Genomic DNA, 567930 nt, shown 5'->3' with positions numbered 1-567930 from the left:
TCCACCCATTCCCCACCCCCATTCCAACCCCTTCCCCAAAGTCCCCATCCCAACTCTGCCCCCACTCTGCCCCATTGGACCCCTTCCCCAAATTCCCGCCCCAGCCCTGCTTCCTCCCCGTGCTCCCCCCCTCCCCCCTCCCTCCCAGCCATGCGAAACAGCTGTTTCACGGCGCAAGCAGTGGCAGCTCGCGGGGGGAAGCAGGCACTCTCTCAAGTGATCAACATTCACTTTCTTTCTTGAATGATCAACTCTTCTTTGGGGAAAATAATGGCAAATCCTGGACATTTTAAAATATTTAAAAATTCCTCGCAGACGGCGATTTAAGAACCAAAAAGCCAGACATGTCTGGGAAAATACGGATGTATGGTAACCCTAGTTTTGGTTTGTTTTTTTGTTTTTTTTTAGTTGAAGTGGAGCTTTTAGTTGACGTTTACGGGACTGGAATGTCTGCCATGCAATACCAGTATTGCAGTATTCAACTATTGCAGTACCAGTATTTTGGCCAGTATTCAACTATTCAATTGCTTTATAGGTGGTTTTAATAGTAGGACTTATTTATTTTATGTTATTTTATCATCCTGCTATAGCACACTTTTTTGATAATTTATAGCATTTGTTGTTGTTTTTAAAACAAAATAGCTTTTCTAAATGTTTGGGTTTTAAATTAAGCATTGTTTGCAGTTTCAAATGTTGCTTTAGATTTTTGGTTTCTGATGGGATATTTAAGAGGACTTCGGATTTAATACTAAAATTTGGACAGATTTAGATTATTTAGATGGACTTGGAGTAAATCCTGTTTACTATTTTATTTTAATAACAGTTATATTGCTGTAAACCCTGGCCAGGGGGGAGAGGAGATGAGCTGGCCTTAACAAGGAGCAGAGGCCTGGCCACCATGAGGAGTGGAGCCAGGTGATGAAGGGGGCACAGCTCCCCAATTTTTTTTCTCTAGCCCACCTCACCCAGCACCCATCCACCAAACGGCAAGAGGCTAATGCCACACCTGCTGGCCATTCTGCTTTACCCCGACAGGCCACTGGGTGCCACTGCTGCTCCAATGAAAACACCTTTTGTGCATTACCCCAATTGGCCACTAGGTGTCACTGCTCCTCCAAGGGAATCACCTTCTGTGCATCATCCCGACTGGTCACTGGGTGTCACTGCTGGTCCAAGGGAACCACCTTCTGTGCATTACCCTGAGTGACCACAGGATGTCACTGCTGCTCCAAAGAAATGTGATCCGTGCATTACCCTGACTGACCACTGGGTGTCACTGTTGCTGCAACGGAAACACACTCTGTGCATTACCCCAACTGGCCACCTAGTGTCACTGCTACTCCATGGAAAAGACCTCGCTCTGTGCAGTACCTTGACTGGCCGCCGGGTGTCACTGCTCCTCCATGGGAGACACACACTTTTCATTCGCCGAACTGGATAGCGCTCTGGCCACCCAGCTCTGACGACAGTGTCACCACCAGCAGCATCGCGGAAGTCCCCACACAATTGTATGCGCCGCCCAGAGCTGACAGAGGGTTCAGGGTGCCCCACGGCAACCCAAACAGACCCACTCTGCCCCAGGCTCCTGGGCCCTGCCGCCCATGGTTGATGCTCCCCAAGGGCTCTGTGAGAGCCAGGTTACCCTACCAGGGCAGCTCTTGGGGGCTGCAAGCGGTCGAAGGGTGGCAGGAAGCTGAGGTGCAGCCCCAGCCCCAGGGCGAAGAGCAGCAGCAAGAGGAGGAGACAGGGGACCACCCCAATTGCCCATACCATGGCACCAGCCAGCACATCAGTCACCCCCCACTGGCCAGGAGGAGGGAAATGCGGGGGGTGGGGGAGGAGGCAGGGCTGGCACTTAAGAGGAGCAGGGAACAGAGCCATAGAGATGGGTGGGGCCATGTGGCAAGGGGGGGTGCAGCCCCCCCCAATTTTCTGTCTAGCCTACCTCTGCCCCCCACTGCAAAGAGGATGGTGCCACCCATTGAGGGGGGAAATTCGGGTTTGAGGGTTGGGATTACAGAGTCAAGGTCTAGGGGGTGGATTAGGGTGAGGGTAAGGGGGAGTTAGGTTTAGGGTGTGGATTAGGTTTGGAAAGGGTTAGGGGTTGAGAGGGAGAGTTGGATTAGGGGGAGGGGAGGGGTTAGGGTTCTGGGAGGCAAGACTTAGGGCTAGAGGGTTGTGTTTAACATGAGGGTTAGGATTAGCTTTAGGGATTAGGTTGAGTAAGAGTTTGGGTTCAAAGGTGGGTTAGAGTTAAGGGGTTAGGGTTATGGTTAGGGTGGGGATTATGATGTAATGGGGTGATGGTTGGAGATCAGGGTTAGTTGAAGGGTTAGGATGCAGGGGCCAGGGTTGGGTTGCCTAGGGTGAAGGGAGGGGTCAGGGTTTAGGGTTGGGTTGTGGTGTCGGATAGGGATGGGGTCAAAGGTTAGGGGGAAGAGTTGGGTTAGAGTACTGGGGAACAGGAATTAGGGTTTGGGATTAGGGTTAGCAGGTGAGGGCTCAGGGTTTGTCTTTTTTGCTCTTCTAATTGCTTGAATTGACCATTCTGTATCATAATTTCCTGTAAATGTAGTTCAATTCCTTTTATTGACTTTTCAAAAACATTAGTTTCATTATTATTATAACATCACCTATGTTTTTATTGTGACGCAGTAAATTACAGGTTTTAATACTCAAGGTTTTTTTGTTTTTTAATGTCAGGTTATTATTTGTGATCCTATCACTTCAATGCTGCCGGATTTCCTTGGTTGCCTCAGCCCTGGTCCAGAAATAGCAATTTGTGACGGATGGTATCTGCCCTGTCACAGTTTCCTACCCCATGAAATCTCTATATTAAATTTGGACCTCAATAAAACAAATGTTTTCTAACTTAGAAAAATGTATTCAATTAGAAAACTCATTTCATGAGTGTCCCCATTTCAAATAGATATTTCCCAGAAGTAGCACATTGTGAGAAGGCATACCCATCTGTCACAATTCGCTACTCCTAGACCCAGGGCTGGTGAATTGTGGGAGTGGCAAATTGCATCAGGGCAGCAAAAACTTGTTATGTAACCGCAACTGGTAGGAAATTGGGACAGGGAGCAGTTTGTAATAGTATGTCCTGACACTAAAGAGGAGATGCTGGGATGTCTCCCCCCACCAGACATCAGGCTCTCCACATTAGGGACAGTGGCTGCCAGGCCAGCTGGGCCCTGGGCTGGGGCTCCAGCTGGGGGCTGGTCTTGGTCTCTGTGGTGAGCAGGCTACTCTGGGAGCAGGAGAGGGTGAGATCTGGGGCAGGCACTGGAGCAGGTTGTTCAGTAGCCAGGAGCCCACGTGCTTGTCCGTCCCTGAGCAGCTGAGGAGCACAGTGTGCAGCTGGTCCATGCACCTGATGTAGCCACTGCTGTAGTGCTGCTCTGTGGCCAGGCTCTGCTTGGTGGTGGCTGCAAGAGATAGATCAGTGTCAGAAACAGCTCAGCAAATGGGGGGCCAGGAGCTGTTGTGGCAATCAGCCACAAGCCAAACCCACAAACCTGCCAGCCTGCAGCATCACCATCTGTCCTCCATATGCCACACACACCTCTCCATCCCTCCTCTGTATGCCAGAGATGCTCATCTATCCATCTCCATACACATCTCTGTTTCTCTCTGATTTTCCATGCAGTGCTCAACACAATTAGGCCCAGACCTGAGTGAGGCTTTTGGGTGCAGCAGTACTGGAGCTGTAGGGTGACAGTGCATCTCTTGGCATCTCTAGTCTCCACCCCTTTTCTCTTGAGCCCGAAGCCATGACTCTGAGTTCACACCTCTGAGGCCCAGACCCCATAGCCCCGAAGACACCCAACCAGCCACTTTTGCTCTGGGATCCCATTACAGCAACAAGAATCTTCCCAAAGTCCCCATGAAGATCGGGGGGGAGTGACACCTTGAGCCTGGTAGGCAGCATGAACTCTTCTCAGCATGGCATGGACCATCCCTGGGGCAGACAGATCCTATATGACCCATAGGAGACTACGGGGGGCAAGAGAGTGCATCCCACTGAGCCTGACAGGAGGTGTGGACCCTCCGTCTGGGTGGCATTGGGGCAGACAGACCCTCCCCCAAGATGGATCCTCACCAGTCCATGGGAGACTACAGGGAGTCATTACCCAGGATGTTGCTCTGTTGCAGGCTCCCCATGTGCTACACTGTGATCTCCAGCACGTCCGCTTTCTCCGGCTTGGATTGCTGCAAGGAGTGGAGAGAGGCACCATTAACGAGTGATGGCAGGTACAAGGATTTGGGGACTCAAGGTGTTGGGGTGTCACAGGTGGGACAGTGCCATGTGTGTTTCCATCCATTCCCCCCCCCCTGATTTGGGCAGTGACCCCTGGTTGCTATTTCACACTTTAAGAAAAGAGCCAGATGCCACTGTTTGTCACACGGTAATTTTATTTAACATAGAGCATTCTTCATCAGAAATTTACAACCCCCACCTTGCCAAGCACCTGCCCAAGCCGGCACAGTCTCACTGATGACAGCAAACATCCCAGAATAGGGGTGGGCAAACTTTTTGGCCCAAGGGCCACAGCTGGGTGGGGAAATTGTATGCAGGGCCATGAATGTAGGGCTAGGGCAGGGGGTTGGGGTGCAGGAGGGAGTGCAGGGTGTGGGAGGGGGGACAGGAAGGGGCTCAGGGCAAGGGGCTGGGGCAGAGGAGGAGTGCAGGGTGTACAAGGGGGCTCAGGGCAGGGGTGCAGAGTGTGTGAGCGGGTTCAGGGCAGGGGTGCAGGGAGGAGTGCGGGAGGGGTCTGGCAGGGGGTTGGGGTGCAGGAGGGGTGAGGCAAGGGGCTAGGGTGCAGGGTGCAGCTGGGGTGCAGAGTGCAGCAGAGGGTTGGGGTGCAGGAGGGGTGAGGCGGGGGCTCAGGGCAGGAGGGGTTTGGGGGGCAGGGTCAGGCCCAGCGCTGCTTACCTGGAGCGGCTCCGGGGTGGCAGCAGCACACACCGGGGCCAAGGCAGGTTCCCTGCCTGCCTGCCCTGGCCCCGCGCTGCTCCCAGAAGCGGCCAGCACCACGTCCCTGCGGCCCCTGGGGGATGAGGGGGACAGAGAGTTCCTGCGCTGCCCTCGCCTGCAGGCAACTCCCCCAAAGTTCCCATTGGTCGCGGTTCCCCATGGTGGGTGGCGAGGGCAGCAGGTGGAGCCCTCTGTCCCCCTCCTCCCCCATTGGCCGCAGGGACGTAGTGCCGGCCGCTTCTGGGAGTGGCACGTGGCCCACGGTGCTACAGGGGTGGAAATCCCACGGGCCAGATCTGGCCCGCGGGCTGTAGTTTGCCCACCCCTGCTCTATAGAGCACTGAAGTTTCCCCCTAGCCAGGGTATTATCAGTCCCCAAATAGGCCACCCCACTCTGCCACTCCCACGGAGGCTTGTAAGGGAACCTGGGCCAGACTTCTGCACTGGGCTCCAGACCAGGGCCCCTCAACACGGCATCTCAGGTCTTCAATCTCCCAACCCCTAACTGCTCCTTCCCCAGATGGCTTCCTACACCACCCGCTGCCTCCGACCTTCTCCCGATGGCGGCACAGCCTGACCACTTGCGGCCTCGCAAGGGCACCGCCCCGGAAAGGGGAAGTCCCGGCCGGCTGGGCTCTGCAATGACCAATGGGAGCTAGAGGCCAGAGGACACTATGTCTCCCATGGTGCCCTAGGGCCCACCGTGGCTGATGGGAGACATAGGCCGACAGTCATTGATTACGCTGCTTAATTCTCACAGGTCATTCTCACTTCTCTGGGTTTCTGCTGCACGTGTTTATTTAGCAAAACTTGGTCCTAGAGTCCAGTTTATAAATTGTACTTTTCTCTCACTATAAGGAACATGGAATGTTTAAGTTAGCTTTAATTTTAAAATATTTTTAAAAGGGACACTTTTGATTGTGCAATGATAGCTTCAAAAAATATCCTCCAGGTCAGTTCTATTCATATCAGTACATTTCTTTCAAAATCTGAAAAAAGTGTGTTACGTGTTTGTGTTCTATTCAGATCTTAGCCTGAGTGAAATTGAAGCACAGGGTTCAATCCGGATTGATTTAGTAGCAACGATAAAACCATTTTTCACATAATTTGGCTGCTCTCACATGCCTAAGAATGGTATTCTCCAATCTCCCTCCCCTCCTCAGAAAACCAACCCAACCCAACCACACATTCTCTCTCTCACCACATCCCTGTCAGATATCCTAATCAGCTCCCCACTCTGTTAACCTTTCCTGTATGCACCACTAATTACTTTGCATCTTTCCCCTACAACAGGCCCCTGGTGTGTTACTCCAATCACCTTTCCACCTGATTCTCCCTCCAAACCTAAATACATCCCCTTTGTGCGTCCTTTACTATAACCGTGTGCGCATATTCCTTGAAACTACACCTCTGCACATCCAGAGTCTCCCACATGCATTCCCCCCAAAACTACACGCTTGCCTTCTCCCCATCTCTGATTGCATCCCTAACACCAACCAATACATATTCTTGTCCCAGCGGGTTACTGCAAACTCCAAACTTCTACCTGTCTGCTCACCCAAAAGCAAGTCCCTGCTGAGTACTTTTGTAAACTTCTCCCCCTTACAAGTCTCTGTCAGCACCCTATATTCATCCCTGCATGCTCCCCCTAAAAAAAGTCCCCCTTCAAGCCCTCCCTAACCAAGTCTCCCTCATGTACCCCTGCTGAACCTTTTTAAAGTGTCTCCACATACACATCCAAGTGCCCTTTTCCCTTCATCTGCTGTACTAGATAGCTCCCTCCTGCACCACTAATCTTCCTGAGCTCATATCCCAAAATAGGAACTGAGGGATTCCCTTAATCATTTTCCTGTGTGCTACTGTCAACTCATCTTAGCCATCTCCATTTGCAACCTTCTCCACTCTGCCACCGTACCTGCTCTTGCAAATATCTCTAGGTGTGTGTGTCTCCTTAACACTCCCTAAACTATTCTCCTTGTGCTCCCCCCATAGACAGCTCCTTAGATGCTCTAAACAATCCCCCATTCCCTTCAGTTGTTCATGAATGCTCCCACCCCAGACATCCTTCCTCTTTCCTCTCTCCATGTTCCAGGGGATAACAATATTACTTTTTATACAGCACTTTTTTCCTATCTATTCATACATTAAGTAGTCAGTTAAAAGATAATGGGCCACTGGATGAGGCTCAAGAATATGTAGCATTGTTCATAGGTTTTCTAGGACCAATTTGTTGTTGCATGGTGTGCAAGCGGCTTTTGCTATATAGCCATCACGCTATAAGACATTTTTACATAAAGGTCACACAGCTGCTGGTGGCCTGCTCACCCTACAGGAGGCTAGTTTTCTATTTTTTTCACAGCAGTGAAGGGCAGATATGTGGAAAACAATCATACAAAGATTAAGAGTACCATTTATTATGTATAATAACCATAACCATGCTAGAAGTGTAGGATTCTTTACCTTAGTATTAGTGCAGGGGTTCAGGACCCCGCAGAGGGTTCTGAGGTGGTTACATAGGGGGTCACGAACTGTCAACCTCCACCCCAAACCCTGCTTTGTTTCCAGCATTTATAATGGTGTTTAATATATTTTAAAAAGTGTTTTTAATTTATAAGGGGTGGGGGTGTCGCCCTCAAAGGCTCGCTGTGTGAAAGGGGTCACCAGTAAAAAAGTTTGAGAGCCATGGTATTAGTGGAATCAAGGACACAATGTATCGTATATAGACTTGATACAGGATATGGGACACTTGATTAGAAATAAGACATGTCTCAGCATAGGCTACATCCTATATCAAGCAGAATTAAGTTTCCATACAGGGAGGTCTAATCAGTTGCATCACGTAACAGGTTAAAATGTCTACCAAAGCTGTTGCAGAGGCAGGTGGAAAGGAGGAGCCAACAGCACAAGGTATACAGCAGAGAAAGTAAAGAAGGAACAGAGCTAACTATTTCACGGAGGCAACTAATGCTGCTGGAGTGTTACATCACCCACACCACAAACTTGTATGAGTGCATTCCCACCCACCGCTTCCTTCTCTGAAAAGTGGTATATTGCAGAAGAGATGGACTGATAGGACTAGTCTAGTCACACAGCAACTGCTGAAGGCTTCATCTCTCATTTACTATTATTCCAGTACTACAGTATATTGCAAATTCCATAAGCTGTTAAGTGTAACAATTGGGGTTGCTTGTTTTTTGATTTCTGGCTATTCAAACCTTTTCAACAAACTACAAGACATGTGAGGTGAGGACACAAGATACTGTTTATAACTCCCATTTAGTTTAATAAGTTAACAAGTTCAGGCCATTACACAGCAATGGAACTCTTCTTAAACATTTACAAAGGTGCAGAATTTCATTAGTTTAATCTTTAAATAAATCATTGTACTTGACTCTCTTAAATAGCTAAACAGTTCCTATTTTTCTTTGCATTGAAATCTGGGGTTAAAATAATCCACCCACAAAGAAGGCATCAAAGTACAAAAGAGCACAAATGTGGGGCACTAGCTCAGGCTCAGTGTGGGTGTTTGCTCCAGAACCTGTACAAGTGAGCAAAGCAAGCAGATACCTGTGAAAGGAGTCCTGGGTTGAGGGGCACTCATGTAAAGGGAGCTACAATATCACAGGGGCCACACCAGCTTTTTATTTTATTTTTAAATCAGGGTTTTCATTGAATCTCTGCTACCAAGGATAGGACACTTTTACTGTATATTTGTTATGTACAGGAAGGGAAGAAAAAAAAACAGCTGAAAGGAACAAATAAGGTCTAAGTTACAGCTGCTGTCCCATCTAGGATCAGATTGGCTTACTAGTTGCCCACAAGCCCCCAGCTCTATGGATTTGAAATCTAACCCAAAGAAAGATGTTTTCACAGGAAACAAGTCCCTAAGTAATGATTAACTCAGAAGAAATAGAAGAAAACCTCGATATATATACACACACACACACACACACACAAATATGCTGTATATATGTACATGCATATTCTAAGAAGTAATTAACTTAGCTGAATAAAGAGTCAACAATTTGCAGAGGTTTGTATAAAACTTTTCACTATCCACAGCTTCACCACACTTATTTGTCCCATTCTCTGCCTGGATGTAGTCCCCCTTCCATTACCTCTACTCATCTGACTGTGAATTCAACAGATATTTGTAAGAAGCACAGTTGTCTCTCTCTCTCTCTTTTTTAAACATACCACATTACAAGAAATGCCTATGGGAATGGGGAGGATTGCCAGTATGTAACACCACAAATCTGTAAAGGGTAGTAATCAGACCTACTGATTATACCTCTCCTTTTCAATGAGTTCATATCATAGCCCCCTCCGCTACACACACACACACACACAACTTGGTTCCATTAACATGCAGCTTTTTGAAATAGCCTTCGAAAGAGAGATCTCCATAACACTGCCTGTTGTATTTAAGCCTGTATGTGTGTGTCCCTTAACATTTAAAGCTGCACAGCATTCCTTATCTATGCATGCAGTTTCTATTGACATGAGATGGGATTGCCTGTAGACTGAGGACAGAAAATGGACTTTAATTTTTCATCTATAGGCTTAAAAACAGCCCTGCCAGCCGATTAGAAAAGGATATTCAAATTAAAAGCTATTTTTAAAATGTATTTCATTTGCTGTGTGTTATTACCATCACATTAGACACTGACATTCATTTGCATTGTGTATTTTTTTGCACTAGTTTCAGGCTAGACAATAACACTGCAGTTTCATTTTGTTTAGAATCACTTTCACTTTTTGGTTCTCAAATGGCCAGCAGAAAGTTGCACTATATGCACAGCAGATGTGCCAAAAGAGTGCAATTCTTCCAAAAGAAAAAGAAAAAAAGCAAACCCTAAACGTTACATTAAGTTTTCCTCCCACACACATCAAAACACTGATATCTGGTAAAGAACCAGTTTTTATTAAATATAAGTGTTTGACCCCAGTGACCCTTTAAGGAGATGTTCTGCAGCTTTAATCTAAAAAGTGCAAAATAATCTTCATCCTTGTGGATCCTGGTGGTTATACCACAATTACTGTGATAGCACCAGGATGAGCAGTCAAGTGGTTGAGGGAATAAACAATCCATTGAGGGTACTGCAGCCTCTGTGAAAGATAGTTTACACAGCAAACATTCCAAAGCAGTAAGTACAAGTACAGAAGGAAAAAGTTAGATCTTTTAAGACTTAAGGATCAGTTTTGAAAATAAAATCCTGTAGGACGTGCTTCTTAAACACATCAAATTCTAGAAGTGTTTGGATGCTAAAGACGTACATGGCCTCTGTCACCTGTAAGTATGCTAAAAGTAGATCAGTTACTTGACCTAACCCCACCTAATTGTGAGGCTGAAGCGTCACCATTCCTCATATATCAGGTAACCAGAAGTACACAAAAGGCATGGGCAAAAGTCCCACAATCTACGGCTCATGCATGGTAGCAGCTATACATGAAAAATTACTGAGTACAAATGTGAAGATGCAGAAAGGAGCAGAATGTGTCATTTAACCAAGACCATAAAACGGAGCAACCCTGCTCTAAGAATATGATCACCCAATTATCAGATACTTTAAATAAAAGTTCATAAGAAAGTAAAGACGAGACTCCTAGTTTACCCTACTAAGGAGACATCCACCATGCCCTGCAGCCATCTGCAAGGGACTGTCTGGGTGTACTGAAGTGTCTGGATTTTTACATTTGAAGAAGTATATAATGAGCTACACTGGCATTTTCACAGCCAGGTACTCTCCAGCAGAGACAGCCCATTCCATTTGTTGTTTAAGAAGAATTTAAGCTCAAATCAAACTTATGAAACAGTTAAGTTGCAGCTCAGAAGTTGCTTGTTTCGGTTATTCAAAGTCATGTTCAGCTCATAGTTTATGTTCAGTCTAACCTCAAACATGGGTATTTTACTATCTTCAGCCTTCCAGGGAAGCTGCTATAGCATCCCTGGAAGGGTTTCACAGGTAGCTATTGGAGAAATATTGATGTTGTCTGACCTCAGAACATTAACCACTTTTAGTCTCAAACTACCTCCCAAAAGTTGAGAGAAATAAAAACAAAACTAAGAATGAGGCAGGTGGAGGATTTCCAGTCAGGAAAGCCTACAGCTTTGAGACCACAGAGGAAGGTGAGCTGTGACAGAAAAGTGGGTTATACATCTTTCTAGGAGTCCTCCAAAACTGCCAACATGCCCCAGTTGAGATCTTGGCCCAGTCTCCATCAAGGAGCTCATGTTTCAGTGACAGACAGCAGGTGCTGTGGGCCGATAATGTGTGGGAAGGAGTGGCATAAGCATGATGGTTTCTCAGCAAGGAAGGAAAAGGGAGAAAAATAGAAAGGATGTTGAGACTGAACAGACTGTTCAGGACCAAAAGCTGGGGAAAGAGGAGGCTACTGGTCAGCCAACTGGACCAGTTGTTTTATACTGTGCACACCCTAGTCTAGCTGAGGTGAGCGGGACAATGCTAAAGAGCACCTCTAACTTAGGTGCCCCACTCATTAGCTTTCAAATCATAGCTGTGTACTCTGGATCCTACCCAGAACCTAGTGCTGCCCTGAGCCCAGAAACATGAATAGTTCCTGGCCCTAAACTCTTCACAGTTATACACTGCTAACCCCCTTCTAGTCTTTTGATGTGCCCCACGATCACTGTTCAAGGATTTTCCTATAGATGGGACTTCATCTGTAATTTTTACAAAACTTAATAATTGTCCTCCTGCAATCACCCAGGAGTAATTTTTTCCACATACAAGCTGCCCCCCTTTTTTTTAAATGAAAAGTAAATTCTGAAACTTCTAACCCCTGCCACATTCAGGGCAAAGCATCTGCCTGTCTACTTGATTCTCTTCCATGCAATGAAGTTGAAGGCCTCTGCATTTCTTAGCATCATTTCCTCTGCCAATACAAGACAAATTGAGGACATTCATATTACTTGAAAGAAAGATACGTAGTCAGAATCAGATTTGCAGGAGGAGTCGTCGTCAGTGCCATCAGGAGCCACTAGGGAAAGATCCATTTTAACAAGTCAAATCTTTTCTGTGGAGGACTTTACCTTTATTCTTTCGGCTAAAGAATGGGGCATGTGGGCCACTAAAATAAACTTCAAGCTACATAGCAAACACTCCTCCAGCACAAATCTATCCCTCATTTTCCGAGCATCATGTTTGTCTTCAGAGTAGAGCACCCATGGACCACAACAGCTGTGCACAGTGCAAGGACCTTGCCTTCTACAAGACCAAATAACATTTGCTCCTCCAGTGTCCCCAGCCATCTCTGTAGGGAAAGGAGACCATATGTACAAAAACTAGCTGCTGGTCCAGACAGCTAAATGTGGTGGACACCACATTTTGGGGAGCTACATCTATGGATCAGTTCATCTTTCTATAACACACTGGCAATAGAGGAAGCCTCATGTCTGGCTAGCAGCTGCTGCAGTAGTGATAATAAGATGACTTTTGCAAGGACCCAGTTGTCTTGCAGAGTCTCACCTAGTGTTCCCTTCTTCTGGTAAGTCCTTTCACATAAAAGAAAAATCCCCAACATTCTCTACAAAACAGGGGGGCACTGTTCAAATAACTAGTTTATGGAGTTAGTCTTTCCCCTGCAGCGAACAGGTGTTACTCCTCAGTCAGACCATGAACTTTGCACCATGCAGAAGTAGAGTGGAGGAGCCCTGATCTTCCGTAGATTAACCCCTTTTCCCCAAAAAAGGGAATCAAGGGTTTCTTTTGTCACACCGTTAAAGATTTCAGGAACTAAAAAGAGTTAAGTCTTAACCCTGGAGCAGACACCTCGGAGGCCCCGTCCCCTTTCTAAGAGGTCATCTGGAGAAGTCAAAGGTGCAAGGCAATCAGGAGGACATGGAGTCATTCCACCAGTGCCTGGAGCAGTCAGAATGACTGCTTAGCAAGCTATCAGGGCTTCTGCAAGCACAAATGGGTCATGATATCCGGAAGAGGCAGAAACAGGGTGCCTAATCAACCTAAGTTTTGGGTTCATAACTCCCTTACCTCCTCAACCAATATAAAGGACCAGGGGAGGTGAGGTAACCCCCTCAGCTGAAGGAGGAAGGAGTTGGATTGTAGTTCGCAGATACCTGGGGTGGGAAAGACACAGAGACAAAGGGGGCTTCAATGCAATCTTTCATCCCACCCTTAGTTCTCGCCCATTGATGTTGTGCTGCCGTTGGCCTTGGGTTTTGATTTAGACGTAAAGGAGAAGCGCTTGATGAGGCGCCGGGAGAAGCTGCTGGCTTTCTTCCTGGTGGCAGAGCTGGTGCTGGCATTGGACAGGTCATCATGCGACTGGCTCAGGCCTGCTTCCTTCTGCTTGTTCTTCCTCCGGAAGATGAGCTTGGTACCGCTCCGGAGAAAGCTGACTGGAGAAAGACAAAATGAAGAGGAAGACAGACATAATGATGCCCTGTCTCTTTAAGGCACTCACTCACTGGGAAGGCTGGTTCAGACCTCAGACCCAACAGTTCTCTCCTGTTCCGTGCCCTCAGCCAGGCTGCCCCCTCTCCCCTTCTCTGAGGAGATAGGGTACGGGGGTGGGGGGACACCCTGACATCAGCACCGCCCTCACCTCCTGCTCTGCACAGCCAGCAGGAGGGTCCCAAGAGCAGCTGCAGGAGCAATATGGTGAGGGGCACTTGAACACACATCGCCAGATGTGCATGGCTGTGTTAATCAAGTGCATGGCCTCTGAATCACTCCTGGACGGCCACCCAACCGCGCAGCCTAGAGGGAACACAAGTTGTGACCCCTCATGGGGTCATGAGGTTATTCTGTGGGGGTTGCGAGCTGTCAGCCTCCACCTCCAAACCCCACTTTGCTTCCAGCATTTATAATATAGTGTTAAATATATAAATTAAAAACACTTTTTTATATAAGTGGGGGGTCACACCCATAGGCTTGCTGTGTGAAAGGAGTCACCAACATAGGCGCTGGAGCACCCACGGGGAAAAATTGGTGGGTGCTCTGCACCCACCGGCAGCTCCCCACCTGGTCCCAGCTCACCTCTGCCTTCACTCTGCCTCCTCCCCTGAGAGCGCCGCTGGGTCCTGCTTCTCCCCCCTCCCTCCCAGCGCTTGTGCCGCCAAACAGCTGTTTCGCATGGCAAGCCTAGGAGGGAGGGGGGAGGAGGAGGAGGAACGCGGCGCACTTGGGGGAGGAGGTGGCAGGGCCGGGGTGGGGATTTGGGGAGGGATCCAATAGAGGCAGGGAGGGGCGGAGTTGGGGAGGGGCCAGGGCCAGGGCTTGAGCACCCACTGGCGCTGACGAAAGTTGGCGCCTATGGTCACCAATACAAAGGTTTGAGAACCACTGCTCTAGAGGCTGCTGCTCCTTTCTCTGCTGGAGACTGTCTGACTTGGGTATCACTGCATCAGTTACACTCAGTTCACATTTTCAAGTTTTTCTTAACAACCACAAGGGCTAGAAACAGCTTTCCATTGAAAAATGAAATGCATCAAAATCTCATGATAGACCACAGGCCCTCGGTATGTGTCGATTGTGCTTATACCTTAATCCAGTTCCAAGGTTGTTTTCAAACCTGATTTAAAGGGGAATCAGGCCCAAGAGGACCAGCAGAGTACATGTGATTGTACTGTATTTTGACCATCCATACAATAGACTTTGAGCAGCATCTCAAGTGGGTAGAACTTGCCTTGTGTCTGCAGCCTGGGAGAGTACCACCACTTGGTTTCCAGTCTGAGCTCTGGGGATACACTAGCCCAGGGGTTCTCAATTTTTTTCTCTCTGGCCACCTCCCAACATGCTATAAAAACTCCACAGCCCACCTGTGCCACAACAACGATTTTTTTGCATATAAAAGCCAGGGCCAGCATTAGAGGTAGCAAGTAGAGCAGTTGCCCAGGGCCACACACCACAGGGGGCTCCCGCAAAACTAAGTTGCTCAGGCTTCATCTTCAGCCCAAGGTAGCAGGGTTCAGGGCCTCTGGCTTCAGCCCCATGCGGTGGGGCTTTGGCTTTCTGCCCTGGGCTCCAGAAAGTCTAACATAGGTCCTGCTTGGTGGATGCCCTGAAACCTTCTCGCGGCCCTCCAGGGGGCCCCGAACCCCTGGTTGAGAATCTCTGCACTAGCCTACCTCTGAGCAAGGGGGGGAGCAGGCAAGAGATCAGCTCAATGATTTAGCACGCCATTTCTTCCTTATCTTTTTCACCCTTCTGTCTCCATTTCCTTATTGGTGATCACTGAAGCTAGCTCTTTGCTAGTGACCACAATGCAATCCTGCACCTTTATCTCTCATGCTCATCGATATGGGGGCAAGAGTCTCTCCTAATAAAAAAAAAAAAACCAAAAAAAACTTTTCCATGGTTCATATTTTGCTGAATTTCAGCTCATTAGTTTTACATACATGACAATGGGTCTGGGAAAGTTAGGGATGAGTTCAGGACCATTTTCTTATGTTTAAACTGGGGCTCCAGCGCAATTTTCCTGCCTCATTTGCAGACCACCAATCAATATTTAGCCTAGGCAGAAGTGTTTGGTTCTTTTACCTTAACTACAGCAGAACCTCCATCCCATAATTCACACACATACACCTAACACCAGCTCCAACTCTCATCAAAGCTTGAAAAGACACTATAGCAGGGGTGGCCAACCTGAGCCTGAGAAGGAGCCAGAATTTACAAATGTACATTGCCAAAGAGCCACAGTAATGTGTCAGCAGCTTCCCCATCAGCTCCCCCACCCCAGTCCCAGCACCTCCTGCCCACCGGCAGCCCAGCCGATGAGTGCCTCCCCACACCTCCTGATCAGCTGTTTGGTGGCATGCAGGAGGCTTGGAGGAGCAAGGGCACGGCAGGCTCAGGGGAGGGGGCAGGAAGGGGTGGAGCGGGGCAGGGCCTGTGGCAGAACCAGGGGTTGAGCAGTGAGCACCCCCTGGCACACTGGAATGTTGGCGCCTGTAGCTCCAGCCCCAGAGTTGGTGCCTATACAAGGAGCCGCATATTAACTTCTGAAGAGCCGCATGTGGCTCCGGAGCCACAAGTTGGCCACCTCTGCGCTATAGCAAGGTCCCCCATGAGAGAGTCATTGTAACTTATGAGCTATACCTGCAGAATACTTACTAGTGAGTTAGTCTTAAAAATTACACTATACTTTTCTGGTGTTTTGTAATGTATCCTGCTCACTTACTCAGTTGAGTAATTAGCAAGATCTCCTAGCTAGCAGCGTGAATTACAGTACACAGTTCACTTTGATTTGCTCACAAGAAGTGACTGCCTTAAAAAAAACCCCCAAAACCCTTATGGAAGTAGCCACAACTACTCATTCAGAACATTTCCCTCCTGCTCCCCATTACAAAAGCAGTAACACAGAACACGAGTGAAATTGATGTGACCCACACGTCGGACGCTAGAGGAAGGATGTTGCACTGCCAAAGTGTGAGACTATCATGTCATCCCCCAGGCCCTGCTGCGCTGAACATCGCTCACTCAGCCTCACCTTTATGATCCTTTAAGCTCCTGGTCTCGAGGGCTCCTGTGGAGCCAGTTTCAGATTCCACGTCCTCCACCGAAGGTCTCTCAGAGATGTCTGATCGTGTTGTCTCATCCAGCTCCTGACTAGCTCTCTGTCCTGAGAATGATGCTTCCAGCAGCTGAGATGGCTCAGTGGAGCTCTGGGGGTGGTCGCACATGCCTGCCATTATGGAATATCCATGCATGGTGGCTTCCATAGATGCAGCATAACCAAGAGAAAGTGCCATTTCATCTTGGGCAATTGGTACCTGAAGGAGATGCAAAGGTCAAAACAGACAGAAGTTGAGAGTTGAAGTTCACAAATTACCTTCGTCTCCATTGGGCCATCTCCTCCCCTCCTTAAAAATAAAGGGCCCAAGCCATTCTTACTAATTCTCCCATCTAGGAGGAAAATTAGCTTCTCGGGCCGGGATGGAGAGGAGAAGCTACAGAGTTCTATTTCAAAACACTAAACTGCCCCATGAGAGGAACATCAGGTGGGACTCTGAGGCTCAGGACGGATGGGCTTTGCGCGTGTTCTTAAGCACTGTGAAACCCCATGTTCTGATGCTTAAGCCTTCAAGTTCTGTTTCCTCAGAGGAGCCAATGCCCCAGTGTACTGCTAGGAGAGCGTATGTTTGTATAGTTGCCATTATTTGGCGAGAGATATTTGAAGTGTGTGGATCTCATAACACAGCATGGTTCTCCTCCTCCTCCGTCCTCCAGCCAGGGACACCTGATGAAATCCCATTCCCCCTCTCTAAATCCCCCATGAAGATTCAACTGGACACTGCATCATTTTCACTAACTTCCTATCCTACTGCTGTGACCTATTGAACCCCCAAAGACAGGTGCATTTCAGTAACGGCAATGTGCTTTGAGATCCTTTGTGGGGTGATACTATATGACTGGAGGTCATTATTCAGCACAAACAGATTCCTTTGTATAGGAGATCCCCTGCAGGACCAAGCATCATGACACCCATACCCCTATTAAAAACCCTCAGTACACCACTTCAGGGGAGAGGTCCCAGATCACCAGTTACCTTGGAAACTCCTGAGATGATAAGTGTGCTGCGTTTTGTCGGGGTCTTCTTGGCAGATTTGTTATTCGTTTCAGTCAACTGCCTGATTGCTGTCTCGGCCACAGGATCCAAGCCATTGGACATGTGACTGTCCCCTGAACACAAAAGAGGAAACAACCCCTGGACATGATGGCAGCACTCCTGAGCAAAGATAAGTCACCTCCAGACTGAGATGCATTACCAGTGGACCGAGTGAGAGTGAATGTGAGTGAGTGTGTGAAACAGGCCCAAGAAGAGAAGTTACCACAGCCTTTCCTGAATGACCTGCTTGATGCTGGAGAAGGAAGTCTTGGAAGAGTAGACAGCTGAACTAAAAAAAAAACTTAAAAATTCAGAGTTCCAGCCACTCATGGACATCGAAGTTCCCCTAGAACTTTTTGTAAATTAGGAGTTTGGTTGCTTGTGTCCTGGCACAAACTACTGACTCTGGCAATTGCACTTTGCCTCCTTAAATCCACCATGCAGTTTCAAATGGATGTGAGATTCTGCTTCACTTCCTGTCCTAAACTGTCGTGAAGATTTGTTTTATACTATTAAACAGCTGGTGTGTTTTATCTCAGAGATAAGAAGCAATCCATGTGTATACAAACCGTGAAGCACTTTGGGATGAGATGCCTTACAGACATCCAAGATTGATGAGACAGTGTCCGGAAGGAAATTAGGGAGTGTAGTAGAAATAGAGCCTGAGACATGAGGCCTGTATGAGGGGCTTGCTGTAAGGACTAAAGCCTGAACTAAAGTCAGGCCCTGCTGAGATTAAAAAAAAAAAACAAAAACAAAGAACAGTTACCTACCTATCGTAACTTTGGATCTGCAAGATGTGTTGCTCATGTTCATTCCCAGTAGGTGTGTGCACGCCGTGTGCATGGTCATTGGAAGGTTTTTCTCCTAGTGGTGCCCGTCAGGTCAGCTGTGGAGCCCCCTGGAGTGGCACCATTATGGCAGTGAATATAAGTCCCTGATAACCCGCCACCTCTTCAGTTCTTTCTTGCCGACAAAGGGGAGGCAAGTGGATCTTGGAATGGACATGTTCTTAGAGAAAATTCTTAGTAGCCGGCGACTGTCTCGCCGAGCCTTGGCCCTGGGTAAAGGAGGACTGCGGAAGCCTTCTCCTGTTACTCCGACCCCGCCTCCTGTTATAGTCTTTCCTCGGCTGAGACAGAGGCTTGAAATGCTTCCTTTGTGGGGCCGGCCTATGAAACCCCAAGGACTTTAAAGTCCCTCTAGAGCAGGGGTGGGCAAATGGAAACAGGAGTGTGCAAGAGGGTCTTGGTAGTATTGTGGATAGTCTTGATCAATGGCAAGGCCACCCTGGAAGGACCTTCTGGCATCAGAATGTCCACCATAAGGTCCATTTCTTCTGACACCTCCTCTGTTTGCAGGTCAAGATTTTGGGTTACTCTTCTGAGCAGCTCCTGATGGGCTCTATTGGCCAAAGCCGGTAAGGAGGCAGAAGAGCCCGTTACTGCCTTGTCCGGGAAGGAGGATGAAGAAGCCCTCATCGGCATGGGATCCTCCTGACCTTCAACTCTCAGAGGTACTCCTGTGCAGGTATTTAATGCGCAGTGGCAAATGCGATTCCGGACGCAAACTTGGTGCCAAATTTGGTGCTGGGCTGGGCGCTGGTCTCGGAACCCCTTGCAGACTCCCTCACCATGGCGGCAGATGGAGCTCCCTGTCTGTCCGAGGCAACCGAAAGGGTACCTGGAGCTTGGCCCCTGGGCTTGATGATACACCCATGAGGTCCAGGATGGCCACTGAGTGGGTGCCTGCCACTGTGGTGGCCAGGGCATCATCGGAAGTTGCCGCATCTCGTTATGCCTGGAGCGACAAGACCGGTGCCAGCTGCATCTGGAAACATATGACTCCGGCTCAGAGTCTGATCTCAGGCTCCATGGCGGTGCCATGTGGGACAGTGCCAGTGATCGATGCTGAGGCAAGGATGACTGGCTCTGCTGGTGCCGGGGAGTGCTGGGTTGCCACCTCTATGAGGTCCCTGGCGGCCTCAAGTGCCTCAGGAGTGGACGGAATGTCCAACTCCCTGATTTGGCTCTCCCGTCCCAGAGAGTCCAACGGAAACAGACTCCATGGTTCCGCCTGGGTGGCCAGAGTCAATGGTACCGGCTGCCCCTGAGCAGGAGCCGAGTGTCCCAACGTGGGATGCACTCTGCAGGCACCCTCGCACTCCCTTGCTCAGACTGTCGGCAAGGGCCCCCTTTCGGCTCTCCTCTGCTTCTTATGCGGCACTGGCAAGTGAGATCAGTGCTGAGAATTTGCCAAACTTGTCTTCGGTGCCAGAGAGCGTTGGTACCATGGGTATCTGGACCGGTCCTCTTCACAACGAAGCACTGGGCTTGGATCCCAAAGCGGTCTGAGCCAGCTGGGGATGGAGAGCCGACTGCATAAGTAGAAGCTTAAGTCTGAAGTCCCTCTCCTTCTCAGTCCCTGGGGGGAAGCTCCTGAAGATCTTCCACTTGTAAGCCTGGTGGGCTTCCCCCAAGCACTTTAAGAAGGAGTTGTGAAGCTCTCCCCTGGGCATAGGCTTCTGGCAAGACCCGCAGGATCTGAAGCCTCGAGACCGAGGCATACCTCGGTCCCTGGAGGAGAGTAGGAAAATAGGGGGTGGAGGGTAACCTCCAACAGAAACTTATCTATGAACTAATTATATAGGATACAAGAACAACTGTTTGCTAGGAGAACAGCTTGCCCAAGGCAAGAGAACAAAGCAGCTCCAACAACAACACTGGCGGTAAGAAGGAACTTAAGAGGTGGCAGGTCGGCAGGGACCTATATTCACCTCCATAGGAGTGCCGCTCCATGGGGCTCCAGAGTTGTTTTGACAGCTCCCGCTAGGGGAAAAACCTTCAGACTATGTGTGCACGCCATGTGCAAACACTACTTGTAACTGACATGAGCAATCACTTGAAGAAAACCAAGTTTGCAAGAGTCAAGCTATGAGCAGAAGTCAGGCGCTGTTACAAAACATGCCTATTTGCAAGTTCACAGAACCTGGCAGAAATAGGACTGGTATTTCAAAAAACCACAAGCACTTCTTGGCACTAAGTATTCATGTAAACATATTCTAGAAGGTTAGTGCCAGAACACCCTAATACCAAGATATGGTGGAAACACATTCCATGAAGATGGTAACAGGGACACACTGGCCCTCTTAAAGGTAAGGTCAGGATGACAGCAGTGATGGACAGAGATGGTTTGATCTAACCAACATGTACAAAGTAAAGGGTGGTAACTAACCACGTCAGAAGGGTAATAGGTAACTTGTTTGTATCAGTGTATAAAGAGGGGGTCTTTGTCTGGCTGAGGAGAGGGAATGGCAAGTCCCAGTCCTGCCATTCACTGAGCTAGTCCATTGTAACGGGCATACATGCATTAGTGGTCCTGTAGAGTCTTTGGGATACTAGGACTGTGCTTTGACAACAATAAACCTGGCTGAACATCTTTGCTACAGAACAGAGTCTGTGTCTCTTTGGGCAGTTTGATCGAGGTCTGTTGTGTCAGCTATCTGCACAGAGCTGGGACAGTATACACTGAGAGCACGCACACACGCAGCTAACAATTGACAACAAGGAGTAGAGGGTTGGGTTTTTAACTAACCCATTCTTCCCCTTAGAGTGACTCAGGAAATTTGCTTCAATGATCATGAAGAATTCTAGGTTTGGAATGTAGAACCATATGGAACATTCTAATCCAAGAGGCTCCTCCTGCAGTGGGGCCATGAGGATGAGCTGCATTTGGCCACTGCTGATGAGTCTCACCAACTCAATCCCCAGCTCTTCACTGCGAAGGAGGAGAGAGCGCCTTTGCTCCAGATTAAGATCTCAGTTTCCTGTGCACTTACAGCTGTTGCTGGGTGAGGCACTGCTGGGACAGCTGCTCTCTGAAAGCCTTGTCGTCGTCTTCTCTGTCACTTCCACTTTGGATGGGGACCTCGAGGGTGAATCTAGACTCAAAAAGGAAAGAGGCACAAAATTAAGAAGAGCCAGGCCTCAGCTGAGGTCACCTGCCTTTTGAGGAGGATGAAATTAACTCACCATTTCCCCATACAGACACAGGGAGGTGAACTCTTTGGGGGACTCCACTGGACCCCTTACATCCAGAAGGGCTTGTTTACAAAACACACACTGAGAGGAGTGATCTCCATCAGAGATGGGGCAAATGTATTGTGTAGCAGCCCAGACACTAGACCTAGCATACCCAGATAGCTCAGTGGTTTGAGCATTAGCCTCCTAAACCCATAGTTATGAGTTCAATCCTTGAAGGGGCCATTTTGGGATCTGGGGCAAAAATTGGGGATTGGTCCTGCTTTGAGCAGCGGGTTGGACTAGATGACCTCCCGAGGTCCCTTCCAACCCTGATATTCTAGGATTCCCCACCCCATCCCAGGAAAAAAAAAAATATATATATATATATATATATATTAAAACAGTGACACCAGGGGAGCAAACTGCAAATCTCCTCTTCACTCCGTCTGAAAAATGTGCCAAGCAAAGGGATTCTTACAATCCCACAGCAGGGTGGAAGGGGATTTGGGTCTGTCAAATAATATGTAATGCTCTGTGCTGACAAATTAACATCCCAAAACACATGCGTTCAGTACTATCCCCATTTTATTGATAAGGAAATTGAAAGAGAGAGGGGGAAGTGATTTGACCAAAGTCATATCAAAAGCCAAAAACAGTCCAGGGATTAAAACCCACATCTCCAGACCGTCTCTATTAAGTGTGGTTGAAGAAGCTTATCATTTTACATTTATCTCCCCAGGGTTAGCAAAGTGCCAACAGCATCCTCCAAGGGTACAGCAAGATTCCCCAAGCGTCCCTAGCCTCCGTTTGCCAGAAGCTGGGAATAGGCGACTGCGGATGGATCACTTGATGATTACCTGTTCTGTTCATTTCCTGTGGGGCACCTGGCATTGGCTGCTGTCAGAAGACAGGATACTGGGCGAGATGGACCTTTGGTCTGACCCAGTATGGCCGCTCCTACGTTCTTAAGTAGCTCGTAGGAAGTGAAATAGCAGTGCTACCACCTACCACCACCATCTCCACTCGCAGTGCCGACAGTAACCCTTCTTCCCCGCTGCAAAAGGAGCGCATTGAAGGGATTGTTGGATCTGACTGCTACAAAATTTATCTATGTACCACAGATCTAGGCCTGACAAGATAAGAGTTAACTTCATATTGCTAAAGCAGCCACCAGCAAAGTCTTAGACACCTGCCCCTGTATGAAGTCCTAATCAGTCCTTACCCAGCTTACAGTCCACCTTGGGCCTTGACTGGACGGTGGTGACAGTGGTCACAATGGTGCCATCAGGCATGATGGTACGGTCCATCTCGATTTTTTTGGTGGGCGTGATGCTGGTGCGCAGTGATGTGGCATACTGGGGATTCGGGGACAAAGGAGACTCGTGGTAGAGCAGCTTAAAAGAGAACAGGATGCAAATAAGTCACAGAGTCTCTACCTCTGGTGACACCCCAGGCGAGAAAGGCTGTAAAGGCCTGACTTCCACTCAGAGCTCACGTGGTAAGAGGATTAAGCGTGTGAGCTTGCACAGAGCAGCAATCTATGACCCCAGAGCTTTAGGCTGCTCTTGGGTTATTAACTGAGAGGCACAGCCCACTATCCCTTTCCCACCCACACTGCCCTCCAGAAGTGGCATATTTTCCTTCATCCCCAGTTACACAAGCAGCTTCCAGGCCTCGTCTTTTATCTGCTAAGCCTACAGTGTCGAAATCTGAGAGCGTGAGCCTGGATCCCATTGCTGTGCACTGAAGGCCCTAACATACATCACTATCAGTGAAGTGATAGCTGCATAAGCAGTTTCATCAGGCCAGGAAGACATATGCCCCTTGTTATATCACACTGTCCTCGAACCAGGAAGGCCAACCATCCGCCATCCATTACCACTCCTTCAGTCAGCTGTAGGGAAGCTAGAGAGTAAGGGGGAAGACAATACCATTCTTCACTCTAGAAGCTTCGTTTGCTGCCACTGTATCATTCCCAGATCCTGAATTCCAGTTCCCTGTGGAGTGGCCTGTCATCTAGACGACACTTCCCTGGCAGAACACTTCACAGCTCTTCATAGGTCATATGTTTACCTCCAGTGTAAGGGTAGCCGCAGGTGTGAGCAGCTGCCCAGCTCCTGGAGTCAGGGAATAGACCATCCTCCCAGATGGTTGTTTGCTGCAGGAGTCAAGTGAAACAGCAGTATGTCCCAGAAGCACATCTGTGAGAGGAAGAACAAACTCAGCCCAGACACCCCCCAAAAGCCCCTTTTTGCCTTTGGGGACTTAACTCCATGACCCCACGAGGCAGCCTCAGAGTTGCAGTAGCTCCTTAACCACAGGAGGGTTCAGTGGGACTTTATGCTTGTACTTCACCACAAACCAATTGAGAGAGTCTCCTCGTCCTGTGAAAATAAGGTGGAGTTTTGCAAGTTCCTTCAAACTCAGGTCCTGCAACTAGTGCAACTGAACCGAAATCCAACTGCTCTCTGTAATGCTCATCTGGCATCGAGTAGCATACTCCCCTCCTCCTTTCAGCCAGATCATGCAATGGCTTGGTGGTTTCTAGGCATCAGAAGGGCAAAAAGGAAAGCCTCTGGCCCAAAATCTAGGTTTGAAGATGTCAAACCTGAGAACTATAGTGAGTGTTTTTCATTAAATCAGAAGTCCAGTCTGGGTGGGTATGTGAACATTCCCTGGGGAATTTGCAGCCCAAACACTGTGGCTTGCACTGAGACACTCGGTTTTCAATGTGTGGGTCTTGTGAACTGACCAGCCTTTTTCCGAGGAGAAGATTTTCACTTGTAAAGATCTCAGGGGCTGTTGTAACACCAGGAATGACTCTCTTGAATCCTGTGATTTTGAGCCTTACTGGGTACGGTTTATGGCTGATCATACTCACTCTCCCCACCACTGCTCTTCTCCAGTACTCTCAGCTTCAACTCTTTACTTCGTGGCCCCAGCTCCCTGTCAAGACAGAAACAGGAGGATTGGTGCCCGGCACATGTCAAAAGACTTCCACCCAAGAACTCCTTTCCTCTGACTGACCCTATTCCTCACCCACCTCCACCTTTTCACAAGAATTTACCACACCCTTTTTTTGGTGGGTGATGATAAAAGAAGGCTCCTGCTCCAAATGTGAGGTGCACTTGCACAGCTGCAAAGAACATGAGGGGAGGTGGAGCAGCAGTGCTACAAATCAGAAGTGAAATTATTATCTGGATTGGGGTGCACTAGAAAAACTACATGGGTACTCAGGATGGGAACAGCAGGGATATGAACACTAACTTCTGCCAATACAAAGAAATTTACATCTAGGATAGTTGGCATCTGAAATATACCCATCCCTAATGTACCCCAGAGACCTGGCACACTGGCTGCAACCCTCCCTTAGCTGAAAAAGCAAACACCTGCTCCTTACAGCATGAGCTCCTCATTCCACTCCACTGCTCCTGCAGTGCTGGAAATGCTTGCTCTCGCTGGCTTTGTCCACTTCTGCTGCAGAGGACTGTCTAGCTCGGCTACACAGCATAGCTTCCCACCTCCTGGGATAGAGAACACGGCTCAGAGGAAATGGAAATGAGGATGAGAGGATCAGAGTTCTACAGAGTGAATTATTAGGATATTGCTCAGCATGCTGGCATCCCTCTAGCCCATACCCTGAAGACCATCAGAGCAAAGTGTCTTTTCATCCTCTGAAGTCAAACACACTTACACCCCCTCCCCCGAAGGTTGACTGGTTTCTCCTTCTTACCTCCTTCCTCCTCACAGCTCAAGTTGAGCACCTGCATATGCCGGAGAAGCAACTTGGACACTGTCGGGGCCACTATATTAGATGGGGACTCTCGGGACAGTTTTTCACAGGACATCTGAGGAATAAAATAGGAGGTAGACAGATCAACGATGCCTAACTGAAACACCCCCACTAATCCCTTTCTCCAACCAACAGATTGGAGTAAAAGGACCACAGTAGGCCAGACGGGAACATTAAAAGGGAAGACATAGCTCAGTGAGAAGGAGGCTGAATAACCTCAATCAACAAAATGCAGTACTGACTGTTATGATATGCATCCCTGATTGTCCTATGGCAACTCATGGTATCCAGCATGAATACAGCAGAGAAGCCATTCATGAACTTGAGCTGGTCCCAGAGCAGCCCACAGCCTATTAATCTGTGGAGGAGCCTGCGCAGGGAAGTGACTATGAGAGCACCATTGCTTAAGACAACAGAGCAAACAGAGGAACTGACTATAGGGATCAAGTCTGCACTGCCTATGGAGGATAGGTGAAATAAGTCAGACATTCTATTAGCTTGTTAATTACCGTTTCTGGGTGGTCTCCTCTGCACTCACCTGCACATCCAGTCCCCACTCTTCAGCCCAGATTCCATTTCCTCTGTTCCTTTAACACTCTAATACAGGTGTGGGCAAACTTTTTGACCCAAGGGACACATCTGCATATGGAAATCGTATGGCGGGCCATGAATGCTCACAAAATGGGGGTTGGGGTGCGGGAGGGGGTGAGGGCTCTGGCTGGGGGTGCAGGCTTTGGGGTGGGAAGCTCGTAGAAGGAAGGTAATATGGATGGGGGGTGTTCAGCTGTTGTGACTGTACTGGATGTGCTATGTTTGTTTGTCTGTCTTTCTTCCACAGGACAGAAGCAACTTTGTCTGTGCAAAGTGCAGGCTGGTCTCCATATTGGAAGAGAAGGTTCAAGGTCTGGAGCAACAGGTATTAACTCTGTGTTGCATAAGAGAAACTGAAGATTTCCTGGACACACGTCAGGATATGCTTCTACGGGCACAAGGTTCTAAAGATTCAGAGGAGACTGCACATCAGGGACAGGAGGACGGTGAAGAAATTTGGCATCATGTGATCTCCAGAAGAAAAAAGGGGAACGTCCATGTACCAGCAACGCAGATACAGGTAAGTAACCGTTTTCATGTTCTCTCCACAGGTACTAATGCGGAGAGTGGACCAAATGATACGTCTGAGGGAAGGGAGCAGAAGGAGACTCTGCCGATTGGAAGGCATGACATGCAGTGTCCTAGGGTTGTGGGTTCCACAACCACCGCTCCCAAGAGAAGGAGGCGGGTGGTAGTGGTCAGGGACTCTCTCCTCAGGGGGACTGAGTCATCTATCTGCCGCCCCAACCGGGAAAACCGAGAAGTCTGCTGCTTGCCAGGAGCTAAGATTCGCGATGTGACGGAGAGACTGCCGAGACTCATCAAGCCCTTCGATCGCTAGCCCTTCCTGCTTCTCCACGTGGGCACCAATGATACTGCCAAGAATGACCTTGAGCGGATCACTGCAGACTACGTGGCTCTGGGAAGAACGATAAAGGAATTTGAGGCGCAAGTGGTGTTCTCGTCCACCCTCCCCGTGGAAGGAAAAGGCCTGGGTAGAGACCGTCGAATCGTGGAAGTCAATGAATGGCTACGCAGGTGGTGTCGGAGAGAAGGCTTTGGATTCTTTGACCATGGGATGGTGTTCCAAGAAGGAGGAGTGCTAGGCAGAGACGGGCTCCACCTAACGAAGAGAGGGAAGAGCATCTTCGCAAGCAGGCTGGCTAACCTAGTGAGGAGGGCTTTAAACTAGGTTCACCGGGGGAAGGAGACCAAAGCCCTGAGGTAAGTGGGGAAGCGGGATACCGGGAGGAAGCACAAGCAGGAGCGCGTGAGAGGGGAGGGCTCCTGCCTCATACTGAGAAAGAGGGGCGATCAGTGGGTTATCTCAAGTGCCTATACACAAATGCACGAAGCCTGGGAAACAAGTAGGGAGAACTGGAAGTCCTGGCAAAGTCAAGGAATTATGATGTGATTGGAATAACAGAGACTTGGTGGGATAACTCACCTGACTGCAGTACTCTCATGGATGGATTTAAGCTGTTCAGGAAGGACAGAAAAGGTGGGGCAGTTGCATTGTATGTAAGAGAGCAGTATGACTGTTCAGAGCTCAAGTATGAAACTGCAGAAAAACCTGAGAGTTTCTGGATTAAGTTTAGAAGCGTGAGCAACAAGGGTGATGTCGTGGTGGGAGTCTACTACAGACCACCGGACCAGGGGGATGAGGTGGACGAGGCTTTCTTCCGGCAACTCGCAGAAGTTACTAGATCGCACGCTCTGGTTCTCATGGGAGACTTCAATCATCCTGATATCTGCTGGGAGAGCAATACAGCGGTGCACAGACAATCCAGGAAGTTTTTGGAAAACGTAGGGGACAATTTCCTGGTACAAGTGCTGGAGGAACCAACTAGGGGCAGAGCTCTTCTTGACCTGCTGCTCACAAACCGGGAAGAATTAGTAGGGGAAGCAAAAGTGGATGGGAACCTGGGAGGCAGTGACCATGAGATGGTCGAGTTCAGGATCCTGACACAAGGAAGAAAGGAAGGCAGCAGAATATGGACCCTGGACTTCAGAAAAGCAGACTCTGACTCCCTCAGGGAACTGATGGGCAAGATCCCCTGGGAGAATAACATGAGGGGGAAAGGAGTCCAGGAGAGCTGGCTGTATTTTAAAGAATCCTTATCGAGGTTACAGGGACAAACCATCCCGATGTGTAGAAAGAATAGTAAATATGGCAGGCGACCGGCTTAGCTTAACAGTGAAATCCTTGCTGATCTTAAATACAAAAAAGAAGCTTACAGGAAGTGGAAGATTGCACAAATGACCAGGGATGAGTATAAAAATATTGCTCGGATATGCAGGAGTGAAATCAGGAAGGCCAAATCACACCTGAAGGTGCAGCTAGCAAGAGATGTAAAGAGTAACAAGAAGAGTTTCTTCGGATATGTTAGCAACAAGAAGAAAGTCAAGGGAAGTGTGGGCCCCTTACTGAATGAGGGAGGCAACCTAGTGACAGAGGATGTGGAAAAAGCTAATGTACTCAATGCTTTTTTTGCCTCTGTCTTCACGAACAAGGTCAGCTCCCAGACTGCTGCACTGGGCAGCACAGCATGGGGAGGAGGTGACCAGCCCTCTGTGGAGAAAGAAGTGGTTTGGGACTATTTAGAGAAACTGGAAGTGCACAAGTCCATGGGGCCAGATGCGCTGCATCCGAGAGCGCTAAAGGAGTTGGCGCTAAAGGAGTTGGAGCCACTGGCCGTTATCTTTGAAAACTCATGGCGATCAGGGGAAGTCCCGGACGACTGGAAAAAGGCTAATGTAGTGCCCATCATTAAAAAAGGGAAGAAGGAGGATCCTGGGAACTACAGGCCAGTCAGCCTCACCTCAGTCCCTGGAAAAATCATGGAGCAGGTCCTCAAGGAATCAATTCTGAAGCACTTAGAGGAGAGGAAAGTGATCAGGAACAGTCAGCATGGATTCACCAAGGGCAAGTCATGCCTGACTAATCTAATTGCCTTCAATGACGAGATAACTGGTTCTGTGGATGAAGGGAAAGCAGTGGACGTGTTGTTCCTTGACTTTGGCAAAGCTTTTGACACGGTCTCCCACAGTATTCTTGCCAGCAAGTTAAAGTAGTATGGGCTGGATGAATGGACTATAAGGTGGATAGAAAGCTGGCTAGATCGTCGGGCTCAACGGGTAGCCATCAATGGCTCCGTGTCTAGTTGGTAGCCGGTATCAAGTGGAGTGCCCCAAGGGTCGGTCCTGGGGCCGGTTTTGTTCAATATCTTCATAAATGATCTGGAGGATGGTGTGGATTGCACCCTCAGCAAGTTTGCAGAGGACACTAAACTGGGAGGAGAGGTAGATACGCTGGAGGGTAGGGATAGGATACAGAGGGACCTAGACAAATTGGAGGATTGGGCCAAAAGAAATCTGATGAGGTTCAACAAGGACAAGTGCAGAGTCCTGCACTTAGGACGGAAGAATCCAATGCACCGCTACAGACTAGGCAGCAGTTCTTCAGAAAAGGACCTAGGGGTTACAGTGGACGAGAAGCTGGATATGAGTCAACAGTGTGCCCTTGTTGCCAAGAAGACCAATGGCATTTTGGGATGTATAAGTAGGGGCATTGCCAGCAGCAATGGGGTTCCAAAGAGGATGGCTCTAGACTGTTCTCAGTGGTAGCAGATGACAGAACAAGGAGTAATGGTCTCAAGTTGCAGTGGGGGAGACTTAGGTTGGATATTAGGAAAAACTTTTTCACTAGGAGGATGGTGAAACACTGGAATGCGTTACCTAGGGAGGCGGTGGAATCTCCTTCCTTAGAAGTTTTTAAGGTCAGGCTTGACAAAGCCCTGGCTGGGATGATTTAATTGGGGATCGGTCCTGCTTTGAGCAGGGGGTTGGACTAGATGACCTCCTGAGGTCCCTTCCAACCCTGATATTCTACGATTCTATGTGGGGCCAGAAATGAGGAGTTCAGGGTGCAGGAGAGGGCTCCGGGATGTGGTGTGGGGGGTGAGGGTTCTGGCTGCGGATGTGGGTGGGACTGGGAGATGAGGGGTTTGGGGTGTAGGAGGGTACTCCAGGCAGGGACCGAGGGGTTCAGAGGGCAGGAGGGGGATCAGGGCTGGGACAGTGGGTTGGGGCACGGGTGGTGGGCGCGGTGAGGATTCCGGCTGGGAGTGCAGGCTCTGGGGCAAGGCTGGGGATGAGAGGTTGGGGTGTAGGAGGGTGCTCTGGGCTGCGATTGAGGGCTTTGGATGGGGGGCACGGGAGGGTGGCTCAGGGGTGCAGGCTCCGGGCGATGCTTACCTCAAGCGGCTCCCGGAAACAGCGGCATGTCCCCGCTCCGGCTCCTACGCAGATGCGCAGCCAGGCAGCTCTGCTGTGCGCTGCCCCATCCACAGGCACCGCCCCCACAGTTCCCACTGGCCATGGTTCTGGCCAACAGGAGCTGTGTGGGCAGTGCATGGGGAAGAGGCAGCATGTGGAGCGGAGCCCCCTGGCTGCCCCAACACATAGGAGCTGGAGACGGGGACATGCTGCTGCTTCCAGAAGCCATGCGGAGTGGCCCCCGACCCTGCTCCTCAGCTGGAGTGCCAGAGCAGGGCAAGCCCCAGACCCCGTTCCCCAGCAGGAGCTAATGGGCCGGATTAAAATGACTAGCAGGCCGGATGTGGCCCACAGGCCGTAGTTTGCCCACCCCTCCTCTAATAGATATCGGCCAGCCAGCCAGTGATCCTCCCCAATCCCCACTGCTTTCAAGGCATACGGGGAAGGAAAAGACATCAAACCCATGTTCTTATCTAGTCTGGTTTCCCCATCTCAAAGTGGCCAGCACCCACTATTCCAGAAAAAGATAGAAAAAGCCTATAATAGACAGTTATGGATTTAACCCATAGGGGAAGTTTCTTCCTAATTCCTGGCAGTTAATAGCCATTTTATGACCTAAAAAATGAGTTAACAGCCATGTAGTTTTAATCCCAGCAGTATAATGGAGAGTATTAACCTCCCCAAACACATCTAACGCTTTTTGATTCATGCCATGCTCCTAACCTTGGTAATCTTGTTGCAGTGACTTCCACAGGCTGATTAGGCTGAAAATTAGGAGAGCCTTACCACATTAGTACCAGCAGTGCATGCCTTCAGATTCACCATCATGGCAGGCTGGGTGCTGACAACTGAGTCCTCAATCAGGTCCTTTATGGTGGACAGATCCACTTTCACATCATTCTTCTTCCCAGCAAACCAAAATGAAAAAGACCCCCCCCAAAAAACCAAAACAAGCCAAGTTACTGGAACAGTTTCCTCCTTAGAAGATAATTTGCTTTCCTGATTTCTTATCAAAGCCATTAAGACGGCCCCAGTCGACCTCCCACAGGGTCATACTCAGCCCATGCCATTTGTCTATATTGCATTCCCTCTAGGGTTCCTAAAAAGGGGTAAACCAGATGTGTCACTCACAGCTTATGTACATAGTACAGCTTATATATACACGGTGTACATGCACATACATCCATACTCTCACAGTGTTTCAAAGCAAATGGGTTAAGGCCAAGTGCCTGCAATTTCCCCAAGAGCTGCATTCACTCCAAATCATGACAATAGTCATTAGAGCTCCCCAAACTATCACAAGCGTGTGAGACGGATGAGTGACGAACCTGCTGCACTTTGGAGACAGCAGCTGGATTGCTACACTGAGTCAGAAAGAAGAAACCGGGGGAAGCCAGATTCTCAGTACACACATACCACACAATTAAGACTTATGGGATTGGAGGGACTAAACAGGAAATGCTGTAGGGGGCACAAGTGCGCCAGTGTCCACTTCGTTAAGCGGTTAATATTGTGGGTTGTGCCTGCACTAACTTTTTTGAGGAACTCTCCTCCTGTAGCAGCTCCACCACTGGCAGCAATGCTGGGAGAACTTGTGTACACAAGCATCTCTCCCTGCTCAGAGAGCGCAGCGAAAACAGCTGTAGCTGCTAGCACCTTGTCTACACTAGTGCTTCCACTGGTGGTGCTGCACCAACGCTAGTTCAAGAGTGGAAGATCCCACTCCTCGCCCTTTAATCAAACAATCAGAAGATACTAATATAGACAAGGGTATAGAGTCGAAAGGCTGCCAGCTCCTTGCCTTTCCCAAGTTACAGCCCAGTACTGGGTTCAGCCCACCATGCCTGTTCTCAGCCCCAGCCCCACTTCCTTGCTCCTCCAGTTTGCTCACTTCACGAGGCTGAAGTTTCGGAACAACTGAAAGGTTCAAGTCTGGTCGGTCCTTGAATGTCCATGACACCAGCAGGCCCTCATTCTGCATCTCCTCCAAACGGATCTCCACCTGGCTCAGGTCAAAAGAGGACCATTAGGAATCAACTTGTTATTAGATGCCCTGTTCATTGATTTGGGATTAAATCACCAACAGGGCCTCATGTAACCTAGTACGGTGAAAGGGCAAAGAGAACCATCACAAACCAATCTGTGCCAAATAGTTTGTAAACAGAGGGCTTGCTTATGGTATGCCAGCATGATATTCAGAGTCCAGAGAGGTAAGAACCATCCCAGAAAACCTCACTGACCCAAAGAAAGATCAGTAATAGCCATCCTGATTTCTCACCTCTATGTGAAGCACAGAGACTGGTGAGAGGAGAATAAGACTATAATATGTCTCATTATTTCACAGATTGAACAGAAAGCCTGGAAGGTGACACGAAGAACAAATTGGCTATAAATACAGGACCTCCGCTGAGACCAATCAACCAACCATTGCCAGTTCTGAGCACGGACATTTACAGTAATGATAATTTTTGGGGGGAACTGGATTGAGAACCAACTGGGCCACCAAATAGCCTGGAAATGGGCAAATACAACCTGGGCTGGATTTGAATCTGTAACTTCAATGCAGAAGGCTCCACTGCTCCATTCCCCAATCCCACTGAGCAACACAGTCTCAGTGAAAATGCATTTCCAACAATGCTTTCTTCAGAAGGAGCCCAGACCTTGGAGGCTTTCAAGAAGGATCTTACAAACAACTCAGCAGGAAGCTATTGGGAGTTATTTTTCTTTTAAATTAATTTGGGATTAAAAGGGCTGTTCTCTGGGAAAAGTTTGGAGATACCCAATAAATGAAACTGTCAAAAGGGAGAAAACTTCTTATGAGTGAGGTAAGGAACCCTGGATCAACAGAGCTAAACACAGAGTTTCCCAATTATGGATTTCTTTTCCCACAGACAAGAAAAATCCTTTGTTTATAACACAGATGGGTCACAGAGCTCTTTCACATTTTGCAGTAGAGCCTGACTATGTGGACTCCATGCTTCCTGTCCAGCCTGGCAAAAAACAGCATGTTACAAAAACACAAATAGGCCATTACCATGCCTCAGAAATCCAGTCACTGGATTTTGTTATGCCTACATAGACAGGGTCTATAGCAGGGGTGGCCAACTTGTGGCTCCAGAGCCACATGCGGCTCTTCAGAAGTTAATATGCGGCTCCTTATATAGGCACTGACTCCGGGGCTGGAGCTACAAGTGCTAACTTTCCAATGTGCGGGATGGTGCTCACTGCTCAACCCCTGGGTCTGCCACAGGCCCTGCCGCCATTCCACCCCTTCCTGCCCTCTCCCCTGAGGCTGCTACGTATGCCCTTGCTCCTCCCCCTCCGAGCCTCCTACACACCAAAAAACAGCTGATCAGGAGGTGTGGGAAGGGAGGGGGAGGCGCTGATCATCGGGAGGCACTGGGAGGAGCTCATGGGGGCTGCTGACATATTACTGTGGCTCTTTGGCGACGTACATTCGTAAATTCTGGCTCCTTCTCAGGCTCAGGTTGGCCACTCCTGGTCTATAGCAAGTTTTATGTCATGATTCTCAGAAAGCAGCTCCCTGAACACACAGCTCAGGGAAATCCTGCTAACCCCACAGTTTTGACAGGAGGATTGTTATCATGACTCATGCCAGCTCTTCCCTCCTGCAGACTTGAAGAACAGTTAGGGGACAGGGAAAGAGGAAGTCTTTAACCCAGCAATTTAGCATTCATTACCTGGGCTTGCAGCAGAGCTAAGGTGACATGATAGGTATCCACGGAAACAGCAGCTGGAGACTGCTGAGTGACAGAGACTGGGAACTTCACAGCATCAGCTGACAGATGGCAGTGCAACACCTGGACAGAAGAGAGAGGAGAGTCTGCAGCAGCCTCCCTGAGAGAATTGGGTTGAAGGGGAAACAGACAGAAGCCAGGGGAATGCAAATACTCATGACTGGAGAGGACTGTCAAGGGGTGCTCATGGTGTGACCATAGTTACCTCAAGAATTTGCTGCTTAAATCTTTGATGTACTCTTACTGAATCGCCTCTGTTTTACAAGGTCCCCTCTATTTTGAATTGTACGGCTGTGATGTTGAGAGTCCAACAGCACTGATCAGAGCCAAGAATAGTGCAAGATGCAAGCACTGTGTCAATTTCCCCAGCCAGCTCAGTCAACTCCTGACCTGCACCCCCACTACTATCCCAGACTGGAGCTTGCCCCTACAGCTATTCCAATATCGAATGGCCCCCTCCTCATAGCTCTGACATCTCAACCCTGGCCTGCAGCCCCATTCCCGCATCCATTGTCCCAGTCTTAAAGGCCAAGTATATTGTAGAATATACACTAGCACTCAGTGAAAAGATACAGAGCACAGCAAAATGGAGAACGGCAGTGCCTTACCATACTGTGGTCTGCCTGGTCTGTGCAGGTCACGTGACTTATATTCACCGCTGGTGGTTGCTGAGGACTCTCTTCAAATGTGATTTGGACTGAACTCTGGGGTGAGAGAATCTAGTTAGTCCCCAAACAAGGTCAATTTATCTAAAAGCCATTTCAAGGAATGTTAGCAATTCCAACAAGAGGCTTCCAGAAATGTTACATGGCAGTCACGTGAGAACAGTGTGAGCGCAGAGCAGCATCCATACAAGAGGACAAGTGGGTGACAGTGAGAGTAGGCATCATGCTGAGGGGCACAAGTTCACCACTGGAGGCTCAGATAGGAATCACTACCCAGCCGCGCACACAGTATAGGGAGAGGAACTCTTCCTTGCCAACGCTCCATAGCTCAAAGGCTTTGTTTATGAATAGCTCCTTATGCATTTAGCCCTAGGGTGTTACAAAAAGGTATCACTCAGGAGGTATCCATTAAACACAGATCTCAGCAGGGATGGAAATTATAGCAACCCATGATATCTGAACCCAAGCATCCATGGCTGCTGCATCCCCAAAACCAATATTTCAGAATAGAGTCTGGCAACCCAGTCGCAGCTACAAAGTTACCCCACATAGTTCTCCTTGGGGCCAGAGACACTTCAGAATCCCAAAACCCCTCACATGGCAACGTGGCTTTCAAGAAATAGCATCAACAAGAGCATCTACTCAGTTCTTTGCTTGTTACCCATGAACTCACTAAGGGCAGCAGCAAAGATTTTTTAGGGAGAGAGAGGGGAAAGAGAAACAAGAAACAGACAGGAGCTGCAGTCACACTAGGAGGGTTTTGGTGAATACATAAATCACGTGAAAGAACACTGTGTCAAAGGCAGAGGGACTGCAGTGACAGAGATGGCAATTTTCAGAGTAACAGCCGTGTTAGTCTGTATTCGCAAAAAGAAAAGGAGTACTTGTGGCACCTTAGAGACTAACCAATTTATTTGAGCATGAGCTTTCGTGAGCTACAGCTCACTTCATCGGATGCTCACGAAAGCTCATGCTCAAATAAATTGGTTGGTCTCTAAGGTGCCACAAGGACTCCTTTTCTTTTTTAGAGATGGCAATGTCAGATCACATGGGGGGGTTGTGGCTGATGCCAATCTGATTTAACAATTTGTTTTTGGGGCCAAATTATTTCAAGCTGGGTTTGATTCTACCTGCCCCCCGCATCAATTCCAGTTTAGTTGCTTGTCTCCAGATTTGGAAAAGTTTTTTTTTAAAAAAAAAAGGCCCTGATAAAGCTTTAAGCTCATGAACCCAGTTCATTTAATGTAGACGATACTCCAACCACAAGGGAAAACTGTGCGAAATATGGAGTACACAAGTGGTGGTGGGGTCTGCTTCTGAGATAACAAAATGGGCACCACTCCCAGAGCTTTTGCCTCCAGGTGGCAGTAGGCAAGTACCTCCCTCTCCACAGCTGCAATCTGCTTCTGGGAAGCATGCTGTCACATAAGCACAGTGGCTAGACCTGTATTTGCATTTTGCAGTATACCCTCAGGATGTCTGACATCTCACCGCATTGAGTAAATATGGCAGCCACCACCTTCAAGTTCTGCTTCCCTTCTCCCCAGAGAATCAACATCCCACTATTTCAGCGCCTCAAGCTATGGCACCCCCATAGCTGAAGAGAGGACTCCAGACCTTAATTTCTGTCCTCTCAGGAGAAACCTGAGCATCCCTGTCCTTGCATTTGTTTTTGCCACTCAGAAAGATGCCTCACTTTGACTTCCATCCACAGCCAATCTGGGGGTGAGCTGCTCTGTTCTTTTGGAGTGATTCCCCTCTGGGCCTGCAGAGATGACTAGGGTTTAGGAGAGGACAGAGAGAAAGCAAGATGCCTAGAGCTGTGCTTCTATTTCACAGCACAGCAGATAAAACACTGGGTATTACAGTGTCATGGGAGCTCACCTGCTGGGAGGCAGGTTCAGATGCTGCTCCTTATCAGAGGTCAGCATGAGGCTGGACATGTCCCCCCATAAGGGGAATGAAAAACCTGGAGAGAGTACAAGAGCCAAACTGCAGCTTTTCTCGCAGCTTCAGGAAAAAAAAAAAAAAAAAGATTCCAGCTGCAGCTACCTAATGATGATGCAACCTTCACACTCAAAAGAATCTCACTAGTTATAAAGGTACCTGAGCATAAACCAAATGCTCCCTGAGCTCCAATCTGCAGACCGTCTGCTACAACAGTCCTGGGATCTCAGGCAAAAATTCTGCCAATGTTCCTCCATCCTGACCCAGAGTCCCGCTGCTCTTTCAGTCATGGGCTCCTGGCACACTAGTCCGCTGACATCTCTGTCCTAACCTGCAGCTGCCCTACAATTCCAGCTCTGAGTTCATCCAAACAAGAGCCATAGCTGTGATGCAAATGGCTGATCCGAAACATGAACAAGTGTTTAAGACAAGAAGTGAAAAAGTAATTTTCGCTTGAGCCCTAATTTTGAACCGAGGTGTCCTGAGGTGAAAAGCTGGTGCTTTAACCCTTTTGCACCATGGAGGCCTTTTTGTGTCCCCTCTTCCACGCTTTGTCTCTGTTTAGCTAATCCACCCTCCCATCAAAACACCTCTTTGACAGGGTAGTCCATCCCCTTAAAGGTAGTAGGGTCTAGAGGCATCCCACTCCTGTCCCATGGATGTGGCCTCTTTAGATGGGGTACCCAAGCATCTAGGAAAGTCACAAAGGCAAATATGGGGAGAGAGGAAGTGGTCCTGAGAAATAGTCTGTGTTTGGGGAAAACGTGCTACTATTCTTCTAAGGAGCAGGAGTCTTGTAGAGTTAGTCTGGGAACGAGAGCTGTATATATTCTGTCTCTTCCCTCAGGGCAGACACACATTAGCAGGAGAAGGCTGCCTCCCTGCTGACCCCTCAGAGCCGGGGACTAATTGGAGAAGCACGCCTGCTGGAGGAGAAGCTGGCTGAAATCCACAAGAGGAGCCCTGGGCCTCTGCACCAAAGGAGGGAGCAGCTTCACAGACAATCCCCAGCCCAAGAGGAAGGGCTAGAAAGACCCCTAAACCTAAAGGGAGGAGGCCAGGCACTTTTAGTTACATTTCTACAGGTATCTTACAAGATTAAAACCAGCGCTGAAGACATTGAAACGTACAGTTCCCCTGACAGATTATATCTTCTCTCTCACCCTTTGGATATAGCATCATTGCGGGAGGGATAGCTCAGTGGTTTGAGTATTGGCCTGCTAAACCGAGGGTTGTAAGCTCAATCCTTGATGGGGCCATTTAGGGATCTGGGGCAAGAATTGGGGATTAGTCCTGCTTTGAGCAGGGGGTTGGACTAGATGACCTCCTGAGGACCCTTCCAACCCCGATATTCTATGATATGACAGGCCATGCAACCACATCAGGAACCCACAACACAGCAACAGAATGGGTATCCACACCAGGTACTTGCATCCTTTGTGATGCAGAGTCCATATCCACAGTAGGGCACTTAATGGGCTGGAACACACTGCTTTAAGGCTGTTAACCTTTATAAAATGCTTTTTACCATCTCTTCTGGGGCACGGTTGGGTTAAATATATTTTTAACATTACTTAACTAGTAACACTTGAGATTATTAAAACAAAGAATTTTTAGTCATGCTGCTTGTTTAGGTTGTGGGTTTCTTTCAGCTTGGACAAGGCAAGCAGGAGTAGTAGTTGCTAGTGAGTTTTCCTTGCCAGTGGTTGTGCATTACTGCACTAAAAAGTGCAATGTTTAGATTGGAAAAAAAAAAAAAAAAAACCAGAAAATATTTATTCAACACACTTTCAATGGAGTTATTTTTTTTAAATGTTTCTATTCAATTTAGCATTTGTGAAAGTTAGACTTCACGAACCCTGAATTTGGATAGCAACTTTGACAACATCTTGTGGGGTAAAGCTGAGAGAGACTTATGTGGTCTGAACTTTCATCATATTCCTTATTTCATAACATTGCTTTCTTATTTATTCCATTCTGCTTCTTGGCCAGGTTAAAACCTATTTCAGCAACATAAACTGTGGAAGGCAGTCAGTACTGAGTTTGGTAGCCCTATTAGGCTAACTGTTACTGTCTGGACAACAAAGTCATTTTAATCACTTCCTGTAACATTTCCTCCATGAAAAAATATGCCACATTTGTGTAGCCCTCTGATATACTGTGTACATAAGTAATAAGCTAAAACATATACAAAGTCTACAGTCAGCCTCATTATCCTATCAGGAGATTGTCTTTCTGAACACTGAATTTCTGTGTTTCACTTTGTATTTGAAAAATCAATGGTATATTACTGTAATTTTATATGCAAATGAGAGATTACAAGACAAGTGTTTCTTCCTGTGCTGTACAGGATTTGCTACATTCAATGTTACTGACTAACTTGCCTTCCCCCAAGTCTGTTTTGTGTATGTCAGCAAGTTAATCACCGGAGATCTACATTGAAGCAAGTGAATTAACAACAGAATTACAGGGGAAAGTTACTTGGCTTTATGCTGTGGAAGATAATTATGGAAACATGTGAGTTTAGGCCTCAAGGCTCCACTGATCAGGCTATACTTCCAGACAGCTTCGTTATGCACTATCATTTCAAATGCAATCCGCAACAACATGGGGCTTTCCCCTTGGATAAAACATTCCCTGCCTCCCCAAAAATACACACAAATTTTATATCCATTTTCTCCCCTCGTTGAGGCAGCAAAGTCCTGGACGTGACAAAGATAATAAACTTGTCAATCTCCTTCTTTGGTGTGAACATGACTTCGAACTAGCCTTCAGGGACTTTTGTCTCAGACTTTTAGAAGCCTATAGCAACCTCTTAACGCTCTAGAAAAGGCCAGGACATCCACGAACCTTTCCATCACAGCAGGCAACCTCAAATACTGGACCCACTATACCTGTACTCTCTTTGGGTGCAGAATGGAAGTCATCACCTTGCAGGCACTGTGGGATGCTACATTTGTTTCCATGAGGAATCAGTTAGGAATATTCTTTTTTAGGAAATTCAATACTAAAACCTATGATAATGCAATATTAAGGCTTAGAGATTAAAGTGAACGTTGGCCAGGAAATTCAGAAGTTAAGATTACTGTGGAAGCCTTTTAGTGGCAATGTCAGATAGTTTTACGTTACTTAGAGTTGTGCGCTAGAAAATAGTTTTACAAAACTTACTGTTAAACAGAAATCTCGGTATCTTTTAGAACAAAAATAGTTCATATTTAAAGTATTCTTAAAATACTTGCAGTGCTTACAACCACAGCATAGTATTAGGCTAGTGCATGAAAGCCAGAAAATAAAATTATCTAGTCTATTATCATTGTTCCAAATGAGCAAAAGGTAGAACCTAAAAACAGAAATGTTAAGGATAAAAAGTCTCATTTTAAAGTATGCTCAGGTTTAGTAACTATGGGCATTAGTGGGAAAGTAACTATTGTACATTATATTAGTCTGACATATCCCACTACACTTAACAGATTACATATGATAGCACAAAACAAATTCATTTATGCAAGTGATCAGATGTCCCACAAGGAAGAGACTTGGCACAATGTGGGGATTTTCTGAAAGGTCTTTTCCATCTCTAACTTCCATTACCGTGATTGTGAAAAAACTTTACTTTCCATTTCTGGTTTCAGTGCACCTAAATTCTCATTATTAACACTGCATGACTAAGGACAAGCCAAGACCCCAGCTCCCAATGTCCCACTCTACTCGGGCTACAGACAGGTCCCCCCCTTTACCCATTCAATGAGTATTTGGACAGGAGTCAGGGAAATCCACAGCAATTTCTGTTTTCCAGAGCACTTTAAGGTTAATCTGAGGAGGGATGAAAGCCCCTCCCTTTCATGCCACTTGCCACTTTATAGGCAACCCCGATTTTGTTCTTTGGAGGCCAATTTCACACAAGCTGGGGGAGGCAGAGAATGGGGTTAACAGCAGCTATTCAAATGACATTTCTGTGAGGTGTACAAACACCCGACCCCCTAAACGCTGACCCCATAATCCAGTTGGAGTTACTGCCCCATGCCCGGCTCCGGCCCAGCACCTCCTCCCTGCCTCTTACCCCGTGCCTGCAGGCCTGCTCGTTGAGGGCTCGCACCCAAGCTCGCTGCCAGTTCTCCCGGAAGGATCTGAAGGCGAAGAGCGAAGCAAGGAGCCCTCTGGCCCCCGCTACCGCCTCCTCGGGAGCTCCGTCCGGGGCCACCCGCAGTCTCAGTAAGGACTTCCAGATGCCTGCTTCCCTTAGAGCTCCTCCCGAGGTCTCCGGCTTTCCCCGGCCGCTCCACACGCCCCGGGAATACTGCAACAGCCAGGCCGAGACGGTGAGCAGGGAGGCGGCGAAGAGCAGCACCAGAGCCGCCCAGCCCAGCTCCAGCTCCATGGTGCTCTCTGCTCAGCAACTTCGGGGAGGCTAGTAAGGGTTTCACGGGGGTCCGGGGGGCATGATTGGGGGAGGGGAGCCGCCCAGGGCCTCACCCCGATCTCCGGCAGTTGTACGGGAGCATCTCAAGGACCGGGGCCTGCCCAAATCTCAGTCACTACTCCCGGGATAAACACGGATTTCCCGGGAAAAGGGAGGAGGGAAGGACGCTACCGGTCTCCCTTATGATAGGCGAGGGTGGTGGCTCCCGGTCTCTCCCCAGCTCCTCCACTCGCTACATTGTATCTGCTCCGCGTTCCATGCTGGCCGAGCCGCTGATGCGCGGCTCCATATACGCTCCTTAGCTGCACTCTCCCTGGGGCTGGTTCAGGCGGAACCGAGCTTCTACCGGGGAAAAACCAACCGGGGCTGCGTGCGCAGAGCTAATGCTGACAAGGGAGCTAGGGCGCCCCGCCTCCTGCTGGGCGGACTCCTTCAAGGCGCCGCTCCGCCTCCTCCAGAGGAAATGAGAGTGCCTTGGTTTCTGCGCTCTCTCAATGACCCCACAGCGCCACAAGCCACGGAGAGCACGGATCCGGCCTCTGCTGCTGCAATAGCAGCGGGGTTTGTTTTTGTTGTTGCAAAACTGCAAACGCAGCCACTCATTCACCCTGAAGCCAAATGAGAAAGAAGCCTCGTCCCTAGCAGGCTCTTGCAGTCCCTCCAGCACGGGAAAGGCAAAGAAGGGCGGATGGGTGTCACTGTCTCAGCTGATGTGTTCGAATAATCAGGGGTTGGTACATGTAGGAGTAGATAGGCAAGGAGACGGTCCCCTCCCTCTGGGAGGTTCAGATACTGGCGTGTTGGATTGCCGTAGTCATACTTGATTATCCCTGTGTTATACAGGTGGGGAAATTGAAGTGCAGAGATGGGGAACTGCTCAAATTCATACAGGTAGTGGTACTGTGGTAGTGAGAGAAATAAGATTTTATATTTATATAATGGCTTCTATACAACAGCTCTTTAGAGTCTGATTCTCCCAAGCCTTGCATTTTGTATAGTCATTTACTGTGGATGTAAGATGCTATTGCCATGTGAGTGGAGAATTGTGATTGGGAGGCATTTTACACCCAATAGCCATAAGTGCTTTCAGAAGATACCCGAGCGAAGATAAGCAGGACCAATATAAAGACAGCGCTACTGAAGTGCAACCACATTTGTGCTGGGTGTCATTTATCTAACATGCAAGTACAAGGGGAGGGGAAATTCTGGAAAATGGCAAATCCCTGTTCTTAAAAAAGGAGACACAGGCACTGAATGTACAAGTACGTATGTGCTCAGCTTCAAGTATGGTGAGAAGCCTTAATAATTGGGGATTAGTAAATGGGATTGATTACTCATGTAATTTGAATTAAGCACATACATAAGGATGTGCTGGGTCAGGCTCACAGGGATAGTTTCATGGTTAGAACAGAAGGCTGAGAGTTACACCTCTGAGTTCTAATACCAACTCTACCATTGTTCACTGTGTGACCTTGGGCAAATAATTTCACTTCTCTGCACTAAGTTTCTCCATCTGTGAAACAAATTATTCTGACTTCCTTCATGGGGAGAAGAGGTGAAGGGTGAGGCTTGAATGAATTATGTATGTTAAGCCTTTCAGACCCTCAAATAAAAGGAGTTACATAAGTACAAAGTATTATTATGTACAATATCTTCAGTGGTCTTCCAGAACAGACAAATCCTCAGGCCCAGATCCAGGTTTCCTTCTTTTCTTTATGTTTCCCACGTTGGGGGGGATAGTTTGAGGAAGACTCAACCTACAAAGAATGGCTCAGGTGTGGGACTCTCCATCGCATCCTCTGCAGTGATGACTAATGCAAAGATTTCATTGAGCTTCTCCTTAATGGCCTCATCTTCCTTGAGTGCTCCTTTAGTCCATCACTCATCCAAGTAGCCCCAGTGATTGTTTGGCAACGTTCCTGCTTCTGGTGTACTTAAAATATTTTTTGCTGTTAGCTTTTGTGTCTTTTGCTAGTTGTTCTTAATTCTTTTTAGGCCTGCCTCCCTAATTACACTTGACTTGCTAGAGTTTATGCTTTCTATTTTCCTCAATAGGATCTGACTTCCAGTTTTGAAAGGGTATCTTTTTGCCTCTGTTTCTTTTACTCTTATGCTCTAATAAATTTGTTAGTCTCTATGGTGCTACAAGTACTCCTGTTCTTTTATGTAGCCATTGTGGCATTTTGGGACTGCTTACTATTCATTTGAATTTGGGGTATACATTTAGTTTGAGCCTCTATTATCGTGGTTTTTTATTTTTAAAGTTTCCATGCACCTTGCAGGCATCTCACTCTTGTGACTGTTCCTTTTAACTTCTGGTTAACTAGCTTCCTCATTTTTGTATAGTTCCCCTTTCTGAAGTTAAATGCTACTGCAGTGGGCTTCTTTGATATTTCCCCCCTATAATGATGTTAAATTTAATTAGATAATGGTCTAGTCAGCTATATTCGTCTCTTGGTCCAGATCCTGAGCTCCCCCTAGGACTAAATCAATAATTACCTCTCCCCTTGTGGGTGCCAGGACCAGCTGCTCCAAGAATAATGTCTAGAAACTTTATTTCTGAATCCCTTCTAGGGTGACATGAACCCAGTCAATATGGGGATAGTTGAAATCCCCCATTATTATTGAGTTTTCTACTTTTATAGCCTCTCTGATCTCCCTGAGCATTTTACAATGACCATCATCATCATCCTGGTGAGGTGGTCAGTAGTGTATTCCTACTGCTATACTCTTATTATTCAAACATGGAATTTCTATCCAGAGAGATTCTATGGTACGGTTTGATTCATTTAAGATTTTTACTATATTTGATTCTATGATTTCTTTCACATATAGTGCCACTCCCCCACCAGTATGACCTATTCTGTCATTCCCGTGTATTTTGTATCCTGGTGTTAGTGTCTCGTCGATTGTCATTATTCCACCAAGTTTCTGTGATGCATATGATATCAATATCCCCATTTAATACCAGGCACTCAACTTCACCCATTTTAGTATTTAGACTTCTAGCATTTGTATGCAAGCACTTATAAAATCTCTCACTTTTTAGTTGCCTGCCTTCATGTGATAGAATTGTATGAGACTCTTTTTCATTTGACTGTTTCTCTTGAGTTCCTACCAGTACTTTATCAACTTCTATCCTTTCCTCTTCACTAGGATATAGAAAATCCCTGTTAACTTATCCTCCTCTGTGGGATGTCTCTGTCCGAACCGTGTGCCCCTCTACACCTGTCTCCTTTCCCTCAGCCCTTAGTTTAAAAACTCCTCTATGACCTTTTTAATTTTACATGCCAGCAATCCGGTTCTGTTTTGGTTTGGGTGGAGCACATCATTCCTGCATAGGCTCCTCCTTTCCCAAAAGGTTCCCCACTTCCTAATAAACCTAAAACCCTCCTACCTACCCTGTCATCTCATCCATGCATTGAGACCCTGCAGTTCTGCCTGTCTAACTGGCCCTGCATATGGATCTCTCTATCTTTTCCTATGTCACTGGTACCTACATGTACCACGATCACTGGCTCCTCCCCATCATTGTACATAAGTCTATCTAGATGTCTCAAGAGATCCGTTACCTTCGTACTTAGCAGGCAATTCACCATCCTGTTCTCCCTGTCATCACAAATCCAGCTAGCTATATTTCTAATGATCGACTCCCTCCATTACTATTACCTGTTTCTTCCTAATAACTGGGATTCTCTCCCCCATCATCTGGAAGGAGGGTCCCAACTATGGGATTGTTTCCCTCTGCTCCAGTATGATGTTCTCTTTCCCTGAAACTTTCAGCCTCCTCAAAAACACATAGGCTGTCAGACTGGGGTGGTACCACTATACTGTGTCCCGGAAAGTCTCATCTAAGTACCTTTTTCTCTCCCTTAGCTCCTCCAGTTCAGCCAATCAGGTCTCCAGAGATTCAGTAGCCACAAATTCCCACTTAGGAGATGCACCCAAATCATAACTGTCATTCCAGTTCAGATACTGAGAGGTGGAAAGACTGCCTTTCACCCAGCTCATAGTTGGGGTTTTTTTGGGCAGAAAGGGGTACAAATGTCAAATACCCAAACCTAAACCTCTGGATTTGTGCAGTGTGTCAATATCAAATTCAGCCTCTATTACTCTTTACTACACTGAACATTGCCTTGCCCCTGCTGCAGCTGGCTCAGTAATTCTGACAATTGCTAGAATCACAAACAAAGTCATGGAGTGTGGTCACATTGGTTGTTTTATTATTTATCCTAGCACCTAGCAGGCCTAGTCATGAACTGGGACACCACTGTGCTAGGTACTGTACAAATAAAGAAGATGCTATATGCTTTTATACACTGTCCTATAATAGGAGAAAAGGGGTCATTCAGTGACAAGAACAGTAGGTACATTTTAAACCAATGAAGGAAATACTTAATCACAAAGCACATAGTGATCCTGGTCCATTTCCCTGTAATAGGGAGTTTAATGTTACCAGAACAATCCCATGTCCCATTTGCAGGAATTTCTTGGTCCTGAAGTCATTTCTGGGACTTAATGCATGATGCACTGTCAAAGTCTCTTGAAGTTTTAATACAAAGTCATCACACAGTGCTGATGTAATTGTGATGCATCATGGTCTCTTAAGGGAATGGCTTATTCTGGTGGAATGAACTCAAAGGTGGCAACTCCTAGACAGGAGTTGAAAGAATTAGCGGAGAACTGAAAATAAGTACTATATGCAATAATTTTTACTAGGGTTTTCAAAGGAGGAAGCTTTAACTCTTAGTATATTTGAAAATACCATCTTTAGTTGTCAGCATATTTATGGATTTAAAAACTTCATGATAAAAGCATAGTGTAGTTTATATAAAACAGAGAGGAAAAAGGAATATACTAATGGGTCTTAAAGATAATACCCCACAAAAGTTCGTAATCCTAAGTAACTTTACCCATCCAACCCTCATTTGACATATCTCCCCTATCAATCACCATCTCTCTTCTCAGGAAAGGACTAGGAAAACAGACCTATCTTGCAGAGAAACAGGTGGGTCTAAGAAAAGCCCTCCAGTTAGGCAGATAATAGGTAATACTGACTGGCAGCATGACAATAATTAAATACAAATACACTGCTGATCTCTTGCAAAAAAAAAAAGTACCATAATTAAATATTTCTACAGTAGCTATAATAATTACTCTAGTTACCCTCTGCAGCACTACAGGATTACCCTAGCTGTTGCAATAAGAGGAAGCAACTCCTCATAATGCTACAGTACAGCAAAGAGCCACTTCATTGACTCCCACAGAGTGATCATGAAAGTCTCTTAAAAACAAACCACTTTGGAGAAAACTAGGGACGACTCATAAAAATGGGATTGAAGATCAAACCCTGTAATACTGCACCTGGCGGAGCAGAACCCTCCTCTGTATTTCATCAGCACGTCACGGACACTGAATTACCACTGGGGTCGGTGCACCTAGACTGGGTCCAATCAGAAGATGACGCGTAGTTAAAAGCAGGAGCAAGACCAAGCCAGGCACCATATGACACTTGCAGGTAACCATCTTTGATCTGGGTAATGGGCGTCCGGGCAGCCATTAGATTGCAATTAATTCACATTAACCCCCAAATTTGGCACTTACCTCGTGAAGCTGTTCTCACTGTAAACCCCAATCCAGCTGCATCCGGAGAGGCCCTGATGAACTAACTCCCAGAGCCGAGGGGGGACATTTGGATTCACCCCTTGCCCTAGATTAGGCCGAGCCAGTCTCAGCCCCCGAATGTCTACGACGGCTGAGGCAGTTCGGGTGCAGATCCACAGCTGCGCTACTCGGAATCCTAAAGTGGCGTTTAGTCGCCCTTGCCAGTATCAAAGATGGCGGTCAGGTACTCGGCCGGTTCTCTGCGAGAGCGCGTAGTGACAGGGCAGTGGTTGGTGTCATGTTCTATAGAGTCCGACTGGAAACATCTTCAGGGCAGTGAAGATTCTGAGAGGAAAAAGCTTCCGGATTTGTTGTTTTTTTAAAGCCAGCCGGGTAAGGGAAGAAGTTCAGTATTTTAATGTGATTTTATTTTGTGGTTTATTATTTGTATAGAAATAAAAGAACTTGGATTAGCCCAACCTGAAGGAGAAGATCCACCCACGCCCTCCTCTGGGAAGCGCCGCACTCCTGAAGCGGGGGAGGCAATTTTTATTTACATTTTTTTAAAGCTATGAGGATCAGTAGTCAAATTCAGAATCAGACTTGAAAGCAGCTGATCCTGGAGCTGTACACCCACATACAAACAGTGGAACGTGTATCTAGACACACATACTGTAACCAGTATATAAACACATGTACACAGAGTGAGTACATTAACTTTAGCAACTGAGTGACTCTTGTGGTCAGTTTTGCTGCTGTTTCCCCCCCCCCCAAAAAAAAGTCCTCTTGTTCCTCGAAGGTGTTTCTGATATGTGGGGGTTACCAGTGATCCCTTTGCTGATTAACTTTTGTGGTGCTCTCCTGGGGTTCGTGGCTACCCTGACACTGATCCCAGCTTTCAAGGATCATTTCATTGCTGCCAAGCTCTTCGGGATAGACTTGAACAAAACTTCTAAACAGCCCATGTAAGTAACAGCTACTGATTCGTTAAGTTTTATTGGGTGGTAATAATCATGGTAGTTACAAATTACTTGACATTTAAAAATGACAAATGCATAATCTACTGATTAAAGCATGGAAAAGGGACTTGAGTTTGATGTATGATCTTACACACATCTCTGCCTCTGTCTCTCTTTCCATTTAATTAGGATATTTCTGTACCTCATAGTGTTGTTGTGAGACCTAAGTAATTCAGTTTTAAACAATAAATTACCTTGAAATTATTTGCTGGAAGGTGCCAGAGCAATCCAAACTATGCATATTATTTATTAAGTGGTATTTGGGTCCTTCTGTTTTCTAGTAACAACATTCAGACCTGTCAGAAGTAGGTCCTCCTTTGTAAAGGATACCTCTCTCAAATCTAGCAACTGATCTCATACCACTGTGTGAAATCCTCTGCTTTATATTCAGTAGCTGGTGTGATTGTCTTATGTTCCTGTGTTGATTAATCACGTCTATCTTCCCTTTAATTTTTCTGTAAACATAAACCAATCCAGGCACCACACTGGGCTTGTGTACTCATAAACCACTACAGCGTCACACCTGCTGCTGCACGGCTGTAGTGCTTTGGTGAAGACCTACCTATGCCAATGGATTCTCTTGCTCTGGACCTCTGACCTTCCTCATATATTGTGGGAGTTAGGATCTGAAATTCTGGTTCAGCCCAATCTCTGTTTATAATCTTATTTGTTTTACTGTCACTTACAAGCTGCTTGGCTAATCAGCAGCATGGGCACTGGCATTTACCAAGAGAATTTATATTCTAATCAATAGGAGAGATTTAGTAAATGCAGATGTATGCTATCTTGTTGGGTATGGGCTTACCTTCATTCTGGACTACTATATAATGAATTTTAAGAGGCTAAAAATGTGTTGTGAGGTTTAACAGCTTTGTTGCTGTTGGATATCAGGAGTACTGGGCTCAAAACATTGCATTGTTACAGCTGGCTATTCCCTGTGTTACGACATTCCAGTGGAGAAGCAGTAAGAATACAGGACTAGCTGTGAAGTTCTCAATACTTGGGTATAGTGATTGTTGTTTTAAACCTCTTTCTCTTCTCTTTCCCCCCCCCCCCCCATGTGTTTCAGTCCTGAATCCCAAGGTGTGATCAGTGGGGCTGTGTTCTTGATCATCCTTTTCTGCTTTATTCCTGTGCCCTTTCTGAGCTGTTTTGTAGAGGAGCAGTGCAAGGCATTTCCACACCATGAGGTAAGTGTCTCCCTCCATGATGCTCTTTAAAGCCTGTATTGCTCTCCACCAAGAGGTCCTGCAAGTCTCAGTGAGGATAGCTTGTGTGTAGTTAAGACTTGGAGTGAAATACTCATATTTTGTTGGGGGTCTTCAAATGTATCATATTTCAAAGCCAAATGTGATGTCCTGTGGCATATGAAAAGGAGGACTGGTGGCTATGTATCTAATAACCATGATCATGTCCGTCCTCTGTTTTTCAGTTTGTGGAGTTCATTGGCTCCCTTCTTGCCATCTGCTGCATGATCTTTCTGGGCTTTGCGGATGATGTTCTGAATCTGCGCTGGCGACACAAGCTGCTACTTCCTACCATGGCCTCCCTTCCTCTGCTTATGGTTTACTTCACTAACTTTGGGAACACAACTATTGTGGTACCCAAGCCCTTCCGGGTGTTGTTGGGGATGCACTTGGACCTGGGTGAGTGACGGAGCACAAGAAGATCATCAGCTTAACACTAGCCACAAGGATGAAGTGAGCTGTAGCTCACAAAAGCTTATGCTCAAATAAATTTGTTAGTCGCTAAGGTGCCACAAGTACTCCTTTTCTTTTTAAGGGTAAAAAGGCGATCCAAAGCCAAAGTTCCTGAGGGTGGCAGCTGGCAATATGTGCACATTTGTGGGTTTCCTCTCAATGCAGATCATTATTTGGAACATAGATTTTGGTACCAGAGAACAGGGTTGATAGTCTTATCAAGTTATTAGTTCAGCAATTTATCATTTTCTCAGCTTTGCCCAGAGAAGCACTCAACACTTTTACAGGATCAGGCCCTAAATTCATGGAGTGCCAAATGCTGTTGGTGCTTAAATGTGGATGGCAAATTGATCGAAGTGCAGAACTAGGAATCTGAAAGCGTGGATTCTGTTCCCAGTGTTGTCACTGACTTGTTTTTGTGACCTCTGCCCCATCCTCTGTCTTTTTCCATATCTGTGCTTGGTGCGTGCGTGTGTGTGTGTGTGTGTGTGTGTGTGTATGTAATACCAACTTCTTGTGAGCAGGAGATGTTTATTAAACTGTTGTGAAATGTGCTGTGATCATTCATTAAGGCAAAGAGGTACATACTACTAAATTGAATCTAGACCCCCCCCCCTTTAAAACTTGGGTGTGAAGGCCCTTCTCTCTGTCTGATCTGCAGGTATCCTGTACTATGTGTACATGGGCATGCTAGCAGTGTTTTGCACCAATGCCATCAACATTCTTGCTGGAATTAATGGGCTTGAGGCAGGACAGTCTCTGGTGATAGCTGCTTCCATCATCACATTCAATGTTGTTGAATTAAATGGTAAGGAAAATGTATGCGTCTTTTTGGGGCTCTGAATCAGGGAAAAGATCCAAGGGAGCTAGGTGCCTGTACTTGGAAATCTTTGATGTCTAGAAAGATGAGCAGATCTTCAGATGCGGATAATGCTTATGTACCAAGTGGGGCCATGACACCCATTTTGTATCTGGTCCAGTGTATTAGTGTAACCCTCTTGAAGACTCTCGTGAGATACCTTCTTGACAGGCACTGTATACAAATCTAAAATGGACAGATCCACACCCTGACTCCAGGACATACTTCTGGCCCACTGTGGCTGATGCTACATTGTCAGTAATTTTGTTCTCTCTCTCTCTCTCTCTCTCTCTCTCTCTCTTCTGCAGGAGATTATAGAGATGACCACATTTTTTCTCTCTACTTCATGATTCCCTTTTTCTTTACTACTCTGGGGCTGCTTTACCACAACTGGTAAGAGACTACATGGAATAAGGAAATGTTCACAGTATTATAAGGCTCCCTCCCCCTTATACTTAGAGGAGACAAGTAATTTAAACATTCACAAGCTCTCAGAAATAGAACAATGGACTGCTGATCTCTATATTCTGGCTGGAGCACAAAGATTCTGGTGCATTGATCCATTGGAAGCCTTTGACTGCACCAGAGAACTGCACAATAACAGGGGACTTCTGACTCGAGGTTCTGTGGTTTGATCACAAGACTATCTGTCCTCCGATCCCCTACACACTAATAATCTCTCCAACAAATAGCTCAGGCACTAGATTTAAAATCTTGCAGTAAGATTGTGAATGCCAGACTTTCCTACACTTGATCTTTAACACTAATACTATGCCCCATCCCCATTTTTTCTGTCTGTGGGTTGCAGGTATCCATCCAGCGTGTTTGTAGGTGACACCTTTTGCTATTTTGCTGGTATGACGTTTGCTGTGGTGGGGATCCTTGGGCACTTCAGTAAGACAATGCTTCTCTTCTTCATCCCACAAGTGCTCAACTTCCTCTACTCTTTGCCTCAGCTCTTCCACATCATTCCTTGTCCCCGTCATCGGCTGCCCAGGTAAGAAGTGTGTAAGTGACTGTGAGATGCAATGTATTTGGAACAAGGAGATGCCTTTGGCTCTGGATTGTTTTGCGTCTGAAATGGGGGTGGGGATTTCTGCAGATTTCCCTAAAGGATAAAATATATGCCTCATCTGCTGTGGCTGAAGGAGGGAATGAGAAGTGAAATGTAGACCTTATTCATCACCTAGGGACAAGGGCGTTTAACAGGACTGTGTGGGGAATTTCACTTGGCAACAACTACCCTCTTCTTGCCCAAGGATAAGAGAAAACTGTGGACCTAGAAAGATTATGGATGCTATGATTTTATGGTGTCCAGTGTTTTTTCCACAACATTTAAACTTAACAAAAAATTCTAACCTTTCCTATTGCAAACAGCTGGGTGTAAAGAGAGGAGCTGCTGCCCTGTAAATTCAGCCCAGCAGAAAACTGCCTCCTGCCAAACAGCAATAGTAATGTCCTTCCTACTGGTTCCCAGAAGGTAGAAACTGCAGAGTCCTGATGGGGCATTGTAGTACTAGCATGGCTTAATGCAGACCAAGTTTATGTCTGTGATGCAAAATCAACCTTGCTGGAGGATCTAGTTTAAATGCACCAGTCCCTAATAGCTTGGGTAAAGGTTTGTAGACTGAGTTATCACCATGTTAACAAATAATCTTGTTAACCCTGTAAAGACCAGAGCTGTAATGCTGTTCCTTAACAATGTTACAAAATGGTTGTTCCTAACCGCACAGGTCACATTGAAGTGTTTATACCATCCCTGAGGTGCTGTTATCAGAAGATCCTGAGGGTTCGAGGGGGGGGGGGTGGAGAGAGAGAGAGAGAGTGTGTGTGTGTGTGTGTCTACTTTGAGAATGTCGTGGCAATTGAAATACAACCAACTAACCCCCCCTTACCACCACCCCCAAAATTCTCCTGGCCCTGCCTTATTTGAGTGGCTACACACCTGAGACTCCGAACATTACTGGGACTATTACGTGCATAGGATTACTCCAGCTGTTTCCACCATTCACTTTTTAAACAACCCCGTCTCTTTTATAGAGAGATTAAGCTGCCTCTTTGCTGCAATTGGACTAATATTTCAGTGTTCTTTTCAGGCTCAATCCTGGTACAGGGAAGCTGGAGATGAGCTACTCCAAATTCAGAACCAAAAGTCTTTCAGCACTGGGAAAGTATATTCTAAAGGTAACCTGAGAAAGACAAGTAAAATTTGTCTTCCGCTAGCAGCCATACACTTGGGAATTGGTGGCAGTGCAAAACTCCCTCCCCGCCCCATGCCTCTGGGCACCTGGAGTCAAGTCCTGAGTAAAAGGAAACAAGTTCAGTATAGTCTCATCCCAATCTCTGGTGGACACTTGTCCACATTACTAAAACCTTGCAAAACGAAGCATGACTAGCAGTGATTGCCAGGGGCCTGATCTGTCTTTCCATTGATTTCACTGAGTTTTAGATCAGAACCAAGGAGTGGAACAATAGAGGGCATTGTTGGCAAGGTGTTTTGGAAGAAGCTTTCAGTACATCTGCCTGCACCATACTAAGCTCTAAGTAGTAAACAACTAATGCATCTAATTAAATGGTGCTTTACACACTTCTCTTCCCCAGGTATCAGAGACCTTACAAATAGTGGATGTGAGACAGGAATTGGATGAAGATGAAGAATACACAGAGTGCAATAACATGACACTCATTAACTTTGTTATAAAGCTTATTGGACCAGCTCCAGAGCAAACCCTCACTGTCCTGCTGCTGCTTATCCAGGTCAGGCAAACACTCCCTCAGGGAGGAGGACATACTCCGCAGTGGATAGATCCACACTAAAATTCTCAGGCATTGGGAACATTTGATTCCACTCCTGTACTTATCTTTACTACTTCCCTTCTATCACACCAACTAGCTTGCTATTGCCTGGGTTGATCCTCACCTCCCCAGGGAAGCTATGGCTCTGCTATAAAGAACTATACTGCTAGGGAGGTGGTGGAATCTCCATCCTTAGAGGTTTTTAAGGCCCGGCTTGATAAAACTCTGGCTGGGATGATTTAGTTGGGGTTGGTCCTGCTTTGACCGGGGGTTGGATTAGATGACATCCTGAGGTCTCTTCCAACCCTAATCGTCTATGATTCTATCCTCCTCAGAGAGAATAATCTTGCCCAGTCTTCTCATTGCCACCCCACCTTCCTTGTAAGTAAAGACATGGAAATATTTTAAATTAACTTCTGTGTTACTTACGGAGGTTGGTCATATGCAGAAGTACCAGTAAGCTGATACAGGGACCTCGTCTTCATACCACTCGGTAAAGCGTTTAGCACAGCTGGATTCCAATTCTCTTCCTTGTTTTTCCCTCTGTAGGTAGTGGGCAGTACCATTGCATTTTTGATCCGGTACCAGCTAGTACGCTTGTTCTATGATGTTTGACTGAGCTGCCAGGGCTAAGGGAAATGCCAGTACCTCCTGATGATCCACCTTTTACTTTCTGTGGTTCCCCTCCAAATGGCTGCAGTGATCCCGCTTTGTCTCTGTGAATCACAAGACCCCTTTCCAGATGTGAGTAAAGACTCTTACACTGGCCTCTCTGCTGAATTTTTTTTGTCCTGTGCTTTGGTTGCACACAGCGGTAATTTGTCTGATACTGGTGTTAATGTCCCATGAGCATCACGGGCCTGTAGACATATTAGCATTACTGGGAATAACCAGCACAAGGAAGATTTGCAAATATGACTTGAATCTTTTGTCTAGGGAGCTGGGAAAGGGGCTGGGGCAGAAGAGGACCTAGGCACCCCTCCCCCTAATATATTCTTGTTTTCTCATTCAAATGATTTATTATTGAGGTACAGTATGTTTCCCCTAGCATCCTGCTTTACATAATTACTGTCTCTCCATTGCCATCACTTTGCTCGCAGGGCAGGTACGCCAACAGTTCCAGCCAATGACCACTCTGCAGGCTCTGAGGGGAAGGCTGAAAGGGGGAATGAATTTACCAGCTGGCGTTCAAGCCCTGGTCTCACTGTCCCTGCTGCCCAAGCACTGCCTTTAGCTAGGAGCAGTGGCAAGAGCCAGGGGCTGTTCACAGGGCAGACAAAGAGCGTGGGCGTGTCCACCCTGGGGGAAGGCGGAGCAGGGCTCAGCAGAGAAGGGCTAAGGCTGCTACTACCCAGCCTAGGGAGAAGGGGGTGGGGAAGCAACGAGAAAGAGGCTCCTCTGTTCCGTTACTGGGTGCCTTGGCCTCTGTACCACCTTTGAATTTGGCGCCCTGCCTTCTGATTGGCTTATTTTAGCAGCCAATAAACGCGTAAAACTTTGCCGGCTCGTGAGGCTAACCAATCCGGGGGAGACAGTCGTCTGGGCTGCCCACCAATGGCAGAGCGCAGCGTCACTGGGCAGGGGGCTGGGTCTGGCTCTCCGCCGGAGACTATAGCCACATATATCTTTTTGTAATAAAAAGCGAGCGGGTGAAGGGTCGGCTCAAGGCGAGCGCGCTTCACCTCGCCACCAGGCAGCAGTTCCGGCTCTGGCGCTAGAGCCTGGGCGTAGCTCTGCGAGCGGGTCGCTGAGCCGCGTGCTTCGCTCCCACTTTCACGCGCCATGTCCGGCCGCGGTAAGAGCGGCGGCAAGGCCCGGGCTAAGGCTAAATCTCGCTCGTCCCGCGCGGGCCTGCAGTTCCCCGTGGGGCGCGTGCACCGGCTGCTGCGGCGCGGTCACTACGCGGAGCGGGTGGGCGCGGGCGCCCCGGTGTACCTGGCCGCCGTGCTCGAGTACCTGACGGCGGAGATCCTAGAGTTGGCGGGCAACGCGGCGCGGGATAACAAGAAGACGCGCATTATCCCGCGGCACCTGCAGCTCGCGGTGCGCAACGACGAAGAGCTCAACAAGCTGCTGGGCGGTGTCACCATCGCGCAGGGCGGTGTCCTGCCCAACATCCAGGCCGTGCTGCTGCCCAAGAAGGCGGGCGGCGGCGGAGCCGGACCGGCCAAGAGCGGCAAGAAGGGCAGCAGCCAGCAGTCCCAGGAGTACTAGGGCCGGCCACGCGCCGCCGGCGGAGACTCACCCCCCCCCGCCCCCCAAGACCCCTTTCAGGGCCGGCCCCCAGGGCTCAGCCGAAGGAGCTGCGGATCCGTAGGCTGCTCGAGCCATCAGCGGGCTCCTGGGCGGGGAGACCGCGAGCCCCCCCGCGCCTCAAGCGGCGTTGAAGGAGTCAGGCTTTCCCGCCCTCGCACGGCGCCGGGGGGGGGGGGGGGGGAGGAGAATTAGAGGCGTAACAGCCGCGGCGTGGAAGACTCCCTTGGGTGCGAGTGGGGAAGCTGCGTGGGGGGCCTTCCGCCCGGCGGCCGCTTGTACGAATAGCGAGGAGCCCCGGCTTAGGCCCCCTACCGCTGCGCACGTGCCTGGGGCAGCGCATAGCTCCAGCTTTAACAGTAAACTCAGCTGCTACCCCGAACCCTATTGTTTTGCCCCATCGGGTGAAGCTGCTGTGTGCAAAGCCCTAGTGGCAGAGGAAGCTGCCGCGGGGTCTCTTTTGCTCTGCAATGGCATGGTCCACCCCTGATACCCGTTTGACTCCTGCCTACCTGAGATGTTTCAACATTAGCAATGCAAAGACTCGTGCAAGCGGTATCCACGTTTACAGCTTGAAGTGTCGCCCCCTGAGCTTTGCTGCTCCTGGATCCTTTAAGTAACTTCATATGGTACCGACAGAGAACTGAAAAAAAAAACATCAGAATGCAGCTGTAGAACTAACTGCACCACTGAATGAATTGCCTGAAAAGTGTGTGTGTGGTTTTTTGTTTTTTTTTTTGGAGTTCCTTGTTCCTGTTTAATTACCTGTTTTAACTGCTCTCAAAAATTGTATATCTACATATCTTGTTTTTAAGACAGAGGGCATCTTTTGCATCAGGTCATGCACAACAATCCAAAACATTGTAAACTAACAAGCTCTCAGCCTCTTGAATGGAAGAAGGCTTTCACTTATCTCAGCAGTTGTGTAACTTTATTGATGTGCTGTACAATTTTGTCTGCAATGTTACAATTATTTACTAGTTTGATTCTGCAGTGACACTATACTTTGTTTGACCTGTTTCAACAGACAGCATCTGCAAGCAGAAGCTCAGTACAGCCACTGCAGGATCAAACCAGAGAAAATTCTAGGCTTCGTACAAACTTGTAGTTAACAAAACAGCAACCATTTCTCTTTCAGCTGTGTCCTTTCACTGGACGCTGCTAAATCTGTTGTAGTAGCCTTTGTAACTTCCTGTACATCCCAGAAAATGTAGATATTGTCTAATAAAATACGGGGTGACCTGCTATTTCTGTAGCATATTCTATGCACGGGCGGTTCAGTGGTCAGAAATTGTGTTAATAATATGTACATGCCTAAAGAAAAATAAGGCTTTAAATGGGTATGGAAACAATTCCTTTCATAAGTGAAGTACAGTCAATGGATGTTGCATACATATTGAAACAACCTGTTGTTTCATTTACAAAACACCATATTTGCATTTTACAATTTAAAAGGTTTCTAGAAGACACTAGTAGTGGCTTGTAAGATGAAGGAGATGAATCCCTAGTTGAAATGCATATTCTACTAATGTAAAAGGAACGGGCTATTGAGTTTGAAAGGATTAGAGTGTAAGGCAAGGGTGGGTAAACTGCAGGCCTGCCAGCTGTTTTAATTCAGCCCTCCAGCTCTTGCTGGGGAGCAGGGCCTGGGGCAGAGGTGGGCAAACTATGGCCCGCAAACCACATCCAGCCCCTGGGACTGTCCTGCCCAGCCTTTGAGCTCCCCACAGGGGAGGCTAGCCCCCAACCCCTCCCCTGCAGCCTCAGCTTGCTGTGCCACCAGTGCTGTGGGTGACAGGGCTGTGAGCCACTGGCCTGCCCTGGTGCTCTAGATGGTGTGGCTGGCTCTGGCTGGGCAGCGCAGGTGCCAGTCCTGGTGCTCTGAGTGGCATGGTAAGGGGGAGCAGAGGGGTTGGATAAGGGGCAATCAGGAAGCAGAGGGTGATTGGATGGGGCAGAAGTGGGGGGGTCCACAGAACAGAAGGGGGGTTGGATGAGCGTAGGAGTCCTAGGGGGCCTGTCAGGGGGTGGGAGCCAAGCTGTTTGGGGAGGTACAACCTAGCCTACCTGGCCCTCCATACAGTTTCAGAACCCCTGATGTGGCCCTCAGGCCAAAAAGTTTGCCTATGCCTGGTGTGGGTCTTGCCCTGCACTGGTGTTCAAGCAGGGGCAAAGGGGGTTCTGCTGTGCACTGCCCTGTCCACAGGTGCTGCCCCTGCAGCTTCCATTGGCCAGGAACTGTGTCCAATGGGAGCTGCAGGGGCAGTGCCTGTGGACAGGGCAGTGCACAGCAGAACTGCCTGGCCACACTTCAACGTTGGAGCTGGAGTGGGGACATACTACTGCTTCAAGGAGCTGCTTGAGGTAAGTACTGCCTGAAGCCTGCACACCTGAGCCAAGCCCCTGCCCCAACCCTGATCCCCTTCCCACCTTACAAACCCCTCAGTCCCAGCCCAGAGCACCCTACTACACCCAAACTCCCTCATCCCCAACCCAGAGCCCTCCTCCACTCCACCCCCAGCACTCCAGCCCCCTCCCACACCCTGAACTCATTTCTGACCACAACCCTAGGCAGAGCCTTCACACCCCCACCCTAATTTTATGAGCATTCATGGCCTGCCATACAAATTCCATTACCCATATATGGCCCTCGGGCCAAAGTTTGCCCACCCCACTGTAAGGGAACAGGTTTTATTTCAAACCTATTTTAAAAAGTCTAAGTTGATACTAACGAACTTTTCTTACACTATGTTGCACCTGTAGACACCTGTGCTTGGTTATGGTTAATTCAATCTGGCAATGAATACGCTAATGGTTTTTTAAATAAGTTCAATTAGTATTGATTTATATGGCAGTGAATAAACATTTGTCCAAGCATCATCCATAACAGATGCCTTACGAACAGAAACATTGGTGGTTCTGTTTAAATATAAGTACAATGGTGGTCAATCAAGGGTCTTATTTGGCACCTAGTAATCAGTTGCCAGTTATTGAAGGGCTCAGGATTAAGCCCAAAGGAGGTATGTGTAGGACAGACTACACTCCAGGAGGAGATCGATCTAAGTTACACAGCTTCAGCTACATGAATAATGTAGCTGAAGTTGACGTGCTTAGATCTACTTACCACAGGGTCCACACTCTGCTAGGTCTCCTGTTGACTCCCCTTGCACTTCTCATTCAGGTGGGGTACAGGAGTTGAGCAATCTGCAGTTAATTTAGTGGGTCTTCACTAGACCTGCTAAATCGACCACAAATGCACTGATTACCACACACTGATCCCTGGTAAGTATAGGACAATCCCTAAGATAAAGGGCACCCTATGTCCCTTACCATTTTAGCATTATTTCTTGTATTGAATATCAGAGGGTAGCCATGTTAATCTGTAACCACAAAAACAATGAGTCCAGTAGCACCTTAAAGACTAACAGATTTAATAATAAAATAATGCCTGCATCTGTAATTTTCACTCCATGCATCTGCAGAAGTGGGTTTTTTACCCATGAAAGCTTATGCCCAAATAAATCTGTTAGTTTGTAAGGTGCCACCAGACTCCTTGTTGTTTCTTGTATTGAATTATTCTTGTTACTGTATTCAAAATAGCTTGCTTATAGTTTTGGGGTAAACAAGTTGCTGAAACAAACCACCCAAAAAGATAGCTCACGGGAGAAACTGCAAATACGACTGTATCCTCTGAACAGGCATAACTACTCAAAATACAGAGTTTAATATTTTAAGTTTTGTTTTCAGATCCACAAGTAAAGGAAAATGGGATGTAAGTGTAAAATAAGAGACTCCGCCTAAGGAAGGATAACAGTGCAGCAGCCAAGTCCATGTTTTTTTCTGTCAAACTTCTGACCATGCAGGAATCGTGCCAACTGCAAGAGCTGCTGGTGCATGGGAATGATGTGTCTATCGGGCATCATTGAGCTGCCTTGCAACACTGAGGATACGCTTAGCACCCTTGCTCAGCAGTAAGCTGGCTAGTTCGACACCCAGGTTTTCTGCAGCCTCTTGAGCATGACCAGGAATCTTCTTGGCTGTGATGCCAACATACTGTGTATCATCATTGGGTCCTTCTTGATTCTAAAAATAAAAAAAAGATACTGAATGTGAAAGAGCAGGGAAACCTGGGTGTTAAACAGTAGGTTTCCATATACATTTTTGTAAGCCTTATCAGAGAACATTGTAAAGAAGATGTCATAAAAATAAAGGGAAGGCTAACCACCTTCCTGTATACAGTGCTATAAAATCCCTCCTGGCCAGAGGCAAAACCCTTTCACCTGTAAAGGGTTAAGAAGCTACGATAACCTTGCTGCAAAATGACCAATGAGGAGACAAGATACTTTCAAGTCGGGAGTGGGGGAAAACAAACCATCTGTCTGTCTGGGTAATGCTTTTGCCGGTAACAGATCAGGAATGCAGTCTCAGAACTTCTTTTAGTTAGTAAGTAATCTAGCTAGAAATGTGTTAGATTTCCTTTTGTTTAATGGCTGGTAAAATAAGCTGTGCTGGATGGAATGTATATTCCTGTTTGTGTGTCTTTTTGTAACTTAAGGTTTTGCCAAGAGGGATTCTCTATGTTTTGAATCTGATTACCCTGTAAGGTATTTACCATCCTGATTTTACACAGGTGATTCTTTTACCTTTTCTTTAATTAAAATTCTTCTTTTAAGAACCTGATTGATTTTTCATTGTTCTTAAGATCCAAGTATTTGGGTCTGTGTTCACCTGTACAAATTGGTGAGGATTTTTATCAAGCCTTCCGCAGGACAGTGGGTGAAGGGCTTGGGGCGATATTTTGGGGGAAGACGTCTCCCAAGTGGGCTCTTTCCCTGTTCTTTGTTTAAAACACACTTGGTGGTGGCAGCATAGGGTTCAAAGACAAGGCAAAGTTTGTACCTTGGGGAAGTTTTTAACCTAAGCTGGTAAGAATAAGCTTAGGGAATCTTTCATACAGGTCCCCACATCTATACCCTAGAGTTCAGAGTGGGGAAGGAACCTTAACAGAAGACTAAAGATTTTAAGGACTGGATGGAAGGAAATATGGTTAAAAGGCCTGTTTTTGTCTTTTTCATTTGACTTGAAGTTTGAAGGTTAAAACCAACTGAAATTAAGAGGCATTTATTTATTTACCTGCTGTGGGTAGTTAACACCAGTCTGCATAGTGTCCTTCAGGCTATCTGATCCATCCAAGCTGTAAACAGCTCCTGTCAAATACAACTGGGCAAAACACAATAAAGGTACATGGCATCTCTGATGACCAACCCAAGCATCCCCTTTTTAAAAATTAAGATTTCTGGTCTGAGGAGGAAACTAATAAGAATTGGGGAAACCATTCTGCCATTGACTCCCATGTGCCGTTGGACAAATTGCTTCCTTTCTGGCTCAGTATAGGCTTACAGGTGTATTTTGAGGCTTACCAAGATCCTATGATTAAAGGGGCTAGTCATGTCACATTATTGATCATCATGGGAGAGCAATCCGTGTGCTTTAGGAAAGGTACAGGCACAAGCATGGATGTAACCCAGCTGTTACGTTCCTTAATGGGCCGAAAAGGGTTGCTGTTCTGTCATGGGAAGCTTGCAAGCATGTTGCCTCCAAAACCCTCCTTGCCCAAGAGGTAGGAGACAAGTACCTTTTGTTTGAAACCATGGTTTCTTCTTAGAGTGCTTGTTCATATAGATTCCAATCAGGTGTGTGTGCATGCACATGCACAGTAGCTGGAAGATTTTTCCCTAGCAGCAACCGAAGGGTCAGCCTGGGAGACCCCGGCGTCACGCTTTCATGGCGCCCAACATAGAGCCCTGCCGACCCGCCACCCCCTCAGTTCCTTCTTACTGCCAGTCACAGTAACTGTAACTTCCCTTGCTCTTGCTCCGGCAAGTGACCTAGCAGTTCGATTCCTGTTGTACTCACCTTGTTTATTCAGATAGTGTGGTGTAGTTTAGTATAGTTAGTTGTAAGTTTCATTTATGGGGGTTCACCCCCCCCCATTTCCCTCCTTTATTTGTTGCCTCTGGGGCATGCTGCGATCCCCAGGCTTCAAGGACTGCACGAAGTGCATGCCAAAAAGTGACTCCCACACCTCCTGTTTACAGTGTCTGGGCGAGAGTCTCCAAAAAGACCGCTCTAAAATCTGACAGGAATTCTGACCAAAAACCCTGAAAGAAAGAGAGCAGCAGCTTAAAATCCTCCTCATGAAGGCAGCTTTTCGACCGCAGTTGGACACCGGTGCCGGGGATCCCACCACCAGCACATCATCTTCAGCGCAAAGCGCGCCAGCACCCTCTTCAAGAGACCAGGTGCTGAAGAAAGACGCAGCCAAGGACTCTAGGCACCGTCATGGAGCGTCTTGGGAACGCTCCAGCCTTCGGCACTGGTCCCAATCGCCGGTGCAGAAGAAGAGGAGGATCAAAAGGGGCCAATCCCCTTTCCCTAGATCCAGAGACCAGCCATCAGTGGCACCAAATGCAATGAACAGCGGTACTTTGTGCCCTCCGAAGGCTATGAACATCTACACACTCACTCACAACCTGACTCTGGTGGTGGACGCTGCTAACCAGCAAGAGAGGCAGAGTTTCCAGGGCCCTTCCCCCAAGAATAGGGATGCAAAAAACTGACCCATTTAGCCAGAAGATTTACGCCACAGGAGGACTGCAACTCCACATTTCCAGCCAACAGGCCGTTGTCAGCAGGTACGCCTACAATACTTGCTCAATGACAGCTAAGTTTAGAGTTACCTCCCTTGGACTCCTGAGCTGAATTCTCAGCTTTGGTTGAGGAGGGGAGATTGATCTCCAGGGCAGAGTTGGGGCATTCCCCAGATAGACCTATTCTTCATGCAACACAACAGGAAGTGCCAGCAGTTCTGCTCCTTCCAGAACCACAGCCCAGGCTCCAGAGCGGACATGTTCCTCCTCCACTGGGGATGTTGTCTCCTATATGCCTTTCCGCCTATACCACTGGGTCACAAGGTGCTCCTTAAGATCTGTAGGGAACAAGCTCAGGTTATATTGATAGCTCCAGTATGGGACCAACAACACTGATACACATCTCTCCTAGACATGTCCGTGGAAGCTCTGATCACCCTGCCGCTCTTCCCGGACTGTCTGCCACAAGATCACGGCCGTCTTCAACATCCGAGCCTCGACTCGCTTCACCTCACAGCATGGAAGCTCTATGTTTGAACCCAATGGAGCTTTCCTGTTCAGACCAGGTTAGACAGGTCCTCCTTGGCAGTAGAAAACCCTCTACGAGAGCCACCTACCTTGCCAAGTGGAAGAGATTTTCAATCTGATCGGCGCAGCGCCATTCGTCTCCGACGCTGGCCCCAGTGCCGCTTATTCTGGACTGCCTCCTCCATCTGAAGCAGCAGGGGCTTCCGTTGTCATCGATAAGAGTGCACTTAGCCACCATCTCAGCCTTTCACCAGAACAAGGAGGGCCGCTCTGTTTGCTAACCCTAAGGTCAGCCGGTTTTTAAAAGGGCTCAGCAGGCTATACCCTAACATCCGACAGCCTGTCCCTGCCTGGGACCCCAACCTGGTCCTCTCTAGGCTAATGGGGCCGCCCTTTGAGCCCTTGGCAACGTGCTCCCTCCTCTCTCTCTCGCTCTCTCACAAGGTGGCATTCCTGGTGGCTAGGAGGGTGTCTGAACTCAGAGCCCTAACCTCAGAGCTCCCTTATACCGTGTTCTAGAAGGAAAAGGTGTAGCTCAGACCTCATCCTGGTTTCCTCCCGAAGATTGTGTTACAGTTTCACATCAACCAGGACATCTTTCTCCCAGTATTCTACCCTGAGCCACATTCCAGCAGCAGGGAGCAGAGATTACACACTCTGGATGTCCGCAGCATGCTAACCTTTTACATAGAGAGAATGAAAGCATCCAGAAAATCAGTCCAGTTATTTGTGGCAGTGGCGGATAAAATGAAAGGACTGCCTGTATCTTCACAACGCATTTTGTCATGGATAGCGTCCTGTATTCATGAGTGCTACAACCTGAGAGGGGTTCCTGCAGCCCCCAATCAGCGCGCACTCCACCAGGGCATAGGCTTCAATAGCATTCCTGGTGCAGGGCCCCACTCAGGAAATATGCAGAACAGCGACATGGTCCTCTATCTACACTTCCACCACACACTATGTGATTTCTCAGTAGGCCAGAGACAATGCGGTCTTCAGACGAGCAGTGCTCCAATCAGTGGACAACTCCAACCCCGCCTCCTGAACTTGGGCTTGAGAGCCACCTGATTGGAATCAACATGAACAAGCACTCAAAGAAGAAAAAAGAGTTACTCACTTTCTCATAACTGTTGTTCTTCGAGATGTGTTGTTCATGTCCATTCCAATATCCACCCTCCTTCCCTTCTGTCGGAGTAGCTGGCAAGAAGGAACTGAGGGGGTGGCAGGTCGGCAGGGCTCTATATTGGGCACCATGAAGGCACGACTCCAGGGGGTGTCCCTACAATTGCTGCTAGGGGAAAATCTTCCGGCTACCGTGCACGCACACACCTGGTTGGAATGGACATGAACAATACATCTCGAGAAACAACAGTTACGAGAAGGTGAGTAAACTTTTTTCCTGCATGACAGCAACCTGTATTTCAGTCAGGCTTCCTTTCTGCAGGGTAGTGTTTATATTTCATCTTGGGGAAGTTTTATCAATTATCAAAGGAATAGGCTTTCTAGCCCCAGAAAAAGGCTTATCTACAGAATGGATGAGAATCACCACTCATAATTATTGAGGGTAAATTAGACGACTGCTAAGCCCTGTCCACGAAGTTCCATCATGTTTTCCCTGACACAGGGATTTTTTTTTCTTAGCTGTGTTACTGCTACACTTACATAAGAACGGCCATACTGGGTCAGACCAAAGGTCCATCCAGCCCAGTATCCTGTCTGCCGACAGTGGCCAATGCCAGGTGCCCCAGAAGGAGTGAACCTAACAGGTAATGATCAAATGATCTCTCTCTCCTGCCATCCATCTCCACCCTCTGATAAACAGAGGCTAGGGACACCATTCCTTAGCCATCCTGCCTAATAGCCATTAATGGACTTAACCTCCATGAATTTATTTAGTTCTCTTTTAAACCCTGTTATAGCCCTAGCCATCACAACCTCCTCAGGCAAGGAGTTCCACAGGTTGACTGTGCGCTGTGTGAAGAACAACTTGTGTCGGCCTCGGTTATTTGACACCGCCCTACACAATGTTGTTTTGGTGGACTCGGCGTGGAGATGGCAAGGCTGTCCTCAGCTGCCAAGTATGCTTGCTGGAACTATTTTCAGGTGGCAGGGAAAAAGTGCATGTTGGAAAAATGTTCAGTGATGAACTCAAATAAAATACATTAAGTTCTTCTCACCTGGGAGTCTTTCAGCATGGTACTGACTGCTACAGGAACGCTACATCCACCCTCCTGAAACGGAAAGCACAGGTAAAAGTTCATGTCAAGGTTCCTATGTGACCCACCATGTCAGGACCTTTTGAAAAGCCTGTAGAACACAGACTCAACTGTCATTCAGCCATGTTCAGAAGAATAACCAGTGAACAGAAACTTGAATCTAGTCTGTATTTAGCAGTTGTGGTAATGAAAACTAGTAGGTTTCTGATACCATGGTGTTGATTTAACAATACTACGTGAGCATTTACTACTTCTCCTAGGGAGGAATTGGACAGAAAAGTGATGGTACCAAACCTACCAAGTGTCTCATAAAGGCTCTCTCGGCAATGCAGCACAGCACCGTTTCCGCATCATGCAAGGCGGATACCATATCCAATATCTCTTCGTCTCTAGCTCGGACCTCTACTGCTAAGGCACCCTGAAGGAAGAGAGAAACACTGTCCTCAGTCTTCATGCATCTCTAGTCTGCACTCTATTAGTCCCAAACCAATGAACCTGCATGACTTAGAGGCATTTCCACTGTCGTGCTCTACCCCCTACACACACGCAAATCTCATTGCTATAACATATGCATATATACATGGCAACAAGATGAGACCAGAAAGAAAAAGCTGAACATTACTAAACAAGTGAGCTGCAGGATCACAGCTTCAGACTGATTCTTATCAGCTTGTTCTATATAGATGCTGACTCCTAATTGCATTAGTATGCTCTTGAAAGGCCATGTCTCAAGAGTAGAATGATCACTTATAACAGTGATAAGATGCTAGCCTTTAATTAACAACTGCAGTACACTTCCCAGATGTAGCATGCATACAGAACAGCAGCCAGAAAAGGTGCAGAGTTGAAAACACAGTTGAAATGTTTGGTTGTTACATAGCAATCGGCTACTCAGCTGGCTTTTCATAGCATACCTGCCCAACAGCATAAAGGCAATCTTCAGGGTTTAAGATCTGGAGAAAAAGCAAAGATTAGTTAATATGTTGTAATGCTAAACCCAAGATTATGTAAAATTTTTATTTAAAAAGCTCCAAAGAGCAGCAATTTAGGATGAGACTGAAATTATTTTCCATAAAGGAAGTGCAGTACAATGGTTATAGCAAGGAACTGGGAAGTAACAACTCCTGGGTTCTATTCCCAACTCTGTACTACCTAGGGATGGTCATGCCCCAGCCCTGTGCCTCAATTTTCCCATCCATAAAATGGGTATAATGGTACTTATTTCATTGGAGGTTGTAATGTTTTATCAGAATTATCAGATGTTTTTAAAGTGCCTGTTCATGAAGGATTTGGGCACTATAAAGGGCTCTGAAGTTTTCAGATGGACAAATGTTATTGACACGTGGAAAGAAGTTTGCTGAATGTGTCTCTGGAAAGGAAAGGCAGTGAGTGGAACCTTCACTCCAATGCAGCCTAATCTCAAGATAACGCATATATGGATTCAGAGCAGATGTTATGCTCGTCCATGACGGGGCAGCTAAGGTTCCTGAAAGGGAATGGGTTAAGGGTCTGGAAGTGAATGGAATTTCCCACTATGCTTCTCCTCACCTGACCAATACGATTCTCCCAGCCCAATCTCCTCAGTCCAGCAGCAGCCAGAATTATGGCACTGAAGTCATCCTTTTCATCCAGCTTTTTCAAGCGGGTGTTTAAATTTCCTCTCTACATAAAGGGTTAAGTGAGAAGCACAGAAACAACAATCTCCAAATTGAAAAGGAGTATTTGTGGCACCTTAGAGACTAACCAATTTATTTGAGCATAAGCTTTCATGAGCTACAGCTCACTTCATCGGATGCAAGCTCACGGAAGCTTATGCTCAAATAAATTGGTTAGTCTCTAAGGTGCCACAAGTACTCCTTTTCTTTTTGCGAATACAGACTAACACGGCTGCTACTCTGAAATCTCCAAATTGGGACACTTTGCTTGCAGATCTTAACTCAGCCACTGGAGGCTGCTACTGCTGCAATCACCAAGGGCTGTCACTCCTGCAGCTCGTCAGCCTGCTCCCTTCCTCTCTGCTTGGGCCTTTCCTTCCTTATCTCTTGTCCCCGAGCAGCAGCAGCAGTTACTCCCCATAGGGAATGGGGTATGCAGCATCATACACAAGCAGGTCAGGCTTCTGGATCAAACATAGATCAACTACAGAACTTCCTTCTCTGAGGCTGTCTACACTACCGCGGTAAGTCAACCTATGCTATGCAACTCCAGCTATGTGTCTCTTGCATAACTGAGTTGAGGAACTATCCTGGAAAACTTGTTCAGATGGTGGCAACCATTACTGTAAGAAAAGAAAGGAATTTTGCTGAGAGTTGTAAAGTAATCATTTGGACACTGGCTCTTTGGGACTGGGACTGTGGACATGTCTCATGTAGCACTAAACATGTCAGCAGCTGACAAATAATTGTGCCTAATTAAAAAATAAGTTAAAGGGACAGAGACTGGGACAACAGAGCCTTTCACTGCTGGTCTGAATCCCACCCAAGCCATTAGTGACTGAATTGGAATGAGTTGTGTGTCTTATGCCAATTCCTCTTGTGAAGTGTGTCTGCCTCTCAGATGCCAGACTAATATTGGGCCCTTTCTCAGCAGAAAATACAGGGATTGAATGGGCCAGGGAGAGTAAACTCCTCTCTCACAGTAGTTTAGGAAGGCAGCATGAAGTTAGTTTGAGCAGAGGACAGGAAGCCTGGGTTCTAATCATAGCACCAAAGTGCTAGAGAAAAGCCAACTGTTATTTATTGAGATACCACTCCCGCACTCTGCCAGGAAAGGATACAATATCCCTGAATTCCAGCTGAGGGAACCGCCGTTTGAGCTGAGCTGCTCGCCGAAGTGAACTGGTTCCAATCACGCTTCAGAGGAAGCAAAGAAACAACAACAGTGAAACAATTAGATTCATTCACTCACCTTTAGCTGGGGACAGGTTAGGAGCTTCCAGGGAAACACACTCTACCTTTTTAAACTAGTCACAGAGCATTTGGGGATCTATCCATCATTCATAATGGCAGAAGGAAAAACTGAGGTTTAACATGAGGCCTGAATAAATCTAGATGTAACCAGACTACCTGGTCTGCAAAACACAGTCTCTGTGGTAGGTTGTTAGGCCTTTGCAAAGCAGCTATTATGCCTTGTTAAGGATCTCTCAATCCTCAGTGGGCCACCATCTACAGAATGTAGCAATCCCCAAGCCTTATTTTCTCTTCAGATAAATGGAATAAAATGGTTTGGAAAGCAGGGACATCAGTCCTGGATCACAGAACACATGCCTGGGTGTGCAAGGTGAGGTCTGATAAACAAGTCCTGGAGAGTGCAGTGGGAGAGTTCTCTGGACAGCAAGGGGGACTGCCAGTCTGACCAGAGAGAAGACTCTTTTCAAGGGATGTATGCTACTCACTTTTCTTTTTATCCCATAAAAAAAGATGACAAGCCATCTCTACTTTAGCCTGTGAGAAGTGCAAATCTACATCTGTGAAGCAAACAATTTCTTTTGTTTTATTTCTATTTTCTGTGTTTTAATTAAGATTACTGTCATCTGGGTAATTTCAACACAGACATCCCCAAAGAGAAAGGAGAGGGACTGAAAGTAAGTAATTTCTGGAACTTGTCCCCCCATCTCAGGGCTTGTACACACTAGTGCTTGTATTGGTTTAACTTAAGTCACTCAGGGGTGTGAAAAAGCCACCCTACTGAGCGACGTGAGTTACAGCGACCTAAGCGCCAGTGTGGACAGCGCTGTGTCAGTGGGAGACACTCTCCCACCGACATAGCTACTGCCACTTGGGAAAGTGGAGTAATTATGCCGACGGGAGAGCTCTCTCCCGTCGGCATAGATTGTCTGCACTAGCAGCACTACAGCGGCACAGCTACATCGGTAGACCTATGCTGCTGTAGCGATTCTAGAGTAGACTAGTCCTTAGTCTGAGTCACGAAGCGTGGACAGAAAAGTCTGCTCCTGCTGAGTTGTGTTACCATCAGGGTGGATTAGGTGAATGCAACAGGAAAAGCCATAAGACCAAGGAGGAGAGGGAGTTGGCTGTGGTGTGGGTCACAAAAACACTGAGCCAAGTTCATCCCTGCTTTAAGTCCCTTGAACTCGGTGGAGATAGAATAAAGCTGAATGACCGCTGTGTCAGTCAGGAAAGGGAGGAGGATTTTAGTGTGCACGGTGCTTTGAAGATATTTAGCGCTAAGAATTCATTTTGGGGGTTGTGGAGGATTTAGAAAATGTCAGATATCAAAGGATGACTGGAGAGATGAGAGGTCATGTCTCGCTCATTTATTCAACAGCAGTAATTCTTTTCCAGGTCATAGTGATAAGTATGGTTCCTGGGATTCTTATTAAGTTTTTATTCCTTTATTGCTAATTCCTACAAATGGTTCACTTTAACTTAAATGAAAAAAAAAAACACCACCACCACCACACCACACTGAAAACACCTCTTCATCTGTGTAAAGGGCAAGGGACAGATCAGAGTCTGGATGTTAAATGTATTAACACAGGGGGTTCACAAAGAATAATGGAGAGCAGGCGGTTTTGGTGTTGAGAAGTCTAAGCCTATCCCTTTTCACCACTCCATTTGTTCAACAACACCTCTCCCATCCACTCACCTCTTTTCAGGAAGGCTGTTGAGGGTTTTCCCATAGTTCTTGGGATGAAAAACAACAGCATCATGGGGGTTTTCCCTTCTGCAAAGAAATACAGTGTAGACAAGACATTATTCCATAGGATGTGGCTAAATGGAAACAGTTCTGTTCATGGTCCTTAGTGGAGGTGCCTCTAACTTCCTTATCTTTAATCCACTACAAGGAGCACTTTCTTTTCCTTTTCCATTTTTCCTTCTAATTAATCTAGAGCTGGTGAAGGTGCTGGTTTGACAATTCTGGACAGTCGGTTCTCTACTCATCCACAGAGTAGGCACAGCACAGGCAGCGGAAGGGCAAGCTTCCCACAGGCACCACCTTCTGTTGACATGATTAAGTCTGACCTGGAGCCCACCCAAACCCTCTTTAAGGAAGAGAGAGAGGGGTTCAGCCTTCATAGCCCATGGAATTTGGGCTCTCTCTCTCTCTCTTCTGAGGCAGGCAACAAGATGACAAGCACAGTGGCAAATTGTGCAGTACAGTTACCTACACAATGGGAAATAGATTGAGACCGACCAAAATCATCACACAGGATGCCAACAGTAAAAATGGTCCCTCTGGGGATTTTAAAACCCCTCAGGAAGTCAGGCCTCTCAAGGCACTCTTACTTGCAGATGGCCCCAATGGTGAAGCCAGGCGGGAGCGAAGTTGGCAGGTCCTTCAAGGAGTGAACAACCAGGTCAACTCTACAAGTTAGAGGAGAGAAAAGTCAGAGCATGGTGTGAGTGAAGGAGCCCATGGGGCACCTGCAAGATGCCTGCAGATGATCTGAGAAATAAAATTTCCACACTGGGCTTTAGTGTAGAAAGGGGGGCTGGAAGTCAGGAATCTTGGGTTCTATTCCCAGTTCTTCTACTGATTCACTGTGCAACTTTAGACAAGTCACTTCATCTCTCTGTGCCTCAGTTTTTCCATCTGTAACATTATGATATATATCTCCCAGGGCTGCTACATCATAAATATTTGCAAAATGATTTGAAGAGCCTGGTGTGGGTGCTGAAGACCTATACGCACATTGCACAGACACCCATCAACCTTGCAGTACACAGAGCTCAGTGGGATCAGATATCCCAGTCAGATTTAAATAACTATTTTTCAGTAGGCAGCAACCCAGAGCTCAAGCTGCCTGCATCACTTCATACCACTGACATGGCCATCAAAAAAGGGCTTGAATCCTTGTAGCCTGAACTCACTGGGAGTCTTTTTACTGACTTCAGTGAGAGTTAGATCAGGCCCTTAGATGACAAGGACCCAAAGGGGAATCTTTAATTTTAATCCAAATTGAGACAAGTCCCTCGATCCATGTGCATCCCATACCCTAGCTGTAACATGAGGTAAAAAACAGCAATCTCCCTCAGTCACAACTGACATCTGAACCAAGGTTTCCCACAGAAATAAGTTACCCCAAAAGAGCCTTAATCCTAATGCTTCCGGTTCTCCTGCACTGTTGGCAGTGAGTACAATTAACAGGCGGGAGGCTTTGGAGACTGTTTAATGCCCAGCTCTGAATCTGAGGCATCTACTGAAATTTCTGTATTCAAACTGTATGTGACCACTCAGTGATGTGTATGTAACAAATAATACTGTTGCTCTAAAAATACCACAGGTTGCAGGGCATTGGTTCAACCAACTGATTGACGTGACCCATGACTTGTCATGTCATTACTGATTGACATGACACATTTTTCTTTCAGCCATGTAAGCCCAACTAAAACAGTCAGGGAAGGAGACAGACTATGGATAGCACATTTCACAAGCCTATCATTCTCCAAAATGTTCTAAAAGAAGTTTGAATTACAAACAAGCCACTAGGGTGTGAATGTTTGTCTTGATTTCAGATGCAGACAGAATCTGCAGCACTGCCCGGGCCATTCCATGGCCTGCGGTAAGCAAGAGAAAGGATCAGAGCTCTTACTCATTTTTTTCCAGTGCATTTTCCAGCTCCTTGGTAAAGAGGCTCTTCTCTCCAATCTAAATAGGGAGGGAGGAACATGAAGCATATTACCAACATAGTCACATATAGCCTCACTCAATTCAAAGGAGGAAGAGGTCATTTACCTTGGAAAGAGCAGTGTCCAGGATCTTGTCTCCAGTTGTTGACATGGCAACTGTTCAAAGAGAGAGCTTTTTAAGAGCAGCAATACAGAGAGATCAGATAGGCCCAGACTCTGTAAGTCTCTGTGTGGTATGCGGCAAAGGGGTACATGGCTGCTGCATTCTAGTGCAGGTGTGAATGCAGGCTCCATGTAGCAGGAATATTCTAGGAGTACTCTGCACTAAGCAGGAGTAAAGATTAGGTCTTCTGGAAGTGTGCTGCCTTATTCCCAAGAGCACAGAGTAAGAAAAGGGAAGGCCATGAGAGTGTGTATCTAAGGATAGTAGTTTTAAGCAGGATCCTCATCACACTAACAAGACACTTTGCTTTGAGCACCTTCTCTGGCCTCACTCCTGCTACTAGGCAGGTGCTCAGCAGCCGTCCAATCAAAGTAGCATTGGGCTCCTGACTGCTCCCTGTCTGGTTGATATAATTTTTTACTTTGCACTTGAACATGAACATATGGTGCATCTGGCTTGGAGCTAGACTAATACACGGTTACTCTATCGAGTGACAGTATCATAATCTGTATAGAAACTCAGGAACTCAATGCTCAGCGGTACATGGAATCCATCCTCTCCTTGCTCTGCAGACATTAGCATCTCTTGCTCAGTCACGTGAGCCTAACTGGATGGAACTGATCTGGATTCTCCACTTATGCAAACGCCGCAATCTCTCTTCCTTGGGCCAAGGGCTTCTTGCATAACAGATTTAATAATTTTATTAAGATGTTGAAATAAAAAGAAAACAGTATAGAGTTTAAGCATAGAAGTTTCTGGTTATCAGGGAATAAGGTACAGATTATCAAGGGGTGCGAAATTCGGTTAGGTTTGGGTGGCGTAAGGAATACATAATCTGCAATATCCCCGATTGGGGGTAAAAGGTTAACGGGTCAAAGTACAGACATTGAGATACGGGGGTATGTTGTTCATATAATGGCTATGTTCAGGTGTGGAGTATAATGAGTGGATACGATGATGAGGACGGATTTACCCTCATTTGGTGAGATTTAATGTTCAGTGAGTTTATGGTTCTAGTTCATATGGTCCAATGGGAAAAGTCTCTTGGTCCCTTTCTCATAGCTGATACACGATGTCGTTACGCATCAAACCATCCCACTCCAGCTGCTCCTTGCCTCCGAGCAGCATTTGAACACTTACCAATCTCAAAATGAAGGCTGAGGTATCGCTTGCGAAGCATTTCCACTACACTGTCTGTCTGAATCCGGGCCAGCTGCAGTTTAAAAACAGAAGGCAAAGTCCATTGTGAGATGGCATGCGTTCAGTACATCAGCCAAAAGAAGCTTTTCTATTCTTAGACATTGTCAAATGCACCCACCAAAGCCTCCATAACACAAGCATTAATGCAAATAAATAGAAGTCTTAGCATAGTGCTACACAAAAACAAACCCTACCCCTGCATAATGATCACAACACCCAGCTGAAGAAAGTATTACCATCCCTGCTTTACAGATGGAGAAACAGAAACAGAGTTGGAGTGACCTGCCCTCTGGTCAGACAGTGAGTCAGTGGTAGGGTCAGAATTAGAGCACTGTAAAGACATAGCAGACAAAATGTCTTCAGTTAGAAGTAGTGGTTTAAACAGGGGACTGGAAGTTCTATTTTCAGCTCTCCCACTGACTTGCTATGTTCTGTGGCCAGTCATTTCAGCTCTTTGTGCCTCAGTGACATTATCTTTAAAGTGGAGACAGTACTTACCCACCTATCTGTGAAGTGCCATCACTGGGTGAATGGAACTAAAGAAACACAATGATGTGCTTTTGTAATTTTTAAAGTGAGTCAGACTGAGCATTGTGCACAGTGCTAGAGAATAGGTCTTGCAGTAAGGGGCACCCATTGTTATAAGAAAGGCAGACTAAATAGCCTGGTGATTCCCACCTCAGTGAGTGATGAGCTAAAATGCACCATATCTGCTGTGTGCTTTTTATGAATGCTAAACTTTACCATTGCTGTGTGATTCTGCAAGGAGCCAAGATTAAGATTTGTCTGCAGGAATTGTGATCTATATGAGCAGAGGTATGTCAGAAAGTTGTGCAGAAGGAGAACAGACAGAGCAAGCCACAGGGTTTGGAGGCTGCAAAAGGCCCTGGTACCTGTAGATGGGACACATTTAATTTACACTCTGGAAGGGGGAGGATCACATAAAATAGTCCAGTCCACCACCACTATCCTACTCAAGCAGAAGGCAGAGGATCCCTCCATAGATCCTGACCTTGTGAGAGGCAATGTAGTCTAGTAGTCACAGCTGAAGATGAACCAGGAAGCCTAGTTTCTAATCTTTCTCTGCTACTGATGCTCTGAGTGGCCCTGGGCAAGTCATGGGTTTCCACATGTGTAAAATGAGTCCAACAAACTTCCCCTTTGTAACGTGCTTTGAGATTCTGGGTGAAAGGCACAGGTGCTATAAGTGCAAAGTGTTGATAATGATAATTCTTAACAATAGATTAGGAGATCACACACGGTGGAGAAATGCAACGTCCCACCCTTCAATGCCCATCTGTCTCATCTTCTAGCCTCCCGCAAAGTACAGAGCCATGCCTGCACCTAACTTCCAGAGTAGGCAAGATTATCTCAAAACAAAGGCCCAAGACACATTTATCTCTCTTTGCATACTTGCTCTTCCCAGCTGCAGCTAGATAGCAAGAAAGACCCAATGTATTTCCTATATCCTCCCTTCCAGGCCTTTGTGAGCATCAACGCACCCTAAGTTTTGCCTCCATGTAAGATATTTGGTTGTTGGATATAGCAAAATGAAGACACAAAGGGATTCTACGAAAGAGGAGTGCAATCACCTCCCTGTTTCTTGACCTACTCCATGAGCTTGGTGCTGATGGAATGTGCCAACTGACAGCCATTGGGACTAAAGTTCTGTTTATTCAAAATGGATACAGTCCAGGTGGCATCAAGGCAAGCTTGTCCCACATAGCTGTAAAAACCATGCCTCTTCCCCAACAGGGAGGGATCCCCTGTAGGAGAGCTCAGTCTCACGGCCCATTGAATCTCGGGCCTTCCTACGGGGACGGCCAACAAGGAGGCCTATTACAGTACAACTCTGATGACAGAATAGTTATTTCTAATTCATAGAAGTCACTCTTTGGCAAAGATATCGTTACTCCAGTCTAGGGTCTGAGGAGGACTTGGGCTTTTGGTTTGAGAAGATAGCTCATCTGCATAAACAAATATAAGTAAATTTATTTCCATCTAATAATACTTTGTGCTTAATACAAGGATCTTAAGGTGCTTTACTAATATGAATGAATGAAGCCTCACGCCCCAGACCTTCTGTGAAGTATCCACAAATTGTCCCCATTTTACAGATGAGAAAATGGCAGCACAGTTAAATAAAGAGCTAAATTTTCAAGAGAGTGTCCACTATTTTGGGTGCCCAAACTTGAAACATCTGGATCCCAATTTCCATCTGCACCTTCTAGTGACTTGAGGTAAGAAAACTCAGCACCTCTGAAAATCAGGTGCTCGGTACGTAAGACCTGGGCACCCAAAATCTAGAGGCCACTTTTTTGAAGATGTGGCCCTAAGAGACTTGCCATAAATCACACTGTGTCAGTGGTAGAGACGGGAACAGAACAAGGCAATACTGATTCCTAGTATTTCACTCTGACCACTAGACAACACTTCCCTATTGAACAGGAAACCTGATAGATGCTGGACTTCATTTGGGTTTAATCTATAAATAACAGAGATACACACTTATTTCCAGAGGGTAACTGCTGTACATCATATTTTTAAAGTTAAAATCAGCCACCCAGATTTTCTGCTTTTAGGAGATGCAGCTATAGGGTTCTCAAGTCACAACTGTCCCCATTGAACAGAGACTCAGCAATATGGCCATACCAGAACAGAAGCTAATACAATAAGCAAAAACTCACCTGACTCTTCCTGGTGCCCACTCGGATAACTCTGTTTTTCAGGCCATTTTCATCCTATGAACAATGTGTTTCACATATTTTAAAAATTAAAGCAAATCCCCCAAATCCATAATTTTGCAGGTTTTCTTTCCAGTGCTGTCTGCCAACTGAAAGCTCATTCCACCGCAGCTAAATGTGTTCCCCAAGTGGCAACCACATCTTCCTAAACTGAGCAAAATATCAAATATTTAAACTAACACAAGAGACGGTTTGCAAAGAGTATAAACTCCTGTTGGGAAATGTGCAGCACTCCCAGAAGGCACTCACTGTCTTGCAGTATTGGACCCTAGAGCTCAATTCTGTGAACACTAGCAGACATAGCACACACTACTGTGAACAGTCCTATTGACTTTTGTAGTAAGCGTTTGCAGGATTGGAAATCATGTGTGTTGTATTATTAAGTTCATAAATGTTCAGCTATTCACAAAAAGTCATTAAGAAAAACACTTAGTCCTTATATAGAACTTTTCACTTTCAAAATGCTGTGCAAACATTAACTTATATCTGCATATTTATGGAAGTCTTTACAAAATGATCAAACTTTTAACTTAATTAATACCCAGCTCGGACTGATCTATTCAGTAAATGGCAGAATTAGAGGGGTAAGTGGTATAATCCCTTTACTCTCTCACCCTCTCCTTTTGATTTAAGCACTATATTTCAACTAAGACAAACAGTGCAGAGACCACAACCTTAGGAACCTTTTACTTGTAATTGTTTTCTAAAAATGGGAAAGTAATATTGTTTGATTTTTGTTTTCTCCCACCCCCTTAAAACTGTAAAGGGAAGGTGAGTAGATTTTAAGCCTGACCTATTAAATTATCCCGACAGATTTGCAGAGCTGAGATATACACATTATTTTATTACGAGATATACAATTACCATGAACAATCTAAGCCCTGACGAATGCAAAGTCTGTTCCTTTACCTGAGTTCTCCTCAGTGTCTTGTTCTCCATCGCTATGGACTTTTCCAACCCCAATGCCTGTTATGTGAAAGAGAAGAAGACGCTCCTTGAACTGGGAAAGAGGAGAGGAGGGACGTTATTGCCTCGGCTGCCTAGCACAATGTGTGCCAGACCATGTGCTAGAGAGAAGGGCTGTTCCGTTTGTGACCCAGACCCTTCTGGCGTAGCATGGACACACAGATAAGAGGTGACAGGCATGCTACAGTATGTGCTGCACTACGATATTGGGAGGGAAAGGCCTTCAGAAAGCAGGGATGGGTGTGACCAGCACTTAGGAATGGAGGTTACCAGTTCTGCAGAGAACGAAATTCAGCTGCAGGAGCTGCCTCAGCAGAGCTGTCCAGCTTCTGTACGGAAAAAAAAATTGTGCTGAATCACTAGGAAGAAAGGATGGCAGAAGGAAACCATCTCTCCCTCAATGACACCCGCCCAAGCCCTTTGCTACCTGTTATACCCCCAGATCTGTGTATGGCAGCTAATGCATTACCCAACAGAACAGTCAAAAGGTGGCTATTTTCACAGGTGAACAATGATCATTTTCACCAAGATATTCTTTCGTGGGAGAGGGACACAACATGTGGCTTCGTACAAAGCAGAGACTCCAGCTCTATCACCCATCCTCAAGGCAATGGAGCACAATTTCTTTACAACTACCACAAGCTATGTGAATTGACAAAGGGCAGTGAGCCAAGAGATCTAGGTTTTAATCCAGAACTTGGCCCTTGATTTGCCTTGTAACTTTGAACAATAATTTAACTACTCTTCCTCAGTTTCCCTTTCTATAAAATAGCTCCTTGTAAAGTACATTTGATTTTTTTTAATTGGACTGATATTAAATAAGGCCTCATGTACTAATGGGCAGGGTTAAACGCTCATTCTTATCTCTAAGCTCAGAAGCGGTCTCAGCCCAGTGGAAAACCACTTGTGTTGAAATCTTTGACTGACAGCAGGGTTAATAAAAATACTCAACCCTTACACAAAACCGTACCTTCAGAGCATTAACTAATTTGGTTTCAACGTCAATCATTTGAGACCTATTGCTACCTTAATCTAGGATTCTGAAGAGTCATATGTTCACAGATTACAATTATTAAAATATGTACAATCTTTAGTTTTCATAGTTGGCTCGGTCTACTTCCAAGTACCATGAACAGTGTTCATTTTAGCAGGTGTATGGTCAAGTTGCAGTTGGGGAGATTTCGGTTGGATATTAGGAAAAACTTTCTCACTAGGAGGGTGGTGAAACACTGGAATGCGTTACCTAGGGAGGTGGTAGAATCTCCTTCCTTAGAAGTTTTTAAGGTCAGGCTTGACAAAGCCCTGGCTGGGATGATTTAATTGGGGATTGGTCCTGCTTTGAGCAGGGGGTTGGACTAGATGACCTCCTGAGGTCCCTTCCAACCCTGATATTCTATGATTCTATACACCTGAAGAGAAACAGTCAATAGAAAAAGATTCCCATTTGATCACATCACATGAAGACAGACAACTAAATACTGACAAATGTTATAGGTGCTTGCGTACAAATGCAAGAAGCCTAAACGCTAAGATGGGTGAACCTGGTGCCTGTTGTTAAATGAGAATATTGATGTAACAGCCATCACAGAAATCAATGGGACACTAACACCAGGATACAAAATACATGGGAATGACAGAGTAGGTTGTGCTGGTGGGGTAGTGGCACTATATATAAAAGAAAGCACAGAATCAAATATAGTAAAAACCTTAAATGAACCAAACTGTACCACAGAATCTCTATGGATAGAAATGCCATGCTGGAATAAGAGTACAGCAGTAGGAATGTACTACCGACCACCTGACCAGAATGTTGACGACGGTAACTGTGAAATGCTCAGGGAGATTAGAGAGGCTATAAAAATAGAAAACTCAATAATAATGGGGGGTTTCAAATATTCCCATATTGACTGGGTGCATGTCACCCCAGAAGGGATGCAGAAATAAAGTTTCTAAACACCATTAGTGACTGCTTCTTCAGGCAGCTAGTCCTGGCACCTACAAGGTAAAGAGGTAATTCTTGTCTTAGTCCTAAGCGGAGCACAGGATCTGGTTCAAGAGGTGAATATAGCTGAACCACTCAGTAATAGTGACCACAGTGTAAATAAATTTAACATCCTTGTAGGGAGAAAATACAAAAGAAGCCCACCACAGTAGCATTTAACTTCAAAAAGGGGAACTACACAAAAATGAGGAAGCTAGTTAAATGGAAGTTAAAAGGAACAATCACAAGAGTGAAAAGCCTGCGAGTGCACAGAAACTTTTTAAAAACCACCATAATAGACGTTCAAACTAAATGTATATCCCAAAGGAAGAAATAAACCAGTAACAGGAGCAAATAAATGCCACCATGACTGAACAGAATGAAAGAGGCAGTCAGAGACAAAAAGGAATCCTTCAAAAATTGGAAGTCAAATCCTACTGAGGAAAACAGAAAAGAACAAACTCTGGCAAATCCAGTATAAAAGTATAATTTGGCAGGCCTAATTAGCAGCTAGCAAGAGACACAAAACTAACAGTCAATTTTTTTAAAGTACATCAGAAGCAGGAAGCCTGCCAAACCACCAGTGAGGCCCTGAACGAATAAGGTGCTAAAGGAACACTTGAAGAAGACAAAGCCATTGAGGAGAAGATCAGTGAATTCTTCGCATCCCTCTTCACTGCAGAGGGCCCCACATGAGCCATACAAATATGAGGAACTTGCCCAGATTGTGGTGTCAGTGGACAAGGGTTTGGAACAAACTGATAAATTAAACAGTAATAAATTGTCAGGGCCAGATGGTATTCATCCAAGAGTTCTAAAGGAATTCAAATATGAAATTTCAGAACTCCTAAGTGTAGTATGTAATCTATTGCTTAAATCAGCCTCTGTACCAGATGACTGGAAGGTAGCTAATATAATGCAGATTTAAAAAAAAAGGCTCTAGAGGTGATTAGGGATGTAAAAGGTTAAATGGTTAACTGGTAAGCAGCAGCCAGCCCGCAGGAGCCCCAACCAGTCAGCCCCAGAGACCCCAGCTCCTCTCCCTTTCATCCCGATATAATTTTAATACTTTAAAGAGTAAATGTTTTAAACTGTATTTACATCCCTAGAGGTGATCCTGGCAATTACAGGCCGGTAAGCCTAACTTCAATACCAGGTAAATTGGGTGAAACCGTAGTAAACAAAAGGATTATCTGATACGCACATGAACACAATTTGTTGGAAAAGAGTTAACACTGCTTTTGTAAAGAGCAATCACGTTTGGCCAATCTATTAGAATTCTTTGTAGGGGTCGACAAATATGTGGACACGGGTGATTGAGTGGATACAGTGTACTTGGACTTTGAGAAAGCCTTTGACAATGTCCCTCACCAAAGGCTTTTAGCAGTGTAGGCAGTCACGGGATAAGAGGGAAGGTCCTCTTGTGGATCAGTAACTGATGAAAGAACAGAAAACAAAGGTGAGGAATAAATGGTTCATTTTCACAGCAGAAAAAGGTATACGGTGGGTTACATCAAGGATCTGTATTGGAACCTATACTGTTCCACATATTCATAAGGCCATGAACAGTGAGGTGGCAAAGTTTGCTGATGATATAAAGTTACTCAAGACAGTTAAGTCCAGAGCTGACACTGAAGAGTCACAAACGGATCTCTCAAAACTGGGTGACTGGGCAACAAAATGGCAAATGAAATTCAATGCAAATAAATGCAAAATAATGCACACTGGAAAACATCTCTCAACTACATATACAAAATGATGGGTCTAAATTAGCTGTTACCACTCAAGATAGATCTCAGAATCATCATGGAAAGTTTTCTGAAAACATCCATTGCAGCAGTCGTCAAAATGGCTAACGGAATGTAAGGAACCATTTGGAAAGGGATAGATAATAAGAGAAAATATCATGATGACACTATAAATCCATGGTATGCCCACATCTTGAATACTGCATACAGTTCTGGTTGCCACATCTCAAAAAAGATATATTAGAACTCAAAAAAACACAGAGAAGGGCAACAACAATTAGGGGAATGCAACAGCTTTAATATGAGTAGAGATTAAAAAGACTGGGACTGTCATTCAACGTAGAAAGTAAATGACAAAGTGGGGATATGCTGAGGTCTATAAAATCATGAATGGTGTTGAGAGAGTAAATAAGGAAGTTTTATTTACCATTTCACATAACACAAGACCCAGGGGTCACCCGATGAAATTAACAGGCAACAGATTTAAAAGAAAGGTAAATACGTCCTCAAAAACTGCATAGTTTACCTGTGGAACTCGTTGTCAGGGGATGCAGTCAAGGCCAAAACAACAAATGGTTTCTAATAGGAATTAGATAAGTTCATGGAGGATAAGTCCATCAATGGCTATTAGCCAAGATGGTCAGGGATGCAACATTGTATGTCCCTAAACATCTGACTGCAAGAAGCTGGGACTTGATGACAGGGGTTGAATCATTCAGTAACTGCCCTAATCTGTTCATTCCCTCTGAAGCATCTACCACTGGCCACTGTCAGAAGACAGGATAATGCACCTGATGGACCACTGGTCTCACCCAGTATGGTCACTCTTACATTTAACCCCAATAAGCATCTCTGTCCCTGTGCCTCCTTTCCCTATACCACATACGGCCCTCTCCTCAGCCCCGCAAACCGGAAAAGTTAAATCTCTGGAAGGAGATGTCAAATTCATTCTGTGGCAAGCCCCAAATTTAATTTTTAATTACAGTCCACAGGCCGAAGAACGTGTTCAGGACAACACGCTCCCCTCGATGCACAGACCTTTCACTGAGATCAATGGCAGGTTACCACAGAGATCAGTAGTAGAATCTGGCTTTTAATAACAGAACTGTCAGTAATTATTTGTTCAGTCCCTTATTGTCACATTCAGCCTCATGCAACAGGAAAATCTGCTCCCCTTCAGGTACATCGTTATTTCTGCCCTTTGTTTCTCTTCCCGCCTTATCCTCCTTTCTCTGTTTCCATCCCTCAACTCAGTCTTCAGATATTTCCTCCTCTCTTCCCTCTGCATTTCCTTCTTAGCAGCAATTCCCACCTCCTTGGGTTTCATTCTCATCTCCTTCCCCATACCACTCACCAACTGGTCATCAATTACATAATTAATGCTTACATTTCTTGACCTGCTGCTCACAAACAGGGAAGAATTAGTGGGGGAAGCAAAAGTGGACGGGAATCTGGGAGGCAGTGACCATGAGTTGGTTGAGTTCAGGATCCTGACACAGGGAAGAAAGGTAAGCAGCAGGATACGGACCCTGGACTTCAGGAAAGCAGACTTCGACTCCCTCAGGGAACGGATGGGTAGGATCCCCTGGGGGACTAACATGAAGGGGAAAGGAGTCCAGGAGAGCTGGCTGTATTTCAAGGAATCCCTGTTGAGGTTACAGGGACAAACCATCCCGATGAGTCGAAAGAATAGTAAATATGGCAGGCGACCAGCTTGGCTTAACGGTGAAATCCTAGCGGATCTTAAACATAAAAAAGCAGCTTACAAGAAGTGGAAGGTTGGACATATGACCAGGGAAGAGAATAAAAATATTGCTCGGGCATGTAGGAATGAAATCAGGAGGGCCAAATCGCACCTGGAGCTGCAGCTAGCAAGAGATGTCAAGAGTAACAAGAAGGGTTTCTTCAGGTATGTTGGCAACAAGAAGAAAGCCAAGGAAAGTGTGGGCCCCTTACTGAATGAGGGAGGCAACCTAGTGACAGAGGATGTGGAAAAAACTAATGTGCTCAATGCTTTTTTTGCCTCTGTCTTCACTAACAAGGACAGCTCCCAGACTGCTGCACTGGGCAGCACAGCATGGGGAGGAGGTGACCAGCCCTCTGTGAAGAAAGAGGTGGTTAGGGACTATTTAGAAAAGCTGGACGTGCACAAGTCCATGGGGCCGGACGAGTTGCATCCAAGAGTGCTAAAGGAATTGGCGGCTGTGATTGCAGAGCCATTGGCCATTATCTTTGAAAACTCGTGGCGAACGGGGGAAGTCCCGGATGACTGGAAAAAGGCTAATGTACTGCCAATCTTTAAAAAAGGGAAGAAGGAGGATCCTGGGAACTGCAGACCAGTCAGCCTCACCTCAGTCCCCGGAAAAATCATGGAGCAGGTCCTCAAAGAATCAATCCTGAAGCACTTAGAGGAGAGGAAAGTGATCAGGAACAGTCAGCATGGATTCACCAAGGGTAGGTCATGCCTGACTAATCTAATCGCCTTCTATGATGAGATTACTGGTTCTGTGGATGAAGGGAAAGCAGTGGATGTTTTGTTTCTTGACTTTAGCAAAGCTTTTAACATGGTCTCCCACAGTATTCTTGTCAGCAAGTTAAAGAAGTATGGGCTGGATGAATGCACTATAAGGTGGATAGAAAGTTGGCTAGACTGTCGGGCTCAACGGGTAGTGATCAATGGCTCCATGTCTAGTTGGCAGCCGGTGTCAAGTGGAGTGCCCCAGGGGTTGGTCCTGGGGCCGGTTTTGTTCAATAACTTCATAAATGATCTGGAGGACGGTGTGGATTGCACTCTCAGCAAATTTGCGGACGATACTAAACTGGGAGGAGTGGTAGATACGCTGGAGGGCAGGGATAGGATACAGAGGGACCTAGACAAATTGGAGGATTGGGCCAAAAGAAATCTGATGAGGTTCAATAAGGATAAGTGCAGGGTCCTGCACTTAGGACGGAAGAACCCAATGCACAGCTACAGACTAGGGACCGAATGGCTAGGCAGCAGTTCTGCGGAAAAGGACCTAGGGGTGACAGTGGACGAGAAGCTGGATATGAGTCAACAGTGTGCCCTTGTTGCCAAGAAGGCCAATGGCATTTTGGGATGTATAAGGAGGGGCATAGCCAGCAGATCGAGGGACGTGATCGTTCCCCTCTATTCGACATTGGTGAGGCCTCATCTGGAGTAGTGTGTCCAGTTTTGGGCCCCACACTACAAGAAGGATGTGGATAAATTGGAGAGAGTCCAGCGAAGGGCAACAAAAATGATTAGGGGTCTGGAACACATGACTTATGAGGAGAGGCTGAGGGAACTGGGATTGTTTAGTCTGCAGAAGAGAAGAATGAGGGGGGATTTGATAGCTGCTTTCAACTACCTGAGAGGTGGTTCCAGAGAGGATGGTACTAGACTATTCTCAGTGGTAGAAGAGGACAGGACAAGGAGTAATGGTCTCAAGTTGCCGTGGGGGAGGTTTAGGTTGGATATTAGGAAAAACTTTTTCACTAGGAGGGTGGTGAAACACTGGAATGCGTTACCTAGGGAGGTGGTAGAATCTCCTTCCTTAGAAGTTTTTAAGGTCAGGCTTGACAAAGCCCTGGCTGGGATGATTTAATTGGGGATTGGTCCTGCTTTGAGCAGGGGGTTGGACTAGATGACCTCCTGAGGTCCCTTCCAACCCTGATATTCTATGATTCAAGTGTCCATTATAAGGCTTAAAAATGAATACTCCATTGAGATTAATGGGAGAGTTCACACCTCTCAAAGCTATTGTGTCTCAGACTGTCTGCAGATTCAGGAAGATTATGAACTGAGGCATTCTTGTTGATTCACATTTGAAGAAGTTTTCTTTACAGCCACAAGGACTAGGTTTTGTTTTGTTTTGGTTTTTTTTTAAATAAAAATCTTAGATTCTGCCACATCTGAAAATAAATCCATCACAGGGAACAAGGTGTTTGACCCTCTGCTCTAGACAGTGACATATTTCACTTGCTACTCTCCTCATCAGCTAAATGTCGTAAGTGCCCGCAAGGCTAGGTGTTCCTTCCACTCAATGCTGTCGAAAGCCCTATACAGGTTTGCATAAGAGACTAAGTTGTCTACAATGACTTGGCTGTGCAGAGAAGCTGTTAGCTCATCTGATATATAACTCACTTACAGACAAGGTCAGTGAAGTCACATCCGCTACTGGTCCCTCACCCACCTTGTCTCGCCAATATTCTGGGAGCAACAAGGCAACAACGCGACGCTGCCGACATATAACTCGCTTGTCCAAAGTGCTGGCTTCTCAACCTCTCATCTGTGGAGCTTTTACAATTCTGAAGCCATAAAACACAGATTAACAAGGTGGCTTGCCTCAAGTTTGGTCTGAGTATCCCTCTCCTGAAGCGCATGGATCTTCCCATCTCTAGTCAGCACGTAGAGAGACCCCCACTCGGCTAAGACATCCACCACGTCATCGAAGACCGAGCTGTACGCGATGAACTTGTTACACAGGTCGTAGACATTCAAGATTTGCTTGTCGGAGTTCTGCGGGTCGCTCCCAGCAAACTCTGATCTGGATACCAGAAGAAAGAGGAACAGTTTAACACACATGCTCTTGGATTTCTGAGTCACATTCTCAATAGCGTCTCCTTAACACACTTAGAGCCGGGATACAAACCTCTGAACAACCATGTGAGTATGTCGTACGTTGTTAGTCCACATACTAGATGGGAGAAATCATATCTGAGTTATAAAAGGGTGGTGACAGATCCCACTGGCTCTGGAGGGTGGTGCATGCCGCTATCCCAGGAGCAATGACTGGATTCTGTAGATTCAGATCAATCCATAGCAGCTTTTGCCAGAGCTCTAATACTAATCACATGCCACAGTAACGTCAGTCAACACCTGGGATGATTCTCGGGGTGCGCAGGACTGAGAGTCACCTTGCTACCCACTCAGCCTCCAGCTAGAGAGAGACTTGCTGCTGCTTAACTGGGTGTCAGCTCCCTGACACTTCCAGCCTGTTAGCCCCCAAACCATCTCCTCTGGGCTATGTCACCCCTTACTTTGGCTCGCAGATTAACGACAGGTGCACTCCAGTCCCGAAATCCCTTTGAAGCCTTCCCCTGTAGCCTTCAGCTCCTTAATCGCTAACACTCACAGTAATAAGAGGTTTGCTGTCCCTAAGGCAACAGCGTACACATCATCTTGAATGATTCAGCTCAGGAGCAGCATCCCGTACAATACTACGGCACTGAGTTCCACTTAGAGTGAAAACAATCATAAGTTTATCATCAAAGATCAAGATTTATGAGATAGTGAGTAAGGATAATGGAAACAGAAGGGTTACCTATTGAAAAAAATTGTAACACCATTCCTAGAGACTAACCTGAACTGTCTGACCTTCTGTCCAAATAAGATTATCTTACCCAAAGCCTTTTTGCAGTGTTTTCAGCCAAACCTGATTGAGACCCTATTTTCATGAATGTAATCGCACCACCCGATTACCTCCTAGGCAGAGGAATTCAGGATGGTTTCCTTGTCCCCAGATATAGTCTAGTAAATCGCTGAAGTGCATCCCTGGAAAAGGTTCTGAGCCCCTTGCTGTTCTTCTCTTCCTGTTAAATCTCAGGATTCTTCCTCTGCATTTAGCTCAGACTGGGGATGGCGAATGAGACAATACGTGTCAACAGACGGACGGATAGATCTCTTTGTTCTGGCAGGAAATCAGTTCTTCACCGCTGCTGGGGATTAACACCTTGATACAAACTATCAGAACACATTTCCAGTGGATATACACATAACTCCTTACACAGCAGCCGTACCTACATTTACGAGGATAATCATAACCATTTAAAACCCGCAACTGGTACTCTTTCTGAATGAATACTATGAAAGCGGCAGGCCTATTAGGAGTTGCTGTTACAGACCAGCGAGCCCTCTGCCAGCTTAGAGCAATGGGGATCTGTGTCACAATAGCCTTGCACAACAAAGCACCAGGAGAGCTGCAAAGAACAAAAACTGCACAGTGAATACATGTAAAATGGACTCATCTGCTTCCCGGAGTCTTACTTTGGAGAGCTCTTCCGGTCCTTGGAAACGATGACGAGGTATCCCCGATACCAGTGAACGATCAACTTCTGTCCCTCAAAGGCAAAGCAGGGGCCACGCTCATCTGGCTGGTACAGATACACACATTTGTTTCCTGCCACAATGAACTGGAGGTCCTGGGAGGGGTCGCTGAGCGTGGAGCAGCGTAAACCGCAACCATGCGTGTCCAGCTCCAGACGAGAATAATCTTTCACCGACAGCATATAGGACTGTGAAGGAAATATGATTTTTTAGAGATTACATCGAACGGCAGATTGGCGATAAATAACCAGGAGCCGTTACAATCAGTGGGCCAGAGTCTGACCTCCATTACAGCTTTGTCAAGCCAATATCTTACCTGGATGTTCTCCGTGGTGACAACAAAAAGGTGGGTGATTTTCCCAGACTGGCGGAAGGCAAGGCCAGTGACTGGGTAACTGCCTTCATGTAAGATCTGGGTCTTACTGTGTCGGTCTCGTGTGATGTCCCCTTTTGTAAGCACAACGCTTCCATCTGCAAAGCCTGTTGAAGGAAAAGGACTAAACTGTTTATGTCTATGGCACTTTCCAAACATTTACTAGTATTAAGTCCAAGGCGGCTGAGTCAGCTGGATCCTCCTTGTTGTTTCCCAGACAGATACGCGTACCGGGGCGGTCCCACGGTCTTCTCACTTCACGGACACATGTATCAAACTCCCTTCCTGAGTAGGGTCTACCAGGACTTCTTCACGGCCATCACCTGGCCCAGTGCAAAGCTTTCCTGTTTGAGAAAGTTTCATCTCCGTTTCTTACACAGACGCTTTCTTTATGGTTTATTTTCTCCTATTGCTCTTTTTTGTTTTGCTTTGCTACAACAGATGCCTAACTCGCTGGAACCAGTTTTGTGTAACAGTTGTTTTAAATCACACAGTGCGCCACATGTACATAATTAGCACTATAAAACTCAACAGTGTAAAATGGAAGGAAACCAGTTGGTCAAAAGTCACATTTTTAGAACAAGTCTCTGGACAAGTTACTGATCCACGAGAAGACCTTCTCTCTTATCCCATGACTATTTAGTTTGCATAAGATAGTTTGGTGATGGACCTCGTCAAAGGCTTCCTGAAAGTCCTAGTACACTCTAGCCACTGGATCACCTTTGTCCAAGTGCTTGTTGACACCCTCAAAGAATCCAAATAAGTTGGTGAGGCGCGACTTTCCTTTACAAAAAGCCGTGCTGATTCTTCCCCCAACAAATCGTGCTCATCTGCCCCTTGTGGATTCCAGAACTAGCTGCTCCAAGAAGCAGTCACTCATTCCGTCTCAAAATTTTATCTCTGCGTCACGCCACAACGTGACATTCACCCAGTCGTCATAAGGCAAGCTGAAATCACCCATTATAACTGCGCTTTCTGCTTCTGGAGCCTCTCTCCAGCCAACCTTATCATTTCAGAATCGCTGTCACCATCCTTGTCAGGTGGTTGGTAACCTATGCCTACTGCTATACCTTTTTTTAGTCAAGCATGCAACCGGGACCGGATTTCCAATTAGGCACAGTAGGCACGTGCCTAGGGGCACTGGCGTTCTAGGGTCATGTAAAAGTTAAAAGTGGGTTAAAAGTTAAAAAGTTTGTACATATGTGGTTAAAAGTGGTTAGCGTAAGCTTATTTTAAAAATGACAAACAACCCAATTATACAGTAGAACCTCAGCGTTATGGACACCTCGGGAAGGGAGGTTGTCCGTAACGCTGAAACGTCCACAACTCTGAACAAGACCTTACAGACACCGAGTGGGGTTGGGACTGCAGGTAGGGGGGAGTCAGGGCTCTGGGGGTATCAGGGCTTCTGACCCTTGGGAGCATCAGGGCTCAGGACTTTAGATCTCAAGGGAGTGCTGGGGCTTCAGCCCCAAGGCTCCATTCCCGCCTTCTGCCTGGGGGGGCGGGGGCACCAGAGCTCGTACAGCCCCGCTCCCAGTTTCAGCAGGGGAGGGTCACGCCGGGGCTGAAACCAGCGCTCCCCTCGTAGCTAAAGCCCCAAGCCCCAGCACCCTGCCCTCCGGGGCTGAAGCCGGGAAAAGAACTGCAGGGTTTCAGCCCCAGCACTCCCTCCGGGTCTAAAGCCCTTAGCCTGGTGCTCCCGAGGGTCAGAGGCCTGGACCCTTTTAACTACTGAAGGATAACTTTTAAAAAGATATGGACTGTGAGGCTATCACTAGCGCGTTTGCGAAGCAAAAGTCAAGGAAGGAAACATGTGCAGTAAAGTAGCACCTACCTGCTACCTATGTGATTGTTTTAATCACATTTATTCAATACAATAACAAAAAAATACATATTTAAAATTACAAAAAACACAAACATCAGCTGGAGGCGGGGGTGAGGAGAGGGCGGCGGCGCTTAAGATGCTGTGCCTTAGGGCGCGGAAGGTATAAATCCGGCCAAGCATGCAATTTCTATCCGTAGTGAGTATAGACTACAGTTTGGTATAGACTACAGTATAGACTACAGTATAGGTACAGTTTGTTTCATTTCAGATTGGCACCTTATTTGACTACGGTTTCCTTAACATACAATGCAACTCCCCCACCAGTGTTACGTTCTTCATCTTTCCTATATATTTTATAGCCTGGTATTTCCGTATTGCAAAACCCATTCTCCTCCGCCTGAACAAAATCTCAATTTGGGGTCAAAATTACCCAAGTGTCCTTTTTGTTTTTGTTCTTTCTTTTCTTGCGATATAGATAAAGAGTATGTACCTAACTTTTAAACCTCAATAGAACATTAAATCTTGTTTTATGGTAAAAATTATGGTAAAAATCAAGATTTGCCAAACTTTTGCAAGCAATTACTGGCATTCTCAACTAGCGTCAGGTACATTCTCTTTAGGATGAAAAGCATGTGACGTGAAAATGTCAGAACGCTCTACGCCTACGCCTTCTGTAGGACTAATCCATTTTCATTCCATCATATTAACTTCAGAGTTTGTTCGGCACCTTCAGGAGGCGTTTGGCTTTTCACTTACCGATAGCCATGAAGTTAAGAGTCTCATGGACAGTTATGCAGGACACAACTGTAGGTTTGTTACCCGGTATTGCTGGGAAAATCCTTGTGCAAAGAGGATTCCCACCATCTCGTTTCTCTAAGTTCCAGACTTTAACCTGCAAACAACACAGACAGCATGTGAGTAGATATGGTCCTAAGGTTATATTGGGGCCAAAACCTGGTCCCTTTTAAGTCCATAGGGCTAGAATTTAACACACTGTTTTTACACCAAAGACATTCCCAAACTAATCCAAATACATTGTTCTTCCTCAGAAAAGCACACAAGATGGGCTCATGTCCTCTTTGTCATTTGACTTACCAGCGGGTTAATGCCTTCTTCATCTTCACCAACAGAAGCCAAGATGCTGTGCTGCTTCAGCTGGTACAGGTGAGTCACCCTCAGCTTGTAAGCCTGGAAACTGCTAAGCTGAAGGGAGCGTGGCAAGAACCAGATCTGACCTTCCATATGTAGATGATAGTCAAGGTACTCAGAGAAAACAAAATGAAACCACACATATCACAACCAAACCCTTCTTCAGCTACCCTCATTTATTGACAGCTGGCCCAATATACTTATACTAGCTATTGTTCCAGTCACTGAGGTGATCGCAGGGCAACAAAACATTTAGTGAACATTTTAACGTGCAGGTGACCTGGAGTTGGAAGAGGCAGACATTTTCTATATGCCAAAGGGCAACCGAAAAACAAAACAACAGCTCGGCGCACACCTAACAGACATCCTACTTTAGTTTAGGGCCCAATGCTGCGAGGTACTAAACACTTTTGACGACTCCCAATGAGAAGCGCCTCACGGGAGGCTTTCAGAACCTTCCTGTATAGAACCCATAGTGTATTTCAAGATGAGGGTGGTCACCTTGTTTCTAGTACATAGATGAAATAGTTTTGCCTATTGTACTCTTTCTAGTTCTTACCAGCAGTGATTCTCAGCCACGCAGAACACATTCACAAGTGTCTTCACGTGCATCATGCAACAAAGAAAATGGACTACACTTCCTAAAGCCTGAGCGATTCCAAAAACACACATTATGTCAGCAAAACCACTCCTTGTGGTTTCAGTGAGTGCTTACCATACCCCAGTTAACTACCCAAAACTCTCTTTCTATAAAGGAGAAATATTCTGAAGTTTGACTGCATTATACATCACTCACACACTTTCCATTTCATTTCTTCACAAAACAGGTAACGCACAGGTGGTGGGAGAGCAAGTTTCTTCCACTCCACACCATCAGTGTGCCTCAGCCCCACGCAGAAGCCCTCTCCTCTAGGAGTAAGGGGAGTTCAGACTACACAGCTCATCCAGCCCTGGACCCGTGCCCTGAGATTAGTGGGGGACAACTTAGTGACGTGAAGCAGACATGCAAATATTTGAACGTTACACCACCAGCCAGGCACGGGGAGCGACCCTGTCACGAAGCTGCCGACCCTGGATGGCGCGATCTCACTGGCCTTCCCCATCGGGTGGCAGCAGCGGCAGGTGGCACAATCTGTGCATTTCCCTCTGACGCCCAAAGGGGAAAGGCCTTGGCCACTCCTAAATCTCATCCCGCCGCACTGGCGCCCAAGCAGGGGGAAAGGCGCCCAACCTCTCTCCTACCCGCTAGCATTAAAAGGGGGTGGGGGAATCCCGGCTTCGCTCCCCGCGCTAACCTCCAAGGTGGGGGAGGCCGCCAGACGGCGTCCTCCTGAGGGAGCCCCGGGCAAGGATATCCCCAAAAACCAGGCTGCCTCTGCCCGAGTCGCAGACGGTGATGCCCGGCGGAAGGGCGAAGGGCTTCGCTCCGCCGGCTCCGCCCCCGTCGGGCCCAGCCGGCTCCTTCACCGTCTCCCTGTCAAAGAACACGAAGCGGCGCCACTGCAGGTAAGCAGCCATCTCGGCGACCAGAGCGGGACCGGGCAGCGGTCAGGTGACCGGGCGCCGAGGACCGCCTCTCCTTGCGCACGTGACGGACGGCGGCCGGGGACCATGTCACGTGGGACGCCAGGCAGGCGCCGTCCGCCCAGCCGCTGCTGGGAGCTGTAGTTTTCCGGCGTGCGCGGGCGCCCCCTCGCGCCTGCGGCTCTGCAAACTCCCGTGGCCTGGGGCACGACCGTCTGGCCACGCAGCATGTCTGCAGCACGTTTAGAATAACCCCTACCCAGCCTCAGGCGAGGTACTTATCGATAGGCCTTGTGCTCGAGGGACAGCGGAGTGATTGTCAACACTGAAATAATGTAGGAGGAACAGGATTCAATAACGCGAATTAGACGTTCATAGAGGGCCTGGCTTACGGATGGATGCTGCTTCCGTGTAGCAGCATTGCTTTTTTTATGTTATTGTACATACTGCTTCAAACCAATCTCCGGGAAGGGCCCGCCCGAGGACAGCGGGCCAAACGCTAGAGCTAACCATTTTAAATACCTTTAAAATCATAGATCCCTAGGGTAGTTTGATGGATCCTGTTAAGGTTACAATAATGCAGACAAGGTAACAAGTATTTCACACAAAAACTACACAACACTTTTTTGTTTCAACCTAAAACCGCTTAAGTTCTCCCACTCTAGCAGTGAGTTACTTCATGAGACTAGAATACATTATAAAACAATAACGTTTCTGATATTTGTAGTTCTTTCTTGCTTTCTCATTTTGCAAATGTTTGATTTCAAATAGACTGTTTCTTTATTGGAGGTTTACTAAGAAGCAAAAAGCCTCTCTCTTCTACTGCATGGCAGACTCGAGGGCCGGATGACTTCCTGGTTTTTAGATGGGGAAAGAAAGGCTGCTTTTTGTTGTTAGTGTTTTACCAGTGAAACCGAAAAGAAAAGGAGTACTTGTGAAACCAGGAATTACAACACACCTCCCCATGCCTCATTAACACGTAAGAATCTTTGTTCATGTGTTGTGATGCCTGTGTGTGACGGTTACATAGAACCCAGGGCCTCACACTACCAGGCCACGGAGAAGGTATACAGACCTCGTCCCCTGGAGCACGCACATGTACACAAGACTTCATATGAAGCCATAGTGTTTTCACAGAGAGGATGCATAGAGTTTTCTTTGCCTGCTTATGCCTCATTAGCCCCACTGGGCATGCACACAAGGCTCTTTACGGTCTGCGTTGAGATATTAAAGCAGGGAGCGTGCGTGCATACAGGAGTCTTCACATGGTGTATGCATGAAGCTTCCATACATCTCTCCACCTTAGGGGCATACAGTAGCTCCTCACTCACCACCTGCCTCCGGACCTGCGGTGCATTCTTCCAGGGTTGCCTTAGGAGGGGAGGGCCATGCCTGGCCCATGTGCGCCAGTCGAGCTGACGGGTCTCACGTGCCTCATTCTGGCTCTTCAGAACGGGGCCCAAATGGGGCTCGTGGCATCTGTGGCCCGGACTGGCTCCTCCCCTGAGCTTGTGCTGCATCCAGGCCGCAGGCTGTGTAAGATGCTGTGGCTGCTGCTGCTAATGGAACAACTGGTGGCGGACGTTGCACAGCTGGAATCGACTTGGGAGGCAGGAGCCCTCAGAACAGCCCTGCAGCACTAGGTACCCCCAGGGAGTATAGGAAAGCAAAGTCACTAGTAGCTGTATGTAAACATACATAAAACAGCAGCAGGAAATAGTGTTATGTTGCTTGAACAGTGATTTCCACATACAGAGCAAAACAGTAAGCACAGAAGGTCAAAGTCATCCCTGCTGAAGCAGCAGTGGTCTCACTGCAATTACATCAGAGATGAATTTGGGCCAGTATGCTCAGTTGCACAAAAACACGAAAAGCCCATCTGGGCGAGAGGTGCTAGGGGTGAGCTAATAGAGGGGCTGCCGACGGGTGCTCAGCACCCACCATTTTTTCCCCCGTGCGTGCTTGTTAGCCGATGGCCAAGGATGTTTGGTGAGGTGCCAGCTATGCCCGTTTTATACCATCTGTGACTTTAACCGCTAGGACGCACTGTCCCTTCGCAGCAGGCAGCCCGGGCTAGGCTGACGGATGCTCCAAGGTCCTAATCACCCGTGACTTTAACTGCTAGAGCTCAGAGCTCCTTCGCAGCGGGCAGTCAACACTGACTGACAGGTGCCCCAATGGCAGTACTAAGAGCCTCTCCACACCCGTGACTTTAACTGCTAGAGCTCAGAGCTCCTTCGCAGCGGGCAGTCAGGATTGACTGACAGGCGCCCCAAGAATTTGCCCCGTGGAGGCGGCACAACTCAACGCTAGGCTCTTAGTACTCTCACCTAATGGCCAGGCTTTATAGCCAAAACGGCTGAGGTTCTTTAATTGTGTTGGCTGCTTTACAGTAAACCAGAGAAACAAGTCAGGCTTATGCACAAATGGTTACCAAAATTTATTAAACTAGATTCTAATCATGTGGTTACAAAATTGCTAGTGCCTACTTATTTAAATGTAGAGATGTTACACACACAAACAAGTTACAAAACTGAAGCTACAATCCCAAAGAAAGAAAACAAAGTATAGAGCTCTATTTCAAAATATGTGTACACTAAAGATAGGAGATCAGGTGTGGGTGCTTCTTACCCTCCTTGCATCTCTCGATTCCAGCGGTGCCAAGCCAGGATCGGTCACTCAATTCCGCGGAAAGACGAATAAGGGACAAGGCTTAGGGACCCTCTTAGCTGCAGAAGCCTTGGGAGGCTGTCACTTATCTGACCAGCAGATAGATAGTGAAAAGCACTCAAAAATCATGGTGCTGTAGGTCCCCTAATTATACCTCTGTACTCCTTTATTCTCTTTCTCCTTTCTTATGCCAAATTGGGGCTGGTCTGTCTGGGCGACGCCAGCTCTCGCAAGAGTAGTTTACACTTGCAAGGGAGAGAAACAATAAGTTTCGACTACTGGACATTCCTTTTATTAGGGTAAATATTTTCCCACCTAGGATGTTGGTGCGTGTGCATCACGCTATTTAGTAGGGGCTAAGAGCCATGTCTGTCATAGCGCCTCTGCCTGCTGTGAGCCTAATCGTTGTATATGTTCCCAGAGGCACATTGTAGCAGCACACCTGTGCTTTTCACAGCTTCAAAGGCTGTGCTGGAATTTATGTTAAGTGCCCTGTTTTGGCTTCCGTGTGTTCCCAGAAATGCTGGTCTGGGGGGAGGGGGGGGCTGGCTGTCTGGCTACATTCCATCCTCTGATGCACCACACTACATCCCAGATTGCAAGGTGGCGGTGATGCCAGCACCTCTTGCCCTCCTTGGGGAAATCTAGAAATACCCAACAACCAAATTAGAGGATGAGGGTTCGCGGAATTGGTTAGGATCCCTTTTTAGCTCTAAGTATCTGATTTGTGTGGAGGAAAGAGCAGTTTGAATCAAACACTTCATAATACATAAAGTTACACAAAAACAATTACAATAATTAAAATGGTTAAAACAGTATTTACAACCAAATGTAAAAACGGGGAGAGGGAAAATCCCAAGTGTTGAGCTAACCATTGCATCCATGAGGTTTGTCCATTCTCAGCCACTGCATGTAAAATTTTAACTGCACCTTTACTAGCAACCACATCTTGCTCTATTTGCCCTGATTTACATAAACTTCTTTAGATGATCCCGTTACATATTTCACAGGCCGTCCCCAAACAGTGCGATGCCATTGTCCGTCCCACCCCCCCCACCCCCGAGTCAATGCGAGGGTTGTTGGTGTACCATGCTGGTCCCCACTGAAAGAAGTCGCTTTTGTTCCACCAATCATTTAGGCTGAGTGGTACAAATTCAATTCCCAGTCCATTGGTTGAATTTAGCAAGGTGCACATCCAGCAATTTGTAGCACCAGCAGCTGAGGCGATGGTTTGGATTGCTCCCCGAAGAGGATGTTCTGGTATTGCCAAGGTGACTGGAGCCAACAGAAGGATCATGAGGGCTTGCAGGAACATATCTCTGGTGGGTCGTGTTATAGCTAAAAAACTTATTTTAAAACCAAAAGCAAAAATTACACCTGCTATTATAAGTAATGGCAAATATATCAACAGTCCATAGTAGTCTCTAGTGATCAAACAGGTCTGCTGCATGGTCCATTTTGCTGACAGGTTAGCTGGCAGGTTGCTCGGAACCATGGGACCATTCCTGCAATAAATCACATGGTCAGCCGGTCTTGGATGCGATCCAAGCCTCTGTAATGGTTATTAGCCTTTTATCAGCATTTAAGGCACTCCATACACCTTTCTCTTTATAGGCGTGCAAAACGCAGGTAAAGGTTCCCAGGGCTGGGTGTTTAATCACAACAGTGTCTCCGGGAGCATACTCGGAACTGTGCAGTGGTGTTCTGGCAGGGGAGATAGCTTTCCCTGTAGGGAAGAATCCCCTGCTGATTGGACTTCCTGTAGGAGTCTGTCTGTTGTTTAATCTCTGCACCACTTCGTCCAGTCTGTCTCCCCATGTGCCATCAGTAGGCTTCAAGTGATTCTTTAGCAACCCATTCCAGCGCTCGACCATGCCATTAGATTGAGGTCGATATGGAAGGTGGAAGGTCCATTGGACTCCATGGTTAAGGGTCCATTCCCTTACAAGTTTATTCTTAAAATGCGAACCATTATCTGATTGGATTTCTTGAGGCATTGGGACAATTGCTGTTAAGCGGTTTAGTCCCATAACTGTGGACAACCCTGTTGCCAGTCGGGTTGGATATGCAAAACCAATCCCTGAAACAATTTCTACCCCAGTCAAGATGTATTTCCACCTCTGCCTTGTAGTGGGCAGTGGTCCGACATAGTCGACCTGCCAGGTTGCCCATAGTGTTTTTCCATCTCTCAGCCTGGCAAACCTTTGTCCTTCTGCTATATGTTTTCTAGTCTCAGCACAAATAGCGCAGGCTTGCACCAGGTCTCTAGCCTGTCTGTGGGTGATAGGCCACCCCCTGATATGTGCTTGCCGCACTAACTCATCACTTCCTGTGTGTCCCAAATTATCATGTAACCATGAATATAAGCGTTCCCATTCTACTTGTGTGGTAAAGAGCTGGGCAGCTGCATCGGCTAAATTGTTTAACTGTGCAGCTGGGGTATTATTCCTCTGATGAGCTGAGACATGTCCTATAGACAGGGGTTGTTGCAGGGCATGCTGATATAACCACTTCCAGTATTCCAGTCCCCATACTGGTTTACCTCCTATTTCCCAGTGGTTATTTTTCCAGTTAGTGATCCACTGAGTGGCACCTGCCCATACCGCATAGGAGTCCGTATATACTGCGGTGGCTCCTGCTTCACAGGCCAGTTTAATTGCAGCCAATTCTGCAAGTTGTGCTGACCCATCAATTTCAGCAGTTAGGGGTGCTGCAGAGGTGTCCGCAGGCACTGCTGCAGCTTTTCCCTTCCATTTTCCTTTAACCAGCCTGGCACTGCCATCAGTGAACCATACTCCCTCAGGCTTAGAAGGATCAAATGGGGCAGCATCCTTAATGGGAGACTGCTGTGGAGGTAGGCGGTATTCATCAGGCATTCCTACTTTCCATAGGGATTCCTGAATCATAGTGGTTTTTTTTGCAGTGTCTGCACTACCTACCCTGTGGTGTATGTAAAGTGCCCATCTTTGTATAGTCATTTTTTGTGCTACACCAGGTGGTAACTCTTTCCCTTCCAATATAGGTTTAATGATTGGAAGAGGAGTGTGAATTGTGATGTCCTTATCCTGAGTTAATTCCTCAGTTTCTCTCAAGGCTGTGTAAGCTGCCAGAAGCACCTTTTCATAAGGCGTGTAGTTAGCCTGTGACCCTTGCCATGACTTGGAACCAAACTGAATTGGTCATCTGGGAGCAGTGTCACTTTCTTGCCAGAGAGCATAAGACATTCCAGTGGCTCCCACAGTTAGGTACAAATGGAATGGGGCTTCAGGATGTATGGGACCCAGAGCCTGAGAGGTGTGTATCTCCCCTATCAGTTGCCTGAGGGCTTCCTCATGGGCGGGAGCCCATTCCCAGGCAGCACTTTTCTTTAACAAATTGTACAATGGTCTGGCTATAATGGCAAAGCCAGGTACATGTTTTCTCCAAAACCCCAGGGTTCCCAAAATCTGTCTCAATTGATCTTTACTTTCAGGGGAGGGTGCCTGATTTAGCTCTTGCACAGTGTCATTAGGCACAGACCTCCTACCTCCCATCCATACAGTACCTAAGAATTTTATCTCTTGGGAGGGACCTAAGCATTTCTCAGCTGGTAACTCTAAATTAAGGGCTTCTAGTGCTCCTTTGATTTGATTCATAGCCTCCTGTACCTCTTCTGAGGTTTTCCCACCTATTAAGATGTCATCAATGTATTGCACAGTTTGTAGATTGGGTGGCAGTATAAGGTCATCTAGGACCTTTGCCAGTGCCCCATGGCAAATAGTGGGTGAGTGTTTAAACCCTTGTGGCATTCGGGTAAAAGTGTATTGTACACCTCTCCAAGTAAAAACAAATCTTTCCTGGTCAGCTGGTTGCAAAGGGACCTTGAAGAACATGTCCTTTACATCTAATACTGCTAGCCAGGGTTTATCCCAGGTTTGTATGGTGTTTACAATATCTGTTATGCTAGGGACTGCTGCAATTAATGGTCCAGTGTTACTGTTTAGCTTCCTATAGTCTATAGTGAGTCTCCATTTGCCATTTGGTTTCTTGATGGGCCACACAGGAGAATTAAAGCGAGAGTGGGTACGAATTAAAATTCCTCGCTGTTCCAAATCTTTGATCAGGTCAGTAACAGGGCTTATGGCCTCAGCTGGGACATTATACTGCTTTATGTTTGTTACTGTTGAGGGCGGGAAAGCAGGCGCGCTGCTAAGTAAGTTTACAGAATAGTGGGGAGGGCTTTCCTCTTCCAGGTGGGTGGCATGAGGAACAGAACTGACTCCAAAAGCCCATCTTTCCCCATTAATCCTTCCCTTCTTTCCTCTTAAAACGTCCATGCCCAGTATGTTGGCATTGCCCAAAATCACCTCATATTTTCGGGGCTGATGGTGGGGTTGCAATGGGATATCCAGTTTTATCTTAACTAGTGGGTAAGTTATGGTACTGCCATTTACTCCTGTAACAAGTACCTGCTTTCGGCCAGTAGGTGGCGAGCCCTGAAAACTTTCTCGCTTAATCATGGACATTTGAGCCCCTGTGTCCATTAAGAAAGGAATAATGTGTTTGTCATTTAGTTACATGTATCCGGGGGTCTTTTGCTGTTGTTTTCTCCTCTTTGGATTTAAGCTAGTTTATTAGGAGAGGAGATTGACCCCCACAAGCTAGTTTCCCTGCTCTGGTAACTCTTGCAGTTGCTGCAGCAATGGAGTATACCGGGTGTCTGCAGGTGGGGGGGGAGGAGAGAGCTGCAGAGGTGCACCGGGAGTAGCATTAGTTGTCTCCCAGTCAGCTCTTTTAAAGGTGGTTAATAATTTTAGCCGCTCTGTGGGCAGTCCATTTATCACCTCTCTGGGATAACCTAAAGCCAGACATTGTCTCCCCAACTTGGCTCTAAGCTCCTTTTCCTCCTGGGTTGGCTCTCGCTTGTTTTTATGTCCTTTAGATGGTGCCCCCTTGTTTCCCTGAAGGGAACGCATCTTAGCTTTGCCTGTCAGTGCTCTGATGTCTCCGAATTCTCTAAAATATGACACCAGACGGTTTAGCAGTGCCCGAAAGGTTCTGTTATGTGCTGCAGCTTCTGATCTAAGGGACAGTGCCATAGCCCTATGGTTACTAGGAGCTCCCTTAAGCAGGGGTCTGAGATCATCTACATCTGCCTGACCCTCCCATGGACTTTCATAGGCTAACTCTTGAGGGTTTTGGCCAAGCATGCTAATGACAGCCACAGTTAATAGAGCTGTTTTTACCTCATCTATGTTGGTCCAGTGCATTACTGTGGGTTCATCTCGGTCTGCTGGGTAAATTCCTCTTGCCCATCGACAAGCCAGAGACCAAAGTGTTTTAGGGGTGTTCCCCTCTGAATGTTCCAGGAATATTCCTGCACCTAAGTTAAGGCGCTCAGTTTCTTGGGCTGTCAGGCGTATATATCCACCCCCAGTGTCCCAGAAGCAGACCAGCCACTCTATTATACCTTCCTCAGGCTTTTTAGCAAAATCTCCCTGGATTGTTTTTAACTCCATGGGAGTATATTGGCGGGTGGTAATTTTGGTAAAGTGTGTTGGAGCTTTACTCCCTTTTCCCTTTTTACCTCCCTTCTTTGTTTTTGAAGAGGTGGATGGATCATTGTCATCCCCTTCTTCATCCAGCTCTGCCCCACTCAAATTTCCCTCATGTTCTTCTGATTTGTGATGTGTGATAGCTGGTCTTAATTTTTCAGAGGGACCTTCCTCCTCAGAGGAGGGGGACTCATCTGCTGAATCCCAAATGTCTCCATCCCATTCCTCAGGGTCTAGCCAGAGAGCAGTCTCAACTTTAGCCCGGTTGATTCTGCATGTTTTAGTCTCCAGCTTTTCCCTTCGTTCTATCCCTTCTTTCTCAATTAAGGGAAGTAATCTTTTCTGAAGATGTTCCATATCCCTATTCAGTGTTCTTACTCTGGTATCTACATTCTGGCATTCCTTGCGCAGTGTGTCCCTTTCCTGTTGTAGCCTATTAAATTCTATTGCCAGACTATGATAATCCTTACAGGCAGCTTGTCAAATGTTAGTAAGCAGCCATATACAAGCACCTTTTCCTTTCTTCATCTTGCAGGCCGTTCTCCAGTTACAGAAATGCTGCCAGATCTCTGCTGGTTTTCCCCAATATTTCTCCAGCAGTTCTTTGCTCCACAGAGGATTTCCCCATCCCTCTTGGGTCAAACTTTTCTCTAGCTCAGGGAATTCTGTGGTGTTTATCATGACTGGTTTCATTGTGTTACTGTAGTGCAGCCTATAACACAATCCTGTTCGTGACGCCAAATCTGTTAGCCGATGGCCAAGGATGTTTGGTGAGGTGCCAGCTATGCCCGTTTTATACCATCTGTGACTTTAACCACTAGGACGCACTGTCCCTTCGCGGCAGGCAGCCCGGGCTAGGCTGACGGATGCTCCAAGGTCCTAACCACCCGTGACTTTAACTGCTAGAGCTCAGAGCTCCTTCGCAGCGGGCAGTCAACACTGACTGACAGGTGCCCCAATGGCAGTACTAAGAGCCTCTCCACACCCGTGACTTTAACTGCTAGAGCTCAGAGCTCCTTCGCAGCGGGCAGTCAGGATTGACTGACAGGCGCCCCAAGAGTTTGCCCCGTGGAGGCGGCACAACTCAACGCTAGGCTCTTAGTACTCTCACCTAATGGCCAGGCTTTATAGCCAAAACGGCTGAGGTTCTTTAATTGTGTTGGCTGCTTTACAGTAAACCAGAGAAACAAGTCAGGCTTATGCACAAATGGTTACCAAAATTTATTAAACTAGATTCTAATCATGTGGTTACAAAATTGCTAGTGCCTACTTATTTAAATGTAGAGATGTTACACACACAAACAAGTTACAAAACTGAAGCTACAATCCCAAAGAAAGAAAACAAAGTATAGAGCTCTATTTCAAAATATGTGTACACTAAAGATAGGAGATCAGGTGTGGGTGCTTCTTACCCTCCTTGCATCTCTCGATTCCAGCGGTGCCAAGCCAGGATCGGTCACTCAATTCCGCGGAAAGACGAATAAGGGACAAGGCTTAGGGACCCTCTTAGCTGCAGAAGCCTTGGGAGGCTGTCACTTATCTGACCAGCAGATAGATAGTGAAAAGCACTCAAAAATCATGGTGCTGTAGGTCCCCTAATTATACCTCTGTACTCCTTTATTCTCTTTCTCCTTTCTTATGCCAAATTGGGGCTGGTCTGTCTGGGCGACGCCAGCTCTCGCAAGAGTAGTTTACACTTGCAAGGGAGAGAAACAATAAGTTTCGACTACTGGACATTCCTTTTATTAGGGTAAATATTTTCCCACCTAGGATGTTGGTGCATGTGCATCACGCTATTTAGTAGGGGCTAAGAGCCATGTCTGTCACAGCGCCTCTGCCTGCTGTGAGCCTAATCGTTGTATATGTTCCCAGAGGCACATTGTAGCAGCACACCTGTGCTTTTCACAGCTTCAAAGGCTGTGCTGGAATTTATGTTAAGTGCCCTGTTTTGGCTTCCGTGTGTTCCCAGCAATGCTGGTCTGAGGGGGGGTGGCTGGCTGTCTGGCTACAGTGCTCCAGCCCCAGAGCACCCACGGAGTTGGCGCGTATGCTACTAAATATGCATTAGGCGTAGTGTTGTCAGAATAACATATTGTATCCCTGCCTGTGTTCTGGAGGAGAGCTGTAGCCTTGGGAGGTGTCAGATGATGGCCACTGGTGATGAGGAAGATAACTAATACCTTAGCAAAAAGAAAAAAAGAGTACTTGTGGCACCTCAGAGACTAACAAGTTTATTTGGTAAAGTTTTCGGTTATTCTGTAAGGGATGGCGAGTATAGGGCCGTTCAGATGTATGTTCTGTATTATCTCTACCTTGTAGGGTTAGAGCGTATGTGACTTTGCTAAATGTATTAATAAAACTATTACAAATACAGTAAGGTTCCTAAAGTGTGAGTTTTACAACAGCATGCATCGAGGTTCCCAACTCAACAGTAATTTTAATAATACTGGGCCTGATCTTGGGACAAGAACATGTCAAACCTCAGCGTGATAACTGGGAATTCTTAAGTGATCAATATAATCAATACACAATCCATAGCTCAGCAACACAGTACTACAGAAATAGAGGCGATTTTCTGACTATTGCTTATATGCAGCTAGTGGGACCAGGATTTGCTTTTGGGGCAGAGTGAGGGACTGAAAGTTATGTAGATAAGATTAATGTGCAGTGTGTAAAACATTTTTTGCATTTCTATAAGCGAAAACCCTACAATTAACTTGTTATGAAGAAGTGTATTTTCTTCTCTTTTCAGATATATAACTTGTAGCTCCAGGGCAGATTATATCCCTAAATCATCACAGTCAGTTCACATTAAAAAAAAGCCCATGTTCACATTTCTCTGAGCTACAAAACATGCATAAATTCAAAGTACGTAGATAAGAAATTTCTTACAGTAAGCAATTCAAACCTTTAAATGGAAAGACAGTTACAGCACAACTGAATTTGTGTGAGTTCACTTTTAATACAGGTGAAACATGGGTTGAGCAGCTGCCACGAGAAATTCTGAACTCACATTTGAGTTGAATTTCTATCTACATGCCTCTTAGGCCATTCTTCATTACATAAAATAATCTCAGAGCAACCAAATGAAGCAATTACACCCCTAAAAGACCATCTGGCCCCAAACTCTGATTTTCCATCAGTGATAACCAGACTTCATCTCTGGTCTACAAGCAACCAAATTAAAAAACAAACCAACAAAAAACCCAACACAAGCACACCACATAACACTCGATCATTGGGCAAGGAACCCAGTTATTTTCATAGCCTTCAGTTCTGTCAAGCTAGTACAGTGTAATTAGCTGCAACGCTGGCTGACCCAACCTACAGGACAATCAGTTACTGCCCAGTGGAAACCTGCTGCAAAAGGCTTTGTGCTGGGCAAATGTGACACCAGAGATTGCCCTGCAGCGTTGCAGACAGGTTGCTGTGCCCAGGGCTTAAGGCACTGTGAGGCTGTCAGAAGGGTGCTATGCACCCTGACCTGGACTCAAACCCTCCCAGAAAGTACACAGTTCTTTGCATCATACATATTCCAACAACACGAGATTTATAGCCACTTAGCTCACGCCCTCTTTATAGATCCTCTCCAGTCAAGTTCCATCCCAGTTCATTGGAGAGGTTGAAAAATCAAGAAGCAACTAATTTACAGAGTCTTCAAGATAAGTATAGTACAAGATCCACAAGAAAGGTGTCCCAGGGAAGGCATGGCTCTAGGTGCTGCGTTTTGTGTGTATGAGGAGCTCCCTCTGCAGGCCAGCGTCAATAGTTGTGGCTGATTTGCCTGGGGGCAGATCCGTAATGAGAGTGAGCTTGTTGAAAACCCCACGACCAAAGTAATCAGCAACAACAGAGAAGCCATCATTAGAGCACTTGAGCTGTCAAAGACAAAAAGAAGCTTCATTAAGAGAGGGTTGGGTCCTGATCCAAAAGCACTCATGTGCCATCTGCTGCAATCTCAACCATATTTGGTCACTTCATTTTGGAGCATTTGTGTTGCACAAGCAAAGGAGCATTGTCACCCTTGGTGGAAGTTCTTGTACTAACACACACCTCAAGAAAGGTTTTCTGTAGTTAGGATATTCAGCCTTCCTAATTATCCACATGTTCACCCAAATATTCAGTTCATCTCCATTTAAATCATGTGCCGTCAAATCAAGTTGAACCCTAGGCTTTTTAACACCACCAACTTACCATATATTAAAAGTACATACTGCCTTGTCTACATTAGATTTTTCAAATGTGTTTGTTGGAATACATTAGCTACAAATTCTAACATAACACTTTTAAATCCTGCCTTTCAGTGACAGCTGAAGGGAAATTACCTCTAGCTACCTCCATTTGTAAAGCACAAAAGAATCCTTCGGTATGGAAGGCACCTCAGACATAAGTCATTCAGCTATCAATGCTCCACAAATCAGGTTCAAGAAGGACATGTTTGCGAAGTAGTTCATCCTTTCCTGTTCTCAACAAGTCTCTCAAACAGCACAGGAGCCTGAACTCCTGTATATATTAAGGCATACTGTCCACAGCAGCATGGGCAGCAAGTTCTATGGGCCCGTGGTGCCTGGGCACCAGAAATATTCCTGGCCCTGAGCCCGGCTCCAGCAATGTTTGAGGCCAGGTCTCTCCCTCAGCCCTGCCTTCCGCCCCCAGGCGCTCCCACCTGGGCCATTTAAAATGGTCCGGGGCCCTCACCCACCAACGGCAGCACAGCGGAGCTGAGTGGCTTCCTGACTGCTTGCTCCACGTGGCTGCCGGCCCCTCCCTGCAGCCCCATGGCGGGGTGGGTCTGTGTCTGTGTCTACGTGTGCTGCTCCCGTCCCAAGCACCCCTGCAGCCTATAGGAAGCGGCGGGGGCAGTGCCTGGGGGTAGCAGCACGTGAAGGTCCCCCAGCCCTCTCTGCCTAGGAGCCCCAGGTAAGCACTGCACCCTCCCACCTCCTCCCAGAGCCTGCACCCCCACCCCTTTTCCACACCTGCCCCCAAACTCCCTCCCAGAGCCTGCACCCACACCCCCAGCCCAGAGCCTGCACTCAAACTCCAGCCCAGAGGCTGCATCCCCACCCCTTGCCCCAGCCCAGAGCCTACACCCAAACTCTGTTCCAGAGCCTGCACCCTCTCCCATCCCCAAACTCCATCCCATAGCCTGCACCCCAGACCCCCTCCCCCACCCAAACTCCCTCCCAGAGCCCAACCTCTCACCCCTTCTGCACCCAAACTCCCTCCCAGAGCCTCCAGCCTGTACCCTAATCCCCTGCCCCAGCCCAGGGCCTGCACCCCAGACCTCCTTCCCCAACCCAAACTCCGTCCCAGAGCCTTAGGCAGGTGGGGGGCAGAGTGGGCTCTGGGCGTTCTGGGCACCAACAAAATTTCTACAAACCTGTTGCCCCTGCACAGCAGAGGTTTAAACCCAGCAGGTATAAGGGAAAAGGGCAGTGATGGCGATACCCCTACCTGATGCTGAAACTGATCATGCAGATCTCTCTTCTGTTCTTGGGCTCGGATCATATCTGTGACCTTTCGGTTCTCTGGCATGCAGGTGGGACATTCTGAATCGCTCTCTGAGTAGCTCTCAAAGCAGTGCTGGTGAAAGGAATGACCACACAGGAAGTGGACTGAAGGCAGCTCCAGGGCACTTGTACAGATGCTGCACTTTGTCTTCTGGAAGATCTTGGGACTGAGACAATTTGGGTGTGGGGAGGGGGGGAGACAGAAAGAAAATGAAAAAAGAGGACTACGCAACGTAAGACACCCCAGAGTCAGTGCACCTGAGCAGCTGCTGAATACAGGATTTTCCCTCTAGGTCTCCAAAACTATATCAAGCTCACTCAACCACCACCAACAGAACAGGAGGAGATCTTGGGGATGGACACTATAGTATGCTCAAACTAGATTTTTATATAGATAGGGAGAGAGAGAGACAGTGTCTCCTGCACCTGGTTTTGAGCTCTTCAATCTCCTGGCGGATCCTTGTGGTCTCTTCACGATATTTCTGAATCCTCTGCTCATCCTGCTCAATCTGGCGGCTTTGCTTCTGCAGCTTGTTGACAAGATAATCTTTAATCACAGACAGCGTGGCCGTGGAGTTATGAGCCAGAGTCTGCACAACTGAGAATAACCAGCACATTAATACAGAAACAAACCAAGAGCTGGAACAGCTATGCTGGTCTTATCTGGACTGCTCTTTTCTGAAATGCCATCCAAAGGCCTAAAGGGTCAGGGTTTTACTGAATTACAAAACTCTTGAATAAAACTCTAAACTTTAGAAGGTATTAGACAGGGAAACTGGGGTTCTAGCAACCAATGTGCTTAGGGGATTCCAGAAAGAGGACAGGGAGGTGTTTAGGTGGTCAGAGCCGGGCACTGGGAGTCAAGAGAGCTGGATTCTATTCCAGTTTTGTCACCAGTTCACTGTCTGTCTTGGGCAAGACACTTAACCAAAGGGGAAAACCAAGGCACAGAGACTGAATGGGGATACTGCTTAGTCACAGGCAGGTTGTGAGGCTTGATTAGAATTAGTAAGCCCCCCCCCCCCCCCCCCCCCGCTCAATCAGGGATCACTGGTATGTGCCCTCCCTACAGTGCAGACTGCTAGTGGACTAGCTACCTCTCAAGCTGCATTGACTATTGCATTCCTCCAAACTCTCTGTCCAGAGAGAGCTCATTCTAGCCCTATTTCCTTGCTATAGATCTTGTCATTACCGAGCAGTGGAGGCATGAGGTTCTTGTTTTCAATATGCTTCAGTACTGCTGTGATGTATTCCTTGCAGTCCTCTTCTTTCCGGGCAAAATAGCTGAGGGCCTGTTCCCAGAGACAGGTCTCTTGGTCTCCATACAACTCGCACACCTCAATCACCTTCCTGTACTGCTCATTCTGCATGTGATAATGCATGATCTGTTGAAAACTGAAAAAAGGGGACCCCAGGGTGAGAACAGGTCAGTTGGTCAGCCCACCTCTCCCCTACTCACTCCTGCAGGGACCCCAGCCTGTCACCTGGCCACATACTTCCCCAGCACTACTGCAAAGACCCAGGTCAGCCAGGCCCTCCTACATTACATTACACTACCCCTCTGCAAAAACAGCAGCAGAGACACAGGTTAGTTTTTCAGCTTGGCAACTGACCTAGGTCCCTGCATTGAGACCATCAGAGGATCTTCACCCTTCCCTTCCTCTAGTAGTACATAAAGGGTTGTGGTCCAGTGCCTGAACCAATAAGGCTCAGTCCCTGGAAGGGAAGCAGCACTCACAGTTTGCCCTGTTCATAAAGGTAGAGGACACCATCCTTGAAGTTGTGCATCTGACACAGGACCAAAGCCTTATGGAAAACTGTTCTGAACCTTCCACTCTTCAGCAGGGTGATGGCTTCGCTGTGCAGCTTCTCTTTGATCTGCAAAGGAGACAAAACCAAACAGAGCGTTAAGCTCCAGGAGCTTGGCAAATTCCACCCCAAGGACCAGACACCTACACTGCAGCTCTCCTGGGGGCTGGGGTAGAGTTCCCTCTCATCTTCTCCTTTCCCTATTAAAAGAACAGGAGGAATTCTCCTTGGCCTTTATTAGCAAAGAAATACTCAGTGATCAAGAGGATTGCTGGGAGCCAGCTTTCAGAACAGAAAGGGTGCAGGCGAGTGAGACAAGGCACTTTCCCAAAGGGTCATAATTCTCCAGCACCCACAATCAATGAGACCCCTAGGGACAGAGTCCAGCCAAACCTAATCGAAATTTAATAGATGGACTGTGCTGGTTTGTCCATTCGTCTGTCCAGCACAGCATGCTTGGGTCACCCTGTATTAACACCACATATGAGCAGAGCTTAGAGGTTGAAAAATGATGCAAATAGAAATGGTGGGCCCACCAAAGCCCCTTCTCTAGCTACAGGGTGAAAGGAGCTCAAACCTGCAGATCCTGTTCATGTGCCCAGTTCTGGAGTCGAAGTTCCAGCAGTGTGTCATAGACGCCCTGGGGAGAGTCAGACTGCACCTCTGTCATGTGCTCCAGAAAAGCCTTGAGCTCCCGGGAGTTGTTTGCAAAGACTGGAATGAACTCTTCAGAATTAGCCTTTAACACAAGCCAGAAAGAAAGTCAGACACACTGTCCAATACCAAGTGCATGTCTCTCTATGGCACTCAGCATCCCAAAGCACCCCATATTTCCCCATGGTGATGAAATTATTATATGATTTGTACAAACTATGCCTTGTGAGGTATTTTAAAAGTCTTGATCTGCTAAAAATTAATATCTTGTTGGACTGTATGTGCTATCATCATATGTGAAGTTATGAAATCTTGCTATGTGGGAGTTACTAAAGTATGATGTGAGGCTGGAAGCACCCACTGCTAGTCTTTCAGGTACGACAATGAAGAAGCTAGACAGTGCTAATGGCCCATCAACAAGGACAATAGCCATGGAAAAGGCTTGTCCACTCACCTGTGGACGCTTCAGCCAGCCTATGGATAATGGCTGCTATGACTCATCAGGAGAATGCAAGGGATTGTGATCAGATCACATGACACTGAACTCCATTTTGGTACTTTAATTTTTCCACCAATTGGGCTGGGAACTTAGCTTGGAACAAAGGGGTTCCAGCCACACGGAAAAAGCTATACAAGGGGGAAGTGACATCACCACGGGACCTCACTCCCCACACAAGGGAACACCTGAGGAACAAAGACTGAACTGGGGGAAGTGCTGGTCCCAGGCTAACGGGATTTCTAGCCTGTGTATGGAAACTTGGTGAACTGCTTGTACTATCTAACTGGGTGAGACACTGTTTGATTCAAATCCAGCTAGCATATTAGGCTTAGATTGCATTTTTGTTCATTTGCTAAGTAATCTGCCTTGATCTGTTTATCATTTATCACTTAAAATCTTTCTGTAGTTAATAAACTTGTTTTGTTTTATCTTAACCAGTATGTTTTTGAGTGAAGCATTTGGGAAAATCTCAGTTCAGTTAGCAAAAGGCTTGGTGCATATCTTCCCCACATTGAGGGGGAAGCAGACTAATTTAATGAGCTTGCACCGTACAGATCCCTGTGAAGTGCAAGACAGTTTACTTCTGGGTTTATACTCCAGTAGGGGTGCAAGGCTGGGCAATTGGCTAGTGCCTCCATTGTGGGTCCATGAGTGGCTTAGGTAAAGCACTCAGTTGGGTATGTGGCGCCACCTGCTGTGATGTTGGGTGATAACAGGGCTCAGAGGGGGCTGGCTGGGTGTTCTCAGCAAAAGCAGTGTGGGAAGCCAACCCAGCTGAACGGTTTGGGGGCACGGTGGTTCCAACGGCTTCCAGGCGTCACCCTGGGAGTACACTCCCCACCTAGTCTAAGATGAATCTCTCTCAACAACCAGCAGATCCAAACACCGGAAATTCAAACTTCTACCTTCCAGATCCAGGGAAACTTCCTTTCACATGATCTTGGTGGAATTAGAGCAGCTCAGTGCAGAACAATGATTTTTCAGAACTTCCCAGTTGTCTATTGCTATTAAATATTTTATTACAGATATACCCATGGATCCCAATGAGGGTCAGGGCACCATTGTGCACAGCAGTGTACAAATACATAAGATGATGCAGTCTCTGCCCCAAAGACCTTACAACCTAAACAGCCAAGGCAAACAGTGATGGACAGACAAACAAACAGGGCATCAAAATCACAAATCTTAGTTGTAGGTTTTTTTTTTTTTTTTTAAATAAACTTTCTCCCCAACTCAGCCCCTCCCCCACTCCCTACAATACCTTCCCCTATTACTGACCCAATGGGCCCTTCTCCCATCTTTCCTACCACTCAGAAGTGGTTCCCCTTTATTATTAGCCCGTCTGGTTATGTTTAGAGCCACTATTTTTGCTTATTCAGTGCCTGTTGTCTCACTTTCCTTTCCACCCCAATCAGCACCCAACCCCCACACCACTTTCTTGCACTTTCAAAGTTCAGTTCACAATGCTGCTGATGTCAGAGGACATGAAAGGGACCAAGGACTCTGAAGGAGAGTGCTCCCTTGCCCTGCTGCCGACTGTCCCCAATTCTTTCAGAGAAGCAGAGGCCTTGTGAGCCATCTCTAAGGGGGGAAAGTTGGTGGACCCTCCCCAACGTTTCTAGGAAACAGAAGCCACATGGACCCTTGTATCCCATTGTCTAGGATGCACTAGTGGGGAACTAGAGGGTGCTGGTGGGACCTACAGGCCCAAGCAATTCAATTCCCTTGCTCCAAAGCCTCTGCCAACACATCACCAACTCCCCTTAGGGTGGTGATGGGAGGCTGGGCTCTGCTCATATGTTCCAGTGCAGAGGTTTGGGAACAGAGGGGGAGGAACTAGTGAAGAGATTTGCCTAGTGCTTAAAGCAGAGCCTTGGGAGCTACTGCTCCTGTGTTCTAGTCACAGCTCTGCCACTGATTGTGCAGGTCACTTCACCATTGCTGCTGTTTACCCAGAGAGGAGAGGAGAGATCAGTCTGAGATCAGACCCGAGGTCTCCAGCTTCTTGTTCACTCAAGAAACAATTATACAGGTAGAGGTAGTAAAGATGCCACCTCACCCATGGTCCAAAGGTGTCAGTATTTTCCCAATACAATGCATGAGTCCTCAGACCTGCCTAATACCAGAGGGTGCTCACCCTAGACTGTTAAGTCTTCAATAACAATGGAACAAAGCACGAGGTTTCTTACGGCATCCGTGACCCCACGTCTCCACAGGAAACGTCCCTTAACTCCAACACTCTCTCGTTGTATTTTGTCAGCTATGAAATCATCACATTAGCTACATCTCCTCACTCAAGGGCACACTGGTTCAGTTACACAGATCTTACTTTTTTCCCCTCCAGCATCCCAGAGCCTTCACGGTCTCCTGTGGGCCGGTAGTCCGTGCATAGGATCTTCAGCAATTCTGTGGTCTCACTGGGGACATGGTGCATCAGGATTTTGCCATACCGCTTCATGTTACTTTCTGCCTGGTCAAATGGCAGCTTGCCAATGTACTGCAATGCCTCCTGGTAATTCTGCAAGGAAGAGCTGGTGAAAGCTGGCACGTGGTACCACCCTCTGTACTTCAGATACAAAAGCCAAAGCCCTCTCTGCACAGTAGTCAACATGCAGAGAAACAATGCAGTATTTTATTTAAATAAATAAATAAATAAATAAATAAAAGGGTATCCCAAATAATAACTTTGCCCATCACTGAAATGCGGCCATCTGTGGGCTGAAATGGTGGCAGCCAGATGGACAACTGGCACTGATCCAGGACAAAACAGCTATCGCAGTAGCAGCACCTGAAGCAAGAGGACATTTAAGCCCTGTGTAATTACTTATATGCTTCAGAGGCAAGTCTGACTATTGCACAATGCTAGCAGTTGTTTGTACTGCTAGCACAATTGTCCCATGAGCAGCTTAGACTCCCATGCTGCATGGAGGAGCATTCCTAACAAAGAGAGGCTTTCTTACCATATAGGGATCAAACAGAAATGTTTAAAGGTATCTTCTCACCTTGATGTCCTCCAGCTGGATTTTGAGGAACCATTCATGGTGTGCATGCTTCTCTGCCAGGTACACAGCATGGGAAAAGTAACCTGCTTGACGGAGCACCTTGATTGCTGTCTCCACATCAAAGTGGACCTCACTCTCACTGGTCTACAAGGAGGAAATGATGGGGCATTACTGGGAGGAGAGGGAGAGAGATAGGCCTGATATGGATTTGCAGACATCTGGCCTATCAGCAAGAATCCTCTAGGCTGTTGGCAGATACAGACCAGCTTCCATGCATGAGGACCCAAAGAGTGACCATTAAATTACTCTCATGCAAGACAAGCATTGCATGTGCAGATGACCATTGTTCTAGTTAGATTTCTAAGATTGAATCACACTAGGAACACAAACAATCTTCCATGCTCAAAGCTTAAGATGGCAAGTCAAATGAATGCTGCAGTGGTGCTGGAAGCTTAGAGATATGTGCACAAGTGCATGAGGATGCTGAGGACTAATCCAGCAGTCCTTATGTGGGCAAAGCTACTACTGGAATCAGTCAACCATGTTGCTATTACCCTTTTTCTAATCACTGTACTAACCTGATGGTTTTGCATAACTACTTTTACCTTCCCCCATTACCTTGATGAACTCCTCCAGTTTGGAGCTGTCTTTGAGTTTGGTGTAGCAGTTTAGCAGCAGGGTGGTGTGGTCTGCGTTGGCAAGGGACTGCAGGTGGAGTGTCTGCAAGTACGCAGTCAGGTTGTGTATACGCTGAGCATCTAAGAACTTCCGGATCACATAAGATGGCTCTAGCTTCCCAATGGTTCTTGGGAGAAAAGTGACATGAGATTGCTACTTCCAATAAGCCAGAGATAAAGGAATTGACAGCACAGCAATAAAGCTCTGGACACCTACAGGAACCCACCCACTAGAGACCCAGCTATGTTTCAGAAATAATGACTGGTCAGACCAGGATACCATCCATCCTCACATGTAGTGGAGCAAACTTAATACTCTGCCCCAGAGGCTTGGATTAAGGTTGGGGTGAAAACACATGATGACTTAACATCCTATTTTAAGGGGAAGGTGTGGTTTTGACACAAAACTGAGTTAAGACCACCTCAAAAAGGGTTTAAAAACAAGGTTTCCTGAGCCCCACAGTCAGAGCTCTTTTCCCCACTTCAACATCTTAGCCACTATTATCCTGCTATTTCACTGTTGTGATCACAACTCGATAGTAAAATTTATGTCAACACTACATAAACCCCAAGAATCCCAGAGACAGAAATATTGGTTCTAAATAAGACACATAGCTCTAAGCAAGAACTCCTGCCTCTTACCCAAACTCCACTTTATGAAACTATAAAAGGCCACTTGTCAAGTTACTTTAGGCCCAAAAATGCAGGTTTTGTTAAAGTTGTATAAACCCTGGTATAAAAAGAAATGTATAAGATTTTTTTTTAAAAAAATTATTTCCCTGAATGTAGTTTTATTTTTTTTAAAACATTCCCCAGGTGTTACATACGAATTACCACATGGATCAGATCTGTGATTCATCTAGTCCAGTATCCTGCCTATGGAAATGGATAGCACCAAGTACTTCAGAGGAAGGTGCAAGAAACCCACAGTAGGCAGATTTGAAATAATCAGTCCCCCCGTGAAGACCTCATCCCAAAAAATTAGATTGGCTACTTGAAGCAATTTTTGTCTGCATTAACTATTGTATCATTAAGGCCTGGTCTACACTACAAATTTAGGTCGACGTGTTAATCTATTAATGTATGTCTCTACACTACCGAGTCCCTTCCACTGACCTACGTCGCTTGTAAAGTCAACTTCTTTACTCCACCTCCGCGAGAGGCGTAGCACTTGATTCGACATCCACGGGTCAACAGTGGCTAGTGTAGACACTGCGCTGTGTAATTCAAATGAATTGGCCTCCAGGAGGTGTCCCACAGTGCTCTGCTGTGACCGCTCTGGAGAGCGCTTTCAACTCCACTGCGTGGCCATAGACAGGGAGGACAGGAGAGCTTGCAGGGAACAAGAGCGTGCCACACACGATGAGATGCTGCAGATTATGAAGGAGCAATCAGACATGTTGAGGCATCTAGTTGAGCTTCAAGAAAGGCTGCTGGATGCTAGACTCCCTCTGTAGCACTGCCTGCCATCATCGCCTCTGCCCCAAAATGTCCTATGAGGTATGGGGGGGAAGGAGCCTATATCCCTTGCACTCAGCTCCAGGAGAGGATACAAGGAACAGAAGGCGCCCATTCCCAGACCTTTGATTGTTATTGCAGTGCATCTGTAAACAAACTTTCCTTGTTTCTCCTCTCACACTATTATCAGCCCTTTTGCCCAAGGTTATCTTACTTTTCTTTGCTGTCTCTGTGTTTGTGTGCATAATAAAACAAAATGGATTGAGGAAAAAAGGGTCTTTATTCATTCCACACATGGTGGTTGGTGGGGGTGAAGTTTACAGGGGAGAAAATGCAATGGAGGGAATAGTTTGGTAAGGAACAACACAGATAAGCGTCACATTACTCTGGCTCATTGCTGAAACTGGGTTTTAAGGTCTCACGGAGACGCAGAGCCCCTCGATGGGCTCTTATTGCCCTGGTATCTGGCTGCTCAATATTGACTGCTAAGCGATCTGCCTCAACCCCCCACCCCGGCGGAAACTTTTCTCCCTTTATTTCACAGATATTATGGAGCACGCAGCGGGCAGCGATAACAATGGGGATACTGCTTTCACTGAGGTCTAACCTAGTAAGCAAACAGTGCCAGCGACCTTTTAAACATCCAAAGGCACATTCCACCATCATTCTGTACTTGCTCAGCCTATGGTTGAGCCGGCACTTACTGCTGTCCAGGCGGCCGGTATATTGCTTCGTGAGCCAGGGGAGCAAGGCATAGGCTGGGTCTCCCAAGATCATGACTGGCATGTCAACCTCATCAATGGTTATTTTGCAGTCTGGAAAGAAAATCCCTGCTTGCAGCTTTCTGAACAGACCTGTGTTCCTAAATATGTGCGCCATGCACCTTTCTTGACCATCCCATGTTGATGTCAGTGAAACAGCCCATGATCCACCAGTTCTTGCAACACCACTAAAGTATCCCTTTCAGTTTATGTACACTTTGGCAAGGTGGTCTGGTGCCAAGATACGGATGTGTGTGCCATCTATCACCCCACCACAGTTAGGGAACGGCATCCTGGCAAAATCATCCACTATGTCCTGCACGTTGCACAGAGTCACTACCCTTCTTAGCAGAAGTCTGTTAATGGCCCTGCAAACTTGGATCACGGTAGATCTCATGGTAGATTTATCCACTCCAAACTGACATCCCACTAACTGGTTGCAGTCTGGCATTGCAAGCTTCCACAGAGCGATAGCCACTCACTTCTCCATTGTCAGAGCAGCTCTCATGTTAGTATTGCTGCGTTTCAGGGCTGGGGAAATCTCTGCACACAGTTTCTGGAAAGTGGCCTTACGCATTCACACAGCTGAATAACGATCCGGTCCCACCAGTCACTGCTTGTTTCCCAGAACCAGAAACGGGGCTCAATCATGTTCAGCTGATGCATGACTGTCACCAGCAACTGTGAATTGTTTTGTTCTATGGCTTCCAGCAGGGCTGCTTGCGTGACATCCCATTGTTCCATGCAGCAAGTCCTGTGTAAATACTGCAGGATGAGGTGCGAGGTGACTGTAATGCTCACAACAAGAGTGTGCAGCTGAGCGGCGTCCATGCTTATCGTGATATAGTGTCTGTGCAGCTAACCCAGGCTTTCAAAAAAAAAAAAAGGTGTGAAAAAGGCTTGGTTTGTTTGCCGTTGATTTCAGGGAGGGAGGTAAGTGCAGCACAGGAGGCTAACACCATGTTCCCATAACCACCCGTGCCAATATTTTGGTCCCATGAGGCATTGCAAGCCCTACCCAAAATACCGTTTGGCTACAGGCACTGTGATATAGCTACCCACAGCGCAGTGCTCAGTGTGCCGATGCAAGCGCTGCTAGTGAGGACGCACTCCACCGACACAATGAGCGTGATGTGGACACACCAGATCAACTTGCTTAAATCAGAGGCTCGATGTCTACTTAAATAGTTGACAACTTTGTAGTGCAGACATGACCTAAGAGACAAAGTAATAACTTTTATTGGACCAACTTCTGTTGGTGAAAAAGGACAAACTTTCGGGCTACATAGACCTGAAAAAGAGCTCTGTGTAGCTGGAAAGCTTGTCTCTTTTACCAACAGAAGTAGGTCTAATAAAAGATATTACCTCACGAATAATTCATGGAGGATAGGTCCATCAATAGCAATTAGCCAGGATGGGCAGGAATGGCGTCCCTAGCCTCTGTTTGTCAGAAGCTGGGAATGAGCGACAGGGGATGGATCACTTGATGATTGCCTGTTCTGTTCATGCCCTCTGGGGCACCTGGCAGTGGCCACCGTCGGAAGACAGGATACTGGGCTAGATGGACCTTTGGTCTGACCCAGTAGGGACATTCTTATGTTCTCACCCACCTTGTCTCTCTAATATCCTGGGACCAACGTGGCTACCACAACACTGCAAACAACATATTATATCTCTGGATATTCATGTTATCCATAATAAGTGTCCAATCCCTCTTTGAATATTGCTAAATTCTTGACTGCAATGACATTCTGTGACAATACATTCCATAGTCTAAATGTGCACTATCTGAAAAAGTATTTCCTTTTATCAAGTTTTGAACCTGTCACCTTTCAATCTCACCAAACATACTTTTGTTTCGCGTGTTACGAGACAGAGAGAATAGAAGTTCCTGATCTACTTTCTCTGGGGCATTCATTATTTTATATACCTATATGACATCACCTCCTGTTTATCTCCTTTCTAAGGTAACAATCCCAATCTTTTCATTCTTAACAGGACAGGTTCTCCAAACCCAATTATCGTTACTCTTTTATAAAAACTGCTCCTAATTCTGTAATATCCTTTTTGAGATGGGATAACCAGTACTGCCCACAGAATTCAAAATGAAGGCAAGCCACTGTTTATATAATGACACTATAATATTTTTTTGTTTAGTCTCGATCCTGTTCCTTATGTATCCTAACACCTTGTCGCTCAATATATAGCTGTGGTAAAAAAGCAGAGTTCTTCATTGAGCTGTACACAGTGATGCTCAGGTTCCTTTCCCAAGGTGATGCTGTTAATTTAGAACCCTGTAAGGCTGATTGACAGACCCTTTATTACCACTACAACTCATTACATTCGGTTTGACTTGTGTCTTTTACCCAGGGTCTAGCTAAATGCAAGGCCTCAGCAGCCCCGTATACTTTCATTATATTCCCCTGGCTTTTCACGGCCCTTCCTACCGTATATACTGCTGAATGGCTCCATCATGGTTCCCTTTGTTGTATAGATGATCTCCATATTGCCTGAAAATCTCTGATAAGCCATCGCTATCCAAGTGGTGACTCTTGGCCAGGTTAATAGCCATTTCAAACAGATTCTTTCTGAACAGCATCTATGAAATGTGAAGAGAAGAAGATGGCAATATGAGGGCAAGAGCTTCTCTCGCCTTCTTAACGCAGAGGTCAGGCAATTTCCCTGCCTTTAATCCCAAAGGAAACCAAGACACCCCACAAACTTATAATTTCCACCTCAGACCAGAACGACTTGGGCTTCTCACTACCATAGAACAGAGATCAAGGCAGCAGAGGTAGAAGACAGGGGCAGAGCCTTGAAGGTGGGGTGGATGAGGAGAATGAACTCTTTATGGGGAATGAGAGAGAAGAAACTCCAGTGCAGAGATCTGAGAATGTAGGGGACTTAATCAGTAAAATCAGATTATGCGTACTGCAGAGAAGCAACATATTGACTAACATGTATCCACCTCCCAACTCCTGTCCTGACTCCTTGAGGCTCCCACACATCAGGTCACAAGTATGTGCCCTTTAATAGGCAGCAGGTTTAAGACAAACATAAGGAAGTATTTCTTCACACAACACATAGTCAACCTGTGGAACTCATTGCAAGGGGACGTTCTGAGAGCCAAAGCTATCGTTGGGTTCAAACAGGAATTAGATAAATTCATGGAGGATAGGTCCATCAATGGCTATTGGTCAGGGATACCTGCAACCCCATGGTCTGGGTGTCCCTAAACCAGAAGTTGGGAGTGGACAGGGGATGAATCACTCAGTAATTGCCCTATTCTGTCAGTCCTTCTGAAGCATCAACCACCGTCAGAAGACAGGATAATGCACCTGATGGACCACTGGTCTCACCCAGTATGGTCACTCTTACATTTAACCATCTCTGTCCCTGTGCCTCCTTTCCCTATACCACATACGGCCCTCTCCTCAGCCCCGCAAATCGGAAAAGTTAAATCTCTGGAAGGAGATGTCAAATTCATTCTGTGGCAAGCCCCAAATTTAATTTTTAATTAATTACAGTCCACAGGCCAAAGAACGTGTTCAGGACAACACGCTCCCCTCGATGCACAGACCTTCCACTGAGATCAATGGCAGGTTACCACAGAGATCAGTAGTAGAATCTGGCTTTTAATAACAGAACTGTCAGTAATTATTTGTTCAGTCCCTTATTGTCACATTCAGCCTACGCAACAGGAAAATCTGCTCCCCTTCAGGTACACCGTTATTTCTCCCCTTTGTTTCTCTTCCCGCCTTATCCTCCTTTCTCTGTTTCCGTCCCTCAACTCAGTCTTCAGATATTTCCTCCTCTCTTCCCTCTGCATTTCCTTCTTAGCAGCAATTCGCACCTCCTTAGGTTTCATTCTCATCTCCTTCCCCATACCACTCACCAACTGGTCATCAATTACATAATTAATGCTTACATTCAAGTGTCCATTATAAGGCTTAAAAATGAATACTCCATTGAGATTAATGGGAGAGTTCACACCTCTCAAAGCTATTGTGTCTCAGACTGTCTGCAGATTCAGGAAGATTATGAACTGAGGCGTTCTTGTTGATTCACATTTGAAGAAGTTTCCTTCACAGCCACAAGGACTAGGTTTTTTTTTTCTTTTCTTTTTTTTAAATAAAAATCTTAGATTCTGCCACATCTGAAAATAAATCCATCACAGGGAACAAGGTGTTTGACCCTCTGCTCTAGACAGTGACATATTTCACTTGCTACTCTCCTCATCAGCTAAATGTCGTAAGTGCCCGCAAGGCTAGGTGTTCCTTCCACTCAATGCTGTCGAAAGCCCTATACAGGTTTGCATAAGAGACTAAGTTGTCTACAATGACTTGGCTGTGCAGAGAAGCTGTTAGCTCATCTGATATATAACTCACTTACAGACAAGGTCAGTGAAGTCACATCCGCTACTGGTCCCTCACCCACCTTGTCTCGCCAATATTCTGGGAGCAACAAGGCAACAACGCGACGCTGCCGACATATAACTCGCTTGTCCAAAGTGCTGGCTTCTCAACCTCTCATCTGTGGAGCTTTTACAATTCTGAAGCCATAAAACACAGATTAAGAAGGTGGCTTGCCTCAAGTTTGGTCTGAGTATCCCTCTCCTGAAGCGCATGGATCTTCCCATCTCTAGTCAGCACGTAGAGAGACCCCCACTCGGCTAAGACATCCACCACGTCATCGAAGACCGAGCTGTACGCGATGAACTTGTTACACAGGTCGTAGACATTCAAAATTTGCTTGTCGGAGTTCTGCGGGTCGCTCCCAGCAAACTCTGATCTGGATACCAGAAGAAAGAGGAACAGTTTAACACACATGCTCTTGGATTTCTGAGTCACATTCTCAATAGCGTCTCCTTAACACACTTAGAGCCGGGATACAAACCTCTGAACAACCATGTGAGTATGTCGTACGTTGTTAGTCCACATACTAGATGGGAGAAATCATATCTGAGTTATAAAAGGGTGGTGACAGATCCCACTGGCTCTGGAGGGTGGTGCATGCCGCTATCCCAGGAGCAATGACTGGATTCTGTAGATTCAGATCAATCCATAGCAGCTTTTGCCAGAGCTCTAATACTAATCACATGCCACAGTAACGTCAGTCAACACCTGGGATGATTCTCGGGGTGCCCAGGACTGAGAGTCACCTTGCTACCCACTCAGCCTCCAGCTAGAGAGAGACTTGCTGCTGCTTAACTGGGTGTCAGCTCCCTGACACTTCCAGCCTGTTAGCCCCCAAACCATCCCCTCTGGGCTATGTCACCCCTTACTTTGGCTCGCAGGTTAACGACAGGTGCACTCCAGTCCCGAAATCCCTTTGAAGCCTTCCCCTGTAGCGTTCAGCTCCTTAATCACTGAACACTCACAGTAATAAGAGGTTTGCTGTCCCTAAGGCAACAGCGTACACATCATCTTGAATGATTCAGCTCAGGAGCAGCATCCCGTACAATACTACGGCACTGAGTTCCACTTAGAGTGAAAACAATCATAAGTTTATCATCAAAGATCAAGATTTATGAGATAGTGAGTAAGGATAATGGAAACAGAAGGGTTACCTATTGAAAAAAATTGTAACACCATTCCTAGAGACTAACCTGAACTGTCTGACCTTCTGTCCAAATAAGATTATCTTACCCAAAGCCTTTTTGCAGTGTTTTCAGCCAAACCTGATTGAGACCCTATTTTCATGAATGTAATCGCACCACCCGATTACCTCCTAGGCAGAGGAATTCAGGATGGTTTCCTTGTCCCCAGATATAGTCTAGTAAATCGCTGAAGTGCATCCCTGGAAAAGGTTCTGAGCCCCTTGCTGTTCTTCTCTTCCTGTTAAATCTCAGGATTCTTCCTCTGCATTTAGCTCAGACTGGGGATGGCGAATGAGACAATACGTGTCAACAGACGGACGGATAGATCTCTTTGTTCTGGCAGGAAATCAGTTCTTCACCGCTGCTGGGGATTAACACCTTGATACAAACTATCAGAACACATTTCCAGTGGATATACACATAACTCCTTACACAGCAGCCGTACCTACATTTACGAGGATAATCATAACCATTTAAAACCCGCAACTGGTACTCTTTCTGAATGAATACTATGAAAGCGGCAGGCCTATTAGGAGTTGCTGTTACAGACCAGCGAGCCCTCTGCCAGCTTAGAGCAATGGGGATCTGTGTCACAATAGCCTTGCACAACAAAGCGCCAGGAGAGCTGCAAAGAACAAAAACTGCACAGTGAATACATGTAAAATGGACTCATCTGCTTCCCGGAGTCTTACTTTGGAGAGCTCTTCCGGTCCTTGGAAACGATGACGAGGTATCCCCGATACCAGTGAACGATCAACTTCTGTCCCTCAAAGGCAAAGCAGGGGCCACGCTCATCTGGCTGGTACAGATACACACATTTGTTTCCTGCCACAATGAACTGGAGGTCCTGGGAGGGGTCGCTGAGCGTGGAGCAGCGTAAACCGCAACCATGCGTGTCCAGCTCCAGACGAGAATAATCTTTCACCGACAGCATATAGGACTGTGAAGGAAATATGATTTTTTAGAGATTACATCGAACGGCAGATTGGCGATAAATAACCAGGAGCCGTTACAATCAGTGGGCCAGAGTCTGACCTCCATTACAGCTTTGTCAAGCCAATATCTTACCTGGATGTTCTCCGTGGTGACAACAAAAAGGTGGGTGATTTTCCCAGACTGGCGGAAGGCAAGGCCAGTGACTGGGTAACTGCCTTCATGTAAGATCTGGGTCTTACTGTGTCGGTCTCGTGTGATGTCCCCTTTTGTAAGCACAACGCTTCCATCTGCAAAGCCTGTTGAAGGAAAAGGACTAAACTGTTTATGTCTATGGCACTTTCCAAACATTTACTAGTATTAAGTCCAAGGCGGCTGAGTCAGCTGGATCCTCCTTGTTGTTTCCCAGACAGATACGCGTACCGGGGCGGTCCCACGGTCTTCTCACTTCACGGACACATGTATCAAACTCCCTTCCTGAGTAGGGTCTACCAGGACTTCTTCACGGCCATCACCTGGCCCAGTGCAAAGCTTTCCTGTTTGAGAAAGTTTCATCTCCGTTTCTTACACAGACGCTTTCTTTATGGTTTATTTTCTCCTATTGCTCTTTTTTGTTTTGCTTTGCTACAACAGATGCCTAACTCGCTGGAACCAGTTTTGTGTAACAGTTGTTTTAAATCACACAGTGTGCCACATGTACATAATTAGCACTATAAAACTCAACAGTGTAAAATGGAAGGAAACCAGTTGGTCAAAAGTCACATTTTTAGAACAAGTCTCTGGACAAGTTACTGATCCACGAGAAGACCTTCTCTCTTATCCCATGACTATTTAGTTTGCATAAGATAGTTTGGTGATGGACCTCGTCAAAGGCTTCCTGAAAGTCCTAGTACACTCTAGCCACTGGATCACCTTTGTCCAAGTGCTTGTTGACACCCTCAAAGAATCCAAATAAGTTGGTGAGGCGCGACTTTCCTTTACAAAAAGCCGTGCTGATTCTTCCCCCAACAAATCGTGCTCATCTGCCCCTTGTGGATTCCAGAACTAGCTGCTCCAAGAAGCAGTCACTCATTCCGTCTCAAAATTTTATCTCTGCGTCACGCCACAACGTGACATTCACCCAGTCGTCATAAGGCAAGCTGAAATCACCCATTATAACTGCGCTTTCTGCTTCTGGAGCCTCTCTCCAGCCAACCTTATCATTTCAGAATCGCTGTCACCATCCTTGTCAGGTGGTTGGTAACCTATGCCTACTGCTATACCTTTTTTTAGTCAAGCATGCAACCGGGACCGGATTTCCAATTAGGCACAGTAGGCACGTGCCTAGGGGCACTGGCGTTCTAGGGTCATGTAAAAGTTAAAAGTGGGTTAAAAGTTAAAAAGTTTGTACATATGTGGTTAAAAGTGGCTAGCGTAAGCTTATTTTAAAAATGACAAACAACCCAATTATACAGTAGAACCTCAGCGTTATGGACACCTCGGGAAGGGAGGTTGTCCGTAACGCTGAAACGTCCACAACTCTGAACAAGACCTTACAGACACCGAGTGGGGTTGGGACTGCAGGTAGGGGGGAGTCAGGGCTCTGGGGGTATCAGGGCTTCTGACCCTTGGGAGCATCAGGGCTCAGGACTTTAGATCTCAAGGGAGTGCTGGGGCTTCAGCCCCAAGGCTCCATTCCCGCCTTCTGCCTGGGGGGGCGGGGGCACCAGAGCTCGTACAGCCCCGCTCCCAGTTTCAGCAGGGGAGGGTCACGCCGGGGCTGAAACCAGCGCTCCCCTCGTAGCTAAAGCCCCAAGCCCCAGCACCCTGCCCTCCGGGGCTGAAGCCGGGAAAAGAACTGCAGGGTTTCAGCCCCAGCACTCCCTCCGGGTCTAAAGCCCTTAGCCTGGTGCTCCCGAGGGTCAGAGGCCTGGACCCTTTTAACTACTGAAGGATAACTTTTAAAAAGATATGGACTGTGAGGCTATCACTAGCGCGTTTGCGAAGCAAAAGTCAAGGAAGGAAACATGTGCAGTAAAGTAGCACCTACCTGCTACCTATGTGATTGTTTTAATCACATTTATTCAATACAATAACAAAAAAATACATATTTAAAATTACAAAAAACACAAACATCAGCTGGAGGCGGGGGTGAGGAGAGGGCGGCGGCGCTGAAGATGCTGTGCCTTAGGGCACGGAAGGTATAAATCCGGCCAAGCATGCAATTTCTATCCGTAGTGAGTCTATGGTACAGTTTGTTTCATTTCAGATTGGCACCTTATTTGACTACGGTTTCCTTAACATACAATGCAACTCCCCCACCAGTGTTACGTTCTTCATCTTTCCTATATATTTTATAGCCTGGTATTACCGTATTGCAAAACCCATTCTCCTCCGCCTGAACAAAATCTCAATTTGGGGTCAAAATTACCCAAGTGTCCTTTTTGTTTTTGTTCTTTCCTTTCTTGCGATATAGATAAAGAGTATGTACCTAACTTTTAAACCTCAATAGAACATTAAATCTTGTTTTATGGTAAAAATTATGGTAAAAATCAAGATTTGCCAAACTTTTGCAAGCAATTACTGGCATTCTCAACTAGCGTCAGGTTCATTCTCTTTAGGATGAAAAGCATGTGACGTGAAAATGTCAGAACGCTCTACGCCTACGCCTTCTGTAGGACTAATCCATTTTCATTCCATCATATTAACTTCAGAGTTTGTTCGGCACCTTCAGGAGGCGTTTGGCTTTTCACTTACCGATAGCCATGAAGTTAAGAGTCTCATGGACAGTTATGCAGGACACAACTGTAGGTTTGTTACCCGGTATTGCTGGGAAAATCCTTGTGCAAAGAGGATTCCCACCATCTCGTTTCTCTAAGTTCCAGACTTTAACCTGCAAACAACACAGACAGCATGTGAGTAGATATGGTCCTAAGGTTATATTGGGGCCAAAACCTGGTCCCTTTTAAGTCCATAGGGCTAGAATTTAACACACTGTTTTTACACCAAAGACATTCCCAAACTAATCCAAATACATTGTTCTTCCTCAGAAAAGCACACAAGATGGGCTCATGTCCTCTTTGTCATTTGACTTACCAGCGGGTTAATGCCTTCTTCATCTTCACCAACAGAAGCCAAGATGCTGTGCTGCTTCAGCTGGTACAGGTGAGTCACCCTCAGCTTGTAAGCCTGGAAACTGCTAAGCTGAAGGGAGCGTGGCAAGAACCAGATCTGACCTTCCATATGTAGATGATAGTCAAGGTACTCAGAGAAAACAAAATGAAACCACACATATCACAACCAAACCCTTCTTCAGCTACCCTCATTTATTGACAGCTGGCCCAATATACTTATACTAGCTATTGTTCCAGTCACTGAGGTGATCGCAGGGCAACAAAACATTTAGTGAACATTTTAACGTGCAGGTGACCTGGAGTTGGAAGAGGCAGACATTTTCTATATGCCAAAGGGCAACCGAAAAACAAAACAACAGCTCGGCGCACACCTAACAGACATCCTACTTTAGTTTAGGGCCCAATGCTGCGAGGTACTAAACACTTTTGACGACTCCCAATGAGAAGCGCCTCACGGGAGGCTTTCAGAACCTTCCTGTATAGAACCCATAGTGTATTTCAAGATGAGGGTGGTCACCTTGTTTCTAGTACATAGATGAAATAGTTTTGCCTATTGTACTCTTTCTAGTTCTTACCAGCAGTGATTCTCAGCCACGCAGAACACATTCACAAGTGTCTTCACGTGCATCATGCAACAAAGAAAATGGACTACACTTCCTAAAGCCTGAGCGATTCCAAAAACACACATTATGTCAGCAAAACCACTCCTTGTGGTTTCAGTGAGTGCTTACCATACCCCAGTTAACTACCCAAAACTCTCTTTCTATAAAGGAGAAATATTCTGAAGTTTGACTGCATTATACATCACTCACACACTTTCCATTTCATTTCTTCACAAAACAGGTAACGCACAGGTGGTGGGAGAGCAAGTTTCTTCCACTCCACACCATCAGTGTGCCTCAGCCCCACGCAGAAGCCCTCTCCTCTAGGAGTAAGGGGAGATCAGACTACACAGCTCATCCAGCCCTGGACCCGTGCCCTGAGATTAGTGGGGGACAACTTAGTGACGTGAAGCAGACATGCAAATATTTGAACGTTACACCACCAGCCAGGCACGGGGAGCGACCTTGTCACGAAGCTGCCGACCCTGGATGGCGCGATCTCACTGGCCTTCCCCATCGGGTGGCAGCAGCGGCAGGTGGCACAATCTGTGCATTTCCCTCTGACGCCCAAAGGGGAAAGGCCTTGGCCACTCCTAAATCTCATCCCGCCGCACTGGCGCCCAAGCAGGGGGAAAGGCGCCCAACCTCTCTCCTACCCGCTAGCATTAAAAGGGGGTGGGGGAATCCCGGCTTCGCTCCCCGCGCTAACCTCCAAGGTGGGGGAGGCCGCCAGACGGCGTCCTCCTGAGGGAGCCCCGGGCAAGGATATCCCCAAAAACCAGGCTGCCTCTGCCCGAGTCGCAGACGGTGATGCCCGGCGGAAGGGCGAAGGGCTTCGCTCCGCCGGCTCCGCCCCCGTCGGGCCCAGCCGGCTCCTTCACCGTCTCCCTGTCAAAGAACACGAAGCGGCGCCACTGCAGGTAAGCAGCCATCTCGGCGACCAGAGCGGGACCGGGCAGCGGTCAGGTGACCGGGCGCCGAGGACCGCCTCTCCTTGCGCACGTGACGGACGGCGGCCGGGGACCATGTCACGTGGGACGCCAGGCAGGCGCCGTCCGCCCAGCCGCTGCTGGGAGCTGTAGTTTTCCGGCGTGCGCGGGCGCCCCCTCGCGCCTGCGGCTCTGCAAACTCCCGTGGCCTGGGGCACGACCGTCTGGCCACGCAGCATGTCTGCAGCACGTTTAGAATAACCCCTACCCAGCCTCAGGCGAGGTACTTATCGATAGGCCTTGTGCTCGAGGGACAGCGGAGTGATTGTCAACACTGAAATAATGTAGGAGGAACAGGATTCAATAACGCGAATTAGACGTTCATAGAGGGCCTGGCTTACGGATGGATGCTGCTTCCGTGTAGCAGCATTGCTTTTTTTATGTTATTGTACATACTGCTTCAAACCAATCTCCGGGAAGGGCCCGCCCGAGGACAGCGGGCCAAACGCTAGAGCTAACCATTTTAAATACCTTTAAAATCATAGATCCCTAGGGTAGTTTGATGGATCCTGTTAAGGTTACAATAATGTAGACAAGGTAACAAGTATTTCACACAAAAACTACACAACACTTTTTTGTTTCAACCTAAAACCGCTTAAGTTCTCCCACTCTAGCAGTGAGTTACTTCATGAGACTAGAATACATTATAAAACAATAACGTTTCTGATATTTGTAGTTCTTTCTTGCTTTCTCATTTTGCAAATGTTTGATTTCAAATTGACTGTTTCTTTATTGGAGGTTTACTAAGAAGCAAAAAGCCTCTCTCTTCTACTGCATGGCAGACTCGAGGGCCGGATGACTTCCTGGTTTTTAGATGGGGAAAGAAAGGCTGCTTTTTGTTGTTAGTGTTTTACCAGTGAAACCGAAAAGAAAAGGAGTACTTGTGAAACCAGGAATTACAACACACCTCCCCATGCCTCATTAACACGTAAGAATCTTTGTTCATGTGTTGTGATGCCTGTGTGTGACGGTTACATAGAACCCAGGGCCTCACACTACCAGGCCACGGAGAAGGTATACAGACCTCGTCCCCTGGAGCACGCACATGTACACAAGACTTCATATGAAGCCATAGTGTTTTCACAGAGAGGATGCATAGAGTTTTCTTTGCCTGCTTATGCCTCATTAGCCCCACTGGGCATGCACACAAGGCTCTTTACGGTCTGCGTTGAGATATTAAAGCAGGGAGCGTGCGTGCATACAGGAGTCTTCACATGGTGTATGCATGAAGCTTCCATACATCTCTCCACCTTAGGGGCATGCAGTAGCTCCTCACTCACCACCTGCCTCCGGACCTGCGGTGCATTCTTTCAGGGTTGCCTTAGGAGGGGAGGGCCAGGGAGGGCCTGGCCCACGTGCGCCAATAGAGTTGGAGCGTTCCACGTGCCTCCTTCCGGCTCTTCTGAACGTGGCCCAATGGGGTTCGTCGGCTACCCGGATTGGCTCGCTGTGCCGGGCTCTGTTTGTCGCTCCAATGAGCTCGCGCCGCGTCCGGGCCAGAGGTTGCGCGAGACGCCGGGGACGCTACCGCTGATGGAGCAAGTGGTGGAGGCGCTCGCGCAGCGTGTGCGGCTCAGTCGGCGGTGAGTGGGGGGCTGGGAGCGGCTGTCGGCGTATCGCGGGGCTGGGAGCGGAGCCGCCGGTTGTGGGCTCGGGAAGAAAGCTAGCCTGGGGCTCTCTCTGACCCAAGGGTGGGGATGCGGCCTCCCCCCGCAAGCTGCACGAGACATAAAGAGCCCCAGGCTCCGAGGGGGCTTCCGAGCCCTGCTGCAGGCCGTTCTGTCGGGGGGAGCTGCTCGTGTTATGGGGGCGGCGGCTCGATAGTGCGCCCTCCGCCCCGGGAATGCGGGGAGCAGCGTCCTCCCCGTGAGAGACCTACAGAGGTCTGATCCGCGGTGCGAGGGAGGGAGCGGGGCTTTTCCACAGAGCCCATCGCTCCCTCGTTCCCTTACCCCGCTGGGCACCGACTGAATGATTCATCTCTGCCCCCCCACCCCCCTGTCTAAAAGTCTGTGCTGTCGCGTAAAGCCAGTGTGTAAAGGAGAGTGTCAAGGGTTGTTTTTCTGTGTTGCACGGTAATCTGTGCATTCATGTGTGCAGAGCCTAGTGAATTTGTGGTTACCTGAGTTCTTGTTCTGTGGGCCTGGTGTGATTCTGTTGCTAGATGTGTGTGTCTCATCCATCAGCGTGGAAGATGGTGTGTCTACGTAACCAAATTTATTTTCAAATTTCAGGTTGGGTTGGTGGCTGTGTAGTGACTTGAGCATTTGCCTTTACCCAGCCCAGAAGCTACTCTTGAGAAGGCCAGCTTTAATAGAGAGAGGGGGCATTGGCCCCCTGTAATATTTTTGTACTAGTTGCAGGGCTGATGGGTGCAGGAATGCTTCTGTAAGCCACGAACGTGTGATGTCAAGGTTAGTACTGCTTTGCTGAAGCAGTGCTGTGTGTGAAGAAGTGAAGGCAAATAAATAAGTAGATACTGTGTATACTAGTGCTTCAGGGCTGTCTAGAAGAATTGACCTGTCTCTCCTGCCTTCAGGCTGGGATGATAAGTGTTGGGTGTCATTTCTTTAAGGTGGTGGCTGCTTTCTGTGGTGTGACAGGATTCATTGCCACACCTGCCCAGAAAGTCTGCATTGGAGTTACTTGAAAGGCCTGGTGGGGAATATTAGTACATATGTAGGTTCCTTTTGTCAGATGCATGAGCACAAGATATAGTGGAGTGGGATTTTAAAGAGCAGTTGTCGCTACAGTGGATATTTGTTTCCAAGTTAGATGCAGTTCTCTCAACAACATTTCCAAAAATTCCAAAAGGCTGTGATTAACATGGATTTAAGTCCATTGTGATAGTTTCTCATAAAATCTCATGCAATATTTAGATTAACCTTTTTAAAAGCAGTAGGTCCTTTCTACTAAATTGAGGCACTTAAGAAAAGTGCAGTTAAATGTTTCTAATTTAAACATTCCACACAGGTATCTGTGTCAGATGTTTTATATTGCCCTCTTTGAAATTTTTGGCGATGAAATAATTTCACTCATCTTCAGCCAAAGGGCCACTTAATCTGTTACTGAAATGCAAACACTTTCTGACAGTGCCCAAAAACTGCATAGAAGTTTTACAGGAAGTGCAGACTATCATACCAATTTAAACTGCAATTTAAGGAAGGAGATGTTAAGATGGGTTTTGCTAACAAAGTATGTGCATGTTTTGGAGAAACCTACGTGGGCACTATGGTTGGCTACTCTTGCAAGCAAGAAAATTAATATTTTGTTAAACTATTGTAAAACCAAAACTTAATATTCCAGACAGTTTTTTAATTTAACTTTTTTCTAAGAATGAACTATATTTGTAAATTGGAGATAGATATGAAGTATAATCCTGGATCCAAACTCTCTGCATTTGGGTTGTGGGTAAAGCCAGATAAGAACTTTATCTCAGGTTTATCTTTACTGTAAATATTTAATATGTGGTTTTATTTATTAGTTGTTGGCATAAAGGAGAAAAATCCCACCACATGCTGAGAATTTTACTGCCAGATTGGGGAATTAATTTTTGCTGCTTATTTTCAGCAAGATATTAACAGTTTCAATGGCCAGGATGACACAAGTGCCCTTGTGGTCTCTGACCTTCCTCCTGCTGGCCTGTCTTCCATCAGAAACAGGTATGTGCACACTTTTCAGATTTTTACAACCTGATCAGTGTTTGAGGGAAGTTTTAAAAAATCTGCACATTAGGGACTAGCTGGTTCTGGGAACTGCCAGTGGGATATGCCTCCAAGATCGTGACTTGACATCCAGCCTGAAAATTATAACTATCCAGCTGCTGTTTGGGGATTTTTGTGAAATGAGTTGGTAGGTTTCGGTCCTGTTCTCAGCGAACAAATGTGTTACATCGCAAAAAAGCAGTTAGTATGATTGGTCCCTCATTTGCAACTCGGCAGAGAAGCTAAGCATTGACTGGGTCAAGGAGACTGTATCAAGGATCCACTCCCTCCTCACCACTTGAGGAGGTCTCTGCTGGGTTGTGGGGAGGTAGCTGGTGCAGGGGGAGAGCTTGGGGATAGAGGATTTCTGTCTCCAGGGCTCTCATTCTAATAACCTTTCACCAGCATGAAATTCACAATATTGTCTCAGGCTTCTAGTTTAAGAGAAAGAAGCATATAAAAATAAGCAATTGAACTGCAGTTTACTCAGCACTGGGGGGTAAAATTAAATGTCAAACAAAATACAGAGGTGCAAGATCAAGAGATGAAGCTGACAGTCCTTGATGTAATTCTGACATGTTAGTCCTAACATTTACTGAAAATGAACGGCTTAGCACTGATGAAGCCCAGGGAGGCATGGAACTGCCCATACCTCAGAATGTTTGCAGTGTTGTTCTAGCCACGTTGGTCCCAGGATATACGAGAGACAAGGTGGGTGAGGTCATATTTTTTTTTTATTGGACCAACTTCTGAAGAAGAGCTCTATGTAGCTCAAATTGTCTCTTTCTCCAACAGAAGTTGGTCCAATAAACTATATTACCTCACCCCCCTCTTGTCTTTTTCATACCTCAGAATGGTATTTCCTCACCTTCCTATGGATTCAATACTTAAGGATGACCCCACTCTTCTCCCTTTCCCAAGAGTATGCCAAGAGAACTGGCTAACTGAGAGCAGTTTCTCATGGAAAAAGTACAGCTTCTCACATCTATTCCTTTTGCGTTGCAGATGCTCTGGCTGTCATGTCCGTGGACCTGGGCAGTGAGTCAATGAAGATAGCAATCGTAAAACCTGGGGTGCCCATGGAAATCGTTTTAAACAAGTAAACTATAATTCTTCTTCTTGGTCTGCAATGTTCCCATATCAGCAAGCCTCTGAGGAGATACAGGTTATGATGGAAACTCCTATCTCTGCACCTTCTGTAAAGGCCTTCTAGACTCATTTTATTTCAGGGCTTGAAACAGCCTTTCACTACAAGGAAACTTTCCGTAGGGAATGGAGGAGCCTACACTGTCACTATTTGCAGGATATAATCATTGATTTAGAAGAAGTATCTAGCCCTTATGATTAAGAAAACCTTCCAATTGTGACCCACATTCAAAAGATGCAGTGTCATCTTCCTACATCTACAGTGCCTTTACTGCTTCTCAGCTTTGCCAAATGGCCCAAAGTAATGCTAAAACTGGTTGGTTGCACTGTAACTATTCAGAAACCTGTGGGCAGTGGTGAAACAGAAAAGAATCACCTGTTTCTCTCTGCTGTTAGCACTGGAGCTGTTCACTCGCTTAGATGATGGGAAGGGGGGGAAAAAAGCAGAGGCTGGGAGAGGGGTAGAATAGCAGAGAAACCTCCATCTTGTAGCAGTCAGCAGTCTGAAAAAGGAAGATGAGTGGATTCCCTTCCTGCTCCCCAAAGGTCAAGTGTCTGTTGGTGGGAAGAAGGAACTCCTTCACTCCCATAGGCAGAAGGTGAGAGACTTAAGGAGTATCCGGCTTTGGAGAAGGTTCAGAGAAGAGCCAAGAGAATGACCAAAGGATTAGAAAATGTCTCATAGTGATAAACTCAAGGCGCTCAATCTATTTAGCGTAACAAAGAGAAGGTTCAGGGATGATTTCATTACAGTCTAGAAGTACCTACATTAGGAGCAAATATTTGATAATGGAATCTTTAATTTGGTAGAGAAAGGTATAACAAGATCTAATGGCTGGAAGTTGAATCTTGACAAATTCAGATTGAAATAAGGCATATTTTAACAGTGATGGTAATTAACCATTGGAACAATTTACCAAGGGTCATGCTGGATTCTTTGTCACTACCAATTTTTAAATCTAATTGGCTATTTTTTTTAAATAAGATCTGTTCTAGTTCAAACAGGAATTATCTGGGGGACGTTCTATGGCCTGTATTGTACAGGCAGACTAGATGATCACAATAGTCCCTTCTGGCCTTGCAATCCACAACTCTGCTAGCCAAAGGCTGATGGGAAAGATGGCTTCCCCAATGAGGTTGCAGAGAATGCTTGCAAGAGAATTGCCTCTGAACCTCGCTTGTTGGGGTTGAGTTAATTTTTTTTTTGTCTCAGACTAGCATGTGTCAGGTAACTTTTCCAAGTTCTGACATTGCTATTCAATTACAGCCCTTCCTTGTCATGCAGCTGTCTCTTACCATCCTTCTGGAGTTAGGTGTAGAGTGTGGGGGGGAAGCTGGGTATGGTAATAGGTCATGAAGGTATTGAGAAATCAGAAGCACACTGAGGTTATTTTAGAGTGGCCTTCAGCTCTGAGCCATTTGTTAGAAATTCAGGAAAGTGCTGCCTCTGGCATTCTAACGCTTTAGTTACCGTCTTCCAAGCTTCCCAGCAGTATGGAAGCAGGGATAAATCATAGATGTCTTTCAAATAGACAGGTAGAGCTACTGTAGGTGACATTGCACTGAACTGTGCAGCATCTCATTCTTGGAGAATGATCAGTTAGCACAGCAGCCCTGGAAGAAGATGCTGCTATTGAAAAACTTCAGACTAATTAATGATGAGCTATCTCTAGCATGTAGCCTCTGTTCCTGGTGGCATCTGAGTATCCTTCCTGAGTTCCTCTGCATTAAACAGTCTCAGCCTCGTCTGTGGGGGTTGTTTGCAATGAATGTCTACCTGTCATATTTTTAATCCTTTTTTCTTGCTTAGAGAGTCACATAGGAAAACGCCAGTGACTGTAGCTCTGAAAGAAAATGAGCGTCTCTTTGGCGATAGCGCAGTGGGAATGGTAAGACAACAAACCAACTCACGTAAATTCCAGCTGCATGTGTTGTGTATATATACCTGTATACAAAACCCGCATTCCATGTGTATTCTCTACACTAGTCCCTTGGAGATGGATTTCTGAGTGCTCAAGTTAAGAGATTTTACCCCCTCAAGTTGTATTATTTGTCCTATGGGAACCCTAGTTACATGTGGTTTTGTCTCTGCTTTTTACCAGCCTGTCAATCTTGGCTCTCATAGCAAATATTCTTTCCCAAATATACGCACACCGTGCGAGGCTGGTTGGGAGGGGTTAAGTGAAAGTTCCCTGAGAGTCAGGACTGAGTTTTATAATTTCGGATGACTTGCTTTCTTCCTTTCTGCAGTCCATAAAGAACCCGAAGATAGCACTCAGATATTTTCAGGACCTGCTGGGTAAACACATAGATAACCCCCAAGTGACACTGTACCGTTGGCGCTTCCCACAACACGAGCTGGTAAAGGATGAGAGGAGACAGACGGTTATCTTCAAACTGTCCCAGTGAGTGACCGACTCCAATTGCCTTCTGAGACCTTCGCTGCTGTGCTGTTGCTTATGAAACTTGCAGGGAAATGTCTCCTCCAGCATGTCGGCAGCTGACTCTCGCCACTAGAGAGGGGCGAAATGCTGGTTTTAGCTTTCTCTGTAGCATGGCCAAGCAAGGAAAGCTTGTTGTATGTATCATTCTAGGAGAGCTGCTCCAGACAGCTACAGATGGAGGTATAAAATCTCTCTGGGAAGGAGTGGCCATTTTAAAGGCCCAGTTATTGGATTTGGAACCTGTCAGTTCAAATTCTGCCCAGGTCAGTAGTGAAAACAGTGAAGTGAGCTTGGGAGGAGAGAGGTGTCATTACAGTTCCCAGTCAGCAGGGACTGACATCCCAAATACTGCTGCAATTGGCCATTTGCCAGTCTCAGAACAGAGACTGTTAAGATTATGGTCCCTGATGCCCCAAAGGCATCAGTCCAGCTCCAGGTAAAGCACTTCGGTAGAGGATAGCGTGGGGAAAAGAGGGAAGCTTTCCCTGCCACTGCCTCGGCTGTGCTTGTTCTCTGGATAAATAAAGCACTTTGGATTCCAGGACTGTCAGTCCAGGAGGAGGGAGATGGATGGCGGATTCTCTACATCTGAAAGGCCTTTTTCCGGTCCCCTGTCCATTCGTGCATCTCTGCAGAGTTTCTCTGAATGACATCCCCCAATTCTTGGGGCAGGGATGTTGACCAGGGTTCTCTGCACAGTGTCCTGCTTAGATCCCTTGTTTTGACCCTGTGACTTGTAACCCATCCCCGTTTGTTTGTTCCTTCTTTTCTTTTCTTTTCTCTCCACCCCCCATCTCATCTGTGATCTGTTGATTTCTGGGTTTTATGGCACCACCCCACCACCTGAGAGTATGCGCCTCTACTTCCTTTGGTGAGCAGAGCTCACCAATCCCAACGTGTTGAATTATAATCTTCTGGAATAATAATGTTCCCACTTCGTATTTATGGACGCAGGTGGTGTCTGTTTCTCACGTGGTCCCTGCTGGACTTTTCATTGATGGCTTATTTTTACCATTTGGTGTGTTTAAAAGTGGAGCTTTGGGCCACATTGTCCTTGTTGAGGAGCGGGGAATACTCTCCTCTCCAAGAGCCTTGCTGCCAGTTCTATCACCTTTTTTACTCTCTGGGGGGAAAAACTTCTCCATATTTTTTCCCTGGATCCGATAATTCCTCAGGCTTATGTGATTTTTGGGCTGTCATGTTGGTGCTTCATCCCATATTGCCCAGTGTTTCGTGAGAATTGCTAGAGAAGCTTTGGCTTTACAGTCGAATATAACTTTTGGTGCCTGTCTGATGGAGGGTTTTATATTCTTGCCTTGTGTTGCAGTGAAATGCAGTATTCTCCAGAAGAGATACTGGGCATGGTCCTGAACTATTCACGTGGTCTGGCTGAGGAATTTGCAGGTTGGGATGATTGTTGCTTTTTTACAGTATTCATACATTGTTCAGTTTATTTTGTTTAATTTCAGAGGATGTGAAATTTACAGGGAAACTGGAGGGGACTGAGTTTGAAGGTCTCAAATGGGATGTCTTGGGGAATCAGAAACAGGATGTTGAATCATTTAACCTTTGAAGTCATAACTTCAAATCAAGCTTAAGCTGCTAATTATCCACAGTTTCTAGCTGATGGCTGTTTGGTGATGTCTTAGCCCAGTTCCTTGTGGACAAGTACCCATGTGTTTATATATTTAAAAAAAAGTGCAAAAATCTGGTGGTTTTTTTTAACTAGCCCTCATATTGGCACCCTCTAAAGAGAATAAATATAGAGACTGAAGACTTCTTTCATCTCTAGAGCCGGTTAGGACTTGAGGCATGGTGATAGGAATTTGGCAGGAGAGCTGCAAACTTGCCCTGCTGCCATCCACCTTATACCTGCTCTGTTGATAGATGGTTCCTTTCACCAGTGCTAATTTTTTTTTAAACATATGAGTTTACCTTGGGGAATATTAATTAATAAAAGCAACTAAACCATGGACTTCTCACCGCTGTATTGTTAATCAGAAATGCCAGCAGCAATGGAAACTGCAGAAGAATTGGCCGGATCTGTTCTTACTGCTGTATTGCAGGACTGCAGTTAACATACTTACAATTCAGGCAGTTGTACTAAAGGGAGTTCAAACAAGATTTTATCCCAGAGAGAATTCAGTCATCTACAGGCTGGGGTTTTGGGATCCTGGAAGACTAGATTAATTGCTGAAGTCTGAACAGATTGAACATGTTCCTTTCGCAGCAGATACTGGGAGTATGACCATCTCACAAGATGCTGTGAAGCCTGGTGGATTTGAGGTGGAAACGTTGAAACAAATTCAACTCCATTGATGACTTCTTTCAGTTTCACCTGGGCTGAAATGGACCTATAGTCTCTCTCTGCAGCGTTGACTTTGCTGTCACAATCTCCATAGTTACTTGCATGTTGATAGCCGTATTATGGAGGAGTTTTTGCACTTGCCTCTCCCATGGAAAACCTCTTCTCTTCCATGCTTTGCAGAACAACCTGTAAAGGATGCAGTGATCACCGTCCCTGTATACTTCAATCAGGCAGAGAGGAGGGCAGTCCTGCATGCAGCTCAGATGGCAGACCTGAAGGTCCTGCAGCTGATCAATGACAACACTGCTGTGGCTCTGAACTATGGGGTCTTCAGGAGGAAGGACATCAATGCCACAGCACAGGTATATGCAGCTGGTGCTGAGGTGGGGGTGCTACTGAATTCCACTTGAGTGAGTGGGAAACTTAAAAGTGATGAACTGTAAAGATGTGCTCATGCTGGTTGAGTGCTCATCTTGGTTACTTGCTGTTACAGACCTGTCTAAGTATAGACTAAATACAGAGCACGTGTATAAAGCAGCAAGTACATTCCTAACTGTTGCGCTTTCTGATAGATATGAAAAGCAAAGAGGCAGTTTGTAGTGCAGAGAGTGGGGAACTGGGAGTTGGGACTCCTGGGTTCTAGTCAGCTTCACCACACTCTCTTGACCTGTTTTCCCGCCACCTCCCACCCCCTTGTAAAATGGGGCAATGATACTGACCTACCTCACTGGGGACTGGGAGGTTGTTTGTAAAATACTTGGGAGTTCCTCAGATTGAAGGAACTCCTGGTGAGAAAAGCATTCATTCTGTTTTCTACTTTATAAAATAGAAGTATGGGAGAAATAAGGACGCACTCGGTAGGTCCGTTATTACAGGCTTCCAGTCCTCATGGCTATTGCTGCAAGTCTAATGTTGAGTAACTGTGCTTTGCTGTCTCTCAGTGGACTGGAGCAAGTTTACTGAATGATCAGTGCCTGTCCCATTCCAAGCTGTGTGATCTCCAAGATCTTCTCTCCTTCCCATTCAGGGACAAAATACCCTGGAACCTTACTTCGCCTTCTCTGGTTTCTTCTTTACAGAATATCATGTTTTATGACATGGGAGCAGGAAGCACCGTATGTACGATAGTGACTTATCAGACAGTGAAAACCAAGGACTCGGGGACCCAGCCTCAGCTGCAGATTCGGGGGGTCGGGTAAGAATTTCTCTTGGGTCCCATACTTAAAAGAACATATTTACTTTGCTGGCTCTTCTAAACACAGAATGGGCTGCATTTCGGAACTAGTTTCAAACATGAGTGTTCGGACAAAAGCTGGAGTCGGGCAGGGTGCCTTGGGTGGGAGGATTCAGTCAAAAAGTAACTTGGGTGACTTCACTTCGTGCAAAGGATAGTTGGAATATGGACATGTTGCCAAACTTTTCTGTGTAGCTGATGGCGACCCTTGTGTGTATAGAGTACCGAACACTTTCTATTATAAAAGGTTCTTGTGACTTTTTTTGAGAATTGTTTTTGACAGGTCTTTGAAATTTAACATGGACAAAAGCCTGGGGCTAGAGCTGTGCCTCTCCTTTATTCCATGAAATTCTGTTCAGGTTTTAGCTGAGTTAATAATTTAAAAAAATAAATTAATTTCCCTTCTTTTGCTTCTGTTCCTTGGGGCCTACGCTGCTAACAAAGCAGCAGCAGCACCACATGCTGTAATGTAAGAATACCTGGATGCTGCCAGGGCATCTGTAGCTGCGGGGGGAAGTGGGATAGCTGAGCTGAGCTGGGCTTCCCCCGATCCAGAATGTGTCCCATCATTCACTCTGGGAGTACCACGTGGAGCAGGAGAGCCCACTTCCTGGGTTTTTGATTGGGAGGGGATAAAGCTAGATAGGCTCCCTACAGCCACCTACTAGACTCATAGGGTATAAGCATCCCATCCCCCTTCTGGGAAAACAACTTTCTCCTGCTGTCAGATAATGTAGTTAGTACAGTAGCTCAAGTGGCAACAGTCTGTGCTGTAGTGCTGAAGGTTCAAAATTCAAACTCTGCTGAAGGTATATGATTGCTATGGTATGGTGGTCACACTTGTACACAAGTCTCTCTCTCTTTTTTTTTTTAATACCAAAAAAAAAAAACCCCTTACAAATTACATTTTTTTTAAAAAACTACATTAAAATATATTTAGCATTAAAATAAAGCACTCAAAGGTTAGGAAATGCCATATGTATAATTGCCCATGCAATCTTAATTCAGTCTCTTTGTCCAACCCATGTACAGTACCGAATGAGGCAGGGGTTCTAGGGCTGTAGGGATAGACAGTATGTGTAATTAAAGACGGATGTGTGTGCACAAGATTCCATAGGCAACTAAGTCTGGCGTTTGCTGGCTGGATTTACAGTTGTAAACCTAAATAACACTTTTAGCATAGTTTACTTGTATGTGAGATAGTAGAAGTTGGTTCATTGGGCTGAGGAAGTTTGACATCCTTTTGGGGAGGAGATAATACAAGGCTTGGTAGGAGGGGAAGATTGACCATGCTATGGAGGTTGAGGGTGTCTAGCGGCTGAACATAAAAGACCACAGTGTCTTCCCGCCCATAATGTTTAAAGAACTAGTTGTAAGGAAATAACTTCGGGATCTGAGTTAGACAAAGCCTGACTTTTCAGGAGCTCATCACCTCAGGCACTTTTAGTGTGTCTGTTATGAAGCCCCTCTGCTCGAAGGCTATTGGGGTGGTGAATTCATCTCGTTCGAATGGTGCATTTGTTCTGAGCAGACACGATATCCATTCATAGTCACTCCTAGCTGAGTGTGTTGCAGTACTATTGCCTTGTGCTCAGTTTTCCATGGCTGATTGAAACCGGCTGAAAACAAGGTCTTAAATGTGTAGGGTTTAAAACTTATTGGGGGATAGACACCTTTAGAATTCCATGTGGTGATATAAAGAGAAATATCAGGAACAACTAACCTCATGCAGCTGCGAGGGCTCGAGTTTTTTGATCAGTGACATTAAAAGCCAAACTTTTTTGTTTAAAGCCACGTTGTTGTTTATAAAGCAAAGCCATGCACTGGAATTTCGTGTGGAGAGAATTGTGTAGCATTCAGGATTGCATGCAATCCCTCTTTGCAGCATATTGTTCTTGTTATAAATGGTTTGCAGTTGAGAGAATTCTTGCATGCTCTTGTAAGATCCAGGCCAGCTCTGGAACTCTCTTCTGGGTGGGGAAGGTACTTGTAACTCCAGGTTCCATTATTGACTTAATCCATCCAGGCTGAGTGTCTGCTTCTGGTTCCTATTCTCTGCTCAGATTCGACCGCACCCTAGGGGGATTGGAGATGGAGCACCGGCTCCGGGATTACCTGGTGAAACTCTTCAACAAGCAGCACCCTTCAAAAGATGTTCGGCAGAATCTCCGGGCCATGGCCAAGCTGCTAAAGGAGGCCAACCGCCTGAAAACTATCCTGAGTGCTAATGCTGACCATGTGGCCCAGGTATGTCCCTGTGCTGCAGGAAATCCCCCTTCCTCAGGAACCGGGATGACTTGGGTTAAAAGTGAGCCTGGGAGAGCTCTGTCCCTCTGCTTTACGTAATCTTTACACTACAATGTTCTCTCCCTCCACCCTTGCCCAGGAGACTCCAATGCTGATGGCTTTTCTAAACTGATTTCGCTTAACAAGCAGCAAAATCCAAGTTCTCACCAGCTTAAGTCCATCATGTTACTAGTTTGAGAAATGTTTAGACCTTTGCAGGAGATTAGGAGAAGTCTGTCCCTAAATGGCTACCAGGAGCATGAGATTTAGACAGCTGTTACATCCAAGGCACCATGTCTTGTGTCCCTCCAGCACCGGGAGAGGGATGGGGATGTGAAAGGATAGGCTGCATTCCTAAGGTGCAGTGGAGTGTCTGGAACACATAAGCCAACCCAGTAGGAGTCGGAAAAATGTTAGCTCGGAGAATGCTGTGTGATGTGAAGCTGATGGCTTTTTCCTCTCTGACTTCCTGGACAGATTGAGGGACTATTGGATGACGTGGACTTCAAGGCCAAGGTCTCCAGGCAAGAGTTTGAGAACTTGTGCTCCGACTTATTCCAGCGGGTTCCAGGGCCTGTGCTACAGGCACTGAGCAGCGCAGAGATGAACCTGGTAGGTCCAGGGATACTTTGATAAATGTGGGGTCCTCTGATGCTGAGCTGCTGTTGCATCACAACCATTGCTGTTTGAGAGGGGTCTGGTTTGGGAAGGTAACTCACCCTGCTGAGAAGTGCAGGCTTCTGTCTTCCTGAGGGCAGAGGTGGCAGTGCAGAAGTTACCACATTGCCATATGTAATGGGGATTTACCCCCATCACCAGCAAGGCAAGGGAAAAGACCCCCCCCCCCCGTTAGTCATGCTCCGTACTGTGGGGGAGGGGGAGAGAGTTTAACTAATTACCCCCTGGACAGAGGAGGCAGAGCTAAGCTTTATAAGTAGCTTGAAGGAACTCAGTTTGGGGGACATGGAGAGGAGACAGGTCTCTCTGAAGGAGAGGAGTCCTGAGCTAGGGCCTACAAGATTCAAGAAATTGAAGTCAGGTGAATTATATTTTGTTTAAAGCTGAACCCCAGAAGGGGATTGGACTGTTGCATGACATGGACAGAGGGCTGCGTCACAGAAGACTCTCTGAAGGAGTCCAGGGAAGAGACAGGTTGGGCGTGGTCCACAAGGCTGAGAAATTTGAGGGGGTTGAGGGCATGCACTTACACCATGTCAAACAGGTTTCCGTGATTGCCATGTGGACTGGTTGCCTATGAGCTAGGGATTCGGGTCAGGGTTTTACTGACTATTAAAAAGCCCTTAATTTTGAGGACTTCAGAATCTGTCTCCCCCACATCTCTTGGAGGCATCTGAGGTTGGCCTAGCTTTCACCATAGATCAGGAATGTCATCTCTGGATGTCTCTCCAGAGGGCACATGCCTGACTGGTTATGGCCAGATGTGACTATCTTCAGAGAGACATTTCATTTGTTCGATGCTTAGCTTCTAAGGTGGCAGGTGCCTTAGCCTCTTTGCTTCAGCACTTTTCATGGCTGTGGTTTCTATCTCCTCTTCTCTGGACCACTGTTTCAATAACTGGCTCCTCTGGCATGGAGCCTGATCTGGTTTGATTTTTATTAAATAAAGTGTGGCGTCCCAGATGTTGGAGACAGCTGCTCTGTAAATCACTCATGTCTGTTGGGCCTGATCTTGAAGTACTCACTCAGGCACAACTACTTTGGGAATTTACTGAAATAAGGACTTAAGATTTTTGGACCCCAGTCTTGTGTTGGAAAGCAGGGTTGGTAGTGGACTGCTTGCAGAGCACTAAACAGTGGATGGTGGGGGGATATTGAAGTAGTGAACTTGGCTTTTCCAAAAATACATTCTCAAGGCAGAACCTGATTGTCTGTGAACTCCTAGGATGAAATTGACCAGGTGATTCTAGTGGGAGGTGCCACCCGAGTCCCCAAAGTGCAGGAGATTTTGCTGAAAGCCGTGGGCAAGTAAGTAAATGAGGCCTCTCTGCCACGTGCCTTTTCTCAACAACCTTGTGTTTGTACTAATGATAGAGAAGCTTGCATATCCCTCCCCCTTGCTTTGCAGAGATGAACTGGGGAAGAACATCAATGCAGACGAGGCTGCTGCTATGGGTGCAGTCTACCAGGCGGCTGCTCTGAGCAAAGCCTTTAAGGTCAAGCCCTTCATTGTTCGGGATGCAGCTATTTTCCCCATCCAGGTGAGCTTCCCCTGTTGTCTCTTTTCGGGGAGGAGGGTATAGTGTGGGGTGGCATTGGGAGAAGTGATTATAAATAAACAGTGGGACCTTGAGGCACTGGAATGGCATTAGGGAAACCTACAGGTTTTAGTGCTGAAGGGGAAATGGTGCTCAGTCTGGAATCGTATGTGGAGCCACTGGAAGGAATGATGCTAAAGTATTCACCCTGGGTGCATTGGGCAAGTCTCTCACTTCTTCTTTATCTGGTAACATGGGGTAATGCTTACAGTCCCCATAAGGTGGGTAAGGATTGTCTAGCAAGTGCTTTGGAATCCAGTGATCAAAGATGCAATGTAGGTCAAAATGTTCCTGTTAGTGTCTGATTGTCTGCCTTTGCCCACATGATGCAGGTGGAGTTCACCCGCGAAGTTGAGGAGGAGGATAAATCCAAGAGCTTGAAGCACAACAAGCGAATTTTGTTCCAGCGCATGGCACCATATCCACAGCGCAAGGTCATCACCTTCAACCGCTACACAGATGACTTTGAATTCTATGTCAACTACGGAGATTTGGCTTTCCTGAGCCAGGATGACCTGCGGTGAGTGGTGACAGGCATTTGCACAGACTTGCCTCCAGGCTGATAGGTGCTTCGCTGGAGAAGTTTGCATGCAGATGGATGGCCAACGATGCACAATTTCAGAATCTTTGCTGCAATCCTTATATAATTGAGAAAGCCAAGTAGTTATCTAACATCGCAGTAGTGAGAAGTTTCCTCTCCACTTTAACTGGTCCCTAGCTGGCATTTTCACTAGAAGGGCCAAGGGTTAAAGGACCTGTTGCTACTGCGGTAGTACTGTGGAGACTCAACTCCCCTCTCATTCTAGAGCTAGTACTTCCAGGTCAGGCCTATTGGGGGAGGGCTCATGGGGAAAGCTCACACGCCCACTGCCTCAGGGCTGCTTGTTCTGTGGACAGATGATTCTAGTCCCCAAGACAGTTGTTCTGATGCCTTTTGCCAGCACTAACTTCTCTTTTGTATGTGTGCAGACTCCCTCTCTGGCTATCCCAGCTCTGGTTCTTGGGCTCACTTGTTGAGTCTGTGACCATCCCATCAGAAACAACTGATTACCATAGGGCATTGGTGTGAAGAAGTACCCTGCTTTCTGTTGCCTGTTCAGACACTTTGCCAGTGAGTGGCATTGGAACGGTTGCAATATGGCAGATGGGGTGGGAGTCCCAATTTGTGTGTGTAACTGACGCTAAGTGTGTGAACCAATATGAATAACACCAGAAATGGCAGCCTGTTCAGTGTCTGGAATTTGGCTGAAGCTCCAAAGTGGGGCAGAGCTGGGAGTAGAACCCCAGAACACTGGAGTAGACTGGGGACAATGCTGAAGTAAAGTTGGGGAAGAGGGATGGCTGCCCACTTTGCAGCTTAGGCTTCTTTGGTTGGTGTCTATTCATTCTCTCAATCTTGCCTTGGTTCCCCCCAGAGCCTTTGGGTCCTTGAATCTCACCATTGTGAGGCTGAGAGGAGTCGGGGGTAGTTTCAGGAAGCACTCAGATTATGAGTCCAAAGGCATCAAAGCTCACTTCAATATGGATGAGAGTGGAGTGCTTAGCCTTGATCGGGTAAGTGCCAGCCAGCTAGTGCCATCTATGTTCTCCTCCCTTCCTTGTGCAGTCTCCCTACCCTATCTCTATAGGTGCTGCTAAGAGACCTTTTTTTAAATATATTCTCTCATTGTGTTTACTTCCAGGTGGAGTCTGTATTTGAAACTGTAGTGGAGGACAAACCAGAGGAGGAGTCAACATTAACAAGTAAATACACTGTACTGTTCACGTTTTGTATTTAGACCAGCTGTTGCTTTGAAATCATCCTAACTCCGATAGTTAACTGCACCACATTGCTCTGAAAGAGACAGGTCTGGCAGCTGAGGACAAGTGACCAATTAAGTGAAGTACTCTGACGCTCCCCACAGGTACCCAGGGTTGTGAGGCACTTCACAATTACTTGCCTTTAGTGTGAAGCAGTCTTATCTATGCATGTTGTAACTCAGCTTCCTGAAACCAACAGCCTCTGGCAACACAAGCACTATAGGCACCCCCCCCCTCAAGACCTCAGAACATTTCCTGTGGTGCCCAGCCGTTAACCATTGGCAGCAAACCGGATAATTTCTGTGAGCGATCTCTAAGGGAACAAAATAAACACAGCCCGAGTGTTACAACTCGAGATCAGGTGCTTTGTAACATCATAGCACATAGATATATTTATAATGAAAACAATCATAAGTTGTTGAAAGCTGAGATTGAAGAAATAGCAAGAATAATAATGGAAACAGAAATGTTTCCATGTAAAACAAAAAGTATAACACGCTTGGTAGAACCTAAACTTAACTTGACTTAACTTAGTTAAGTTTCTCACCTCTCAACCTCTCTAGCCAACCTGGCTGAGATTCCTCTATCATGAATGCAAAAAGCATTGTTTTTGCTTCCTCGCTGAGGGATAATGGTATCCTTTTCCTTATATCACACCAAAAATCCATTGTTTGTCCCCTGAGTCAGGATTACCCCGGGGCTTACTCCCTGGTGTGCTGACTTCATCTCTCATGTTGATTTCATATGCAAATAGACCTTCTGTTGTGTTGGCTCACAGTGTTTAATGTACATGTGAACTGAGGCAGACAGGTGAATATACTCCTTTTTGTCTGTCAAAAACCTGTCTGTCAAACTTACTTTGATTCAGACTTAAAATGTATATTTTCCAGCCTATATACGCATAACTCCTTACATAGCTACAGTGCATACGTTTTGCAATTTTATATAACTGACCAGTGAGATCCTGGTTTTCATTTAAGATCTTACATGACGTTCTTTCTAGATAAATACTACAAAAGTAGTATGCTAGGTGTGTAGTGAGGTTGACAGGCCTGATGGGATTTGTTAAAGAACAGTAAATTCTTTTGGCACTGAGGAATCTTTAGGGTCGCAAGTACCTGCCTATTATGTTAGCAGATCCAAAATAACTTAATGGCCCTGAGCATGTGCTTCTAGGTGAGGGGGCAAGTCTCCCTGAAAACGTCATGCACGCTCCTAAGGTGCCCATCAGTACAACATCCGGGTATGCACCACATGCATGAGTAATACAAGGGAGCTGCATTTTCACCTTCCTCAGTGAAGGGGTGTATTTAGAAGGAAACAAATCCCTTTACTTTTGTCTTGAGGGCAGCAGTGGAAGTCTTGCACATCTGGTGCTTCGCACTCTCCCTCCTCGTTGGTTGCCACTGACTGGAAGCTTTCCATTGTCCTGCTTTGAGGGCAAGTGCAGAGACTTATAGCTGGTGTGTAGGAAGGAGGGATGAGAGTGCACATGGGTGGAGGTTTCCTAGGGAAGTGAACAGTGAAAAACTCTATCACCGTTTGGAGAGGCAGATTTCAGGTTATGCTTTTGCAGAGATGAGGGCCCAGTACTTTGTATACAGGGGGATGTGCAGGGAGGGAAAGAGCTAGCAATGGTAGTGCAAGAGTTTTTACAGCAAATATTGTCAGGATCCCAGGCTGCCCATGGATTACTGTTGGACCTTGGAGAGGCACTTATACAGAATTCATGATCTTAAAGTCAAGAAAATCTGAGTTACCAAACCCCTGACTGATGCATGTCACTCCCTCCTGCTGTTGCTGTTCTTCCTCCTCCTCTCACGCTGTCCTCCGGACTGCTTCAAAGACTGACATTTTGAGTTATTTTTTTCTCCTGCAGAACTTGGAAACACAATCTCTAGCCTGTTTGGAGGAGGAGGTCCTACACTGGAAACGGGAGAGAACCTGACAGAGACTGTTCAGGTGAGGTGCTGGCTTTGATGGGAAGATGGGACTCTGACTGGATGCAGTCCTGGCTGCAAAATAGAGGAGGCAGTAATTAAACACGAACAAAATCAGGGTGACCAGCAGGACACCAAGATTAAAAACTACACATTGTAGAAGTTTGTACATGTCTCAAAGTTTAACGCTGTGTTAAAAATAAACATACAGCCCTTCTGGTGGCAGTCCCTTGGGCAAATGCTGCCAAGGCTGCTTCCCTGATGAAGCCTCTTTCTCTGTCATTCCAGTCTCCTTTCTGGATCCTCTCTGGGTAGTGCTGTGTAGGCTACACTCTCCTGCATCTCATTGTTATAGGCTCTTGGCAGGTTCTCCTGCTACACAGAACACTTGGGCCTGGCTGCTCCTGTGTTGCCAATAGGAGTCTCTTTTCTTTCCCAGGAATAGAAAAGGGTTGTGGTTCCAAGGTGATATGGTGACTTTCCTAAAGTCATCATTGGCCTGCCCACTCCCTGTCCCTCTCTTGTAGCCTTTGTGCCATGTTGAACGCCAAGCTTCCGGTATAAGCCTGCCCTGTCTGTGTGACACATCTGCATGGGATTTCTATTAAAAAACTGTGGCACTTTCCTCCCTGCTGCCCAGGAGGAAGAGGAGAGCCAGGCAGAAACAGGAAAAGAACAGGGGGAGAAACCAGACCAGAAGGAGGGAGAAGGGACAGTGAGCGAGGAGCAGGGGGAAGAGAAGCAGCAGCCATCTTCAATGCAGGATAAAGCAGAAGCTGTCCCTCCAGAAGCAGAGAGACAGGAGGAAGGAGAAAAAACAGCATCTCAGGTGAGCAGCTGACTCTGCAAAGGGAGACTGCCTAAAATGGTGACATTATGTGCTGTTGTACCTCAGGACTGGGATCTAACTGGAAATAATAGGGGAGGGTGTGAGAGATTCTACCCCATGTGCGCAGGCTGAGCACCACAGCTTTGTTCCTGCTCACTATCTCTGAAAATAAACCCTTAACCGACAAGCCACTGAAATAAATCCTTGCTCCTTAGGGGCAGAAGTGGGGAGTGACCTTCACTCAGGGTCTGAAGCTGAGTGTTGGGAGACCCCTTGCCAAAGTTCACTTGAGTTGTTGGAGTTTTCCCTGCAGAGAACCCTTTCCCTTGACATTTGCCTCATCCTCAGAAGGATGTGTTCAGTATTGCTTCTCGTTGCCCTTCGGATTTATACCAATCCACTCTCTCCTTCCAAGGCCACTTTACGTTTGATCCTTATCTTGCTGTGTTGTACCTACAGTGCCATTCTGAGCTGGTAAGTGCAAAGCTGTTGTGTGCAAAAGTCTATGAGAGGCAGTCATGCACTGTTCTGAATAGAAATATGGCCTGCTGTTTGCAGCTCGGGACTGGGAGCTGAGACTTCTGGGTCTAGTCTGAAATCCCCATGTAACCTTGGGTATTCGGTTCATTTTTGTTCCTTGGCTTCTCTGTCTGGGAAGCACTAAGGCCTTGCCTTAACAGTGAAAAAAGGTATGTTGAGGGTTTTTTTGTTTGTTTGTTTGTTTGTTTTTAATTCCTTAACTACCTTGAAGTAAAATCCTAGAAAAGGTAGGACAGTTTGTAATTCTCACACAAGCAAGCAGGTAGAGATAAAGACAAAGGAGAAGCCTTGTCTCCTCTAGGATTTTAGCACTATTTAACTAACTTGAGTTAAGAACACACCTTTTTCACAGTGGAAACAAGGCCTCTCGGCCTGTGAAGCATTAAGGCACTGCAGATGTGCAAATTTATTTTTATAGATGTAGAACACTAGCCTATTTACTTAACCCTGGGAGCTCAAATCCCCCTTATCGGGTTCTTGTGTGCCGCTCTTCAAAATATTTGTTTCAAGTGAGATGGTACTGCAAATTGGTCTTTTTATTTATCCTGGAGTTCCTTCTCTGACACAGGATCCCAAAGAAAAGGAAGAATCTGGGAAAGAGGAAGAAATGTCCAAAAGTCCTGGTGACAGCACAGCCACCAAAGTGGAAGAGAAAAAACCCAAAGCTCCCAAGAAGCAGAAACTTGTGGACGAGATTAGTGTGGAGTTAGGTGTCAGTGATGTGCTTGACCTGCTGGAGGAGGAGTTGAAGAGCTCAGTGAAGAAGTAAGTTTGAGAAGAGCATGCTGAAGTGAAGGGAGTAGGCTATGGGAGCAGACTGGGCTGAGGCACAGGGACCAGAGTGAGCAACAGATTCTAAGGTGCATGTCTTATTGAGTTCAGGTCATGCTCAGATGACACTACCTTCTCCCACTCCCAGAATGAATCTGACTGTAGTAAACATTGCAAGACTTTGCTCACTCCCACTGCCTCTATTGACCCTTCTCTTGTCACCATCCTTCTTTCAGCAGCCCTTTCAAACAAACTAGGGGTAAATGTCCCAAAAGGTGGCAAGGCCAGAAACTCTGAATGGCAAAGGGAGGAACTGGGATGAATGTGCACAAGAAAAGGGTCAGTTCTGAGACTAGAAAATGACAAGAGCTGGAAGCGGAGGCAGCGCAGGCTCTGTGTGTGTGGACAGGTTAGATCTGCAGTGAGTGGCTGGGAATCCCAGATGGTCTCTCTGTGCCCAGTGAGGTTGGAGGGAAGCTCAGCCTGGCCAGTTAACATCGCTGTAGCCAATAATTTTAATCTTTTCCATCTTCGACTCTGGTCTCGTGAGCTCCCTATGGAGTGGCACCCCAACTGCGTGAGACATTACTTAAAGATCTGTCCCTGTTGCATTTGTAACCATGCTAGTGATGACAGTGTTTACATGGTCCCCTCTCCTCCACAGTATGGACAGGGGTTCTCCCCCCACCCCCTTTGGTGATCATAGTAGCCAAGCCATGCTATCAGTGCCCAGTGAGTCTAACACAGCTCTTGGGTGGGAGGAGAATGAACAGTGTTCGGAGCGGTACTATAACTGTTATCGTCTCTCTTGCCATAGTGCAGATGGACTTTTAGGGGAGGCCTTTGGTTTAAAGGGGGTTAGGGAGAAAGTTTTAGCCAGTCAGTACTCAAGGAGAAACATCCTGAGCACTGTGAATCTGAACGCTGAAACTGGGAGAGATCTCCTGACTTCCCACCTTTTGGATTTGACCCTAAGACATCTAAGTGTATCCTGTAACTGGCATGGCCTGGGTGCTGATGGGTTAGTTAATGGTGTCTGAGTGACAGGTACTGCTGCCTACACAGATCCCAGTCTGCAAAGAGAACATCACCCCCTCTTACAGGTGCTGATGATATTTTTGCTTATTTCTGGCCTCCTTGCACTTTAGACTCCAGGATCTGACAGTCAGAGACTTAGAGAAGCAGGAGAGGGAAAAGTCAGCCAATAACCTGGAGGCATTCATCTTTGAGACCCAGGTAAGAGCGGTGAAAAGGGTTGAAAGCTCCTGAAAAGCAGGAGGGAGATGTTGTATACTGGCAGGGCTGAGCTGGCTGCAGAGGGTTGTATCTGTTTCAAGACGGGGAGCGGTTGCTTTGAGGAGTTCATCTGTTGTCATTTTGAGTGTTCCCTGTCCCACATGGCATTGGGAGGCTTCTTCAAGACAAATGGGACCAGATTAGGGTTTAGGCAGCATACCAAGTCAAATCTCTACCTGCATAAAAGCTTTGTATATGCTATCCCCTCCACTGCATGTCTCAGCATCACCACGCTCTAGCTGGGAAGAAACTCCAATCGGTGAGGGCAGGAGGAAAGCTCTTATTCTACATGTGAGGACTTGTGCAGCTTTCCTGTCCCACTCTCAGCTGATTGAAGGAGCAAGAGGACAAATCTGGGGGTTGAACTTCCACTCAGTAGCATGGAGGAGCCCAGGAGTCGTGCAGTTGGTTGCAGTTGCATTCTGTCGGGGGGGGGGGGGGGAGGAGGAGGGGAATTTGAGACAGATTCCTTTGCTGTTTGTGCCTTCTCATTAGTCAGCAGATAAGCTGAAGTGACCTTTACTCCTCTCAGGACAAGCTTTACCAGGAGGAATATCAGTTTGTCTCAACGGAGGAGCAGAGAGAGGAAATCTCAAAAAAGCTGAGCGAAGCCTCCAACTGGATGGAGGAGGAGGGCTATAGAGCCACGACCAAGGTACTGCTGCGTGGAAGTAGGGTGTCAGTTTGCACTGAATTGCCAGTAGGTGGCAAATTGACCTAGGCTTCCTTGGTTTCTTTGATGTCCCCAAGTCAGGAAAGGCGAGCTGTGATCCACTCTGGCCCTTTTGAATGCTCTGGCACTTGGAAACCCTTTTGTTAAGTTGCCCAGGACTGAATTGCACAAGAACTAGCTCTTCCCATCCCTGTTGCTCAACCTCTTGGAGCACAGAAAGCAGTTAACTTCCCATTCTGTATACACTGTGTCTAGTGCTGCAACTCCTGTTAGCACACAAGATTTGTGCATCTGATGGGGACAGCAGGCAAAACTCTTGCAGCTCAAGCTTCTGGGATTAAAAGTTTGGAGCAGTTTTAGATATCTGATCAGTTCTGTTCCTGTCTGTTTTCTCCCACTTTCAGGAACTGAAAGAGAAGCTCTCGGAGCTGAAAAAACTCTGCAGGAGCCTTTTCTTCCGTGTGGAAGAAAGAAGGAAATGGCCAGACCGCCTGAATGCCCTCGAAAATCTGCTCAATCACTCCAGCATCTTCCTCAAGTAAGAGTGAGACCCTGAAGAGAAGATTTGAAGTTGTGGGCGGTGGAAAAGTGTTGCATGTGTTTGACCCACTAATTAAAATGGAATCTGGTCTGCTAGCCGCTAGCATGTGAAGCTAGTATGTGGCGGCTCCTAGAGCATTTTAGGGAATGTGTTAATAGAAACACTCAAAGTCCATACATTACTCTTCAGAACAAAGAATATGACATCCCATGTATACTGTAAAGCGCACCCATTTCAGGAGGGTCAGGACTGCCCCACCCCACCCCGCCCACACACACACACAACCCTGGGCTTCCTCCTTCCTCACAAACCCACTCGTGGGCCAATCCCATGGTAAATCACTAAATGTGATTGAGGGTTTTGTATTCCATTCCCAGTCACCTGAAATACCTTGGTCTTCTAGTGTTCACTTTCCTTGGACAGAAGTTACATGTATATGTGAAAAGCAGTAAGGTCCAAAAACATGAGTCAGTTTGTGCAATGACTTATAGAAATTTCAAATGCCATTGATGCAGATGTTAACCCTGAAAAACAATTGGAGCAAAAATAAATTTTTTTCTTTCAGGGGAGCACGAATGCTTCCAGAGGCCGATCAGATATTCACAGAGGTGGAACTGAGTACCCTAGAGAAAGCAATCAATGAAACTGTGGTAAGTGAAGGGGCTGCGGAGCCAATTCAGGATGTGGTGTTGGATAATGTGTGATCAATGCCACAGCTAATGCGTTTACTTTCACTTAGGGATAGGGAGCAGAGGATGTACATCCTCTCCACACATTAGGAAAACCTTTCTCTATTTTAATACTCCCTGCTACCAAACTCGATTGCATATTGCTTTGGGAAGACATAGCAACTGGAGGTACAGATGGTTCATGTGCAATATGGGAGGGCTAGTGCCTTCCCAGTAATTAAGATTTGTACGGTTTTAAGAGCAGCCACTAGCACTCTTGTTCTCTGGCCTTGTGGAGCTAAGACTGGAGGATGTGGGGGTGGAAGCCTTGTTGACCACAGGCAATTGGAATGCCCAGGTGCTGTGTCTGGGATTGTGTATTTAAAAACAGTAACTCATGTAACCAGAAAATAGCAGCATATTCATGGGGAGAGATTGACCCTGGGATTTCCTTGCAGACTTGGAAAAATGAGACACTGGCAGAACAGAATAAACTTCCTCCCACTGAGAAGCCCACCCTGCTGTCCAAGGACATAGAGCTGAAGATAGCAGCCCTAGACCGGGAGGTGCAGTATCTACTGAACAAGGCTAAGTTTGCAAAACCCAGACCCAAGAAGGAAAAGAACACCACAAAAACTGATTCAGGCAAGAATGCCACAGCTCCCCCTGACAGCGAGAAGGTTATCCCTCCCAAGGAGGAGAAAGGAGAAGGTAAGGCACACTCAGGACAGGCAGGTGCTCCTATGAGCATCTGATACTATTGAACCACCAGGTGTAATGTTCTCTCAAAGCTGTCTGCACTGAGCAAAAGGAGATTGTAATGACAGAAATTTTTGATAAAAGGAGAAAAGCTGCTGATCCTCCTAATCAGGGAATTATTGGACAAAGCTTGGTGAAATATAGCATGCTCCAAGTGCTACTTCTGTCTTCTTTCATTGACATTTGTTTGAGAAGGTGTCCAGGTTTTCTAAAGTTCATGGGAGGGAAAGCGTCTGCCATTGTGGCTTAAGTAGAGACTGGAGAAGAGACCACCCTCAGCACCAGTTTGGTCTCTGCTACCCACTGTGAGGCACAGCCTTCTAAGAGGTGACACCTTGCTCTGGATACCTGCTGATTGTGTCTGCTTCCTGAGTGGTAGCCAGCTGATTTCAGAGATTTCCTAGGTCACATCATTAGGGACACTAGGATTTACAGCTCTCCTAGCTCTCAAGATAGATGAGTTCTTGAGTGCCCGGTCCCTTTATAAAGATCAAACCACTCTGTCTGTGGACAAAGCTCCCCTATGGTAGCCCTGGTTCCTTTAGCAGGATATCTTAGTCAGGCCCCAGCCCGTGGGATGGCCTTCCTGCACAACTTCCAGGCCTCAGCCTGGGGCTCACCTTCTTCCAGTGGCCGTTGGCAAGCTCAGAACACCAATACCACTCCCATCCCCACACTATTCTGACTGCTCCAGAGTTGCCTCTGGTTGCTCTTGATCCCTGCTGGACTCTTCCCTTATTGCTTGCTGCCTGATGCTTCCTCTGCTTGCTGGGGTACTTATGTTTTCTCAAAGTGCTTCTATTGACTACCCTTATTGACCATCCCATTGGCTTTCCCAGGATCAATGATGAGAAATTAGTAATCTTCTAGTGATGGGCTGCAATTGGTTCACTTACAATCCACATTGGCAAATTTTTTTCCTGTCCAGTGTGTCATCTGTACATTTGATCTTGTATACCAGAGCTAGGGGAGGTGTTGGGCTTGACATACTTGTATGACCACTTGTTGCACATCTCTCCCCTATAATACAGATAAACCTGAAGATGTCAGTCCAGTCAGGGAACCTCCCATAGTCGAGGAAGCAACACTAGGTGATCAGTCTGGACCAGACACAGGTAGGGATTAATTTGTGTAAGAAAATGGAACTCAGTGACTGTGGATGTCTGTAGCCCACTGTTTGCAAATCTCTTTTCATTTCTGTTTCTCTGCAAATGAACCACAGGGTGAGAAGGAGCCTCTGGCTGCTGAGAAGGTGTCAGTGATTCAAACTTTACAACTGAGAGGGCCAGCTACAGAGAAACGTGTGGGATGGAATGTTAGCTGTGGCCCCAATAACACTAATGCCAGAACTGAGGAAGGGGAACTGGTTGTAACCCTGTTCACTTGCAATATAGACCCACCAAAGGGGTCAGTAACTGATTTAAAACCCCAAACTCTCGTCTTAGGGCTATTATGAAGACATGGTTACATCTGCATTTGTACTTTTGGCGTGTTCCAGCCACTCTTGGAAATGAGACATTTGCTTGATTTGATGTCGCAATGATGTTCCTGTGCAGTGAGGCTGAAGGACGCTATTGTACCTAACTAGGGGACTATTATAGCTGTAGTGGGTCCCTGGAAGGATCAAAACCAAACTTCTACAGCCTAACCAATTGAAATGTTCTCTTGACAGCTTTTACATTCTAGTGGAAAGTTATAGGGGACTTTTAAAGCAGTCGTTCCCTGCAGCATTTGGAAGTCGAACACTGCAGTCCTGTGCTAGTGTGCGAGAACCTGCAAGTGACCATAAACAAGGAAACTAATACGTTTCATTATCCAAACTGAATTAAATGTATACTTTAAGCAAATAGTATAGAGAGTAAAAAGTAAATTAAACTCTTAGAAATTGTTCAGCTCGAATAATCAAAGGTTTGTCAGTAACATGGGCAAGAAATGTATTTTCCAAAAGCAACTTTTAACCTGACAGTGTGACTCTAAATAATATCCATGTGGCAAGATATGTGGCCGTGCTGGTTTACCCCCCTCTCCTTAAGAAGGTCTCCTTTTTAACCCCCACAGCATGGGTGAATCTCTACCTCACCTTGGTATGTCTGCAACTGGCTATTTTTGTTCCTGTCGTCACCAGGGCCACCACCTGTCAGATAGAATTTCTGGGCTACTCAAGGGCCTGATTCTGCAAACACTTCCACAACTCTCCAATCCCCTGTTGTCTGAGAAATGTGTTGAAGTATTTGAATATTTGTATTATAGTAGCGTGCAAAAACCACATTGTACAGCATGCCTATCACTTTATAATCGTATTTATAATTTCACTTTATTTTTATTTCTGTTTATTACATAGAACCTGAGAGTGAGAAGCCAGATGCTAGAGAAGAGAGCAGGACGAACGATGAGTTATAACGTCCCTTGAAATTTCTTCTAGCATCACATCTATTTATTTAACAGGTTTTTTTTATAATGGACCCATTTAGTTTCATGTTAAATGGAACATGACAAACAGGCTGACAACAAAATGCAATAGAGATGTACATTTTTTTTTTTTTCCTCCTGGGAGTTTCACTGTTAATTTTAGTGAGTTATTTTTGTCTTTTCATGTGTTTAAAGATGCCATGTGCTCACTGAAGACTCTGAGTTCCAGTACAGTCCAATTGAAGTCACCAGAAGTGGCTTTTTTGTAGATTAAAACAGTACCCCAAAAAAAGCCCATAAGATTTAGGAAATAATTTGGCACGAACACTCTGGAGCCATGCCTCATCTGGTGAGGATGAAGGTGTTACAGTATCCCAGGTGTTACAGTATCCCAGAAACATGTCACGGAGTTGTTTGCGAGAGGTACTGAATTAAGGAAACAGGATGCTGTGGCCAACAGGAAATATATTCTTATTTTGATGCACGGGGAAGTGAAATGGAATTTGGTGGGGAGGGATGCTCCATGCCTTAGGGTGAGGATTTCTGTTCATTTTTCATTAGACTAGTGCTGCTAAAGCCATCTGTTTGCCCTTAGTTCTGTCAGGCAGAATTTAACATCAGGGAATAGGGACCTAAACTTTAGTTCAAAGTTTAAATATAAAATAAAAGGACCATAAATTGGTATTTGGGACACGAAAGAGATGCAAGGAGAGTATTTGATGGCGAATCTCTGACTGCAACCAGAACAGCACATGGGAATAGGTTTTAGATGAGGAGGCACAGAATGATGAAAACTGGAAAATATATTCTTCCCCCAGTGTCCTGTGAAATCAGACTGGCTTTGTTGTGAAACCTCATCCTCAGTGATTGTCTCATATCTTTTTTGAAAACATTCATGCTGCTAAAACACACCAGTGAGATCCTGACCTACTTCATATGCAAACCCTTGTGAATGTGCATCTGACATTGGTTTCCATGGGCCTATTCAACCAAAATAAAAAATACTCTTCCTGACAATCTCTTTAAAATGCTTTTGTCTGTTTTGGAAAGTGGCTTTGGGAATTCCTTAAACTTTCTCTGACTTTTTTACATTACAGTTCAGAGCTCTAGTCCCTCCCAGCAGCTATATGTTTTTGAAGATCACAGTGCTATCAGTGAATCCGTCAGGGCACCTTTCTCAGTAATGCTGCTTTTCCAAGCCCAAACGGAACTTCCATTAACCATGCAGATTTATGGATTCTTAGTGTAGCTTTTCGTCTTTTATGGTGCAATCTCGCACTCAGGAGCAGATAAGCAGAGGAAACACGTTGTCTCAAGGGTTTTGCACCCCACTACTGATGTTGCGAATCAGCTTGAACAGGCTTCCTCCTGAGTCTTGTCTTACGCATCTAGACAGCAGGAAGTACAGATACCTGTACCTTCCAATGCTCCCTGCCCAGGGCCACTCTCAGGCTGAACTCTGTTCTTATAAGTCCTTCTTCTCCCAATCAACCCAGGCTCCTCTCAAAAGCTAGGACCCACTTAACTTTTCTTACAGGGACTGCATCTTTTCCATCCTCCTACCTTAAGCTATGTCATACTTCTCTTCTACCCAGGAGAGGTCTCCCTGCCATCACCAATACCATCTTTTCACAACATCTACACAGCAAGCTACTGTGTGGAAACAAAACTCCTCCAACTTCTTGGTGCACCAGAGAGAGAGCTCAGAAACTTCTCCATAACGGAGATCTGTGGAGTTCAGACACCACTAGGGGACAGCCTTTTAGCATATCCCTTCCATTTCTGATCATGCACTCTCTTGGCTCCCAGTAACGTGCTGCATTCAGTTCCATCTCATAACTTGGCTCCCCAAAAATGTTACTGCATACAGGAGACTGCTGCAGTGGGAAGCTGAAATTAATTATATAAGTTGGTTAATAGCACTTGAATACTTAAGTTTTCCTTTCAAAAAGCAGAAGAGCAATCATGCTGCAGTTGAATAGAAATAAGTGTACCTAGGGTGTGGTTATGGATGTTTGTGGCCCTTCTGTGGTCCTTGCACTGAAGTGAAGACATCAAATCTTCCTTTGGATGGAATCTCATCTCATCAAGCTGCATATATAATGACCTCTGCAGTCTGATCCTTGGTAGCAGGCTTCTAGTCTCATCGTTAATATGGGCCTGCAATGGTGGTGGTAGGGAAGTATTGGGGATACTATTCTGAATTGCTGGAAGTCCATGTGTATTAGCGTTGTCTGCAAATGTCTTTGGACAGTCTTTCACCCTGTGCCTGGAGTCAGCCCTTTATAACAGGGATGAATAAACCAATAACTGCTCTGGGTGCCCATTGCAATGTAATATTATTTTTACCCTTGGTATTGCATTTCCCTGTTATTTCTCAACTGTTTACATTTGTGTGCAGATTGTCAAAAATGTGTCGTTTGTAAAGACAATAGCTGAGCTTTCTGCTTCTGCCATTGAGCTGTATAAGATGACAACAGACCTCCTATTTAATTTTTCAGAACAACTATGGCCCAAGAGTAGGTTAAATTCATCTTTTGGGAGCAGGGAGTGGAGCTGTGGTGGGATTTGCAGCACATTTTACAAGTCGGTTATGATCAGCAGACTTGAGCTGCAGGATTCATAATGCTGCACCTGCAGCAGTGTGTAGTCACTCAGTGATCAGGGATAACAGCAGGATAGTTACAATATAACAGGGCAGAAGAGTAATCTGATGGAAAGGTGCCTTTTGGGTGAACAGATGACTGTATGGGCCACAGAAGGTCATGTTCTTCCCTCAGATACACGTTTGCCTGAGAAGAATGTGACCCTCAGTGGTACAACTTGTTTGCCCATCTTCTAACCCTGACTTTCTAAGAACAGTTAAACAGAAACATCAAGTGAAGTAAAAACTATGATGGATTCACACGCTCAATGCTGCAGTCCTTATGAAGTTAAATCTCCTGTGGAGTGACGCATGTATAGGCTGCAAGACCAGAAATCTTTTTTGGATGGGAGAAAAGACTGTTTAGAAAAATCTCTTTAATTAAAAATGGTTTAATCTCATCACCCTCTTCTTCCTCCGTTTAGAATTGCATACACTGTAGACATGATTAGGGCAGCAATTTTTTGCATGCTTGGTCTTGTCTTTGTTAAATTGTGTGTTGTATTCATTGAAACTTTTTTAGATGTGCAGAATTGAAAAGATTAAACAGAAACAACGAGACATTTAGTTTTGCAAATCTCGGTGTTGACCAGAATGTGCATTCTACTGTGACGCTTGAAAAACCAGCCTGAATCAAATGCAATGTTTTAAGTCTTCAGCAATCCTGGAAACTTTTTTTTTTAAGGTGTTCCCCTCCTCAAATGTGGGTGGGTGACTGGTCTTAGCCCTGATTCCTCTCTTTTTGGGAGTGAAAATTAGGTCTCGTTTTCCACCTTCGCTGTTGTGAACTGCCTAAAACAGAACCAAGCCCAATCCAGGTGATATTCTGGGTTCATATCAAGTACTGATACACCATACCCCCATCTGTTCAAAGATTTTCAGCGCTGTGTATGTGTGGATTTTTTTTTTCCTTTGCCACATTGGTGGACGCTCAGCCATAGTCCTAATTCTTTTCCTTTCCATTAGCATTTCAGGTTCTTCTTTGTACTGAAGTTTTGGTCAGTTTTATTTCCTTTTTTTTTTTTTTTAACATGAGAGGAAAAGGGCAAACTAATTCAGTTGAAATGTACTTGCTCCATTGTTAAGAAATGGTTTCAATAAAAGATTTCCTTTTCTACAATCATCTTTTTACATCTCTTAAGTTGAAAACAGTATGAATTGAGTATATCATTTGAATCCATATTGCCAATTGCTGTCTGTTGGGAATCTCTGAATCTATTCTGTTGCTGGCTGGCACTGTGTTTTATTTGGTACTGAACTTCTGTGCTCCAGCATGGTGTGCCATACTGCCAGAGTTGCAACCTTTTGGCTAAGACATGACTGGGTTCCATCATCTGTGGCTGCCAAAGGTCTGACAACACTTTTTTTTTTGAGTTAGAATTTAATCCTGACCTCAGGTCAAATCCTAGCATGGGTGACTGATCTCCCTATATTCTTTCTGCAATATCAGTTGGATACATTCTGTACGTGGTCCTAATTATATTTGATCAAGTGTAGCTGAAAGTGCTGTTAAGGATGAGTGACTCCTGCCATACAAATCAGAGCATATGAGCTAGGGCTCTTGGATACTGTGATGAGAGGCACACTAGAATTTCATGGGTGCAGTGATAGTCCATTTAAACTATACTGCTTCTGGGATACAGGAGTGTGGTGGCTATCACCATGATAGTGTTAAAGGCTAGGATAGCTGTAACTAATTTAGTTAAGTGCAAAATCCTGTGTGGACACTTAGTTAGAAATCTAATTATTCTTTGAATTAAAATAAAACTGGATAAGAATTAGATTTAAACCTGTGTTCTGTCTGTTTAAGGGTGTTCACATAGGGTTTCACACCAGGTGAAATGAGTTTAAAAATCACATCTTCAGTTTAAACTAGTGCTATTTTGCATATAAACAAAGCTTGATGCGTGCGCACACACACACACACACACCCCCATTACCCAAATCTAATTTGATTCATAGGCTCATAGCCTCTACTAGATTAAAACTGTTCAGAATATGATGCACTGGGGGGTGATGTGACAAGTTAAACAGGTGCTTCACAGAAATAATTTTGTGGTTGATTGATTTCTGCACCAAGTTTTGCTTTTATACTCTTTTGTGGTTAGGGTGTCAAACCGGTGCTTGGTCCTGTTTGTTGTCCAGCTTTGCCATAGAATTCCAGTGTGAGCTTGAGCATGTTATTTACTCTGTGCTTCAGTTTACTATCTGTTAAATGGGGATAATGCTTCCTTACCCCACATGGTATTGAGGATAAATTAATCTGGGTGAAGCACTGGGCTACTCCTGTGATGGGGTCTACATAAATACAGGTGTATACAGGCCTTGGTACAAAGATGAATTCCTGTTGCAGGAGTGTAAAATGTATAGTCAGTGGATACCTATCCCCACTCTGCAAATATTCCACGCTTTCTTTCATCCTATTACTTGCAAATTAGAATCTTTGAGTGTTAGGTTTCAGAGTAACAGCCGTGTTAGTCTGTATTCGTAAAAAGAAAAGGAGTACTTGTGGCACCTTAGAGACTAACCAATTTATTTGAGCATGAGCTTTCGTGAGCTACAGCTCACTTCATCAGATGCATAGCCACGATATGCTATGCATCCGATGAAGTGAGCTGTAGCTCACGAAAGCTCATGCTCAAATAAATTGGTTAGTCTCTAAGGTGCCACAAGTACTTTTTTTTTTTTTTTGAGTGTTACGTTTGTTATTCCTGCAGCAATTTTCTTCCTGAGGTAACCCTGGTGCATGAAGTTTTGCATTTTCACAGAGCTTGCTTTTCTCCTTGAGTAGGAAAATGCACTCTTAAGATTACCAAATACTTGTCTGCGTCAGAAGGGCAGTGACAGAAAGAGCGAGGGATGAGGGTAGAGCCCTACATCTAAGGTGACCAGACAGCCGCACTGAGAAATCGGGACGGGGGTAACAGGCACCTAGCTAAGACAAAGCCCCAACTATTGGGGCTGTTCCTATAAAATCGGGACATCGGGTCACCCTACCTCCATCAATGGTGGAAAGAAGCTGCTTCAAAAGTCAGGTTTGTACATGGTTCTTCGGCCCGCGTGCGCTTCCCCTCCCTGCGCTGGTCGCCGCATGGTCCCTACCTGCGGGAGGACCAGGTCCCTACCTGCGGGAGGACCAGCGCCCTGCCCGGGGCCGAGAGGGGGCGAGGCGCAACGTTCTCAGCAGGACCCCTCGTCCTCCCCCGGCTTCGCCACCCAGGGCGGGGATCAGCCCTTGGCGGCGGCGCGGAACTCCAGGGGCGGGGCGGGTCTTCGCACAGAGCGTGTCCCAGAGCGCGCCCCGACCCGACAAACGGCAGCGGGCGGGCCCGGGCCCGGCTGCCGCGCTGGGGCCTCCCTCTTCCTTCCCCGGCGCGGGGCGGGTCCCTGCGGCTGGGCTCGGCAAAGGCGGCGCGCGCGCTCCGGGTACAGCTGCCCTGTGAGGATCCTGCAGAGGGACGGGCGGGAAGAGGCACCGGCTACGCGCCACGGGCCTGAGGCGGCCCCGAGCGCTGTGCCGCATACCCGCCCCCGGCGGCGATTCGGCGAATGGGGAGGTGCGGGCGTCCCCTGGAGCCCTATTGCCGGTTATGATTGGCAGAACCGGTGACGTACAGGGTTCCTGCCCAATAGACGACACCGGTGTGCGGCTGGCGGGACGAGGCGGGACTTCCGGGCGGAAGCGGCCAAGCGAAGGGTCCAAGAGGTACTGTGTGGGGGTTCAGGCCCCGAGCTCTTCCTCGGCCTTCTCACCCCAGGGGCTCTGCCAGGCAGCCCTTGGCTGTAATGTGTTGACTCCCCCTGCTGGGGTGCTGCGCTCCCGACAACAGACACGTTCTCTGATCGGCCCCCCTGGACCCCCAGTCATGTACCCCCCCCCGACAGGCCCCCAGCCTTGTGGCCTCTCGCAGACATTTACACTGACTGGCCCCCTTCAGGCTCATAACCTCCATGTGCCCCCCAGCCATATAAACACCTGTCCCCCATGGGCCCCCAGCCACATAACCTCACTCCAGACAGACCCCCGTGGACACCACAGCCATGTAATCCCCCTTCCCACAGACACACACCAAGGCCCCCTCCCTTCAGGCACACAGCCCCTCCCTCCCCCCGCCACGTAACCCCTTCCCTCATGGACCTCTCAACCACGTAACCCCTCCACAGGCCCCCGGCCATCATACCCCCCCATGGACCTCCTACCCATGTAACCCACACTACAGACACATACCGACCAACTCCCTCAGACATATAACCCCACACCTATCCACCCCTCAGACATACACAGACTGCCTTCCTGGGGCTGGCATGTAACCCCCCGCCCCCACAAGTCCCCCTCCCCAATTAAAGCCTGTAGCCCTTGGCCCATGTTGCCCTTCTCCTGAGCTCAGCAGGAGTGTTATTGCTTTCTGACATTTTGATTGGTATCCATTTCCTGGGTGAGCTTTCACCTCAAGGATGAGCAGCTGAAGAGACTTCTATATTTAGTTCATACCCCCTTCCAACCCCAGTCCCTTATCTGTATCGGTGCAGCTCCAGTTGCAGCGGTTCAAGCTGCTCTGACCCCGCCATTCATCTACTCCTCCTTTGGGCTCTAAGCTAACTGAGTGCTTCCTCTGAACCTCACACTTTCCATACTCAGGTAGGGAAATGCTCGTGTTACCATCGATAAGAGTAATGTTTCTGTTAGAGTAAATTCCTGGTGTCAGGAACTTGTGTCTTTTTAAAGTGCCTGGTACACTTTCTGATGCTGTATATGTAATGATATCAGACTTGGGCATTATAACATGTTGCATCCCAGTCTTAGTTAAACAGGATGTCTAATGTTTTAAATACTATGGATGGATTGTGAAAAGGATTGGGTGAGTTAATGAACCATTATAGGGATCCCCTTCTTCAAGGAAACATTTGTTCACAAGAGCGGTCTGGCAGGAACCTCGCCCAATCCTCATTCCCATTTGTGTGGCATTGAAGAGGTCATTGGGTGTATTGTCAGGTTGCTCAACTTCTTTGGAAGCATCAGGTTTGGCTGCTGCTGGAGGTGAGATAGTGGAGATGAAAGAGGAAGACTTTTAGACTGTTTCTTTCTGAAGTGCCTAGCATGATGAGGCCCTGGTCATAGTTAGGCCTCTAGGTGCTATTGTAATACAAATAGTAACATGGGCTGATAGCCTTAGCTGTTGATATGATTCATTTTACATTGTATCAGTGTGGTAGCTTTGAGTACTGCTAATTTTTTGTGAATCAAACCATATCACATGCACCATGTAGCCCTACATACTTTTTGCTGATGGCTGTTACATACTTAATAATGCCTAGAAACCACAATGATAGGAAAAATGCGTAGCTAGAGAGAATTGAGTGGCTCTTCTTTTCTGTGTGTGGGCTGATTTTGAAGCAGGCACGGTTGTCAAGCTGTAATTATAGATGTAATGAAATGCAGTTTTAAATGTCTAATTGAAAAACACAGCAAAGCCCATCAAAAGAGCCAGATGTTTGTAAAACTGTCTGAAAATGTGAGGGAGTCTTCCCTTGCTGGGTTCTTACATTTTGAATCAGGTTTCTAGTTTTAGTTTAAAACCAAGTAAACCTTAATGTGAGAAGTGTTTTTAAATACACGCAAAATGTTCCTCATTCCTCATGTTTGAAGAGGGGACTGCTGCTCCTTACAGACTTTCCATGCTCGCTGGGAGCTTATCTGTGGAAGTGCCAGTCTTCAGACAAGACCAACTTTTTAATCTAATTCAAAGGAGAACAATTTTTTAAAAAATGATTAAAAGCCTATGTACGTGCACGTGTGTGTGTATCTATCTTCTGCACTTTCGCCGTATCCCATTAGTTGGGGTCAGTGGCACTTATTCTTTGTCTCCAAGGGTTTCCATCAAGTGCATCTTCCAATCTGACACAGACCTTTGTCACGTCCTCCTTCAGTATCTTGAATCACCTTTTACTGGGTTTTAGCTGTATGCACCTAGAATGTGGTAGCCTTTGCCCATTTTCCGTAGCCATCAAGCAAGGTGGTTGAACGTTGCTGCCGGAGATGCTCTAGCACTGTACTGATGTACTCTTGAAGACAAAGACCCACAGAACATATATAATTGGCACAACTTTTACAAACTGGCTGGCCAGGCCTGACGTTCTTGGTATGAAATCAAACTTTTTCTTTTCCTAGGAGGCCCACCTTTCTCATCTCCACTTGCAGTTAAGAACACTTCTGCCAAGAGATGGTAAGTCGTAGGAGTTCAACAGTCAGAGACAATGCCAACTTTTGAATATAACTCAAAGGAGAACAGTTTTAAAAACCTGATTAAAAGCCGTGTGTGTGTGTGTGTAAAAAAACAAAATACTCATAATTTGCCTAAAAATAAACACTGGAAACCCCATAAATGAATGAATTGTTATTGTTTGTTGTTTTTGTTATTATTTTACTATATGTTTGGTACCGACTTGGTACTCTGTACTGTACAGTACATAAATTGAGATATTGCCCCTTTCAAAGGAATTTATATTCTCAGCACTATGTTTATAAAGTACTTTGAAGATGAGTAACTCCATATGAATGTTAAAAATTATTTTTCATAGTTCATAAGATTTTCTTTCTATGCTGCTGCTCAGGTATTATCCCCACACAGTCAGGGCATCTTTTCTTTTTGGTTTCTTTTGAAGTATTGATTGCTCTCAAAATGCAGAATGAGCTTGAATGCAGTTTCCTTGTTCAAAAAGAGTGCAATTGCTTATGGGCTGAAGACTTGCAGAAGAACTCCATGCTTGACTACTTTTCATTGTTTTGCACATCCCTTTGCTCTCTGATTTTCTGAATTCATTATTTCTCAAGCCTCATTATGTAGTCGCAGGCAATTAGTGACCCAATTATCCTTCTGTCTCTACTAATGAGTCCTTATTCAAAATTTAATCTTAGTGTAATTCTGTTGACTTCAGTGATTTTATATCTGGGATAAATGTTGTCCAGTTCTTTGCTTTTTGTCTTGAACCAAGTCTTCTGTCCTGTTGCATCTGTCTCTCTTTTGCACTCCCTTCCCCAAAGTTTTTTCAGTTTCTTTGCTTTTCCAGATACAAGAATATGTTGCTCAGCTCTAGTTGCAGCACTTTCCTGGAGTCTTCCACAGATCTAGCTCTGTAATATTGAACCAGCTAAAAGAGCAGAGAAGGTCACAGCTGTATAATATCTGTGGAGTCACTGAAAAGGACAGAAACTAAATGCAGACTGCCTGTTGAAGCTGTAGGACTTTAATCCACCCTGTCTTTTCCTTGTAGTGAATCTAGTTTAAGATTGTTTCTGGGAAAGGGATTGATTGTTTTCAGTTTGTCCTGTTTGAGTTCAGAGGTCAGAGGAGAGTTACTGAGCAAGGCTCCTCTAATCTTTCCACTTTGCGTACAGTGCAGCTTATCACAAGCTAACTTTACTTTTTTCTTTTTCTGCAGGTTGATGGTTTTGTCCTATATGACGAGTTCCATAAGTTAATCATTCTCTAGAAAGCAGCTGTAAACAAAACTGAGAAGAAAAGAGAACATCAACAAAGCTGTAGCTCTGCAAAAATATCCCAGGATGTGAATTCTGAGGAGAGTCCAGCTTCCAGTTCAGACACCCTGCTAGTTGCTGGTTTTTCTTTTCCTCATTCAAAACTGCTCTTTTGTTCCAACTTTTTGTTCCAACAGCAATTGCTATTTTTTAAAAATCTTTTATTACAACTATTCACTACAGCTGTGAGCTGAATTTTTTTTGAAGCAGGACAAATCCTCCTATTAACAGGATTTTTCTTTTTTTCTTTCTTGGAGATATTACTTTGATTGTACCATGGTGGATAAGAGTTACAGTTACTACCGAACAGTGATATTCACTGCCATGTTTGTTGGCTACACACTGTACTATTTCAATAGAAAAACATTTTCATTTGTAATGCCCTCAATCATGGAAGAAATAGAATTGGACAAAGATGACTTGGGTAAGAACTTTCTTTGTGATAGAGTTTGTGCATGTTTTCTCTTGGTATATATCTGGTTATGTTGTGTTACCAGAATCTATACATTAAATGTATTTTCTATCCATCTGAAGAAGTGGAGTGAGAAATCACATACTGTAGAATTTTGATTAATTTCTCCCTAAAAACTCCATCTTTAAAATCTAGGGCCAAATCTGTATATCTTTATTCATGCAAATGCCTATAGTGCTACTGACTTCAATAAGACTGTTCAGGTGAGTAAGGCAAGTTGAATTTGGTCTATATGTTGTAGTCAAAAAATTTGAAATGGTAGTACATGCTTTGTGTGCCTGAGTTATGATATCTAAAAAGTACACTGCCTAGTTAAAAATCCATATAATTTTAAAAAGATTTCCTTCCTTGGTTACGCCACTTACATTATTTAAATTAAAGAGAAGTTTTAAAATTAACAGTTGCCATTGGAGCTGTTTCATTTGTTGCATTTTTACTCAGCTTGGTCATTCAAACTAATTAATTTCACTTTGTGTGTAGTTAATTTCCCTTTGTAAATCTGAGGCACTAAAAAAAATGCTACAGTGTTTGTTTAAAAAATGAACACATACAAACCTTGTTTTTGTAGGAATTTTTACAAATCCAAAGGGAGACTTCTGCTGAGTTTGAATTTTTTTTAGTAGGGTGTTTTCTTTTGGTTTGGGTTTTTTTTTTTTTTAAACAGAATCTATATTTTGGCCCTAATTGACATGAAAGTGTCCCCTTTAATTGTTCAGAATGTTCATTTCAAAAAGTCACTTCTTAATCAGCAAGAGTTGCAGAAATAGAAAATGGAAGAGGCCTATGAAGTCATTTTGTCTATTTCTCTGATATTGTAGACTTGATCTCACATGTTGGAAGCTTTTGTTATGTCAAAATAGTCTCAGAACCAAGCAACACCTACAATTCAAAGCAATCTCTCTTTGATTCATTAAGCTGGATGGACTCTTTCAAAAAATGAGTAGTGAAAAAAACACACTAACCCCAGTTACAGCTTAATGAAACAAATGTAGAGCCCTTGTTGAAATATGATCAGGGATGCCATTTGGGTTTGGGGTAAAGAAGACTGTAGCTTGAGAGAGATTTGCTAGGCAAAATGTCTCAAACATGGTCTTGTTTGAAAAATTCAGTTGTTTCCTCTTGTTTTGGTAAACCACTATAAACCTTTAATGCCTAAAAAACCTTAAATCTGTTCAGTTCAATAGTTTGGCACTTTATTGTGTCCTTCATGTGTCAGTGCTGGGCATGGAAACTAAGATTAAGCTGAGGATCTGTTATGCTGATTATCAGAATTTATTGACCTAAGGTGAATATTTGAGACAAAATGTTAGCAGTGCAGGTGGATCTAAATGGGAGTTCAATTAATAAGCACACAGTCATACATGGATTAACCCCTGGTGCGGAATAAAAGTGTCAGAAGGAGAACCAGTGTGGAATAGCTATTCCACACTAGCTGTTCCGGACTTTTTCCCCATGTAGACAGGTCCTTAGTCCTGTAAACTGGCACATTTGCCTAAAAAGATTGGGAAACACTTTCTTTGGAGATGCCTGTTGGTAGCACTAATGCCTCCTCTTTTATATATCCTTCTTTGTGCTCAATGCTTTATTGTTTACAAACAGCATGGGATGGTTGGGTCTTCAGTTTAGTGAAACTATAAACCTACAGTCTCCACAACTATGGTAGAGTTAAAGAAGTCTCAATGTGCTTTGAAGAGAAAAAAAAATATTGCTTTCCATAGTCTTATGTATATCTCAGTTCAGGTACTAATAATATTAAAGTCTGTATCCTGCTTACAGGAATACTTTTCTGGAAACCAACCAAATAGAAAGCTCTTGTCATTCTAATAGCTAGTGGAACTGATTTGTGCCTGAATGACAACTCCTTGAATGTGCTCCAGTAGGAACCTGGCTGAATTAACCATCTTATTACAAAATGTGTTACTAGAGTATGCCTTTGGTTTCTAACTTTATTGCAGGTCTCATCACTAGCAGCCAGTCTGCAGCCTATGCTATCAGTAAATTTATCAGTGGAGTCCTCTCTGATCAAATGAGTGCCCGCTGGCTCTTCTCATCTGGCCTTCTACTGGTGGGCGTAGTCAATGTCGTCTTTTCTTGGAGCTCTACAGTTACAGTCTTTTCAGGGCTGTGGTTCCTGAATGGGCTGGCTCAAGGACTGGGGTGGCCACCGTGTGGGAAGGTACTGCGCAAAGTAAGTATACTTTGAAAAACTTTTTTTTTTTTTTTTGGCAGGGGTGCAGTCCCAGATTTGAACACCAAGAGTAATGCTTAATTAGTGCCAGGGCTAGGCTTGGCAGTTCATATCCCCAGCACTTCTGAGCTTGTTGCGTCAGTTATGAAAGTAAAATATTGCTTGAACCCTGGCATCTCTTTCATTACAAATTTAGCGCTGAGCAGGAGACACTGAATAGAGCATGATACAGGAATGATTGCTTTGTGTGAAGTTCGTAGCAACACTTGTCCTAACTTCTTCCAGAATAGGTACTGTATGGAGAACACTGCAGGGGTCCTTGTGCTGGGCCCATAGGTGAATTCACAGTTGTTCCAACTTCTCCTAGCAGGAAGTGAAGTATCGGTATGGCTCCAGGCGTGCTGTCTGTGGGAGAACACTCCTAGCTGCTCTATCCCCTGCCCTTCTTGGAATAAGAGTCTCATATGACTCCTGCTGCTTAGTTAAGCCAAGAAAACTCAAGTTGGAGAGTTATTTACTCCATTCGTTTGTTTTAAGCACGAAGCTTTGGTTGTTGATTATAGTTTAATTTGTTAAATTTCCCTAGCCGCAGAATTTGTAATCATGAAAAACCCCAGTTGCTGGATTCCAGCCCCTGAGTTGTGAAGACAGAGGCACCATAGCCTCTTTGCTCTAGTAGTTGTCCACTGCAGAGAGAAGGAATGATAAGTAAAGTTTGGTTTGACCTGGCGGTGGGCTCATGAGTTATAAATCACAAGCCAGATCATGTTGCATTTCAGGATATTTTGGGAGAATGATACGTACCCCTTCTGCCCCTAAGAGAAAAAAAATCCAGTCTGCCTATACAGAATATCAAGTGACATACAGAACACTGTGAGCCGGGCCCCAGCTGAATGGTGTGTTTGTTTAGACAGCCACAAAAGGATAATTTAGCAGTGTGACGAAATAAAGCTTGATGTTATGAAGCTAAGGGCTGGTAACTGTGGTTCCCTGTAGAAATGTTCAAATGACTTAGTCTAAGGCAGGGACAAAGAAGGCACTGCCATGGAGAAGGTCACGCTCTTCCTTCCATACTAACATTAGTAGGAACCTCCCTCTAAACCAGTAGTCCTATTTCTGTCTCTGTGCAAGACTAGTCCTGGTAATGGGATATGTAAAAATGAGGAGGACAGGTGCATGTGAGAGATGGAGGACTGAACAACTAATCACCTGGATACGAGGCTTCTCTCTCTCTCTCTCTCTCCATGAAGCTTTCTTGCTTCCTCTGCTCTATACTGTGGGCAATGAATGGAGCTGGGAGGAAAATGCCTTTCACATAGGGCTGTTTATACTCAGAGGGGAAAGATCACTGAAAATGAAGACAAAATACCAAGTAACACTTCCAGAAGATTGTCAACAAAGTATTTGAATTAGATGGGACCTGCTCCTACTCCCTTTGGCATTAATGGAAGTTGTACCATTGACTCCATTAGAAGTAGGACTGAGTCACAGCAATCATTCTGTCAGCAAGGGCCCAATTTGTGCTGAGCTCCCACAACGTCCACTGCAGTAAGGATCAGGGTCCTAAAGTTACAAGCTGAAACACTTTGTTTATCCCCTTACTTGGTACAAAGCAGGCAGACCTTTGATGACAGCATCATAAATCAGTTAGAGAACTTCCTGTACCTCCATTTCCTCCTCTGTAAATGGGAATAATATTGACCTACTTCACAGGGTAGGGGTCTGTGAGGCGTACATCGTTAGTGTTTGCAAAAAGCTCTGAGTTTCTTGGATGGAAGGGGATGGAAGAGTAAAATATTTTTCTATCTAGTTTTATAAACCTCTGTCTGCTAGGATCTGAACTGGCCACCAAGGGACTTAATTACAGGTTTTTGGAGCTGAGTCTAATTCCCACTCCATGGCACTTTGCTCACACTCTCTTTCTTTCCCTGTTGCACAGTGGTTTGAGCCTTCCCAGTTTGGGACGTGGTGGGCAATTCTCTCCACCAGCATGAATCTGGCTGGTGGCTTGGGCCCCATTGTTGCTGCTCTGATGGCTCTGAGCTACGACTGGCGCACAACTCTGTCCGTCTCTGGCTTCATCTGCGTGGTTGCCTCCTTTGTTTGTCTTGTCCTGATTAAAAATGAGCCCTCAGACGTTGGGCTACCAAACATTGGACCAGGAACCATGAAAGGGAAAAAAGGTGAGCATTAGACTCCTCATCTTACAATTAAGGCATGCAGGCAGCAGGAGGAGCAAGAGGAGATGGGACATGTTCTACCAAAATTTGATCGTCTGAGTGTCCCTCCAGTTCCTTGGTGCTGGAACAAGCCCTTCCCATTTCCTGAACTTGGTGCTTATCAGCATTTAACTCCAGATCTGCTTGCAGTCGTATACTGTGAGAACACCTGAGCTATCCTGGTTAAGGAATACGTCATGTGTGTCTCGCAGTGTGAAAGTATTGGTGCCCTCGATTGTGCAAAGGACGGTCATCTAATGGAGTCTCGTAGGGCAGGGAAAGATCCTAACCCACTTTCACATCTACTCCCATCTATGCCACTGACTCTGTGGGACCCTCAACAAGTTGCTTCAGCTCTATGTGCCATCTATAAAATGTCTATGTTAATATTCTTCTATTTCCCTTGGGGTCTTAAATAATTTATGTCGTGATCTGAGATCCTCCATGCCAGAGAGGGGCAAAGTAGAGCCTTGTGCGGGACTATTTTAAATCTTGCTCCCAACCACTCCTGCTATTATGGCAGCAGGTCCTGTGGGATCCGCGGGATCCCAATCCCGCTGCAGGGCTCTACACTAATCCCGCACAGGGCTGTAGTGTAAAGCATTATTATTTGTTTCTTACTGAGCAGCAGAGAGAAGAGCTGCCTTTGGCATGTCTCCAATAAACAATCTGCCTCTTGTTTTGTTGAACCCTAGTTTGAGTGGACTCTGCTCAACATTTGGTGTCCTGAACTAGGACATCTAGTTAATAAATGTTGGGTCATGTCCAATGAATTGAACCTTCTCTTGAGAGCAAAAGGGCTGGAGGGTTGTTGTGACACAGGGACTGTCACTGGATTTAAAAGCGTACAAAAACCATATTTAAAGTACTGACTTCTGTATCACCCTGTAAATCTTTTGCTGCTGGAATTGGCATTTGATAATTGTCATGGGAACATAATTGCTACCACAACGTATTTTTGGGATATGAGTGTTAGCAGACATAACTGTCGGGCTCATGTAAGAACTGAGCAGCTAGCTTAAATGCAATGTCCTTTGTGGGATGTACACAGCTTCTTTCACGGACTAGTGAAGCGGACTAGAAACAACATCTGGAAGAGCAGACAATATGTTCTCCAACATCTTCTGTCGGAAGTGTTCACTGGGAACCATAAGAGAGCAGAGTTATGGGGAGTAAAATGTAGCTTATTGATGTCTGCTTTTTAATTAAGTGGGATAAATACCATGGACAGGTTTCTTTGTACACAGCAAATGGGTGGTAGCAATGGCCGATCATTGCTAGTTCTACATTTAGAAAAGCCTTACTGTTACAAGGCTGCTCCCACTGCACACAGAATCTGCTCACAGATCATCCTACCCCCCAGCCGGGTTGATTGTGTCCTATTGCTGTGTCCAAGCAGTGTAATGGTGTTTCTACTAATTCTCCTTTCAGGCTCATCCAGAGATGACAGCACCCTGGCAGAGCTGCTACTCTCGCCGTACCTGTGGGTACTCTCAACTGGCTACCTGGTTGTCTTCGGAGTGAAGACATGCTGTACAGATTGGGGTCAGCTCTTCCTGATTCAGGAGAGAGGACAGTCTGCTCTTGTGGGTAAGACACAACAGACTCATTTTAAAGCTTAAGGCTGAGATTTTCAAAGGTGCCTTAAGGAGCAAGGTGTCCAGTTCCCATTTTAATGGGATCTGAGTGCCTTTGAAAATACCAGTCCAGATTATTCGGGTTACTGAATGGCACAGGGGAATGATGAAGAAATACATGCACTTCCTCATTAGGTCACAAGTTTAAATTCAGCCCAGGCTTGTAGTAACCAATAGTGCTCATCGGTGGCTATTTGATGGCATATATGAAATGAGTTTGTGTATCTGGCCGGTTCCTAATGACCAGGTGTCCATGGCCAAGAAACCCCCAGCACAAAGGGCACAAATTGGCTCCTTTGTAGAGACTCCAGGGACTGACTAAGTCATGGTGATTGAACAGTCTTCTTACCTCACCCCAACGGGTCCTCATAGATCAATGTTGGGGCACACTGGCAGGGAGACAATGTGTGGGAGAAGTCTGCCATGCTGCTGCCTGGTTTGCACCTGCTCTGTGGACAGAGAATTTCAGTCTCCTGGCCTGTTGGTGTGGCACTACCCACCAGCTCTTAATTCAAACACTATTTAACTAAAAACAACAAACAATATCAGATGCTCTGAGACGAACTGGGGAAACTGAGAGACAACGCAAAGTGTAAGCATTTTAGGGCTAGTTACTCCATTCTCCCTGATACTGCCTTTATACTGAACTGATCCCTGTGCACAAACATAAACCGTTAATAAGAAATTGTTTTGGTGTTTCCTCCCTGGACCTGATTGCCTAACCGCCCCCTTATCCTATGTTCTAGGCAGTTCTTACATGAGTGCCTTAGAAATCGGGGGCCTGGTAGGAAGCATTGCTGCTGGGTACCTTTCTGACAGAGCAGTAGCACGGGTAAGCAGCCTGGAACGTTGTCCACTCCATTATTCTCAGTAGCAAAGCTGGTAGATCTCAGTGCAATAACTGGAATGTCTGGTAACTCTGAACTTGGAAGTACCAGGGGTGAGAGAACTGCAAAGGTGAGAGGTGGTTGTGCTGAGGATGTAAAATGCAACCTTCCTGGGTTGCCAAGGGATGCTGATGCAGATTCACTGACACTTTAAAATTATTTTATTTTTTCTTTCTAAACACTTCAGAAGATACAAAATCTTTTCTTTATAACAGCTGGGATTTTTCAACAGACTGATGGAAGTTAAGTGCCTATCTCATTTAGGCTTCTTTGAAAATCCCGTTTCACATGCTTTGTGCCCAGTGGTGGGGTTGGGGGTAGGGAGTATGGGCCCACCCCATACCAGAGGTGATCATTCTCAAAATTATTTTCTGTTCCCTGCCTCCCCCAAACTTCTGATGTTTCTCTAAAACCGTATCTGATCTGCTGTGGTTTTGCAAAATCCAAACCAGGGTCTGCCCCATACAAAGAGTTGGGGTAGGTGGACGTAGGTCCAGTCCATTAAAATGTTTGATAATTTCCAAATCAACGAGTCAACAAGCATATGGAAACTTGGCCTGATGGGTGTCATCAGAGGCCTAGGACTGCTATGCTGGAGTCCTGTACTAGTGAAGGTAATCTGGGATTTACTGCTGTCAGTAGTGGCACCGTCTAGCATTCACTTGGTGTAGGGGAGGCATAACATATATTGTGTTGTGGCAAAGCTCCTGCTGGGGCCCTCTTCTAGATAATAGAAATAATAAACATTACCTTAAAGCAGAGCAGGACAAAAATGGGTCTAAACTGTGAAAGTCACTAGCTGAGACTTTCCAGTGTCACTTTGGTCTTGTGTGATTAGTGTGTGACACTTCTGCAAAGAGATAAAGCTACTTGTGAGAAATACATTAATTCACATGATAATACAGAGACCAATATACACTAATTTAGAGCTCATTGATTTCATTCACAGAGTTTTGTACAACCCCACTTCCCCAGTTCACTTCTTTTGGGTATGCACCTCTTCACTTTTGCTCTCAGATTCTCATTCAAACAAACCCCAGAACACAAAGTGAAACCTCACCTGAAATTGTTAGAACAAACAAGCAGTTTCCACCCAAAATAGTAGTTCACCTGACTCAAAACTCAGCTAGGGTAGTCAAAGGCTTGCAGGTCTGGATTGAGTTTTTTAATGAAATTGAAAACCAGGTGAATTTTGCCTGGTTTTGTTACAAGTTTATCACAGCCCTATAATTAAATCATGCCTCTGGTGTCCATAAGAGAGAAGCTTTGAGGAGATTTATATAGGTCACTCAAGCCAAATTAGATTATAACATCTTGTAATGTTACCATTTTATTCCTGGGGGAAATCAATTCATCTGTCTCGCATAATTTTTAATTTTCCCGCCTAAAAAACATTTTGCCCAAAGAGGTGCTGCAGTTCCACCTTTTGCCCATCAGAGGCCGCTGTGGCGCCAGAAAAGCCTGCTGCGTTCTAGCGCCACAAAAGCCTCTGATGGGCAAAAGGCAAAACTGCAGCACTTCTGAGGTCAAATGTATTTTACGCAGGAAAATACAAAAGTCTATGCCCAGTGCGGTTGAATTCCCCCAGGAGTACAGTTCATCACAACATGCTGCCCGCGGAGCCAGGTTAGGACAGAGTGGGGCACACAGGGCTGCTGTGGGGTCACAGTCAGTTTCAGAATGGCTAGTGGTGGGGACAGGTGGAGCATGGGCTCAGGAGCTAGTGGGGTGACAGCGTTGAGCCTGGGGATGGGGGAGTGGGGCTGTAGAGACCCTGGGGATGGGGGACAGGGCAGATGTGCCTGACTGAATGGGAGAGGCTTGGGGTCAGCCAGGGTCTGCATGGGGGAGGCTTCCCAACACCCTAACAATCCCATCCCCCCACCCATCCTCAACACCCTCCAGGTTCACTCCCAGGCTCCTTCCCTCTCCCTCAGCTCTTCTGTTACCCCTGACTCCGCCAAGCCTTTGCACTGCTTCTGACAGATGCAGGAAATACAGTTGTGTACTGTAATTTAAAAGAATTACACAAAGTTCTGTACTAATATGCCTAGTAAGGAATCTATTTGTCAAAAAAAATTATCAGAATCTTTTTTTGGTCTGTATTGTTACAGACATACTTGCTGACAGATGTTTTGAAATAAATTCAAAAATAATTGTAACTGGCATGATTATATTGTGTTATTTTGACAAATAAAATATGCAGAATTTTCAAATATTGTGTGCAGAATTTTTAACTTTTTGGTACAGAATTTAAAAAAAAAATTGGTGCAGAATTCCCCCAGGAGAACCATTTGCAGCATTGGACTGCAAAACACAAGGCCGTAAAAGCTTATTAATTATACAGATAGCAAGTATCCACAGGTTGTAAAGCAGTAAAAACGGGGTTATGTGATTCATTGTGTGGATTCAGGGATGGGAGGTAAAATTACAGGTTGTTATAAATCCTGTATATTTACAGCCACATTCCCTGACCTCCACCCATGTACAGAAAAGTCAAGATGAGAGAAATTCACTCCAGTTCTATAACGATGGACACTACCTGTGTCGCCCATCAAGTTTCCAAGGGAGATCTCCAGCTGATGAGATTACAGATGTGGTTGATAGAGTAACTGGGTGGTATAATATACCTAGACTTCTGAAGGCAGTTGACTTTGTGCTTCACAATATTCTGATTTAAAAATAAACTTGGCTACATTAATTTTGGATAGTGCTAATATTAAATGGATTAAAAACTGGTGACCTGATAGACTGTGAAAAGAAATTGTACATGGGGAATCATCATGCAATGAAGTTGCTTCCCGCAGATTCTATTCTTGGCCGAGTTTTATTGAATTTCTATCAAAGATCTGAAAGAATATATAAAATCATTGCTGGGAAAAAATGTGCAGATGACACCAAGAATTGGTGGAGTGGCAAATAATGATAAATACAGGCTAGATTGCTTGATGATGTGGGCTCATTTGAAAAACATGCTAAATGTAGGGTCACATAACAAAGAATGTAGGTTACCCAAGATGGGGGACCATATCCTGGAAAACGGTGATGACATTGAAAAAAAATTTGGGGTCATGGTAGATAACCAACTGAACATGAGCTCCCACCTTACTGCTGTAACTAAGAGGCTAATGTGCAATCCTTGGATGTGTAAGCAGGGAAATCACAAGTAAAAGTTAGGGAGTGGTTACTTTACCTCTGAATGAATGTGGCATTAGTGTGACCATTACTGGATTACTTTGTCCATTTCTGGTGTCCACACTTCAAAAAGGGTGTTGAAAAATTGGAAAGGATTCAGAAAAGTGCTACAAGAATTATTAGAGATCTGGAAAACATGCCTTAGTGAGAAATTTAAGAAGCTCAATCTATTTAGTTTATCCAAAAGAATGTTAAGAGGTGGCTTGATCATGGTCTACAAGTACTGTTACCTAAGTTGGGGAGATTTCTGATAGAAGAAGGCTCTTTAATCTAGCAGAAAAAAGCATAATGAAATAGAGTGGTTGGGAGCTGAAGCTAGACAAATCAACTAAAAGTAAGGTCAGAGAGGATAATTAACCACTGGTACAGCTGACCTTGGGACATGATGGATTCTACATCATTTGGAGTCTTTTGGAAAGACATCAGTCTTGATTTATAGATATACTCTATCTCAAACAGAAGTTATGAGCCTGAAGCAGAAATTACTGGGGGATGTTATGTTATGCAGGTTATCTAGTCCCTTTTGACCCTAACTTCTGTGAATCGGTTGGCATTAGTAACTCACATTTTCTGTGTGCGTTCTCTCTCTCTCTCTCTCTGTTCCAATATGTATTACAGGTGGGTCTGTCAAGTTATGGGAATCCTCGGCATGTGCTCCTGCTTTCCATGATGGCGGGAATGTCTGCTTCGATGTACCTTTTCCGGGTCACAGTCACAAGTGACTCTCCTAAGGTAACCCATGCACAAGGAGTTTGTTCTCATGCAGCATGTGGTGTGACAGAAGCATTGATCAGTTTCATTTAGATGGTGGTGAATGTTCTTGCACTCAGGCACTGACTAGCACAGGTTACAGGACGGGATTCCTGTGTTGTGGCATTGGAAGTTCTGCATAAAAATGGTAGAAGTTTGATGCCATGTTATTTTTTTATTTGAGTACTTACAGTATGCTCAGTGCTGCTCAAATAAAGGAAGAACCAAACCCACCTGAAGGAGTTCTATCTATCAGCAAAGCATGCTTAAACACTAATAATTCCTTCTGGGACTCTGTTGAAACCTGTAGCTCTTCCTCTGACTTCATAATCCTTTTTGTAAATGACTGTACAAAATTCCAGGGCATCCTCTTTGACAGATTTATAAAATGGATTGTAGTATAGCTTTCTGGAGCCCTGTTTCAGAACCACCATGTCTGGTCTGGACGTTATGGGTTTTATCTGCAGCTGAGAAATTTTAAAGCAGCATTGACAGCCTGAAATCTAGTCAGTTTCACTAACTAGACTAAAAATAGCTTCAGGGTCCTAGGCTTGCCCCAGAGTCCTTACCCAATTTGGGCGATTTTATTTTCACAATTAGTTTTTTTCCCTTCTCCCTTCTGCTGTGTGAAACTCCCACAGATGAGGAGAGACTGTTTCCAGTGCAGAGTCAAACTGATTATATATAGTGCTGCTAAATGTCCAAAGTAAACAAACTGAAATAGAGAAAATGTCTCCTCTGCTCTCTTTCAGTTATCTGATGTGTTTTGTGTAATAGTAATAGTGTAACAAGGCGACAGGGATAAGGGCTCTTCTGCTGAGCCACCCTGTTGACAGAAATTAGAATCTTGCAAAAAACTGCTGAGCATGTACTGCTGATTGCTTGTGGTAAGTGCTGCTTGTTAGCTCCAATAGGATATAAGGGAGGTGGAACCAGCTGTCAGGAGAAAGGGAATTGGGGTCTGAGACAGAGCTGTCTCTGCAGGGGAACTATAGGAACAGTCATGACAGGGAGAAAGTTTAGTTTGAGGTTTATGTTACGGTGGTGGTTCAACTTCCAATAAAGTCAAACCCCAACGAGGTGATAAGTTTGAACTCTGACTCTGCAGGGCGGTGTGGGAACTCCATCTGTTTCGGTAGCTAAAGCGTTATCGGGCAGAAGAGTGTTTAAGCTGATGGTATCCCTTTTAATGGTGAGGATTTTGTTAGCAGCAAGTTTGGCAGTTCTCTGCACTAACGCCTGATATTTGTGTGTTCTGTCTCTCTTTCCCTGGTGGTTGCCAAACAAATGGAATTTCACTTCTACCCTTTTTAATGTTTCCTCACTTCTTCCTCAGGAAAACGACTTCCGGATTGTAGCCTTGCATCCTCTCGCTGCCCTCACAGGCTTAACAGAACAGGAGGTTTCTGCCTTGTCTTTCTCTCTCCCCTTCTGCCTGTTTCTACTTTTACTGACTCTTTTCTACTCTGAAAGGTTGGTTAGTTCAACAGGATTTATAACCAGGGCATTATGAAGAGTGCTGTAAGTTTTCTGAAAGAAGCTTCATAATTTCATATTACTAAACTAACAATCTAATAAAACCAGTACTAAAACACTGAGAGGTTCTGGGGATGTTTACTCTTTAGATGAGATAATCAGTCTGGAGAACTATTAATAGAAGTCTTATGGCTAAGGCACAGGACTTGGGATTCCAGACCTGGCTTCTATTCCTGCCTCTGCCATTTACTTCCTGTTTGACTTTAGGCAAGTCACTTCCCGTCCTCCTTTTTGCCTCAGTTTCCCAAACAGTAAGATGGAGATAACACTTTATGCCCAATAGGGATGTTGACGCTTAATTCATTAATAGTTATACAGCATTTTGCAATCCCCAGATGGAAAGTGTTAAGATGGGCAAAGAATTATAAACCCTTTATGGGCCTCAGATTGGTGCCATTGCTCACATACTTTTCAATATCAATTTTTGTTAGCATAAATTCCAACCTTGGAGTCCATGTTCAGGCAGACTACCTTGTAATATAACACTGCAGGATTTTCAGCTGACAAAATAATGGGGATGCCTCAAAACAGGTATAAATGCATTGACCAACATGTGTCTGAAGCTATAATGCCCTTTAACCAAGACTCTTCAGAATGATTTTTTAAAAGATTACTATGCAGTAAACATCTTCTCTGTGTCATTTCACTGTAACCTAAAGCTCATTAAATAGAACTTTAAGAAAACACAGCAACCACGTCCTCCTATTTAGGGAGTTTCATATTGAGACCTGGCTATGTGACAGTTCAGATGGTTATTCAGAACCATAGAGAAAAACAAAGTTCTTGCTTGGAAGCGGATAATGTGCTGGCCAATGCAGTCAGAGATGCATTCGATTATAAACCATCTTAAAAACATGTGGCAGAGCAGACTCTGTTTCACATGGTTAGACTTTATATCCACTGGCCAGGGAAGCAGTGTCAGCCCGAACAACATTTAGTTTGAAATATATTGTAGACAGGGCCTTACATGTTTAGCCAATGTCTAACCAATAGCGGGGGTCAAATTTAGGGATCCCATTTCTGATTACTCTTTGCTTGTGTTGATAGCTGTGGATACTGATTCTAGGAGCCATCTTTGGGTTTTCTTCTTATGGACCAATTGCATTGTTTGGAGTGATAGCAAATGAGAGCGCACCTTCCAACCTGTGTGGCACCTCCCATGCTATTGTTGCACTAATGGCCAATGGTGAGTGATACACCCTCCCCCTCACACAAAAACTCACACAAACTTCAGAACCTTTATTCTGTAGCAGCAAGAAGCCCCAGTTCCTGATGATCTTAGTCTGGCAAGATGAGATTTCAAATTGGTTCTACAAAAAGAAAAGGAGGACTTGTGGCACCTTAGAGACTAACAAATTTATTTATGACTAATTGCTACTTAGTGATATGAAAGGTTGTGTCTCAAGCAGCACAGCTGAGAGAATTGGAAGCGAATGGCTGTGCAACTGAATCTGTTTATTCAACAAATTAAGTGGGTCTCTGAAAACCTAAGACTGTCACTGAGAAACTTCCCTAATCTCATGCTTGATTCTCAAAATGTTTCATTCTGCAGCCCACCATGTAGGGCTCTGTGGGCCACATTGAAGACTGCAGTCTATACAAAACCTTTGGAGAGTTCAGATATCCATATTCTTAATGGTTTGGATTTAGAGATGGATAAGATGGACAAATGTGAAGTGCATCTTTTGTGTTGGGCCTTCTGGGACCCTGGTCCTTATATGTCACCTTTAAAGACTTCTTTTTAAAAGTCCTTGACACTGAAACCTGGGCCTTCACCAGTCCAGTGAAGATTTAAAGATAAAAGTGCAGAGGGTTAACTTATTAGGGAAACAGTCCATGCACATTGATATTCCTTTTAAGATCTTTCTTGTCTTAAAAAAAAACCCCCCAACAAACAAAAAAAAAAAAAACCCGAAGTCAGTAATCCAGGAGTTACCACCAATATTCCGAGATCTGGACCAGGCCTGAGTCCCTATAACATCTGGGTCACAATGAGAGAAGGTCCAGTTGAAGTTTGGATCCAGACTTCCCCAAAACGCAGCAGTGTTTAACTCTGCAGTTTTGGATCAGACGTATTTCTGGTCACAAGTGAAAACGCTGCACTGTTTAGTTGTCTGTCCCTCTTATGAGACTTCATATATGTACAAATTTTGGTAAGTTTTGCCTGAGCAGAAAGTCTGTAGCAGGTAAGGGCTCATGTGTATATCAGCTGCTTGCGCCATGACAAGCTATGACTCGTTCCTTGCTTTCATAATAAACATTTGTAAATAAAGATAATTGCAACCACAAAATTTGTATCTTCTCTGATAGCTGAAGACGAATAATTTGCTCCCCTGAGTTTTCTGGCAGTGCAAATCTCCAGTTTGGAGGAAAGCGTGGCCATAGCCCATTCACTGAGGAATCCTGAAGGAGTGACCCCAAGAAAAGAGTTTGGAGCTACTGAGTGACTAGCTCGGTTTCCCCAGGCAGGGCAGAATTGCTCTCTACTGTATGTCACAGTGCTTTGTCCACTGTTTAAAATATCTCAAGCTATCGGGCCTGAAGCATTTTTATAAATGCAGGGACCAGCACAAAGAACAGTGTCAGCAGGAGAAACTGTAAAGTTCTGCTGCTATTAGGGACTCTAACTCTGTTCTCTTCTCCCCATTATCCTTGCAGTTGGTGGTTTCCTGGCTGGATTGCCTTTCAGTACTATAGCCAAGCACTACAGTTGGGCCACAGCCTTCTGGGTAGCTGAAATAACATGTGTCATCAGCACCATAGCCTTTTTCTTATTACGGAACATCCGCACCAAGATGGGTCCGGTACCCAAGAAGATTGACTAAAGATGAGCAGCAAAGGTACTAAGGATGCTCCAGATGCTATCTAAGGATGGCAAGTGACTACTCGCTGGCCTGGTACTGAGTTTCCTATCAATGCAGCCTAGATCAGAATATTTATCAAAACTTCATTTTATTTTAATCATATTCCTGTTTAGAAAGGCACAAGATCTTCAGTGGCTGTTACGTTTTAATGCCTACAGAATTTTTGGTCACTGTTATAGTTTACATCTCATGTCCTCACTTTACCTCTTACTTAAAGTACTGTTAGTGAACTGAGCAGAGACTTCGCAGTCTTGCTTGCTAAACTAGAAGTACTGCAGAAGACCCATACCTGGTACCTGCCTAGCCTTCTTGCTGCTGGCCTCAGATGTAGTGTTGCTCTCAATTCACCCTCATTGCTTACAGAAATATTAGAGTTAGCCAGCACTGAGCCTACTTTCATTTACCTCCCTTGCTGTTGTCGGTGCAGCTGTGACCCAGCTTACTCTGTCATGAGCTACCTTCTGTGTCTCCCTCCCCAGAAGCAGCGACCACTAGCTTATTACTAAAGAAAAACGCTGGTCACCCAGCTATTGTCAGAGACTGAACAGTTACTGGTCCACATATTACTACAGATCCCTGCCATTGCAGCAAAACAGCTCCCTATTCAGTAACGGCAAATGAGTAAAGTTCTTGGAACTCCATTCAAGAGATGGAAGCACTGTACAACAGTTATTTTGCTGTTAAATTAGTCACCATGGCTAACTTCAGAGTATTAGTGAACTGCAAAACAGATGGTTAACACTGAATAGAATAGTACTTCCTGGAGTACCAAGGAAACTGGTTCAAGAGTGTAATCAGTAACAGCATTAGACACATACACACCTTGTATAGCTCCTCTCTTTCTGCATTAACTAGAAAAGTCTTTAAGAGATTTTTATCATTAGGTTGTAATGATTATTTCTGTAAGTAACATAATCAAGGATATTGTCAGGTGAAAGCATAAATTTCTAATGGCTCCAGTTCCAGTGAACTGAACCAGCTACAGCATTTTTAGGTTAAACTACAACATAGGGTCTGCTTACTATTACGAATGCTTGTTAGCAGGAGCATTGCCCCTTGGTAGTATGTTAGTATGTCATATGTTAACAGACTTTTCTTATCAGGATTCTTATTGGTGTTCTCTGCAGGGTTTTAGTTATTTAGAATGCCTGTAGGTAAGCAAGAAGCTCCGTGGCCACCACTGTAAAGCTACCTTGACATAACAGATTGCTCTGCCAGTCCTAACAAAATGGCTAACTATCGTACAAAAGTAAACTACCTTTAATACTTAAGCATGAGTATTAAGAAATACTGTTTACCAACTGTGAAATAAAAATGTAGCACTGCACTGGCAGCATGAGACTTCTTGTGCAAAGGAACCAAGAAAAAAGGGGAAGCTCTTGCCCAGAGGCCAGTCCTGGATACAGGACATTCCTCTTTCTACAGTGAGCAGCCTTAGTCAGAAGCAGTCATTTTATGTTGCCCTTCCTGCTGCTATTCCTCAGAACAGCTGTGCAAACACCAAGGAACTTATTTTTTCAGTTTATTCCTTATTCATTTCACCCACCTCCCCTGCTTGAAATCCATTATTCCTGTTTACACCAACGTAAGCTGAAGTGTTGCCTTCCACTGGGGTTCTGGGCACAGTAAAGGGCATCTCAAGCTAGAATGGTTTCAGATGGTAAAAGCCAGAGTGATGATAATCAGGCTGCATTTTTACCCTAGTTCAGACTAGCTCTAGCAGAAGCAAATGTATCTAGTCCAAGAATTAATCTATCCACACTTTAAGGGAATGTTTATTACTTGTACATCCAAAGTAACAGTTTGTCTGAGCCATAAATTAAAGCTGCAGAGAAAAACTAATATATATACACACACACACACACACACGAGTGAAAAAGGGGAGTATAACTGAGGTTTTACCACCATGTTGTGTCTTATCTTCCTCTGTGTTACAGTGACAGCATTAGAGCTGCAATCATAGCTTCAGCCACATATACCCATTCTTAGCTATAATATTCACTGTTAGGCAAAGGTGGATTCCACACCCATGGAATAAAGCAGCATTTCTGGAGATGACAAAAGCAATTTGGGACCTCGTGACCTCCTCTCTCGCTGCTGTAGGCAGAGACAGGATTCTGGAAAAGCTATCTAGTGAGGAGAGGCTCAGTATTGACACTGGAAAAGTCCTATGATCCTGGTCCAAATGGTCCAGCTTTTTCTGCTACCTCCAAAGCAAGTTTCAAGTTCTGATCGAACAGCTCACACCTGAAATATTCACAGAAATACAGGCATGAGGATCAGAAGAGGGTGACAAAAATCTCCACCTACAACCCAAAACATATTGGTGTTTTTAATCGGAGAACTGTTAGCTCCAAGACAGCTCCAGTCCTGCACTAGCTTCTCTTCCATTCCAAACTCTGCTAATGGCGACTTTTTGAATCAAAAGACTGATTAACAAAGCAGCTTGAGTTCAGCTTTCCTATTTGACATGCCAAAACCATTTCAAAAACAAAGCTTAATTGCCGCTTTGACAGGGGTCAAAAGTGCAATAGGGGCCCTGCCAAGAGAGAGCATGTCACGTTGTTCAAATGGAACTCCAGAGGAAGTTTCCTCCAGCCTTTTATAGAGAACAGGATTCAGACTGGTGTCCTTGGAAGACCTCCAAGAACTTGACAGCGCTGAACCTCCTTATGGAATTTAGTTTAATCATGCAAAAAGTTAGATTTTTGATTGTGCCTTAAACAAAACTAGTGTCTGCGTCAAAGTAGTCAGGTGTACTACCAGAGCTCCTGTCAGCAGCCCCGGTCAAAAGAGAACCCAGCAATCTTAGGTTTATTTTTAGTGGATGGACTCTGGGAACGGGCACTAAAAACATGGGGTCTGCTTCCAATTCTGTCACTGACCAAATAACCTCAGACAGTAAAATCACATGTCTGCTTCCTCACTGTAAAATAAGTATGTCTTCTCTTCTTCAAAGGGGGTTGTATTAATGGTTGTACGGTGCTCTCAAAGTGGAGAGCTGAGCAAGTGCTAAGTATCTTGTTGTTCTACACATCATCTGCCTACTCCCTACCTGATTGGCATCTCCAGTGAGTAGAAAGGATTTTTCAGAGCAAAGTCAGAATAAATCTCATAGATCTTGCGCAGAAGGGACTCTATCCCAGCTTGCCGTGGATCAGCGAGCACCACAAATTTGATCCCTGGAGCCATAATGAAAGAAGCATTAGCATTGACTACATGCAAGCTGCAAAGGTAATAATACTATGAAATACATTCCCAAATATAATTGAAAAGGCCTCATTTACAGGAAGGACGGGAGAGCAGCTGACACCATCTGAAGAATATTTAAAACTTGCCTTGTTTTGTTTAAGATATATAGAGAAAGATTAATGATTGAGTAGTGTATTTTAGCAAGCTAACATTCAGGATGTGATTTTACTTTCAGGTGCACAGAGCATATTTTGTAACTTGCTAACGTGCCTATACACTTGAGCACCTCTAGGGGAATCCTACATTTCAAGCACAGGCTGGGTTTTATTTGCAATTCCTCAGCTAGATTCCAGACTTTTAAAGACATGTTGGCCAACTGAGGCAAGACAAGATGAGCTAGTTTCCCTTTCTGTAAAGGGGATAATTCCTGGGTGGTGAGTAAGAAGTTGAGGGTTAATTCATATTTGTGAGGTACTTTGTCAGTTTCTCTGGATAGAGGCCCATCAGCTCTTTGTAAATCCTTTTGTATACTTCTGGTGCTCTCTAACTGGATACTGAAATAATCATCTTTTGCCCTTTTCTAGTGCCTTTCATCTTAAAATGGCAATCTAATTCAGAGAAATACCATATGAATAAAGATCAAGCACAAAAGCAGTACTTTTGCAGCAATATACAAGTCTAATAAATACTCCCGAGGGCATTCTGTGCCAAAAAATTAAAAATTCCGTGCACAATATTTTGAAATTCTGCAAGTTTTATTTGTCAAATAAATGCAGAGGCTCCAGAGTGGCAGTGAGGAGCATCCTGCAGCCTCCCCACCCTGGGGACATGGACTCAGTGGTGAGGCTGCACCCGACCCTAACACAGCACAAAGCCTGGGCCTGCCCCAGAAATACCCTAGAGCCCTGCCCCTCTGTGCCAGGCGCAAACAGCCAGGATCCAAGTGTGGAGGGACTCACTGCAGGGGGATCCAGGTGTGGGACGAGAGGATTCTGTGTGGGTCAATCTGGGTGCAGACAGCCCAGTGGGAGGTCTAGGTGTGGGGGTATCTGGATGCACAGAGGCTCATTGGAGCGGGGGGAGGGATTTCCCAGATGTAGGGGCAATGGGACTCTGCAGGGGCTTCCAGGTGAATATGGTTGGGGCTCAGTGGAGGGGTCTGGGTGCTGGGGGAGTGAGGTTTGGAGGGGGTCTGGGGCAGCTAATTGGGGGTCACTGGCATGGGGGTCTGGATGTGGGGGCTTAGGGTGGTGCAGGGGGGCGGGGCTTGTCAGGGTAGGGGGTCTGAGTTCAGGGAACTCAGTGCGGGGTGGTCTGGGTGCAGGGGGCTCCAGATTCAGGGGTTGATGTTCAATGGGGTGTGGTTTGGATATGGAGGACTAGGGGGGTTCTGGGTGTATGGGGCAAGGCTTGGTGGGGGTGTCTAGTTATGGGAGGTCCAGATGCACGGAGGTTGGTTGGATGGGGGAGCAGCTCCCTGTACAGTGACCCCTCTCCCCTCAGCTGAGGAGTTATGGGGGCAGGAAGCAGGGGAGGATGCTGAGCGTCCTGCAGCTGGGGAAGATTTCTGGGCATGGGTCTGACAGCCCCAGCCACTCCTTGCAGAGGAAGAGGAAGTCCTGTCTTCTCCTGCCTCCAGGCCAGCCAGGACTAGCAGCTGATCCCGGCTCAGGGTAGGAGCCACTGGCTGGGGTGTCCCCAGCCCAGTGGTGATTTCCTCTCCGCTGGCTGTCAGGAAGTCATTTTTCTTCAGGGAAGCAAAGAAATCTGCAGGTGACATTAATTCTGCGCATCCACAGAATCCCCGCAGCAGTAAATAAAGCAGTTTGTACTTGTCTTTTCAGAGTGAGGGAGAAACAGCCCCAAAACTGAACTAACAGGGATAACATGAGCAGTAAGTCTTACCTGTTAGGGTCTGGAAACAGTGTAGTTTAAATGTGTCTGTTTCTAACATCTCAATACCGGAACTCCCCAGCTCAGGAGACAACTGGGACCCAATTGCAAACAACCTTCACAAACAAAGGGAAATTACTTAAGTCTAACACAAAAGATTCCTCTTCAAGTTACTAGAGATATGATAGTGTATATTGGATCCCTTCTCCACCCTCAATTTGTCTTTGTGAAGTGTACTTTCTTCGGGGCAAGGAATGTGTCTTCTCTGGGTTTGGCCAGTGCCTCACAGATGGTGGGCATTACTACACTAATTATCATCATTAGTGCCATGGTAGCCAGGGCACAGAGAGCTAGACTTCCCAGTGCAAACTCACGAGTGGAACATGGAGGCCAGCATGAGCTTCTCATTGGAGGAGAGGCGAGGCCGGCCAAAACGGATGGACACGGGATAGTTGGTAGGGTTGCCAAGGTACTCCAGCACCTCCTTCCCGTCAGCAGTGTATTTCCCATTCACATCAATGCCATTGATGGAAAGCACAGCATGTCCAACTGAAAGAAGCAAAGGGAAGAGTCAGAGCTGAGGCTCATTTGCTTTCAAATGAGTATTGGAACTAGGAACTCCAATAGCTGACCTGACCACTGGCCTCCCTAGACGTGTCTTTAGGAGGAATCACTGTTAGAGTATTTATGGTTCAGCACAGCCACTGCTGAAGTGTAAATGGTGTTACGACACTACTTCCCACCCAGCGAGCACAGCCAATGTGCCCCCAGTATCTCCCAGGAGCACAAGCACTACAACACCTCTCCAAAAGGAGAGCAGGAGGACTTGTGGCACCTTAGAGACTAAGACACTTATTTATTGGAGCATAAAGCTTTCGCGGCCAGTACCAGCGCCCTAGCCCCTAACAAGCATCGTCCTCCCCCTCCAGCACCCCGATCCCGCCAGTGCCCCCATCAGGCGGTACCAGCCCCACAACCACCCCGGTGGGCGCTACTAGCCCCCTAAGGGAACGGCCGCGGCACCCCTCCAGCGGGCGGTACCGGTTCCACAGGCCTCGCTGGATCCCCAGTGTTTCCCAGCCTCCCTGGCGCCTCCAGTCGGACGCCCACCGCGGATGCTGTCCCGCTGCCCGAACGCCACCACCACGCGCTCGTCGTGCAGCTTAAGCACCAGGTCCAACGGGAAGCTGAAAGTTTTCTCAGTCTCGGAGCGCGGCGCGTAGTGATCCAGCTGGTAGATGAGGCCTCCGGCCTTGTTCACAACGTACACGCTGAAGATGGCCATGTCGGCTCCCGTCAGCTCAGGGCACTTTGGGAGATGTAGTTCTACGAGCGGCGATACGTGCCAGCGCAGTGCATTGTGGGAAAGAGAATTGTTTCCGATTTGGAGCGTTGTATTATGGGAATTGTATTTCTTTCTCTTTGACCCAGAAGCGGTGTTGCTACATGCTCCGGAAGTGCAGTGAAAGCACGGGGTTTCCCAGGCTCCCTGAGCAGACTCTTTCCTTTCTCATCCGACATCTTGAAGCAGCAGGAGCAGCCGCCGCCATGGTGAGCCGGCCCCAGCCCCTCGGCTTGGCCTTGGACAGGGTTCTCTGTGAGGCAGCTGGAGCAAGTGGGTGCCGGCTCCCTCGAGGAGGCCTAGCCCTGGACTCTCCCCCCGTTGGGAGGCGCCCGGGTGGGGAAGGCTCATGTTAGGGCCGCGTGGCCCGACCCCACTAGTGCTGCGTGGAAGCTGGGGGGGGGGGCTCCGCCGTGGACGCTTCTTCCCGCGCACTCGACGGGTCTGCGCCTGGCGGTGTCGGGGGGGGGGGCGGATTGTCCCAGGGCTGGCGCCTGCTTTCATTTTTTTCTTCTCTCCCCCCCCCCCCCTTTTCCGGGCTCTTTTTTTTTTCTCCAGCCCCCCAAGGACGATAAGAAGAAGAAAGATGCGGGGAAGTCCGCTAAGAAAGACAAGGACCCAGTGAACAAATCTGGGGGTAAAGCCAAAAAAAAGGTAGGAGTCTGCACTGTGGTGCGTGGGTCCACTGGGCTCAGGTGTGTGTGCTCGGCAGTAGGGTCTGACAGAGCACTTTTGTCACTAATTATTCTCTGCATGCCCTCTGTAAGATGAGTCCGTATCATCTCCTTTGTGGCTCACGAAAGCTTATGCTCAAATAAATTTGTTAGTCTGTAAGGTGCCACAAGTCCTCTTTTTCTTTTTGGGGAGCTAGGGAACAGAGAGCAGTAGCTATGTCATCAGTTTTCCTGTGTAGCTGAGTCCTAAGCTGTACTTAAGGTCACACGGTGAGATATTGTATTGTTCTATAATAATCTCTATTTTCTTTAATCATACTAGTAAATCACATTTAAGAATTATATAGGAGGGTTTCTGCATTTGATTTTTTAACAGTAGTTGTGACTACAGACTAACTCCTTGGTGACTGAGAGTGAGGCTTCCAAACTCTTGTCACTAACTCCCTTGGGCAAGTTATTCTGTTTTAATATTTTATTTGTAAAATGGGATATTTCCCTGTGTCATAGAGCTCTTTAAATGTTTTTTAAGGCTTGAAGTGCTTTCAAATAAAATTATATTAATTGCTAATTGGCAACTGTATGTCTTAGATCCCATGTAGATCATGAAAATAAGCTGATTAAAATGTTAGCAGGTTATTATAAACCCTATGATCCCTTAGAGTTTAACTTGATATAATTATTTAAGAGGGAATGCCATGTGACTATTGAAATTAGGATTATCTCTTCAAACCTTTACTTTTGAGTTGCAAGGGGCAAATTGCAGCCCCTGCCCCACTAGTATAATGGTGATCTAAAAGACTTTTCAACACTGAAGGAAGTTTCACTTCCTTGGTAAGTATAACATCCTAATCTTACTAATTTTGGGATGTCCCATTCTATTACACGGTAGCTAAATCCTGAATTTTAAATGTGAAAATTGAGCTGGTGGGGTGGGAACTTTAGTCCTTTATCGATCACAAAGAAGCAAATGTCAGTTTCAAGTTACACTTTGCCACTTGTGGGGATGATTTACTGGTGCAGCACTGATACCACTGAGCAGACTGTCAAGTGGCTTAACATCCTATGATTAATAGTGGTAAAAATGCCTGGTTGCTGTCTGCGCTGAAATTTTCATTTTGTGGTAGTGTAGAAAAGGCCCCTTGTGCATGTTAGAGCGTGGTGCTAATGGGTCAGTGCTGATAACATAGTGAATAGGTGTCTCTCTATAATTGGTGCTCATCTGAGCACCAAGCTTGCATTAGGTGGTCATGGAGGAAATGCTATGTGACCTGATGATGCAGTTCTTGAAATTACAGCAAAGCTTTCATTGGGGTGTTTGTGTTGCTGCTTTGATGGTGATGTTCCCCTTCTTTTTCTTCTTGTAGAAGTGGTCCAAAGGGAAAGTAAGAGACAAGCTGAACAACCTTGTTTTGTTTGATAAGGCTACTTATGATAAACTGTGCAAAGAAGTGCCCAACTACAAGCTCATCACGCCAGCTGTAGTCTCCGAAAGGTTGAAGATTCGAGGATCTTTAGCAAGGGCTGCCCTCCAAGAACTGCTCAGCAAAGGTAAAAACACACTGAACTGGGGATTGGGAGACCTCAAACCAGATGTATTATTTTATCTCCCTTACTTGTTGGTGATTGATTTTTGATACAAATCTGTTTGCAGATAGCTTGTATACAAAGTTCAATAATGAGCATTTTAAGTTTTTAAATATCTCAAATCACCTTTCTTTTTGTATCAGTCTAATACAATGGAATAGCACATTCGTATTCCCAACAGACTGTGGCAGGCGCCAAGCACCCTGCCGATGAGAAGCGGCAGCGGAAAGAAGCCTTGCTGCTGAGAAACGGCAATGCTTCTCGGCGGCATTTTGGCGGTGTAGTGTCCTGCGGGCGCACACAACTGCCCTGGTGGGTGCCATTGTGCCCGCGGGCACCAAGTTGAGGACCCCTGGTCTAATATTAAAATGCCAAGTAAAATATCTCTCTGTAAGACCACATCAGAATTGATATAATCTGTTCCTACACAAGTTATTTGTGTTCATAATATTTTTAAATATAATGCAAAAAATTGATGCGTGACATCCATAGTGTCTGGTTGTGAACAGTAAAGATCCTACCTAGTGTAGAAAATAGCGTTAGGAGAAAACTATGTAACCAGGTCTGCTGACAACCTAAGTTCCCTCTAAGCTGCACCGGTTGCCCAGCCTGCTATAAAGTGCTATGCATGTCAGGTGCCCCTCTTGCCCTCTACTGTGGAGCTGCTCCCCAGAGCCTCCTGCTTGCTATGCAGAGCTGAGGGGGGAGGGAACACTGATATCAGGGTGTCTGTCCATCCTATCCCTCTGCCCCGTATCCTGTTTCTGCAGAGCAGGGTGGGGGGACGTGACAGGACTCAGGAGTGGGATGGAGGGAGCTTGCTGGTGGCTGCTGCTGTGCTGATCTGCTTAAAGGGGCAACGTGCGTGTCTCACTCTCACCTCCCAACACATACTTGTGTTACTTCCTGCAATGCACATAATTCTCTGATTTTAATTCTTTCAAAGTGCTATTATTTGAATCTTTTGACTGGTCTCTGCATTTCATAATTTTTTTTCTTATTCTTAAATTTAAGTCTTTGAGTAGTGAATTCTAAAATGTCTGACTTGTCCAGGCTTGAAGTAATCATCGCTATGGTACCTTTTAAAAATATACATATATATTATATCTAGGTTTGTGTCTACTGGTGGTGCACATTACCTTAATAATTTGGTGCACATAAAATTAATTTAGCACATGAATGGAAAAAATTAGAGGCAACATTGCTGACAACTGAATGTTTTGCAATGATAACTGTTCCTGGATCATACTGAAGTCCTACTATCCTACAAAACATTTAGTGTTAGGACTACTGTGTTCTAGACAGGACCTTTGACTCTGGTTGCTTTAATAGGAATTCATTTGTTTTCCCACTGTAGAAGGCACAGTGGAACTGTTTTTGATATGCTGTCTTGAAACAACAGGTTATTAGCCCTCTGTCTGAAGCTCTCAATGTAGATGCAGCTGATGAAGTGAGCTGTAGCTCAAATAAATTCGTTAGTCTCTCAGGTGCCACAAGTACTCCTTTTCTTTTGGCGAATACAGACTAACATGGCTGCTACTCTGAAATGTAGAGCTGTTAGCCTTTAGAAGTGTGGGCCTCCCCAGGTTATGTTAACACTGTTTAAAGATTCTGCACATTTTTTTCATAAATGTTTCCTGCTTCCTTTGTAGGTTTGATCAAACTTGTGTCCAAGCACCGAGCCCAAGTGATTTACACCAGAAACACAAAGGGTGGAGATGCACCTGCTGGTGGGGAGGATGCTTAAAAAAGTGAGGTGCTATTTAAATTCTAGAGTTGCTGGTATTCCTTCCCCTCTAATGTACACATGGTTAATAGAACTGCTAGCCAAAATCCTAATGTGAATTCCTCATGGTGGACTTCTCCAGGGCCTTGTGAAATCCCTGATAGGAATTTACTTCTGAACAGAGTAAAAATGAACAGCCATATAGTGCTGGAAGCACTAAAACTGAATTATTGCCTGCCCATGAGTGGAAGAAGGAAATTCTAAGATTAAATAGAGGTTGTGCTATTAAATAGTAATGGATATCTGACAAGATGGGGTAGATCATTTCTGCCAGGCTCACTCCATGCTTGCCTTTTTATTAAGGCTTCTGGAACTTGCTCTGTAGTCAATAGCAACCAACCATCTAAACTCCCTTCATAAAAAGAGTCAGGAGTGGAGGACTTTTCACATTACAAGTGTTGCAGTAGGACAAACTTTATTAGACAACGAGTTCCACACAACTGATTGACTAACTCACATTTTTTGCTTTGCAGGTTTTCCAGTCACCTCTGCAATATTTCTTATGTAAATGTATACAATAAAATTGTTGAATTAACTTTGTGTCTTAAGGGGGTGAGATGGAATAAAAAAAAAAATCTCCTCAAGCATCTTGATGGTATTATGCGATAGCTCTGGCCAAAGATGCCTTGGCCTCCTTTTCATCTACACTGTAGGACAGCACAGTGAAGTCCCACTTAGGAGTAATTTTAATAAAGGTAGATAAACAAAATTAGTTTGAGTTCATGTTTTCTATATAGCTGGATATACAGTAAATATAACAGCATTGACATTACACACTTTGTATATTAAATACTAGGTGGTGTGTGCTTTTTCATTGAACCTCAGATTTTGGTCTTTCGGGTCTTCCTTCCTTTTTCTTTACCTGATTCAGCTTTGAACTGATGTCTTAAAAAAAAAAATAAAGTCAGCTTGGAGAATGCAGCATGCTAGGAAACATACTATAATTAGCAATACAGAACAGCAATACTTATGTGCACTTTCAGGTGGGAGTGTTATCACAGTCTAAATATTTCATAAGGATGTTTCTACTCTTCAGGTAGCTATGGCAAACAGCACCCCCTGTAATTCAGTAGTGTTGTTCACAAATCTAAATCTGTACTTAAAGTGTTGTACTCAGTATTTCTGCAGTAGAGACATGACTGTTTGAAAGGTGGCATGTGAGATATTTCAGCAATAGAATTTGCCAGCTCCCAGGCTTTACACATGGAGCATTAACTTCTCTTACGACTTTCAGCAATACATGTTACTACTTCTGTCAATAATCATTTGAGAAATTCCTTTCCTACAAATTGCCAACATTGTATATGTACAAGGAACCTCACCTCTTGAATTTAATGTCAGCCCATCATACGTATACGCTTACCTAGATTGCCACCTTCTGCCATGATTCCAGACCCGTCCAAAGGAGGGAAGCCAGCTTTCACCTGTCTCAGAGGTGTGATCAAAGTTGGCACCAACACGATCTGCTGGAAGTTTTTTCAGCTTCTGCTTCTCCTCTAAGAATCATTAGTTCAGAGAGAGTGAAGAGGTTCTATCAAACATTTTAGGTAAACTTACAGAAAAAGTGGTTGGGAGACTATTGGTCTCTTTCTGAAGAGGATTTTATTTTTTTTTTTCCCCTCTTTCCCCTTACTAGAGTCTGACTAACTGGAATTCATCTCCAGGATTATCAGAAAATCATCATTACCTAGCCTCCATGCAGAGTTTAATGTACCTCACCTACCCTGCACCACTTAGTCTTATATGCAAGTTTGTCAGACTTCGTAGCAGACCATTCTATGTATAGTGATTTTCTTTTTAAATAAAACTAGACCTCACCTCAATATATTCAAGTAGTAATATCCAAAGCCACTCACGTTCTTTGAGAAATTCCTCATATGAAGGTCCAATCTGGTGTTTACTTCCAAATTCCTCTTCATCCTGCATGAGCCAAGGAGGTTTGGCACCTAGGAGGTAATAGGGAATGTGCTGGGCTACTGAAATAACCCTAAATACAGACCTAAGGGGAGAGGATAGGAAAAAGTACCCCCAAATTTCTGCATACAGAGTTTCCCTAACAAATCAGTGGTGAAATGGCTTTCTCCTGGAAGTACTATACTGTGTGCTTCCTCCTTTGTGGAAAAAATAAAGGACTAAGCATCTCAATTTTGACAGCTAAGAACCATGACAGTTCATACTTTGCAACCATACAGTTACAGTTTCAAAGGAGTTTCCATTACAAGCCTGATTTTGCTCCACCCAATTCTAATACCTAAAGTCAGTTAACAATTCTCAGACTCCTGCCACAATTTTATGTTTTTAAGTTACTTTGCAGTCTTCTGCTGGATTCAGCCCAGAAACGTTTGATAAGGTCGTAAAAGTGAAAAACCCTGGCAACAATTAAACATGTACCTGTGTGAACATTTCCCTTCCCTTCAGATTCCTGTTTTCAAGAAATTAAGAAAATCCCAATTAGAATTGGAGGATTAAAAAAAAGCAACTTTTATTGTAACTTTGTACTACCACAGGAGAGAGACACTAAAAAACTGTAACAATTAATAAACTACTGGATTGCATAGATCTTCAAGTATGGACAAATAGACAAGGGGAACCTGATCATGAAAATAAGCAGTTCATGGGAGTATGAATTCCATTTGAAATTCCCTTCCCTAATGAAACTTTGAAAGAAAGATAAACAAAGAATAAGTGTCTTTTTCTCTATCACCATCTAATAGATAGCCTGTACTAAGGATCTTTCATTTTCAGTGCATTTCTTTTAGGAAACATTCAGTTAGTGAAACAAAAGTCCCATGTTTCAGGGCTGAGAGTTTCACCCACTCAGTTGCTGAAATCCATTGGTTGCTTTCGCAGTAGCTATGCCATTGGGGAAGCCTACAAACCATAATTCTGATTCTTACCAAATGCTAAAAGTATGAATTCCATTGGCTATGATCTGAAATACCAGTACTCATGAAAAAAGGAAAGTGACTCTGTAAGCCCCTCTCCAACCTTACCTGGTGGCCAATAAAAGTCAGAGCATGGTTTTCTTCCATCCAATCTAAATCAGGTGTTATCTGAGTCACACTTGGACCAAGCTGCTCTTCCGTGATGATGGTGAAGTCACTAGAACACAGGAGCCAAAATACCCTGTGAGAGGAGGCATTTGGTATCCAGACAACAGCAAATGTTTTTCAACCTACACCATGAAATTGTTAAATACATTTTCTGGGAAGCAGGTGAGGCATAAATACTTCAGTGTGTTCAAGTTTGGAGATTTTTAATGGGGACGAGGAGAGGAAATTCAGCAGCAAACAATAATTAGCATTTATAAAGCACTCCGACAGTCTAGTTCTTTGCAAAGTTTAGTCCTGAAAACACCGTTTTGGAGGCAGGACATTATTCACCTTTTCAGAAAGGGTAACATTAAATTGTTTTTTCTAGGATACGGAAGGAAAGATTAATTTGCCCACTAGGGGTTTGCAGATGGCTGAAGGTGCCTGCTGCTGCTCTTGAGAACTGTGTTAACTCAGAGAAATGGTACAGTGATAGCAATAGTCATCAATGTCCTAACTATACTGACCAGGGAAACAGTGTTAGTAACTCTAGATAAATGCTACTCAGCATTTCACCAAATTCAAAACTCCTAAGCAGAAGGAACACACATGATGATATAAAAGGCAGATTTCTTACCTTTTATGCCCTCCAGGTGTACTGAAGGCAGAGGATTCATCACAAAATTCTGTCTCGGTTTGAGGCTGAGTTTGATTCAGGAAAAATAAACATTTTTTCTGGTATTCAACAGTAAGGCCCTTCCTGTTTTATGAAACACCTCATATTGCAATCATACATTCAATGTTTGTGATCTGGAGGCAAGGAAAGTGGGAATTTTCAGCGTAGATACTAACGGTTTTTTTTTGTTTGCCCTGGCTCTGCAGTGCTAGCAAGAGAAAACAAATAGAGAGAGGGAGCTCTTTTCAATGGCTTGTGAATCACCAACAGAACTGTAAGCTAGGTTCAAATTGCAGAATATTTATTGCTGAGGAGGATGGAGCCAGACTTACTTGAGGATCCCAGGGTGCTTGCAGCACCTACAGTTATAAAGTGCAATCTTTTTTATCTGTAAACGGAGCAATTTCAACTGGAGTCATTGAGTGAATCTACAACATCACAATGCCCTTTCTATGGAGTCAGACAATTTTTGCCCTTTTTAAGAAGATAAAAGGGCCAATAACTTTACCTATTCTGTTTGAGTATAGTCAAAAGGCCAAACAGATTCCATCCCCTGTAAGTGAAAGGCTGAATTCCCAGCAAGAGGATATATCTGGTTCCAGGTGCTTCTTTAGAGAATGCAATGCATGAAGGTAACATACATACTAGTATCTTATAAACAAGGGTATTTAAGTGTCTCGTTTTCCCCCAGTGCTGGTATAATAGTACATTTTATTCCAGATTCCTTCTCTGTCACCCACATCCAACCCTATCCTAGAAGAACTAGCAAGGATAAGAAGATTTCAGTCACCGCGATCACTCAAACATAAGCACTGCACTATTTGTGAGACGGATAACCACACCTGAATGAAGCCAAAGATTTGCAATCACAGAGCAGCAGTCCTATCAATTGTCACATCAGAATCTCCCGACTGGTCAGTGAGAGAACAAGTTATTAGAAGTAAATTGTATGTACTTTCAACATAAGAATCAATGCAGAAAATAGCCATTTATAAGAACTCAGAGGGCTTGTGGAAACAATCAATCATTTGCTGGATACTGCTCAGGTGCATCCTGGGAAAACAAACCTCTAAGACAGCATGTACCATTTCCTGTCTGCTCTGCTCCACTTCTCGGATATGGGATGCCATCTGGAATCGAACAAAGCAAAAAACAGAATGAGGACAAAAGGCAAAGCAAACAGGTAAGTCAGGCACAGCACACCTAGGGCATCTCTGTTCACCTCTTTAATGACCTCATCCTCTTTTTCTTCAAAAGCATCCAGAGCTTTGACAAGTGATGATTTGAACCTGAAAGAGTATTTGAGAGATCAGTCACTTTTGTGGCCTGAGTTAGTCTGACAGCTGAACTGCTGGGAACACCTGAATTTCTTCCTCAACCTCTGACATTGAATCTCTGTGCCTTAGTTTCCCTATTTGTAAGACAGGGATAAGGTGGCTTACATTTGCAGGGACCCTGCAAGGATTAATTAGTTACTGGTTGTAAAGCCCATGGAAGATAAGCTATGATGAATGATAAAATTTTGCAATGTATATATGACTAGATGAAACACAGGGCTGGATAATATTATGACTCAGCTTTTTTTTTTTTTTAATAATGATGCTAATAGAAGGTGAGCTAATCTTATGCTCAACAAAGTAAGGTGATCACTTGGGGCAAGTCAGAAAATCATCTCTAGCACAATGTAACTAGCCAGGTGCAGGGGATGATGGTATCAGATACTGGTTGCTGCTCAAAGCAGGAGTCTGGGCTATTTATTTATACACCACAAATACACACACTAAAACATCTCTGTTCCAAAGACTTTTGAATCAACAGTTGGATCTAATGTAGCAAATCCTATACCCCTAAGCAAAGAAACAGACAAGGTGCCTACATACCGTTCATAGTCCTCAGGGGAAATCAGAAACTGCTGCTTTAATTTGGCTTCTGCTTTGTTCTCCCACCAGAACTTGTTGGCTTTTTTTTTATGCTCAAGGCTTTAAAAGGAAAAAAGAAAAAAGAATAAAACCAAGTTTGATTAAATCACTTAAAGCCTGAGCTCCCAATCTAAATTAAGTAGAGAGCACATGATTAATAACTGGCATAGATGTCTCCTTAACAGCTTATCTCAAACAGATATATTTATTAACTTACACTGATAGAGCAGCTTTCTGGGTTGCCCATGGTTATGTGACAAAAAATAGAGACGTAAGGATACCAAGAGAAACAGATATTGGAAGCAGGTAAGATATGCTTTAACACTAGAGGTATTGGTTTTCATTGCTCATTAAAGCAACATGAAAAAGCGAAGTATAGAATAAAAATTGTGCATTCAAAGGCGTGTTTGGGTGCCACACACCACCAAAATCTGGTGTTTGGTTCATGCCCTTCTCCGATGTAGAATTTTGGCTGAATCACAGAAGCCTTGAAAGACGCAGAGAGCACATCTGTCTCCCTGGATAGTTGTATCATGGTCATCACTGTAGTTATAGAGTGTTGAGCATTTCTTCTCCCTATATCTCACAAATTAGTCCACACAAAAGCTAATGAAAGTTGTCTCTGAGCAAACACACTTTCATAAGGAAAGATTTATGGAACAGCAAAGTGTTATCTCACCACAGCTATACAAAGCTTGCATCTCATTTCAGTAAGTTTTTTTTTAGAAGTACAATATTATACAGACCTACCATTAAAATATTATTCGTGGATAACAATACTGGAAGTGTTAGGAGTCATTTAAGTTACTAGTTTAAAGTTATGTTGTTAGGGTAACTGGATTTTAAGCAGTGGGTTTTCTTTAAGATCAACACTTCCATATCTGAATTGTCATCATGTGCTCCCCAGGAGACACTTAATATAGATTCTGTATGTAAATAAGTTTCTGCACATTTTAGAAATATAAACTGAAGACCATCTTGGGTGTGTTTTCTTTAGTTATTCACTTCTGGAGTGGACAAATTAAGAAAGCTGCACATGTTAAGCAACTTGCATCAAACACTTTACAATTAGTTCTCACAACCTCCACATAAGATCATGGAGGTAAACAGAAGGGAAGTGACTTGCCCAAAATCACATAGTAAGTCAGTGGCAAGGGAGGAATAAAGACTAAGGGCTGTCAGAAACTTCAGCAGAACCAGAATTATGTTAACTTCTTGTCCTACACAAGCATATCAAATTGGTTACAGCAGGAATCTAGTTACTAACTCCTTGGTTTTAGTCTCAGCTCCGCCACTGATTCACTATATGGTTTGAAGCATGTCACTTCATCTCTGTGCCTCAGAGTTGAGGAGCTGTGCACATACAAAGTATTATTAAACCATGTAACATCCCCCAGGATGCAGACAGGGCTGTGGACACCCTACCTGGCCATGTGCTGCAGAAGTCCCCCATGCAGCACTGTCAGGCTCCCATGGCTCAGGTGCCTTTTCACCTCCTGCTTGCAGCAGAGACACCAGAAGAGTTGTTCATGCTCCCCTGCGTCATACTTCGCAACCACTGCATTTTTAATCATCTTCCGAGCCAACTGCACCTGATTGAAGGAGGGAAGAAAAGCGAATTAGCTGGTGTTTACCAAATTTTTGAAAGCGGAGCCTCTTTACAAAAATTGAACGAATCATGGCCCCTACACTCCCATCGTCTGCTTGAAAAGGGCTATGCGTTTTAATGTATACATCTTTGTCTCATGCTCCTCCACCCAGCTAGTCCTCTGAACTCTCATCTCCCCTTCCCCCATACACTTTAACAAACACCAATGCAGATTTTTGTAATATTAATTGTCCTCTCCTTTCCCACATGCTTTCATGAGTAGTAAAATAGTTAATGTTGATGTTTAGGCTTTGTCTTCACTGCAGAAAAAGATGTTGTTTACATGGCGATAGCTAAGGTCAGATACCTATCTCTATGTAAACAAGTGGTGACAAGGCCCAAGTAGTTTTTACATCAATGTCAACCTTATAACCACCATGTGGGATTTACATCAACTAGCTACATCCAGGTAAAAACTACTGATGACTCTAACAGGCTTTTATATCAACATAGCTATTTCAACATAAAAACACACTTTTTCCCCCCCAATGAAGTCTAAGGCTCTGTCTACACTACACAGCTTTTCACGACCTGGCTGTGTCGCTACAGCCGTGCTGCTAAAAGTCGCACAGTATAGCTGCTGTTTGTCGGTTCTCCTGCCGACAAAGCGCTGTTCATGCTGGCGCTTGTCATCAGCAAAACTTTGTCCTTCGAGAGGGGTGTTTTCTTAACACCTCAAAGACAAAAGTTTTGTGGTTCAACTGCCAGGGGCATAGCCTTAGCCTTCGACTGACATTGGCATAAGTAGCCACTGAAATGAAGAGGGCTGGTCACAGCTCAGAACTAGTGGTTTGGGTGGCCAAACTCTGTTGGACATCTCTGTATCATTTACACTCACTTCACATTTTGGATCTTTTCTTCACAATCAAAAAAGTTAGAAACTTACTTAAAAAAAACCCTCAGAAAGGTGGGCTAAGGGAAAATGGCAGTGTCTGGTTACACCCTTGTGGCGCGTCTCCCACCCCTGGAGGCCCACAGCCTATGCTCTGGGAAATGCTGACTTAGCTGCCACCAAAGAGGAGTTGTGTGAAGCCCAAGCACCTCTATTATTTCGGATTTAGCGTGCCTGACAGATCCGCAAGGTTTGAGCCTCATATTTCCTGACGGGGAAGCTGAGACACAGGGAAAAGACGTGCCGCACCCCAGGTCAAACTGTGAGCTGGGGACAGAACCCAGGCGTCCTAGTTCCCCGCCCCCTCCCGCTCGACGGCGCGGCTCCACACCCCAAGCTCCCTCGTAACCCAGCAGGCAGCCCCCAAGCGCGGGCAGCAGCTCCCTGCCCAGCTACTGGAGAGGCAGCGGGAGTGCGGAGACTCCCGGCTCTCACCTTGGCCTGCAGCCGGCCGAGCGCCTCCCGCAGCCGTCGCTGGTGGCTACCGCTGTAGAGGTGGCGCCGACCCACGAAGGAGGTGAGGTGGCAAAGGGGGCAGTAAAATACCCCCATGGCGGAGCTAGGAGCCCGGCCCGGCGACCGCCGCCATCTTAAGGCGCCTGCCTCGACCGACGACTCTGTGCGTAGCGATCGCAGAGGAGAGAGCAGCGAGCACGCGCGGCCGCCCGCCCCAGCGTCTGTTCCCGCCCAGACTGCGCCACCGGCCGCCAGTCCACACCGACCCCTCACGCAGGCCCACGGCCCGGCCGGGCGTCGATCTTCCCGCCTCAGGAGCTGCGCTGAGGCTTGGCGCTTGAGGCCGGCCTCCGGGCTGGGTGCTAGGATGGGAGCGTGTGAGGGAAATCCCACAGGTTACCACTGATAGAGTCAGGGAGTCCCTGGTCAGTTAATGGAGGCTGAGCTCACATGGAATTTCACCCAGGAATTCCCGCCTCCAGCCTATACAAATTGTGCTTGAACTAGAACATATTTTTAAAGAGACATCAGCCTTGATGTAAAGATTTCCAAGTGAAGTAGAATCCACCACATCTCTTGGTAAGTTGATTCCTGAGATCTTCTCCCTCCTCTGCTTGTGGCCTTGGTCAGATCACTTCTCTCTGCACTGCACTGTAGAATGGATAATGCTGTTCCCCTACCGCTCATGGAGGTTGGGAGGCTTCATTCAGTGATGTGACTAAAGCCTCATCTGCAAACAAAAGTTGGTTGCATAGATTTAAACTGATTTACTCACATCAGTCCAGACCCTGAGGTGGACCCTCCTAACCTCGTATAAGAGTGGCATATTTTGGATTAGTTCAAACCTAGTCTAGTTGACTGAAGCTAACCCGAAATACGCCTGGTAAAATGAATCCACGCAGACTTTTGCAGTAGTTTAACTAAACTGGTCCAAAAATCACACCTTTAGTTAAACCAGTGCCACTTTCTCATGCAGGCATTTTTAAAACTCTTGGACAGAAGGCACTGCAGAGGGGCAAAGCATTATTTTATTTATTCATTTCCACCAAATGTGCTCCCAGCACTTGCACACGCTTTATTAGTTTACTAGAAAACACAAAGAAAAAAATGGCAGGTTTCAGAGTAACAGCCGTGTTAGTCTGTATTCGTAAAAAGACAAAAGAAAAGGTGTACTTGTGGCTGTAGCTCACGAAAGCTCATGCTCAAATAAACTGGTTAGTCTCTAAGGTGCCACAAGTACTCCTTTTTTTTTTTCTTTTTAAAGAAAAAAATATTTTCCATTTTAAAGGACTTTTGCTTCTCTATAGCTTATTTTCCTCAGTGTGGTTTGACTGCGCAGCACTGTTGTATTCATTGCTCTTGTTAGTAGTGTTTTCCTACCCTTTGTAAAGCAAAGTGGTTTATATTTCAGGCCCAGATCCTGGAAGTTATCCTGCATGAAAGGACACTGGTACCCACACAGAGCCCTGTTGAAGTCATTGGGGCTCTGCATGGTGTAACCTGCAGGATCATGGCCTTAGTCAGGAAATCAAAATAAGACAGCACTCCTGAGATCTTAAGTAAAATTTTCAAACATGCATAAGTGACATAGGCACATAGGAGCCTAAGTCCCATTGACCTGAAAGTCAGTTTTAAAAATTGGACATAGGCCGAGTCTACAGCAGAAAAGTTTTGCTGGTATAGCTACACTGGCCAAACCCTCCTAGGGTAGATGCAGGTTATATCACCAGAAAAGTGCTTTTCATGGTATAACTTACATTAATTAGGTGAGCAAATTAAGGCCTTGTCTACACTATAAAAGGATTGCCAGTATAGCTGCATCAGTACAGTTAGTTATACCAGCAAACCCTCCTAGTTTACACACAGCTTATACCAGTTTCCCAATCAATATAAGCTATACCAGGGTTCAAAAACGAACCAGATAAGTTCGGAGGATAGGTCCATCAATGGCTATTAGCCAGGATGGTCAGGGATGCAACCCCATGCTCTGAGTGTCCCTGGCCTCTGAGTGCAAGAAGCTGGGAGTGGATGATGGGGGACGGATTACTTGATGATTGCCTGTTCTGTTCATTCCCTCTGAAGCACCTGGCATTGACAGGATACTGGTCTAAATGGACCATTGGTCTGACCCAGTATAGCTGTTCTGACACTGACAAAAGCATTGTTTTCTGATATAAGTGCATCTTCTCTAGGGTTTATATTGACATAGCTATGTCAGTAAAAAAAAAATCACACCGCTAACTGACATCACTTTGTCAGGAAAAGTTTGTCGTGTAGACCTTACCTAAGCTGTACTGGCAAAAGCACTTTTTTGCTGGTATACCAATGTCTACACAAGGGACAAGTCTATACTACAAACTTTTGCCAACATAGCTGTGTTGGTTAAGGGTGTGATGAGGTGTGGTCTACAGTTGACATAGTTGTGCCAACAAAAGCTGCTAGTGAAGATGCTTTTTCTGGTATAGCTTATTTTGGGATGCGGGGGTGGGACAATGAAGAGGTGGCTGACATGGCTATACCAACAAAAGCACAGTTTTTTCCAGTAAAAACTAGCTGGAATTTTCAATGGATCAAGAAGTTGGGGGAAAAAAATTATTTCAGGTCTAACAATATGTTTAATTTGGGGGTATTTTACCCCCCCCCTTTTTTTTTTTTAAATAAAAGCAAAGGAAATGACATTTGGAACAAAGGGCTAGATTCACAAGCGGACTTCCATTCACAAAACCCCAGAAGAAAAGGTAATGGGGGTGGTGGTGTACTATTTATACCCAATGGGTAAGCTACTCACCTGGATAGGAGAGACCCAAGTTTGATTCTCTGGGCTGAGCAAGGACTTAAACCTAGGTCTTTTCCCATTCCAGGTGAGCATCCTAACCACAAGGTTTTTGAGTATTGGGGAAGGGGGACCTCTAATTTTCTCCTGTTGAAGCTGTTCCACTTTGTATTAAATATTCATTGAGCCAGAGAGAGAAAAGGCAGGAGAATGACTCTAGCCTCCTGGCTAGGGCACTCACGGGGTGTGGTTGAGGGACACTGGTTCCAGTCCCTGTTTCAGTGCATATTTAAGTATTTATACAAGGTGGAATGGGTTCAGTAAGGGAGATTGAGAGAACCTCTGCCCTAGAATAGCTCTTGGGGACTAGGTCACCTCCCTTTCCCTGAGAGGGGGGAGACCTCGGTTCAAGTCTCTGCTCCAGCACACAGATTCAAAGAGAGATATCCTGCATCACTAGTGAATGCCCTGATCACTGGGCTAATGTGTATGGGGGCCACTATAATAGTTTTGTGACTGTCACCTAAATGTTGGAGTTAGGTGTCCAAGTCCCCTTGTGAATCTAGTGTGAAAAACCAATATTTCATCGTGAAAATGTCAAGCTGAACCATTTTGACATGGGGGGATCGGGGGGGAGAGGAAGAATCCTTTTTTTTTTTTTTTTTTTTTTTTTACCAAAACAATTAGCCAAAATCAACACAAATTTGCAAAATGTTTTGATCTTCCTGAATCTGCATTCTTTGATGAAAAAAGTTTTGGCCAAAAGATTTTACCCATGTCTAATCACATCTCTTCACACCCCTGAGCAATGTAGCTATGCTGGCTTAACCTGTCATGTAGAAATGGAGTATGTCCACACTACAGCTGCAACAGCAGCACAGTTATGTGGCTGCAGTTGTGCTGCTAAGGCGTAGGTGCTTTCTACATCGACAGAAGGGATTCTTCTGTCACTGTAGGTAATCCACTTCTCCAAGAGGCAGTAGCTAGCCTCTGTACCAGAAGTTAGGTTGACCTGTGGTTGTCAGGGTGCAAAATTTTTTACAGCCCTGAGCAACATAGCTAACTTGACATAAGTTTTAGGTGTAAATAGGCCCTTGCCTTAGTCATTGAGATCCAGATCCTCTGAGATAGTTAGGCACATAACTCCCATTGAAATTGATGGAAGTTAGGCATCTAAATACCTTTGAGGGTCTGGGCCCAAGGCATTATTGACATTTTTACCTTTATCTTTAACTGTCTTAAAAGGAATTTCTCCATGTTCAGCAGTATTTTGATCAGTGCTGATGTTTAGCTTTTTCTCTCCAAAATACAACACATGGAACAGCCACAATTTTCACATGTGGCTGCAAAGTATATTGTAATATTCTCTATGGGTGCTGCTTTGTATAAAATAATGTTCGTGATTAAAATAATTAATTAAATAAATAAGGTCTTGATCCTGCACACACTGAAGTAGTTGAGTAAATTTACACGTGAGTAGTCCCAGTTAATTTATGGAGAGTGACTACTCATCTGTGTAAAGTTACTCACATACTTAAGTACTTGCAGGCTTGGGACCTAAGGCCTGGTCTACACTAGGAAATTAGGCTGGTATAATAGGTTGCTCAGCGCTGTGAAAAATCCACACACCTGAGCAATGCAGTTATAGCAACCTAGTCCCCCAGTGTAGATAGCACAAAGTTGATGGGAGGAGTTCTCCTGTCAACCAAGCTACCGCTTCTCAGGGAGATGGTTTATCTTCACCAACAGGAGAACCCCTCCTGCCCGCGTAGGTAGCATCTTCACTGAGGCGGTGCAGTTGTAGTGGCTTATATGTAGACAAGTCTCACAACCAGTCTGTGAGGTAGGTAAGTAGTTTCCTGGACCCAGATTCTCAAAGGCCTAATTTCTGGAAATTAGGCACCTAAATACCTTTGAGGATCTGGGCTAGAGAGCTTGTATATTTGCTACATAGTTACTTACACCTGCCAAGTAGAGGTTTACATATATTAATAAATGTGGAGGCTTAATTAATTTGATACTTCTGTAACTCTTTGAAATCTCTGGGTGAGACACTATAGTCAACAATACAATGCTATCTTTCTCTATTAATTCCTTTTACATATCTTTATAATTTCTAGATCAGCAAAAAAAAGGGAATATGTCTAATCTGAGGGGTTCTCAGCCTTGGAAAAAATGGGAATCCCTGCTGTAAGCAGTCATTTTTCAAAGTAACTTTAACAAGCCTGCTAATTGGTATTTAAAGGTGCTAATGAGAGGGGAGTCAATCGCTGCCTTACTAGCTACTTTCCCATATAAAAAGGATCAAAATGATGATGATTGATGGAGAGAATTCAGGATAACAGCTTTCCTTTATCTGTAGTCATGTGCTCTTTATTTTTTAAAAGCTGTTGATTTTATTTGTTCCCTTGATGAAAAATGTATTTAAACTTCAAAAACAAAAAGGCTTGGGGAAACCTTCATTTAAAAAGTGGCCTTGAGAATTGGAATATGGCTCAGGAACTTGAACTGGCTACTACCACTGATCAAGTTGATGAAGGTAGGAAACAAATGCTCAGCATCTCATTTATGTAAATATAGCTTGCATTTTTTTTTATATGATGTTTCTTATACTCAAAGAATAAGATAACTAGCTATTGTTACTTCAGGGACTATTCAAGCCAGTAAATATAGCTGTTACATGAATCAAGAGTAGTTCTGGACTTCCTCATTAGAATGTGTCATATGAGATGCTGGGCATCTGTGAATTATTGGGGATCATGGGTGCGGTTTGTTTTCTTCGCTTTCTTGGAGTAACCTACGAAAGTTTAAAAAAAAAAAAAAGTTGCTAGAAATAAAGTTATTTGAATTAATTTAATGTTAATTGTAATTAAGTTAACTTATTTTAAGGAAGATCATTAAATACTATAGCTTAGTTTTTTCATTAACATTTTGTAAAATCTCTTTTGTTGTCTCATGACTCTCTTCATATTTATATAGAAATAACTATAAACCTTCCTATTGAACTTGTGCAGGAAAATCAATAAGGAGACTGGTTACCCTATCTTTATTATCCCATTTGTACAGAGATATGGGTAACCAAGCAACATCCAGCCTGTAGAGGAAATATATCTTTACATACTTCCAGGTAGCAACAAATTTTATTCCTTGAACTTGGATGAATAAGAAAACAAAACAGTTAGCTAACAGATTTAGAGGATTGTTGTCCTGTTAAGTGAAGTTCCTACAGAGTGAGGAGAAAACCTCAGGACTAAATATTATTACCACAGGAGCCAGGACTTTCCAGTCCTTTCTCAACACTCAGTGATTTGCTGTATCGCCTTGGGCAGATCATTTCAACTGTCATGTGCCTCTGTTTCCCCACTGTGAAGCAGAGATGATATTTAATTTTCACAACCCATATGAAAGACATCTAATGATTGTACAGAATTTTTATGATTAAAATAACATAAGCAGTAAGCTACAAAATCCTTTCTAGAATTAATCTTCTCTGAACAGAAACTCTACTGCAACCTTAACTATGGAGTAGCTCCTGCTCCTCCGTAAAACGGACACCCACAGCTGAAGTCTAGTCTGTTATCTGTCACTGTAACAATGACCTTTAGAACACAGCTTAACTTCACTAGACTTTGGGAATCTCTACCAGTTGCACTGCTATGGATATAGCTCCTTTGGTGGGAGCATTAGCGTAGATATGGCATAAGCAGCTGCTGGCACTTTACCACCATGTATTGTGTAGGCCTCCTTTGCAGCAGGATTAGACAACAAGACACTGGTGTGGGTTTTTGTTGTTTTGGTTTATTTGGGTGGATGTATGGGTGGTTTGTTTTTTGGGTTTTAAACATTTTATTCCAGCATGTGTCTAAACAGGTGTTTCCACCATTGCTCCTAATAGTGGAGCTGTTGCCCAAAAAGTCTGGTGTAAGCATTTTTCATAAACTTCTTTTCCATTTTGCTCACATGCACCCCCTGAAAAAATACCTGCTAATCTGATGGCCTTAATTTTTAATTCTGATGGCCTTTAATTTTAAAATTTAATCTTAATTTGAATTTGTCTTGTGAGGTAAAAGGCTTTTCAGTATCTAAGCTTGGTTAACTCCCTCCTGTCTAACCCAGGAGTGGCCAACTTGTGGCTCCAGAGCCACATGCGGCTCTTCAGAAGTTAATATGTGGCTCCTTGTTTAGGCACCGACCCCTGGGCTGGAGCTACGGGCACCAACTTTTCAATGTGCCGGGGGTGCTCACTGCTCAACCCCTGGCTCTGCCACAGGCCCTTCCCTCCCTCTCCCCCTCCCCTGAGCCTGCAGTACCCACACTCCTGCACCCACCCACCCCCACCCCTCCCCGCATGCCATCGGGAGGGAGGGGGAGGCGCTGATCAGTGGGGCTGCCAGTGGGCTGGAGGTACTGGGAGTGGGGGCGGGGGTGCTGATGAGGGTGCTGCTGACCTATTACTATGGCTCTTTGGCAATGTACATTGTTAAATTCTGGCTCCTTTTCAGGCTCAGGTTGTCCACGCCTGGTCTAACCAGTGGCAACCTAGAATTCTCTGTCATAATTGGTAGGCTGACTCCAGGTGGTGCTTCAGCAGAGCTAGTGAGGCTAAGGCATCAGGCAGGTGCAAGTTTGATTGATAGGTGTGATATGTTCTTGATTTTAAGGGCTTTCTTTGGTTTGTTTTTTAGTCTTTTCCTGTGGACCAGGTACGGAAAAGGATCTCGGTGAATACTTTCTACATGAGCCATACAAGCATCGTTGGAGCAACTCTGTCACAAGAGAAGCAGCCCAGCCCCCTCTAGCCAAGGAGCAAGATGGCAAGTGATGACTATGGGTTGTGTAGAGTAGGAATATTGGCAGGGTTTCCTACACAGCATGGCTCATGTGGTTGGGTTGGCAATGTTAATGAGGGTGGGCAGGATAGAAGGACACTGTGGAGTCATGCACTAGCTAGTGCACTGATGCTCAGACTGAGGCTTGGGAGCTGCAAGTGTCTCTTTAATGTGTCTCTTGGAGCTCTTTGCAGCACGTGATTTTAAAACACTGATTTAATTATTAACCAATCAGGATGCTTTTACTGTTAACCAGTTATAGAATTCTTGGTCATTTCGCTGTGAGAAAATCTACTATAATTAAAAATAGTAAATAAAACAATGAATTCACACTACTGTGGCTCTTTTCGGTTATGCTGGTTGCTAATTTGAGTCCTGAACCACTGAAATCTGAGTATCACAGAGCTAGTGCATATGTACACCATGCTTCCTAGTGCACGGAATGTCAGATTTGATTAAGTGTGTGACAGTTGCCTTCTGGTGGCGACACCCTATTGAGTCAAAGTCCCAGTACTCTAGCTCACAGGGAGTCTCCTCTAGTTCGTGATAGGACTGTAGTTTTGGATTTGGAGATACTGTTGCCTAATGAGCTGTCCAAAGGAGCTAAGCAGCTTACAAAGGGGAGGAGGGGGGAACCCCACACAACTAACTTCAACAAAAGCACAGCTTCGCTGGAGTGATCGGTCATCTTTGTTTCCACAGAATCTGATGTGCAGCCACACTTGTGGATGTGGGTGAACCCCAACCTGGTTTGCCCCATAACAGGATACCCCAATAAGGGAGTCCCAGGAAAACCAGTGCATTCGGTAGCTCCTGCACCCAAGGCGGCTGTTAGAAAACCTACTTCAGTAAAACCAAGGCCCCAAGTAGCTGCTGCCCTACAAACTTCCTCTGGACAATGTGTTTCAGTGTCCCCAGTAACTGCTGCACCCAAGGTCTCCGCTAGAAAATATAGTTCAGAAAAGGCAGTGACCCTCATCACTGCCCTGAAGACTTCTCCTGTTGCCTCTGTTTCCATGCCCCCATTGGCTGCTGCTGGTGCTGTGATCCTGCAGGCTTCCACAGTCAAGAAAGTTCCCAGAAAACTAGTGTTCCCTGTATTATTGGCAACTGTTGCACCCAAGGCTTCTACTCCAGTAAAACCAGTACCTCCAGTAGCTGCTGCACACAAGGCTTCTAATAGAAAACATGCTTCAGTAAAGACAGTGCCCCCAGTAGCTGACACCTTGCAGATTTGCACACACACACCGGAAAAAACCATGTTCCTGGAAGCTGCAGCACTTGAAGACTCCTATCAGAAACCAGTCTTAATTGACTCCAAGCAACTCTGTCCCAAGGAGGAGGTGCTACTGTGCTCCAGCAAAGCAAAGGTATGTTACATGGGCTTCGTGTGCACTGAACTTCCAGAACTGTGTGGCCTACTGTTATTTTGGAGGCTGCTGGCTCCTGATCTTCTCACTAGCAGCAGCATCAGAGGACCTAGTGGTAGTGCAGCTGTGCAATTGAGAGGGAGCAAACAATAGGAGACCAAGCTCCTGCAGTAAGAATCTCCTGCTCTTAAAGGTCAGTCTTATTCCAGTGTTGTCGCAGGCTGTCTTAACTTATTTGTGTCACTGTAGGTGCAGCTGCAGAGAATCACACAGTTATTGAGTGAGGGGGAGATCTCTTCTACTTGTAACTATTTCTGAAACTTGTCAGAGTGCTGAGAGCAGAAGATAGGTGCTCTCTTCTGTGGTGCGGGTGTATCAGTAGATAAAGGTGCAAATGGAACTCAAGCACTAGTCATTGTGATCAAACGCCCAGCCAGCCCTCTACCTGGGAATTGAAGGAGTATGCCAAGAACTGTACAAAGCTCCTAACTCACCCGTCTCCTATCTCATAGACCTAGGACTTGCTATAGTGAACTCATCCTTCAGGTTTAGTTTGAGTCTGACAGCCCCCTGCTTTAACAAAACTAGCTAGCAGTGCAGTACCCTTTTTGGAGGGGAGGAGGTCTAGAGAGGAAATTCCTTCCTGATCCCCATAGCAATCTTATCTCCTGAAACAGGTGTTGGTTACATCTTTCTCATGATATTTGAAAGGCAGTTACTGACCTTATAGGGCCCAGAGTTGGATGGATGTTGAAGTGTGGGCAAGAAATCGGGGAGGGCTCTGCACTTCCTGCAGCTTTCAGAAGGGAGAGGGTAAATGACTGGTAGACTCAGATTCTGATACTTTATCCCAAGCTGGAAAGGTGTGCATGTTTTTGACATCCACCATTTCATTAGTGAGGAATCTCAAGTTTAAATGATCATGTGGAAACTGAGGGAAGGGGAGGGACATGTGAGGAACCTTCTGTTAATAGTTCAAGGGACACAAGCAGCCAATGTCTCTCCCTGTACTGTAGCTGCAGGGTGACATCACTGATCAACTGCAGGTGTCTATGGTTGGTGAGCTCCTGCCAGCCAACAAGCAGTGTCCAGCTGTCAGTCAGAACAAAGCATCAGCAACATACAGTCAGAGTATTTATTTTTATCTTATCCTTCAACTTGCAGCCAGGGTACAGCCATTAGATTCTTGGCCAAAGGGCTGCATTGGAAACTTGCCTTGTCTTCACTGGCCTCTTCTCCTCTTGCGCCCCCACCCCCATATCCCATTAAAACTTTCCATTTGCTAACATAAGTGCAGATGCTAGAGTTGCAGCTCTAGTGTGCCCCACCTTACAGGGAAACTAACCAGCTTGGTGTCTTTATATTCGTGATACTTCCATTCTGGCTATGATGGACAATAAAACCTGATCATCTTGGGTTCAGTCTTCACCACAAAACTACCCACTCTTCCTCTTACTTTTGCAGCACTGAGATTGATATGACCTGTGACTCCCACAACCCCAGTGACCTGGATGACTTGACACCTGTCCTTCATCTCTTCTTTTGGCTAAATGATGCTGACTTCAAAATGACCTTTGCCAGCAAGAGGCTACTGAAGATGGGCTTTGTGTGGAAAGCAACCCAACCTTCTTCTCACTCTCATATGGAGAACAAGTCAAATGCCACTTGAGTGCAGCCATATTATGCCCCCTTTTCCACAGAAATTCCGGGCTCCTGCTGACTTCAATGGGTGTGGGTGGTGCTTGACACCTGTTCCAGACTGTGTTTCAGGGCAGGTCTGAATAGTTTTGGTTTTGTTAAATCTGTGCCAATTTAGTTAAAAGGGTTCAATACCCTATTCATTTTGACTTAGCTTGCAGTAGTAAAACTTCTAAATTGTGCTGCCCACACTAGGGTGTTGAACTGATCTAACCTGTTTCTTTTTTCCCCGCAAGGTGATATAGTTAAATTGGTGCCCAAACTGATGTGGACAAGCCCCGGGTAGTACTTCTACCTGTCCTCTCTTAGGGAGGAAAGCTGCCACTGTGCTGGCTGGCACTACATGTAGGGATCCCCTTGCTAGGGATCAAATAAAGCTACTTTTTTTTTTAAAGTCACTTTAAAATAAAGCTTAAGTCTGTATCAGCTATGAGCTTGCCAGGCATCTATTAAAACTTCAGTTTCCTTTTAATGCTGTATTTCTAATTCTTTAAGCGATCCTTTCTGTAGCCTCTGTTCTTGTATCCCGCTCTGGCTCCTTCCAACCAAACTCAAAGTGCTTTTGTTACAAATGTCAAGTCTTTCACCTCTGGCATAAGAACAGAGTCACCTCTGTGCCTTATCTGTAAGCTGGAGTAAAAGTAACTTGTCGGACATCATGCATGATGTCTGTGGCAGAGCTAGAAATAGAACTCAAGTGTCCAGATATTTAGTCCTGTGCTTAGCCAACAGGTCCTTGCTCTACCTCTTGAAGGGTAGCTGCTTGTGAGGTTGTCAGGCACTAGATCCAGTTTAGGCCTGCAGTGACATGAATAGCTAAACAAATCAAACCTCTAGCATCAGCAAAAATGGTCACTGCCAAGGACATGAAATCCCCACCCCAGGTAAAGCATTGTACAGCTACCAGCTGCATGATCAGAATAGGGGAGTTAGGATATAGGAATAGATGGTATATTGGTTTATTTTATAGTAAAATTCTACGTTTTCCCTAGTGGAAAGAGGATCAACCTCTACCTACTGGCACTCAGAGTAACATTAGCCACTTTCTGCTAAGCAAGCATTTTTGTGGGAGAAGGGTGCTAAAGGAAGGGAAGAGCTTTTCAACAAATCCTCCCCTCTGACTTCTGCTCTTCCTCTTGCATGGATCTTTACTGACTACCCTTAATCAGGAATATGTGCAACAGCTCCCGCTGCATCTGACTGGAGTAGAAACCACCCCTCCTGTAGAGACTGCTTGCTAAGTTTGCCCGCAACTCTTGTGTGGATTTAAGAGGCAAAACATTACTTTTGAATGGGCTTTCAAGGTCCTGCTGTACTAGAGCATTGGTCAAAGCTCATTCTGATGGCTCAGTCAACTGAAAAATCAGCTTGAGTGCTCTCCCTTGTGGTATGGGTGTGATTTGCTCATGTTCCTCTCTCTTTTTGTGAGGTCTGCCTGACTGTTGAAACAGTCACTTGTTTATGTAACATCCAGTTTCAGCTGTACCAGTAAACTTCTTGCTTGCAAGACTCTACAGTAGAGAATAAGAGGGGCCTATCCTAGACTAACAACAGTTCACCTTTGCTGTCATGTGCTCACTGGGGACTGAAAGCATGATCCTCTCTAGGGACTGGCAGTTAAGTGCTCAGTAGACTCCTAAAAGATGAGTGGTGGCAGTGGGAGAACAGAAATCATTGTCAGATTATACAAGAAGAGGATTAAGCCTACCATGGAACTGCTTCTGTTGGAAAGGAATTCATCTGTGGGGCACTAGGAAGTGCAAGTGTCTTAGTTGCATGGGAGGCCTTGCTCCTGATGCCTTAAACCTCTCTAAAAAACAGGCTCTGTGCAGTACCCCTCCCACCAAATTTTTTATATATAGATTAAATCACACTTTAAGGTTCCATTTACAATTCACTGACTCCAAATTTTAGCATGTTACAGATAGCATCTGATGTTAGCCTCACCCTATTAGTAGGTATTACAGGTAAACAACCTAGACACCTGTTAGACTCTGAACAATTTATTAAAATACCTTTATAAATGAAATAGTCAAATAAGTGACCAGTTTTCTCTAGTTTAAGTGGCTGCTGTCTGATTAAAAAATAGTTCTGTGTTACTAACAACTGAGATCAAACTAAGCCAGTCTTGTCATCTTGTTTGGTTTCTGCCTTTCTTGATGCAGGCATTTAGCACCAACTGTTTCTAGGCAGTGCCAGTATGTAGACTGGATATATCGCAGAGGGCTAGGGTTTTATGATCCATGCTGCCTGTGTAAGAGGAAGCAGCAGTTGTGATGTTAAATAAGACAAAAGCTGCTGTATTGACAATGTAAAGAATCAGAGCTGCCAGAGGGGTTTAGTTTAAAAAAACAAAAATGTTTTTACTGCTTTATAATGAAGGCCTGAGTTTTGTGGTTGTGGGTTTTTTTTTTTAAGCTTTAGAAATACCAGGAATAGAATGTCTGGTTCCATTCTGGCTCCCTGATTAAAGTAAAGGTGTGTGGCAGGCAATCTGTGTTAGAGCAATCATCTTGTGGATTGGGGGAGAGACTTTAACAAAGACCTCATTTCTCCCCAGCATTCAGTAGGCTTTAGCATTAAATAGCTAAACAAGTAACAAACTCCCTTCCCCTCAATTGCTACAGCTTTTTTGCTCATGTCACATCATTGGTTCCCTATCTGAGACACGATCTATGTTTAAATAACAGAATTCAGCCTCTATTGTCAAGAGGCAGGAGAACAACAACACAAGTTTTCACCTTATCCCCTCCCACCCCATTTAGGGTCATTTTTGTGTCTCCTAGCACTAGGATTGAAGAGACATTTTGGTGTGGTCTTGTTTTGTGTGCATATTTAAAAAAAAAAACTCTGGGGCTAGTCAGCTGGAACTTCAGCAAAATAAAATGACAATGTCTTTGGGATCTTTAAGTGGCTGCAGTGGAATGTCTGAACTCTGCTCTAGCTCTTACTGTCTGCTTCGTGTTTCATGGTGTTTGGGATTTTTTTAATAGTTCAGCTGCCCTTAGTGCTTTTTACCTTTAGCATACTTTACAGAACATTAAGTGCAGAATGAGAATAAGGAATTTAAAAGATAGACTTTACCCCAGTCTTCTTGTACAGGGGAAAGAACATTTTGCACAGAAGCAGCTGAGAAATTGCTGTTAGAGTAAAGGCCTTGAGATTCCCAAGATTATGCTAAAGCTTCCTGTAATCTTCCCTCAAACATAACCAACTCTGACCAGCGGCAGCGAGTGGATCATGGAAAGGATAGCCACTCAAACTGCTGAAAGGGGGAAACAGAAGTCAAGAGGACCAGATTTTCCTACTACCCCATACTCTCTAGTGAAAATCCTTTAGCTGAGGCTCCCTCTTAAAGCATTTGAGAGACACAGCCTGCCCAGAGCAAGCCGTTGCGGGGGGGGAGGAGGCAGCAGGTCTGACCCAGCTCTCTCTGATTAGAGGTCTGAGTTCCTAGAGTTTCCATTCACATCTAGGGCTCCCTTCTGCAATTGCTTGGAAGCTGACTGTAGTAGCTCAGGAGGAAATAAGCTGCTTGGGAACCACATGGTCCTTATCTCGGGGGCAGCAGGGATCAGAGACTGAACAAAGATTGCATCTGTTCTGCAACGAGAGAGAAAGAAGGTGGTTTGATGGCTGAGCCTGGGCCATGAACCAGGTTCTGGCTCTGCAGCATAAGAGGGTTAAGCAGCATTCCACCACCATTGCTATCTGTGTCCTGATCTCGGGATCACTCAGCCACCAATGAGAGCTTGTCCCAACAATTTAATACTTCCATTCTGATTTTCATTGGCCAAGTGTGTTATTTAGTATCAGGTAGAGGATAGATTTCTTAAGCAGCCAGGAGAATAACCCTGCTCATAGTTGAATTTCTCTCAAGTACTTATCTTTTTTTTTTAATGTGCCTCTAGGCTCCTAAGCTTGTCCCCCCACAGCCATGTGTAGATCTTAGGCATCCACATTAAAATTGGCTGGCCAGAGCTATAAGGATAGCACCACTTAATACCATCTGGGTCTCTTAGTCTAAGGCATGGGAATGGTCCCTGGCACTGTTCTGCAGTGATGCCTTTCACTGGCCTAGGCACCTGCAGTCCTGGTCTCCAAAGTGCAACCCCACTCCATCATCCTCAGCAACCAGTAACACCCTCAGCAGCTTGTGAAGTACCTCATTCAGTGCTGGAAATAACTCAGCTATGAGCTTACTAATCTTTCCATGCACGAAGTTTCAATGGTGGGGAGAGAGAGAGGAATAATTTTCAGAGAGGAGCGACCAGGAGCATTTCTATAATTCAAAAGGGAAAAATCTTCCCCCTCTTCTCCTCTGGCCTAGGTTACAGCTAAATGAGGCACAGAGCCACCCATACTTGTAAGGGCTCCGCCCTAGAAGATCCATCATCTTCAGTCATCCAGTCTAGCCCTCTGTATTTTCTCCTTCCTCTGGTCTGTCCACACATATACTCAGGGGTGAGCTGGAGCCGGTTCACAACGGTTTGCTAGAACCAGTTGTTAAATTTAGAAGCCCTTTTAGAACCGGTTGTTCCATGAGGGACAACCGGTTCTAAAAGGGTGTCTAAATTTAACCGGCCCAAAGTGGCACCTTAGGCACCAACTCCACGGGTGCTCCAGCCCTGGAGCACCCAAGGGGAAAATTTGGTGGGTACAGAGCACCCACCGGCAGCTCCCCGCCCCACTCACCGGCCCCAGCTCACCTCCGTTCCACTGCCTCCCCTGAACGTGCCACCCCACTCTGCTTCTCCGCCCCCCCACCCTGGCTTCCCGTGAATCAGCTGTTTGCACGGGAAGCCGGGGCAGGCTGAGAAGCAAGCGGCAGCTTCCCGCTCAGGCCCAGGGAGGCTGAGGTGAGCTTGGGCCGGGGGGGGGGGGGGAGGGGTGCAAGGAGGGCCGCCCGTGCCGCAGCAGGTAAGCCGGGGGGGGGAGTGCTCAGGGGAACTGCTCCCTGCCCCAGCTCACCTCCGCCACCCTCGGCCCTCCCCAGCTTCCCGCCAAACAGCTGATTTGTGGGAAGGGGGGGCGCAGAGAAGCAGAGCAGGGCTGTGCATTCAGGGGAGGAGGCGGAGCGGAGGTGATCTGGGGCCGGGTGGGGAGCTGCCAGTGGGTGCTCTGCACCCACCAATTTTCCCCGTGGGTGCTCCAGCCCCAGAGCACCCAGGGAGTCGGCGCCTGAGGCGCCACTTTTGATGTGATCAGTGGGGGAGCAGCTGCTCCCTCTGCTCCCCCCCAGCTACGCTCCCCTGCCCCTAGGAGCCAGAGGGACCTGCCGGATGCTTCCTGGGAGCTGCCCCAGGTAAGCACCACCGGGACTCCCCACCTCGCCCCCTGGCAGGTGCCTCTGGCTCTTAGGGGCGGGGCACAGTGGGCACCCACTACGGTGGCCCACGAGACCCTCCTGCCCGGTTCTGGGGGCAGTCAGGGGACAGGGGAGGGGGGTGGATGGGGCAGGGTTCCTGGGGGGGGGTGTCAAGGAACACGGGGGGGTTGGATGGGGCAGGAGTCCTGGGGGGGGGGGGTGGGCAACAACCCCCTCGTGGGGTGAGGAGGGAACCCATTAAGATTTTGGCAGCTCATCACTGCATATACTCCCTCTACAGCTCCCTTCTAGTGTAACCTCACAATAAAAGTCTTGGGAGACCCTGCTTTCCAGCACCACTCATCCTGGGCTCCAAAGCCTCAGTGGGGGCTACTGCCTCTTGGTATGTACCTGGTTTGCTCAAGCTCTGGCTCACTAAGTCGAGGGCCTCCTCAGATAGAGCCCATACCTCTTCCTGGAACTTTCTGCAGCCTTCTAGTGTCAGCTTCCACAGGCGGGACTTGCGGTTGCCCTCGTTGCACACAAAGTGGGTGGTTTTTTCAAAGCTGCTACTGAAGCACAGATTGTGACGAATGGTGTTTTTCCAGCCATCTGGGGCTGTCTGGAAAAAGGGAAAGTGCTGCCTGTAGAGAGAGAGAAGAAGGGCACAGAGCTGGGTTCACAAGCCGGGCAAGCCCAGAGCACAGCATTGGCTACGCTAGTCATGAGGTCAATGTTTCTTGCCACAACCAGAGTGCACCTGATCATTTGTGGAACATACGTGGATATAAGAGGATGAGAGATTCCTCCCAAGCCCCTGTACCATTAGGTTACACCCTTAAACATTAGGTTTGGCTGGACCAGTTGAACAGAGTACTGTTAAATGGCAACAGGCCAGAACTAAAACTCTAAGTCTGAATACTCCTGAACTTAGATTTTTATTTAAATGCCCATGTAGCCTCTAATGGGAACAGAAAGGAAGTGACTTGCTTAATGTCTCATGGTGAGTCAGTAGTAGAGCTGAGAATAGAACCATAGAACCCAGGAGTCCTGACTTCCAGCCACCTGCCCTAGCCATACTTCCTCCCTAGCAAAAGCTAGGACAGTTTTGTACCCATGCCCCTTTAAACTCCCCCTATCCCAGCATGGGGGGAGTTAGGAGGGCTGTGGGTACCGTGTGAATTGGTAGATTTGCTGCACAGTCAGGCTGCCTTCTGCACTGTTACGCAGGGCCAGGGTGATGAGGATGCAGTAATTAAGGGGGGGCCGGGGCCAGCCCCCTTTGAGTTTGGTGCTCGCCTGCAGGATGTACTTGAGCTTCTTGCTCTGAGATCTGGGGACCTTTGGTTTCCGGGGTGCCAGAGCAGCCTTAGATTTGGGAGTCTCCATTTTCTGAGAGAGTGAGATGTCCACCGATGAGACATCTTCATCCTCAGTGAACTAGGGAGAAAAAGAGGGGTGGAAGAGATGGGTTAGGCCTGCATGGAGTCAGTGAGTAGACATGATGTGTGGGAAGTTGCACATCAGTGGCCTGCATGTAATGAGTTTGGGCCTTAGTCCAGTTCCCAGTGGTGATGTGTACCCATCACAAATGGGTACTAACTGGCACATTTCTATCGTTTCAGCAGAAGGGTCACGTACTGAGTGGGTAATGGTAAATGAGCTCCTCCCCACATGACAGGCCTGAGGTATATGCTGCTACCTGGGCTATTCCTGTTCTGGGGATAGGAAGGATTCCAGTTTCCAATCCAGCATCTTGTACCTTCTGCCAGCCACAATTTGGGCGGAATCTATGCATTCACTTCTGCTGCTCATAAAACAGGGCATGAGCAAGCTTAGTCCTATCTTGGGATGCATCAGTCACAGAGACCAAGCAACTCAAAGCATGTAATGCCTAGCACTGTCCACACAGCTTCCCTTCTGTCACATACCTTCTCTGCCTCACTGGATGACGACAGCAGATCCTCCTCAGAACAGTCAAGGTTGGAGCAATTCAAGGAAGGGTTTGGAGGAGAAAACCCTGGAGCAGCAGCTACTGAGAATGCTGGGCTACTGGGTCCTGGCATGTCCACACTGGGACAGCTGGCAATGGGGCAAACCAGATTGGTGTTCATCCACATCCACAAATGGGGCTGCACATAAGATTCTGCTGAGAGAGAGGAAGCCAAATCACTCCAGTGACGCCATCTGGGGGCCTCTGCAACAGACAGGACTCCTGCCTCCTGGGAACAGGGCTGTGCTAAGGCTAAATAGGATGTAGATCCAAAATCTCAGGGCTCTCATAACCCTAAGACTCCATGCTGTTTTAGCACCCACCACCCCTGCATAGCATTTATCTCCATATCTCACAAAAAATGGATTGTTTTTTCCCTCCTGTCCTGTGGCCCCTCACACCACCGGGCTGTGTCCCTTGCTCACCCTGGGAGTTTTAACTTCCCTTCCCCTGCGAGCAGCACCAGAGTTGCCTGCACTCTCACTACCCAGGAATCACCCTGAGCTACTGGTCTGGCAGCATCCAATGGAGGAAGGAGTACATAATACTCCCCTTAGTGCTGACCTAAACACCTCTGACCCTTGGAGAAGATCAGACCCAGATGTGCACTCTGTTGCTGTCCATCCCTCTGTAACAGGACAAATGAATGCCCTTTTACATACGCATCTGCTAATGGCACCATCCCTTTGCCCCAGGACAATACCCTGCTCATGGCTCACCAGGCCGTATGGATGGGAGGGTCTCAGACGGTTCCCTGGGGAGTGAGTTCCTGCGCACCTGTTGCTCAGACTGCCACTTCAGCATGTGATGGTTCTGTTTTTCATCTGCAGCTGGTGGGAAATGGAAGATCAAGAGACAATGTGGTGAATTGACAGCACTGACACCCATCTCCCTCCTCTTCTCCACCCCCTTTCTCTTCTGAGCATCAAGGCATTGAGACGCATCCTTAGTCTAATTTGGGTTGGGGAAAAAAGGCCCTTTTCTGCAGCATGATGGGTCACCTAGTTTGGGCTACACCAGTTGCTCTCAACCTTTCCAGACTACTGTACCCCTTTCAGAAGTTTGATTTGCCTTGCGTACACCCCAGGTTTCACCTTACTTAAAAATGACTTGCTTACAAAATCAGACACAAGAATACAAAAGCATCACAGTACACTGTTACTGAACAATTGCTTACTTTCTCATTTTTACCACATAACTGTAAATCAATTGGAATATAAACATTGTACTTAATTTCAGTGTATAGTATATAGAGCAGTATCAACAAGTTATTGTCCATATGAAATTTTAGTTTGTACTGACTTCACTAGTGCTTAAACCAAAACACTTGGTCAAAAAGGGACCCTCCCCAGCCCAGTGAAAATGATTAAGTGAGGGTGGGGGAGAGTGAGCGAGTGACAGAGCAGAGGGGGAATGGAGTGAGCGGGGTGGGGTCTTGGAGAAGGGTTGGGGCAAGGGTGTTCGGTTTTGTGCAATTAGAAAGTTGGCAACCCTATAGCCTGTTGTAAAACTAGGGAAATAGCTAAATGAGTTGATGTACCCCCTGGAAGACCTCTGCATATTCCCAGAGGTACCCCTGGTTGAGAGCCACTTGGCTACACCCATCAAAACCCTCATCCTGCAGTTGGACTCCTGCAGAATGGGGACCCATGTGGGCCTAAGGGTCAGATTCCAGGCCTAGAGCCTAAGACTGTGACTATAAGGTTTTTAGGGAGATGCCAGTCCCAGCATTTCCCTAGCATGGTCCAGAGCCCTACAATCCATGTACTAAAGTATCATAAGAATTCTTTGAGACTGGCACATCAGTGGAGAGATTTAGAATTAGACTGGCCAAAGCAGCAAATCATAGCAACAATGGTGGAGCTGGACATGAACTAGACATGACATACTAGAGATGTTCAGTTTCTGCTTTTTTCTATTCATAGAGTCAAAGGCCAGAGGGGGCACTGTAATCATTTAATCTCACCTGCATAACTCAGGCCATTGAACTTCCCCCAAATTATTCCTGTTTAAACTAGATTATATCTTTTAGCAAAACATTTTCTGTGATAGTTTCACAATGTTGAACTAGAATCATGAACAATCACATGTATCCAGCATTGGCATCTGCTCTAGCCCAGTCAGTGCTGCTACTTCTATCATATGCCAATATGTTTTCTGGAGTGCTCTCTGGAGATTTTTATTTCATTGAGCCAGTCTTGTCAGCTCTCTTTAGGATCCCCCCCGATGTCAGAGTACTTGTCAGTTATTTACAGTTTAATCTCCGGGTTCTCCTAAATTTGCATAATTTTGAAGTTCATAAAAGAGAAAATTCTAATTTAACAGCATTTAAATTCTTTGATAGCAAGACAAGATATGATATGATTTTTAATGAATTTCCAGGCTAGATCAGATTTCTATCTCCAGCCATCAGAGTGTCTTCTTTTCACCTGGAAGTTTCACAGCCAAGAACATACACATAACCAAACCATCCAGAACCCAAGACTCTCAGAACTCCTTACCTTGAGGAAACTGATCGGTGGTGGTGGTTAGCTTGAGCTCCTCCTCCATATCCCAGTCCTCAAGGCCAGTTTTTAGATGCAGGCTTTCCCAAAATGTTTTGTTTTGAAAATTCAAATACATTTTCTTATAATCTGCAAAATAACCCACAACTGCTGCATACCCTGAATGTTGGAGGGAGAACACAGAGCAAGCCACAGAGAGTTAACCACTGCTAACTTTTAACTCTCTAATTCTGCTCCATAAGATTTGATCTCACATTTAAAAAAAAAAAGAGAGAGCACGAGCATAAGAGATATTTGACCAGGTGAATTAAAGGGTGGCCTTTGATTCACTTTTAAATACCCATTAAAGACCTTTCTAGGGACTGGATGATTAGTATTAATGAAACAAGCAATCTATTTGAGAATAAAAGAGGTACCACCTGGTGGGCTTTTTTGTCTGTCTGTTTAATCTAAATTCTTGATAAGCGTTCAGTTCCTTAGTTAGGTTAGCAGAGCTTTATCCTAACATTTCTGGAAGAATAAGTGTAAAGGACTAGATTTGCAACTGTTCTGTAATACAGAATCATCCATGGGTTTGTAGCCTTTATGGTCTGAGAAACTCAAATGCTTTTTGGAGGACATATAGGGACTTTGAGGTGAGTCAGCTCAGCAGAGACAGAGAAGCTCTGCCTCTCCTCCTTTTTGGACAGTTTAATTTCTTCTCTCCTTTCCCCCACCTCTTGTTCTTTTTTATTCTCTTTTTCTCCTCTTCAGTCCCAGTTTCTTCTCTTTTCCATTTCCCTCCCAGTCTCTTATTCTTAACCCAGCTCCTTCCCTTCCAACAACTTGCTGCTCCGCTCCCCCTCTGCTTCTCTCCACAGCTCCAAGATAAACTCAACAGACTTACTTGTAACCTCATTTTGCTGCCAGCCCACCAGCAGATGGAGCACAGCTAGGGAATGAAACTGAGCAGGCTCTTGTCCTGTTCACTTTGCTGCTCTGCTCCATGCCTGAGCTAGGCAAGAGCTGTGGTACATGTCAATGTGTGGAAGATTCTCCTATTGGCCTCACTTTGCTACAAATGTCTTTCTAGATGAGCAGAGCAAGACATAAGCAGACTAAGCAATTACTTAGGGCCCCAAGCAGCTCAAAGGGGCCCCCTGTTAATTATGAGTATGTGTTGTGTGGGCAGGGGCAAAAATATTCCTGCTTAGGGGCCCCCAGTGAGCTAGCACCAGCACTGAATTGAGGAGGGTGAGAGAGGAATAATAATGCTTCGTATTTATACATACCTCTACATCTTCAAAGCTCTGCCCAAGAATTAAGGTTCAGATTCTCAAAAGTATTTAGGTACCTAACTCTAATTGAAATTCTGGAACTTTTGAGAATCTGTGCCTAATACACTAATTTCCTTCAGATCCTATCATCACCGAGTGGGGTCACTACAGAGTGAGGGGAGTCTTTGTACCCTGTTTATTGTAAGGTTGCTCTTGGCATCTGCACCCTGTTTGCTGTTGTAGGGTTGCTCTTGGTCCTCCAGGGCAGCACTACAAGAGCAGGAGATGTAAAATTACAGTCTAGCTTCATTAGTGAAGAATTGCACAGACTCTCATTGGGCACATGGGGACCCTCTCTAGTGCCTCTTTGACATGGAGTTTGGATAATATTTTTTTAAAATCTCCCTAACTGGTCATGTGATGTGATGGTTCTGTGTGCCAGCAGAGGTCAATGGACAGAGGTGGGAACTGGTTTTATTGGTTACATTGGAAATGTTGAAATGTTATTTGTTAGGAGGGATCAGCATAACCAAGTTATCAAGGGAGTCCCAGAAAGTAACAACATCGGCACAAAAGGTCCTGCTAAAGAAGACCCGGATGTGCTTATTGTGTATCTTTTCCAAACTGCCACCAAAAAGTGAAGGATACACTTGAAGCTTCATTCACTCCTTTTGTTCCTTGTAATTGTATCACATATACCTGGCTCCTCACCCAATCTGTGGTGTAAACTATGCAATTCAGATGTTCAACTTGGTTTAATTTAATCCTGCCCCCACCCACAGTGGCCTTGATGATCAGGAAGGGAGAGATTTATCTCTCAGGTGAAGACCCAACAGGGGAAAGTCCAGCATGCAGTTAGTTTCCAGGCACGCTACACATGTTGATGGTGGTGTAAGCAATTTCCCTGACTCAGGGCTTGTCTACACTGGCACTTTACAGTGCTGTAACTTTCTCGCTCAGGGGTGTGAAAAAACAGCCACCAGAGTGCTGCAAGTTTCAGTGCTGTAAAGTGCCAGTATAGACAGCAGTGCTGGGAGCTATTCCTCTTGTGGAGGTGATTGATTGATTTTTATAGTGCTGGGAGAGCTCTCTCCCAGCGCTATGCCACGACTACACAAGCCACGTTAAAGCGATGCCGTGGCAGTACTTTAACGTTGCAAGTGAAGACGTGCCCTTAGTTACAGCTGCAGTTTGGAGGGAGGTTCACAGCCAGCCCACAGCTAAGTGATGGGACTAAATTGATTATTTTGGGCAATTTAAAAAAAAAAATGTGCCCTGATATTGGGACAGTCTCAGATTGAAAGCAAGTCTCCAACTAAACTTTTGTGAAGCACAACAGATACTCAGCTCATGTTCAGGCTTTCCTTTGTGGTGTAGGTTTGGGATGTGTTTTACAGGTATATACCATTTAAAGCAGGGTCCATAGGTCAAACATCCCTGTAATGTCTGTCAAGACAACACGTTCTCCACCGGAGAGCATTGGAACCTTTTGAAACAAAATGCTGCAGCATGAGGCAGAAACCAAAGCAGACCAACTGAGGAGTTCTTTTAAGAAGAAATTTCACATTTTATTGACATTATATTGTCAACCTTGCAGGATAAAGGAAAGAAAAGCCCCTTGCAGAGGATGAAGTCTTTGGGTTATACAAAAATGATCTATTGATGACCAGGGGAGAGCATTTAAACAGAGAAAAAGATGGAGAAGAGGAAAAGCCCCAAGAAAACCCAATCTACAAACAGAGTCCACTCACATGCACACCCACAAAGGAGCAGTGAAAGGCCTCCTGGCTCCTCCAGGACCCCATTATAAGAGCAGAAGATGTAACATTACAATTTAGCTTCCTATATGGGAACCCATCACTAGGATCTGAGCATCATAAAGACAAAAGGCACCAACATAAACTAGGGCATGTAAATTAATAACAAGCCTTGAAGGCACTGGAGGGAACAGGCAGCTCCAAATCCCCCAGAAGTAAACTCAGAAGATCCACTCCATCCTGGATCCTGAACCAACAGGAACTTTAGCTTCTAGCACAACCACCTCCCCCACTTATCACGCTCAGTGTGAGACTATGGCAAGAATCCTTGTAGAATGGGAAATGAAAGAAGTGGGTGGGGCATCCATCATCACCAATCTCCTTGTGAGTGTTTTCCCCCCCTGACTGCGCATGATAGGTCTATGTTCTTGGAAACTAAATGGATTCTGAGTTCTGAGACCAAGTGCACACCAGAATCCAAGCCAGTTCACTGCGGCTACACTGGCATCTGGCAGTGAGAGGATTCCCTTAATCTGCTAGGAATAAAGTAGAGGAGATCTTGAACATGTGGGGAAGGTGAGGAGAAAGTAGATACAGCCCATGGCATCTACATTTCATTGTTATGCTCAATAAGATGAGGACAGAACACATGTTCTTCAGGAAGTGAATGATACAAGGGAAATCCCATACATCCTGTGGCTTCAGGCACCACAAGGGTTAACTTTGGGAGTTGCAGAGGATGAGTAACATTTAGAACTAGGAATTAAACTGCCTATAGCCAGCACTCTAGATCAAACCTATCTGGCCTGGAGTCCTGGCCAGTGACAATAGCTTCAGAGGAAAGAATTCCCCTTAATGTGTCTGACAACGGAGAAGCTAGATATCATGCGGTGCTATCCAATGATGTCCGGGAAGAGGGAATTTTTTTTACATCCTAGCTGGTTAGAATGTCATGCCTGGAAGTGCATGGACTGATCACTCTTGTAGTTTTGGTAGCAAATATAACATGAAGCAAATTAAACTGGCGTCTTGGACAGGGCCTGGGAAAAGTTCAGGAGGAGCAAAGCCATGAATTAAACTGAGGTTACCATATTAAAGCGACCTGCAAGGAGGGAGGGGGAAGAAAAGTGGATTTGTGCCCTTGGTTTTGATTCTTTAAGATTCATAAAGTAGGCTTGAAAATTTGTAGGGTTTTGATTTTTAATTCTGCTTGGTTTCATTGTTAGGAATCTCAGGAATGTCAAGCCAGTTAGTCCCTGTTTTTGCTGGAGATCTCTTTGGAAGAGTCAGAGATGTGGCCTGACAGCTATCTCAGCCTTTCACCGAAGGGGTTTAGGGGCTGAAACTTTAACAAAGGCACTTTTTCTCCCAGGTGTCTGAGTCTAAACAGGTGTTAAGAAAAACAAAAACTGGAGTTTGAATGAGTCTGAATCAAATCCCTTCCCCCCAAATTGAAATCCCTTGACATGTGACTGGTTAAGGCCTTGTTTACACACACACAAGTTGTGTTGCTTTAAATATATCAGTGTAGATAAAGTTGTACAAGGCTTCTTCCAAGTTTCACCAGCTGGGGTCCAGCTGGGATGCGCTTATACCATTACAGCTTACTCTTATACGGGAGGGGGAACCAGTGTAAGGCACCTTTATACTGGTAAAACTTCATCCATCTGGGGGCTTGTACCAGTATAACTATTTTAGTTAAAAACCCTAACTGAATAGTTATACCATTATAAGGTGTAGACGAGGTATCACAATCCTTCTTGATCTGCAGTCATTCGCAGAGTCCTCCAGGACAAACAGGGCAGCCAAGACCTGAGCTTCTAATGTAAAAGGAAGAAGGAAAAACTATGTGGGGGGAACTGTCCAGGCCTTTTCTTTCCATCAGAAAGAACCCAAAAAATAAAAAAGGGCCCAGCCTTTTGTATTAATTTGCATGTCACTGACAGTGTGGTACTGTCTCCACAGGGGAAGCGACTGTCTGTGGGTTTCTGGGCACCATCCGGCTTCACTTGCGGCCTGTGATTGCCAGCACAGCAATGAGGCCTGCAGAGAGCAGAACCATGATCACCACCATGACCCCACTGCATGAGATGTCCACAGCTGTGTTCCTGTAATCCACTCCTGAGGAGGAGAATACATCAGACACCCATGAGTCCAAGGGAAATAGAGCAGACCTTTCCCCACCACCATCCCCCTTATTCAGTATGGACCCAGAACACCGGTCCGCCTCTTCTACTGAAGCTCCAGCTCTGGAGAATGTGAAACTGTGGAATAGACAATGGAGCGATGTAGTCTGAGGCTGTGCCATGGCTCATGTATATACATGTACAAATGAAGAACCTTGTGTCTGAGTAGGAGAAGGCCTATGGCTCTGCTCTGGATGTGCTGGAATCCATTACCACATTCTTCCCTTTGATGCAAGGCAGCTGCCTGTCCATCCCTTTCTTAGTAACTCAGCCAGATAAAGGCAGGGGTCTTTAGTGTGCTAGACAAAGTGGCATCACTTACGCTCCAGAGTGACTATGGTGACAGTGTTGCTTGTGGATCTAGAAGGGTCCTTTTTGGGGATGGAGTAAGAAATGCTGCAGAAGAAGAAAATGCAGTTGAGAGACCCAGGATCACTCCACACCTGCAAACACCTCTCCAGTTGGCCTCCTGGATTTTTACCTAAGAGCCAAAGAGCCGGTGAGGACTAGGTTTGTGACCTGATAAGCATCCAGTCTTGTCAATGTGAACCCACCATTGCTGTCCATTAGGTTGACCAGGTCATGCCTGCCACAGCATGGGGGCACAGTGAAGTGCCTGATATCTGGTGAGGGGAGGGAAGGAGCGTTTAGAACCCAGGGATTTCCTTGTGGGCCTGGGAGGAGGCCAAACCCCCGTAGAGCTGGTGTGCAGATTTTTGGCACAGATTCAGAATGGCCTGGCTTCCTGGTCCTCTGGAGCTCACCAAAGCTGCTTAGTGGGTATCTGTGTAGGGCCTGGTTCCCCACCCCTGTCAAAGCTCCTCAGCAGCCCTTTCAGAAGGTCTTTCCCCTCACAGGGAGAAGGATCCAGGGGTTCCCCATAAATGGAAATCCTATGACAGACAGCAAAAAAGCCACAAGATCACACTGGAGCCAGGCCTGCTGCAAACGTTGTGGGATTCAAATATGCAGCCTCTGGGCTCAGAGCAATGACACTCCCATCACAGAGTCACCTTTGGTTACCCTTCATTCTCTCACCTTGCTTTGGGGTATCCTGCAGTCAGGCCTGCTTGGGCTGTGAGATCTCATATGCTAAGCAGGGATGCAGTTGAGCAGTACTTGGCTGGGAGACCACCATTGAAAACCCCCATGGCTCCACTGAAAGTTCATCTAAAAATTCAGTAGGCAGAATCAGCAGTTCTTATGAAATTTTCACCATCTTGGGCAGAAGTCTCATGAGTTCATCCCCATCAAAACCAGAAAATAGGCACCACCCAGTTTGGATTTAACCCCAAACAGAACCACGGGGGTAGGCTCCAACCTGGGAATCTGAATCTGGCTCTGAAATCTGAAGGGGTTTGAACTCAAGATTTTGCCCCCTCTAATTAAAATTACTAAGGTTATGCAGTGACTCAGTGGTAGGGGTGGGAACAGAACAAAGGAGCTCTGATTCCCAGCCCACACTGCTTTCACTGCTAGACTAATTCCCCTGCCAATGCTGGGCAAGAACCCAGAAATCCTGACTCCTTACTTTAACCACTAATCCTGGCTGCTAAAACTACAGCAAAAACTCCAGTTGCTGTGTGTAAACTTATGGCTGCCTGTGCTGGGGAGCTTGGGACGATGGGGAGAAGGCATCTCACTGACCTGTGGTTCCATCGAGATGTGTGATATGGATGCTGGCGTGTGCCCCAGTGAACTGACACAGGGGCACTGCCATCAAGAAGCTCTCAGCAAATGCTAGAAAGAGCACACTGGAAAAGCTGGAGATGTTGAAATCTGAAAGCACTACAGATGAAACTCTGGATGGATAAGAACCTTCAGCTCCCCACAGTAGACCTGCCTGTTGGCCCCCTACTTCCTCCTCACCCCCAGCCAGGCTCCCGTGTCTGGCCCCAATCAGTTCTTCATGCCCACCCAAGACAAACCAGATGTCTCCTCTCCTTGTAGTCTGGGGCCTCTTCCAAAGTGCCAGGCCCCAGGCCATGTTCATAGAACATCCAGATGCGAGAGCTCTGAAGCTCAGCTTGGATTTTGGATCCCCAGCATTTTCTCTACAGCTTGAGGTTTGGATCCAGCCCATCTCTGAGGTGTGTTTTCTCATAAGTTCCCTCAAATGCTTTGCCGGTGTTGCCCCTGGTGAGGGAGTGGCAACCAGAGCTACAGGGAGAGGGTAACCAAGGGTGCTTGGCCTGGCTACCAGGCCATGCAAGCTGGAGCTTGGGCTCTTCCAGATGGGAGAGCTTCTCCTGTTGGCATAGCTACTGCTGCTTGTGGAGATGGTTTGATTATATCGACAGGAGAGCTCTCTCCCATCAGCATAGAGTAGCCCCAAATCTTCAAGACACACAAAGAACCTCCAGCAGTTGCATTGATTGGGACTGGAATATAAAGGGTTAATAGCTGCAGTACTGATGTGAGGCCAACCATCTGCAGGTGTGTAGATCAGTGGGTGCTGAGTATCAGGTGGCCATAAATAGGAAGGGGGAGGGAGGGGAAGCTTTAGGGCTGAAACTGCAAGAGTAGGTAAACTTACCTTCTCTGTGCGATAAGCATGAGAGTACTTTGTCCCTGTAGGAGGAGGAGGAGGCCTCTCCTCTGAGGTGCTTCAGGCACTTTAAAGATGCTAAGTGAGAGTGCCCCCTCCCAGCACTGCTGGGTGTTGGCAGGATCTCCATTGTATAAATGGGAAAAGCAAGGCACTGAGAGGAGTACCTGACCTGTGTAGAGTCAACACAATGAGACAGTAGCAGAAATGGGAACAGAGCCCAGAAGTCCTAGCTTCAGTTGCCTGCTCTATTTGCATTATGGTACTGAGCTGAAATTTCAGAGCCGTCTCAGGGAATAGCTCTTCTTATTTGTTACCTTCTGAACACCTATGAACATGTTAGAAACAGTTGTAATAATTTTCCCCCCTTGATCTTAGGGGCTAATGCGTTTCAAGTTCCCTTGGAGAATTTCTGAGGTTCTGTCCATTGTGTCTGTGATTTTTGCACTCCTTCTGGGGCCCTCCACTGATGTGCCCTTACCCCTATGGCCAAGGAGAACCCCTTGGGATATCCACCCGGACTCACATTGACAAGGAGCTGGTTCCAGAACTCATTCCATACCCTGAGCAGCATCTCCCTACTCTATGATCTCTCAGCCCATTACAGTTTTGCCTAGCCAGGTCAGGATCCTCAACTATCATGTACACATGGGGACATTGAGGCACCAGAGGGGTTGGGACTTGGTCAAGGTCACACTTGAGTCCATGACCGTGTTAGTCCTGATTCCCAGTGTAAACCACAAGTTTATCCGTCCTCCCTGCAGCCATGTGTTTCCTTCTGGCCACCCTGTAGTTCCAGTGTTAGAAACCTCAGGGAACCAAGCAGCAGCAACAAATGCTTTGGACATCACATTTCAGAGAAAACAGAGGGAGAAAGAGAGAACCTGCTGCTTTGGTCCTCCTGAAGAACATGCAGACAGTCAGAAAGGTCAGAAGTTGCACTGTGAGTGAAGGCGAGAGCATACAGAGGTGACGGTAATGATCTGGAGGCTGCCTGGTATCAGAATGGCTGGAATCTTCACAGCCAGGTGAGTTTTACCTGCTCAAGAGACCGCCAAGGGGAGCAGCCTTGCTGAAAACTCTGACCAGATGCCCTTCCCTCACCACGCCCCCCCTGACATTGAGTCATCCATATAATCCACACCCTGGGAATCCAGAGAGGCTTTATCAGGCTGCAGCTCAGAGGGATGGGGGCTTCTCCCCGAGCAAGTGCACTTCCCCCTGTTTCACCCCATGCAGGCAGCAGGGATATGGGCTTTCAGTACAGATGGGAAGGGATCCCTAGATTTGACAGTGAAACTCTAATTTCTGTGCAACTGCAGGTCTTTGCAAAGGCTTCCAGGCCCCTGCAAGCAGAGGCAGTGTTTGCATGCAGGAGGAGAAGAGGGAGATGGGCAGCAGCAATTGTTGATCCCAGATGTCACAGATGCTGGATTCTGCCAGGTTGTGGGGAGGAGATGAGATGGAATTCTGCCTGCACTGCAGTTCAGCTGGTAGTGAGAGAATGGGAGGGAGGCACTGTGCTTTCTCCATGTGGGAGGTGACTTGTGACTGTAAGATGAATCCTGCTGAGAGTTGAACACCAAGATTCAGGGTGCGGAGGAACTTGTCTCATATCTTAGAGCACCAAGGGAAACACTTTATCCCCTTATTTTCTCTCTCTCCTCCCCTCTCTGAGATCTGACATAGAGACTAAGGGGTCAAGTCCATCCCTGGAGTATAGGTGGGTGCAGGTCCAAGGGCTGAGTTTGGTCCAAGGACTCCTCTGGGCATGATTCCCCTCAATCCCAGAGCCCCAGAGGGATAGGTCAAAACTAGTTGATCTGCTCCCTCCACTCCTGGTTCTATGAGATAGAGAAGACTTGACACAGCAGCAGAGGATATAGTTAAATCATAGCATTTGTTACTCCAAATTTATCCAAACAGATCCAGACACAGTCCCTGCCCCAGAAAACTCACAATCTCAGTTGGGCAGTGGGTGCCCCTTGAGGGGGCATAGCCCAGCAGCTAGTCCTTCTCTCTCAGGTTTGAAGTCCTTCCAGACGTTTTAGACTCTGTGACCCCTCCCTCCCCCCTCTTCTTATCTTATGGTGCATTAGACAAAGTAAAACTTCTGGGATGCAAAAAATTCAACAAAAATGTATGTAGATTCCAAGCATTACTTTGTGAGTGATCAACTGCTTGTGAGTGTGTGATTCCTACGTGTGTGTGTGTGTGTGTGTGTGTTCATATCCATGCACATCTCTGTATCCACACATCTGTAGGAGCATATCCACACTGTGTGAATTACTCCGGGAAAGCTGAGCAAGAGAAACAAGATTTGCATTTGAAACTGGTCCATTAGCATTTGATCCATGGTCATTCTTCTCTCTGGCCTAGTGAGCTCCATAGTCCAGGACCAGCTTCCATCTGTGGTCTGTCTCATGAGCCTCCCTCAATGGTTGCTGGTTTCATTGTTTTGGGGGAATGTTGCTGTCATGGCTGTGGTCTTCCAGGTAGCCAGTACTAATCCCCTGGAGGGCTTGGAATAAACTGGACTCTGTTCCATGGGCATAGTTCAGAGAGCAGAGGACTGGGGTGATGTCTTCAGTGGTCTGAGTCACTGAGCAGGGGGGCTGCTGCCTCTTTTGCAAGTGGGGCTATTTCAAGGAATGTGGCTTCCATTTAAGATATGAGTTGCAGCGGCTAAGCCGGGAGATAATGAACACATGGATCAGCACAGGCATGTCCATGTCTGGCCAACATATTGTGCACCATTCTGTCAATCATAGATGTAAGGGGCCTATTGGTGGCATCCAATAGCAGTAAAGAGTCCAAAAAGAGATTCTGGGGCTGCTGACTGACCTAGTGATTTGAAGGTAATGGTCCTTGACAGTAAGCAATGTTATAGAGGAGGGAGGGAAGTTCACCCCTCTTCCTACCAGTATCAGCTTCATCTTGGTGCTGATTTTGTCCCAGTTTTGAGAGAGCTGGAAGATGGTGCTGTGTATGTTCAGTGCTACTGCTGGCACTGCAGCCCTTGGTGTTTTGCCAGCTTTCCCAAAATCCTAGTATAGAGGACAGAGCCTTGTGGGACTCTGTAGGTAAAGGTCTTGGAGATAGAGGAAATAGCCCTGAGGATCATCTGGGCAAAGTCTAAGAAGAAGGAGCGTAGCCATTTCAGGGCATTTCCATGCTTCCTACAGCCTCTGAGAGGCAGCATGGTGATATCTAGTGATCAGTGGTGTCAGATGATAGAGGATGTGTGTGAATGGGGTCCCCGTGAGAGATGAATTGGCTCACTGAGTGGGATCAAGATCCTGGAAGGTGGTGTTGGAGGCTCTTTTTTTGCTGTCTGCTTGATTAGTTCACAGAGCCAAGATGCTGGGTGCCCTTCAGGTCATTGCCAGCTTTAGATTCCCTTCATCACAGGTCCCCTGGCTAGCAGTGGTCCCATGTGTACTCTTCTCTCTACTTATCCAGAATGAACAGGGGCCAGCATCTCAGGGGTGGCCCTGATCTCTGCCTCTGCTTCCACAGCTCCTGCTTGTGTGTGTGGCAGGAGGGCAGTGTGCTCTTATCCTGGATGTGAGTGATTCTTTTGGTGTGCATTTCCTAGTGGGTGGGAAACAGGAGTCAAATCCCCTTTTCCCCGATTACACAATGTCAGGCCTCCCATGATGACTGTGACTGGAATTTTGCATCCACACTGCCACAGGAGTCAGGGGATCAGAAGTGGGAGGTGATGGGCCCAGTGCGTCTCCTCATGCTATCATCTTGGAACAAAGATCTCTTTTTGGCATTGCAGTTGCCTTCCATGAGGAGACATGGAGCCTGGTGCTGAGCTGGCCCAGCAACTTCTGTGTGAGGGGAGTTACTAGACAAATCCAGCAGAAAGGACGATTTCTCTGCTTGCCACCTTCAGTGCTCCTGATCAGCTCTCCCCTTACCAGCCCCTCCATTCCCTGTCTGTCACTTTTTCTCCTCTCTCCAGGTATCCTTGCCTATGTTTTTGTCTTGCTGTGATTTCTGCAAGTATGGGGTATGGTGAGCAGAGACAGGGGTCAAGCAGGTGCTAGGGCTTGTCTATACTTAAAATGCTGCTGCAGCACAGCTGCACTGCTGTAGTGCTTCAGTGTACACACTACCTAAACCGATCGTAGAGGCAGTAATTAGATCGACAGAAGAATTCTTCTGTTGACCTAGCACTGTCTACACAAGGATTTAGGTTGGCTTAACTGTGCTGCTCTGGGATGTGGATTTTTCACACTCCTGACCAACATAGTTAAACTGACCTAATTTTCTAGTGTAGACCAGGCCTAAGAGTAGCAGCTCAGCTTACTCCCAAGTTGCTCAGGTGTTTGGAGACATTGGGGGAGGGCAGGAGGCCCCTCATTTTACACTCCTTCCCAACCCCCCCATGTGTCCAGGACTCCAGTCTCCACGCTGATTGTGCTGCCCCATAATTTCAAACAAAGAGGATGTGATATGCTGTGGAGGGAAGGGCTGGTCTAACAAATTTGTGTGCTGCAGGAAGGAGACCCACTCAATAAATCACACATGTACCCTGTCAGGACTGGAGCCCAACTCCCAAAACATAGGCCTCTACCGCCTAAACTAAACAGGATCTTCCTTAGCTGGCACTAACAGTAGGGCCGCAGTCATGCACACAAAGCTAAGAGCCTCATCCTGGCTGCGACTTATTGTGGTTTAAATGAGGCAGAGCTGCTGTCTGTGCTGCATTAAAACTGAGTTTTGGTTCAGTTATGCTCCTCTCCAGACCTGGTTCTGTTTTGTACAGGATGGCCTAGCTGTGTTATGTAAGCAGTCTTGGACAGACCCAGTTAAGGTCCTGCCTACATTACATGTTGAGATGTGGTTACCACTGGCTCTCTTGACTCTTGTCACTGTAACGTGGTCAGCCTCAAAGACTACTGCGGTCTGCAGAGAAGGAGTCTGTCAGTGCTGCTCCTGGGCCTGTGAATTCCTATTGGGCCTGCTTTGGTTATTGTTTGTGTTAGAGCCCCCCCAAAAAGTAGTCTACTTCCTTGGCAAAGAAGGGAGTGGTCTTGCCCACATTGTTCTTGTGCATGTTGTACCACAGCTGACTGGCCTGGTTGCAGGGTCATCTCCTGGTTGCCAACAGTCCCTTATTACATGGGACATCCCTTATTTTTTCATCTCTGTACAAGATCTGGAGTTCCTGAGTGCTGTAAAAAGAAGCAAGAGATACTCCTGGTTAATATAAGTGAGTACTGCTTATTATTATTATTATTGATGATGATGATGATATTGGGAGGAGGGGTGGGGCAGGGCGGAGGTACGAAGAAAACAGTCCATTATCTTTGAAATACAATGTTGGCAACTCTACCTCCTGCTCTCATTGGCACTCCCTCAGACACGCTGTGCTGCAGCAGGTGTTTGAGACTATGGCTCAGGTGCAGCGCTAGCTCCCAGGATTTGTGTCTGTCCTGAAGGCAGGATCCCTGATCTGTGTGACAGTTAAGAACAGCCCTGGTGGTTAGGTTACTCAGAAATGGCTCCCTCTTCCTGATTAAACAGAGGGAGAGGCTGTGTTCAGATGAACAGAGGCAAACTGAGAAAGAAAGAGACCATGAGGCAGCGAGGAAACCAAGAAATCAGAGAGATGCTGTGGTCCTGTGAGCACCACAACTGCAGCTATGTCGGGCACCTGGTTAAACCTATCTGTACCTGGGCATGGCTGACATTTGCAGTGCAGATGGATTCTAATCATTGTAATTATCCAGGGCTTTACCATGATTTGAGGACACAATGAAAACCTGGATAATGTCAAATTCATTGGTCTTCTCCATTTGTAAAGTGGAGGTTAATGACCTTGCCTTAGAGCAAGGCTGGCGGCAGATCTGGGAATAGAATGCCTGAGTCCTAACTCCATAATGCTTAAGGTCCTGTTTCTAGTGGAAATTGAAACCATGCTTTCAGTGGAACATGAGGATAGCCCCGTTTAAGTGGGTCCCTTGACAGGAGTTATTGTTGCAGCATAGGTAGGACCTGTGTGTGCAAGTCCATGCCTATATGAACAGCTCTGCAGAAGCGCAGCTGTACCAATAGAGGTGCACCACTGCAGCACATCTGGTGAAGATGTTCTATGCTGACAGGAGAGAGCTCTCCCGTTGGCATAAGAAAACCACCTCCACGAGCGGTATAAGCTATGTCAGCAGGAGAAGCTCTCCCGCTGACAGTGCTGTGCACAGAAGTGCTTATGTCTGTGCAACTTATATCGCTCAGGTGGTGGAATATTCACACCCATGAGTGATGTAAGTTTTGCCGACATAGGTTGTCTACTCTATAGCCAGACAGTGTGTAAGGGGGTAGGTGGGAGGGTGAGTGAAACACACACACATTGTGTGTGTGAGAGAGCCAAGCAATAGCCAGTTCATTGCACAGTAGCAGCATAAATTCCTAGAATAATCAGTTTTCCTCAGCTTTATGTCCTGACTTGGAGGTGTCTCGTGTACAGAAACTTTATTTTTCAGGTGGGGGAAGAGCAAATTTGCACCCCCTATGTCCTTAAACTCTGTGAACTTGCAGCAGAAGAGCTGATCTCAGATCTCTGCCCCTCCTCCAAGATTTTCAAAACTACTTCAAAGTCAAGTTGACAAGAGTATTTGGTGGTTCTGGGTTTGCTGCTCACCTTTTGCGCTGCTACCCCACTGAACAAAGCATGGTGTTTCCCTTTGATTTCCATGTTTGATAGCAATAGGAGAAAGAGTTTGAAATGTTCTGCAATCTTTATAATAAAAAAAGAAAGGAAGAAATGTGCTCTGATACCTTTCCAGAGTGCTGGTCTCTGATGAGGGAGGATCAGAGAGAGGCTGACTGACTATAGGACGGGGGTTTGAGGTAGCCAGGGAAAAGACCTTAATCACAGGGAAATTAGCTCAGTGACAGACTGATACTTGGACAGAGGCTTCAAACAGCAGAGATGGCAAATATCTTAACATTTTATCTCTCCTCTTATGAAGGGAATAGCAGGTGGACTGCTGAGCAGGACTGAGGGGCTTTGGCAGAGCTGCAAGAGGAGCCCATGACTGAACTAGCATTGGGTCTGCAGGTTGGGACTGAGGGTCATTCGCAGCCTGAGGATAAGTGGAATGCAGGACTAGAAGGGAAGTTCAGTCCACATGGAAACAGAGCAGGATTGAGTGGAATACAAGGAAGCAAGATGCACCTGCAGTATCTCTAGCTGTGCCTGGCACATGCAGAATTAAATTCCTAAAAAAGGCATAAAATTCTGTTCCCATGACAGGGAAGTTGTGCTATTGTTTTTAAATTTCCTTGTTCCAATAATTCTGATAATCTTGGAGCCACGTGTCCTCTCTGGATGCTGCAGCAAGCCTCCCTCCTCACCTTTGCTGCCACTAATGGGTTTTTTGTGTCACTGAGGAGGAAAATTGCATTTTACTAAGGAAATAACAGAATACCACAAGCAAAGCAGGTGGTGGAGAAATGGAGAGTCCCCCTACCCTGGCCTAGCTGGGACACACTGGAAAAGCATATCCCCTCCTGCTCTGAGTCCCTGTTGCCAATGCCCCTCAATCCTGACCCACAGTATGCCCTGCTATCCCACTCACAGTCATCCCCCCACAGTTGTGCTAATGCCCTTCATGACCACAACGATAGAGCCTGCTGCTGCATTTCCCTTTGAATACAAACTTGCCAGGTGAGACTTGCGAAGAGAAGGGAGCAGTCCTCTGCCTAGGTGAGAAACGCAGACTTCCCTTTCACTGGTGCGCCCGGGATCCAGGAGGGGAATGACTTCGCGACTGGCGTTGCCTGCCCACCAGAGGGCGCTGCCGGTTGCCTGTCGGGAGCCCAGGGGAGCCCAGCCAGCTCGATCTGGTTACGTACAGTATGTAAATGTGCAGGAGAAGCGCTGGGCCGTTGGCAGCAGTGTCTCACGGTCGCCCAATTAGGGCTCAGCTGTGCGGAGCAGTGCACTATAGTAACCACTAATTAAATATGTGAATGGCCGGGGGGACAGGCGGCAGCCAGTGCTGGTGAGTGTTTAAAGTGACAGCACCTCCCACATGGCGTAAGTATGCCTGGTTTTGTCACAGAAGAATTACACTAAACTTGGTGCTGGTTGATGGTCCCTGAGATTCTCTGAGACCTCCTGAGCCAGGGACAGCCTGAGCAATAGCAGAAGACGCTTTCCCAGACTGCCTGGCAAGAGGGGACCCTTCTTTGGGGAAGAGGGACAATCCAGCTGCATGCACACCAAGCCCAGTACTTGTTTAAATGACATCACTGCTTCTGGCCGTTCAGCCTTTGTGCTCACTGCTGAGGCTGCCAGAGAAGAGGGCCAACTAGTGTCAGCTGTGCTGATTGCTTTTGTGATGTGGGCACCTCTCCTGGACCAAGACCAAATCATGTGACTGAAGATGTGAAACTGACTCGAACAATTCTCTGAAGAGGGACATATATAGAGGGACTGTAAACCCCCCTTCATAACCAGGGAGTTGGGTGGGATTTGTTCTTATCTCTGTGGAATGAATATATTCTGGTAAATCTACTATAGTAAATCCACCGGAGAAGCTGCCATATATTCCCTAGCCATTGCCCTCCTGCTCCACTTTGTTCTGCAAAAATAATAGCATGAGCACTGAGGTGGATTCAGACAGCCTTGTATAAAGGGGTGACTCTCAGGCCCCAGAGTATGACCTAGTGCACTGCATGGTGTCCCTACAAGAAAGGGAATGATAAATACTGCTCCCGTCAACTAAGCCTTGTAGCTTGCATCCAGCACCATGTGGATTTATTATGAGGGCAAGTCAATTATCACAATAGGCATGAAAACACATTCTCCAGAGTTTTCAAGAATTCATGGCTTTGACCAGCCCAAGTGTTGCAGATGGGGCTTTCCAGGACCCAAACCAGTCTGACTGCTCCATGCCAAAGTGCACTCGCAGTATGCCCTTATTTGACAACACCTATCTGTGGGAAAAGCCTATTCTGTAATCAGACTGTCCTCTGTTTTGGATCCCTTTTGTCAAGAAGATGGAGCACATCCATGCCATCAGCCTTCTCTCAGAGGGGAAAGGGAAAAGCTGGATGATGATTCTCTGTGCTGCAGCAAATGCCAAGGCACTACAGCATGTTGCCATGTAGTCTAGGATGGATAGTCCTCCTGTGCAAGTGGAAGGGATGGATGAAGTGAGGGAGATGTTGAGAGCTGGCCATGGCTTTGTGATTTAAGTTTATGTAGAACCTAGCATGCCAGTGAAGCCTGTGATATTTTAAAAGCTTTATGTGCAGAGACGACCTCACTCTCCGCTGAAATGCAGCCACTTCTGAGGTGAAACAAATCAGCGGTTGACCTTGAAAATCCTTGACATCACTACACAAGAGTTTAGGGCAGGAAATGAAGAAAAATTCCATATCCAAGTGAAACTTCATAGGGAATTTAGGGAGGCCGAATAGAATAATCAGAATTGGAATTGGGCCAGAACATTGGGCTTAAACACCCCTAGTCTTACAGAAGTATATCTTACATCCCTTAATGACCACAAGTGGCCAGGACCTCAGTTTTACAATATAGTGCCTTCAACACCATAGTGGAACATTGGATCAGTGAGAAGAACCGTCTACTGAATCATCAGCACTTCCTGCAGAACCCTAGAGGTCTCATATCTAAGTATTGACCAGGCCTGGCTTTGCTTTAACTTATTGGAGATGACAAGATCACAGCCTGAAGTGATACAGCTGCACTCTCAGCTTGTGGAGTGTTGTGTGGGAGGAGATAGGCAGGCCATGGCTGTAATACAGTGTGAAGACATCTGGGACTGGCATAGTACAGGACGTAGTCAGAAACTGGCACTCGTAGTGATACACTGGGAGTGTGGGGTGTTAAACAAGTGCTACCTTCATTTGCCATTATTATCATGATGGATTTAGGCATAGATTCTAAGGCCAGAAGGGACCATTGTGATCATCGTAAATATATTCCATCAACACTATTACCTTTATCAACCAAACTTGTAATCTCATCCAAAAAATAAATCTGAACTCAACTTTCACTGATGCACAATTGGTGGCATTTTCGTATATGTTACAGAGCTAGAGGATCTGGATGAAATCACCTCTTGTCCTTTGTTTAAGCAGCACTGAGCTGGATGCCTCTTATCCCGATCCCTAAGAGGCAACATTCAACATCTAGATTTATAGATTCTGAGGCCAGAAGGGACCATTGTGATTATCTAGTCCAACCCCTTGTATAACCAGCATTTCTCAAATGTGGCCACCGTGGCTGCATATGGCCACCAGGGACTTTTCTTGCAGCCACAGCCTCCTGGGCCATGTGTGTGTGTGTGTGTGTGTGTGGCAAAACAGCAGTCCCCTCCCCCAGGGCTGCCAGCAGTGGGTGAGCCCTGCCCACCTCTGAAAAGACAAAAGCTGGAGGAGCAGGCAGACAGTGAGTTCCTTACCAGGGCCGATGGGGGTCAAACTTCAGACCTTGAGTGGCGGGTGGTAGGCTCCAGCCGTGGGGCTTCAGGCTCTGTTCCCTGGCTGTACAGTGGTGGGCTCCGGCCCCAAGGTCACCACCACTCCCATACCCCTGGCTGTCGCTGCCTACTCCAGTGCCCCTGGCTCCTGCTGCCTCCATATCAGCCTCCCCATCCAGGGCCTAATTTGTCTTCAGGCTTGCCAGGACTGAGTAAGTTTGCTGTGAAAAGTGATATTTGTATGTTTGTTAATATCATTTTTCACAGCAGACTTAATAACTAGCAAGTCTGAAAAAAAAAAAGCACCCCCCCGAAAAAGCAAAAGACATGACAAGAATGTGCAAAGCACCTTATTTGTGCTTCTATTCTGTTTAGGTCCAGTAAAGAATAGAGACAACTGTACATTATTTTGATTATTGAGACTGCAAAAAAAAAAAAATCCTACATAAATAAATTACAATGATTTGGACATGTGTATGTGCATATTTATTGGTTTTTCCTAAAGTTAATTAAGTATTTTAGGAACAAATTGTCAGAGTAGCCACCAGCAAGAGTTGGTGCCCTCTGAGGCCACCAAAAAATTTGTTGTGAGAACCCCTGCCCTAGAACTTCCCCAGAATAATTCGAAGTGCATGTGTTTTAGAAAAACATCCAATCTTAATTTTAAAATTCTCAGTGGTGAAGAATCCACCACCACCCTTGACAGATTGTTCCAATGTTTAATTACTGTCTGACTTTGTCTAGTTTCAACTTCCAGCCATTGGATCATGTTAGACCTCTTTCTGCTAGATTGAAGAGCCCATTATTAAATATTTGTTTCCCATGTAGATACTTATAGACTGTAATCAAGATACCCCTTAAACTTCTCTTTGTTAAGCAAAACAGATTGAGTTCTTTGGGTCTATCATCATAAGGTATGGTTTCCAATCCTTTAATCATTTGCGTGGCTTTTCTCTGAATCCCCTCCAATTTATCAACATCTTTCTTGAATTGTGGGCACCATAACTGGACACAGTATTCCGGCAGTGGTTGCATCAGTCGTAAATACAGAGGTAAAATAATATCTCTCTACTCCCACTCGAGATTCCCCTGTTTATGCATCCAGGATCTCATTAGCTCTTTTGGTCACAGCATCACACTAGTAGGTCATGTTCAGCTGATAATCCACCACAACCTCCAAGTGTTTTTCAGAGTCACTGCTTCCCAGGCTAGAGTCCCCCATCCTGTAAATATGGCCTATATTCTTTGTTCTTAGGTGTATACATTTACATTTAGCTGTATTAAAATGCATATTGTTTGATTTGGCCCAGTTTACCAAGCAATCCAAATTTCTCTGAATCAATGACATTTCCTCTTAATTATGTACCACTCCCCCAATTGTTATGTCATCTGCAAACTTTATTAGTGATGATTTTGTGTTTTCTTCCAGGTCATTGCTAAAAATGTTAAATTGTGTAGGCCCAAGAACTGATCCCTGCAGGACCCCACTGGAAACACACCCGCTTGATGACAATTCCTGTTTACAATTACATTTTGAGACCTATCCGTTATCCAGTTTAGTAATCCATTTAATACGTGCTATATTAATTTTATATCATTCAAGATTTTTAATCAAAATGTTGTGTGACACCAAGTCAAACACCTTACAGAAGTCTTAAGGCTATTATGCTAACAGTGTTACCTTTATCAACCAAACTTGTAATATCATCAAAAAAGATATCAAGTTAGTTTGACAGGATCTATCTTCCAAAATCCCATGTTGATATTCATTAATTAGATTCCTCTGTTTAATTCTTTATTAACTGAGTCCCATATCAGCCGCTCCATTATCTTTCCCCGGATCGATGTCAGGCTGACAAGCCTATAATTACCCAGGTCATCCTGTTTACCCTTTTTAAAAACTGGCACAACATTAGCTTTCTTCCAGTCTTTTGGAACTTCCCCAGTGCTCCAAGATTTACTGAAAATCAACATTAATGGTCCAGCGATCTCCTCCTCTTAAATTCAAGTTAACTGGACCTGCTGATGTAAAAATGTCTGATTTTAGTAGCTTCTGTTGAACATCCTCCAGAGATACTAGTAAAATGGAAAGAGTGTTATCACCATATGATGAAATTATAGCTGTTTTTTCACCTAACACAACAGAAATATTTATTGAATAGTTCTGCCTTTTCTGCATTATTATTGTTGATAATTCTACCATGTCTATCTAGTAATGGACCAAAACCATTGTCAGGATTCTTTTTGCTCCTAATATCCTTAAAAATACTCCTTATTGTCTTTAACTCTGTTGGCCATAGATTCCTTCTTGCGTCCTTTTGCTCCCCTTAGCAATTTTCTATATTGCTAACTTTTGATTTATATCCATTCCTATTAACTTACCCTTTCTTCCATTTGTTATATATATTATTTTTCATAGCTGCCTTCCCTTTCCCCTCTAAATCAGGTCAGTTTTTTAACCAGTATGGCCTTCTTCCTTGATTGCGGCGTTTGGGGCATCTAGTAAGATATTTTTAAGTGATTCATGATCATCATTCACATTTTTCTGATTTAATTCTTCCTCTCAACTGATTTGGCTCGTAATTGTTCTGAGCTTTATGAAATTGGTCCTATTAAAGTACCAAGTATATATATATTACAGGTCTGAACTTCATTCCTCACCTAAATGTATTAGTTTGTGGATTCACGTCCCAGCCCCTGTATCCAAGCACTGGAGCCAGAATTCACACTCTGAGCCTTTGAGTACAGTAGGATCCACACATCAGGGCATTAGCGTCAGGATTCAAAGTCTTCGGGTGAGGTAGACAGGATCGTACAGATGCACAGCTCCTGCTCCAAGCTGAGGGCTGTCACTCAATGGGGAGTCACTGAGATGTGTGGAATGTGTCATTTAAAGCATCACTTGAAAAATCACATTCCTTTTTATGAAAGAGACAAGGTGGGTGAGGTAATATTTTTTAATTGGATCAACTTCTGTTGATGAAAAAAGACAAACTCTTGAGCTACACAGACCTGAAGAAGAACTCTGTGTAGCTTGAAAGCTTGTCTTTCACCAACAGAAGTTGGTCGAATAAAAGATATTGCATCCCCCCCCCCGTCCTTGTCTTTCTAATGTCCTAGGACCAACATGGCTGCAACAACACTGTAAACAGCAACAGAAGATATTCCTTTTACTATAACTTGAAACAGGGATATTGTGTCTTTAAGGCACCCCCTTCCCATTTTCCCTAATACCTCAAGGCCTCTGAGTGTTTCTGGAGGAGCGGATCAGTGCGAGAGTTTAAGGCATCTCTCCCAGCCCTGCTGCACTGCTCACTTACTGCTCTGAAGGCTGTGCTTTGCCATTTCCATGGAAACCATTAGTTGCTAAGCAACTGGAGCATCATCTGAGCTGAGCCCTCGCATCTAATTATCCCATCACTGTAGCTAAGAGGGGTTTAGGGGGGAGTGGGGGGATTAACTCTTCTAACATGGCAGATCCATTCACAACATTTAAAGCTACAGTGTCTACCTTTCACAGTGTGTATTGATAGGCCCCTGATCAGGTGTGATTGTTTGGTTATCATGTATAATCTCAGTGTGAGAAAGTGGACAGGCTTAGGCAAGCTGCAGATACATCCTCATGTTCCTTACCCCTGCTGGGAGCCTTGTTAGGAGCCCTCAGTACCTCTGTCTACTTAAGTTGTGTGTGCTGTGCTTAGATGTATGTGGACATTTGTATGTTGTGGACTCTGCCACATTTCTCATATAGCTGCTTTCATAGAAGTGTAGGGCTGGAAGAGAACTCAAGAGGTCATCTAGTCCATCCCCCTGTGCTGAAACATTATTAAGTAAACTTAGACCATACTTGACATATGTTTGTCAAACCTGTTTTTACAAACCTCCAAGGATGAGGATTCCACAACCTCTCCAGATGAGCTGTTCCATTACATGCCTTCTTGCTGTCTGTGTTGTGGTCTGCTTGACATTGGGGCACAGACACTGACATGGAAACAAACTCCCCATGATGTCATAGATAGAGTATTGTTAATTCTTCAGTCTTCAGGCATCCTCATCCTGTTTGCTTTTAGAGATGGATGGAGCAAAGCTGGCACGATACACTACAGGAAAAACACGTTATTTAGCCATTGTGAACCAGCCCAACTGAACTTCTGACTCACAGACTTTGGTCATTCAAATAAAACAGGAGCTGGATGGCACCACTTGGATAAAACTTTGGATAAAACTTCTAAACTTCCCTCAGCTCATTGTATCCATGCAGGGGAGATCTTGGCTAGCTGCAGTCCTCAGAAGACAGTTAATGGGCAGGGCAGCTGCTACCATAGCTCATTTTGCTGACCAGGGCACCTGAAATCCTGCTAATCTCCCTCTTTTGGAAATGCGTGAAATTGCTTAATCAGGTTCAGGCCCCCAGTGGCTGCAGCTGCCTTTATTAAGGAATTTAACGCTTAGGGCTTGTTTAGACTACCACTTTTGTTGGTATAATTTATGTTGCTCAAGGGATGTGAAAAAACACCTTCCCCTCCCGCAAGTGATATAAGTTGCACCCAGAGACGCACCGATGTGGACAGCACTCTGTTAGCGGGAGAGCTCTTCCCACTGACATAGCTTCCGTGGCTCGTGGAGGTGATTTTATTATGTCAATGGGAGCGCTCTCTCCCGTCAGCATAGAGCAGCTACATGAGGGATTTTACAGCGGCACAGCTGCATTGGTACAGCTGACTGTAATAAACATGACTGTAATTAGCAATGATGACACACTCATGTGTGCAGGAGAATGAAGTGAAGTGAATGTGCAAGGGAGGAGGGGCTGCGGGGGGGGGCATGTACACAGGAAAATTGGGTGCAGTGAGGGAGTGGGGGCAGCCCTATGGGGGTTTGCGTGCAGGAGAATTGGGTGAGGTGAATGTGCAAGGGAGGAGGGGCTGCCCTGTGGGGGTGTACACTGGAAGAGTGGGTAAAGTAGGACAGACTGCCCCATGTGTGCTCCTGTGTGCCCAAGTACATGTAACTGGTACATGAGGGCCCTGAGTCGGGAAGAGGGTAATTTAGAAGGCTGCTTGTGCTGTGTGTTGAATGCTAATGATGCTGCACAGCTTTCAGACAGAGGTGCTGCAGCTCCAGCTCCTGTCACTGAGTTTTACTGCTAGTGAGGCTGAGTCCCTGAGAGAAAGGAGTGGGGATGGGAATGGCAGAATGTGCCTGATGCCGGCATTCCTCAGGTCAAGAGAGCTGGACAGAGTAACTAGCCAGCCCTTCCATACTAGGGAGGCTGTGCAAAAATCTCCCCATTGCTGCTCTGGATTTCTGAGCGCAGGAAGCCCTCATGCAGAGCACCGACAAGGGCTCCGCATGTTGCCATGGCTGTTGGTGTTGGACCAGAGCTAACCTGTAGGGGAACTATTGGCACTATCTCCCTTGTGTGAACAAAGCTTCTACGCCTTATAGGTGGGGAGCACTTGTGTGACAGACATTGCTGTGGCAATGTGAAAAACCTGAGCATGCAAATGGTAGTTCTTTTCATCCAAGGGTCCCAAAGAGCTCAACAAGCTTTACTTACAGAGTTGTTTTCACCCACCCCTTAAATACACCTACCTCTGAGGTGGCACACTGCAACCGCTTACACACAGAAACTGCAGGGGGAATTTAGGGAGGCAGAATGTAGCTACTCAAGTTGGAATTTGTCCAAGACGCTAGGGCTAACAACCTGACTCCCGCAAAAAAATGTCACAGGAGTTGTAGTGGCCAGGTCCAAGACCTTGGCTATAGTCTTATCTGAAAGATGTGAAGTGGGCCTTCAGAGTATCTCACACACCACTGATTCAGTGGCGGACTTGTTAACAATCGAATTGCCAGCATTACTTTTCTTAGCACCTATATGAACCCCCATCCAATTACTACCTAAAGCCAAAACTGCTTAGCTTGTGACATCTGACAGCTTCCCAGCCCCTGGTGGCATGGCTGTAGGGAGCAGTGCTCAGATGAGAACATGTCTGACTACACACATTCACTCCTCCTTTAACTATAAAAATGACGGGACGGTTACTCTCAACAGACAAAACACTGTCCAAATATTAACCAGGTCTCCCAACACTTAATGGTGAGTGTCATCCCCATTTCCCAGAGGGAGGTGACTTACCCAGGGGGTCTCAGATCTGGGACTAGAACCCAGTTCCTGGCTCCTGTGCCATGCTGCATCCAACAGACCGCATTGTCTCTCTGTTTTTTCTTTTTGGCATGTTGGTGCTTTAAAAAGTCTTTCTGTAAGGAACCAATGTTAGGAGAGCAGCAGTCAATGGAACATTGCCAAATTTTCTCTTTCTCTCTTGGTTTGACAGTGCTGCTCGAAAGCAGATGGTCACTAATTAAAGGGAGTCGAGTGAGGAGTTTGCATTGGCCTCTGCATTCTTATTCCAAAGGAGAAAAACTCTAGTAGCCTTGGATGAACATCGTCTCCTCCTCCCTTGTGTCTGCAGTGTGCAGTGATCTCAGTGGTGTCTGCTGGGGATCATTGTGGAGAATCCATCCTGCTCTGGAAATGGAATATCTGAAAAAGCAGACTCAGAATGTTTGCTAAGAGCCCAGTCTTGCTGCCCCTGAAGCCAGAGGAAAACATCTCATTAGGACTAGCCCTAGACTTGTGATGTGAGAATATAGGACATTAACATAAGGATCTTCCAGCTGCAAAGTTGGATGGAAGTGAACGAAATTGCAGGAGAGGGGCTTGAAAAACCATGAGGAGCCTTCATCCCCCACAGAAGCTAAAACTAAGAGCTTCCCCTTCCAGTGGGGAGAACAGAATTAAGCCTTTGGAGCACTTTATATCCCCCTGATCTGTAGATTCAAGCTGAGCCGTCCCCTGCTTGGCACTCAGAACCCTTTTGTGTTCATCAAAACGTTACATCTTCCTTACAAGAGTGTACTTCAATCGCAGCCATCATCGGACTTTCTGTATACTGTCTGGGTTACTTCTCCAAACCCATGTGGCTTTTTCTAATGGTACTGAGAGCTAGATGGCTGGGGTAGCAAAGGGCAACCGTAGTGTGTTTCTGTCTCTTTACTGTCAAGAATACTTGGTTCCTAGAGCCAGTCGTAACAGATGCACTCTCAATACTTAATGATCCCACCTCATGTGGAAAAGATGCATATGGGGAAAAAAGTATCGGCAGCAGTATATACCTTCTTCTCAACATCCAAGAAATGTGTAGTAGCTGTACCTCAATTAACATCTAGGATCCTGGTCCTCTGTGGGTTCCCTTTGTTGAAGTCCTGATCATTCTTCCTATCAATGCTATTGCTGAAGAGCTGGATTTCCTGGGGTTTGGACCAGCCCCCAGGTCAGTGAAGCTGAGGGATAGTCATTAGCCTATCCTGTCCCCAGTCACACTGCACTGCTGTTAAGGAGGACCTTCAGGAACAGCATATTGCCCTTTTGGGTCAATGGTGCGCAGCTGAATTCTTCCACTCCCACTGCAGTGGGTGCTTTGTCATTCCCCACGTAAGTCCAGCTTAGGTAGGCCATAGGGAGATTGTTCCAGCTTTGCTGTGGTCTCTCAGTGTGATCCTTTCCCAAGTGCTGACACCAGCTGTAGTGCTGCATGAGCAACAAACATGGCAACTGCCAAAAAGAGATTTATGTGCCCCTCTGAATTGTAGAGTGACTTTACATTTGTATAGTGCCTTTCACCCACATGGAACTCAAAGCACCTTATTAACTGGGAAAATTATATAGACAGTACAGGGACCAACTCATCTGCTGCTGAAATGCAGCTGTCTTTGAGGTGGAGTACAACAGCTGTTGATAGTGCACATTAGCAGTACTGATTTAAGACAGTGCACAAGGTGCCTTTGCTCCAGCCAGATTGCATCCTGCCATGAAGTATACTGCTCATAAGGGTTTTTCTCTCTGCCTTCCCATCACCCCACAGTGCTCTCTTCTGGGTGAGCATAAAAGAACAGGCCTCTACTTTGTCCCCAGCTGCCCATTTCTCTGCACTTTTGTATCCTCACTTGTAGACCTTGCTCTCAACCGCAGGGGAGAGAGGTGATTCCTCTGAGTGCCTCACATATACCCAAGCAATGACCCCAAAGGCTGGAGCTATGGGATGCCTGCCTAGCCTACACCCCCTTCTTTGCTAGGTCTCTACTTGATGTGCAGATCAGATGCCTTTCCAAATCTGGTATTTGTAGAGGGGAGGGGCAGGATCATCTCCCCTGCTTGCTCCATGATAACGGGCTGTTCCAGCTCATCTGTGAAATACTGCTGGACGGACAGATCTCCACATTAGGAAATACTAGTGTGCTGTACACTCACATCTACCCATGCATGCACACCCACATGCCTCTCATGCACGTGGCAAGTTGCTGATGAATCCTTGGGACCAAATTCAGCCCTTGCGTCCATTGCTCTGCCCAGATGCCCATTGTGCTTCTGTTTATTCTCCCCAGCTCCCCGGATGGATACCACTGGCCCCCATGCTGCCCGTGCCAGCTTTTTGGGGACTCCTGGATGGGGAAAGTGTATGAAAAAATAGAAAAGGACCAAAACAAGAACCTCAAATCCAACTCCCCTTTTGAATTTGAGAGATTGAGTTGTATCCCTGGATCTTAGCCTGCCTGCATCGTTTGGGCCTAGGTCAGATCCAGTACCATCAGGAACCTATTGTCTGGTTCCAGTTTGGTTCTCATGGATTTCCACTATTTCAGACCTAATCTGATGTGATTTTGGTGCTATCTAGAGTGACGTAGCCCTGATTTGGCCCCTGGTTTAGCACTGAACTGGAGCACCTAATATTAAATTAGTTTGAATCCTGACATCCTCAGCCTCTAAAGGAAAATTAATTATCTGGCACTGCTCTGGCCACACTGGACACACCACCTGTCCCCTCTTTTGTAATGGAATCAGAGGACTGCAAGTTTGAGAGTGACATTTGTTTCTGTTTTCATGTCCTATCTTGGAGCCAATTAAATTTGCTGGCAGAAAGCTATCAGCTGTATGGGACTGTACTGCACCCTGGGTTGTTGTTGTTTTTTTTTTTTTGCTGTGACATGTCACAAGCTGCAGGGTAAAATACTGGTAGATTTTGGCGGGAGTGACACTAGGCACCTGTGAATCCTCCTAGTGCAGAAGCTTGGGGCAGATGCAAGTGGGTGTAGCTCTGTTCACCTTATATAGGGCCCCTGCATTTAGTGTTTTCAGGGCTCTTTATATAGGCCCAAGGAGCCTGGTTTGAGATCTACTATGGCGAGAGCGGGAAACCCCAGTCCCTGTGTGTTCCTGACACGCACAGATCCATGCCTGCTTGGCCTCACTGAAGCATCAATCTCCTTGTCATGAAATATTCATGACTGTTTCCGAATGGGCTCCGGCAAAGCAAATCTACATGTTCCTCCCCTCCCCCTGCCCCCATGTGCATCCTACCCCTCTGCACACAGACACAGAGGCACAGCGTCTGCTGCAGTGAGGGTGTCTGCAGGCTCTGCTGTGAGTTCAAACCAGATTCAGGCAGCTGATCTCTATGTCTTTGAGGAAATAAAATAGAGCAGAAAAAAAGCAGCGAAAGCCCCAGGAGATGGTTGAGAGAATTAACCCTTTCGAGGTCAGGGAGCATCAAGGGAAAATCCAGAGTGCACCAGGCAGTCTGAACGGGGAAAGGGAGAATGAGATCTGGGGAATGGAACAGATTATGCAGGACTCGCCTAGGCTGGAGGGTGACTCTGAACTTTGGGAATCCTGCTGAAGTGCAGATCTGGCAGCACTGAGGCTAGGAATGCATCTCTTCACACCAGTGCCCTGGATCATGCATCCCGCTGCAGTCAGAAGCACTGGGCCACAAGAATGGCCACATTGGGTCAGATGAGTGGTCCTTGTAGCCCAGTATTCTCTTTCAATAGATGCTTCAGAGGAAGTAAATAGAGCAGGGCAATTTATCAACTGCTCGTCCTTCAGGTCCAGCTTCTGGCAGTCAGAGGCTTAGGGACACCCAGAGCAGGGAGTTGTGTCCCTGACCAAAGGTTAATTGCCATCGAAGGACCTATCCTCCATGAACTTAGCTAATTCTTTTTTGAACCCACCCAGTTATACTTTTGGCCTGGCAATGAGTTCTTTGTGTGAAGAAGTGCTTCCTTTTTTAATTTTAAACCTGCTGCCTAATAATTTCATCAGGTGACCCCTGGCTCTTGTGGGGTGTGAACGGGTAAATAACACTTCCTTATTGACTTTCTCCACCCCATTCATGATTTTATAGGCCTCTATCATATCCCCCCATCAGTCGTCTCTTTTGCAAGCTGAACAGTTCCAATCTTTTCAATCTCTCCTCATATGGAAACTATTCCATACCCATTATTATTTTTGTTACCTTTTTCTGTACTTTTTCCAATTTTTTTTCCCCCCGATGGGATGACCAGAACTGCATGCAGTATTCAAGGTGTGGGCATACCATGGATTTAAACAGTGCCATTATGATATTTTATCTCATTATCTAATTATCTATCCTAGTGGTTCTCAACCTATTTATCATTGTGGGCCGCATATGCACACATATATGTACTACTTGTGTGGCCCTGAAGATGTCATATGGGCTGCTGCTCTGTGCTGTTTGGGCCACAAGCAGCCCGTGCGTTGAGAATCACTGATCTATCCCTTTCTTAATAAAAAGAAAAGGAGTACTAGTGGCACCTTAGAGGCTAACCCATTTATTTGAGCATAAGCTTTCGTGAGCTACAGCTCACTTCATCGGATGCATTCAGTGGAAAATACAGTAAGGAGATTTATATACACACAGAACATGAAAAAATGGGTGTTATCATACACACTGTAAGGAGAGTGATCACTTAAGATGAGCTATTACCAGCAGGAGAGCGGGGCGGGGGGAGGGGGAAGAAAACCTTTTGTAGTGATAATCAAGGTGGGCCATTTCTAGCAGTTAACAGGAACGTCTGAGGAACAGTGGGGGATGGCGGGGGGGGGGGGAATAAACATAGGGAAATAGTTTTAAATTTGTGTAATGACACATCCACTCCCAGTCTCTATTCAAGCCTAAGTTAATTGTATCCAGTTTGCAAATTAATTCCAATTCAGCAGTCTCTCGTTGGAGTCTGTTTTTGAAGTCTTTTTGTTGTAATATTGCGACCTTTAGGTCTGTAATCGCGTGACCGGAGAGATTGAAGTGTTCTCCGACTGGTTTATGAATGTTATAATTCTTGACATCTGATTTGTGTCCATTTATTCTTTTACGTAGAGACTGTCCAGTTTGACCAATGTACATGGCAGAGGGGCATTGCTGGCACATGATGGCATATATCACATTGGTAGATGTGCAGGTGAACGAGCCTCTGATAGTGTGGCTGATGTGATTAGGCCCTATGATGGTGTCCTCTGAATAGATATGTGGACACAGTTGGCAACGGGCTTTGTTGCAAGGATAGGTTCCTGGGTTAGTGGTTCTGTTGTGTGGTATGTGGTTGCTGGTGAGTATTTGCTTCAAGTTGGGGGGCTGTCTGTAGGCAAGGACTGGCCTGTCTCCCAAGATTTGTGAGAGTGATGGGTCGTCCTTCAGGATAGGTTGTAGATCCTTGATGATGCGTTGGAGAGGTTTTAGTTGGGGGTTGAAGGTGACGGCTAGTGGCGTTCTGTTATTTTCTTTGTTGGGCCTGTTCTGTAGTAGGTGACTTCTGGGTACTCTTCTGGCTCTGTCAATTTGTTTCTTCACTTCAGCAGGTGGGTATTGTAGTTGTAAGAATGCTTGATAGAGATCTTGTAGGTGATTGTCTCTGTCTGAGGGGTTGGAGCAAATGCGGTTGTATCGTAGAGCTTGGCTGTAGACGATGGATCGTGTGGTGTGGTCTGGGTGAAAGCTGGAGGCATGTAGGTAGGAATAGCAGTCAGTAGGTTTCCGGTATAGGGTGGTGTTTATGTGACCATCGTTTATTAGCACCGTAGTGTCCAGGAAGTGGATCTCTTGTGTGGACTGGTCCAGGCTGAGGTTGATGGTGGGACTGAAATTGTTGAAATCATGGTGGAATTCCTCAAGGGCTTCTTTTCCATGGGTCCAGATGATGATGATGTCATCAATATGGCGCAAGTAGAGTAGGGGCATTAGGGGACGAGGGCTGAGGAAGTGTTGTTCTAAGTCATCCATAAAAATGTTGGCATACTGTGGGGCCATGCGGGTACCCATAGCAGTGCCGCTGATTTGAAGGTATACATTGTCCCCAAATGTGAAATAGTTATGGGTGAGGGCAAAGTCACAAAGTTCAGCCACCAGGTTTGCCGTGACATTATCGGGGATAGTGTTCCTGACGGCTTGTAGTCCATTTTTGTGTGGAATGTTGGTGTAGAGGGCTTCTACATCCATAGTGGCCAGGATGGTGTTTTCAGGAAGATCACCGATGGATTGTAGTTTCCTCAGGAAGTCAGTGGTGTCTCAAAGATAGCTGGGAGTGCTGGTAGCGTAGGGCCTGAGGAGTGAGTCTACATAGCCAGACAATCCTGCTGTCAGGGTGCTAATGCCTGAGATGATGGGGCGTCCAGGATTTCCAGGTTTATGGATCTTGGGTAGCAGATCACTCTCCTTACAGTGTGTATGATAACACCCATTTTTTCATGTTCTGTGTGTATATAAATCTCCTCACTGTATTTTCCACTGAATGCATCCGATGAAGTGAGCTGTAGCTCACGAAAGCTTATGCTCAAATAAATGGGTTAGTCTCTAAGGTGCCACTAGTACTCCTTTTCTTTTTGCGAATACAGACTAACACGGCTGCTACTCTGGAACCCTTTCTTAATAGTTCCTAGCATTCTGTTAGATCTTTTTGACTGCCGCTGCACATTGAGCAGGTGTTTTCAGAGAACTATCCACGACTCTAAGATCTCTTTCTTGAATGGTAACAGCCAATTTAGACCCCATCATTTTGTGTGTATAGCTGGGATAATGTTTTTCAATGTACATTACTTTGCATTTATCAACATTAAATTTCATCTGCCATTTTGTTGCCTAGTCACCCAGTTTTGTGAGATCTCTTTGTAATTGTAACTCTTTGCAGTCAGCTTGGACTTAACTATCTTGAGTAATTAGTACCATCTGCAAACTTTGCCACCTCACTGTTTACTCCTTTTTATAGATTATTTATGAATGTGTTGAACAGCACAGATCCCAGTACACATCTTTGGGGAACCCGCTGTTTACCTCTCTCCACTGTGAAAACTGACAGTTTATTCATATGCTTTGTTTCCTGTCTTTTAACCAATTACTGATCCATGAGAGGACTTTCCCTCTTATCCCAAGTCTGCTCACTTTGCTTAAGAGCCTTCGGTGAGGGACCTAGTCAAAGGCTTTCTGAAAGTCCAAGTACACTGTATTGACTGGATCTCCCTTGTCCATGTGTTTGAGACCCTCAAAGAATTCTAATAGATTGGTGAGGCATGATTTCCCTTTACAGAAGCCATCTAGACTCTTTCCCAATATATCGTGTTCATCTAGGTGTCCAATAATTCTGTTGTTTACTATAGTTTCACCCAGTTTACCTGGTACTGAAGTTAGGCTTACTGGCCTGTAATTGCCAGGATCACCTCTGGAGCCTTTTTTAAAAAGTCCACCTCAGATTAGCTATTCTCCAGTCTTCTGATACAGAAGCTGATATAAGCAATAGTTTACATACACTGTTGTTAGTTCTGCAATTTCACATTTGAGTTATTTCAGAACTTTTGGGTGACTACCGTCTTGTCCTGGTGAGTTATTACAATTTAATTTATCAATTCGTTCCACATCCTCCTCCGCTGACACCTCAATCTGGGACAATTCCTCAGATTTGTCACCTAAAAAGAATGGCTCAGGTGTGGGAATCTCCCTGACATTCTCCGCAGTGAAGACCATGCAAAGAATTCATTTAGCTTCTCTGCAACAGCCTTATCTTTCTTGAGTGCTCCTTTAGCACCTCAATCAGCTAGTGGTCCCACTGATTGTTTGGCAGGCTTTCTGCTTGTGATGTACTTAAAGTATTTTTGCTGTTAGTTTTTGTGTCTTTTGCTAGTTTCTCTTCAAATTCATTTTTGGCCTGCCTACTTATTCTTTTGTACTACATTTGCAGAGGTTATGTTCCTTTCCATTTTTCTCAGTAGGATTTGACTTCCAATTTTTAAAGGATGTCTTTTTGTCTCAAACTGCCTTATTTACTCTCTTATTTAGCCATAGAGGTGGGGTTTTTTTTTATCCTCATATTGTTTTTTTTAAATTTGGGATATGCATCTAGTTTGAGCCTCTAATATGGTGTTTTTAAAAAGTTTCCATGCAGCTTGCAGGCATTTTACTTTGTGACTGTTCCTTTTAATTTCCATTTAACTAGCTTCCTCATTTTTGTGTAGCTCCCCTTTTGAAGTTAAATGGTACTGCAGTGGGCTTCTTTGGTATTCCCCCCCTACAAGGATGTTAAATTTAATTATATTATGGTCACTATTACTGAGTGGTTCAGCTGTATTCACCTCTTGGTCCACATCCTGTGTTCCGCCTAAGACTAAATCAAGACTTGCCTCTCCCCTTGTGGGTGCCAGGACTTTGCTCCAAGAAGCATCCTATCCTGTGGTGACATGTACCCAGTCAATATGGGGATAGTTAACATTTCCAATTATTATTGGGTTTTCTGTTTTTGTAGCCTCTCTAATCTCCCTGAGCATTTCACAGTCACCATCACTATCCTGATTGGGTGGTCGGTATTATGTTTCTACTGCTATTCTCTTATTATTCAAGCATGGAATTTCTATCCATAGAGATTCAATGTACAGTTTGATTCATTTAAAGTTTTTACCATATTTGACTCAATGCTTTCACATATAGTGCAATTCCTCCACAAGCACAACCTATTTGGTCATTTCTGTATATTTTGTACCCTGGTATTATAGTGTCCCATTAATTATCATAGTTCCATCAAGATTTTGTGATGCCTATTATATCAATATGCTTATTTAATGCCAAGCACTCAAGTTCACACTATAGACTTCTTGCATTTGTATACAAGCACTCATAAAGTTTGTCAGTATTTAGTTATCTGCCTTCATGTGATGTAATTGAGTGGGACTCTTTTTCCTTTGTTTTTTTCTCTTCAGTTCCTACCTGTACTTTATATCCTAGTAAAGAGGAGAGGACAGAAGTTGATATAGAGTATCCCCTTCAATAAATCCTCCCCTAAAGGATATCTCTGTCCCAACCATGTGCTCTTGCACACTTTCGGCTTTCTTCCAGCCCTCAGTTTAAAAACTCCTCTTATGGCTTTTTTCATTTTACATGCCAGCAATCTGGCTCCATTTTGATTTAGGTGGAGCCCATCCTTCCTGTATAGGATCCTCCTTTCCCAAAAGGTTCTCCAGTTCCTAATAAACCTAAAACCCTCCTCCAAACACCATCATCTCATCCATGAATTGAGACCCTGCAGTTCTTCCTGTCTAACTGGCCCGGCGCATGACACTGGAAGCATTTCAGAAAATGCTACCATGGAGGTCCTGGACTTTAATCTCTTTCCTAGAAGCCTAAATTTGGTCTCCAGGACCTCTCTCCTACCTTTCCCTCTGTCATTGGCACCTACATGTACCATAACTACCAGCTCCTCCCCAGCTCTGCATATAAGTCTATTTAAATGTCTCAAGAGGTCCACAACCTTTGTGTTTGGCAAGCAATTCACCATGCTGTTCTTCCAGTCATCACAAACCCAACTACTATTTATATTTCTAATAAGCGAATCCCCCCATTACTATTACCTGTCTTTTCCTAATAACTGGGGTTCCCAAATTTATCTATTGTGTAAATGTGTCCATCTCCCATTGGCTGTGAGGGGAACTCTGCTTGCTTACACTGGGCTGCATTTGGTCTGCAAAGTGAGAGTCCTGGTTCTAGGACAGTGAGGTTTGGATGCTGCTCACTTGGGTGGGAGTGTATAAATTCTGGCTCTAGCGTTTTGTTACTTCCCTGGGATTTTTTAAGCTCAAGATGTTTTCAAACCTCCCTCTGGATTATAATTAATAATGCCAGGCAGCAAGGATTATATGTTGCCCCAATTAAATAGAAATCTTTCAAGTCAAAGAGAGGAAGGATAGTTTTGTGTCTTAAGTATTGGGCTGGAAGTCAGGACTCCCAGGGTTCTTTTCCTGGCTCTGCCAAAGACTCCCTGTGTGACCTTGGACAAGTCCCGTCCCTTCTCTGTGCCTCAGTTTTCCCTCAGTACAGTGATGTTTGCCTCAGTGGGAGATGTAGGGCTAAATGAATTGATGTGTGTAAAGGACTCTGAGCTTTGGCTGGCAGGCACCAGGATGGGCAGGAGGCAGCTCCATGGTGGGATTCCACTTGTTTGCAGCGCAGGTGGGCCATTGTACAAGTGGGCTGGTGTGGCTGCTGGGTGCAGGTGGCTCATCCCTCCCCATTTGTCCCCTTAATAATCCAATTTACATTCCCCTTTTCTTCCTCTGGATCCTGCTGTTACCATGGGAACTATGTTCTCAGTTGCGTTTCATTGGCTTCCCAGAGAAACCCTTTTCTTTTCTTAACTTAATTTCAAGGCTTAGAGATGGGGCTGTGGCTGTGTGTTTGTTGCAGGGAGAGGGAGCTCTTGGCCACATGTGGGGGCTCTGGGGAACTGGGGAGAATGGGGTCCTCTGGCCCTGGGAGCAAGGCAAATGGCTGATGTCCCCACTGAGTGGCCAGCTGTAGTTCAGGTACCATTGTCAGGAGAAAGTGCAGGCTGGTGATGAGTCCCATAGGGTGCATGGGGCGAAGGCAGGGACTCCTAGGTAGGAATTTTCCTGCTTCATTCTGCGGCCTCCAGGTTAGAAATGGGGTTCTGGGTGGTCAGTGTCCTAACAGCTGCCTCTTTGCCCCAAGGCATGTCCTGGCCTCATGATGATTCCCACTCTGAACTGGAACTAGAAAGCCAAGGCCAGGCCTCTGCAGCATGTACCATGACCCACCCCGCCTTGGCTGTGGCTTTCTCAGCCCTGACCCTGCCAACGTCAGGCTGGTGCCCTGGCTGCTGGTGTTATGAAAGTGAGGGTAGGGCAGGCAGCTCCAGGGCCCGGCACTGTCACTGTCTGCTTCCCTCGACCCAGGTAAAGGAGAGATGTTGGGGTCTGGGGATTAACAAACATATTAACTTGATGTAATTTTATATTTCTCAAGCTGCCAGAGAGAAATCAGGGATAGGGAGGGGTAGATGGGCCTGAGCTGAGAAGGAGTTTGTTCCTCTGCTGGGTGAACAGGGGGCTACTCCTTCCCTTACCTCTTTCTGTCTCATTTATGGGGGAGGAGAAGGGGGCCTAGAGGTAAGACTATGGCACCCTCTCTCTATCTGGCCCTGACTCCTGCACTCTTACTCCCCTCACATCTATTCACAATGGTGCTGCTAAGATTATCTTCTCAGCTTGCCCGCATTGACCCCATCAGCCCCTTGAGTCCCTCTGCTAGCTCCCACTTCATCTGCATATCAAATAAAAGCTTTTTGTCTTTACCCCTAAGAACCTTTATAATGTAGCCCCACCCCACCTGGTGGCTTAGTTACTGATCGCAATATTGACCCCTGTGTTTGCTCTGCCAGAGTTCCCAGCTTTCACTGCCCATCAGGCAGCTTCTCCCTCAGACACCTCAATACTGCCTTCATGGCTTAGGAAAATTCCCACTGCTATTGCCTTATCTTCTTCAGGACACCAGTCTGCTGTGAAGCCTGCAGAACCAGCGAGAAGGCATGGCCAACCAAGTGACTATCTGACCCTGTTCCTTGTCCCCTTCTTTGCTTTCCCTCTACTTGAAACTAGCCATCCACCATCTGTGTAACTGACCCAGCCGAGTCCAATTCCTTACCAGGTTAGCTAGTTTCTCTGCGTTTTTCCAGTCCCCTGCACCATGGGGCCACAATCCCGACTGGAGCCTTTGGATGCTACCAGAATATAAATATTTAATAGGCGCATGGGACAGGGAGTCAAGACTCCTGAATTCCATTCCCAGCTCTGCCACTGACTTGCTGCATGGCCTTGGGCAAGTCACTCCTCCTCAGTGCCCCTCTTGTAAAGTGGGAATAATACCCACCTAGTAGGGAGTTCTGAAGTGCTTTGAGATCCCTGTACTGTAGATGCTGGAGAAGGGCAATGCCTTATATTTTTCTGTCTCAGGATGTCTGTGCCAGAGGGGATGGTTTAATGGTCTAAGCACCAGATTTAAAGCATTTGCACTTTCTAGAACTGAAGGTTCAAACTCTAACAGGATCAGCACAGTCCTCCACCTCCTGATGTAGGAAAATGGAGTGAGGATCTATCAGATCCCTCTGTGATCCAGCTGATCTCTTCACTGTCTGGACATTAAAGTTCAGATGGGGCATTTTTCCAGAGAGCCAAGATTTCTCTTGTTACCCCTGGCTAGAGCCTCAGTTCCTTGAGCAGTGTGCTGTGCCCTGGCTGCCATGCTTTGCCTCAAAGGTAGCTGCATCTCCATCATTCTGCCTGGGATGGAAGGTTGTGTGTGGTAGGGATGGGGATTATTATATCTCTGGTTCTTTCCTTTCTCTAGCTCTGCTATTGTTTCTCTGCTTACATCCCTATTAATCCACCTCTGCAAAAAGGAAGCGCACCTGTGTTATTGATGGATATGTCAGGAAGGGGAAGGAGCTGTGTGACTCAGCAAGGAGGAGGTAAGGTACCGCAATAAACCTGCTCCTTGATGAGGCCAGGGCTGACCAGCACCAGAAGGATGGGGCTGGTTTGGTACAACAGGCTGATGCAGCAACTAGAGGGTCTTTGTCAGGTTTGACACCTGGGAAGAGCTCACCGCAGGGGACTAAACCTCATTCCCCCCTGGGTATGTCCTGGAACTGGGGTGCTGCAGAGGAGTAAGGAGTATCAGGGCAGTGAAGTGTGTGTGTGTGAGTGACACCTCCCCCCTTCCCCCCCCAACCCTCTACACTCCTGTATCGGACTCAGCTCGCTTTGTGTCACTTTGCTGACACCTGTCAAAATCAAGAAGGGGCCAGTTGACTCATTTGGTTACGTACATGAAGGATCTGAACTTCACAGAGTAGCACTGGGGGGCTCAACTAGCTCCCCAGCTCCCTGTGCCCTGAGTCTCATGGCTTCAGTGGGCCCTTGAATCAAAATGTCGCTGGGAGATGAATCCCACCCAGCCCTGTGTGGGCAGGACTTTGCCGAGCAGCTTGGGGTCTCCCCTCTTGGTCCCACTCCCTAATTTCCAAAGGCTGTGAGTTTTATTTCCTGGGAGTCATCTCTGTCCCTGGGTTCCCCCGCTGCCCCACCCCAGTTGGGAAGGCCATCCATACCCCCTTCTGCTCCACTTTGGGGAAGACGGGAGCTATATCTGCCTCTCCCGACCCTTACATCCCACTCTGAAATGGCTGCCTCATCTTTCGGACCCCCCCAGTCCTGTCCTGCCAATGCTGTTTTTGGCCTGTTAAGTGAAACATTCCATTCCTGGATGCCTCAGTGGATTCTTTCCATCCCACATAAGCCACTGCTTTCCAGAGATGCTGCCAGCAGGCCTTGTGGCAGCTCCAGTGGGGGATAAACACATCTTGCATTTTGCTTTCATAGGGATGGACTCCAAGCCCCCAGGCTGTCTGTACCAGGGACAGGGTTGCCTCCCAGTTTGCTGCATGAGCTTTGGTGATGGGCCAGGGCCTGCTGTGGGGGGGAAGTCTTTTTCTCTGCAGACGGGATGATGGATCCTTTACCAAATATGACCGTCCTTGGAATCACTCACCTTTCTGCTATCTGGAGTCTGCGTCCTCTGTCTCTTCCTCTGACTGGTAATGACTCAAGGGCCCTCTCCCTTCACAGCTGCCAGTCTGAATCCAGATCAGGTTACCAGAGACCCATCTGATGGCTGTGCAGTGGCACCCTGGATGAGATTACTTTGGTTTGTCTCATTTCAGTTCTCAGGGAACCAATGCCCACATCACAAAATGTGGTGGAGACCAAGAACTGAAATGGCTGTGGTGCCAGTACTCCCATCTCACTCCTAAGTTCTGCATCCCAGGGAGGGCTGAGGCACACTGATGGGGGAAAACATTCTGTCCCTGCTCTGCAGAAGCAGAAGGGCATCTGTCTTCAGGGCTTCATGGATATTAGACAGTAAAATAACCAGGATGCAGGATTCTGGCAGCTGGAAGGAAACTACAGCAACAGAGAGAACTTGTTCGTCTCCACTCACCAACAAGAGCAGTGCCCAGTGTGTGCCTTGCCAAGGGAACCTTGGGAGCAGAGATATCATCCCCATCTGGGGAGCAAAGCAGCTCTCTCCCACCTAGTAATTGCCTCCAACCTTAGGGTGGCACCTGAGCTTGTGTTTACACTGGAAACAGGACTGAGCCACAGAGTTTGGCTCCAGAGAAGACTCTGTGCACCCCAAAGGTTGTCTCCTTGCAGAGATGAGGCTGGGCCACTGAGGTCAAAACTGGATCCACGTGTGTCCCTGAGGATGACTCTAATTTGCATATTTTAGCTACAGAAGTTCTCAAAACAAAATAGGAAAGAAATAAAAGTCCTTAATTCCCAGGCCTGGTGCCCCCTTTCCCAGGAGCTGGCCGAAGGGCAAAAATGCTCAGTCCTTAGGGAGGTGCAGGGCAGGGGAAAGTGCCTTACATTGCTTTCCTTTGCCTCCTTAGCTAATTAAAACAATTCATTAAGGGGCTCTCATGAAAACTTGACATGGATGGAGAGATGGTGCCTGTCTTGGGGATGGGGAATAAATGGACAGCCCCTCCCTCCAGCTTGGCTGGAGGTGTGAGTCTGTATGTCCGTAGGCTGGTGCAGGGTGATGTGATTTATCCAGGGCCTACTCGTAGTTTTCAGCAATGGATCTTTAACAGGATTAGGAGTGGCTTTGTGGCACGATTAACCTCCCTGACAAGCTGATTCCAGCATCTCCCCCTCCCAGTTCTCTGACCTGGAAGTTCACTGGAGCATCCCACTCCCTCAGTGTGCAATATGGGAATGTCCGGAGGAGCTCTTCTGGCAGAATGGGGTATCCAGCATGTTGTGACCCCTGCACTGACCACCATGGCAGAATTTGTGCTACAAATCATTCGCCCTCCCATCCTATCTCTGACCCTCGCCTTTCCTGCAGCCGGGGGACTAGAGATGTGACCAGAAGCCTTGACAGGTGACATTGCTGCTAATCCATTCTAGGCCACCAGGTGGCACCCCCTTTTCTCCTGTACAGCCTTGCAGCTCACTTGTGCCACACCTTGTTCACATCAAACACTAGTCTCCTCAGGGTAGGATGTCCTGTTTTTATCGGGACAGTCCTGTTTTTTGGGACTTTTTCTTATATAGGCGCCTATTACCCCCCACCTCTGTCCCGTTTTTTCATAGTTGCTATCTGATCACCCTACCTCAGGGGAATCCAGATGATTCTTCTCTAGCAGCCAGATGGCAGCCTGTGAAGTCCCAGCTCCTGCGGAGAAGTCAAACTGGGAAGGCCCACAGGCTCCATTCTCCCCACTTGATCTCATTTAGCTGGCCTCCCATCTTCAACTCCTGGGCCAAATCCAACCTCAGAGCTGTAAATCCTACTAAAGCTAATGGCCCCAAATACCTTTGGCAGGAGGCCAGGCAGACAGCACCCTACGTGACATAGAGGACACTTTGGCCAAAGACGTAGGAACAAGCCCCCTTTGCTTCCCACTTGCCTCAACGGAATCTGTTGTGAGGTTTGGGAAAGTTTCACAAACTCATAGATGCTGCCTGATTTTTGTGGGCTGGGCCTAGAAGCCAAAGGTTAAAACTCCCGTGCGAGGAGCTGTTTTGGGGCAGCCCTAGTCTGAGTAGAAGCAGGAAATACCAGAAATTACCTGGGTGAGCCCAAACTTTGGAGGCTTCAAGGCTAGCTCTGCAAACCCCATTGGTTCAGAGAGTTCAGTACTGGGCAACCCTGCAAGCCCATCATGTGTAGATCCAAGGTCAATGGGAGTTCTTGCAGGGGGCAGTTCTACAAATTGTTTGTTCCACCTTGACAACGAGGTGCAGGAGAGAGATCAGTTTCTTCTGCCCACCACGGACTGAAACACACCAACCTACTAGTGTCCCAGTGCATCTCTGCAGAGAGAGGGTAGAACAGAAGTATGTGAGGGAGCAGAAGCAGATGAAGTAAGCATGGGAGGGGTAGATGAAAGGAACAGGGGAGATGGAGGAGAGAAAGGGAAAAAATGGAGCTTGAGAGGAGAAGATGAGAGAGAGAGAGAGAGGAGTAAACCAGGTGGTGAAAGAAGAGGAGAATCTAGATGAGGAGAGTGGGAGAGGAGACTGGTGCAGGGAGGATGCTGAGGACAGCTCATCTTCTCCGTCGAAGATGTGAGCCCCAGGGCTAGGGACCATAGGTCAATGGGTCAGTATGCGAAGGGCTATGCACCCTCTGCCTCCCCAGCCTGGTGCTCCTAATGCTGGTTCTCGGTCTTTCCCTAAAGGCTTCACAGATGCAGAGATACTGAGTTTAAACAGGGCAGGGGCCAAAGAAAAGGTGAAAGCTGAGTGCATGGGGCAGGGCTGAGAACAACAGAAAGGAAGCGTGGCCCTTTGCTAGCTCCAAATGTCTCCAAGCGCTTCTCCGATAGTAATGAATTTGGCTGCTCAGCACCCTCCTGAGGCACGAAAGTCTTGTTATTCCCAGTGTACAGATGGGGAAGCTAAGGCACAGAGTGGGAGAGGGACTGACCTAAAGCCACAGTGGCAGAACTGGGAACAGAGCCCAGAATCCCTGATGTCCAGTCCCCTGCTCTAAACACGAGTCAGATAAGCCTTCCTCATAGCATGCAGGGGAGCTGGCACCATCTGGGCAGCAGGGCCACGTTGGGACCCCTTTTAGCTTCAGGGAAGTGCTGTATTTCTTGCTTTGTCGTAGAGTCCCTGTCTGGCGCACAGAACTAATCTCATGCAGGGCCAGGACCTTCTCGCAGCTGGTGACTGTGGCCACATTATTAAGATGTTGTAGATAGTTGAGTAAATGACTATCTTGGAACCTGGGCCAGATAAGTCCACTGGGCCCTGGGCACAAGCAGCACTCAGAGCTTAGACCACTGATGGGTGGCCTAGCAATGCCTGAGAGAGTGAGAGCAGGAAGTCAATTGCCTGCAATGTCCAAGCCTCAGAACTCCACTAATGGTGAAGAAACAGGGACTATGAGTGTGTGTAAAGGAGGAAGGGGATTTGGAGTCAGGCCTTCTCTGTGACCTTGGGCAAGTTCCATAACTTGACTGTTGGTGTCCCCATCAGTACAATCGGGATAATTAAACCAACCCACCTCTCCAGAGTTAATTATTCTTACTAAAGCACTTTATGATCCTCAGATAAAAGGCACAACAGAAGCGCAACACTGTTTGTCATGTATGTCTGAGTACACAGGATGCATGTCTTCATCCATGCCCTGTGTATGTATTATACTTTGTGTGTGCAGTAGTACATGTGTATGTATGTAGAATGTCCATGTACTGTGTGCGTCTATTACACCCTGTGTGTTTAGTTACATGTTCAGGTATGTATTTACCAACATACCGTGTGTATGTTTGGGGTGCTCTCCCTATCAGGTTTGTTGTCGGAGGAGTTTCAGAGGTGCAGAGTGCTTGGAGGAGCAGAGCCAGGTGCTTGTGCAGGAGGGGGAGCTCAGGAATGCAATAGCAGCCAGCCAACAGCAGAGCCAACCACCTATCTGTGTGTACTAACCTGAAATCCCCTGCAGCCTGTGCAGGGCCTGTTCACACCTGCGCAGCCAACCAGGAATGTCATAGGAAAACCTCACTCCTGGGGGGTGGAATGGTGTCTTTCTCCCTCCACCCACCCCAAGATCATCTGTCTCTCCCCCACCCCCAAATGTGCACAGCCCTTGCCCCATGGCCTGTACCATCCACTGAAGCTAGCAGGGTGCATGGGTGTAAGCAAGGCAGGATGCATGTCTGCCTGTCCCTGACCCACACCAGCCCCTAACTCTCCTTTATTTCAGAGGGGAGATGTGGCTGGCTTTGTGTCACTGAGGCGCTGGGATTTCAGAGCCAGCCCTGCCTGCTCAGTTTTTCCAAACCCTCACTAGGAAGGAAGGAGCCATATCAGGATAAGAGTCCTCCCAACCCACCTCTTTCACTGCCACCTTCCCTGCTCCCCAGCCAGCCCTAGCCCTAGGTGGCGGTGGGAGGGCTGTCTCTGCTGATTGCTACATTTATCACACTGGTGGTCTTGCTAAATGGTTTAACCCTTTGGTCCCTGCCATCCTCATTGCACTGTGTGGCTGTCTGTGCTGACAGCAGACGAGGACGTTAGTTCTGCTGGTGGCTGCTCCAGCAGCCTCCCTTGCTGCACTAGGATCCAGGTCTTACTCTTCAGGCTACTCTTTTAGCCTCTGGCTCCCAATGGTGCATTTGCTGTCCGCCTAGGATGGGAGATATTGTAACTGTGTTTGTCCCCAGATATTAGAGAGACAAGCTGGACGAGGTAATATCTGTTATTGGACCAACTTCTGTTGGTGAAAGAGAGAAACTTTTGAGCTACACAGAGCTCTTCTTCAGATCTGGACAGCTCTGAAGCTCTGTGTGGCTTGAAAGCTTGTCTCTTTTACCAACAGAAGCTAGTCCAATAAAAGATGTTAGCTCACCCACCTTATGTCTGTGATGGGAGAGCCAGCTCTCACCCTCAGCTGGCTCCAGGGCTACACCAGCTCTCTCCTGACTTGGAGCACAGGGATCCCAAGATTCCAGATGGCTGGTTTGTGTTTGCCCATGTCTTGAGCTGCCACCCAGACACCACGTTGGACATCACCAGTGTGACAAGTCTATTGGCAGCAAAGCAGAGGTCTGTGTGGGGCCTTGTGCAACAAACACACCAGCCCTGGGACCAACGGAATAGGAACCTTTAACCACTTGGCCCCACCCCTCTTTGACAGAAAAATCAGAGCGAGAAGCAGCTGGTAGCCTGATTTCCAAACAAATTCTCTCCTTCCAGCATTTGGCTGCCCCAGGACAGGCCTGAATTGCTGCATGAGTCATGCATGTTACTACAGACAAAGCACATAGCAAGGGCCTTGGCCTCAGATTTGCCAAGGAGCCTCTCCTTGGCCAGTCCAGTAGGAGCTGTGCTGATCTCCCTGGCCAGGGGATGTCCAGGTTCACAGCAGTGCCAGGGCTTTGCAGACAGCATGATGGATCTGGGTTTAGGGCATCCTCTGAGAAGCAGTAGGCATGTAAGATTGCAACAACACTGGGACTGCGCAGGCATACAGTGAGCATGGGAATGACAGTGCTAGGGCAGTGCAGGTAGGATTGCAGCAGCACTGGGACTGCACAGGTATGCAGGGTACATCTGGTATTGCAGGGATACTGAGGCTACACAAGCATCCAGAAACATGGCAACCCAGTAATGCTTCTGGAATTGTGGCAGCCCTAGATCTCTGCAGGAAAGTGGTGCAGTAGCTGCACTGTGATCGTAGTATGTATGTTACTTGGGGGTGGGGGAAGACCTGCTTAGCTGAATGGGGCTCTCCTCTCTGCCACCCCAAACCAGGCCCAGACCTGTGCCTTTACAACTGCAGTATACATGAAGCTCTCAAGAACCCAGACTTGGCAGTTAGAGCAGGAGGCTGGGAGTCAGGACTCCTGAGATTTATGCGCAGCTTTGGGAGGCAAACATTGAGCAAGAGCCTGGAATTCCCAAGCTCCATTCCTAGGTCATACATTAAATCACTGGGTGGTCTTCGCCAGGACACTGCTTTGTGCCTCAGTTTCCCCTCAGTGCAGTGGGGCAATGATCCTGTGCTGATGGGGCTGTGATGGTTAATGAGTTAGGGTTTGTGAAGCAGACTGAGGTCTTACCATGAAAGGCGCTGTAAAAGTGAAGAGGAGATCCTCATCATGGCCCTCTTCAGATCCATCTGACCAATGAGCACATGCTGCCCAGGCAGCTGCAGAGGTGGAATAGGAAGTGCCGCTGCCTCACTGGTCAGACTCTAATGAGCTTGTAATAAGGGAACTCATTCTTCCCTAGCCAGCCTGGAGACTTCTGCGCTGGGCACAGACCTACCTTTGGATCCCATGTTGTTGGGTGGGTTTTTTTGTTTTTTATATTTTTGACACAGCACCTTGTCATACCATTTAAAAAAAAACAAACCCACAGAAATGAGACTGAGACCCCAAAGAGCTAGGGAGCATGGGAGGCTGGCAAGATCTGAGGGGAGAGTCAGGAGGAGCTGGCAGGCAAAACAGCTTCATGGTGGTAGTGGTGTCATCTGCCCTTCCCAGCATGGTTGCAGCCTTCATCCCTTCTCCCTTTCTGGCTTATGCCTTCTGTGCAGCAGTTTCCAGTGAGGGTAGGACATGAATGAGTCCAGCCCCACCTGTACCAGAGTGTAGCCCAAATGCCAGAGCCACGTGTGCTGCATGTATGGGAGCAGGAGGATCCAGCACCTGAGCACACAAAGCCACCCTGGGCTGGATCCTCGCAGCTGATGTCCTCGCTGCAGAGCAAAGGGCCTTCTCTTTCCTGCTTGACCCTAGTGTAGTCTGTGGAGCTGATTTCCACAGGGACTGGTGGGGCAATGCCCTGCACTGTGTGTCCTCATGTACGCAGTGCGAGTGAGTGCAGAGCAGTGCCAAGTCAGAATGGGCATATTTCACAGCACTTGCCTGCGGGGGCTGCAGTACAAGGCAGGGACTTACCCTCACCACACCATACCTGCTGTGTTCTCCAGTGGCTCTGCTGCATAGTGCTGGAATGAGAGACAAGCTTCACTGAGACATGGCTCCAGCTAACTGTGAGTCATGGAATTAACTCTGGTATGGTTAATTGGTCCTAGTTCATGAATGTAATGAAGGGCTTTGCCCACATGGGTCTCCCTGCGTATGTCTACACTGCAATTAAAAACCCATGGCTGGCCTGTGCCAGCTGACTTGGGCTAAGGGGCTGTTTAATTGCTGTGTAGACATTTGGGACCTTCCCACCTGTCAGGGTCTGAAAGCCCAGGCTCCAGCCCAAGCCCAAATGTCTACACAGCAATTGAACAGCCCCGTAGCCCAAGTCACCTGGCACAGGCCAGTCATGGGGTTTTAATTGCAGTGTAGACATACCCCTGGTCACTGCATCGGGCTGGGGCTGGTGTGGGAGGGGCAAAGGGGCTCAGCAGGGATGAGCAGACTCAAGACTGATTGGGATCTAGGTCCTATTTATCCCAAACTCCACCAACCTGTTGGGATCAGGATGGAGCCCATTACAGGGTTCTGGCTCCCTCCAGCATCATCCCAGGTGTCTGCAGCCCTTCTGTTCCTGCCCAGGGCTTCTCAGGTGACTTAGTGTTCTTCAGCTTGGTTACTATATAATGAATCACAAGGCACCTGCTTGGTTTCCTTAACAAAATGCCAAGGTATAAATTGGCCTGCAACAAACCTGGTCCAGACAACAACTCTGGTTGGGAAGGTTCCAAATCTGCACCTGAATTTTGTACGCTGGGCCTATCTCTAACTCTTATCAAACGTAGAAAAGAGATTCTAAAGAACTGAGGGTTGAATACCACCATTTACCTGGGATGGAAGCCAGCCCTCTGTTCTCAATGAGCTGTGTAGCACACCTGTGTCTCTGGACTAACCCATTAAACACAGGTGTGGGCTAGAACGTTAGTTGCAACAGTGCATCACTTTTAAAAACTATTCTCTGGCACAATTAGCCAACAGGAAGATGGCATCTCGCAGTGAGTACAGCTTAGTTCATGCTAAAACAATTAACCACTTTTCTGGTGAATTAAACCCTGTGCCAATACATATGCAACAGAAACCAGCCTGTCCCACTTCCTATCTCCATTGCAGACTAGCTCATGAAGTTTCTTTAGGGCATTTGCTTACCACCTGTCAGTCAACAGAAAATGGTAGGAAGCAACAGCTACACAGGCTGATGGATTAGGGTCAGGGTCAGGCCAGGACAGTAAGAGACAATCACTCCCTGATCCTTGGAGGTTGCAGCTCCAAACAGGGTCCTTTCTTATGAGGTGAGGAGATGGGTACTGAAGCAAAGTTCTTTTCCTTCCCAGCTTTCTGCAGTGAGTTGGGCCAGTTTGTATCACAGCCTCCCTGTACAGTGGGGAAAGCAATATTCCTCCCTTCCCAACAGAGAGGAAAGGAGTTGCTGTTTGGAGCACTGGGGGAGGGACACCCCAGCATTGACTTGTCCAGCAGAGCACTTGCCTCCTCTTCCTTTATCCTGCTCCCCATCCCAGCACACATGCTGTAATGGGGACCCTTCTCTGCAAGGGAAATAACAGTGGAGCCAAACAGTCGGTGGTACAGAAACCTATGGTGAAATGTAATTTCAGACTCAGGAGATGAGGAAGGGAGTGGGGTATGGAGCCTCTGGGGTGCTGGTTCCAATCCACCCCCAGGCAGTAGTGAGTGACAGTTGTACCTGCTGATTGCTGGTCATTGGCCTGTTGGGGATGGGTTTGGTAGCTCTCTAGTGTGGTGGGTTTCTAGAGCATGGGTGTATACGATTTAACAGTCCTGTTCCTGCCAGCAAAGGGCCAAGGGCTGGTTGGGCCAGGGAGCCTGAAATCTCCAAGTGCCTGGAGGGGTCCACTGAGGGCAATGGAGTGGCACATTGTTGGGGCAGCGTGGAGGAGCCTGCCCTGCTGTTGTGTGTGCTGGCGATGGAGAGAGGGCTTCGATCTACCGTGCTGTCTAGACAGCACCTTTTGCTAATGCTGAATTTACTGAAAAGAAATTACAAGAGGAAAAAACCCAAATGGCCCAAAGTCAGGAAAGCTCCGTGTGTGGCAGAAGCAGGTAGCAGCCGGTCTGGGCTGCTCAGCCTTGGACTCATTAACATGCTGATGTACCAGGCAGCTCCTGGAATCAGCTGCTGGGATTTTGTTGTTTTTGGCATAGGGAGGCTGTGAGGAGCTCCAGGGACTCTGCTTCCCCCATCGCCTCGCCGTCCTGTCTCTCCTGGTGTGGGTGTAATGACAGAGGAGGGGAAGGGGAGATGGGGAGTAAGAGTCAAGTGTAGGGAGGATGGCTTGCTCAGCAGATGTTAATTAAAGACAAAGGCTCAGCAGTGAGCCAGTAGCGCCTGGTCCTCCTGCTGACCTTTCCCAGTCTCACTCTATCGCTTTCATGCGCACAGCCTGGGAGAGATGTGAGGTGCTATGATGTAGGCAGCCCAGGAGGCCAAGGAAAAAGAAAAAGAGGACAAGGGAAAGGTGGCTGGAGGGCCTGGCGAACAGGGGGCTTGGTATGCTCCGTCTGGATCGGAGGCAGCTGGAGAAAGGCGCTGCCAGCATCTATACCCCTTCCACATGAGTGTTGGGTGCCACCATGCCAGACAGCAGCAGTCAGGTGCTTTTATTAACCCTCTGTGTGCCGTGGTCGGCTGCACTCATAGGGCATTAGATATATTCATGACTTTACATTGCTATGGGGAGAGAAGGAAGGGTAAAGCCATGAAAATCCCCAGCCCCATGCAGACTGGGGGTACAGATCAGAATCCCGAGTGCTAGGGCAGTTTAGATCTAGAAGGTGCCCAGCAGGGCAGAGCATTGCATTATCTCACCGCTTGCCGGTCACGTGGGGCAATGATGTGAGAGTAGGGCTAGGCAACCTGCTGGAGGCCGAGTGAGAATGCCTGCCCCATAAGCTTTGAAAACATTTGGGTCTGACCCACACGCAGGACCCCAGGGCAGGTGCTCAGATATACTTCAGAGAAGCATCCGAAACAGGTTGTGCTATTCCAGGGTGTGGCCCATTCAGAGCAGGGACCTTTGTGAGGCTCCCACATCTTCAGGAATTTCATAGACAAACGCTGGGCATGCTGGAGACTTGCCTGGTGTTCTGAGACAATAGTGAGAGCCAGTGTGGTCTAGGGGTGAGAGCAGAGGGTGAGGAGTGAAAAGACCTGGAACCTGCCATGCATTCATTATGGGAGCTTGGGCTTCACCTCTCTGTGCCTTTGTTTCCCTGCCTGTAAGAAGGAGGGTTCATGTGTGGCTGTGTGAAGCAAGCTGAGATCCTCCTCCAAGGAAGGGCCACTGTTATACAGGGGTGAATAGAGATGTCTGTATTATTTTGGCACTGTGGCCAGATTGTCCCCTTTCTCTACTCCAGCCTGTTTGCTGCTCTCCTCAGGTGCAAAGCCACTCAGTGCCTTGGGGAAAATACCTTCAAAAGAGAATTTGGATCCCTTCTCATTGGGTTTTGGGAACAGTGAGTGTCTCTCTTTTCCCTTGGGTGTCTCTTGGCTGCAATATCTGAAGTTTGCTTTGGTAAATTCTGCAGAATTTCATGCATATTGTGTTCATTCATGCCACCCCAGCTTGCTCTGTACCCAAAATGCAAACAACCAAAGGAACAACGTGGCCTCAATAAATATGATTGTCAAATGAATTACATCATTTCCTGCCCCTGTCTGGGGAGCACAGGCTGTGGTTTGCTCACCTGTTAGAGTACAGCATGAATGTTAGCGATGCCACCACCCTGTTCACACACACACGGATTCTCTTTGTCTTAGTTTATTATTTTATAGTCCAAATTAAAAACAACACCATAGCTGTAGGAAGAGAGTGGGGTCTAGTGATGAGATTGGGGACTGGGGATCCAGGACTCGTGGGTTCTTCTCCCAGCTCTGTCTGTAACTCACTTTCCTTCCCTGTGCCTCAGTTTCCCAGGCTATATGTATAAAGTAAGCTTAATACTGGCATCTACTTAATGGGAGTCTTCATTACTAACATTCCAAAATACCCTGAGATTTTTCACATGGCAGGTGCTAAAAAAGAGGAAAAGCATCATTACTGGTAGACGCAGCTGTTCCATCCTCAGATCCCAAGCTGGGTGCAAAGCCAGGGGGACTGGAACAATTTGTTTGTATAGTGGGGGTGCTGAGAGCCATTGAACCAAACTGTAAACCCTGTATATAATGGAAACCACTTCAAGCCAGGGGATGTGGCAGCACCCCTAGTTTCAGCACCTATGTGCAAAGCCTACTGGGAAGGCAACATTGCCCTTGTTTCCACTCTTTCCTTAGCAGATTCGCTAACCTGTGACATGTAGGACTTGAGGTTACCTGTGTGACTGACGCACACTTCAGGCAGGGAAAGATGTTTCCTCAAGTAGGGGCAACGACGTTCCGACTGCCTGCCTGGCACCTCTTCAGCCAAGCAGAGGGAGCTGTTGGGAATCAGCAGTTTAGGCACACTCCACAAGGGGGCAGTGGTGCACAAACCCTCAGCTGCAGTTCCTGTGAGTCAGTCGGCAGAGTCCCAGTTCTGTCCCAGTGCAGGCTGGGGGACAGAGAGAGCCCGCAGCTCAGAGTGCTTTGCACACATGAAATCCTTGAGCCTCCCAACCCCTGCCAGGTCAGAAAACAATCATGCCACTCACTGTTCTTAGTACGGACAGCCCCAAGCCTCCAAAAATCATGTCAGGCTGCCAAAAAAAAAAAAAAAAAAAAAAATCACAAGATTTACGATCTGAAAAAGTTGAGGGTCATTTTATTTGCTTTCTGGTTTCTGAGACTTTAGAGTGTGCTTGGGCCACCATTCATTGCTAATTCCTACTGGGGATCTCAGAGGGAGTGCTGTCTCCCCTTCTAAAGCTGCCCACCTTGCCTGCTCTCAGGTGGTGGAGGAGGGAGGGTTGCTGAGGAATCCTATGGATAAAGCTACTGCATGCTGCACTTCTACGTCTTCCACAAAAGATGGCACTTCCTGCAACACTGTACCCTGTAGCATCAGGCTGGGACACGGGTGAGTGCTAACTTGGTGGAAGACCATGCCCTGCTGTATTACCCACATACTTCCCTGTAGCGTAGCAATGACTTTGTGGGGAGTGTCCCCAAGTAAGCTATCCACACTGCTCCCTGCAATACAGTGCCTCCAGTGCCTTGCTTTCACATTGGTTCTGTATGACTGAAAGCAAAGAACAGTATCTACCTAAGATACCAGCACGGCTCCCTGAAGCTCTTGGGTATTCCTTTGAGGTCTATCAAATATTTTTTGACCTAGGCCATACTTGCTTAGCTTGTGAGATCTGAAAGATCATAGACCTTGACACGACAAATGCAAGGCTTGACCTGACTCCTGGATCTTTGCTTGCCAGAGGCCACATTTGCTTTCTTGCTGTGACATTCCTCCCTGCTGGCCATGGGAGGGTTAATAATATAGGGTGTCTCTCTCTCTCTGGCTGTGGCCACTCATGTATGCACGTGGAGCAGGAGGGAATGATGTATTTTCATTTCCAATTAGGGCTACTGCTTCCCATCGGCTGAGATTGGTTGTTTGTCCCTGGATCCCCTTTAGCTTTGCAATGCTTTAAGAGGCTGCCAAGTGGTCCCTGCCTCCAGCCTTCTCCACTCTCCCCAACCCACCCCTGAACAGTTAGTGTGCTGCAGACAGGAAGGTGACACATCCTGGTTAGGATGCTGCTGGCATCAGCCAAAAGTGGGTGGACTGGTTTAATAGCCTAATGTGTGCGTGTTGTACAGCTCCCTTCTGCTTGCAGGAGGCAGAGCGGGGGCCTGCAAAGAGCCCTGGCAACCAGCTGGTCCTTTCTCAGCTGTATCTGTCATGCCTTTACCAACAGCAGGCTCCCACTTGGAATACATTTCCTGAGGTGCATGCCATCCACTGCTTGGAAGTCTCTATTCCTAGCCACCCAGCCAAAGGAAATTGTGCATTTGAAATAGATGTTATTTCCATCTGAGCATATGCCAAACTGTATCTAAGCCCCTTTGCCCCCTCCATTCCTCTGCTCCTTTAGCTGCTAGCCTAACCGTCTCCTCTCCCAGGTTCAAGCCTGCAGAGAGACTCCTTCTGTGCCGGGATGCTTCAAGTTTCAATTAGATGTTGGAAAATCTCACTTATACTTTTTTGAACTCTTCCTTGTTCAAACTGTCCCAGCTTGACAGCCCTGCAGGGTTTTTCCTGAACTTATTAGGAAAATGGGCAAGGATGCACTGTTTAGATTTTGGGTGAGAGGAGAGTGAGTTTGTGTGTGGGGGGGGGGGTGAGAAAACTTAGATTTGTGCTGGAAATGGCCCACCTTGATTATCATGCACATTGTAGGGGGAGTGGTCACTTCGGATGAGCTATTACCAGCAGGAGAGTGAGTTTGTGTGTGTATGGGGGTGGGGGAGTGATAAAACCTGGATTTGTGCTGGAAATGGCCCACTTTGATTTTCATGCAGGTTGTAAGGAGAGTGGTCACTTTGGATAGGCTATTACCAGCAGGAGAGTGAGTTTGTGTGTGTGGTTTTTGGAGGGGAGTGAGGGGGTGGGAGAACCTGGATTTCTGCAGGAAATGGCCCACCTTGATTATCATACACATTGTGAAGACAGTGGTCACTTTTGATGGGCTATTACCAGCAAGAGAGTGAGTTTGTCTGTGGGGGGGCGGAGGGTGAGAAAACCTGGATTTGTGCTGGAAATGGCCCAACTTGATGATCACTTTAGATAAGCTATTACCAGCAGGAGAGTGGGGTGGGAGGAGGTATTGTTTCATGGTGTCTGTGTATATAATGTCTTCTGCAATTTCCACAGTATGCATCCGATGAAGTGAGCTGTAGCTCACGAAAGCTCATGCTCAAATAAATTGGTTAGTCTCTAAGGTGCCACAAGTCCTCCTTTTCTTTTTGCGAACACAGACTAACACGGCTGTTACTCTGAAACTCTAAAATACCTCCACTAGATCCTGTATACAGTGTAGTTGTAGCCATGTTGGTCCCAGGATATTAGAGACACATGGTGGGTGAGGTAGTATCTTTTATTGGGCCAACTTCTGTGTGCCTTGAAAGCTTGTCTCTCTCACCAACAAAAGTTGGTCCGACTCACCCACCCTGTCACTCCCCAAGATCTTGTTAGATGAGTGGAAGGGGGGGGTCAACCCCATGGAGGGACCTGCCAGTGAGGAGGGGGATTTTATACTGGTTTCTGGAAGAGACAGGAAGCCAAGGTGATTTCAATGGAAGGGGGTAGCTGCATGGCCGCAGTTCTAGGTGCAAGAGAGGGGAGATGTTGCTTCATGCGTGAAGGGTAGAGGCTCGAGGCAGTCAGGTTGGTGGTTGGGAGTTGTCCAGATGAGAAGAGGTGAAGACTCAATGACCAATCTCGGCAGAAGTTGTGGGCCCAGGGGAAGGAGGAAGGAGAAAGTGGAATGCCGGGGTTCCTCATGGGAGTGAGGACCAGCAGACTTGGGTTCTGGAGAGAGATGCAAGTGGTAAGGGATTTGGACTGAATATGCGGTTTAGTGGAGTTTCATTCAGAGATGAAGCCTGGACAGTTTGGGGCGAGGATGGAGCAGAGGGGGCTGGAATTTGGGCTGAGAAGCTTCTTCTTGCCACTTAGCAGGACATCAGTCTGGGATTTGTTAAGCTGAATTAAATGGTGTTGGAGCCAGGCCCTGGTGGTGCAGAGATGCTTAGTGACTAAAGGACAGAAGCTGTGACAAGGGTATAGTCTGGGGTGCACGCAGGTACACTCCACTCCCACACGTGTGTACATTCACAAACATGTACGTGCAAAATAGAGACTAAACGTTAGTGATACTGGTGTTGGCTAAACATGGACCACAGCATGTATGTAAACAGACTCCTGAGTCACATACACTTCTTGCATAGCCACATGCCTGAAAAGCCACTTGCAAGGGTGCGTGACCATAGTTCGTGTGTAGGCTCTGCCATTCCCTTACAGGGTGTGAACTCCCAATGCGATCATGCATGATTTTAAACTGAGCAGCAGGTGACGACCAGGGTTGACTGCCAGAAGCTGGGACTGGACAACAGGGGATGGATCACTCGATAATTGCCCTGTTCTGTTTATTCCCCCTGAAACATCTGGCATTGGCCATTGTTGGAAGATAAATTTGTTAGTCTCTAAGGTGCCACAAGTACTCCTTTTCTTTTTGTGGATACAGACTAACACGGCTGCTACTCTGAAACCTGAGCTAGATGGACCCAGGATGGCTGTTCTTAGGTTGTTCTCTGATCTTCCCGCATACTGAAGGGAGAAAGACCAGTGGAGATGTGGGTGCTCAGAACAGCAGCTTCTGACATACCTGCTAGTTTTAGGTAAAGTACTCAATAATCCCATTAGTTCTAATAGCCAGTAATTTGCCACTTCCCTCCCCCTCCCCCCATACACACACAGAGTTTACTAAGTTCCCATGATGGAGCTGGATGGTCAGACAGATGACCCAGCCCTCTTATTAACTGTACAGCACTCAGCTCACCCTGCATCTGCTTGGGTGTATGGCAAAGCCTAGCTCATGAGTATTAGCATAGCATGAGTGAGTGTATGGAGCTTGAAACTGTGAGGCCTTTGTTTTGTGTGTACTGTACCTTTACAGTTCTGCTACCTCTCCCAGACTGCAAAGACAGCCGCCATTCTCTTCTGAGGTGCTGCACCTGTTGTTGAGATAACACCTGCTGCACTCTCTCCTGGAAACTTTACTTTAGTTCTTGGCATTTTCCTCATTCTAAAATTAGTGGCTTTAGGCTGAACATTTCTGTTTTGCTGCTACTGCATGGAAATGTAACTTTTGTTTGCATAGTTACAGCCCCCTTAGTAAAGCAACGCTGTACCTTTCCATGCAGCAGCAGAATCTCTCAGGCCAAAAGCATCATAGAGTCAGAGCACTGGATGACCCAGTAGGTACAGTCCTTTAAGAACCTTCCTTTGCTGAAAAATCAAAGTCAAGAACATTTCCTCCTTGTTGAGAAAAGTGCTGGCATTTGGTGACATCTATGAGCCATGTGGAAAGGACTGTGAATGTGTAAAGGACTAACCATTGCTTTAAACTGGAATAGGCCACAATCTGCTAGAATTCATACCAGGCGGGAACAATTCTGCATTGGTGGGGAGATGGACCTGAATAGGGATTTTGGTGACCCCACTGTAATAAAACACTTAGAAAAGGAAAGACTTAAGCTTTCACAGCCAACAGTTCAAAAGCAAATAAAGGATTTAGGGCCTGATCCTGAGAGGTGCTGAGTACCCCCAGTCTCCACTAAAGTCAGTGGCAGGATTGGTCTTTTAACCAAAGTAGGGATCCTGCCCTCTACTAGAATCCTGTGGAGAGTTTTCATATGATCTGATCATTAGTGAGTCAGATCCACAACAGCAACAAGGAACCTCCCTCTTCATTGTCAGAGTTTAATTCACTCCCAAGCGAGGAGTTGGTAGGGGCTTGGGCTCTCTAGGGGCTGCTTTTAATTACTGTGCCAACCAAGCAGGAGACTCAGGTGCAGATATTTAGCTGATTTGCTAAGTTTGCCTACGTGGGGGCTGCCTGTCCTCTGTCATTAGCTTGGGCAGCTTTCCTGATATTTGAAAAAAAACTCATTTCTCTTCTTTTACTCCTAGGAACAAGCAAGAGCACCAGTCCTGAGTGTGTAACTTTGTAAGATTTGCTCTTTCAGAGTTTCCTTGATTTAAAAAAATATATATATATATTTTTAAGGCTCCTCAACAATGTCCTTCGAAAACTTTGCCTCTCCTGCCATTATTTCTCTGGGCCATAAGTGCAGGTGAGGCATTTAGCAATGGGGGTTAATTGTTTCCCATCATCTCTTTTTGCAAGGTGTTCCTCTCAGTCAGACCACTGGGAGGCCAGAGGAGGAGACCTAGATTAGGAAGCAGTTAATCAGTGGAAGAGGCAAACTGGGGCTTTTATTTTGACAGGGCACTGCATGGCTTCTTGTATGAAGGCAAAGTGAATGATCCTGTTTCTCCAAATGATTATTCAGACTCAGGGAGAGAAAGGAGCACTCCATACACAGAGCTTTGCCCACTTTATAACAGCATCCTCTCAAAAATACAGAGATTCTTAGCTGGAGGGATCTAACAGACAGTTAAACAATAATAAGGATCAAGAGTGGGGAAAAAGAAAATTGTGGAGAAGGTTCCTGTAACTTCAGGGTGGCAAGAGGGAAGTTGCTGCTAAATATCAGGCAACCAGCAGCCTCCCCCACCAGAAACTGAGTCTGAATTCTCCTCAAGTGAAAGTGAAACAACTGAAGGAGTGAAAGTGTGTGCGAGAGACAGAGTGTTTGCAATGTGTGTGTGTGCTGTGCATGTAGGTGAGACTCCAGTGTGTGTGGAAAGAGCATGATCCACTCCCCAGAGCCCCCTGCAGCTGGCTGGAAGGCTGTTGGTGAAGAAGACCATGAGCCCTGACTGCATGGCTGTCCCCCAGCAGCTTCCAGATCCTCAGCTCCCCTCTAACAAGCTTCACCGAGGAGACAGCTGCTGAAAAGCCCAAAGGAGGAAGAAAAAGCACAAGATCACTATGGGAAATACCTCTGGCCTTTCTTGAGACCCGGAGCAAGAGAAAGGTAAGTAGTCTCCCAACCACTTTCTTTCAATGCCTGAGTGTTTTGAAATGAGAGGACTGTCCTACAGGCAGGTCCATTTTGTATGGTGTAGTGATAAGTCTGGGGCTGGGCAGGGGGGGTATTTTTTCCACCATGCTGCAGACTTCCTAGGTGTTTTTCTTAAAAGATTGGTCAGAGTCCTAATCTTTATTTTCCCCAGGAGACTGCAAGGGCCCTTGTGGGGAACTCCAGTTTTGTTTTCCTCTTAGATTTGGGAGGAATGTGGTGTGCCTTATGCTTAGGATTCCTGGTAGCAAACGAAGACCTGTAGTTGCAAATGTTTAATTGTTTTAAGTTTAAAATTAAAGGTCGTCTTGCTTTTTTGTTCTTGTTTGTGAGGAAGTAAGTGCCCTCCCCTGCTGCCTGTTGGTATGCAGGGCTGCTCTGGGAGCTCAGCTTGGGCTGCTGACTTGGAGTACAATTCTATGTGTCTGCGTGTTATTTTTGTGAGAAATTGACAGTTTCTTTTGAACATCACCTCAAAGCCCAGATCTTTGATTATGGCTGTCATTTTCAGTCAGCCTAGCTGGCAGTAGGCACGGGGTGATGGACAGCACAGGCATCCAGTGACTGGGTAGAAGTCATTGAATTGAATCAAAGTACAGCCAGTGTGAAGAGAGCAGGCAGGCCCTTTGGCAACTGAAGGTTGGCTGCGTGGCCCCAAAGGCTTCTGGTAGCTGTAGTCTTTTTCCTTTCTCTTGTTTGTCTGGCTGCTCAAGCAGAAGTCTTTGCTTTTCTCTTGATTTTTTTCATGTGTTCAGAAATCATGGTGGGCTGCAGGCTGCTGTGCATAGAGACTGAACACAGGCCAGTCTGAAAATGCAGCATGGCAAAGTAATAGATTAGCACCTGCATCTGGCTTTACAGAGGAGTAATCAGACATTGTACTACAACTCCCATGGGGCTGTTTGTTTTTAGGGGGTAGAGGTGGCAGAATTGAGAGGTTCCTATACAGAGGTGACAAGAACTTCTTGTGGAAAGGGCACTGGCCTCAGAGGAGTCTGGATGTATTAGGTCATTTTCCCAGTATCTCATTTCTGTCCCTTCTGCTCAGTTTGCGATGTGCAGAGGGCACTTGTCTACAGCTCTGGAGCAATGATGCAAGGGATCTAGCCCTCTAAATATTCCTGTTCCCTCCTCACTGCATGGAGAGTTTTCTGACTTGGGGATGTGTGGGACAGAGGCCCTGTCTGCGCCTCCCTTTCTCTGGGCACATGATGAGCCTCATCTCCATTCTCTTTGGCCCTTGGTGCTTAGTTTTTATGTTTGGAGACTCATTCTCTTAAGCTGCAGTGCTTCCCCTTTGCAAGGGCACTGTCATTGGCAGCAGTTCCAAGAGTGGGGGCAGATTATTCTCATTGATGGCTCTGCTACAGGTGTGACAGGCTTACCTGCCGTGCATTCAGCCTTCCCCATGTGCTCCAGGCCTGGCTTGCTCTGTCTGGGACAGGTCTGGGTTTCACAAGTCTTCGCCAGTTTGGACCCTGGGGTGGCTTGGAACTGGGGCCCATTTTATCTGGAACTATCGAAGTTCAGGTAGAGTCTGGATAAATGGCTCCAATTTTGGCCAGTCTCTTATCCGTGAACTAGACAACAGGGAAAAGCTCTCCCCGTTCCCTGGAATATCATACCAGGGTCTGCTCACTGTTCTCACTTGGGAAGGAAGGATACCTGGTCAGTTTGCAGAGAGCAAAACTCCTTTTTTCTTCCGGATTAACCTTCCCTCCCCCATCGAAATCCACATTAATGTGCCCTTCACTGTTTTGTGGTGAGGAGGTGGTGAAGTTGCCCCAGCGCTGCTTTGTGCTAGCAGCCACTTGCTGGGGTAGAAACATGAGAGGGCTGCATTTCTGTACATGTAAGTCATGCTACATGACAGGGCATGCTGTTGTGGTGTAGTATGCAGCGTCTGTATGCCTTAGGGAAGTGCTACATGACATGGTGTTCCGCTGTGGTGTCATACACCTGCGTCCTGGGCACGTAAGGCAGAGCATTGCCAACACCGAAGGCACAAACAACTGCACACCTAGGACTGCGTTGCTGGCTTTGCAGAATGGAATATGAGGGTTTTAGCTGCTTACTCTTGACCTGTGGACTAGTCTCCTGTGAACACAGCCCTGATTTCTTGCCACCCTTTCCAAATGCTGCTTCACACCAAGCAGGAAATAATGACATGCCATCAATCGTAAAGTTCTTTGCAAAGGAGGGTGTGCATTGTTCTCCCTACTTTTATAGAATGAGGGAGAATGAAACTGAGGCACAGAAAGGGGAAGTGGTTTGCCCAAGGTCACATGGTGAGTCTGTGTCAAAACTGAGCATCCAAACCCTTAATACTATAGAAATCTTTTTTTTACATCTAATCTACCATTTCTGATGGACATAAATATCCTGTGATGCCCTCTCCTTCCTCTCTCGTTGTATTGCATAGTGAACTGAGGAGAAATCTATCATGTTTTTCACAGTTTTCGTGCCTTAATCATGTTTCAGTTCTCTCTAAATCCAAAAACCAGAACTTAATCTTTTTCTGGGTGAGGATTTTTTGGAAGAATATCAAAAATATACTTAAAAGAATACAGGCTTAAAACCAAGATTTTTTTTTTTTTTTTGTTAACCCTCTACCAGGAGGCTAATAACGATATATATTCATAGACTTTAAGCCCAAAAGGGACCATCATCTAGTCGGACCCCATGCACATTGCACAAAATATTACTTTAAAGCTTTCTACCTATTAACTCATCTCCTGTAAGATGGGTCCTATTGCCCCATTTTACAGATGGGGGAGGAAAGTGAGGCCGAGTATTTGAAGTGACTTACCCAAAATCACACAAGGCAGTGTCAGAGCTGAGATTAAAACTCAGGCATTACCGAGGGTGGTTGAATAATTTGTAATAGTGAAGTTTCTGAGAGCCATTGAACCAAAATGTAAACGCTGTATATGATGGAAGCCACTTCAAGCCAGGGAGTGCGGCAGCACGCCTAGTTCCAGCACCTATGCGAGTTTGTAGCTCGCAGTCCTGTGCTCTAATAGCTAGGCAATGCTGTCTCAGTGTAGCTGCTGACTGCATAGAATGCATTGGGGCTAAACTCTGCTTTGGTTCCACTGGTGTAAATCTGGAGTAACTCTTGACTGGGCCTGGGGCCACGCACTGGACTTGTACTTGTTTGGGACCTCTAAGACTTTGTCAGCTCTGTCTGTCTCTTTTGCGAACAATTCAACCCAGTTTGCACAAGCTTCTCAAAGTTTGGTATTCTGGGAAGGGATCTTTGCCTTCTCTTCCCCCCGGGAGTCCACCTTCCTGCCAGCATCCCCTGGGTTCTCACCCTTCCAGCTCTACTTCCTGAGTGAGGAGGCCTGAGGGGGTTATTCCCCTTTTATCACAGCTGCTGCTCACCTAGACAGAAAGCTCTCCCTTACCTCACCAAGGTACCTCAGCTGTATTCCTGGCCCATGCAGCCTGGAGGCCAAGGGATTTTTCTGCAGTTATTTTGTCTGGGCTTAACCCACCCCCACCCACCCCAGGCCTGATGCATCTTCCCCTGTCAGGTACCACCGTTGCAAAGTCCAAGTCACTGCCAGTCTCATCAGCATTTCTTGTGCCTGGTATTTTACTTATGGCCAATATCATGACATGTTTCCCTTTGCTGCATTAGCTGGTGGATTCAGGCTCATCTGCTCTGGTGAATGAGGCTTTACCCATCCTGTGCTGTTGTCTGCTTGTTTGCTCTCTAAGTGGCTGTCCTTGTGGGGATCTAGAAGTAGAAATGAACTCTACAGGTGGTGGACTGGTTGGACCCATCCCTAGTGGGCAAGGCAGACTGGCTTCCGGCTCTCCATTCCCCTGATGTCTGTCCATTTCAGCTTTGAATGTCTTGAGTAATGGACACCTAGTCCCTTAGAGAAATGATTCTTCCATGGAATGAGTCTTCTGACAGAATCTTCCCCTCCTTTGCTTGTGCTCTTGGACCTATCCAAGAATCACAGCCTTGTGGGCAGCAATTGTATTCCACTACCAGTCATCTGGTGGCCAGGGCAGACAAACATAGCTCTCTTTGGCTCTTTGCTGCTGACTAACCATTTCCAGACCCTTCACTGTCACTGTTGCTCTTCTGTAAAAACATTTTCCAGTTTGGCACAAGTTGGGGCTCATTTTCTACCCATCCCACATGCTGTGGGGACCATGTGAGGCTTTGCTCATCCATTCTCCCACTCCTTTGTTCAGGTAATTCTAAGATCACAGAGCCATGATGGCATAAGATGGCCATGTTGGTCACCTTGGATGTCTGCCCAGAAATACCCACAGCCCCCAGTTTCAACTGAACAGGACCCTGGAGGTTGCCCTACAGCTGTGGTTTTCCACATGGTGGTGGTGGTCTGGCAAAGACCAAGAGTTATATCAGCCACTGCATCCTCTCCCCAGGGTGCTGGACTCTGCCCTTGCAGGGGTAGAGACTCAGGACAGGTCTGTAATTAAAGCTGTTGCTGGGATAGTAATTTCTGTTAGGAGTGTGTGTGGGGGGGGTTTAAAGACATTTTTATACCAGCAAAAGCTCTAGTATAGATGCAGTGATGTGGGGGATATGCTTTTGCAGATATAGCTTAGTTTGTTTGGGAAAGTGGGGTAAGCTATATTGGCAAACACACTCTTTTCTGGCATAGGCTAGGCCTTGGTCCCCACCAGTTTTCATCCTACTACAACCTGATTTCTTTCCCTCCTGTGGAAGGTGCTGACTGTCCAGTGCAAGTTCTGTGAGCTGTTTGTGTCTCACTTCTCCACAGGGTTGAACTTGTGAATCTGTGGTTAAAAATGACCCCAGAAGTCACTGGTTCACACACATCTCAGAGCAAAGAACCTAGAAGTTTGGCTGTTGCTTTTCCTTCTCCATTTCTGATAGTAACCATAAGATCTATTGGTGTGGGCTGGGGATGAGGAGGGGGGGGAAGCAGGGAAGGTTGAAAATCAGGATTCCTAGAACCAAGAATTGAATCCATCTATGAGGTGCTGGTGTGACCCTTGGACAGGTCATTCCTGCTCTGGGTGCCTCAGTTTTCCATCTGTGTATACCTCCTAGGGAGTTGTGCATGTAAAGTGCCTTGCGTTCCTGTCTGAGAAATGCTGGAGGAGGGCAGGGTGTCAGTCTCTGTGCTGATCTCTATTGTCCTTGCCCAGCCTTCCCTTGTGAACCAGAGCTGGCCAAGTCACATGGGCCTTGTTGGAGACTCTCTCCCAGATGGTATGTTTCCACAGGACAATCTCCAGGACACCTGCTTGGCACCAGGCAGCTCCCGTGGATATCCATTTCTTTCCTGTCCTCTGTCAGACCCAGTTACCAATTGTGGGTTTGGGTACTGAATTACCTCTATCTGGGGTCACCTCCTTGTGGAGCCTGTACTGCTGCAGGGCTATTCCCTGTCAGGAGTTGGCGCAGAGGAAGCAGTTAATGTCACTGGCACCTGCTTTTGATTTAAGGGAGAGCCACGTAATCAAGGGGCGGGTTGCCAGGAACCGTGCACGTATCCAACTTCCTTGGAAAGCGGGGTTGTGTTTGTGAGTGCAGCAGGCATTCTGTTCTCCAGTGCAGAAGGAGAAGGGAGCTTGTGCAATGCCAGCCAGGCTTTGTCATGACTAACCAAGACCTGTGCTGATTCCCAGAGATCAGGACAGTGAGATTCCATCTTCCCACCAGGTCCAAGCGGGGCTCCCTGCTCCCTCTCTGCTTGGCATCCAGCTTCCTACTTTGTATGGGTGGGAGTAGAGCATTGTTGAGACCTGCCACGTATGTGCTCGTGCCTGGGTTATGATGTGGGCTGTGAAACACCCTTGGGACTTGAGTAGTTATGAGAGTCCCCGCAGCCAGTACTCCTGCCCTGCTCCCTACAGTATGCCCTGCTGGGAGAGGCCAACATTGGAAACTCCTTTGGAAAGGGGCCACAGCCATGGCCAGTGGGGTTCTTCAGTGCTAGTGTCAATTACAAGGAAGCAAGGGAGACTGGAGAGTCCTGTGTAGAGCAGGGAGGAAGTGACATCCCATTCTTTTCACAGCAAGGAGCTGGTCACTGGAGGTGTGAAAGTCTGTTGAGGCTTCTCAGACTGTGAGTGGTGGGCGACGGGGTGCCTCCTTCATATACTTAGCTGTTGCCTCCTTCTGGAGGGGGGTCGGGGGGGCTTTTCCTCCTCAGCTGACAGGGTCTTGATGTGGATAATTAAATGGCTCCTCTCTGAGCCCTGATTTACCCCCACACACACACACAAATCCAATGGAACCATCCAGGGTGCTGTAAACTGGGGAGACTGCCTCCCTCTGTATCAGGCCTGCTGTTGGAGGGGAAGGGTGTTCTCTTGGGGAGTCTGCTCCCCTCTACCCTTTCTGGCAGAGTGGGAGGGCAGGCCAGGCTGTGGTTCCAGCAACTCTGGCTCTGCTGCTGTTGAATGGGAGCAGAGTGGGGAGGACCTGTGAGGGGTGATGGTTTGGGGCTGGCACACAGTGAGAATGGCCCATGCATCCTGCAGCACTGGTACTTGTGAGCAATGAGACGTGGTAGCCATGCCCAGGAAGTAGTGGTATTGGCTGTAGCTATAAAAGTCTGAGCAGGATCTCTGTGGTAGGGATGGGGCTCTGTCTGTTAGGAACTGTGAGTCCCTCCTGTGGCTCATTCCCTTCCTCTAACACCCCCCCTCTTCCCCCCCCCACACACACGCTTCCCTGGGGACAGACATCTCAGCCCTGGCTGTTCGGCTCCATCTGGCTTCTTTCCTTCTGCAGTCTCTGAGACGCTCAGGCCTCTGTCTGGGCCACGGGATCTGCTCCATGTTAAATCTGTCAGGGCTGGGAGAAGTGAGTCTGTTCCTCAGTATATGAGGTTCCAGAAGACAGTGCTGGGACCTGCTTGTCTTCATGCTGAACAATAACAACACTCAGCTCTTCGGAAGCACCTCTCAGTTGTGGAGCTCCAAGTACTTCATAAACCTGAATCCTCCCAGAGCCCCTGGGAAGGGAGCAGCCGTGCTCCCTCAATCTTCCAGGTGGGAAAATCAGAAGTACTGAGAGTAGAGAGAGATTATTCAGGCTCACACAGAGTCAGTGACAGAGCAGGGATCAGAACACAAGAGCCTCAGCTCAACCCCCAGCTCCTCCCCCTAACTCCTACGGCCTCCCAGAACGGGGGATAGAACCCAGGAGTTGGGGCTCCCTGGCTCTTACTGCTAGATCCCACTTCCTCTCAGAGCAGAAGTAGAGTCGAGGCCTCCTAATCACCAAGGTGTCTTGAACCCCAGTATGCATTCCTGAAAGTTAGGGGGCAATGAGGAGCCTGCTCTGGGGCTGTGGCTGATGCTCCCCAAGGTGATAAGCAGCTCCAGGAATTGGCTGCATTCTGTGCCTGGGGACGGGGTGTCTCCCTGCTTGATGAGAAGCTTCACTGGAGCCGAACCCTGGGCCAGGAGCCAGGTTGGCGTCCTGTGCCAGAGAGAGGGCGAGACTTGGAAAGTGGAGCCAAACTCCTCCTGTGTGAGAGATGGCCTGAAATACCGAGTGAAACCACAGAGTGCTCCTTGTTCTGCCTCTGCCTGCTGGTCTTTCCTTGGCCTGAGGAGTGTGGGAGGTCACAGCACTTGGCTGCTGAGGAGCAAGCACAGCCCAGCAGAACATATGGGCCTTTCTGCTGTCTCCCAACTCTCAAAGGTGCTTGTTGGGTTGTTTTTGTTTTTAACCTTGTTCCTCCTGTCTCTCTGGCCCTTGCCACTACTGGTGCAAGAGCCTTCTCCTCCGTATCTCCTTCTGTCTGAAACAGCCCATGCAGAGTTGCTCTCCTACAGCTCAGCTGAAAACCTGTCCTCTTACTTGCCTCTGCCTCTTTAAATAATGAAACAGAGGGAGAGGAATTAGCTGGGAAGTGTCTTGAAGACATAGTTTGTATAAAGATGCTGCACAAAATATTGAATGTTTACAGACTTTATGCTCCTTAAAATGTAAGCAAAGGAAATGCCAGGTTTTGCTTGGGTTTGTGTGAGTACACTGTAGCTTCCTATGTTACTGGGCTTCCAGAGACTGGCAGTGTTAACATTCGGCACTGTCATGATCCAGCAGAGAATCTTGAGTAAGCTACAGAAGTAGGCAAGTGTGGTCTCTGTTTTACAGATGGGAAACTGAGGCAAGGAGAGAGGAAATGACATTGCCAAGGCCATAGAGTAAGTGGTAAAGTTGGGGATAGGCCTTAGGAGTCCTAGCTCCTGATTCCTCTGCAGTGCTGCTTCCCACCCACTTTCCTTCCTATATGTCCCTCAGGGTCTGAAATAGCCACTTGTAACCAGGGGTAGAGTAGGGGTCTCTTTGCCAGCTCTCTGAGTGATTCAGCCCAATGATTTCTTTTGGGAAATGTCGCAGTTGCTGTGAGGCTGTCTGGCAGATCTCTGCACTTGAGCGCTGAAGTCCTGCTGTGTGCAGTGTGGACCTTGGTCTACAAAACCAGCTGTGGTGCTGCTGCAAGGGAGTGCTCATTAACTGTGTTCCCTATTGGCAGCAAAAAGCTTTCAGTTCTCCCCAGGGTGTATGCAGAGGTTTCCACATCCCATATGCGGCAGGCAGGGACTTGGCTACTTTGGCTCAGGGGATCGCAGTGCCTTTGGTAAGGAAGGGAAATACGAGATCCTGACTGAAGAGCTCACCAGGAGTACTGGTGCAGAGGGGTGTTCTGTTCAGTTAGGCTTAATAACCGTGGATTCTGGGATCCAAATACCTAGGTGTGTTCAAAGCATCCCAGCGGATGGCTTTGCTTGATAAGTGGTGTGCCATGTGTAGGAATTGGGTAGTATGTCTTGAAATAGTGTGTGAGCCTTCTCATGGTGCTCTGTGTTTAGCACCCTGTCAGGGAAGCAGTATGTATGTGTGGCTAGGACCTGCATGTTGTGTATAGTTAGGCACAGGGAGGTCCAAATCACTGTTTACTATGTGATTTCTTCATGTTACATTTGTTGTCCATGGAGCCAAAGACACAAGAGAGTGTTTGTTGCACTGCATTCTCCTGAGGCAGAGAGGGCTGGGCATGCTCCAGCAAAATGCCAATCCCTGTCTCCAAATAAGGCTGCATCCTTGTTTGGGGGAGGAAGCTGAGTGGCTGGACTTTGCCCCAGAGCATGGTGTTTGTGGATCTGAATGTTGGCAAGCTTGTCAACTGAGCGCCATCCTCATATCTGTGTTGAGTTCCTGCTGATTTCACCCACAGGTCCAGTCATCGCATTTTTGGTGCTTTCTCATGTGAACATAACACCAGTGAAAGGCTCCAAACCCACCGTCTTAGAGATTGGTGTCTTCTCTATCCGTGCAGAGCAGGAGCAGCCTGGGCAGGGGCAGGGCAAGTTTCCCCCACACTAGCCCTGTCAATATAACTCATCCCAACCTGCCAGGGACATGATGTTTCCTCTAAGAATCTTCCTGATCTATCAAGCTTCAGCCCGTAGAGCCAAATTCAGTCCTTTTGTAAGGGGGTGTAACTCCACTGAAGCCAATGGAGGCTGCACTGCCCGCAGTCAAGATGTATGTGGCCTGTCCTGGCTGTGGTAGATGCCCATGTGGTGGATTCCCCCACCTCACTTATATCCAGGAGTGATAACTGCCCTGCCAGGCCTGTGTCAATCAGCACATCATACAGATAAAGATTCGACTGAGCATTTCAGTTTTCTTTAAAAGCAAATACTGGTTTAACTTGCTCAGTGGATACAATGATCTCCTTCTCTTTTGACCTAAATGATTGTGTGGTGTTTTTATGCAGTGGTAAACAGCTGTCATGGTCCATGCCAGAGATGGTTGCTTTTCAATAGTGGGTTAAGTGATCTCTGCCTCATGCAGTTGGGTACTGAAGTGTTCTAGGCTCCTTAGGGATGATATAATGTGAGGCTCTTGTCATTAGTGGGCTTGGGATTTTGAACTTGGACTAGGCAGGGCACTAAATATGCATAGTTTGAGGCTTTGGGAGACCCAAATGTCTGAGTGTTCTGAGAGCATAACTGGCTGGGATGGGGAGGAATTGTTTGGGGTGCTCCAAGGAAGAATGACTAGGAGCCAGGGGATGAAACTCCAGGTGACTTTCTGACATGAACTGTGTAATGCCCTGTAGTGTAGCTGCTTTCATTCCTTCCCTTGGTAGGAGACAATCCTGCATTGGTCCTGAGTGGAGATTGGGTCAGACGAGACATGAGTGGAGCTAGTCGGGCCACAGCTTAGGCTCAAGCATGGGTGGTTAGACTGAGCTGAAAGCTGCTTGTGTCCAGTGTCTGCACAGCCATGTTTGAACTTCTCCCTGGCAAGGAGAGAGAGAAACTGGGGAGAGAAACAGGGCTGGGCTGAGCAAGTTTCTTCTGCCCTCCCTGTCCCTTGGACATAAACAGGGCAGCAGCTCCGAACTCCAGAACTGTCACTGAGGACAGCTTGGGGGCCTTGGTGCTGGTGGTTGTTCAAAAAATAAGTTTTGCCTCCAGAACTCTCTGCCTCTCAGGCTGTGATGTTTTTGAGGGGGGTGAAGCTGTGGTTTAGAATGAGCCCTCTGGATGGCAAGAAAATTGCTGAGTAGCTGGTTTCCAGGCTGCCGAGGACCAAGCCAGGGCCCAGCTTGACTGCCAGAAGCAACAGGCTTGGAATTTCCTCTGCCTGGTGCCAGGTCCTCTCAGGCTGGCCACTGCACTTCTGATGGGGCCAAGGCTCTTCCAGAGCCCCACGGAGGGGTGTGCTCCCAAAGCAGGGTGGGTTACACTTAGAACTCAGAACCTCCCCCCCATTTTTGGGGCCTGAGAGAACCTCCCTGCATTCTTGGGGCCTGGTTTCTGTTTTCTTTTCCAGGGTCCAAGCTGTTTTGAATTATGCAGCCTGCACCTCCCGCGGGGCTCCCAGAGCAGCCGCCTAATGAGCTGAGCTCCTGACAAACTTCACTCTGGCTCTGGCTGCGCTCGGAAAATTTTACAGCCTTTTCAGAGAAAGGAAATGCCAGTAACGTCTGTCTCTTCTTATTTTTATGAGGGGGTCCCAGTTGAGTGGGGGATGGGAGGCTTGGAAAAGAAGACAGGAAGGATTTTGTATAGCACTTATGGCCGTAACCCGCTGCCCCCCTCAACCAATGTGCATTGGAGTGGGGATGCTAGTGATTGGTGCATGGTAGAGTGAAACTGTCACGGCTGCACCCTTTCAGAGCTGTGTACAATATGGGGTAACACCTGTAAAGGGCCATGGGGGTGGGGAACACGGTGGAGCAAAGGAGATTTCAGAGACTTGTGCAGTGGGAATAGGAAGTACCCACTAAGAAGTGACAGGCCCTGGGGAGGCAGGAGTGTGAATGATAGTGGCGTGGGACCAGGCCACCAGCCTGGATTTCATGAAGTACTGAGCCCCTGTGTACCTGAGCCTCTGGCTTTCTAGTGGGAAATAGTTCTGTGGGGACAGGCCCAACAGCTCCCCTTGTCCCCTGCAGCGCACAAACCACCTGTCATCTGTTGCTGTGTGCTTAGCAGAGCTGGAAGGAACAGTGAAAGTTCGCCCCCAGCTGGCATACTGCTGACTCAGTGGGAGGGAAGGAGAGGGGAGGAAAGTCTCAGGTGCTAGGAATTGGGAGCCACATATGGGTGGATAATTTTGCATTGATGCGTGAACTTGTCCAAATGCTCCTCACACAGACAGTGGGGAACTCTGCTACTGGCTGCCAGGATAGTTATTAGTCATTTAATCTTTGCTAATTATGTGTTTAAATGAAATATAAAAAACAGAGTTTTATTATTTCTACTGTGGCAGCATCCAGAGGCCCCACCCTGCAGAGTCAATTAGACAGTCCCTCCCCAGAATGCATTAGTGACATAGTTCCGGGCAATAATCTCATGGGGAGAAAGGGGTCAGGAGCAGCACGGCCCTTCTTGACACAAGGAAGTCCAGGAGCCTGGTCTGTTCACAGATTGAATCTGCTCCCCAGGTGGCTCAAAGTCACTCCAGAACCCAGGGGTGATTAGGATATAGCATGTCTGAGTGCACTGGTGGTGAAAGGTACCAGAATATTATCTCTGGAGACTGACATCCTCTCTATTCTCAGAACATGGGCAGAGCAGGCTGCCCTGTGTTGTCCTGCGAATGGGCCTCCCCTTGTTGTGGAGTGGTCTCAACTAGAATGAAAGGGGAATGCAGACTCTCTGGGACTTCTGTTGAGACTGCCAGCAAGGGATCAGTTGTGGCATGGTCACTATCTGCTGGAAGCCACCAGTTTGCTTATAGGTAACCATTCAACAGCTGCCAGCTGGTCACATTGGTGTTGTGCTGGGCTGGATTGGAGGTGGCAGCCTGGAGTTGAAAGTCTCGTGTTAAGGAGGCAGACCTTGTGAACTCACCCACTCCTCTGTGAGGGGCCCTTTGGACTAGGATTTAGCATGGCCAGAGTGTCTGGGCAGGGGGTTGCCCACGTGTCCATGCCTTGTGATCAGGCTCCTACCCTCGCTGTGTAGCGGCCTGACATGCAGCTCCTACCTTGTGTGCATTCGTGGTGTCGCCAGTTCCTTTCTCATGGCCCATAGGGATCTGTGGGGAGGGGATTGGGTGGAATATATAAAAATGCAGCTGCCTGGGGAGATGCACAGCTCCTTCTCTGGGTGGAGAGGGGTTTCTGCATGATCTGTAGGTATCAGCTGTTGCCGGTCAGAGTGAATGAGCATCAGATGTGGGCAGTGCATTTCCCTGGGTGGATGAAGTCTTGTGTTGGTCCTGCTCTGAGGGCTTTGTTTGTTATTTGTGTCAGGAGCGTTGCTCTGGGTGGCTATTTGATGTGACAGCCTCAGCAAGCCTGGCAGCCCCCAAAGCAAGTTGAGGAGTGGGGAGCAGGCACCAGAATTGTGCCCCATTCCTTCCTCTTTCTGCTGCACAGGGGCTGGAGGGTACACCTCCCCAGGGCAGTGAGTGATGGGCCACCTCCCCTCCCCAACCTGGGAAGTGAGCAACAGCCCCCCACTTTCTCTAACAGATTTTATGGGTGGAATCTGGATTTTATTGGGCTAAAGCTTGGAGACTGGGTGCTCTCAAATCCCCCCCCCCCCCCCCCAGCTGCAGAGTATGAATCCAGCCATCTCAATGTTTCCTCGCTGAGAACCAGCACTGGACCTCTCCCTTCAAACTTGCGGCTGCCACTTGTGTCTGGTTTCAGGGGAATAGCAGGGTGGGATGGAAGCAGCACGGGGTCCCAGGTGCTCCTGGGATGTGACGTGTTTGTTATTCTGCAATGTACGATTTTACATCAGAACTAGCATGGTCTGGGGCCTGATTCTAGGAGCAGCTAAGTACCTGTAGCCCCTGTTGATGTCTGCACTTCCAGAACTAAGGCCCAAGTGACTCTCAGGTCATGCCCGGGTTTGGGCTGAGGCTCAATACCTCTCAGTGCCACTTGGTGAAGGAGTATTGAGTCTGTACTGGGTTATCTTCACATCAGAGTGACAGGGCTGATAGCGGGGGAGTGGAAAAGTTTGGGTCTGAAAAATGAGGGAAGCAGCCATTCTCTCGGCAATGTAGGTACTTTGCTATAAAGCACAGAACTGGAGGTGTGTTTATGAGGGTACTCTGTGTATGTGAACACGTGGGCGGGGGGAAGTTTCTGGATGCATGTACATACAGTCAGGGTTGGGTTTTTTGTGTGTGTGGTTTTTTTGGGGTTTTTTTTGCATGCCATGTTGGCTTCTGGCAGTCTCTGGAAGCACAGTCTAAATGACCTCCATTAAAGCCCAGAGTCGGAGACAGACCCTATCTGCTCTCTTGGGCAGAGCTGTGTTCACCAGGGCTCTGCTGGTTTCAGGATTCCCTTGAACATGGTGCACAGGAGTTGGTTTTTGGCCAGGAAAAGGATGGGTTAGTCTGTATCCTTGTCTTCATGGAGAAATCCTCCCTCTGCACCACCAAAAATCCAAGACTGATGACCTCCACTGTGTACATAACCAAATTCTGAACCCTGTTCTAGAAAAGGCCTTGGAGGGGTTTAAATGACTCTCTCATTGTCTGTTACTTATAGAACAAAATCTGCCACCTGAGTTGGTTGCTGCTGGGTTTACAGAAAAGAGCAAACTCCTCGCTTTCCCCCACATTGGCCTGCTTCTAGCTTTCGCTCCTTGGGCAGCTACCACTGAATGTGTGAAGGGAGCTGCTAGGGCTGTGAGCCACCAGACTTCTTCCAGAATGGAAGCCTTGGTGGGATGGCACAGCATTGGGGTGGTTGGGCATGAAATGGCTGTTGGCGTGTGAACCCGAGGCCTCAGAACATGCAGACCATGTGGTTTCAAATGGCTGTATCTGTGTGCTACAGTGTCAGTAACTGCCCTGGAGACTGGGAGTTGAGACTTCTCCAGGTTGACAAATATCATGCTTTAAAACAAACAAACAAAAACTAAAAATTTCAGCAGATTTTTTTAGTTGCATGATGCCAGCAGTGGCTTCCCATTTTATAGACTTAAATTGCTGAAGTGGATGTTTTGTACTTATTTCTTAGTTTCCTAATTGTTAGTAGAGTTTCAGTTTTTACACAGCATTTTTTTTTCTACTAATAAGTTTCATATTTAAAATTCTTTTCTATGCTGAAAAAGATAAGTCCAGGCCTTTCATTAGCATCCTTGCTGTGAGAACAACACAAACTCAAATGCAAAACAGATAAGCAAATTGCTTGTGCCATATTTACAGATGATAACACTTTCTGATGTATTGAACTTCCACAAGTCAGTAAAGTTGCAGTGCTTTGACCAGGCTTTGCTCCTCCGTCGGCATTTGCATGCTAACATCAATGGGAGCTCCTATGTCACTTCAGGTGCTTTTGAAAATCTCAAGGTACCGTAGGTACCTAAATATGGAGTTAGAAACCTATTTTTGAAAATTTTGGGCCTGTGTATAAGAAAAGTCACAATAATTTTGTTAATGTATTGAAAGTCTAAACTTTTCTTTGATAATGCTGAAGCTGTTTTGTTTTGAACTAACAAAGATTTTATGCCACTAAGAGAAGTCTCTAATAAAAATAAAATTTTAGCTCTTGATTGCTGCTAATGCTTACACATGACAGTCGCTGGGACTCTTCCTCAGAGTAGTTTCTACTTAAATATTTGCAGGGTCAGGATCTTAAGTTTCAATATTTTGTTTAGCCAGTTTTGTAAAATTAAAATAAAAGCCCCTGTGAGCTGTGGCATTTAAAATCCCAGCATAAATCATTCAGTTTATTAGAAATTTTAATCTAAAGTTGCAGTAGCACAATTTTTAGATTAATTTCACAAAGCCTCAACCACATTTGAACAAATCTACTCTGGGACTTCTGGGTTCTCTTGCGGACTGTCACTGCCTTGCTATGAGCCCTCTCTGTGCACCAGTTTCCCCATCTGTCAAAGGGGAGAATACGTGCCCCTCTCATGTGTTTGCAGGTCCTGGAAGGTGTTGTAGTGACACTGCAGCGTCTATACTGCACTCTGTATCCATCTCACCAAAACCAGCTGGAACAGTAAGTTGCCTTATGTGGTATCTGGCTGTGATTGGGGCATGGATGAAGGTGGGCTGAGGTTCAAATTGGGTAGGGCTGCAGTGATGATTGGTTGCTTGGAAGCAGCAGGAAGTGGTGGCAGGGGTAATATCAGCCCTCCCCCTGTCTAGGGAATTTCCACCTCTTGCTGCTTAGGTTTGCAACCTAAGGCCGTTGTTGGCTGGGGCCCAGTGGGATGGCTGGGTCTGTAGTTGCTATTTGTAGCTGTATTTGTGACTGTTGTCAGGGCACTCAGTGACTCGTATTTTCCTTCTTGTATAAAGTGGAAGAAGAATTAAGCTAATAAACACACCTGGAAAATGATCTGGAGGTGCCTGTTGCTCTTATTGTTTCTTCTACCCTTCCATCACTTTATGGGCAACACGCCTTTGCCTCCTCACACGCGCATCAGCTGGCTATAGTGTCTGACTTGTTAAACTCAGCATTCAGCTCAAAGTCTTGTTTTTCATCCGTCCCAACATGAGGGTCAGATGGATATGACCATGGCCCGGCCCTGCCCTGCCCCCACAGCAGAATTATGGTTGTCCAAACTCTGTTTTGCATCTTGGTCTTATATCAGTGGGAACATTTCAGTTCACAAGGCTAGTTCCAAATGTATGTCTCTTGAGTCGAGGTCTGAGGAGGAGAGAGATTGGGATCATAGCTCAGAGCAGGGGGAGCCCATGCTTTGCCCCTGACCCCAAAGGTACCCTGGCAACTTGCTAGGAATCACAAGTCCCAATTTAATTTTGCATATAATTAACTTTATATTGAGAATCCGCACCTGCCCTGATACTTGCTGATGCCTCCATCTGCCCCAGGAAAAGACCAGGAATCGTTTGATATGAACAGCAGTGGAAACAAACTGAGGGAGACCACACAATCAGTGATTGGGAAATGGGTCTGGGAGTCCAGACTCCTAGGTTTCATTTCAGGTTTTACTATGGAGTCCACCGTGTGGCCTTGGCCAAGTCTTCCCATCTGTAAATGGAGGGCAGCTATACTTGTACTCAGGGTTTTAAGGTCCTTGGGAATAATACAAGCCATGAGAGGGGAATCTGGCCTTTTTGGGCTGTTTAGTCTCTGCATCTATGGGGGCACATGGGCTAGGTTCAGGATTTCCATCACTAATGGGGGCTCTGGTGCCATGGAGTAGGCTCTCTGCCCTGGTGCTATCTCCGCTCCTTATCCCTTCTCCATACTCTCTTCCCCCGGGACTCTACATCCCAGGTGGCACAAAACAGAGTCGAAAGGTAAAGTGGGGGCTGAGATCTAGAAGCTTCTCTCTGCCACTGTGCCCAGCAGGATGCGTTACTAGGGAGAACCTCAGTGCAAAGCTTCCCCAGGCTGCCTCATACTGCAGCAAGGGAGCAAACCTTCTCTACCCAGAAACAGGAAACCAGAACCACGTGGGCTGCCTTAGAGCCCAGCTGATACCTCACGTCTGCAGAGAAGGGACTTGGCTTGGTCTAGATTCTCTGGCTTCCTGCCAAGGAGCTGACTGCTGCATTCTGTATCATCTGTTTGAAAAATGGAGGGGGAAAACACAGGCCTTCACTCCCAAGTGTATGTGGGAGGGGTGAAACTGTAAACCTGAATAGTCCCTGACAGGGGTTAGAATTGTCTAGTGCTTAAAGTTGGGGACTGGGAGTCAGGACTCCTGGGGTCTTTTCCTGTTTCTCCTAGTGACATACTGTCACTACGTCAGGCATCTATGCCACACCACTGTGAGGTGGGGAGGGGTTTCAGTAACTGTCTGTTGGTTACGTTGAGATGCGGCAGAGTATTATCTACTAGGTCTGGGGGGCTCGGGCCCAAGTGCAGCCCTGGCACAAGGGCCTGCAGCTCCACCGAATACACTGAGAGAGCCACTTGTGCTGTGTCTGCCTGTGATTCCTGGTGCAGGACTGCTGGGTTTTATTGTGGAGCTCTTCCCTCCTTGGATCTAGGTTCTCCAATCACTGTCCTGATCTCTTTCTCTGACCCTGAGTTCAGGGTCCTGGGATTTCTGCTTCACATCTCGCACAGCAGTGGTTATTGGAGGAAAAAGGCAACTTAAGCTTTCTCAGTACAAACTGTCATGTTTGTTCAATTACAATGCAGCAGCAGTGGCACAAGCCCCTGCCTCCTTCCTATTGCTGGGCTGGAGCACGGTGGGCCTTTGGCGGACATCTGCTGCTTCCTCCCCCAACCACCTCTTGGTAGGCAGGCCACAATGGCTTCCCACTGAACTGAGTTGCTCTTTACATCACTCCCCCACCCCAGCCAAAGCTTCCGTTCGCTCTGATGGGCTCCTTCACTGGACCTTGAAATGGTGGTTTCCCTGGAGCTGGCTAATATCCAAGCAGCTTTCCCTCTCATTGAATGATAGGTTAAAAATCTAGGGAGGAGGATGGAGGCGAAAGGCTTCAGGGAGCCTGGGTGTCACTTGCTCCAATCTGGCTTGTGACAGGCAAACCTCCTCCAGGCTAGTCTCCAGTTGGAGCCCGGGGCCCCAGACATACATGATCTGGGACATTTGGAGCTTGGATTGGTTTGGCTGGAGTAGATACAGGTGGGGGTCAGATGTGAACTTAAGGCCACATACCAGAGTCTGGTGTCTGGCTCAAACGTATCCCGTGGGGGGTGGGGTTGCCAATACAGTGTGTTGCTGCGGCTGCGCAACTGGTCCCTTTCCCCAAGAATGAGTGTCTGTTTCCTCCTGCTATGTCTAACTGGGGCAAGAAACTCTCTCATATTCCCCCCTTTGCCCCCCTGTGGGCTCGAGAAAAGCAGTTAATGGATCTCTTCCCCTGTGACAGTGACCTGGAGACTCAGTGCCTACACAAGTCACAGAAGCAACTCCAGTCCCCCAGCCTTGGAGTGCTTTTGATTATTATTATTTTGGCCTCTTGCTGCGCTGGGTCCCTGTGTGCAAACATACAAACGCTCCAGAGTGGTGGCATTCTGTGAGTATGTACATGGGGCTCCAAAGGAGGGGAAGATGGTGGTAGTCTGAAGTCCAACTTTCGCCTTCTCCCCAACCTTCTCGTTCCTTGACACACATTCTCTGAGGCTCATTAGCTATAGGGTTTGTGCTTCTAGCCTCAAAGTTCCTTTGGAGATGGGTATGTGCCTGTTGGGGTGTGCCCTACGATGCCATCCCATGTGCAGCTACAACAGAGACAAAACGTGGTGGAGAAATGGAAAATCTCTTGGGAATTCAAGTTCCCATCTCCCTGCAGGAATTTTAATGACAGGTGGGAGGAGGGGGAGTATGACCTAGAGCACTGTCACTAATCACCATTATGTAACCCCTCCTCCCAAGAGAGGGTAGGGAAGAGCAAATAACAACATAAAGGGGCAGCTGGCCTGTGAGCTTTGGGACAGCCCAGGGGTGAGATGCATGGATTGTTACTCAGAAGAAATGGTAGAGGATAAAAGAGGGTGCAGCAGTGGTGACTGTAAAGGTAGGTTTGGAAAGAAGGAGCTAGAGGGATTGCAGGTGGGCAGAAACATGAGAGTTTGGAAATGAGGAGTGAATGGATGTGGTGGGGGATTTGCTGCTTTGTGGAGGGAGTAGCATGATGTGTGTAAGAGAGAGATTCAACAGGGCTTTTACAAGAAGACACAAGTCTCCAGGTGGAGGGAGATGGAGTTGATTTTGCTCATAGTTACCATCGTCTTTTCAGTTGGTGCAAGGAGGTGGAAAAGCCCAACAAAAGCCCCTCCAAGCTCAGAGAATCCACTGCTGACATACAGAATAAAGTAACCGCACCTGGCACATGAGTTATCAATGACATGTCACACAATGCCCCTCAGTTTGTCTAGCAAAAAGCCTGTGTGAGGGAACAGTGCCACCCCTTGCCAGCACTGGGCACCGGGCAGTAGCGGAGGGTGCACTTAGAGGCACAAGAGAATAGTTAAATCATACAGGAACATACTTAGCTTGGCATTAGAATGAGACCAATGGGTGGGACCATTTGGGGGAACAAGGAAGTGATGAGGTAATTAGATCCATGGCATTGACCTAAGCAACAGCTAGGGTCTCAGTGTGAGAGAAGGGGGTGTTTCTGGGCTGGCAGCAGAGGCTTTTCAAGGGAAGGGCCATCTTCAGACATGTTGCTGGGCCATGGCACTTAATTACCAGGCACCAACAATGAGTGTGGTCATGTACAAAACCAAGAAGGAGGTGCTGCCCCAAAGAGCCTTTTTTTCATTTTGACAGGGACTAGCAGGGCAAGGATGGGGCCCTGGGGGAGGGGGAGACATCTGGGCAGTTGGTGGGGCCAGGGCCTGGAGGGATCTCTTTGCAGCTGGCCAGGGCACTGCAGGGAGTCCCGTGCAGCTGGCAGGATGGGAGCAGGTTGAGGTGTATTTTTATATTAACTAAGGTGCTGAACTGCAATGATTGGGATCAGCCCTATTGCATTAAGGAGGAAGTGAGTGGGCCACAGTCACAGGAAGAGCTGGGATTAGAACAAGCCCATCCTTCTTGATGGCACAACAAGCCTTTGTATGTAAGGAAGATGAGGTGAATGAAAGAGCCTGAGGCCCCTAGGAGATGGGTCTGTGTGTGAGTTCATGTGACACGTGAGGGATGCTTCCGAAAACCATAACGGAACTCTCTGCCTCATTGTTTGCTGGCAGATACTTGGCTGAGCTGGGGGCCAGAAATGCGCGCACATGTCCCTGGGAAAGGAAGTCGAAAGGCTTCATGAAGCCAGGCTCTTGCCTGAACAGGTGATCCAGAACTATAGCATTGGAGGAGTGAGATGGCAAAGCCCTTCCCACACTCAGTCAGCTGAGCTCTGTCCCAGAACCTGGAAGGAAGGGACTAAAGAGATAAGGGAACCTAGGCAGATGGTGTTTAAAACCTCCCCTTGGAAATGGGAGTGGCATCAGCAGCCTGAGGAGAGGCTAACAGACTTGTGTTTACCTGAGATGCTGGGGAGAATCAGAAAGTCCATGTAAAGGTCTGTTGCTGGTCCAAAGGGGAGCACAATGGAGCAGAGAAAAAGCCATCTTGGATATTGAAGTCACTGTGGGGGAAAGATGGCTGGTGTGGAGACACCAGGGTTAGTGCCAAGATGACTGCTGATGTTGGCATCCTTATCTCCAAGCTGGAGGAAAGAGGGCTTGAAAGCTAGAAGCCAGTACTCCTGGGTTCTCTCTCCGGCTCTGCCTGTGCCTCCTTGGCCCATTTGAGATGCAGTAGTAGGATTACATGGGAGTTATGATTCTAAAGGTCTTTGAGATCTGGGGTAGAAGGCACTGGACAGAGCAGAGCGTTGTTCATACTGATGTTAGGAACCCACTGCAGGAGGGAAGATCAGTGAGTGCACAGAGTGTGGCTGAGCTCGGAGTCTCGGGACATCAAGGGCCAGAGGCCTGTAAGAGAGTGACTGGGGTAAATCGGGGTCCTGTGGGAAGAGGACTGTAACTTTCAGCATACTATCTGCAGTGGGAGAGGGAAGGCTCTGTGTCAAGGCCTAGGGGAAACAAACCGGGAACCAAGCTTTTCCCAAAAGGCTGGTCACTTAGCTAGGTTCCTGAGAAGGGAAGCATAGGCCACCATTTCCAAGGGGGACTGAAACTATTTGAGCTGGTGTGCAATGGGGGTGAAGGAGGTGCCAGCTCAAGTCCTGGGAGAAAGGACCATGCGTGGCAGGGATTTCCTTATGCAGGAGCATAGGACAATCCTCCGTGAGCGACGGGGAGGAAGCACTGTCTCTAGGGATCACACTGCAGGGTTCTGTGCTGTGCTGGAACAATGGGTCCTGACCCAGATGGGGGCCTCCAGGTGCTGCTGTGATTTTAATGTGTGGGAGGTGGGGGTTTCAGGGAGGGCCAGACCCATTGGGCTGCCTTGTTCTTCTTTGAGTTGATGCAGCCATGTATTCTACTCAGCCAGTGCACCAGAGCCAGAGAATTTTCCTGGAAGTACCTGTGAGAGACAGTGCTTGCACCTCATCTCGTAGCATGTACGCAGCACTGCCTTGACCCTCCTCAGTTTCTTCTTACCGTCTGTGGCCGGAGTCAGAGCTCTGTCTGGTTCCTAACTTCACAACCTCTCTCTTCCTTGGTAATTTTTTTCTAATTGTATTTAGTTAAGTAGTACTCTTCGTATAGTTTTAGTTAGACTTAGCACTAGTTAGATTTAGTTTAAATATTTCACCAGTGATGCCCTCACCAGGGTTTAAACATTGTCCGTCATATGGGGGAATGATACCCAACAACAATCCCCACACACGATACTCGCTGTGCTTTGGCAAAGCCCACACCAAAGAGTGGCGTTCAATTTGCAAATCATTCACGATTTGTCTAAATCTTTGTCTAAAGAACTACCTGGTCAAACAGGCCATGTGACCTGCTTTGGCACCAAGGCCCTCATCAGAGTGGAGGTCACCCTAGGGTTCATAGAATCATAGAATATCAGGGTTGGAAGGGACCTCAGGAGGTCATCTAGTCCAACCCCCTGCTCAAAGCAGGACCAATCCCCAATTTTTGCCCCAACCTCTCCCTTGGTCCAATACTTTGCAAGGGCTGTGTCATTTATAGCCCCATTGGCTGAGTGGGCTGCTAAAGCTGTCTGTGTGCACCACACCCTGATGTGTCCCTTCCACAATTAGTGGAAGTGGGGCTGGTGCCGGGCTCTGCATAAGGAATCTCTGCACAAGGAACTTTCTCAGCACCCTTGCTGTCGGCGCTGCTGATGTTACTATGGCAGGACTCACCACCCTCTACTTCAGCAGCGTTGGCCTTCTCGTTGCTGACTTCAGGATGGACACTACTTCTGACACCAGAAACAACGGACGCGTACTCAGTGCCAGCAGTACTGTTTCCACCGTCGGTGCTAGTTCTCGCTTCGTTCTGGGCTACAGATGATCAGTCTGATTGCTCGCATGCTTAGGGCTAGCTCCATCTTTGTCCCCTCAAGTTAGGGATTCCTCAGCATCCAGGTCGCGATCATCCTCCTCCATCTCCATTGCTTGACCTGTATCGGGGGCCAGGCTGTTCATGCAGCATTATGGGTACCAGGATTGGTGCTTGTGTTGTGGTCGGGACAGGGACCCCTTGCCTGTGGCCTACTGGCCACCAATGTCCTGTCCATGCCAGGAGCCTCCACGGAATCCATGGGATGCTCCTTGGTTGTGGAGGGCCCACTCCTCAACAAGCTCTAAGGAGATATCATCAAGTACGTCTATGGCAATGACCATCGACACCCACTGCAGGCCCAGGCACTGGTGAACCTTCCCCTCAATGAGCCTCCAGAATCATCCTTCCAAGTCAGTCAGTCCTGGAACAGAGTCTGGGTGTGGCACAGCTAAATGCTTTGTCTTCGTCCCTGGATGATTCTACTGTGCCTGGCTTTTCCTCTCATTCGACACCAGAGGATTTCAAGGCATACCAGGACCTTTTGCAGCATGTGGCTGCTTCCCTGGGTATTTAAGCAGAGTTTCTGCAGAAGAATACCCATACTTGGATATCCTGCAGCCATCTGCCTGTGGCGTGTCACCCTCCCTATTAATGATGCACTAATGGAGCCTGCTACAGTTCTTTGGAGAATGTCTGCTTCAGTACCGCCTACGGCAAAGAGCTTGGAGAAACAGTTTTGTCCTGGTGCAAGGATTTGAGGCATTTTACTCTCACCCAGCCCCAAATTCCCTGGTCGCAACCACAGTGAACAATAGGAGTCAGCAGGGCAGATTTAAGGCCACTCCCAAGGATAAGAACTCTAAATGGATGGACTTGATGGGTAGGAAGATTTACACCTTCTCTTCCTTGCAGATGTGCACTGCTAACTAGCAGGCATTGCTGTCCAAATATGACTTTGTGAACTGGATGGCTATGCCTAATTTTGCAGACCAGCTGCCCAAAGCCTCCAGGGAGGAATTTCGGGCACTTATCTCTTAAGGCTGTTTGATAGCTAAGACTTCATTGCGGTCTATGCTGGATGTCGCAGATACTTTGGGCAGAGTGATGGCCTTGGTGGTGACCATGAGAACGGCATCCTGGCTGCAGAATTTGGGCATTGATCCCGACGTGCAGCAGGCTGTAGAGGATTTGCCCTTTGACAGCCAAGAGCTTTTTTTGGACAAGACTGAATTCCTTCGAGGACTCCAGAGCTACCCTACAGTCCTTGGGGGTGTACATCCCAACAGTGCAGAGGCGCCGCTACAATGATCAGCAGAAGCAACAGCAGCAGTGTCATCTGTAGCACATATCTGGGCAGACTGTCCCTCCCCCGAGAGGGCAGGACTACCCCAGAAAGAGGCATAGGTCCCAAAGGAGGAGGCATTCAGGTCTGGGGTTTGGCCAATCAACAAGCTTTCCCCTGGTGCCCCCAAAGCACCCATTTTGACTCCTTGGTCCAGAGCAGTTGTCTAGCCATTGCTCCCTTTTCCCTAGTCCTTCCATCTGGGGAAAAGACTGGCTTGCTTTCACAATGCTTGGGGCTCGATCACCACTGACAGCTGGGTCCTAAGCACTGTCAGATTGGACTATGCCATCCAGTTCCTTTCCAACCCTCCCACCCATCCTCCTTCCGAGTCCCTCTTCACAGACTCCTCTCATTTGATTTATCTTGGCAGAGTGCCATTTTCAGTACATGGTGCTTCCTTTCGGCCTCTCTTCTGCCCCTCAAGTTTTTAGCACATGCATGGTTGTGGTGATGACACCTCAGGAAGAAAGGAATCCACATCTTTCTGTAACTGGATGACTGGTTACTGAGGAGCTTGTCCAGAGAGGAAGTCTTTTCTCACAACAACACTACACTGCACTTACTTGACCGCCTGGGTCTCATCCTAAACACTGGGAAGTCAACTCTGGTTCCTGCTCAGAAAATCGAGTTCATTGGGCCCCTAATAGACTCTACGAGTTCGAGAGCTCTTTTGGCAACTGACAGTTTTCAGGTGAATTACCACCTTTGCCTCAGTCAGCAGTCTCTGCCTTCCATGACAGTTCGGATGTGCCTGGGGTTCTTGGGCCACATGCACACTTCCATGCAGGTGGTACAGTTTCCAAGGTTGGTTCTTTGCCCTCTTCGAATGTGGCACAGGACAGTTTCCTGTCTGACTGTTTACTCGTTGGACAGATTGGTTTGTCTCCCTCCACTGGTCCTGGACTCCTTCCAGTGATGGATGGTTCTGGAGAATTTTTGTCAAGGCATTCCCTTCATCTGGCCCTTACCAACCAGGTCCCTTGTCACCGACACTTCCATGATGAGCTGGGGAGCACATCTGGGGTTGCTGAAAGTTCAGGATCTATGGTCTGAGCAGGAGGCATCACTGCATATCAACATGCTGGAGCTTCAGGCTGTCTACGGTGGACCATATCAGGAGCTCAGTGGTTCACATACTTAAGGTTAGGAGTACTTCTGGCACCTTAGAGACTCCTGTTGTGCCACAAGTACTCCTGTTCTTTTTGCAGATACAGACTAACGTGGCTGCTACTCTGAAACCATACTTAAAATTGTGGCAGTTCTGTATTAAGGAGAGTATTACTCCCATAATTTATCACTTGGCCAGGGTCCAGAATCATCTTGCAGACCATCTAATCAGGAATTTTTTCCCTGAGTCACAAGTGGTCCCTGAAGAAAAGTGTCCTCCTGGTCATCTTCGCAGCCTTGGGCATTCCAGTGATTAACCTGTTTGCTACAAAGGACAAGAAGAAATGTCTGTTCTGCTCTCGAGGGGCCCTCAGTCTGGGCTCCCTTCTTCTTTCATGCGGCTGGTATAGAGCAGCAACTACAATTTCACCTGAAGTTGATTGAGCCAAATGGCTACATCAGGAGTAGCAGAATTTATTGCAGTGATGCCTCCTTCATATTTATAAATTGGGCAGTAGGTAGTGATATGGTCGATGGTCTGTTGTGGGCAACCATGCTTGCGTGCCAGGGAGTCCTTGATTTTCCATTTGTGCATTAGATGCCCACATCTACTATGGTGGGTTCGGATTTGGTTCAGAGTTGACCAAGATGACCATGGAAGGTCAAACCCAGGAACCTTCTGCATGGGATGTGGCACAAGATGCTTATTTTTTTTAAGTCTTGTTTAGCCCAATCTGCTTTCCAAGCCTCTTCCTGATTGTAGCTTGATTTCATGAAGCTAAATGAATGTTCCCAGAAAGGCTTGCAGGACTTAAGACATTGTGGGGGGCATTGTCAAGATCTTGGTGAACAGGAAGACATCTGTTTTCCTGGATTTGCTGAGCTTCGTGGAATGTCACTGCAGTTCGGCGTATTGGCGGGGGAGCGATGTTAGACAGAACAGGTAGTCATGGTGTTGGAGTTGACTGTTGCCGTAATGCAGTGCATTACTATATTCATCTGAGTGTCCGATGCAAGGTAGCAAGATTCTTAAAAGGGCCCCTTCATCTCCATCCTTTGGTCTGAGGGCTGGTTCCTCTGTGGGACCTTAACGTGATCCTAGTGGCTTTGACTGGACCTCCGTTTGAGCCCCGACATTTTGTCCCTTTCTGCTTTTGTGTCAGAAGACGGTGTTCCTGGTAGCGATGACATCAGCAAAGAGTGTGAGTGGCAGGCTCTGTTGGCAGAGCCTCCGTATACACAATTCTCCAAGGACAAAGTGACTTAACTACCGCACCCAAAATTTTTATCTAAAGTGGTTTCTCTGTTTCGTTTGAACCAGGCAGTTTATTTACTTGGGTTCTTTCCGCATTCATTGATAGAGGAGCAATGTCTCCGTGCAATAGCTGTCAGTCAATGTCTAGCCTTCTGTCTGAACAGACTAAACTGTTTCATCCTTGACCTTGACTGTTTGTGTCATATGCAGATCGTATGAAGGGACAAGGGGTTTCCTCACAGATGACCTCTAAATGGATGACGTTCTGTATCAAGACTGTATATGAGATAGCTTCAGTTACACCCCTCAGCAGGTGCGAGCTCATTCTACAAGAGCGCAAGCAATGTCAATAGCATTCCTCAGTGACGTCTCCATATTGGACATTTGCAGACTGCTACGTGGTCGTAGACACGTATTATTTACGAACTATTATGCCATTGCCACATCATCAACCGCAGACGCAAGTTTTGGTAGGGCGGTCCTGCAATTCTTTTTTAGGTAGACTCTGAGCCCCACCTCCTGGGGTTGGTACTATTTGTGAGTCACCTAAGTGGAATACGTGGCTGCAACTACTTGAAGAAGAAATGGTTGCTTATTGTAATGATGGTTCTTCAAGATGTGATGCAGATGTGTATTCCACGACCCACCCTCCATCCGCCCTACATTGGAGTCTGGTCTCTGGGCATTTGGTGCAAAGGAACTGAGGGGGGTCAAGGTGCTGCCACCTCATGTAGCCAGAGGAGGGGCTAGGTGCACGAGGCGCAAGCGCCACCACCTACGGATACTGCTAGGAAAAATTCTCAGGCTCCGCTGCACTAAGTACAGAATACACATCTGCGTCACATCTCAAAGAGCCAGTTACAGTCAGTAACGGTTTCTTCTTTCACATCCTAAAATGGCCTGTCTCTCCTGTGGTCTATAATTGTCATTCTCTCCCATCCCTAGTGCTCGCACCTGAGCGTGACTAGTGCTGGGATAGGGCTAGGTTCTGGGTACAGCTTGATCTCTCACTACAAAGCAGATCGCTCTGGCTGTGCTCTGCTCCAGTCTTTCCCCAGCTTGGTGCTGGGCACTGCAGCCCTAACATGTCAGGCGCTCTTGGCGCCTCTGATCCTTGCCGGTAGTCATGGTTGTTGGTGAGCTGGGAAACAGTTGAGATTTATATGCTGGTGTTCTGACTCCAGGCCATGGGTGCAACTGACGCACTGGCTCCCACACCTGGGGAGGTGCACCTCTGCTCCTGTTCTGCTGATGTCTGCTTCTGAGCTATCTCCCCTATCCCCAGGCTAGGGCCTGACTGAAATGCAAGCCAAGCAAGCAGCTGTTTGGGGTCCCCTACCACCTCCTCCACAAGGGGGAGAAAACAACTCATTGCTAGTCCCCCTCCATCTCCTCTCTTCTCCTCCCCCCCACCCCTCGCCCCCCCCCCATCAAGGGAAAGAACTCTCAGACCATTCCCCACCACCTTCCTGGTGTTTTGAGGGGAGCATATTCTAAGGCTTCCCCAACTGAGGCTCATCCTCCTCCACCACTCCACTTTTGTTTTTTTATCCCAGCGGGCAGCGTTGTGCTTAATGGGACAGACACAGCGGAGCAGTTGCCATGCAAAGGGTTAATTCTGTGCAGCAGCTTGCTGTGTGCTGCAGGAGTGGTGTTTAGCAGCTTGCTCCAGTTGGCTTCTTTCCCAGAATGCTTTGGAAAAGCACTGACCTCTGACCCCCAGTACAAACTGAGCCCAGCACGTGGGAGGGAGAAATTACTCCCAGACCTTCAGGCTCCAGAGTTTACAAGCTGCCTGCAATAAAGCAGCCATTTTTTTTCCGACAGTCACTAAATCTCCCGTTTTAGTTCCACTGCTAACCCCAGCTCCCTGCCCCCCCCCCCCCAATTCTTTTTCCTGGAACAACTTCTCCAAAGGTGACACCAATCCAGTAGCCCAAGGGCTTGTAGCTCTGCAGATCTTCAGGGCTGCTGGTTCTAAGCTGTGAACCAGGGATCTCATTGTGGAAGACGTTGTTAGACTTGGCGGTCAGTCAGCCTCTTGTTGACTGGTCCGGCTGCTTTCTGTATAGTGCTGTGCGCAGTGGGATGCCTGCATGCCTTGTCAGGGCCTCTCCAGAATGATTCCTCCAGGGAGTCTCTGCACCTGCCAGTTTTCTCCTCGACCCCCTGCCCAGCACATGTGGAATTCTGTGCCTGCTCTATGGACTGAGACGCTTCACAAAACTTGGAGGTGTGGGGATTGGTGCTTGTGTTGCCGATAGAGAGGAGCATTGTCTACAACGGTCCACAAAATGCCAATTGAAAGGGCTGGATTACAGTAGCTCATGGAGTGACAATATTGTTTTAGTGGTAATATCAGGAAATAGGGAGTCAGGACTCCTGGGTTCCATTCCTGGATCTGCCACTGGCTTGTGCAATTCCTTAGCTTCTCTGTGCCTCAATTTCATCATCTACAAATGGGAATAAATATACAGTGGCCACCTTAACTCTTTCCAATTCCTTAGGTAATTAATTTCCCTCCACATTCCCTGCAGTGAGTCTAGAATTAATTCCAGCCAAGCTGGCCACTTTCTGTGAGTGATTGCTGTGCGGGAGATGCAGGAGACTTCACCAACTAGTATTTGTAAAGCATGCAATCTGTGCACCAGAAATCAGAGAGGTGCCAGCTGGTGCTCTTTCCCTTATGACTTCACTGATCGCTCCAGGTGAGACTGTAAGCTGTGTGTGTCTGGTACTGCGCTGAATACATCAGTGCTTAGCATTGCCGTACAGGTAGTTCCTGCAGCAGAGGGTGTGGGGAGTTATTCATGTTTGAACGGCACTTGGAGAACACTGTGCACTCATTATGAAAGGCTGCCGTGCCATGGGCACTACAGGATCCAGATAAATAAATTAGGAGTCAACATTTAAAAGCAATTACTTCCCTGCTCCTGCTGCTTATATGCAGATTCCTCAGACAGAACTGTGGGTCTCCCTGAAGGTGGAGAAGCACCCGCAGTGTGCAAGCTTTGGATCGACAGACCCGGGACCTGTGGATCATTGCACTGGCAAGAAAGAAACCAAGTCATTCTCACTTCTAGACACATGCACAAAGCCAAACACACTTCTCAGGAACAGCTCTCCCACTGCATATTGCTTTGACTTGGCTATTTTTCCACTGTAAGATAGACATTACCAAGATTAGGGGAGCACGTATCAAACAAGTAGTACTTTCTCTCAAGCTCTGTCAAGATCTTGAGGGATCTGCAGGGGGAGCAGACGTTAGTTTAGCCTTCGGCTTTTATTTTCTTATTTTCAAACCAAGGCGTTTTCAGAGGGTAGTATGGTGGCCAGAGACCTGTGCTGTGTTTCCCGAGACCATACTGACAAAGTGTGATAGAGAAACCATTTTTCCAAATACATATTGGGCTGGTCTAGAATCCATTTGCAGTCAACAAAAAAGCACATTCATCTGAATCCCCTGCTCTCCCCTCTCTGAGAGCTGGGTTTTGTTTTTAAATCTATATGGCAGGAGACCAAACTGGCTGAGTCAGTCGGCTGGCTGGCCACCAGAAATAAAAATGTGGTTTCTGTCCCCTCCCTCCTTCTCCCATCGGTATTTTTTTTCTTCTTCTTCACTTAGCGACAGTTTCATGTATTCATAACAAACCTCTTTCTGCCTCACTCCTTCTCAGGACCAGGACAAATGGAAGCTGGTTTTTGTTCTGAGAATCAGTCTAAAAGGAAAAGGTGCTGTGAGGCAGCTTGTTTTTGTGTCGCTCTCTCTAACCCACAGTGATGGAGTTTCTGAAAGGGTGGGAGGCTGCGTGCTGAACTCCTGGCCCCAAAGGGACTCTGGACATTTCAAATTCTAAAGCTAACACTCTGCACTTTTCTAGAACCTTATCTGCCAGTCTTCAAGTGTGCAGCTAGTGGTGCCTCCCCACACCCATGTGAGTCAGCTATTACCCCCATTTTACTGACAGTTAATGGAGGCACAGAGAAGTTGCCTGAAGCCACACTAGCTAGTTGGTGTTAATCCCTTTCTTCCTGTTGTACCACAGGAGGCCCCCTGGCATGGGGTTGCTGCACCAGCCACAGGGCAGGTGTTTGGGGAATGAGAGGAGGTGAGAGGTGAAAACTGTGATTTCTAAATGTTTACAGTGCAAGTAGCCGGAATGGCACAGAACTGGGGAGGCTGTTCGAAAAGAAACTTGGAGTCAATGTTCACTCTTGGGTGTCCAAAATTAGCAGCCTAAATACAGGAGGCCTGATTTTCAGAGGTCCTGCATACCTACCCCTAGTTCCAAGTGGCTGAATGGCAGTCGTGAAAATCAGCCATTTGCTTCTGGAGGTGCCTGGCTTTGGGCACTTTAGTGTGAAACTCCTCCAGCCTTGATGTCCCTGTGCCTGGATTTTTCCCCAATGCTGGGCTTCACATCTGGATGGTAGAGGGGAGAGTTCACGTGCCAGTGGCTGTGCACCTGGCCAGTGGCTGGGGCTCGGTGGCAGTGCTTGTTTCTATGCCTACCCATCCTTGAGGTGCTGCGAGGAGCCATTAGTTAATGTTTGTGCACTGGGAAGCACTCCGAATGCTAAGCATTATTACCGTCTCCCACAGAGGTGAGATTGCATCACTCCCTCCCAGGCCATCGTGCCAACTCCCAGGGCAAAGTACATGAGTCTGAGACATGCGCGCGCACACACACACACCCAACACGCCGGGGGGAGGGGGGGGTGGTGGTGTCTTGGGTTGTGTATAAACAGCAGCAGGGGGGTTTAAGAGCCTCTCCCTCCTATTGACCGCATTCATAGGTCTCCCCTGGGGTCTGCTAATTCCCAGGGGAGAGCACCCAGCCTTGGAAGTGCAGCTTTTCCCCAGGGCTTTCAGAAAGGCTGCCAGCCTCTGCACTTGTTGCATACCCCCACGTTCCCTCAGAGGAGCATTCCTGCCCAAAAGGTTGCTGCTCTAGCAGGAATGGCTCTAGGCCTCAGGCTGGTTGGGTCAGACCTGCACAGCCTGCTGATGGCTTGGAGGGAGCTACCTCCTATAGGTCCCAAAATCCCACACGTCTCTCCTGCTTTTCTGACACCCTAGGGGAAAGATCCCACCTTTGGCTCACTTTAGGGAGGAACAGCAACATTCAGGATGGGGCTCTAGAGCAGCGGTGGGCAACCCGCAGGCTGCATGCGGCCCATCAGGGTAAGCTGTGGGCCACGAGACATTTTGCGACGTTGACTGTCCGTGGCCACGGCCCCCCGCGGCTCCCAGTTGCCGTGGTTCACCTTTCCCGCCCAATGGGAGCTGCGGGAAGTGGCGGCCAGTACGTCCCTGGGGCATCCAGATCTTAGCTGCTTTGGGTACTTCTAAAGCCTGCAGCTCTATGTCAGACACAGCCACTGCATGGTTCTGTAGCTGGCTAACCATAGATGACTCACCACGTGGAACATCCAGGGCTATGGCATGCTAGATAGCTCTAGATTTGGCTGCTCTACATTGGGTGGTGAGCTAATTGTGTTCTCCATTAGTTCTTGTGCTTGAGTCTTTACCTTTGCTGCTCGTACTGCCAAGGTCCTTGCTCTGGACAGGTCTTTTCAGGGATCCCTTGCGGATGAGTGGTATGTGCTTTCTGTCAGCCCTGCACAGAGTGTGATTATCACTAAAGGGAATGTTGTAAAGACCTGCCTGTGATGGGGTCGTGCAGGGATTCCAGAACACGTGCTCTGCTGGAAAGTTCAGTAAGTTCCTTTGCCAGCACTGGCACCTGGGATCCACAGATTTGGCTGCATTCTCTCTGCTTCTCTTGTCTCCAGCAATGAAGAACTTGCCCTGGGAGCAGAGCTGGCCATCCAGTGGAAAGCCGAATGGGCTCCAGCTCACTATCCACTGCCATGCTGGATCCAAAGGAGGAAGAAAACTCTGGGTGCCGGTGTGGTCTCTGGGTCATGGCTGCTGGTGCAGGGATCTGGTCTGTGGAGCAAGTAAAGGGCTGTTCTTCTAGAGCATGTGAGGCATGGACTGGGCTGCAAACATGGGCTCTCGGCAAAGCAGGAGATTTGGAGCCCTGTCACCCTTCCTGGGCCATCGCTGCAGTGTCATTATAGATGAAGTATCCGACTTACAACCCAGGGCAAGACAGTTGGGGAGGTTCAGGGCCACCTCCCTATTGCTTGTCACACCAGAGTCTCTCCCCCATCAGGCCATGAGGCAAGTTTATCTCTATGGCCCAGTCAGTCCTTAGTGCCGCTTCTGAGATGGGCAAGGGGGCCAGTTAGTACCAATGACTGCTGATGTGGAACCCTGAAGACTGGGAGCAGATGCAGCAAACTCAGCCCTGCAAGATGATTGGGAGGGTTTCTAGTGACTATCTCAAAATACGGCTTGACTTGTCTCTGTGCTGTAGCTTCATCTAAGAGGATCATCCCAGCTGGAGCATAGACTCCATTATTAGGATTTATTTGTATTCTGGTAGCACCTAGGGTCTGACTTAGAAGGGGGTCCCATTGTGCTTTTTGCTGTGCAGGGTAGTAGATAGTCCCTGCCCTGCAGTTCTTGTTGCTCTCTGAGCAACCACCGGATGCCTGGATGGGGTGCTGGAAGGCAGTGCTTTGCCCCTCTGTAGCTTGCAGGGACAGGGTGCTGTTACTTGGAATGGATGATAAGGTCCTGTCCTCAATGACAGAATCACTAACCCACCCAAACTGGAGATGCCCTTTGAAAATAACAAGGCAGCTCCTGGATGCTCTCTGATTGCAATGGAGTTTTGGGTTTAATGCTGGGACTTGCCCACTCTTGTGTGGCTCTGTTGGGGAAGCTCCCTCTGCTGGGTAACTAGGCAGGACTTTTCCAGTTACTTTGGAAATTTCTTAACAGGCCACGGTCCCTTCTCCTTTCTGTGTGTCCTGCAGGAGGAGGTGCCAGCCAGGCCCATGTGCCAACATGGGGTGTGCGTGTGCATGTGCATGTGCATGTGCATGCGCGTGCAGTGGCATGTGGCAAATGGGAACGCAGAAGCACTCTCTCTCTAGTGGTCTGAATGTCCACGTGGAGTGAACAATTGCAGCAGGGAGGGGAGTGTGATTTCCTTTTCAGAACCGGGAGCCAGGACAGTCTCTCACCATGGGCGGCCACGCTCTGGCCATGGAAATATTCCTACCCTCACCACCCAGCTACATCTAGATGTGGGGAAAGCAGGGTGCATGTGAGGGAGGGAGCATTTGGTTCCTTGTGGGCTGTGGTTTGGCTGTTGCTGGTTTGGCTGTTGCCTGTCTAACTTCAATAGTGCTTCTGTGGGCAGCCCAGTGACATGTTCCGGGGGAGTGGGGAGACAGTGGGTGGCATTGAAGCAGGTGACTGACATCTCTTGTTACTGCCAAGTCAGCTCCTTGCTGCACTGAGTGTTCATGGCTGCCCTATGTCTCCATTTTTCACCGTGTGCTGTATCAAGAGCGGTGTTGCATGCAATCAGACTCCCATTGGGGTGCACAGGAATTGCGGTGCACAGCACCTCACAGTAGCAGCGCTTATTTAACAAGCCAAGGAGACTCCTTGGGGTGTGATTAATTTTCGAATGCAAATTGGCCAGTCGGTTTCTGAGGCAGATTTTCTTCATTTGTGTGTTTGGATTTTATTATTACAAATGCTGGCAAATGCTTCAGCCTTACTCTGGCTTCTGTGTGCTTGAGCGAGGGGCCTGCATAAATGCAAGGAGCCGGTTGGCTGCTGTGAGCCATGCGGGTATTTGAGGATATTCATACTGGTCTGAACTAGTTTGCTGCTTTCTCACGTAATATATCACCACTCAGTTGCAATCCGTACTTCCAAGGCAAGGAAGGAGAGAAATTGATTTACTGTTTTTATTTTAGCAGAAGAGGATGTGATGGGCTAAGAAATGGAAAAGGGGAAATAAATCCTCTTGTAAAGAGAATGGACTGTAGTATATTTCACTCCATTGAAGTGAAGTGAACTTAAGATGTATAAAGAATGTTGGGAATGCAATGAAGAGAAGTTGCTGGGGGTTCTCATGGGTCTAAGCCGTAGGTTTCACCTCAGCCCCCTGTGCTGCACAAGGAAAGCTGGACACTAGGGAAATGGCTCTCCTCGTCCGTAAAGGTGTCTGTTCACATATTAAACCATTTCCTGTTTTGATTCAATGGCCATGGCCCTGTGCACACTATGCAATGTTCTTCTTTGAGTGGTGGTTCTTGTCAATTCCAATCAGGTGTGTGCGTGCGCACGTGCACGGTAGCTGGAAAATTTTTTCCCATAGCAGAATCCATCGGGTTCATCCGGGCGCCCCCTGGAGTCATACCTTCATGGCGCTCAATATTGAGCCCTGCCGACTCGGCACCTCCTCAGTTCCTTCTTACTGCCAGTGGCAGTAGGCTGGAACTTCCCATAGCCCTTGCTTTAGCAAGCGTGTTCAACTCCAGTTGTTTTATCTTAGTTGTTAATGATTACAGTTGTTGGGGGGTCTCCACCCACCTTCCGACTTCCCGGAGCTGTGGTATGCCACAGTCCCCTGGTGTTTAAAAACTGTGTGGTCTGCCCAACGTGCATGCCAAAGAGCGATCCACACTCCCCATGTTTACGGTGCCTAGGAGCGGGTCACCAAAAGGATCGCTGTAAGATCTGCCATGAGTTCTGCCCTAGAACCCTTAAAGAAAGGGGACAGTGGCTTAGTGATCCTCATGGAGGCAGCTCTACGCACACATTCAGACCCGGGGCTCCCTTATGAGGTCCAACAGACCATTCAGGACCCCCCATTTGAGGGTGTGACTCTTTTCTCTGAAAAGACAGACAAGAGGCTGCATAGCCTGAAAGACTCACAAGCCACGCTGAGGTCTTTGGGCCTGCACACTCCTGCCACACTGTTGAAACACTTTAGGCCACAACCTCCTCCGAGGTTCTATCAGCAGAACTGCCAGGATGGTTCTCAGAGGAGGAAAAGACAACACCCGTCCTCAGGCCAGGGCTTTGGCCAACGCAAACCACCTTCCGGCCCCAAACCGGCCTTTTGAAGGTGCAGTCAGGGACAGCGCACCAGAACAGAAACTGGATCTACCCCACCTTACCTTTTCCTCCTGACTGTCCCCTTTCTACCATGCATGCATGGTCTGTATCACTTTGGACTGCTGGGTGCTCTGCACAGTAGAGAGGGGATACTCCATCCAATTCTGTGCCCTTCTGCCCTTCCACCCTCCTTCCCCGTCCCTCTTCAGGGACCCTTCTCATGAGCAGCTCCTTATCCAGGAGGTGCAGTCGCTCCTATCTCTAGGGTCAGTGGAGGAGGTTTCTCAGGAGCACAGGGGTGAGGGCTTTTATTCCCCGTATTTCCTAGTACTGAAAGCCAAACGCTGCCTCAGGCCTATCTTGGACCTGCAAGAACTCAACAAGTTCGTGAAGAAACTCAGGTTCCGCATGGTCTCCTTGGCCTCGATCATCCCCTCACTGGATCCAGCAGACTGGTATGCCGCCCTCTACTTGAAGGACGCATATTTTTATATCGCAATCACTCAGCCCCACAGGAAGTACCTCAGGTTTGTGGTCAAGTACCCACCACCAATTTACCATCCTTCTATTCGGCCTGTCAGCAGCACCTCAAGTCTTCACCAAGTGCATGGCAATTGCTGCTGCGTTCTTGTGCAGGCACCAGGTACAGGTCTTTCCATACCTCGATGACTGGCTGATCAGGGGCCGCTCCAGGACCCAAGTGGAAGCTCCGGTCAGATTCATCAGAGCCACCTTCGACAACCTGGGTCTCCTTCTAAACAAAGCAAAATCGACTCTGTCCCATATCCCACTTGGACAGAGAGCCTAGTCGCTCCCCAAGCCTCGCCCAGTCCTCGACTCCCTCCTGTGGTGGCTCGACCCTCAGGAGGTATGCTCAGGGGTCCCCTTCACCACTCTACAGCGGTCTCCGTCACTAATGACGGACGCATCAGACTTGGGCTGGGGAGCACATCTGGGAGACCGCAGGACTCAAGGCCTCTGGTCTCAGACAGACCTGGGTCTCCACATAAATGTCAGAGAGCTCAGAGTGGTGCGCCTAGCATGCCAGACCTTCCAGGCATACTTAACGGGCAAGCATCAGTCATGACGGACAATACAACAGCAGTGTTCTATATTAACAAATAGGGGTGTACACTCCTCTCTCCTGTGCCAGGAAGTCCTCATGCTGTGGGACTTCTGTGTAGAACATTCAATACATCTGCAAGTGTTGTACCTCCCTTGGTGCAGAACGAGCTGGTGGATCACCTCAGCAGGTCGTTTCACAGCCACGAATGGTCCCTTTGCCCAGGCGTCGCGATTTCAATCTTCCAGAGGTGGGGCTTTCCCTAGATAGACCTATTCGCCACGTGACACAACAGGAAGTGCCAGCAGTTCTGCTCCTTCCAAAATCACAGCCCAGGCTCTCGCGTGGACGCGTTCCTCCTCCACTGGGGAGGTTGTCTCCTATACGCCTTTCCACCAATACTGCTTCTTCACAAGGTGGTACTCGAGATCTGGAGGGAACGAGCTCAGGTCCTATCGATAGGGCCAGGCTGGTGCTATCGGCACTGGTACACATCTCTCCTAGACATGTCCGTGGAATCCCCAATCACCCTGCTGCTCTTCCCGGACCTTCTGGCACAAGTTCATGGCCGACTTCAACATCTGAACCTCGAGTCGCTTCATCTCATGGCATGGAAGCTCCATGGTTGAACCCAGTGGAGGTTTCCTGTTCAGACCAGGTTAGACAGGTCCTCCTTGGCAGCAGAAAACCCTCTACGAGAGCCACATACCTTGCCAAGTGGAAGAGATTTTCAATGTGGTCAGCACAGCGCCATTCGTCCCTGACACCAGCCTCAGTGCCACTTACTCTGTACTGCCTCCTCCATCTGAAGCAGCAGGGGCTTTCATGGCCATCAATAAGATTGCACTTAGCCACCATCTCGGCCTTCCACCCTGGCGCGGAGGGCCGCTCTGTTTGCTAACCCTATAATCTGCTGGTTTTTAAAAGGGCTTGACGGGCTGTACCCTAACGTCCGTCAGCCTGTTCCTGCCTGGGACCTCAACCTGGTTCTTTCTAGGCTCGTGGGACCCCCCCTTTGGACTGTTATCAACATGCTCCTGCTCTACCTCTCTTACAAGGTGGCGTTCCTGGTAGCGATAACCTTGGCCAGGAGGGTGTCTGAGCTAAGGGCCCTAACATAAGAGCCTCCCTACACTGTGTTCTATAAGGACAAGATTTAGCTGAGGCCTCACCCTGCTTTTCTCCCAAGGGTTGTGTCGCAGTTTCACATCAACCAGGACATCTTTCTACCTGTGTCCTACCCTAATCCTCATTCCAGCGGCAGTGAGCAGAGACTACACTCCCTGGATGTCTGCAGGGCGCTGGCCTTTTACATCGAGAGAATGAAGCCGTTCAGAAAATCAGTCCAGTTATTCGTGTCAGTGGCAAACAGAATGAAAGGACTGTCTGTGTCGTCACAAGGCATTTCGTCATGGATAGTGTCCTGTATTTGTGAGTGCTACAACCTAGGAGGTGTTCCTGCACCTCCAATCGCTGCACACTCCACCAGGGCGCCAGCTTCGTCAACAGTGTTGCTGGCACAGTGTTGCTGGCACTCAGAAAATCTGCAGGGTGGCAACGTGGTCCTCCATCCATGCTTTCGCCACACACTATGTGATTACCCAGCAGGCCAGAGACGATGTGGCCTTCGGACGAGCAATGCTCCAATCAATGGACAACTCCAACCTTGCCTCCTGAACTTGGGTTTGTGAGTCACCGGATTGGAATTGACATGAACAAGCACTCAAAGAAAAAACGGTTACTCCCCTTCTCGTAACTGTTGTTCTTTGAGATGTGTTGTTCATCTCCATTGCAATACCCACACTCCTACCCCTCTGTCAGAGTAGCCGGCTCTATATTGAGCACCATGAAGGCGCGACACCAGGGGGCGGCTGGACCAACCCGGTGGATGCTGCTATGGGAAAAATCTTCCAGCTACTGTGCACATGGGCGTGCACACACCTGGTTGGAATGGACATGAACAACACACCTGGTTGGAATGGACATGAACAACACATCTCGAAGAACAAGAGTTATGAGAAGGTGAGTAACTTTTTTTTTTTTTTTTTTTTTTTTTTTTTTACCATGTCTGAGCATAGCTGTGAACATGTTGTAGTGTAGGCAAGGCCAGAGTTTGCTCAGGAACTGGGCTAACCTGGTGGGGATGAGGAGTGGAGGAGGCGGGAGGGCAAGTGATGCAGGTGACACCTGGAATGTGTTGTCAGAGCTTTGTGGAGACTCTAGGTCTGGAATCACACACGGTAGTGGAGATCAAGAGTGAGGGGTATTGGCAGAGCTGTGGAGGGCCTGGATCCTGGAGCTGGGACAGTAGGAGGTGCTCCAGGGTTAGGATGAGAGTCCACTAGCACAGCTGCCTGGGGAAACATATACTGCACCTGCTTGTGCCTAGCCCTAGGCCTCTGCTATCTTCTATTCTGTTTTCAGTCTCTAAGACCCAGTTCTCCCGGCTTCGGAAGGCGTAGGGAGAAAGAAGGGTTACTGCCTGTGGCCGTATGTCTCTGTGGTCAGAAAGCCCAGTCCTGTCTAGCGCCAGATTTCCTTAAACATGTTTAATGGTCTTCAAATAATTCTCCTTTTTACCAGTACCTGAAAAGGCCCCCATAACAGAGTGTGGCTAATCTGCTAATCCGATACATTCTGCAACCAATGAGATGAATTGATCTCCTCTCCAGGGTGTTATGACTGCTGGCCCAAAATGCATTGGCAGAGCTGTGGGGTGTGGGACCTGTCTGTACTATGCCTGGCAATGCTCAGTGCCTTTAGTTTGTTGTTTTCATAAGCACCAAAGTCCCCCAACGAACACAATTTGGGACTTTTTTTTTTCCCCTCCATCTGGCTGCAGTGTTGCAGTAGTGACTCGCTGAGCTCACATCAGTAGAGCCTGGTGGAGAAGGTGAACGGGGGCCAGGAGCCCTGTTAAGGACTGGAGGAGGAGACATTAATTAAGTCAGAATGACCTGCAGGCTGCTCAGATGCATCACAGTGCTTTAGAAGTGTAGACCAACAGTTCCAGCCCTGGGCACCTAACGCTGCTGACTTCAGTGGGAGCTGTGTGTACTCAGAAGCTCTGAGAACTGGCACCTTTATCTGGGTGCTTAATAGGAGGCACCCCAGTGTGAAAACTGCAGTCTGCTGGCTTTGGTGCAAACGTGAGCTTGGCCAGTCACAGCGCTGAGAATGCATGTTCAACATGATAATTACAGTAATTACTGACGTTGGCAGTAACCCTAGAGATTGTTCTGAAAACCAGCTTCCTCCTCACTATTCCTGTGTTTTGCTTTTTGCCATTCTCTTGGAAGATTGGTTAGTTCCATGATTTTCTGGTCAGTTTCCCTTTCTGGCTCTCCTGACCTAACCTAGCACTGCAATGGTTGGGTTACAAATGCTGCAGAAATCTTTAAATCCCAGTCATTCTTCCTGAAATGAAGGAAAAGAACCATGAACACGGATTTGTTACTGGCAGGGTTGTTTAAATCCCTCCACCCAAACCTCCTCTCCTGCTCCCAGCCAAACTGAAATCCCTTCTAAACTTCATGGCAATCAGTCTCCCTTTGACATTTTGCACTGTAAGCGGTTGTTGCACTGCCTGATCCACTCTTTCCCACGGGGCACACACTGCTTTGTGGCCCACACTACAGCTGTTTGTGGTGTTCTTCCATCCTAGCAATTGTTTTTAATGGTGAAGGAGTGGAAGGAGGGAAGCGTCCCTGAGGGACTATTTAACTTCCACACCTGCCTTTATGTTTCTCCCCAGGCAGGTGACCGGAGCTTGGCACAGCCTGTTTCTAACATAATCACCAGGAAAGATGTTTGTAACAAGGTCTGACCCATGGGCAAACTTTAAAACAAACACAAAAAAACTCCTGCATCCAATCGATACTTGGATCAATGGGTTATTTTTTTCTATCTCAGGGAAGATGCTAGGGCTGTGTTGACTCAGCCTGTCGAGGTGGCTGTGCTTGTGTGGCTGTCTCCCGGCATATCCCCCTGCCAGAAGGCTGAAACTTAAGGGCCAGAATTTCAAATGCTTAGTGCCCACTATTGGGGCCAGATTTTGGGTGCATGTTGGGTGCTAGGTTCTTGGGGAAAATCTGGTCTGTAATGTCCATTGCTGGATCCCATGTTTAACTGGTCCTGTCTTGGGCATATAAAATACTTGAAGGTGGGTGAGACCACTCAATTTTGAAGCTAGAGGAGTCCTTTCATGGGGCGGGAAATGGGAAGATGCGTGGGAGAGTTCCTGAGCTTTTGGGCAGCCTGTAGATTTGATTCTGTAGGGCCAAATAACATGTTAGCGCAATGGCTGTTCAGCCAGTGAAGCATCTGGCAAATCCAGTGGGAAGTTGTGGGATAATGTATTTTCTACTATTTGGCCATCCCTGGCAGTCATTTTGTCTCTTAAAACGTGTCAAATGGAAAGCTGATTGACAGCATGTTATAGTGAAATGCAGTGCCCCCAGGCTGGAGGGGTGGCAGCATCCACCATAGCTAGTAAGTTTAGTCCTGTTACATCTTGTTAATAAACAGCTAGAAAAGATTCCCCCAGGTTCTATAACACAGCACACTTCCCAGACACCACAACTGTGTGTGTGAAAGGCAGATCCAGTCCCACATGTGCTGTGCTTCAGAGCAGCAGCCGTGTTAGTCTGTATTAGCAAAAAGAAAAGGAGGACTTGTGCTGTGGCTGATCCACTCCATGGTGCTACTTGTGCTACTTGTGACCAAGGTTGCTACCCTGGAGATCCCTTCTGGGGCCATAATCTGAATAAAAGTGGAACCCTCAGGCCCCGTGACCTGATCCCCAGCCCTGCTGCTTTTGTAGTTTCACTGTATATGACCCCAGCCAAATTGTTGGGGGAGACATCTTCACCCTGGAGATGGCTGGAAGCAAAATCTGAGTATTTGCTAATCCTTGATTAGCCTTCACTATGAAGAAATGGGCGCCTGCTGACGGGCCTTCATTGTTCCCTTCAGTGCTTTGTGGCCAAGTGCTCTATGTTTTTATCCTGGGGTGTTGGGTTAGCCAAGGGCAGGGCATGGCATGGTCTTGTGATGGTCCCTTAATGTGAATTCTGGTCAGGGTGGGTTTTTTTAACCTGGACATTAAACTTGTTGTTTGTCCGTCACCTTTCCAGTCAGGTTCTGATGTCCAAGGCTGATTCTGTTGAGTTTACAGGGCTTGGCAGCCAGGAGACAGAATACCCCAGATACCCCATCCTCCACCCCCATTTTGGTGACTGGAACCCCCATGTACTCACTGCCTGGATTCATTGTCTGGGTGGGCCCTTGTTAGGGCTTGGGGACAGTGGGGCGGTATAGGGCTCTCACAGAAGTATCCAGGTAATGCTCAAAATGAACAGTGTCTGAGTACCTACCTGCCTGCCACGGCAGTGTAGCTTCAACAGGAGGGAAAGTGACACAAAGAAGGCTTCAGCTTGGGTCTCTGGTTTCTACCATGCCTCCCCTTGCCACCAGAGAATTCAGCATGGCAAGAGTTACACATTCCCCATGGGCCTCTTCTGCACACAGACAGATATCCTTATGTGGGCACATTCACGTCTACACATGCTGGTGTGGGCACGCTCACACATGCACATTCATGTGCATGCAAATACAGACTCCCCCTGGCATGGGCAGGCTTGTACAGGTTCACACAGATATGCTCAAGCAGGCATTCCCATGCATACAGACTTCCGTTGACATGGGTACGTTTGCTCACTAACATGCTTGAGCGGTCTTGGTCACATGCACATGGATGCAAGCTCACGCTGGCGCAGGCACACACACACTGACACACTCAGGCACGCGGCAGAGCTAAGCCACAGCTCTGGTCTATTTTTCGGAGGACTCCTAAGAGTTTGGAACGTATTTCAGATGTTACAATCTTAGAGGGGGGAACGCAAGAACAGATGGCTGGAGGGTTCAGAGCAGCAGCCCTGCTGGGAACTGATATTTATAGGTGGATTTAACCCCTGTGTGGTCTTTGGAACCACCTTTAAAGCACAGGCACAGAATCTCTGTTCCAGAAGTGAGCTGCGAGGACACACACAACAGAACCAAATCCAGATATGGGTGGTCCTTTCCCTTCTGTCTCTCCGAGTCACACGGCTATCCAGATCAATTAGTGATCCAGTTTGGAAATCCAGAGTAACATGCTCCTCCTGATTCCTTGAGTGTGGGGGACGTGACTTTCTCTGCACTGTCAGCCTGGGCTGTTGGCTTAGCTGTGCTCATTTTTCTGTTTGTCTTGTTTAAATTGGGGCCAGTCTGTCTCTTCTGAGCTGCCTCCAGGAGTTAGGGCTATGAGTCCTCGGATGAGCCTACAGTTGCTGGGCTAGCAGGATTAGAGATATCCAAACAAAGGCAGGGCTAGCTTCCTTGCCCTATTTATGGCAATGGGCACCCAGACTTTTGCCTGGTCTTCTGAGGGGGGAGACATTGCAGCCTAGAGAAATATTTGCTTCTGGGCAGACTCCCCTGTGAAGGTGCTTGAGCCTCTCCATAAAAAAAATCCTTTTATCTGACCTCTTCTTGTGGCCAGTGCCTGATGATTTACATGAAGAACATACTAAGTTAGCTGAGCAAAGCTGGTCACGGAGCATGGAATACAACCTGTCAGTGCTTTGCCAGAGGCTGCAGACTCATCCCTAACCCTTCCCCTAAGAGCAGTGAGCTCCCCATTTGGGACCTGAAGTTATACTGTACTATTTATCTTGTATAGTGCATCTTACGCAGGATCCCAAGGGGCTTTTCTGAGATGTATAACTTCAGAGGAAGAGAGCAGTTAAGAGGCAAGGGAGGAAAGTGATGTCTTTACCTGAGACTTGGCGTGACAGAGGAGCTGCAGTAGAGAAGGCTCTTGGACCAACAGGTGAAAAGTGGGGAGGGGAGGCAGGGCTGTGAGATGCTGGGCAGATCTACTTAGGCTGCTAAACATAAAAAATCGAATAATCAACTTTGGTCTGGAAACGAATGGGAAGCCAGCAGAGCTCCTGAGCCAGAGCAGAAGGCTGATACCCAAAGGGGTATCTGAGCTGGTCCGAGTGAAGGGACAGTGGAGACACTGGCCACACTTGCAAAGGTAGTGCTGCCAGATTAGTGGGTGGCACTGGACTGTAGCTGCTGATGGGAGAGGGCCTGGTCACTTAGCCTGTGTGAGAGATAAAGAGGGGAGGCCCAGGCTTGAGGTGGAGATGGACATGCATCACAATGACTTGCTACCCATTAACCCACTAGGCTTTTTACTGCAGTGTAGCCAGAATGGTATGTACCAGTGCCTGTTCCTAGCAGGTTGGGGTCCTGGGGTGTTAATGTCTGTACTCTGAGCCACACAGGGCTGTGGTTGTGTCTCCTGTCTACACTGCATGAAACATCCATAATGACTCAGGGAGGCCAACCCCAGCACATTTCAGTGATATGGACCAATGCAGGGTCTGGGAATCAGGACTCCTGGGTTCTATTCCTAGCTCAGCTGCTGACTCACTGTGTAACCATGGGCAAGTCACTTCCCCTTTCCGTGTGTCCGTCTGAAACCTGGGGATGTGCTCTTCTGCCCTTGCTGAAGGAATTGAGAGGGAGGGTTAATGTTGGTAAGGACTTGGCCATGCAGGGGTCAGAGTGCCATTGGCTCCTAAAATCCTCACTCACCCCAGAGGGGACTTTCCACCATATGAACTTAAAGGGCAGGAGCTGCTCCCTGGACCCTGCCCTGCTCCTTTTCTTTCCTGTCTGAGATTGAGATTTGTGTCCTTGGAGCTTGCATGTGTGCTGTTTGGCAATTCCCAGCACTTCCCTGGAGCCTTGGCTGGGCTGCTGGAAGCTCTAATGTACTTGAGGCAACAAAGTTGTGGTTTCTAAGGCCTGGCTCGCCCCCTTTCATTGTCCCCATCTTTCTGCCATCTCAGTCTTTCTTCTCCTCCCTCCTTTCCAGTTCAGCAGCAGTAATAAATTTAACTGACATCTCCTCTACTAAATGCCTGGTAATTGTTGCTATGTGCCCCTCATGATGATTGTCTCCTCTTCCACCCCCCCACCCCCCAGTCTGTGCTGCTTTATCTTTCTCCTTATTATGCAGTAGCTCCTATACTGGCCAAGGTGGCAGCTGAATTTTCTCTTACAGTTATGCCCTGCTGGTAGCATTGAGTTGGGGAGAGGGGGAGTGAGAGTTTTTTGCCTTCTGTGGCCAACTACCTTTGCCCCACGTTTGGAATCCTGCCTTGGAATATGCCTGTGGGGTGAAGGGAGAGCCTTGTACCTCCTGCCACCAATCCCCCTGACTTCAGAATAGCTCCAATTGTGTTGCTAACCATGCTCTGCAGCTAGCAGGCAATGGCTTAGAGAACATAGCAAGGAACCATCCTGCTGCACTTTAGAAGCTTTGAATGCATCTGTCTCTATTCAGATGTGACACTGGCTCCCTTAATAAATGATCGTTGAGGCAGTAGAAACCAGGTTGCTCGGCAGCACAATGCATCTTCTGGGGATGGTTGGGCCACCTTTGGCAGCGGATTGCTGCATCCTGTGTGGGTCTGAGTACATCTAGATCTGTATGCAGGGCCGGGGAGATGTACTCACTCTCTTTCTGTACCTGACCATGGAGGAGGAGAGTGCATGGCAGGAGCAATACACCCATTTGATAACTCCCAGTCCCAGAAATCTGCCCACACTTGCCGGCCCTCCCACAATAGCCCCATTGTTCCTGCCACCAGCAAGGAGACTTCCTGCAGTTCCCTGGGCATTGTTAACCGTCTGGTTACGAGCTGCAGAACCAAGTGCAGAGCAAGTGCAGAGTGTAAGGTGTAGGGGGCAAATGGGGAGAGTGTAAGGTGTAGGGGGCAAGTGCAGAGTGTAAGGTGTAGGGGGCAAATGGGGAGAGCTTCTGTTGCCCTTGGGCTAGTGGTGCAGCTTGCAGGTTGGGAAGTAGGAGCCCCATTCTAGTGCTTCCCCACAAACTTCTGTTGGTCCCATTTCAGAAGATGGGTAGTAGATGTCTTTGTTGAAAATACCATCCCAACATCCTCCGAGGAGTGCTGTATCTGCGGGGATGTAAGCTGCGCGAAAGGGGTCCAGCTGAGCTCCCACATCCTCTCCCCAAATGAGAGCAGGGGGAGAATATTCTACATATTTCTAGGGTGCTGCTTCCTGTGGTATCTAGCCAAGGTGACTTGCTATGCTGGGGGCAGTCCCAGCCTGTACCTCTGCACACAAAGAAAGATCTAGGTCATCTATCCCCTGTTACTCTGGCACTGTGTCTGGGACAGGAAGTGCCTCTGGGTGTGGGGAGATATATTTGGGATGTTGGGGTGCTAATTCCAGTGGCTTAGACATCGGCATGGAAACCATTTAAAGCAATCCCAGCTTGATCAAAGTGCCCTCTTCCTTCCTGTGCTGTAATGTGATCGTGAGCCCAGGAGCTGCTCTTGGCCTTCTCTGGTTTCTGACTTCTGTGGATTCAAAGACAGCTCTGGAAGGAACAGACGTGCTTTGCCGCGGATACAGGCTTGCTGTCTGAAGCAGGACATGGATAGAAACAGGTGTGTGTGGGTAGGCCAGGGCTCTGAGTGGCACTGAGCATTCTCTATCTCAGGTGCTTGGCTGACAGGTTCTTGCTCACGTGCACGTGGTCTACCTGATTTGCCATATTTGGGGTTGGGAGGGAATTTTCCCCTAGGCCAGGTTGGCAGGGACCTTGTTGAGGGGTTTTTCAGCTTCCTCTTCAGTGTGTGGGTGTAGGTCACTTACTAGGATTATCTGGGTGTATCTCAATCATTTCCCTGCCATTGTGGGGGCCTCCTGCACTGGTGCACTTCAGTCCCTCCTATTCGCTGCCTGTGGCTTGTAATAGTCTAGTTTCTTGAGGCTGTAATACCTTGGTCTCATTTCAGTTGTTGGGTTCAGTGTGCAGGTGCTGGATGGTGCTGGTGGACTGTGACGTACAGGAGGTCAGACTAGATGATCTGGTGGTCCCTTCTGACTCTTTGTCTCAGGGAGGAACGGTCGGTGCTTGCACCCCTACCACACACACACACGTTTTCTGTGCCTCAGCGTTACCATTTGTAAAATGAGGTTCATTCCCTGGAGGGAAGGGGCGAGGGGGGCTGCTCGAGCTGTTGCTGTTGTGTGTGTTAGCATAGAGTTTAGTTGTTGCTGTTTTTTTCTCCCATGCATGTTGATTTATTGTGACTCCTCTGTGAAGACTCTGTAGCTAAGGGTCTGGCTGAGCTTCAATTATAAACATTATAAATCCATTCAGAGTTGAAGCTTGGCACAAACTCTCAGGCCCAGAGGTGACTATTTTCCCCCCTTCCAACTGCAGAGACTCAGCTGAGGTGGGGGCTCAAGCTGCAGTCAGCTCTTTGGAACAAGCTGGTACCCTCAATTCTGCATAGACCCAATCCCTGTCCTTGCCCACTCAACGCCAACTTGTGATGCATTACAACAGGACCTTTCTCAGGGTCACATGAAGGCAGAGCCCTGTAGAGTTGCCACAGCATTTCTTCTGTTACAGAATTATGCTTCAGAATAGTGAGGGTTGGGGAGAGGAAGGGGAAGGAGGTGCTGCACTAGTTGTTCCAGAATCCTTGCAGGAGTCTCTCCAGCTCTGAGTTGTGAAGCCCTTAAAATGTGGAGTCTCTTCTGAAACAACAGCTCTGAGAAGTGTGAATTGGCCCATTTCTCCAAACCGGCTGTGAACTTTGAAACTTACTGAACACAATATAAATATTAATGTCATTAACGATTTCACTGACTATCATTTAACTAATGTGTTTATTTCACAGTGACTGTCAGTAAGCTGCCATCCCACTGCCAGATGCCCCAATTCCCCCATGCACCTACCATACAATGTCTAGCTTCCTCCCCCACACACATTTGCAGTGCAGTAACAGGTCACTATGAAAATCAGCCACATGTTGAATACAGAATGTATTAGGCAGAGTAAAATAAATGGAAATGACCATCCTAGTGATCAGCCCCGACCTTTGTCTGAGTGTGGTTAACTCCCGGAGTTACTGCACTAAACATAACTGAAGCTGCCACAGAATTTTTGTCTGGCTGCACCATAGCTGCAGAATCCAAGCACCTGGCCACAGAGCACAGGGTTTGTTGGCTGCAGGAGTCACTGCATACCTTGAAATGGGCCCCCAGTGAGCCCAAAACGCTTGGGGCTAGGTACTCCTGTGGTTGGAAAGCCATGGGGTATCTGTATGCAGCCTGCCCCCTGCTGCCTGTCTGCTGCGTCTTGACAACCCTGCCTGCAATCCCTACCCACAGGGGAATGATCTGTGATCCTAATGACTCTTTCCATTCTGTGACCTGGCTGAAGTGGTGACACTGAAATGACAATAACCCCTGATATTTGGAGCACCTTGCTTCATGCCTGTGGGGTCCAGACACTCTGCTATCACCTGGCCTCTCTGGTCTTTTCTTCTCTTTGTGAGGTGAGTGTCCAGGTAGCTTCTTGTGGCACCTTAGAGACTAACAAATTTATTTGGGCATAAGCTTTCGTGGGCTAGAACCCACTTCATCAGATGCATGGAGTGGAAAATACAAAAGCAGGTATAAATACATTGAAAGGCTGGCAGTTGCCTTACCAAGTGTGAGGTCAGTCTAACGAGACAATTCACTTAACAGCATGATACCAAGGGAGGAAAAATAACTTTTAAAGTGGTAATGAGAGTGGCCCATTTCAGACAGTTGACAAGAAGGTGTGAGTAACAGTAGGGGGAAATTAGTATTGGGGAAATTAGGTTTAGGTTTTGTAATGACCCAACCACTCCCAGTCTTTATTCAGGCCTAATCTCATGGTGTCCAGTTTGAAAATTAATTCCAGTTCTGCAGTTTCACATTGGAGTCTGTTTTTGAAGTTTTTGTTTTTGAAGAATTGCCACTTTTAGGTCTGTTATTGAGTGACCAGAGAGACTGAAGTGTTCTCCTACTGGTTTTTGAATGTTATGATTCCTGATGTCAGATTTGTGTCCATTTATTCTTTTGCGTAGAGACTGTCCGGTTTGGCCAGTGTACATGGCAGGGGGGCATTGCTGACACATGATGGCATGCTGATACAGACTAACACAGCTACCACTCTGAAACAGGTAGCTTTTGTCAGGCTGACTGACTCAGCAGCCCCACCTGCATCACCCACTGACTCCCAGGACTGAACTGCTGTGCTGCTCCTGAGAGACTGGCTTAGTGGTAAAATAGACGACACCCCCCACCACCACACACACACATACACACAGTGTTGTCAGTGAAGGACTGGAAAGAGTTTAAGAATATTCATACCTAGGGTTGCCAACTCTCCAGGATTCTCCTGGAGGATCCAGGAATTAAAGATTAATCTTGAATTAGCGATTGTCATGGGATGAAACCTCCAGGAATACATCCAACCAAACTTGGCAACCCTACTCATATCCCCCAAAAACACACTCACTCACACACCCTCTCTCTCACCTCCTTGCCAGCTTTGTGGAGGTTCTAAATTAACAAGGCATCTTTCCCTTCTGTTCAGAAGGAGTCTCTGTAGAGACCATTAGGAAAAGTTGTTTGTTGGGCCTGCCCCCTAAAAAGTAAGATGTTATGTGGCACCACTGTGCTGCTGTTAAATTTCTGCCATGTCTTACCCGAGCAGGGCTGCATTTCAGTGCTGGGTGAGCGATTCCTGTCCTTAGTCTGCTGTATCTTGTAGGGTGATTGGAGAATTAGAAAAGTAGGGCACCTAAAGGGCTTGGAGACGCTGGTATGATGTGCTATAGAAAAGCAGAATAACCTGAGACTTGGGCCAGCGCTGTGGAGTGTGTCTCACTTATGTGCACCCACCAGAATGGGAAAGACTGAGAAACTTCACGTGAAGGTGGGAGGAAGGCTTCTGGGACAGGAAGAACAGGGGAGCTGGTGGAGCTGATGCCCTTTCAGGATGCTAGGTGGGGAAACCCACAGTGGTGTCCAACCCACCCCCCCTCCCCCCCCAGCAGTGCAAAACCCAAACTCTGATACAGTGATGGAGGGGGGAGTGCTCTGTGCCTGCTCATCTGTCTCTGGGCCTTTCTTTCCCCTTCCCCTGTCTCCCCCACCCCCAATCCAGAGGCCCCTGTGCTGAAGTTTCGATGCTCTCAGACAGTCCCTGCTCCTTCCGCTCTGGCGATCTCTTAGAGGCAGCTGCCACTGCTTTGCTAGCAGGATTCTAGCTGCCTGCTCTGACGCTGCACAGTAAAAGGTGAAAGGTCACCCAGGGTGGAATTTCCTGCCAGGCAGATGCATGGCTATTTCCCCTTTAACCTTAAACCCCAATGCGCCTTAGTCATGTATGCATGCAAATAAGAGCAAACGGGGGCGGGGGGAGCTGACGGGAAAAGGAAGCGACCTCAGTCAAGGTTTAAATATAGAGCCAAGGCTTTTCGCTGCATGCCGGGCCTGTTATTTATAATCTTGGAGGAGTGTTTGGTGACTTCTCATGTCTCATTTGCAGCCCAGGCTCATTCGAGGCAGCACAGTTCAAAAGTGCTTTCTGTGCAGAGTGAGAGCAGTACAGGGCACCACCCCTGCACTCCCAACTGTCTCCATCATTTCCCTGCATGCCAGTGCCTCCCATTGGTGGTAGTGTTATATACACGTATGTCTCTGTGATTTAAGCTGCTCACTAGGGTGGAAGTGGTCCAGCCTGCGTCCCCTCACGCTACTCAGAGATGATCATGTCCTTTGTGCAAAGCCCGTGGGGCTCAGAGTGGGCCATCAGTCATGTTGCAAGCTAGGACCTGTAGTCCAAACAGTCCGTATCTCCATATCGAAGAGCAGGGTAGCTGCTGCGTTCATTCTGCTTTATTAGTGACCAGCAAAGGTTTGGCTCCGAGGAGCCTTACAGGGCATTGAACAAGAATAATTTTAACCCAAGGGCAGGGGGATTGGAATGATGTACGTGTGCTCTGGCCCTTCTCTACATACCACACACATTAGCTGCAGCCCTGACTTTCCTGGGTAGCCTCTAAAGTGCTCCTGTTTGGGAAAGATTTAGGTTCCCCTGCTCTGACGTGTATGGTATGTAGAGAAGGGCCAGAGCACACGTGCGTAAGTCAAATTCCCCCTGCCCTCGGGTTAAAATTAGTCTTGTTCACTGCCCTATAAGGCTCCTCGGGGCCAAACCTTTGCTGGTCACTAATAAAGCAGAATGAACGCAGCAGCTACCCTGCTCTTCGATATGGCGATACGGACTGTTTGGACTACAGGTCCCAGCTTGCAACATGACTAGTTTTACCTGGATCTAGCTGGAGCATTGCATGATGGGAGTTGTAGTCCACATGGGCTGCACACCTGTTCAAAGCAGGAGGTGATGGCGGTTTGCATGGCTTAGAGCCTCTGTTTCTGGGAGGATTTTGTGCAGGTTGTTGGGGAGCCTTCAGCTACTCTAGGATGGGGGAGTGCTTTGCGATTTCCCTGGCAATTCACAGCAGAATTCTCCATGCACTGTTTATCTGAGTTGGCATCAGCTGGGTTCCTGCCAGTGGCGCATCAGAGCTACATGGCTCTACTCGCCCATGCCGTCTACAGCACTTTCAGAAACTGCTCCTTGGAATGCTGCTGTTCCCAGATTCAGGACTTGGGGCCAAGGGAAAGGGTCCAAATTGCAGGTAAAACCACTGCTGTGCTGTGTCAGGTTGTCTGCCTTGCTGGAGGTGAGTGAGTTTGCCAGTTCTCAGTCCCAGCTGTTTAAGGCCTGGGAGTTTAGTTGAATCCCCTGGGCAATGGTGACACCTAGTGGCACAAGATCAGAGTCCACGGGCCAGGTTTAGAGACCGACTACTTGCCAAGACGCCACTGAAAATCTCCTCAATGCAATCTGAGACGTGCTGAGGTTGGGCTGAGCTGGCCGATTGCTCCTCCATGTTGGGAGCTGAAGGAGAATTCCCTCCATTTGCTCCAAGTTTCTGGAGTGGCCTGTGGGTTTAATCCTAGGAGGCACTGACCATCCCCACGCAGGCAGATCCAAGAAGACAGGGTAGGCAACTGGTGAGGATTAACTCTGTGTGAGTGGCCTTGCTGGCATGGAATGTACCTTGCAGGCAGATAGGGATTGTGAGTGGCCTGTCTGATCCCTTGGGCACAGGGTTCCCACTGGAATAGTATGCCACACCTGCGAAGGGAGAGTTTAGTCTAAGGGCAGGAGCCCCCTGGGCTTTGCTGATCACTGAGGTGTAAGAGGCCTGGCCTGCATTCTCTGACACTGTGCAGACACTGTAATGCCCCGTGTGTGAGCCCTGGGAGAACTGAGCTTAGTAGCCTGCTCTGAGGCTGCTGACCTTTGGGAGGTGGGACTGTTGTGGGAGAGACTGGCCTTATTTTTAGAGCAGGGAGGGGCTCAGGAAAGGGAGTCAGGACTCCTGGGTATTACAGGCCTGGCACTGACTTAAGCCCTTCTCTGGCCAAAGGGGATGATAGCTGCTTCCCTCATGAGTGCAGCACCGTGAGACTCTCTGCTGAAAAGGAGCTACAAAAATGTAAACTGTGATTGTTCCCTTCCCTTCTTGGGGCTGAGGGAAGTATTGTATGTTCCCTTTAAGAGTCTGTGCCCTGTGTGGGAGTCCTGCCCTACCCTGCCCCAGGCACATTGGGCTGGAGGCTAGGTGCTGGGAGCTCTGCATTTTATGTTACTAGGTAATACCTGAGCTAGTCTGTATCCCCCTACCCCCAGGGGATGAGGCTGAGTCTCGGGTGAGTCACTGGCACTTCCTGAACCCCTCTGATTCTCAGGTGACGGAGTGATGGCAGCTAGCAGTGCCGTAGACCCCGTGGAGCCCTCTGCACCCAGGCTGCGTGCAGGAGAGGGGTGTGGAGAGGAGGAACGTTAGAAGGAGACACTGCGGAAGCAAGAAGAAAAGGAGTACTTGTGGCACCTTAGAGACTAACCAATTTATTTGAGCATAAGGTTTTGTGAGCTACAGCTCACTTCATCGGATGCACTACATGCATCACAAAAGCTTATGCTCAAATAAATTGGTTAGTCTCTAAGGTGCCACAAGTACTCCTTTTCTTTTTGCGGATACAGACTAACGGATACGGCTACAGATACAGATACGGCTACTACTCTGAAACCTGAGGAAGCAAGTTCGCTTATAAAGCAGATGACCCACCCCATTGGCTGCTGCTGGTGATTGTCAGAGCTGCCTCTAGGAGAATCTAGAGAGACCAGGTGGGTGAGGTATTATCTTTTATTGGGCCAACTTCTGTTGGTGAGAGAGACAAGCTTCTGAGCTTACACAGAGCTCTTCTTCAGGTCTGGGAGACAAGAGTGTCATAGCAAATTACAAAGTGGAACAGATTGTTTAGCATAAGTAGTTAACACACATTTCAAGGGACCATTCAAGGTGAAGTGTGTACACTGGTTCCTCCCTGACCTCCCAAATCAGGTGAGCAGCCTGGGCTAAAATCGCATTCACCCTTGAGCTGCTGGCACTAAGAGATAGCTGTGGTGCCTGTGATACAGGCTGTTGGTGTTGTATTGTACAGAGGCCTGCTGTCTGAGATACCCAGGGACTCCTTTGGAAAGCCACGTGGCTATGTAGGGCCTGCAGGGCATGGTGCCGGGTACCGGATGTTTCTTTGTTCAGCCTTTGGCATGGGGAGTGAAGTACTGGATGGAGCTCCTCTTGAATAGGGAGCCAGGTGTGATCTTGGGGGGAGAGGGGAATGGGGGGGGGGTGGATTTGCTGAGGACAGGAGCCTTCGGGGATGATGGGGAGGCCAGCACTCCCTTCTCATGCAGTGCAGACACCTGCTGGGCACCACAGGCCTACACTGTCTTGGCAACACCTGGCCTGGCCGAACCTCGAGCAGCTGGACTGGGAGGGCCTCTCGAGGGCCTCTCCATTGCCGTCTTTCTCATCCCATCCTTGGCAGTGCATAGCCTTGTCACAAAATGCCCAGGTTTTTCCCCATTCCTTGCCTGGTACTGGGGGGCCTGCAGGTGAGGGATGTGGAGAGGAGGAACTTCCTCTGCCCTCAACAGGCCCCCTTTAGGACTCAGAGCACCGTGGCACATTCAGTCATTGCCATCTCTGCTGAAAAGGATCAGTTAGTGCCAAGTGCTGTGTGACAAAGTCCACTCACCGGAGCGGCGCCTCCTGCTGTCTGTTACCAGGATTAGCTCCGTCAGCCGGTGTGCCCTCTCCAGGTGGTGCCTCTCCCATCGTTGTCTCCACTTGCAAACCAGGCTCAGTCCAATTACCGCAGCATTCTCTTCATGATTCGGCCCTCCAGCTGTATCACCATCTGTTTCTTCACACTTCCGGGGTTGGGGGTGTGGGAGGGAGGGAGAAGTATCTTAGTTCGACAGTCCAGCCACTTCCCCAGTGGGGGGTGGGGGGGTGACCCAAGCCCATTCAGTACTCTGGGTCCCAACCCAGGGACCTTGTAGATAGCAGCCTCCTGCTGCCTCACTCAATGTTGCTTCTATTCCCTGGGCCGCTTCCCTGTGCCACCAGCACCTTCTTCATCCTCTTCTCAGGGCTTTCAGCCAGCCAGACGCTCCCTCAGTCCCTGCCAGCAACTGCTCTGTCCAAGGTGCTACCATTCCTGCAGCCCACTAGGAACACAGTCCTTACTCCTTAGGCTCCCTGCAGCAGCTGACTGTCTCTGTCCCTGCAGCTCTCTTTTATGTGAGCCCGCTGGACCCTGATTGACTGCTCTCTGCAGGCTCTCTCCGATTGGCTGATCCCTGCACTGCTTCCCTATGCTGCTTTTAACCCCTTCCTTTCTGGTGTGGGGTGAACAACCCATCACATGGTATGTTTGAACAGAGGGCACCAGCTAGCCATGAGATGGTAATGGCTTCCATTCTCCTATTGGGTTTAGATCTAGAGGCTCCACACCCCAGGACCTGCTCTTCGCAGCTGCCCTTCCTGCTCTCTAGCTGGAATTTCTTCCCCTAAAGACTAATCCTTCGGCCTGCCCAGCTGTAGCTGGTAAATGTGTGTAAAAGCACCTGTGCTGCTCCCTTTCAGGATGGGAGCACTCATGCTTTCAAGGGCCAGTGCACAATGGGCATGTAGAAAGAACATTGCTGCCACACAAAGGGACAGTGGTTAAGGTGTTAAAGCAACAGGTAGGGAGTTGGCAGTATTAGTGGCCTACCAGCATCCAGGCCTGGATCCTGATCCTGGTAAATGTGGGTCTGCAGACTGCTCCTGATGCCTGCCCTCTGCATGGGAATCTGACCTGCCTTCTCCTGCCTGTGGCCCCTCTCACTGGCCACTCCGTGGAGTCCCAGGATCATAGTATTTTGTTTAATCCTGAAGGATCCCAAAATGTTTCATAAACTCTATATGCAGCCCTGCTGAAACACTCTCCACCCCAGAGGTAGGTGCATCAGGCATGTGCACGGCACACAGACGAAGCCCAGCCTTGGCTCTCACATAGCACCCATGGGAGAGCAATGATGAGCTGGGGTTTCAAGGTCTTGCCCAAGAGCCCTGCACCCTTGGGATGGTTAAGAGTGGTGGGGGACAGAGGTCCACACCCAGAGCAAAAGCCAGAGGCTGCAGACTTCCACAGCAGGTCACTGCTCCAGTAGCAGCAATGACATCAGTACACAGGCATGGTGAGAATTGCATAAGGGGATCCTGTTGTCTTATGTAGTGGCTGGGCAAAGGGGGGCTGGACTGCAGAGCTGCGCCAGGGCTGGCAACGTCACATGGGAGAGTGGTTCAAATAGGGAATCTGCAGCTTTCCCCTTACATGCTGCAGTCCAGATCTCATCAATGCTCTTGCCCCCACTAAGGAGCTGCATGTCATGGCGACTCAGGGGGTCCCACGGAATTGTCTAAGTAACAGAGAATGAGGACTAGGCTGAGGTCCTGGGATTTTTTGGGTAGCAGAATAGGGTGCTGGTGGAAGGACAAGGTCTCAGGAGATTCTGAGTAACAGGATCTGGGGCTGGGAATGTTCATTGGGCACTTTGCGCGGGGGGTGGGGGGGGGCGGGGCGGAAAGGTGGTTAATGTTCATGAGTATTTCCCCTACCAGGACCTGCTCTGCCTGAGCCCAGCCATGCTGGTGCTCTGTTCTCTGCGAGGCCCAGCTCTGACTGAGCAGTGCCAGTACCTCCCCTTGCAACCTAAGAGCTCTGAGATGTTTACCAGATGCTGGGAATGGGCAGCTGGCTCCCAACAGCAGCTTGTGACTCTGGCCTGTTCCGACACACACTGCGGGAGAGCTCCTGCCTCAAAGGAAATCAAAGCTCCCCAGGCCTGAATAGTCAGCAAGTGCCTTAGATATTCATGGCTTTTTTGCCTGAGCTCCCTATCACTGCACGCCTGTAGTGCTGGGAAGTGGGTAGCTGCAGCATCTCATACATGGGGCAACGGGATCACTACAGCTTTCTTACTGGCTTCTCCTCCCTTTTGGGAATCGGGTTGTCTGATCTCTGCATGACCCCCTGTAAAAGTCCCATTGAATAGCTGGGCAATGTGTGTGAGTACAGCATGGAGCACTGACTCTTCCCTATACATCTTACATGTGTGGGGTGGCTAGGGAGGATTTGCCAAATGGGCTGAGACCCCAAAGCAATCAGCAAACCAGGTAACTGATTTCGGGAATCACTAGGAAGGGGAGCTGCCTGCCTGGGGGTCAGAGCCATGCTCTAGCAGGGAAGTAGCATTTCCTATAGTCAGAGAACCACAGAGGGGAAGCTTCCTTTGCTGACTGGCCATTGCTGGGGGCAGATGGCATGAGCAACCTGCAGTGAAATGGGGAAGGTGCAAAGCAGTATTTAGGGGGAGGTTCTGTCCCTTCTCTGTCCTGATTCCCTTTGTTCTTAGACAAATCTGTCAGTTTGTCTGGGCCTTGGTTTCCAAATCTATAACGTGGGGGATATGTATCCCTAGGCAGGGGATGGAAGAGGAAGTTTGAGTGTTCATCCCTTTTAAAATGGTTTGAGATCCTTGGCCAGATAACACTGTGGAAAAGTAAAGTATTGTTCCTGCCCTTTGAAAAAGCCCTGATGGGTGTAATAGGATTCTGTCAGAATTACTCTTAAAAACCTGTAGGATCCAACAGAGCATTAGGTTCTTTCTGAAGGGCTGTTTAAATCCTGCTATAGAGCTTGTGAGTCCAATACACTTCCATTATTCTGTCAGATTTAAGAATGAATGGATAGTGAAGGAAGGTCAGTCTCTTCTATTCCCCTTGCCTTGTGATATAGGAATGAAGGACATCAGTGATATTGAGAAGGTAGCACATTTAAAATGGATGCACTTTTTTACACAGCACACAATCAGTCTGTGGAACTCTCTAAATAAATCTGTTAGTCTTTAAGGTGCCACGGGACTCCTTGTTGTTTCTCCATGTGTGCACTCATTGGGCATTTGCATTCTATGGGGCGTGACAGCACAGCACATAGAGAGCCCAGTTCTGGTTTCACCTGTGCCCATGTAACTCCAGATTTACTCTGGCCTGTTATGAGTTCTTGACCAAGTGTCTCCTTGCTGACAGGTAGAGAGGTGTCACTGACATGGTCAATCTCCTTCCTTCTCTAATTGTCTTGATTCTGGTTTTCCCTGCTTCCTTTCTCGCTGTTGCTCTGTCAGTGTGCCGTGCACTCCCCTCTTGCTGGCTGGTGTGACTGAAGGATTGCACTGCAGTGGTGTCAGTCTGCACTCAAATGTGGAAGTAGCAGGGCAGGCGGATTGGCTGCTGGGTGGTTTCCCTGCTCCTTCTGGAGGCAGGGGGTAGGGGAGCCTCTGCATTCTTGTGGCTGCGTCAGGAATCTGTGTGTTATCATCCTTTCAGTTTGAGCAGGAGCATGATTCACCAGAAACTCCTCCGAGAACGCACCAGGGTTTCAAGTGGCTTGAAATATCAGCTAGCAATTCCGGGACTTCGAGTGTGTCAGGTTCACTCCTCAGCCTGGAGTTTCCTCCTCCTCCATCGATCGGACTGAGACTGCAGGAGACTTATTGAAACCAGCTTATTTTTTTTTTCCTGTCTAAAGGTCTTTTGATTTAAATCTGCGGCTTGTTGAATGTGCAGAGCACCAAATTCTTGCCTGCAATGTTTTGCATTTAGCATCTCAAAAGGCTGTAGAGGCATTAATTAAGCTTCACTTATCCCTTAGCACACTAGGTTATCATCTCCATTTACTGATGGCGACACTGAGGCACGTAGACATGAAGTGTCTTAGTCAAGGTCACTCAACGAGACAGTGGCAGAGCAAGGAATAGAACCCAGGAGTCCTGGCTCCTTGCTTTAACAACTAGGAATGAAAAGTTGCTGATGTCTTTAAAGCTGCCAGGTAGGGGTAAGGTGTCTGCTAAACCTGCTGTCTTGTCACTAGTTGTCAAGGGAGCCACATTTCTATGCAGGCTCGTTCTTTGATGTGTGCTCTCCAGGAATATTTTGGGTCATTTGTCTCCCTGGGTCCATGTAGGCACTTCTCAATGGATCTTCCATGGCCCGGATTTTGACATGTCTGCTGGACAATTTCCCTAAGCTTCTCATCTGCCCCTTCACCGAGAAGTCCATCATCTCACTGCAGAGAGACTGATGGGGGAAGGGGCTTATCTCTCTATGTATCTTCAACAGGATGCAACTGTTGCTATTGCCTAAGGCACTGTAAAAACTTGCAAGCAGTCACTTCTGGCTGCAATTCTGTTGGATCTCACAAACTAAGAGAGGCCAGATTTAGTTAGAATGTAAGTAGGAGAACCTCCCCAGAGAAACCCTGGATTATCAGGGGGGCTTGAGTCAGGATTGGGGATTGGCAGTGTTGAGGGAAGCAGGAGCCAGGGGCTGAAATAACAGGGGTTGCTGATTGGTATTGAGGGGCACTGACAGAGTGGTGTGTGGGTAGCCCAAGGCTGGAATTGGTAGGGGGGCTGCTCTTCAGGATTGAGGAGGCGCCAGAGAGCTGTGTGGCTATCTGTACTGTGTTTGGCTGAGGGAGATGGTAATAACCTTTCATGAGCACCAAACTCACCTGATTCTGTAACTAAGGGGGAGAGAACTGAGACAAATGCCTGATCTAAAGAGAAATCTTCTGAAGCTATGGCTTGACTAGGCAAATAGGGGCAGCTCACTGGCAATGGTGGTCACTAGGCCCCCCAGGGTTGTTCCAGCCTAGTCTACACTAATGTTAACACGTTAGCTAACCTGTTTCTAAATATGACCTATTTTCCAAGTTTAGGCATGGCCCAGAAGGGGCTTTGCTAATTGCCCTAGAATGGAGCTGGGCTGGGAGGAACCAGGATTCTGCTCTGGAGAAATCTTATTTACAGGGTACTTCATATCCAAAGGCCTCTCGATGCCACTGAGATCAGAGAGAACCCAGCCCCAAAGGCAGCATGGCCTAATAAACAGCAGAAAACAGAGTCTTCTCTAACTCCTCTGCCAAACACGGCAGATAGGTCCCCTCCAAGCACACAGTCCAAGCTGTGGGAGACTCGGAAGGAAACCATGGCTACTGCTTAGACAATTTCTGTGTCTTAGTACGGTATGGACACTGTCTGTGGGGAATGTCTTTGTCTGTGCCTGGCTGGAGTGCCTCTACGGGGGGGAGAGGGGGGGCATGGTATGTGAATCTCTGTTGTGCATACAGGATGTAAACAGTTTTTGTTAACTTTTTAATTTAAACATTACTTTTCCCCTTCACTATTTTAATGATTTATTATTGCTAAAAGTGCTGTCTGTGTAGCAGGTTCACTGCGTCGCCCACAGAAGCCCTGTAACCACTGTGATGGTGCTGGTGTAGTTGTGCTGTGTCTCCAGTCTTTGCAAGCAGCTCTGTCCCCCTTTTTTCTGTGCTTGGCAGAGATGACTCTTGCCCAGATCACGAGCGCACTGTCCTGGTGCTGTGCAGTTCAGAGGGGCAGCCAGAGGGTTAATGACTGCAGTGAGAACAGTGGGCATTTCTCTAGCCAGCTGTGCCCTTGAGCTGGCAGCACAGGCCCCAGCCCCTGTGGAGCCTGTCAGCAGAATCCATAGTGATCAAGTCAGTCTGCTCACTGATTTTGTCACCCATGGACAATGGAAATGTTCCAAGCATTGGGACTTTTATGAGAGAATCTCCCAGTTTGATGTGTTCCTTGTCTTGTCTCTAGGGACTTTCAAGCCTGCCTGGATGGAATGGTTAGTGGGTCTCAAGCACCTAGACTCTCTAGAACCCATGGGTTTGGGTTCTGGCAAGGCTGACTCAGACCCCCCCTCCCCCCAGCAAAGTACAAGCAGTTTAGTTGGTGGATGTGATTTGTGTACTCAGCCTTAAACCCAAGGGCCTCTTGTCTGCCCTGGATGGTCATTAAGTGTCCCCTAGCGTAGGCACATTTCCTAGGAGTAGGAGTTTACACTCCAGTCCTTGGCCACGATTCCCCCATCACTGACGCATACAGTACTGTGCTCTCCCACCTCCCTGAACTGGCAGCATCCTGGTGCTGCTGGGAGTGTACTTGGTGAAGCACTTTGAGATCCATTTCAATGAGGTGCTGTGTCTATGTGAAACTTCGGACACCCTGCTGATCTCAAAGCATCCTGCATACTGTGCACGAGGGGATGGCTACTGAGAGGAAGGATGGCATCATCTCTCTGCCTGCCAGTGGAGCCCCAGCCTCAAGTCAAGTGTGTGACCCTCAGGACCATAGTGCAATCTGTTGCATAGACTGCTGGCTTCTCTGGGATCTCACAGCAGCAGGCAAAGGCTCCAGGCCACCAGCAGCAGGAACTGCTGCAGGGCTTGCTTTCTGGAATGCCGTCTGTCTGGCAGCAACAGCAGCTTCCAGAGGGGCTGAGGGCTCCCTGCAGGCAGCCTGTGTGCTTAATGCTGCAGTTTACACCATATGGACCTTCTCCTCCTCTTCGCTCATCCTCCCAGTGTCTCCTTCCCTGTTCTGCTCCCCTCCCCCTGGAAGCAGTTAGATAGAGCAATTGGCCAGGCACTGGGACAGCAGCACTGACATAAATCTCTCCTGGTGTGGAATGAGGGGTATAAATATCCAGAGAGTGATGTGATCTTTCCAGCTGCTATTAATAGGTCCCTAGAGAGAGAGAGAGAGAGAGAGAGCGAGCAAGCAAGCAAGACTGGCTGACACTTAAAGGGCTAGCTACTCCCTTATGTGCTGTGAAAATTAATCAGCACCATGGCTCACCATCTTCCTCTAGGCTAAAGCAGAGCCCTCTGCTAGGTGTGTGGGGATAAGGAGGAGGAGGGAGCCACTAATGACTTGCTAGTTAGGAAGCAGTGATAGGCCTACTGGTGCAGGAGGGATCCCACTTCACTAACTAGAAATGCTTGGGTGGGTTGTGTGGCAGCACTGCACTTGCAGCCTCTCTCTGCTGTGCGCTGAGTCCCATCTGCCTTGGTCTGACACCCACTGGCAAGGCAGGTGCTATGATCCCACATTTTACAGATTGGGAAACTGAGGCACAACACTGAGACGGGACTTGTAGGGGTTATGGGGAAACTGGTGCAGGTTGCCTGAGTTTGGGTCCTGGCTGACCTGACCCTGAGGCTGTTGCTGTCTCTTTGACAGCACAGATCTGCAGCAGGCAGACTGGCTGCTCTGTTGCATCTTGTTCAAGGTCCAACATCCTGCTGCAGTGGAGTGGGACTTGGCTTTTCCCCATTGCGTGTCCCCAGGTCCACTCTGAGCAGGTCAGAAAGGGCATCCATCCCACTGCTGAGCTGATTGAGTTCTATTTAGAGCCCTGGGGTTTGGGTTGGTGCCCAGCGCTTCTGGTCCCTGGCTGGCAGAAATAGCTGTGTTCAGTGTATGGATAGGTCAGTCCGGCATCATGCAGCAGAGCCCAGGCAGAAGGGCTGGTACCCTGTGTGTGGTGGGATGATCTCTTTGCCTATGTGCGGGAGGAAGCTCCTTTGTGGGCAGGGTGGTCTCTATAAGGTAGAGAGTTTAACAGAGCTGAACATGCAGAGAACAACACAGCAGCTTCCACAAACAGCTGGCTGGAGGATCCCCCCAGGAAGTAAAAAGGGAGTGAAGGGGAGTGTCTGTATCTTTAGGGCCAACACAGCAGAGGGACATGGGGTGTGTCTCTGGAAGATCCTGGCACAGCATGCAGGGTACTTCTCATGGAGAGTTTGGACACACTTTGCCCTGTTCCTTTCTCAAGTGCAGGAGCCATCTCACACTGCTGGTGGTTTGTCAGGAGCACAGGGCAGGGGAAGACACCGCTCCCCTACACTTGCGTCCCCTGCCTCTGCCCAGGTGACTCTGAGTGCACCTGCCTTTTCCTCTCCTCCCATTGTGGTACTGCATTTACGCTGGAATGGCCAATGTGCCTCATTGGGGTTATTGGTCCCTGCTAAAGTGAGCTGCTGGCTGTTGCATGCAGGGAACAGTGACAAGCCATGAGGGATGCAGGCTGCAGCTGCCCAGGCAGCCCACTGAATTGTGCGTGGTGCTCAGTGGCTCCCCAGAGCAGATAATGGACCCAGCAAATAGCTGGCATCTCATTCCAGTCACCGCGAGACTCTTTATCCCAGGGCAGAGACACAGGAGAGCCCCAGCGAAGGGGTGAGGGTGCGTGTGTGTGTGGGGGGGAAGAGTCCTCTGTTAAGTCAAATAGATGCTGCTGAAAGGCTGAATCTGCATTTCCTGAACAAACACCCCCCCCCACTCTCACACCGCTCCCCAGCCTCCCATATGTGCCCTTCGCTCCCATCTTCCCTCTGAGCATCCTGTGGGGCTATCTAGAGAACTGTGCCCAAGGTCTGGTTTGGTGAAGACCTCACCCCATTATCCCTGGCAGCCCCATGCTGCACCACAACATCCAGCTGGAAGTTCTGGCTGGTATGGAGCTTTCCCCATCCATCAAGCATCCCTGTCTCAGGCCATTGTAGCAGGTGCTAAAGCTACTCCTTTGCCCCCTACAAGAGCAGTGACTGTTGCTTGGCTGGCTGGTTCCCCTGCCTGCTCTCATTTCTGCCTGTCTCTCACCTCTCTGCCCCCCATTCCTCCATCCATCCCACTGCCTCCATCCCCTCCTTCCCTCAGCCTTGTTCATTATTTCCTGCTCAGAACAGCCCCCTCTCACCTCCTGCTCCCACTGCATCCCTCCCCTCAGTGGGCTGGGTTGTCACACCTTGTCCATCAGGTTGAACCACATGCTGACTGGTAGGCACCATGTCTCATGTGTTTTGCAAAGCACCGGAAAGGCTCTTTCAGTACTAGCAACAGCTGGGACTGGCTGAGAAATGGGCAGTAGAATTTGGGATGCTAAGGCCCTGAGGGCTCTGTATTTCTGTTCACTGTACAAAGTTGTTCTGTACTCTGGGAAACACGTGCAAAATCTTAGAAATGCAGGACTGGAAGGGACCTCGATAGGTCGTCTAGTCCAGTTCCCTGCACTGAGGCAGGACTAAGTATTATGTAGACCATCCCTGACAGGTGTTTGTCTAACCTGCTCTTAAAAACCTCCAATGACGGAGAATGCACAGCCTCCCTAGGTAACTTGTTACAGTGCTTAACTACCCTGACAGAAAGTTTTTCCTAATGTCTAACCTAAATCTCCCTTGGTGCAATTTAAACCCATTGCTTCTTGTCCTGTCCTCAGTGGTTTGTCCTGTCCTCAGTGGTTAAGGAGAGCAATTTATCACCCTGCTCTTTATAACAACCTGTTACCTACTTGAAGACTCTAATCATGTCCCCCCTCAGTCGTCTCTTCTCCAAACTAAATAAAGCTCTCTCCCCCCTTCCACCCCCAATCCTTCCTTGTAGGGCATGTTTTCTAGAGACCTTTAATCATTTTTGAGGCTCTCCTCTGGACTTTATCCAATTTGTCCACATCTGTCTGAAAGCGTGGAAGAATTGTGCTGGGTGTCCTTCCATTCAAGAGAGGACAAGCTTTGAGTGAAAATAGCCCCATTTTATTCATAACATACTGAATTGGTGTGTATATGTACATGCCTCTACTTGGTGGAATTGCTTTTCTGTGTGTCATAGATCTTATACCGCTTCTAGCAAAGGAGGTTTCTCCTTTAGCTCAAGTGGTCAGGGCCTGATTTTTGCCTTTGGGAAGGCTGGTTCTATCCTGCCACCTTGAAGTTCCACACAGCCAGATATGCAGCACAGTGACAGCTGTGATCTCCTGGGTCCCCAGTGTAACATTTAAATATGCAACTTAGAAAATATTACTGTGAATCTCATTATTCCTGGCAAAAAGACCTTCAAAACTTATTTTGGGGGGGTGAAGAGGTGGTGTCATGGGATGACCCAGAATGTAGAATTTTGTGTCCAGTCTCCCCCATTTGTCCATCCCTATGCTGGGCTTTGCTAATAGTTAGAACCCTGCAAATCTGCGGGGATGTGGATACCCATGGACCATGTGTGCGGATTGCAGATCAGATATGGATACAAACTTTGTATCCGCACATGACTCTACTCATCGTGGTAGGTGTGGGTGCAGGCACTTTCCGTCAGGGTTGGGGACAGGCGCAAGGGGTGCAAGCACCCTCAATGGAAAGAGGGGAGGAGACACTTGGGCTGTGGGCACCCTGGATGGCTTGCGGGGAGGCCCACGGGTACTCGTGGTGGGGGAGGCATGTGGGGCACAGAGGTTTATTGGTTGCTTTCTCTTTTTGCAGGTGTTTTGACCAAAGGGAAGCAGCAGCAGGGACTTAGAGCTCCCTCCACTGTCGCTGCCAGAAGTTTTAGCCAATCAAATGCACCCTGACAATAAACTGACCAATCATGGAAAGACAGGTAACAGCGGCACCCAGTCTCAGCACCATAATGTGAGCCAAGGACCCACCTGCAACCTGGGGTCTAAGGGCGTAGGGGCGGGAAATCATGGCAGCAAAGCCAATCAGATTTCTCCTGGCAACTCTGGACTGAAAAACAGCCAGAACGCTGTCCCAAACTTTGGGTCTTTGAAGGGCAAAGTGAAACGGGAACGAAGCATCTCGGTGGACTCAGGAGAGCAGCGGGAAGCCAGCACCCCCTCACTGGACACGGAATCGAAAGGTAATGCTCAAAAACCTTTGCCTTGGAAAGATTTTCTCTGAACTGCCCCTCGCATCCTAGTGGGAACTGGGTGTGGAGCAGCTAAGAGCCTTTCCTGCAGCCTGTGATCCTGCAGTGCCCCTGGTGGGCTAGCTAGGAGCTCCCCTACTCAGCCTGTGCTCCTGTACCATTGGGCTGCTCTCTCCTTTCAGGTGGACTAGAATAACGGTGAGCTCACTCATGGCCAGATTTTTGCGGTCCATGATGTGTTTTTCATGGCCGTGAATTTCGTGGGGCCCTTGGTATATGGATTCCTTTCAAATAATAATGAAGTATCTCTTATTCCAAGCTGCTTGTGTTTATAGAGCTGCAGCCTGAGATTCATCCTCTGAGGCAGTTGGCGAGGATGCTTACTAGCAAAGATATGTGCAGACCTCTCTCTCCTGGTCACACGCCGTGGATACAAGGCTCCCCACCCCCCAAAAAACCCAACAACACAAAAAACATGGATGCTGGGTTGGCCATGCTGATCCTTGCTGTATGTTACTGCATGCTGGGTGGTCCTGGACACCTGTGGAACTGATTTCCAGGGATGCTGTGAAGGCCAAAAGTATAACTGGGTTCAAAAAAGAATTAGATACGTTCATGGAGAATAGGTCCAAAACTGGCTATTAGCCAAGATGGTCAGGGTCACAACCCCACGCTGTGGGTATCCCTAACCCTTTGATTCCCAGAAGCTGGGACTGGATGACAAGGGGATGGATCATTTGATAATTGCCTATTCTGTTCATTCTGTGCCTCTGAAGCACCTGGCACTAGCCATTGTCAGATTACAGGATACTGGGCTAGATGGACTTGGTCTGACCCAGTATGGCTGTTCTTATGTTCTGATGATGGTGGGACAGAACAGGCCAGGTTCTGAACATGACAAAGCCCTGGGAGGGGGACACACTGCTCTCCTGCCTGTTGCCTTGTTGAGAGACCATTGAATCCATTGGACAGGAAGCCATCTCTGGGGCAAAAGCTTCATTCCTGTCCCAGTGCAGCATGTGCCTGTTGCTTTGGCCTAGCTGAGCTTCTACGGTTGTTTTTTTGCAGTCATGTCCCTAGGGGGTCGTCCCCCGTCCCCCCCCAGCGCCTTCCCCTTTAATTCTTCTCTGATTGGAACTAGTTGCCATTTTCTGGGGGCAGGAAGGGGTGGTTAGTAATTTTTCTTGTATGAAAACCAATGGTGCATCTCTCCCTGCCAGTCACCATCCACAGCTGCAGATTCAGGCCTCTGGGGAGAGTCTAAATGCTGAGGCCAAGATGTCAAGGGAGAGCACTCATTGTGACTGGCTGGGAGGAGAGCTGGGGAATGTGAACCCATGCAAGGAGGGGAGTTAGTGCAGGAGCAATGAGGGAGAAGAACTTGGCTGAGACTGAGAGGGGAAAATTTGGGCTGGATGCCAGGAAAGCTGCCCGGCAGTGTGATGGCTCAGGCTGGGGAATCGCCTCCCAAAGGGAGGGTAGGAGCCCCATTGCTTGGAACATTTCCGCTACCGGGCAAACCTCTGGGTGGGACCCTGTTGGGAACAATCCTGCTGCAGCCAGCAGGGAGATGGGAGTTGACAGGCCTCTAATGAGCTCCCATGTCAGTCTGTTGCACCAGACTGAGCTCTTGTGAATGGCAGAGACGGCTGGTATTGACTGAGCTTTCCCGCTCAGTGCTCCAGCAGGAGCTTTGCCTCCCCTGGCTAACGTCTGGGTCGCAGCTCTAGGATGGTTCTGGGGCTCCAGCAAAAGCTTCTGGATCTCTGACAAACAATCTCACGCTGTTGTAAACAGTTCTGTGGTGGCTGTTTGGACCCAGCTCAGGCTGTGATCCCATCCCCCCATAGGTGAGGAATGACTGCATTGGAGAAGGGGTCCTGGAGCAGGCTCCCAGCCTGGGGTCTGACTGCTAAATGCTTCCTTGCAAAGACATGCTAGCAGGGCCTCACCCACAGCGCAACCAGGGCTTTGCTGCAGGTACATCACAGTTCAGCCAGTGGTCTCGGAGCAGAGAGGGAAATGCTGCTTCCAAGTTGTGCACTGTAGGAGGGAGACTCGGTGCAGGTCCTGCGCTATCTGGGGATAGCAGGGCTTCTGACCCACAGTCGGGCTGTTCGGCCATTGGGCAGGAGTCCACATAGCTCCGTGCTGGGGGGAATTGCTGTGGTTTAGTGCAGGAAGCAGACTGAGGCTGGCTGTCAAGGCCAGGGTGAGGCCTATCACAGGGAGCTGAACCCTTGTACATCTTCCCCTCTGTTCATTGGACTCTCCTGGCTGGTTTTGCGAGCATGACCCTAAGTGCCAGGAGGTGGTGGGACGGAGCCCCAGCCTACTCAGTCCATGGCTGTGCCGTGGCACTCCCCGCTTTCTGACAGGTACTTTCCCACTGCAGGTGAGGTGGCTCCCCGCAGCAAACGTCGGTGTGTGCTGGAGAGGAAACAGCCATACAGTGGGGACGAATGGTGCTCAGGCCCGGACAGCGAGGAGGACGACAAACCCATCAGCAGCACACACAGTGAGTATCCCCTCCCCAAACAGCCCCGAGATCACTGCATGCCCAGTTCCTGCCCTGGAGTCTGTCAGAGAAGGCAGCGATGGCAACCAAAGGTTCCCAAAAGAAGCTGTCTGCTGGCTTAATAGGGCACTTGGTGAGGCGTGTGTTGATGCTACAAGGTTGTGGTATTGCACACACTGTGTGTGTATTGTGAGGGAGGTGTGGTGTGGTGTGGTGCTCTGCAGGTGGATTTTGTGCAGTATGGTTTAGGCGGTGGAGTGCTGGAGGATTGTTGAATGCAGTGTGAGGGTAGGAGTCGTCGATGTGTGATATGGGACTGTATCAGTCCCCCAGCCCTCTTGGCCCCATCTCCATGAGGGGACATTTCCCCCCCCCCCAGCCCACATGACAGGTGGGCTGGCCACGGTGGGCTCTTGTGCGTGGCTGGCACTGACTTGGCTTCAGTGCTGTTTTGCAGGCCAGTGGGCATGCACAGAGTTCATCATGTTTCGTGAGCGCTGTGCTGCAGAGAGTGCATCCTGCATGGATTTAGATCCCTGTTCACACTGTACTGTTGGACCATCCACTCTGGAGTCACTACAACCCTGTCTGGAGGCGGTTGTGCTCTGGCATCAAGGGAAATGCTCAGGGCCTGCCAAGAATCTGGACAGGGCTGAGTTAACCAGAGTGCACTGCACACTGACTTAATTTCTGATCCAGGCTTTAAATCAAGTTAAAAGCTTGCTCTGAGGCCCTGATGGTTTTTATTGTAAGTCTCTGGGGGATGGTGACGTTTTATCAATAGGTTTCATGTGACTCTTAAGCCTACGCTCCCTCATTCCCCCATCTCGGTCCTCCCTCCCCACCCATTGGAATCTCATATGTTAAAAGAGTGTCACTTTGTGTTTAGCTGGAAGCTGAGGCACTTCTCTCAGCCTAATAAATAGCACAGTGATCTGACATGTCTGTCTGGGGGGTGGGTTGTAAACAAACTGATGGTCCCTCCTGCATTCCAGAAACAGCAAAATCCTTTGATTTGTTGCATCTTGAATTCAACTATTTTCAAACTGTGGAAGTGAAAATATTTTTGAGGTAGCTGGGTCAGGTCCATTTGGGTCCACCTTTCACATTCTCATTCCTCTTCATCCTGCCAATGGCTTTCCCAACAGACAAGTTCCCCAGCTACTGGAAGAAAAAGCTAGATTTGTTTCCCTGGATCTTTCCATTCACTTCCCTTTTTCTCCAGAGTTGTGGTTTTTTAAAATTCTGCTCACAGCAAATGGAACATGGTAAAGTCATTAAGAAAAGTGTGAAGCTAAGAGTTTGTGAATCAGAGCAATTGCCCCTAAAATGACAGAGAGGCTTTTCCTAGATCAATATTCATGATGGTTTGTATTTCTTAAACGTCCAAACACTTTTAGACGTGAACACCTCCCCCACACCCTTTCCAACCCACGCTCCCAATTTTACATAAGGGACTCATGTTGTTATCTTCTCCATCCACATAGCTGCAACCCTAGCTTTCGGTAAAAAGACTGCACAGGATAAAGACTGGTTTGCCACATACTCTGAAGTATGCTTCCAGTTATTGAAGCAAAATGCATGCCATATATCCACTACAACATGAACCCCTCTCCTGAAATATGTGCTAACCTCAGAATGGCCAAGAGCACGTTACAACAAACAATAAGGCAACGTGCTCAATCGTACTGGCTCTATCTCTGCGAAAAGATACAAATGTCCTTTGAGAATGGAGGTCTAAGAGGATGATGGAATCATCTAAAGGGATGATCAAATCAAGAAAGCAATAGTATCTTCAGCCAGGAAGACTGCCCCACTCAAATCTCTTAATGGAGACATCATCGTGTCTCATCATCCCTTGTGGGGAGGGTTAGCTCAGTGGTTTGAGCATTGGCCTGCTAAACCCAGGGTTGTGAGTTCAATCCTTGAGGGGGCCATTTAGGAATCTGGGGCAAAAATTGGGGATTGGTCCTGCTCTGAGCAGGGGATTGGAGTAGATGACCTCCTGAGGTCCCTTCCAACCCTGATATTCTATGATTCTGTGATCATCAACAGAAGCAAACAGATGCAGTATCACAAGCTTTAGTCACATGAAACCAGTCTTTCTGAAGCAGCGCTAAATGCAGTCCCCAGGCTTCAGACTATCAAAGAGTTTCATATAGAACCATTTATAAATGAGCTTGAAAAGGCAATCACCTCCCTAGCACCAGGAAGGGCTACAGGAAAAGAAGGAATTCCAGCTGAAGTACTGGAATAAGACTTAAACATCTGCCCAATGTCTTGTTTGCCTGGTGGAGGGAAGGAGGGGTATTGCAAAATATGAATGATGCCAACATCATAATGCTGTATAAAAACAAAGGAGAATGGAGTGATTGCAACAACTACAGAGGAATCTCTTTCCGTAGGATTGCTGGTAAGGCATTCACACAGGTCAACCTCAAAAGACTCCAAGTTCTTGTTGAATGCATATATTCAGAGAGTCGCTGTATCTTCTATGTCAGTAGATCAACTATTCACATAGTCTTCACTAAGGCAGCTACAAGAAAAGTGTCAAAAACAAGGAAAACCTTTCTACATGGCCTTCATAGATCTTACAAAGGCTGTTGACCTGGTCATCAGAATGGGTCTTTTCCAATTGCAAGATAATTTGTTGCGTCACCCCCCCTCCCCCCAGTCCTCGTCAGTCTAATTCAATCCTTCCACAATGGCATGAAGGCTACAGTCCAATATGATGATGATCAAGCTGACTGCTTTGTAATCCACAGTGGTATCACAGGGATGTGTTTTGGCACTAACACTTTTCAATATATTCTTCTGTCTGCTGCTTTGTCATGCTTTCTCATCTAGCACTGAGGGTGTATGGAAAACACTGCACATATAAGAGCTAATAGCAAAGTCAAATACCTGCTAATAAGGGAACTTTTTTGTGCTGATGGCGCACTGTTGCACACAGTGAAGAGGACCTTTAGCAACTTGATAGTAGCTTTGCACTAGCTTGTGACAAATTTGGACTAATCATTGGTCTAAAGAAGACCATGATTATGGCACACATGTGTGGACTGCACCAGAAGTTTTAATAGCTAGTACCATGCTAGAATTAGTCACAATCTCTGCTATCTAGGATCAACTGTTCTGGATAACCTACCTCTAGATGATGAGCTTAATTCTCACATTGGAAAGGCAGCCACCAGACCCACACCAAGGTATGGGTCTACCAGCTGTGCACTTTGATTACACTGCTGTATAGTGGCAAGATTTGGACCACCTACAGTGGACATGAGTAGGCTAAACACCTTCCACACCCATTGTCTTCATCATATTCTAAATATCAAGTGAGAAACCAAAGTATCTGAGAAAGCAAAACTGCCAAGTCTAATCACTATTCTTAAACACAGTTGCTGGCTTCGTCATCTGCAATGGATAGGTGATGGACGCATTCTGAAGGATCTCCTGTATGGAGAATTTGTGGATGCTCCAAGGCCACTGTGCCAACCTAGGCTCAGTTTCAAGGATGTTTCCAGGAGTGACTTCAAAACTTTTAATATAGACACTCCAGGGTGGGACGATGCAATTAACAGGCCACATTGGTGGGCTTCCCTGCACCAGGGAGTCAAAGAGGCTGAAGAGATGTGGTTGAGGGAGAGGAAAGTGAAGACAGCAAAGCACAGCAGGCCTCAAAGACTTAGTAGTGCACTAGCTTCCTCTTCTGGCCTTGTGCCTTCTGCCTGCATTATTTATGGCAAAGACTGTTCAAGAATTGGATGTTTTAGCCACTTGCAATGTTGCAGCACAACACACAGTAACTGAACTTATTTGGCTGTTTCACTGTCCTCTTTCAAGGCTGCCATTCCATGTTAATGCTTCATAAAGTTGTGTGGGAGTCTGGCTGTCTTTGCTGCAGGGAAGTTGCCAGCTGGAAATGTGCATTTCTGCATCACCCTAGAGAGAGGATCCTCCCTTCTGCTGTGCAGGCCTCTAGCTGGGTGCAGAGCAAGGCAGGCAGGCAGTATAAAGAAAATGGACAAGCATACAAGGAGCTGTAGAGTTGCCCTTGCATCTGACTCAGTGCAGTGCAAACAGACAAGGGCTTACAGCAAGTTGTTGTTCAAGGCTCCTCCCTTTAGATCACTGGGTTTGAGGCAGGATAGCCCAGGGCACTAGGCTGGGAGTCAGGACTACTGGGTTCTCTTCTTGGCTCTGCCACAGATTCACTGGGTGACCTTTGACACGTCACTTCTCCTCTGTGTCTCAATAGAAAGGGATAATGCTGCCCTGCCCTTTACAAAACACTCTGTGATCCATGGGTGAAAGGTGACAGTAAGACCAACTGTTGTTTCTGAGGCTGGCTGTGAGCAGATTGTCAGGATGCTGCCGTGTGTGACAAGAGAGCATCCAGCTGGAGAACAAATGGCCATTTTCCTGTTTAAAATGGCTGGATTTTAACAGTTCTGCATAGTTTTACCAACTCAGGCACCATGATCGCCATGACTTGGCGAGGAGTGAGCCTTCCTCAGATTGCCCCCATGACAGAGACAAGAGCCTGATTCCCCTCCCAGCCCGGAGACTCTAGGGAGTCTTGCTTAGAGACACATAGTCTGGACAGTGCGCAGAGGAAGCGCTGGGTGAATCCTGGCCTTGCCCCCATTCCAGCCTTGTCCTGTATTTAATGCCAGAGCCTCGTAGTTCACATGAAAGCACAGTAGCTTCGCACTCCCAGTCAAGTTCAGGGCTGGGGGGGGGGAATGTGTGTGGCTCTGGCTTCAAGGGGGCTTTCTGTAGGTGGAAGTGCTAATGCAGAATATCTACTAACTACCCTCCAGCTGTCCATAGGGCGCTGTGCAAATGCAAAGCACTAAGTGGTGTTGTTAATTACAATTGTTATTAATATTAAGTAGAAGTATTAAATAATTGATAGTGATTAATTATTATCGCTCCAGTGTGCAGTGTTCCCTGAGTGTGTCTGTGAAAATGGCCCTGGAAGGGGAAGGCTAGGGGTGTTTGGGGCCAATCACTCACCAGGAGGGAAAATGAAGAGGTGGAACTAAGCCCTCCCTGCTCCTCACATCTCTCTGGGAGGCTGTAGCCATCCAGGCCCAGAAAAATCCCTGCTGTGTGCTGCCATCTGCTGGAAGTTGGGGGAATGCATAGCCCTGCCCTGCTGGCGGGAAGATGCAGGAGAGATGCCCTGCTCCCCAACACATGTGATTTTTGTTCTTTCCTGTGTTTTGTAAGGGGATAAACTCCAGGGTAGAATGTTGGGCTAAAGACACTGAATCCTCTCCTCCCACGCACCTCTGGCACTGCCCCACAATCCCGACTGTCAGACTCCCTGCTGCTTCAGTCCTGGGCTCCCCCGACACACACAGCTCTGCCAGTGCCTCTCATTCCCAGCTTGCAGATCCCACTATCCCAGCCCCAGGCTCCCCCACACCATAGGCAGCTTTGCCGGTTCCCCTCAATCCTGACCCCCCAGACTCCTGTTATTCCAGCCCTGAACTCCTCTGTTACACCAACCCAAGAACTCCTCTGTTATACCCACCATAGTCTGTAATTGCCCTTAGTCCAGACATTTAGTGTGTGCTGTTTAGCTCTGGCAATCTGCGCGGTGCTTCCCAGCAGTCTGTGTTACGCTGATTGTTGGTAACAGCTGCTCTCTCCTGTGTCCTCTGCAGACTGTAATGTAGCAGATCCTGCAATGTCCACAGCCCCGCAGCTTGGTCCTGGGTCCAACCCGCTGCCGAGCCTGAATGAGACCAGTTCTTCCAATGCACCACATGGCGCTGCTCCTGGCCTGCGGCCCGATGCTGGGGGCAGTGGAGGTGGTGGCGCCGGAAAGCAGCCTTCCCAGTTTGTTTATGTCTTCACCACTCACCTTGCTAACACGTAAGCAGTAAACCCCTGTGTCTTCCCCAGTCCTCCCCATTGGCTCTGGCCACTTGGGGTGGTCTACCACAGCTGCCTCTTACATGCTGTAGTTAGCACTGCAGCCTCTGGAGAAGGTGAGGACTGGAGGTTCCCTGGGTTGCCCCTAGCATGACCTTCCCCCCACCCCATCCACATTCTCCCTAGCGTAGTTGTCAGGTGCTGGTGGAGAGAGTTCATCTTAAATGCGAGCTGCCTCCTGGTAGTGCCCTAGTGCTGCCAGCTGCAACAGGAGCCACGGAGTGTGTTTGGCCAGATGTATAATAAAGGGTCACCGGAACACTGAAACGTGTTGGCTGCTGCCAGAGGCAGGATACTTGGTTAGATGGATTAGTGGTGTGATCTGGAAGGGCCCTGGGAGAATAGATTGCAGTGGGAGGCACTGGGTGCTAACAGTCCAGATTATTGAGTGCCCTCAACTTGCTCCCTTCATTCTTTTGCAGTATCTCAGCTGCTGATTCTCGGGGAACATACAGCTTTAGAGTGCCTACTTAGGTCATAGCTAGAGTCCTATGAAATTTTTTTTTTATTTTTTATAATTTTTTGTTTTGTTTTTTTTGGGAACTTTGTGCTGTTTTATCCATGTGGGAGGGGCCAGGTCTTGCCCCCAGGAGAAGTGGGAGGCCCTGTGAGGGAGCACAGAGGGAGCCTGACCCCACACTCACGCCATTGCAGCAGCTTAGGGTTAGGGTGAGACCTGGCACACACAGTCACAGTGCTGCTCAGGTTTGGCCTGGCTGCCCCTCCATCATGAGGACCGGGGTGTGGCTGGGCCAAATGTGAGTGAGTGGTGCTGCAACACCATCTGCCAGGTCACAATGCTACTCACTCAGATTTGGCCTGTCTGCACTCCCCCATCCCTTCCTGTTACGATGGCAGAGGGATTGCCAGGCTAAACCTGAGCAGCATGGTGACCTTGTGCGCCAGGTCACAAAGTCCAGTGCAAGGAGCTGGGTCCAGCCCCCTGCGGGACGGGAGCCACTGCTGTACAGTGAGTTTTCATTTTATAGTTTTTGCTTTTATTTTGTGTTATTTCACATTTGCAAAGAATATGGGGTTCTAGTCCTAGCATATCCCAAAGTGTCTCCCTCCCATGCTATATCCCTCTGGGGCAGCACACAGCAACCAGTGAAGAGCCCAGCACAGTGCACAATACTGGAGGTGGGGAAGGGGAAATTGCAAGGCAGATGTTTTCCTGTCAGACAGATGCCCTGAGATCTGTGCAGAACAGGTGGAAGTTCAGTGCCAGCTCTCCTGTGAGATTCCCACGATGAGCCCAGGGGGCTTGGGCATTCCCCTAGGGGGCCAACGGGCAGAGGTAGCCTTGCTGGGAGTTCTGAACCTATGGACCCAGGGAATTGCTAAGTATTTCTGGCTTGACACTTTGCTGTTCTTGACTGGCTGCTCTCTTTCTTAGTGCTGCAGAAGCTGTCTTGCAGGGGCGAGCAGACTCCATCCTGACCTATCATCAGCAGAATGTTCCCCGAGCAAAGCTAGACCAGGTATGGCTGGGTGTGAGCCAGACAGTCCTGTCTGTGCATGCTGCTGGGTAATGTCCTCATGGCTAGTCACAACTGGACCCTGTTTGCAGCTCACATTCTTTCAAGGGAGATGGGCTCAGTTGGCTCTTGTGTGGATACAGGGCTCGAAGCCCACACAAGGTCTGGGGCTACACACCTGCCTTACGTGTTTCTTGCTGACTTTGGCTTCCCCTTTCTGTCCCAGGCTCCAGCTCCCAAGATGCTGGGAGTCGCCGAGCAACTGCCAATTAACCCACCTGCCTCCAGCACTCCGCAGTCCCAGCCCCCGGCATCGCAGGGCAACCAGGCACAGCCTCAGCCCCCTCCAACACAGCCCCCTCCACCCCAGAGCATCAGTCAGCAAGCTCTGCCTGCACCAAGCACCCTACCCCAGGAAGGGACGGGAGAGGACGTTCGGCGGGACCTGACTCCCAACTCTGTGGGAAATAGCAGCGGCAGCACCCAGCCAGGGAGCAACCACCCCAACACACCCAACGCCTCCACCAACCCGATGCAGCCCGGGCAGGTGGACTCTTCTAGTGCTTCCAGCTCTAACTTACTGGGGGATGGTGCCAGTGCTGGGGCAGCTGGAAATGGGCAGGTAGGGCTGGGCCCCAGGAACCCCATGAACTCGGAGGGGCTCTCTAAGGAGCAGCTGGAGCACCGGGAACGCTCCTTGCAGACCCTGCGGGACATTGAGCGCCTGCTGCTGCGCAGCAGTGAGGCTGAGCCCTTCCTGAAGTCCAACCAAAGTGCTGGTGAGGGTGGCCCTGCTCCCCAGCCGCAACCCCCACCCACCCAGGCACCCCTCCCGTCTGTGGGCATGAAGAAGTACGAAGAGCCCCTGCAGTCCATGATTTCACAGACGCAGAATCTGGGGGGCCCCAACTTGGAGCACGAGGTCTCCCACCATCAAGGTTCTGACATGGGGCAGCAGATGAATATCATGATGCAGCGGCTGAACCAGGACAGCCTGACGCCAGAGCAAGTGGCCTGGAGGAAGCTGCAGGAGGAGTATTATGAGGAAAAGCGGCGGAAGGAGGAGCAGATCAGCATCCATGGTCGACCTATGCAGGAGATGCTGATCCCCCAGTCCATGGGTGGCATGATGATCCGGGGGCCACCACCGCCCTATCACAGCAAACCTGGGGAGCCATGGCCTCCAGGCATGGGCAACCAGCTAAGGGGACCCATAGAGGTCCAGGACCCCATGCAGCTGAGGGGAGCGCCCCCATTCCCGGGGCCAAGGTTCCCTGGAAATCAGATGCAGAGGGTTACTGGCTTTGGGGGGATGCAGAATGTGCCCATGGATGCCCTTGGGCCCATGAATGCTATGCAGCGGCCAGTCAGGCCTGGCATGGGATGGAATGATGATATGCCTCCAATAGGAGGCCCAGGGAACTTTCCACAAGGGAGCCTGCCCTACCCTTCGGGGCAAGGGGACCCTGAGCGGTTCATGAACCCCCGAGCCAGGGAGGAGATCCTGAGGCACCAGCTGATGGAGAAGCGCCCGGTGGTGATGCAGAGGCCCATGGGGATGTCTGGCAGCTCCATGAGCCAAGGTTTGGAAATGGAGAGGATGATACAGGCTCACAGGCAGATCGACCCATCCATGTTCCCTGGACAGATGCCAGGAGAGAGCCTAGGTGGCGCACCCATAGGTATGGACTTCACGGGTACCCGGGGGATGTTGAGCCCACCCATGAGCCAGTCGAGTCTCCGAGACATGGATGCACCTATGGGACCTGGGAACCTCAACATGAACATGAATGTCAACATGAACATGAACATGAACCTCAATGTCCAGATGACCCCACAGCAGCAGATGATGATGTCGCAGAAAATGAGGGGTCCTGACATGATAGGCCACCAGGGCATCAGCCCTGAGGATCTGGCCAGGGTGAGGGCTCAGAATGGCAGTGGTGGCACAATGATGGGGGGGCCACAGAAGATGATGATCCCCTCACAGTTCCCCAGCCAAGGGCAGCAAGGCTTCTCAGGCACGCAGGGCCCCTATCCCAGCATGCCCCAGGAGATGGGCAGTGCCCCAGACATGTTCAGCCCTGAACAGGGTGCCATGTCCATTGGGAACATCGGCGGCACCACCAGGCTCAGCCACATCCCTTTGCCTCCAGCTTCCAATCCCCCTCCCACCCAAGGGGGCAACCTAGCCAACATGCACCCGGCACCCTCACGGGGCCTGGGCCGCAGGCCCTCTGACCTCACCATCAACATCACCCAGATGAACTCCCCTGGCATGGCCCACCTCAAGTCCCCGACGCTCAGCCAGGTGCACTCACCGCTTGTCCCCTCCCCATCTGCCAACCTGAAGTCCCCACAGACGCCCTCTCAGATGGTCAGCATGCCACCTTCCAACCAGTCCGGGCCCCTGAAGTCGCCCCAGGTGATGAGCTCCTCCCTCAATGTCAGGTCTCCCACCAGCTCACCAAGCCGCCTGAAGTCCCCTTCCATGGCCGTTCCTTCGCCTGGGTGGGTGCCATCTCCCAAAACCACCTTGCCAAGTCCAGGAGTCAGCCAGAGCAAGCAGCCTATCGGCATGAATTCGTCAGCTTCCATGGGAGGGCTGGATCAGGGTAAGCTGTTACACGGTGTGGATGTGTGAGTGGGATAGGGCCATAGAATTAAAGCCTGGTGCTCTGAAGGGCTCTGCACATAGCTGGTCGCTCTCATGGAGCCCAATAATTCTGTGGCTTCCAGACCCATATTTTCCATATACTCAGACTAGTAGTGATTATGTGGCTATTTCCCTGCAGGGCAGTGGTGGGAATCTGCCTGCCCATAGCCAGCTCTCCCTGTGCTGGGATTTGGGGTTGGTGAGTGGGCATCTAGGGCCCAGCACTGAAAGTGCTGTAATAGCAGCCCAGTTCCTTTTCCAAAGGGATAGAATACACCATCTCCCTTTCTGTGCCATGCACCAGGCCTCAGGGCAATGTGTCTCAGCATCGGGAAGAAGGGAGCAAGAGCCTAGATTAGGGGAAATGCATACAGCCTGGAGAGGGACTGCTATTTCCTGGTGGGCTGAATGAGCTTGGCCTGCCCGATACATACAAGCCTGCACTCGCTTCTTCTGGGGATTAATGCCAGTGATTTGCTGTGTCCCACCCCACCCCCTGATGCTGTGCTCTCTTATTCACAAGGAGGAAAACAGTAGGCAGCCTAACATGCACTGTAGAGGTTTGGAGGGAGACACTGGACCAAATTAGAAATGGGGAGCCAGGATACCAGCATTCCCAAATTCCTCTGCTGAACGGCTTATGCTCTCCGGGGTTGGGTAGGGATGGAAAAATGGATTGATGGGAGACAGAGTCCTTAAACATGTGTCCTGACTTGGAGAAGTGCCTGAAAGGAGGGGACAGTGGGGCTGTGTGTGTCACTGAGCAAACCTGTCTCGGTGCATTCCAGGGGTTGGGGAGATTGCAAGATGTGTCTGGCCAATGCCCAGCTCCCTGCATTTCCTTGTGTTTCTTTTCTCAGGCCCCAGGTCCTGTTGTCTGGGGAGACTTTTTGCAGGTAGATCAGAATTTAGTCCATTTATTTATGCAGGCAGCATTGTCTAATGGTCAAACCAGAGTCTGAGTCAGGAATCCAGAACTCTAAGCCTTGCTCTGCCACTGTCTCCTTGGGCAAGTCCCTTCACCTCTCAGTGCTTCAGTTTCCCCTGGCCCTGACTTGAGTCTTTCATTGTCCCTCTGGTGTTGACAAGGATTCCCCATCCCCACTTTCTTTCTTCTGCGCCCACTCATATAGGGGTAACAGGATGGACTAGAAAGCAGGGTTCCTTCCTAGGTACTAGGGAGCTGGTTCACCTCTCCACCCGTGCCTTCTAGCAAGGTTAACATCCCTCCCCAGCAAACTCCCACCCCATTCCCCTGTACAAATAGGCTGTTCCCATCCACACCTACTTGGTTGAGGAGGCCTTGAGTGAATGCAGAGCCATTGCCCACCAGAGTAATTTGCATCTTCACAAGACACACTGGATGCTAGAAACCTGCCCACAGCTATATCCAGGGAAGGGATGTCAGGGTGAGGCCCCTGAGGTATCTAGTGCTGGAAGAACGGTTCCAGGTAGCCCTGCATGGTGCAGGCAGCATGCGCTCAGAGCTACTTAGCGCAGTGGTGTATCAGTCCCATCTCATACTCCCATCCAGAGCGGATTGTCGGCCAGGCCAGGCCACCAACCGCTGCATTTTTCTTACTCTCACTCAGCCCCCATGCACTTGACATGCACACACGTGCCCCAGGTTTCCAGTCTCTGACTTCTCTGTGTTAGCTCTTGAAGTTGGTGTCTATTTTGCCCCCAGGCATCCAGCAGGGACTTTAAAAAAAAGCAAATAGGGGAAAGGGGCAAAGTTTTCTGTATCTAGGTCTAGAAAAAGGCCTCCAACTCAGTGCCTTCCCCTCAGCACCCACCCTTCCCCTTCTTGAGTTCATGAGGGATGGGCCAGAGCTCGGAAGTTGGGACTAGATCAGATCTAACTCCCCCATAGTTTGGGGTGTCTGGCTCCAGTGCCAACCACAGCAGGTGGTCCCAGCACAGAACTTCCCCAGAGTCCATAGAGGGTTTTCGTTGGGGGCCAGCCTGGTTTGGGTCTATCGCTGTTCCAAGCGGAGAATTGGGGATGCTGCCCGATGGGAGCAGGCTGCAGCTTGCAGGGAGCACTAAGCTGGTCTCTCTCTCTCTCTCTCTTGCTTGCAGGTTCGCTCCCTCCTGGGCCTAGGAGCAATTCCTCCGCGCCAGCCAGTAATCCCTCTAGCACCATGAATCCCAACATACCTTTTACTTCCTCTCCAGATCCATCCCCCTCCCAGAACCCCCTCTCGCTGATGATGTCACAGATGTCCAAGTATGCCATGCCCAGCTCCACACCACTCTACCACAATGCCATCAAAACCATCGCCACCTCTGATGATGAGCTGCTCCCGGACAGGCCTATGCTCCCACCAGGAAGCATACCAGGTACGTTCTTCTGGGACTGTCTGCACCAGCAGGGAGAGCAAGCTGGAGCTGGGCTTTATAGGGGTAAGACTGGTCTTGTGGTTCACACACAGGCCTGGGAGGCAGGACACCTGGGTGTGGTTCTGATGCTCAGAATGGGGGTCAGGAATTCTGTTCCCAGCTCTGTCACTGACTTCTTCTGTGGCTTTGGACAAGTCACTTAACTTGTCTGTTCCTGTTTCCCTATCCCTCCCTGCCTCTGTTGGAGCATGGGGCTCAGTGCATTGATGACTAGAAAGTACCTGGGAGGCATGGCTGGGGGCGTGTTGTAGAAAAGTGCGCTAATTGAGCACCAGAATAGGAGCAGACCTATTTGGAGTTGCAAAGCAAGGACAAACAAAAGGGTTAATTGAGTCAGATGAGAGCATTTATCCTGTGGAGAAGAGAAGAGTTTGTTCCAGGCACGGAGAAGCCTGGGGAAGAAGTTGGACAAGGGAGAAGACTCAGTGAACCGTCTGCAGGGACAGGACAGGGTGTAATCCTTGTTGTGGACCATGCTGTGGAAGGATCACTCCTTTCCAAATGTATGACTTAATATAGTAGAGACTCCATGGCTGTATCCTTGTTGTGGCCTCTCAGAAAGTCATAGAGGCAGCAGGTTAGAACCCAGGATCGCCCACTCCAAAAGCATTGGCCTGACCAACTGAGCTCAAGGAAAATTATCATCTGTTAGCAGTATGTGGCCTTGACACACAGCAAGCAATTCTGATTCCAGCCAGCAAAGGGCAACAATGCCATATACACACCAGCCAGTTGATTGCAGTATAATACAGTTGGGTTATTAATGGTAACTGTAGTCACTGTAAGTCCCACCAGCATGCTAGGGGTACAGGTTATTACAAGGGTTACATCTCCTGAGGTGAGACATAGAGATGTCAGGTCTAAGGCGTGGGTGTCTTAGTCTGTCCTGAGTGTCTTGGGCTCCCAGTGTTCTCACTAGCACAAGTAAAAGCAATGGAGCCCGTTCAGCTGTCCTGCATTCAGGTATAACCAAAGGCCTTGGGGAAACTCTAGCTCCCTGGATACTGCTGACTAAACTCCTTAAATGGAACAGCTGTGCTGGCATCCCAGGCTGGTTTCCCAGCTTGCCGCAGCTTTGCAAAGGCATTGGGTGCTTCCAGAACCTGTGCGAAGCTGGCAGTTGTTTGTTTGCTTGGCATTAGCAGGTGCGGTGCTGTTCTGCCATCTGCTTCTTACTGACTGGCCAGGGCCAGCTGCTGCCTTCTCCATGTGCCATTGATCTGTCTGGCAAACACAGCAAGCCCAGGAGACACTAGAGTTTCTAGCCCAGCACACAGCCAGGATCAGCTGGGGGTAAAACAGATTATGGTAGATGCAGCGTGCATGTGGGTTACATGTACATCCCCATGCCCGGTGGGAATGATGTGACAACCCATAGATCTTACTTATCTCTCTATCCTCTTTATCATCTCCTCTCTGCCTCCACATGCCCAGTGTTCCTCCCTCAACCATCTGCCTGAGTGTTGTCTCTGGGATAGCAGGGCCATGTTCTATTATTTGGCCACTCCCCTTGTTTGAGTCCTAGAGCTAGGTTTCCAGGAACCATGTTTGCCCTGCATGGAGGAGGGAGGGGGCTGTGACCTTTGGTGTGCCCCTGAATTTTCCACTCCCACCAGAGATGTCCACTGTCTCCAGCCCAGAGCTCTGCTGTGTAGGAAACCTTAGATGGTCTCAGCAGGGTATGTCCCAGTAGAATGGGAAAGCCTGAGCGGGGACTGGGCTATCCAGTCCATGCAGGGTCCCAATCTGCACAGTCAGAGCTGTGAGAGAGAGGCATAATCTGAGAACTGCTTAGTTCCAATTTCAGAAAGTCTTTCTGACCTCCACAGCGAGGGGCCACACCTCCCTCCCATGCTGGCTGTGAGCATTGTGTAAGCCAGGCAGGGCTGTGCGCTAGGTGGTAGCTGTGCTGTCCTTCTCAGTATCCACCACTGGGTGGCACATTGGAGCTGCACAGAGGTTGCCAACTAATGGCTGTTGAGGGTGTTTATTTGGCAATCCTTCCTTGTGCTCAACGCAGTAGAGAGGTTGCTGTGCTGTACTGTCCCAGCCTGTGTAGCAACAGAGCGGCACAGGATTGGCTGAGCTGGTAAGAGCCACAAGCCCCATGTATGGTTAATGACCGACTGAGTCTTGTGGTGACATCCCTTGAACCCCAGCTATTCCCTGCCTGCACCAGGCAACCTCTGAGGTCTGGAGCAGCTCTCGCCAGCAGAAGTAGAAGCACCTACCAGCTGGCCCTCTTACGGCATGTCTGCACTGCATCTGGGAGTGAGCCTTGCAGCCCAGGTTCACAGACTCAGGCTAGCACTCTAAAAACACCTGTGTAGACGTTACAGCTTGGGCTAGAGCTCAAGCTCTGGTGCCTGGGATGGGCTTGAGAGCCCATGCTCCAGCCACAGCTGCAACTTCTAAGCACCATCTACACTGCTATTTTTAGGATGCTAGCACAAGTCTGTGGCCCCGGGCCAGAGCCTGGCTCCCACATGCAGTGCTGACGTGCCTTTACTGTCTTGGTGAGAGAGGGAGGGGCTGGACTCCCAAGGATGTGGCTCTGTGGTGCTCACCTCTCCCCTGTGCAGCCTAGCACCTGGCTGGTACGGGGCAGGGTGTGATGCTGCCATGGCAATGAAGTGCTGGGTGAGGGTACTGAGCAGGTATCAGGTCTGACAGCAGCCTGAGAGCAGAGTCCCCTGGGCTTAGGGTGGATTAGATCACTGGACTGGTCCCTGCCTGCTTGCTGCAGTGCTCTCCCCTTCTGTGCTGCTGCCAGGCTTGGTGATCATAGGCTGTGATGGGGACATCTGTCTTTTGCTGACCTTACTGCCCTGATGGACCCTCCATGGCAGACCTGCTCCATGGGTCTAGCAGTGAGAGCAGAGCTGGGCCAGGTTTGAACACTCCAGGGAATCTGGCTGGAGCTGATCTCTGCTTAGATGCTGATTTCAATGGAGAGAGCTGCTAGCACCAGGGGCATACTCTCTGCACGTGGTGGGAGGAGGTGCATGGGCATTGAGTTAACTCTCCTTCTCCCCTTCATTAGGTATCACAGGAAATCAGCCAAATCAACTGCACTTGAACTCAGTGGGGCCTGCATCCTCACAGAGTCCCATGGGGATGAACTTGCCTGGTCAGCAGCCACTCTCCCACGAACCCCCCACTTCCATGATGTCCTCGCCGAATCCCCTGGGCTCCAACATTCCGATGCACCCTGGTGCGCAAGGGGCGGGTGTGCCCCCCCAAAACCCCATGATGCTGCCTCCAGGACCCCAGGACTCCTTGAACCAGCCCTGTGGCCCTCTGCCAAACAATTCTCAGATGATCCCTTCCAACCAGCTGGTGTTCCCCCGCATGCAGCAGCCCCACAATGCCATGCAGTCTCCAGCTGCTGGTATGCCTATGACACCGGGAGGTGGGGGAGGGGCTGGGATGCAGCAACATTACCCGCCGGGGATGCCCTTGCCACCAGAGGACCTTCCCTCCCAGCAGCCTGGCCAGATGGCCCCCCAGCAGCACATGATGGGCAAGAACATCCCTCCTCGGATTGGAGATCCCTACCCCAGTGTGCTTCCAGGTGTGGCTTCAGTGCTGAATGACCCTGAGCTCAGTGAGGTCATCCGCCCTACACCCACGGGCATCCCTGAGTTTGACCTCTCCAGGATCATCCCCTCAGAGAAGCCGAGCAGCACCTTGCAGTATTTCCCCAAGAGTGACAGCCAAGCACCGAAATCACAGCCTTCCAACCTCCATCTCATGAACCTACAGAACATGATGGCTGAGCAGCCACCCACACGGCCAGGCATGAGCGCCCCCAGCCTTCCAGGGCAGCAGGGCGTGCAGCGGGGACTCAACATCTCTATGTGTCACCCTGGACAGGTGTCCATGCTGGGCAGGACAGGTATGCCACCCCAGCAAGCCATGATGGGGAACAGCATGCACCAGGGCATGATGTCCCCCCAGCAGAGTCTGATGGCCCAGCAGAATTTCATGCTGATGCAGGCTAAGCAGAGGAGCATGTCTGTGTCAGGGGAAATGTACGCCCAGACGGGACATATGATGTCACCTCAGGGCTCCCTCATGGGGCCTCCACCTCAGCAGAACCTTATGGTCACACACCAGATGAGGCAGAGGAGTGTTTCACTGGACAGCCAAATGAGCTACATCTCGGGGCCTGGAAACATGGCGAACCTGCCTTTCTAATCATGTCCTGAGGGGCTGGGGCCGATTGTAGAAACTTTTTTTAAACCTTTATTTGGGTTAGGGTCGGGAGGCTGGGGCCTGTGGGGGTGCGGAGGGGGGATGTTTTTCATATTTGATTTGCCTCTATAAGGAAAACCAGATGTGCAGTAAAATTGATGTGAATCCTTTTTGGGAGGCGGGGGTATTATTTTTGAAACCCAAGTGGTGACCGGGGGCTTCCAGACCCTCCGGCAGTTTGTAAAATCTTCCTTTATTTTTTCCTCGTAGTATGGGTTTTCTTTATTTTTTGTTTTGTTTTAAAGAACAACCAAAATTTACAAGATTTTGAATGAACTGTAAATAGGGCTGGGAAAGGCAGAAACTTGTGCTGGTTTTAAATTGTTCTGTATTTCTGTGTTTTAATAGAAGCCTCAATTTTCTGTTTTAAAACAACAAAACTTTTTAAAAAAAAATCAATGTACAAGGGTTTAAAACGCTTGCACAGGGGGTTCTAGGGCAGCAGGAGGAGGTGTGAGTGGGCATTGAGAGCTCTCTGCAAAAGAGCCTCTTTGCCAGCCCCACATCATTCATGCATCAGAACAGTTGTGTGCGAGGATGGGTGGTTTCGAAGAGAGACTACGTACACATCTTAGATCCTGATTCTGCAGTCAGACCATCTGGGCCTGTACTGGGTTCAGGGGTGCACCCAGTCACGTGGATCCACCTGCAGGATTGGAGCTGCTGAGATGTATCTAAAACAGTGTTGGTTGTGGGAGTCGCTGTTTGGTTGTAGGGATTGATAGTGGTCTCTTGTCTGTCTCTGCTACATGGTGAAACTGCTGGCAGCATGAGCCAGGAGAGTGCCCAGTTGTTTAGTTTAGGGAAGGGTGGGGGTGTGATCCCAACCTGCAAGTAACAAGTAACTGGACCATGAGGCCTCCACCCAATCATGTCACTCCCTGCTCCCCTCTTCACCCCCAGATGCTCTGCGTGATGTGTGCATGACACTCTGGAGTGGAGATAGCAGAATGAACGCTGGGATTTCTGACTGGCTGATTCCATCCTGTGCTTCCTTGGTGTGTTGTGCAGAGGCCAGGAGAGAACTCAAGACACACACCCCACAGAGCATCTCCTACCCCTTGTTGGCTCTGCTCCCGCTTACCCCCTACATGAGTTCACACATCTCACCCTGCCACACTATGCCCCTTGCCTTCTTTACACTCCTTTGCCTCCTAAGTGCACACATTTCTGTGGGAGAGCTAGCCTGATGCATAAAAGCAGACATTTTATGGTAAAGATACTCCATTTTCTCGATCTGAGAATCCCAGACTCCTCCATGAAAGGCCCTATAGGCAGTTGGCCAACAGTTGTAAGGCTACCTTTATACCCTGAAACCACCGGCAGCAGCCCTGCTCTCTACTATGGATGTGCAGCCTGTAGAGACATCAGGTCCTTGCATGCAATACTCCATCTGGATACAAGAGGTCTCCTGCTCAGACTGAGCTGATGTTTTTCTAAACGAAGCTCTAGTTCAAAGAGTAATTTATTCAAGGAAGTTCCATGGCTTGTGTTATGCAGGAAGCCAGACTAGATGATCACAATGATCTCATCTGGCCTTAGAATCTATGCTGGGAGATGTCTCCTCCACAGGTCATTCCATGTTACTCATAGGAGCAGCTGGGACTTCATTTCCGCCACCACTCTAGGCTGGTTAAAGCATACACTGCAAGCACAAGTTTAATGTGTGTGTGTGGGGGGGGGGGGTTTGTGCCCATGTCTGGCACCCCCTTCCTGCAGAGAGTTCTCCTTGGAGTGTGCTATGACAGCTTTTTGGAGGAAGGTTGGAGATAACCCATGTGTACATGCAGTCTCTGTGGATTGCAGGAAAATATTCTAAAGAGAGGGTGCCCCATGGTCATTTAAATCCAAACCTACCACCAATTTGAGGATTATCTCAGAAAAGCCAGCCTTTTTGTTGCCCCTCTCATAGCAAACAGGCCCCTTCCCTAAGCACCACAATGGAGGAGAAATAAAGCTTCTGCACCGCTGACCAAGAAGTTAATCTGTTAGCAAAGGCTGCTGAACTCCACCAGCCCAACAGTCTCTTGGGCCAGATCCCAGTGGGCTGGAACCAAAAAGTTTAGACAGAAACATTCCCAAGTTTGAGCGTCTTTTGTTGGGAGTGGGGCTGGCTGGGAAGTCTGGATCCAAACTAGGTACATAGGTGTTGAGCTCTGGTCTCTTGCTTTGGGCCTGTGTCTAGGGACCCTGAGTGTGGCTCTCAGAACAGCAATGAGCTAAAACCAGAGCCACTTTTCCAGCTCTGTCCCATTTGGTAAAATGGGAACAACCCATTGCTTTGCCCATCTCTGTCTGGGACAGTGCCCTGTCGAAGGGCCAAGGAGGATGTCCCCTCCACCTCCCACTCTCAGTAAGTGCACTCAGGCACCTTGCTTTTTAACTGGGGTGGTTGTTTACCCATTTCAGAGCCTGGAAGGGTAAAACAAATCTTCCCTATTTCTGCCTGAACTGCCTGAAAGGCCACATCCATGTTGCCCCCTGGCAATGCTTTTGGGGGTGACGCCTGCTAGCATTTCCCTTGTAAACACTATTGGGAGTTGCTCAGGACCAGCACAAGCACCATGCACCACAAAAGCCCCTGGCCCCGTACGCTCGGGCATTTCACCCCCCACCATCAAGTCTGTCTATTTGAAGCCATAATATTCTTTAAAATAAAATTCATCTTTGTCTCCAGGCAGCCATAGTTTTGGCCTGAGTGATTAAAAGCTCCAGTGTGTAGACCTCCCACACTTCCCTCTACCCACCTGGTCTAGCTGAGAAATGTCCTGAGGTGTTGGGTCTCTATTCTGTCAGCATTGTCCCCACGAGTCAGAGCCTGCAAGTTGCAATATGTCTGCGTGAGGAAAGCCAATGCGACTGTCTAGAAGAGCGAGAGACAGCTCGCAGATGCAGGTGGGGTGATGGCACTCCAGGTAACAGAAAGGGAAGGTGACAGCAATGATGTTGTTTATTCCACATTAGATTGCATGGCAGTTGGGAAAGAGCAAGGCCTACAGCCCAACTGCCCTGAATACAAAAGGGAAATTCTGGTACTTTGCAAGGCTGTTGGCCCTCCTGGGGCACTTTTTGTTTGGTCTTCAGAGCAGCCAACTGGGATGTCATAATCAACCCCCACTGCCCTAGCAGCCAGTCTTCGTGATTCTGAATCTGGAGGCCGGCAATGCTGAGTGGTGCCTTTTTTTGCTTCGGGTACCATCTCCCAAACAGGTCTAGTTCATCAGCAATATGGTGGGAGCCTTTCAGAGGTGAATGGCAGCCACCCCTTGTTAGGCCTCAGCAGAGCGTTTGCTCTCAGTCACCCTCTGCTGTGCGCTGGTCTTGTCTCGTCTTGTGGTTTATTGCTTGATTTATTGGCTTGAGTTTTGTGTGCTGACTTCTACCCTATCATGGTTACGGATGCCCCTGTGTTTCTAACTATGATATGTCAATGTTTTTTGCTGCTCCAAACAAAGGAAAACATGTCTTTCCAATGCAGTTTTAAGCAATCACATGTCCAGAATTAGCTTTCATGTCAAGGTAACAGTGACTGACCCCCTTTCTCTGTCATCCCATGGAGAAACTTCCCCAGTCATTTTGTACCATTATATAAATATATATATAAAAATATAAATATATAAATACAATATGTGAAGACATCTTATTGGTTTTTATTTTGAAACAATTTTTAGGCTTGTTTTTTGGGTATCTGTGCTGCCTGTAATGTATTGACCTGTTTTATAGGTGCCTTTTTATTAAAAAGAAATTTCAAAACCTGATCCTTGGAGCCTGTCTTCACTGGTCTGAGTTTCTTCAACATTAGCTTGTGTGGCCCATTGTAGCTGGAGGCTCATATCAAATCACATATAGCTGCTAGTTGCTGTTTGGTAGAGCCCCAGCGAAGAACTGGCCTGGACACCTGCTTTTCTTCTGGTTGTTTTCTCCAAATTATGTTTGTTGATCATAGGTGCTACTACAGCATCAGCTCCTGCTAGGAGCAGAAAACTGCTGTTGAGGTCATTGGAAAGGATTGCAGTTAAAAGCTCAGATTTGACTTGTAGTTTGGATAATCTGGGTATTAACAACATCTCTGCCCTTCACACGGCATTCCTCATTCTCATTCATCCTCATTCCTTCAAACATAATCTGGAGCTCAACAAACATAATTTGGAGAAAACAACCAGAAGAAAAGCATGTGTCCAAGCCAATTCTTCGCTGGGGCTCTACCAAACAGCAACTAGCAGCTATATGTCAGAGTTCTGCTGAGCTGGGCCACTGGCTAACCCTCTGCTGCTGCTTTTTGGGTAGACCATCCTCTCCATTCACTTTGAAACAGCTACCATGAGGCAATAAAAGAGCCCATTACCTCCCTGGCCTGCTGTCAGCCCAGCTCTCTGCACCATAAATCATGTGTGTCTAAGCTCTCTGCTCTCTCAGAACTGCAGAGAGCCATGGATGTTCCTGAGCCAGTCTCCCTCATGCTCCTGCTGGGCAGAAGCAGTGAAGGAAAGGAGCAGTGTTGGCTTTATTCTCTGGCTGCTACATTGGAGCTAGTAGTCAAAGGCTACAAAATAATCTTCACTCTCTGATTGCAAATGATGTCAGTTGGCAGACGTGCGTGTGTTCTTTCCATGTGCTGTCCCAACTCTGCACACAGAGCTAGTGCAGCAGACTTCGATATATTGAGACACAAGTTATGCATTACATTCCTGGCTAAGAACATAGGAGTTGCTGATTCAAACCCCCTTTCTGCTTGCTGAGCTGGGATTTGAACTTTATTCTCTTAGCTCCAGTGAATGGCTTAAGTGCCAGAGTGGGAGGTGTTTTGATGTGGGAGCTCCCTTGGTCTTTCCTGGTGAAGCTGGTCTGCTACCACTAAATAATTGGGTCAAACTCAGGCTGTGAATCTTTTGATAGTCCAGTGGTTTTGGTATGTGCTCCAGAATGGGTGAGTTCCTGGTTCAAATCCCTTTTGTGCTTGTTGAGATGGAATTTGAAACAGACTCTCTTACCTCTCACGTGAAGGACCTAAGTGCTGGACTGGGAGGTATTCTGAGATGGGGTTCCCTTAGTCTTTTCTATTGACACTGGTCAACTTTAACTACATAATAACTGGGCCAAAGTCTGCCGCCATAGTTCTTGATGGTATGGCAGTTAGAGCACTTCTCTGGGATGTGAGTGACCCTTGTTCAAATCCCCCCTCTGCCTCAGGGGAGGGGATGTGGTGCCTGAGGTGCAGGCAATATTGACTCTGAACTAAACAGAGCAGGTTGTGCTGGTTTAATTAATGAGAAATTGGGGGCCATACAAAAGACCTAAATAACTTTTATCCCCAGGGGCTAGGATATACAGCCAGGCTGTGGCAGACCCTAGGTGACTCCCCTTCTCTGCTGAGGGGTGTGAACTGGGGGCTCCCACCTTCCAGGGAGAGTCAGATGTGGGCAAGCCCTGTCCAAATCCTCTCCCTGTCCCAAGGTGGGAATGGCCTCCTGAGAAAGGGAGGGGGTTCAGACAAGGATGTCCCACTGCAAAGGGCAATCACCTGGGAGGGAGGAAATTCAATCCCCGGCTGAACAGGCACAATGGAGATTTGAACCAGGATCTCTACCAACCCAGCTGTGAATACCCTAAATACCAGACTATAGCGTGATTCTGACTTTTGGCCTGGCCTGAAGAATTGTTAAATCAATTGGAATAGCTTCAGAAGGCAAGAGTGAGGGAGTCCCTTATCACTATCCTTCAAAGCCCAGGCCACACACCATGGCTGCAGGAGAACCCTCTTCAAACTGCTTCTCCACAGGCCCAGGGATAATTTGAACCAGCATCTCCCACAGGCCAGGCATGTAACCTAATCACCAGGTTGCAGAGGGAGTCTTGCCCATGGGCTAGCCCAAAGAATAGTTAATTCAAGTGGAACAGCTTCAAGGGGCAACAATGAGGAACAACCTCATCATGATAGCCCAAAGTTTAGGGTGCAGACGTGGGCTACAGGAAAGGGTTAGTCAAGCCTTCCCTTAACAGACCTGTGTGGATGTTCTGACCCAGCATTTCCCACAATCTACAGGAGTCACTGAACCACTGGCCTAGAGAAGGAGTCTCACCCACTCACTGGCCCCTAGAATAGTTAAGTCAAGTGAAACAACATGAGGAAACCCCCTGCCCCCTTTCTGTGGCTGTGATGGGGTGGACTAGGCCCAGAGGCCCCTTGTTGGTGGCCTCAGGGTCCTGCCACACACATCCCAGCTAAGGAGCAGTGGAGCAGTCCCCCAAGCAGGCTAGAGTGGCTGCAGGGAAAGCAGCCACCCAGGGCCCAGGAGGGCCATATAAAAAAAGCTGCAGACCAGCGCAGCAGTTAGTTGCTGCTGGAAGCTGGAGAAGAAAGGACTGCATGCCTGTCTAGCTGAGGGATCTACAGCACAATGGACAGCAAAGTGGGGGCAGGGAACGGGGGTGCGAGAGGCTCCTGGCTGGCTGCTAGGACTGAGCCAAAGACAGTTTGCTAGCAGGGCCTGGTGGCTCAATGAAGGAGCTCCAGACTGGCTGCGGACACTGAGTAGGGACTGAGCCTGGGAAGATAGATAGTGTCTCCAGGGAGGAAGACCTGGGGAATACAGCCCAACATCAGGGCTGGACTGGTTTAAAGACCACTGACACACCCAACCAGAGGGCAGGTGCCAACCCTGTTACAGGGGCCCATGGTATTATCAGTTGGCATGCAGAAAGAAGTTACCTTGTACAGTAACGCTCAGTCTTCAAGATACATGTCCCTGTGGGTGCTCTGCTGTATGTACACTTGTGTCCCTGTGCTGTTGATTGGCAAACTTTGGTAACAGTGTCCTTTTGAGAGCTGCCAATCAATGTGTGCTGCCAGGTTGAGCCTTGGATTCTATCTGGGAAAAGACCCAGAGGCCCATCTATCCCAGTTGTTCAGGTATGGGCTAGGGGCAGGTCCAGCTCTCAGTCTAGAGAAGCTATTTCCTACATGATCACTGCTCCTCTGCCCTGTTTGGAGCTGCTCAGAGATTCGGGCATGTAACAGACTAACATCTGTTACAGACTTTGCTGCATTCGATGTCCAGCTTCCTGTGTGTTTTGGTGAAGCCCAGGGCTTAAATTCTCAAAGATTATTTCCTGGAGCACCCCACCCCATTAGGGGCTCCAGGCTTTAGCTTGGTAGTGGCAGGGAGGAGAAGGGGCACCAGGGCTTGGGGCTTTAGCCCTGGTGCCTCTGCAGGTTTGAAAATATTTACCAGAGCTCCACTCTGGTGGCTCCAGCTGAATTTAAGCCCTGGTGAAGCCCCTCTTTCTTTGTCTCACTCTTTCCTTGATCTGAGTTGTCACAAGATAGCCATGGGTCTGCAAGACTGGGCTGCAGTGCAGTGTATTATCCCTATTTTGGAGATGGTCAACAAAGGCAGAAAGGCTACGTGACGTGACCAAGGCCACCAGGCAGCTCTTATAGCGATTATGGAAACCTGGGAGCACCAACTCTCCCTGGGCCTAATGCACTGTGAGCACTTTAATAAGACCTCTCCTATGAAACAACCTCCAGGTTTTTTTTTCTTAATTAAAGCAGCTGAGCTTTGAGTCTAACTCTGCTATGGGTTGGCAGATCTGAAACTTGAATAAAGTAGATTATGGTAACCTATTAGGGTTAGCTGATGTCTCAGTACTGTGGTGATGGGTGCTCTAGGCAGGCCTTGGTAAAAAAAACTGAGCTAAACCTGGATCTTACACATGCCCTAAAATAAGAGATCCTTCTGCAGCACTAGTGAAAAGAACAAATTCCAGTGAGCCTCATAAGCAACACATGAAAGGCTCCTTTTATCTCCATGCAGAACTTGTCAGAAAGACGTCTGACCAGCCAGCAGCTATCAATTGGTCTCTCTGATCTGTCTGTGTTTCAGAATATTGAAAACTACAGCTGACTTTCTGCAGAAGCATGAGACATGCAAGGTGGAAAAAGTACTTTATTTAATTAATCATTATAGTTCATTTAAAAAAAAGCAGACAAAATTTATGGTGAGTTTATAGGGACACAAGATATAAGCGATCGTAAAAAAAAATAAAGCCTCTCAAAATATCCCCTTTCAGTTATGAACACTGAAATAATGTATGAACTCTAGCTAGATTTTGCCCCAGTAGCACAGTTTAAACAAACTTTTCGGCATTTCTCCCTGCTTGGACAATAAGAATAACCTCATCAGCTTCACTGGGGTCCTCAATGGCTGTGCTGTGAACACCGCAGGGAATGTTTGATTGTTTTTTATTTTTGTTAAAGTTACATCCCTTGGAATTTAAAAAAAACCCTCTAAACCTTGGACTTTTCCTGTTGGGGTTAGAGTTAGTAAAAGGCTTCACCGATCCTCCATTTTGGGCTGAATTTAGCCCAGAGGTGATCCTTTAAATATGGATCATTCCCCTACAGATTCTTCTTCCGACAGATCATTTTTCTGGAAAGGGGTGAGTGAATTGAAGTTGGTCTCTTTGTTATTGGGTGACTGCTACTAGTGACCCTAGCACAAAGCTCAAACATCCACCCTGCCACATGGGCAGTTTGACAACACTAAAATTAATATTGATCAGCAGAAATAGTTTTAGTTTTGCCTAGCAAAGCAGGTTAATTTTGGAGCAAATTTTTACAAATGTATTTGTGGTTAGGTTGTGCCTGGGATGAATGGTGGCCAGTGGCTCCTTAGACAGAACTATAACATACATTTCAAGCCAAAGTAACACTTTACCTATTAAGAAAAACAAAGAAAGCAGCAGCATTGCCTACACATTGTTTAACTGTGCTGTTTTCCATTAGCTGTTATCACATCAACAGGGACAGAGTCCCTTATGGCTGCTCTACACACAGACTTGCACTGAAATAACCCCAGCTGTGGGTTAAAGCTGCTGCTGTTAGTTTGGTGCATGTCTGTGTGGAGTAGGCCTGATCCTGAGAGCTGCTGGGTACCCACAACTCTGGTATGAAGTCAAAGTTCAGATCTTTTCTCCCTAAAATCTAATAAGTGAAATTTTTTAAAACACCATCGATGCAGGTAGAGCTAGAATGCCTGAAAGCACAGTACAAAGCATAGCAAAAAAAACTTTCCCTTGTCTGCCCCTGAAAAAAAAACCCACAAACCCTCCCCCCGCCCCCCAACAACTCTTCTCCTTCCATGTTCTGTTTTACTCTGGAATAACGGGAATTCTTGCTCTCAACACCCAAGAAATACAGCAACTGAACCCCAAAGCAAATCAGTAACACATTCAGCCTTCTTTCCCTCCTCCCCCACCCTAGTAATCAAAGTAGGAGAGGTCTGTGCCACCATTCAGTTACAAGGCTGGACAGGGCCTGCTCAGAGAATATTCACCCTCAAAGGAAATCAATTAGTTCCAGTTAGTCAGTAATTGGAATTATTAACAGCAATAAAATGGATTGAAAGTGAGAGAGAAAGTGTGCAGCTCATGGGCAGGAAAAAAATTCCTGACAGTAAAGTCTTTGGGCCTATGGAAGAGTCTCCCAATGTGAGTCGCAGAAACACCACCATTTGGGATCAAGGCACCCAACCTGCCCAAAAGTCCCAGGAAAGGCACAACAGGAGACAACCCCACGTTTGCTGGAGGAGATGGGCTGGCTGCCTCACAGGCCTCTTCTACTTCCAGATTCTGTGATGCAGTCAGAAGAACAGTGTCCAAACCTTTGTATTGACCAGAATGGTGAGTAACATGCAGCTATGTGCCCAAGTAACTGAAACATACTCTAAACTTCTTCATATTTTACATAACTTTCATTAAACATAGAACTGTTTCTAATTAAAAGCAATAATTGGGCTATATCACTTTCTTCTGAGCACCTTAATAAGCAGCACAGACTAAATCATGCTCTTCCATTTCTCTGATAAAAATCTCTCCATCATCTGGAATTTCCTGTTTGTCACTTTCTAAGGGCCCAATTCTGTGGTTGGCTCTGCACACTGGGGCTCCTCCAGTGGGGAGGATGCAGTATCAGAGCTAACTTGCTAGGGTCCCAGCCAGCCCCTTTGCAGTGGTTGCTATGTAAAGTCAGTATTTGCCAAGGGCTACCACAAACCATTTCTCCACATATTTAGCACAGGAAGTAAATATGTGGTAACGGCTGGCAAGTATGTGCTGTTTTAATGGTGCCCTTTAGACCTCAGTTTCTTGTGGAAAGGAGGGAAGTGGTAGGGATGATACTGAGGCGCAGAGCTGAGTCCTGTACCAAGGGCATTACATGCTCTGCTGGCCAGGAACACCAAGGTCTATCTCAGCCCCGTGCCCAGTTCTTTCCCCACTAGAAAGTGCTGACAGAAGTGATGGTGTCCGACTCAATCCCACTGCTCTTCCTCGTCACATCAAGGATCTCCTGCAGGGTCTCTTGGCTTATGCAGCCCAGGTCACGGAGAATCCGGAAGAAGTCGTTGCGGAACTTGACTCCGACAAAGGCATAGAGGATGGGGTTGAGACAGCAGTGTGTGAAGCCAATCACCTCTGTCACCATGATGCTGGTGGCCAACTGGTCCGCCAAGGCACAATCGCTCGGTAAGGTTTCCAGCTTGTCTAGCGTGTCCAAAAAGATGACCATGTGGTAAGGGCTCCAACAGAGTAAGAACACCCCTGTGACCAGAATGGCCACTCTCACGGCCTTCTGCCTCTGCAGCCGCTGGGACTGGCACAGGGTCCTCACAATGGCTGTATAGCAGTAGCACATGACCAGCAGGGGCACGAAGAAACCCACAATGTGATACAGGAAGCGGGTTGCCAGCCACATGTTGCTGCCATGAATCCCAACTTGCTGGAAATTGCAGACACTGTGGTTGCTCTTGTCTGACCAGACCTCCATGAGCACTAGATCGGGCAAGGTCAGCACCAGGGAGATGAACCAAATGGCCAGGCAAGTGAGATGGATGGACCTGACTCTGCGCTTCCTGTAGGTGTGGATAGCATACACTATGGCCAGGTAGCGATCCACACTGATGCAGCCTAGAAGCATGCTGCTGCAGTAGAAGTTGATCTTATGAACAGCGCTGAGGACTTTGCAGAGGAAAGTGCCGAAGATCCAGCCAGTCAAGCTCTCGGCCACACCAAAAGGCAAGGTGAGCACTAGCACCAGATTGGCCAGGGCTAGATGAAAGAGGAAGTTCTCGGTGGTAGTGCGGGCACGCTTGTAACGCTCCAGGATGATCAATACCAGGGCATTGCCCAAGGTCCCCAGAAGAAATATCAGAAGGTAGACTAAGGGCACAAAGATCTTCTTGAAAGGATGTGTGGGATCGCCAGCCGGAGACAAGACTGTATCTGGACAGAAGTAGTCCTCATAGGATCTTGTGGTGTTGTCATTGTCATAGTCACTGAATTCCCCCAGCAAATTCTGCAGAACAGGAGGAGAATCCCATTACAGGCTTCAGTTTCTGTACAGCCATTTCCCAGGAGAAAGCCCAACCATTACATAGGAAATGCCAGACGAGATTAGACCCTAGTCTGGAGGAGGATATCTTGTTGGTTTATATAGAGGCATTAGAATATTCTCCATATTATTCTCCACCCTATTCCTTGTCGACACTCACAGGTTGTTTGCTTTCTGACCACTGCTGCACACTGGGCAGAGCCCTCCATCGAGCTGGCCACCCTCACACCCTTTCCTGAGTTGATGCAGTTAATTCAGAACCCTGTACGGTCTATGAATAGTACATTTTCCCCTCCTATGTGCATTACTTTGTACTTATCAACACTGAACTTTAGTCACCATTGTGTTGCCCATTTCACCTGGCTTGGTTGTGTCCCTCTAATTAATTTTTCTGTCATTTTCTACCACGTTAATTCCATATTCTGTTCCCAAAACTACCTTCACACACTGGCCCCAGGCAAGGACTTTCTCTGATTTGTCTGTAGAGCTATTACAAAGCATGCTGCGTCTTGAGACAGAGGATGTATTGCCACTCCTCTTGACTCAGTACTGTCCCGCAGTGTGACACCATGTCTGTCTGAGCTCCTTGGGCTGAACTACTGCTGGGAGTTTGTGATATCAGGTCCACGCCCAATATGCAGGCTGTGATGCTGCCACACAAAGTGAGATTTGCACTGGGAACAATGCAGCAGCTGGCCAGTGGAGTGAGCTATACGTAGGCTCTGGAGACGGGAGGGACATTGCCTCCTACTTTTTAAGAACCTGGCTGAGAGGGAGCACACTGTGCCTGGCTAGCGGCAGCTGGGTTCTGCTCTGCCTTGTGGCACGTGCAGCAGCTGGTCAGGTCCTGTTGTGTGTTGTCTTGCATGCCTGCAGCTGGCCCCTCACCTGTTGGTGGCTGAAACCACAGCACTGGCTTCTAGGGGCCAGGGCCTAGCCAGGTTTGGGAAGCAGGACAGACCCACTACCCAAAGGCCTCGGGCTTGCCAGCAAGGAGGGTAAGGAGTGAGGGAGGGCAGGGACTTAAAGAAGATCCTGCAGGTGGGGGGGGCTTGCCCTCCTCGCTTTTATAGTCCTTTTGGCACCCACAGAGCTGTATCACACACCAAGTTTTTTATTCAAAGCAGAAATCAAATCAAAACCTTAGCACTAGAAAGCTGGCAGCTCTGGCAAAGCCCACCACCACCGTGGAGCATATGCTCTGACTGTCCTGTGCTGCTCCAGGCAGGCAATGGACAGAGCCTAATGCTAGCCAAAACAAGAGTGCTCAGAAAAAGAGGAGGAGAAAAGGGGAGGGTAGAAATCAATGAGGAGAAGAGGAACAAAGGGCAGAGCAAAGGCTCATGGCAAAAATGTCAGACAGCTCAACAAATACTAACTAGAAGATGGTAAGGGTTCCCCTGCAGTCACACTGAGCGCTCTACCCCTCCCAACCACCTTCTCTGGAGACAGACTCTTGCACTGACCACAGCGGAAGTTTCTGCTCGCTGTTTTCATACCTTTCACTGCCAGCTGTAGCTGCCTGCACCTGCTGCACCTTCCCCCATTAGCTAAATACCAGTGCTGCTTGAGCTGTTTTCAGAGCTATTTTCTTTTTTTGGTTGCTTTTTTTTTTTTAAGAAACATCTCAACTGTCCTGTGAAATACAGTGAGTGTGAATCCCCCCAGTCACGAGCCACAAGGCCATATGGCAGAGGCAGAAAGCTCCCTGATTGGGGCACCCCCCTGAAACACACACAAGCTATCTCTGGCTGTAGCAAGTGAAGGCCTCACTTAAGGCAATGGCATGTTGTTAGCTTCTCACCCGTAGAGAGCAACCCATGGGACGTTGCACTGTGGCAGAGAGCTGTAGCTGCTGTGCACTCACGCGAATCTTTAAAGTGCAGTTTTGGAAAATAGCAGGGTGATGGTGCTGCTTTACTCTTGTCTCCCCAGTGCCTCCTCTTGGGAGATGCTTCTGGGAGTTAGCCAATAGGCCGAAAGGTCAGGAAAGAAACCACAAACACCCCCAATCCAGTCCACACAATTGGTCGGGTTTTCTGCCTTCATCTAAAGCAACAGCAGGGCACCAGTCTGGAGGGACCAACGCTCACCTCCACTAACTAAAACTCTGCAAAACAAATAGCTGTGAAGGAGGAGATATGGCAAAGGGAGTCTTTAAACTACCCTCAATTTCAAATTTTTCTGTTCCTAAAAATATGCCCTAGCAACTGCCTATCTCGCGTACATACCAGGAGTTAATGATGCCCATGGAACTTGTGCTAATAGCATTGACTATGGCAAGGGTCAATGCCCAAGAGCTAACCCAATGCTGGGGTGGTTATATAACCTCCTGCCTGACAAATACATCATTAAGGGGTTCTTGTTTCAAAGGGCCCTCAGTATCTATGCCATCTGCAGCCCACCAGCTGCTGTACTATTAACAGGTTTCAGAGTAGCAGCCGTGTTAGTCTGTATTCACAAAAAGGAGTACTTGTGGCACCTTAGAGATTAACAAATTTATTTGCGCATACGCTTTCGTGAGCTACAGCTCAAATTTATTTGAGCATAAGCTTTCATGAGCTACAGCTCACTTCATCAGATCCGATGAAGTGAGCTGTAGCTCACGAAAGCTTATGCTCAAATAAATTTGTTAGTCTCTAAGGTGCCACAAGTACTCCTTTTCTTTGTACTATTAACGTGGACTGTGAATGTGCACAGCATCTCATTAAATGCATACAAGGTTCCTTCTCTAAAAAGTTACAGTTTCCCTTAGCAAAAGAAAACAGGCTCCCCAAGAACCAGGAAAGGGTTGGAGGGGTTCCAAGCATCAGAGGGAGGAGGAGATGTGCAGAACAATTTGGGAATGCAGGGTTAATCACAAGAGCGCAGCATGGTGTCAAAACAAAAGGACAGCAACCCTTCAAAACATGGGCAGTGACTGTGCAGTGCTAAACCGTTTTAACTGCAGCGAGTGGCTGTCAGTATCACCTTGCATTTACAACAGAAGATGCTGCACTCGAGCACCACTATCTGCCACCATCTCATCTCTGATAAGGTGACAGGTAAGGTATTGTTTGTTTTTTACTGTAAGCCACTCGCCTCTGGCTTGGGAAATGTGCACAGTGCAGTGACTGAGCCGTCCTCTCATGTACATCTCAGGCTGGGAGAGAGTAGCGAGTGTGGGTGGAAGCAGACAGAGATGAGTCAAAGAGACAAAGCACTTATGTATTGCGAATCCAAGCTGAAGCAGAAAGGGGTTGGAGCGCAGCTACAAGAGTTGCATAGAGTGTGACACACTAGGGCTATTAGAACAAAGATGTGAGGGACCTTGCAGCGTTCAGTATGGTAGGGGCAGAGATTAGTCCCCATGACTCATAGTGGCAATATGCTCTCTCCAACTCCTGCCACTTGGCCAGGGACTCAAAATTTTGCTTTAAGGATGGATTTGCTGGGAAAACGTGCACGCACAAAAGCCTGTAGTACAGGAGCTCTCAAACTGGGGGTCGGGACCCCTCAGGGGGTCACAAGGTTATTACATGGGGGGGGGGGCCGCAAGCTGTCAGCCTCTACCTCAAACTCCACTTTGCCTCCAGCATTTATAATGGTGTTAAATATATAAAAAAGTGGTTTTATTTTATAAGGGGGGAGGGAGGGGAGTCACACTCAGAGGCTTGCTGTGTGAAAGGGGTCCCCAGTACAAAAGTTTGAGAACCACTGCTCCAGTAGCGGAAAAAAGGGACCTAAAAATAAGGAAGGAGGAAGGAATAGAACAGGAGGATTATGTAATATTTTCTGTTTGTCACTGCTGTGGGTATTTGTGTGTAATGATAGGGAATTACATGTAAAATAAAACAGAACTGGCAAGCCAAACATGGCACTAATTGTGTGTGTATCTTCCCTTGCAGGAAGATAGATAGATTACATTTATTTAATGCAATCCCTCAAGCTTTCTGCTTAAGAGGCTCCTAGAAAATAGAGATGGAAAAAACATCCCCCTATTAGTTCATCAAGTTCAGCCTCCCTCAACTCCTAGGAGGACATTAAACTAATTCTACTCTACCTCACAACTGCCCATCTCTTCAGTCCCAAAGTCATCCATGTTCTACACAGATCTGGTGATCCCCTCACAGTTGAATATCATTTACAGCTGAGATAAAGTCATGGAGCTGAAGTTCTGGAAAGTTATTCACAACCAAGGAACAAATCCCACAGCATTTTAATTTCCTTGCATGAATAATTTTGTGTCTGTTTCAGACTACATCCCCTATCTGGACCTGGGCAGGTTAAGCAGTAAGGACACGACACCAATCTTAGCTGTTTTTCTGCCAATAGGATAATTTATATATCAGGCATATAACTGGGAGGAGAGTGGAAAAAAAAAATCAGAATTGGTCTAAGATTCCACTAAGAGTTGTTCTGCAGAGCTTCCCCACTGGATTCTGAACCTTGACCACCGCCCCCCGGGCTTTGCCCCTGCACCCAGCCAGTGCTGCTGCAGCTCCCACTTTTCACTTTTTTCATTAGGGAGTGAGCTCTGCTTTACCCCCAGCTAAACTCTACCACCACGATTCTCCTGCTTGAGCCTTTCATTTAAAAGGAGGGGTCAGGGTGATCAAAGAATGGGAAGTATCCTTTGCAAAAAAATTATGACAAAAATAATGGTTCATTTTGTTTTAAAGTTTTCACAGGATTTTTCAACTAAACAAATCAAAAATTGTTCTGGGGGTTGTTGTTTTTTGGGGGGAGGTGAGGGCTGCTTTTCTCACTCCCCCCCTCCCCAAAGGAAACAAGGGAGAAAAAGGTAAGGAGAAAAATTAAACCAAAATGGAATTAATATGTTTTGATTTGAACAGAAACAAAACAATTTCCTTAGAAAAGTCATCTTTAAATTAAAAAAAAAGGTTGAAAAACTTCTGAGTCACTCTATTTAAAAGCCAGGCTTTGTGGCAAATCTGATGTGAGCTTTCCTTAGCATGGAACAATCATCTTTTTAAAGATATTATTGTTTTCAATTTACAAGGCTAATTAGAGGATGGAATATACTGTGTCATAATTCAAACCTAGGATATTTGTAGTATAGCTTCTCTCCCAGTAAAAAAACTCTAATATAAATATGCTACAGAACTGCCCTCAGGCAGGCTCTGCAAGCCGACCCACACATAGGAAAGGATAAAATGCAGGCAGGGGTGTGAGTATACAATTATGTTATTGTGGGATGTAGGTCTTTCACATTTCCCAATGTTATTGTAGCTTATCCAGTTACTCCTGTTTGTTAAAGTTAGTGGGTTTGATTTCCTATGGAACGGCACTTTGTGCACTCATTTACACCAGTGCACAGTGGTGTAAAATACTGTCAAGTCAGAATACGTGTTTTAAACCCACTCTCTGCTTGTTTAAATGATTACACAAGGTGGGCTTCTCTCTAAGCAAGTTAACCTAGGAAGGAGACGCATCTGATTCCGACCATCTCAGAACGAGCCTTTCGGCCACAAGAACAGAGGCTGCAATCCCAGCACCCAAGCAAAAGAATTATAGAGCCAACCACTGAAGAAAACAATTTAAAGATATGGCACCAGTAATCACAGCATGTGAGAAGGGCTAGCATTCTCGTCTGCACCGCCTGCAGCTGACAAAAACATCCCTAAATAGGTGCTTTGGGGTCCAACTACATTGGTTTAAAATTTTAGCTTGAGACCAAATGTATCTAAACAAAAGGGAGAAAGTATGTGTTTGTGGGTGGGAGAGATTAAAAGCCAAGCTCCTCAGCCCAGATATAAGACCCGTCACCCCCCCAGAATCCTCAACCTAAACACGTGGACATTGCAAAAACAAAGAGTCGTGCATGACTTACCATGTCATAGCCCTTCATAGAGATGCTGTAGGGCCCCATTATTTGGGAGGCACTGTTTTTCTCCTCCAGTGGTTTGGGTAGAGGCTCTGACAGAGAATATCAACCAACTTCCCTTTTTGATGAGGGCTTAATAATTTAACTGAATGGGGCGGGGAATCTAGTTCTCATCAACAAAGTATTGCGCTTTTCAGCTTTGCAAGGCAAATGAGCTCAATGCTCAGAATGACCTATTTGAGCGTCAGATTAGAATCTTGCTCTATCATCTTGGCTTTAAACTGTTTTTTAAAGTATGGTTTTGAATAATCAAAAGCTCCCATAATCTGCCACAGAGCAAAGCCCCCAAGTCCCTTCCCAAATCCTTAATCCAGTACAGAGTCCAGAGGCTTTTATAGAAGACACTGCACTGGGTTTGGGCAATGTACAAAAAATATCTAAGATTTTAAGACATGTTCTACTCATGGGAAAAGTTTATTTCTAACTCCAAAAATGCCCTGGATTAGGTATGGACTGGATTAAGACATGGCCCTCTAATCTAATAGCACCAGCTGCTTTAAGCCCTCAGTTTTTCTCTTCTTCCCTCTGTTTCAGCTCTCACCATTATCCAAAGTAACCGAACAGTTTGCTCCAGAAGGGCATTGGCAGAATGGCTGGAGCAGGGATGGGGGAACAGATTATTAATTAATTAATATTTGTACAACACTCTGTGTAAAGTAAGAGTCCATTTGATTATACAGTCCCCTTGTAGCTACTGCATTACTCAAATTCCCATTAAGAAGGATGAAGTCTCTGCTGGTGTGCAGGGGTTGTCTGTTGCCTTGTCCAAAAACGTTGCAGTGTCAGTGGGAGAGGGAAGGGCAAATTCATGGTGCCCAAACCTAACCATTAGCTCAGCAGGACAGAGCAGCATGGTATCCTGGCCTTCTTTTCTTCATCCTTGTTTTGACAGATACCATAGTGCAGAGGTGTGAAGCTCTGTCCAGGGTAATGCCTGATCTCTGCAAGGCAGAGTGCATTGGCACTGAGGCCGCCATGCTGGAGAGGATGTCTGAATGGCAGTCATGCAGAGGAAGTGGGGGGGCACAATCCTTGCTTTCACTGGCTTTTATGCCATTCATCATAGGAGCAGCAAACCACTGCACTGGCTTCAGTCAGTCTGCATCCCCTTGCCTGTAAGACAATCAGCTTGAAGAAAAGCAGGCAGCTGTGATGAGAAGCACCTCTGCCCCTAAGATGCTGCATTCAGTTCTGGACACATGGCTGGTCCTACGGAAAGTATTATACTGTTCTTCCGCACCCACCCTGCCACTTCCTGCCTGCCAAAGTGGAGAGAGACAGCCAACCAGAGAAGTTGCTCCAATAAAAGATATTACCTTACCCACCCTGTCTGACAGAGACAGACACACACATACACACCCCCTTGTGGCCTGTGTGGACTCGCCTTCATGCCCCAGGAGGTAACGCTGAAAAGCAGCTATCCAAACAAGAGGCGGAGAGTTCACACTCTGCTAGGGCATGTTGTTGCCAGGGGAATAGGACATGGCACTTTGGCTGGTACACTGACAGCGCAAGGCCCTATGTAGACTCATGAGCACCAGAATGCAATTGCCTGGGACACTGCAGTACCAGAGCCATGTAGTACGGTACTGGGAAGAGCAACACACAGTATTTAGAGGCTGGAAGGACTGAGAGCTAAAGAACCAAATTTGGCTAAACGCCCACAGGAGGGCGGATAGCTACAGGTACTTGAAGGACATAAGCGTTAAGAAAGAGAGGGGCATTATTTAGAGAGGCAGGGTAGCCCCCTGGACTATGATTCTGTAGACCTGGGTTCTATTCCCAGCTCTGTCACTGACCAGCTGGGTGACCACAGGCAAGTCACAGCCCCTCCCTATACCTCAGTTTCCCCATCAGCAAAATGGGGATAATGATACTAACGACCTTAGTGAAGTGCTTTGAAATCTACAGATGAAAAGTTCTACCAAGGAGCACACTATTATTATGGTACATTGGGTGTAACTAGAAGCAAATGGGATGAAATGGGGCAGTAGGAATTGTAGGCTGGAAACATCTTCCAAGGGTGTGAACTATGGGCCAGTCTGCCCAGAAACCCTGCATGTATCTCGTATAACCCTTCTAGGCATGAGCCTTACAAAGCAGAGATGGGCGGGTCATGTAGTCCACAGGCAAAACAATAGGTGGGCAACCCACAAAAGTGACTGGATCCCCAGACAAGCTGTGAGGGTAATCTAGCCTCTGACTTCCTGGGTGTTTTAAGCTTCTCTGGGTCTCACCAGGCTGCAGAACTTTGTCCTCCTTGGTATCTCTGGCACATTGTCTGGGCATTGGCTCTCAGTTTGTTAACCCTTCACAGAAATGGAGCTCTTCAGCCCACCTGCCCTAGGCCCCCAGGACAAGTGCTGACACCCAAGAGAGCCCAGTTGCTTAAACACACCCTCTCCCTCCTTCACACTGCAAAAGGTGTGAAGCTTCTGGTTATGGTTTAATTGTCTCTGGAGACACAGTAACCGTGAAGCACGTAGCACACATACAGAGACACACTGCACAGAGACAAACACCTTAATGCTCTTCAAATGAAGCAGAGTACAGATCATACCAAACAATAAACCTCTTAAACTGCAATATCCGTCACTAGCTCTTCCTTTGTGAGTCCTTGGGGGGGACCATTTGCGGCCAAGAAGGCAGGCAGAATGACCCCTGCCTCATGCAGACTTTTTACCTGTTGTGTGGTTTCTCCCTCATGAAGTCGTTGCCCAGCTTGCATGACCACCTTACTCTTTCCTACCCCCACACTTCCTCTTCCTGTCTGGTTCCTCTGTTCCTATGTGTTTATTAAACCTCTCCTGGACACTCGGCCATTTTTTTGGTCTGCTCCTCTCTTTCCCTACTCCCTTCAGAGGGGAAAATAAAACTGGTCTCCCAAGGATGCAGCTAGTTTTTACTTTCTAGAATAATATTGTGACCAAAGTATTGTCATTAACTTTAAGTATTTCCTACTGTCCTCAGTATGAGGACGACATGCTGTCATGCTGGTAAGACATGATGGATACACATACATCTAGGCATTCATGATACAGCATCTTTCATAGTAACAATTAATAATATCATCCAGAATTCATAAATTTGTACTGACAGATTCCCAAATTGTCACATCTGTACATCCCATTTGCACTCTGAATTATCCACTGAAGTTCTCACAGTTAAGTTAATCAATACCCCAGCTACCAGGCTCCACCAGACATCTACTACAGGGTTAGCCTTTTGGCCTGCAGGACCTCAGTAAAAAGAAAAAAAAGGTTAAGTGATATTTTCACCTTCTTGTTCCATCACCAGAGACTGGCTGGTGTAACAGTGAGTTTCTGGACTCACCAACCCCTCTGCCAGGGAGAAAGGCTGAGATGGCCTGTCAATTCTGGAGTCAGCAGAGAACACACTATTATTATCGTACATGGGGTGTAACTAGAAGCAAATGGGATGAAACTGGGCAGTGGGAACCGTAAGGTGGAAACATCATCCAAGGGTGTGAACTATGGGCCAGTCTGCCCAGAAACCCTGCATGTATCTGGTATAACCCTGCTAGGCATGAGCCTTACAAATACAGAGACACACGAGGGAGTAACAAGATGCCTCTATTTAGGAACAGGCCTCTGACCTTTAAGCTTTCTGCAGCAAAGCATGGAGGTAGAATTACCTCCAAACAGGTCCAGCAACTCTCTGCTATTGCACGGAGCTGGAGCTGCGTAATGACAGCCTGCCCCTTGTAGTAAGAGGAGGCCCTGAAACATAAAACCTTATATCAGAGGCCTGGTATGAGGCCTAAGGCCTGAACTAAAGTAATGGTCAAGACTTTGTTAACATAAAGCAAAATTAAACTTTGAACCAGAGGCAGGCCCTGCTCACAGAAGCTGGCAAGGAAAGGGCTGATGTTGCAAAAATACACATACCTAAAAGGTACTGGACACTAAAGATATAAACGTGCCAGGATGGTACCAAGAACACTCCGATACTTGCACATTCCACACATAACAAGGAACAGGCTGACCCATCCTAAAGACAGGCAGAAGGATAATATGATGGCTTGAGTTGTTTTGTTTGAACCAACATGTACAAGAAGAGAGGCGGGACCTTACTACATAGAGGGGTTGTACCTCAATACATCAGGAGTGACGTGTAATGTGTTTGTACCTCTGTATAAGAATGCATCCGAGTGGTTGTCTTTGTCTGGCCTAGGGGGCAATGGTAAATACCGCCACTGACTGAGCCAGTCCAGTGTCAGGGAGCACATATGTACTAGCAGAACTGTAGACCTCTGATCCGGGGAGCTAGAGACTGTGTTTTGTTTGGCAATAAACCTGGCCGGGTGCCTTCATACCTTATCAGAGTCCGTGGTCATTGGGTTTTTCCTCATGAGATCTGCTGTGCCAGCTATCTGCAGAGCCGGGGCAGCACACAGAGGGAACACACACACACACACATGCAGCCGACTGTTATCATCATTGAACAGAGCAGAGCACCACACCGGTGACGTCTGATGACACCCCGATAGTGTCCCACTCTTCCTTTCCCAGACTCTCAAGCCGAGTTTGCTGGGAGCCTGAAGAAACTGATGCATCCAGCCAGTTAAGATAAACCAGGATCCCCCCCAACCCCCCTATTATTTAGTGACTAAACGTCTTTGCACGCACCCAGGCACTGTACAAAATTACAAAGGAGATCGGCTGAGAGAGGCCTTCCCTATAGCCACTGCCAAAACGCTGCGTCTCTCTCAGGAGGAAATGCATCAAGCAGAGTTGGGGACAAAAGAGTAGACCTCAAAAACTGCAGCACCGCCAATCTATTGGGGATTCCATGGATACCACGGCACACCAGCCTTTCCAGACACTGTGCCAAAAGTTCAAACGCAAGGGCTGTAGGTACTTCAAAGGCTGGACTGTAACACCGTGAGTCCCCAGCATGCATGTGCACGCACACACATACAGCTAACAGGAAAAGACTATCTGATATGGCTGGCTGGCTAAAAGGAAAGGAAGCAGATACCCTAGGGGCAAAACCTGTGCCGGTGAAAAGTTAACTCTGCCTTTCAGGGCTGGGCAATAGCAGGGGAAAGGCTAACCTGTCATGGTTCATCAGGCACCTTCAACGCTATTCCTTCCTGGGAGGACAAATCAGTTCCTAGGGCTTGCAAGACAGGGCCTGACCCTGGTGGTGGTATTGGTCTCATGGGACACCGTTTGCATCATCTCCCTATTGGCAGGTACATGTTCTCTGCTCAACAGTCTTCAGCTTTGGGCATCACAATGCAAAGCCCCTCCTCAGACTTATCTTGTCCTGCTCTCCTGTACACACTGGCTCAGTTCTCCATTTATCATGTGTTACTTTGCTGTAGTAGGTAGCTGCACCCCTACTGGTCTCACTCTGAACCCCACTCCTCTCCCCTAAAGCAAGCATTTTCCGAGAGAGCAGGTTTGTAATGCTGCATCTGGCTCAGCACGCAACAGCTTCCTTACACCTATCCCTTCCCTGGGGAGACTTCCCCTCAGCCTAGCTGCGTCCTCTTTCCACAGCATCTAATGGACTGCCCCTTCCATTCCTGGTTCACGCTGCATCTGTGGGCTGCCTGTCAGTTTGATCTGCCAACGTCCATGCTCCCTGGCAGCTTTCACACCTGTTGCAAGCCAGCTTCGCCTTAATATTTTGAGACCCTGGAGCAGCTTCTCTTGGGCCCACTCTGCTCCCTGGCCCCTGCTTTTCCCATGAAGCCGCATATCTCCATGGCAGATTCCTACTGGGCTGTCTCTTCCCAGCCTCCATCTTGCCAGGCCACTGGACTGCTACAGCCTCTCACCTCCAACCCTTTGTATGGCTGCCTTTCAGGTGGGTGCTGCTGGCCTCCTTCCCCAGGAACTACATGCAACAGCCACTCTCCTTAGTGCTTAATTGCCCTGGGGCACTACAGCCATCTCCTGCCCTAGACCTAGGCCATGCCTTCCAGGGGATGAAGGGAAGAAGAGAGACAGAGCTGATCTATCTTCTGCTCTTCTTCCTGCCTCAGCTATCATAGTCTCTTTGTGACCAAGTTCTTTCAGACCAGCCCAGATGTCCAACACCTACCAACTTACTGGCTTTAGGTGAATAACCATACCTTATAAAATTAAAGCAAGAGCTGACAGTAGGCAGCATGCACTTGCCCAGACTTAGCCTGATCAAGACACTCGGGGTAATACCCTTACTCTTGCAAAGAGGGCCATGGATCTTTAATTATTTGCAAGAGAATTCAAAGGGTCCAGTGCCAAGGTTTTCACCCAACAGTCCTTCTAAGGAGACAGCACTACTCCAGAGTAAAACCATGACGCTGTCAGGAGACCAAATGTCACTGTTGCACGGCTTAGGAAGTGCTCACTATCTCATAGAAGTAGGCCCATATTGTGCCTTTCAGATTATTTTGAATAATTAATGAAGCCTCACATGGGTAGGTCAGTAACATCATCTCAGTATTACAGATAAGTACAGAGAAGCACAGAGAAATGAAGTGACTCATTCCTCAGAGTTAGAAAGTGAGTCAGCGGGTAGAGTTGGAAATAAAATCCTGACTCCCAGTCCCCTACTTAACTGCAGGACCACCTAGCAAATATAATCTTTGTTTTATCATCCATGATTAATAGAAATTCTGATTCAACAGGCCAAGCCAAGCTGCTCTTCTCCTGTGAGGAAGAGCTGAGAAACCTGACCCTGCAGCAGCTGGAGGGAAGGGAGATTCCTGGTAATTCTGACATTAGGAAAAGCCTCCCTCCCCTAGGGAATTTCAGTCTGTCATTGGAGCCACGTGACTATCTGGGTAGTTCTGGTGGAGAGTTAATGGTGAAGAGGTGGCAGGATGACGACATTTGGGGTATTCCCTTGAAAGGAGACTTTATGAATCTTTGCATCAAAACAAGAACTGAAAGTGGAATAGAGACAGATGCAAAACAGAGATGACTTTCAGTCTGAATAGCTTTTAAAAGGACCAGCCTGAAGGAAATTAAAAAATTAGTAAGAAGACCCTAAGATGAACTGCTTGCAACCATAAGGCCAGCACAGCCTGTACACTCCTAAACCACCTGTCTAGACACTAGCCCCAATGTCATTTAGCTTGTTCTGCTGGGCCATGGCAGAAAGTAAAACCCCTAAGGGACAGATTTTTAAAAAAAGAGCCAGGCACCCAATGGTTCTTACTGACTGCATTAGAAACTACTGCATGCTGGGCTCTTTTGAAAATCTGGTCACACCTGTCCATCACTCTCCATTGCTCAGATCAACCCCAGTCCAGGGAAGGAGGATTACGAGAGGTCTCACAAATGTGAAGGGGGGTTTGCCACAGTGTGGTGGCTCAGTTAGAGTTTTGCAGGCAGGTAAGAGATGGCTAGAGTGGGTGAGGTGGGTAGATAGGTAAATGGTGGGAGTAGGATGAGGCTTGTATGTAGGGAAAAATCAGAAAGTCTAAGGCATAAAATGCATTACACCTAGCAAGGGACATCAAAGGCAATAAAAAGGGGTTCTTCATACATTAGGAGCAAGAGAAAGATGAAGGAAAGTATAGGTCCTCTGCTTAGTGGGGAAGGGGAGCTAAGAACTGATAACATGAAGAGGGCTGAGGTGTTTAATGCCTATTTTGCTTCAGCATCACTAAAAACGTTAATGGTGACTGTCACTCAACACAACTAATATTAGCAACAAGGGGGAAGGAAAACAAGCCATAATAGGGAAAGAATGGGTTAAAGAATCTTTAGATAAGTTAGATGTATTCAAGTTGGCAGGGCCTGATGAAATTTATCTTAGGGTACTTAAGGAACTAGCTGAAGCCATCTCAGAACTGTAAGCAATTATCTTTGAGAATTCATGGAGGATAGGTGAGTTCCAGAGGACTAGAAAAGGGCGAAAGTTAGTAGCTATCTTTAAAAAGGGGAACAAAGAGTACCCAGGGAATTATAGATCAGTCAGCCTAACCTTTGATACCTGGAAAGATATGGAACAAATTATTAAACAATCAATTTGTAAGTACCTAGAGGATATCAGAGTTATAAGGAATAAAATCAAATCATGCCAAACCAACCTAATTTCCTTCTTTGACAGGGTTATTGACTAGTGGATGGGGGGGAACAAGAAGAAGTGCAGAGTACTACACTTAGGAAGGAAAAATCAAATGCACAACTACAAAATGGGGAATAATTGGCTAGATGGTAGTACTGCTGAAAAGGATCTGGGGGTTACAGTGGATTACAAATTTAATATGAGTCAACAATGTGATGAAGTTGCAAAAAAGGCTAATATTCTGGGGGAGATTAACAGGACCGCTGTATGTAAGACATGGAAGGTAATTGTCCCACTCTACTCAACACTGATGAGGCCTCAGCTGGAGTACTGTGTCCAATTCTAGAAACCACACTTTAGGAAAGATGTGGACAAATTAGAGAGAGTCCAGAGGAGAGCCACAAAAAAAAGATAAAAGGTTTAGAAAACCTGACCTATAAGGAAAGGTTAAAACAACTAAACATGCTTAAAGAAAAGGAGTACTTGTGGCACCTTAGAGACTAACCAATTTATTTGAGCATGAGCTTTCGTGAGCTACAGCTGTAGCTCATGAAAGCGTATGCTCAAATAAATTGGTTAGTCGCTAAGGTGCCACAAGTACTCCTTTTCTTTTTGCGAATACAGACTAACACGGCTGTTACTCTGAAACTAAACATGCTTAGTCTTGAGAAAAAGACGACTGAGGGGGAACCTGATCATCTTCAGATATGTTAAGGTCTGTTAAAAAGAGGACAGGGATTAATTGTTCTCCATGTCCACTGGAGGTAGGACAAGAAGTAAAGGGCTTAATCTGCAGCAAGGAAGACTTAGAAAGTTTTTCCTAATATCTAACCTAACTCTGTAATTAAGCTATGGAACAGGCTTCCAAGGGAGGTTGTGGAATCCCCATCATTGAAGGTTTTTAAGAACAGATTAAACAAACTCTGTCAGAGATGATCTAGGTCAAGGTTTACTTGGTTCTGTCTCAGCACAGCAAGCTCAATTTGATGACCTCTCAAGATCCCTTCCAGCCCTACATTTCTATGAATATATATATTTGTTATTTTGCATCAGACCTAACAAAATCATGACAATGCAAATTAAACAGCTTCCCTTTTCTTCACTGGGACAGAGCACTGCAGTATTTGATACATTTGGGAAACCTCCTAATATAGAGTCTATAGAGAGATGTTTGTTCAAGATTATAATATAGAGAGGCTCACTCATAAGGGACAGTATTATGAATATAAGAATTTTGAGATATGCTCTGGAAACGGGGATTGAGAACACAGTGTAGATGTATACAGCAGCTCACCACAGATATTCTCTATTATTTAAATAAAAGTTGTGTTTATTTCTCATACACTGGTTTGTTATTTAATAACCCAATATCATTACATGGTGTCAGAAGTGCAGAATGAGAAGGAGACTGCAGTAATTTTGAAGTTAACTGCTGTATTTAAAACTGAAAGCAGAGGCAAGAGAAGCATGTGGAGCAACAAACAGAGATGAACAAAAGCTTTTGTATGTATTCTATGAGCACAATAGTAGCTTGGCTAGCTTTAGAAGGAAAAAAGCCAAAAATGAATGTGTTGCAACCTCCATCCAGTCTGCAACTGTCAGGCAATGTTGCAGAGAATTGGAAAAAATTCCAACAGAGATTTTAATTGTATTTAGTAGCCACAGGGGCAAAGGAGCAAAATGATTAAGTGAAATCATCAATCTTTTTGCATGTTGCTGGGGAGGTAGCATTGGATATATAGAAGAACTTTAAGTTTGCTGAAGGTGAATGTATGAAGTTAAGTAAAATACTGACTAAATTTGAGGACCACTGCATGACAAACAGGAATGAGATCTTTAAGAGAGAGAATTTTTTTACATTCATGCAATAAACTGATGACACCATAGAGCAATGTGTCATGGAATTAAGAAACCTCAGTAAAACCTGTAACTTTGGTGAGCTGACAGATTCTCTGGTCAGAGACAGAATAATTTGTGGCATTAAAGACAATATGTTAAGAAATAGACTACTCCATGAAGGAGATTTAAATTTAGAAAAAACTTTCCAGATATGCAGGGCAGAAGAAACTGTGAAAGCACAAGCCAAAGAGCTGACTTCACCAGCAAAGATTATACATGTACTAAAAACAACAACAACAACAACAACAAAAAGAGTATAGCCAGAAAAGGTCAAATCAAAAAGTGGAACCACACACTATGAAAACCACTACTGCAGGTAGACTGGGTACAGACAGCTATGTGGAAGGTGTGGATTGCAGCATGGCCCAAAAAAGAGCGTTGTGCCTTTGGGAAACTGTTATAAATGTGCAGAAAAAAAAATTATTTTTTTTTTTGCAAAATGCTGTAGATCCCAAAGGCAGAAAAGTCAAATGCATGCAGTTGAAGACAAGCTGGTTGAGGAGTTTTATGTAGATGTGCTGGGATCAAGCAAAACTGATGAGAGGGACTGCATATTACCAATGAAAGTGGATGAAATAATTATTCCACTCAAACTGGACACAGAAGCACAGGTTAATAAGAAACTGAAACCGAGACCAACAAAAATAAAAGTAACTGGTTATTCTGCAACAAATATACCAGTGAAGGAGATATGCATCGCTAGCATCTAATATAAGAACATCACGTACAGGCTCTTTCCTGTTCATTATAGTACCAAAGGAGGTGACACAAATTTTGGCAGCTTGTGAAAATCTGGTAAAATAGGTGTTCTTACTACAAGATCATACTAAACCGGACTATGAGGCACTCATTTGGGAGTATCATGATCTGTTTCAAGAGTTCAGTTGCTTGCAGGGTGAACAGACAATCCAGAAAAACAAGCAAGTCCTTTCAGGTATCCATCCATGTAGAAAGGAAACTCCTAGAAGTAAAAATTAATGGTACTGGTGTGCAGAACAGGAGGAATCATGGGAAAGTTTGATACCAAAACTGATACAAAAGCCAGTTGAAGTACTACGCACCAAACAGGCATATTAAAATTTTCAGCAGATGCTTCACAATCTGAGTTAGGTACAGTGATTTTACAGAAACACAATGATTGCTGGCAACCAGCAGAATATACATCCAAACCACTGACTGATGCAGAAACCAGATATGCACAGACAGAGAATGATAATGTGCTGAAATCTCATGACAATGAAATCATACAGAAGATGAAAGAAAATCAGAAGTGGAAGCAGAAATAATATTTTGACAAAAGGGCCCATGATCTCCCATCTCTTAGCCCAGGTGATAGAGTGTACCTGAGGAGTCACACCTCTAATACTTGGGGCTAAAGGGATACCGTTAAAGAACAGCTGCACCCAAGAATTTATGTAATCCAGACAGACCAAAGGCACAAATACTGGCATCACTGAAGGGATCTAAGAGTAATCCCAGAAAGTTAAAAAACATTGACAGGAGATATGGACTCTGGCATTTACCAATCTACTGATTATTATGAATGGACAAAGGAGAAACAAGCAACAAGAGAACTCAGACTCTAATGAAAGGGTGAGATACTGAAGATCAGAGAGGGAGATTAAATGTCCTGAAAGACTAGCCTGCCTAGAGAAGGGGTATTTGAGGACCACTAACCCAGGAACCTATCCTTGCAACAAAGCCCGTTGCCAACTGTGCCCACATATCTATTCAGGGAACACCATCACAGGGCCTAACAACATCAGCCACACTATCAGAGGCTCGTTCACCTGCACATCCACCAATGTGATATATGCCATCATGTGCCAGCAATGCCCCTCTGCCATGTACATTGGTCAAACTGGACAGTCTCTACGTAAAAGAATAAATGGACACAAATCAGATGTTAAGAATTATAACATTCATAAACCAGTCGGAGAACACTTCAATCTCTCTGGTCACGCAATCACAGACATGAGGGTCGCTATCTTAAAGCAAAAAAACTTCAAATCCAGACTCCAGCGAGAAACTGCTGAATTGGAATTCATTTGCAAATTGGATACTATTAATTTGGGCTTGAATAGAGACTGGGAGTGGCTAAGTCATTATGCAAGGTAGCCTATCTCCCCTTGTTTTTTTCCTACAACCCCCCCCCCCCCCCAAGACGTTCTGGTTAAACTTGGATTATTGCTGTGCACATTGTAAGATGAGCTATTGCCAGCAGGAGAGTGAGTTTGTGTGTGTGGTTTTTGGACGGGGGTGTGTGTGTGTGTGTGGGGTGGCGGTGGTGAGAAAACCTGGATTAGTGCTGGAAATGGCCCACCTTGATTATCATGCGCATTATAAAGAGAGGTTTCAAAGAGGGATGGGCTATTACCAGCAGGAGAGTGAGTTTGTATGTGTGTCTGTGGGGCGGGGGCGGGGGGAAGGGTGAGAAAACCTGGATTTGTGCTGGAAATGGCCCTCCCTTGATGATCACTTTAGATAAGCTGTTACGAGCAGGACAGTGGGGTGGGAGGAAGTTTTGTTTCATGGTCTCTGTGTGTATATAATGTCTTCTGCAGTTTCCACAATATGCTATGCATCCGATGAAGTGAGCTGTAGCTCACGAAAGCTCATGCTCAAATAAACTGGTTAGTCTCTAAGGTGCCACAAGTACTCCTTTTCTTTTTACGAATACAGACTAACACGGCTGTTACTCTGAAACCTGTATTTGAGGAATGTGAGTGTTAAAGACTTACTCCAGAGTGATGTGCTGATAGCTTCTCTCTTGGTAGCGGATACATTGGGTATATGGATCATAGTTTATGGAAATGTACTAGTTGGGTTGAGAATTCAATGGATGCGTTATTAAATAGTTGTTAGCTGCTTATATAAGAGGGTTTTGTTTTGTTTTTGTTCTTTAAAGGTAGTTCCCCGGTTTATTCTGCTTTGTGTGGCTTGTTTGGCAGAAGAAATTTACCGAATGAGATCAGATGGCACACCGAGGTGACCGATGTAATGCAGGCAACGTACGATGCAAAGCAGAGATGGGCAGGTCGTGTAGTCCACAGGCAAGACAATAGGTGGGCAACTCACAAAAGTGACTGGATCCCCAGACAAGCTGTGAGGGTAATCTAGCCTCTGACTTCCTGGGTGTTTTAAGCTTCTCTGGGTCTCACCAGGCTGCAGAACTTTGTCCTCCCTGGTGTCTCTGGCACATTGTCTGGGCATTGGCTCTCAGTTTGTTATCCCTTCACAGAAATGGAGCTCTTCAGCCCACCTGCCCTAGGCCCCCAGGACAAGTGCTGACACCCAAGAGAGCCCAGTTGCTTAAACACACCCTCTCCCTCCTTCACACTGCAAAAGGTGTGAAGCTTCTGGTTATGGTTTAATTGTCTCTGGAGACACAGTAACTGTGAAGCACGTAGCACACATACAGAGACACACTGCACAGAGACAAACACCTTAATGCTCTTCAAACGAAGCAGAGTACAGATCATACCAAACAATAAACCTCTTAAATTGCAATATCCGTCACTAGCTCTTCCTTTGTGAGTCCTTGGGGGGGACCATTTGCGGCCAAGAAGGCAGGCAGAATGACCCCTGCCTCATGCAGACTTTTTACCTGTTGTGTGGTTTCTCCCTCATGAAGTCGTTGCCCAGCTTGCATGACCACCTTACTCTTTCCTACCCCCACACTTCCTCTTCCTGTCTGGTTCCTCTGTTCCTATGTGTTTATTAAACCTCTCCTGGACACTCGGCCATTTTTTGGTCTGCTCCTCTCTTTCCCTACTCCCTTCAGAGGGGAAAATAAAACTGGTCTCCCAAGGATGCAGCTAGTTTTTACTTTCTAGAATAATATTGTGACCAAAGTATTGTCATTAACTTTAAGTATTTCCTACTGTCCTCAGTATGAGGAAGACATGCTGTCATGCTGGTAAGACATGATGGATACACATACATCTAGGCATTCATGATACAGCATCTTTCATAGTAACAATTAATAATATCATCCAGAATTCATAAATTTGTACTGACAGATTCCCAAATTGTCACATCTGTACATCCCATTTGCACTCTGAATTATCCACTGAAGTTCTCACAGTTAAGTTAATCAATACCCCAGCTACCAGGCTCCACCAGACATCTACTACAGGGTTAGCCTTTTGGCCTGCAGGACCTCAGTAAAAAGAAAAAAAAGGTTAAGCGATATTTTCACCTTCTTGTTCCATCACCAGAGACTGGCTGGTGTAACAGTGAGTTTCCGGACTCACCAACCCCACTGCCAGGGGGAAAGGCTGAGATGGCCCGTCAATTTTGGAGTCAGCAGAGAACGCTATACTACCGATTATTTTAACAAGGGATTCCCACATTTTTTTCCCCGCATGTACCAGGATGAGCCAATGGACAGACTTGGTGAATCCATTTATATTCTCATTTAAATAAAGCTGATGAAGAAGGCAGGACTACTGGGCATCAAATGTGTATGAAGTGCATTTAGCTAGAAACATATTCTCTTTCTGAAAAAACATACTATGTTGATTAGCAGAACACAATACATGGAAATAAATAATCCCTGGCAGGGATACGTTAGCAGTATCCAGAGAGGGGATGACTCCCTCCGAGGCAGGAAAAATCAACTCTCCATGCACTTTGGCATCAGAATAATAGAAAGGGGTCCCAAGAGTTTCCTCCAGCACATCACTGGCATAGAACTGCAAGGCCCTCCAGCACCTACCGTACTTATGCCTGAGGTCATCCCTTAACATATACAAGGCTCTGTGGGTGAAAGTTTCAAATATAGTACTCAGGGTCAGCCCTTGACCAAATGGTGCCCAGGCGAGTAACGTCTCCAGCGCCCTCCCCCCAACTCCATTTGTTAAACTTTTGAATACCTTATTTTTTATTGCATTTGTAGCCCATTTCATGAGTTTGATGCATGATTTATACTCCCTGTCATATAAGATTGAGCAGTGATGCCCCGCCCCTTATATATCCACAAAGGCATGGCTGACAACATTCTAGGAGGTTTAGGGAAAAGGTAGTTCTCTGAAAGTCTAGAAGGTTCGACGAGATTCTACAAAGGTCCAGAACATTCTAGGAGGTTAGTGAAAAATGAATCTATCTACAGAATACCTGACACATTTTACTTCTAGCATTCTATTTTCCCTTTTGTCACTAACAACAAAAACAGCACCCCAAGCCTGGCACCCCAGCAGCCACCTGGGTCACCTGCCCCTAAATTTGGCCCTGATAGAATTTACAAATCTGCTTTTCCTGTGTTCCCTGATGTCTTCAGAGGTTTCTTCCTGGCCCTGCCATACAAAATTAAACATTTGTCATGTGAATGTTAATTTTTTGGTACTTAATTGACTAATGATGTGATGGTGTCTTAGTAACTAATGGTTTAAAAGCCACAGTGCAGCAAAGTAATTAAAGTGCTAATTGGTTAAGTGGGAGAGCATAAAAGGAAGGCATAAGGCATTAATAAAAAGTTTGTGCTGGTGCTGACTGATGTCAGAATAAATAAAGATAACCTTGAATTCTAAAGTGGTTTGTTGCAATAGTTATAACAAATTAAGTAGTGAGAGTGATGGACATATAAACCTGTGTACTAAATTTAAATACTTTAGGAATATATCCAAAATATTTTGCTTAATAAATTACTGTTTCCTTTCTATTTTACAACTAAGTTTTGCAACTATTAAGACAAGTTTTCCTTTTAAATAACCTAATTTTTAAAAGAGATTTTTTTTCCTTCGTGTTCAAGAGTCAACTTTAGTTCTCTAATTATTTTTTTTCATTAGCATTCGATATTTTTTCCAGCTGAGATTAAATAGACTGTGTATATTGTGGGGGCAGCAAAGCTGAAATATTTTTGTCCTTTGTAAAATATAGGATAATTGTTCATTTCTAATTAAGGATGAAAGGAAAGTCTTGGTCAGCTGATCCTTATAACTGAGAAAATAACTTACTGTACTATTAATTTGAGTAGTCTCAACCAATATCACCAATGGTTTTGCTGTCTGACTCTTACTTCAATTTGACTCACTTTAAAGTTACTTTAATAGAATTATTTCATGCTGGCCAGGAATAGTTTCACAATCTCGTAATTACTATTGGTGTAGAAATGAGACTTTTAACTCTGCTTTAATTTTTAAAGTCGCTAATTTTAAAACCTCATCACCGGGGAGGAAACAACTATACTATATCTGACTCTAAATCTGTTGGAATAGTGCCAGTAGTTCGGATTTAGATGAAAAGATTATTTAAAAAAAAAAAGCATTGTTCTATTTCTGCACATGTAATTAAAGTAAAATTAATGAAGAGGGGGAAGCTTAACTGAGAAGATGTACCAAGTCACCCTCTCACCTGGAGGGCCACTCGCTCCCTCGTCTTGGATTCATGTCAAGGCAGCTGTTTAAAGTCTCAGTCTCTCTCTCTCTTTCAGGACTGATTTTAAATGGGGGTTTCACAGGGATGTTGACATCTCCTTCAGTGAATCGCTGATGGAAGAAGGAGGGCCGCGGAGACTTCTTTAAAGCAGCTGTTTAATGCTACTTCATTTATTTTTTAATGCAACAGAAGGAGGCTGGCTGGGCGCTGTTACGACCCGCACAGTCTCGCTTCCCTCGTTGTAAAACTCCCTCTCACCCCACTTCACTCACACTCGGTGTGAGGCGGTTTTTCACCCGCCCACGTGAGCGCGTGCCCAGCCCTCGCCAGGGCGGGAAAGCGGCTGCTGCTCCGCGGCCGCGTTTCGCAGCGGGTCTGGGGCGCCTCAGGGACACGCGAAGCCTCGTTTCATGCCGATTAGAAACCGCGCGCCCAGCCTCGCGGCTGGAGAGATGGCGGCGCGTGTGCGCGAAGAAACCGCGCACAACCCAGCCCGCCCCCCGCCGCGGCTCCGGCCCGCGAGGCAGGGAGGGAGCCCAGGCTGTCCAGGGCAGGGGAGGCTTAAGTGACGCGAGGAGGAGGAGCTGGCGGGGCTCGGGCAGGCCTGGAGGGAGCAGGAGATGCCGAACGCAGATTATGACTGTCCCCTTTAAAAGAAGCGCGGATGAGCGTGGCGTGGAAATGGCCGAGGCTGAGCTGAGGCGGGAGGGTGAGGTGGGTAAAAGCCTGACTGAGGCGGGCGTCCCCGCCGCGGGGCAGCCAGAGGCGGGCCCGGCGGGGCGCGGCGGAAAGGGACACGCGGCTTCTCGCGGAGTGCGCTTTCGGCCGGCCGAGCCTAGAAGCGCCGAACAGCAGGTGACGGCGGGTTCTGGGTGGCTCCGCGTGGGGCGGTGGCAGCGACGTGGGAGCTGGGGTAGGTGGGGCGCGCTGGAGGGCTGGTGAGGGGCCCGGGGGGGGCGTGGCTGGCGGCGCGGGGCTGCTGCCGCCTGTGGGTTACCGGTGTGAAGAGCTGGCGTGTGCTGCGGGGGCGCACCGGCTCCGCCAGGAGGCCGCTTCGAGGCTAGCGCTGAGGTAACGGAGGCGGGCCGAGGGGCCGGGCCTGCCTGCTTACCAGGCCAGGAGGGGGAGGGCACACGGGAGGAAGAAGGAAGCCGCCATCTTGGAGCGTCGAATCGCCATAACAAGGCACCAAGCGGGCGAGTGCGAGGACTTTTATACCCGGGGGAGCGCAGCCGGCGGCGGCGGTGGTGAGGAGGTTGCCGGGGATGCGGCTTTCGGGGCTGGGCATGGGGGCGCGCGGGCATCGACTGCCTGTACTTTGGTGAGGCCTGCGGCCTGCTCTGGAGAAGGGCCTGGGCTGGGCCGGGCCTAGCGGGCGGCCACTTCGGACTGGGGGCGGGGGAACGCTGCGGAGGGACTTGGCGGGTCTCGTCTCGCCCGCCCGCTTGGGGTCGGTGTCTCATGGGGGGGTCTGCAGGCGTGTTAGGGCACCGGGGGTGGGAGCAAGCGGTTCGCGAGGGGGCGGCGCTGCGGCGTGGGTGGGTGGGTGGTGGTGGAGGAGCGGGGCGGGAGGCCGTGAAGTGGGGGGAGGCGTGTATCTGGTAGCCTGACCTTGAGGGGTGCGGGGGCGCTTGGTGTTTCTGGTGGGGGACCCTAGACTAGCCTGCGGGGTTGGTGTATCTGGGGAGCACCGCCCCCCTCGGTGCCTGGGTCCCGGAGGGGGCGGGAATGATCTTTTGTTTCCCCGACGGATGTTGCTGGAGTCGGGTGCCCGCTGATGTTGCGCAGATAAATTTTTAGGGTTGTGCCTGTTCCTACAGGCTGCTCCAGTCTGGCCGCAAATAAACGCGGCTTATGTACGTTTGTTGTTAAACCGGGGCGCCCCTCGGTTGTGGGGGAGCCGGGCTGCTCCTGTTTTTGCCTGGTGAAATCGCCCCCTTCCCCAAGCTTTGCACAAACTTCTCCGGACACTCAAACTAAAGCTCTTGTCAGTCGCAGGCAGAGGCCCATGGCGATGTGGGAGTGAATCAATAAAAAGTGCTTAAGCCGCTGCGCTCCATTGTTTGTTTCTGAAAAAGAAACGTTCCGTTATTTTTTTGCGGGGAGGTGGGGAGAAGGATGAGCATATGGTTGAAATTTCTAAACTGATTGAAGCTGCAGTGAGGTCCTTACATTAGAGAAAATGTAGGTCGGTTCTGGAGCAGCTCACCTCGGCCTCAGGATTCTGTAGGACTATTTGCTTGAACCCTAGCAAACAATGGAAGACGTGGTTCCTGGGGTCACTTAAAAAGCACCCCCCAATTTTGTGTTTCTTCATGTAGCATTGTGTGCTCTTTTTAGGTAAAAATCAAAGTTCCTCAGGGAAAGGAGGATGTTTACTGCAAAAGGGCAGTGGAAATGTGTAGTGGCAGCGGCTTCCATAGTCTGCATACGTGGTCAAAATCAAGAAAGGAAATGCTTAGACTGGGGGTGGTGAGCTTTGCTAGTAGAGGGCACTAGCTTTCAAAATGGTGGTGTTGCTTGTCCCTGAAATTTTAGGTTGGTTCAGATTTCTAAAATATCGTTTTACTTTCTTACATGTTATACTTTAAAGTTTTGGGATCCTACTGTGGGTGTGGGTTAAGATATTTAAAGGCACTTTGCCAGGTAAAATAAAAAGGAAAGTGGGTTACTAACAACACATTATTAAAAAAGTTTAAAGTTGAGTTTACCTCTTGCTGTATCTCTCTGCTGTTTATCTTTTTTGTTCTACTGTCCTAGCTATATGCTTGATATTTGAGTTGTAACACAAAAGGGAAATGTGTAAATCCAAATAGTGTTTCTCTTGACTTCTTAAAAATAAAAGTATTTTTACTATGACAGTGTCCCTGTAAATTAAAGGTACTTGAAAATGACATCCATCCAAAAATATTTCACCTACTCATAACAAGAGTACCATCTAAAATGACTGACTGACAGAGATTGGAGGAAAGTATTTTTTTTTAAGATTGCTTTGTGCAGTTGGCAGTACTTCATATACTAATTGTTTCCCTTCCATAGTAAGTCATTTGCTCTGTCTTTACTTTGAAACACAAATAAATAAATAAATAAATAAAGGAAAAGGGGAATGTTTGGAAAAAAAATAAAAACTTGATTGTAAAACCATAAAAGTTGGCAGAAATATTCAGAACCAGGTTGTAGTACCTGAAACTACTTTTAACTGTTTTTAAAGTGACTAGATATTGGTGTCCCTTTAAGGAATGTTAGTATTCGAATTCTGTGGGTGGATTTTACCTGGGTATGGGGAGAGGTATTTTATAAACAACATTTGTGTAAGAGTGCAGTAATCAACCAGTGCTGCCTTTGTTTTACATTTATTGTGTAAAATGCAGCTGCTTTGAGATAATGATACTTACTATATGTCAAGCCTATAAATCCTTTTTTGAAACTGCTATTGATAGGCCTGTAGACTTTACTTGTTAGTAACAATTCTAGGGTTACTTCAAACAAATTAATCTTACAATTTTGTACTTTGGTAACTTTCTATGAAGAGTACAGGTTGTGTGTGTGTTTGATATCTTGTTAGCCAAACAGTCAGCTATAGTTACTTTTTCAATACTCCTGCCACTAACTTTAAATTTGTTCTGTATGTAGCTGTTTTCTGAGAGCACCAGGCAGGTTTTCCAGTGACAAACTTATTTTGAACGTAACTCAAAGGGTGTTAGCTCAATTAAAAAATTAAGAGGGAAATCTCTAATGATACATTTGTATCTGAATTACTATCTCTAATTAGAAAACTTAACCACTGCAAGCATTTTTTTAATTTGTGAATGTAATAAAACAGGAAGCTGTTTTGATTCACTGAGAGTGAAGGACTTGGTTTCGCTATTTGAAATTGAAGTTTTATTGTTTTTTAAATTGTAGTTTACCTGTTAAACCAGCTGTTAAAATTAAACCTCTACTTAAACAGAAATAGAATTTATAACTTTCGGATTTCTAGTGTTTTTCTGATTACTTCAGATGATTTTCATCTTGCTTACCGTATTAGTAAGCCCACCCACACTCTCTCTCCCCTACTCCTCCAATTGAGATATTGAAGTAATTGCATAGTGCGCCCACCCCCAATTCTCCCTATAATTTAGATAATTTTTTCACTTCAAGGTCCAAGAGACACAGGCAAGGTTTTCATCTCAAGGCCAAAAGACCAAAAACATCAAGATACTTGATCACGGCCTTGGATAGGCCAAGAGACTACTTACACTTGATCTTAGCTCATAGAGCCGAGATAATACAGTCCTATTCTTCATCTCCTGTCCTTAATTCATGTGCACCATTGCTTTGTGGTGGTAAACAGCTGCTGTGTTCTGCCCCTTGGCTGCACTTCAAGCTTGGATGAAATAATCTCTGACTCATACCTATGTTCCTGGGGTGTAGTTAATATTTGTAAAGCATTTCATCACATAAAAGATGTCAAGAGTGCACATTTTCACAGAGTTCCACATGATGCCATAAAACGATAGTTGTGTATTCAGTTTTAAGTAGGGAAGTTAACTTTTGGTTTATTCGTGACACTTGATCTTCTGGGTGCCTTTGTTTAAAGTACTGAGGATTTGGATGCTTGCTCTGGTGATGCTTCAGTTAAAGTATCAAAATAGTTTGTAATGATCATAGTAATGTGATATATTTTTACACCCTAAATTCATGTATTAATTGTTTTTTTCTGCATCTTTTTCAGACTGAAGTGAGTGAATTCAGATATAATTCAGCTTTGTTAGAGGGCTTTTTTTAAAAACAAAAAAAGTTGTTCCACGGTGCATCAGAGCAAGTTACTACTTTACTGTTGAGTGACTTACAGGTGCTTGCCTGCATTGCAATAAAGGACTCATATATTGAGCAAGACTTATTTATCTCTTCATTTTGGAGAGTCTAATAAACTGTTATTACAGTTTCTGTACTGACTTTCAAAGTTTTGAAGTCTAAAAAGACATCTTTACAAATAAAAACATGAGCACGGCCAGAACAGAGAACCCTGTTATAATGGGTCTATCCAGTCAGAATGGGCAGCTGAGAGGCCCTGTAAAACCAAGTGGGGGCCCAGGAGGTGGGGGGACACAGACTCAGCAACAGATGAATCAGCTGAAAAACACCAACACAATCAATAATGGCACTCAACAGCAAGCACAGAGTATGACCACCGCTATTAAGTAAGTATTTGCATAAATGTTAAGCAGCATCTGAAACACTTGTTTGAGCTACCAGGCATTGGAGAGAATTTAAGATTCTTGTGTTGTTGTTTAAGTTTTATGTCCTATTGTTACTTTAAAATTCAGTGTAGGCTGTCAAATGAGGAATATGAAGTACTGATAATTGAGAAAATAAATGTGAAATTAATAGACTTTCTCTGACAGATCCTGCTTATTTATCAGTTGTGAGAATTAATAGTTAAGGCATTTTGTCAAGTTGTATACGATTGAAAAGCAAAGGTTGATGGCCTACCTTAATTCCTTTTCTTCTTAGCTCTTCCCCCAGAAACATCTTCTCATCCTGATCCCTTGTTCAGGATTGATGCTAGGGGTGAGGGGAAGATGTGGAGTCTATTGTAGTTTAATAAGAGTGTGTATGATTATAGCTTTTAATACAGGTGGCAAGTTGTGACATAATGGACCTTAAAGTCACTTTGTTCAGAGTACTGTCTTGTATCCCTGTCCCCCACGCCACTCATATATATATACACACACACACAGGTCAATTACATGACATTTAGTAGATATTTTTCATTAAATGCTAGAACTAGAGCTAAATATTTTAAAACTGGGAATGCCAGTTTTTCATTGACCTTAAACCACTCATTTTCTTTCCTGAATGATTTGCAAAACATGATTTAAAAAATGTCTGATCGCTCAGTTTAACACTTTTTTATACCAGTACAGGTTTGAATAAAGTGTACCTGGAACAAGTGCAACACTAAACCCCTCCCCCATTCCCCCTTCCCAATTTAGGAATTTCTGAAAATGCATTATAAAATGTGGATTTGGGAGTTGGAAATTGGAGTAAAGAACTGTTCCAGATCCAGTTTCAAGTTTTGGTCTGTATAAGAACTAGAGACTTGTGTATGGATAATTATTTTTCTTCCGTAGTGCATGAATGAAAATTATAAACATCTTTATGCTTTTAACTGCTTTAGTAATTTTGAAGAAACTGCCTGCCAGATGAAGAGAATGCAATTCACAAAAGTGGTCCAACATATAGTTTTGGTTTAAATAGTAAAAAATCTTATGAGTTGCTGATAATCAGCTCACCATGTCCTGTTAGCCAGACTATCAGCTGGGGATGGGAAGAGAACTTTTCTCCTTTTCCCCCCTCATGGTTTAGCATTGTGCAAATTAGACAATTATGAATTATGGGTTCTTACTGTCTTTCAAGACATTAGATATGAGCACTTGACACTGTTTGGAGCAGATACAGGTTATGATGGACCAGTACTGTGTTGTCATAGGATTATAAGAACTGTCATATCTTTTTCCAAAGATATGGTTGGCTAATATTAAGGAAACTAACCTTTTCCATTATGACAGGTTTCAGAGTAGCAGCTGTGTTAGTCTGTATTCGCAAAAAGAAAAGGAGTACTTGTGGCACCTTAGAGACTAACATTTATTTGAGCATAAGCTTTCGTGAGCTACAGCTCACTTCATCAAATGAAGTCAGCTGTAGTTCACGAAAGCTTATGCTCAAATAAATGTTAGTCTCTAAGGTGTCACAAGTACTCTTTTCTTTTCCATTATGTTACTTATCATGTTTGGCTCTGAAATAGTGAGGGGAACTTGATGAGGTGAACAGTTGTTGATCATATTTGCTAATGGTTGTACGAGCGAGTAGATAATGTGTGCTTGAGAGACTCTTCTCTTAAAATTGTCTAAGATAAGAGCAGCATTTCTGGGTGACATAATTATGCCAGGTTCTTTGGTGCATTTACTACATTGCACCATTTAAGTGGATGCTGTTCAGAAAGAAGTATAATGCTCTGGGTTTGGGACTTGAATTCAGGGACTTCTGAGTTCTAATTCTTGTTTTGTCATGGTGGTCCTTGCCTTGGGTAAACAGTTTAATCTCTGTACTTCAGTTTCCACATTTGTAAAACTGGGGAAATAATTACCTCACAGGCAGGTTAACGTTTTGTTAGTTTGTGCAAAGTACTAATTGTTACTAAAACAGAATAGAATTATTTACGGTTATTAACTAGTGCTTTCACATTGCAGACCTGGTGATGACTGGAAGAAGACTTTAAAACTCCCTCCAAAAGATCTGAGAATCAAAACTTCGGTAAGGATGTTTTAAAGGTCACTACAAGCAATGGGTTGTGAGTGTGAGATAAATTGCAGTGACAGTGTGCTAGCAGTGAGAAAATTCATTTCTGATCTATTTTTAAAACTTAATTAAAAGGAGATATACTTGGCAAATATGTTGAAACTCGGGATATATTTTTACTTTAAGAATACTACAGGATGAAGTCTATTAGTGCTTTTGCTTCAAAACGGATATGTTTTAAGTGTGTATGCAGATTACTTTGCTTGGTTCCCCAGTAACGAATACTACCTAATTATCCATGGTTGCACTACACAGATTTTTGTGATCTACTGTATGATGATGGAGGGTGGGAAAGGGCTTGTTACTGCATTTTGCCTTGTCTTTGTCCTGGTTTTATAATCTATGTAAGTTAATTCAGTCAGACCAATTTATGGGGATAATTTGTATGAACTGGTGTTACTGTTCTACTTTCTTAATTGCTCAGGATGTGACCTCCACAAAAGGAAATGAGTTTGAAGATTACTGTCTGAAACGGGAGTTGCTGATGGGAATTTTTGAAATGGGCTGGGAAAAGCCATCTCCTATTCAGGTTAGTACAGAACAGATTTTTTGTGCCACATGCGGATTTTTTCATCTTAGATATCTCCTAGTCAGTCATTGAAAGCTTTTGGGCATACTTGAGGTTTTGACACTAAGGCTTTGACTGTATAATTTCTGAAAAACTTACTTCATACTAAACTAAAAAATACCTAGTAACATAGAAATTCGGCTTTTTTACCTTTTAAAGGCTTGACATATGATTCTGTTTATCGTAGAGAGGTTAGGGGGTTGTAGGCCCCAATTTGCTAAGATGCTTCAAATGTGTAAGTAGTCCTGTGGACATCAACAATCTTCTTTGTTCTTTTTTTATGGACAAACTTAATAGCTCTGAGTTGATCTGAGCACCACAGAGGTAATCATCACAAAAAATCTCTGTAGAATCTTACCGCAGTTCATCTCACCCCTTAGTTGCAGCGCTGTGCCAGTCTAATCACAAACCTCTCAGCAGAGGTGGGGCAAAAGGTGACTGAGATGTACTTCGATGGAAGCTAGTACAACCCCCCAGTAAAGTCCTCTCACTCTCTTGTTCTGATGTTTCTCTTGTTTTATGATCTGCAAATTATTTTTAGTGGGTGGTGGAGTGTGTGTGTGTGTGGTGGCTTTTTAATTGAGCACTGGAGAAGAATTAAAGTACACACAACTGGTCCATTTCACCTCATCAGTGGAGAATATGATACAAGGCATTCTGAACACTTATCTTAACTTGGGCTCTATTATCTCTGTTACTTTGTCTAAGTGTTAAAGAATGGTTTTATACTTTTTACTGAACAGCAGAAAGAAAAATACTTCTGGTCTTTGAGTCTGGAGCTGGCTCCATAAAGGATGTCTTAAATTTCAAAAGCTAATAAGCCCTCTGTTTTCATGATGTAATGGTAAAATATATATACGATCTTGAAGTCACACAGGCAGTTTTCCCTACTACTTTTCCTGGCCTAATCGGTGTCTGGAATGGGGGTTATGGTGGAGAGCCTTTCTCTCCCCATGGTATAGTTCGATAGCACCTCTCCCCCATCTCCTTTGTTGTACTTTATGTATGTACTCTGCACATTAGAATCATTCCTGTGGTAGCTGGTCCATTCACTCTGCCTATGACCAGGCTAGAGTAGTAGGGCATTGATAAATGGGATACTGGGGGCAGTTTTCTCACAAGTGGGATGCTGAAATGCTCTTTCCTGATCAGTTTGTTGTCTTTGTGATGAGGTTGGTGTACTTTCATATATAGGGTCTTATAACTCAGTGTTGCACTGGAAAATTCTCCTGTCCCTTATCAGGGTCAGTGTTAAACAGGGCCTATTTTTTTAAAGTTGTAGTTGAGGTTATTTTACTGTTGCATTGCCCTGTGCTTGCTTTTCAGGAGGAGAGTATTCCCATTGCTTTATCTGGTAGGGATATTTTGGCTAGAGCTAAAAATGGAACTGGCAAGAGCGGAGCCTACCTCATTCCCTTACTTGAACGGCTAGACTTAAAGAAGGACAATATACAAGGTGAGTTGAAGACAGGTTTACATAAAGCTCCATCTAGGAACTAACATGAGTAGCCCGGTTGCTGCACACCAGTATTGGTGGGATGGGACATTAGAAGATTGTAGGTATCAGTGTAGCTTGATGGCCTGCAGATTTATACCTAAAATTGGTGGTTGAATTTTTCAAAGCAACCTGGGGATTTGGACACACTTTCAATTAAAATTAATCCCCAAGACTGCTTTGAAAATCTCAGCTATTACAAATTTCTCATCATCCTTGCTTATATGCCCTGAAAAAGAAGTGTGGTGTACAGGTGGCTGGGGGTATAAGTTGTGTCTGGCACTATTTAATCCTACACAAGGAATGCCAGTTAACTTACAGTGCTTCAACACAGTGGTATTTCCTTGTCATGAAGAATACCCATGTAGTTTCCATGACGACTCATTAACAGGTTTAAGAAGGTTTATGAAAATTCTTAAAAGTTTAGCCATCATAGAGTTTGAGTACGTGTGTTCATAAGGATGTCATTCTTTAGTGCCTTTTTGAACTGGGAGGAAGGCAGTATTAAAAGATAAAATGCATCCTTTGTGCTGAGGATTTTGTGCATCTTCTCTTTCAGCAATGGTGATTGTTCCCACTCGAGAACTAGCATTGCAGGTCAGTCAGATCTGTATCCAGGTTAGCAAACACATGGGAGGTGCCAAAGTGATGGCAACAACAGGAGGAACCAATCTGCGTGATGACATAATGAGGCTTGATGATACAGGTAAGGACACTTCCCAATTAAGGTTGCTGCTCCTTAGTGGCTTGCACAGTACTGCAAAACACAGCATTAAAATATCTCCCTTTCAGCTACTGTTATACTAGCATTGGCCTTTTATGAGCCAGGATGAAGTTTTATGCATCCCTTCTATATTCATCTCTAAGGACTGGTCTATGCAAGCATCTAGTTTGCAAGAAACTGGGGTGTGAATATGTCATGTGCCAACTGTCCAGGTGGACACTACTTCAGTGCACTGTAAGTTCTGTAGTGCACTTCAGTCTACACCGCTTTGAAACCAGAATACCTCCGAGCATACTACATAACTTATAGCGTGTGGGAACAGGGGCCACGTAGATTAGTGCATGTCAAGCTACCTTGAGGTAGATTTTACACACCAATTTTCCACAAACTGTTGGTACATACAGGCCCTTAAAGTTGATTTAATGTAATTGTCGTATCCAAGCAAAAATTCACCTAAATGCGTATTTTTATAAAATTTACAGTGCATGTGGTGATAGCTACCCCTGGAAGAATTTTGGATCTCATCAAGAAAGGAGTAGCAAAAGTTGAACATGTCCAGATGATAGTATTGGATGAGGCAAGTCGCTGTCTTAAATATCTTTCAATGTTTTGCAGATCATTAACAGGAAGTTAAAACAATGACACATCTCGGCAGGCCTGCTCATTGAGCATTGCTGGCCAGTAAAATTTTCAGACTTTCTGTCGACATCATAAAGCTGAGATTGATCCATTTCTGCATTTTTTTCGGGGTGGGGAAGTAGCCTGGGGGGAAGAGTTTTCAGCATGTACTTTTCTCAGAGACTGTTAAAAGCAAACTGATAGGGAAAGTTTGCTTTCCCTTTAATTGGTAGGACCACTGAGCGTTAGGTTAACAATCTCTCTTCTGAAATGGGTAGCTCTTACTCTTCCATTTAAAATGACTGTTGTAATACAAACCTTTCAGTATAAACTGATATACAAAGATCCAGTAGATTCATAGATTCCAAGGTGTCTGACCTCCTGTACAACATATGCCATAGAACTTCCCCAAAATAATTCCTAGAGCGTATCTTTTTTTAAAAACATCTGATCTTGATTTAAAAAATCCACCACGACCTTTGGTAAACTGTTCAAATGGCTAGCTATTCTCACCATTAAAAAAATATATGCATAATTTCCAGTCTGAATTTGTCTATCTTCAGCTTCCAGCCATTGGATCATGTTCTGGCTTTTTCTGCTAGATTGAAGAGTGTGTTACTAAATATTTGTTCTCCAGTAGAGTAAAAGCAGCATTCCTTCTAACTTCTCTTGAAACAACTGAATCTGAGTCAGAGGCTGGGAGAGTGGGGATGTGAGAAATAGTTTGCTACATCCAATAGACATTGGGTTCATACTGGATAATCGGCTGAACTTGATCTCCTAGTGTGATGCTGTGGCCAAAAAGGCTAATGCGATCCTTGGATGCATAAACAGGGGAATCTTGAGTAGAAGTAGAGATTATTTTATCTTTGTTTGGCACTGGTGTGGCTGCTGCTGGAAAAGTTTGTCCTGTTCTGGGGTCTCCAGTTCAAGAAATATGTTGAAAACTTGGAGAGGGTTCAGAGAAGAGCCATGAGAATTATTAAAGGATTAGAAAACCTGCCTTATGATGATAGACTCAAGGAGCTTAATCTGTGTCACTTAACAAATAGCTGACTGCGAAGAGTTACAAAGAGATCTCACAAAATTGGGTGACTGGGCAATAAAACGGCAGATGGACTTAATAACGTCGAATTTCGAAGTAATGCACATTGGGAAAACGTAATCCCAACTATACAGACAAAATATGGTCTAAATTAGATGTTACCACTCAGGAAAGCGACCTTGGAGTTATTGTGGAGATATCTCTGAAAACATCTACCCCATTTACAGTGACAGTCAAAAAACCTGGCAATGTTAAGACCCATTAAGAAGCGGATAAATAATAAAAGATAAAAATCATAATGTCACTATATACATTTGATGGTACGCCCACACCTAGTATACTGCATGCAGTTCTGGTTGTTCCATCTCAAAAAAGATACATTAGAATTGGAATAGATGCAGAGAAGGGCAACAAAAATTATTAGGAGTGTGGAACAGCTTCTGTATGAGAAGACAGTAAGACTGGGACTGATCACTTTAGAAAAGAGATGACTGGGGGCGGGGGGGGGGGATGTGATAGAGGTCTATCAAATCATGAATGGTGTGGAGAAAGTGAATGGGACAACATTATTTACCCGAAGGGTAATGTGTAACACAAGATCAAACTCCTAGGCAGCATGTTTAAAACAAAAAGAAGTATTTCACACAGTCAACCTGTGTAACTTGTTGCTGTGGGATGTTGTGAAGGCCAAAAGTATAACTGGATTCAGAAAGGAATTAGATAAGTTCATGGGGGAGAGGGAGGGGAAATAAAGTCTATCAGTGGCTGTTAGACAAGATACTCAAGGTCACAACCCTGTGCTCCATGTGTCCCTAGGCCTCCCAACTGTGTGAAGCTGGGACTGGACAATAGGGGTGGATCACTTGAAATTGCCCTCTGAAGCATCTGGTACTGGCTGCTGTCAGACAGACAGACAATACTAAGCTAGATCAGTCATCTGACCTAGTATGGCTGCTCTTCTGTTAATGTGGGGAATTGATCAGTCTGTAAGTATGTACATGGGGAACAAATATTAAATAATGGTCTCTTCATTCTAGCTGAGAGAGGTGTAACATGATCCAGTGGATGGAAGCTGAAGCAAGTCTGATTCAGATTAGGAATATGGTGTACATTTTAAACAATGAGCAATTAACCGTTGGAACAAGAGTTACCAAGAGTGCTGGTAGATTCTCTATCATTGACCATTTTTAAATCAAGATCAGATGTTTTCTGAAAGATATATAGAATCTAGGAATTATTTTGTGTAAGTTCTGTGACCTGAGTTGCGGTCTGACTAGATGATCACAAGGGTCCCTTCTGGCTTTAGAATCTATGAATTCCAGTTAAGGAATGGGAAATCTCTTCTGCTCTTCCTTCCTCAGTCTGGTATGGCTCTTAAATTGGAAGAGTTGGAAGTGAGGCAGCATAAATTGCATTTCTCGGTGTCTCTGCAGTTGAAGTAAAGCTTTTTCCTAGTAGGTAAATAAAGCTGTCCATGAAGCAGTATACTCCAAAGCAAGCTTTCTACCTCACCAGTTGAGGAGAACATTAGTTATAACATTAGTTATATTTCATGTTCTTCTAACTTAACATTAATAAAAAACATCCAGAATGTGCAGCACTGGTATATATATTTTTTTCTTCTCATCGCAGGCAGATAAATTGCTGTCTCAGGATTTTGTTCAAATAATGGAGGACATTATTCTTACGCTACCTAAAAACAGGCAGATTTTGCTCTACTCAGCCACTTTCCCACTTAGTGTACAGAAGTTCATGGTAAGTGGCCTCTTCATGTCCATTTGGGTATGGAGTGCATGGATGTGTGGGGACTTTGCCCTCATGCACATAGGTAAATGTGCATCATGTAAACAGGGTGGTGGTGGTAGTGTTTTTTTTTTTTCTTGATGTGATTTATGCATGGGTATTCTAAGTTGCATTCTGGATTTAGTTTTTTTGTATCCTAAAAAACATTAAATGGGAATATTAAATAAACATCCATTGTACATAGCCACTATCTGCAACTGCAGTCTTGGGATGCACACTCCTGTTTGGCTTTATCTGTCGGGGTTGTGCTAGCATAACTGACAGGTGATGCATCTCAAATGGTAGGATAGTAGGTTAGGTAAGAAAATACTTAATTTTTGTGAGTAGACAGGCATGTCTTTTCTACCTTAATTTAATTTGAAATGCCTCTTTATTTCAGAATTCCCATTTGCAGAAACCCTATGAGATTAACCTGATGGAGGAATTGACCTTGAAGGGAGTTACCCAGTACTATGCCTATGTAACTGAGCGGCAGAAAGTACACTGCCTGAATACGCTATTCTCCAGGGTAAGTATGCTACTGGGCAGTGTGATGCAACTAGAACACCAGTCTGAACCACTTCATTTATCCTTCAGAACATAACTTAATGGCAAAGATATGCATTCTAGCAAGAAAGGAGATTTTCCTTAACCTAGTGTTTTTGTTGTTTAAAAAGTGGCTTTCTTTAAATGAACAGTGATATCTTGGACTATTTACTTTGATGCTGTAGCTTTGAAATTTGAAGCCCAGGATCTTTTCTGAAAATGCATATTCTCTTGCTGTACTATTAAACTGCAGACCTCCCGATAGGAGAACTCTCATTATCTTCTCTTTGCAGCCAGAAGAATGAGTGACTTCTTCTAGCTGGAATCCCAGATACATGTTTTGCAGTCCTGAAAGGGATGCATTCTCCTCAGATTTCAAAGCTTTGTAAGTAAAATGCTGCTGCTGTTTAACGCCTCTCTCTCTATTCAGCTCCAGATTAACCAGTCAATCATTTTCTGCAACTCCTCACAACGGGTTGAACTGCTAGCCAAGAAGATCTCCCAGCTGGGCTATTCCTGCTTCTATATCCATGCTAAAATGAGGCAGGTGAGTGTGAAGCTATACCAGTTAGTATGAAAGCAACTGATAAAAACTTAATACAGGTGTGAATTAGAATTGTAATATTTAGTCCTTCAAGAACTGTAACTCAAAAGTGTTGTACTGCTTAATAAAAGAAATTGTGATCCTATTTCTTAGCACAGCAACTCAGTCACATGATCAAAAGCACCTTAATTAAAACCAGTTTTGATACACATTTCATGTCTTACATTTTAGTTGTCTTATGTGATTCCATTGATATGTTTCACAATTTTAGGTCAGTTCTCATCATGGGTTAGCTCCAGACTTCAATACTGATCTTGTCTCCGCAAACTAGCAAACATTGGTGGTAGGCTCAGATGCCGTTTGTAACCAAATTTCATTTTAAAACCTTTTGATTCACATTTGTTTTTTATAAATGGATGTTAGAACTTTTCAGCTGCTACTCACTGGTAAGACGACTAATCCAAATACTCCCCGGGCGGAAAACAAACTTTAATGTGTTTTCTGGTTGCTCTCAATATTGACTGTTCATTGAAATCTGAATAAAAAGTTGTTTTTTAGTGGCACAAATCAGACTTCCAACTAGCTGATCTTCACAGCACAATGCAGTGCATATTTGTTTATGCATCTCAGGCCTATCATTTATTTAAACTGGTTGATTAAGATTGATACTGCTTGAATTTTTTCAGTGCTGCCAAGATGGTGCCATGGTTATTGATATGTAAAAATACATACACTAAAAATAAAATGAGTAGTGAGTGAAGACTTGAGTTAGCAGAAAGAGACTGACTTGTCGTGCATTGATTTATAACATAAATTATTAATAGATCTCTAAGCAATAAAGTAAATTTGAATATTTTTACTCAACAAATAACAGAATGTCTTGAAAAAGACTTGATAGTCAAAATATCTGGAATGCAAATAAGTAACTTTTCAAATTTTAGATTTTCTTTAGGACAGCTGTAATCCAAGTGTACTACTAGGAGACCTGATTTCTAATCCCAGTTGATTTATTGTGACTTCTGGCAAATCACTTAATTTATCTGCTTCAGGCCTTCTCTAAATACAACTTTGTGTAGCTTTTCAGTACGGAAGCTGATGTAGTTAAATTCATACAAGCCCTTTGGATAGACACTCTTCAGTTAGAGTGCTTTAAATTTGTTTACTTTAAGAGGCACTCTTAAACAGATTGTCCATCCACAGGAATTGCATCAGTTTCTGACTAGTTTAGTTAAATATCTGTACCCAAAAGTTGTACCAAAAGCCTCTTTTGTTGAAGCACTTTATAACATGGATGAAAGCACAAGAAGTGCTCAGTATTATTCTTAAAGAGTGTGTTCAGTTTTCATTTTTCCATTGTTTATTCCGGCTCATGGGGGAGAGAAGTAGTAGGACCCATGTTTCAGTTTGTAAAAGCTGCTGATATTTTTTTCTGCTCTCCCAGGAACACCGTAATCGTGTGTTCCACGATTTCCGAAATGGCTTATGCCGGAATCTTGTTTGCACTGGTAAGCGTTTCCTTTCTTTTGTTTAATCCTTTTTCAGTTTTAGTAGTAAACACAGATCATTTCTCTTCTAGAGGTTGCAACTGGAACCAGACTATAGATGCAATCAATTCACCTGCTTTTTATCATAATGAAGAAAACTATACTTACCTTCAGTGATCAGAATCTTTCAAGACTATAAGAGATGTCAGGCTGGAAGGGACCTTGAGTCCAGCCCCCGAGTGCTGATTCAGGACCAAGTAAACCTAGGCCACCTGACAGGTGTTTCTCAAGCCTTCTCAAAACCTTCAATGGAGGGAATGCCAGAGTCTATTCCCAGAGCTTAACTTCCCTTATAGTTAGAACGTTTTTTTCCTGATCCCTAACCTAAATCTCCCTTGCTGCAGATTAAGCCTATTACTACTTGTCCTGCCTTCAGTGGATGTGGGGAACAGTTGATCACTGTCCTCTTTATAACAGCCTTTAACATAGTTCAAGACAGTTGTTAAGTCCTCACTCCGTCTTCTTTTATCAAGACTAAACACGTTTAGTTGTTTTAACCTTTCCTTAAAGGTCAGTTTTTCTAAAGCTTTCGTCACTTTTGTTGCTGTTGTCTGGACTCTATTCAGTTTGTCCACATCTCTCCTAAAGTTTGGTCTCCAGAATTGGACACTGGTCTCCAGCTGAGGCCTCACCAGTGCCAAGCACAGCAGGACAATTGCCTCCTATGTCTTAATACAGGGCTCCCCGTTAACACACTCCAGATTATTAGCCTTTTTCACAGCCTTTTTCACAACTGCATTGACTCATTCAATTTGTGATCCACTATAACTCCCAGATTATCTTCAGCAGTACTACCACCTACCCAGTTATTCCCTATTTTGTAGTTATGCATTTGATATTTCCTTCCTAAATGTACTACTTCACATTTATCTTTATTGAATTTGATCTTTTTTATTTCAGACCAATTCTCCCATTTGTCAAGATCATGTTGAATTCTAATCCTGTTCTCCAGAGTGCTTGCAACCCCTCCAAGCTTGACGTCCTCTGCAAATTTTATATGCTTACTCTCCTTGCCATTACCCAAATTTTTAATGAAACTATTGAACAGTACCGGGCCTAGGACTGACCCCCGGTGGGATCCCACTAGATTGTCCAGGTTTGACAGTGAACTGTTGAACTACTCTTTGAGTACAATCTTTCAGCCAGTTGTGCACACCCTCATAGTAATTCAATCTAGACTATGTTTCCTTAATTTGCTTATGAGAAGCATGTGGAACTGTATCAAAAGCATTATTAAAATCAAGGCCAGTAACCCAGACAAAGAATTAAATTTGACATGATTTGTTGACCAATCCATGCTGGCTATTTCTTATAACACTGTGTTTTATTGTCCTAGGAGCTTAGTTTAACAAATTATTAAACAATCAGTTTGTATCTCTGTTATGTAACATTACTGTTTAAATGTTACAGTAAGATTGTGCAAGAACGCCTAAGATGAGATTTCAGGCATATATATATGCAGACTGTGGTTAAATAAGGACAAAAGGCAAATGTTAAATTCTCCTGCCCTCCTCCCCCAACACTGACTTGGAATGTTTTTGAGGCATTCATTATTTGCATATTATCATGAACCATGTAGCATCCTTCCTGTTATGCTGAGTTTTACTCATGTCCCACCTAAATGATTGTATAAGAGTAATTTATAAAACTGCCCTTTAATTAGTCTTGCATTTGACACATGGACTTCTTTTTAAGACATACTTCTTTACATAGGATAATTTTAGAAGCAGCTGAAGTATAACAGAAAAAACTGTGTTTTCCACTGAATGCATCCGATGAAGTGAGCTGTAGCTCACGAAAGCTTATGCTCAAATAAATTGGTTAGTCTCTAAGGTGCCACTCCTTTTCTTTTTGTGAATACAGACTAACACGGCTGCTACTCTGAAACCAGAAAAAACTAGTTTAACCTTTTTAATAACTGTAGCATCTTCCTTTGGGGCCTCTTACTTTATCTGTTACAAAGTCTGGCCAAGCTCCTAGTGTCCTGCAGAGCATCCCCATATGTTGTAGGTAGCAGTCATTACCTTACTTCATCATAAATTGGTGTTTAGTTTTTGAAAGGATAACAACTACCAGAGTGCATGAGTCATGACTAACTTAAAGTAATTTCTACATAAAGAGGTATAGCTTACTTTTGCACATTATTATGTCAACTACTGAGGATCAAACTTGCCTATGAATCCTTCTGGTAATTTAGCTTTTGCCACAACCTTAGTATTTTTAACATTTATACAAGTAAAATATTAATTAGTTGAAAAAGTATGTAGGTACTCTATGTGCACTAATTTTGTTCTGTTACATTTTTGTGGGGGGGGGTTTAGATAACAAAATTAAGGTAAATTGTTGATTTCTTATTTTGAAAAAAAACAAGTTTTTAAAGTGTTCTGTTTTAATCTCACACTTAGAGAACTGTGTGAAACTGCAGTGCTGCCTTCATTCAGCCTGTTGTCAGGATTCCACACTGCAGTAGTTGCTGACGAGTGGTGTTGCTGACTTCATCAATTCAGTACCTGATTGGAAGCTTGTATTCTAAGAATAGTAACTTCTCCAAAATGCATCAGAAGAAAGGCAAAATAGTTAAATTAGCTGGAAAACAAGTTGTATAAGCCTTTAGAGACTCAGTTGAAAATAGTGTACTTTCCCTTCAAGGGAAAAGGGTGTTGTGAAATGGATGCTCAGACGTAGGCAAAATGTTAGAGGAGTTGTTCCTCATATGAAGGATCCTCAATAGCAAGTCTGGAAAGCTCGTGTCTTGATGGTTCTTCACAATGTTATCCAGGCCCAAAATGGGTGAGGGGAAGATTTTTTGAACAAAATTTAAATACAAAATAAGCAGTTCTCACAGGAGAGATTCACCATCCAGTTTCTTAAATATACTAACCATGTTTTAAGGGTATTTTATCATGCTCAAGTAACCTCTCCATCCTAGGTAGCCTTTTCCCCTAGCTCCTGTTGTACCCTCCCATTCCAGCTAGTGTAGTGGTTTTTGGTGAAATAAAATCCATTAATTAAATGGAATTCTGTTTCAGATCTGTTTACCCGAGGTATTGATATCCAAGCTGTGAATGTGGTGATAAACTTTGATTTTCCAAAGCTGGCAGAGACGTATCTCCATCGTATTGGCAGATCAGGTGAGGGAAGGGAAGTGTTCTTCAGGAAAGCTGTGCAAATAAATAAGTATAATTTGCTACTGCTCAGATTTACTTCTGCTTTTTATTCTGAAGTATTGTGGGTATCTCTCAAATGGCTTGAAGCGAGTTGGTGGGTTGTTTTAATTTAATTAAAATGGCCTGTACAAAGATAAACTTCATTCCTTTTTCACCAAGGAAAAGCTGTGTAAAGACCTTCTCTTTTAAGGTGTGTTGGAACATTATACAAAACAGGATTAAATGGTTAGGTTATTGAAATTGGCCCAAATATCTGTTAATTTTTAAATATTTTAATCAAAATATACTTTCAGCCTCCTAAGACAGGTTCCTTCTCGTGGCAATCTAAGAAAACTACTCAAATAGCTGTGTGCATGTGCATTTTAAACACACGCTTTTCTGCGGGGAGGGGGAGAGGATTTTTGTTGATACTTGGGGTCATTAACAATAAGACATTACAATTAATGTCTTGACACATGTATGTGCATGTAAATCTTAATACAGGATCAACAATAGCAATATATTGTAAATTAACATTTCCCTTTTATCAAAATAGTTCAAACACAACCATAACTTAGTATGAATAGTTATACAGACATACCAACTTTTTTGGTTTTTTTGGGGAGAAGCTGAATGTTTTTGGGGATTGTGGTGAGAAGGAAGTTTCAAGAGAATAGAAAGAAAGGAAAGTCAAGGGGGGAGAGGAAGATGATGTAGTTCAGTTATTAACCGCTGGTAAACACACACTTGTAACCATGCCACTTTTTTCTTCTATGTATACTCCAAAGATTTTTGTCAGATGTCTGAATGTCAGTGGATTGAAACTTAAAATTATTCATTCCTAGCTAGCAAAGGCACATCAGAGAGGACTCAATCTGTAAAGTTTGAATTCAGTTGTGTTTGAGTTATCAGGGTGAGGGAAAATAAAAAACACTGAATTTTGTGTGCTCGCCCCACCCCCCTCTTTTTTTTAAACAAAAACCTCTGCACACAGTTATTGGCTTAACTTTTCAATAAAATGTTGTCATTGGGCAGACATCAGACGGGACAATAGCCTGAAAGGAGACTGTTCAGAAATCTGTAGAGTTTAATTGGTGTATTTTAACATGGTTCTTCTCCTTTGAGGAGCAGAAATGTCACTTTTTTTCTTTTCTGAAGCAATACTAAAAAATACAGCAATAAATGGGGATGTGAAACTTGAAATAGCTACTGTACTGATGTGCTTGAGGGTTTGGATTGGTCAGTCTTGTCTGAAACTACCTTTTTATTACTGCATGATCACGTGTAAGCTGGTCATGTGACAACCTACAGACTTGTGTGATAAAACTGTTACTACTTTAGCCTTTCTTTTTTGTGAAGGTCGCTTTGGTCACCTGGGCCTGGCCATCAACTTGATCACCTATGATGATCGATTCAACCTGAAAAGTATTGAGGAGCAGTTGGGAACTGAAATTAAACCCATCCCAAGCAACATTGACAAGAGCCTGTATGTGGCAGAATACCACACTGAACCTGTAGATGATGAGAAACCTTAACCATGTGCGTATATGATTGCTCAGAAAGCCACTGAATTGAAGGCTGGGTGTGTGGCAGTGGGGAAATAAATTGAGGCAGATAGAATAAGTTGATTGTATGGATCACTTCACTTCACTTTTTTCTTACCTTTCCTTCCCCTTTGATTTTTGATTTGTCCATTCCACTCTGCATGGTGAGCTGCACTAAATAAGGAGGTAGCCTGCAGACTAGCTGTTTTGACCTAATCCAGTATCTGAACTGTGTCATTCTCCTGCATACCCTCTTGTTCAGTAATGTTGTGCCAAAATGTGTGAACAGGTGTTGTGAACTCAATGGATAAACTAATTAATGAATGGGCATGGCATACTTACGATTTATTAATATATGAAGCAGCCTTTTCCTCACTTGAGTTGCTGACTTTTTTGTGTGTCTTTTCGAGGTAAGATAAGAGTTTATTGCCTGGACACAAGAAACTCTGAGAAGGGAAGAGGCAATAAACGTGGCTCTCTGCTGAATTTTGGACTCTTATCCTCATTGATTTATTAGTATTGGTAACACCCAGAGGCCCTGATCAAGACACCATTGTATTAGGCTTTGTACAGGCCGCTTTTTTTTTTTAACTTCAGAATTTTGAATGGCGGTGCAGACCCCTTTGGAAATCTTAGATCTAGTCTGCAAACCCCCAGGTGTCTGTGGACCACAGGTTGAAAACCACTGGTATAGGCAATACAGTAAGAGAGTCTCTGCTCCAAAGAGCTAACAAGGGAGTGGGACACAAGAGATGAGGGGATGAAAGTAAATACACCTCATTGCATAGATTAGCTATTGCAGAAAATTTATGGGTCTTGATTTCAGTTTCTTTTTAGAAACTGGTTCTTCCCAACTGAAACAGCCACTGTTGGTTAACTGACTTCTTACAGGCATTACAGCAGAGGTGGGTGATGAGGGAGCTGGTAGTGGCCTTATGGATCAGTTTGAGGAGGCTGTTGCATGCATGAGGTTCAGCAAGAAAGAAAGTGCAGAAATGGCTGTGGGAGAAGCTGAGAAACAAGTGGATGAGGCTAGCATTACTGGAGTGGAGAAAGTTGAAAGGCTGATGCAATAAGGCTATTTAAATGAGTAGGGAGGGGCAGAGTTGTGAAGAGCCTTGAGTGTGAGGACAAAATTTTAACTTTGTATGAAATGGAGTACTAACACAAGGGCTCAAAGGGAGTGTGATGGGTAAGAAAAATGTCTGAGCAGCTGTTTTGAATGGATTTGTGAGGGGCAATGGGTGTATTAATTAGGGGGTGTAAAAGGTTAACCGGTAAGAATTAGACTTACTGTTAACCGACCTTAACCGTTAACCTGGTGGCCCCGTGCCAGCTGGAGGAACCCCAGCGCTGAGCTGGTGGGAAGGACCCCCACCATGCTGGCAGGGCCCCTGGCTCTGGCTGGGCCGGAGCAACCTTGGTTAACTAGTTCAGTTATATAATTTAAATAGTTTAACCGGTTCACTTTTTTAACGGATATTTACATTGCTAGTATTAATGGGGTCAAATAGGAGGAGGTTAGAGTAGGCAAGATGGAAAAGGAGGGCGTGAACTAGAGTTTTAGCAACGTTATGAATGAAGAAATGGCAGGACTTGGATGTTGTCTGGGATGTATTAGGCAAGGGGGAGAGAGATGCCAAAGATGATCCTTGGGTTATGGAGTAATAGGAGTATAGGAAGGATGGGCTGATGTCTGCAATGAGAAAGTGGGGAGTGTGGAGGAAAGATGCATTCTGTTAGAGAAACAGTGAGCCAAGCACTTCACCTATTAAAATGAACAGATTTAGACACCCAGGAGCCTACAGTCTTTCCCATTTCCTGATCTATTGGAGATGCAGTATTTGCTTGTGTAGGCTCCTTGAAGGAGAGAGAAGCTGTGTATGTTAAGGATGGTTTATTTCTGTAATTCACTTTGGTTGCCACTAGATGTCTCTCTGAAATGGCTTTTAAAAAAAAAAAATCCAAAACTCTAGTCTCACTTCCCAGCACCACAGAGTGAGAGTCTCCTGCTTATGCTTCAGCCTACCCAGCAAAAATGTTTGCAGTTGATGAGGTAAATCCCTCATGTTTGTTGTTTGGAATTGTAGTGCTAGTTAACGTACCCTGAGGTTATAATTCAGCAGCATAGACCTTCAGAGATTTTGTGGATACTTGATTCCACCTCCTCAGTCATTGTACTATGTTTCCTATAGATGATAGAAAAGGAGAGAGTCAATTCTTTTGTTTCTGGAAGCAGGAACCAAAACATTGATCAGGAATTTTAATGGATCTCTGAAACAATGCATAATCTGTTTGTTCTAGAAAGAGCTGCACCCTGAAACTAGATATAGGAGGAGACTATTTAACTTCATTAAACTACGCCAAGGAAAAATTAACCATTTGTTTCCTCACTGGAAATATTGAAGGGGAAACTAATAATTCTAATCAAGCCAGGCTAACTTGTACCCGCTGTGTGGCTGGCAGAGCAGACTCCTTTTTGAAGGAAAAAGTTGGTGGCTAATGGTAATACTGTAACTTAGAGATTTAGCATACAGGAATTGGTTAATTTTAGAATGCCTTCAGAAGGGAGTGTGGTGCTAGCATACCTCGTAGAGCTGCCATTGAGAGCCACTGACTGCGGAAAGCCTGTATTGTGGGTAGTCTGAGGCATGGAAGTGTAGCCTGCACTTGTGATTTGGGTGCTTGAGATACAGGAGGCTTTCAGAGTTGTAAATAAATTATTCTGAAATCTTTGATTAAAGAGCTTAGCCACTTAACCAAACGATGGCTTCCTATTTTTTTTAAAGGAAAGTTCCTTTTTTCCATGCATTCATCTTTTGGGCTGTTCCCTTTCCATCACCCAGTATGAGTGGCAGCTTCCTGTTTTGTTACTTTATTCGACACTTATGTTTGCTATAAAAGCAGTCATCAACATATATCATGCTATAGCCTTTCATTTAGTAGGGAATGTTAGGCTTGTATAACTTTCAAGCAAAGTGACCAGAACTTCAGTTAGCTTTAAAAGCTGCTAAATCATAAAAACTGAATTACTTTTCTGTATTTTCTTCCTAGCTTTTTTAAAACAATTTTAGAGAAAACTAACTGCAGGATCTTTGGTTTTTAGGCTTTGATTACAAACACCAGAAGCTGAAGCCCCTTGATCCAGATCTGTGACACATCGTTTCTTTGGGGATATCCTTCTCTTTTTGGGTTTTTCGTCTTCTTTTCATTTTGGAACTATGAAGACTAAAGAGCTCAGACATATTTTCTTTTCTTTTCTTTTTTAAATTTGGCAACAAGGAAGAAAGAAGATAAAAGAAGGAATACTTTTTTGTTTTTTCACTTGTTTGCACTGTGTGCTGATTGAACATTAGTTGCACTAAACTGCTGGTTTTAAAAATTTTTCTTTGGGGGGGGGGGGTGCAGGGGCAGCGGCAGCAAGGGAAGAAGAGAAACCCTGAAAAGAGAAGAAACTTGATGAACAGAAGTTTGTCTGCAATTTCAAATTCTCCAACAGCTCACTGAGTGCATTTCAACTTCTCCCTGGTTACTCATCCGTTTTTAAGCTAAACAGCTTGTTACTTATTCGTGCAAAGTGCCTTATGCTATGAGACCATTCAGAATATCACCTTTCAGATACAGCCCGTGGAATCAACAGCTTTTTTTCTTTCCAGGTCAAAAGTTCCCAACCCGTCTCTTGCCCTCCCCCACAATATTCAAGCCCAGGGCTGCGAGATGAAACTATCAGTAATGTAATGTAACACTTTTTTTTTGTTTAACTTTTTGTTAAATTGGAGGAGTTGATATGCAACTGCAGTTCACCCACACTGTAAATACATGTATTTAAAACAAAAACCGCTAAAAATCTGGGCTGATTAAGTGCAACATCATAGCTCTAGAAGGAAAGAGCAGCCTATCATCTTTTGCAGGAGCCATATGAAAAGCTCGTATGCTCTAGCAGAACACTAAAGACTGGTTTCCATAAGTCTCCATTAGTAGTTATAGCACTTGATATGTAGACTTATTTCAGAACCATGGCCCTCTTTCCTCTGGCACAGTGTCCCATTGAAAATTGGATGTGTATACTTGTATAAACTTGTAAATACGTTTTTTCTGTTTTGGGTTCATATATAACTTTTTTTTTAATGAAAGTTGCTGGGGCTAAAGGGATTAGACTGATTATGGGAGCAGCTAAAGGTGAGAGGGGCTCAGTTTTCTGCAACACTAAACATCTGAAAAGTGCTCTGACTGCTATGAAGAGCAGGCCTAGACAAGTGTCCCTTGTCAGGGTGGGTTTGCTCTGGTGCTTGCAATATTGTCTTGTGCCGCTCTTTTTGGAAAAGATTACTTGTTGGGTTGGAAAAGCCTCAAACTCCATAGCTTAACTTGTTTGAGGTACTCTTTGATTTCCCTCTTAAAATTCCAGGAACTTTACAAGCTCTGATGAGGGCAAAGACCTGTGTTCCACCTTGGCATGAGGGAAATCCAGTAGCTATTAGTGTAGCTGAGCAGAACATAGGTGTGAATTTGGGTTTAAAAGAAACAATACAAAACCAACTTACATGCATAAACTGACAGTTCTGGAGCTCTCTTGGGGTGTTTCACCTCCTGCAGCATTGTGCATACTCTGCCCAGAACAACCTTTATATAGATTTGAGCAGGAAAAAGCAAATTCTTTAACTTGTTAACTTTGAAGGCACAGAAAGCTGCTTGCCATCTTCTGTTTTTTGGCATGAACTGCTGTCTGTCATTCTGCGTTGTATATTACTGGAGAATGCTTTATGGTCAAGTAGTGTTGCTTTAAATTGTGCCCCTCCCAACATGCTTGATGTTTGGCCTGATCTACAGGCAAAAGGAGTGAGACAAATCAAAACCAGTAAACTTTTTTTTTAAATTTCCTTTTAGCCTGTTCAACTACAGTTTGTCAGGAGGCACCTGGATGAAAGCAATCCCTTTTGGTCAGTTGTACTTTGCATATACCGATGCTGTACTCACACCGTGCTTGTTTACCTGAATATGGATATGGGAATTAATAATTTCTCCCCATTTTGACTATAAAAAGTGAAATTGCTTTTTGTTGGGGTTTGGGGTGGGGGGGGGCAGATTTATCCATCCAACTCCTTGAGGATCAGAAATAGAGCCAGGTGCCTCCTGGTGACAACTTTCAAGGTGAAAAGTGTGGGGTTGTTTTTTTTTTGTTTTTTTTCCCTAATCTACAGTGACTCTGTAATAACTGTAGCAAAAGCTGCACTAAAGTACAAACTCAAGAGCTTGGTCACAGGCACTCTGTGAGCCACTTATTAAGTTGGCAGGTACCAAATGTAAACAAGTAGTTTTGGGGTGCTTTTTGGCGGAGGGAGGGAGTTTGTGGGTGGTAAATTTTGACCAAAAGTAAAATCTTGCTCTTGTACTGCAGCCAGTGTATGATTTTTTTTTTCTTTCAGTGAGACAGAAGAGGGATCATTTTAGTGCAACAAATTTAAAAAGAAAAGTGTAAATAAAAATTATCTTATGACAGAGCATGCACATGCAACGAGAAAAGGATAGCCATGCTGAGAGTCAAAAGTGCGTGCTCTGCCTGGATTTGTGGTAGGTTAGCCTGGTGCCATGTTCTGATGGTCCCTCTTGAAGCACAGAATTTTTAAATTGAAAGTATTACAGTCTGCCTCTGAGGATTGGCACTTACCTAGACTATCAGGGGCACCATTTTTAGGTGGCTTTCTCTAGAAGAAGGAAGCAGTCTGATTCTGGTGCTAATAGGCTATCTCTAAAATGTATATGAACTTGCAAAAGGAAAGATGCTCCAAATGACTAGGCAAATCCTAGTCTTTATTTCTCCCTCATGAAGGAGTGTGTAAAACTTGACCGTCAGGTTTCTTCTGGCTTCTTATTTTTACAGACTACTTGCCAACATTTCCATATATTCATTATTTCAGAGCAAATACCTGCTTTTAATAATCCCCAGGTCAAACATTTGTTCTGTGATCAAGTTCTTAATGGGATATTGAGAATTTTACATGCTTTTCCATATTTTTTTTCCCCCAAGAAGGCAAAAAAATACATTGTTAACCTATAAATCTGATATTAGATCCTGTATCTTAAATCCCACAAGTGGAAGGAGGTGGTAGTGAAATGGGGGCACAAGTCTGTAGCCAGTTGAATTGTGACTAAAAATCTAGACTGGCTTTTCAAAGTGTATTGTACAAATGCACTGCTGTAGCTGGAGGGTTTCGCCAAGGGGAGGGGGGGTGGGTTGGTCTTAAATATTTTCATTTCCAGAATGAGATGGGAGCATCTTTCCTTTGCCTTCTGCTTTGTGTCTTTATATGGAGCAGGGTGAGAACATGAAAGCTTGACACAAAGACCTTACATATGTTGGCATCAAATCATCTCATTCTGACTAACTTTGTTCTTTATTTTAGTGGTGGGGAGGGTGTCTGCACCAAGGATTTAGAAATGTTTCAGATGGTCGTATTCCATCAGTGACTGACATAATGCTGCCATGAAGAGACCATCATTCAGCCTTTGTGTTTAAAGCACTGTTCTAGTTAGTTTTTTACAAACATATGAACTTCTGTCTCTTAATGCTAGGAGTTTGATTCTATTGGTGTACTATCCATTGCCGGCAATGGACTTGATAATGCTGCCGGTGCCAAGGAGCTTATTGGTTCATGGGAACAGAGTGAACTCTGGTCTCAGGGACTAGAATAGTGTTGCTGCCACGGCAAAAGTTTGGTAAAATTAGTCCAAGCCAAGAACATTTGGATGCCATGACCCTTTGTCCAATTTTAAACCAACACTTCTCTTTACAACAAATACATGGTCTCTGGAGTGAAAAGTATGTCAGACCGATGAAAAATCGGTACATGAGGAGGGTAGTATGCCTTATAGCTTTGCTCCCTTCACTGTTCTGCAGCTTAAAGTGTTCCCCTATTTGAAGCATTGTTAAATTCTTGTGTAGACAGAAATGGGGATGGGAGTGGGGAGGGATAGGGTATACTAAGATACAGGCTTGCTGTATTTTAACCATTAATTGTGGGGAAGGGGTGTCTGGAGAAAAATAGTCACTGTTCCCTTTATTGAAACAAACTGGAACTTATTTAAAAGAAAAGTTTTTTGTTTGCAATTCAAATAAGTTTATGATCCATTGGTCCCCTGTTAAAAGGGCTGTGTTCCACTGATAAGTGAACAGGGTGGACTAGAACTTGGAACATTCAAGGGAGGGAGGGGAAAAATTGGCTTTTTGTTTAATTGGCAAACTGTCCAGTGGAGCTGAGTTTTCCTTGGGAATGTGTATATCTGTATGTACATGCGTGTGATGGAAGGCTGTGACTATGTGAAAATCTTCACTGAGTTCAGAGTACAGAAAAGATGAATGGTAAAATCCTGATTTTGTTGATTAAGCTCAATAAATGCTCACTGGAACTCCAGATTTGTCTTGGTGTCTGTTTCCTTTTGCTTTTGTCCTGCAGACAAGTTTTCTGTACTACTGTGCAGAATCTCCTTCCTTAGAGGTTTTTAAGGTCAGGCTTGACAAAGCCCAGGCTGGGATGATTTAACTGGGAATTGGTCCTGCTTCGAGCAGGGGGTTGGACTAGATGACCTTCTGGGGTCCCTTCCAACCCTGATATTCTATGATTCTATAAGTTTCATTCCTATTTTCTTCCTCCATCCAAATTCTGCATACATGTTGTTGCTGTGAGCGTGCACGCTTCAGGCTGGCCTGAGAAATAAAGCAATGATTGCAGAAGGGAGTGTCAATCTTTCTGTATAGCAGAAGAATTCTACAAGCTCAGCAGCAGTATTACAGCTGAAGCAAATAACAGAATAGTGACACCTGCAAGATAATTTCTTACCTGTTAGCAGGGCTGTCTTGTGTACAAACTAACTTCTATTGAAGGGGCTAGGCTGGATGGCAATAGCACTTACTGTGCAGGACACCTACCTCGAACGAATTGCCCATCCGAGATGTGTGTAGATTTTTTTATTTTATTTTTGTTAATGGGCCAGTAGTTTTAATAGTGGCCTTGGACTACAAATTTTAACTAGCCTTCTGAAACCACTGGAAATGTGCTAGTGACACATTCAGTTACTACAGTGCCTGTTCAGTGAAAACCTGAGTTTCTGTTTAGCTTAAATCAGAGTAAAAAGTCTTGTCTCTGCACAGTTCTGTGTGTTTTTGTGCATATCGCAAAACCACTTTACAATTGACAGGATGCTTAGGAGAGGCATAGGGCTCGGACAGCATGGGCTGTTGCAAGTCAGGATTTTAGGGTATTGACAGCCATGTGAGGAGGAAATAAAGCACTCCACATAATACCAGTCCTCAGCAGGAGGGTACATTAGCTTGCAAAGCACCTGCCCACAGACCTGGCTAACCAGTACAATTTTTGCAAATTGATTTGAACAATTGATTCATTGTTAATGAATTATCATGCCACACCTTTGTTTTCAGGCTGGCCATACCATACTTACCACAGTTGAGTGTTTGCTGAAGCATTTATCAAATGGATATTCTCTACTGTGATTATACTAATTGAGTAATTATAGGGAGGGTATATAATAAGCCCTAGCTCTTACATAGGGCTTTTATCAGTAGATTTCAAAATCCTTTACAAAGGAGATCAGAGGTGAAGTAACTTGCCCAAGGTCACCCAGCAGGCTACTGGCTAATTGGGAATAGAAACCAGAGCTGTCCACTAGGCAACACTACCTCTTTAGCTGGAAATGTTCTGTGTGTGAAATAAGTCCATAAGTCTGACTAGTGTCTTCTGTAAAAAGAATAGTTCTTTCCATTATAATATGGAAGCTCTATAGATTGGTATTGCTGTGTCCACGTTGGTACAGAAGAGCAGTGTTTTGGGGCCATCTTTTCAAATAACACTTTGCCTTTACCACTCTTCTGTTTTGCTGTAATACTGTACCTAGTTTTTGTTTTAAGCATCTTTCTAGCAATATAAATGACCGCTGTCTTGCATAGCATTTGGTAAGAACTTTTTAATTGTGAATTGTGGGTGAAGCTACTGTAGATTAGTAATGTTGGGAACTGTTTGTTTGGTTAAAAGTAAAATAGCCAACAGGAGTGTCTTCTCAAAGAGCAGGACCCTCTCTTTAAGGGATATGAGCACCTGGTTTATCAAGGCCACAGAAGCTAGGCCAGGAATCTTTTATCACCCCTTTCTCCAGAAAGAGACTTCAGTTTTAACCTTGCACAAAGAATGCTAGACATACTCTAGTTGAAAGGTGGTTTTTATTTTTATATATATATATATAGGCACCCTAAAGTCTGTTTAATGTTAAGGAAATACATAAAAGTGGGAATTATGTTGATTACTTCTACATGTTTCCACTATAATGGCGAGAACCTTTCTAATTCCTTAAATGCCTAAGGTGGTATAAGTTTCTTTTGTGATGGTCATTTGCAAACACTTTGTATCTATACGCAAATATATAATGCAGTAACTTCCTTATAGCACTGTTACATAACATCTCACTATTCATGTACGAATATAAAATCAAGTGACCTTGTTATAACTGGTTACTACTACAAGAAGCAATTTCACTATAGAATGTTTATATTAATTGGGGAATTAATTAGGTATCTGGTAGTGCTTAAGAAACTTTCTTACCAATGTCTGAAAAAAGAACCACATCTTCAAGTATTTAGACTACACTGCCTTTGACTCGGTTTAAGAATTACCAAAATTTAAAATGACTACTTAAAAGGAGAGCAAATTTTAAATAGAAATGTGTTTGGAGTAATTTGAAATAAATTCAGGTGTTAAACCTTGATGAATAAATATCTCCAAATGAACTAAATAGTTGACTGTAAATGGCACTGTTTTCCATCAGAGAGACCAGCAATATGACCAGGATATTGAAGATTTACAACTTTGCTCTGTATGTATTAGCAGGCTGCATATTCATGAACTGAAGATGCTACTAGGACCATCCTATAAAGGTGTTGAGCCAGTAAAAGTAACAGCAGCTGATATTTGGATCCTGTCAAGCCCCTGAAAGAGAGACTAAAAAGACTCCACCTTCAATGAGACTATGGAAGAAGAGTATAAATATCTCTGAATTCAGATACCAGCTCACCACACTCCTGTTCATCTCATCTCCAAACAAACAAAAGGTAAACACGCCATCACACACAATTAAGAAGAACCAACTTGTTATTCCAGCACTGCTTCTGCAATGCGATACCACCAAGACTTCAGCATCATTGGTGAGATGTTTGCAAAAGCACTCCCAAGGGAATAAACTGTTCTTGTAATAATTGTAATGGCATATTGAAATTGTATGTTTTAACTTAAAGAACTAATAACTTCAGTTAACACTAGATTGTTCAGACTGAAAGTAAGCTAACTGTGGAAAACAACTAATGGGACTTACTTTGAATTTAAGATTCCTAATATTCATTAATTTGCTTGTCTAAGGAATGGTCCTGAAAGTGGTGATGTGGGTTTATAAGAAACATTATTTCAGTTGAGTAACTTTTAAAAGGCTTCTTCTAAGTAATTGAATTAAGTACATATTTCAGTTTCATAGGACTTAGTTAAGATCACTTAGCTCTACCTGTTTAGAAATGATTTTGTGATCCATGATATACCAAACAGAATCTACCAACCCTTAGATGAAAGTCATTTGCCCATCTATAAACTGTTTTTTAGTTATCTCATACACGAAGACAGGGGAAATAATATAGTTTGGTCTTAAGTTACCAAGAGAAGAGAAGCCTGACCTAGGGAGGAATCACTCTCCAACCATTTACCGAAAAGCCCCCATTTACTGCTTGCAGTACAGGAAAAGGAAAAACTCAAACATTTAGTTACAACTTCTTGCTTGTCTTTGATCATGGTATCCCCAACTTATGATAAAAATCTCAGGTGCCTAAAATAGTGTGTGTGTGTGTGTGGGGGGGTTCCCACCCCGGATTGGCATTGGGTCAAATTTTAGTCATATCTTTTTTTCTTACATTTCTCTAGACTTTTTTTGTTATTTTAGGGATTAAGTTATTTGGCACTTAACTCTATAACACCTTTTCTATCTCATAAACTAGCTGCTACACCTTACCAATGTGCGGTACTTAATTATGAAACTTGATCAATTACAGTAGGGGTGGTGTTAGCCTTCTGAAACAGGTACAGGCTTCTGGCAATCTGGAATAGAAAATCTTATGTTCATATCAACTGTCTGAAGTGGTTTGATAGCAATCAGTGATGTGCTGTTACTAAAAAAAAAAAAAAAAGCACATCAACTTTGTCTCTCCTGAACTTGGGTATTGATGTGTCTGACATGGCAGTCTTACAGTACAGAGGTCTAATACTTATCCAAATGTCTTGAGTTTTGGTACAGCTGCGTGTTCTGTTTTTATGGGTATTCTATAACACTGCAGTTATACTTGCAAATTTATGACCCATGCCGCTACCACTAGCAATGGCAGAAGTTGTAGCATGGACAGGACTTGAGTTTATTTTTGTGTGCTGTGCCAGTAGTGGAGAGTGAGGAAAAAGCACAATAGCACCTGAAAGTTCACTGTACCAAATCTTCTGTCTCATCTGAACTCTAAAGAATAGGGTTAGTTCACCTTCAAAACCACACTGACTGATGGGAAAATTTGTTTGGTAACCTTTTACTTTTTTTCTCTCTCTCTTACAACACAACTTCCTTGCACTGAGTGAAATTTTCCAAATTTCCTTCAGAGATGGAAGTGATGAAATAGTATCATTCAGTTTGCTATCCCTTCGGGTACCTTTCTGGGATGTGGGCACCTATAAACTTATTTGTGCAAGCAAAGTACTTTTGAGGTTTCCATGTCTAGTTATCAGCATGATGAATGCATAGATAATGCTGCTTTGTGGTGGCCAGTTCTGTGCCTATTCTCACTCTTCTCTAAGGCAGCCATCTTCCTGTTCCCTAGCTATTACAATATGGTCTCTTAGTCTCATGAGGCCTTTGGTAATAGAAGTAAGATTGCTGCTAATCTATAGGCAGACCCTGGAAAGCATTTATGGGACTCTGTGGGTTGAGGCAGGCTCTGCCAGCCTAACGACCGGAGCAAAGAAGTAAATGCTGACTGCATGGCAGCCAGCGTGTTGGAGGTGGACAGGGGCGGAGGCTCCGGCTTCGGGCTAGCATGTCTGTTGGGGCAGAGGGAAGGGCTTGTCTATCGTGCAGGGAAAGGGTAACTGCCCAGCGGCAGCAGGCCCCGAGAGCACTGGCCTGCCCGTGACCAGGCCTCGCGGGAGTGAGCGCCCTCTGATTGGCCGGCTGCCCCTGGGAGAATAACCAATCAAAGCTACGCAAGGTAGGGCGCGCTCTCGTTCTCTCGCCCCTCAGCGACGCAAGCCGCCGCTGAGGGGGTGAAGCGGGGCCTGTCTTGCGCCCGCCTCCGAGCAACCGCGAGAAGATGGCGGATCTGCTCCTCCCCGCCTCGCTGCCGCAGCCGGCCTGGGGAGCGCCCGGGGCTCGCGGGGAGCCCCTGCGGCCGCCCCGGAGGCCGGGGAAGAGCCGCAGAAGGAGCGGAGGTGAGGCGGAGCGCGGCTTCCCCGCGGGCTGCTGAGCTCCCGGGGGCGGGGCTGAGGCTCTTTGGGGCGAGGGGGCGGATTTGCTTTAATTGCTGGGACGGCGGATGGGGGGCGAGAGCTCCTGCCGCCGGGCCCAGAGTCCCCGCGCCAGGGTGCCTGGGGGAGCCCAGTTCCGTGTCTCTCTCTTACCTGCACTGGGGGTGGGCAAGGGGAGTTCAAACATCAAAAAGCAGACCAACCCTCCCCCCGTGTGTGTAAAAGCAAACCCCCCCCCCCGTGCGTGTGTGTAAAAGCAACCCCCCGTCTGTGTGTGTGTGTGTGTGTGTGTGTGTGTGTGTGTGTGTGTGTAAAAGCAACCCCCCCCCCCCCGTCTGTGTGTGTGTGTGTGTGTGTAAAACCAAAAAAAAAAACCCTTCACCATCAGCCTCAGCCTGGTCCAGTCCACACAAGAGATCCACTTCCTGGACACTACGGTGCTAATAAACGATGGTCACATAAACACCACCCTATACCGGAAACCTACTGGCCGCTATTCCTACCTACATGCCTCCAGCTTTCACCCTGACCACACCACACGCTCCATCGTCTACAGCCAAGCTCTGCGATATAACCGCATTTGCTCCAACCCCTCAGACAGAGACAAACACCTACAAGATCTCTATCAAGCATTCTTACAACTACAATACCCACCTGTGGAAGTGAAGAAACAGATTGATAGAGCCAGAAGAGTTCCCAGAAGTCACCTACTACAGGACAGGCCTAACAAAGAAAATAACAGAACGCCACTAGCCGTCACCTTCAGCCCCCAACTAAAACCCCTCCAACGCATTATTAAGGATCTACAACCTATCCTGAAGGATGACCCAACACTCTCACAAATCTTGGGAGACAGGCCAGTCCTTGCCTACAGACAGCCCCCCAACCTGAAGCAAATACTCACCAGCAACCACATACCACACAACAGAACCACTAACCCAGGAACCTATCCTTGCAACAAAGCCCGTTGCCAACTGTGCCCACATATCTATTCAGGGGACATCATCACAGGGCCTAATCACATCAGCCACACTATCAGAGGCTCGTTCACCTGCACATCCACCAATGTGATATATGCCATCATGTGCCGGCAATGCCCTTCTGCCATGTACATTGGTCAAACTGGACAGTCTCTACGTAAAAGAATAAATGGACACAAATCAGATGTCAAGAATTATAACATTCATAAACCAGTCGGAAAACACTTCAATCTCTCCGGTCACGCAATTACAGACATGAAAGTTGCGATATTACAACAAAAAGACTTCAAAATCAGACTCCAGCGAGAGACTGTTGAATTGGTATTCATTTGCAAATTGGATACAATTAACTTAGGCTTGAATAGAGACTGGGAGTGGCTAAGTCATTATGCAAGGTAACCTATTTCCCCTTGTTTTTTCCTAACCCCCCCCCCCCGACGTTCTTGTTAAACCCTGGATTTGTGCTGGAAATGGCTCAACTTGATTATCATACACATTGTAAGGAGAGGTTTCAGAGTAACAGCCGTGTTAGTCTGTATTCGCAAAAAGAAAAGGAGTACTTGTGGCACCTTAGAGACTAACCAATTTATTTGAGCATAAGCTTTCGTGAGCTACAGCTCACTTCGTTGGATGAAATGAGCTGTAACTCACGAAAGCTTATGCTCAAATAAATTGGTTAGTCTCTAAGGTGCCACAAGTACTCCTTTTCTTTTTGCGAATACAGACTAACACGGCTGTTACTCTGAAACCTGTGTGTGTGTGTGTGTGTGTGTGTGTAAAACCAAAAAAAAAAACCCCTCCGTGTGTGTGTGTGTGTGTATATATGTATGTATAAAACCAACCCCCCCCCCCGGGTGTGTATAAAACCAACCCCCCCCCCCCCGGGTGTGTGTGTAGAACCAAAAAAAAAAACCCCTCGTGGGTGGGTGTGTGTGTGTAAAACCAAAAAAAAAACCCCTCGTGGGTGTGGGTGTGTGTAAAACCAAAAAACCCCCCTCTGTGTGTGTGCGTGTGTGTGAAACCAACCCCCCCCCCCCCCCCCCGTGTGTGTGTGTGTGAGAGAGAGAGAGAAAAACCTCAGACATTTTGGTGCCCAACTCATGATTTACGTCTCTTGAGGCTGGGAAGACTCGGTATGTTTCTGCATCTGCAGAGATAGCTCTGATTGAAGTGTAGATATACCCAAAGTCTTGTCTAGAGCAACTGGACACATGGGGTGCTAAACTTGCTGGAGTATTTTAGAGGTTTTGCAAAGAGGATGTTCTTTGCATTCAAGCATTTCCTGAATACTGCAAGGCATGGGTCATTGTTTTTACTGCCTGTTATGTGTGTTTGTATCATTCTGAAGAGGACTCTCAATATCAGCCTGCCCTAGAATAACTTGATGCAGAGTATTCCACTCAGTTTAAAAAAATCTCAGTGCAGCATAGGGTTAAAAGAAACATCCCCCATTCTATTGAAATGCAGGTCCCCCTCTACAAGTAGCTGCCAGAATTTGTGGGGCGGACCAGAAGGGAAGTGGCTTTTGTCTTCGTATAGCTAGCACTGATATAAAATCTGTCCTGACTGTTAGTGAAATAAAATGAAGCAGCAGTTATCTTAAAATGCCATTCTAAATGTAGGGTGGGAGGGGAAAGGATAGGGATCACTGCTTGCCAAATGGAAAATGTCAAGAGGGAGGGAGTGAGATTTGTATCTTCCAGTGATATTGGCAAAAACGATAATTTAAAATAATGATGGACTTAATGGGCTTGAGAGTTTGGGGGTGGGGCAGACACACCAGCACTGGAGTCTTTGTTGCCAAAATCTAGGGCAAGGATGTTAAGGACCAAAAGTTGTCCCCATCTGAGGCTGTTTGGTAGCTTTTATGAAACAAATTGGTAGGTCTCAATCAAGTTGCTAGGAGACAGGTCTCCATTTTGTTCCTCTTACACTAACTGGCTCCTTGTGAGGGCAATGCCTAGCTGGGTCTAGGACAGGGGCGGGCAAACTTTTTGGCCTGAGGGCCACATGGGGTTTCTGAAATTGCATGGAGGGCCGGTTAGGGGAGGCTGTGCCTCCCCAAACAGCCAGGCGTGGCCCACCCCCAGCTGATGTCCCCCCACGCTTCTCACTCCCTGATGGCCCCCCCGGGACTCTTGCCCTATCCAACCCCACCTGTTCCCTGCCCCATCCACCCCTCCCTGACCACCCCCAGACCTCCCACCGCCCCATCCAACCCCCACTCCTTCCTGACTTCCCCCCCCCCCCCCGGACCCCTGCCTCCATTCAACCCCCCTGTTCCCCGCCCTCTGACCGCCCCAACCCATATCCACACCCGCCCCCTGACCACCACCCCGAACTCCACTGCCCTCTATCCAACCCCCCCCTTCCCCCTTACCATGCTGCCTGGAGCACCAATGGCTGGCGGTGTGACAGCTGTGCCGCCGAGAGCCCCAGGCTCTGCCGCTGCGCTGCCCGGTAAGACCTCACAGCCCTGTCGCCCAGAGCATTGTGCCAGTGGCGCAGTGAGCTGAGGCTGCCGAGGGGGGGGAACAGCAGGAGAGGGGCCGGGGGCTAGCCTCCCCGGACAGGAGCTTAGGAGCCGGGCAGGAGGGTCCTGTAAGCCAGATGTGGCCCACGGGCTGTAGTTTGCCCACCTCTGGTCTAGGAGATGGAACTCCCTTATTGGGGCTTCCTCCAGGTCAAGCTGGAGGCATGCTGGCAGTGCATCCGGTGGAAGCCTGCCTTACTGACCCTGCTGTGTGGAGTGGGTGAATAGTAAAGTCAGTCTCCAGCATTGGTAAGCTGGCAACTTTCATCAGCGCGAAACTCAGAGCTTTAAAACAAACCAGACTCTTGCAGGAGCTTGTTGCAAAGTGAAGTTGCCCCCTGCATATTCACAGAATCTCAGGGGAAATGCAAGAGGCCCACATGGTAAAAGGACTGAGTTCTATTGTTGCCTGGGCTATGGAGAACACTGATGGTTCTTGGGGTACCCAGGACTGAGAATCACCTTGTTACTCTCCTGGCTCTAGCATGAGGGACATTTGCTTGTGCTTAACTGATTGTCAGCTCCCTGATACCGCTAGTCTATTAGCCACCCAAGCACACACCTCTGGACTATGCCAACCATTACTTTGCCTTGCAGGTTAGCAATAGGTGCACCCCAGTCCTTGAGCCCCTTTGAAGCATTCCCTGCAGCGTCAAGCCCCTTATCCACTGAAGACTCGCAGAAATACCAGGTCTGCTATCCTCAATGGAACAGTGTACACGCTAGCTTGTGTGAGTCAACTTAGGATCAGCACCTGACTTAATATCACAGCACTTATATATCTTTATAGTGAAAACAAAAATAAGTTTATTATTAAGGATTACAGATTCAGGAGACAGTAAAGATATTGGGAACAAAAGGTTACATATAAATCAAAATTACATGATTTCTAGAGACTAAACTTAAGTAATAAGTTAACCTGGAGTCTAAAGAAGTTTCTCACACAAAGACTTTTGCAGCATCTTCAACCAAGGTTGATTGAGAATCCGTAAATGGACTTCCTGTTTCCTTCCTAGGTGCAGGGTAAGGGAGGCATAACCATCCCATGGATTGTTTTTCAAGTGTGCTGCAGCCTTGTTGACTTCACATTTCTTTAAACCTTTGTATGTAAAGGGGCATCATTGTGTTAGTTTACAATGCTTAATTTACATCCAACAGAGAGAGACTGATAAACATCTTTTGTCTGAAAGAAAACTTGTTTCTCTCCCTCTGCTGGTGACTCCTGCATTCTTAGATCATGTATCAAGGTATTTCCAGTATATATACATAACTCCATATCTGGTATCTGTACATACATTTCACAATGATATTAATGATCAGTGTGACCCTGGCTTTATTTAAGATTTCACATGACATTCTTTGGTGAATCAGAATTAGGACATTTCTATAACCTCCTTGCCAGTTGGCTTTAAGAGGTTCTTGGGTCTTGTCCTTCCCTTCTCACATTTATCTCCAGACTTCTTCTCCTTGACCAGATCTATTCCGCCCCAACAATCTTCTATTCATTGAACTTTTTGAAACTTTGCACTTTTAGAGAGAGGTAAGGGATTTACTCTGTGTACACAATTTTGCAGAGGGACAGTAGGATTGAGATCTGTTGTTTCTCCCCTCTCTATATTATTTATTTTAAAACATTTTTGCTGTTAAAAAGCATGTTATCTCTGGAGACACAAATCCACAGTTTGAGAACTGCAAAACTAAGCATCTCTGATGGTATCTTCTAGACTGAGCACTGAGTCCCATTGGGTAGATAGAAAGATTAACCTAAATAATCTGTACAGAAGCCCCTGGAACCCCATAAAATTGGGTCTCTAATCCGTGAACTATTGGAACTCCTTTACAAAACTTTTCTTAAACATTACATGAATATATTGTCTCGTACTATAGAATTGGACTTTAAAATCTCTATTCCATGATGAGATATCTTTGAGCTATAATGCATCTTAATTATAGCTATCTTTAGATAGGTTTTTTCCTCAAAAAGCATTTTATCAAAAAAATCCAATTTAAATTTTAAAAAGTATTAAAAAAAAAAAAAAACCCAACGATTTTTTTTTAATCATTGATTTTTATTTACCCTGGTTCCTTCTGTTTCCTCTATCCATCCATGGGTCCCTCCTCACTCGCTCCCTGCTCTTTTCTTTTTCTGGCCTTCTCTGTGCCCTCATGAGGTGCCTGATGTTGGGGCTTGGAGTTCAAGTCCCTTAACACAGGCCTTTTTCTGTAGCGTACAGTGTACTTGGACGTGTTTGTTCTGTTACTGAACTCCCTTCCTTTCCTCCCCTCCTCACCCCATGATGGGGTGCACTACTGCCATATGGTGCCATAAGAGCCACTGGAGCTACCCCACCCTGTGCTAGAGACTTAGACTGTTATTAATGGGTTAGTATCAAGAAAGACCGAATTTTCAGGCTGTGTCTCTGAGAGATAAAGCTACTGCAAATAGTTCCAAATAATTTTCTTTGCCAAGGATTGAAGAAGCAGCCACACCTTTTGAAATCTAATGCTAGCCCCCCTTAATGCATGCAGTTTATCTCAGACTTTGCTTCACAGACCTTTGCACAGGTGGGTGGAATCTGGTGCAACTAACTTAATGATTCAGCAGAACAGCAAACACTTCATTCTTCTCCTCTCAAATGGCTTGCTCTGCAAGGATTTTGGTGACAGCCTGGTGCTTTTTTGTCGGCATCTCTGTTTCTGTGCTAGGGTGGCAAGGACTGGTCTATGGGCTCCCACCTCCTTGTGAGAGGTAACTACTTCCTGGGTCCCCGAGGGGTTGGTGGGTCTCCTGGTGACTGATCTTGGGGCAGGGACATGTCTAATTATTTTTCTAATAAAGTGTCCTGGACTGTGCTATACAAATAAGAGTTGTTTAGACGCACAGTGCTGGTAGAAGATTGGGGGATCAATAAGAATATGCTGAGAGCGGCATATAAGACGTGTGTGTACACTCTCTAAGATCTTTACTCTTTTCCCTTCCTCTCCCCAACCCTTCTATGGGCCCTTCTCCTCCTTCTTCGAGTGCTTGCTCATATCCATTCCAATTAGGTGTGCGTGCGCCGCGTGCACGATTGTCAGAGAATTTTTACCCTAGCAATACCCGGTGGGTCGGCTGTGGAGCCCCCTGGAGTGGCGCCTTCATGGCGCTAGATATATACCCTAGCTGACCCAGCGCCCCCTCAGTTCCTTCTTGCTGCTCGTGAAGGTCGTTGGAACTGTGGAGCTCGGCTTTGCGGCTCTCCACTCTCCCTAGCATCAGAGAAAAACACAGTTCTCACTCTCAGGTTGGGTGCAGCAAATCAGATACGCTTTATTACCTCAAGCAATTGCACAGAGGTAGAGAGTGCACTAGGACACAGGGTTTTCCCCTACCTAGGCAGGTCTCTCCCAGATAAACAATTTGAGCAAGTATTTATACCTTTATTACAGACAATAATAAGCAACAACTGCATATTGTTTATACGTATTCCTTCATGATATTTTATTTTTCTTACCATTTCTCTTATAGTCTGCATTCTATTCTTATCTAATACAAGGTCACAACAGCCTCTTTCACAGTTGTTTTCCACTCGCTTCGCACTATCCCCGCTTCTACAAATCTCTCGTTATTAAAGCTGGCGTGAGCCTGACTCCTGCTCATTTCAGAGGCCTGCATTCAAATTCCCTTTATCTACTTCCACACTAGCGATACTGTCTTCACAGTTTGTTAATTGTTATAGTTGTTGAGGTTTTAGTGTAGTTATAGTAGTGGGTTAGAAGGGATCTCCTCTCCGCCTGCCGCTTGGGCTCATGCCCAAGGCTCCGGGCTTTAAACCTTGTTCATCTTGTGCTAATCCCATGCCAACGGGAGACCCCCACGACTCCTGCCTGAAGTGTCTGGGGGAATCCCACCAGGCAGACAAGTGCAAAATTTGCAAGGGATTTTGGCCCAGGACTGAGAAGGAGTGGGACTTTAGATTAAAACAGCTCCTGATGGAGGCGGCTCTTCGCCCAGATCCCCCAGCAGCAAGCCGAGACCCAGTGCCGACCGCCTCGGTGCGCAGTGCCCCAGCGGCCGCAGTAGGTACTGCACCGCAATTGGACTCTGGCAGAGACCGCGGCACCGAAGTTCCCCAGCACCGCAACCGGTGCAGTCAGTCCGGCACTGTTCTCATTTGCCTGGCCAAAAGCAGCACCGCAGGCCAGAGATAGCTGCTCCACCGCAGCAGTCGCCAGCGCCCCTGGGACCGCCCTCGCAGTTGCATCCGGTAGTGGAGCAACCGAGGGTTCAAGTGCCAACGTTGGCGCCGCTGACTCTGGCACCGAGGGAAGAGCCATTGAGTCCGGCGCACACGGGCTCCCCGACTCGTAGCGTGGTCGAGCCCCAGCTCCTATCAACGCTGGATACCTTTGCGGCGGCAAGGGACCTCATTGCGATGACAGAGTCGACATCACCACAAACAGTGGCACTGGCTCCTGTTCGTGTGGTACCGTCCCGGGGCAAACCATCCCTGATCCGGCCATCGGCTCCTCGTTTGGAACTACGGCACCGGTCCCGTTCTTGGATCCGTTCCTGCTCCCAACGTCGTTCTCAGTCCCTGCGACGCTCACAGTCCTGACGCCGCTCCCTCTCGCGGCGCCGGTCGTACTCGCAATGCCAGTCGTACTCATGGCACCGATCCGACTCGCAGGGCCGGTCAGACTCCCGGCACCGCTCATGGCACCGCTCTACACATTGGTCACCGTCCCGGAGCAGGTCTTGGTGCTACTCTCGGAGACGATCATCGTCGCGGTCAAGATCCAGATCGCGGCACCGGTCCAGACCTCGGCACCGGTCTCGGTCCCGGCACTGCACCCCAGGTTTGTAGCGCTGCTCCCCGCAGTCGTGGCACCGATCCCCGGGCGCCCGGTACCAGTTTCTACCGTGTCCGGGTGACTCGACGCAGACACGTTCGGCACTGCCTTGGCCTTCGCGATCTGCCTCACATTCATCGCAGTCCGATGTGGGCTCACGACCCAGCCACACAGCTCATAGCCTCGGCGAGGGTGATGCTGCCCATTGGCAAGAGGAAGACCATGATCCCGTCCAAGGGTCTGCCCAGTGGCCCTTTTGGACACTGTGGGCTTACCACCAAGCCCAGGGCACCCCATCCGGGGCCTCCCGCTCAGCCCACTCAGAGCTTCAGGTGCCAGAGGCAACCATAAGCCATCCTGCTCCGGGGGGCATGGAAACCACAGCCTCAACTCCAGGGCAGGGTCCAGACTCCGGAGTTGTGGACCCCGGACGACAAGACCTGACCCAGCAGGAAACACCACTGGACCCCCTGGCTCCCGTGGCGTCGTCCTCATGCTCCCCAGACAAGGCGGTGGCTGGGACAATGGTCTCGGGTCCCCTTCCAGTAGACCTCCATGCCCACCAGGACCTCCTGCATAGGGTGGCACGGAACGTGAACCTCCAAGTGGAGGAGGTGGTGGATTTGGAGGACCAGGTGGTGGACATTTTGTCAGCGGAGGCCCCGTCTCGAGTAGCTTTACCACTCATTCGCACCATACAGACCACGGCCAGAACAATCTGGCAAACGCCTGCATCCATCCCTCCAACTGCTAAAGGGGTGGAGAGGAAATATTTTGTCCCCTCCAAAGATTATGAGTACCTCTATGCTCACCCTCAGCCGTGTTCACTAGTGGTGGCCTCGGTGAATGAGAGGGAGTGGCACGGGCAACAGGCTCCAGCGCCCAAGTCGAAAGACGCCAGGTGTCTCTATTTTGTTCGGGCACAAAATCTATTTCTCAGGGGGGCTGCAGCTCAGGGTCATGAACCAGCAGGCACTCCTGAGCTGCTATGACTACAATTCGTGGAACTCTATGTTAAAATTCAAGGAGCTAGTACCTCCGGAGTCCAGAGATGAGTTTGGGGCCCTGGTAGAGGACGGCAAAAAGGTGGCCAGGACCTCTTTACAGGCCTCATTAGATGCCACGGACTCCGTTGCCCGGACCCTTGAGTCGGGAATAGCCATGCGGCACATATCCTGGCTGCAGGTGTCCGGCCTGCCGCCAGAACTGCAGCAAACCCTACAGGACCTTCCCTTTGAAGGACGAGGCCTGTTTTCGGATAAGACCGATTCCAGGCTCCAAAGCCTTAAAGATTCTAGGGCCATAATGCGCTCCCTGGGGATGCACACACTGGTCACACAACGGAGGCCCTTAAAACCCCAGCCTCAACGATCCTATCCCCCTCCTCGGCCAAGGCAGGACTTTTGTAGGAGATGTGGTGTAAGAAGTCCACCAGCCACCAGCCAGGGCAGAACCAAGGCCCAGCTAAACCTCCGGCGGGGCCCAAACAAAACTTTTGAAGGTGCGCCCAAGGACGGCGTACCGGACATCAGTCAGGATCCTTCCCCACTGTTCCGGAATTGTTTATCCCGTTTCACTGTGCATGGTCCCTCATAACTACGGACTGTTGGGTTCTTTGCACGATGGAAAAGGGATATTCTGTCCAATTTTCTTTCTCCCCACCCTCCCTCCCCGTCCCTCTTCAGGGACCCTTCTCACAAGCAACTCCTTATGCAGGAAGTGCAGACGCTCCTAACCATGAGAGTGATCGAGGAGGTTCCAAGGGAGTTAAGAGGCAGGGGTTTTTACTCCTGTTACTTCCTAATCCCCAAAGCAAAGGGTGGGCTTCGGCCTATTCTGGACCTGCGCGGACTCAACAGATTCATGCTAAAGTTGAGGTTCCACATGGTGTCCTTGGGGACCATCATACCTTTCCTGGAGACTGGTACGCTGCCCTTGACATGAAGGACACATATTTCCACATAGCGATTCATAGCGATTCATCCAGCGCACAGACGTTTCCTTTGCTTTGTGGTCAACTGCGAACACTATCAGTTCACGGTCCTTCCATTCAGTCTTTCTACAGCCCCCCAGGTATTTACCAAATGTATAGCTGTCGTGGCAGCCTCCCTCCATTGGCAACGAATCCAAGTATTCCCGTATCTCGACAATTGGCTTATCCGAGGTCGCACCAGGGAACAGGTGCAGTCCCACGTCCAAGCGACCATGGCCATGTTTCGTCTATTAGGCCTCCTCCTCAATATGGAAAAGTCAACTCTGGATCCAACCCAGAGAATAGAGTTCACTGGGGCATCTTAGATTCCAGACTTGCCCGAGCTCTTCTACCGGACGCCCGCTTCCAGTCTTTGGCAAGTCTCATCCGGAGCCTCCAAAGTTTTCTTACCTCAACGGCAAGGACGTGCTTAAGCCTTCTAGGGCACATGGCCTCCTGCACCTACTTGACCAGGCATGCCAGACTGTGGCCTCGCCCACTTCAGGCCTGGCTGACAACAGTCTATCCCCTAAGTCGAGACAGTCTAAACATGGTGGTCACTGTCCCGGAAACGGTGTTAGCCTCTCTTCGCTGGTGGTTAGACCCCAGGGCAGTATGCGAAGGAGTCCCATTCCATACACCCTCATTGTCTCTAGTCACAGACGCATCATCCGTTGGATGGGGCACCCATCTCGGGGGATGGCCAGACGCAGGGTCTATGGACCACAGCCGAACTCTCTCTACGCATCAACGTACGGGAGCTGATGGCGGTGCGCCTGATGTGTCAAGCATTCCGGGAGCATCTACATGGCCGTCGCGTGGCGGTCCTCACAGACAACACCACGGGCATGTTCTACATCAACAAGCAAGAGGGAGCTCGCTCATCCCCCCTTTGTTGGGAAGCCATTTGTCTGTGGGAGTTTTGTATAGCCCACTCCATCCACCTGATGGCGTCCTTTCTCCCAGGGGTCCAGAACACATTGGTGGACCACCTCAGCAGGTCCTTCCAGTCCCAGAAGTGGTCGATCCGTCCCGATGTCATCCACTCCATCTTCCTGAGGTGGGGGATTCCCCAGGTCGACCTGTTTGCCTTGCGCAGCAATCGGAAGTGCCAGATATTTTGCTCTCCAGGGACGCTCCCTGGATTCTCTCACAGATGCCTTCCTACTCCCGTGGAAGGGCCAGTTGTTCTACGCCTTCCCTCCGTTCCCTCTGGTTCACATAGTCCTACTCAAGGTGTGCAGGGACAGAACATGTCTGATCCTGGTCGCCCAGGCAGCACTAGCACACCACACTATTGGAGATATCAGTAGATGCCCCGATTCCACTCCCGCTTTGGCCGGACCTGATCTCACAAGACCACGGCCGCCTCTGTCACCCCGACCTGCAATCCCTCCACCTTATGGCGTGGATGCTGCATGGCTAACTCACTCAGAGCTTCTCTGCTCCCATTCGGTGCAGCAGGTCCTGCTAGGTAGCAGGAAGCCCTCCACTCGAGCCACGTACCTGGCCAAATGGAAGCGTTTCTCCTGCTGGTGTGCTCAACGCGGCACGCCCCCCCTGCAAACGTCCGTGCCTCTCATCTTGGACTATCCCTGTCCCTAAAATGGCAAGGTCTGGCAATATCATCTGTTAGAGTGCACATGGCAGCCATCTCGGCTTTCCACCCAGGAGAAAGTGGACGCTCTGTTTTCTCCAACCTTAATGGTCAGTAGGTTTCTTAAGGGCCTGGACCGTCTCTATCCGCAGGTGCGGCAACCGGTTCCCACGTGGGACCTTAACCTGGTCCTCTTCAGACTTAAAGGGGCCCCGTTGGAGCCGACGGCCACCTGCTCACTTCTGTACCTCTCTTGGAAGACAGCCTTCCTCGTGACTATCACTTCAGCAAGGCGCGTACCTGAGATCAGAGCCCTCACTTCGGAACCACCATACACGGTCTTTCCATAAGGACAAGGTGCAGCTACGCCCTCACTCGGCTTTCCTTCCCAAAGTGGTATCAACTTTTCACGTCAGCCAGAACATTTTCCTCCCGGTCTTCTATCATGCTACTAGGCGAGAGCAATGGCTGCACCCTCTCGACGTTTGTATGGCCCTTGCCTTCTATAATGAGCATACAAAGGCGTTCAGGAAAACGACCCAGCTCTTCGTCGCCGTGGCCAACCGGATGAAAGGCTTCCCGGTCTCTTCACAGCGCATCTCTGCTTGGATCACGTCCTGTATCCGTGCTTGCTATGACCTGGCCGGCATCCCTGCCAAGCCCCTCACTGCCCATTCCACAAGGCCTCAAGCCTCGTCGGCAGCTTTCCTGGCACAGGTTCCAATATAGGAGATCTGTAGAGCTGCCACTTGGTTTTCAGTGCATACTTTTGCCTCTCACTATGCAATAGTCCAGCAATCCAGAGACGATGCGGCATTTGGTTCAGCGGTGCTGCACTCAGCGATATCTCACTCTGACCCCACCGCCTAGGTAATGCTTGGGAGTCACCTAATTGGAATCGATATGAGCAAGCACTCGAAGAAGAAAAGATGGTTACTCACCTTTGTAACTGTTGTTCTTTGAGATGTGTTGCTCATATCCATTCCAAACCCGCCCTCCTTCCCCTGTCGGAGAAACCGGCAAGAAGGAACCGAGGGGGCGCTGGGTCGGCTAGGGTATATATCTCGCGCCGTGAAGGCGCCACTCCAGGGGGCTCCACAGCCAACCCACCGGGTGTTGCTAGGGTAAAAATTCTCCGACGATGGTGCACATGGCGCACGCACACCTAATTGGAATCGATATGAGCAACACATCTTGAAGAACAACAGTTACAAAGGTGAGTAACCGTCTTTTATATCATTAGGCCTTTTTGTTTAGATCAGTCAGTCTCCCTTCCATAAACATTTGTTCCAGGTTAATGTGACACTTCGTGAACTTTCACATACTTTTTACTGTTGAGCTCAGAATTAGAATAAATTTGTAGGCCCGATCATCACATTAGGGTCATGCTCTCTGTGGTTGTTCAGGCTGCATCTAGCTTTCTGCTACTTCTGTGTCTCTCTTGTGTCTGTGTGGGAGAGAAACACACTACTCTACCAAACAATCCCCAGCAAAGCCCCCCGCCCACACTGAATGGTGACACGAGTCTGTTTTTTAATTTGAGGCCCTGTTTCTTAGGCTTATTTTGAATGAAGTTTACACTCATCAGTTTCAAAGTAGTTTAACCCAACCTATAACAATATTCTTCTCTCATTTCAGTGTGATTACTCTGTGCAGAGTCTTTCAGCTTCCTGTACTGTTTGCATAGGTTTAAAAAAAAAGGAAAATGTGATAGAACAATCCCAGAGAGTGGCAGGGAGTCGAAGGCAGGATATGGAAGTACTTTAAACCCTAATTAACATTGTTAGAGTTCCACGTTGGCAATGTCCCTTCAGACACAGCTGGGGTAGTGCCTGGCTGGTGCATATGGCCTGCTCTGCATGTGTCAGAGCCATGCTCTAGCCAGGCACTTTTACAGGTCTGTTATGTGGTTCTGTAAATGGTTGTAATATGTTTTTGGTTCTGTTTGGCAGGTGAGACCAAGTCATAATTGATTTTGCAGTGTAAATGGTCTCTTAGGCACCATCCATGCTGGGGGTTCAAACAGAGTTAAGGGACCACATTTAAACTCCTATAGATAAGTGGGTTTAACAGGCCTTGGCTGGCTGACTGTATAACTGGTTACTTGCCCCTTTCTTCCCCCTCGTTGAACACTGCTTGGAGCTGTAGGTGTGTGGATTGGCCCCTGCCTTAAGGTTGCTGTCCATGTTAACAAGCCTGTATCATTCTGCAATTAATGAAGCAGGTTGTATCTAGCAGAAATAAGCTGGTTGCTTCCTGAGGAATTGGCTGGACCGCATGGGTTAGGACATGCCTGGATGTGTCTGAATTTCACTCCCCCCCCCTTTTTTTTTCTCTCTCTCTCTCCTCAGCCAGATTTACTGCACTGGGGACCTCCTGAAGCAGGTCCAGCTGGCCAGGCTCTTCTCTGATGACAAACACTTTGTTGACATGCCGTTGCGGGAGTCTCCAGGTCAGCAATGGAGTATGGCTAGGGACACAGAGCTGTTTACCCTTTTCCCTCCTGCCAGACACCTGCAGTCTAACCCCACACATGCCTGTTTGGTGCCAGCTGGGCCCTGTGCCCATCCTACCACACTCGTACAGGATGATTAGGAATTCTGATACTAATGCACAGGTGTGTGCTGTGCCCCAGGGGTATTAGCGGGAATAGTGGCACTGTGCCCTGGTACATACTACAGCAAGTAGTCACTATGCCTTCACCACTGATGGTCTTCGTGTTGGCAGATTTGGCAGAACCTCAGCCAAGGCAGTAGATAGTGATTGCTCTTTTATTTTCCCCAGAACTAGTTCTGAAGAAGTTTCAGCAGCTAGTGAATGTGACTCCAGGGGGGATATTGTCCAAAGAGCAGCTACAACAGTTTGTTAGCTCATCCTTCAGTGACCCTGGACAGGAGTTTGAGCAATGGGAACCTCAGGACTGGACAAGCAGGTACAAAATGGAACACAAAGGGGCCCCTGCAAGAGTGAGTGTGGAGACGAGCCTCAGGGAATTTTCTTCACAGTTCCATGGGCTGCGGTCTGCCCTGGTGATGGGAGTAAGGGAGCCAGACTGCACTGTGCTGGGCTCTGTCCCACTCTGGAGACGGGGGCTGACTACAGCTGTCTTTTTTGTTTTTAGTACTTGGGGGATGTGGTAGCTGTAATCAGTGCAAGGTGTAATCAGTGTTCCCCATTCACAGTTCTGCCAATGCACCTCACCCTGACCTGCAGCCTCCCGGCTGTTTCATCTCTGCCAATGCCCCTCCATCCTGACCTGCAGACCTTGCTGATAGTCCAGTCTTCGGCTTGGCTTGGCTTGAGCAGAGGCTACCAGTTGTGATGAAATGGACTAGAACGTGAGATTGTTTTTTCAGGCTAACACCCTCATGCCTCCAAATCCAGCTGTGATCATCTGAGGATTGAAGCTTAGGTCTCTAGAGCTAAATTGCTGATTTAGCCACATTCTGACCTGTGCATTGCGGGGAGTGGGAGCCAAGAAGGGTGCTGTGACCCATAGATTGCTGCATTATATCAGGCAGAGTATGTCACATGCAGTTTCTGGAAGCAACCCTTGCCTGTGGTGACTAGGTGCTTGGTTGTAGCTGTCTCCTCTCTTGAGTGTGTTTTCTTCTTTATCTTCCAGCCCCCAGATTTTAGCCAAGATTTCTGACCAGAAACTCCAGGCATGGGCATCAGATCTGAATGCCAAGTGGAAATCCCTGGGGAGAAAGGTAGAGATATGCTGGTGGGGGGTGACCATGTTTCTGTGCACTGTGTTTGAAAAGAGTGCGGTGAAGATTCGGCCCAGGCTAGTTGGGGGGGCTGGAGGAGGGGCAACTGGTTTAGGGAGCTGGGGGTTGTGGGAAAGGGTTGTGGGGAGTGGTGACCAACTTGGATCATCTCTTTTTCAGATCAAAGATGACGTAAGGACTCACCCGATGTTTTACTCTCAGATTTATGTGCCGTACCCTCTGATGGTGCCTGGTGGCAGGTTCATTGAATATTACTACTGGTGAGTAACAGCTGGTGTGTTGGAGCCTTGTCCTGGTTACACCTCAAACTGACTTAGCTGCAGCCACAGCTGGAACCCTGGCTCTGACCCATGCCAGTTGAGCTGGTGAGTTTTGCTAGGCTTGGCTGTCACTGGTACTGTTCACCTGGCCAGTATGCATGGGGGTTGTTTCAAATAATTGTACTTGCTGAAATTATGTGACAAGCTGTCCTGTCGCACACTAAGTGCGGCCATGACTGTAAGGTGTGAGTGCGGACAGACTGTCCTCAGCCCCGGCCTGAACCCCATGCCTCAGGAGGGTATTGGGTGTGAGCATGGACCATTACAGCTTACATTTGGTTCATGCAGGGCCACAAGCCCAAAGCATCTGGTATCGCTCATGCAGCTGCTGCTTTTGTGCTGCAGGGATTCCTACTGGGTGATTGAAGGGCTGCTCCTCTCTGAAATGGCAGTCACAGCCAAGGGGATGATACAGAACTTCCTGTACCTGGTGGAAAGGTGAGACCCTGACCTAAGGCAGGTAGAGAGAAGAGGCTGGCTGGCAGCTTGCTACCTTCCTTCCTCAGCTCTGAAGCCACTCCATCCCTGTCCAAGCATGAGGAGCTGACCAAGTGACACAACCCTAGCTCTGGCAGTGCCCTATGCTGACAGGGTGTCACTTTGAGGATGCTTGGGTGGAGACAGTTGTCATGAGGGGCATACGTCATCTTGTCCTCCCAACTTTTGCCATCTTGTCACAGTTGCAGGGCCCTGCTCAGAGTGCAGTGTGGGAAGTGGGGCGGCTTCTGCAGGGCCCTTCATCTTCCTCCCCAGGGGCTGTGTAACACATGGTCTCTCCCCTGATGAGCAGGTATGGGCACATCCCAAATGGAGGCCGAGTCTATTACCTGCGCCGGAGCCAGCCACCTTTCCTCACGCTGATGATGGATGCCTACCTGGCCCACGCCAATGACACAGAGTTTCTCAGGTGGGCATGAAGTTCTGCTACGCGTCACCAGTACCCTGCATGTACCAGGGGGCAGGGGTAGATTCTCCTTACCTCTTCCTCCCTCCCTCCCTCCCCCATGGCTGGTGCTGATCCCTTGGGCTCCCCCTCAGGATCAGGTCGAGATGGCTGCAGAGGACATGGGTTGGCACCCTGTAACCTAAGATAATAAAGCTCCCCCATCTCCTATGGTACCAATAAGGATCTTGCATAGCTTTGAGGGTGGGGACTGGCTGCAAATGCGCAGACAGGGTGGGACCTGGAGTGACCATGAGCCTGTCCATTGGGTGCTCCGTATTCCAGGTGTCTGTGACTCTTACCCCTGTCCCCCTTTCACAATTGGCAGAGCCCCCTCTGTGGGTGCACACATGCCCCTGCCTATGCCCTCTCCTCCTCTGAGATTTCCAAGCATACCCCAGGCCCCTATGAGCCTGGCTAGTCTCATCAAGAGCCCATTGCTGTAATATTGGGTACAGCATTGCCATGTGCACCATCTACTGACTGGTCCCAGGGCCAGCGTGGTCTGCACTCTGCTTGGCCAACGGTTTGGAGGCAGGAGGAGCATTGCTCCAGGTCATGGTCTGTGCTGTGTATGCCCTTCAAAGTATACACTGAGCAACACCCACTGGGAAGTTCCCTGGAGCGGTTCATTCCCTACTGGGCTTTCTGTCCCCCCAGTTCCTGGGCAGACCCATGACTGGGTGATTTGTTCCTCATGGAAAGAGACTGCTCCGTGAGGAGGCACTGACCATGCCTGTGGTCTGATTCCCAGGGAGAATATCCATCTGCTGGAGGTGGAGTACGAGTTCTGGCAGAGGAATCGCTCTGTGAGCCTCACAGTTGGGGACAGGAATCACACTCTGAACTACTACAGCGTTCAGATTGGGGAGCCCAGGTACCATCCCAACAAGCACCATCTAATGGAGTTACACTAGAGGGGGAGTCAGGACTCCTGGGTTCTATTCCCAGCTCTGCTGCTGACTCACTGTTTGGCTTTGGGCAAGTGACTCACCCGTCCCTCCCATGCCTCAGTTTCCCCAGCAACAGAGGGGGATAATCCTCCTGCCCCCCTCTTTTGGGGGCTATTGCACATGCAGGTCTCTAGCAAAGCTCTACAGTGGCACTGAGTATGTTCCACAGACCATTCCCCGTCCTGTGGTGGAGACAGGTGCCAATGGGCATGGCTGTGTTGTTGTCTCTTCCAAATCCTGTCCTGTGATAGGACATTGACGTCACAGTGCAGAGTGGGCTGTCCTTCTCCAGCCCTTGCAGAAAACAAGCTGCTGCACAGAGCTGCGCCTGTCCCAGAGCATGCACAGGCAAGATCTGCAGCGGCAGGCAAAGGTATCATGGCCTCTTGTTACCCTGAGGAATGTGTCCCTTGGAGACTTGAAGGTCCACTGTGCAGACAGCTTGAGGAGGCGCTCTCCAGCCCAGCAGCTGGGTTGCTGGTTGAGATCTGGAACTGCTGAGGGTGGAGCAGTGCTTTATGGGGTTTGTGCTGCCCTCAATGTCCGACAGGGTCATCATGCTGCAGTGCCTGGCAGCTGGTCCTTGTAGGACCACTGATAGGATTTCGCCCACAAGCTCAGCTTCTGGCTTCCCTTGTGCAAAGCCACTGCGAGATCTGGCTCTGCATGCCAGGCATCCCAGCCTTTGCCTGCTTAGGGCCAGGAAATTACTAAGAACGGGACTGACCTGGTGATCTCTCTGCCTCCCATCCCCTGTCCACCCTCCCCTGCAGACCAGAATCCTACAGCAAAGACTGGGAGTTGGTAACTGACTTAAATGAAGGTAAAGAGATATTTCTGTGATGTGACAGATGCTGTCCCTCTAATGCCCACTAGAACAGAACAGCCTGTGCTGCTTTTCACTGACTGCACCTAAATGCGGGCACCCATGTACCAGGGGGAGGCAGAACAGCGGGGTGGGAGGCAGGGAGAGATTCCTGAGAGTTGGGAAGGGGCTTGGATATGGAATTCCCATATGTGGGAGGTGAGGCCATGGCACAGATGTGGTGGCGTTGGGGGTTAAGCTCCTTTTAGCCATGGATTCTTGTGATCACTGCTGGAGCTCTCTGCACAGAATCCTGGTGTCCTTCTTGGGAAGCTGGGTGGTGGGATCATGCCCACCAGATGGTTTCACTCTCCTTGGACTGCATGGGTTCAGGCTCCTACATGTTCCCATGATTCAGACAGGGAAACATCATGTGTCAATTCTGCAGGACAGGATTTGTTGGGGCTCCCCAGGATTTGTGCTCTAACAGTTCCTTCTCTCTAAGGAGCCTTGGGATGGAGCTAAGAAAGTGTGTTAGAAGCTGCTTAACCCCTGCTCCAGCTGAACCAGCATAGCCCTTATGTCTGTCTGTCTGCTTGGGGGTCAGTGCTCTGGCCTAGGGTCCCTGCTCTAACACATGGTTCTATCCTCATTGCCCCAGTCTGGGGACCTGGTTCCAGCTGCACTGACTCACATCCCATCAGAACCTGTGTTCCCTTCTCTGCTGTTTCCTGCCAGTGGTCACCCTGGGCAGAGGTACTAAATCTTCTGCCAAAGGGGACATTGAGTAGTATCTGTTCCAGTCTGTGTGTGTCTTGTAGATGCCAGGCAGGAGCTCTGGGCAGAGCTAAAATCTGCGGCAGAGTCAGGCTGGGACTTTTCCTCTCGCTGGTTCCTCTCCTGGCCTCCCCCACTCCCTGCAAAACTGAAGGATACCAAAGCCAGGGCTGTAGTGCCAGTGGATCTGAATGCCTTTCTGTGCAAGACCGAGCACCTGCTGGCTTCATTCTACAGGATATTGGGTAAAGAGACTGTTGGGAAGTGCCTCCCTTGGAGATACTGATGCTTGTTGAATCTCTTCCCCCTCCATGAGCTAGGGACACAAGATGTTGTTATTGGGGCAACATCCCCTGTGTGGGGAAAGGGCCCAGCATCCAGTAGCATTGCTACTCGCAGAGCAACTTGTGTAAACAGCAGTGCAGCCCAGTTGCATCTTTCTGCAAGTGGGAGCAGGAAGCAGTTTAACTTTTCTCTGCCCCAGGTAAAGCCACTTTGCTGCTCGCTTCATTTATTTGTGTGTTTATTTAATTCTCAGGTGCTGGGAGCCTAGGGAGGGTATCAGGTGTATAGGGGATGGGCATTGTAATGATCAGTCTTGTCTAGGGCACCTGCCTTTCCCCATCTTGGGCTGTGTCAGCAAATAGAAGCTGGAAGACTGCAGCTGACTCTGCCTGAGCTGGAGTGGGTTTCAGCTTCCTCCTCTCGAATACTGAGCAGTGGCCACAGGCCATGCTGCTCGGAGTGCACTGGGACTGTAGAGTCTGCAGTGAGCGCTGCCGTGGACCATGGCAAACATTGAGGCTGGGCTGTAGTTAATCTGTGGATGCTTCGCAAGCCCCTCACTAGTGTAATCAGCCATTCTCTCTCTCGCTCGAAGGAAACACCACCAAGGCTGCCCAGTTCCAGGCTGCTCTGGAGCGCAGGCTCGAGGCTGTCCAAGCTGTCTTCTGGAATGAGGCTGCTGGAGTCTGGCTGGACTTCAACCTCCTGAAGAAGCAGCCAAACCCAGCCTTCTACCCCTCCAACCTGGCACCCCTGTGGACTGACTGCTTCTCAGACCAGGCTGCAGCTGAGAGGGCAGTGCAGTACTTAGAGGTGAGCTGGGTTCATGTGGGTAAGATTCCTCACCTCAACAGACCAGTCAGTCTCCATTAGCCCATGACGTGGGGAGTGTTCCTTGCAGATAGTGGTGGGTACCACATACCTTCCTACTGAGCCTGGCATGTGCTGTCTGCACAGAGAAGAGCAAGGTGGAGCTGGAGCCCAGTTCTCATGTAGCCCCATCCCAAGTGTTTGCCAGGAGATTCCCAGGACTTGCTCCTCCAGCTCAACCCACTAGTGACTCCTAGAGCCCGCTTCCTGCACTGGGCCATGCCTGTTCCCATCTCAGGAGCTTGGCTGGGCTAGGAGTAGCTGACCAGGTTAGCCAACGAAATCCTCTCTCCCTAGATCCCCTCTGCAGCCTTCTGTGTCCTGGATGGTGACTCACTGGGGACCCCAGTACCCCCACTCAATATGTTGTCTACATTTGCAGGGGAGCACAGTGCTGTCCTACAAGAATGGGCTCCCTACCTCACTTGCCAGGACTGGGGAGCAGTGGGACCTGCCCAATGCTTGGCCTCCACTGCAGCATATGGTGATTGCAGGTAAGGATGTTGCTGTGCTCTTACCTAGTTTTCAGGACAGGAAGCCCATTGGAGAATTTGCTGTTTGGTACCAGACCTCCAAATTGTTTTAGGACCTGCCCCTTGTTTCCTTGCACCTTGTCCCAGCCATGCTCCCGCTCTAGGTATTGCATTATGCCTCTCTCAATCCCTGCCCTCCACGCTGATGCTGCTTTGTAGCCTTGTTGATTGATCCTGTTTCTATGGGTTTGGTTCCTGACTGTGCAGCAGCTGCAGGCCAGGCTGTGAGCCCATGTGTCACAGTGCCATCTTGGTTTGGGGGAGACTCTCCCACCTGGGCCTTTCCCAAACTGCTGCTACAGCGGGCCATCCAACCACTGACACTGCTCAGTGGAAAAGCCAGGTGGCTCCAGTAACCTTCCTCACAGCTGCTTGAGAGTCCATAAGCCCTTAGGGCCTTGATCTGTGGCCTTCACTTGAGCAAAACCCACATGGTTTGGTCCCAACCTGTGGAAGCCTGCTTTTGGAGGAGGGGGTGGAAGAATTGTACAAAGCCCCTGCCAGGCTCCCTGGGGTGGCCTTGAGCTCCAGTGAGGGCTCTATTGTCACCTCTTGCAGGGATGGACAGGCTAGTGTTTGCAGGAGCTCTAGCATCCGCTGTGACCAGGTCCCTGACCTGGCATTTATCTGTGTTCATAGGTTTAGCCAAGTCCAGCTCCTCGAGAGCCAAAGAAATTGCCTTTGCCTTGGCCCAGTACTGGGTCAGAACCAACTTTGCCTTATATAAGAAGTACCAGGCCATGTTTGAGAAGGTAAAGCCATTGGTGGTCCTGGACAGCCAGGCTGCAGCCCCTGTGGGTAGGAGTTTTTCAAGTGGAATTCATGCACACATCCTCCCCTGTGATCCTGGGCAGCTGGTGGTGATTACCTCAGAGTGCCTAGTGCCTGCATGGAAAGAGACAGGGCTGCTACCCTAAAGGACCCTTGGTTTGTTTTAACCCTTTCATTGTCAGTTTGTATTCAGAGCAGGGCCCCAGGTGTAGAGACACCAGATCCTATCTCAGACAGTTCATCTGAGTGGACTTGACCATGGGCAGATGTGTCCAATGTGGGGGTGGGGGTGGGGGTGGCTGGTCAGTCTTAGGTCTTCCCTATTGTGCTGGCTGGTCTTTGTCATTCTGTCCCTTCCCCCCTCTTCCAATGCTGCTTTCTGCCCCTGCCTGATATACAGCTTCCTCTGCCTTAAGCACCTGTGCTCGTGAACACAGAAGAGCTGGATTCTGTGCCTGCCCCTCCTTCCCTGGACTCTGGGGGGGGGAAACACTCTAGCCCCCACTCTAATGGGGCTTTCTGAATAATCTTCTTTCTCCCCAGTACAATGTCGATGGAGATGGGAAGCCAGGGACAGGAGGAGAGTACCAAGTCCAGGTAGGAGCATGTACTGAAATGCTTCAATGCCTACAGGGTCAGGATGTGTGCTTACAATCTCTCACTAGGCAGGGAGGATGTGCTTTCCTTATGGGGGAAGGCCCCCTGTTCTACCTTCAGACAAATTGCTGGGCTGGAAGCTGATGCTGCAGCCATGTGTAAGCTCCTGCCCTGGATAACAGGAGCATGTGCCTTGCTAATGCTGCATTCTCTCCCGCCAGGAGGGATTTGGCTGGACCAATGGTGTTGTCCTGCAGCTCCTGGATCTCTATGGTGACCGCCTGACCTCTGGCTCCCCCTCCAACCCCTTCGGGGCCTGGATTGTTGCTGCTTGCATCTTCCTCCTTAATCTGAAATGACAGGGAAAGTGGTTTGGGCTCCCAGCAGCAGGGCCAGAGGAGACAAGCCCATGTGTACGGAACAGTGCCCTGGCCTCATAGCCAGTTAGGGAAGGGGGGGTGCACTCACCTGGGGCAGCCACCTCTTTCTATACCTGCTGGGACAGCAAAGCAGCCACAGGTGAACAATAGTTGTGACTAAAGCCCCGTGCATGCAGCCTTGCTGAGCCCCCTACCTGCAATTCTCATGCTCTTGCTGTTTCAATAGTGTTTATCAAACTGGTCTCTGCTGCCATGCCTACCTTGGTGGCTACTGGGACAAGTAGAGCCCTGATTCTTGTGGAGGTCTGTGCTAAGGCATCTCAGCCCCTATAGATAGACTCTGCCCTGAGAGTAATGGTCCCTGATCCCCCGGTGTTGACAGCTAGTGCAGAGGTGAGATCCCTGAGGGAGTGTGTTATGTATCCCCCCTCCATAGAGGATGAGTTGTTACAACTTAGAGCTAAGGTCCTGAAGCTGTAACAGTTCATGCTTGTATCTTTGGAGGACCTTAGATCAGGCTCCACTGTGGCTATTACACGTGCATCTGCTACAAGCAAGGGAATGTGCTGTTACCTTGAAGCATGGTGCTGCTCCCTGGGTCCCTTTCCCTGTCAGGGTTCCCACTGCAGCATGCAGCCTCATCAGAAAGGGAACCTGTTCTTGTTTGCGCTTGTTGTGCCTTTGACTGCCAACCACAGCTCGTACAATGCCTTTTCCAAACTGTGACGTGACCCCAGGCCTGGGCTGCGGGCTCCCATCATACCCCTGCATCTCAGTTCAGTGTGTCTGTGCAGCACCTGGCACAGTGACTGGAGCTCCCCTGTACATGAGGAAAACAGTAGTGCTGTATTGCACCTGCCAGTCACCTGCTGCTCTTCCACTGCCTGATGGGCTTTTGCACCACTTACCGTACAGATTCTGCACCTCAATTCTCCCAGCCACAGCAGAACAGGAGCAACACGGCCATGGGCACAGAGGGGAAATATGACGAGTAGAATGGGCTGCTACTACTAGCAAACTCTTAAGGGGCTATGGGACACAGTGGTTTCATTCAAAGTCATCAACTGCATGCTGAGTGACCCCATATGCTAAGGCCCAGCTAGAACTAGTCAGAAACTTGCATTTGCAGGTGGGAGGAAATTCCATAATTTTGAAAGGTGGGGTTATTTTTAGTCAAAATTGGAATGGAATGAAAGATAAACATGTTATAAAAATGTAATAAGAGGGTCATAGTTTACTGTGGGAGCCCAGCTCATTTCCTACCACAGATCCTTTTATCCCTTCATTCTCACCAAGCTCCCTCTGTGCCACCCTTCCACATCCTCCTCATTCAGAGAGAAGTGTAAATAGTTAAACTTGTAGAGTTTGTTGAATTATTTCTTTTGTCTGGATAGTCACTGAGGCTGTCACCATTCCAAACTTCATAGGGGTAGGGCAGAGCACTTTCAAAGACAGGTGTCTTCCCAGCACAGTGCCTACTGAGAACCCTTTGGCTCAAGAGCGGGGAAGGTGGAAATAATCTCAAGTCTGTTACTCAAAAGGCTTTATTGTTTGCAGTCTGTCTACAACTACTGAAAAAAGAGAGAGGCTGGATTGGCTGCTGCCTGCCCCCAGCCTAGGTCAGCAGAGGGAGGTACAAACTGGACAAAAGGAGAGCTAGGCCTAACAGCAGTGGCACTTTAGGAATTCAGATACCTAGGGTTAAAAAAGATATTTAGAAAATAAGGATTTCAAGGTTATAAAAGCAAGGTGGGATTTAAATACTCTTGTTCTTTCAAGGGATTTTCAGCTGTGTGAAACTTAACTCTTCACTAAGGCCTAGAGGAAGGCTGTGGAAATTCCTAGCTCTCAGCTGGATTTTGCTAATGGGGGTAGGTATAGTTAGCCACTTTAAAGGGGCACAAGATGGCAAGGGGCCCAATTCTTTAGCCAGTCAGCAAAGCACTGAGTGCTGTCACTTCCACTTCTACAGTTGGAGCAGCTTTAGGCTTGGATAGTATGGGCCAAATGCTACAACGGGCTGAGCCCCCTCAGCTCTCTGGGACATTGAGGGGGCTCAGAACCTCACACCATCTGGCCTTTAGAAGTGAATTTAGGCTCTGACACCCCATGAGGCATGTGCAGACAGTTAACTGTAGGCTTTGCATTCTTCTTACCTTGCTCTCCTGGTATCTCCTTTGGGCGAGGCACTTTTTAAAGCTCACAGTGTCAGCAGAACAAGCCATTTGTTCCATTAGACTACACCTCCGTGCCTAGTGCATGAGAGAGATCAAAGCCCTGGCAGACATAAATATTCCCCCTCATCCCACAACATTTGCACACCTGGCACAGTACTTCCACCTTTACACCACACCATAACCCATCAGAACCTTCCAGCCAGGCACCTTGCCTGGGCTGATGCACAGATCCTCAGAGGTGGTCAAGGCACAGGAGAGCAGAGAGATGTCTGACACAGACAGACCCCTCACTGTTACAGGCAGCTGCAGTAAATCTGGCAGGACTGTCATGGTGCACATGCTGGCACCTGCAGCAGCCTTGGCACTGGTGAGAATGGCACAAGAAAAGGAAACAAGTCAAGCAGACAGTGGAGCAAACTGGGGTCTGGTCACAGGTGCTGGTAGGATGCGCCAGATGCATCTGTGATGCAGTTGTCATGGTGATGCCCAACAATCTCCAATTTTAAAAAGTGGCAGCATTTAGATAGCTTAGTTCCTTAATCCAAAAGCTTCAGGCCTAGTTTGCACTGGTACCGGTGGGATGGTCTTTGGCAGCTCTTCTGTTTTGTACCTTTTAGCCCATTGATATGTTTCCATTGAAGAATAAAAAAGCCTGTTCTGTACTGTTTTTTATATATATAAAAAACCCTCTTGGCTGGGCCTCTGTGCCAGCCTTGCTTAACACCTCTGTTCCATGTTAGAATGATTACACCACACCTGTGCACTAGCTAGGCCCGTGCCTTCACTCTTATCACCTACACTGTGTTTAATAGAAAGCACAGGGCATTTGGTGCAGGCAGAAGGGGAAACGCAACAGCGATTCCACTATTCCACAAGGAATGGCTACAATATGAAAAAATAAGGATTTTGTAACAAAAAATCCTGGCTTTACACAGCTGATTTTTCCCTGTTGTTTTTTTTTTTTTTTTTAACATCCCCCCACTGGAAAAACAACCACCCCACATTTATTCAAACAACATCCCAAAGCTCTCTTGGGAAAATGGCAAGATGGCAAGAGTGCTGGGCCTGGAGCCAGGCCCCTCTAGTCAGCAGGGAGGTTTAACCAACCAGGGCCCAAAGGGCATGATACAGCCAACATCTGCATGTTTAACCAACCCTTATATTCAAGATCTTCTTGCTGTGGGATAAACACCCCAGGTGGCAGGAGATGGAAATGGCTGTCTGCTGTACCAGGTGGTGGTGGGGCCTCTAGGTTATCTTGGACTGTCAATGGCAAATCCATCTGGGAGAAGAGGAGAAGGCAGGTCTGGAACAGCTCCACCTTAAGCACCCCTGGTCCCCATCAATTCATGAACTGGGTGTAGCCTTCTGCTCCAGTCACAATGACATCCATCCAGATCCTCATGGCCTCAGCTGATGGTGCCACCATGTAATAGAGGCGGTCATGGGTCTTGACGCAGAAGGTAAGAGCTGGGTTGGGACTCTGCAGAGGTGAAAGAAAAACATGAGGAGCTTGTTCTTGCAGTAACTAGGGAGCCAGCTCTTCCCTCAGTGATAGAACCCATTCCACCTAAGGGCTGCTGAGGACTTTTCTAACTACAGCTAGTGCTCCAGCAGAGGCTCAAGGCTGTACAGCTGCCTGTCATGCTGTTGCCCAGCTCCACCAATCTCAGAGAGAGGAAGACTGTCTGCTGGGCAGAGGGGGAGTGGGGGGGGGAGCCCCTAGTGCCAACCTGCCTGAGGCTCCTCTGCCTTTGATATGTCCACCTCCTGGGGCAGGCCCTTGTGTAAGGGATGTGTCAGACACTGAGTGCGCTTCTACCCGTAAAGACAGATCCTAGTCACAGTGAAGTCAATGAAAGCTTTGCCTAATAGAAGTAGTATTTGGCCTGAAGAATGAGGCAGCAGCTTGAATGAATGGAGAAGGGGAAGATGAAGTATAGGATGTCCTGAGATGATGGAAATCCAGGCACTTGAGATCTGCAGACACAACACTAGAGGAGGAATGGCTGAAACAGGATAGAGACCTCTCAGCACATGGAGAGAAACCCAAAAGCTGAAGCTACTGTACTGACTCATCATTCCAATCCAACTGTGTTGTCAGACCAGAACAGCACTGGGGACACCAGGGTTGTGGAGGATGGAGCTTACACAGGATTAAAGGTTCCACTACTGTGTCTAACAACCAGCCAATCTGAGAGCCACTGTGACCTTACTGAAGAGAGTCAGGACCCTGGGGAGTCTATCTCTGGCTCTACTAGTGCAAACATGGCCATAGCCAAGTCAGATCAGCTCTGTGCCATGACTTCCCATCTGATAATACATCTTTCCTACAAATCTGGTAAGTAAGCCATCCACTCAGGCAGGGTGGTGCTGCTAGAATCAGACCAATCACACAGCACATTCCTGAGCAGCCAATCAGCACGCACAGATTAACCCCCAGCCAGGCTCAGGCCAGCACAGAATGGCAGTATAAAAGAGGCTCAGACCTTGGCATATGAACCTTACCAAGGGCAGAAGGGAGCTGCAGGTCTGGCTTCCGTGCACTGGCAGATTCTGTGGCCAGCATTAGGCAACTCGCATAGGATACAAATACCCAGGGCATACTCTGAGTCATGCTAGATAGGGGCAGAGTTTACATGTGGTACCAACTGAAATTGGCAGCTGAATGCTAGAAACAGCCGTATTCATTGATCTCAGCCCTGGAGCTACCCCAACAATTTAATGGGGATGTTACATTCACAGCTCTCAGTCTGTTGCAGAGGCTGCTTAGAGTCAAGGCTACTACTTGTTTGGGGAGACCACATGCTGAGCAGATTCTGATCACACAAACTCATTCCATGCATGCATGCCCCAGATACCTTGAGGATATTTCTCAACACCCTACTGCTTAAGGAAAATCCAACCCGCCCTCAGCTCCACCCAAGCTGCTGCCATTTGGGAAAGATACTTGAGAAGCTGGGTGGGTGCAGAGGTGGAGCCTTAGTCTTGAAGCCTGCTGCAGGGGCCTCAGTTGTCCCTGGAGTCAGTAGGAGACAGATATATGGCACTTTGCTGGACCTGGTCAAAGGAGGTGGTGATACCTCCTACTCTCCCCTATCTCTGCAACCCAGAGTCCAGCCACCTAAAATGCTCTCCCCATTTTGTTCAGCCCAGCCCCATCACAGCCCCCAAGTGCTTGTGGTTCCAACCCACACTTTGATCTCTCCTGCATGAAACCCCAATGGCAAATGCGAGGGATGCTCATTCACCCTAGTCACTATTTTTTCCACAGTACCTGATCCTGCTCCTATCAAAGTTGAAGGGAAAACTTCCTCTCTCTCTCCTCTGGGAGCAGGCCCAAAGCACTCTAGGGCGAGACTGTATTGGCCATGCACACCATACACCCAGTCAATCTTGTAAAGGAACCCCCCACCCCATTGCAGAGAGAGGGTGAGGCTCAGAGGCAGAGGGAAGGAGCCTTAGGCTGCTGGTCCAGAAACACCAAGTGCAATACAGAAATAGAGCCCATTGCAGAGTGTATTCCTAGTGAAACTGCCTTTTGTGCAGGGAGGTCAGAGACTGCTGGGTTGAGCAAGACTCTGCATTGCCAGTTAAAAACAAATGAGCACACAGACTGCTACAAACAGGCTGGGGACCCAACCAGTCAGGCAAGGTCACACCACCCCACAAAACAAGAGGAAAGAGTGAGAGGCAGAGAGACAAGTGCACTGAGACAAACCTCTCTTCGGAAGTGAATGGGGAGAATATCTGCTAGTTGCTAGAAGAAAATAAAGACAAATGCAGTTAGAACAGTTCTGTAGCCTTGCTCCCATTGGAGCATCTGTTGCAGTGACTGAAACCCTCTCCCCATGTTAATTATGCACCCTAGGAAGCATTCAGAAAATCAGTTGGCTCCATTAGGGCAAGGAAAGCACTCTGTTAGGCAAAAGTATTAAGAGGTAAACGGTTCAAATGCTAAGTGTATGGCCTAAGTGCAGGACAGGTGGTATTCCAATGGAGGAGGGAGGGCCTTTACTCTTCCCTATTGAAGCTGGTCCCCCTTCATTAAATAACTCAATAGTAGGGCTGTCAAGCAATTAAAAAAAATTAATCACAATTAATTGCGCTGTTAAACAATAATAGAATACCATTTATTTTAATTATCTTTGGATGTTTACTACATTTTCAGGTATAGTAATTTCAATTACAACACAGAATACAAAGTGTACAGTGCTCACTTTATTTTTTATTACAAATATTTGCACTGTAAAAAACAAAAAAAATGTATTTTTCAATTCACCTCATACAAGTACTGTAGTGCAATCTCTTTATCATGAAAGTTGAACTTACAAATGTAGAATTATGTAGAAAAAACCAAACTCAATTAAAAAATAAAACAATGTAAAATTTTAGAGCCTACAAGTCCACTCAGTCCTACGTCTTGGTCAGCCAATCACTCAAACAAGGTTGATTACAATTTGCAGGAGATAATGCTGCCTGCTTCTTGTTTACAATATCACCTGAAAGTGAGAACAGGCGTTTGCATGGCACTGTTGTAGCTGGCGTTGCAAGATATTTACGTGCCAGATGCACAAAAGATTCATGTGGTCCTTCATGCTTCAACCACCATTCCAGAGGACATGCTTCCGTGCTAATGATGGGTTCTGCTTGATAACAATGCAAAGCAGTGCGGACCGACGCATGTTCATTTTCATCATCTGAGTCAGATGCCACAAGCAGAAGATTTTCTTTTTTGGTGGTTTGGGTTCTGTAGTATCCACATCAGAGTGTTGCTCTTTTATGACTTCTAAAAGCATGCTCCCCACCTTGTCCCTCTCAGATTTTGGATGGCACTTCAGATTTTTAAATCTTGAGTCGAGTGCTGTAGCTTTTTTTAGAAATCTCACATCGGTATCTTCTTTGCGTTTTGTCAAATCTGCTGTGAAAGTGTTCTTAAAATGAACGTGTGCTGGGTCATCATCCGAGACTGCTATAACATGAAATATATGCAGAATGCGGGTAAAACAGAGCAGGAGAGATACAATTCTCCCCTCAAGGAGTTCAGTGACAAATTTAATTGACGCATTTTTTTTTTAACGAGCATCATCAGCATGTAAGCATGTCCTCTGGAATGGTGGCCGAAGCATGAAGGGGCATACAAATGTTTAGCATATTTGGCATGTAAATACCTTGCAACGCCGGCTATAAAAGTGCCATGCGAACACCTGTTCTCACTTTCTGGTGACATTGTAAATAAGAAGCAGGCAGCATTATCTCCCGTCAATGTAAACAAACTTATTTGTCTTAGCGATTTGGCAGAATAAGAAGTAGGACTGAGTGGACTTGTAGGCTCTAAAGTTTTACACTGTTTTGGTTTTGAGTGCAGTTATGTAACAAAACAAAAAAATCTGCATTTGTAAATTACACTTTCACAATAAAGAGATTGCACTTCAGTACTTGTATGAGGTGAATTGAAAAATACTTTTAAAAATCATTTTTACAGTACATATATTTGTAATCTATAATAATAATATAAAGCGAGCCCTGTGCACTTTGTATTGTGTTGTAATTGAAATCAATACTGAAAATGTAGGAAAAACATCCAAAAATATTTAATAAATTTCAATTTGTTATAAGTGCAATTAATCACAATTAATTTTTTTGAGTTGAGTAGGACAGCCCTACTCAATAGTAATTTGGCTAGAACCTACATTGAATCCTGCTGTAATCCAGTGGTTGGATTCTTCCCCCAACAGGGTGGTGAATTGCTGGTTCAAATCCCTTTTCTGCTGGTTGAGATGGGATTTGAAGCAGGCTCCCTTATCTCTCAAGTGAAGGGCCTAAATGCTGGACTGGAAGGCATTCTGACATAGGGTTCCCTCAGTCTTTTCTATTGACACTGGTCCACTTTACATCATAACTGGGCCAAAGTCTACCTCCACAGTTCTTGATGGTATGGGGGTTAGAGCACTTCTCTGGGATGTGAGTGACCCTGGTTCAAATTTCCCCTCTGCCTCAGTGGAGGGGATGTGGTGCCTGAGGTGCAGGGCCTTGTAAATTGACTGGACTATACAGAGCAGCTCTTAGCTGGTTTAATGAGTAATTGTGGCCATACAAAAGACCCAAATCACTCTTGTCCCCAGCAGCTAGGATACACACCCAGGCTGTGGCAGACCCAGGTCACTCCCCTTCGCTGCTGAGGGATGTGAACAGGGAGCTCCCACCTCCCAGGGAGAGTCAGAGGTGGGCAAGCCCTGTCCAAATCCCCTCCCTGTCCCAAGGTGGGAATGGCCTCCTGAGAAAGGGAGGGGGTTCAGACATGGATGTTCCACCCTAAAGGGCAATCACCGAGGAGGCAGGAAATCCCTATGCAAACTCCTGCTAAACATTTGAACCAGGCTCTCCAAGACCCAAGCTAGTACCCTAACTACTGGACTATAGAGTAACTCTGGCTTTTGGCCTGGCCAGAAGAATAGTCAAATCAAGTGGAACAACTTCAAGAGGCAGGAATGAGGAAGCCCATGAGCACTACCTACACCAAAGACCAGGGCCCATATCTGGGCTACTGGAGAGCTCTCTCCAAACCGCTTCTCCACGGGGAGCCTTGCCAGAGACTCATAGGCTCCTCAGGGATGAATGTACCTCGCGGTACCTCGCCAAGCATTTGCACTGACACTCCCATAGCGTTGTCCAAACTGTTGGCTTGATTAGTCAGCTGGAACTCCACATAGGCAGCCCTGAAGGCCGTACAGAGACCTGAAGAACAGCCCATTCTGGTAAGCCCCGAGCCTAGGCAGGCTGTAGTGAACCCTGGGTTCAAACTCTTGTCTCCCTCCGTTTGACTTCCTTCCTTGGGCTCCAGGTGAGAGCCCCGACTCCTTCCACCAGCCAGTTCTTATTGCCACCTCCCTAGTCCTGTCTTCTCCAGCTGGGGAAATGCTGTTCAGGCTCCACAGGGAGAAGCAGGGACGTCCATATTCCTCTGGGTTGTTGCCATAGCAGTTCCTTGCTACCATGCTCTCCTCAGACATGGCTTTGCTGTCTTCTGGGCTCATCCCTGCCCTGATTTCCCTTGTTCTCTGCAATGAGGCAGAGATAAGAAGGCAGAAACTGTAGGCATGATGTTTGCAGATGTAGGTCCAGGCAGAATGGAATGGCTCTTGGGCTTCAAGATCTCATCCAAGACACACACCCCCATGGAGTGACCTGCATGGAACTCAGAAGAATGAAGACCTGGAGCCAGTCCTGTGGGATTTCAAAGTCTGAGTGTTTCACAGCGATGCAAGGGCCTGATACATGATGGTTGTCCCTCAGGTTTGGATGTGATTCTTCTGTGACCCCAGCCTTGAGCATCTGAACCCTGCTCCACTGCACCAGGGGTCTGAAAAGTCACTCTCATTTCATTCAGAAAGCTGTCAACATCAGCCAGACACTCCCACTGCAGCTATAGGCAGCCTCAGGGAAGACAGTGCTGGAAAGGGTTTCCCCCCATGATGCCAGCATGGAATTACAGTGCAAGTAAAGAGACGTTCCCCTTCTGCAGCATATGGGACTCTCCAGCTCTGTCAAAGGCCAACAAGACTTTTCAATCAATTCCACTGGCAGGCAGCTCAGGGCCTAGTCATGCCTGCTCCTGGAGTCACACTGCTCTCCCTTCAGCCCAACAGCGGTGGCAGCTTCTTGACCTTCAAGGGGTCACATGCTGGTTCCAGCAGCAGGCTGCATTATCTTCAGATAAAATCGTGCTGGCTCGTGCTACTGCCCCTCCGCGATGTGCTCCCAGATACTTTAGATCCGTTTTCCTCATTTCCCCGTAGCAGATTCCAGCTGAAATTTCTCCTCTGGTGCCATATGAAGGCTGCTGGGATTCAGAGGTGTACACTGGTAGCTATTTTTCCACACTTTGTTATTAATTTTAAAGCCAGCCAGCAAAACTGTAATGTTTGGGTTTAACACCTGCTGTCTCCTGGCCGCACAGAGAGAGCAGTGCAGCCCTGCTTCATCACTGTGCCACTAGCAGCTTTCAAAACCTTGGTTTTAAACTGAGAAATCTCTCCCCTTGGGTGAAAGTCACATGTTAAAAACACACTGAGTTTGGCCCTTGCTCGTCCAGTGACTGGGGGCCCCAGAGCTCAGCTATGTTTATGGCAAGAGGGGACCAGGCACCTCATGCGCTGGGGCCTTGCAGCTTGTTCAGTGCTGATGGAGCATTGCTAGCTGCTGCAAGGTTCCAGGAATGGAAAGGGCCTTCACCCCTGCAAAGCCTGCATCATCACTCCCCAGGGACTCCAAGGGCACTTGCAACTTCAGCTACTTTATTGCCTCAAGGCACCCATCCCCCAGGAAGAGGGGTTTTGGGATGGGAATGAGGGAAGGGGGGCTGGTGTGGTTAGGTTAGAGAGACAGGTGGCTGAGCGCACCCCGCTTTCTGAAGGAACAAGGCTGGTTCTGGCTGCACCTGAACCCCAGGGTCCCCTGGTCCCAGGACTGGCAGCCTGAGAGTTCTGCTGTTAGTACCAACACAAAACGGGTTAGAGCACTCCTGGCAGCAAAGGGTTAATGGGAACCCGTTGTGAAAGCAGGGTTAGTGCTTGGCACAGCAGAGCCCAGAGGGCAGGATACATACATTTGCTAGGCTGAGGTTGAAAAGTCCTTTCTGAATAGGAAGGAGGAGGGGGAAAAAAGAGAGAGAAATAGACAAAGAGCTCAGCCTGCCCTGGGTTCAGATACTGTTACGCTTGTCCAGCTGACCATGCAGTATGATTTGTGAGCACAGGCCTATGCATGCAGAGGTCTCCAGTCAGTAGTATTGCTCTGGGGAAAGCTGCAGGAAATGAGGTCCCAGAGGTAGTTCGGCCTGTCTCCCACTCATTCCTGTAGGGCCAAGACTCTGTGATGTCCAGGGACATGCTAGTGGCCCAAGTGCAGGCATCGTACTGTCTGCCCCCCCCGACATGCTGGATTTGTATCTCCCAGCAGACAGACAGTGAGTGCTTGCTGGAGTTCCCCCTGCAGATATGAGGAGGTGGCTCAGGCAGTACCACAGGATTCAGCGCACAGTGCTGGGCAAGCTGCCGCAGTGTCGCCCTCCAGGTGCCTGGAGATAACACCCCTTCCCAGCCACATCCACCCCCATGCCAATTGAACCTCTGGCAAGGTCACAGTCACCCACCCCTGGGTGGAGAGCGCAGCAGTGACCTGGACAATGGGCAGCACTAAGGCCATTTCTGGCATCTGGGCCACTGGCCACAACCTGATTTGGACTCCAGGAAGCCTTGGCAGTAACTAATCCCACCCATCCCTTGGGGTGGGAGAGAGGCTCTATAGCACAGGCCCTGCACTGTCCCTGTTGGCCCAGAATGGCACACTTTCTGGTGCCAAGGGCCTGGGCCCTGCTGGCTACAGTGGGGCAATTCTCGAGTTTGTGGGACATCTGTGGCTCCCAGGGGCCCATGACACATCACAGTGCTGCAACTTGTCACTGGGGTGGGCATAGTGATGCAAATGGGCTTCTTCATGAAGCCCTGCTTCCCCAGAATGTTGCTTCCTGCGGCCCGGTGCTGTAAGGCTGTGCTTGCACCATTGCACTTGAGGACCCCCCCTATCCTCCCAGGAACAGCATTAACCAGCCAGCCCTTCCCCTTCCCCAGCCCACACCCAGGGCAGGGCCCAGGCCTCACCTTAGCAGCACTGCGGAGATGGTCATAATAAACCTCCTCTATGGCTTGGAAATAGATCACTCCCTTGAGCTTCGTCTCATGTTTATCTGCATGAGAGAGAAAGGCAAGGCACTGTCAGCACCAGGCTTCACAGAGAAGGAGGCAGCAAGACAAGAGCGTGGAGGCTGGCTCCCAGCTGGAACTGAGCCAGACTTCACATGGGTTAGCTAGAGCCAGGGATTCTGGCAGCCACAGCAGGAGAGACATCCCTGAGACACCGTCAGTGACATGGATGTGATGAGTCCTCCTGAGGGTTAAATACACCTTTGGTGGCAGTTGGGTGGGGTATTTGTACAGAGACTGGGGGAAAGTAGGGCAACAGTGGGGCGCTCTTACCAACATAGTAGGAGACTGTGCGTTTCATACGGTCGAAGACGAACCAACGCTTCTTCCAGGACTTGATCTTGCCGCCCATCTTGACCAGGTACCCCTTGCACATCTTCTCGGTCAGGATGACATGATAGCAGGTGTCCACATTGTGGCCTGAGGACTCAATATGTGTCTTCAAGTCGAAATCCTCCTTGCGGATGGGGAGATACCTGGTCAATGGCCGTGCCTGGAGAAGCAACGCAGCCTCGTCAGTGCCACCCCAATGGCAGTCGCCGCCCTTGAGAGTAAAGGAAGTGGGAGAGTTGAGCACTTAGGAGGGTGACACAACTGGTGGCAGCATCTTGGATGCTAGGAGTGCCATGGGGCCTGTGCTGGCTAAGTCTCAAAAGGGGACAAGAGACCCTGACCCTTTCCCTACCCTTCAGCCCCAGATGCTCCAACATCAGACCAAGAGAACTGCATGCCAGGTGGCACCTTCCATGCATGCATGGATGCTAGGTCTATGGCTGAAACGGCACTATGCAGCCTCCTTAACACCAGAGACAGATGGAAAAGGACTGCCCCCTGATTCCCTGCTCTGTCCTCCTCTCTGCTCCACAGCCCTCCCCTCACCTGGGAGAAGTGCTTCTCTCGCATCTTGACCTCCTTCTCTATCAGCTTCTGCCGATGAGCCGTCTCATCCTGCAGCCTCCGCTCCAGCTGCTCCCGTCGCCTGCGCTCGTCCTCCAGGGCCTGTCGCCGCAGCTCCATCTCGCGCTCCTGCCAAGTAAAGGACATGGCAAGATCCCCTCTCTGCCCTGCCTACCTCATGCCTGGCATTAGCTACCACAGGCACTACTCAATGACGCAGGACTTGTGGGTGTGACAGTGGATGGCTGGCAACCCTGGAGACTGGATCCCCTCTCCATGCAAGTTTCCTCGTCCCCATAAACAGAGGGTGAGAATGCTCCTGAGTGTAGCTCCCTAGCATTGGCATACAGACCCAACTCACCCGTGACTCCATCAGGCGAGATTTCTCTGCATGGGCCTCTTTCAGCATCTTCTCCATCTCCTCGATCTTCACTGCCTCCACCCCACTGGCACTGCAAGACAAAGCTGATACCATCACAGCCTGCAATCCCCGCTTGGGCCAGGAGCCTGGCTGCTCCACACAGGTGGAGAGTGTGTCCGGAAAGGATAGCAGTTAGGAATCCCATGCTCGCTCACCCCTGGGCACTAGTTAGGCAGCAGGGCCAAGCAAACTCCCAGTTCCCTGAGAGTTCAGGGTCAAGATTAGTGAGCCAGACCTCGGTGAGGGAATGATTTTTCACAGAAAGGGCTCCCAGGGATTAACTGGCAGTGGCATCTACTCTGTGGAGGAGGTATGATGAGTCCCTCTGCACTTGGACACTGCACCCCCCTCTCTGTCTCAGCCCAGCAGGGGCCCACAAACACATTTTGGGAGCATGTGTCCCCCTCAGGGAGACACCCACACATGGATCGTTCACTTGACATCCAGGGAAATCTGTATGAGTGTACTGTGGTGCTGCCTGAAGGAAGACAACTCCTGTCCCAAAGGGCTAGAATATAAAGGCCCTGGAACAGCTAATGGAAATTCTCCATTCGCTTGAGGGGGAGGGACCTGGATCTGGGATGCAGAACACTGTGGGTCCAAGCCATGATGCCAACCATGGGTTTTATTGGGATCTGTTTGCAGTCAGGGATTCATTGTAGAGGCAAAAAGAAAAGGAGTACTTGTGGCACCTTAGAGACTAACCAATTTAAGGTGCCACAAGTACTCCTTTTCTTTTTGTGAATACAGACTAACACAGCTGTTACTCTGAAACCTGTCATTGTAGAGGGTAGGTAACCTGGAGAATCAAATGGGGCCACACAGCCTGCTCTGCCCCAGCCCAATGCCTCTCATACATCTAGAGCTGCCTCTAAACACTGCATCTGCCACAGGATTGTCTCACACCACCAATCACCACAGACACCGACAGAATTAACATGAACAAGCTCTATGGGCTTTTTTTTCTGCCAACACCCTGCTGCAGAGCAGACAGAGCCAGGATGGACCTCCAGACAGACAGAATTCATGATTTTACTGACACGCCTGAGCTCTGGATTCCTTCCCAAAGAGCATACACAAGCCAGTAAATCCCCAACTTGCATGGCTGCTGTGCACAGCCCAGCACAGTAACTTCCCAACACCCTGCGCTTAGAGCCTGACAGTCAGGCTCTCATGTTGGGCAGAGCAAGGGGAGCCGCCTCAAGCTTCACCGGGTTCATCCAGCCCTCCAACAATCAGCTGGGGGCGGGGGCTGTTATTGCCCAAGGATTCTGAGACGAGTGCTGAGGAGTTTGGGGAGTCTCAGAGCAGGGGAGCGGGGTTGGGGTGTGTGGGATGGATGATGGAAGGTGGCTGCAATGAAGTTGTCAGAAATGCTCACAAATGGCTCATCTGTCAACCCAGTGAAACTCTGTAGGCCCCTGCACTTATTAACTAGCCCTCCCTCCTGCTAGTGACCAGGTCCCTTCTCCCCCTGCCCTGAATGACCAGGCTCCTGCCCTCAGCTGTGGGGGCGGGGTGATTCTCAGCTCATGTAGATGCACCTGTGCTAACTCTCATCTAGCAAGTTTGCTAAAAATAGTGTTGCCACGGCCATGTGAACTGTGGCAGATGCTGCCCGGAGTAAACGCCCATCAGAGACCTCAGGTACCTTAGGCTCACTGAGCCCCTCCCAGTTCACCCCATACAGAGGCCACTGGACACGCTTTGCTCATTACCAACCTGGCGGCCCTCTGGTGAAAGGCTTTCAGTCCCAAACCAGCTGGCTACTCCCTTAGGTCAGGCCAGGCATCTGGAATGTGCTGACGTCTCTCCTGAACGGGCCGGATTCTCTCCACATCACCTGTTGTCAGGACAGGGACCAGCCCATGTGCACCCCTCCCCTCTGCAGGCTGCCCAGAGGGCAGGTATTACACTGCCCATGGAGGCTTGGAGCAGGCGCCCGGATTACCTGGACATGTTATCAGGCGAGCAGGCTGAGTTGCCACCAGTGGAGATACTGGTTTCCATGCTGTCTGAGCTCTCCAGGCTGAGTGTGTCATAGGCGTGGTCCATGTCCTCGGCCCGGTGCCCGATGCCATGGGGAGGATGATGATGGAGAATGGAGTGATGCATGAGCGGAGGGTAGGAAGAAGGGGGGTAGTGAGGCTGCCCGTGCAGGGCTTCCCACTGGGACTGCGCCTCAGCAGCTGCTTTCTGCTTCAGCTCCGCCAGGCGCCGCTTCTGCTCCTCAATCACCTGCTGCCCTGTACCCCAAGGGAAGAAGAACAGAGGGCAGATCACCAGGGGCAAGGAGGGGGCCTGACTGGCTACTGTAGCTATGGCCTGGGCACTGGCAGGCAGCCTTCAAGCAGCCTGCACTCTGTGCCCAGCGCCATGACTGCCTGGGGCTCATGGCTCACACAGAGCTTCTGCTACTGTGCCATCTCTGGCCAGGAAGGCACGAGTCTGAATTGCCCAGTGCATCCAGCTGTCATGGACTAAGTCCACATAGTGCGTGATTGGACTTACAAGTATGTGGCTGTCTAAGTGTCCATAAATATGTCTACACCTATCAGAGCATTAATGACGGTGAGCAGAGAGACTCCTATAATATCCATGCAAGTGCGAGAATACCCACCCTGCTAAACACTGTGCATGCCCATCCATTTCCCAGGACAAACATGCCCCTGTCTCCTCATGTCTGCCTGTTCAGCCAAAGGGGAAGCAGCACACTAAGTCTTCAGAGAACTCCCTCACCCATGGCCAAACCTCTTTACAGCTCCTGTGGCAGCCCCTATCCAGCACTGTGGGAATGCAGAGTAAGTGGGATAGAGATAAATGTGGATTCAAACCGCAGCTGTGACTGAGTCTGAAGGCAAAGGGAATTCCCTGCTGTGCATGTGAGGAGCCAGGGATAAGCCTGGTCTCTGGGCAGGATGCACATTACTGCCATGCAGCAGCCAAGAAACCAGGGCTTCCCTGGAAAGTCACTCACCCTGAGGAGTTGGAGCCACTGCCACTACTGTGCAGCTGCAGCAGCACTGCCGCATGGCGACTTTACCCAGCTCTAATTCCCATCTGGGAGCTGGCAGTGAGACAGGAATCAGGCAGGTCTGACCCAACTGCCTGGATGATACTGGCCACCGACGGCACACCCCACTGCCATGCTGTGTTCTTGGATCACTGGGTGGATGCACTGGAAGCTCCCAATGTGACTCCATAAGGGGCTCCTCACCTTTTCCAGACCCATTTAGATCAGTTACCCCCACTCCTCCCTCCTGCCAAAAATGCACATAGCCAGATCCAACCTTCAAGGTTCCCAGCTTGCATGGACCATCCCAGCTGGGCCTCTACTTTCCCCTGGCCTCCAGCCCATCCCCTCAGACACTCAGAGCAGAGACAGCAAGGGGAGGGCGCATGCTTCATTCTGGCAGGGCTGGGCAAAGCATTCATAGACCAGGCAGCCTGATACTAGGTTTGCGTGCTCAGTGGGGCTTTGGGGGGTGTAGCAGGGAGAGGGGGGGATGCAGGGAGGCAGAAGGACTAGGCAGCAGGTTCCTGAAGGATCTCCAGCTTTCGGCACTTTGCTTGGCAGGCACAGGCACCGAAAGGCTCAAACTGAGCTGCTGTCACTGGAAATGCTGCTGTGCAGGAAGAGGAGGCAGGCAGGATCCTGCAGAGCTCATTTGACCGAAGTAGGAAAGGTGTTGGCTGACATGGCCTATGGGGGAGAAAAATGCTCAGGGCTTCCCTCCAGGCTGTGCTCTCTGATCCAGGGGAAACCTGAGCTGGTCAGAACAAGCCATCTGCGTCAGTCAGCACCAGCCCCTAATGCCAGGGGAAAATAAGCTGGTTCCCAAGTGCAAGCTGGAGATGCTCTTGGGGGAAGATGCCCCGGAAGCATCTGGCCAGTTTGTCCAGCACTGCAAGCAGACGGACTCACAGACACACTGACACCTTGGGCTTGGGTCTGTACCTCCTCCCCACCCTTGGCAGATGGCATCAGGTGTCTTCTTGAACCACACAGCCATGCTGCTGCCTAGGAGTCCTAGCCTTTCCAAGTCCTAGGGCTGATCTAGGAGTCCTAGCCTTTCCAACTCTCTAACTGACACATCGCCTGGCTGCAATGGCTCTCTTGGGAGTGTAACAGCTGGAGATGCACTGTGTGGAGCTGGGAGTGAGGGGAAAAGCAAGAGATCATGAGAGAGCCATAATGTCTGTGTCAGAGCCAAACCAAACCTGGTAGGCTCCTGGTTTCTTCCTCTTCCTCTGGGCATTGCCTTCTCCCTGTGGCTGCTGCTGGGAAGGGTGCCCTTGTGCAGGGTTAGCTAAGGTTTTAGTCTCATCTACAGTGTTAGATCAGCCATGCTGCCGCCCAGCACAGTTACTGTGGGCAGATGGGACCTGCCACATTTCATTGTGTTGTAGGACCATGCTATTGTCTTGCCAATGAACAGATCTCACAAGGGTCAGAGGGATTGCAACCGAGTCGCAAGATGAAACCTGTTGGGAGCACTGCTGGGTCTATCACTGATGGGAGTTCTTCCTCCGAGAATCCTGCCAAACTGCTAAAGGCCTAGCTGGGCTCTCCGGCAAGACAGCCTTGTGCACATGGGTCACAGCAACTGCTAGCAACAGCCACACTGGAGCATGACCAGGGCCAAGCATGGACAGAGTCTGGGAATTGCCAGCTGAGCTGAGCGCTTGGGGCTAGACAGGCCAATGCTGTTCACGTGCAGCAAAGCAGCATGTGACAACTCAGTGATGACATCCCCCCACCCACCTGCGAGAGTCCTGACCTCTCCCCTTCCCATGATCCTCGTGGTCTACTCCAGCTGACTTGATCAGTCATATTAAAGTCAAAAGACTGTCAAAAGGTCTGATGTGGATCCTTACTCCTTCATTTTCTCTCCCCCATTAGAAGAGACCACCTCATGGTGGGCATGTTTATGGCTCCAGTGGATGGCCTCAGGGGCCAAGCATCAGCTAAGACACCCTGACTCCCGGGAAATGGGTTCAGATCCCAGCTGGGTCAACTCAGCCCTTCACCCTTCTGAAGACAGGCCCAGCTACTGCTCCAGACTCCAAAGCCAGTGGCATAGGCAGCAGCCTGACACACCCCTTGGAGTGAGAGGGGCTTATAGCAACCTAGATGGTTGTTCTGTTTCAATTGTGGCCCCCAGGTGTTCTCAGGCCCCCCTCCTAACACAAACAGTTACTGATCCCCCAGCACCTGGGAGGCAGGTGCAGTACATGAGGAGAAACCATAGGCTCAGCTCAGCCCAAGTTGCAGAGGCTTGGGCATCTTTCCCCAGTGGATTTGGATTTCCCCAACCTGGGCTGGGTACTTGCTGAGTTTCTGGTAACTCCAGCCCAGGGAGCAAGAGACCCAGGACCATTCTCACAAAGAGACAACTTCTCTTCAAGCCAACCCTCCCTCCACAGGCAGATCGGTGGTAACCCTCGTTCCCCGTCTCTCGATTGTGAGCATCACCAGAGCCTCATGTGTTTGTGACACACAGCCAGACTAGAGCATGGTCTGGGCCTGCATCATTCAGGAGGGCAGAGTAGTAAAAGCTCCAGGCAAAGAGACTGTTTGCCGCCAGCTTAGGAAGTGGGTGTTTCTCCTCCTACCACTGCATGAGAAAGGCACTGGGAGTTCCCCAGGTGGGATGTCTAATGAACCACAGCCGGCAGTAACACATAATGAGCAGAGATATTTGTGCAGGACACATGGCACAAGCAAGGGCAGTAACATCCTGGGAGGGGCAGAGCAACCCCAGCTCCCAGAGAAACCACTCACCGCAGTTTGGAGCATCTCCTTTATCACTCCCTGGGCAGACTGAATCCCACCCTGCTGTGGGATGCCCTTGGAGCAGGCACTTACCCTTCTGCTGCAGGGCCAGCTGGCGTTTGGTCTCGATGTCCTGCAGTGTGGCTGCCAGGTTCCGTGGCAGGCTACCTGTGCCATTCTGTGGGTGCAGGGGACCCTAGGGATGTGAAAAGACAAGGATGAGGAAGCCCCCGTGGGATGCCAAGTCCCTGGCTCATGGGCTCAAACTGCAGTAAAGGGCCTTAGTTATACACAGTCTGGCTGATGGAGATATTAATAGATCTACCTGCTGTACTGCTGTGAAAGGGCATCAAGTCAGGGTTCCAGGCTGTGCCCCCCAACTATCTTCCTGCAGACCAAGAGCCCCAGAGCCCGGGCGCCCCAGGGTCAATGGATTGGAACAAGCCCCTCCTTTGGGAAGTGAGTGACAATGCTGGTACTGCAGCGCCCCTCAGCACATACCTTTGGGGAGGAGCTACGTCCCAGCGTGGCCACACTGAGCTGTGAGGATGATGCAGACCCGCTCTTTGTGTGTGGGAGGGTGCTGCCGGTGTCGCTGTCCATCTTAGCACGATAGACCTGGACACAAACCCAGACATGACTAAGAAGGGCAGATGAAGGCCACAGCACAGGACCCTGTGGACTGGCTGAGGCTTAGGGAGAGTTGATGGTTACCATAGCCATCAGCACCCGTAACAGAGATTCATGGCATTTGAACCACTCCAACCCCGAAAGAGGCAGAGAGAGGGGAAAGGAGCCTAGGTAGCAACAGGAGGATAAAATGGGATTCTGATACGATGGCAACCTGGATCTACCTGAAGGATCTGCATCTTTTCAACATATAAGACACGTGCAGACAGCAGCTGCCTGAGAGCCCAGCTTGTTAACAGCAGCAGAGGTAATGCTAATCTCAGTTACGTCCCTCCTTCAGCCCCAGTCCTTCAGCACAGGCTCCTTCCCTACAGGATATTCCCCATAGCTTTGCTCCATCTTGTCTGAATGTGCCCCATGCTGGCCAGCTGCTCCACAGGGTACAAAATACCCAGGCCCAGAAACGTGCCCTCTCTGAGCAAACACCTGCCCTTCTGAAAACCAACTCCCACTGTTAAATTGAGAAGAGACCTTGTTACAGTGAGATTGTGTTTCATTCCAGATGCAGTGTCTGTGACTCACACTTGCTTTCAAGGGCTTAGACAGTGAGAGCAAACTGGCCTCTAGGTTGCCTTACACTCTATTCCAATAGCAGAGCCTTTACCCCTGGTGAGGAGATGGGTCCCAACCTGGAGAAAAAGCAACTTTTGGACTCAGCAGCTGAGCTCCTGTGAGCTGGACTCATTGAGAGTGAGCACAGAGCCCATAAGGTTGTGCTTAGTCACCTCTACAAACCTCAGTACAACCTCCACGAAGATGGAATGGCACATGCACTGGTACAGATTGAGGGCTCAGACCTTCCCACTGCTGCTGCTCTGGTTCCTCTGAAGAGCCCCAGGCACTAAAGAAGCTTGCTGCTGCATGCAGCGGACTTGGACATGAGAGGGTCAGCTCTTACTTCCTGGGGTTTGGTGCCTGGGACTTGTGGTATACTGATGGGGCCTTTTACTGCGGGTACTTCTCTCCTCTCCACACTCATTAATGTCATTCAACAGGTTATTGTTCCTCAGCTGAGATCAAGGGCTGGTCTGGAACCCAATTAACGAAAGGGGCTGTAACCTGAACCATCAGCTCCCCAAGGGAAAATCTGCATGAGCAGCTATTGCAACAGGTCTTACACTGATAAATAATCTATTTAATTCACTCTCACTTGGCACTGGGGCTCACAGACTTGCAGTGGAGTAACTAAAAGTGAACTACAAATCATTTCATTACTTTGATTCTGTGTTCTGTGGAGACGAACCCTAAATTACACAAGACAGGGCAGGGAGTGGCTCTTTAATGTGTCTGTTGAGCACCGTGTGCTGGCATGACATGGCATAAATAATAATAAATACTTCCCTGAGCGAATAATTCCCCCCCCCCCAAAATCGCCAGTTGCAACATTGTGAGAGTAACGGACCCAGCCGGGCAGTGGGAAATCAAAGCAACAACCAAATTCTGGGTCAAATCCACTAAGGGAGCAAATTGGCTCCATTGATTCATGGGAGCGGAGTCAATTGACACTAACTGGCAATCTGGGTCACCCTACCTCTGTCTTCCCTCCATCCCAGCTGGCTTTGGGAAGGGACTCAGAACATCTCTAGCTCGGAAACTCCCTCATGGGGTGACCAGTCTCACTAATCTAACTAGCTGAGTCCAGCTGCAGCTGGCCTTGCTGCCAAGAGCTCCCTCCCCAGGCATCTCTGTGATCCCAACCCTGCAGCCTGTGAGCACCCAAAAGGCCATAACTGTCCACCCCTGCAGGGCCTGGAGATGGGGAGTGGGTGGGGCAATTACCTGGAACAGCTTTCGAGAAGAGTGAGCTTTAGCAGGAAGAGGAGGAGGGGAAGAGTGAGGAGAGGCAGGGGAGGAGGCCTCGAAGCCAGCCATGTACCACTTCTCTAAATCCAGGGCAGAAAGCTGCACTGGGCCCCCCTGAAGCTGCTTCTCCATCTAAAGAGAGAGGGTGTGAGAGACAGGAGGGGAGAGATGGAGGATGAAACAGTAAGAGAAACCCTGCACCATCCCTGCATGCTCACACCAGGGACCTGGATGTGGGGAGAGGGAAACAGAACCTAGAGCTCCCTACAGCCCACCAGGGGCCCCAACTGGCGCCATCCCTTTCTTCCTGGGAATTAAAAACATGGGACCCTTCATCTGCAGCCAAATCCCAGCATTGTGCTGACAACAGCTCCAGGATCTTCCACCCGCAACCCCATCATCAAGGAGCCAGAGCAACAGGCGCTACCGCGAGCACTGGAAAGCCACAGACACTCAACCCGAGTCTGCATGGCTTAGAGCAAAACCAACTGGATGTGGCACGGAAGCCCTGTGGGAGCACTGTGAGTCCTCACAGAGGGGCTGAGATAAATGAAAGGCAGCAGGGGACACAGGCAGGGAGGGGGGACACAGGCACCAACACTTGCAATGTGTTGGTGTGCAGACAGCTACTCCTGCTTCACCCTGGAGCTGCAGCAAAGCGGGGCAACAGTGCAGCAGGGTCGAGGTCGGGCTGGCTGGGACGGAGACACTGTGTTCTCAAACCCCTTTTGAACCCAGGAGTGTTGGGACAGATTGTTCTGAGTAGATGCCCATGGCTTGGGGCTCAAAAGGGTGTCATTCCTTCCCCCTCCACCTATGGTATGCTGCAAGGCTCACAAGGGACCCTGCACACACAGGAAGATGTCAGACATCCCTGGCATAAACTCAGTCCTAGGCCATGAACTCTCACCACTTACCAGTCCTCTTGCTGGGTCTGCTCCCCTTTGCTGCCAGTCCTAGCTCCTCCTCCAGCTGAGTGTTGTGATGAGGGCACTGGGCAGGGGAGCAGCACACAACTCTGCTTTGCAGTGAGAGAAGGAACCTGGGGATCCCAGCCCGTCTCCCTCACCCTGTGGACTGACATGGCAGTGCGGGATGCTTGGCCCCTAGCGCAGACAGCCCTGAACTCCAGGCTCTGCGGAAATTCAGCTCTGAATTCTGGAACACAGGTCCCACCGCAGACTCCAAAGATGGACCTTCCCAGGGCCAGGTGGACACCCCTTTCCTGGGAAACAAGCTCCCCTCAAGGCTGCATGGCAGTGCCCAGCAGAGGGCGCTCATTCAGACAGTTCAGTGGACCGAGCAGTACAAGGGTCCCTGGCAAAAGGATTCAGCCCCTAGGGCAGCTGCACATCTGAATCCAGAGCAAACAAAATTCCCTACTTGCTTGTGGGTCAGAGGCCCTGGAGCCCCACATCTGCCTTCCCTTCTGTGGCCAGACACACCCACACAGGGCACCTTGCCCCAGGGATGAGCCATGCTGCTCCCTCATCACAGCCAAATGAGAGCTCAACATTAAATCAGTCTGGAGGCTTTAGAGGTGGCGAGAGGGGCTGGTGTGGCACTGTGGAGGGATCATGCAGCAGGACCAGCTCTTCCTCTGCCCCATGTGGGTGTTCTGCACTGCGAGGGATCAGCCTCCATGGATGATTCAGTGTTTGCCAGGGTCGCCAAGGCAAGCTAATGGGGCTGGGGGCAGGGGGGTTTGGGGTGCAGGGGAAGAGGGCTCTGGCTGAGGCTGCAGGCTCTGGGGTGGTGTGCTGATGATGCTAGTGGTGTCTGTGCTGGGCATGCCTACCTGCTAGGATTCAGACTGCATCCCAGGCCAGAAGGGATCCCTATTGCCTGGTAGCCTCTCTCTGGGACCCATCCCAGGCACATTGTGTGGGGGTGCTGACGCCCAGCTTGGGACCTCTGAGGTTTTACAAGCCCTCCTTCCAGCTAGCCACTATTGTTCCCCTGGAAAGTGCAAGGGGTGGCAAGAGGGAAATGCAATGGACACAAACCTCAGCAGAGATGAAGGAAGAGGAGAGAGGTGGCACAGGAGAAGGAAGGCAGCCTGCAGACGAAGCAGCTTGAGGGGCGAAACCTGAAGTGGGATGGCCCAATGGGGAAGCAGGAGGGGCTAGCCCTAGGTCAGCTCTGACATTGCCCAGAATCCCTGAGAGCTGGTCAACAGTCACGTACTGGGGCAGAGAGAAGCAGCAGAGTGAAAAGCGGAAACAGGACCAGAGCAATGAGAGCCAGACAGGCAGAGAGGTGAAAAGGCAAGGACCTCAGCAGCCCCAAAGCCCATCCCAGGGGAGGTCATTACAACAGGAGAGTTTAACTTCCTGACAAGCTGGAAAGGTTTTTGGCTCAGCTCCACAGAGCAGCATCAGGAACAGCTGCTATTTGCATTGAGCCCAGCTGTCACCCACTCGCCCGAAGGTCTCGCAGCACATCAGAAGTGGCATCTGCATAAGCTCTGCTGGGGGATTCACTTTACTTTTTAATTTTTGTGGGAACTATTATTGCTCCTGGGACTGATAAGCACCCGCTTGAGCCAGAGAGAGGCCAGGCTGGTAGCATGTCAGGTTCTCCATGCTGCTCTGCCAAGTCACCTCCATCCTTAGTTACCTCAGTGTTGGGCTCCCCCCACACAGCTATGCCGATGCCCCTCAATCCTGACCTGCAGCCCCAAAGCTACTGCAGCCGTTCAGCTGAGACTGTCTATGCCAAGCTGAATGGCAGTTTTGTAACAAAGATCTAATTCAACCTAAAGCTGATCCCACATATCTCACCTGCAGACCCCAGCAGCCAAATTCTCCTTAAGGGAATTCCACTGAGAAAGGGAGGGAACTTGCCCCAGGTAGCCAACTTCAGAGGACTAAAGAATTAACTCATTCACCCCACCCCCAGCAATGTTCCCTCTAATTTTTTACATCCATGTGCGGAATTAACTTTGTTATGTGCACCAATATGGAGGTGAGGTGTGGTGAGGGGCTGAGCGGGTTCGGAGGGAGGGGGCTCAGCCCTGGGGCAGAGGGTTGGGATGCAGAGGGGTGCGGGCTCTGGCTGGGGGTGCGGGCTCTTGGGTGGGGCTGAGGGGTTTGGGATGCGGGAGGGGGCTCTGGGCCAGAAGGTTGTTGTGTGTGCGGGGGGGGGGGGGGGGTTGAGGGCTCTCGCTGGGGGTGCAGGCTCTGGGGTGGGGTCAGGGATAAGGCGTTTGGGGTGCAGGAGGGGACTCGGGGCCAGAGGGTTGGGGGCTCTGGCTGGGGGTATGGGCTCTGGGATGGGGCTGGGGATGAGGGGCTTGGGGTGCTGGAGGGGGCTCAGGGCCAGAAGGTTGTTGTGTGTGGGGGGGGGGGTGAGGGCTCTCGCTGGGGGTGCAGGCTCTGGGGTGGGGTCGGGGATGAGGTGTTTGGGGTGCAGGAGGGGACTCAGGGCCAGAGGGTTGGGGTGTGTGGGGGTGAGGGCTCTGGCTGGGGGTACGGGCTCTGGGATGGGGCCGGGGATGAGGGGCTTGGGGTGCTGGAGGAGGCTCAGGGTTGGGGCAGAGGGGTTTGGGGTGCAGGGGAAGAGGGCTCTGGCTGAGGCTGCAGGCTCTGGGGTGGGGCCAGGGATGCGAGGTTTGGGGTGCAGGCTGTCTCAGGGCTGCGGCGGTGAGAGAGGACTCTCCCCAGCCCTCTCTCAGCGCAGCAGCCCAGGACCAGGGGAGAGGCGCCTCTCCCCAGCAGCTCCGAGACTGGGGCTGGGGAAGAGGCATCTCTCCCTACCTGCATCGCCCTTGATAGCCTGCTGTGCAGCCACTCAGCTTAGAAGGAACTTAGCCCACCAGTGCTGTCTACGAGTCTAAAGCTCTCTATTTTACAGCACAAGGGGAGAGAGATCCCTAGTCACGAGAAATGACCATTTCAGCCTCTCTCACCAGTCAGCATGAATTCACTGCCTGATCAGCTGCAGGCCAGGGGGCTGCACCAAGCCAAAACCAACCTGCTCCAGGAAGGCGCATTGAGGGAACCGGTGATGGCAAGGTGGCTCCATCCCTTGCACCAGCCTGACCCATCTTGAGCAATAAGGCAACCTTGCTCTCGGTGTCAGCTACTAGAGTACAGATTTTACTACCCAGCCAGAAACACTGTAAGCAAAACTCAGCGTGCTCAGGAGCAGGTACCTCATTGGTTGCAGGAGGTACAGCAGGCAAGCAAGAGAGTGGAGCAGCAGCAGCAGGGGCAGCAGCAGAAGCTTTAGTGTCCTGGCCAGGGCCGTACACATTGCAGTAGAATCTGAAAACGTCAGACAGCCTCATGTATTCCTAGAAATCCACGATGAAGAAGGAGGAGAATTAGACTCATGCACCGGTCCCATGGCACCGACCACAACACAGCAGTAAAGCTCCACAGTGCTGCCTGGGCTCCATAGTGCAGCTGGCTGATCTCTTTTACATACCGACTTCCTCTTCCATAGAGAGGTGCAGCCTGTGGGGACTACAAGTCCTAGCATGGAACACTTCATCCTGAAGAAAAGGAGTACTTGTGGCACCTTAGAGACTTATTAGATTTATAGATTAAATTTATAGGCACTTAGAGATTTATTTGAGCATAAGCTTTCGTGAGCTACAGCTCACTTCATCAGATGTTGCTTATGCTGAAATAAATTGGTTAGTTTCTAAGGTGCCACAAGTACTCCTTTTCTTTTTGTGAATACAGACTAACACGGCTGCTACTCTGAAACCTTTCATCCTGAAGGAGGAGCACTGCAGGGCAGGACTTGTCACCCCAGGTGTGCCACTTGGATGGGGACAGAGCATGCTGGGACTTGTAGTCTCTGAAGGTTACACCACTGTGTAATTGGCTTTATCTTAGGTGGTCTGGCTGTCCATGGAATAGGACACCACCATGGCACACACAGCCATTCACCTTTAGGCTGCTGTTTTATTTCCACTGGCCTAGAGCTTGAGGATTCCCTAGTGTCACCCGTTGGTCGCCAGCCCTCCTGTTCTATCTCTCCTGGAACTTGGAGGACTGGGCCAACCGCAGCTTGGCTGCATTTACTGCCACCTGGTTGCAATATACACACCTGAGACAGTTTGAGACAGGGAATCTGGACCTCCTTTGGCATCTGAATTAGCATCTGATCCAGAGGGATCGATGGATGGAAATGGATTCAGCTGGCCTGCTTCAGAACATGTGGTAGGCGGGTGGGAGAAGGGACCGCATGCTGCTGCAGTACTCAGCCTATAATGGAGCTTTACTGCACACACCACACAAAACATCCAGTGCAACCCCACCATCAGAAGGGCCCAACATGCTCCATTCCAGCACCAAGGGGAGATAGCAGCAATAGGAAACACAGCACATGGGATACTGGCCCAAGGAAAGCAACTAAATTAAGAGCAATTGATGGATAGGAATTGGCATGTGGTATTGGAACAAGCTCCCCCTTTACCAAGTAACACAGCAAAGGGGATAGGTGGGTCAGGGCAGACCCCGAGACCCATCCATAGTGCCCCCTGCTGTCGCCAGCCAGACATCGCAGCATCTGGCATCTGTTGTCAAGCATCATTAATAGAAATGTTTGCTAAAGCCCCAAACTGTTTAGACACTGGCAGCAATGTGCAATTAAGAATCCCAACCTCTCCTGCCAGTTGGTTTGGAACTGGTTCCCAGCTCTCTCACTATTTCTAAATCAAAGATTTTGATGCTATTTAAAAGAAATAGAAAACAAACAGGCAAACAGAAGAAATTAAAGGGATGTTGTTGGGGAGCTTTAGGCTTGCAGTCTGCGAAATGGGAGGGAAAAACACATACAAGGCATTTTGTTGGGATTTAAGCCACACTGCAGTATGGTGCCAATGCAAGTGAACCAGGAAGCCAAACTGGCTAGAAACGAGAGCTGTACAGCTGAATGAAGTTCAAAGAGCATCAAGTGTTCTTGTTAATCCCAGGTGTTTCAAAGGTGCGTGAGAAATATGTGATTGTTAATCTGATGGTGCCCTGTTAGTGAGCCTTTTCAACGCCTATCTGAGAGGGCCTAAGTCACTGATGGCAACACAAGCCCATTTAAGAGCTGCTGGCCTGCCTGTCGACTGAATTATTTACAAGACCCTGATAAGACGGCTGCACATAGCAGTCTGGCCCCACTCTGGGCAGAGGAGCGGAAGCAGTAAGCAAGCGAACACATGCAGTTAGTCCCGTTACCTCTTGCATCTTGGGGTAAGAGTGGGCGGAGAAAGGACCTAAGGAAGCACTTGCCCCTGGCAGGGGTTTCTGGGGCTTAGTTTCCTCTAACAGGTCATAAGGCTCTGAGATATGAAGTGTTTCCTGTTGGAGGGTAAAGGTCATAAGGGCAAAGCAGGCACAGAAACAGCGAGATCAAAACAGCACAGAGGAATCCCTTCCCAACTGAACAGCCTCAGGCATAAAGCAGGGACATCGCCTAATGGAGCCTCCAGCCAGCCAGTCCCAGCTGACAGCACTGCAGCTTCATGGCACAGTCTTAGGGAAGATTTCACCTTGCAGACCATCTCAGTAACAGGACTGAAGGCACCAGGCATCACATATCCCATGGCTGGATTGTCACAGCTCTGCCCTTGGGAGTTCTAACCACAGGAGGGAGGAAAAGGGTCTGTGCCCTCCAGTGTAGAGCCAACCCTCCCTGGAGATGCTCCTAGTCTCTACATCAACACACTCACACCTTATGCCCACCTGGCTGCCAATTCCAATCACGCACACAGTACGGCAGAGTCTGTGGAAGGGCCAGCCGGCCACTAGCTCACTTTGCCCCTCCCCAGAATAAAGGTACTTAATAACGTTGGTGGGGGAGGGGGTAACGGGCTAATCCCCTCCTCCCATGCTGAACACCTTGGTATGTATGATCTGCACAGAGCCAGTGCCATGCTCTTCCCCTGGCACATGGAACAAGGATTCCGGCCCTAGCTGATGCAGCTGGTGCTTGCAGTCCCCACTGAGCAATGGGATGTACTGAGAAATGCTCCTGCAGCCATGCAAGATTTCCATTCGAACCCCCATCCTCACACATGCCATGCACTCTTGGGCTACAGGATGCTAGCCAGACCCTAACAGCACGGACTGGTCTGGGGGCTGTGGTGGGTTAGCCAAGGCCACCCCCCTTTCAGGTGTCCAAAGCAACACATACCCGGGGAATGATGCTCTGCTCCCAAAGTTGGATCAGGTTCCTTTCCCTGTCAGTGTTTGGGGCCAACCAGGTAAGAACCAGTCTCTAAGCTCCATGCTGCATGGCATGACTAGGACACCCAGCTAACGGCAAACCCATGTGTGAAGGAACAGCTCCAAACGTGGAGGTTAAACTCTGGTTCCATGGTGTTGGTGGCTCTGCCCCCGGGAGGGTTTGTCAAAGGGATACAGGATCCCTGCTGCAATGAGAGAGAGAGCGAGCCCTCTCCAGCTGAGAGGCATTTTCATTGTCAGGGCACTGGGACTTTCAGGCATTTGTGCCAAAAATCACACAAATCTGAGCACTGTTTACACCTCTTGGGGTCCAGAGGCAGGGGCCCAGCCATCAAGGTAGCCGGAGTCCCAGGAAGGCATGGCACTGTGGAGGGAGGGCAGTTCTAGTGACTAATCATCCCTCTTCCCCCTAGTTACCTCTCTGAGTGCAGATGATGTTTTGGGGAAGCTCCTGCCGCCGGTAACAAGATGGTACCGTCTCTCCAGGGAGACAAGCTTCTCTTTCTCCTGAGCGCACAGCAACAAGGAGAAAAAGGGGGAGAGCAAGAGAGTTAGTGACTGTCCTGAAAAGCATCCCAAAGTGAGGCCAACACCAGGGCAGCCACAGAAACATCTCGGGCCCTTCCTGCCAGCACCCACATTGACAGAGACCATGTCGTTGAGGTTCCTGCTCAGATCCGTTCTTCTCCCAGCCACAAGCAGAGGCAGCTAGTGACAGTCACACAAGTGGCATTAGCCCAGCCTCAGGCAAAGGGGTTCTCAGCCCTTTCCCTATCACTAGGTGAGCCTGAGTCAGGGTGTACAGCTGGGCTCCCAACTGGAACCTCTCCCCAGGACAGGGGGAGCAGTGTTTGGATACAGGCCAGCTGAGAAGTCTGGGCTCAGTACCAGGTCCGTCTCCCTCACGGTGGGAGGGACATGACAAGCCGAGCCAGGACAGCGCAGCCCTCTCCATTTCCAACAGGCAATGTGTAACGTGACCCCATTGCTGGAGAGCAGAGCACGTATGCTACATGGACTCATTTGGACTTGAGGGACACAGCACTGCAGAGACAGGGTCCAGTCCCCCAAGGCAGTGCACTCTGTATTACTAAGTTTGCCTGGCCTGGCACACACTACCCCAGTGAACCCCGTTCCCCATCTCCATCCAGCATGGTTCCAGGATGTTACCTTCTGCAGCAGCTGGAGCACGGTATTCTTCTCCTTGGCAAGGCGCTCAGACTCCTGGGCAGCCTGGAGCCGGATGTGATTGGCCTGACTTTCCAATGCAGCCACCCGCTCCTTAAAGAAAATAAGGCAAGGGTGAGCTGGCACCAGGCCCTGCAGGACAGCTTGGGAAGAAGTAGTTGACCGGGAGGGAGGAAGACGCCTTACCAGTCTGGGCAGCTATTTGGAGCCCCTCCATCCACTCCCAGAACAGGCATACGGCTGGCTTGGGGCAGAGAGAGAACTGTGGGAGGGGATGGTGCTTGAGAGCCAAAGGGCTGTTGTGAGCACAGGGACACCACAGGGCCGAGGGCATTACAGGAAGGGGCTAGGAGAGGAGATTAGACCAGAGCAAAGCTGGGCTGGGGAGTCCTAGGCTAAGGTGGGCTGGGAGGGGATTACAGATGAGTCAGTTTCCCCCTCACTGCAGTGGACACTTCTGGGACAAGGGAGAGCCCAGGCTCCATAATCTTTGCCCAGGGGTCCAGGATCCTCTCCCCACCTTCCTCTTGGCGATACTGCGGTGGCACTCAGCCTTGCTCTGCAGGAGCTGCTGGCTCACGGTCTCACGCTCCTCCTCCAGGCGACTCTCCTTTTCCAGCTGCTGGAACTCCAAGTCCTCAAACAGCTTGGTTTCCGTCTCCAGGGCCTCTGCCTCCTTCAAACACACAACCATGGTTGCTCAGCTCCCTCTGAAACAGAGATGCCTCCCCTCTGCCCCCATGGCACACAGATGTACCAGGCAGGGACTGCTCTGACAGGAGAGCAGGTCACTGAGAAAGCAAGGGGCAAAGCTCCATTTGCTGCAGCAGGGGGGAAGCTCTACACGTCCCTGTTGCTTGTTGGGAGGCACGGGGCAGTGCATAGCTGGTGGCTCTGACTGAGTGAGACATGGACCTCCTGCTCAACAGGGACCTGCAATCATGCCCAGCCGAGGGACCTACCCAGGCAAGGTCTCCTGCTCCACACGCACAAACTCTAGACAAGAAATGCACTCTCCCCACCAGTCTCACTGGCCCGACCCATCCTCCCACAGTGCTGCAAACCTATGTGATGCTCACAGATCAGCAGAGAGAGGTCCAGCCCAGAGAGTTCCCTGCCGACTACAGCAGAGAAAAAGAGATAATAGCTTGGGGTAGGGGATGATGTGCACCATAGGACAACGGGGACTTGTGATCTGCTAGAAAGAGGGTCAGGGCAAAGCAGTCTTGGCGGGGGCTCTCCACAGCCACCAATCCTTGGCAGCAGAGATTCAAACAGCAGATTTGTTCCCTCTTTTTTTTTTCCTTAAAAGTTACTTCTATGAAAGATGCCAGCTGGGCACTCTGTGGGCATAGTTTAGTGGGGCTGTCGAGCTGGGGTCACATGAAGGTCTTTCGCTAATATAATTAGTATGGCCAAGCCAACATGTTAGTGTGCTCCAGGGATGTGACCACATAGCCCAGAGATGGACGAGACTCCCAGGGTTTGAGCTAGATCACCTCCTGGACAGTGCAGGACTGAGCTTGGTGTAAAAACCATTTGTTTTATTTAGTTTTAAATGACGACGGCATCTCTTGGGCAAGTGTGGATAAAATTCAGGGTTTGTAAATTCTACACTAACAGCAAGAGCCTTTAGTCATGTATTTTTATTTAGTTATTAATGTATTTTTTATTAATTAAACAAGATTTTGTTTGCATGTAAACATCCCTCTGCAACTCTTGCAAATCCAACAGGAGCTGGAGCATAGGAACTCAAAAAAGAAACTGACCAGGCTAGCTTTGCTGTGTAGGAAGCAAGAGGCAAACACTGCCTTGCGGGAACAGTGCATCTGATGTTTTAAATGCTTTACATTCCAGTCACTCTGTCGGTTAGTAACAAGCTGCAGAAGTTAGGGTTAGGTTTTAGCTTGGTTGGGATTTTTGCATTTTATTTAAAATACATATTTTTCAGCCTGACCGTGCCCCATTTCAGTGAAGAATTTTTCCATGCAAACCGTTTAGCATCTATTTAGTTGAAACGTGCCTGTTCAGTGTCAATGGGGAGACACTGTTTTCCTGCTCTACATATCTCTACATGTCACTCAATGCATTAGACATCTGTTGAGTTCCATTTTAAACTGGACATAGGTTTTGAGGCTGGGATTAGCTGTGACTCCTGCGGGGACCAGGAAAAATGCTTTAATTTATTGCACTAAAAGAGTTGGACATAATAAAAGGATGATATTCCATTCCCAGGCGCTCCTGGAAAATCCCAGCTAATGGGAAAAAATGCTGCAGCACTGCGATATTGATATTATCTGGCCTGGATTGTATACATACATGTCCACAGGAAACAGCTGAAAACTGATATAGAGTTTAGTCCCCTGAGGCTTGCCGGCCTCTCGTTTCACAGAAGCTGGATTAAGGCTAAAGTTGTGTCCAGTATCAGTACAGCACCCAGGGGCTGACTGCACCTGCATTTTCAATAGGCCTCTTCCATCTCTACCAATGCCGAGTATCCTTGCTGCACTGCAGTTCAAGGGGCAGAGCAAGAGTCTTGGCAGGTCCAATCTAAGTAATCAGGCCTGGGGTCTCTGAATTAGACATTCATTCCTTTGCACCCTGGTGCAGACTCCTCTACAAAAACTGCCTGAACAGAAACCCCACCTTACATCTCTTGGCCTCCAGCCACACAGGAGTTGTCCCTGGCAGAGGCAGGTGCTTAGGAGCAGCACCTAGGTGGAGGATTTAGCTCAAGGAGACAAGTGTTGCGGGGGTTGCCCATTTTCCATGCTTGACAGGAGTCTGTAGTCAAAATCAGAGCTGGCCAAGCAGCCAAATTGCTGGTTTCTGTTGGTGGGTGGGGGGAGAATGGGACTGAATTCACATCTGGGGACAGGGGAATTTGTACTACATTGCTCCAGTGCTCAGAATTCCCCCTCCAGGCACTAATACAAGGGGGGGGGGGGGCGGGAAGGGAGCTTGCAGCACTTGCTACATTAGCACCCCCCAGAGAACAGTAGCAGTGACCAGAGAAGCGGCCGGTGGAAAAGGAGGAGAGCACTAGGGAAAGAAACCTTCCCCCTCCTCACTTGCTGCCAAGAGGAGAGGCTGCAATGAGGCGTTATGGCATTCGGAGACAGGGACATGTGGAACTGGAGCTGCTTACGGTATCAACAGCAGGGGAGAGTCGCTCTGCAATCTGCTGGTGCACTAGCCAGGCTACATCCTGGGTGGTAAACTTACCAATACCATGGCACCTGGATGTCAGCCTCCTCCAGCCCTTGGTGTACTGCATTCAGTTTGGCACATGGCACCAGTGGAGTGCTGGCTCAGGCTGGAACTGTGGGCATGGAGGTGAGGGGGAGTGGGCAGTGATCCAGGAGGGTGGGGGTTAAACACTGACCCTTCTCAACTGGTCCTGTAACTGCTCCCGCATTGACTCAGGGCAGTTATCAAGCTGGCTCTTCGACTCATTGTAAAGCGCCTGGAGTTTCTCTAGCTCCTTCCTTTCAGCATCAACCTTTGCCCTTTCCTGAATCAGGGAAAAAACAACAAAACAAAACAAAAAAAAGAGAGAAAACACACTTCTCAAATCCGCGCCATGCAGAAGCTGGAGAATTAGACAGTGGCTCAAGCCAGAGAGAGAAGGGGCACAGGGGAGGGGCATGTCAAAGAGGCATTTTCAAAAAGATTTAAAAAGCAAAAGCAGTTGGCATCCAGGGCTGGACTGGATTAGAACAGTTATTGCTCAGGACTGGACCTCAGTCTCATGTCTCAAGACAAAGGCTTTACAGAAAGCACATACCAGGCCACCTCTAGGTCTTGAGCAGATTAATGTTAACACGCCTTCAATCATCGGGGATGATGTCAGCACAGCACTGGGAATGGCGTTGTCAATTAGGTGTTCTGCACAATCAGTCATCAGAGGCATTTTCATAGGCCCTACATTTTATTTTAAGTAAGTCTCAGGAACATCATTTTATAACAGATATTTCAAATCCAGGACACCATCAAATAATTGTAAAGCAGGTCAAATGTGGAGACTACACTACCAGTCAAACGTCCTGTTCCATAGACAGGGATGTCCTGGCGTTCTGGTTTCCTTATGGACAACATGAAAAACAAGAGACTAAGATCCAATCTCTGCTCAGTTAATACAGGTTAACTCCCTGGGTCCTCAGGAACATTTCAGGTTTTATTTAAGTGAGTTAGTGATGGAGAGGATATAAAGAGAACACTTGTTCCTGGTCTAAAGAGAGGAAGAAATAGGTTCACCACCCCACTCTCCCACCCAGTTGAAATATGTAGTTGGCTTCAGTCCTGCATCAACATGCTGCATTTTCAGAGGAGCTGAGCCCCCTGCAGTTCCTAGGGTTCTTTTGGGGGTTCTGCCAGCATAAAGATTTATGATAAAACCCACTGTTCATGTGTCCAGGAACCCTGGATTAACAAAGCAATGCATTGCAACCAGCGAAAGCAACACTTTGGTCTCAAGACGTCCAGGGGATTTTATACTTATTTTACAGGTGGGGAAACTGAGGCAGACAGACAGCAAGTGATTTGCTTAATGTCACATAGTGAGACAGTTGGAGAACCAGGACACTCTCGACTCCCTTTCCCTAGCAATAGCCCCATGACAATCCTTCCTCCCATCCTGCCCATTTTACCTCCACCTACAGGAATAAGTAACTAATTGAATGGGAGAAACCCCAGACTGGATTACCCCTAATTTGGGGTAAATCTGCATCAAAACCCTCTAACGTGAGACTCTCTCTCATACCAACCCAGAATGATGAGACCAGTTAGTACAAATTAGAAAGAGGAAATAGGAATATTCCCTCCAATCCCTGCATTGTTTTCAAATCCATAGTTACATGAGACAAACCCTGGGAGTCGCTGAGAAGTTTGCGACTGAATGAGATAACAACAGTGGCAGTAATTGGCTTGGACAAGGCACAAGTGTCTTTATTTACAGGGTGGCACCAGCAGGGCAGTACGGAATATGTTACAAATGGTTTGAACCATTAAGTTTGGACCCAAGTTTGGATCTAAACTGCTGAGAAGTTTGGGATGTTGGGATTGGGGGTTGGACTAGATGACCTCCTGAGGTCCCTTCCAACCCTGATATTCTATGATTCTATGTTCAGATTATTGCAGTATATTATATCATATGAGTATTGGGCTCAGTACAGCAGTAACTGGATAAAATTATCAGGCTTGTATTATATAGGAGGTCAGACTAGATGATTTAATGGTCCTTTCTGGTCTTAAAATCTATGAATGAAAGATCTGGGGACTAGTTTGGGCTCAGCTCTAGAATTTATTATTTCTGGTTTTCAGCACCGAGTGCTGGCTACCTGGGCAATTGTTTTTTAAAAGAAGTATGAACCTGTGACCACAAGCATTTACAACATCTACCTACATATGGCACAATGTTCTGTGGCTTCTAGGAATCTCTTATCTGAAGAGTCAGAAACAGAAGCTGATTACCCCTACCAACACTTTAGTGAGGGGAAGTGTTATGAAACCCACTTTATGGCTAGGTAAGCTGAGGCACTAACAAGTGAAGTGACTTGTTTCAGAACACAAAGAAGTCAGTGGTTGAGCCATGAATAGAACTCAGCAGTCCAGACTCCCTGACCCATACTCTAAGCACCAGAAAGCAATCCCTCAGAGTATCTGCACCTTATAACTTGAGTGCCACCCCTCCATACAGTAACATGGGCACAGGCCTTGGAAGGCTGTAGGCTGTCTCCAAAACAAGAGATCCACGCTCTCCCCATCACACTCAGAGGCTGCTAAATGGAGGGTTTGGACTCATCCAAACAAACTCCTGCAGTTTTCTAGGAAATCTTTAACCACTAATGCTATGCTTTTGGGGTCCAAATTTCCAGTGCCAAACATCGGCAGATGTCCTGCACTACTAGACTGATGTGAGTAAGGTTCATGACCACCCAGCATTTCAGACAACACTATAATACCTATCTACACATGCGCATGGATGAGATCACACAATTCATTTCTAACAGAATAGAATTTGCCATACAAGCCCCAGCTAGTTACATCCACTAAAGTCAGTTGCTTCTCAGTGACAATAGAATTCCCATCAAGTATCCTGCCACCTCCTCATCCCTGCAGTAGTCTGCTGCCTTTTAGCAATCCGCAAGCATGCCAGCATCCTCATGCCAGATGGCTTCTTTAACTTGACAAAGTGCTGCGGAGTGAGTCACGTCTCCAGACTGGCAAGAAACCCCCATGCACTCAAGGTGTCTACTGCACTTCAGTGTGAAAGCCAGGAGGCTCGCTTTAATCAGAGATGCCTCATTGCTCTGCACTGCAAGCTGGGGCAGACTCACCCCCCCATTGCAAGCAGAGTCACCACATCAAAGCCACAGGCAAAATCCTCCTTAGAATTAAGGAGCTCCCAGGAAACATTACATATGCAGCTCCCAGTATGAAGTGGGGCATACCGGGTGCGGCACACAGGGGCATCTCCACAGAACAGACAGACCATAATGAATGCTCCTGCAGTAGCCAGAGGGGAGGGAAGTGGTGACCTAGAGAGTTCCAGGCCTGACTCTCCCCTCACTCACACCAGTTTTACATCACTGTCACCCCAAATTTACACCAGGTCTGACAGAATGGAACTATGCCCTGCCCTTCATCTCTATACCTTGTGGCTACCAACAAGCCTCTTGGTAGCAAATCCATCCCTGCTCCCCAAGGTGCTCTGCCTCCAACTAGCTCTCCATGCTGAAGCTCACATCACCCCAGTTAGCCCCATGAAAGCACCCAAGAATACCTGCAGAGCCAGAATGCCACGCAGGATATTTCCTTCACCTTGGGTTGGGGGTTAAACCATCAGAATCACGATGCAAAAAAACGTAGGAGTAACATCTTCCGAGGAGCTAACCCAATCCCCCTCTCCCTCTGCCAACTCCTAGCAAGAGGCCAGGAAACACTCCACTGTAACCAAAAGAGTCAGAGCATGAGACCCTATCAACATGAGAATCCATTCTCTCTGTGCATATCAGTGCCCCACAGGGTAGGCTACTAGATACACCAGGAACCCATCTACACTACAACCAGAAGTGGGTCATAGGAGCTGGTTACAGCAAGGCTAGAATGGGCAACTGTGTCCCCAAATTAACCTGGATCCAGGGATGTTATGCCACTAACAATTGGTAAGCAGTCACACAGCTGTCACAGAGAGGGTCTAATTGGTCAGAGGAGCAGCCAAATTGATTTTCATGCTGCTCACTCAAACCAGGGTGAATAAAGATCATGTAAGAAAGCTTGAATTCTCAACCCAAGTCAAATATCAAAGTCTATTAGCTTTGATTTTTCATCATATTTTGTGTAAAGCAAACAATATTCCCAGAGGCACATGTCCAGCTGCGGTTACTCTGACTGTCCCTAAAGTGCCCCCTGCACCTTCTCCTCTGTCTGCACCATGTGGTTAAATGTTGGGAAGGAAATTTAAAAACCAGGAACATTACAAACAGTGACCCATGTCTCTCTCTCTCTCACATGCTCCCACAGGGTTAATGGAGATCTGAATTTATACTAACAGGTGGATTTAGGTGCTAGTCCAGAAGCACCAATTCCTGTCCCAGGGCAGCTCAGAGTACGTGTCTCAAGGAACCAGCATTGCTAAAGAACAGCTACCCAAGTTAGGCCCAGGTGTTTGCAGTGTGCACAAGTGCTGGAGGTTATGGGGGCCCCATAGCATGCAGAGGCATGAGGGATTAGAGACACATTTCAGAGCGGGCGCCATTAGAAAGAGTTAGTGCTGACTGATTAGGAAAGCGAAGGGTTAAGACGGCAGAGACTTTGGGAGTGTGGTTTCTTTTAGTCCCTCTCCTGACTCCATATGGAGCTGGTTGTTTCACTAGGCATGGTTTGCAAAAGGGCTGTAAAATTTAAAAAAAACCAATCCCAGCACATTGCATCTGTGCAGGAGGGGCTGCCTGCATCCTGCCACTCAGAGGCTTCACCTCGTCCAGCCTCAGAAATAGTCACCAATGAAATGAATCAGGACCTGGTGCATTTCTAGCCTTGGTGCCAGCATGGCTACACCCCACTGGGTTGCCATGGAGAGGGCAAGGACCGCACAAACATCCATTCACTGTGTGGGACAGTATGGAATCCCTGGAGGGACAAGGGCAAAGGTTCTAAGAGAGCTGGACGAGAGTGAAAGTTGATCTCACTGTTGGGAATGTGCTCAGCTCCCACTGATCCTTGCTCCACAGAGTGACGCATTCCGGGCAAGCCTGGGATTGCACTCCAGTGCAGTCAGTTACCTTCCTGCATGGGAATGGATCGTCTCCAACAAGACTCCTTGAGATAGGTCCCTGTGTGGATATGCAGTTCTGAGGGGGCACCAGCAGAGGGTTCTGTTGCTGAGAAGGGCAGAAATCATCAGCAGGAAAGGCGGTTTTGGTGCAGTTTCTGATGGGAATGGGGGTACAGTTTGTCCTGCAGAGGTTATTGCAGGGGACATTCAGGGTTGAGTGTTGGAAGGTTGCAATGGGTACCACAGAGGAAGCTGCATTCAGATGTCTTTCTGGAGTTGTGCGCGTTTCTGCATGGGTGTGTAGGTGTTGTTTCCCCTGTTAAGAAGCATACAGCAAGCAAGACCCCAGAACTGGAAGGGAGGCTGAGATAATGGTCTTTGGAAGGTGCATTCTGGCTCTTCTTGTCCCCCTTCTCTCCAGCATTCTGGGAACCACGTCTCAGGCAACAAGCTGGGAAATTAATGACCTCTTGGTGGCATCATGGTCAAAGCTGAATGATGCTTTAAATGGAGTGACACGAGAGTCTCCAGCAAGCTAAGCACTGCAGCTGTCATCACCACTTGCACACAAGCACCTGGAGCTGTCGATTGGTGGGGCATATAGAGAACTGACAAACTCACTGCAAAACCTTATACACCAAGGCCAGTGCAGGAAGCAAGAGGGCATGACGGACAAGTAACCCATGTGCTGCCCAGGTGAAGGCTGAGGCCAACAGAGAAAGCTCCAGAGATTGGCATCTTGTGGAAAGGTTCAATGAGTGCAAAGGTGACTCCCAAAGTGCACCCCAAGCACCGAAAGGAGCTGCCCTCCCCCACCAGAGCCCCAAGAATGGACAGTTCCAACCCCAGACAGGCTGACAAAACTCCCAAGCCAGTGGCCAGTCCACACCAGGATCCCAGACAATGGCAGAGAGAAGGGAAATGCTCTGAGTAGAGGAAGTGCTGTCTCAAGCTGGCTGCAATAAATCCAGCACCTCCTATTTGGGGGCGAACATGCCTGGGGCAGCCCCCTCCTCATGGAAATGGCACTTTAGATGCCCACCAGGTGATGGCAAACCCTTTGAGAAGGGGGGCCCAGAGGCAGATGACACAGGCTTTCTTGGGGACGGATGGCCGGTGTGTGCAGTGCACAGAACCTATGCCATTCTCCCCCAAGATCAGCAGATGACCAGATAGGTCAGTCTCTTTGGCATCGGAGCCAGAAGTATGTGCGCAGGAACAACACTTTCCAGCAGGGAGGAGACCTGGGATTCAGCAGCCCCTTGGGGGGTCTCTGGGGGTGCACCCTGCACCCATTGCTCCAAGGCACAGACAGGGGAACTCTCAGCTCTGGGGTTTACCTTGTCCCGCTCCTTCTGGATGCTGGAGTCCAGCTCGCATAGTTTCTCTTGCAGCTGCTGCACGATCTTCTGTTCCTGCTGCAGCTGTATCACTTCCGACTCCTGCTCCCCTTGCAGCAGTGCCCGCTCCATCTCCGCCTAGGCAGACACAGCCATGTCACAGCAGTGCTGCCCCCGCCAGCCCTCATCTCCCAGCCTCATCGCAGGCCCCCCAGAGGCACAGCAACGCTTGGGTGGGACATGGCTCTGCTGGCAGAGATAAGCCAAGGAGGGCAACTGGTTTTGGGTCAGGCCCAGATGGAGGTCAGCGCTGAGGCTAATGGCTCAGGTTCAATGGTTCTCAGACTTCACATGCTCTCCCCATGAGATCTCGGCTCCATCAAACATGGGAATTAGAGACAGGCCCCATGAAGCCTCAAGTCAGAGCCAGACCCAACCTGTCAGGGTTAGTTCTGACCCTCCATTCTTCCCTCCCCCACCAAACAAACAAAACTTTGAAGGGGTCAGATTTAAGGCTCTGGTCCGGGTTCCCTTCCCTGCCTTCCCCAGTCTAAGGGGAGCAGAGCCGGGCCGGGCTCCACCTTGGCCCCCAGTGAGTGTCCTGCACCCTTCCCCCACCCCAGGAGCAGTAGAAAGGGTTTCCCTCCACCTCATGGGATGACTCCTGCAGCTGCTGCTCCAGCTCCTTGACATGGCTCTTGAGCTCATCCACATGGCCCAGCACCCGCACCCACTCCTCCTCCAGCAGGGCAGCCTCCTTGGTCTTGGAGCCCGTTGAGTCCTCGTGCTGCTTGGGAGAAACGGCGACATCACTGGGGGACTGCTTATTTGCTATTTGCAGAGTAGGGAGTTCACACAACACTTCAGCAAAAAGAGGGCCCTGCCCCAGAGCTCACAGCCACTCCAACCCCCATCAGCCCACCAGCGACAGCCCTCCAAGGTAGGGCAGAGATGAGGATGCATCAGGCACAATGTGTGACTCTCAATGAAGGGAGGGGAGCATGCACAGTGACAGCCCCCTCCACCCAGCGCCTGCTACCAGTGCCCCCATGGGATTCTGCTGTACCACCAGTCAACCTTGCAGTCTCATACATGGGGTTTTGTGTTGATACACCCAGAAACCCACCACTGCCCATGCCCAGATCGGGTCATAAGCACATCTGAGTCCAGCAGCAGTAGGGTCCCCTGCAGGACATTCCTTCCCTCCCCCCCCCCCAAAAAAAACCCAACAACCTCCACCCCCTCACCTCAGGGCAGGTGCTCTCTTGTGCTGTGGGCCCCGCCCACACGCACCTTGTGGTGTGTGCTCTGTGCCATGTGGGGACCCCCCCATCTCATGGTGGGTGCTCTCCATGCTGGGGAGGCCCTGACCCCCCATCCCTCATGGTGGGTGCTCTCCATGCACTGGGCCCTGTCTCCCCTCACCTCGTGGTGTGTGCTCTCCGTGCTGCTACTTTCCTCCTTCAGATTCTCCTCATCTGATTTCTCCAGGCTCTCCCTCTGCTGGGGCCCTGTGACCTCTCCAGTCTCCACTATGGCCTTGCCAAGGCCCAAGGCAGCCAGGCTGGCTGAGCCCTTGGAGTGCCTCCTGGCTGTCAGGATGTTGGTGGTGGCATCTCCGTCACTTGGGAAGTGCTGGTGCAAGTTGCCTGTGTCTGTGATGCCATCAGTTCTGGTGTATTCCGCACACAGGTTCAGGATGGTCTCCAGGCGCTGGCGCTCCTGGGCAAGGGTTACAGGGAGGAAGGGGTGGGTGGGTTGCCTGCTGGGATGGGTCCTCACACAGATATGGGGGGCCAAGCAAGCAGGAACTGGAAGGCATGTGAACCCAGGCCCCACTGCCCTGGGCTTTCCCCCCTTGCACTCCATCCCTGCATCACCCTGTGACATCAAACTTCCTGAAGTGACACTTGTGTTGGACTAAAACACTGATCCCCCTCCCCTTGCTCCCCCGCATACTGGCCTTGTTCTTTTGGGCCTGACAGATGGGATTGAGTCCTGGGGGGAAGAAACAGGGGACACAGACACCTACTTGGACCAAGCCTTAATACAGCTCTCCCACTAAAGTGCCCAGACATCATGAACATTCATCTCTCCCATCTCCTGCTGCCATGTCATTTCTAGCATGCATAACCGGGCCTGGATCACATGGCAGTGAGCCAGATAAGGAAGGGAAGCTCGTTCCAAAGCCTCCCCATCTCTAGCCTGGCCAACATGGGGAAAGTGTATCCCCATGCATTCTCAGGGGATCCTCAACACAGAGGCATCCAGCTGCATCTCGCTAACAGGGCTTCACCCAGGGAGTCTGGGATCCTCCAGGATGCATGTGCAGTCCCACTGAATTGCAGCCGCCTTTGGGGCAGATGACATTAACCAGCCCACAAATGATGGGAGGAGAAATTCTGGCTCCGGTGCGTGGGGATGAACCTCTCTTGCTGCCAGTTGTGCTGAGGGGATCTGTAATGTCCATGGAGAGCAGACAGGAGGTTGGGTTTAAAAGCCGTGGCTGAAAGACCCTCTGAGTACATGTACACAGCAATTAAGCACCTGTGGCTGGCCCAGGTCAGCTGACTCGGGCTCATGGGTCTCGGGCTGCAGGGCTGTAAAACTGCTGCCTAGATGTCCAGGCTCAGGCTGGAGCCCGAGCTCTGGGACTCTGCGAGGTGGGAGAGTTCCGGGGCCAGACTCCCACCTGAGCTTGAACATCTGCACAGTAATGTTTAGCCCAAGCCCCACATGCCCAAATTAGCTGATCAGGCCCAGCTGCAGCTGTGCCACAGGTCTCTTACTCCAGTGTAGATGTATGTTGTGTAGCTGCAGGCTGGTACCTAGGAGGATGAGGAACTCAGTGGACTCTGCAACTCCAGGAGCTCCCTCTCCATGCCTGATGCTCAGACCATTCGACCACACAGAAGGGAGTGCCCAGCTGCAGACAAACAGGCAGGGTGCACCAAGACACCGTAACCCCCTGGGCTTAGGCAGCTCGGTGCTGCATTCACAGACCTGAACTGCCGGCTTGAGGAGTCACTCTGACTATGCTCAGAACCAGAGACAAGGGGCCCCAGCATAAGGGAATGGCTTGGAAGAAACCTCCCCAGGCTGCTGCAAGGGCATGGGGCAGAGTCTGGGCATACATGAGAAAGTGGTACTGGGTTAGCTTAAATTGTTTGTTAAACCCATTTAGTTGAACTGGAGCAGGCCAGTGTGGATGCTCTGAGTGCCATTTAGCTTAAACTGATTCCTAAGCAACTAAAGCTAAACAGAACTAAGTTTGGTTTAAAGCCAAAATAAGACTAAAGCACTTCTTCAGTTGAACCAGGGACCTGAGACAATTGCCTGTTGGTGCCAGGGGCTGTTTCAAGAGCAGGGCTTCTCCCAGGACTTGGATTTGTATCAAGGCATTTGCAGAAGGGCACCTGGAGATGTTGGATGAGCTGTGAAGCTCAATCTGAGCTTCATGCCTTGGCCACTGAGACAGCTCAGCAGCACAGCTCCACATAGCCCAGAGGGAGGCACCTAGAGTCCTCCTCTCCACTGGATGGGTGTGGAGCCAGACTGCCTATCTCTGGAGTGGGGATTGAAGGAGATATAGGAGCAGCCTACACTGCTTTCAGTGGAGCCCATCCAGCTGCTCCAGGACATTTGAGGAGGGGAAAAGGAAAACAAGGGAACCCCAACAAATGTCTCATCCTCTTAGAATCCCACCAGCAAATCAACCCCGACACAGCATCCCACATGCTTCTGGGGCAGCTGCTTCTGCAACAACCAGAGGAAGGGTTTGTTTCTGCCAGCTCCCTCCAGAATCACTGATTCCACAGCACTCTCCCTCCCATGATCTGAGCCCCCAGGGTCTGGCAGCATTTGCTTCCCACCGGGGTAGGAAACCAAGCAGAAGCTGGTGCCGTATTATTAAGGGGATGTTCTCAGGACAAAAGTCATACTCACACAGCAGGGATTTATCTACATTGCTAGTCACCCTGGGGAGCAGAATGCATGGGCCCATCCCCTTCCCCACCTCTCTCTGCAGTGTCCAAGGTTACCTACAGCGTCTCAAGCTCTAGTACACTGCTGCAAATCACACCCCAGATGGGACCACCTGTTTACAAAAGGCAAGCAATCCCCTCCCCCCAAAGGAGAAGCAGCACAGAGACAAAACAGACATGCCAAGACCAGTCATTTCCTAATCATAGTGAAGTGTTCAACTCCTGGTAGATCATGAGGGGCAGGACTGTGCCTCTCCAAGGCTCCACGAATCCCCACCTGGTGCCGAGGGACTTGGTTCTCATTCATTAACACACTCCTGGGAGGTGAGAGGACACACATGTCTATCTAAAAGCCTGCAGAGCTCCCCAGGTTTACCTGAGTGAACAAGTGGCCCCCGTCACTCATTAGTTACACAGTGTGCACACAACACAACCTGTCCTAACACATTCCTGGCCCCGCCCATGCCCTCTGCCAGATGTTGCTCACTGACACTCCTGACTCTGGGCCAGAGTACAGTGCTATTACTCACTCCAATGTACAGGAAGGGGAGGGACGAGGAAGGGTTTGTTTGAATCACTTGTTTCATACAGGTTAACATGGCCACACACCAGGTCCAAGGAAAATCTAGGAAGATGATCCCAGAACTCCAGGTTCTAAGTGCCCTGCTGTAACCACTAATCCATGTTCTCTCCCTAACTGGTACCCATCCCCACTGCAAGGAACCACCAGCCACACAGCACTTGTCTGGTATGCAGGGGACCAGGCTACCCCTTGAGTTGCTTTCCCAAGCAGCCCTACCCAACCAAAAGTGCCTGCAACCCCTTGTTACCACTCCCCAAGGCCTGACAATCCCAATCCCAGGAATTTATTCCAAAAAGTTTTCAGCCTCTACTCCTTCCCAACAGGCTGCTCCCATCACCTGCCTGGGCGCATGAGTGACCACCAGCTTTGCAGATGCCAGTGCTGTCCTGTGAATCAGTGGCAGGAGACTGCTAAGGAAGCAAGAATAGCTGTGTGCACACACACATATGCAGATACAAACTCACAACCCTGACCAGCTCAGTCTCACAGCCAATCTCAACTGGTCTGGGAAGCCAGTGACTTGATGGACCCACAGAGATACGGGTCACATGCCACAAAGGGTGCTGCCAACAATTAAACAGCTCTGCAAGTTGAGATGAAGAATCTGAAGAGCCCAGATGGCAGACACTGGGCCTTGACAGCTTTTGGGAAAGGGATGAAAATCAGGGACTGATTGTACAGCAGCAGGCACCACACATAGCATCAGAGGGACAATGAAGACCGACCTCCGTCCCACAGCTCTGCCAGCGCCCTCAGTACAAACCTGCAGCCCCCTGCTATTCCAGTCCTGGGCCATTGTTGAACAATGACTGACAGACCACAGAGCAGAGTGAGTTTAGTTTTGAAATAGCACAGCCGCGCAAGCACCCACTCCGCTCCAGGTGCATTCCCAGCCCAGGTAGAGCGAGGGAGGAGAACAGGGCAAAGGTCTGGGCAGAGCAACGAAAGGGAGGGAAACAAAGGAAAGCCTGGGGTAGTGGTGCACAAAAAGCCTTGCAGCAGCCTTTCCAACCTGCACTGACCCTGGCTAGAGACTGAGGGGGTGAACTGCAGCAGCCACAAAAGAAGTGCTCCCCATGGCTCAAAGGGATGGATTCAGCACCCAGCTCACAGCTGCTCCTGCTAGCCCCACCCCCACATAACTTCCTCCCCCCAGGTCCACATACTCACAGAGGGATCCAGCCCCACTTTCATGGTCCGTCAGATGTTCCTCCAGGGAAGCAATTCACCTTCACCCTCTCGCCCACCTGGATTCAGCACCACCCCATGCAGGGTGCCAACCCGCTGCCCCGCAGGAGACACGTGACCGGCTGGGAGTCAGAGATAGACTAATTACATAGACTACAGCCCCAGGCTGGAGAGCCGCATGGCTCTCCACGCACACTACACAGCGCTATTTCTGGACGGTGAATCAGGCAGTCTGAGTGCAAACTGCAGCTCCAACCTGAGTCAGTTCTGAGTAAACAGGACTCCCTCCCCCACCCCAGCCAGATGGAGCCTGGGAGAAAGGATCCCCCATCCTCCTCTGAGCCTGGGTGAGGAGAATTATGGTCTTGTGGTTATAACACAGGACAGAGTCAGGACACCCAGTTGTATCAGGACACCTGGGTTCTATTCCCAGCTGTGCCACTGACATGCTGCATGACCTTTGGCAAGATATACACCCTCCCTGTGCCTCCGTCTCCCCATGGGTGCAATGGCGGTTGATGATCCTGACCTGACTGGGCTGGGAGAGGCTGAGACAGGCTGGGAGACCCAGGGGGCAAGCACTGCAGGGGGCAAAGGACATTCAAGAGAGGGGTGAGTGTGGGCTCCACCTGTGGGCCAGGTCAGCTCCCTGTTGGGGGAAACAGAGGGGATGGCCTCAGACAGAAAGGCCCTGGATAAAAGAGGGGGATAGTCACCTCAGGAACCTAGTGCCTGGCTGCCCCCTCCATAGCCTTACCCTGGGAAGCCTGCACCAGGCACCTCATGGCCCCTTGCACTGCGCTGGCCACCAGAAGCATTCACAAGGGGGGGGCAAGGGCAGCCTGCCAGGCTCTGACACCTAGCTCAGCAGCCCCCATTCTTGCTTAGTCCTGAGGGATTACTATAGCACAGATGATTAATAATATTGGGGGTGGATGTCCAGGCCCAAGGACAGCCTGGCCTTTGGCTCAGGCAGAGCCCCAACCAAGCTGGACTGCCCCAGACATTCCTGTGCTCCGCTGCTGTGGATTCACAGAGCTGTAGGTGCTTTCAGAACCACCTCCCTCTCATTCTGGGGACCAGACTGCCAGGGGCAAGGGCACAACATCAGCTTCCCGTTCAGCCAAGAGACACAGAAGGGGCTGGGTTGGGAAGCCAGGCCCCATGTTTGGAGTGGGTTAAATCTGAATAGTCTAAGAAAATGGGGTGCATCCCTCTGACACTGGTCCCACAGCAAACTCCCAGCACCCACCTGGCCCTCTTCCCCCTCGGCCCAGCTGTCTGTGGAATCCCAGGCTCCCAATCCAGCCTTGCTCAGAGTGGAAAGTGTCTCCCTATAGCTGGGGCAGACAAAGTGCCCAGAGGCTCTCACTCTCCTGCTAGGAGGGACAGGGATATGCAGGAGCAACCTTCCCATCCTGTCTGTGAGGTGCCTGTCTCACCCCTTATGCCTCCTCCCACAACCTGATGCCTCCAGCCACTGCCTGAGGGTTTATGCACTCCCCAGCCCTACAGTGACCATCAACCCACAGGTCCAGAGAGAACAGGCGGGAGAGTCAGGCTCTCCCCAATGTCGACTCTGAAGAGAGCAAGACAGCACATTAACAAGGGCGCTATAAACCTCCAGCTGGCACCGTGCTGCAGTGTTCACTAACCCCAAAGCAGGGGCACCCATAGACAGCTGAGCTGTGGCATAAGCCTCTCCTGGGCTGGCATAATGAGGTACTGGGGGATGGAAGGACCATTCTCAGGGGTGAGTTTTTAGGGCTGGAATGGGCCCCTAGCACGGAAGGGAGGGGAAATCGGGGTCTCACTGCAGTGCACAGGATAGAGAGGGTGATGATACCCTGCACCAACCCAGGAAGCTGACACCCACCCTATTCCTTCCATGTTGGGTGTGGAGAGACTCTCTTACACTCCACGCCATAGCTCTGGGAGCACCTAGGAAAGGGACTAACTGCCACTTGCCAAAGCACAACAGCCTGAGCCAGACATTAAGGAGTAGAGCTACTCCCTGGCCATCCCCCAGCCTTGGGCGCAGCCAGACAGCAAGCCTGGATCATGCACAGCATGCAGCCCAGTCAGAGTCATGCTAGTCAGGGACAGCTAACACTTCGACCCCAGACCCAGGCCCTCTGCCTCATATACTTGTCCCAATTCTGAAGGCAGACCTGTCTGCAAACCCTACACTCCCCTGGGAACCCTTTACCTTAAAGAAAGGGATCTCAGGCACTGAGCCCTTTGCCTTAGTCAAATCCTACCCTTGCAGTCTGAGGCCATGGACAGGGAGGTGAGCTGTGCTACCCTGTCCCCAAGCACATGGCTGGGTGCTGGACAGCCTCCTGGGAAAACAGACCAGACACTCCATGAGCTCTCACAAAGGACAGCTCAACAGCCAGCCGCCATCTTCGGTGGTTTTGGCTCTGGCTGCAGCAGTGACCCCCTAAGGTAAGCAGTGCAGTCAATAGGTGCTTCCCTGATCCCATTACCTGTGCAGAGACTTCTGCCCAGCAACTACCATCTGGCTTGCCCCAGCACACCACCTGGTAGCAAGGGGAGGGGTTTTGCTACACAATCTCTTTGAACCACCCTGGACTGGTCCCCTTTATTGGCTACACACAGACAAAGGAAGAGACAGATGCACTAGGCAAACTCCACCCTTCTCCCAAGCCAAGCAGCTGCCTAGTCTATAAAAACTCTATCCCATGGCCTAAATATGGGGCCTAAGTGCCCGCAAGACCTCCCATCTGCCAGGACCCTTGGAACATTATCTGCACAATACATGCAATGCAATTAAAAGGGCCCAGGCAGCTAACTACTTTGGCAGAAAGCTGGAGTCCCAGTCTGGCATCCCCTAGAGAGCATACAGGCAAATCCTGAGGGCCTACATTTAGAGAAGAGGCCTCCAAGTCCTATACATACAGGCCAGACCGTGCCAGTCAATACCCTGTAGGCTCACACTCCACCCTGTACATGGAGACTCAATAATACAACCCACAGGCTCTGCAGATTTACAGTTCACCCCACATAAATGCAGATCACTTAGCTACATAACCTGCCAGCACTGTCCTGACTTGAATCCATTAGGTTCCCTGTCCTATTATGATGGTTAATTGCATATTGGCTTCTGCATAATCCAGTTATCTGTATTCAGAAGGGAGGCTCAAGTGCTGCTCCTTGTGGTAATCTCTCCAGATAAGCAAGGAGTCCAGATACTCAGAGGCCTATGCACATTATTGGTATGCAGCTGCTAGTAACTGCAGCAAAATGCACAGCAGTTTGAAAACAGTAAAATTCCAAAGCCCTTTGCAAGAATACACAAGCCCTTATTCCAACTGCCTGGCTCCCTGGTATCTGGGTGCAGGTCTGGGCTTGGAACGAGTTAAACTCAAAACATCACCGAGGGTATAAAAAATCCCAGGTCACTGTAACAGCAAGAACATATAGTGCCAGTGAGGTGAGTGGAGAGACTAGAGAGCTCTCCAGTGATGTATACACCTTCCAGTGCCGTGTGCTCTGTGTACCAGTATGTGGCACAGCAGGGTCAGGCCCACAGCAGTGTGTGCAAGCACAAGGCAGAGTCAGACTAAGGGGAGGGCTTGGCAACTGCTCCAGAACAAGGAGGATCCCAGACCCTATGCATCCTGGAGACTGTGCAAGGCCAAAGCAACCCAGTAGCCAATGCCACAAGCCCCTCAGCCATCAGCAGAGCCGCTCTCTCCCCTATCTGAGGGATAGGCTGGGCCTGTGGAGGGCACTGTGGTTGGCTTCCTGCCTCCCCTTCACAAATCCCTGCTAGGCATTTGAGGGTGTCAGGGGGCCTGTAGGTCATGTACACAAGGCAAGAGCTTTCCAGGCTCTATAGCAAGCTACAAGCCTGGGGCTCACCAGTAAGTACCTTACTATGACCACTAATTATGCCCCCTGCCATGGATGTGTAATGGGCGTTATAGCAGGAATTGCAGTGCTATTGCTCCTATAAAGCAGCCTGCCAGCTCGAACAGAGGGGGAGGGAAAAGGGGTCATTGCAGCCAGTGTCTCACTCTCAGCAAACACCGCTCTGATAGGGAACAAGGGCGACAGCAGCCCCCCAGGGCTCCAGCGAACTTGCCAGACATGATGTGAAACTGGAGGGGCCCAGGATACAGTCAGCAGATGATAGCATCTGAGCTTACAGCTGTGAGGAATGAAGGTCAGAGACACAGCACATTAACTCCTCAGCTGAGGATGCTGTGCTGAGGGAAGCAGGCAAGGGTCACATGCAGAGTCTCACCCAGCTGCTAAGCAGACTAATGAGTGGGGCAGCTCCTACCACTGCTGCCCCAGCTGTGGGAGGATGCAGCCAGTTGTATACAGCATGTGAATCTGAAGTGGGCAGGGCAGAAAGGACCCAGAAATCAAATCCCACAGGGAATGGACTGACCAGCACAGCTCAGGCCACGTACCCAGGTAGTTTGGTGTCCTGCCTCCCATGGTGCACAGAGGGGAGGCAAAACAGCCCAGCATGCAGCTGGCCAACAGTACCACGTGGGATGGCCACTCCTTTCTGACCCTCTCAATGACCAACTGATGCCCTGAGACCTGATCAACCTTAGTCTAAGTCAAAGCAACCTAGCCAGCATCACAGTAACCAATTCCAGCAACATCAAGAGCCTCTTCCCAGCTGCTGGAAGGGTCTTGGATAAACCGGATACTCCTAAACATCCAGTTGTGGCGTTACCTGTGCTCCTCAGAATGGGCAACAGTATCAAGGAGCGTGGACTAAAGAAGACCTCACTTCTCCCTCAACATCCAGTGCTCCCCCTTGCCCTAAAACTCCGCATCTATCTGTAGTGCTTCCCCAGCTATGCCCCATCTCCAACTCCTTACCAGGCCCCATTTCTGTGCCATGCCCTACCCCTCACCAGGCCCCGTCCCATCCTGTCCCCATGGCATGCCATGCCTCTCACCAGGCGTTCCATCTCCTGCTCACGCAGCCGCTCCTCCCGCTGGCGTCGGTGATACTCTAGCAGGTCATCCTCATTGTCACTGATCTCAGTGATGCTGTTTTTGCGCTCCCTCGTACTCACAGGCAGCCGCAGATCTCCTGACAGCTTCCTCTGTGCCCGGGGGCTCTGACGGGGCGAGGGCATGACCAGCGACCCCAGGCTGTATGCAGGACTGAGGGTGATGCCGAAGCTGGGCTTATGCTGGGAAGCAAGTTCTGCCTGGAAGATGGGTGAGGGGCTCCTGGTTCTCAAATTCTTTCCCGTCAAGGAGGAGGAGGAGGAGGAGGAGGAGAAGTCTTCATGCCTCTCCAGGGGCCTGGCTGCCTTGCGCCGGATGCGAGGGCTCTCAGGAACCTCCTTGGCCAGCTTGGTCTGTTGAGAGGGACTTTCTTGGGGGGTCCTTGCTTGGGGAGACAAGGCAGAGGGCAGCGGTGCTGCCCGGCGAGACAGGGAAGGGCTGAGGGGAGGCAAGTCCCTCATGCTCTCCACGCTCCTTCTGCTCATTCTGGGACTCTCAGGGGGCTGCAGAGAGCGGCTGTCCTGATTGATGTGGATGAAACCCGCAGTCTCCAGGGGCTGGAAGACTCTTGCCAACACCTGCCGGGAGGGGCTGGAGGCCAGGTGCCTGTCAATGCCAGGGGGCTCCCTGCCCTCCCTAAAGGGGCTGGGTGGGCGCTCTTGAAGAGCTACCATTTTCAACCTCTGAGCAGATGGTGACTGAAATTTGGGTGCCAGCCGGGGGCTGCTGGTAGGCTGAGCCTGGGGGCTCCCTGTTACATAGTCGCTCAGGCTTACAGACACCGGGGGCATGTGCTGGTTAGGATGGCCCAGCTGTGCGCTCTCAACAGCTCTCCGGGTACTGGAAAAGGCTGAAAGCCCAGGGCCTTCAGGCTGCAGGGCTCTCTGGCCAGGCGTGGGGCTCAGGGGAATGCCATGCACTGCCCTCCTCTGCATCTTGGGACTCTCTGCAAGTTGTGTCTCACTTGTGTCCATGGTGCTGTTCCTCAAGTCCAGGCTGGAGCCCCCACATGGAGGTGGAAGTGGCCGCTGCTGTGGGGGCTGCATTGCATGGTTGTAGCTGGACGATCTCACTGGCACCACTGGGGGGATGGGCGGTCCGTGCTCCTGGCTACTGGGAGAGTGACTAGTGTAGCTGCCACTGCTGGCTGGGGATGAAAGCGGGGAGAAGGGTGGTGATGCGTTGTCATAGCTGGAGCCCACAGACATGGCCCCAGGGCTCAAGGGTGGGGACAAGAAGTAGTGCCCGCCACCATTCACCACTGAGGACACGGGGGACTGGACATTGGCAGAGAGCTTTTTTCTGGAAGAGCTCGAGTCCTCCATCACCAAAGAGTCCATGATGTCTTGCAGGTCCTTCTCGATGGAGCTGACCAGGGAGCTGTGGCTGGGCCGGGTCCTCACTCCCTGCCCCTTATGGACATCATTCAGAGACAGCTGGTGGTTGCCATTCACTAGACTCTCCGATTCTGCCAGAGGGAGAGACAGGAGCACACGTTAGCCAAGGAGACAGCACCATTAACCTCACAGCCCAACCCATGCCAAACCCCTCCACTCAACCAGGCCATGTGGGCAGAGACAGGCCAGAACCAACATGTGCCAGGGAGCAAACATTCAGCTCCTGCTCCACATGAGGCAAACGGCCTGTTTCTAAGGCAGGATGGCCCAAGCACTGTCCCACAAAATCCCAGCTGTAAGTCAGTTCTGGAGACTCCAGGGGAAAGACGACAGCACAGGGCCTGCTCTCCAAAAGGCTGGCGATGGAGGAACCAATGGCCACCAAAGCCTGGTGGATCGGTCTGGCCTCGGTCTGTGGACCTACCTACCTACCTCTCCTCTATATAACAGAATCATAGAATATCAGGGTTGGAAGGGACCTCAGGAGGTCATCTAGTCCAACCCCCTGCTCAAAGCAGAACCAGTCCCCAACTAAATCATCCCAGCCAGGGCTTTGTCAAGCCTGACCTTAAAAACCTCGAAGGAAGGAGATTCCACCACCTCCCTAGGTAACGCATTCCAGTGTTTCACCACTCTCCCAGTGAAAAATTTTTTCCTAATATCCAACCTAAACCTCCCCCACTGCAACTTGACACCATTGCTCCTCGTTCTGTCATCTGCTACCACAGAGAACAGTCTAGAGCCATCCTCTTTGGAACCCCCTTTTGGGTAGTTGAAAGCAGCTATCAAATCCCGCCTCATTCTTCTCTTCTGCAGACTAAACAATCCCAGTTCCCTCAGCCTCTCCTCATGAGTCATGCGTTCCAGCCCCATGATCATTTTTGTTGCCCTCCACAGGACGCGTTCCAATTTTTCCACATCCTTCTTGTAGTGTGGAGCCCAAAACTGGACACAGGACTCCAGATGAGGCCTCACCAATGTCAAATAGAGGGGAACAATCACGTCCCTCGATCTGCTGGCAGTGCTCCTACTTATAGAGCCCAAAATGCCGTTAGCCTTCTTGGCAACAAGGGCACACTGTTGACTCATATCCAGCTTCTCGTCCACTGTAACCCCTAGGTCCTTTTCTGCAGAACTGCTGCCTAGCCATTCGGTCCCTAGTCTGTAGAGGTGCATGGGATTCTTCTGTCCTAAGTGCAGGACTCTGCACTTGTCTTTGTTGAACCTCATCAGATTTCTTTTGGCCAATCCTCTAATTTGTCTAGGTCCCTCTGTATCCTATCCCTACCCTCCAGCATATCTACCTTTCCTTCCAGTTTAGGGTCATCTGCAAACTTGCCGAAGGTTCAGTCCACGCCATCCTCCAGATCATTAATGAAGATATTGAACAAAACCGGCCCTAGGACCAACCCTTGGGGCACTCCGCTTGATATCGGCTGCCAACTAGACATGGAGCCATTGATAGGGAACCACTATTTACTGCTACCACAGCCAACCTCACCACAGGGAAGGGACAGGAGCCAGTGTCAAATCACTGTCCTCTCCCACAGGAAACATTTCAGCAGGAAGCTGCCAGTAGGAGGTGCCCACACACGAGATTTCCACCTCCCAATCCTCCTCCTCCTCTCCTCACTCCCCACATTACAGGATACCCCTTGGAAGTTCTAATTGCTCGGAACTAGCACTTTGCATTCTGGTGGAGGCCGGAGCCACGCTGCAGGTGTGTGCTGCATATGCATGCTGGCTGGAATGCTAGGCACTGTAGGAAGCGGTGCCAGCAATGCAAAGGGAAACACCCACAGCTCCATTAGACAGGATAAGGGCTAGTAACCCTTCAGTTTCTAAGCATGAGGACTAGGTTTCAGAAGACATTTTCCTATAGCCAGGCTATTCCATACTTAGCCATTAGAGGGATACATGCACTGCGGCAGCTGGGACTGGCCTCTTTGGGAGGGGAGAGGAGAGGAAGCACTAGAACAGTGAGTCTCTAACTTTTGTACTGGTGACCCCTTTCACATAGCAAGCTTCTGAGTGCGACCCCCCTTATAAATTAAAAACACCTTTTTTATATATTTAACACCATTATAAATGCTGGAGGCAAACTGGGGTTTGGGATGGAGGCTAACAGCTAGCGACCCCCCACATAATAACCTCACAACCCCCTGAGGGGTCCTGACCCTCAGTTTGAGAACCGCTGCACTAGAAAGATATACAGTCTGAGCCAGCCTGGCAATGTCCATGCTTCTGTGAGTGCTCTTCTCCAAGCCAGTGCCTCAGCGTGGGGCTGTGCAGGTGCCATCTTCTGGATGTGACCCAAGCAGAGGCCCTGACTACCTGGGGCCATTAGGAGTCCAGGACACATCTCAGAAGAAAAGGAATATTAACAACTGACCTAGCTAAATTCCACTTCCTTTAATTCCTCCTGCAGCTTCAGTCAGATACAAGAGTCTTTTTCATCTCCTGCCTGGAGCTACTTTGTACAGAACAGCTGCTTTAGTAACAGGTCCTGGGCCCTCTACTGGAGCTTTTCATTTGTGAAACTCAAGCACACAGGGCTGGCCCTGTGCTGAATTGTCGTCCCCCCCCCCCCCCGCCCTATTCCCCCTGGGGTTCAGGTTAAGCCCTGCCCTTATGAAGCGTTGTGATCTTCCATGCTGATCATCTCCTTGGAGCTCAGGTGCGTAGGGATTATATTCCAGTAACTATCCGGGGGTCCCACTAGCCCTATTGCCCAGGCAAGTGACATTTGATAGCTCTTTCCAGCACACAGGCTGCAAAGCCCTGTGATGCTAATGCATCCTCTTTCTGGCTCTGCCTGTGGGCAGGGAGCAGCTGCACATACCTCACCTCCTCCTACAGAGATGGAACTGGCTGTTGTGTCTTCCCTGTCCACGTAATAATCAGTCCCTGGGGCTGCCTGTCTTTTCCTCTGGAGTCTTGTAGACAAAACTGAACCCGCAGTGCAGGGAGGGGAGGGAGATGCAGCAAATGAGAGCCAACTCTAGACCTCTTATGTGGTTGAGCATCTGCCTCCCACTCCCACTACAGCAGCAGCCAGGGTGCAGAGCACTTCCAATTTCACTCTCCCAGCTAAAATGCCACTATCCCCTGCTTCTCTGAGGCCCAGAGTCAACACTCCCCTTCCTTCCCCAGCTGCAATCAGGGACAGGGGAAGGAAGAACATGTAAGACCTGCAAAATCAGAAATCAGGCAGACCGGAGGGAGGGGCAGCTGCTCCCTGGGTGGGATTTGGGGATGGGGCCTCTGGGGACTTGTCTTGGGGATTCAAAGAGTTTCAGGGACAATAAGGGGGGAAAGGGGAAGATAATTAAATTATTTGATTGAATGTCCCTTAGAAACAATTTAACTAACCAGCATGGAGCGAGCTGCTGCCATAACGTTTGCCCGGGGTCTAGAGTTTGAACTATACAACACATCTCTAAACAGGGACAAGCAGGCTGAGCTGGGGGAGGGACCATGTGTCAGCCATAAACCAGACCAGGACACTCACTTGCCTCAGGACATGGGGGATAAATGCAAAGCGGCTCCCCCCACAGTTCCTGCCACTTGGATCTGAACTAACACCCCCCACCAAAACCCCTGAAGCTGAAGTTGTGTTGGCCCCCAATGCCTCAGGACCCTAGGGATCTCAGCAGGTGGCAAATGGCCAATTCCTTTGCTAAACAGGTGTGTGGTTATCAGCTCCTTGCTCAATAAACTGCAAGGTGGATTGAAGCTTCTGGCTCCCATTAAACTGGCCCCGTACGCCAAGCAAGAACTATCCATGGCACAGTATCTCAAGGTCCCAAATGCTGATCTCATAGAACCCGCGCTCCCCACAGCTACATAGGCTCTGAGAAGCAATACACTCAATTAACCCTTTAAGCTCATCCCCAGGATAGACCCGCATCAGCAGGTGAGTTTAGACGTCTTCCCTCTTTTTGAGCAAACACTGCACATGTGAGCTGGCCAAAAGCTGCCAAGTGCCTCTGCACCTCCTGAGTACCAGCTCCCCCTTCCCATACACACTTTTCTGGGGTTGGGGTGAGCCACGTCTGGAGGCAGCTCCCTCCAAGGGCAGAGTCACCTCCAAAAGCAGCAGCAGCACCATCACTCTGTGCTGCTATACCCTTCCTCAGAGCATCTCCAAACACTTTGCAAACACCAATTAATTAAGCCACAACCTCAGGGCACCTTTCCAACTCTAACACTCCCAGCAGCAACCACAGCAGAGGGAAACAAACAGCCAACTAGGTCACAAGTTTCTAGGGTGCATCCCCTCTACACACACAAGCCATCGACTGCCTGCTGATACCCAAATGATGGACAGACCAACCTTCCTGTCTCCACCTGACTTCTACAGGGCCAATAACAGCCACTCGAGTCATTCTAGCTGTGGAGACAACATGGTCAAGTGGTTAGATCAGGATGCCTGACTCAAGAGCTCCTAGGTTCTATTCCTGGCTCTGCCACTCACCTACTGTGTGACCTTGAGCTAATCCCTTCCCCTTGTAGTGCCACAGCATCCCAGTCTCTACACAGGGGGGAGACGGCACTCACCTGCGGGGAGCCAATTTCTGCTTGCAGAGCTAGCTGGGCCCCCTGGATGGCCAATGCCCAACTACTTGTCTGAGCTGGCAGAAGGCAGCTGGCTGGCTTCCTGGAGAAAGTATTGCTCTTGTTTGAAGCCACATAAATGTCAAGCTGAAACCAGACTGCTCTGGCCTGCAGCATTTGTCAGACACAGTTAGATCCCAGCCGGGATTGAGAGTGGCTGGGTTTTTTCCCCTTTAATAAATGAAAAGAATCATGAAGGGGAAGGACGGAGAAGCAGTAATAATACTGCCAGAGCAATAACCCAATCAGGGGCACTTATTGTCTGGCTTTCTGGAAGACTAGACAGACTCCCGGCACGAGTGGCTCACAGTGAGTGCTGAATTAATGGGCAAAGCCATGGTCTCATGGCCAGTTACTGTAACAGAAGAGATTGATTGGCAAGTTAATCTGCTCATCAGTTCCAGGCAGACCAAAGCTCAATTTATTTCCATTAAATCAGCTCTTCCGCAGATACAAGATTCCTGACCACATCTGCCTGCGGAATTATTTCATAGGAGTAAATTGGTTATTATAATAACAATTAGTTTCAGAGTAGCAGCCATGTTAGTCTGTATTTGCAAAAAGAAAAGGAGTACCTGTGGCACCTTAGAGACTAACCAATTTATTTGAGCATAAGCTTTCGTGAGCTACAGCTGTAGCTCACGAAAGCTTATGCTCAAATAAATTGGTTAGTCTCTAAGGTGCCACAGGTACTCCTTTTCTTTTTATAACAACAATGTGCACTTGGTCTGAAGATCCCAAAGCACTTCACAGACATCCTGCAGCCTCACCACCCTTGTATCATAAGCTCTATTCTGTACCTGTGTAAGTGACTTGCCCAAGGTCACAGTGCGAGGCAGTGACAGAGCTGGGAACAGAACCCACAAGTCTTGACCCTGAACTCTCATCACCTGGAGCAGAGACCTGCAAGTCTATTTAATTCAGTCTAGTATTCCTAAATCAAGAGACAATGCAAATGACTGAACAAGAAAGGGAACAGAGACAGAAGCCACACAGGAAAGACAGCACTTCCCATTTGCAACAGGCAGGCCAAGAAAACCTGACACCAACTTTCCCTTGGTAATTCCCTCTGTGCCAGTCAGCTTGCCCCATTCAGGTAACCACCAGCAACAGCCTGACAGGACTCCAAATTCTCTTGCAGCACACGCACAGGGATCTCCATACCTCAAACAAACACCGAATTCTCTGTGCTTTTCATCTGGAAGCACCGGCCTTTTGTTTCAGCTTGTGTGATTGACCAATGCTTAAAACAGCAACACACCTGTCACTGGGAAGAACAAATCAAGAACAGCAACAAGCTGGACTGTGCCAGGTCCCTGCCCAGAAAAGTCACACCAGATAATATTTTGCCATAGTGACATGGGTAATACAAAGGCAGACTCCCATCAAATTGAGAACCAGGTGCAAACTGGGAGCCACAAGGCATGGTCAGAACCCAGAAAGAAGCAACTGTGCAGTTAGCAGGACAGAGGAGAGACTGAGACACAGACACTTTCCATCCAACATCCTAAATATGAGGGAGTGCAAGGAAGAGATTTCCTCAAAAACCCAGAATCATAAGAGAGGTCTCATTGCAGAGGGACAAGGAAAATCTGCACCTGACCATGGGAGACAGAATAACACAGCAGAGCTACCTGCCACCAGCTGAGGAATGACACACGCCTGGCCCTGGGAGATCAAGCCCCAGACACTGGGAGTGATCCCATCCTGAGGGGAGCAGACCTGCCCGGCAAAGACCTCAGCAACCTAGGCCTTTTTTTTTTTTTTTTTTTTTAAATATAAACACTTTGCCAACACTTACACAGCCTGTCGTGCCAATAAAACACTTATACAGTCTGTCCTGCCAATAAAAGCTCATTGAATAAAATTGTGTCTCATAGACTCACAGATATTAAGGTCAGAAGGGACCATTATGATCATCTAGTCTGACCTCCTGCGGTACTAACACGGTACTAACACCTCCTTATCTAATAACGGTACTAACACCTCCTTATCTCTACTGGAAATACCTCGCCTGATGCATCCCAAGACCGCATTAGCTTTTTTCACGGCCATATCACATTGGCGGCTCATAGTCACCTGTGGTCAACCAATACTCCAAGGTCCTTCTCCTCCTCCGTTACTTCTAATTGATGTGTCCCCAGCTTATAACTAAAATTCTTGTTATTAATCCCTAAATGCATAACCTTACACTTCTCACTATTAAATTTCATCCTATTACTATTACTCCAGTTTACAAGGTCATCCAGATCCTCCTGTATGATATCCCGGTCCTTCTCTAAATTGGCAATACCTCCCAGCTTTGTATCATCCGCAAACTTTATTAGCACACTCCCACTTTTTGTGCCGAGATCAGTAATAAAAAGATTAAATAAGATTGGTCCCAAAACTGATCCCTGAGGAACTCCACTGATAACCTCCCTCCAGTCTGACAGTTCACCTTTCAATATGACCCTCTGTAGTCTCCCTTTTAACCAATTCCTTATCCACCTTTCAATTTTCATATTTATCCCCATCTTTTCCAATTTAACTAATAATTCCCCATGTGGCATGGTATCAAACGCCTTACTGAAATCTAGGTAAATTAGATCCACTGCGTTTCCTTTGTCTAAAAAATCTGTTACTTTCTCAAAGAAGGAGATCAGGTTGGTTTGGCACAATCTACCTTTTGTAAAAGCATGATTTATTTTGTCCCATTTACCATTGACCTCAATGTCCTTAACTACTTTCTCCTTCAAAATTTTTTCCAAGACCTTGCATACTACAGATGTCAAACTAACAGGTCTGTAGTTACCCGGATCACTTTTTTTCCCTTTCTTAAAAATAGGAATTATGTTAGCAATTCTCCAGTCATACGGTACAACCCCTGAGTTTACAGAGTCATTAAAAATTCTTGCTAATGGGCTTGCAATTTCATGTGCCAATTCCTTTAATATTCTTGAATGAAAATTATCTGGGCCCCCCAATTTAGTCCCATTAAGCTGTTCGAGTTTCGCTTCTACCTCAGATATGGTAATATCTACCTCCATATCCTCATTCCCATTTGTCATGCTACCATTATTCCTAAGATCCTCATGAGCCTTATTAAAGACTGAGGCAAAGTATTTGTTTAGATATTGGGCCATGCCTAGATTATCCTTAACCTCCACTCCATCCTCAGTGTTTAGCGGTCCCACTTCTTCTTTCTTTGTTTTCTTCTTATTTATATGGCTATAGAACCTTTTACTATTGGTTTTAATTCCCTCTGCAGGTCCAACTCTACTTGATTTTTAGCCTCTCTCACCATATCCCTACATGTTCTGACCTCAATAAGGTAGCTTTCCTTGCTGATCCCTCCCATCTTCCACTCCCTATATGCTTTCTGCTTTTTCTTAATCACCTCTCTGAGACGCTTGCTCATCCAGCTTGGTCTACAACTCCTGCCTATGAATTTTTTCCCCTTTCTTGGGATTCAGGCTTCTGATAGCTTCTGCAGCTATGACTTGAAGTAATCCCAGGCCTCCTCTGCCTTTAGATCCATAAATTCTTCAGTCCAATCCACTTCCCTAACTAATTTCCTTAATATTTGAAAGTCAGCCCTTTTGAAATCAAAAACCCTAGTTGCAGATTTATATTTGTTTATCCTGCTGTTCAGTTTGAACTGAATTAGCTCATGATCACTTGAACCAAGGTTGTCCCCTACAACCATTTCTTCTATGAGGTCCTCACTACTCACCAAAACCAAATCTAAAATGGCATCCCCTCTAGTAGGTTCAGCAACTACTTGATGAAGGAATCCATCAGTTATCGCATCTAGGAAAATCTGAGCCCTATTATTATTACAAGCACTTGTCCTCCAGTCTATATCTGGGAAGTTAAAGTCTCCCATGATCACACAGTTTCCATTAGCATTTACTTCATTAAAAACATTAAAGAGGGCTCTATCCATATCCAAGTTAGATCCCAGTGGTCTATAGCACACCCCAAGCACTATCACAGGGGAGGCTCTAGTAGTTTTCTTCCCCAATGTGATTTTTGCCCAGACGGACTCTGTCTTATCCATTCCATCGCTTCTTATTTCTTTACATTCTACCTCGTCATTGATATACAGTACTACTCCACCACCTTTACCCTTATTTCTGTCTTTCCTAAACAGCACATACCCTTCCGTAGCTGTAGTCCAGTCATGACGACTATTCCACCATGTTTCTGTTATCCCTATAATATCTGGTTTCACTTCCTGCACCAGTAGCTCTAGTTCCTCCACTTTGTTACCTAGGCTCCTCGCATTTGTGTACAAACATCTTAATTTTTGCTGTTTGGCCTCGCTCACATTCTTTATCTGATTAGGCACGGACATTCTACAGCCAGTATGACCTATTAGACTGTCAATCCCTTCTTCCAACTGTACATATGGCCTTGGCGCCACTGTTATTTAGCTATGGGTGGCAGGGAAGGAAGTACTGGGGTTGATGGGTCACAGAATTTCTGAGTCTGCACCACATGCTCAGCCTACAATAAGCAGCATCACAGGTTTGGCCGAATCAGGTCTATGCTGGGCAGTCAGCAAAGGCCAACACCTCTGAATCAGAATCGTTCCTGGTGGCAAAGTGGCTGGATTGTCCTAAAAGTGAAAGCCCTTAAGAGCCCTGCCCGCTACTGATCTCGAGACAGCAAATTCTCAGCATACCCCGTCTCCAAGGGCACTGGATGCAGGAAGATGCTGACCAGGATGTCTGTGTCAGAACAAGACATTCTCTGAAGCACAGGGGCGGACCAAGAATCTCCCAGTTTCCCCCTAGAGGGGCCTGGCATCGATACCCACAGGTTATGCAGGACATAAAAGACCCAGCAGGGTGGATTGATTTAAACCAAAGTGATTTAAATCACCAATTTTAATCATGATTTAAATCAGCATGCAGGAAACCTTGATTTAAATAACTGATTTTAATCTTGCTTTGCTTTTGTACTTTAGTTACTTTCATAAAGAGATGTTGATTCTCATTGTTGGTAAACATTAAAATATGTTGATTTGCAACTAAATACAGCCTGTACACTGAAATCTGTTGCTTCTTTTTGCTAACCAGGAGGATATGCTATATCTATACACATTTATTTAAGCAGTCATATAGCTTAAACATTTATTCAGATTCTTACTTTTTAAATTTTTATTAACCAGATGATGATTAATTTTTTACTTGTGATTTGGTACAATTTGGATGGAAATTCAAATTCAGTAAAAAATGCACAAAAGCAGCTTTTTAATTTTGTTTTTATTAATTAAAAACTACCTTAAATGTGCTGGATATAAAATAAATAAAAAGATTTTCAGAATATGTTTTGCATTTAAAATTAACTTATTAAACAAAAGTAGTGGTTAGGGAATTGAACCAATTTTTCTGGTCTTCAAGATTTTAGAATTAGTAGATCTCAGCCCTCTCATACCTGGTTTTTATTAATAGATTGAAGGAGGAAAACAAGTTTTTCTGCTTTTTCAACTCCAACTGTTTTTTGAACTTTGACTGAACTAGTTATTGAACTGAAATAGTTGAATAAACTGAAAAAAATATTTTCTTTGCACCCGCAGAAAAGATACTGTTGTTGAAAGCTGGTTTAGCACTTCAGTAAACTCTGGTTCCAGGTGCTTAGCCAGTGACTTCCAGTTCACAGCAAACTTCACAGCAAATATGTACTGCTTAGTATTTTTTTATTCAATTTAAATTATTTTAATAGATTACAGTAAGTTTAGGCCTTAACGTAGATTGGTCATAATTTCATATTTACATTTAAATAGTTTTATTTTTAAAAATAAATCTGTTTCTAATTTAAATGCAAAAATCTCATTTTTTGGATAAAAAATAAAGCAACCAATTTTTATCCAAGCCCTCCTCTTCATGCAACCCGTTCTGCCCCTATGTCTCCCCAGTGCCCAGCACCATCAATAGTCATCAGTAATACAAACACATGCTAGCAAAGGACATTGCAGAGTCCTCTCTTCAAAACATCAGGGCAGGGTTGGCTACAGGGTAGGTGAGGACCAGCCTTCAGATTGGAGACCATTTTCAGAGGTGAATCAGACCAGCTGGACTAGCTCCCTTTGAAAAGCATCTCCAGGTGTTGAAACCACAGCAAGCCAGAATCCAGACAACCCCCTGGCTGACTGCAGTGCTGGGACCTGCCCCCTCAGGACCAGCACTCACTGCAGAGGCAGTCATAGGCAATAAAGGGACAGAAATCAAATTACTTAAGAAAAGTGAATTCAGTTCTGCCTGGAGCCCTCGGCTGACATCGAACAGGGCTCTGCTGGATGTATCCAATGGGAACCAGTGACAATTCCCCACTCTCATCCTAGGCTGACTTCTGTGTATGCAGGGAATGGATACTTCTATGCCACAGACCAAAATGCTGTAGTGAAAAGTCTTGAGACTGTCCAAGAAAAGTGTAAGACCCCTCCTCTCCAATTTCTACCCAGGCATGAAGAAAAGGAGTACTTGTGGCACCTTAGAGACTAACCAATTTATTTGAGCATAAGCTTTCGTGAGCTACAGCTCATTTCATCGGATGCATACTGTGGAAACTGCAGAAGACATTATATACACAGAGACCATGAAACAATACCTCTTCCCATCCCACTCTCCTGCTGGTAATAGCTTATCTAAAGTGATCACTCTCCTTACAACACTACAGTGCTAATAAACAATGGTCACATAAACACCACCCTATACCAGAAACCTACTGACCGCTATTCCTACCTACATGCCTCCAGCTTTCACCCAGACCACACCACACGATCCATCGTCTACAGCCAAGCTCTGCGATACAACCGCATTTGCTCCAACCCCTCAGACAGAGACAAACACCTACAAGATCTCTATCAAGCATTCTTACAACTACAATACCCACCTGAGGAAGTGAAGAAACAGACTGATAGAGCCAGAAGAGTTCCCAGAAGTCACCTACTACAGGACAGGCCTAACAAAGAAAATAACAGAACGCCACTAGCCGTCACCTTCAGCCCCCAACTAAAACCCCTCCAACGCATTATTAAGGATCTACAACCTATCCTGAAGGATGACCCAACACTCTCACAAATCTTGGGAGACAGGCCAGTCCTTGCCTACAGACAGCCCCCCAACCTGAAGCAAATACTCACCAGCAACCACATACCACACAACAGAACCACTAACCCAGGAACCTATCCTTGCAACAAAGCCCGTTGCCAACTGTGCCCACATATCTATTCAGGGGACACCATCACAGGGCCTAATCACATCAGCCACACTATCAGAGGCTCGTTCACCTGCACATCCACCAATGTGATATATGCCATCATGTGCCGGCAATGCCCCCCTGCCATGTACATTGGTCAAACTGGACAGTCTCTACGTAAAAGAATAAATGGACACAAATCAGATGTCAAGAATTATAACATTCATAAACCAGTCGGAGAACACTTCAATCTCTCTGGTCACGCAATTACAGACATGAAGGTCGCTATCTTACAACAAAAAAACTTCAAATCCAGACTCCAGCGAGAAACTGCTGAATTGGAATTCATTTGCAAATTGGATACTATTAATTTAGGCTTAAATAGAGACTGGGAGTGGCTAAGTCATTATGCAAGGTAGCCTATTTCCCCTTGTTTTTTCCTACCCCCCCCCCCCCAGACGTTCTGGTTAAACTTGGATTTATGCTGGAAATGGCCCACCTTGATTATCATGCACATTGTAGGGAGAGCGGTCACTTTGGATGAGCTATTACCAGCAGGAGAGTGAGTTTGTGTGTGTGTGTGTGTTTGGGGGGGGGGGGGGGTGAGAAAACCTGGATTTGTGCTGGAAATGGCCCACCTTGATTACCATGCACATTGTAAGGAGAGTGGTCACCTTGGATAAGCTATTACCAGCAGGAGAGTGAGTTTATGTGTGTGTGTTTGGTTTTTGTTTTTTTTGTTTGTTTGTTTTTTTGGGGGGGGACGGGACGACCTGGATTTGTGCTGGAAATGGCCCACCTTGATTTTCATACACATTGTAAGGAGAGTGGTCACTTTGGATAAGCTATTACCAGCAGGAGAGTGAGTTTGTGTGTGTGGTTTTTGGAAAGGGGGGGGTGGGGGGTGAGAAAACCTGGATTTGTGCTGGAAATGGCCGACCTTGATTATCATACACATTGTAAAGAGAGTGGTCACTTTGGATGGGCTATTACCAGCAGGAGAGTGAGTTTGTGTGTGTGGGGGGGCGGAGGGTGAGAAAACCTTGATTTGTGCTGGAAATGGCCCAACTTGATCATCATACACATTGTAAGGAGAGTGATCACTTTAGATAAGCTATTACCAGCAGGAGAGTGGGATGGGAGGAGGTATTGTTTCATGGTCTCTGTGTATATAATGTCTTCTGCAGTTTCCACAGTATGCATCCGATGAAGTGAGCTGTAGCTCACGAAAGCTTATGCTCAGATAAATTGGTTAGTCTCTAAGGTGCCACAAGTACTCCTTTTCTTTTTGCGAATACAGACTAACACGGCTGTTACTCTGCTACCCAGGCATGGTTCCTGGCCCTCCTGGTGTGTGGGGGGGTGCTGGGGTTCCAGAAGCTCTGACACACTAATTGGCTCCACATGCTCCCTTCCCTCACATGCTGCTCTAGCAGGTTAACAGCAGCATGTGGTCCCTCACACACACTCGTGGGTATCAAGCTACCCCAGGGAGACTACTGCCAGGCTTGTGACACAGGCTATCATCCTAGCTAGTTTGATACAGCCAATGCAGGCCCAGACAGCAGTCAGAGCCTGAGATGCTGCAGCTGCCCATTCCTCCATGCAAACAGCTAATGCCTTCTGTTCTACAGTCCCAGACAAACACAACCCTGATGCAACAGAGAAAGAGCTTACTTCCATTGGGGCTGCTAATAGTCTGCAAAGGGGAAGATGTCATTCTGAATTAAGCTCCCGTCCCCTGACACCTGGGGTTTAGGGGCTGTGTGTGACTGCACAGCATGAGGAATCTGAGGTCCCTGCAATACTTCATTCATAGGGAGTAGAACCCAAGCCTCTCCTGATGGGAGTGGGTCGCAAAGGACAGGTATGGTGGGCAGAGAGAAAAGAAGCCCCTCTCTTGTGAGCTTTGGTAAAGAGTGTAGGCCAAATTCTGTCCTGGCTTTGCAGGGACAGCAGGGGAGAAGGGCAAAGAAGGCTTTGCCCTACCTGTGTGCTTCCTCTTCCTGGGGGCTATGTCTGAAGACTGCCTATAGCCCCAAGGGGCCATTCTGGCAACCAGGAATAGCCAGAGCACAGCAACATCCTGGCCACGACACCATGCCAGGAGCTGCAGGGGAGGTATGGAGTGGCGATGGAAGCTCTGCACAGCCTGAGAAGGTGTGTGGAAGCAGCACACTGGCCTGGATAAAAGCAAGGCCCATCTAGCCCAGTCTCCCATCAATAGCCAGTGGCAGAGGGGGAGAACAGCCACAGAAAGTGAAGGAGACTTGCACTCCATAGAGAAACACTAAATAAAATAAGTTGCAAGTAACAATGAACCCCCGAGCTGAAGAAGCAGCCTTTGAATCTCGCATTTATTCGCCCTTACAGACAAGCGCTGCCTGCAGCTCCCCAACCCAGCTCCAGACACATCAGATGAGGCTCATGACCTTGTGTTTTATGCTGTTCTGAGGGCTAAAAGGTCTCTGGAACCTGCCCTGTGACCAGGAGAGCTGGTGTGAAATGCCAGCCAGGTTGTGTGTTCAGCCAAGGGTTCAGCTCAGGAGCTGCTACAATTAAACTCTTTGGAGACAACTATTAATAATTAACAAACAGAAGTGCAGTTGCTGAGCTGAGTCAACAGTGGGTGCAGGAACAGAAAGGCCACAAACCAGAGTAAATGCTATTCGTATTCATGCAAATAGCAGGCATCTCTTAGCAAGCAGAGAGATCATTTTAGAAACATTTCAGTCCCCAACCCTGGGATTTTTTTCACCGGCTGGAAACACAAAGCTCCTAACAGCTCCTCTATCAGGGTCCAGTGTCCCAATGGCCCTCGGCAGGAGTGGGGACGCTGGTATGTCTAAACTGAGAGATCCAATTAACGCAGGGCTTTTCTCAAGATGGCCCTGTATCTGTGCTGGGTGACATCTGCGCTGGGTGACATCTGCATTCAGTGTAATGGAGTTTTTAACCGAAACTTCAATAACTATCATTTATGTAATGAGCAAATAGCAGCTTTACCTGCCAAACTGCCTGTGTGTTTCATTTATTAAAGTGGAGTGAACTGGGGCAGGTGGCACTCAGCCACATAAGCACTGCTCCCTCATGAGCAGTGGGGGCTAGCATCCCAGACAGTACTGCTTAACGAGACACCGCATGGTCAGGTTCCGTGGTTACAACGTTGAGAAACAAAAAACGCAGGAGGGAGGGAGAGCCAGCAGTGCTTCACCACAGCCAGCATTTCTTACACAGAACATGCCCTCCTGCCCCACACATCTTCACATGGGACTCTCACCAGGCTCCCAACTGTGTCCCAAGACCAAGTCCTGGGGTGAAATCCTGGCCCCACTTACATCAGCAAGGGCTCTGCTAGCAATCTCAGTGGGACCAAGAATACACCCCTAGGGTTTCTCAGTGCCTCATCGATGTACTTTGCCCATGATGGGTGCTTGGGAGGAGGGATGCACTCTGCTATAAACTGCTGGTACAGGATTCCAGCTTGACCTCCCCCTTACTGCCAAGCACTCAGCTCTTCAAAGTGCTTTCCAAACAGTAAGGAGTTAAGTCTCACAAGGAGGCAAGGTCATGGGCCCTGTCATCGGGTTAGCATCCTTTCACGAGGCCTGGTCCCAGCCCCAAAGGTGGAGTAGCTGCTGAAGGGTCAGGTGACTAAATTAGAGAGCACCTGGTGCTCATAAAAAGCCAGGAGATGCTCAGTTGGGGGAGAGGGGAATCTGGAAGGAGGCTCCCACAGAAAGCCCTGGGTTAGAGGCTCCAGGGAGAGCTGCCTCAAGAATCAGGGCTCTATACAATAGTGATGGAAACTGAGCAGAGCCCAGGAGGGCTTAGGAGCTGAGCCCACAGGGGATAGAGGATTGTTTTGGTTTTGTGTTTGTTTGGAGTTTACTGCCCAGGAAGGGGTGGACTCTGATGTGACTCAGCCCTGGTCTACACTAGGAGTTGAGGTCGAATTTAGCAGCATTAAATCGATTTAACCCTGCACCTGTCAACATGATGAAGCCCTTTTTTTCGACTTAAAGGGCTCTTAAAATCGATTTCCTTACTCCACCCCCAACAAGGGGATTAGCGCTGAAATCAGCCTTGCTGGGTCGAATTTGGGGTACTGTGGATGCAATTAGACAGTATTGGCCTCCGGGAGCTATCCCAGAGTGCTCCACTGTGACCGCTCTGGACAGGACTCTCAACTCAGATGCACTGACCAGGTAGACAGAAAAAGGCCTGCGAACTTTTGAATTTCAATTTCCTGTTTGGCCAGCGTGGCAAGCTGCAGGTGACCATGCAGAGCTCATCAGCAGAGGTGACCATGATGGAGTCCCAGAATCGCAAAAGAGCTCCAGCATGGACCGAACGGGAGGTACGGGATCTGATCGCTGTATGGGGAGAGGAATCCGTGCTATCAGAACTCCATTCCAGTTTTCGAAATGCCAAAACATTTGTCAAAATCTTCCGGGGCATGAAGGACAGAGGCCATAACAGGGACCTGAAGCAGTGCCACGTGAAACTTAAGGAGCTGAGGCAAGCCTACCAGAAAACCAGAGAGGCAAACGGCCGCTCCGGGTCCGAGCCCCAAACATGCCGCTTCTATGATGAGCTGCATGCCATTTTAGGGGGTTCAGCCACCATTACCCCAGCCATGGTGTTTGACTCCTTCAATGGAGATGGAGGCAACACGGAAGCAGGTTTTGGGGATGAGGAAGATGATGATGATGATGAGGTTGTACATAGCTCACAGCAAGCAAGTGGAGAAACCATTTTTCCCGACAGCCAGGAACTGTTTCTCACCCTGGACCTGGAGCCAGTACTCCCCGAACCCACCCAAGGCTGCCTCCCAGACCCGCCAGGTGGAGAAGGGACCTCTGGTGAGTGTACCTTTTAAAATACTATACATGGTTTAAAAGCAAGTATGTTTAATGATTAATTTGCCCTAGCATTCGTGGCTCTCCTGGATATACTCCCAAAGCCTTTGCAAAAGGTTTCTGGGGAGGGCAGCCTTATTCCATCCACCATGGTAGGACACTTTACCACTCCAGGCCAGTAGCACGCACTCGGGAATCATCGTAGAACAAAGCACTGCAATGTATGTTTGCTGGCGTTCAAACAACATCCGTTCTTTATCTCTCTGTGTTATGCTCAGGAGAGTGATATCATTCATGGTCACCTGGTTGAAATAGGGTGCTTTTCTTAAGGGGACACTCAGAGGTGCCCATTCCTGCTGGGCTGTTTGCCTGTCACTGAACAGAAATGTTCCCCGCTGTTAGCCATGGGGAGGGGGAAGGGGCTAGCCACGTGCTGGGGGGAGGCAAAATGCGACCTTGTAACGAAAGCACGTGTGCTATGTATGTAATGTTAACAGCAAGGTTTACCGTGAAAGAGTGTACCCATTGTTCTATAAAATGTATCTTTTTAAACACCACTGTCCCTTTTTTTTTTCTCCACCAGCTGCATGTGTTTCAAGGATCACGGGATCTTCTCCTTCTCAGAGGCTTGCGAAGATTAGAAGGCAAAAAAAAACGCACTCATGATGAAATGTTCTCTGAGCTCATGCTGTCCTCCCACACTGACAGAGCACAGACGAATGCGTGGAGGCAGACAATGTCAGAGTGCAGGAAAGCACAAAATGACCGGGAGGAGAGGTGGTGAGCTGGAGAGAGTAAGTGGCGGGCTGAAGAGAGGGCTGAAGTTGAAAGGCGGCGGCTGTGTGATGAGAGAAGGCAGGATTCAATGCTGAGGCTGCTGGAGGATCAAACCAATATGCTCCAGAGTATGGTTGAGCTGCAGGAAAGGCAGCAGGAGCACAGACTGCCGCTACAGTTCCCTGTATAACCAACCGCCCTCCTCCCCAGGTTCCATAGCTTCCTCACCCAGACGCCCAAGTATGCGGTGGGGGGGCCTCCAACCACCCAGCCACTCCACCCCAGAGGACTGCCCAAGCAACAGAAGGCTGGCATTCAATAAGTTTTAAAGTTTTAAACTTTTAAAGTGCTGTGTGGCCTTGTCCTTCCCTCCTCCACCACCCCTCCTGGTGCTTCTCTCCTTCACCACCCCTCCTGGACTACCTTGGTAGTTATCCCCCTCTTTGTGTGATGAATGAATAAAGAATGCATGAATGTGAAGCAACAATGACTTTATTGCCTCTGCAAGTGGTGATCGAAGGGAGGTGGGGGGGGGTGGTTAGCTTACAGGGAAGTAGAGTGAACCAAGGGGCGGGGGGTTTCATCAAGGAGAAACAAACAGAACATTCACACCGTAGCCTGTCCAGTCATGAAACTGGCTTTCAAAGCTTCTCTGATGCACACCACGCCCTCCTGTGCTCTTCTAACCGCCCTGGTGTCTGGCTGTGCGTAACCAGCAGCCAGGCGATTTGCCTCAACCTCCCACCCCGCCATAAACGTCTCCCCCTTACTCTCACAGATATTGTGGAGCGCATAGCAAGCAGTAATAACAGTGGGAATATTGGTTTCGCTGAGGTCTAACCGAGTCAGTAAACTGCGCCAGCGCGCTTTTAAAAGTCCAGACGCACATTCTACGACCATTCTTCACTTGCTCAGCCTGTAGATGAACAGCTCCTGACTGCTGTCCAGGCTGCCTGTGTATGGCTTCATGAGCCATGGCATTAAGGGGTAGGCTGGGTCCCCAAGGATAACTATAGGCATTTCAACATCCCCAAAGGTTATTTTCTGGTCTGGGAATAAAGTCCCTTCCTGCAGCTTTTGAAACAGACCAGAGTTCCTGAAGATGCGAGCGTCATGTACCTTTCCTGGCCATCCCACGTTGATGTTGGTGAAACGTCCCTTGTGATCCACCAGTGCTTGCAGCACTATTGAAAAGTACCCCTTGCGGTTTATGTACTCGCCGGCTTGGTGCTCTGGTGCCAAGATAGGGATATGGGTTCCGTCTATGGCCCCACCACAGTTAGGGAATCCCATTGCAGCAAAGCCATCCACTATGACCTGCACATTTCCCAGGGTCCTTACCCTTGATATCAGCAGATCTTTGACTGCGTTGGCTACTTGCATCACAGCAGCCCCCACAGTAGATTTGCCCACTCCAAATTGATTCCCGACTGACCGGTAGCTGTCTGGCGTTGCAAGTTCCCACAGGGCTATTGCCACTCGCTTCTCAACTCTGAGGGCTGCTCTCATCTTGGTATTCTTGCACCTCAGGGCAGGGGAAAGCAAGTCACAAAGTTCCATGAAAGTGCCCTTACGCATGCGAAAGTTTCGCAGCCACTGGGAATCATCCCAGACCTGTAACACTATGCGGTCCCACCAGTCTGTGCTTGTTTCCCAAGCCCAGAATCGGCGTTCCACCGCAAGAACCTGCCCCATTAGCACCATGATGCCCACATTGCCAGGGCCTGGGCTTTGAGAGAAGTCTGTGTCCATGTCCTCATCACTCACGTCATCGCGCTGACGTCACCTACTCGCCCAGGATCGCTTTGCCAGGTTCTGGTGCTGCATATATTGCTGGATAATGCGTGTGGTGTTTAATGTGCTCCTAATTGCCAAAGTGATCTGAGCGGGCTCCATGCTTGCCGTGATATGGTGTCTACACAGAAAAAAGGCGCGGAACGATTGTCTGCCGTTGCCCTGATGGAGGGAGGGGCAACTGACGACATGGCTTATAGGGTTGGCTTACAGGGAATTAAAATCAACAAAGGGGGTGGCTTTGCGAGAAACTGAATGGCCCCCTCAAGGACAGAACTCAAAACTGGGTTTAGCAGGCTGTTGATTTCACAGAGGGAGGGAGAGAGGAGAAAATGAATACAAAACAAATCTGATCTATTTCTTGTTTTGAGCCACTTCATCTATCTTAATACATCTTGTTGGCAGCAGACTGTGCAGTACGACTGCTAGCCATCATCAACACCTGGGTGCTCGGCAGAAGACGGTGCAGTATGACTACTGGCCATCATCTTCTGCTAGCTGCAGATTAAAAGACAGTGAGGGACTGAATCGCCACAAGATGAAACAAGGGAAATGATCTGGCTGAGTCACTCCCATGTTTGCCCAGGCACCCGGTTAAAAGAGCACCCAGGACTACGTCGATGATGGCTACCATCATACTGCACTGTCTGCTGTCAAAAGGCAATAAACTGCTGCTGTGTAGCAATGCAGTACCACGTCTGCCAGCATCCAGGAGACATACGGTGACGGTTAGCTGAGCGGGGTCCATGCTTGCCGTGGTATGGCGTCTGTACAGGTAACTCAAGAAAAAAGGCACAAAACGATTGTCTGCCCTTGCTTTCACGGAGGGAGGGAGGGAACGGAGGCCTGACGATATGTACCCAGAACCACCCGCGACAATGTTTTAGCCCCATCAGGCACTGGGATTTCTACCCAGAATTCAAATAGGCGGTGGAGAGTGCGGGAACTGTGGGATAGCCACCCACAGTGCAACGCTCCAGAAGTTGACGGTTGCCTTGGTACTGTGGACACACTCCGCCGACTACATGCACTTAGAGCATTTCTGTGGGGATACACACAATCAATTGTATAAAACCGCTTTCTACAAAACCGACTTCTAGAAATTCAAGCTAATTTCGTAGTGTAGACATACCCTAAGTCACTGCAGCAACTGGATGCACTGAAAGCTATGTAGGTTGCGCAGTAGCGTGCCATGCCACAAAGTGGTGTGCTCAGAGACTGCCCCAATACAAGCCCCACTGTACAGATAGAGGAATGCAAGCAGGAAAGGACTAGCTGTCAACAGCCAGACTCCCTTATTGGAAAGCCTCTGTGAACTCCCTCCTCTGCTCCCTCTCTATCTCCCAGGCTGGTTCCCAGTATCACTGTGCTACTAGCACAGACTCACTGAATGCTTCCCACAGTAGGCACCAAGTCAGCAAGTCTGTATCAAGTGGCCATTAAGGAGAACAACATTTAGTCTGCATCAGCCAGAGCGCCTCACTGCCCATCCCCCAAGAAGGGTCAAGTGGGTATCTTGGTGAGGGTGCTCTGATAACAGCACATGAAGGGTTAAACCAAACAGTGCTACAGGGAATAGAAAGCTCAGCACTTGAGAGACATTAAATCCTAGGTTGTGCAGGCCACCCTGTAGCTCCTCTGGGCTGGGTCACATGGCGAACGATAACTCCAACGTGTGGCTGTACAGCCAAGTTAGGCGCATGCTCTCACAGGAATGGACTTACTGAGCTATCATACCTCACCTGCTTCCCCCAGTCACTCACTGCCAGCCCTAACCCAGCCTAAACAAAGGTCAGTCATGGCTGCAACTGGAAGTAGGAGACTGGGCTTGATGGACATGTCTGCAAATCCAATAGACCAGTTCTGCCATCACACCAAGTAGAAAGGCGTTGGCCCAGCTCTGCAGCCCTTGCTCAAGGCAAAATTCCCACTGAAGCAAACTGGAGTGCTGCCTGAGTAAGGACTGCAGACCTGGGCCACAGCATTTCCATTTGGTGTGATGGCAGAACTGGCCTATAGGAGCAGACCTGTCAATCAAACCCAATCTCCCACTTCCATCAGCAGCCTCCACCTGATCCTTCAGAAGCAAATGAGTTCCCTTCTCCCCTTCCTTTACTGGTGAGGGGGGGAGAGATTCCTGCCTGACATCGCTGCCCCTCTGGCTCTGCACAGGCACCAAACCCAGCACTGGTGACTCACAGTAGCTCAGAGAGTGCAGCAACAACCTGGCAGAGAGTAGGAGTAGCTACAGAAGAAAAGACCACAGCACTGGACAGAAATGTCAATCTGAGCCCTGGCAGAGCCTCCTCTCCAAACTTCTCTCTCCAAGGCCCAGGGTTTGACCTTTGCCCCACTGAATATCTGGGCGCTGTTGAGCTCATTACACTGAGGCTTTGTCTACAGTGGTACTTTGTGGGCAAAACGTTTGTTGTTCAGGGGTGTTAAAAACAACACACCCCCTCCCCCCGAATGACAGAAGTTTTACTGATGAAAAGCTCTGGTGTGAACAGCACTTTGTTGGCAGGAACACTCTCCTGCCGACAAAGCTGCTGCCGCTTGGGGGGTGGGGGGGTGGGGTGGATTATTATCCCCACATTAGAGGTGGGGAAACAAGCACAGAGAGGGGAAACTGACTTGCCTGAGTCAGCAGCAGAGTCAAGAACAGAACACAGGTGTACTCACTCCCAGGCCTTGAGCATGGAGGCTTCACCTACCTGCCATGAGTCCATATGGGGCCCCAGGACTCCTTTCTCCAGCTGGGATCATGCTTTTCATCCACTTGGCCTCAGCAGGGTGATTAAACCGGAGGAAGGTCGACTGCCCCAGGCAGATCATGCACCCTTGGGGAAAGAGAGTGAGATGGAGCAGGTTATAGCATACAGTGAACATGGCCACCCCAGTCCTTGAGGGTCTCTCCATCCACAATGCACCCCCAAGGGATTCATCAACTGAGCACACCCCAACAGTTGGAAAACTCTGGTCATGGCCATGGGAACTGGCAGGTTCTCTGTTCCAAATGTACCAGCTAGCTGTCCAGCTGCCCTGAGACAGTAGGCACATTGATGGAATCATTCTTTGTATCACCATAGCACCAGGATCCCGAGTCATGGCGCAGGACCCCACTGAGCTAGGCACAGAATCACTGCCATTACACTTCCCTTCCTGAAGGACCACAAGGAGCTTTACGGAAGTCCCACCAGGATTTACACAGAGCCAAGGCTAAACTCCACCCTTGGACACATGAAGTGATCCCACTGCCCACACTGGAGCTGCACACACTGCTCCTGATTAAAGAGCCAGGCCTGAGGAGCCTCTGGTGGCAGAGAGACACCAACAGAACTCTTAGCCCACCCCTTTATGCCTGGCAGCGTAGCATAAGCGAGGAGGACACAAATGCCAGGTACAGAGGGGTTGAGGGTGGGGCCTGGTGGGTTTTAGGCACATTGGAGATTTGTTGTCAGGTCACAGGGCTGATGTGGAACTCATAGAAGCTGGCGTGTCACTTTGCTCAGTGGGTATTGCAGATAGTATGTGCTGTGAGGGTGGCTAGAACAAGAGCCTACGGTACAGGACCATAGCCTGTCAAGAGGCGTGAGACTATGAATGAATATCTCCTGCACAAGCCTATTGGGGGCGGTTGAGGGGAAGCCCCTCAAACCTACTTGCTAACTAGACATCTGACTCTCCCCACTGAGCCATTCGCTTCCCCTGTTAGACATTCTGTGATTGGTTATTGCTGCGCTCATCTGTGCCTCCCAAGAATGGGCGGAGGGAGCCTTGCAAAGAGGTGGCAGCTTGAAAAAGAAGAGTCTTGTGCATCTTAAAGAGAGGAGCGCAGCTGTGCTCCAGACTCAGACAATTGCTCTCTATTGTACACCCTCCTCTCTCCTGCCTGGGCTGAGACAGGAGTGTCCATCCACCCACCCAGCTTCAAGTCCAAGGGCAGCGAGGGAGATAAGAGCCAGTTTGCACAGAGACATGATGCAAATACCATAAGACTGAAGGATCACTGGGAGGCTATTGTGCTGGGACCGCCAATTATGGGTGCAGTCACTGACTCACCATACCCAAGACTTCCTACATCACCAGATCCTCCTTTTCTTTCCTAAGACAGGTTGGGATACATGCAGCCCAGCTGTAGCACTCCTTAGACATGGCCTGGCAGCAAGACTGCATCAGTCCTAGCCAACTATTGCCCAGTGTCAAACCTCCCTTTCCTGAGCAAGCTCATCTAACTGAAGCCAGCAATCTAGACCTGGCAGAATCTGCATTCAGGACAGGATGTGGAACTGAAACTGCTTTGTGGCACTGATGGATATCCATTCTCATCCTCCTGCACCCCTCTGCAGTGTTTAACATTGCTGAGCACAAGATATTGCTGTCTCACCTGAGAGAGGTGGCAGGAGTCCAGAGGAATGCACTAAAATGGTTTGGGTCCTTCCCGCAGTTTGCATCCAAAGATGGGAAACTGCACCTCTACCACTACCCCTTGCTTGTGGGATTCCACGAGGATCAATTCTCTCTCTGATCTTTTTCTACATTTATATCCAACCAGTAGGTGAACTGGCCAGATCACAGGGACTCAAGTGCCAGCAATATACAGATGACACAGCTCTATCTATCCTTCACCACATACGACCATGCCACTACCAACAAGATTTCCCAGTGCTTGGATGAGATCAGCTCATGGATGAAGAGCAGTTGGTTGAATCTGAACCCAAGCAAATTCTCAACAATAGGAGTAAAGCTGGTTTGTGAGGGAGACAGAACCTTCTCGGAGGGCAGTCCAAGACTGTGTTATGAACTCGCAAGAACTAAGGACCATCATAAACCTCACCACTTTCCACTCCAAGAGCAAGGCACGTTTCTTTGACCTTGTCTTGTCTAATATAAACACATAGCAACAGGTATATTTATTTAAACAAACAAACAAAAACAAAAAACCCTACCAAAACAAGACACTCCTTTACATATGCTTCTCCCTCTGGGCAGAGGATGAGAGAACAAACGTGTGACAGACATGTACTCATGTTGTTTAATGCATTAGTGGAAGGTGCTCAGATGTTACAGTAATAAGCGTGATATAAAAACCTACACAGAAAAGAATAGACTCAGCCTCTGCTATTCCACACTGAGACCAGGCCTTTGCTCTTCACTTGTGTGTTGTTTTCCACCTTCCACTCATGACAGAAAGCAAAGACACAGAGAGAAAGTGTTGGAAAGAGGCAGGATGGAGCCAGGAACAGCTGGGCTTCAAGGTACGGCACAGCCCAGAGGGCTCTTCCTAGGGACAGGCTGTTCTGCCATCTTCAGAGACCAAGGAGAGAGGCTGGAATCTAGGGTATATCTCCTCCCCGCCATTCCCTCCCCCCAAAGCATCATGGAAATGAGGGAGTAGACAGCATCTTGAGCAAGAGGGTGGGGAAACAAGTATGGATAGGGAGCATGGTTCCAGGGGAAAATGTGATTGTGTGCAGGAGGCCAAACAGCGGATTCACATTTTACTGGAAGTCAGCAACACCCCAGGGATGCCACAGCTGGCAGTCTGCACTGCAGACAAGACAGCTCCTGTCTGCATGAGCAGATCATCTTTTTTGGCCAAAACCAACTGACTTCTCTGGAGAAAGCTGGTGATGAGCCATGAGTGTGGAATGTGGCTTGGGGGATGTGCAGACAGGCATATAAACACAGGCCCTGCACATACACACATCAGCGCCAAATGTCAAACCCGTGTCACCTGCCGCGCACCAGCACACATGATTATCATCACTCCCTAGGAGAGGGAAAGGCACTCATGGCTGATGCATGTGCACGGAGACTGCAGGGGTAAAAAGGCCATCACTAAAGACTAGGAGCCTGATTTTCAAATGATCTGGGCCCGCTGACATCACTGGCAGCTGCAGGTCAGCTTCTCTGAAATCAGGGCCCAAGATGAGTTCTATAAATGGGTGAGGATCTAAGAGTTACTCTGCCCCTGGGCTGGATGGAATGCACTCAGAATCAGCCATCCGGAGAAGACCAGGTCCCAGCACTGTGTTTCCACATGGAAAGTGAATTACTACCTTATTAAAAAGGGAGTATGCCTTTCCTGGAGTCCCTTGACTAGCCATGTGGCCAGTGCATTCAGCTTCATGGAGCCAGCAAACCAGGAACTAGCCCTGACCCAATACATCAGTGCAGGCACTGGGGCACTTTTTTGAGACAGGTAAGGTGTTACAGGGTTTTGGTAAGTAATAAGTAAGTTATATAGGGCTAAGTGGCAACACTCCTCAATACCAACCAACTGCTCCCTTCCAGTATCTGCTGAAAGCTCTCACTCCACTTCCCCAGGCAATCTCACACTTCCTGTTGTCGATCAAAGGGGAATCGGGGAGAGGAGAGAATTTTTCCCTACAAAGCAGTAGGGCTCCTAACATGTTATTATTGGTAGCTTTCTGTTCTTATACCACTTTACTTTCTGTCTCAGGCTGTTCCCCAGTCTCCTCCCATTCCTTAACAGAGGGAGCACTGTATAGCTGCAAGAGAAGGAGATGGGTGTTTGCAACTCCCAGGTTCTATTCCTGGCCTTGCCACAAATTCACAGTAAGCTGGGTAAGTCACTGCTTTGTGCTCAGTTGCCCCATGCACAAATACAGGGGCCTCATCCAGCTAAATTAATGTTTATAAAAATATATATTCAATGCCAAAAAACTATGTTAAGCTAGAGTTAAGGTTGCTTGGTGGTACAGTAGAACCTCAGAGTTATGAACTGATCAGTCAACCACACACCTCATATGGAACAAGAAAGATGGAATCAGGCAGCAGCAGAGAGAGAAAAAAGAGAAGCCAATACAGTACTGTACTGTGTTAAACGTAAAACTACTAAAAAATAAAGGGAAAGTTTAAAAAAAGATTTGACGATGTACGGAAACTGTTTCTGTGCTTGTTTCATTTAAACTAAGATGGTTAAAAACATTTTTCTTCTGCATAGTAAAGTTTCAAAACTGTATTAAGTCAATGTTCAGTTGTAAACTTTTGAAAGACCAACCATAACGTTTTGTTGAGTTATGAACATTTCAGAGTTATGAACAACCTCCATTCCAGTATTGTTCATAACTACTGTATGTCATCCCCTTCCAGACCACCAAATTGAGTAAAACTCAAACTTATGAAAACCAGGAAATATACAGTTAAGGTTTGCCCATGCAACCTTAATTCTGCCCTCTTTCAGCATTGCCCCAATACACCCCATTAACACATATAGCTTTACTCTGCCAACCCCACAGTTGCTGAAATGTACAAGCTCTTTATCTCCTTTTACAATCCGTTCCTCTCACCCACTGGATTCCACCTAACACTATTAAAAGACAAAAAGGGGGGCGGGGGGACTCAGGATTAAAGCATATAAAATGTCTGGAATGGAAACCCTTTAGCCATTTTTCTGTACTGGTGCATGGACAGTGTAACAAGTGCACATTTTTTTCAATACTGTTCTCAGTTTCAGTCCCCCCAAAATGTAGGCCATGTCTACACAGGCACTTTCGTTGTTAAAATTTTTGTTGCTCAGGGACGTGAAGGAACACCCCCCTGAACAACCAAAGTTCTGAAGAAAAGCACCTGTGTGGACAGTGCTTCCCCCTTGGCAGGAGCTGAGCTCCTACCGATGAATCTACTGTCCCTCGTTGGAAGTGGTTTTATTTTGTCGCTAGGAGAGCTCTCTCCTGGCAATAAAGAGCAGCTACATAGTGTATCTTACAATGGTACAGCTGCCCGTTGTAAGGTATGCAGTGTAGATGCAGTCCTAGTGAGTGCCACACATTACCTTAGGTAAAACTTTATGGTGTAGACACAGTCCTAGTGAGTGCTACACATTACCTTAGGTAAAACTTTACAGTTTGAAACCAGGTTGACCTGCACAACTTCAATAGTTTGGTCTTTAGTGCTGGGCAAAACCAAAAACCTCATACCTAGAAGCTTTTTTTAATATGGCTGGGTTGGGAGGGGGAGAGGGGAGGAACTTATATCTCTGGAACCCTTGGCTCAAATGACTCCAAATATGGGTCACTAATCCAACCCCACACCCTCCTGAGGCACACCAAATTTCACAGAAATCTGATAAAGCATGTCAATTTTAGAGTACTTTGAAAGATGAACCTTTAAATAGATGTTGTGACAGAACCTTAACGATAGTGGTGCTGCTGCACCACTACAATAAAGTTTAATTGACAGAGAGGATTTTGAGCTGTGGCCAGGGCTGCTGGAAAGGGGATTGCAAATCACCATCTTTGCTCAAGTCCCAAGCAGCGAATAGCAACTGCCCCTCACACTCATGAGGAGTGGAGACCTTTGTCACATTGAAGGCTGTGAGAACACTCTGGCTAGAACTGTCACCTGCAGTCCTAAGGTGAGGGGAGGCTGGGGAGGGCACACTCCACCACAGAGCAAGTTGGCCCTGCCAGAATCCATCCCCTCTAATCTAGAGCCGCTGCTCTCCTTGCTCTAACATGGACAGGTCTCTGTGAGCAGCAGGGCTACAACAATGGTGTCACCGACCACTTTTTTCCAGTTACAAGTCATGGCTGAAAACTCAGAGATACACGCAGGTGGATATAGTGTATTTAAAGATCCCCTGGGGGCAGAGAGGCAGTACAGGGGGATATAGCCATGCCAAATGCCCGACAATCTCTGCACAATTTCATTTAATAATTCAATATACACACAAATCTCTCAACACACGACAATTATGGCAGTGGATAATATAGTAAAGGGAGAGAGGCTTGTTGGTATATTGCTCACTTCAGGACTCCTTAGGTCTATAGGCTGGGTTGCACCAGCTCTGCTACAAATTCATTGTGTGACACAGGGCAAGTCACTTCAGATCTGTCTCAGTTTCTCCAGCAGTAAAATGGGGTCAATATCACCTTGGAAGTGGGTTGTGAAACTCAGTGTTAGAAAAGCCCATTAGAAGTTAGAAAAGGAGAGCCTAATCCAAAAATAAACAGAGCATCTTTAAAACAAGGAGCCTAGAGTCCAGCACCTACAGCCATACCAGGCACCCAAATAAGTGGTTGAATTTCAGAGGTGCTGAGCACCCATAGTTCACATCATATGCAGCAGACATGCTCAGCCCCTCCGAGTCCAGAAATAGGTGCTTAATGCTAGGTTTGAAAGTGCTGGTCATAGAGAATAGGCAGATAATTCTGCTGGCTGTAGCTGTTCCTGTTAGCTCCCTCCTGACCACGCCCCACGTAAGAAGTCATGGCTTTAAATATCTTTATGACAAGTTTTGAGTGGACAGAGAAGAAGGTGCGGGTGGCGAGTTCCTTCCTATTCAGTAGGGGCTGGTTGGGCCTCTCTGATGGTATCCACATGTCTTCTTTCACTGAAGCTGCTACATTATGCACCATCAGCCAAGGACGGGCAAGATGAGGTCTCAGCAAAGCTGCAGAGACCTTATAGTCAAGAGCATGGATCATTCTTGTAAGGGGGACGAAGGGCAGTGTGGTACTTGGATACTCATCCCAGGGGTGTTTTAGACTGACACCAGGATAGCTGACACAATGACTGTCCAGGGAGGTGATTAGGGGTCTGGAACACATGACTTATGAGGAGAGGCTGAGGGAACTGGGATTGTTTAGTCTGCAGAAGAGAAGAATGAGGGGGGATTTGATAGCTGCTTTCAACTACCTGAGAGGTGGTTCCAGAGAGGATGGTTCTAGACTATTCTCAGTGGTAGAAGAGGACAGGACAAGGAGTAATGGTCTCAAGTTGCAGTCGGGGAGGTCTAGGTTGGATATTAGGAAAAACTTTTTCACTAGGAGGGTGGTGAAACACTGGAATGCGTTACCTAGGGAGGTGGTAGAATCTCCTTCCTTAGAGGTTTTTAAGGTCAGGCTTGACAGAGCCCTGGCTGGGATGATTTAGTTGGGGATTGGTCCTGCTTTGAGCAGGGGGTTGGACTAGATGACCTCCTGAGGTCCCTTCCAACCCTGATATTCTATGATTCATGGGGCAGTGAATCAAATACAGGTCTGGGGCTCAGGAGAATGGGGTTGTCACGGACTCAGTGTGGGCACACTGCCTCTCTCTGGTGGGTCAAGGGCAGGGCTCACAGGGAGCAGGCTATTTACCCACCTGTGTAAAGTGTTTCAAGGGCGACAGATGAACAGGACACATACATGGCAATTATAATTAGCCACTGTTGCTATGCCCAGCCCAGCCTGTTACAGAAGCTAGTCCCTGTCCCTTCATTCCAGGAACCTAAACAGCCTTTTCAGACAGTGGGGAAGGAGAAGACATAAATTTGTACAAGCAAATCCATAAGCATGCCAAACTGCAGCATCCAGCTCTTGCTATACACCTCCGGTCTGTGAATCGCTAATACAAGAGTAGCACCTTCCTGCTCTAGCACCTCTTTCTTTCCTGACTGTTCCTGAGATGAGAAGAATCCCACATCTGTAAGCTGATCCCAGGGGACTCAGGATGTGCCGTACCAGATCAGACCATTTTCAGCAATTCCAGTTCCTAGCCTAACATGGAGGCTTCGGCAGGCAGCAGAAGAAACCACAGAGCACCTAGGACAATGCTGCACCTGGGTGGGAGGTTATTCTTCCTGACCCTCTTCAGGAACCAGCACATGCTCTGAAGCACGAGCCCCAACTACAGCCATAAATGCCAATATCAGTCAGGGTCAGAAAGGCCCAGCAGTGTTTGACTCTGCCCCTGGGGTGGCACTCCACACATTGCACAAAGAAGAGGTTTTTTACCACCTGCTGCTCACATCATCCAGCAACCCCCTTGCTTTCGCCACCTGGCACAGGAAGAGGAGGAGGGGACTGATCTCTCTTCTTGCCAGGCTGAGCAAAGCTGGGGGCTGAAATCTCTCCTGGAGGGTGGCAAGGCTCAGAGACTGTGGGGAATTTCTTCTGGGCTCTGGCCTGATCACAGGCAGGACCATTCCTACTCCAATTGCCTGGCATAGTCTCCCCGGCTGACCCACATGCTGAGTGTTTGTTCATGCCCTGTTGAGTGCAAAGGAGTGAGCAACCATGCTTGCCATCTAGCTCTGCTTCTGTTGCTATCGACATGCCTGACCAAGTCCCAGAGCAGTGCCAACAAGTCACACTTTAGAGGCAAGGATCTCAACCCAGAAAAGGCCAGAGCCGCTCCTAAGCAGAATCCCACTGCTAACGCTGACTCAGTTACCAGAATAAAGAGCTGCGAAAGGGGAGCAGAAGGCAGAGCTAATGGAAAGTAGAAATAAGAAGCACAGCCCCTTCCTGGCTGCAGAGGACAGAATAGAGTCTATAGCTCAAACTTGCAACCTGGAGAAGAGAGTGTATTGTAAAAATCCAACCAGCAAGAAAGAAGAGGGTGAATTGCTTCCCCTGGCTGGGGAGGAACTGAACATTCAGAGTTTGGAGGGAGAGTCAGACGTTGCAAAGGGTTTGGTATGCTGACAAATGCTGATCTATGTCCTGGTCGGATTCTCCTCCTGTTGGGGAAGTTCCCCGACTCTGTGTAATGGCACTATAATAAGTGAGGGAAGAACCAGGTCACGTTCTAGCTTAGACAGAGGGCGAACACAGAAAATCAGACTCATTTAACCCTTTGTCCTCCACTAGCTCCTACCATCAGATGATCCCAAAGCATTTTACAAACCTTCACAAACAAGCCCCTCTCTTCCCCCCCGCCCCCCTCCCCAGTTCCCCTATGACTTACCGAACCCTGCTAAGCCCACAGGGCAGATGTTAAGCTCAGGCACAGAAAGAGGAAGGGACCAACGGCAAGAGGTGCTGGGGATCCACATCTGCCATTGACTCCACTCAGCAAGGGGTGCTCAGCAACTGATAGCCAGGATATCAGTGACTTGTGTAAGGTAACAGGGTGTAGTGATTCAGGAAGAGAACTCAGGAGTCCTGCTGCTAATTCCTGTGCTCCACCCCCACAAACTGCAGGAAAAAGTTAAGGATGAAACTTAAAGCCAAACAGCAGGAAACCCGGTGCCCAGGTCAGCTCTCTGCCCATAGGCATGGCTCTCAGAGATGTTGTTCCAGCGCTACAGACCCAGGCTAGCACTCAGCACCAGACAGAATGCTGCCACATGGTACCCCAAAGTCATAGGCTGGCAAGCAATGCGCCACCATGTGTGACCCCATCCCAGAGCACTGACGGGGGCGGCATTCCTAGGCTCAGCTTCTCTCCCCTTTTCTGTGTTGAGCAAGAAACACATTGCAGAACATGTCTGTGTGACCTGCAGTGGGAGGGGAAGGAGCTGGAATGCTCCCCAGACACGCCTAGCTTTGAAGCACTTTGCCAATCCCCTGGGGAACCTTGCTCTTCAGCTTCAGCCTGGGCTGAAAATACCTCCCTCCAGGGGATGGTTCTTCATTCATACAGGAGGGAAGGAACTTCTATCTTGGGGGAGTGTGATGTGCAAGGGGAGCGAGATGTGCAGGGAAAAACAATCATAGGAGAAGAAGGGGGTCTGGGATGCTCCCCTTTTCCCCCCAGTGGGTGCTGTGGGCCTGAGCAGCAGGGTTAGAACAGACACTCAACACCGCGAAGGGAAGGGAGGAAGCTCTACAGAGCACCTAGCTATTCATGTTCAGGCTATCATCACGCACAGAACGTGCCAGTGGAAGAATTCGCAGCAAGGCTTGGGGCAGAGAGGAGCCCAAGCAGGAACCTCTACGTATCTGTGGCACTGGCATGGAGCCAGTATAGATGTTAACTAGTCCCCTATAAGATTTGGGGTTGGTCTGAAAGCCCAGATCAAAACACCTCTGGGTCCTCCGACCCAAGCACACCAAATGAGAGAGGGCAAAATCAGCTTTCTGCCAGGAAAGTCCAGGCCAGCTTGCCGGCCTGGACTGTAGAGGGAGCTATCTCAGCAGAGCACACAAGACTTGACTGAGACTTGGTTGGCCACACTGCTATGGGAGGCCAAAGGCACTGCACCCTAGTCAGAGGAGGCAGTGAATGCACCATGGGTGCCTGTCATAAATATAAAGGGAAGGGAAAACACCTTTAAATCCCTCCTGGCCAGAGGAAAAACCCTTTCACCTGTAAAGGGTTAAGAAGCTAAGATAAGCTTGTTGGCACCTGACCAAAATGACCAATGAGGAGACAAGATACTTTCAAAGCTGGAGCGGGGGGAAACAAAGGGTTCTCTCTGTCTGTGTGATGCTTTTGCCGGAACCAGAGCAGGAATGCAGGTCAGAACTCCTGTAAAGAGTTAGTAAGCAATCTAGTTAGATATGCGTTAGATTCTGTTTTGTTTAAATGGCTGATAAAATAAGTTGTGCTGAAGGGAATGTATATTCCTGTTTTTGTGCTTTTTTTAACTTAAGGTTTGCCTCAAGGGATTCTCTATGTTTTGAATCTGATTACCCTGTAAGGTATTTACCATCTTGATTTTACAGAGGTGATTCTTCTACTTTTTCTTTAATTAAAATTCTCTTTTAAGAACCTGATTGCTTTTTCATTGTTCTTAAGATCCAAGGGTTTGGGTCTGTGTTCACCTATGCAAATTGGTAAGGATTTTTAATCAAGCCTTCCCTAGGAAAGGGGGTGTAGTGCTTGGGGGGATATTTTTGGGGGGGGAGACATTTCCAAGTGGGCACTTCCCCTGTTCTTTATGTAACACTTTGGTGGTGGCAGCATTTAACCTAAGCTGGTAAGAATAAGCTTAGGGGATCTTTCATGCAGGTCCCCACATCTGTACCCTAGAGTTCAGAGTGGGGAAGGAACCTTGACAGTGCCAAACTGCTGAACCCAGCAGCAATTACATCAGACGGACAGGCCTCTTAACGCTTCAGGAGATCCCAGTTGTGCTTTGAACCAACCCCCTGATATCAGACACTAATGAGTGGGTCTCTGAAGAGGGCTGGGGAGAGAGGGTGAGAAGGTGGTGAACTGGATGGAATAGCCTATAGAAATCACCTCCAGCATCCATCTGTCCAAAGTAATGAGCTCCCAGGAAGACAGACAATGGGAGAGACGATACCTGTAAGGGTGGAAGGGGGAATAGGTGCGATGTGGGATCCAGAGAGGAAAACAGTTCGTGGCCTTCAACTAATGGGTCAAAATGGTTGTTTTGAGGATGTTGCCAACTGCAGTGTCACTGTGGAGGACGGTTCCTTTTCAGTGAATCTGGGCTTCTTCCTGTAGGGTTGTCAGTCTCGTGAGCTGGTAGTAGACTAGATGAGACCACTGAGCTGTCTATGATCTACTATATTTTTTCTTTGTCACAAGTATATAAATGCCCAGTTATTGTGGTATCACCTGGGCATCTTCAGGAGAATGAAGGGACCCACCCCTGGCGCTGCTGCACAACTTAGGTCCTTCAAAGGTAAGGTCCTTGATGCATTTTGTACCTTATGGCTGAGGCCGAAGACTGCAGCCAAGATGCTCCACACACAACTACTGCCATAGCCATGGAACTTGCAGCTGTATTGGCAGCATCAAGAAAGGCCTGGAGAGAAGCCTTGATGATTTTACGGCTTTCTTTTATGAGGGCCTGAAATTGTTCCCTCTTGTTCTGTGGCAGATATTCAACAAAAGATGAAAAATTTGAATAATTCGTAAAATCATATTTTGCCCTCAGGGTTTGGCAACTGGCTCCTCTGAACTGCAATGAGGCCAAGGAGTAGCTTTTGCAGCCAAGGAGATCTAGCCATTTCAGTTCCCTGTCAGATGGTGTTAAGCGGCAACAATGTTGTCCGTTTCATTCATTAACCACCTCAACACCCAGGGAGTTAGGCGTCTGGTGAGGAGGCAGATTTATCGGAAGGAGGCACTTATTCTTCCCCAGCTGGCTCTTGCTCCTCTGTAAGCAACTCCTGAAGAACAGGACCTGGGCTTGGTGCTCTTGGCATGACCTCTTACACAATGGAACCCTGTAGAAGAGCTTGCCATAAGGGGCCCCCTGGTTCCAAAATCCCCACTGTGGTGGGGCATAAGGGAAGGGGGTTGGACCTGAAAAGTTATTCTTGCCAGTATTGCTGGGTACACTTCCTGCTGGGAGTTTCTTCCTCAGGGTGCACTTCAAGGAGGGGTGGCTGAAATGGAAAGGTAGAGAAGCCTTGTATAGACCCCTCAGAATCGGATGAGGTGTTCTCACCCATGACCATCAGGGGAGGAGGAGAAAACGGTGCCGGTAACCGTATTTGTGCTGGTAACATGATGAGTCCTGCAACTACATCAGTACTGAGGGCTGAGGTGTTGGCTGGTAAGGGAATTCCAGATAATATGTCAATACTAACTGGAAGACCCTCTCAGTACCCTCAAAAGGTTGGTGTGGAACCAGTGGCTGTATCAGCACCAGAGGATGAGTCGTTGATGCAGATGGAAGGGTCGACTCCAGGATATAAGTCAGTACCAGCTGGGAATGTCGTTCGGTACCGCTCAGCAATGGTAACTCACATTCCTTATGGAAGAGGACCCTGGACAGTACTGGGTACTCTGGAATCAGTACATCAGGAGATATTGAAGATAGTACCAAAGTGTAGTCCATGCGTTCTCCAAGACATTGTAACTGATGATGATTTCAGTTTGGATTTAGAAGAGTCCTTGTGTTTTGAAGGCACTGAGTCCAGTACTGATACTGGTACCGCTCCAGGCTGTTTACTGGATGTGATTCTCAGTACGTGGTGTAATCTTTTTATCCAGTGCCAAGATCTCAGTACCAGAGGAAATCATAATCATAGAATCATAGAATATCAGGGTTGGAAGGGACCTCAGGAGGTCATCTAGTCCAACCCCATGCTCAAAGCAGGACCAATCCCCAATTAAATCATCCCAGCCAGGGCTTTGTCAAGCCTGACCTTAAAAACCTCGAAGGAAGGAGATTCCACCACCTCCCTAGGTAACGCATTCCAGTGTTTCACCACTCTCCCAGTGAAAAATTTTTTCCTAATATCCAAACTAAACCTCCCCCACTGCAACTTGACACCATTGCTCCTCGTTCTGTCATCTGCTACCACGGAGAACAGTCTAGAGCCATCCTCTTTGGAACCCCCTTTCAGGTAGTTAAAAGCAGCTATCAAATCCCGCCTCATTCTTCTCTTCTGCAGACTAAACAATCCCAGTTCCCTCAGCCTCTCCTCATCAGTCATGCGTTCCAATCCCCTAATCATTTTTGTTGCCCTCCGCTGGACTCTTTCCAATTTTTCCACATCCTTCTTGTAGTGTGGGGCCCAAACCTGGACACAGGACTCCAGATGAGGCCTCACCAGTGTCGAACAGAGGGGAACAACCGCGTCGCTCAATCTGCTGACAATGCCCCTACTTATACACCCCAAAATGCCATTGGCCTTCTTGGCAACAAGGGCACACTGTTGACTCATATCCAGCTTCTCATCCACTGTAACCCCTAGGTCCTTTTCTGCAGAACTGCTGCTGAGCCATTCGGTCCCTAGACTGTAGTGGTGCATGGGATTCTTCCGTCCTAAGTGCAGGACTCTGCACTTGTCCTTGTTGAACCTCATCAGATTTCTTTTGGCCCAATCCTCTAATTTGTCTGGGTCCCTCTGTATCCCATCCCTACCCTGCAGCATATCTACCTCTCCTCCCAGTTTAGTGTCATCTGCAAACTTGCTGAGGGTGCAATCCACACCAGCCTCCAGATCATTAATGAAGATATTGGACCGACCCTTGGGGCACTCCACTTGATACCGGCTGCCAACTAGACATGGAGCCATTGATCGCTACCCGTTGAGCCTGACAATCTAACCAACTTTCTATCCACCTTATAGTCCATTCATCCAGCACATAGTTTTTTAACTTGCTGGCAAGAATACTGTGGGAGACCATGTCAAAAGCTTTGCTAAAGTCAAGGAACAACAAGTCCACTGCTTTCCCCTCATCCACAGAGCCAGTTATCTCGTCATAGAAGGCAATTAGATTAGTCAGGCATGACTTGCCCTTGGTGAATCCATGCTGACTGTTCCTGATCACTTTCCTCTCCTCTAAGTGCTTCAGAATTGATTCCTTGAGGACCTGCTCCATGATTTTTCCAGGGACTGAGGTGAGGCTGACTGGCCTGTAGTTCCCAGGATCCTCCTCCTTCCCTTTTTTAAAGATGGGCACGACATTAGCCTTTTTCCAGTCGTCCAGGACTTCCCCCGATCGCCATGAGTTTTCAAAGATAACGGCCAATGGCTCTGCCATCACATCCGCCAACTCCTTTAGCACTCTCGGATGCAGCGCATCCGGCCCCATGGGCTTGTGCTCGTCCAGCTTTTCTAAATAGTCCTGAACCACTTCTTTCTCCACAGAGGGCTGGTTACCTCCTCCCCATGCTGTGCTGCCCAGTGCAGTAGTCTGGGAGCTGACCTTGTTCGTGAAGACAGAGGCAAAAAAAGCATTGAATACATTAGCTTTTTCCACATCCTCTGTCACTAGGTTGCCTCCCTCATTCAGTAAGGGGCCCACGCTTCCCTTGACTTTCTTCTTGTTGCTAACACACCTGAAGAAACCCTTCTTGTTACTCTTAACATCTCTTGCTAGCTGCAACTCCAGGTGTGATTTGGCCTTCCTGATTTCACTCCTGCATGCCTGAGCAATATTTTTATACTCTTCCCTGGTCATTTGTCCAATCTTCCACTCCTTGTAAGCTTCTTTTTTGTGTTTAAGATCAGCAAGGATTTCACTGTGAAGCCAAGCCGGTCGCCTGCCATATTGACTATTCTTTCTACACATCGGGACGGTTTGTCCCTGTAACCTCAATAAGGATTCTTTCAAATACAGCCAGCTCTCCTGGACTCCTTTCCCCCTCATGTTATTCTCCCAAGGGATCCTGCCCATCAGTTCCCTGAGGGAGTCAAAGTCTGCTTTTCTGAAGTCCACGGTCCGTATTCGGCTGCCTTCCTTTCTTCCTTGTGTCAGGATCCTGAACTTGACCATCTCATGGTCACTGCCTCCCAGGTTCCCATCCACTTTTGCTTCCCCTACTAATTCTTCCCGGTTTGTGAGCAGCAGGTCAAGAAAAGCTCTACCCCTAGTTGGTTCCTCCAGCACTTGCACCAGGAAATTGTCCCCTACACTTTCCAAAAACTTCCTGCATTGTCTGTGCACCGCTGTATTGCTCTCCCAGCAGACAACAGGGTGATTGAAGTCTCCCATGAGAACCAGGGCCTGCGATCTAGTAACTTCCGTGAGTTGCCGGAAGAAAGCCTCGTCCACCTCATCCACCTGGTCCGGTGGTCTATAGCAGACTCCCACCACGACATCACCCTTGTTGCTCACACTTCTAAACTTAATCCAGAGACTCTCAGGTTTTTCTGCAGTTTCATACCAGAGCTTTGAGCAGTCAAACTGCTCCCTTACATACAATGCAACTCCCCCACCTTTTCTGCCCTGCCTGTCCTTCCTGAACAGTTTATATCCATCCATGACAGTACCCCAGTCACGTGAATTATCCCACCAAGTCTCTGTTATTCCAATCACATCATAATTCCTTGACTGTGCCAGGACTTCCAGTTCTCCCTGCTTCTTTCCCAGGCTTCTTGCATTTGTGTATAGGCACCTGAGATAACTCGCTGATCGTCCCTCTTTCTCAGTATGAGGCAGGAGCCCTCCCCTCTCGCACGCTCCTGCTCGTGCTTCCTCCCGGTATCCCACTTCCCCACTTATCTCAGGGCTTTGGTCTCCTTAAATGGGCACCTCAGCAATACCCATGCCAGGACATGAGGTCTCCTGAGACGGTGACTTTCCCCTACTGTTCTGGAGAGGGGATTTCTTCTTTGTTGAAGGTCTAGATAGTTCTGAATGGCCCCCAAGGTCTTTGCTTACCACTGCAGCCACAATGATCACAGAAGTTGTCTGAGTACCTGGAGCTGAAGTACAGGAAGTGGGTGAGGGGATTCAGACCCCATGAGTCTCAGAGAATGCTCCATCAGTAGCAAGTTCATCCTGTTCTCCCTAAGCTTTCAAGATCTGCTTTTAAAACTTGAACAGACCTTACATTTGGAAGGCACATGAGTCACCCCAAGGCAGCAGAGGCAGTTTTAATGTCCATTGCTGCAGGGCAAAGAGCTGTGCCAGGTCTGGCATGGTTTGAAGCCTGGGGTTTTTGGTATAACCTGTACCTGAGGTCATGGATTGAGGCTAGAAAAAACAAAGGCTCAGATCGGGCAAACAAAGAAGGGAAAGGGGGAAAGCCCCCAAAGCACAAAGATTGTGTTAAAAAAAACCAGGAAAAATAAAAGGAACAGAAAAAGAAATATTAAGAAACAAAATGGTGCGGGGAGGGTAGCAAGCTGTGTGCCAGTAACCTAGAGCTGTACCTGGGGATTCCTGCCTTCTCTCCAGTGCTCAGACAGTCATAGCTTTTATATTAGTGTCCAGTTGTGGGGAAATAGTAGCTAGGACTACAGCAGCATTGACACATTGTCTGGATTAACCACAGCTCCCAGGTCTACCGTGCATACAGCACTTCCTCTCCCCACCTCCGCCCCCCAATGCTGGAATACTTGGGGAGCTCCCCACTGTAATATCTGATCTTCCTCTTGGAAAATGCAGCTGCTCTGCTATATTACAATGCAGTGCCAAGCTGCATCCACCACAGACACAACTATTGCAATGCTGCTCAGGAGCCCCCCTCCCCGCCCCCTTCCCCTGCATGGTGTAAGAAAGACAGTTGCACCAGCACTATCTATGCAGAAAACTGGAGATGAGAAAATAAGACACTGCTCTTCCCCACAATCATGACACACATATGGCAACTTGTCCCCCCACCGAGCCCTGGCAAATAGAGCTCACAGATAGTGCCCCATGCCTCCGACCCAGCGACTTTAATAATCCTATTACTCCAGGTCTATTCTACTTTGGAAATACGCACTCCTCCTTTTAACAACCATAATGAGAGAACCGTTTCACACATCCATAGTGCTTGGCAGAGGGTCCCAACACACTTTATGGGCATAACCTGAGATGTGGTCACCTTCACAGGGATAGGACCGAAATAGCACGTGGCAGTGGGGGAGGGAAAATGTTGGACAAAAACTTTACAGAAAGTGCCATGGGACCTTTACTGTCCATGCAGGGCTGATCAGGCCTTGCTATTTAAGGTCTAGTGTGTTTCACACACAGCAGGCTGCATGGAACTTGATTTATCCAAATCAGGAAGACAGGCTGAGCTAGCCCTGCAGGGATTTGTGGTTTTAGGGAATCTGTTTATTCCAGACCTGATGATTAGACCCTAAAACCAATTCATGCCTTAGTTAAGCAAGAGCACAGATAGGCTAAGTATAAAATGGCCCAAGGGACACACAGTCAATGGCAGAGCTGGAGTCTTAACTTCTAATTTCCTTGCTAGACTACTAGACTCCAGTCACTCCCTAAGTAGCGAAGCATTTCTAACACAACTATCAGCATGGTCTCTATAGCGCATGATCAGTTCAACTTGCTACTCTGCAGTTGTCTCTGGGAGGAAGTTTGGGGTTTTTCTACCTACAAGGATGGAGCAGAAAGCCATGGTCACACCTATGTGAACAGATGAAAAGCAGCCTCTGCCCTGCCACCAGGCAGCATCTCACACAGCCTGGGTGTGAGTTTTACACTTTCTCCAATGAAGTCTCTTGGGAACAGCCTAACCCTGCCTTCCCATCCACTCTCAGTAGACCCTGAAGCTCTCTCCCACCACCATTCGCACATAAGCCTCTCTGCTGCTGCTGACCAAGAAAGCAGCAGCTTCCCATAATCTACTGCCCTTGGAGGGTTTAGTAAACTAACAGACAACACCAGTCCATTTTATTAAAAGTTTTGTAAGGATCCTCAAATCTACTCCTGAATATATGGCTTCCACCATTCCAAGATGCACGGAGAGAAAGACATCTTCTGCAGAACTCCAACTTATAGACACACTAATCAAAGCCCCATCCCTTCCACTGGAGTCACAAGCTTATCTGATCTCTAACAACAGGCTAGAAGAAGGGGGAAGTGTCAGGGGAAGAACCACAGGAGGTGAGCAAGGAGCCTTTTCTCCAACCTGCCTCAATCCAGCCACATTAGACACAGAAAAGCGGAAACAGGGGCAGAAAGTCAGGGACAGGGAGCTTTAAAGAAACAGGTGGTTCCTACAGCAGAGAGTGGAGTTTGGGGAAATCACTTCTGAACACAGACTCCAACAAGCTTCCAATGCTCCTTGGCTTTTTAACAAAAAAACAAAGTCTCATGTAGAAATCCTGGGATTGTATAAACCCTGACAGCTGGGTTTACAGATCATTTGGAGACTCAGAATTACATGCCTGGCTCTTTACTAAAAGCTCCCCAGTATGTAATCAGTGCTGTACTTGGGAGGGGGTGGGCAAATCCCCCTCTTAAAACAATCTGTTCCTTGGTTCTAAACATTCAAGGACTAGCCTGCATTCCCCTGCCTCCCTATTCCCTGGGATTTGGATTATTATTCATGAGGTCTCCCTCCATGCTCTAGCCCCAGCCCTTTGTGTGACTTCCTCCACTCCAGGAAATTCAAAGATAAATCACCACCTTACAGAACCCTGATTTCTGGCTCCAATGCAATCCAACACCAAGAAAGATAAAAGTGGTGGGGAGTGGAGAAGGGGTAACAAAATATAGCTAGTGCCAACACTTCAGTTGTGATGATCACATTTCCTCACTTTAATTTCCAAGAACACTGGAAAAGGAGCAGACAACAACAATCCAGACCTCCCCCAAAACATTAATGGGACACATTCCCTTTACCCCACGGTCCTGCTCATGTGGACACAAGTGTGTTTTTTGTACAACCCAGAGGCACTAAGATTCCAGCTCTCACAGCCAGGAATACAATACAGATCTCACTTTCACTTTGTTTAGAGGGGTATCATCAAATTGAAATCAAGTCAGCTTAAAAAAAAAAAAAAGCCACCCAAGTTTTTTCAGGTCCCATACCTGCTCTCATAGCCACAAAATAAACAAACCTGAAAGAGAAAAAAAAATACCCTATGATTCTATGATAGCAAAGTGAAGATCGCAAACAGCACTGTGTGGCAACCACTTATGAACCCAGTTTATAACGGCACTGTGATATACCATTGTTTCCCCCCAAACACAAAACAGTAGCCCAAAATAAACGTTGGAATTTCCCAATATCTGATCCACAAAGCAAGGAAAACAAAGTCAATGGGGAGGTGTGTCACATTCAGGATTTGACTATTCCCAGGAGTGATGTATGCATGTCACATCAATGCATCATTTTGGGGACAGAGACCATTAAAGTGTACCACTGTGTTTAGAGGAAAATGTTTATGGGCCAAAGTAGTACAACTCTACTTCAACAAAGTTTTAAGCCACTAAACCAGAGCTGAATTTAGTACTATGTCTTTAGCAGCTCTCTGTTGTGATATGAATAGCACTGATGGCTGGGAGGGCAACAAACTTTCTATTTTCATTCATTTGGGATGACCATGTGCAACTAGCACATGAAAATAAGTGCAATTAATTCCCCTCAAGCACACATTCACGACATGTATGTGTATATATAATACACAGGGGAAATATTTAGCTAGTATTTCATGCTATTTGCAGCTTTTTTTCAAGTCAGTTTCAGCTGCACAGCTGTCCAGGTCTCAAGGAAAAATGCCAACACATCAGAGGGGAAATAAATTTCACCCCCCAGTGCAAACAAGACCAATTATTTTCAAACAAAGTGGCCTAAGAAAACATCCTTTTAAAAAGTCACATGCAAATACATACATCACAGATATGTATGTACTGGTACACGAGTGAATGCACACACACACACCTGCACACAGAGATGCCATCAAGACACAACCCTGGCTAGTTTATAGCCAGGTGGGAGGAGACTTGTACCATCTGCCACGCTCCAGCGCCCAAAGCTAATTCTGGTACCACATTCTAGCCTCCCAAAATAGCGGGGAGGAGGAGTTATAATTAAAGTCTAACGGCGCAAGGACCAGCCCGCGATACAGAGGCGAGCCCTGGCCTCCCTGTTGGCTGGCACGGAGCGCCGGGCTCCTTTCTCGCCGTGCGCCCAGCGCAGGCTGGGCGCTACACACAAGCGAAAGCCCCACCGACTGCGGGCGCGAGCTAGGGACCCAGCAAGTGCTGCCGTGAGCCCCTAGTCCCGGCCCTCCCGGCTACGTCCCTCGTCGCGCTAAGCACCCAGGGCGGAGAGGGTCCGAGGGACCATGGCCGGGCCAGACACCCCAGCCCGTGCGCTCCGCTTAAATGTATCCTCCAGTCCAGCCTATTTCGTCCCGTCACCAGCGCCCCCTTCTCCCGCGGCAGCCAGACCAGGGCTCGCAGCAGTGGGAAGCAGCCGAGCCTGCAGGGCCCTTCGGCTCCCTGTACTCAGGGCCGGGGCGGGGGGTCCAGTCCCCCAGCCATGTCCCTGGGCAGCCCGCCGGGCCGGGGGAGAAGGAGACTGCTCATGCACCCTACCCGAGCTGCGCCGCCAGACCCTGCTCGGTACCCGCGTAGGGGCACTAACCATGAGCCCGGGACCGGACTGGAAGGACGCGCTACGAGCCGAGCTCCGCGCCGCTGCCGGGCGTCCCGGTGCCAGCCCCGAAGTGGAAGGGTCTATTCAGGGGGCGGCTCCTCCCCGCAGACAGAGCGGCCGCGGCTCCAATGGAGGGGAGCGCACCGCCCCCGGGAGGGGAGGGGACAGCGAGGAGAGCTGGAGGGGGGAAGAGGATAAAGGGGGTGAGGGGCGCCAGAACAGGGAGGGGAAGGAGACACTGGAGCGGATTTGGCCGGGCGAGGGGCCGGGCCAGGGCAGAGAAGGGGGCTGCAGGAGGAAGCTGCGCTTAAGGTAGTTTACAGCTTCTCTCTGTTTCTCAGTAGCAGGAAGGATGTAGCAGGCACTGCCCCCGTCCCCTAGCAGAAGGGGAAAATGCCTGCCTGCTTCTATCTTCCCTTCCATCCACTGTATCTCACCTACCACGCCCATGCCTGCTGTCTGTCTCCCTTTTCCCAGCCTGGCGGTGCCTGGATTTGTGCCCTGGGTAGGCCCTGTTCTCAGAGATCCACTGTATGCCCACCCCTGGTGTCCCACACGGACATAACTCTCATTCCCCCCTCTTTTATTGTCCCTTCCGGCCTTTCCTTCTCCCTCTGTCTCTGCTCCTCCTTTCCATTTATGCTATGGGGAGCAAAGGTTGCTGCAGCCTCAAAGTGTGCCCACCAGGCAAGTAGTGCAGAGTGCAACAAGCTAAGCCACTACCACTCCTCGCAGGTCCCAGCACTGGGCCTCCACTCCGAACAGCCCGTGTAGGCTCCTATGGTGGCCCACACTTTCTATTTCAAAGGGAACATGCTGAAGATAAAAATAATACAGGCCCATATCCTGCAATTCGGTCCACACTGGCAGCCCCACAGGGCTCTGCACACACCCGTCAGACTGAAGGGTTGGGGACCCCTGCTCTAACAAATGTCCAGTCATTCAGAACTTCAGAGCAACACCAGGACACAACCCAGTGCTTCCCATTCCCAAAGCATGAACCCCTGCCACCAAGCCAGAAAAACCCTGTTTTATACATTAGCCCTACAGGGCATTTGGCATGTAGCAGAGCAGTTCTGATTGCAGCCAGTAGAGGGCAGTCATGTCATTTACTACAATGTATATAGTATCCAGGGGTAGCCCTGTTAGTCTGTATCCACAAAAACAACAAAGTCCCGTTAGTTTTCAAGGTGCCACTGGACTCCTTGTTGTTACAATGTATATAGTTACTCCTGGGGACATTCTACACCAAAAAATTCTGCGCACAATATTTTAAAATTCTGCAAATTTTATTTGTCAAAACAACACCATCTAATCACACCAGTTTCAATTATTCTGGTAATTTTTTTAAAATACCTGTCAGCAAGTATGTCTGTAACAATACAGACACACACACACACAAACATTCCCCCAGGAGTAGCATTTAAGAAACCCCTATGACAACCCAGTTCCTATTGCTCTGCTCCCTTCTCACTCCCAGAGCCCAGCCAGGGCGCCAGACACCCACAACTCCTCCCCCCGAGTCCAGTCACAGTGCCCACCCAGCCTGGATACCTGCACCCCACCCCACCTCGAGCCCAGTAGCAGGGCCCCCCTGGCCCAGATACTCACACCCTCTCCCCAGCCCAGCCGCAGGCCCCCCTTGCCCAGATACCTACATTCCCCTCCCCTGAGAGCCCAGCCGCAGGACCCCCCCTTGCCCAGAAACCCACACTCCTCCCCCCAGCCCAGATACCCAGCCCCCCCCCCCCCCGAGATCCAGAGGGAGAAACAGCCTGATGCACAGTCCTGGGCTTGCATGGAGTTTCCTGCACGCAGCCCTCCCCTTCCCTCAGGGCATGATGGCAACTGCAGCTGCCAGGAACCTTCTAGCTCCCTCCCCCTCTCCTGGGCAGTGTCTTCTTCTATATGCAAGCTGGGCTCTGCCAGGTCCAAAGGCCCCTAATGGTCGGCAGCAGCACTGCAGCCCATTTCTGTGGGGGAAAGGAAATTCTGCGCACACGTTAATTTCTGCAAAATTCTGCATTGCGCAGTGGTACAAAATTCCCCCAGGAGTAATATAGTTAATGTCTCTTGCTTGAAGCTCGTAAAGCAGTGAACTCTGAAAAGTTTACTTCCTACTGCTTCTGCAGATAGTTGTTTTACATCCTGCACTTTATGCCCAGCTTGGACAATAAAATTAGCATGGTCAGTTCAGCCTTGGCTTGCAGTGAATTCCAGTGGTCTACTGCAGTTGGGGGAAGGGTTCACAGCACCACCTGGAGCAGATGGAAACCCATTAGGATTCCAAGTGAAAAAACATTTAAAACTTAGCACAAAAGCAGCATCTCTGTTTGCATATGAAACCTCACAATGAGGGCATGGGGCTGAGTACTGTAACTCCCTAGAAAGTGAGGAGGCTCAACACCTCAGAGGATCAGCAAGACCATTTCAATGGAACAGTAGTGCTCAGAATTCTGTGGCTGAGTCCCATTTCCAACCATTGCATCTCTCCCCCATCCCCAGCAATATGGTGGTGTCTGTGTCTCACTGTCATGACCGTTCAGCAGGGGCTTTTCCTTAGTTTGATTTTTTCTGATTCATTCTTTATTGGCAATTTACTCCCTGAATAGCCTGACCCAGACCTAAACTCTCCTGAGTCACCTTGCTATAAGGTGACACCTGAAAGCAGCATGAAACAGGCCCCTACCCTGCAGGGTACTAGCACCCAGGCAGGGACCATAGGTGCCAGCATACCAAGGAGATCAGCACAGGTTATGAGCCTATCGTTCTGAATCCACAAGACAGCTTTGAAAAACAATTTTGCAAACAGGCTGAAGAGCCATGGTAGAATGCTGCTAGAGAGGTTTAATCTCAAGTGCAGCTCTGTGGAGCAGAGGGTAGCCTGAGAACGGAAAATCAGGCTCTAGGGGGTTTGTACAACCACGTTACCATGTACAATATAGATCGTAGAAAAGACACTCCTCCCACATATGCAATACAATTCTGGTAAATAAGTCACAAAATGGGATAGTTTGTGTATATAGCTGCTCTAGTCTGAGAGCCTATCCTCTTTACAGAGGGGAGGGAAATATTAACAGTCCTATTTTACAAATGCAGAAACTGACGCACAGAGTGCCAAATTCATCCCTCATATAACTCCATAGTTTTAAAAGGAGTTATACTAGAGACAAAATTGGCTCAAAGTTTAAATAATTTAACTCACTCACTCTATGAGCTCCAGTGACAGTGTTGAGACCCAGGAGCCCTCACTCCATCCGAGCCCACTGCTCTAATTGCTAGTTTAGTTAGGTTAGCATAAAAAGCATCCAGAAATACAAGATCCTACTTTGCCTTGGAGCGCAGCTCACTCGTTGCAAAGTGCATTCAAGCAAGGTTATGGATGAGATTTAACTTGATGCACTGATGCGGTATCAATCACTGGGAGTAATGCCATTTTTGGAAGCAGTTTAACTTTGTGCCAGTGTAGACAGGGAAAACATTGCGCTCAGGATCCATAGTGGCAGGAATAAATATAGTGCGGTCATTTTCCCCCTCTTTCCCCACAGAACGGGAAAGCACTATTGATCAGCAATGTTTTACTGGCAGGAGGGGAGTATGTGTGTGTGTGAACCTGCTAAGAAGAATTCCGATGTTACCAAATATTTCCCAGAGTTAGAGGCAATCTACGCTACAATAGAAGTCTGATGGTGACAGTGGTGAAGATTTCTGTGGGACTCAGTAATGGAGAAAAATATCTACATTATTTTCCATTAAAATCCCTGTTAACACCCCAGGGAAGGCTTCCAGACTGTAAAAGAAAAATTAAAAAATGTTTTTGTTTTTTTTAAGAGTATGATCAGAAAATGTGATTCAACTGGAAAACTAAAGCAGCTGTGGAAAATATGACACCATCTTTGCACAAAGATATTGACTGTGGTAGTGTGAAAAGCATTACTGAAGGACAGGGTAGGAAAATAAGCCCCTTTGTCCTTGTGAAACCTGGAAGTGTTCTGAGGTGTTTTTTTCTTGTTGTTCAGGGCCTGTGCTCACTCACGGCTGCTAAATCAACATAGGACTGCTGTCCCCCCCAACCCCCACCAAGAGTGAAGTCAGCTCCTGGGATGTCCATGTGAAGTCAGTGGAGTGACTCCAGATTGAGGAAGAGAGAACATGCACACACTCGTGTGTGTGTGTGTGTGTGTGTGCGTGTGTGTGTGCGCGCGTACACGTACGGCGCTGCCAGGGCTGAATACAATAAAACACTTTAACCATGTTTCTAAGATAAGCATAGAGTATGGGCTGGTTGGTCTTCAGTCCCTGTGTCTTGGCCTAATTAGTTTTTGCTTTCTAACAGGCCTAAGTGATGGGCCTCAGATGCTCCAGCGTTAGAGTTGCTTATAGTGTGTAATTTTCTATTCTAATGTGAGTTTTCACACATCTGGTTCAAAGTTTCCAGAGTAATGTGGAAAATATACATAATTATCAGAGGAAATGGCTGAATTCTGACCAGGAATTCTGAACAGCTTAGCTTCCATGCTGATGACCCTGCTAGCATTACTGTTGCTACATCCAGAAAATTCATTGTAATTTCCATCACAAGAGTACAGTTATAGCAGGGGGCAATGCCCCTCGCAGCACAACTTGGGCAATCTGACGGGGAGGAGAATGAAAAGAATATCTTAAATGCTGTACAAAATAAGACAACACAGAATGAGCCAGGACAGTAGATCCTTGGCCAGCAACACTGGTACACAGCACAGGGGCAGGGGATGCTTGTTAGAGCAGCATAGATAAAACAGTTTCTGCTGTCCTTGTAGACAAACTTACTCCAAAGGAGACCCATTTCCCAGGCATGGTGCAGGAGAACCTCACACAGAGACCCCAGGGGCTCACGATAGGCATGGGCTCATTCCTGTTCAGCAGCCAGATTCTGATCTCTGTCACACCAAGATCAATTTAGAACAGCTAATGATTCTGACTTCAGGGGAGTGTCTCCAGATTTACACTAATATGAGACAGCTGAATCAAGTCTTTGGGGGGTGAAGACATAGAAGGGTGCTGGGTCCAAATCTGGGATGTCCCAGAATAACAGAGTGCAGGATTGACTCCTCTGTCTTGATTACATTGAGTACTTACAAAGGGTTTTCCAGCCAATGGCTCTCAAAGCCATTTATCATCCCCATTTTACAGATAGGCAAACAGTGAGGTTAAGTGACTCGTCCGAGGTTGCACAGCAAATCCGTGACAGAGCCAGGAATAGACTTCTAGTCTGATATCTTGTGCACTAGGTCACAGTGCCTCCCAGGGCTGAATAATTCACACAAATGCTCCTAACTGCCTGACATGGCAAGAAGTGCCGCAGGCAGAGAGGGGGAAGAGTGAAAACAGAAAAGAAGGGCACAATGAAGTCCCCAGCCTCCCCCAGTTCCCCTTTTCCCATGGAAATGGCGTTAAATACCTCCCATGACAGGAGCTGGAGGGAGGATCTGGCACCCAAGGAAGCTTGTTATTGCCAATCTCATCAAATAGAGCAGACTGCAAGTGGCAGCAGGATTTGCTGGGATGGTGTCCACCTCCAGTATCTTGAGTTCCCCCACCCCGAGGGCCCAGCCTGCCCTCATTTCTCCACTGGTCGGATCCATCCAGATACGAAGCTGATGTCAAAAGCAAAATGATGAGCGATATTACCTCTCACCACGATAGATGGCTTCCAGGGCAACACACTCATGAGAATGTTCTGAACAAGGCCGGATCCATCACCTGCCTCACCTGTCTCTGTTCAAGAGCTTCTCCCTTCAGAAATCTCCCCAAGTGTGAAGGTTCTGGAAAGGTAAGGTATCAGAGGCCAACAGCCTACCAGCCAGCCTTACACAAGAGCATCTGGGAGAGGCTGCCAGGCACTGCCAGGAGTGGGGAAGGAGGAGTTGCAGGAAGCGGCAGTGGGATTTAGGGGGAAGGGTCAGGTCTGGAGAAATTCTCCTCCGCCACTCTTGAAGGTCTGTACCAGAGTGTGTGTCTACTGCGCTATCATTAACTGAATTGCTCCCTTCCCCTGGATACCATACAGCAAAATGACGACACCTTAATAACAGCCCGTGGTGCCTCTGCACAGATCATGTTTTGGGCTTCACTTACAGCAATCAGCACATACTGGGATCAGGCTCTGCTATGAGATACAACCCAAAGAAATGCAGCTCCAATGCTAACAATGGGCATAGGTGGGAGTCACACATGCGTGTGTCCACATGTGTCTGTCTGCATCTGTCTAGACTGCCTGTGGGCCAGTGCACAGTGGTATGTATGTTTATTGTGCTATCTGCCCATGGGCAGAGACTGTGAGGATGCATTGGGCCTCGGGATCTCGCTCTCTACACGTTGCATGAACTTCCCAGACAGGCACAGAGAAGGAGCAGTGGGGTCTGGGAACAAGTCTGTTTATAGTGATTGTAGTGGGAGGAAGCCTCAATTTAGAGAGAGTAAATTAGGGACAAATCTGATTTAGCCTGAGTCTATCTCTGGGATTTCATTAGCAAGGCAAAGGAACTTTCACTGACCGTGCTCCCTGGGAGCAGTCAGGCTATGTTCAGATGCTCTGCATAAGTCAGATTCCTGCAAATAGAAACTTCAGGAACCAGCATAGTGAGGAGTGGATCTGCGTGCAGAGTGCTGCCAATGACTACTAAGACATGCAAGAGGGGAAACCCTGAGATAGGTTACAGTATTGATTCTCAAACTTTTGTACTGGTGACCCCTTTCACACAGCAAGCCTCTGAGTGCGACTTCCCTTATAAATTAAAAAACACATTTTTTATATTTAACACTATTATAAATGCTGGAGGTGAAGCAGGGTTTGGGGTGGGGGGTCACGAGCTGTGAGCCTCCAAAGGGATCACGACCCCCAGTTTGAGAACCCCTGGGTTAGAGCAAGACACAGTGCAGGCTTCCCTCACCCAGCTCTGCAAATGTTCCTCTATCCCAACTCACAGCTCCCTGCTATTCCTCTTCTGGGCTCCCTCCCTCACCACCTCTGGACAGTGCCTCTCAATTCCAATCTACAGCCCCACTGCTATCCCAGCCCTGGGATTCCCCCACCCCCAGCTCTGCCAATGCCCTTCTATCCCAACCCACAGGTGCACTGTTATCTCAGCCATGGGCTCCCCACCTCACACAGTTCTGCCGGTGCCCCTCAGTCCCGATTTATTACACGCCCTACCATTCCTAACCTAAAATAGAATCATAAGCCTGGAAGAGACCTCGAGAGGTCATCTAGTCCAGGCCCCTGCACTCATGGAAGGACTAAGTATTATCTAGACCATTCCTGACAGGTGTTCGTCTAACCTGCTCTTAAAAATCTCCAATGATGGAGATTCCACAACCTCCCTAGGCTATTTATTCCAGTGCTTAACCACTCTGACAAGAAGTTTTTCCTAATGTCCAACCTAAACATCCGTGGCTGCAATTTAAGACCATTGCTTCTTGTCCTATCCTCAGAGGTTAAGAAGAATAATTCTTCTCCCTCCTCCTTGTAACAACCTTTTATGTACCTGAAAACTGTTATGTCCCCTCTCAGTCTCCTCTTTTCCAGACTAAACAAACCCAGTTTTTTCAATCTTCCCTCATAGGTCATGTTTTCTAGACCGTTAATCATTTTTGTTGCTCTTCTCTGGACTTTCTCCAAATTGTCCACATCTTTCCTCAAATGTGGTGCCCAGAACTGGCCACAATACCCCAGCTGAGATCTAATCAGCATGGAGTAGAGCGGAAGAATTACTTCTCCTGTCTTACTTACAACACTCCTGCTAATACATCCCAGAATGATGTTCACTTTTTTTTGCAACAGTGTTACACTGTTGACTCATATTTAGCTTATGGTCCACTATGACCCCCAGATCCCTTTCCGCCATACTCCTTCCTAGGCAGTCATTTCCCATTTTGTATGTGTTCAGCTGATTGTTCCTTCCTAAATGGAGTACTTTGCATTTGTCCTTATTGAATTTCATCCTATTTACTTCAGATCATTTCTCCAGTTTGTCCAGTTCATTTTGAATCTTAATCCTATCCTCCAAAGCACTTGCATGGGTGACTGTAATGAATTACACCTGTCCTATGGCAGAAATATCAATTAGGAACCAAACAGGTCACCAAACCTGTAAAAAATGCAAGTATCCTAAGAAACATTTAAGCAAAAAACGAGCACAAAAATTTCCTGTGGCCCCCATCTCCCCTCCCCTCCCCCCCGCAGCTCTATGCAGCTGCTTTATCACAAACAGCAACATTGTAACTGTTACAAGCTGTAACTATGCTGACTCCTATGGTAACACCAGGGCCAGTGCTGTAAAAGATGTCATTCAGCCATGAAGTATTAAGGCTGACTGTGTCATTTACAGATGAATTGGGGGTTTATTTATGAGGCATAGCATGAGCTAAATCTCCAGCAGGGCAGCCTGTACAGAAAGGCAGAGTCCCCTGCAAATATTTTAGGGCTTATTATCGCCCATAGGAAATCTGAGTGTGTGAGGATTACCATTTCATCCCAGTTTGAGCTCAGCAATAGCCAACCCTCAGTACCTTTAAAGCCTGGTGCAGATATCAACTGGCTCAGCCTCCCTTCCCCTATGAGGCTGGGAGCTGGTATCTCCATTTCACAGACACAAATCAGGGCACAGAGAGGTCAAGCCAAGAGCACCAATAGCAGAGCCAGGAACAAAAGAACCCAGGAGTCCTTACTCCCACTCCCCTGCTCCTTCCACTGAACAAAGAGGTCATGTGAAACTGTGGGCTTGCACAGCCAGTGCCTTGGGGCATCTCTGATAACTAACAGTAGCATTTCTGCCAGGGTCTCAAAGCACTTTACAAAGCAGGGCCAGTGTCGTTGCACCCTTTTCTAAGTGGGGTAACTGAGGCACAGAGAGGGCCCAAGACAGCGAGTCAGCAACAGAGTCAGGCGTAGAACCCAGGATTACTGATTCCCCATTCCCTGTGACAACTACTAGAAAAAGTAACATACAATCTGATTTGCACCCTGTATTGTGCTACAAATCAAGGTCAATGGGTACAAAGCACCACGTCAGCTAGATGGGAGCCTGTGGTGTTTCCATCTGGGACAACAGGCCCAATTGGGGGCAGCACAGACCTTGCTCCTTCCCTGATGGATACAGACAGCAGACGGTTTAACAAAGGAGCTTACATCACAGACAGTGTTGCTAGCTGGGTGAGGATTATGTCCCCAGTTGTACTGAGAGGAAGATGAGGATCCTGACAGGATGCTGGCCAGCTGTGCCATGCGTTACAGTGCCAGCCCACGCTGGAGCACACGGGGAGTAGGTACACTACAGCTAAGCAAACCCTGCTAGCAGAGAGGTGTGTTGCCCCACCCGCTGCCTCACAAAACACCTTACTGGAGAGACAGGTCTGAGGTGGTTGTCAACTCAGACCATCCCTCACACTAGGCCAGGGGGGCAGCTCCACCTCACAGCCCAATGGCCATTGGCATTATCAGACAGGATCAGAACTGTGGTCTGTCTAGTCCAGTATCCCTGTCTCCAGCAGCGTGTTGAGCTGAGCCAAGGTCTCACACCCCACACGCAGCTCAGCACAACTGGCCAGGCATCTGATAGGGTGTTTAAGCCTCCTCCGAAGCACTGGACACTGCATGAGGATCCAGGACCCCCGGCCATATGGTCTGATCTAGTGTGGCAGGCAGAGGAATCAGGGCTAGCTCAGATTTGTCCTGGCAAATGCTGTGCTCCTCTGTTAAGAGCATTTGGGAGAAAGAAGGTCTGGCTCTGGGCTATCCCATAACACTTATGGTGCCTGCAACTCCAGAGGCCACACTGCATCATTTCCTCTAGGCTGGGATTTTCTCCAGGTGGAGCAAGGCTCATGCCTCTTTGTTCCTCTTCACAGTGTTCAGAGCCCTCTCCCGGAGCACAGCCACCAGCTGGCCATAACAGTTACAAGCCTGCAGCTCATTGCTATGGCAACTCAAGCTCTAGAGGGATGCCATTGCAGCACATTACCCTGGCAATTAAAGTTCTAGAATGACCCCAACAAGAAGGCCTGTTAACATTGAGGATCCCCCCCACCAAATTCTGTAAAGGGCCAAGCAGAGAGACAGGGACCCTGCCTCAAAGAGCTTCAAGTCTAAGCCAGGCAAATCTCAGCCATGGGACAAATGGAAAGGGCAGGGAAATGAGGGAGCCTGGTTATGGCAAATGAAACCAACAGGAAGTACATCAGAGAGGGAGTGACTCAGGCACACTGATATTTTTAAGGATAGATGGGGAAGGGGACAGCCTGGGAAATGGCCCAGGAAAGCTGAACCCTAGAAGCTGAAATAATTACATGAAAAGGAGGCATCTGGATTAAAAAGCCTTGTTTGTTTGTCAGCTGGTTGGTTCTTTTAAAACAATCAGCTTTAAATTCCCCTCTTTCTGCCTCAAACAAGCCCAACCATTATTAGAGGCTCTAATAAATTCCTGGCAGCTGATCCCGCCTCTGCTTTCTGCAGCTGTCAGAAGATGGCTCAGGATGCACCTTTGATATTTGACAGTGTAAACTCTCCATCAGGGAGGGGGAGCTGGATTCTGTGTTTTGTGCCAGAGATCTTAATACCAGATTACCCAGCAAAGCGCATGGCAGCTCCCCTAAAGCAGCATGCTTCTCCATGGGCTAGCAAGAAACTGGGGCACAGGTTAGCAGAGAGCCATTTCCAGTGCAATTGGTGAACTGGTGCAAAGAATTTCAGCAAGCATCTCTTTTTAAGAGCCATGCATGACAGCATTGTGTGGCAATGGGCCAATAGGGCTAGTCCATGCCAGGCTTCCAGCTACTAGGGATTCTAGCCCAAACCTGCTCCTAGTAGACAAACTGAGGATGCAGATGGGTCGCACCTGTCCCCATCTACCCCTCATCTTAATCCCAAATTTGCCTTCCCCCCCAAGACAGTCTAGCACTCTCTCCTCTTTACGGCCCTCCTTTAGAAACCAGAAAGACTGACCTCTCAAACGATGATAGCCCCCTGCATGAGCCTGTAGCAGGGTTTGAACCCAAGGATCTTCAGCACCCTGACCACATAAACTAAAGGAGTAATCCCATTAGCTGGTAGCAGTAATAGGCTGTTACCCTTTAGTGCAACTGCCAATAGAAGGGGACACAACACAAGCTTGACCAGTGAGTCACACTGAGGTTCTAGAAAGGATTATTATTGCTAAAGAAATTCCCATCATCAGAGCTGCCTGTGCTGTCCTTGCCCTCTTTGCCCTCCATGGAGCTCTGGAAGGCTGAGAGGATGTGGCGGCAGGCTGGGAGTCTTGCATTTCCACAATGGCCAACCTTCCTTGCTCTGGAACTGCACACACCCATGCTAGCAAGGCAAAAGGGACCAGAAACTTCTTCAGAAATACAATAAGCCTGGACAATTCCAATTAACACTGGCAAGAAGGGCCTGTAGCATCATTCCCCTGGAAAGAGCACATGTGCCCAGGGGAAGAGACAATCAGACGTTAAGGAGAACTGGCCCTCATCAAGGTAACAGGGAGTATGTCTACACGGCAAAGAAAAACCCGCAGCTGGCCCATGCCAGTCGACTCAGGGTCACAGGGCTTGGGGCTTTTTCATTGCTGGGTAGACTTTCGGGCTCAGACCCTCTCACCTCACAGGGTCCTAGAGCCCAGGCTCCAGCCCGAGCCCAGAAGTCTACACAGCAAGGAAACAGCCCCACAGTCCAAGCCCAGTGAGCTCAAGTCAGTTGGCATGGGCCAGTCGTGGATTTTTATTTGCTATGTAGACATAACCAGGGAGGCAAACACAGACCCCTACAGCTGAGTCAGAGCACTCAATGGCTAAAATATAAAGGAGACTCCAAACCTACAGCAATTGTTGGGGGCTCCTTCAGGAAGGAGAATGGGAATCTCTGTTCAGCCAGGACTCAAATGAAGCTGTGCAGTCAGAACCACATGCCACCTGCACGCTAACCAAGCCAGGTTCTGTTCCTGGTGGGACATCCCCACTAACCCAGCACCCCAACAGGATAGTTACTGGAACTGGGCTTCACCTAATTAGCAGTCACCACTGACGCTGGGCCTGCACCCGCACCCAGGGCTGGGGTTTTAGTTTCACTGAAAGCAGTGACTCGCTGAAAACACAAGCCAAGTTCACCCTGAAGCTGATCCCAGCTCAACAAAGCTTCCGTAAAACAGTGAGGCTGGACTAAGTTGCACTGGGCACTCTCTCAAGCCTAGTTACCCTCACCTGCTCGCAGGAGAACTATGATTCACCCAGCTCCAAGGCAAAGATGTACCCTAGCTGCAGAGCGGAAGCTGGCTCCAAACATATCCAAAGTCAGAGGAAGTCAGGACCCACCTTACAAAGCCAGGAAAGTCAGAACCTGACCCAAACATCACCAATCTTTGGGGACTGAGGGGCCCAGGCCTGGAGCTAGTTGAGCGGTCAGGAGTGTCCTCTCATGCATTGCCCCCACTACAGCCAGCCTTGATGCCCAAGGGTAGGCACCTTACCTTGTGTCAGGCGAGTGGGCTGCTTAACCTGCAGGCCATCAATGGCACAGACATTCCCGCAGGGGTGCAGAGTGAGGGTCCCACACACATTCTCGATGTAGCAGTGCTCAGAGGCCAACCCAGTCCCCTGAAGAACAATGTCCTTAGCAGCCGAGCCGATCATGGTCCTCCCTGCAAGGAGAAACATCTGCTTAATGCTCCTTGGGTCATAACAAGGAGATCCAGTGCTTGGGAAGGGAGGCCAAAGCAGGTCAAGCACCCCCATTTACAGAGGCTGAGAGGGGACCGCTCACCGTGTATTACTGGTGATAAAACCCCACTTGGTGTGCACCCCATCCTGCATGGGAACCATGTGATAGGAAGGTGGGGGCTGGGCAGGAAGCATCCTCTGTAGTTTTTGCTAAGAGGAGCTCCTGAACTGGAAAGTGGGGAGGGGGGACATGTAACCAGCACTTCAACTGTGTGGAATAACAGGACTGCAGCCAGGGCTGAGGGCAGCTCCTGTCCTGATGCTGCAGAGCAAGTGCAGGCCTGGACATCAAGCCACCAAGTTTTAGACACTGGTGGGTCCCCTAGAGAGGGACTGAAACAGCCTCTCCCCGCTCCTGTAACCATCACCATCACCTGTAACCATCACCAGCACACAAACACAAACAAACCACGAACAGCCACTGATTCCCACACACACCACCTCAGGAAATGGAGGTACAAGCCCCTCATATAGGGGCATGACATAGGATCCAGAAGTCCTGTGCTCATTCCTCTAGGCCAGGCTGACTCTTAAAGCTCCAAAGGCAAGGCAGTCTGCACCCACAGGGGTGTGTGGTAGTGATGATTTGTCCCTCCTGCCCCAGCACTCTGCAGCGCTTGGAGGAACAGAGCTTCAGAGGAGAGGGGAGTCCTTCCACAGGAGAAGATCTGGACAGCGTTGCAGGGCCCAGCACAGCGCTGCTCTCTCCTTGGCTGCAGAGATTAGCACTGGGCTCCTGTCTGTGGCCCAGACTGCAAAGGCCAGGCCAGAGAGTTGGGACCTTGCAGGTCCTCAGGTCAGAGCCTATGCTCCTTGGGGCTTTTATCAGGGCTGCTATTGATCATGCTGTTTCCTGCGCAGCACTGGCTCCCTGACAGGAATTCACCCTACAGGGTCTCAGCATATTAGCTGCTGGAAAGAAATGGGGCCACTTGGGGACAGACAACAGAGAGCTAAATGTAGGTGGTCAGAGACACCCAAAGAGCGACCCACACATCCCAGTCTTGTCCCTTGTAGGAACATGAACTCAAGCAGAGATGCAGCAGAAGAGGCAGGAGGAGGCTAGCGATAAAGAATCCTGTTTCATACTAACCACTGTGCCCCCAGGTTCCTCCTCCTGCTCCTATCTCCTTCCCTCTCTCTGATCAGACAGGCAAGTTCCCATGGCCCCTCCACCTCTTCTTCCTCCCACCCCACTGCAACCCCAATCTCCAGCTGCCTCCTTGGGCAGGCAACTCCCACTCTCCTTTGATCCAGTTATCTCTAGCAGCTTCCTCTGTTGATTCTGTGCCACAAGCTCTTGACTAAGCCCTCCCCCACCCCTCTTGGTTCCCTCCCATTTCACACTCTCAGGCCCTTGCTGACTAACATTAGACTGTAAGTTATGTCCAAAAGAAAGGCTCACTAAGTAACAAATGCATGGCCCAAGAAGCAGCTCGGCTCTGCTCCCCTTTCCTGTCTGAGGTGCAGGGGGCTCAGTAGGGTCTGTGGTTTGGGCTGGCGTGTGGGCATGTCACACATGCACAGGCGAATCCTTCCCAGTGAGATCTTGGATGTCTCCACAGGGAGCAGATCTGGCAGCTCCCTGCCTCTCAGGCCAAGGATGCAGACAAGTTGCTAACGGCAATGTCTCCAGGGAGAGCTTGGCTCTTGCTTCTTTCCGGTTTTTAATCTGATGCTGCACTGTGGCCTCAATAACAATTATTGGACACAGATGCATGCCTAAGGCCTCGCTTCCTAACACCAACTGCTGGAGAAGGGCTGACATTTGGAGGGGTTGAGCCATGAAGGAGCTGGAGTCTCTGATCCTAAACTGAGAGGCAGGGGGCAAGAGGATCAGGGATGGGGAGGCACAGCTCGGTTCTGATCATCATGTGCTTGTCCCTGTAGCAGGGCCATTCACAGGGGCTGCCAGTTAGGGGCGTTACTGGGGATTGAAACTTTTCAGGAGCTAGCCACCCACTGTCTGGAGGGGAGGAACAGATGCCCTATGTGCCTCTCACTCCCTCCATTCTTGGGAGCCAAGGCTGGATCTGAAACACAATGGCCAGCCCAGCTTTCACTGGGATGTTGGTTCCATCTGGCTCTGGGCTGCTGAGCTCACATAAACCAGGAACATCAGTGCAGAAGTTAACCCAAGTCCCTGCAAGATGAGAGGGTGTGGCAGCGCCAGCTCCCACTGATGGGACTAAAGATGGGTGGGACTTAGTGCCCACCCCCAGGGTATCCCAGCCAGATCCAGACTGTGCCTCTCCACCTCAATTTTCAGTGGGACTAACCCAGGTTCCGGATCCCACATTCAGTATCTAGATGTGGCTACTTTAATGGGGCTTTCTCAGCACCCTGCAGGAAGTTACAGCCACACAAAGTGGATCACAGCAAAGCCCACACACCTGGAGGGGAAGTGGGGGGGGAGGGGGCAAGGACATGGGTGGCAGCAGCAGTCAGGCCAACACTGACAGTAGTCAGCAAGAGCAGAGGGAATCCCACAGGTAAAACACTGCCTTCAGTCTGTGCATCGACTGTGGCAGAAGGCAAGTGCAGTGCAGCAGCATCTTGCGTGCCAGGCCATCAATAGCCCTGTCTTTTACTGTGCCCCTCTCATCTGGGCTCCAAAAGCACCATGTAATCTTCCACTAACTATACCCTACAATCCAGGCAGGCAGGAGGTCCATATCAGATACTGGGGTGGGGCAGGAATATTAGCTCCATTTAGCAACAGGGATGGAGGGGGGCAGGCTAAGATTCTCAGAAGTGGTCACTAATTTGGGGAGCCCAACTGGAGACCCCTACGGGATGACTTTCAGGGGTGCTGAGCACCCACAACTCTAGCTGACATGACTGGAAGCTTGCGTGTGCTCAGCTCCCCTGAAAGTCAGGCCCTATCATTTCTAGTTGGACCCCACCAAATTAATGACCACTTCTTAGAATCAGGCCCAAGGTTCCTAAAATGGGCCATTCAAAATTAATAGCTAGTTTGAAAATTGGGGTGTAAGAGACTTGCCCAAGGCCTCAGAGCGAGTCTGTAACACAGCTGGAAATGGAACCCCTAGGCCTCCTGTTCTACCCATTACAAACATACCCTCTCCACAGTCTGGTTTTCCCATGGTGTGATGGTTGGTCTCCACCCAGTGTAAGTTACACAGTGGGTGTCAGCCACAGGAGGGCAGGAAAAGTGACACCCCCTCCCCCAGGTAAGCTCCAAACCCCTATCAGCCTCGGCCCATTGTCACAGCACAAGCAAGGGGAACTTACCCTCTTCTAGGGGCAGGAGAGTGATGGCGGTGCTAAGCCGACCACTGCCCAAGCTCACCAGATGTGGCTGGTCGGTCTGGACCTTCAGCCCCTTGCCCATGTCTATTAGGTCCAGAGGGCTGTTCTGTAGGGAAGGATAAAGCAGAACCCCTGGTTAGAACATGCTCATCCCTGAACTCAGGGGAGAGGTCACTGGCCTGAGCCCTTCCTAGATGCGAACAGAGAAGTTTTCCAACTGGCAGGAAATGCAGTGAGTTTGGTGAGTCACAGTCAATTCCTGGTGGACCAGCATCCACAGCACAAAAACCCCCCCAGTCAGTCCCTTACTGGCAGCGTCAGCAAAAAGGTCAAGGGCTGAACCCGCCATTGGGACTGCCCTCTCTTCTCACCCCTCCAGCGCAGGCCAGGTTGTGGATGCTGACCTTGTCACTGACCATTTTGGAGGTAAGCAGAGGGCTCCACAGCTGTCAGTCCGGCATCAGGACATACATATAGGGAGGCAGATATGGCACCAGCTGCTGCAGAGGAGGTGGCTCTTGCACTGGCAGCACCCCACATGTGGGAAAAGGAAGAGAGGAAACAGGGATGGAAGGAGCCCAGATCCACAGGGACAAGGCTGATACATGTCTGGGGAACAGGTAGGGGTGTGCAAACAAGACCCCTGAAATAAGGAGCAAGGCCAGTGGGGCTTCTGACAGGCAGGGGTGGGGCATGTTCCAAGGACTTGCTCATCCATGGGTGGCTTAGTCCCTAGGGCTTGAGTGCAGGTGGAGCCAGCATTGGTGGGGGAATTCCCAATCCAGATCACACCATACTGGAGTGCTCCAGAGAAAACTCACCGGCCAAACCTTCCCCTGCTTGGAGAAGCAGGAAGTGGAAGTGGGGATACACAACACGCCAGCCATAATCCCCCTGCACCCTTGCAGGTTCTGGGCCACGCCTAACCATGACAAGGAGGCATCCACCCCTCACCCCCATTTGCTGAGGCCTCCAACTGGGAGATGCTCTCCAGGTTCCTTTGCTGCAGCGGAGCCGCTTTAGCCCCTGAAACATGCCAGTAAATGGATGGATGGACAGGGAGACAGACAGGGTCTGTGCTATGGGTTGGCTCCTACACAGCAGTCTGTCCACAATCAGTGATTCAGATAGGCTCTATGGCAGTTCCCACTTTGCACAGCAAAGATGGATCATAAATATTTATGAGCTCCTTATCTTTCTGCTCTATATGACACGGCAGAGCGTAAGTGGAGGTCTCACAGGATGGCTGGCTGCAGCGAGCAGGGCAGGGCTCTCCCCTCTGCCCTGGGCCCCTGAACCTACTGCAGGTAAACCAGAATCCAACCAGGCTTCACTTAGACCCACCAGCTACATGTACATGGATGCAGACATGGATGCAAGCACACACAAACATGAACCCACACAAACCCACAAGCACAGACTGCTGGGCCCCTGGCTCCACATTCTGAGGGTGTCTCCCTCAGCCTTTTTTCCAGAGCACAGAGAGTGCCCTGTGTAGGCTCCAGACAGCAGGCTAGCAAGCTGAGGGGTGGACTCCTCAGATGTGGAGTCCAAGGGTTCTAAGCCTTCCCCACTTCTCCAGATCTCAGGACAGGCCGGTTGTGATCTTTGCTCTGTGCTGCAGGCTTGGGGAAGAGACTAGAAGGATGAAAAGTGAAAACAGCCCAGCCCTAGGGCAAGGGGGATTCCATGGGCTCAGGTTCTTTTTAATAGGATCCAAGGTACTAGCCATTTAGCCCAATTGGATTTACAGCCAATTCCATAATAGGATTGGGAGGAAAGACCCAATGGCACTTGGCAGAGGGCAGCACCAGTCATCCACACCCTAGTCCTGGGGTTATTCAGGATACCAAGATCCCTTCAGAGTTGAACTCTGGGAGGGAGTAGAGGGTGGGAGATGTGGCACAGAGCCATGCCATTCTTCAGCTCTGGGGTGGGGGATCATGCCTCATTGACTATAAATCATAGTGTGATGGGGCCACAATTCCTCACTGGCAAGCTGTTCCCATGTCCCTTCTCCACAAGATCCCCCAGGAGCCTTTAGGGCCAGCTGGGCCAAAGTGCAAGGACATGGATGCTGAACTGCCCAACCTGGAACCAGTGCCCTCAACCCCCATCTGGAATTGGGGTTTGGCTCATAACCGAAGCAGGGTCATGTATGAAGCCTGACTCGGGCCTGGGAGAGGGAATAAACTCTCTCTATGCTCTCAGGGGATTGCCAGGCCCATCTGCCAGCACTTGGGGCTGCTCTCTCTTGGGTTTTCGGGATGCCCTGATTTCCTGCTGGCCCCATCACTATGGGGACCTAAGCAGCCTGTATAGCCAGCATCGCCTCTGAATCCCTCTCTAGGACCAATAACCTTTGCTCATTTGTGACCCCAGTGCCAGTCTCTGGTGATGAAAGGACAGGGCATTAGCCCCCAAAGCTATCTCAGTCTGCCCTCCCCAGCACAAGGTGGCAGTGCTGATGCACTGGCTGGAGGAGGTGACCCTGGCACACACTCACCTGGATGATTGCTTGGACTTTGCGGGTCGGGCTGGTAACATTCCTGTTTGACGCTTCCATGGCAACTTCATCAAAGTGCCTGGCACTCTCCTGGGAAGGAACCAGAAACACAGAGGGGGTGTTAGGACTTGAGAGAGCACTCCACTAACGACAGAACTAAATCAGCACTGTACATGGGGCTATGCGGCAGAGACGCGCCTCTCCCTCCCCAACAGGGGATGCAGAAGGTTGGATCAATGAGACACATGAGATCACAGGCTGAGAGTAAAGTTCAAAACAGCCCAGCAAGCACAGGTGAGTGATCAAGAGGCCCCATTATCTAGGCCTGATCAATGAAAGGAGAGAGTGGTTTAGTGATTATAGCAGGGGATGGACAATCAGGATGTCGGTGTTCTATTCCAAGCTTGACCTTTGGCAAGTAATTTCACTGCTCTGTGCCTCAGTTTCCCTATCTGTACAGTGGGGTCCACACCCACCTATCCACATAGGCTGTCAGAGCTCATACCGCTTGTAACCAGTACTTGGATGAAGAGTTCCAAAGAAAAGCAACATGTCATCAGCAGTACACATTCTACATCATACTGCTCCCCCTACCCCATAGACACAAGCAGCTTTCAGGCTTTCACCCAGCTTCTGCATTGGCATTATTTTCTTCTAGAAACAGGTGGGGTGTATGAATCCCAGGACTAAAGAGACACTGCATTAAGAGAGATTGATGGCTGCAGCACTGAGAGCTGGACACGAGGGGGCACGATTTATGGCCTTATAACCTTCTTTTACCAGCGGGGCTATGCGTGACTGAGTCCCTGAGCCTCATTTGCTCTCTGCTGGCTCCTGCTCAAGTCAATGGGGAAATGACCACAGGGGCATCTGGCTTGGACCCCAGCTGAACTGGGTAATTCTGCACACAGGGTCTCCGCTGATGCGAAATGACAGCGAGTGGTACAAACGCCCAAAAAGCACAGTAACTTAGAGCACCTATGTACAGAATTCTACAGAACATGTACAGAGCATGGGATACATGGCCCTGTTTCCCCATTCACCTAAGGATCTCCTAGGATCTCTTTACAAACATGAACTACGTTAGCATCATAAACCCTGCACAAGGCTGGTCAGGGGAGGTGTACAGGAACAGGCCAGCCAGCTCTCCAGCACAGCAGCTCTTTAACGGCACTCAGACTGGCAGGACAGGAAAAAGAATCTTCTTTCCCAGTGAAACTTCAGGGAACTATAGGGAGGCAGCAGGCAACTTCCCAGGGTTAGAAATGGGGCCAAGACACCTGAGTTAAGAGCCCAAATCATACCATGTGCCCTAGGATGGCATGAGTAGCCAGAGACTCAGCTTCATGTCTCAGCTCCAAGGGTTATATTTAATGGCAAGAAGATACTTTTCTGCTAAATTCCTGGTTCCAGATGCTCAGAAATTGTCTCAAAATTAATTTCCCTGTCCATCCATCCAGAGATATTCTCTCTCTCACTCACACATTCACTAACATACACTTGAACACAGAGGACATAACTACAGAACAAAAGAGGGAGTCTTAACTGAACAACAGCTTTGCAGAGGCTCATTTTTAAAAATCTACATCACTAAACAATCATCAAGGGAAAAACCCAACATCTGGGGTGCAGAGAAAGGAGGACAAACAGAGACAGACGTACACATACTATATATGACAATGCATCCATGCTAGCCCAGCACCCCGCCCCACTAGTCAGCAGAGATGTCACGCACCAGCCAATCTCTCTCCCAGGTGCTGCTTAGGAAACTAGCAACCCCATACATTCATGTGTGTGCACACAGCTCCTCAGACCCTCTGCATGTCTGAACATGCCCCACATTTACATGTATGTTCAAACACACACATGCACACACAAACTAACTGAAACCTGATTTCAGCTCCTCCTGTATTACCATCCTGGGCAGGGTTTCTGTCCCTGCAGGAAGAGTAAATAAAGCTGCTTGGAGAGGAAACTGACCCCACAAGCCACTGATTTCCTGTGCTCTGGCGCTCAGACCACTTGGGCCAGCTTAACAGGCTGGGCCAGGCTAGAGTTTCTAAATTTACCCCCTACTCCACGCATCCCACACTTCCATCTTGGGGTCACCCTACAGCAGGATGGCAGCAGGAACCCCCTTCTTGCTGGCCTGGTCTGTAAAGGCTTCCAGAGCAGATCTGAGGATGGACAGTTTGTGGGCCAGACACCTCACCCCATTTGGCCTGTGGATCATTGTGTTCTGTTGGCTCCCCCAATACAGACCCCATGGCTTGTGACATTACAACACAATTATAAGGACTGCTCCCAGCCTTGTGTTGTTTGAGTGCAGGTCAGGGGGCAGACTGTATCACAGGGGTTCCTAGCAGCTGCCCCCAAACCAATATTTTGAGACAGTGTGAAGCACTAACATTCTCCCTTTCAGCAATGAGGGTGGGGTGAAGTCTACACTTTTAGCAAGAATCACTGTGCTTCAGAGTAAGGTTAAGAGGCTCTGGAGAAGGTGGAGATCTGCTGGACCCTTCAGCCCCTGCTTCCCAGCAAGAGCCGCACTGCTCCCCTATCATATAGGCACTAGCTCTTTAGCCAAGCTGGTGTAAATACCCCAAGTGAGGGAGCCATCACTCCTTCCCCAAGGAGCTGCAGATAAATCACTCACATGGAAGAGTATTGTGCTGAAATATTCAGAGCTGGAAAGATGCACTGGACTACTGACTCCCCCACCAATGCAGGGCTCAAACAGGACTACAGAGAGAGGGTCTGAGGGGAATTAGAGTTGCTTGTCGCATTTGTCTGGGGAAGAGGAAGCCCTGCCCCTCCTTCCCCGACCAGGCCTCTGCTCTTTGTAAAACGTTATTTTGCTGGTATTAAGGCAGAACTAGGTCACATATGGCTCATTAAAAGCATGCCAAGCTGTGTGACACCAGTGCACCATCTACAGGCTAAGCCTGCATTGCAGGTGACAGCATGGACTTAGCCTTCTCCTATCATTGTCAATGGAGAACAATGTTCATGAATTCAGCCACTGACACTCCCAAGAGCCCCAGCATGCTTTCAGGAAAACACACTGAACTCTCCTCTGTTACCCCCAGGAAGCTTCCCTGGCCCTGCTTCACCCACCCCCGGTCAGCATTGGCCCCAACAGGATTTGAGAGAACAGGATGGGCTGGGGTAACTTGATCATATATATATATGTATAGCTCATCTTAAGTGATCACTCTCCTTACAGGTTTCAGAGTAGCAGCCGTGTTAGTCTGTATTTGCAAAAAGAAAAGGAGTATTTGTGGCACCTTAGAGACTAACCAATTTGGTTAGTCTCTAAGGTGCCACAAGTACTCCTTTTCTTTTTGCACTCTCCTTACAGTGTGCATGATAAACATCCATTTTTTCATGTTGTGTGGGTATATAAATCTCCTCACTGTATTTTCCACTGAATGCATCCGATGAAGTGAGCTGTAGCTCACGAAAGCTTATGCTCAAATAAATTGGTTAGTCTCTAAGGTGCCACAAGTACTCCTTTTCTTTTTGATCGTAACAACTGCAAAAGTCCCACCACGGGTCAGTGGCGATTCCTGACCTCCCAACACTGCAGTAGCTCCCTGCTGTTCTCCACCAGCTTGGCATTTCTTGTGCCTTTTCCTGCCAAGGGCTGGGGCCACTCCGAGTTCATGGAAAGATTGTTTAGTCTCTGCTCCCACAAATCCAGCAGCCCACCCATTGCAGACACAGCCAGAACAGGGTTGCGCTGCTCCTGGGTCACATTAAAGGGACCCAGATCTCACAGATGCTTGTGTCTAATGCATCGCAAGGGCCTATAGGGCCCTGGGGATTGAAATCTGGCTCACCATGCCTGACATGCATATTCAGTCCCCAGGCCTTTTCTTTCAGTGATGATGCTCCAGAGGCAGACCCTGAAGAGGGGAATAATTCCCATAGCACTTTTCAACTAGAAGGATCCCACAATGCTCGACAGAAACATCACTCCCCCAGGACTGGCATACAGCCACCTCTGGGGTGAAACATGGCACCTGCCACACACCAGCACAGTGACAGGTTAGGGCAGACAGGGAATAACAACCTATATCCAACTGAAACTGCTGGGGGCAGGATTGGCGGAGTGTAATTACCCAAGATGGGCTTTGGCCAGGACACTGGAGTCAATGCCCTGGCTTGTGGAAAGTGTCTTGGGAACTTTATTGCTCCCAAATGACCAGGACTTCAGTCCACATCCCATCCAGAAGACAGGCCATTTGTGGGAGATGGGTTACTGGAGTGTGAGGGCCTAGACAAGGCCCTAGTGAAGCCTGGGATCACTGCACCTCATGGGCTTCACAAAGACCCAGTGCTGCCTTCACCTATCAGAGCACCCAGGACAGTGGAAAATACCAGTGCTAGCCCAGCATGCAATGTTCCTCTGGTTCCAGCTGAAGGCAGCTGTGATTTGCTCTGCTGTACAGCATATGTATAACCCATGGCTGGGCTCTGGGAAAAATGCCAGCGCAGCCCCCTCAGATGGGCAAAGTCTGGGCTTTTCCTACTGTCCCTAGAGACAGAGCTATCTACAGGCTGCCCTGGCAATGCTAGCCCACCGGATCCTCAGGCTTCGACCAGTGCAGCAAGCAGAGATCCTCTCCCTACTTTGTCAAAGCAAGCATGGTCTGTGGTTAGCACAAACCATACCCAGAGCGAGAGCACACAGCCCAGCCAGGAAGAGTGGGAGCTAGTGGGTAGCTATTACACACTGCGGAAAAAATGAAAGGCTGGAAAAAGACAGCGTTGACTCCAGGGCTGGGAAAGAACAAAAACAACCATCAGCTCACAGTAAAGGCCCTGGCTCCCTCCGGAACAGGCAGCTGAAAGAGGACAGCATCTGGGAGTAAGACCAGACAGAATTCAAGCTGAAGTGCCTAGACTGGCATTCAGGCCCAATTTTCATAGCAGCCCTCACTGACACCAAGGAAAGCCAGGCTTCCCCCCAAGCGGGGCCTTGGGTATGGAGCAGAGGAGCCTAGTTGGAAATATAATTTGTAAAAGAAGCACACTGGACGTGAGGCTGAGTGATAGCTCTGGGGTTAGAGCCAGGAGAATTTATGTGGATCTGGCTGTCGGAGGGGCTGAGCTCCTGCCACTGCAAGCTGCCAGTGATCAGCACATCTGAACCTCATCTCACGATCTGGACAGTAACGCAGGGCCATTTCCCTTCCCTCCCTGATTCTCATACGCAAGCCTACAGCTACTGAGGGGCAGGATTATCCCTTGCTGCATAGAGGGCCAGTGTGTGTTTTTGTGAACAAGTTAGAGAAGGGGCACTAGCTCATTACCACCAGGACTTCTCTCCATTTGCTGCCACTTTCCCATGGCTGCAGAAGGAGTTCCAACCTGCTAAATGAGATTTCCTGAGTGGGCTGAGCAGCCAGGGCCTTTCCTGTGGGGTGTGACACTGGGGGCAAGAAAGGGGGTAGAGGAAAGATGTGGCACTGGGATCGGGGGTGGTCATGGCAGAGTAGGAGACACAGTAATGGGGATGGGCAGGGGGACACACAGTTTCCACACAGCATATTAATGGAGAGGTTTGGAACTCTCCAGGACCTGCTCCCCTGCCTGCTCAGACATCATTTGCTACCATGCAGCTGAGCCTGTGCCAGCCACCTACTGGACCAGAGCCACCCCTGATGTTTAGAGGAGCCCCCATTAGGCCTGGGCTCCAGCTCCCTCAAGTCAGGGTCTGAGCCCGGATGCTGGCAGGACAAGGAGCCCATTGGACCCATGAGCACTGGGAAGGGTTAGCCTTAGAGTTTGTGATCCCCCTGCTCCAATCCACACACGCCACACCCCTAGCCACAGTGTGGTTTTGAGGTCCGCACCTTACCTGCCCTTGGATCCTCACCCTGGCACTGGGCCAAGCACCGACCACCAGCTTCAGTGGCAGAGCATTCATGTTCCTATGCTCTGCTCATCCCGTGACCTTGGGGCGCGGCCTACCCCAGCTGCAGGAGAAGTCGTAGAGAACAGTCTGCACTGCCAGCTCCCTGAGGAGGTGACAGGCGCATCAAGGCAGGAGACCCCAGTGGGGAGAGCCAGGCCAGCAGGGCCCACAGCCCTAACCTCTCCCCAACCCCTGCACCTTCTCCCCAAAAGCAGCTGCAGCCAGCTGCTAGCTCTTGGCTGCTGCTAGGCCAGAGGAAAGGCAGGCAGGGGGCCGGACTCTTGAATAGGAAGAGAGAGGAGGCCAGGATGGAATCATGCTTAGAGATTAACCCCTTCCCACCACAGCAGGCCACAGGATCGCAGTCATATCCACAGAGTCAGTGGGAGGTGAGGGGCAAGTGTCACACTGGGCCATGCTCTGGCACCTTCCATCGATCTGGGCATGGCAGCACCAAACCCACCCAGCTCCCATGAGCCAGGTACCCCCTTCACAAATGGGGGAACTCCAGCACTGAAAGGGAAAGTCACCACAGCAGTCTATAACAGGGCAGGAGATAGAACTCAGGAGTCCTGTCTCCCAGACTTGCCACCCCAGCTCTAACCATTAGGTGCCTGCCTCTCCTATCCCAGAGCCAGGACTAGAACCCAGGAGTCCTGACTCTCAGATTCTCCATATACATCCTTCAGCTTTAATCACTAGACTCCTCTCCCCTCCTCAAGCCAGGAATAGAATCCAGGAGTCCTGATTCCTCTCCCACCCCATTCTAACTACAAGACAAGTCCAGGTTTCCCACTCTCACACTAGCCTAGCAGGCCACCTCCTCCGACCCATAACCATGGAGATGCTATAATCCTTATAAGGGATTTTACTGCTTTCCAGAGGAGGGGGATACTGATCCCCCAGACCGCTCCACAAAGATTTGATACAATCTCCCCCATCCCAGTGCCCCGGTTGGAATCCTTGTGGGAGCCAGTGGCCGCTCCAAGGACCTGGCTACCTCTAAGCCTCTCCAAAGGGAACGCCCCAGTGCAAGAAGATAAGGAATTGGGGAGCCCCCCTCGGGGCATATTTCATGCTTCCTCCATGCCCCCCATCCCAGCCTCTCACCTCACCTCTTGGGAAGCCCCAGCACGAAGGGTGATTGCTGCCCTTCACAAGCAGACTCTGTTCTAGGAATGCTAGCAAAGGAGTGAGGCCCAGCCCAGCCGGGTGCCCCACCTCTGGCAGCAACAAGGCAGCCTTTCTTCTCTCACAGCAGCCTGTAAAACACTTCACTTGTTCCTGCCACGAAAAGAGGCGCAGGCTTCAAATGCCAAAGGGTCGGGCTCAGCTACCATGAAATAGCAACGGTCAACAGAAAAGCAGCCCCAGAGCCTTCACATACAGCACAGACCATGCTCACCCCTCACACTCCCCCATGAGATCACTCCCCCCTTGGCATCCACGGGGCTCATGTCTCCAGTTCCCACAGAAATCCCAACACAAAATGATTTAAAAAGTTAAGAAAAAGACCTCTGTTCTTTCCAGGAAGGGAAGAGGTGAGCATGGGAGGGGAAGCGCGGAGGAGGACTTTACCTCAGCGTAAGGAGGATGGGTGCACAGAGGCCACCCACAAAAATGAATTTCAGTCTTGCTCAGCTGGTGCCATTCAATCCTGACTCACAGCACCCCTGCTATTCCACCCCGGGCTTCCTCCTCCACAGCTCCGCCAATGCCCCTCAATTCCATCTCATAACCCCCCATACTGTTCCAGGACTAGACCTCCCCCCTCCCCGCACACGCCACAGCTCTGCCAAAGTCCCTCAATTTCAACTCATAGCCCCCCTACTGTTCCAGCACTGGGATCCTACACCCAGCTCTGCCAAAGCCCCTCATTTGGACATGAAAATTACAAATATTTGACAACTCAGGCTGGAGCTTGCACTCAAATGTCAGCTGCTGCTGTCGGATTCTTGTTGAGCTGAGCAGTCTCTGTAGCCTGGTCACAATACAGGGATGGGACAGTGAGCTGAAGCATCAGGTGGGACCAGTGGGGCCAACTGGCCTTGTGCTGAATCTCTCCTGCCCCTTTCTCTTGGGCTGGGGCTATCAGTGGCAGCACTCTGAAATGCAGTGGTAGGGCTGGGAGCCTAGTTTGGCTTCAGGAGGGTTGGGGAAGGAGGATTTTTTCTCCTGGGTGTCTCATCAACCCTTAGAGGTCATTCCATCCTTAGAGGTTTTTTAAGGCCCGGCTTGACAAAGCCCTGGCTGGGATGATTTAGTTGGTGTTGGTCCTGCTTTGAGCAGGGG

The 567930-nt window shown here is 47.7% G+C and overlaps 18 protein-coding genes and 1 long non-coding RNA gene across 38 annotated transcripts; 10 read left to right on the top strand and 9 right to left on the bottom strand.

Annotated features, from left to right (window-relative positions):
* Positions 1 to 2677: 2677 nt before the first annotated feature.
* Positions 2678 to 46795, bottom strand: C2CD2L (C2CD2 like). Of its 4 annotated transcripts, XR_012636020.1 has the most exons (16): positions 40687 to 41666; positions 34623 to 34718; positions 33958 to 34077; positions 32148 to 32258; positions 31043 to 31159; positions 25328 to 25442; positions 24995 to 25118; positions 24476 to 24540; positions 23668 to 23795; positions 22817 to 22949; positions 21411 to 21512; positions 17513 to 17646; positions 16454 to 16736; positions 13136 to 13361; positions 4137 to 4215; positions 2678 to 3431 (listed from the first exon to the last, which is right to left on the bottom strand). XR_012636020.1 is itself a non-coding variant. In XM_074936605.1 (14 exons), exons 1-14 carry the CDS (start codon positions 41002 to 41004, stop codon positions 13138 to 13140), a joined length of 2109 nt encoding a protein of 702 aa, XP_074792706.1. In that variant the 5' UTR covers positions 41005 to 41664; the 3' UTR covers positions 8172 to 13137. The 4 variants fall into 4 exon arrangements, 3 of the variants coding, with proteins under 3 accessions (XP_074792706.1, XP_074792709.1, XP_074792708.1); XM_074936605.1 differs by lacking the exons at positions 2678 to 3431; positions 4137 to 4215 and having other exon boundaries at positions 8172 to 13361; positions 22817 to 22988; positions 40687 to 41664; XM_074936608.1 differs by lacking the exons at positions 2678 to 3431; positions 4137 to 4215; positions 40687 to 41666 and adding an exon at positions 46651 to 46795 and having other exon boundaries at positions 22817 to 22988.
* LOC141975915 (uncharacterized) lies at positions 19012 to 32672 on the top strand. Its single transcript, XR_012636021.1, has 3 exons — positions 19012 to 19102; positions 26226 to 26498; positions 32601 to 32672. It is a non-coding gene; the product is annotated as an uncharacterized LOC141975915 (long non-coding RNA).
* Positions 46410 to 54325, top strand: DPAGT1 (dolichyl-phosphate N-acetylglucosaminephosphotransferase 1). The gene is made up of 10 exons (XM_074936609.1): positions 46410 to 46564; positions 47104 to 47615; positions 48739 to 48859; positions 49102 to 49315; positions 50031 to 50177; positions 50537 to 50621; positions 51037 to 51225; positions 52325 to 52412; positions 52830 to 52985; positions 53574 to 54325. The coding sequence occupies exons 2-10, from the start codon at positions 47461 to 47463 to the stop codon at positions 53637 to 53639; spliced, it is 1221 nt and encodes a 406-aa protein (XP_074792710.1). The 5' UTR covers positions 46410 to 46564; positions 47104 to 47460; the 3' UTR covers positions 53640 to 54325.
* A 290-nt stretch (positions 54326 to 54615) lies between these two features.
* Positions 54616 to 55295, top strand: H2AX (H2A.X variant histone). The gene has a single exon (XM_074936610.1). The coding sequence runs from the start codon at positions 54807 to 54809 to the stop codon at positions 55236 to 55238; it is 432 nt and encodes a 143-aa protein (XP_074792711.1). The 5' UTR covers positions 54616 to 54806; the 3' UTR covers positions 55239 to 55295.
* Positions 55296 to 58789: 3494 nt separating this feature from the next.
* On the bottom strand, positions 58790 to 91144 carry HMBS (hydroxymethylbilane synthase). Of its 2 annotated transcripts, XM_074936603.1 has the most exons (20): positions 90878 to 91144; positions 89469 to 89617; positions 89130 to 89265; positions 86489 to 86652; positions 86113 to 86360; positions 84412 to 84613; positions 76281 to 76337; positions 75315 to 75368; positions 72568 to 72640; positions 71371 to 71420; positions 71228 to 71283; positions 69921 to 69998; positions 69280 to 69357; positions 67448 to 67523; positions 66220 to 66333; positions 65586 to 65624; positions 64970 to 65089; positions 64633 to 64686; positions 60411 to 60497; positions 58790 to 59360 (listed from the first exon to the last, which is right to left on the bottom strand). In XM_074936603.1, the coding sequence occupies exons 1-20, from the start codon at positions 91038 to 91040 to the stop codon at positions 59187 to 59189; spliced, it is 2172 nt and encodes a 723-aa protein (XP_074792704.1). In that variant the 5' UTR covers positions 91041 to 91144; the 3' UTR covers positions 58790 to 59186. The 2 variants fall into 2 exon arrangements, with proteins under 2 accessions (XP_074792704.1, XP_074792705.1); XM_074936604.1 differs by lacking the exons at positions 86113 to 86360; positions 86489 to 86652; positions 89130 to 89265; positions 89469 to 89617; positions 90878 to 91144 and having other exon boundaries at positions 76281 to 76371; positions 84412 to 84522.
* Positions 91145 to 100666: 9522 nt separating this feature from the next.
* Positions 100667 to 124900, bottom strand: VPS11 (VPS11 core subunit of CORVET and HOPS complexes). Its single transcript, XM_074936953.1, has 16 exons — positions 124640 to 124900; positions 123231 to 123379; positions 122892 to 123027; positions 120291 to 120454; positions 119915 to 120162; positions 118213 to 118414; positions 116071 to 116222; positions 111346 to 111532; positions 110728 to 110871; positions 110055 to 110243; positions 107150 to 107311; positions 106502 to 106641; positions 105956 to 106158; positions 105190 to 105361; positions 104708 to 104930; positions 100667 to 103128 (listed from the first exon to the last, which is right to left on the bottom strand). The coding sequence occupies exons 1-16, from the start codon at positions 124800 to 124802 to the stop codon at positions 102964 to 102966; spliced, it is 2799 nt and encodes a 932-aa protein (XP_074793054.1). The 5' UTR covers positions 124803 to 124900; the 3' UTR covers positions 100667 to 102963.
* A 1375-nt stretch (positions 124901 to 126275) lies between these two features.
* HYOU1 (hypoxia up-regulated 1) lies at positions 126276 to 153548 on the top strand. 4 transcript variants are annotated; one of them, XM_074936766.1, is made up of 25 exons: positions 126276 to 126442; positions 128430 to 128521; positions 129569 to 129662; positions 131520 to 131598; positions 131960 to 132114; positions 133481 to 133557; positions 134642 to 134823; positions 135541 to 135656; positions 137759 to 137942; positions 138459 to 138593; positions 139885 to 139967; positions 140068 to 140200; positions 140590 to 140777; positions 141673 to 141811; positions 141940 to 142000; positions 143937 to 144019; positions 144638 to 144826; positions 145935 to 146131; positions 147286 to 147373; positions 147966 to 148088; positions 148511 to 148644; positions 149213 to 149297; positions 149774 to 150026; positions 151106 to 151189; positions 152416 to 153548. In XM_074936766.1, exons 1-25 carry the CDS (start codon positions 126276 to 126278, stop codon positions 152472 to 152474), a joined length of 3180 nt encoding a protein of 1059 aa, XP_074792867.1. In that variant the 3' UTR covers positions 152475 to 153548. The 4 variants fall into 4 exon arrangements, with proteins under 4 accessions (XP_074792867.1, XP_074792870.1, XP_074792871.1 ...); XM_074936769.1 differs by lacking the exon at positions 152416 to 153548 and adding an exon at positions 151297 to 151316 and having other exon boundaries at positions 126350 to 126442; XM_074936770.1 differs by having other exon boundaries at positions 126425 to 126442; positions 128434 to 128521.
* Positions 153549 to 158529: 4981 nt separating this feature from the next.
* Positions 158530 to 182330, top strand: SLC37A4 (solute carrier family 37 member 4). Of its 3 annotated transcripts, XM_074936578.1 has the most exons (12): positions 158530 to 158833; positions 159658 to 159766; positions 161297 to 161351; positions 162568 to 163088; positions 165092 to 165324; positions 167264 to 167507; positions 168975 to 169133; positions 169927 to 170012; positions 173881 to 173994; positions 175349 to 175414; positions 176596 to 176734; positions 178207 to 182330. In XM_074936578.1, exons 4-12 carry the CDS (start codon positions 162941 to 162943, stop codon positions 178371 to 178373), a joined length of 1356 nt encoding a protein of 451 aa, XP_074792679.1. In that variant the 5' UTR covers positions 158530 to 158833; positions 159658 to 159766; positions 161297 to 161351; positions 162568 to 162940; the 3' UTR covers positions 178374 to 182330. The 3 variants fall into 3 exon arrangements, with proteins under 3 accessions (XP_074792679.1, XP_074792678.1, XP_074792680.1); XM_074936577.1 differs by lacking the exon at positions 159658 to 159766; XM_074936579.1 differs by lacking the exons at positions 159658 to 159766; positions 175349 to 175414 and having other exon boundaries at positions 178207 to 182329.
* TRAPPC4 (trafficking protein particle complex subunit 4) lies at positions 179988 to 184820 on the bottom strand. 2 transcript variants are annotated; one of them, XM_074936582.1, is made up of 5 exons: positions 184539 to 184820; positions 183872 to 184046; positions 183510 to 183613; positions 181468 to 181594; positions 179988 to 180659 (listed from the first exon to the last, which is right to left on the bottom strand). In XM_074936582.1, exons 1-5 carry the CDS (start codon positions 184780 to 184782, stop codon positions 180581 to 180583), a joined length of 729 nt encoding a protein of 242 aa, XP_074792683.1. In that variant the 5' UTR covers positions 184783 to 184820; the 3' UTR covers positions 179988 to 180580. The 2 variants fall into 2 exon arrangements, with proteins under 2 accessions (XP_074792683.1, XP_074792684.1); XM_074936583.1 differs by having other exon boundaries at positions 180006 to 180659; positions 184608 to 184818.
* A 92-nt stretch (positions 184821 to 184912) lies between these two features.
* RPS25 (ribosomal protein S25) lies at positions 184913 to 189419 on the top strand. Its single transcript, XM_074936584.1, has 5 exons — positions 184913 to 185048; positions 185398 to 185493; positions 186878 to 187061; positions 188750 to 188848; positions 189357 to 189419. The coding sequence occupies exons 1-4, from the start codon at positions 184944 to 184946 to the stop codon at positions 188842 to 188844; spliced, it is 480 nt and encodes a 159-aa protein (XP_074792685.1). The 5' UTR covers positions 184913 to 184943; the 3' UTR covers positions 188845 to 188848; positions 189357 to 189419.
* Positions 189338 to 197713, bottom strand: CENATAC (centrosomal AT-AC splicing factor). The gene is made up of 11 exons (XM_074936581.1): positions 197486 to 197713; positions 195936 to 196102; positions 194472 to 194570; positions 193814 to 193880; positions 193659 to 193721; positions 192553 to 192617; positions 191877 to 191985; positions 191275 to 191305; positions 190740 to 190829; positions 190247 to 190379; positions 189338 to 189768 (listed from the first exon to the last, which is right to left on the bottom strand). The coding sequence occupies exons 1-11, from the start codon at positions 197600 to 197602 to the stop codon at positions 189705 to 189707; spliced, it is 1005 nt and encodes a 334-aa protein (XP_074792682.1). The 5' UTR covers positions 197603 to 197713; the 3' UTR covers positions 189338 to 189704.
* On the top strand, positions 197403 to 356895 carry BCL9L (BCL9 like). Of its 6 annotated transcripts, XM_074936571.1 has the most exons (14): positions 197403 to 198085; positions 204965 to 205093; positions 205811 to 206478; positions 222960 to 223679; positions 226587 to 226756; positions 271097 to 271250; positions 273380 to 273515; positions 337254 to 337632; positions 340037 to 340159; positions 345832 to 346042; positions 347499 to 347583; positions 347807 to 350195; positions 352319 to 352579; positions 355683 to 356895. In XM_074936571.1, exons 8-14 carry the CDS (start codon positions 337332 to 337334, stop codon positions 356837 to 356839), a joined length of 4527 nt encoding a protein of 1508 aa, XP_074792672.1. In that variant the 5' UTR covers positions 197403 to 198085; positions 204965 to 205093; positions 205811 to 206478; positions 222960 to 223679; positions 226587 to 226756; positions 271097 to 271250; positions 273380 to 273515; positions 337254 to 337331; the 3' UTR covers positions 356840 to 356895. The 6 variants fall into 6 exon arrangements, with proteins under 6 accessions (XP_074792672.1, XP_074792674.1, XP_074792675.1 ...); XM_074936573.1 differs by lacking the exon at positions 271097 to 271250; XM_074936574.1 differs by lacking the exons at positions 222960 to 223679; positions 226587 to 226756; positions 271097 to 271250.
* FOXR1 (forkhead box R1) lies at positions 211630 to 218099 on the bottom strand. The gene is given in 7 exon segments (XM_074936543.1): positions 211630 to 211709; positions 211712 to 211774; positions 213896 to 214128; positions 214659 to 214924; positions 215416 to 215633; positions 216197 to 216307; positions 217979 to 218099. Coding segments are annotated over 7 exon segments (1092 nt in total).
* UPK2 (uroplakin 2) lies at positions 223000 to 225736 on the bottom strand. The gene is made up of 5 exons (XM_074936542.1): positions 225717 to 225736; positions 224828 to 224982; positions 223662 to 223803; positions 223503 to 223576; positions 223000 to 223115 (listed from the first exon to the last, which is right to left on the bottom strand). The coding sequence occupies exons 1-5, from the start codon at positions 225734 to 225736 to the stop codon at positions 223000 to 223002; spliced, it is 507 nt and encodes a 168-aa protein (XP_074792643.1).
* Positions 356896 to 366049: 9154 nt separating the features above from the next.
* CXCR5 (C-X-C motif chemokine receptor 5) lies at positions 366050 to 391771 on the bottom strand. The gene is made up of 2 exons (XM_074936541.1): positions 391595 to 391771; positions 366050 to 368252 (listed from the first exon to the last, which is right to left on the bottom strand). Exons 1-2 carry the CDS (start codon positions 391769 to 391771, stop codon positions 367176 to 367178), a joined length of 1254 nt encoding a protein of 417 aa, XP_074792642.1. The 3' UTR covers positions 366050 to 367175.
* DDX6 (DEAD-box helicase 6) lies at positions 390872 to 416418 on the top strand. Of its 2 annotated transcripts, none has more exons than XM_074936859.1 (14): positions 390872 to 391197; positions 395198 to 395666; positions 397719 to 397782; positions 398252 to 398356; positions 399722 to 399851; positions 400450 to 400596; positions 401097 to 401195; positions 403914 to 404032; positions 404460 to 404588; positions 405036 to 405152; positions 406591 to 406654; positions 409723 to 409824; positions 411199 to 411378; positions 414490 to 416418. In XM_074936859.1, exons 2-13 carry the CDS (start codon positions 395467 to 395469, stop codon positions 411372 to 411374), a joined length of 1452 nt encoding a protein of 483 aa, XP_074792960.1. In that variant the 5' UTR covers positions 390872 to 391197; positions 395198 to 395466; the 3' UTR covers positions 411375 to 411378; positions 414490 to 416418. The 2 variants fall into 2 exon arrangements, with proteins under 2 accessions (XP_074792960.1, XP_074792959.1); XM_074936858.1 differs by lacking the exon at positions 390872 to 391197 and adding an exon at positions 391584 to 391727.
* A 7030-nt stretch (positions 416419 to 423448) lies between these two features.
* LOC141975875 (uncharacterized) lies at positions 423449 to 425313 on the top strand. The gene is made up of 3 exons (XM_074936540.1): positions 423449 to 423552; positions 423737 to 423895; positions 424320 to 425313. Exons 1-3 carry the CDS (start codon positions 423449 to 423451, stop codon positions 425308 to 425310), a joined length of 1254 nt encoding a protein of 417 aa, XP_074792641.1. The 3' UTR covers positions 425311 to 425313.
* Positions 425314 to 430080: 4767 nt separating this feature from the next.
* TREH (trehalase) lies at positions 430081 to 449366 on the top strand. The gene is made up of 15 exons (XM_074936837.1): positions 430081 to 430193; positions 438198 to 438298; positions 438631 to 438778; positions 439472 to 439559; positions 439740 to 439840; positions 440246 to 440338; positions 440691 to 440807; positions 441598 to 441720; positions 442570 to 442619; positions 443423 to 443623; positions 444259 to 444476; positions 444916 to 445027; positions 445706 to 445818; positions 446381 to 446434; positions 446656 to 449366. Exons 1-15 carry the CDS (start codon positions 430081 to 430083, stop codon positions 446791 to 446793), a joined length of 1770 nt encoding a protein of 589 aa, XP_074792938.1. The 3' UTR covers positions 446794 to 449366.
* PHLDB1 (pleckstrin homology like domain family B member 1) lies at positions 448386 to 565665 on the bottom strand. Of its 4 annotated transcripts, XM_074936833.1 has the most exons (27): positions 565582 to 565665; positions 559716 to 559805; positions 557192 to 557315; positions 553687 to 553857; positions 520452 to 520577; positions 497045 to 498570; positions 487767 to 488063; positions 486991 to 487128; positions 486342 to 486479; positions 480109 to 480237; positions 477244 to 477399; positions 476706 to 476816; positions 475953 to 476042; positions 474525 to 474647; positions 472499 to 472639; positions 470349 to 470528; positions 468319 to 468474; positions 466351 to 466467; positions 465943 to 466045; positions 462025 to 462319; positions 460014 to 460104; positions 459635 to 459781; positions 459029 to 459299; positions 458654 to 458739; positions 457600 to 457629; positions 452713 to 452751; positions 448386 to 450474 (listed from the first exon to the last, which is right to left on the bottom strand). In XM_074936833.1, the coding sequence occupies exons 1-27, from the start codon at positions 565648 to 565650 to the stop codon at positions 450334 to 450336; spliced, it is 5085 nt and encodes a 1694-aa protein (XP_074792934.1). In that variant the 5' UTR covers positions 565651 to 565665; the 3' UTR covers positions 448386 to 450333. The 4 variants fall into 4 exon arrangements, with proteins under 4 accessions (XP_074792934.1, XP_074792936.1, XP_074792935.1 ...); XM_074936834.1 differs by lacking the exons at positions 452713 to 452751; positions 457600 to 457629; positions 470349 to 470528; positions 474525 to 474647 and having other exon boundaries at positions 448389 to 450474; positions 459029 to 459248; XM_074936835.1 differs by lacking the exons at positions 452713 to 452751; positions 457600 to 457629; positions 468319 to 468474; ... (1 more) ...; positions 472499 to 472639; positions 474525 to 474647 and having other exon boundaries at positions 448388 to 450474; positions 459029 to 459248; positions 486991 to 487131.
* Positions 565666 to 567930: the final 2265 nt, after the last annotated feature.

The sequence above is a fragment of the Natator depressus genome, chromosome 22 (genome assembly GCF_965152275.1).
Source record: "Natator depressus isolate rNatDep1 chromosome 22, rNatDep2.hap1, whole genome shotgun sequence".
NCBI lineage: Eukaryota > Metazoa > Chordata > Testudines > Cheloniidae > Natator > Natator depressus.
The sequence above is the reverse complement of the archived record's forward strand: the minus strand, read 5'-3'. Positions and strand labels throughout refer to the sequence as shown.

Coding starts and splice junctions, on each gene's coding strand:
- SLC37A4 (XM_074936577.1), top strand. CDS start 162,941: ATGGTGGATAAGAGTTACAGTTACTACCGAACAGTGATATTCACTGCC. Junction 163,089..165,091: donor ATTGGACAAAGATGACTTGG/GTAAGAACTTTC, acceptor ACTTTATTGCAG/GTCTCATCACTAGCAGCCAG. Junction 175,415..176,595: donor CAGGCTTAACAGAACAGGAG/GTTTCTGCCTTG, acceptor TTGTGTTGATAG/CTGTGGATACTGATTCTAGG.
- HMBS (XM_074936603.1), bottom strand. CDS start 91,040: ATGGCTGCTTACCTGCAGTGGCGCCGCTTCGTGTTCTTTGACAGGGAG. Junction 71,421..72,567: donor CAGCCTTCATTTTGAGATTG/GTAAGTGTTCAA, acceptor CTCTTTGAACAG/TTGCCATGTCAACAACTGGA. Junction 67,524..69,279: donor AACAGCCTTCCTGAAAAGAG/GTGAGTGGATGG, acceptor CTTCCTCTGAAG/CGTGATTGGAACCAGTTCAC.
- C2CD2L (XM_074936605.1), bottom strand. CDS start 41,004: ATGGAGCTGGAGCTGGGCTGGGCGGCTCTGGTGCTGCTCTTCGCCGCC. Junction 16,737..17,512: donor TCATCTCAGGAGTTTCCAAG/GTAACTGGTGAT, acceptor CATCTCCTTCAG/GTACCAATTGCCCAAGATGA. Junction 13,362..16,453: donor GAGCTTAAAGGATCATAAAG/GTGAGGCTGAGT, acceptor GTCTTTCTCCAG/TCAGCTTTCTCCGGAGCGGT.
- RPS25 (XM_074936584.1), top strand. CDS start 184,944: ATGCTCCGGAAGTGCAGTGAAAGCACGGGGTTTCCCAGGCTCCCTGAG. Junction 185,049..185,397: donor CAGGAGCAGCCGCCGCCATG/GTGAGCCGGCCC, acceptor TTTTTTCTCCAG/CCCCCCAAGGACGATAAGAA. Junction 187,062..188,749: donor CCAAGAACTGCTCAGCAAAG/GTAAAAACACAC, acceptor CTTCCTTTGTAG/GTTTGATCAAACTTGTGTCC.
- VPS11 (XM_074936953.1), bottom strand. CDS start 124,802: ATGGCTGCTTACCTGCAGTGGCGCCGCTTCGTGTTCTTTGACAGGGAG. Junction 120,455..122,891: donor TCTTAACTTCATGGCTATCG/GTAAGTGAAAAG, acceptor TTCCTTCAACAG/GCTTTGCAGATGGAAGCGTT. Junction 110,244..110,727: donor TCCAGCTGGAGGACATCAAG/GTGAGAAGATAC, acceptor TCTTCCTTGCAG/AATTACCAGGAGGCATTGCA.
- TRAPPC4 (XM_074936582.1), bottom strand. CDS start 184,782: ATGGCCATCTTCAGCGTGTACGTTGTGAACAAGGCCGGAGGCCTCATC. Junction 181,595..183,509: donor CTGTTTCCAGACCCTAACAG/GTAAGACTTACT, acceptor TTATGGCTCCAG/GGATCAAATTTGTGGTGCTC. Junction 180,660..181,467: donor TCACTGGAGATGCCAATCAG/GTAGGGAGTAGG, acceptor TGAATATTTCAG/GTGTGAGCTGTTCGATCAGA.
- HYOU1 (XM_074936766.1), top strand. CDS start 126,276: ATGGGGTTCGTCGGCTACCCGGATTGGCTCGCTGTGCCGGGCTCTGTT. Junction 135,657..137,758: donor CTGCAGATTCGGGGGGTCGG/GTAAGAATTTCT, acceptor TTCTCTGCTCAG/ATTCGACCGCACCCTAGGGG. Junction 139,968..140,067: donor TTGCTGAAAGCCGTGGGCAA/GTAAGTAAATGA, acceptor CTTGCTTTGCAG/AGATGAACTGGGGAAGAACA.
- UPK2 (XM_074936542.1), bottom strand. CDS start 225,736: ATGCTTATCGCACAGAGAAG. Junction 224,983..225,716: donor ATGCTTATCGCACAGAGAAG/GTAAGTTTACCT, acceptor TTATCCATCCAG/AGTTTCATCTGTAGTGCTTT. Junction 223,116..223,502: donor CACCATAGTCACTCTGGAGC/GTAAGTGATGCC, acceptor TCTCCTCCTCAG/GAGTGGATTACAGGAACACA.
- CXCR5 (XM_074936541.1), bottom strand. CDS start 391,771: ATGCCCAGCCCCGAAAGCCGCATCCCCGGCAACCTCCTCACCACCGCC. Junction 368,253..391,594: donor GCCCTCCCCCTCCTGGCCTG/GTAAGCAGGCAG, acceptor CCTGTTCTGCAG/AATTTGCTGGGGGAATTCAG.
- CENATAC (XM_074936581.1), bottom strand. CDS start 197,602: ATGGGGGTATTTTACTGCCCCCTTTGCCACCTCACCTCCTTCGTGGGT. Junction 196,103..197,485: donor TCGGCCGGCTGCAGGCCAAG/GTGAGAGCCGGG, acceptor TCCTTCAATCAG/GTGCAGTTGGCTCGGAAGAT. Junction 191,306..191,876: donor TGACTTTTATTGGCCACCAG/GTAAGGTTGGAG, acceptor TCTTGAAAACAG/GAATCTGAAGGGAAGGGAAA.
- BCL9L (XM_074936574.1), top strand. CDS start 337,332: ATGCACCCTGACAATAAACTGACCAATCATGGAAAGACAGGTAACAGC. Junction 340,160..345,831: donor ACCCATCAGCAGCACACACA/GTGAGTATCCCC, acceptor TGTCCTCTGCAG/ACTGTAATGTAGCAGATCCT. Junction 352,580..355,682: donor CCCACCAGGAAGCATACCAG/GTACGTTCTTCT, acceptor CCCCTTCATTAG/GTATCACAGGAAATCAGCCA.
- DDX6 (XM_074936859.1), top strand. CDS start 395,467: ATGAGCACGGCCAGAACAGAGAACCCTGTTATAATGGGTCTATCCAGT. Junction 405,153..406,590: donor TCCATGCTAAAATGAGGCAG/GTGAGTGTGAAG, acceptor CTGCTCTCCCAG/GAACACCGTAATCGTGTGTT. Junction 406,655..409,722: donor CCGGAATCTTGTTTGCACTG/GTAAGCGTTTCC, acceptor ATTCTGTTTCAG/ATCTGTTTACCCGAGGTATT.
- H2AX (XM_074936610.1), top strand. CDS start 54,807: ATGTCCGGCCGCGGTAAGAGCGGCGGCAAGGCCCGGGCTAAGGCTAAA.
- DPAGT1 (XM_074936609.1), top strand. CDS start 47,461: ATGTGGGGGTTACCAGTGATCCCTTTGCTGATTAACTTTTGTGGTGCT. Junction 47,616..48,738: donor AAAACTTCTAAACAGCCCAT/GTAAGTAACAGC, acceptor CATGTGTTTCAG/TCCTGAATCCCAAGGTGTGA. Junction 50,622..51,036: donor GGGCTGCTTTACCACAACTG/GTAAGAGACTAC, acceptor TGTGGGTTGCAG/GTATCCATCCAGCGTGTTTG.
- TREH (XM_074936837.1), top strand. CDS start 430,081: ATGGCTTGCTCTGCAAGGATTTTGGTGACAGCCTGGTGCTTTTTTGTC. Junction 439,841..440,245: donor TTCATTGAATATTACTACTG/GTGAGTAACAGC, acceptor TTTGTGCTGCAG/GGATTCCTACTGGGTGATTG. Junction 440,808..441,597: donor AATGACACAGAGTTTCTCAG/GTGGGCATGAAG, acceptor TCTGATTCCCAG/GGAGAATATCCATCTGCTGG.
- LOC141975875 (XM_074936540.1), top strand. CDS start 423,449: ATGGCAGCCAGCGTGTTGGAGGTGGACAGGGGCGGAGGCTCCGGCTTC. Junction 423,553..423,736: donor GTCTATCGTGCAGGGAAAGG/GTAACTGCCCAG, acceptor GAGGGGGTGAAG/CGGGGCCTGTCTTGCGCCCG. Junction 423,896..424,319: donor GAGCCGCAGAAGGAGCGGAG/GTGAGGCGGAGC, acceptor CTTCACCATCAG/CCTCAGCCTGGTCCAGTCCA.
- PHLDB1 (XM_074936833.1), bottom strand. CDS start 565,650: ATGAATGCTCTGCCACTGAAGCTGGTGGTCGGTGCTTGGCCCAGTGCC. Junction 476,043..476,705: donor TGCTCCAGCTGCTGCAGAAG/GTAACATCCTGG, acceptor CTGTGCGCTCAG/GAGAAAGAGAAGCTTGTCTC. Junction 466,468..468,318: donor CTTCTCGAAAGCTGTTCCAG/GTAATTGCCCCA, acceptor GTTTGTGTCCAG/GTCTATCGTGCTAAGATGGA.